The sequence below is a fragment of the Mustelus asterias genome, chromosome 4 (genome assembly GCF_964213995.1).
Source record: "Mustelus asterias chromosome 4, sMusAst1.hap1.1, whole genome shotgun sequence".
Lineage (NCBI taxonomy): Eukaryota > Metazoa > Chordata > Chondrichthyes > Carcharhiniformes > Triakidae > Mustelus > Mustelus asterias.
The window spans coordinates 25,978,757-26,555,472 of NC_135804.1; the positions used below are offsets into that span (position 1 = coordinate 25,978,757).

General features: G+C 43.5%; 6 protein-coding genes across 16 annotated transcripts; 5 read left to right on the plus strand and 1 right to left on the minus strand.

Annotated features, from left to right (window-relative positions):
* The first annotated feature begins 1,284 nt into the window (after window positions 1-1,284).
* Window positions 1,285-349,229, plus strand: piezo1 (piezo type mechanosensitive ion channel component 1 (Er blood group)). 4 transcript variants are annotated; one of them, XM_078210703.1, is made up of 52 exons: window positions 1,285-1,607; window positions 89,390-89,485; window positions 123,410-123,529; window positions 146,983-147,025; window positions 156,048-156,204; window positions 169,518-169,695; window positions 172,963-173,176; window positions 208,124-208,292; window positions 215,982-216,074; window positions 218,719-218,815; window positions 222,633-222,739; window positions 226,638-226,898; window positions 230,493-230,598; window positions 234,235-234,410; window positions 235,442-235,590; window positions 236,940-237,113; window positions 243,963-243,995; window positions 246,719-246,819; window positions 250,308-250,468; window positions 251,397-251,573; window positions 252,459-252,584; window positions 255,638-255,838; window positions 256,976-257,180; window positions 258,532-258,636; window positions 267,641-267,797; window positions 268,748-268,991; window positions 271,337-271,433; window positions 273,176-273,341; window positions 281,480-281,569; window positions 282,152-282,237; window positions 292,008-292,079; window positions 294,617-294,717; window positions 296,415-296,535; window positions 300,764-300,847; window positions 302,560-302,732; window positions 302,957-303,087; window positions 304,942-305,136; window positions 306,095-306,353; window positions 307,758-307,946; window positions 309,256-309,442; window positions 316,071-316,179; window positions 317,601-317,748; window positions 319,123-319,337; window positions 320,863-321,021; window positions 324,054-324,201; window positions 326,007-326,195; window positions 329,615-329,707; window positions 332,451-332,623; window positions 333,841-333,963; window positions 336,511-336,590; window positions 339,965-340,169; window positions 347,713-349,229. In XM_078210703.1, exons 1-52 carry the CDS (start codon window positions 1,544-1,546, stop codon window positions 347,960-347,962), a joined length of 7,557 nt encoding a protein of 2,518 aa, XP_078066829.1. In that variant the 5' UTR covers window positions 1,285-1,543; the 3' UTR covers window positions 347,963-349,229. The 4 variants fall into 4 exon arrangements, with proteins under 4 accessions (XP_078066829.1, XP_078066831.1, XP_078066832.1 ...); XM_078210705.1 differs by lacking the exon at window positions 292,008-292,079; XM_078210706.1 differs by lacking the exon at window positions 268,748-268,991 and having other exon boundaries at window positions 267,641-267,681.
* Window positions 349,230-354,200: 4,971 nt separating this feature from the next.
* Window positions 354,201-382,921, minus strand: ctu2 (cytosolic thiouridylase subunit 2 homolog (S. pombe)). 8 transcript variants are annotated; one of them, XR_013497604.1, is made up of 16 exons: window positions 382,489-382,921; window positions 380,710-380,784; window positions 377,882-377,960; window positions 377,016-377,075; window positions 371,522-371,582; window positions 370,064-370,173; window positions 369,562-369,926; window positions 368,118-368,253; window positions 367,221-367,352; window positions 365,461-365,552; window positions 362,809-362,909; window positions 362,323-362,500; window positions 360,556-360,622; window positions 359,764-359,822; window positions 356,400-357,598; window positions 354,203-355,933 (listed from the first exon to the last, which is right to left on the minus strand). XR_013497604.1 is itself a non-coding variant. In XM_078210692.1 (15 exons), the coding sequence occupies exons 1-15, from the start codon at window positions 382,548-382,550 to the stop codon at window positions 357,526-357,528; spliced, it is 1,644 nt and encodes a 547-aa protein (XP_078066818.1). In that variant the 5' UTR covers window positions 382,551-382,830; the 3' UTR covers window positions 354,201-357,525. The 8 variants fall into 8 exon arrangements, 5 of the variants coding, with proteins under 5 accessions (XP_078066818.1, XP_078066819.1, XP_078066816.1 ...); XM_078210692.1 differs by having other exon boundaries at window positions 354,201-357,598; window positions 362,323-362,498; window positions 362,813-362,909; window positions 382,489-382,830; XM_078210690.1 differs by having other exon boundaries at window positions 354,202-357,598; window positions 382,489-382,870.
* A 73-nt stretch (window positions 382,922-382,994) lies between these two features.
* Window positions 382,995-434,635, plus strand: rnf166 (ring finger protein 166). Its single transcript, XM_078210697.1, has 6 exons — window positions 382,995-383,184; window positions 419,550-419,706; window positions 423,173-423,285; window positions 425,482-425,596; window positions 426,342-426,449; window positions 430,866-434,635. The coding sequence occupies exons 1-6, from the start codon at window positions 383,039-383,041 to the stop codon at window positions 430,929-430,931; spliced, it is 705 nt and encodes a 234-aa protein (XP_078066823.1). The 5' UTR covers window positions 382,995-383,038; the 3' UTR covers window positions 430,932-434,635.
* On the plus strand, window positions 434,512-462,366 carry snai3 (snail family zinc finger 3). Its single transcript, XM_078210696.1, has 4 exons — window positions 434,512-434,635; window positions 453,332-453,485; window positions 456,098-456,721; window positions 459,373-462,366. Exons 2-4 carry the CDS (start codon window positions 453,410-453,412, stop codon window positions 459,552-459,554), a joined length of 882 nt encoding a protein of 293 aa, XP_078066822.1. The 5' UTR covers window positions 434,512-434,635; window positions 453,332-453,409; the 3' UTR covers window positions 459,555-462,366.
* Window positions 462,367-508,035: 45,669 nt separating this feature from the next.
* mvda (mevalonate (diphospho) decarboxylase a) lies at window positions 508,036-533,014 on the plus strand. Its single transcript, XM_078210698.1, has 10 exons — window positions 508,036-508,297; window positions 511,177-511,247; window positions 513,062-513,176; window positions 516,414-516,560; window positions 517,278-517,477; window positions 519,786-519,860; window positions 520,933-521,148; window positions 523,746-523,861; window positions 528,391-528,499; window positions 530,210-533,014. Exons 1-10 carry the CDS (start codon window positions 508,246-508,248, stop codon window positions 530,282-530,284), a joined length of 1,176 nt encoding a protein of 391 aa, XP_078066824.1. The 5' UTR covers window positions 508,036-508,245; the 3' UTR covers window positions 530,285-533,014.
* A 6,582-nt stretch (window positions 533,015-539,596) lies between these two features.
* cyba (cytochrome b-245, alpha polypeptide) lies at window positions 539,597-557,745 on the plus strand. Its single transcript, XM_078210710.1, has 6 exons — window positions 539,597-539,933; window positions 540,381-540,450; window positions 545,267-545,341; window positions 546,384-546,467; window positions 549,248-549,329; window positions 557,424-557,745. Exons 1-6 carry the CDS (start codon window positions 539,876-539,878, stop codon window positions 557,619-557,621), a joined length of 567 nt encoding a protein of 188 aa, XP_078066836.1. The 5' UTR covers window positions 539,597-539,875; the 3' UTR covers window positions 557,622-557,745.
* Window positions 557,746-576,716: the final 18,971 nt, after the last annotated feature.

Here is a 576,716-nt window from a genome sequence, read left to right on the forward strand (position 1 = left end):
GAGGGAAGGGGCAGCACCCCAGGGTGGGAGGGAAGGGGCAGCACCCCAGGGTGGGAGGGAAGGGGCAGCATCAAAGGTGGGAGGGAAGGAGCAGCACCCCAGGGTGGGGGAAGGAGAAGCACCCCAGGGTGGGGGAAGGAGAAGCACCCCAGGATGGGGGAAGGAGAAGCACCCCAGGGTGGGGGAAGGATCAGCACCCTGCGTGGGGGGAGGAGCAGCACCCCAGGGTAGGGTGGGGTGGGGGGGAAGGAGCAGCACCCCAGGGTAGGGTGGGGTGGGGGGAAGGAGAAGCACCCCGGCGGGGGGCGGGGGCGGAGAAGGAGCAGCACCCCAGGGTGGGGGGAGGAGCAGCACCCCAGGGTGGGGGAAGGAGAAGCACCCCAGGGTGGGGGAAGGAGAAGCACCCCAGGGTGGGGGAAGGAGAAGCACCCTGCGTGGGGGAAGGAGCAGCACCCTGGGTGGGGGAAGGAGCAGCACCCTGGGTGGGGGAAGGAGCAGCACCCCAGGGTGGGGTGGGGTGGGGGGGAAGGAGCAGCACCCCAGGGTGGGGTGGGGGGAAGGAGCAGCACCCCAGGGTGGGGTGGGGGGAAGGAGCAGCACCCCAGGGTGGGGTGGGGGGAAGGAGCAGCACCCCAGGGTGGGGTGGGGTGGGGGGAAGGAGAAGCACCCCGGCGGGGGGGGGGGGGGCGGAGAAGGAGCAGCACCCCAGGGTGGGGGAAGGAGCAGCACCCCAGGGTGGGGGAAGGAGAAGCACCCCAGGGTGGGGGAAGGAGAAGCACCCCAGGGTGGGGGAAGGAGAAGCACCCTGCGTGGGGGAAGGAGCAGCACCCTGCGTGGGGGAAGGAGCAGCACCCTGCGTGGGGGAAGGAGCAGCACCCTGGGTGGGGGAAGGAGCAGCACCCCAGGGTGGGGTGGGGGGGAAGGAGCAGCACCCCAGGGTGGGGTGGGGGGGAAGGAGCAGCACCCCGGGGTGGGGGGAAGGAGCAGCACCCCAGGGTGGGGTGAGGTGAGGAAGGAGCAGCACCCAGGGTGGGGTGGGGTGGGGGAGGAGCAGCACCCAGGGTGGGGTGGGGGAGGAGCAGCACCCCAGGGTGGGGGTGGGAGGAGGAGAAGCACCCTGTGTCTCTGCGGGCCACTCACAGCCGGTAGAGGGAAGTCAGCCTCCAGTAACATTAAGAGTTGTTTTACTGTGAATCCCTCCCCTCTTCCAGAATGGAAGAAGAGCTGAAAAAAGTGGGAGTGTCTATTGGCTGCTAACTGTTGTGAATGAGAGAGAGAGAGTTTGGTGGTGGAATTTGAGCAGTGGCAGAAGTCAGTGTGAGCTGCCGGCTCTGTGTGTGTGTGTCTGGGTCCACAGCAGACATGTGTCGGGCTGCTCAGAGGAATGAGTCAGTGTAGAAAGTTGCTTTACGGGAGGATGGCTTTCGCTGCGGCTTCCTGACTCCTCCAGTATTGAATTGAATTGGGGGAAGATCGGCTCTCCCCGGGCTGCCGCTTGGAGACTTGTCGCCAGTTGGGGCTGGAGTGGAGATTACCCCTTGGGATGGAAGTACAGATGTTGTCCGGCTTCTTCTACTGGCTCCTGTTACCCCTCTCGCTGCTGGCTGGTGAGTGTTGCCCCGAGGACATGGGGCGGGGATTAGTATGCTGAATATCATCTACTTTTTTCTTTCAAGTTGTACAGGGCAGTGTCTGTGTGTGCGTGCAGTAACTCACCCTCCCCAGTGATGCGACGAAGTGCCTGCTCTCGGGAATGTAAATTATTTTTTATTACAAATGTTGGGGTTTCCCCCTCTCTTTCCCATACACCCGCCACAACAATTCTGAACAATTTTCTCAACTCATCACCAAGAAATGTTACTGGGAACGCGCTTGTCATTTTTTGTGTTAAGATGATGAAACCAGATTTTAGAGTGTGTTTTACCTTTTAATTCAGTAAAGGCGACAAAAATACCCACCGAATTCCAAACTTCCCTGGGATATTGGTTTAAGCCGCAGAATGCAACTGTCAGGAGAAAGTTTCTCTCGATTACATTTCACCAAAATAACTGGGACATTAACTTTACAGTTGAAATGATTCAACATATTAATGTGGGGGGTAATACAATCATTTCATTGGCATTTGTGGTTTCATTTTTCACTGAGGTCACGCAGACCTACTGGTCTGATATCAGATATGACACTGATAGTCAGTGAAGTTACCTAAGGCCCTAAGCTCTGCAATTCCCTCCCTCTGCCCCTCTCTACCTCACAGTCAGAAGTCTCTCAACACCAGGTTAAATTTAATTTAAAATTTAGCCTGGTGTTGTGAAACTTTTTACTGTGCCCACCCCAGTCCAACGCCGGCATCCCCACATCATCTCTACCTACCTCATGTTTTCTCATTTCAACACACTGCACCTTTTTGATCAAGCTTCAAGTGATCTGATCTGACGTCTCTTTTTGTCCCATTTTGCTGTATCACACTCCAATGAAGTGTCTTTGAAATGTTTTATTACATTAAAGGCGCTATATAAATGATCATTCTTGTTGTAAGGTAAAGGGAGGATTATGCAGAGTGTAAACATAGAGTTGTGTTGCATCGCAGAGTCTGGCATGTATTAGCGACCCCATTAATCACTTTATTCTGATGTTTTTAAGTTTCCTTTCTACTTTGGTTTTTGTTTCGGGCGGTTCCCTTCTCTTTGGGAGCTGCTCCTTTTAATTTGTCCCTCAAGTATTTTGATTTAGCTTATTTGGTTAGTCACAAAGATTGACTTGTGCTGAATGACTTGTTGCTATGTTTGCAAAGAAATGCAAAGATATGGATATGAAACAGTATAGTGACAAAAATAATTGGTTGGAGGGGCATTGCTACACTGCATGTGACATTGAGCTGAATCTAAGTTTCAGTGCTCCTAAAACTATAAATCTGAAATGAGTGACAAAGCAGTCCGCTTGATCAGCACCCCATGCGCTACTCTAAATAATCACTTCCACTACTGGAGCACAGTGGCTGCTACAAGATGCACTACAGTCGAAGCTTCTTCAACAGCACCTTCCAAACCCACCTAGAAGAAAAGGGCAGCAGACTCGAGTTCCCCTGCAAGCCACACACCATCTGGACTTGAGGCTATTTTGCCTTCCTTCATTGTGTACCTACACCAGATGGGCTGCAGTGGTCAAGAAGGTGGTTCACCAGAACCTTCTTAAAGGCAGTTAGGGATGGTTAGTAAATGCTGACCTTGACAACAATGTTCATATTCCATGAACAAATTCTTAAAAATGAAATCTCTATGCTGTACATGATAGCAACTCATCTGATGCTGTTCCATGCTCCTTCACTATACTGCCAACTTTGGTACTGGTACCATTTGGCAATTGTGAATGAATAAAGACGTGTGCGGGTTAAATTGCTCAGGCTAAATTGCCCCTTAGTGTCAGGGGGATTAGTAGGGTAAATATGTGAGTGTTCAGGGATAGGGCCTGGGTGGGATTGTTGTCGATGCAGGCTCAACGGGCCGAATGGTCTCCTTCTGCACTGTGGGAATTCTATGATTCTCCTATGTTTCTGATAGGAAAGATGATTCTAATAGGAAAGTCTCCTACATGCTCTTGGCCTGCCCAGATTCACCGTTGTTTCTCTTTGGATATTCCAGTGTCGCATTGTAATGTCATATATGATCAGAGTGTGAACTCCTTGTTGATCAGTTATTATTGACTGGCGAATAGCTCATCGGCATAAATAACACAGAAGGGCTATGATGTTCTAAATCAGGGGAGTAGCAAATCATAAATGATTTAATTGGGACGAGGGGATTTACCATTAAAATCTTATTTAAAATGGTTATATTTCATCCTTTTTCTTTTATTTACTTTTCCACCTTTTTCAATACTTGAATGTGTTTGTGTGAACTGGAATAGGTTACTGAACCTATTGGCCATGTGTGGAAGCTGAAGTAACATGTACATTTGTTGCTGAATCATCCTTGGGTTTATGGTGGTTCAGCTCCCTAATATTTGGCCTCATGACTTGCTTAAAGTCTTTAATTCCAAGAAGGCCATCACCATTCCCTGTTTAAAAGGGAATACAGAGATGAACAGAGCACTTAAGAAAATGCTAATTCTGGGTTTTGTAACTGTATGTTTTGAAGGGGCCTTATGGTGAATGCTCCAGGTAATAAGCTGATTACATAAAATTACATAAACAAACAGAAGTGACAGTTAACTTTATGCAACATATATAAAATGCATTTTACTATTGAGCAGCACCGGAAGTGCACATGCAACTGTTCTACTTTTATAGCACATCCTCAGGAAATGAATGCTAACTTTACACCCGACTAATAAGTTTAGATCACCATTACCTAAATTGTTTCAGTTGAGTAATATGTAAACAGACGTAACACGCCTTTTAAGCACTGGAGCTAGTATAACTCCTTTTTAATATGTGAAATCAAGACAAAATCATTCTTGTTATCTGTCATTCTTAACACATTTACTCTTTTTACACTTATTTGCTTGTGAAATTCTGTAATAAAGCTAACCACACACTATATGTTCTGGAACAAATGTTTAGCATTTGTTAATACTTTGTTTTTTTTTAAAAGTAAGGATGTTAGTATGGGGCAGTGAAATTCTGATCCATTTTTGGCATTTGACGTCAGCTTCCAGGACTTTTAGGTTAGGTGTAATACTTCCCAGTTGTGAAAAGCACACACTTCTAAACTAGAGCAATGCCTTTTAACCATCAACACATTCCTCACCTCCAGTGCAGTAAGATAACTCATATCTAATGTCAACCACATTTTATGGGTTCTGCGCAGGCTTTCATGTTTACTGGTTGTTCTATGGAGCTTTAGAAAGGAAGCTGACCTTGGCTAACTTGTTTTGCTCAGCAGTCTTTGGTGCCTTGCCCAATTAGCCGTTCACCATATGAATGTTGGGAAGTTAGCTGAAAAAGAAAGCACAATTGTGTCTCATGCCATCCTTGTGTAACATTTGCACATAAACTTCCCAGCTCGATTTGTTGACTTTTGACAAGGAGTTGGCAACCTAGTTGCCTTTTCTAATTTAGGAACATTGGGCCAGAATTTATTGCCCATCCCTTAATTGCCCTTGAATTAAGTGGCTTGCAATTTCAAAGGGCATTTAACAGTCAACCACATTGCAGTGGGTCTAGAGCTGGCAGATCTTCTGTAGAAGAATCATTTTGATCCGAAACGTTAACTCTGTTTCTCTCTCCACAGACACTGCCAGACCTGCTGAGATTATCCAGCATTTTCAGTTTTAATTTCAGATTTGCAGCTTCCGCACGCAGATTTTGCTTTTATTTGAGTAATTTTGCTGGTGGACCTTGTGTTAGACAAGTTCAACCTGTGCTAATGGGGAGCTTCACAGATGGGGTACATAGCCAAACTTTATTGTGGCTTACTACGCTTTGGGCAATGATTGATTAATTTCCCCTTTGAAACAATGTGGAGTCTCTGAGTTATGAGTTGTTTCTCTCAAATACTTTTCTCCACTACAAAAATTTCAATCGCCTTAAATTAATTTGTTAGCAATCATTTAACCAGAATCTTTCTTTAAACAAGGTGGTTTAAAAACTCAACAACTTGGTATTTGCCACAATATAACATAATCACACTAAGTGCTAATGCAGAAAATTGTATTACTGTGAAGAATGCTTTGGGGCCAAAATAGTTAAGTGGAAATATTTGCATGATATCCTTGATTTGATTTGATTTGTTATTGTCACATGTATTAGTATACAGGGAAAAGTATTGTTTCTTGCGCACTATACAGACAAAGCATACCATACATAGAGAAGGAAAGGAGAGAATGTAGTGTTACAGTCATAGCTAGGGTGTAGAAAAAGATCAACTTAATGCAAGGTAGGTCCATTCAAAAGTCTGACAGCAGCAGAGAAGTAGCTGTTCTTGAATCAGTTGGTACGTGTCCTCAGACTTTTGTATCTTTTTCCCGATGGGAGAAGGTGGAAGAGAGAATGTCCGGGGTGCGTGGGATCCTCAATTATGCTGGCTGCTTTTCCAAGGCAGCGGGAAGTGTAGAGAGTGTCAATGGGTGGGAGGCTGGTTTGAGTGATGGGCTGGACTTCGTTCACAACCCTTTGTAATTTCTTACGGTCTTGGACAGAGCAGGAGCCATACCAAGCTGTAACTATACCATGGGTAAATTGCAATGAGTAGATTTCTTTTCACTTCATAGGTAAAGTAGGAAGATGCAATTAGCATATAGCTTGCTTTTATCAAGACTGAGTTTTCTAAAAGATTGCTCAGAAATCTTGCTGTAGTAATACTTTGCCAAACCCAACCCTTTCTGCTTGTAAACTCCACAATGGCACTTGTGGTTGCTTTACATTGTGTGCTGTGATTGAATTCTGTATCATGAGTCATTCTTTGATCAAAGAGTAAGTACAATGAATAAAAAGAATGCTTTGTTATATACATGTTAGCTTTAAAATGTTGATTCTATTATCTGATGATTGTAGCAATATGACATTCACCAGGATAACTAAGACGGTGGCTGGCCATGTAGTTGAAAAAAATTTCAAACAGAGAAAATCATATTCAGTTATGTTGGATTTGTTATTTTGAATATATGTGATTGCTTCTGTCACCCAATTCTACACTTTCTATTTTCTGACTGTTTGAACGCTAACAGACATTGCTTTTATCAATTAAAGTTCTATTTGTTCAGAGAATGGTGTAATTTTGTATGTATACATACATTTTTCATTAAATGTTCACAAAGTTTACCTGACATGCTGTGCAAATGGCTCTGGTTCAGAGACTGTTTAGTTAAGTCGTGTACTCTGGAAGATTCTAGGAACAGCCCATGCTTTTTATTAATTGGTTCACAGGATGTGGACATCATTGGCAAGGCCAACATTTATTGCCCAACCCTAATTGCCTTAGAGAAGCTGGTGGTGAGCCGCCACCTTGAACCACTGTTGTCCATGCGGTGTAAGTACATCCACACTGCCATTAGGTAGGGACTTTGACCCAGAATGATGAAGGAATGGTGACATATTTCTAAATCAAAATGTTGTGAGATGGGAACTTGCGGGGCACCATATTGGAGCCTTCATAGAATCCCTATAGTGCAGAAGGAAGCCATTCGGCCCATCGAGTCTGCACCGACAACAATCCCACCCAGGCCTCGTAACCCCACATATTTACCCTGCTAATCCCCTGACACTAGGGTCAATTTAGCACGGCCAATCAACCTAACCTGCACAAATTTGGACTGTGGGAGGAAACCGGAGCACCCGGAGGAAACCCACGCAGACACTGGGAGAATGTGCAAGCTCCACACAGACAGTGACCCGAGGTCGGAATTGAACCCAGGTCCCTGGCGCTGTGAGGCAGCAGTGCTAACCACTGTGCCACCCCAGAGGAGCCTTATCCTGTCCCGATGTGTGCTTTTTGGTAGAATTCAGCAGGCAGTAATCAGGAGCAGGAACTTTGGTAGAGTTTCTTGCTGCATAGTTCAAATGCACTGAGGCAGCTGCACTTTCCAGTTGTATTCAACTGAGTTCAACTAACTTTGTACAGATCAGCATTCAAGCCTGAGACCTCCTTGTTCCGATTTAATGGTGGTGGAGTTTTTTTCACATTGTACTTCCTGGCAAAGTCTCAAGCAATTTGGTATCTGTATCTATTCTTGTGTCAGATAATAGCTGGCAAACAAAAAGGCTCATCGACATCCCTTAAGTGAAGCTGAGCATTTTGATGAAGAGAAAAAAGGAGTTATGGTTTTATCTTGTTTATTTGAAACTGTGGGAAATTCAACATGAAAATATTTTCCTTATCCTAATTGTGCTTATCACATTAACCATTTAACAGCCAAACTGTCCATGGCTTATTGTACATTTCTTGTTGTATTGTACCTATTTGGTGATGCACGCTAGTGTTTTTCTTAATTTATCCCACTGTTTGCAAACCAAGGCTAAAAAATATTTCCTCCTTTGCCTCTTACATTCAGTCAACTTTATCCAGTTGCCAGTGTTTCTCCTGGCTTTTTTTGGATGTGATTCTATCTCACGATGGCAGCAGCTGGCTGAATGTTGGAAGTGCAATGATGATATTGCCTTTTGTCTACTTGTTTGGCACATTGCAATGCCTCAGGAATGTGAAAATAACAAAAACATTCTGGATAACGTGTGTATTAATGCCAACCTAAGTGGATACACATTTTTTCAAATGCTTCTCTTGAAATTTAGAAATTTTATGCAATTATTTAATTGCCATTTTTAAAGAAAAATTGTGTGGTTTACAGGACATGATATCTTACAATTGTTATGATCCCAGTTAATGTTATAACTGGATGTGAAGATTCCAGAATTGAACAATGGCTCAAAAGACTGTAACTTTTAGTTTATTTTATAAAACGTGGAGAAACAGAGTCACAGGAGCACTAATTAGTTTTAACAAAAAGAAAAAAAACATTTATTCAACATGAAAAATATGATAAAATACTCCTTTACATTACCCTTAACAAATACACACACATGTTAAGATTAACGCATTACAACGTCACATCCAATTTTGTAACTCTAGCTCATAATTATCATATAATACAGTTTAGATGATCAAGTCTGGGAAACTGTCTCTTCTTGGTTCAGCAAAAGTATGAACAGGAAGAACCTCTGTAACATGTCTTGGCTCTGAATCTCAGTTGAAAAACTGGACTCTCTCTAACCTCTCTGGCTGTTGTTTGGGTCTAGCCTCTTGTGCTGGAGATGGAAACCTAGCCTCTTGGGCTGTTAGATGTACCGGCCTGGTTCCCCCTGAGGGCGCTGGCAATTATATCCTTTAGCCTCTTTGATATTTCATTCTGTGAATTTTGCTGTCTGCATCTCTCAAATTCCTTGACTTCAGAAATTAGCATCTATATACCTCTACTGATCTCTCAGTCATATAGGTAAGCTGTTACTACTGACAGGGCAATTTACACTTGATCTTATCTAGATGCCTGCTAATCTTGTTACTGGGCCACATGCACCTCATCATGCCTTTAGAATGCTGGCTACTGCTGTTGCTGGCAGATTTCTACCTGTTGCTGAACAAATTGCATTCTATTAGGCCTTTTAACGTTCTTGTTACTGCTTTTGCTAGGCAGATTCCTAACCGGAATACAGTTGGAACCGAACCAACCTCCACACATACAAACACCTTTGTCCAGCATGAATCTAATGATAGGTTTTACCCTTCCAGGCACAGAAACGTTAATTTAAGCATACTTAAAACTGTAGCTAATGTTTACCAATACAAATATAAATCCTTTAAAACTACCTTTTGTTTTCCTAACACAATGAAACCATCCATCTTCACCCTGAGGGTAGGGTCCTTCTATATTTGCAATTGTAGCGTACAGCTTTAAGGAAGGTATTGAGTGTATTTGGGACTGATATCTGTTGATCTAGCAGTGTGCTAAAGCAGATCTTTGTATTTCAATGTGTGGGCAGGAAATTCCATGCAATAAAAATATTTTTACATTGATGTATTCTTGTGTTTAGAGACTTGCAGTCCATAAATAATACATTTTCCAGCTGAATTGTATGCTTGATTTTTTAAGGATGAATTAGTTCCATTATCACACGCTGTAACTGACAAGTCAGCAATGCACTGATTGTTTCATGAGCAACTAGTAATCAATTAGATAATCTGGTCTAACACTAATGAATAGAGGCTCCATTACTTAATGTAAAAAAGAAAATAGTATTTTGCTAAGCAATATTGACTTACCAATCATATGTCAGTAATAATTTGAATATGAAAGGAAGAATGACAGACTGATTCTAAGATATATATCTGAATATATCCAAGAATTATGGAATTTAATTTGGGAGTGTTGCACTGTAACTAACCAGAAGATTTGCACTGGAAATGTGGCCAGTTGCATATTCTATTTGCTTATTATTTTAAGATTTCCAATAAAATATTCTTAGGGTGAAATCCTATCAAAAAATGGCAGTGCGTTGTTTCCAGCGAGTTTCTCTCCAGAAAACCAGTCGGTTTTCTCTACAGATCTCACGACATTCTGCCAAAAAAAAATTGAGGGGCATGAATCACGCTGTCAATACAGGGGGACAGGGACTCAACATGTCAACAAAACCCCGCTGGTCAGAGATCTGGGCACCGTTTTTACAGGGCACCCTGATCAGAACCTGAGTAAATCCAACCCCCCACCCCCCCCTCCCCCCCAATCAAACCCACCATGGAGGTCTCGGTGCCCCCCACCCTCAATTGGAGTCAGCACTTCTCTACACCCTCCTCACCGGATCATCGGCCTCTTCACTAACCCCCTCCCAGATATTGGTACCTTCTCCTTTTTGGCCCCCCCCACCCCTCCTCCCTGATAATCAGTCCCTTCTCTTCCCAACCCTGATCATCAACCCCTTCTACTCCCCTCCGCGATCATCGGCACCTTATTTCCCCCTCACCTACCCAAACATCCATCGCCGACATCCCCATCACTGACAGCCTCGGCTCCTCTGTCCGCTCTTGGCCACCACCACATCTAAATGAATTCCCCCTGCCCCAATACGGCCCACTCCTTGGCACAGATTAGCACTCCAAGGGTGGCACCTGTGCCAAGGGGCAGTGCCAGGCTGCTGCCTGGCCAGGTTTCTTTACCCTGGGATCTTTACGCCCCCCCCCCCGGGGAAACCCCCATGACAGGTTCATGTCTAGGTGAACCTGTTGTAAATGGCACGGTGTGACGTCACGCAGGCAGCCGCTGAATATCTGGTGAGGGGAAATGTCCTGGAGAGAGTGCTCACTAATTAAATGCTAACATATTAAAATGAGCTTTCTGTGGTCCCGCAGCGTGTTTCACGCCACTCCACCGGCCAGGGGTCGGTAAGATCGGAACTCAGGAAACTTGCCGGCACGAATTGTGCTCTGGGTTTTGAACACCTGCCACCATTTGTGAAGGTGGAGAGCGTGGGCTCCAAATCACCCCTAGTGCGTTTCCTGTCGCTGTGTCCAAAAGCTTGTCTTCGGCTTTCCATATAAGTTTCTTTAATAGATCCACAGTGAACAATTTATTTTTAAAAATGTTTTGGTCGTTTGCATTTCACCTTGGTTGGCTTAAGCCAGGATTTTAACATGTAGCGATAATACAGTGCTGGGGGAGGTGGGGTAAGTAACAAGCTTGTGCTGCCAGCCCGGCCTTGAGGCCCAGGCTATTTTAACCTTGGGGCCACTGCATTATGTCCCAGGACAGATTCTTGCTCATTACCAGTGGGGATGATGAGAAGGCTGGGAAATGAGAACAGGGTGGCAGGAGATCACCTGCGAGGATCTGAGGCAATGTCACCGGTATTAGGAGGATAAATCCGCTTTAATAACAAACTGGAAACAGTAATACCTCTGACAATCAACTATATTTACTATTGTTTCAAAAAATTACTGTGAAGATGACATTTAGAACAGTAAAACAGAAGATTACATTTAGAACAGGTGCTTTTCTGGTTGGCGGATGGTAACTAGTGGCGTGCCGCAGGGATCGGTACTGGGGCCTCAACTATTTACCATTTATATAGACGATCTGGAGGAAGGGACTGAGTGTAGGGTGACAAAGTTTGCAGACGACACAAAGATAAGTGGAAAAGTGAATCGTGTGGAGGGCGTAGAAGGTCTGCAGAGAGATTTGGACAGGCTGAGTGAGTGGGCGAGGATCTGGCAGATGGAGTATAACGTTAACAGATGCGAGGTTATTCACTTTGGAGGAAATAATAGCAAATTGGATTATTATCTAAATGGAAAGAAATTACAACATGCTACTGTGCAGAGGGACCTGGGGGTCCTTGTGCATGAGACGCAAAAGCCCAGTCTGCAGGTGCAACAGGTGATCAAGAAGGCAAATGGGATGTTGGCCTATGTCGCAAGGGGGATAGAATATAAAAGCAGAGATGTCTTGCTGCACCTGTACAGGGCATTGGTGAGGCCACAGCTGGAATACTGTGTGCAGTATTGGTCCCCTTATTTGCGGAAGGATATATTGGCCTTGGAGGGAGTGCAGAGAAGGTTCACCAGGTTGATACAAGAGATGAGGGGTGTTGATTATGAGGAGAGACTGAGCAGATTGGGTTTGTACTCGTTGGAATTTAGAAGGCTGAGGGGGGATCTCATAGAGACCTATAAGATAATGAAGGGGCTGGATAGGGTAGAGGTGGAGAGATTCTTTCCACTTAGAAAGGAAACTGGAACTAGAGGGCACAGCCTCAAAATAAAGGGGGGTCAGTTTAGGACAGAGTTGAGGAGGAACTTATTCTCTCAGAGGGTGGTGAATCTCTGGAATTCTCTGTCCACTGAAGTGGTGGAGGCTACCTCGTTGAATATGTTTAAATCACGGATAGATGGATTCCTGATCGGTAAGGGAACTAGGGGTTATAGGGATCAGGCGGGTAAGTGGAACTGATCCACTTCAGATCAGCCATGATCTTATTGAATGGCGGGGCAGGCTCGAGGGGCTAGATGGCCTACTCCTGCTCCTATTTCTTATGTTCTTATGTTCTTAAATGCAGTCCTGCATCTTGGAACTTGTGTCTAAAGACCTTAATTGTTGCTTATCCAAAGCCGTTCACAATACCTCATCTCGAGAGTAGCTAATGTCTCCAAAATGTGAAGCTGTGTATTTCTGTTATACTATTTCAAAAATTAGCTTCTATTGTCTAATTCCTGTTGAAGCTGAACTTTGGTTGATTATTGTATAACTTGCGTCAATGATAAAGGCGTCATGTCCTGGTTAATTTTCTGCTGTGTTGTCTAAGGCTTCAAACTTCAACGACCCTGGCTTCCAATGTTTACTGAGCTGTAGCTTTATGTCCTGGGCTGTCATTGTGATCAGCGAATGACATCTGCCGGCATACGGTTTCATTCCGATTCAATCTAATGTTTTAACCATCATTGTGCTTGAAGCTGAGGTGGGGCAGTAGTGGCGACAAAATTTCCTTCTGGATTTTGGGACAGAATCCCTGGTCACCCTGGTTCACAAATAAACCATTAAATGATTAAAGAAGAATTCTACCTGGCTGAGATCGCATTTTCTGGAGAATTTAGTGTTGAAATAGCTGAATAGCATCTGGCGGGGATAGAAAGAAGAAATCATAGAAATCCTACAGTGCAGAAGGAGGCCATTCGGCCCATCGAGTCTGCACCGACCACAATCCCACCCAGGCCCTACCCCCATATCCCTACATATTTACCCGCTAATCCCTCTAACCTACGCATCTCAGGACACTAAGGGGCAATTTTTAGCATGGCCAATCAACCTAACCCGCACATCTTTGGACTGTGGGAGGAAACCGGAGCACCCGGAGGAAACCCACGCAGACACGAGGAGAATGTGCAAATGGGGAGGTAAATATCCCCCCGTGCCTGTTTTAAACCACTGCCCCACATAACCCATTCTCTTCAGGCACTCCAGGCTTAAAGTTGGATTTTGCAAATTCCTGACCTGGAGAACCAAACTATTGTATTCTAATTTAGAACGGGATTTTCCGGCCGCCTCACCCCAAAACTGGAAAATCCCACCCGAGGACAACGGACCTTTGCAATGTCCGTCCCCCCGCCCCCGCTACAATTCCCGTGGCGGGCGGGACAGTAAAATTCCCCCCTAATTAGAGTCTCACACTCCACTCGAATGGTTGTCTCCTTTCACTCCACAAGGCCATGCAAGTACTTTTGGGAGATACACGGTTCTATAGTGAGCAGAGCAAAAGAAGGGAGTCATCTCAATCTAACCTGTCCCGTGGGAACAGGCTCCAGTTTGGGGCAAATCAGATGAGCGTCAGAATGTAAGAAATAGGTTCGATTCCCGGCTTGGGTTACTGTCTGTGTGGAGTTTGCACGTTCTCCTCGTGTCTGCGTGGGTTTCCTCTGGTTTCCTCCCACAGTCTGAAAGATGTGCGGGTTAGGTTGATTGGCCATGCTAAAATTGTCCCTTAGTGTCAGGGGGACTAGCTAGGGTAAATGCATGGGGTTATGGGGATAGGGCCTGGGTGGGATTGTGGTCGGTGCAGACTCGATGGGCCGAATGGCCTCCTTCTGCACTGTAGGATTCTATGACAGCGATGGGACTAGATGATTACGCTGCTGGCCAATCGTGGTGCTGCCACAAATCACTTGGTGGGAGGAGGGAAGGTGATGGAAAATTCTGCCCAACCTCTTGATGCCGACCTGTACGGTCCCTTTGGAGTCTTGTATGTTTCCTATTTTTAAGTATCTGGCCTGATGGTCCCTCAAAATTCTTCTCTTTTTCCGCTAATGTATTCTTAATTCATAACATTTATAAATTATAATTCATACTTTAATTGAAGTCAACTTTGAACAGTTAATGCAAATCAATTTCTTCTAATACTGTATGTCACTCACTACATTCACACTATATTTGCAATGTTCATTCCATATCAAACCTGCAGACCAAGGTGGTTTTCACAGGTTACAGCCCCCCCCCCCGGCTGAAGGGCTTTGGACAGTGACCTTTCCCCATTGCACCTTTGTGGCAAGTGGACAAAGGGCGGCACGGTAGCACAGTGGTTAGCACTGCTGCTTCACAGCTCCAGGGTCCCAGGTTCGATTCCCGACTCGGGTCACTGTCTGTGTGGAGTTTGCACATTCTCCTCGTGTCTGCGTGGGTTTTCTCCGGGTGCTCCGGTTTCCTCCCACAGTCCAAAGATGTGCGGGTTAGGTTGATTGGCTAGGTTTAAAAAAAAAAATTGCCCCTTAGAGTCCTGAGATGCGTAGGTTAGAGGGATTAGCGGGTAAATATGTGGGGGTAGGGCCTGGGTGGGATTGTGGTCGGTGCAGACTTGATGAGCCGAATGGCCTCCTTCTGCACTGTGGGGTTTCTATGATTTCTATGAAGCTTTATCGTGTCTCTCAGCACTAGTCTTGGACCTTAGATTGTGCCCGTCCTCAACACTTTGTCATGGACAGCTCTCTGCAGAATTCCTCCCATTCTTCCAAACTCCAGAGAGTGTAGGCTCAATTTACTCAGCCTCTCATCATAGGCCAACCTCTCTTCCCAGGTATAATAAAAACAGATAATGTTTGGCAGCAACTGTGGTGAGAAAAACAGATTTAACGTTTTGAGTCCATATGGCTCCTCTTCAGAGCAATGTCCCTCCCTTCCCAGGATTCATTTTAGTCCTGTACTGCTTTCAGGGCAAGTCTGTCCTTCCTTAGATTTGGAGACCAAAATTGTCCATGGTAGTCCAGGTGTGACCTTACTGTAGCAAGACTTCCTTACTTCACTCCCCAGTCTCTGAAGGCCCACGTCATTTACTTTCTTAATTGCTCGCTGTACCTGCACGTTAACGTTTTGTGTTTCTTATATGGTGTTTCTGAAAAATCCTACCCCTGCCTGATTTTACCCTTTATCGACTTCAGTGGAGAGTAAAGTAAGATGGTAAAATGGAGGTCTGGACTAAATCCACCCTGCTCCTGCTGGGCAAAATAGGTTAAAATGACACTCTCCGATACTCCTTTGTTCTGTCCAGTAATGAAGCCTTATACTTTGTTGCAGGGACTGATTCGATATAGTTAACAGTTGGTCAGCTTTGCACAATTAAGTTGGTGATGAGAAAGCAAGAGTGAAGTGCCTTATTTCTACAATACTTGGTGTTACTATTCCCTACCCTCTCCCCCCCCCCCCACCCCCCAACTCCCCCTCCCCTCGTCCCCCAACTCCCCTCCCCTCGTCCCCCAACTCCCCCTCCCCTCGCCCCCCCAACTCTTTCCCCCCCCCCCCCCCCCCCCAACTCCCCCTCCCCTCGCCCCCTTCCCACCTCACCTTCCTGAGGCTGAAAAATCAGGCTGTAAGTTTGGCAAATCATTGCAGTGAATACATATTCTTTGCTGGAGGACATTCGCATCTCATGCTGTTAGTGTTACTTGGCACCCAATGGTAGAATTTTGTCTGTGTTTCGCTTCAGTGATCAAAGCAAATCCTACGCAGTATTAAGTCGGGCTTTCAGGATCATTGTTAAATCACAATAAGTGTACTGCTGTTTTCTCGCTGTGTAATATTTATTGAGAAATAGTTTTCTGCTTTTAGCAACTGTGGCCTTGACTCCCTCAGACTGCAGAACTATAAAGTTACCGGCTTGTAAGAGTTGAAACTGGACAAAAAGAAATAAATAACTCTGCTGTAACCCCAGCAAACCTCAAAATTCATCCTAACTCTGTGATTTAAACTAATGTAACAATCATGGTCTGAACTGACATCAGTAAATATTCCGACTGTCAAAGTTCTGTTTAATCATGTTTTATGAGAGGAAAAACATGCTTTTGTTTTTTTAAAAGCATGTAATTGCAGCCAAGAGCATTAGGGCACGGTTCTGGAATTTTCAGTGTCAGAAATGCTATCAGTAGGATGTTTGAGTTATGTCGAAGGTAAACCATATCACGACGGCGCAATGGTTAGCACTGCTGCCTCACAGCGCCAGGGCCCCGGGTTCGATTCCGGCCTTGGGTCGCTGTCTGTATGGAGTTTGCACATTCTCCCCATGACTGAGCAGGTTTCCTCCGGGTGCTCCGGTTTCCTCCCACACTCCAAAGATGTGCAGGTTGAGTTGATTGGCCATGCTAAATTAGCCCGTGGTGTCAGGGGTTTTAGCAGGGTAAATACGTAGGGTTGCAGAGATAGGGCCTGGGAAGGATTGTTGTTGGTGCAGTCTCGATGGGCTGAATGGCCTCCTTCTGCACTGTATGGATTCTATGAAGGTATAGTTGACTCCTCCTGGTAATGAGCCTCTTAAAAGAGGAGTTACTTTTCTAGTTATAAAGTTTAAAGTTTATTTATTGGTCACAAAGTAGGCTTACATTCACACTGCAATGAAGTTACTGTAAAAATCCCCAAGTTGCCATGCTCCAGTGCCTGTTCGGGTAACTGAGGGAGAATTGAAGGCCAATGCACCCAACCAGCATGTCTTTTGGACTGTGGGAGGAAACCAGAGCACCCGGAGGAAACCCACATAGACACGGGGATAATGTGCAGACTCCGCACAGACAGTGACCCAAGCCGGGAATTGAACCTGGGTCCCTGGCGCTGTGAGGCAGTAGTGCTGACCACTGTGCCGCCCCTCCTTTTAATTTTATCCTTTTAATTGGAGAATTGATGCAGAGTGGATAACACTTGTGGGAACACTCAAATAGTGTTGGCCTAAAGGATCTTGATGCTTGCCAAATTGGTAGTGATCAGGTCACCACATGCTACAAGATATATGCAATTTTGATAAAACAAACTCACTTCCTTGAAAATAGGTTTGAAGTTTTAAACTGTCTGCAATCAAAGCTGACACACTCAATGTCTATTGCCAGAGGCAGAAGAACAGCTTCAAGAGGCCTATGTAATCCAACTGTTCCAGAAAGCAAGTCTGTGTATCCACTCTCAAATGGTGGTGACACTCTGTTAACTGAAATGTTCTGCTTCTGACAATGTGCTCCAGTTTATTTCAAAAACTACTTTGTTCCCTTAGGAACATTAACATACAAAGGGGTCTGGACATGCAGGTCCACAGTTCCCTAAAATTGGCAACACAGGTGGCCAAGGTGATTAAGAAGGCATGTGGCATGCTTGCCTTCATCAGCTGGGGAATTGAGTACAAGAGTTGGGAAATCATGTTGCAGCTATATAAAACCTTGGTTACGCCGCATTTGGAGTATTGTGTGCAGTTCTGGTCGCCACACTATCAGGAGGACATGGGAGCTTTGAAGAGAGTGCAAAGAATGTTCACTAGGATGTTGTCTGGTCTCGAGGGTGTTGGCTATGAGGAGAGGTTGAATAAACTTGGATTGTTTTCACTGGAAAGACAGAAGCTGAGGGGAGACCTGATAGAGATCTACAAAATTATGAGAGGCATAAACAGGATGGATAGTCAGAGGCTTTTTCCCAGGGTGGAAGTGTCAATTACAAGGGGGCATAGGTTCAAAGTGAGGGGGGAAAGTTTAAGGGAGATGTGGGGGGGAAGGTTTTCATGCAGAGAGTGGTGGGTGCCTGGAATGCGCTGTCAGAGGAGGTGGTGGAAGCAGGCACATTAGCAACATTTAAGAGGCATCTGGATGGGTGCATGAATAGGGAGGAAACAGAAGGATACGGACCAAGTAAAGGCAGAAGGTTTTTTCATGATCGGCACAGGCTTGGAGGGCTGAAGGGCCTGTTCTTGTGCTGTACTTTTCTTTGTTCTTTGAATTAATCCATTTTAATGAGCTTTTTCTTTCTCCTAAAAAGTATAATTCAACGTTTTCTACACCAAACTGCCTAAATTATTTAAGTGTCACAAGTAGGCTTACATTAACACTGCAATGAAGTGAAAATCTCCTAGCCACCACACTCCAGCGCCTGTTCGGGTACACTGAGGAAGACTGTTGCATGGCCAATGCACTTGGCCAACACGTCTTTTGGTCTGTGGGAGGAAACCGGAGCACCCAGAGGAAAATCACGCAGACACTGGGAGAACGTGCAGACTCTGCACAGACAGTGACCCAAGCCGGGAATAGAACCCGGATCCCTGGCGCTGTGAGGCAGCAGTGCTAACCACTGTGCTCTGCTTGCAAATATTCCAAACTGTACTTTTTTGTACTTACGAAAGGTAAGCATTGCCCAAACAAGTCAGTTAAGGAATGGAAATGTTTGAACTTTTGAGGAGACTATTAGACATAACCCTATAATTATCATAACTGTAAGCCACAAGATTGTAATGGGATGTTAAATGAACCTGCTCTATGTAGAATCAATAATAGCAATATGGGAATAGCAGACAATAAAATATTTGCACAGATATAAATGTCCATGTATGTCTATTGGACACTAACATTGTATCAAGTTTATTTATTGACGGAATTATGCAAAAAGCACGAAAGCTCTTGGAAATCTATTGTATATTTCAAAATAAATGTTGCATTATAGTGCAAGTGTAACCTTTTAAAAAAAAAAGTAAACTTTATGGACTAAGCCATGTAATAGAAACATAACTCGATCCAAAATGAAACAATTGACTTCTTTGTAATGCATATATTCTACTCTCAGCCTGAGTGCAAATATCTATATTCTGTCCATTACCTGTAGTACTAATATCACTTTCCTTTGTCAGTTTTTTTTTACTCTAGCGTTTAAGTGTATGGAGAAAGACATTTAGCTGGAACTGAAGAGATCTGCTCTGTTGCAGTATATACATTTTTTAAAAAATTTCCCTGAAGGTTTAAGCAGAATTAAGAAGGTCAACTTCGCTTAGCATTAAATTGCCAATTATCGGTTGAAATCTTCAGCTGCCTCTCAATGTGAACTGCCTGGTTAATGAGGTAGTCCAGACAGTACATTCGATTATATTTCATACTATTGTAACAATTTGATCGCTTATTTTTCCCAAGTCTGATTGCATCACTTTAATTCTATACAAGCTGATGGTTAGTCGCCTTTACTTCAATAAATGTGCCTTAATTGATGTTAAAAGCAGAGTTTAATAGAGAAACTTCAATGTAGCCAAATATAACCCTTGTTGTATTGAGAGAATATTTAATGCTATTTAAAAAATCTGGTCTGCTGTAATGGAGAACTCTGCTAAAAGGGTCTCTTTGGAAAGAATGCTGATTGGCGCTATTCAATTCAGCTTCTGGCTGGATAAAATAATGATTTTACTTGCAGCCAACATGTTCCCATTAAAGGATTTCTATATGTTAGAAATGGATTATTGCATAGGAGAGAGTGTTCATTCTTTTTAAATGTGTGCACCATATTGCACAATGGTCTGGAAGAGAATGGTAAGACATGGATTTGAATGCATAATTCCTCACGCAGTGAATTCCTGGTCTTTGCTCCATCATGAATTGAAACTGTGGACTTCTCTTTAGCACCATAAGAAGCCTGACAGAACCAGGTTAAAGTCCAACAGGTTTATTTGGAATCGCAAGCTTTCGGAGCGCTGCTCCTTCATCAAGTGAGTGATGAAGGAGCAGTGCTCCGAAAGCTCACGATTCCAAATAAACCTGTTGGACTTTAACCTGGTGGTGTGAGATTTCTTACTGGGCCCACCCCAGTCCAACGCTGGCATCTCCACATCATTCTCTTTAACAAGGGAAGGTTGGTGGGTGAGTCACCAAGTTTCCTTACTTGTCCTTTACTAGTAGGCTACAGAAACTTATTGACATCCTTGATCAGTGATATAGTGGAAGACGAGATTTAGGGGATGGGTGTTGAGGAGAATTGCACTGCAACGAAAATCCCAATTTGCATTTTATAATACTGGAGGTTTTTGGGAATCCTACCCAAATCCATCAAGATAAAGCAAAAGTTTGCATTCCTTTTCAGGTACATTTTGGGTGTAATGGTGATCTTTCTCCTCAAGGACCATATTTCTCCTCCGCCTTCTCCAAATCTTCAATTCGAACACAATCTGTGCAGCCCGGTTTGTCTGGTGCATTGTGTATGTTGTGCCCAATGAGACGCACACTCTGAAACATTTCTGCTTTTTACCAGTTTTTCGGGTTTTCCTATTTAAGCAGAAGTCAGTTCTTTTTATAGAGTTTCCAAAAGAGCTTGGGTTGCAGAAAGAACTTGCTCCATTACTGAAAGGGTAATGTAGTTATCAAATTATTTTAAATTGATCATTTTATTTTGCAATAAGAAAATCATAAACTGAAACCATACACTGAAATGCTCCGCTTGAAAAGCATGTAGAGCACAGTGATTAAAAAACAATAAATTACTGCAGATGCTGGAATCTGAAACCAAAAGAGAAAATGCTGGAAAGTCTCGGATCGTGTTTTCGAGATCCTTAAGGGGGAAGGGGACCAGCCCCAAGTTGTGGTCCACATAGGCACCAATGACATAGGTAGGAAAATATATGGGGATGTAAGGCAGAAATTCAGGGAGTTAGGGTGGAAGCTTAGAGCTAGAACAAATAGAGTTGTTATCTCTGGTTTGTTACCCGTGCCACGTGCTAGCGAGGAGAGGAATAGGGAGAGAGAGCAGTTGAACATGTGGCTACAGGAATGGTGCAGGAGGGAAGGATTCAGATACCTGGATAATTGGAGCTCATTCTGGGGTAGATGGGACCTCTACAAACGGGATGGTCTTCACCTGGACCAGAGGGGTACCAATATCCTGGGGAGGAAATTTGCTAATGTTCTTCGGGAGGGTTTAAACGAATTCAGCAAGGGGATGGGAACCTGGATTGTTGCTCCAGTGTACAAGAGGATGTGAGTAGTGAGGTCATGAATAAGGTTTCAAGGTCGTAGGAGTGTACCGGCAGGCAGGAAGGTGGTTTGAAGTGTGTCTACTTCAATGCCAGGAGCATCCAGAATAAGGTGGGTGAACTTGCAGCATGGGTTGGTACCTGGGGCTTGGATGTTGTGGCCATTTTGGAGACATGGATAGAGCAGGGACAGGAATGGTTGTTGCAGGTTCCGGGGTTTAGATGTTTCAGTAAGATCAGGGAAGGTGGTAAAAGAAGGGGAGATGTGGCATTGTTAGTCAAGGCCAGTATTACGGTGGCAGAAAGGACGTTTGATGAGGACTCGTCTACTGAGGTAGTATGGGCTGAGGTTAGAAACAGGAAAGGAGAGGTCACCCTCTTGGGAGTTTTCTATAGGTCTCTGAAAAGTTCCAGAGATGTAGAGGAAAGGATTGCAAAGATGATTCTGGATAGGAGCGAAAGTAACAGGGTAGTTGTTATGGGGTACTTTAACTTTACAAATATTGACTGGAAAAGCTATAGTTCAAGTACTTTAGATGGGTCAGTTTTTGTCCAATGTGTGCAGGAGGGTTTCCTGACACAGTATCTAGATAGGCCAACAAGAGGCGAGGCCACATTGGATTTGGTACTGGGTAATGAACCAGGTCAGCTGTTAGATTTGGAGGTAAGTGAGCATTTTGGTGATAGTGACCACAATTCTGTTACGTTTACTTTAGCGATCAAAAGGGATAGGTATATACCACAGGGCAAGAGTTATAGCTGGGGGAAAGGAAATTATGATGCGATTAGGCGAGATTTAGGATACATAGGATGGGGAAGAAATCTGCAGGGGATGGGCACAATTGAAATGTGGAGCTTGTTCAAGGAACAACTACTGCGTGTCCTTGATAAGTATGTACCTGTCAGACAGGGAGGAAGTGGTCGAGCGAGGGAACCGTGGTTTACTAAAGAAGTTGAATCTCTTGTGAAGAGGAAGTAGGAGACTTATGTAAAGATGAGATGTGAAAGCTCAGTTAGGGCGCTTGAGAGTTACAAGTTAGCCAGGAAGGACCTAAAGAGGGAGCTAAGAAGAGCCAGGAGGGGACATGAGAAGTCTTTGGCAGGTACGATCAAGGAAAACCCTAAAGCTTTCTATAGATATGTCAGGAATAAAAGAATGACTAGGGTAAGATTAGGGCCAGTCAAGGACAGTAGTGGGAAGTTGTGCGTGGAGTCCAAAGAGATATGAGAGGTGCTAAATGAATATTTTTCGTCCATATTCACACAGGAACAAGACAATGTTGTCGAAGAGAATACTGAGATACAGGCTATAGGACTAGGCGGGATTGAGGTTAATAAGGAGGGGGTGTTAGCAATTCTGGAAAGTGTGAAAATAGATAAGTCCCCTGGGCCGGATGGGATTTATCCTAGGATTCTCTGGGAAGCTAGAAAGGAGATTGCAGAGCCTTTGGCTTTGATCTTTATATCGTCATTGTCTACAGGAATAGTGCCAGAAGACTGGAGGATAGCAAATGTTGTGCCGTTGTTCAAGAAGGGGAGTAGAGACAACCCTGGTAATTATAGACCGGTGAGCCTTACTTCTGTTGTGGGCAAGGTTTTGGAAAGGATTGTAAGAGATAGGATTTATAATCATCTAGAAAGGAACAATTTGATTAGGGATAGTCAACACGGTTTTGTGAAGGGTAGGTCGTGCCTCACAAACCTTATTAAGTTCTTTGAGAAGGTGACCAAAGAGGTGGATGAGGGTAAAGCAGTTGATGTGGTGTATATGGATTTCAGTAAAGCGTTTGATAAGGTTCCCCACGGTAAGCTATTGCAGAAAATACAGAGGCATGGGATTGAGGGTGATTTGGATCAGGAATTGGCTAGCTGTAAGAAGACAGAGGGTGGTGGTTGATGGGAAATGTTCATCCTGGAGTTCAGTTACTAGTGGTGTACCACAAGGATCTGTTTTGGGGCCACTGCTGTTTGTCATTTTTATAAATGACCTGGATGAGGGCGTAGAAGGCTGGGTTAGTAAATTTGCGGATGACACCAAAGTCGGTGGAGTTGTGGACAGTGCGGAAGGATGTTGCAGGTTATAGAGGGACATAGATAAGCTGCAGAGCTGGGCTGAAAGGTGGCAAATGGAATTTTAATGCGGAAAAGTGTGAGGTGATTCACTTTGGAAGGAGTAACAGGAATACAGTGTACTGGGCTAATGGTAAGATACTTGGTAGTGTGGATGAGCAGAGAGATCTTGGTGTCCATGTGCATAGATCCCTGAAAGTTGGCACCCAGATTGATAGGGTTGTTAAGAAGGCGTACAGTGTGTTAGCTTTTATTGGTAGAGGGATTGAGTTTCGGAGCCACGATGTCATGTTGCAGCTGTACAAAACTCTAGTGCGGCCGCACTTGGAGTATTGCGTACAGTTCTGGTCGCCGCATTATAGGAAGGATGTGGAAGCATTGGAAAGGGTGCAGAGGAGATTTACCAGGATGTTGCCTGGTATGGTGGGAAGGTCTTATGAGGAAAGGCTGAGTGACTTGAGGCTGTTTTCGTTAGAGAGAAGAAGGTTAAGAGGTGACTTAATAGAGGCATACAAGATGATCAGAGGATTAGATAGGGTGGACAATGTGAGCCTTTTTCCTCGGATGGTGATGGCTAACACGAGGGGACATAGCTTTAAATTGAGGGGTGATAGATATAGGACAGATGTCAGAGGTAGGCTCTTTACTCAGAGAGAGTAAGGGCGTGGAATGCCCTGCCTGCAGCAGTAGTGGACTCGTCAACATTAAAGGCATTTAAAGGGTCATTGGATAAACAAATGGATGATATTGGAATAGTGTAGGTTTGATGGGCTTTAGATTGGTTTCACAGGTCGGCGCAACATCGGGGGCCGAAGGGCCTGTACTGTGCTGTTATGTTCTATGTTCTATCTCAGCAGGTCTGGCAGCATCTGTAAGGAGAGAAAAGAGCTGATGTTTCGAGTCCAGATGACCCTTTATCAAAGCTTTGTCAAAGGGTCGTCTGGACTCGAAATGTCAGCTCTTTTCTCTCCTTACAGATGCTGCCAGACCTGCTGAGATTTTCCAGTATTTTCTCTTTAGAACACAGTGATACTTACCTATAGTAGAATCAAATACACAAAATATCATGTATAATACGAAGGCAAAGTTTTAGCTCATGAGGCAGCAAAGGTCTGAATGGACCTGCTGGACAATTTTCTCAGATTCAAGAGAACAACCTTATCATTGTTAGTATGGTGAAGGGGAGAATTTTTTTTTATTTATTAGTGTCACAAGTAGGCTTACAATAACACTGCAATGAAGTTACTGTGAAAATCCCCGCGTCGCCACACTCCAGCACCTGTTTGCGTACACTGAGGGAGAATTTAGCATGGCCAATGCACCTAATCAGCACGTCTTTTGGACTGTGGGAGGAAATCGGTACACCCGGAGGAAACCCATGCAGACACGGGGGAGAACGTGCAAACTCCACACAGACAGTGACCTGAGCCGGGAATTGAACCCGGGTCACTGGCACTGTGAGACAGCAGTGCTAACCACTCTGCTATCCATCAATATCCAGACCAGGCAGAGATGGTGCTCTCCCAAACTGAACATTGCAGCGGTGCAGCATATGAGTTGCTCAACATGAAGGTTGATCCCCTTGCATTTGCTATTTGTTGGAATTCTGTTAGTGGAAGAACCATTCACAAACGCAAAGAGAAAATGCGGGAAATCTCAGCTGGTTTGGCACCATCTGTAAGGAGAGAAAAGAGCTGACGTTTCAAGTCCAGATGACCCTTTGTCAAAGGGTCAGCTCGTGAACACAAACAGGTCCCAGCTGACAAAATGTCAGCTCTTTTCTCTCCTTACTGATGCTGCCAGACCTGCTGAGATTTTCCAACATTTTCTCTTTTGGTTACAGATTCCAGCATCTGCAGTGATTTGCTTTTATCCTTTATTAACCCATACTGGATAAACCTTCTGCTTTTGACAGTCTATTTGACTCCTTAAGGAATTAAACCTGAAGGTCCATTGATGGGTTGTACTCTCTGTACAGAATCACTTGTTTAAGAACTGATGCCCGATAGTCAAGTTTTTTCCATGGAACCAATAGTCTGCGACAGAGCTAAATTGCAGCAATTTGAGCTGGTCTGCTTTTCCTGGTTGATCAAGTTCAATGTAAATTTGGCAGAAACTCTTTGAAATAGTTTATGTGATTTTTCTTTAAAATGAGTGTTTTATCACAACGGTATAAATATGTAAATGTATTGAGTGAACCATCAGCAAAGCTATACTTTGAATTATAATTTTGCCGATGGATTTGGAATGTTGTTTCCTTTTCTCATCAATCTGGACGTCACTTGGTGATTTTGTTAAATTCTCTAGTCCCGAGGAGTATTTTCAAGAACTCGCTCCACAGACAGGCATCAGGGAACACAGATCTTATAGAGTCACAGAGTCATAGAGGTTTATAGCATGGAAACAGGCCCTTCAGCCCAACTTGTCCATGCAGCCCTTTTTTTAAACCCCTAAATTAATCCCAATTGCCCGCATTTGGGCCATATCCCTCTATACCCATCTTATCCGTGTAACTCTCTAAATGCTTTTTAAAAGCCAAAATTGGACCCGCATCTACTACTACCTCTGGCAGCTTGTTCCAGACACTCACCCACCTTCTGTGTGAAAAAATTGCCCCTCTGGACACTTTTGAATCTCTCCCCTCTCACCTTTAACCTATGCCCTCTAGTTTTAGACTCCCCTACCTTTGGGAAAAGATATTGACTATCTACCTTATCTATGTCTCTCATTATTTTATAGACCTCTATACCTTTACTGCAGTCTTACTTGCTCCACACTCCCAAAGGCAACTGCCCTCTTGGGACAGTCCCCAGACAGATCACCCCATACCCTGGGTCACCTGACCCTTAAAGGGGCTACGCCCCAACATACGTAACAGGTTTCAAAAAGACTTCCTTGTTATTAGTTAAACTCTGCGTCTTTGTCCCCTAGCCTACAAAACCTCATCTGATCAAAATCCTGCAAGTGACAGCAGCAACTTGTATTAATGTTGTACTCCTCACTTGGAGTACATTTATAGGATATGATAAGTTTGCACCTTCATCCATCACAATTTTAGAGATTTAATCCCTACACTGCAGCTACTGTTAGACATGATGCAGGCGGGCGATCTGTGACGTGTTTGATGTTACTAGTAGATTAAGTGTCTCTTTATGAAGCCAAGGCTGCCTGGATGGACAGCTCTTGCCCACAAGCTTCCCAATAGTTTGTTACCCTTTGACAAAGCATCGTTTGATAACCCCCAGCACTTGCATGGGGAATCATTGATTGACCTCCCTGTAAGACATGTTGAGTACGAGCTCCTGAGAGATTGGTATTTAACTTACCAGGTGGAGCTCGTACACCGAGCCCTGTATAAAGCAGACCCCTGAGTGGTTCCATTAATGTATTGTCCCAGTTGGGAACTGTTTGTGTTCACCACAGGCTTGTGGTTTTTGCTTTGCTTTATTTTATGAAATAAAGCACTGTTCCTTTATAGCTGACTCCTGGAGTTATTATTATACATTGTAATATACATTCAATGGGCATGACACAACTTTGTTTCTCAACAAGTCAAAGGATTATAATGAATTTGAATTTTCCATGTAAGGTGGCAGAACAATGTTGTAGAAAGGGTTCTTGCCATGTTTAATAAGTCAAAACAAATCTATTTCTTTTTTACAGTAATCATTTGGGAAACCTTTAAAATTCCTGAAATAGCCTTATTGGTAAAGTTTCTGCTTATGGTTTACCAGTTAACCGTATTGAGCTGTACGCTCCTGAAAGTAATTTTGTTGAGTTAACTGTATCTGGTTGCCTTCTGTTTTGCTGCAACAGATGTACCAGCTGGATTTCCAGCTTCCTGTTAAAGGGTTTTGCTGTCTGTCATGCCATTTGTTACCCTCTTCACAGGAAGTTGCAAAGGGGGCGCCTTATCTGAGCGAATGCTACTTGGTGTGGAAGTGCATGGGTGGGAGGCTCAAATTATTTCTCAATGTGCTGTTGGTTAGAAAAAAATTCCTGAGGAAACCAACAGATTTGGAAAGTGAACCTCTCGCAGTGCTAAAATTAAAGCTGCATATTTTTATTTTGTGTAATGTGCTAATATACATTGCTGTTAAGTGTATAAGGAGAACTTGACCTTTGCGTTACTTCAATGACAAAATAAGCTTAAATACGTTCTGTTTAAATTTCATTTCTATCTCTGAAGAATCATTTCTTTGGTGACTCTCAATTGAGTAAAATCCTGTGGAAATGAGTCACACAGAATGACGGATGTCAACTCATGTGTGCTGTGCCAAGTTATCTGATTTTGACTAAGGTGTAAAGGCAGCACAAATGTTTTCAGCAGTTATAGGCTAAGAATTGAAAACTGCCTAGACTTCCTCTTTCTCATTGTTGCCAAGTGAGCCCTGTGCAAAGCATGTCAGTACCTCGCGAGGACAGGATCTGGTGTGACTGCAATCCCCCTCATAGTTGAGCAATGTGTAGTCAGTGTGAGATCCCTTATTCTCTAATGCTCATTCAGCCTGAGGAACTAGCCCTGCCTCTTCATTACGCTTTGTGGGTTAGCAGAAAGCAGGAACTCATCATGCCAGAGTTCTGCAAATTGACCCATGTTGGGCATTAACATGACTTTTGTTTTAGAAACAGTTGCATATTTGTAGAAAAGAGATGGTTCCTATAGCTGTTTTGCCAATCCCCTAGCTTTACCAGGAGGACCAGAATATTGTAGGGACATAGGAACAGGAGTAGGCCATTCAGCCCGTCCATCCCGCTCCATCGTTCAATACGGTCATGACTGATCGGAAAGTTCTACCCACACTATCCCCATAACCCTTTACAGGTTAATCGGAAATCTACCAATTTCTGCTTTAAACGTACATATTAACTGAGCTTCCACGGACCTCTGGGGCAGAGGATTCCAAAGATTCACAACCCTCTGTGTAAATAAATCTCTCCTCATCTTGGTCCTGAGTGGCTTTCCCTTTGTTTTAAAATTGTGCCCCCTGGTTCTAGACTCCCCCACCAAGGGAAATACCTTGCCTGCATCTACCTTGTCTATTCCTTTAGGTATTTTGTCGGTTTCCATGAGATCACCTCTCATTCTTCGAGAGTACAGGCCTGGTTTGCCCCCAATCTCTCTTCACAAGATAGTCCCCGGAACAAGTCTTGTATTGTAAGGATACTTATCACTGGCTTTTAGCTTTCCTTCTCTGTATGAGTTGGGAACAAGGGCAGGCTGTCGGCCAGTTTGGTTTGGGTAGTGAGATGTTTGGAATAGCAGAATGAATGCTGGCAGGCCAAGTATGCTTCAAGGTGATGTCATATATGGATAGACAGGCAGAAAAATATGTAAAGCGTAAATTCTGTAGTTTTCCATAAAATTCCCTTGGATGTCATTTATGTGGAGATTTCCACCACGGAAAGTAATAAACTTGTAACTTCTTTCAATATAGATTTATATATGAATCATTACGTCAACCGTTCAGCAATCCTGGGAAGATTATTTTCATTTAATCCCATCTGGTGAAAGTAAAGAATTTGTTGTGTACTCTCTGTAACCATAACCGTCCCACCTCAGTAACCTAATTGCATCTTTCTCCAGACTTCCATGCATGACTTCAAATCAGAATGGGTTTATTTTAAAAGCTGTTGTGGACCGTGTTAATTAATTCCCCGTTACAATGACATTCGAATGTTGTACTTAATTTCTTACGATGGTTAAAGAACTGTTTTCCAGAACCTTCACTCAGCTTCCTTTTGGAGAGGGACTCTTGTGAATAACTCTTTAGAAGAGCAGGGGAAAATACTAGTAAAGACAGTGACTCATGTTCTGGTACTTTGCCCAGGTGACCAGTATTTATGCGCAAGTCTATACTGTGAGTTTTGGCAGGTAGTTTGCCATAACAGTACAGGGGCTTCCGACCCAGTCAAGTCCAATCCTTCCCTTACCTCACATTCACATGTGGACTTTACAGTAGGGGGTCACTGATTAGTCATCAGGAGCAGACACTCTTGGTTCACACTCTCAAAAGTAGCCAAGGCGCACCGAGACCATTGCAATCATAGAAATCATAGAAACCCTACAGTGCAGAAGGAGGCCATTCGGCCCATCGAGTCTGCACCGACCACAATCCCACCTAGGCCCTACCCCCACATATTTTACCCACTAATCCCTCTAACCTACACATCCCAGGACACTAAGGGGCAATTTTTTAACCTGGCCAATCAACCTAACCCGCACATCTTTGGACTGTGGGAGGAAACCGGAGCACCCGGAGGAAACCCACGCAGACACGAGGAGAATGTGCAAACTCCACACAGACAGTGACCCGAGCGGGGAATCGAACCTGGGACCTTGGAGCTGTGAAGCAGCAGTGCTAACCACTGTGCTACTGTGCCGCCCTGTCACTTGATACCGCAATGTCACTTGATACCAACTAATTCAACACTAATCAGCTAGTGACCCCAGGATTTTCCTGTTCTGTAAGGCTCACTGCTGCATTACTTGATGCATCCGCTCATTAAATCATCATTGACTCTGAGGAAAGAGATGTAAAATGGTTATCCTCTGTTTTATGTCATTGCACAAAAGTCAAAATTACCCCCACTGTCCATATTCGCACACACTAATGCTGTTTGGGTCAAATGCTAGATGATTACCAATGCCTAAGGGACAATATTCCAGAAGAAGTCTGGAACCAGGTGGCACGGTGGCACAGTGGTTAGCATTGCTGCCTCACAGTGCCGGGGACCTGGGTTCAATTCCTGGCTTGGGTCACTGTCTTTGTGGAGTTTGCACGTTCTCTCCGTGTCTGCGTTGGTTTCCACAGGGTGCTCCGGTTTTCTCCCACTGTCTAAAGATGTGCAGGTTAGGTGGATTGACCATGCTAAAATTGTTCCTTAGTGTCGGGGGTTTAGTAGAGTAGAGACGTGGGGTTACAGGGATAGGGTCTGGGTGTGATTGTTGTCAGTGCAGGCTCGATGGGCCAAATGGCCTCCTTCTGCACTGTAGGGATTCTAAGTCAGCACTTTCAAGAGTGAAGATGGAGGTGAGGGGGGAGATGGGGGGAGATGGGGGGGGGGGAGATGGGGGGGGGGGAGATGGGGGGTGGGGGGGAATGAAATTGCTGCTTGGTTGCAGTGTGGTAACAACTGAGCATTGAAAATGATGGTCAGTGTCAGAGGATGCAGGCTTGGTTCCATTTACTTGTGCCAGGTAGTGGCTACTGTGTAGAAAGTGGGACATCCCGTAAAGGAAGGACGGGAGTGAACATTGGATAGAGTGGTAGGTGGAGCATCCAAGCAACAGGCCAAAATGGGCTTGGGCAGAGGTCTGAAAACAGACAACAAGTCTGTCTTTCCATGGGTAGGGATGTGAATTTAGACAGACTGAAGATCGGGGGAAAATGAAACTGCTGCTTAGGTAAATATTGAAAATGGCAACACTAAAAATGACAAAATTTCAGTGAATTTTCTTTTGAGCACAGCGTCTAGAGAGGGTGGATACAATTCCTGTCATCGTAATAGGAAGTATTGATTGTGATTAATAATGTGTTTTATACGTGCACCAGAGAGCATTAGAACAGGCCACATTGCGAATCATTGTTATTGCAGTCATTTTCCAGAAAAACAGGAAGCAAAGGTGATACACTAGGTGAAATAGTAATTCAGTTTTTTTTCCAATAATTTGGGTAAAATACTTTGGAGACAAGATAGCTCCAAGAAAAATAGGGTGGTAATGGTAAGGCACTTTAACTTTCCCAACATTGACTGAGGCAGCCATAATGTTAGGGACTTTGATTGAGAGAAATTTGATGAGTGTATTCAGGAGGAATTTCTCATTCAGTACGTGGATGGCCTGACTAGAGAGGGGGCAAAACTTGACCTCCTCTTGGGAAATAAGGAAGGGCAGGTGACAGAAGTGTTAGTGAGGGATCACTTTGGAACCAGTCACCATAATTCATTAGTTTTAAGATAGTTATGGAGAACGATAGGTCAGGCCCAAAAGTTAGAATTCTAAATTGGGACAAAGCCAATTTTGATGGTATTAGACAGGAACTTTCAAAAGTTAATTGGGGGAGTCTGTTGGCAGGCAAAGGGATGGCTGGTAAGTGGGAGGCTTTCAAAAGTGTGTTAACCAGTGTTCAGGTTAAGCACATTCCTTTTAGAGTGAAGGGCAAGGCTGGTAGAAGTAGGGAACCCTGGATGACTCGGGATATTGAGGCCCTGGTCAAGAAGAGGAAGGAGGTATATGACGTGCATAGGTAGCTGGGATCAAATGGATCCCTTGAAGAGTATAGAGGGTGTCGGAGTAGAGTTAAGAGAGAAATCAGGAGGGCAAAAAGGGGACACGAGATTGCTTTGGCAGATAAGGCAAAGCAGAATCCAAATACATAAAGGGCAAAAGAGTAACTAGGGAGAGAATAGGGCCACTTAAGGATCAACAAGGTCATCGATGTGTGGATCTACAAGAAATGGGTGAGATCCTAAATGAATATTTCTCATCAGTATTTACTGTTGAGAAAGGCATGGATGTTAGGGAACTTAAGAAAATAAATAGTGATGTCTTAAGGAGTGTACATATTACAAAGAAGGAGGTGCTGGAAGTCTTAAAGCGCATCAAGGTAGATAAATTCACAGAATGTTGTGGGAGGCTAGAGAGGAAATTGTGGGTCCCCTAGCAGAGATATTTGAATCATCGATAGCCACAGGTAAGGTGCCTGAAGATTGGACAGTGGCAAATGTTGTGTCTTTTTTCAAATGGGCTGCAGGGAAAAACCTGGGAACTACAGGCCGGTGAGGCTAACATCTGTAGTGGGTAAGTAGTTAGAAGGTATTCTGAGAGACAGAATCTACAGGCGTTAGAGAAGAAGGATTGATTACAGACAGTCAGCATGGCTTTGTAAGTGGAAGATTATGTCTCACGAATTTGATTGAGTTTTTTGAAGGGGTAACCAAAAAGGTAGATGAGGGCAGTGCAGCTGACGTTGTCTACATGGACTTTATCAAGACCTTTGACAGGGTACCGCATGGTGGGTTGTTGCATAAGGTTAAATCTCACATGATCCTGGGTGAGGTAGCCAATTGAATACAAAATTGGCTTGATGACAGAAGACAGAGGAGGTGGTAGAGGGTTGTTTTTCAAACTGGAGGCCTGTGGCCAGCGGTGTGCCTCAGGGATCTGTGCTGGGTCCACAGTTATTTGTTCTTTATATTAATGATTTTGATGAGAATTTAGCAGCATGGTTAGTAAGCTTGCAGATGACACCAAGATTGGTGGCATAGTGGACAGTGAAGAAGGTTATCTAGGATTGCAATGGGATCTTGATCAATTGGGCCAGTGGGCTGATGAATGGCAGATGGAGTTTAATTTAGATAAATTTGAAGTGATGCATTTTGGTAGATCGAACTAGAACAGGACTTACTCAGTTAATGGTAGGGTGTTGGGGAGAGTTACAGAACAAAGAGATCTAGGCATACAGGTTCAAAGCTCCTTGAAAGTGGAGTCACAGGTGGACAGAGTGGTGAAGAAGGCATTCAGCATGCTTGGTTTCATTGGTTAGAACATTGAATACAGGAGTTGGGACGTCTTGTTGAAGTTGTACAAGACATTGGTAAGGCCACACTTGGAATACTGCATACAGTTCTCATCATCCTTTTGTAGAAAGCGTATCATTAAACTAGAAAGAGTGCAGAAAAGGTTTACTAGGATGTTACTGGACTTCATGGTTTGAGTTATAAGGAGAAGCTGGATAGCCTGGGACCTTTTTCCCTGGAGCATAGGAGCCTTAGGGATGATCTTGTAGAGGTCTATAAAATAATGAGGAGCATAGGTAAGGTACGTTAGAGGGGCTAACAGGGTAAATATGTGGGGTTACAGGGATAGGGCCTGGGTGGGATTGTTGTCGGTGCAGGCTTGATGGGCCGAATGGCCTCCTTCTGCACTGTAGGGATTCTGCGATTCTATGATGCAGTGAACTGGAAGAAAAGCTCGATGCAGACATTTCTTAGTCTGTTTTCCAATAGCAAGTTGTCCTTATTGAGTGAGTCTTTTAATATTTATTTATACATATTATATACAAAAAAATGATAATTTCTTTTCCATATATTTTTAAATCCAGACACCAGCTTGGAAAAACTAAACAGTTTTAGAAAAGTGTAACTGTTCGGAAATTCTTACATTCTGCTAAGGAAGTTTAAGCTGATTTGAGCAAAGAGGTATTTGTTGAGACACGTTGGAAAAAGTGTTGATTTGGAAAGTACTACACCACTTTTCAAATCTGTACTTTCCTTCAAGTGAATTTGATTGCCTCCTGCTTACAGTGACAATTTATAATCCAGCAAACGGAATGCATTGGTGTTGGAACAAATGTATCTGCTGGCCATCGAATATCAACGCTGCTTCCCTAAATAAAGGGAGACATTACTTGGCAGTTGCATTGGTCCTCTGGGAGACTCAACTTCATTTTCAATTTACATCTGGAATACTGTGAACAATTTTAGCCGCCTTATCGAAGGAAAGATCTACTGGCATTGGAGGCAGTCCAGGGAAGGTTCACTAGGTATGAAGGGATTTTCTTATGAGGAGAGGTTAAGTAGGTTGGGCCTGTACTCATTGGAGTTCAGAAGAATGAGAGGTGAACTTATTGAGTCAGAAAGGATTCTCAGGGCGCTTGGCAGGGTCATAACGATGAGAATACTGGAGCGATCCATGCTGGTCCCTCAGGCACGCTGCGGACCACAATCATCCCCACGCTCAGTCACTTTTTTGGAGGGAGGTGAGTTGTGTGCCGGTATTGGGGGGTGGGGGACAGGTGAGGCCTAAACACTCTGGTGAGCCTGGCTTCGGAACTCTCGGGTGCCATTTCACAAGGGTGCCCCTATCTCACAGTGCACTGGGTGACCCCCTCCCTCCTCCCACAGACATCAGGACTGCCCCCCCTCCCATCGGCGGCAAGCTCCCCCACCACCTCCCAGACATGGATCACCGACATCGGGCCTCCCTGATGGGTCTCCCTGCTTGAACCCTGACATGCCCCCCCCATCATGACCTCTTTCTCCACAGCCCCCTGTCATAATCCCCACTCTGTCTCCACCCTCTTGGCACCACCCCTGGCGGTGCCTGGTGGCCACTGCCGGGATGCCTGGTGGCCACTGCCGGGGTGCCTGGTGGCCACTGCCGGGGTGCTTGGTGGACACTGCCCGGCCAAGCGCCTGACTACCCGTGGACTTCACTGGCCTCCGAGCCAGCAATGTGGTCCTTGCGTCAGGGTGGAGACCAGTACTGATTCTCGCCGTTATCGCACCGCACCTGAGGGCTGGAAGATTCCATGCGTTGGGAGCCGAACGGGCTCTGCCTATTTAAATGCTACTTTAAATATGCTAATTGCCCTCATGTCCTTCCTGGGCGTGACCTGGTGTGCGCCATTAGAAAGGGACTGGGATGATCACAAACTGTTTGGCGCCAGGCTCAAAGCAGATTTTGAGATGGGCGAGCTAGTTTCTGGGATCGGTATGGTCTGTACCGGGCGTGCTGAGGTCGGAAAATCACCCCCATTGTTTCCCCTTGTGGGAGAGTCTCAGAGTAAGGAGTCTCAGAGTAAGGAGTCACCCATTTAAGACAGAGATGAGGAGGAATTTCTTCTCTCAGGAGTAGTGAATCTGTGGAATTCTTTACCGCAGAGGGTTGTAGAGGCTAGGTCACCAAGTATGTTCAAAGCGGAGATACATTTTTAATCAGCAAGGGAAATGGAGGGTTATGGGGTTAAGGCGGGAAAGTGGAGTTGAGGATTATCATAGCAGATCAGTCATGATCTCATTGAATGGCGGAGCAGACTCGATGGGCCGAATGGCCTACTTCTGTTCCTACGTGTTATGGTCTTCAGTTCGGAACAGCAGTGGATGTGGACTAGGGAAAGAGGGAAGAGTCCTATGGAATATGTTGCCTTACTTACATTCTTGGCTACAGTTAATGCCCTGGGAAAAATGGGGGAAAGGAATGAAGGACGGGGAACAGTGACTCCTTAAATTCCAAACCTTTATATTTCAGAGGCCATATCTGTTTTTTTAAAGATCACCTTGTAATCTAAATGCTTGCTGCTGGGAGGCTAACATTAAGGATGCAAATTCCTGCTAAACAGTAACCAGCTGCATCTTCATCTTGCTGCCTGTTTGTCCTTGCATTACATCTCATCATCTTCCGTTTTAAAGTATGGTCTTAACATGGCAGCTGCTTTTTCTGCATGTTCAATTCAGCCAGATGTGAAAGTTTTGAATTCATGTTCTTGAGGAAAGTGAGCAAGAAATTTGGCAAATATGAGGGCGGCACAGTGGTTAGGGCGGCACAGTGGTTAGGGCGGCACAGTGGTTAGGGCGGCACAGTGGTTAGCACTGCTGCCTCAGCACGAGGGAACCGGGTTCGATTCTCGGGCGACTGTCTGTGTGGAGTTTGCACGTTCTCTCAGTGTCGGCTTTGGTTTCTTCTAGGCTCTCTGGTTTCCTCCTACACTCCAGAGGTGTGTGGGTTAGGTTGATTGGCCATGCTAAATTGCCCCTTAGTGTCAGGAAGACTAGCAAGGGTTAATAGAGATTACGGGAATAGGGCCTGGGTGGGTTGTTGTCGGTGCAGACTTGAGATGGGCCGAATGACCTCCTTCTGCACTGTAGCGATTCTAGGATTCTATAGATGTTATGATTTACCTGTGGTCTCGGTTTCCTTAACATCTGACAGGACAATGCATTTCTGAGTATGTTGTTGAGCCAACTCTGGAAATGGGTGGAGAGATGAATTGTGGATGCAATGTTCAATGGTGTTACATAGAAAAGCAAATATGCATTACTAATTTGGTTCTTTCAAACAGAATGCTCCTTGAGAGTAACTCCTAGTTCTCCACTGGTGGTCTGAAAAATCACAAGTTATTTGGGCCAAACATGTTGTACCTGTTCTGTTTTATTTGTATTTATGACGTTGACTGCTCCCTCCTTGCACACTATTCTCCGACTGGGAATAATGGTGGACACTACTTTTGTAACTTAAAAAAAGTTGTACTCTTGCTTACATTATTTTAATTTATGTTTGAATTTCTTTGAGGGGCTGATCAGCATCTGTGCAGAAACTAGTATAACTGGCAGGTCAAGAAAACTGTTTGAAAAACGAGACTTTAATTAGCGTTTTGCTATATGGGTGAGCGACCCACCCTTGTTGGAAAAGGTACCTCTGGTGTTGTATTTCAGAATAATGGAGATTTAACACCAATTGCAAAACATATGGGAACTCAGTAAAGGCGCACCAGGTACCAGGCAAAAGTTCAAAATTATGATCTGGTTGTAAACCCTCCACCTGTTGGTCAAGGCATCCTCAAACATTTAGTCATAGTCTAGACATGGTTTTAGTATTTAATGAGACTGCAGGTATTTTTTCCATAGGTGATAGGAGTTGTAGCTAGAGAATAGGTCTCTGAATATTGGAAATATAAATGACTAGTTTGTGGCTTGCGATAGGTTTTGGATAACTGCTACTACTCAGCCACTTTGACTCCGAGTATTTAAGGCATGAAGTGATGACCTGTTGACCTAACACATGTCACAGTTAGTGGTTCCGGGCATGGGCGTTTCTTCATCCGGAAGAAAAGGAATTGCATCCCCATACAGCATGTAAAAACTGGATTTGATAGAGACCTGGAGACATGCTGACTGCCTAATTAGTCAACTGTAATTGTAAAATAAAATGTTGAGCGTAGGTTTTATATTTCATGTCACATATTCTCTGGAGTGGCACGGGGGCACAGAGGTTAGCACTGCTGCCTCACAGTACCAGAGACCTGGGTTCAATTCCAGCCTTGGGTGACTGTGCAGTGTCTGCGTGGGTTTCCTCTGGTTGCTCTGGTTTCCTTCCACAGTCCGAAAGATGCGCTGGCTAGGTGCGATGACCGTGCTAAATTCTCCTTCCGTGTACCCGAACAGGCGCCAGAGTGTGGCAACTAGGGGATTTTCACAGTAACTTCATTGCAGTGTTAATGTAAGCCTACTAATGACACTAATGAATAAACTTTAAAAACTCAAGTTGTTTGACATTGTTTCCAGCCCCTTGATATACTATTGCAGGAGGGCCTTAAACTGTGGCCTTACTCCATTGATTTTTAGCAGCAGCTGCCTGAAGCATTAGTGCGTCCCTCATCATCCTTATTTTGTTGCGCACTGCTGGGATCTGCCCTTCGCAGCATGACTGAGACAGGGAAAGATAGAACATGCCATAAAGCTTTCTCGCATCAATTTGGGATGTCACCACCTCCAAAAGCGTGGCGTTGTTCCATGCCAATGAAAATAGTAGTTAAAATCCTTGTTGTGATCTCCTCATCCAATCCCTCGCTGGCCTCACTTCTTGCCAGAAAGACCCTCGTACTTCTGGCTCATTAAAATTCAAGAGTTGAGGCCTGACCCTGACTCTGCTTTCATCATGGACAGCTGCCTGCTTCAGGCCTTACCAGGAACTGTGGGCATGAGGAACTGATAGGACCAGAAGACAACCAAAAAAGTAAATCGTTTTCTTGTGGACCAAGAGGAGAAGAAATAGTGATTCTGGTTGCACTAGGATGTTCAGGATTCTGCGCTTTCGTATCCCCAATAGCACCCAATCCCAATCCCACTCCTCCCCAATCCCAATCCCACTCCTCCCCAATCCCAATCCCAGGTTGATACCGGAGATGAGGGGTGTAGTTTATGAGGAGAGATTAAACAGATTGGGTCTGTACTCGTTGGAGTTTAGAAGGCTGAGGGGGGATCTTATAGAGACATATAAGATAATGAAGGGGCTGGATAGGGTAGAGGTGGAGAGATTCTTTCCACTTAGAGGGGAAACCAGAACTAGAGGGCACAGCCTCAAAATAAGGGGGGGCCGGTTCAGAACAGAGTTGAGGGGGAACTTCTTCTCTCAGAGGGTAGTGAATCTCTGGAATTCTCTGCCCATTGAAGTGGTGGAGGCTTCCTCGTTGAATATGTTTAAATCACGGGTAGATAGTTTTCTGATCGATAAGGGAATTAGGGGATATGGGGAGCAGGCGGGTAAGTGGAACTGATTCGCTTCAGATCAGCCATGATCTTGTTGAATGGCGGGGCAGGCTCGAGGGGCCAGATGGCCTACTCCTGCTCCTATTTCTTATGTTCTTATGTTCAATCCCACCCAACTGCTGGGCACTGTTTTAGCAGGTACCTGGCTGACACCATCTGTCTCGGATGCCTGATTCCCACTGCTGGGCATGATGTTATTGATCCCAGATTCAGGAAAGTGTTTATCCTAGTATGCTGAAGGTGGCTTAAAATGACTCTGGCCTTACGACAGCAAGCTGGGATGAATTTTACTCTTCCTTGCCGTCCCTCAGTTAAAATTGGGGCTATAGATTGTGGAGTTATTGGTATCTTGAGAGTTTAACTCCAGGGCCCGGAGTAAAACTTCAGAGTTTCCTCATCTTCGGAGTATTGCTGTCATAAGAACATAAGAAATAGGAGCAGGAGTAGGCCATCTAGCCCCTCGAGCCTGCCCCGCCATTCAATAAGATCATGGCTGATCTGACGTGGATCAGTACCACTTACCCGCCTGATCCCCATAACCCTTAATTCCCTTACCGATCAGGAATCCATCCATCCGCGCTTTAAACGTATTCAGCGAGGTAGCCTCCACCACCTCAGTGGGCAGAGAATTCCAGAGATTCACCACCCTCTGGGAGAAGAAGTTCCTCCTCAACTCTGTCTTAAACCGACCCCCCTTTATTTTGAGGCTGTGTCCTCTAGTTTTAACTTCCTTACTAAGTGGAAAGAATCTCTCCGCCTCCACCCTATCCAGCCCCCGCATTATCTTATAAGTCTCCATAAGATCCCCCCTCATCCTTCTAAACTCCAACGAGTACAAACCCAATCTCCTCAGCCTCTCCTCATAATCCAAACCCCTCAGATGAACTGGGTGAAATTGGTAATGATGTCTATTATTCAGAATCTCAGGAAGGAGTGGGTCAGATGAGTGCAATGAATTTTGTCTCATTTCGTGTAAAATCCTTTTGCTTCAGTGTTGTTTCTTATTTTACTATAAAATGTTGTGTTCCATTTAAGGTGATCAGACAAGTTACGCAGTATTTGAATTTGATATTGTTTTTAAAATTAAGGATGCAGCTTTAAGAGCACCATCACAGTTCATAAATTACACTGAAATTTAACATCCTCTGTTCTAAGAATCATATCGGGTGGAATTTTCCGGCCATTCGTGCCAGCAGGATTTTCCCGCTGCAGTGAATGGAGATTTGGCTGAGCGCCAAATTCTGCGTCCTTGCTTGCAGCGGCAGTTGGAGGTGAATGGCCAGAGAATGTCGGCCAGAATGTTTACAGCACTGAAGGAGGCCATTCGGCCCATTGTATCCATGCCCACCCTCTCTGTCAGAGCAACTACAGAATCATAGAATCCCTACAGTGCAGAAGGAGGCCATCTGGCCCATTGAGTCTGCACCGACAACAATCCCACCAGGCCCTATCCCCTTAACCCCACGTATTTACCCTAGCTAGTCCCCCCGACACAAAGGGGCAGTTTAACATAGCCAATGCACCTAACCGGCACATCTTTGGAGGAAACCGGAGCACCCGGAGGAAACCCATGCAGATACAGGAAGAATGTGCAAACTCCACACGGACCCGAGGCTGGAATTGAACCCGGGTTCCTAGCACTGGGAGGCAGCAGTGCTAACCACTGTGGCACCGTGCTGTCCCGATTGATTTCAAATTTCACCATCTTCTGTGGTGGGATTTGAACAGTAAGAAGTTTAACAACACCAGGTTAAAGTCCAACAGGTTTATTTGGTAGCAAAAGCCACACAAGCTTTCGGAGCTCTAAGCCCCTTCTTCAGGTGAGTGGGAATTCTGTTCACAAACAGAGCTTATAAAGACACAGACTCAATTTACATGAATAATGGTTGGAATGCGAATACTTACAATTAATCAAGTCTTTAAGAAACGAAACAATGTGAGTGGAGAGAGCATCAAGACAGGCTAAAAAGATGTGTATTGTCTCCAGACAAGACAGCCAGTGAAACTCTGCAGGTCCACGCAACTGTGGGAGTTACAAATAGTGTGACATGAACCCAATATCCCGGTTGAGGCCGTCCTCGTGTGTGCGGAACTTGGCTATCAGTTTCTGCTCAGCGACTCTGCGCTGTCGTGTGTCGCGAAGGCCGCCTTGGAGAACGCTTACCCGAATATCAGAGGCCGAATGCCCGTGACCGCTGAAGTGCTCCCCAACAGGAAGAGAACAGTCTTGCCTGGTGATTGTCGAGCGGTGTTCACTCATCCGTTGTCGCAGCGTCTGCATAGTTTCCCCAATGTACATTGCCGCCACCACAGTCACGGGCATTCGGCCTCTGATATTCGGGTAAGCGTTCTCCAAGGCGGCCTTCGTGACACACGACAGCGCAGAGTCGCTGAGCAGAAACTGATAGTCAAGTTCCGCACACACGAGGACGGCCTCAACCGGGATATTGGGTTCATGTCACACTATTTGTAACTCCCTCAGTTGCGTGGACCTGCAGAGTTTCACTGGCTGTCTTGTCTGGAGACAATACACATCTTTTTAGCCTGTCTTGATGCTCTCTCCACTCACATTGTTTCGTTTCTTAAAGACTTGATTAGTTGTAAGTATTCGCGTTCCAACCATTATTCATGTAAATTGAGTCTGTGTCTTTATAAGCTCTGTTTGTGAACAGAATTCCCACTCACCTGAAGAAGGGGCTTAGAGCTCCGAAAGCTTGTGTGGCTTTTGCTACCAAATAAACCTGTTGGACTTTAACCTGGTGTTGTTAAACTTCTTACTGTGTTTACCCCAGTCCAACGCCGGCATCTCCACATCGTGGGATTTGAACCCAGGTCCTCAGAGCATTCCCCTTAGTCCCTGTATTAGCAGGCCAGAAACAATACCACTACATCACCACCTCCTCAGCAACTCATCCACTCGCCCTTCCCGTCCTGTTCCCGCAGATAGTTTCTCTGCAGCTGCTTAACCAATTTCCTGTTCAAAGTCCTGATTTGAATTTGCCGCCACCACAGTCTCGGGTAGATGCAATCATTTTCATCTAAGTACAAGCAAAGTACTTTTTTTTTTGAATGCCCATTGTAATTGTGGTTTCTTTCATTGTTTTATGCACTACTCAGTAAGCCAAAACCTAAGAGTTTACTGAAATCATGGTTTGCATTAGTCTACAGACTGATATTACTGGAAGTCAAGAAAACTTACACAGCTAGGATTTAATAAGCATTTTGTAAATGTGAGTCACATCATTGTGGAATGTATTCAGATTGAGACATGTATAAAGGGTAAACGTCACTGACTGTTGTGATCTCTCTGTAAATGAGTTGCTCCCTAAAAAGCCCTTAACTCAGTTACATCTTTCAACTTGTATATTTCATTAAAACTGATGAGGTCGAAAGCAGAGAAAAGGGTTTGCAAGTTGGGCAAAAAATAGTCAAGTCAAAGTGTAATTTATATTAATGAGTTCTTCATAAAGGCCCTGATCTTGAGTTCGTACATCCTATTATTCTCTCTGGCCTTTTTACTTTGTTGGAAGCTAATTTTTTTTTTGGAGATGCAAACAGTCAGGACTTTAGATTCTGCTATTGTTGCAGCTGCTGAAAGATCTTGGCTTCATCCTGCCGTCTGCAGCATCACAAATATCAGTCTTCAGCCAACTCGATTCACCCTGCGTGATATCAAGAAATGGCTGAAGGTACTGGATACTGCAAAGACCCTGACAATATTCTGGCAATAGCACCGAAGACTTGTGTTCCAGAACATGCCATGCTCCTAGCCAAGCTGTTCCAGTACAGTTGTAATACTGGCATCTACCTGGCAATGTGGAAAATTGCCCAGATACGTCCTGTACACAAAAAGCAGGACAAATCCAACCCGGCCAATTACTGCCCTGTCAATCATCAGCAAAGTGATGGAAGGGTGACAGTCCTATCAAGCGGTACTGACTCAGCAGTAACTTGCGTACTGACACAGTCTGAGTTTCACCAGGCCATTTATCTCCTGATATTAATACAGCCTCAGTCTAAACATGGACAAAAGAGCTGAACTCAAGAAGTCCGTGCCCTTGACATCAAAGCGTTTGACCGAGTGTAGCAGCTAGGAATCCGAGCAAAACTGGTCTCAATGGGAATCAGGAAAAACTCTCCACTCATCAGAGTCATACCTGGCACAAAGTAAGATGGTTGTGGTTGATGGAGGTCAATCATTACAGCTCCAGGACATCACTGTTGGAAGTCCTCAGGGTAGTGTTCTAGGCCCAACCATCTTCAACTGCTTCATCAATGACCTTCCCTCCGTCATAGTGTCAGAAGTGGGAGTGTTCACTGATAATTGGACAATGTTTAGCACCATTCACAACTCGTAATACGCTGAAGCAGTCCACGTCCATATTCAGAAAGACTTGGACAACATTTAGGCTTTGGTTGATCAGTGCCCCACACATGCCAGATTCCAACAAGAGAGAATCTAACCACATTCAGTGGTATTACCATCCCTGAATTCCCCCACTATCAACTTACTGGGAGCTACCATTGGCCAGAAACTGAACTGGACCAACTGTACAAATACTTTGGTGACAAGAGCAGGTCAGAGGCTGGGAATTCTTCAGGGAGTAACTCACCACCTGACTCCCCACATCCTGTCCACCATCTACAAGGCACAAGTCAGGAGTGTGATGGAATACTCTTCACCTTCCTGAGTGAGTGTACCTCCAACAATAATTAAGAAGCTCAACACCAGCCAGGCCAAACAGCCCATTTGACTGGAAGCCCATTCACTACCTTAAACATTCACTTCCTCCACACTGATACACAGTGGCAGCAGTGTGCACCATCTACAAGATCCAGAGCAGCAACTAACTAATGCTCCTTCGACAGCACCTGCCAAACACACGATCTCTACCACCTGGAAGGACAAGGGCAGCAGATACGTGGGAACACCAACACCTGCAAGTTCCCCTCCAAGCCACAGGCCATTCTGGCTTGGAACCATATCACTGTTCCTTCGATGTCGTTGGACCCTGGAATTCCTTTCCTAACAGCACAGTGGGGGTACCTACACTACACAGACCACTGCCGTTTAAGAAGGCGGCTCACCATCACTTTCTCATGGGCAATGAGGAAAGGACAATAAATGCTGGCCTGGCCAGCGATGCCCACATCCCATGAATGAATAAATAAAAAGAAACACAAGTGGTAAGATTAGTAAGGCTTCATTAGTTATTCTTCTCTTTCTGAGATGTCATACAACATGGCTTTGTACCTGTCCATTTAGCATTCTGTCTGAGAACTGCTCTGACCCCCATTCTTCCTGCACTCCAGTTTCCAGAAATTTGAAGGACTCTTTTGAGACACCGACATTACCACTATATTTAGAAATATGAAATGATGCGAAGCCGCAACATATGGTTTGAGGATTTGAGTATAGGAGTAAGGATGTCTTGCTGCAGTTATACAGGGCCTTGGTGAGGCCACACCTTGAGTATTGTGTGCAGTTTTGGTCTCCTAGTCTGAGGAAGGACATTCTTGCTATGAGGGAGTCCAGCGAAGGTTCACCAGACTGATTCCTGGAATGGCAGGACTGACATTTGAAGAGAGATTGGATCGACTGAGCTTCTACTCACTGGAATTTAGAAGAATGAGAGGGGATCTCATAGAAACATATAACATCCTGGTGGGACTGGACAGGCTAGGGAAGAATGTTCCTGATGTTGGGGAAGTGCAGAATGAGGGGTCACCGTCTGAGAATAAGGGCTAAGCCATTCAGGACTGAGATGAGAAAGAACTTCTTCATTCAAAGAGTTGTGAACCTGTGGAATTCTCTACCACAGAAAGCTGTTGGGGCCAGTTTGTTAGATATGTTCAAGAGGGAGCTGGACGTGGCCCTTGTGGCTAATGGGATCAAGGGGTATGGAGAGAACACAGTAAGAAGTTTAACAACACCAGGTTAAAGTCCAACAGGTTTATTTGGTAGCAAAAGCCACGCAAGCTTTCGGAGCTGCAAGCCCCTTCTTCAGGTGAGTGGGAATTCTGTTCACAAACAGAGCATATAAAGACACAGACTCAATTTACATGAATAATGGTTGGAATGCGAATACTTATTGCAAGCTCCGAAAGCTTGTGTGGCTTTTGCTACCAAATAAACCTGTTGGACTTTAACCTGGTGTTGTTAAACTTCTTACTGTGTTTACCCCAGTCCAAAGCCGGCATCTCCACATTACGGAGAGAAAGCAGGAGTGGGATACTGAAAGTTCATGATCAACCTTGATCATATTGAATGGTGGTGTAGGCTCGAAGGGCTGAATGGCCTACTCCTGCACCTGTTTTCTATGTTTCTATGGACAGAGACGCATTGAAATGTGTCATATGTGGCGCACTAGCCTCACAATGCTGCTGCTATCACTGTTTTAAGTATAATGAGGCAGTAATGCTGCTTCCGTACCAACAACAACTCAATCAATTGGTTTTCTGTGTTGCTTCCAGCACAGAAGGGTGCACTGTAAGTGTGTTTACCCGAGATGGCACCAAGTATCATTTTCCTTCTCGGCTGTGACTATTGAGACTCAAGTGTAGCATATAAATGCAAGTGGAGTTATTAAAGGAACATTTTACCTCATCACTTTTATCCAAAAACAACTAATGATATTTGGGTAATTAGCCAGGAACTGGGTACTGAAACTGTAAATGGGAACCAAATTAATTACATATATAATTGAAATGATGCAGTTATTGAGCCACTTTGCTGCTGGTCTCATTAATTTAACTCCCTTACGCTGCCAGGCTTAATATCTCAATCCTGTTTACACATCATACATAATTTAAATAATAAAACTCTCAAGGTCAAAATATAAGATATATCATAGAGTCATAGAGGTTTACAGCTTGGAAACAGGCCCTTCGGCCCAACTTGTCCATGCCGCCCTTTTTTTTTTCAAAACTTGTAAGCTAATCCCAATTGCCCGCATTTGGCCCATATCCCTCTATACCCATCGAACCCATGTAACTATCTAAATGCTTTTTAAAAGACAAAATTGTACCCGCCTCTACCACTACCTGTGGCAGCTTGTTCCAGACACTCACCACCCTTTGTGTGAAAAAATTGCCCTTCTGGACACTTTTATATCTCTCCCCTCTCACCTTAAACCCTAGTTTTAGACTCCCCTACCTTTGGGAAAATATATTGACTATCTAGCTGATCAATGCCCCTCATTATTTTAAAGACCTCTATAAGATCACCCCTCAGCCTCCTACGCTCCAGAGAAAAAAGTCCCAGTCTATCCAGCCTCTCCTTATAACTCAAACCATCAAGTCCCAGTAGCATCCTAGTAAATCTTTTCTGCACTCTTTCTAGTTTAATAATATCCTTTCTATAATAGGGTGACCAGAATTGCACACAGTATTCCAAGTGTGGTCTTAACAATGTCTTGTACAACTTCAACAAGATGTCCCAACTCCTGTATTCAATGTTCTGACCGATGAAACCAAGCATGCCGAATGCCTTCTTCACCACTCTGTCCACCTGTGACTCCACTTTCAAGGAGCTATGAACATGTACCCCTAGATCTCCTTGTTCTGTAACTCTCCCCAACGCCCTACCATTAACTGAGTAAGTCCTTCCCTGGTTCAATCTACCAAAATGCATCACCTCGCATTTGTCTAAATTAAACTCCATCTGCCATTCATCAGCCCACTGGCCCAATTGATCAAGATCCTGTTGCAATTGAAGATAATTTTCTTCACTGTCCACTATGCCACCAATCTTAGTGTCATCTGCAAACTTACTAACCATGCCTCCTATATTCTCATCCAAATCATTAATATAAATGACAAAGAACAGTGGACCCAGCACTGATCCCTGAGGCATACCGCTGGTCACAGGCCTCCAGTTCTCCTCCGGGGAGAATGAGCAGACTCCACACAAGCAGTGACCAAGGCCGGAATTGAACCTGGGTCCCTGGCGCTGTGAGGCAGCAGTGCTAACCACTGTGCCACGGTGCTGCCCGTAATTACAACAATAAGATCAGGGTTTTCTTCGATGGTTAATATTCGGGGCGGTACGGTGGCACAGTGGTTAGCACTGCTGCTTCACCGCTCCAGGGACCTGGGTTCGATTCCCGGCTTGGGTCACTGTCTGTGTGGAGTTTGCACATTCTTCTCGTGTCTGCGTGGGTTTCCTCCGGATGCTCCGGTTTCCTCCCACAGTCCAAAGATGTGCGGGTTAGGTTGATTGGCCATGCTAAAATTGCCCCTTAGTGTCCTGGGATGCGTAGGTTAGAGGGATTAGTGGGTAAATATGTAGGGATATGGGGGTGGGTGGGATTGTGGTCGGTGCAGACTCGATGGGCCAAATGGCCTCTTTCTGTGCTGTAGGGTTTCTATGATTTCTATGATTTCAATGTCTCTCCCTGTGTCAGTGTAACTCTTTAGTGCTGGTATTTATTGCACCAATGAGGGTTTTGTATATAAACACAGTTAGCTTCAATAAAAAAGAAAGACATTTTTAGGACTCTACTTCCACCATCTTATCTGGTAAATCTACCAAATTTTATTTGACTATATTAATTTTAATAGAGAAATTACAGCTAAATCTAACTGTTTGATTATCTAATGCAAGCACAGAGTCAAAAACAATCATTTTGATTAGTTTGTTCAAGTTTTATATCACATTATGACAAGTTTTTCACATTATCATTATTGAATAACTTTCCACAACATGCTATAATTGTGACAAACCACTCTCCAATCCCTCTCAGATGCTTAGGGGACTGTGGATCACCAGCTGGGAACTCCTGTTCTAAACCCAGTTACCTTTACCTTCTCTGTCTGAGAGTAGTGAGACTAAGTGCGTTACTCCATCACTACCTCAGCTATGATCAACTATCAGTGTGGTTCTATGGTCTCTGATTGTATTCTAATGACCAGTTTTGACGTGAATCTACACAGGGTAGTTGAGGCGAACAGCATAATGCATTTTAGGAAAATCTAGATAAACATGCGAGAAATGAGGAACGGAAGATTCTGCTGATAGGTTTGGAGGAGAAAGACCAGTTTGGCCAAATGGCTTGTTTCTGTGCTGTACGTTCAATATACGGAAATTTGTCCTCTTTGGACCTGCCCCATGCAAGACATTGAACAATATTTGGAGTGAATGAAGGCTCGGCCTCAGCCAGGTCCTATTACGTTATGTGGGCTGAGTTCCCCTCAGACTTCCAGAGGTTACTCTACTTCCAGCCAAATGCCTGCTGTGAGCTATCTAACTCCACTCCTCCCTTTGCTCAACTCCTACTGAAAGGCTCACCCATGTCTTTGTTAACTCTAATCTTGACTATCCCGCTGCACTCTTGCTTGATCCCCCACATTCTACCCTCTGATCCAAGACTCTGCTGTCCACATCCTCATTTGTATGGAAACTCCTGGCCACCCACTGTACTTGTGCTCGCTAACTTACATTGGTTCCTCTGCCTCCCTAATTCTCTTACCTCCTTTAAAATGTCCCCTAAAACCTACCCCTTTGAACAAGCTTTTAGTTGTCTGTCGCAATATCTCCTCATGTGGTCTGACTTCAAATTTCTTTAATGCTTCTGTGACGTGGCTTGGGGCAATTTAATGCGTTAGAAATGCTGTATAAATACTAACTATTGTTCTTTGAACCGATCTTATCCAGTTATGGGATGTATAGGCTGCAGGAAACAGGTGCAGATATATCATCACCAACTTGAGTGAGTACAGGTGTTTGAAGGTATCGAGACAAGGCATTTCCCTTTCAGAGTCTGGCAGCCGTTACTTGCACGCTGGATCTTTGCGTTTACAGGGTTAAATCCCACTCCTTTATCCTGGTGGCAAACCTGCCGCACTGCAAATCATCCAAATTGACAAAGCACCTGTGTAAAAGCAGTTTTAAAATAATGTCAGAGGATGCTGGAAAAACTCAGCAGGTCTGGCAGCATCTGGAAGGAGGGATCACAGAGATAATGTTTTGAGGCCTTTTTGCCAGTCAAATGGACTCAATGTTAATCCTGCTTTCTCTCTCCTTACAGAGGCTGCCAGACCTGCTGAGTCTTTTCCAGCATTCCCTGTCCTTGTTTCAGATCCAAGCACCCACAGTATTTTGCTTATTTTAAAACAATGTTGATGGCTGTGCCAGTTTTTATGGATGACAGGGGGGAGGTACATGCTTCTGCTGGGCACCCCTGCCAAAAACTGTGCTGATGAGAAAGTCTGCGTCCTGCTATCAACCTTATTTTTTTAAATTTTCAGGCTTCTTGCCCACTTTACCAGATTAATGTGTTTCTCTATCTATCCCACCCCTTAGGCTAACTACTCTTGTAAATGTATTTTCTTTTTTTGATTTCTCATAATGCCTCCCATTGTTTCAATGTCAACTTCACTTCTGCTTTTTCTTCAAGCATTTCACAAGCCTTTATAATTTTTCTGTTTACTTTTCTTCCCTCTTACCTTCGTTCTGTTCTTCTCGAGCAGTATTTTTGTGCTGCCTTGTGCTTCCAGGGTAGGAGCATGTACGTGTGTGGGTACACACATATAGGAACAATCCTGTTCAAGTTTTTAGGTGTCCAGATCACTAACAACCTGTCCTGGTCCCCCCCATGCCGACACTATAGTTAAGAAAGCCCACCAACGCCTCTACTTTCTCAGAAGACTGAGGAAAGTTTAACAACACCAGGTTAAAGCCCAACAGGTTTATTTGGTAGCAAAAGCCACACAAGCTTTCGGAGCCTTAAGCCCCTTCTTCAGGTGAGTGGGAATTCTGTTCACAAACAGGGCATATAAAGACACAAACTCAATTTACAGAATAATGGTTGGAATGCGAATACTTACAGCTAATCAAGTCTTTAAGATACAAAGACTTGATTAGCTGTAAGTATTTGCATTCCAACCATTATTCTGTAAATTGAGTTTGTGTCTTTATATGCCCTGTTTGTGAACAGAATTCCCACTCACCTGAAGAAGGGGCTTAAGGCTCCGAAAGCTTGTGGCTTTTGCTACCAAATAAACCTGTTGGACTTTAACCTGGTGTTGTTAAACTTCTTACTGCGTTTACCCCAGTCCAACGCCGGCATCTCCACATCATGACTACCATCCACACCGAAATTTGGCATGTCAGCTACGACTCTCACCAACTTTCACAGGTGCACCACAGAAAGCATTCTTTCTGGTTGTATCACAGCTTGGTATGGCTCCTGCTCTGCCCAAGACTGCAAGAAACTACAAAGGGTCGTGAATGAAGCCCAGTCCATCATGCAAACCAGCCTTCCATCCGTTGACTCTGCCTACACTTCCCACTGCCCTGGAAAAGCAACCAGCATAATTAAGGACCTCACGCATCCCAGACATTCTCTCTTCCACTTTCTTCCATTGGGGAAAAAGATACAAAAGTCTGAGGTCACGTGCCAACTGACTCAAGAACAGCTTCTTCCCTGCTGCCATCAGACTTTTGAATGGACCTACCTCGTATTAAGTTGATCTTTCTCTACACCCTAGCTATGACTGTAACACTACATTCTGCACTCTCTCCTTCCCTTCTCTATGTACGGTATGCTTTGCCTGTATAGCACACAAGAAACAATACTTTTCACTTATACATGTGACAATAATAAATCAAATCAAAGTTGTGGATCCTTTGCTTCTATTGTTTGCAACACTTGCTTTTTATTTATTTTGCTATCCTGATATCCTGCTGAGCCGCAGAAAATGAGTTTGGACTGTGGGGATGAGCAGAGAGTTGCCAACATCTCTCTGACTCTCACTAGTTATTTAGCAAAAGAGCAAGGTGTGCCTGTCCGTAAGCAGAACCTCCACCTTTATGAGGAAACTTCTATTCCCACCCAGGCTTCCAATTCTTGCATTTTTTGAACATTTAAGAGTCAATAATTTAATAGCTTCATTGGATTTTAAACAATGGCTGCCTCCAAACAGCTGTGTAATGATGTAAAGAGTGAGTGTGGTGGAAACTGTCCTCTTGTGTGAGATGATACATCTCTGCTTTGCCAAAACTACACAGTGCCAGGATAAAATATGTGTTTAAAAATACAATACTCAATGCAGGTATAGCCAAGAATAAAAACAACTTCCATCTGTTTTTGGTGCAATTTTCTCCATTTCTTTTTTTCCTGAAGACAGTTCATTCTTGCCGGGCTCCACAGTTGTTGGATTGCATTGGAACTATGGCAACCTCTCAACAGTAACACTAGGCCAGTTGTTAGTATCCTTATGGCTGGGATCAGGAGAGTAAGGATTGAACGCACCATCTGTTCCTTTCAGTAGCATTCAGCTACCCGGGTACAGTTTTACATTTTGTCTACTTTCATTTTTAAAAAGTAGCACTGATAGATTAAACAAACCTTAATGTGTTCCATAGAGGTCCCCTATAAATGTAGAACTAGCTGCAAAGGACTTTAAGGGCAAACTCATTCATAATCGTGTCAGAGCTCGCTTAAATCAATAAATCCCATTTCTCTCACACACATTGTGCAGACTGCTGAATTTAAGCAAAGGTTGCATAATAAGTATGTGTCTCACGGTGTTAAGTCTTGGGTGAGAACGACTGTAACTTGTTCTTACTTGAGACCTTTTAACTGTTGCTATGTAAGAAATTAAACAACACTGTCTAGCTTCATGAAGGAACAAGCATACACTTTAAGTCACTAGACTTTTGATTCGCAATTGAAAGGTTTGTGTTTTGTACTTTAACATATAATTTGGGTTCAGGCACCTTGAATCAGATACAACTACACACATCCATATATCTATGATCTTCAACTTTTTATTCATTCATGGGCTGTGGGCATTGCTGGTAAAAACACAATTTATTACCCATCCCTAATGCCCTATGAGAAAGTGGCATGAGCCACTTTGACAACAGTTCAGAGGGTAGTGTAGGCCAGACCAGGTAAGGGTGTCAGATTCCCTTCCCACAAGGACAATAGTAAACTAGATGTGTTTTTTTATGACAATCCAATAGTTTCATGGTTGCTATCACTGAGACTAGCTATTTGTTCCAGATTTGGTTTAATTGATTCCATTGAAACTCCTCCGGCTGCCATGGCAGGATTTGAACCCCTCTCCAGATTAATAGTCCAACCACTCTATTAGTAATCCAGTAACATGATCACTAAACTATTGTGTCCTGACAGCAGCAAAGGGCAGACTGGTCTATTGGGATAGTAGATATGGGAGCATGGCAAACTTGTGGATGATTCATGGGAGCACTATGTCTGGCTGCAGACACTCTTTCTTACCACTATTCAGTGACAACTCGGGACCTCTCCTTTCTTTCTCAGACTCTGTTTGAACCTTATTACATTTACCTCAGCAGATGGCACCCTTTTGCTGAATTAACATCCTGGTATCCTTGCATTTGGCACCGGTAAAAGCCAAATACATTATCACCCAGTACATTCTTCTATCTCTGGTTGCTATTCAACATTGGAATCTGTTATTTCTCAGGTCTGCCTTGAATTCTGTGTTTTGCTATATTTTCAGTGTCTGCACATTTCTCCAGTGCAGTCCTTTTGTATTCCAGTTTCATCTTTTGGCCTACGTTACAATGCATTCTCCCAATACTATATTAATCGTTTACCCCATTATGCTGAGTTTAAAAAGACAAACCTGTTTATCTCTGGCTCTCAGTACCCTCACGAGAGGACATTTGTACTTTGTTTTGTCTGTTCTCTGAGATTTCACCTCATCACTTATTTTGCATGCTTCAACATACACAGCGGTAACTCTGTATTAATGAGGATTGATTAGTGAATTCAAAATATTGTGACTTAAAGCTAAATTATGTTTCTCAGCTAAGAAGTTATAATTTCACACAGCTGAAATATGGTCTTAACAAATTATATATTTGAACAACCCTCAAATAAATATTGTGGCCAACCGCAAAATCACCAGTGCTGATTAATCCCTACCCTAATTAATTCCTCTTCATTTGTGACATTACCCAAAAGATTTGTTTTGAATCATAGAACCCCTACTGTGCAGAAGGAGGCCATTTGGCCCATTGATCCTGCACCGACAACAATCCCATCCAGACCCTATCCCCGTAATCCCACATGTTTACCCTGTTAGTCCCCCTGAGATTAAGGACAATTTAGCATGGCCAATCAACCTAACTCGCCCATTTTTGGACTGTGGGAGGAAACTGGAGCACCCGGAGGAAATCCACGTAGACATGGGTGCAAACTCCACACAGACCCACCCGAGGCTGGAATTGAACCCAGGTCCCTAGTGCTATGAGGCAGCGGTGCTAACCACTGTGCCACTATTTCCAGCAGGAAATATTGTCTTGAATTTCTCGACATAACTTTGGGCTGTCATCCAGATCCTTTTTGAAGCTTGAAGTCTCCTGTATTTAATGGTGAATTTATAATGAAGATCATTTAAGTGTATTGCACATCAGTGCATTGTTTGCAATCTGAAAGGAATTAAGTTGTCATCCTTGCTGAAGTGGACGCCATCTGTTGTCTCTTGCTGCCACATCCAGCTGCTTGATCTTGCATCCCAGATCGTACATTTATGGCACGGTTTTCCTGGCCCGCTGCTCGAGTAGCAGCAACTTTCCCAGACCCACTTTTACAACGAAATCAGCCTTGTGCCGGAAATCAGTGTGAGGCTGATTACAGTATGGAAATCTCAATTTCCATCTCATTAGTGAGCCTGGGACGGTATTGTCTTATGATTGATGTAATAGGGGGTAATTAAACCAGGCCGGGGCATAAGTTGCTGTTGTGGTTTGGTTTTTGGGAGAACCTCCATCTCTCCCAGAAAAATGGCGAATGACATTGGATAGGAAAAGGCTTGGGGAGAGGGAATTCCCATGTGTAAGAATTCCTTTGGCTCTTTCCTCTCTAATGCCCAGCAGCATCCGGAATAAGTCTGGAATCTGCGTCCTTGAGAGGTAAACGTGAGGTCCACCTGGGGTCTTGAAGGCCATTTGAAAAATTACTAGTAAATGATATAAAATCAACAGATATGGTGTCAGTAATACTGAAAGATAGTGATTTGCAGGGCATTTCAGATTTTCATTGGAATTTTGTTAAATCCAATGCAGAAGGAATGCATCAGAGTAATTATTGATGATATCTGATTGTCATAGCTTTTAGAACTTTTCATACTCTCCACCCCTTCAAAAAATTAAAATGACTGATTACAATGTTAATTCTCATGTACCTGTACCTGCCTCAAAGACAAAATCAGTCACTGCCTTACTGAATTTACATGATCGTAATCGAAGGCACAAAAGCCTTATCTTCTCAATTAAAATAGCAAGATTAGAAATATTGCCTCAATGCTGAGTGCTAAAAAGAAATCTTGTTTTGCCCTTCTCTTGACAGTTTTACCAAAAGGTATTTTCAGTTTTATTCCCGCAGTTATAAACTCTGCACCTTGGCAAAGTCAGTTGGATATTTGTTGGATTAGGTCATTAACCCAATGCTATAGCCAGCCACACTGGCTCTTGTTAGTCAGACTGTAGTGGGTCTTCTGGAGAAGAATTGGAAAAATGTTAATGGAAAGTGTCTCTGGGTTTCAAGAAATTAATTGCATTCCACTTGAAATTTTTGTCGTGTTTCACTTGCGCCAGCTACACATCTTCGGATTGGTTTTGTTATCTGTGGTTTTGTTTCTTTCTTGGATGATGCAGTATTATGTCTGGATTCACCTGAGAAGCAAGAATGAACATATCTGAAGTGTGCTGTTACTCTGTTGTCAGCTGAAAATTAAATGACCGCCTAGAGGTGTATAAGATTTTGATGGGTATAGATAGAGTGAATGCAAGCAGGCTTTTTCCGCTGAGGCTAGGGGAGAAAAAGACCAGAGGACATGGGTTAAGGGTGAAAGGAGAAAAGTTTAAAGGGAATATTAGGGGGGGCTTCTTCACGCAGAGAGTGGTGGGAGTGTGGAATGAGCTGCCGGATAAAGTGGTAAATGCGGGGTCATTTTTAACATTTAAGAAAAACTTGGACGGGTTCATGGATGAGAGGGGTGTGGAGGGATATGGTCCAAGTGCAGGTCAGTGGGACTAGGCAAAAAATGGTTCGGCACATACAAGAAGGGCCAAAAGGCCTGTTTCTGAGCTGTAATTTTCTATGGTTCTATCAGCTGCTGGTTGAATGCTAAAAAAATTCACTTTTTCCAAAAATGCCAATCTTATGTCTAACCTTTGTAAACTGATTGTCTACAAAATTCTACAAGAGAATTAAAAAACTGCAGTGTAAAAGCCCAAAGAAATTTGTTCATTCATTTTGTGTTGGAGAATCTTGACGAAGAGCTTCAAAATGATTAAACTGTGTTGATAAAAGTAACATTTGAGCGGGAGTTGCGCTCATTAATTCTTGAGTACTTCAGATTTAAGAGCACATTGCTCTTTGCCTTCAAGAGGCGAGTTAATCATAGAATCCCTACAGTGCAGAAAGAGGCCATTTGGCCCATCAAGCCTGCACCAATGACAATCCCACCCAGGCCCTATCCCCATAACCTCATGTATTTACCCTGCTAATCCCCCCCCCCCGACACTAAGAGGCAATTTTAGCATGGCCAATCAACCTAACCCGCACACCTTTGGACTGTGGGAGGAAACCAGAGCACCCGAAGGAAACCCACGCAGCCACGGGGAGAATGTGCAAACTTCACACAAACAGTCACCCGAGGCTGGAATTGAACCAGGGTCCCTGGCGCTGTGAGGCAACAGTGCTAACCACTGTGCCACCGTGCCGTCCCAATAGAGTAGCAAAAGAAAATCCAAACCCAAGATTATGGTTCAGGTTTTTTGTTTCCCCTAAGATGCCTACAAACTCATATCTTTACTTCAGTTAATTTCGATTGAAAAAATCTGTATTGGTACTGTCTGTAATCGAATTGCATCACTGTACCTTGTGTCACAATGTACCGCCATGAAGTGCAAACAACAGCAAGACTGAATTCCTTTTCTCTTCCTCAGAAATATGTATTTCATTTATTTTGTTTAATCTCAATACAGTAGTGCGGTTGTGAAGGATTGCAAGTACAAGGCTGTAAATCATAGCCATTAAGATACTCTGTGCATTCAAACTCCACAGAGAAAGCTTCAGTGTAACATCTGCATTTTATCCTGTGGTCGTAAAATGAACATACGTGAAGTTCGCAGTTCTTACTCAGTGGTGTAAATTACTTCCTGTTACATCAATCATAAGGTGATGCCAAAACTATTTATTATTAGCAAAACAAAAGCCACAAACTGTTAATAAGCTTTATAAATAGTGCATATCAACTAGTTGTCTCCCAAGTTCATGCTAGACAAGCGTAATATGCTCTCCATCACAAAACTGGAGTATTTAATGCACGCTATGCTGGCAACTACCATGGTTTCAAGTTGGTTTTGAGGAATTTGATAGATAAATTAGTCAGAAGTTGAGGCTTTCACTGCAAAGAACAGGGCCCTGTATATTAATATACATAGCTTCCAGTACATGCAAATTCCCCACATTGCGTGCCTGATTGACAATCTTAAATTGGTTGTCAGCATAATCTTTAGCACACTCAGGATTATTTAGCAAATGTTGCCCCATCACAGATCGACATCTAATATTGGACATGGTGTTTATGAGTTTTCAAAGCATGTGTTGGTTGGGTATGAACTGTACTTTGCTCATTGTGAACAGCAAAAGGGCCATGCTATTTGAAACGAGACTTTGGGACGTACACCTCATACAATGAGCATCACACTGACACCGAAATTCACATATTACACTATTTATTTGTCTAATAGGCAGGGTGTTTTTTTGGCTTGACAGCAGCATCCTGTGAGTGATGAACACCACTCACATTGCTAATGCATAGTAGCAGCATGAAATATCTAACTTTACCTGTTGCTCAAATTTCCAGTGTAATCTGCAGACAGAACATGTACACACATTGCACCTGTTTCAGCTAAACAAAATAAGTGATAGCCATTCACTGGTTCATTTCATAGAGCAATGCCTTGATCAATCAGAGTCAAGTTGTTCGCTTTAAATTTCAAACAGTGCTTGGCAGTTAACTGTCAGTCACCATCAGCTGGGGAATTCTCCATGGCAACACTTCTACCAATCAGAATCCACTTGTCAACCAATCAGTACCCTCTTCACATACAGTATAAAATTGTTATTTCCCCTGACATTAGTAATCTTGCAATTGTCCTGATGAGTGCAAGATGAAAAGATTCGACAAAATGTCTTTTTCGGCAATATTCAAGTTCTGCACGAACAAATGACAATTTAAATGCTCTTTATTAATTTTCTGTTATAAAACGTTTTCTTCCCTTTTCTTGATTAACCTTCTTCTCTCAATAATTCCAGTCTATTTGTCCGTCTTGAATAAAGGTTTTCCTGCTGTCACATTAATGCATCAAGAAACAAAACAGTTCACTGACTACTTATTGCTGGACAAGGTAGTTCAATTGTTGATTCCTCTCTACCCAGTTCCAGACATAGCCACTAGAATGATGACTAGCATTTCTGTGTTAGTCCCACACCCCATCATGGGAAGGTGGACTCCTCCTTTGACAGTGCAAATGAGGTCAGAAAGTAGCTGTGTGGAGTATGAGACTAACCAATTATGGCACTTGCATGAATAAACTAGCCCACGAACAAAAGACCCTTCATGGGCAGAGTATTCCATTTGTCATTGCACTTCTGTCACTGTTAGAGGTTGTTAGGAAAATCACTGTTGTGCTGTCCAGTTCTTGCTTCTAAAAACAGACGTTTTCCTTCTATGATTTAAAAAGAATTAATTTGGACACAATTTTGCATCATTTACCTATTTGTATTATAAATCTTTTTTGCTGCTTTCTTTCACTTCTGTGTTTAGTTCTGTTTACGTTATTTTAGGTTGATTACAAGTGAACATACACAATAGGAGCAGGAATAGGACATTTGACCCCTCAAGCCATTTGATAAGATCAAAGTTGATCTTTTTGTGTTTCGAATTCCACATTCCCATCTACCCCCAGTAACCTTAGATTCCCTCAAGAATCTCTCTACTCTACCTTAAAAATATCCAATGACCCCACCTCCACTGCCTCCTGAGGCAGCGAGTTCCACAGTCACACAACCCTCTAAGAGAAAATATTTCTCCTCATCTCTGTTCTTTTTTTATTATTCATTTATAGAACATAATCTTGCTGGTTGGCCAGCATTTATTACCCATCACTAGTTGCCCTTGAAGGGCAGTTGAGAGTCAACCACATTGCCATGGCTCTGAAGTCACATGTCAGCCAGATTGGGTAAGGACGGCAGATTTTCTTCCCTGAAGGACATTCATGAACCAGATGGGTTTTTCCGACAATGGTTTCATGGTCATCAGTAGATTCTTAATTCCACATATTTTTTATTGAATTCAAATTCCACCATCTGCTGTGGTGGGATTCGAATCTTGGTCCCCAGAACATTAGCTGAGATTCTGGATTAGGAGTCTAGTCTTAATACCACCAGGCCATCGCCTCCTCCCTAAAAGGATGATTCCTAATTTTAAAACGGCGCCCCTCAGTTCTTGACTCATCTTTCGTTGTCCACCTTTTCTAGACCATTCAGAATCATATATTTCAATCAAGTCAACCACCACCTCCACCGCCCCCCCCCCTCCAACTCACCCCCCTCCCCTTCACCCCCATTCTTCTAAACTGCAGTGGAAACAAGCCCAGCCTGTTCAATCTTATCTCAGGTTATCTCAGCTCATTCCAGGTATCAATCTAATTAACCGCCTCTGAACTGCCTGCAATGCATTTACATCCTTCCTTAAATTAAGAGACCGAACCTGGACACAGTATTCAAGATGTGATCTCACCAATGCCCTGTAAGACAGCAGCATAACACCTTACTTTTATGTTCAATTCCTCTTGTGATAAAGGATAATATTCCATCAGCCTTCTTAACCTGTGGAATTCTCTACCACAGAAAGCTGTTGGGGCCAATTCGTTAGATATGTTCAAGAGGGAGCTGGACGTGGCCCTTGTGGTTAAAAGGATCAAGGGGGATGGAGTGGGAGTGGGATACTCCCACCTATTTTCTATGTTTCTTAATTATTTCCTGTGCAAGCACACTATCTTTTTGTAACTCATACCTAGATCCCTCTGTACCTCGAAATTCTGCAGCTGTTCCCCGTTTAAGTAATACTCTGCTTTTTTTATTCTTCCTGACAGAGTGAACAATTTCACATTTTCCCACATTATACTCCATCTGCCAAAGTTTTGCTCACTCAACCCATCTTTATCCATCTGTAACGTCCTTATGTCTGCTTCACAATATACTTTCCTACCTATTTTTGTCCTCTGCAAATTTAGCTACCATGCCTTTGCTCCCCTCATCTAAGTCATTGATGTAAGTTGAGGTGTCGGCACAGACCCTTGTGGGATTCCACTCGTCACAACCTGCCAATCAGAAAAAGACCCATTTTTGCATACTCTCTGTTTTCTGACAGCCAGCCAGTCTCCTGTCCAGGCTAATATGTTACCCCTACACCATGCACTTTTACTTTCCACAATAACCTTTGATGTGACACTTTATCAAGTGTCACCTAGAAATCCAATGACAGAATGTCTACAGGCTCCCCTTTTTCCACAGCGCATGTTGTTCCATCAAAGAACTCCAATTAATTGGTTCAACATTTTTTCACAAAACCATGCTGACTTTTCCCAATTACTTCGAATTTTTCTAAGTGCCCAGCTACAACCCTCTAAATGATCAATTCTAACATGTTACCCAAGACAGATATCAAGCCAACTGGCCTATAGTTTCCTGTTTTCTTCCCCCATTCCTTCTTGAATAGAGGGGTCATATTTGCTACTTTCCAGTCTGATCACAACCTTCCCTGGCCACATCTGACCAATTGATGATCCATGATCAAATGTTTCTTTATTTTGCTTTAATTCTTTGGTCGCAGTGTATGGATAAAATGGCATGAAATATGCATGCATGATCTCCCATCTGGTGAGTTACTTCTAGTTTGTCAAGACAAATCTCGTCTGAAGAGAAGACGCAGCTCTTATTTGCTGCTATGAACGTAATGATTTTGCAGAATTCGGAATAAACAAAACCACCAACTTGATGCTGTTTACTTAGAAGAAATGATGTACTGAGATTTCAGCAATATAACATTAGGAGATGGTGAATGCCATGTTCAGAGTCAGATAATGGCTTGGCCTTGCTTATCTGTCTACTTCTTTGCCCACTCTTTGCCAGAAAGAACGATTCATCTGGCTAAGTAAAACCCAACTGAGCCAAAATTAATTACAGCTTATTAAAAATGACATGATCCAGTCAGATATCTATCTTCCATTATACCTTAGTTATACAATGTAACTGAAATGATTCGCCATATAGGACTAATTCCCTCTTTCTGTGGATGAGATAAAATGCTGATTAATTGACAGTCTAATTTTGCTGACTGTGGATTTGTAGCCACTGGCCTATTTAGATTACTTAATTATGATCTGACTCAGAGTTAACAGTGTGGCTACCTGATCCAAACTTTCACTTAAAAATTAATCAGATATTTTTCCTTTTTTTTCAAAGTTTTTAAAGTTTATTTATCACAAGTAGGCTTACATTAACACTGCAATGAGGTTACTATGAAATTCCCCTAGTCGCCACATTCCAGTGCCTGTTCAGGTACCCTGAGGGAGAATTTAGCAAGGCCAATGCACCTAACCAGCACGTCTTTCAGACTGTGGGAGGAAACCAGAGCACCCGGGGGAAATCCATGCAGACACGGGGAGAACGTGCAGACTCCACACAGACAGTGACCCGAGCCGGGAATCCAACCCGAGTCCCTGGTGCTGTGAGGCAGCAGTGCTAACCACTGCGCCACTGTGCATGGAGCAAGTGCAGTTTACAGCAGATCCAAAATGTGATGGGTTAGACCCAACTTGGAAGAATCACCTTCCAGATCCAGCGAGGTAACGAATTGAAGAACTCAATTGCAATGTACTTGTTTATTCAAAACTAAGCCCACACCTTTACTGATCCCCAAATTCCAAGAAAATAATGACAACTCATGCCTGCAGACAGTATAAGCATTCCCTGAAATCCCTAAAAAGGAGTGCTTCGTAAACGTAGCTAATTGAAAGGACAAAAGGAATTCATAACACGCCCATACTAGTCGTGCTTTATTTTCAACTGTGCACCCACTGCAAGTTTAAAAAATTCAAAGGGGAAGAGTTGTTTATAGAATAAATGATATTAGTGGGAAAAATCAGGAATGAGCAAAACAGGTTGCTGATTTGCTATGACCCAAGATAATTTCTTGCCCCTTTTGTGTTTGCATTATTCCATTGACTTTGCCAATTGCAGAGATCACCACTCAGGAAAGGATTTTTGTTATTAATACCCAATGCCAAATCATTGTTTGATGATTGTAACACACACCATGTTAAAATGAACTGCACTCCATAGTCACTGGAAATGAATGTCCCTGAATTTTAACTAATAAAATCACTGGTAAAATATTGAAATGATAAAACATTGATTTAACTTCATAGAAATACATAGAATTGCAACTTAGAAACAAGCCATTTGACCCAACCTGTCTGTACATGTTCCTTCAACCACAGTGGTTAGCATTGCTACCCCACAGCGTCAGGGACCCGGGTTCATAGAATCATAGAATCCCACAGTGCAGAAGGAGGCCATTCAGCCCATCATGTCTGCACTGACAACAATTCCACTCAGGGCCTATCCCCATAACCCCACTCATTTACCCTGCTGATCCCCCTGACATTAAGAGGCAAATTAGCATGGCCAATCAACCTAACCCACACATCTTTGCAGTGTGGGAGGAAACCGGAGCACCCGGAGGAAACCCACACAGACACGGGTCCCTGGCACTATGAGGCAGCAGTGCTAAGCACTATGCCAGCAGACTGCCCAATTCAACTCCGGCACATTATCCCCGTGTCTGTGTGAGTTTCCTCCAGGTGCTCTGGTTTCCTCCCACAGTCCAAAGGTGTGCGGGTTAGGTTGATTGGCCATGCTAAATTGTCCCTTAATGTCAGGGTGATTAGCGGGGTAAATACAAGGGTTTGAGGGAATGGGGCTTGGCTGGGATTGTTGTCAGTCCAGGCTCGATGGGCCAAATGGCTTCTTTATGCACTGTAGGGATTCTATGATACATCCACATATGAATCTAATCTTAAATGTTAATATAGTGGTAACTTGTCCAGACCCGCCCACTGTGGGAATCATCGCGGCTGGAATGGAAAATTTGACGGACCATTTGAAAGTCCATTTCACCTCTGGTGGGAATTTCCGATCTCGGGGCAGGCGCGACTGGAAGATCCTGCCAATGGTTTCTGACTGAATCGTAAACTATGGAAGCAACTTCAACAGACTCACATTGCTCTGTAATTGAGCTTCTACTTTCTAAATCTCTTCCGTTTAAGCCTGTATCTCTTATTTATTGTTCTAGGCAAGTAGTACTAGGGTGTTCAGAACTGGAAGGGTTAATGCGGGATGCCTCTTGACTCCTCCAGAGGCAGCATGCAACTATACAAAATGGTGGCAACCAGGCAAATTACTCCAAAATCCCTAAGAATGAAGAAGTTAAGAAACTGCAGCCTGATCGGAAGGAAGTGCACGTAACTTGAAGATCCAGGATGCACAGCTTGAGATCGCCTCAGAAACTCCATTGAGGGCCCGGAAGTTGAAGGGCAGAAGGAAGATCCCGGAAGTTGAAGGGCAGAAGGAAGATCCTCTGGTGCAACCAAAAAGAACTCATCAGGGGACCAGCTGCGATTTTCCCAGCATTTTCTGTTTTGTTGAGAAAGGCATTGGAAACTGACTGTATGCTCCTGGATAAAGTTGTCAAAGTAACAGTTGGCAATGAGGGATTAGTATGATTGGCGAAACATAGATTCAGCTTTCTTCCATTCTTCAGAGTGCTGGATCTTTGCCCTGCTCCTAATGGGACCTCCACCAAGTCACTTTCGGAATATCTGTCAGTAGGTTAAGAGCTGGCTTGGCATTGACAGCTTGAATTTCTCCCCCTCTTTGTTTGAGAAGGCGCATGTGCTTTGGGGAGAGCAGGAAAGGGAGGAGTGGATGCCAAAAATAAATTCATTGAAAAGCACTTCTTGTTAATAAATGCTCTTTGGTATGTCCTATATGCAGAGTTGTTCTGTATGCTGCTAAATTAACATGCTGTAACCAATCCTCCAGGCACTGTGAGTACCACTTTCTTAAAACCAAGCGCCTTCTCTCTGAAGATAATATACACTGAAATAATAAAATAAACAATGGAAGATTTTGTTTGTATGTGGTGTCTTACATGATCATAGGCAGCCCAAAGTGACTCTCAGCTAGTTTATTTATTAGTCACAAGTAAGGCTTACATTAACACTGCAATGAAATTACTGTGAAATTCTCCTAGTCGCCACACTCTTTTCGGATCAACGCACCTAACCAGCACGTCTTTCAGACTTTGAGAGGAAACCGGAGCACCCGGAGGAAACCCGTGCAGACACGGGGAGAATGTGCAAACTCCGCACAGGCAGTGACCCAAATCGGGAATCAAACCCGGGTCTCTGGTGCTGTGAGGCAGCAGTGCTAACCACTGTGCCACCCACTGTGCCGCCCTAATAAAATAATAAAGCTAATAAAGTAATTTGAAGTGTAATTTCTGTTGGGACTTTGCAGAAAGTTAGTCAGCGCAATTAAATGAATGATCAGACAATCCATTATTTTTCAATATTGATTGAGAGATAAATGTTAGCCAGATGAAGTAATTCTGTTTTCTTTGGAATAATAATTGTATTATTCTTTTAATTCTATGGAATCTTTTAGATTCACCTGGAAGTGCAGATATAGGTGCCGGAATTCTACCGTCCCGCCTGCCACAGAATCGGAGTGGGCGAGGGGCGGGCGATGGAAATGTCCATTGACCTCGGGTGGGATCTTCTGGTCTCGGCTTAAGCGAGGCCATGAAATCCCGCCCTCGTTCTTTGTTTGTTTCTCAAAGGCAAAGATTGTTTTGTAGAAACGTTAAGTTTAAAGTTGTAGTGTTACTTTTTAATAGAGTTAGATGGATAATATGAATAATGTAATAAGGTGGGCAGCACGGTGGCACAGTGGTTAGCACTGCTGCCTCACCGTGCCGGGGATCCGGGTTCGATTCCCAGTTTGGGAATGTGCAGAGTCTGCACATTCTCCCCGTGTCTGCGTGGGTTTCCTCCGGGTACTCCGGTTTCCTCAGACAGTCTGAAAGACGTGCTGGTTGGGTCCATTGGCCATGCTAAATTCTCCCTCAGTGTACCCGAACAGGCACTGGAGTGTGGCGACTAGGGGATTTTCACAGTAACTTCATTGCAGTGTTAATGTAAGCCTACTTGTGACACTAATAAATAAACTTTTTAAAAAAAGTTCTTGTTCTCATTAGAACCTCACAATTTTAAATTTAGTTTTCCATCTGGATGTGGAAATAATTTCAAGTTCAAAAGTTTATTGATGTATATCAAACCCACCATCCATCATAATTGTGCCTGGAAGTAACTGCATAAACCAACGGCTGAATACCTCTCTGTTTCACTCACAATCTTCTTGGACATCACTTCAGTTTATTAGCCCTTATAGTTGGCTGCAAGTGACATTTGTATTTCTTTTCTAAGCTGAAGAAGTTTTTGATTGAAATAAATTGCAAGTGTGTGTGCGTGAGAATGAAAAATAAATTTTACAAAAACCTCTAATATTTGTACTTAACATAATGAGCTTAAAGTACATAATCTACACAAAAGGCAGCAACATTTTCTATCTTTTTATAAAGGCTGCAATCCATTTCAGCATGACCCTCAAAAGAGGACAGGTCAGAGGTCACTGCCAATCCCACTTTCGGCCTGCTGCTAAAAAACCATAAGCAGCTTTACAGAGTGTGGTAAACCACTGTTAGCTTATTGCCTGTATATGTGACATGCCTGGACACATCCCTGCCGGCCCTACCCGAGACTCCTCCCCCCCCCCCCCCCCCCCGGTCCAGGTATAAAGGCAACTGCTCCCCACCCCCCTGCCTCAGTCTGGACCAGTTCATCGGCATGGGTGTGCTCCAAGTCTTTTGCTAATAAAAGCCTATTTGTTCTCGCATACAAACTACTCTTTGCTCGATTGATGGTGCATCACAGAGCTCTGAAGTTTACAAAAGCATTGGAAACCATGATGGCTACGCCACAACTTAGATTTTTAAAAATCTAGGAAAGAAATTGTAAATCTAAGAATGCTGAAGGATTCCTTCTGGACATTCGGTGGAAGATGGATTGCCTAGTGCAATGGGGTGTCACACAGATGAAGAGTGCTTCACGTTCTCTGTCTGGTCTGCAATGAGTTAGATTGTCTCAACTGCACCGATAGCAGAGCACCATACTTTATCTTCCTCAAGCATGGAATGCTGAGGGGACTGGTCACAAATGAAAAATGGACTTGGATGCATTTAGACTGATACTTCTGTGCAAAACAGAGGAATGCAGAGTGGTTGGAGGTGCCTTTTTCGTTCAGGTACACTTAAAATGTCCAACAGCACTACTGAATTGCAAAAAGAAAAGTGGAGTGATTTCCCAATATTCCAACCAACATTCATCAACCAACACCTCATAATTTACTGTGTGCAAATTGGCTTCCACCTTTGTATAGGAATACTTGTCACTACATTTAAAAAAGACATCCATTTTATTGTGCCTTTCACATCTCGAATTCAGAATGGATGATCTTTCAGAGAATGCTTCTAATTAGTTTTCATTTGAACTGAAATATTCATTTGACAAAGGAATATACGATTGAGTGCTGTGCTGAGTGGAGGGATGTGGATTTAAGGTCCCATTCTCCTGAGTTTCCAACCTTGGATGGAGTAACTTCAGTGGAGGCTTCTTGGTTGCAGAGGTACATGTACCTGGATAGGTGAAGAGAGATAAGGTAGTGCTATTTGTTGGAAATGTAGAATTTAATTAATCAAAAATTATTAGCTAATTACAGGAGTACAGCTGAAAAGTAATTTCATGGATTTGAAGCAAACTCATTGACATTTATACAGTTCATAATTTTGTTCCTTTAGCACTATCTTACATTGTAGCATATTTAAATTATGTTTCAACTGGAGGATAGAATATTGTAATGGATAGTTGCCAAGTGTTTTTCAATGAGTGCTTGCAGATTGTTACTTTGTAGCATAGAAAACATTCTTTCTGGTTGTATCACAGCTTGGTATGGCTCCTGCTCTATCTAAGACCGCAAGAAATTACAAAAGGTTGTGAATGTAGCCCAATCCATCACGCAAACCAGCCTCCCATCCATTGACTCTGTCTACACTTCCTGCTGCCTCGGCAAAGCAGCCAGCATAATTAAGGACCCCACGCACCCCGGACATTCTCTCTTCCACCTTCTTCCTTCGGGAAAAAGATACAACAGTCTGAGGTCACGTACCAACCGACTCAAGAACAGTTTCTTTCCTGTCAGACTTTTGAATGGACTTACCTTGCATTAAGTTGATCTTTCTCTACACCTTAGCTATGACTGTAACACTACATTCTGCACTCTCTCGTTTCCTTCTCTATGAACGGTATGCTTTGTCTGTATAGCTAGCAAGAAACAAAACTTTTCACTGTATGTTAATACATGTGGCAATAATAAATCAAATCAAAAGTCTGTTTTTTGCTTATCTATCCATCTATCCCTGCTGATGTTGTGCAGAGCTACCTTTTAAAAATTGTTCATGAGGATGTGGGTGTCGCTGGCTGGGCCAGCATTTATTGCCCATTCCTACTGGCATTTGAGAGTCAACCACAGTGCTGTGGACCTGGACTCATGTGTAGGCCAAACTAGGTAAGGGAGACAGATTTCATCCCTAAAGGATGTCATAACTGTTTTAATTATAATAGAGATAGGACAAAATATGCAAGGATTTAAAAAAAAATCTTTTTCATTTTAAATTTTAAACACAAAAAATAGAGCTATTTAATTTACCCCTTGCTGCTTGTAGAACACTGCTTGTATTTGGAATCAGTTATTTAATAGACGGTGCAGATTAAAGGGGACACGCAGGAAATTTGGCCAGTGTACTTTGTGTTATTAATCTAACGTGTCTATTTCTCTTTTGGTAAGTAGAGTTGAGTTTAAGTAGGAGTTTAGGTTGCATGCTCTCAGAATGTGCCAAGGTATTTCACAACTATTGAATTCCTTTTGATTACTGTTGTTATGGAACATAGACTCCCTACAGTACAGAAGGAGGCCATTTGGCCCACCAAGTCTGCACCAACAACAATCCCATCCAGGCCCTATCCCCATAACCCCACATATTTCCCTGCAGATCCCCCTGACACTAGGGGCAATTTAGCATGGCCAATCAACCTAACCTGCACATCTTTGGAGTGTGGGAGGAAACCAGAGGAAACCCACGCAGACACTGGGAGAATGTGACCTGAGGCTGGAATTGAACCTGGGTCCCTGGCACTGTGAGGCAGCAGTGCTAACCACTGTGCTATCCACCGCTGTGCTATCTTATGTAGGTAAACACTGCAGCCAATTTGCTCCCGCCACATTGGGTCAATGCTCAGTTAACCCGGTATTAATACAGTGTTGGTTAAGTAATTCTTGCTGCGAGAACTCCTCACTCCTCCTTCTGGAATCCTTGAGTGGTGCTTTAAACCTCAGTTCAATGAACATGCAATACCCACTCAGCACTCCACTTATCCTGGGTTATGTACCCTCCTCTCCCCCCCCCCCCCCCCAAACTGTGCTGATCGAGGCAAAATGTATTGCACCTTGGAAACAGGATGGCTTGGATTTTATTTCCATTCTGGTTATGTTTATGTGTGTTTCAATCAATAGTGGTGTGTTCTTCTAACCACCAGGAACTTGTGTAGAGAATGAAAATAAAAGTGAAATCCCTCCAGTGAAGGAGGTTGCCCCATTTTCTTGCTCATAGTAGTTGGATATATTTATTTAAAATCAAAGTGCATCTCAATTTTATCTGACATATGATTGGTTTTACGATAAGAATGAATATTGCATGTAATGGATAGCAGCATCTTTATATTTTAATTAAATTTCATGCACTGGGTGTTTCTTTTCCAAAGGAAGTGATTCATTTAAACAGTATAGCATTCTTGGCATAAATGTTATTTATTTTGGTGCCAGCAATGAGTGTTAGTGTCCAGCAGAAGTTACAGTAATTGTCAGTTTGGGTTTTATTCTGCGTGTGAGGAAAAATTAATTTTATAATGGGCAATTCAGCTGTTCAAACTACTTTTCTTCACAATGTTGCTTTCCACTTGCATACTTGATCCATGACTGCCAAAGGTTTCACCCTTTTTTATTGTCTGTGGCCAGTACTACAATAATATTGATGGTCTTTACGTTTTCCTCTTTGGCTGCCTGGTTTGGAACCCTGATGTTGTAGGACTGAGTTTGGATCTATTTGCTTGGTGATCTTGGACTGAGGTCATGGCCAAAGTGGGGGACAGATGTGGAGAGAGAGATAAACCCCTGTTATTTTTGGTAACCTGTGATGATTTGGGATGTTGAGATAATTCCCGCTAGAGCAGACTAGCGAGGGCTGTGGGCAACTATACCTTTATCCAACTTTTCAGGAAAGGGGAAAACTAGAGGGAAAAATGATCAAAGCTGCACCAGAGAGTGTTGTTCCCCAATGACCCAGAGTACAAGTTAAAGAGCAAAACATGAAAGTACAAAAGGTAAAGAACAGCTAAATATTCATAAACTCTATGAAAATGTAAGAAGTTCTTCTTTTGACTCAGGCAATGTATTATTTCATTATGATTTTCCTTGCACTTGCCTTCATACCGTAGCAGACGGCAACACTTCAGTATTATTATTCTTGCCTCAGCCTTAGTTTAAGAAAGATTAGATTAACTATAGTGCCATGACTACCAATCTGCCTGAAATTGGCTACCTTGGCATGGCCCTGGCATTAAGATTGGATGTGGCAAGTCAGTACTACACCATCTGATGCATCTACTCAGTAACCATCAATGCGGTGTAGTACTGTGGGATTGCTGCGGACTAAGAGGTGTCATTATTCAGAAGATACGTTAAGCTACGTGTCCTGGTGACTAAGTAAACACCAAAGATCCCACTGCAGCATTTGAGCAAAGAACAAAGAAAATTACAGCACAGGAACAGGCCCTTCGGCCCTCCAAGCCTGCACCGACCATGCTGCCCGTCTGAACTAAAAACCCTTACCCTTCCAGGGACCATATCCCTCTATTCCCATCCTATTCATCTGATTCTATGATTGAAGATCAGGCGATTTCTCCAAGCTTCTTGTCCCTCAACTGATACCAGCAAAACAAATTAACAGGCCATTGTTGCTCTTTGTGAGACCTCGGGTGGAATTTTCAAGCCATTCCCATCAGTGGGATCTTCCTATCCTATTGAAGGTGAACCTTCCTGTAGCAAGTTTCCTAGTGACGGGACAGGCGAGCCATGCAAAACACTCTGGGAGTTGGTAGGACTGGGAGATCCCACCAATGGCCAATGGTGAGCCACCTCTTCCACTGGAAAACACACAGCAAGGGAGAACTGGGGGTGGAAGGGGGGGATTGTGGGGATTGAAAATCCTGGCCCTTGGGTGCATTTTGGTTGCCATGGTAACCTACATGATAGCAACTAAACATCGGAAGTAACTATTAGCTGAGGCACAGAATACAAAAGCAACGAGGTTATGATGGAGCTGTATAAAATACTCTTACACCACAGCTAGAGTACCGCGTACAGCTCCGGTCGCCACACCATAGGAAGGATGTGATTGCACCAGAGAGAGTGCAGAGGAGATTCACCAGGATGTTGCCTGGAGCATTTCAGCTTTGGAGAGAGGCTGGTTAGGCTGGGGTTGTTTTCCTTAGAGCAGAGAAAGCTGAGGGGGAACCTGATTGAGGTTAACAAATTATGAGGGACATAGATTGGGAAGCTAGAAAGAAACTTTACCCTTTAGACGAAGGTTCAGTAACCAGGGGCCATAGATTTAAGGTAAGGAGCAGGAGAGTTAAAAGGGATTTCTTAGAAGAGTATCTTAGGAACCCTACAGCACAGAAAGAGGCCATTCGGCCCATCGAGTCTGCACCGACCACAATCCCACCCAGGCCCTATCCCCATATCCTTACATATTTACCCACTAATCCCTCTAACCTACGCATCTCAGGCCACTAAGGGCAATTTTTTAGCATGGCCAATCAACCTAACCCGCACATCTTTGGACTGTGGGAGGAAACCGGAGCACCCGGAGGAAACCCACGCAGACACGAGGAGAATGTGCAAACTCCACACAGACAGTGACCCAAGCCGGGAATCGAACCCAGGTCCCTGGAGCTGTGAAGCAGCAGTGCTAACCACTGTGCTACCGTGCCACCCCAGGAACGGGGCGGAAAAACCTTTTCACCCAGAGGGTAGTGGGAATCTGGAACTCTCTGCCTGAAAGGGCTGTAGAAGCCATAACCCTCACAACATTTAAGAAGCATTTTAGATGAACACTTGAAATACCATGGCATACGATGCTACAGACCAAGTGCTGGAAAATTACATATAGGTGCTTGATGGTTGGTGTAGGCACGATGGGCCGAAGGGCCTCTTCTTGTACTGTAAAACTCTGGGGGTGGAATTTTCCCATCCCGCCCACCACGGGAATCATAACTGGCGGGCATGGACCATACAAAGATCCGTTGACCTTGGGTGGGATTTTCCGGTCTTGGGGTGAGTGCAGCTGGAAAATCCCGCCCTCTGACTCTAACTTATTGGTTGTAAACTGCTTTGGGATATTTTGAGGTCATGAAAGGCACGACATAAATGCAAATATTTTCTTTTGTTCCAACACTTTAGCAATGAAACCTGTTTTGGAACAATTGTAACATTCTAATGCATTCACTGCCCCTTCAATCGAGGTGGGAAGACGGAGAGGTGGAATTCAGCCAGAGGCCTTCACAGAAAATATGGTCCTGTGTCTTCCATTTGGTGTATTTATCCCCAAGTCAATGGAATATGTCCAAACCTATTGAAATTTTGCTTCATAGGAAATGCCTTGTGATGAATCAAACGCAGGGAAATCTGGTAAATATATTGAAACCATTAAATATTTTTCTGGCCACCTCCATGCATTATTTTCTATTGACCTTCAATAATCCATTACTTTTAACCATACTGATTTGATGCACATTTCAGGATGCCTGTACAGCTCATGTACACATCAATGTGTGTGGGAAGCTTCATGATTTGACCCAGTCCATGGATGTCTGTAAATCCCAGGGTGGTGGTTTGTCATCCGACTTTTATTCTGCAACCTCTGAACGGCATGTTCAACATTCGAAAATCACTACGGAGGAAATTGTGGGCATGGATCCAGATCCGTCATTTCCACAAACAACAGTTTGGAAAACCAAATCAGTGCAAATGTTGAACGTTTTAAGGGAAGAGAGAAAAATGCTGAAATTGCAGCACAAGTATGTCGATCGCTGGAAAGACGGGCTCATGTTTCTGGGACGGGCCTTTAGTCAGAACTGAGAAAAAGTCAGTGCGCTGAGGTGAACCAAGTTTAGGAAGGGAAGGTCAAAAATGTGCGCGAATTAAGAGGCGCTGCGAACTTGTTACAGTAAGAGTCACAACCATTTGTTGTGCAGCTCAGCAGATTCGAACACTTTCCTCCGTCTTTAGCTGTCTGAGGCTAAGATTAAGAGTGCATGGATTAACTATAGTGGCACAATCAACATTCTGTCTGGAATTGACTACTCTGGCGTGAACCAAGGAGTAAGATTGTCTTTATCTGTGAATTCGGTGTTGCTTTCCACATATCCTATCTCTGCTGTGATAGTTTCAATTGTTTGTCCAGAAATCTTTAGAGACGGAGACGGAGCCGCCATAATAACTGGGAATGGGTTATTTATAGCAAATGATCGATGTCATGTGAAGTATCTCATAACAAATATCTGGTGGCAGTTCTCCAACTGCAAAGCATCAAACATTGTGATGTGGTTTATGCAGCAATGGAATCGGCCTCTTCATGACTGATGGTCAGTAACTGCAGACTTTTGGGAATTCTTAATTTTCTTTATTAATTCCCAGATGTAGGCATGGTTGACAAGGCCAGTATTTATTATCCGTCCCTAATTGCCCCTGAGAAGGTGGTGGTGAGCTGCCTCTGACAACTGGGTGACTTGTTAGGTCACTAAAGAGTCAACCATATTGAGCCTTACATCAGTGGTAGGGAAATTATTGGAGAGGACTCTTCGAGACAGGCTTTACTCCCACTTGGAAATAAGTGGACATATTAGCACGAGGCAACATGGTTTTGTGAAGGGGAGGTCGTGTCTCACTAACTTGATAGTTTTTCGAGGAAGTGATAAAGATGATTGATGAGGGTAGGGCAGTGGATGTTGTCTACATGGACTTCAGTAAGGCCTTTGACAAGGTCCCTCATGCCAGACTGGTGCAGAAGGTGAAGTCGCACAGGATCAGAGGTGAGCTGGCAAGGTGGATACTAAACTGGCTCGGTCAGAGAAGACAGAGGATAGCAGTGGAAGGGTGTGTTTCTGAATGGAGGGCATTCCTCAGGGATCAGTGCTGGAATCTTTACTGTTTGTAATATATATAAATGATTTGGAGGAAAATGTAACTATATATGGTTTGATTAGTTAGTTTGTGGACGATGCAAAGGTTGGTGGAATTGCGGATAGCGATGAGAACCATCAGAGGATACAGCAGGATATAGATTGGTTGGAGGCTTGGGCGGAGAGATGGCAGATGGAGTTTAATCCGGACAAATGTGAGGTAATGCATTTTGGAAGGTCTAATACAGATAGGAAACATACAGCAAATGGCAGAACCCTTAAGAGTATTGATAGGCAGAGGGATGCAGGTATACAGGTACACAGGTCACTGAAAGTGGCAACGCAGGAGGAGAAGGAGTCAAGGCGGCATACATCGGCCAGGGCATTGAGTTTAAAAATTGGCAAGTCATGTTGCAGCTTTATAGAACCTTAGTTAAGCCGCACTTGGAATATAGTGTTCAATTCTGGTCGCCACACTACCAGAAGGATGTGGAGGCTTTGGAGAGGGTACAGAAAAGATTTACCAGGATGTTGCCTGGTATGGAGGGCATTAGCTATAAGGAGAGGTTGGAGAAACTTGGTTTGTTTTCACTGGAATGACGGAGGTTGAGGTGCGACCTGATAGAAGTCTACAAGCTTATGAGGGGCATGGACAGAGTGGATAGTCAGAAGCTTTTTCCCAGGGTGGAAGAGTCAATTACTAGGGGGCACAGGTTTAAGGTGCGAGGGGCAAGGTTTAAAGATGTATGAGGCAAGTTTTATTTTTACACAGAGGGTGGTGGGTGCCTGGAACTCGCTGCTAAGGGAGGTAATGGAAGCAGATACGATAGTGACTTTTAAGGGACATTTGGACAAATGCATGAATGAGATAGGAATGGAGGGATGTGGTCCCTGGAAGGGTAGGGGGTTTTAGTTCAGTCGGGCAGCATGGTCGGTGCAGGCCTGCAGGGCCGAAAGGCCTGTTCCTGTGCTGTAATTTTCTTTGTTCTTTATTGGACCTGGCGTCACTCATAGGCCAGACTGAGTAAAGGTTTCCTTTCCTAAAGGATGTTAGAGAACCAATTGCAGTCATAAACAAACCAGTAGTTTAATGGTAACCATTATTGGTGCTGGTTTTTTATTCCACATTTATTTCATTAACTGAATTTAAATTATTCAACTGCCACAGTGGGATTTGCACTCATCTCCTGATCACTAGCTAAGCCCTCTGAATTACCAGTCCATTGATACATTTGGTGCAAAGTGGTGATCCAATGAGGTGACAATGGACAGCTGTATCCTTTGAATCTTGTAACTCTTGTGAATAGTTAGAACCATAGAATCCCTACAGTGACGAAGAGGCCATTCAGCCCATTGAGTCAGCACTGACTCTCCAGAAGAACATCTTACCCAGGCCCACTACCCCACGCTGTTTTCCCTGTAACCCCAGGCATTTACCATAGCCAATCCACCATTGGACACTAAGGGGCAATTTACCATGACTAATTCACCTAACCTGCACATCTTTGGATTGTGGAAGGAAGTCGGAACACCCAGAGGAAACCCACACTGACATGGGGAGAATGTGCAAACTCCACCCAGACAGTTACCCAAGACCAGAATCGAACCCAGGGCCCTGGCATTGTGGGGCAGCAGTGCTAACCACTATGCCACCTCTGTTAGGGAGAAATTAAATCTATTTACTTGTTTATTGGAGTTTGCACAACATTAGTTTAATTGTGGCCACAGAATTTAAGTATCAGTGGGTTTTGCACATTTAGAAAATGTCCAAAAGAAAGAATCAGAAACTCAACCTTTTGTAATTCATAAACATACTAATTCTTCCTCAAACATGTGTGTTCGACAAGTGCCATGATTCCTGTTGATTGAGTTCAGTAGCATATTCATAAATTTATAATTGAAACAAAAGACAAGAAAAATTATTTATTAATCACAAGTAGGCTTACATTCACACTGCAATGAAGTTATTGTGAAAATCCCTGAATAATTATTATATTATAATTATATTAACATTGTGTTTCTAATTCACCCAGTAAGTTTAGAGTGTAACTTATGCAAGCCTTTACAAGTTGGTGTCTCAGGTGAATTCACTTTACAGTTACTCCTGCCCAAGTAGCCACATTTCTAAGCAGTTCTCAAACAGATAGTTTTCCCATGTGTTGAACTGGTTGTGAAATCGGGTTCCAATATTCCTGACTGTTATCGGGAATAACTTGGATCCTTCTGTGCAAATATGGACCTTTTCAGATTGAACAGGTTTGTTTTTCTCTGCGACAAACACTGTTCAGAATATCCCTTTTGCAATACTTTTCACTGTGTACTAATGCATGTGACAATAATAAATCAAATCAAATATCCCTTTGGGGGGAACAGAGTTCTGGAACATTGCTTTTTTAGTCCTGATCTGTCAACGATTCCAGTATTCAGCTTTCACTGGAATTTGGACCAAACAATAGGAAAATATGTGCAGCTTTTTTTAAAAAAAAAAACAAATTTTGAAAAGAAGTATCCTACTGAATCTGTGGGGGTTTTTTTGCACAGATGTTCACTCCGAACAAAGGCGTCCAATTCCTAATAGGGTTTTCTGTCTTTTTATAACTTACAATATCTTTCCTCATTTTTAACCTATAAAATGTTTATATCATCAAGTAATTTTTGTTAGCTGTGGGAGATATATTTGTGCTGTGCTGTATTTTGTCATCTTGGCATTCTCGTTAATGTACTGATTTATACTGTCTGGTTGTAAACCTGACTCTGACCATCGGTTTTGTGCATGCGCACTCAGCTGGCTGATTTTAGATATATTGGGAATGTTGTAGAGTACCACTCTGCCAAAACATCACAAATTTGGCAAAGTTTGTACAATGTCCAAAAGGCCTTGAGAATGCCCCTTAACATTTTTAAACGAGGCTGGATATAATCTCTAAACTAAAGCTAGGTTTGAAAAGTGGCAGTTAGTTTTTGCATATGTTAGAGATGTACTAACACGATGTCAAGATTCCTGGCTGATATCTGAAATGATTTGCATCCTTCTATGCAAAATGCACTATTCTGAATTACAAACTGAATTACAGCATAAAGGATAACATGCCCCTGTCTACACTAACGGGGATGAAGTAGAAAGGGTCGAGAGCTTAAAGTTTCCAGGTGTCCAGATCACCAACAACCTGTCCTGGTCCCCCCGATGCCGACACTATAGTTAAGAAAGCCCACCAACACCTCTACTTTCTCAGAAGACTAAAGAAATTTGGCATGTCAGCTACAACTCTCACCAATTTTTACAGATGCATCATAGAAAGCATTCTTTCTGGTTTATCAAAGCTTGGCGTGTCTCCTACTCTGCCCAAGACCGCAAGGAACTACAAAAGGGCATAAATGTAGCCCAATCCCTCACTCAAACCAGCCTCCCATCCATTGACTCTGTCTACACTTCCCACAACCTCGGCAAAGCAGCCAGCATAATTAAGGAACCCACGCACCCCGGACATTCTCTCTTCCACGTTCTTCCGTTGGGAAACAGATACAAAAGTCTGAGGTCACGTACCAATGATTTAAGAACAACTTCTTCCCTGCTGCTGTCAGACTTTTGAATGGACTTACCTTGCATTAAGTTGATCTTTCACTACACCCTAGCTATGACTGTAACACTACATTCTGCACTTTCTCGTTTCCTTCTCTATGAACAGTATATTTTGTGTGTATAGCGCGCAAGAAACAATACTTTTCACTGTATGTTAATACATGTGACAATAATAAATCAAATCAAAATACTCTTAAATGCATTCAAAGAACAAATAACAAAGAAAATTACAGCACAGGAACAGGCCCTTCGACCCTCCAAGCCTGCACCGACCATGCTGCCCGACTTAACTAAACCCCCTATGCTTCCGGGGACCATACCCCTCTATTCCCATCTCATTCATGTACTTGTCAAGACGCCCCTTAAAAGTCACTACCACATCCGCTTCCACTACCTCCCCTGGCAACGAGTTCCAGGCACCCACCACTCTCTGTGTAAAAAATCTGCCTCGTACATCTCTTTTAAACCTTGCCCCTCGCACCTTAAACATATGCCCCCTAGTAATTGACTCTTCCACCCTGGGAAAAAGCTTCTGACTATCCACTCTGTCCATGCCTCTCATAATCTTGTAGACTTCTATCAGGTCTCCCCTCAACCTCCGTCGCTCCAGTGAGAACAAACCAAGTTTCTCCAACCTCTCCTCATAGCTAATGCCCTCCATACCAGGCAACATCCTGGTAAATCATTTCTGTACCCTCTCCAAAGCCTCCACATCTTTCTGGTAGTGTGGCGACCAGAATTGAACACTATATTTCAAGTGCAGCCTCACTCAGGTTCTATGAAGCGTCACACTGACTTGCCAATTTTTAAACTCAGTACCCCGGCCGATGAAGGAAAGCATGCCGTATGCCTTCTTGACTACCTTCTCCACCTGCATTGCCACTTTCAGTGACCTGTGTACCTGTACACCCAGATCCCTCTGCCTATCAATACTCCTAAGGGTTCTGCCATTTACTGTATATTTCCTATCTGTATTAGACCTTCCAAAATGCATTACCTCACATTTGTCCAGATTAAACTCCATCTGCCATCTCTCCGCCCAAGTGTCCAACTGATCTATATCGTGCTGTATCCTCTGATGGTCCTCATCGCTATCCGCAAATCCACCAACCTTTGTGTCGTCCGTGAAAAATTATTCATGTAAATTGAGTTTGTGTCTTTGTACCCTGTTTGAGATCAGAATTCCCACCCACCTGACGAAGGGACAGCCTGTTCCGAAAGCTAGTGGCTTTTGCTACCAAATAAACCTGTTGGACTTTAACCTGGTGTTGTTAGACTTCTTACTGTACCTCCCCTGTAGCCAGTGAGGATACAAAGATTTCTCAAGGCCCAAGCAATTTCCTCCCTTGCCTCTCTCAGTATTCTGGGTATATCCCATCAGACCCTGGAGACTTGTCCACCTTGATGTTTCTCAAGAACCCCAATACCACCTCCTTTTTGATCTCAACATGACTCAAACTATCTACACATCCTTTCCCAGACTCATCATCCACCAAGTCCTTCTCTTTGCTGAATACTGACGCAAAGTACTCGTTTAATACCTCGCTCATTTCCTCTGGCTCCACACATAGATTCCCTCCCCTGTCCTTGGGTGGGCCAACCCTCTCCCTGGCTACCCTCTTGCTCTTCATATATGTGTAAAAAGCCTTGGGATTTTCCTTAATCCTGCTAGCCAATGCTTTTTCATGACCCCTTTTGCCTCTTCTTACTCCTTGCTTAAGTTTCTTTCTACTTTCCTTGTATTCCACACTTGCTTCGTGTGTTCCCAGCCTTCTAGCTTTGACAAATTCTTCCTTTTTGTCTTTGACTAGGCTCACAATATCTCTCGTTATCCAAGGTTCCCAAAGCTCGCCATACTTATCCTTCTTCCGTACAGGAATGTGCCGGTCCTGAATCCCTATCAACTTACACTTGAAAGCCTCCCACATGCCAGATGTTGATTTGTGCTCAAACATCTGCCGCCAATCGACATTCTTCAGTTCCTGCCTAATATTGTTGTATTTAGCCTTCCCCCAATTTAGCACCATTCATGTGATGGCACGGTGGCATAGTGGTTAGCACTGTTACCTCACAGCGCTCGGGACCCAAGGTTCAATTCCGACCTTGGGTCACTGTCTGTGTGGAGTTTGCGCATTCTCCCCGTGTCTGCGTGGGCTTCCTCCGGGTGCCCCGGTTTCCTCCCACAGTCCAAAGATGTGCGAGTTAGGTTGAATGGCCATGCTAAATTCACCCTTGGTGTCAGGGAGATTAGCAGAGTAAATATGTGGGGTTAAAGGAATAGGACCTGGGTGGGATTGTGGTTGGTGCAGACTTGATGGACCGAATGGCCTCCTGCTATGAATCTATGATTTTAAACCACAAATGAATGCAGTTAATGGTCCCATGAATGACTGTACATAAAATACAATGATTGTTTGGTATTAGCTTGAGTTTAAAAAATATATAATTAAAGACTTTGCCATTTCATCTGTTTGTTTTTAGATTACAGCAAAAAGAAGTAACCTGAAAGAATAAGCAATTTAAAATTCAGGCACAACTACTGTAGATTCCAGCATCAGATAAAGATATTTTGGAAATAATTTTGCTTTTGCAGGGGTTAACTTGAGAAAAGTGTCAAAAATAAAATTTGATCTAAATTCTCTTTTATTCAGAGAGTGAAACCCAGCAGTGATTAGTACGTCACAAAATCGTGAAGGTTGTTGAAAAATGTAGTCAGGCATTATGTAAATACAAGTCTTTATAAATTAAAGCATCACTGTTGCACCAAAATTAGTTGGAAACATTTTCCAATAACATTTGATCTTAGAGGAGACGTACAGATATATCAAGTTAGGTTAACATTCCTCCTTGCACAATATGAAATAATATAACGTGATTTTAAATCATTTATGGGAAAAAGGAGCAGCGCTCCGAAAGCTTGTGATTTCAAATAAACCTGTTGGACTATAACCTGGTGTTGTGTGACCTCTTGTTTGATGGGATAAGGGCATTGCTGGAAGAGCCAACATTTTTGCCCACCCATAGTTGCCGATGAAGGAGGTGGTGAGTCGCCATCTTGAACCGCGAAATCCCTCGCTATTCACCATGCTACAGTGGTGCTGAAATAAAACTGAGTTCACTTGTTGGGAGATATGAACTCCATCTGATTGGAGGGCAGCACGATGGCACAGTGGTTAGCACTGCTGCCTCACAGCACCAGGGACCCGGGTTCAATTCTGGCCTCGGATCACTGCCTGCGTGGAGTCTCCACATTCCCCCCGTGTCTGCATGGGTTTCCTCTCGCACTCCAAAGATGTGCAGGTTAGGTGGATTGGCCATGATAAATTGGCCCTTAGTGTCAGGGGACTAGCGAGGGTAAATGCATGGGGTTATGGGGGATAGGGCCTGGGTAGGATTGTGGTCGGTGAAGACTCGATGGGCCTAATGGCCTCCTTCTGCACTGTAGGATTCTATGTACGGCAGTGTGATAATAGGTATGTGTCTCAAGATACTTCCCAGTACCTGTGCAGTTTATTTGAATAATCAGTGGGATTTTGATTGCTGGTTGGAGTACACACTTAGCATTCCCAATGATTGGGCAGCCGAGGGAGACACCCATATCTCTGGGCAGTGGTTAGCAACACAGAATTTCAACCATTAAGCAGCATTAACATTATTACACTTGGCAATTAGATCATTTTTTGATAATTTGTGAGATCCAGTGTTTTAACAATTTGGACCAAATATATGGGTCCAGAATTTCATCAATATTTGCATGATTCTAATGGGGCATCGACCTTATTAGCTTTCTTTTCAAGCACAGAGGTTTATACCATAAGTGATTTGCACAGTTATCCACGCTGCACCAAATCTCATAGAAACTTATAAAATTCTAACAAGATTAGACAGGGTAGATTCAGAAAGAATGTTCCCAATGGTGGGGGAATCCAGAACTATGGGTCAGTTTGAGGATAAGGGATAAACCTTTCAGAACTGAGGTGAGGAGAAAGTTCTTCACCCAGAGGGTGGTGAATGTGTGGAATTCACTACCAAAGAATGTAGTTGAGACCAAAATGTTGTCTGATTCCAAGAAGAAATTAGATATAGCTCTTGGGACTAAAGGGATCAAGGGATGTGGGGAAAGGGGGGATCAGTTCCTATAATATTCTGGAACTTCTGCACTGCTCCACCAAGCTTCTTGTCAAGAGGAGCTCTGTCCACCAAGTTGATGCTGATTGCAAATTTCCTGGATTTATTGTAGTTTTCTCACTAGCCATTTAGACTCAAAGTTAATGATGTGAGTAAATGGATTTTAATTCATAAATTAAACATAATTGATTAAATAAAACCTTTGCTCTCCTTGGACCATTTTTTTCTAGCATGTCATAACTGAGAAACCTACCAGAATATTGCATCTAGTTTATTTTTAAAAATTATATTAAAATTAATTCTATATACTCTAAAGGTGCCGGAGCCAAGTGTTTAAGGATGTGGAGTATTTTTTGAATACTGTAAGTAGCAAAAGTGACTTTCTTGATTTGATTTATTATTGTCACATGTATTAACATACAGTGAAAAGTATTGGTTCTTGCGCGCTATACAGACAAAACATACCGTTCATAGAGAAGGAAACGAGAGAGTGCAGAATGTAGCGTTACAGTCATAGCTAGGATGTAGAGAAAGATCAACTTAATGCTCGGCAGGTCCGTTCAAAAGTCTGACAGCAGCAGGGAAGAAGCTGTTCTTGAGTCAGTTGGTACGTGACCTCAGACTTTTGTATCTTGTTCCCAATGGAAGAAGGTGGAAGGGTGTGTGGGGTCCTTAGTTATGCTGGCTGCTTTGCCAAGGCAGCGGGAAGTATAGACAGAGTCAATGGATGGGAGGCTGGTCTGCATGATGGATTGGGCTACATTCACGACCTTTTGTAGTTCCTTGCGGTCTTGAGCAAAGCAGGAGCCATACCAAGCTGTGATAGAACCAGAAAGAATGCTTTCTATGGTGCATCTGTAAAAGTTGGTGAAAGTCGTAGCTGACATGCCAAATTTCCTTAGTCTTCTGAGAAAGTAGAGGCGTTGATGGGCTTTCTTAACTATAGTGTCGGCATGGGGGGACCAGGACAGGTTGTTGGTGATCTGGACACCTAAAAACGTGAAGCTCTGATCAGACTAGAAGACTGGGTCCAACAGGAGCGTGATGTAACTTGATCAAGACTGCACCCAACTTGTATTCTACTGCTCTGGCCATAATGGCTTTACTGCCTGACATTATTAAACACAAGCCGGGAGTTTATTTGAACTCCCAAGTCTGTTTTGGTATTGCTATTTCAATGTGAGTTATGGAGTATGTGATATTTATTCTTTCCTTCAATTGGTAGTTAAGTTTTATCTATCAATTTTATTCACATTCCATTGCAACTCATTGTCCTTAATGACCTACTCTTCCAAATCCATTTCCCCATCTAGTTTGGCATCATTTGCTAATTTTATTACTCGGGAATCCAGGCCATTTCTGTAAATCATTTCTGTGCCGATAAAGGTCTTGGGGTACCCCGTTCAATACCCATCTCCTCCCACTCACAACACTAAAACTGTCAGGTAACCATTCCAATTTTTACCCAGAACCCCTAATGCTGTATTAATATACAGGGAAACCCCGATTTTACGCGCCCCGATTTAGCGCGAATTCCGATATAACGCGATGAATCATTGGACCCCTTTTTTTTTTGCTCTTTCCGGGGAACTGAAAAGTTTTTGGTGCGTTAATTTCGTGTTTTCTTCGATCAAAATGGAACAAACTGCTACAAAAAGAAAATCTTTTTCTGTGAAAGATAAGCTTCACGCACTTGACGTGATCACTGAACACCTCGGGATCATTGAACACCTCGAGGCTCGCCTCCGTTGGCTGGAGACCCAGAAGGTGGACCACATAAAAATCCTCCAACTCAGAAGCATTCTAGATTTCGCTCGCAGCCAGCGAAATGCTATGTTCAAGCAAGGAACACTCGATCACTTCTTAAAGAAATGAACTGTTGTTGTTTTGTTTTGTTTATTAAAAAGCTTTACTAAAAATTAATTTGTGTTTTAATTTCTACTGAAACAACAATGATTTATTCGCGGAATTCTTTAAAAGGTAATTTACTTGCTAGCTGGTAAACGTGCAAAAAACGGGTCAAATAGGGCGATAATAGGGGTGTTTTAGGATGTTAGGTCAACATTGGGTCAGTTTGAACGCTGATTTTCTTGAACCCCGATTTAGCGCGACCCCGCTTTTTTTGCGATAACATTTTATGGACCCCCAACCATCGCGTTATAACAGGGCCGCACTGTACATGGAATTTTATCAAATGCCATTACAAAAATCATCACAAGGTTTTCCCAAACACAACAAGGCCATTGATGCTTTGGAGGATAATATCACTGCTGGTTATGGCACTAAGCTGGAGAGATCGGAAAGGTCTCCAAGTTAAATGTTGAGCTAAGTGTGGCTACTACAATTGGTCTCAGCAACGCAGCTTGAGAGCAAAAATAAAACCAGATGGAGGTTAAAGCGCACGCCTTTATATCGAGTATAGTGACTGTGTACTCGCATTCTTATTCCAAAAACTCTCTTAAGCAGTCCCACAGTACCTTGCCTACGTCTGAAAGACCAAACCCCATTTGATATCAGGACAGCCCCGTGGGATATCACCCGATTCCTCAAACCAACATTGCACGACTTTCGTTGATGGATTCTCTCGCTTCAGTTTTTGTTTGTATTCAGATTTTGCTTTCGATTCCTCGCTCAAATTTAACAAAGTTCTGAATATGTGTGGGAACTAAATCACAGCAAGTTGGTTGTTTTCTATTTCAAAATAAGCAGCTGACAGTTAATATAAGTCGCTTAAAAGGCGAGATTGTAGAAATATGTATGCCTGACGTGTGTGCAAATGACTGAGTGAACCTCAATACCCCGATGTTTACTGAAACTGCCAGCAGGAACAGGGATTCGGGTCGTTTGCCTCTTTATAGCCTCTGCCTGATTGTATGATCCTATTGATTCATTGCAGAGTAGAACTGGACAGAATATAAAATAGTGTCTGATCCAAACCTACTCCGTTCCCATCAGGAAAGTGAGGGCAAAATTCAGAGTTTTTGTAACGAGACTGGGGTTTCGGGAATTGAACGTCTGTTGTAATTGACAAGTTGTATCGTTTTCTGACTGGCACTGGACATGGGATTTTAACTTCTTTATTTAATGAGTTTTTAAAAAAACACTGCGGTTTGCAACACTTCATTACTTCTCTGCAACTGGTAGGCCCTTGGTAGCGATTGGCTTGACGAAAGTCTGATGCACTTGGGCAGCCTTCGAAAACTCAATTTTCCCTTTCGCCTGCTCATTTTGTAACTTGTAATGAATTGGAAACCATTTCCCAATTTTCAACTGGACTAAATGAGCTTTACCCGTAAACCCTGTGCCTTGTGAAGTGTGGTTGTGTCTACCAACATTTTCAACGTTGAAGTTGCAACTTTTCTTTCAAAAAAAAAGCTACTTATTTCCTATTTTTTTTGGCTGAATCAGCAACTGATGCCCTGGATAATTAAAAGATTTCCAGGGAACAGTGTGACTTCCTGAACTTCTGCCTTAATTGGAAGTGGGCGAAACCTGTGGGTGGAATTAATTTTGGTTGGAGAGTGGGAGAGAGGAAAGGGTGAACCAAACAAAGAAATGCCTTACTATTCACTCACATTTTCCATGAAAAAGCCGGCACTCTGGAAGCTTTGCTTCCTGATTCATTTTGTCATTCATGGCAGGCTGTCGGCTGCAGCCAGAAGGGCAGAGGGGAATTTTCCATCTCTCAGGTCTATATGAAAGACCCTTTAATTCTTGGGTTTGTGTTTTATTTTCCTCTGCCAGTTTTCTTTTTAAAACACGTTGATGTGCCTGAATTATGTAGAAATGTTGAAAGCCATGAAAGAGCTAATAACCATTAAAACTCTGGATAGGATCTAATTGGAACAGGCACCTGAATTCAGAATAATCAAGGCAGAAACCTGCTCAAAATTTTGAAGATGCTTAGGCATCTTCACCAGGCTGCAATGCCTCACAGCGCCAGGGACCCGGGGTCGATTCCCGGCTTGGGTCACTCTCTGTGTGGAGTCTGCACGTTCTCCCCGTGTCTGCGTGGGTTTCCTCCGGGTGCTCCGGTTTCCTCCCACAGTCTGAAAACGTGCTGGTTAGGTTCATTGGCCTGAACAGGTGCCAGAGTGTGGCAACTAGGGGTATTCCACAGTAACTTAATTGCAGTGTTAATGTAAGCCTTACTTATGAATAAACTTTAAAGGATGCATTTGAAAAGCGTCTTCAAAACTTTGAGCAGGCTTCTGCTTTGATTATTTTGAATTCAGGTGCCTGTTCCAATTAGATCCTTTTGTTAACTTGCCAGAAATTGTTTTCCATATGTGAAAAATCTGAAGATTTTTTGGGGTGTGTCTGGATGCACTAAAACATACCGTGCACGTAATCGGCCATCTTACTCAACCCTGCTGTGGTTCCTACATCAGCTGCAAGATGAGAAGTGCTCAGTTTTGGGACATGGAATGACAAAACTTAATAATTTCAGCATGTATGTTACACAGGTTGTGCATGCTTTGATGATTCTGGCCTGGCAAGTATTATGTTGGGACAAAAACAGAAAATGCTGGAAAATCTCAGCAGGCCAGGCAGCTTCTGTGGAGAGAGAACAGAGTTGATAGGCTAAATCTTACATTAGAAAACGGCAGTGTTGTTTCCGGTGGGAAAACCGGCGTGTTTCTCTGCACAGAAACCGATTGGTTTTCCCTCCAGATCTTACAACACTTTGCCAAAAAAAAATTAAGGGGATCATCATACAGGGGAGTGGGGGCTAAACACACCGGAGTGTTTCTCTCCAGAGAAATCGGTCAGTTTTCACCGGTGAAGACTGCAACTTCTGGATCTCGAGTCCCTGCCAGTATTTGCATGGATGGTGAATGGGGGCTTAAGATCACCCCAAATGTTTCGAGTCAGGAAAGCTCTTCGTCAGAGCTGGTATTAGGTTGATGCTGCTTTTGCATGTTTGGACAGGACTGAAGAACGCCTGCCATCCTCGAATGTCAATGCCACTGGGCAGTGCAGGTTCTATGAGAAGTGCTCTGTGGTTATCTATTGATACTCATGCCTGTAGAGTACATAGTTTTTTGTCATCAGGTAAATTACAAGTGCTTTTTAAAAAAATGATTCAGTTATGTTGTATACTTCAGGGGCCTGAACAACATAACTGTGGCCCTGCATTTCCAAGAGGGTCAGCCATTCTCACTTGAGCTGACAGTGGTAGACTGAGAGCAATTCGGGAGTCTTCTGCTGAATTATTCTACAACTTATGTTAAGAGCTCCAGTTAGATACAGGAGTATCCCAAAACCCAGAAGGGTAACTTGGAACACTGGATCTTAGTTGTTCATTTTGCAATTTGGTATAATGTGAGGAAAGATATGCAAACCAGTGAGGAAATGTTCAGTCTTGTTGTAATCATTTAAATAAAAGAATGTTTATTGAACTATAAAACACAAAAGAAAGACAACAATAAAGAACAAAATTTACACTTAACTACAATAATTGCTACCCATACAATATATTTGAATTAACCCCATTCCAAATCTATCTACTTTCCTAAACTCTGAGAATGTCCTTTTCCCAAAACATCCCATAAGTTTTAACACTATTTGTGGAGTTTTACCGTCCCGCCTGCCATGGACGGGACACAGACCATGCAAAGGTTCGTTGACCTCGGGCAGGATTTTCTGGCCTTGGGGCGAGCGCGGCCGGAAAATCCCGCCCAATGAGCCACATCCAGCAAATAATTACCACACAGGACCTGTATCTATATTTTGGGAAACTCTTCTAGTTCAGCATAGAATCTCTGAGGTTTTAAACAGCAGCTTTCAGCACAAAAGCCTGCTTTTGAGAGAACTCGTCAGCTGCTCTCCTGGGTACAAGTCTAACCCTGCCACTGATGTACCGTTTATCCCTTTTGATCTTATCCTATCTAAACAACTAATCTTGGAAGTCATGCTTGGAAGTGCAACATGCGTTCTTACCTCTCTGTTTGAACTCCTATCCTCTGGATCTTCAACTCCCACAATTCTACGCTCTATTTGTCCTCCACTTCACTTAAGTAAACACCTGTTCACCCTGCTGCTCGGCAAATTAGCATCACCAAAACCCTCCGTGTAACTGAACCCTGATCGGTTCCCTTTTATCCAATTCTTTAATCCTTATTTTATCCAGGCTTCTTGACACTCATCAGTGATAAAATTATTTGTAGAGATATCTGTAGAATTACTGTTGACTCTGAGCTTCCCTGTTTGTCAGGACTATTGATCAGAGACATTCTTGGGAGGAAGACTCTTTAGGTGTTGACCATCCCTTGTTGTACCATGAAGTTTGATTCAAACTATGTACCCTTCCTTGACAGACATGAGTATCAATAGATAACCACAGAGCACTTCTCATAGAACCTGCACTGTCCAGTAAACATCTTTGGGTCCTCCTCCTCCCCTTCTAAAGGTTTCAGTTAGGAGATTCCATCTGAATTTTTATATGATTTCCAGCTCTGAGGAAGAGTCATCCAGACTCCAAACATTAAGTCAGTTTCTCGCTCCACCTGCTGAATTTTTCCAGCATTTTTTGTTTATATTCCAGTTGCCCCATGTTATCTATAGGAACCTTCATGAACTGTGTCACCTGTCCTGGTCCCCCCATGCCAACACTATAGTTAAGAAAACTCACCAATGCCTATGCTTTTTCGAAGACGAAGGAAATTTGGCAAATCATCTGCGGCTCTCACCAACTTTTACAGATGCACCATAGAAAGCATCCTTTCTGGTTGTACCACAGCTTGGTATAGCTCTTTCTCTGCCCAAGACTGCAAGAAACTACAAAAGGTCGTGAACGTAGCCCAATCCATCATGCAAACCAGTCTCCCATCCATTGACTCTGTCTACACTTCCCGCTGCCTCGGAAAAGCAGCCAGCACAATTAAGGACCTCACACACCCCGGACATTCTCTCTTCCACCTTCTTCCATCGGGAAAAAAGATACAAAAGCCTGAGGTCACGTACCAACCGACTCAAGAACAGCTTCTTCCCTGCTGCCATCAGACTTTTGAACGGACTTCCTGGCATTAAGTTGATCTTTCTCTGCACCCTAGCTATGACTGTAACACTACATTCTGCACTCTCTTGTTTCCTTCTCTATGAACAGTGTGCTTTGTCTGTATAGCGTGCAAGAAACAATACTTTTCACTGTATGTTAATACATGTGATAATAATAAATCAAATCAAATCAAAATCAAAACCTCATTAAAGTGGTTAGTCTTCACTGTGAATCTAGACTGACTATTCAGCTGCTGAGGCTTCATCCAAAGTCATATCTTTCCTTTGCCTGATATCCACACGCTAGCGAGGGCCACTGAATGGCAACACGCCTAAATCAGTTCTATTCCCCTTTCATCGGCTGGAATTTTGCAGTTAATTGCATCATCTGTGTAATGTTTTGTCTGAATTACTGAAAATCAGGACTTGAACCTGGACTACCTTGTCTCCGTACCACATCAGCATGGTGACGTTTCAAAACCAAAGTAAGGAATTGTCAAACATAATGAGTGACATTTGATGGAACTTTATACCCCAGTTGCAAATCCTACTCAAGAAACATTTTGTTTTATTGTAAAGAGCTTGGTGCTATAGTGCTTTGGTCTAGCCACAAATATTCCCATAAAAATGCAAGTCTGGGCTTGTCATTTTCTCCCAACATTCCAGATGTCATCAGGACTGCCCAAGAAAAGTTGTGTGAGGTAATTGGTCCATGCTGTAACCGCTGGAGTACGTTTTGTATACACCTTGATCTCACTTTCCTGGGCCTGTGCTCATTGGAGTTTAGAAGAACGAGAGGTGACCCTATTGAGACATACTGGATTCTCAGGGGGCTTGACAGGGTAGATGCTGAGAGATTCTGGGACCAGAGGGCATAGTCTCGCAGCAAGGGGTAACTGATTTAAGATGGAGATGAGGAGGGATTTCTTCCCTTGGGGACGGTGGGGGTTGGGGGAGGGGGGGGGGGGTGTGTGGCGGTGGATAGTTAATCTGTGGAATTCTTTAGCACAGAGAGTTGTAGAGGCTGGGTCATTAGATATGTTCAAGGCTGAGACAGATAGACTTTTAATCAGTAGGGGAATTGAGAGTTATGTGGATAAGGTTGGAAAGTGGAATTGATTATCATATCGGATCAGTCACTATCTTACTGAATGGTGGAGCAGACTCGATGGGCCAAATGGCCAACTTCTGCCCCTGCGTCTTATGGTCCTTCTTTAAGATATTCTTTAAAAATGATCTCTTTGACCAAGCTTTTTGGTCATCTACCTAACATGTACTTATTCGACTCGGTATTACATTGAGATTTATAATGTTCCTATGAAGTGTCTTGGGACATTACATTGCATTAAATGCACTTTGTGAATAGTGCTTGTTCTTCTCCAATTTTGTTAAAGTTTCTGTGAAGTTCCTTGGAACATTTTGCAATGTTGATGGTGCTATATAAATACAAATTATTATTAGTTTGTAAACTAATTCTGTTTTCTAAGTTTTGGGCTTTGATTTTCCTCTGCATCCTATCTTGGGTCCTGTGTAGAATATTTCTGGTGGCTTCAACAAACAATTAAAAAGGTTAAGTTTAATGTACAAGGTTTTAAAGGAAGATTTGTATTTTTGTTACATTGGTACAGCGCCACGGTGATTGTGTTATGGGACTAATAACGCAAATGCCTGAACAAATAATCCAGAGAGCATGAATTCAAATCCCAGTCCGGCTATTTGCGAATTTTAATTTGATTTTGGAAAAACAAACTCCCATAAAATCTGGATGTAAAAATCTGATATCAGCAAGCAACATTTTACCCGATTGTTCCAGCTTCTTAGATTAGGTTCTGAGCAGTTACTTCTTTCCCTTTTCCTCCTTTCATAAATAGAACCAGAAAAACAATCTAGTACAACCAAGAGTATCTACTTTTCCATGTCCCATGAACAGGCTGCTGCTTTTGAACTCTGCACCGGAGGCCCAGAATACAAAATTCAAACAAGCTCATTTACTGTTCTTGTAAAATGCATGTGACAGTTCAACTTTAACAACATGGTGACGGCCAGCAACATTGCATAATTAACCTTGTTGCTTCATGACTGTTTTGTGCTAGGCAGGATTTGTTTCCAGTCTGATTGTTACTGAGGTTGGTTAATTTGTGTGTGGGATTACTAAATGACATCAAAGCCTTGATGCGAGCTGACTAATGAAGGAAGTGAAGCAAGAAAGCCATATGTCTTGAGTGCGTTATATTAATTGTTTTCTAGAGGAACCAAAATAGTTGCTCTCAGTAAATGCTTATTTGTGCTAACTGTGTGGGCCAGAGAAGGAGGGAGCAGCACTGGTCAGTAATACAGTGAAATGAAACTGCTGCCTTCAGTGTCTGTAATCATTCAACATTATGACTACTGTATTCAGGGCCAATAACTTAACATAGTAATGAAACATATTGTATTTGCAAAAGCCATATTGAGAGACATGCAGAAGGCACAGTGGCTCGCGTTGCTGCCTCACAGGGTCAGGGACATGGGCCACTGTCTGTGCAGAGTCTGCACATTCTCCCCGTGTCTGGGTGGGTTTCCTCCCAGGTGCTACGGTTTCCTCCCACAGTCCGAAAGACGTGCTGGTTAGGTGCATTGGCCATGTTAAATTATCCCTCAGTGTACCCGAACAGGCGCCGGAGTGTGGCGACAAGGGGATTTTCACAGTAACTTCATTGCAGTGTTATTGTAAGCCTACTTGTGACACTAATAAATAAACTTTAAACTTAAGCATGTTAAAATATTTGTCTAAGATCTGACATCTGTATTAATTTTCCTTTCACAGCCTGCCTCTTTCGATACAATGCCTTATCTCTGATCTACCTGTTGTATTTGTTGCTGCTTCCACTCTTCTTTGGACCCAATGAACGCACTGTACGAGGTAAGCTGTAATAATTCTTTTGTTAATCGTACATTAACATTAATAAAAACTCCAATATCAGGTAAGTGATTTATTAAATTGAGGTTCAATTGCTTATATGCTCATGTCTGGACTATCCCTGAGAAGGGCAAAGTTGAGTTCTCATTTACCACAAGCAAAGAATGGGAGGGGGTGGGGGGGTGATGGGGGCGAGGTGGGGAGCTTAGCCTCGGCAAATGGGTGTGGGAATGGTAATGCGCGATGAACCAACCCTTTGCTTTTGATTCAGGCAGCATGCTAATTAAAATGATTGCAATGTACGGTCAGCTCCTAGCCCATTGCTGAGTGGCTGCCAACCTCAGCAGGGGGCCCAAAATTATGAGATGCCAGCAGCAGTTAAAGTTAGCTAATGTAGCCAGGGTTATTCTTGAAATTCATGTATATTTGTGAAGATAAGGGGGGAGTGAAGGAGTATTGTATCATAGTCATACTTTTCATGTTTAATAAATGTTTTTTTTTGTTGTTAAGAGCCAATTGGTGATTCTGTTCCTCCATGTTTTCTAAAAAAAAGTGTAAAAGTTATGGTCTTCTGAGTCAAGTTCCCTTCAGGGATCTTCCTGTCCAATAGTAACATTGACAATCTGTTTATGTTTTGGACCATAGAGTTCAGGTTTGGACAGTATTTTGATTCAAGCTAGTTTGAACTGATTCACAGTTGGATTAAAGTGCCCAGTCATAACAAGTGACAGGGTTGTGGAATTAGTGACATCTCAAATGGACCCTGTATGCCAAAGTTTTCTTGTAATTTATGAGTTTAATTAATTGGCGTGCACATTGAAGCAAACTAAAATCTTAGTTGGACATAACATTGCAATGGTTGTAAAGGATGTAGACCGAAGTTACTATGTAAATATTAAAGCCATCATTTTCTCTTCCAAAATAACTATTATTTGAATCACACTTAACCCATTAAATATATTGTGAGTACTTGAATGAGTTGAGATTAATGTGTGTAGTTACAGTGTTTCCTTTGAGGTCCAATAATTTATTTTGGCAGTTGCTGGGCTATTGTATCATTTGGTTTATTAAGAGTCTTTAAAGTATATCATCATTTCAGTTGTAATTATTATACCCATTAACTGTCAGTGACTTTATTTATGCAGCGGTGAATCTTGCTGAATAATTACTGTTGCTTAATGGCATGTCAAAGTTTCTGGGTCAGAGCCAACTTGAATAAGATTGTTGTGGATGAAACCCTTTCATCTGGGTTGCGCAATGACAGTTTTGACAAGGCGCCAACGAGTTGCAGAAGGCTGTGTTGCTTTACAATTTTTTAATTATAAAATTGTGGCAGTGCTGAAGTGCCAAATGCGATACCTGTCTGCGAGCTGCTTTGTCAAATTCCAGTACAGCCACAGAAACAGGAGCTGACTTTCTCATCTCAGTGCTGTCAAATCACACGCTTTCTCAGCTTTGACCCTCACTCTCAGCATTCAGCACTCTCGGATCTGATGCAGGACATCAATGTGTTTAGGCCGTCCGGAAAAGGATCTTCACCACGTTCTCTGTCGCGTTGTGCTCCCATTTTCTTCCTCCCCAGATGTTAATTTTCATATTTCTGAACTCCATCCTCTTTTAGTGTGATTATGATCTTCACAGAAATTTGTGTCGAGCTATAAATCTATTTGTTCTGTGAAATCCTGCCCATCAGAAAGAAAGTTAGGGTTTCCTAAAGTAATTGGCTCAAACATCACTGTCAAAATGACAGGGAGGCAGGCAAAAGGCTAGCTAATGGGAGCAGCCTGCCAGCCCCAGCCTGGATGGATAGGAGGATTGAATTTTTGTGCAGCTTGAACCCTTCATGGTTATTGTGAAGGTTGTGATGAGCTAATGTTTTGAATGGTCGTAGTCAACGTATTCTAGGAACACCCACAGTGCCGATAGGGAGTTCCAGGATTTTATCACCGTGACATAGAAGGAACGGTGATACATTTCCAAGCCAGGATGACATGCGACTGAATATTATCATTTGGACTAATTTTCACACTTGTAGCAAAACTGACAGTAGCAGGTTGGCTGCCGTTTCACACCTGATTGTCCTCTCCATTGAAGTCAATTCAAAGTTAGGTAGTGTCAAAGAAGCAGTTAACCATTAGCATCCATTGTCTCTCTGTCAAGATTGATAATGTGTTGAACACAATAATTTGAATGTGATGTTAATGTGAGAAACATTACTTTGAATACTACATTACAACACATAAAGAGGCCATTCAGCCCATCAAGTCCATGACAGCTCTTTGCAATAGCAGTCCAGCTAGACTCTCTCTGCCCTTTCCCTGTAGCTATCCATTTGTTTTAAGTTCTTATCGAATTTACTTTTGAAAGCTTCAACTGAACCTGCATCCACTACCCTTCCTGGCAATGCTTTTGGATCATAACCACTCGCTGCGAAAAAAACTTTCCTTATATCACCTTCTGCCAATTATCTTAAACCTAGATCCTCTAGTTCTCGACCTTTCCACTAATGAGAACAGTTTCTCTCTTCCTGCATCCTTTATGATTTTGGACACGTCTATTAAATCTTCTCTCAACCTTCTCTGCTCACAGGAGAACAACAGCAACATCTCCAATCTATCCACATAATTGATGTTCCTGCAACAATTCCAGCAGCATTCTTCTGCACCCTCCTTCCTAAAGTGCAGTGCCCAGACTTGGACAAAATACTCCAGTTTTGACTGAAAAGGTGTTTTATATAGGTTCCTCAGTAACGTCCTTGCTTGGCACTCTCTGCCTCTATTTATGAAGTAAGAAGTTTAACAACACCAGGTTAAAGTCCAACAGGTTTATTTGGTAGCAAAAGCCACACACGCTTTCGGAGCTCTAAGCCCCTTCTTCAGGTGAGTGGGAATTCTGTTCACAAACAGAGCTTATAAAGACACAGACTCAATTTACATGAATAATGGTTGGAATGCGAATACTTACAACTAATCAAGTCTTTAAGAAACAAAACAATGTGAATGAAGAGAGCATCAAGACAGGCTAAAAAGATGTGTATTGTCTCCAGACAAGACAGCCAGTGAAACTCTGCAGGTCCACGCAACTGTGGGAGTTACAAATAGTGTGACATGAACCCAATATCCCGGTTGAGGCCGTCCTCGTGTGTGCGGAACTTGGCTATCAGTTTCTGCTCAGCGACTCTGCGCTGTCGTGTGTCGCGAAGGCCGCCTTGGAGAACGCTTACCCGAAAATCAGAGGCCGAATGCCCGTGACCGCTGAAGTGCTCCCCAACAGGAAGAGAACAGTCTTGCCTGGTGATTGTCGAGCGGTGTTCACTCATCCGTTGTCGCAGCGTCTGCATAGTTTCCCCAATGTACCATGCCTCGGGACATCCTTTCTTGCAGCATATCAGGTAGACAACGTTGGCCGAATTGCAAGGGTATGTACCGTGTATCTGGTGGATGGTGTTTCGCACCTCAATATGCCAACATCTTCATGCACAGGTTCGAACAAGACTTCTTCGCCGCACGGGACCTTCAACCGATGCTATACACTAGATACATCGATGACATTTTCTTCCTTTGGACTCATGGTGAACAATCACTGAAACAACTCTATGATGACATCAACAAGTTCCATCCCACCATCAGGCTCACCATAGACTACTCTCCGGAATCGGTTGCATTCTTGGACACACGCATCTCCATTAAGGACGGTCACCTCAGCACCTCACTGTACCACAAGCCCACGGATAACCTCACGATGCTCCACTTCTCCAGCTTCCACCCTAAACACAGTTAAAGAAGCCATCCCCTACGGACAAGCCCTCCGTATACACAGGATCTGCTCGGATGAGGAGGATCGCAACAGACACCTCCAGACGCTGAAAGATGCCCTCATAAGAACAGGATATGGCGCTCGACTCATTGATCAACAGTTCCAACGCGCCACAGCGAAAAACCGCACCGACCTCCTCAGAAGACAAACACGGGACACAGTGGACAGAGTACCCTTCGTTGTCCAGTACTTCCCCGGAGCGGAGAAGCTACGGCATCTCCTCCGGAGCCTTCAACATGTCATTGATGAAGACGAACATCTCGCCAAGGCCATCCCCACACCCCCACTTCTTGCCTTCAAACAACCGCACAACCTCAAACAGACCATTGTCCGCAGCAAACTACCCAGCCTTCAGGAGAACAGTGACCATGACACCACACAACCCTGCCACAGCAACCTCTGCAAGACGTGCCGGATCATCAACACAGATGCCATCATCTCACGTGAGAACACCATCCACCAGGTACACGGTACATACTCTTGCAATTCGGCCAACGTTGTCTACCTGATACGCTGCAAGAAAGGATGTCCCGAGGCATGGTACATTGGGGAAACTATGCAGACGCTGCGACAACGGATGAGTGAACACCGCTCGACAATCACCAGGCAAGACTGTTCTCTTCCTGTTGGGGAGCACTTCAGCGGTCACGGGCATTCGGCCTCTGATTTTCGGGTAAGCGTTCTCCAAGGCGGCCTTCGCGACACACGACAGCGCAGAGTCGCTGAGCAGAAACTGATAGCCAAGTTCCGCACACACGAGGACGGCCTCAACCAGGATATTGGGTTCATGTCACACTATTTGTAACTCCCACAGTTGCGTGGACCTGCAGAGTTTCACTGGCTGTCTTGTCTGGAGACAATACACATCTTTTTAGCCTGTCTTGATGCTCTCTCCATTCACATTGTTTTGTTTCTTAAAGACTTGATTAGTTGTAAGTATTCGCATTCCAACCATTATTCATGTAAATTGAGTCTGTGTCTTTATAAGCTCTGTTTGTGAACAGAATTCCCACTCACCTGAAGAAGGGGCTTAGAGCTCCGAAAGCGTGTGTGGCTTTTGCTACCAAATAAACCTGTTGGACTTTAACCTGGTGTTGTTAAACTTCTTACTGTGTTTACCCCAGTCCAACACCGGCATCTCCACATCATGTCTATTTATGAAGCCCAAATCCTCTATTCTCTGTTGACCATTTTCTAAACTTGTTCTGCCACCTTTAACAATTCGTGCACACAAACCCTGAGGTGTCTCTGTTCCTGAACCACTTTAGAATTTTGCCTTTTATTTATATTGCCTCTCCCCTCCCTCCCAGAATGTATTGCTTTGCAATTCTCTGCATCAAGTTTAATCTGCTATGTTTCTGCCCATAGTACCAGCCTGTCGAGGTCCTCTGTCACCATGCTCCTCACTGTTCACCATTCTTCCAAGCTTTGTACCATCTGTAAATTTGGAAATTTAACCTTGTACACTAAAGCAAAATCATTAATGCATATCAGCAGTGGTCCTAGTAATGACCCCTGGGAAACCCATTGTATATCTTCCTCCAGTCTGAGAGAACCACTGCACTTTGTCTCATGTGCTGTCACTGGCCCTTTTATCTCCCTGGCTTCATATCTGCTGACTAACCTCATGAATGGGACTTTATCAAACGCCTTTTGGAACTTCATATAAACCACATCAACACCCTCTGTTCCTACATCAAAAATTTCAATCGACATAGTTAAACATGATTTGGCTTTAACAATTCCATGTGAGCTTCCCTTAATTAATCCACATTTGTTTAAAGGATGGTTAATTTTGTCCTGAACTATAATTTCTAATGGGTTTCCTGCCATCAAGGTTAAGCTGACAGGCACATCGTTGTGGGTTTATCTTTACACTCACTTTTTGAACAAAGGTAAGACATTTGCCATTCTTCAGTCGTAGAACCACAGAATTGTGACTGTGCAAAAAGAGGTCATTCAGCCCATCATATCTGCACCTGCTCTCCAAATGAGCATTATGGCTTTGCGCCATTCTCCTGCTTTTTCCCATACCCTTGCAAATTGCTTATATTCAGCTAATCACCGAATCCCCTCTTGAATGCCTCAGTTGAACCTCCCTCCACCACACTTCCAAATGGTGCATTCCAGACCCAAACCACTAACAGCGTGAAAAGAACATTCTCACATCACATATGCTTCTTTTCCAAATAACTTTAAATCTGTGCTCTCTCATTCATGGTCCTTTTACAAGTGGGAACAGTTTTTCCCTATCCACTTTCCCTGCCCCTTCATTGATTTTGAACATCGCTATCAAATCTCCTCTTAACTTTCTTCTCTCCAAGGAGATCAGTCCCAATCTCTCCAATCTATCTTCATAAATGAAGTTTCTCATCCCCGGAACCGCTCTTATGAACCTCTTCTCTCCAATACTCAAAGGTAGGGTTCTGAAGACTGTGGAGGAACAAAGAGATCTTGGGGTCCATATCCACAGATCTCTAAAGGTTGCCACTCAAGTGGATAGAGCTGTGAAGAAGGCCTATAGTGTGTTAGCTTTTATTAACAGGGGGTTGGAGTTTAAGAGCCGTGGGGTTATGCTGCAACTGTACAGGACCTTGGTGAGACCACATTTGGAATATTGTGTGCAGTTCTGGTCACCTCACTATAAGAAGGATGTGGAAGCTCTGGAAAGAGTGCAGAGGAGATTTACCAGGATGCTGCCTGGTTTGGAGGGTAGGTCTTATGAGGAAAGGTTGAGGGAGCTGGGGCTGTTCTCTCTGGAGCGGAGGAGGCTGAGGGGAGACTTAATAGAGGTTTATAAAATGATGAAGGGGATAGATAGAGTGAACGTTCAAAGACTATTTCCTCGGGTGGATGGAGCTATTACAAGGGGGCATAACTATAGGGTTCATGGTGGGAGATACAGGAAGGATATCAGAGGTAGGTTCTTTACGCAGAGAGTGGTTGGGGTGTGGACTGGACTGCCTGCAGTGATGGTGGAGTCAGACACTTTAGGAACATTTAAGCGGTTATTGGGTAGGCACATGGAGCACATCAGGATGATAGGGAGTGGGATAGCTTGATCTTGGTTTCAGATAAAGCTCGGCACAACATTGTGGGCCGAAGGGCCTGTTCTGTGCTGTACTGTTCTATGTTCTATAATACGTTCACTTCCTTCCAATAGTGTGGCATCCTCTGGCATCACCCCTATCTCAGGAGGAATGAGAGGTTATGACCAACATCTGTGTAATTTCCACCTCTACCTTTCGCAGTATCCCATCTGGACCTGGGGATTTATCTACTCTAAGTACAGTCAGCTTTTCCAGAACACTTTTTGCCCAATTTTTGCCCATCCACTATCTATAATTCCTCCATCTATACTGTAACTTTGGCACTATCGTCTTCCTGGGTAAAGCAAATGCTTTTGTACCTCAGTCATTCCCTGCGCCCCAACACATACATTTCTGTTTTGGCCTTTCATTGACCCTCCCTGTGTCCATATACTTGGAGAAAATATTTGCATTTCTTTTTATGTTAGCTGCCTGTTAATTCTCATTCTCTTATTGCCCATCATATTTCCCTTATCACTTCCCATCTAGTACAGAAATACAGAAAAACTAGAAGAGATCTTGTTAATGTAATACAAATATTTATACAGTTTACTCCCTGAAGGTATGATCTTCCCAGGGATGTTTAGGTGTTATCAGATGCACAGGGAATTCAGAAAGAAATTCATTAAATGAAGAGTGTTACTATCACTGGATTTTACAAAATGGTTGTATTTTAAACTGTCTCCTTTAATTCAAGGTTAAATGGCAGAGCTTGGAGAGAGGGATGTAACATGATGAAGTCTACCAGAGACAAGCCCATGTAACCTGGTTGCCACGGAAAACTATAAAAACATTATTAACACAGTTTCATCGGGGATTCTGCTGAACTTATAGTGGGTGAGAGGGAGAGGCCCCTCAGGATTGGTGAGGTGGCACCAGGAATGTTGGGAAGTGTCTGGGTTTGGCAGGGGTTATCCCGCTGTGAAAATGGAGGAGAGAAAACAGAAAGACTGACTGACCGTGGGCACGCAACAAAGGCTGTCAAGTTGATCAGGTTCTAAAACAGGCAGCTGCCATGACAGACATTTGCTGCAGGAGGATAGGTTTAATGTTAAAGTCAAACCAGATGGCCGCCTCATTTGGGGAAGTGTCAATTATTCTGTATTCTTGCATGAAGACAAGTTGCACTATTTTGAATTAAATCATTCCAGTCAGACCTCTGCATGGCTCACTTCCTGCAAAATAAAATAATGTAGCGATTTGTAGCTGGCCCTACCTTACCAGATGTTTTTCCAGTGCATCTTCAAATGGCTTGGAAGTGATTGCTACCGGATTAAGCCATCTCATATTGAGATACTGGTAGCGTGAATCTTTTCTGGCGTATAAAGCATGGAAGTTCAATGATGGAATTGACTGCCCTTGCTGAACCCAAGAAACTATGTAAGGAAAGATTTGAATTTGTGACATGAAGCAAGAATCTAAACTCCCCAGATGTGGGAGTTATTAGAACAGCCTGGGCAAATCCCCGTTCGTGTTCAAGCTTTTTCTGCTGTGGCAGGTTTCTGGTTCGAAGGATCTATATCTCAAAAGCATTACGATTTGGGGCCCGATTTTACCATTGCGTCACGCCCATTTTCGGGCGCGAAAACCCGGTAAAGTCAGGTGTGAGGCGATTAGCAGGATCCGAGCCCATGTCCGCGTAGATGCCCACTTTACCAAGGCCCGAAAATGGGCGCGATCCGAACCACGCCCGAAATGGGCGCAACGGTGATTTAAATGCGTTTGCATGCATTTAAATTGAATTAATGAGCTTCCCGCCCAACTTTACCTGCACTTCCCCCTTTACCATTATGTTCGCCCGCGCAGATTAGGCGCAAAACAGACATGCTCGGCAAAGGTCTGTTTCGGGCGCTCCAGCTTCTGAAGAGGTAAGTTCAGAGCTTCCAAAGGCTCTCTAACTCAGATCGGTGGTGCGGGGGGAGGGAGGTGGGTCAGATCATTCACTCGTGGAGGGGAGGGAGGAGGGAGGGCCAGATCACTCTCTGGTGGGGGGCGGGGAGGAGGGGGGCGGGTCACATGTATCTCTGATGGGGGGGGGGAGGGGGAGGAAGGCCCGATCATTCTCTGGCCGGCGGGGGGGGGGGGGGCGGTCAGGGGGGACTGCTGCCACTCTACGGGCGACCGGTGGGGGGGGGGGGAAGTGTTGCAGAGGGTCGCGATCGGTCTGGGTAGTGGGGTGGGTGGGTGGATAAGGGGGACAGTTATGTTGTGGGGGTGGGGCAATACCTGTAGGGACCATCGCTCCCACTTTTCGCTCCTGGTCCGCTTTTTGGGGCCCGGGAGTGATGTGACGGGGTGTGTTTTGTCAAATCTTTTCTCAGTGCGCATGCGCAGTTCAAAGCTCCAATCGGAGCTGCAGCGTTTCGGGTGCAATAAGCCCCGCCCACAGCGCGATTCAGATTCGTGATCTCTTTTCAGGCTAAGTGCATATCGGGGCGCCTGAAAGCAGATTTCCAAGTTGGATCTGAATTGCACCCAGATTCAGAACTCAGAATGAAAATGGTAAAATTGGGCCCTTGAAGTGCATTTTTTAAAATGATTTTTAATTTTGGATGGAACTTTTTTGGGTGGCACAGTGGTTAGCACGCTGCCTCACAGCTTCAGAGACCCGGGCTCGATTCCCTTATGTGTGGAGTTTGCACGTTCTCCCACGCTGAACGCGTGGCTAAAGGACTGGTGCAGGAGGGAGGGTTTCGAATTCGTGGATCACTGGGAAGTCTTCAAGAGAAGATGGCACCTGTACAAGAAGGACACCTAAACTAGAGGGGTACGAATATCCTAGCTGGGAGTTTTGCTAGTGCGGTTCGGGTGGGTTTAAACTAATGTGGCAGGGGGGTGGGGATCAGAACAATAGGTCAATAAGCATCGAGGCTGGGGACGAGGTTGGGGCCAAGACAAGGCTATCTAAGAGGAAGAGCATTCTGGGGGAGGATGACCTCAGTGGGCCTGGAGGTCTGGAATGCATCTGCTTCAATGCAAGGAGCGTCACGGGCAAGACAGATGAGCTTAGAGCCTTAATGCTTGCGCGGAACTTGGATGTGGTTGCAGTGATGGAGACTTGGTTAAAAGAAGGACAGGACTGGCAGCTGAATATTCCGGGATATAAGTGTTTTAGGCGAGACAGAGGAGGGGCTAGGAGAGGTGGGGGAGTAGCAATGCTGGTTCGGGAGCATATTACAGCGGTACAGAGGGTGGACAATATGGAAGGGTCAGATAATGAGTCACTGTGGGTGGAGCTCAGAAACAGGAAGGGCGCAGTCACTGTGCTGGGGGCATACTACAGGCCTCCCAACAGCCCACGGGAAGTTGAGGAACGGATATGTAAGGAGATTCTGGACAGGTGCAGAAAAAATAGGGTTGTTGTAGTGGGAGACTTCAATTTCCCTCACACAGACAGGAAATCGCTTAGGGCTGGGGGCCTGGACGGGGAAGAATTTATAAAATGCGTACAGGAAGGTTCTTTGGAACAATATGTTGACAGTCCAACTAGAGAGGGGGCTATACTGGACCTAGTACTGGGGAGTGAGCCCGGTCAGGTCATCAAAGTTGCAGTAGGGGAACATGTGGCAAATAGTGACCACAATTCTGTAAACTTTAGGATAGTAATGGAAAAAGATGAGTGTTGTCCTATGGGTAAGGTGCTGAATTGGGGGAAGGCTAACTACAGCCGGATTAGGCAGGATTTGGTGGGTGTTAATTGGGAGAGGCTGTTCGAGGGTAAATCCACATCTGGCATGTGGGAGTCTTTTAAGGAGCAGTTGATAGGACTGCAGGATAGGCATGTGCCTGTAAAGAGGAAGGATAGGAAAGGTAGGATTCGAGAGCCGTGGATAACCAGTGAAATTGTGGGTCTAATCAAAAAGAAAAAAGAGGCATACAAGAGGTCCAGGCAGCTAAAAACAGATGGAGCACTGGAGGAATACAGAGAAAGTAGAAAAGAACTCAAACAGGGACTTAGAAGGGCAAAAAGGGGTCACAAAATGTCCTTGGCAGACAGGATTAAGGAGAATCCTAAGGCATTTTATACATATGTTAGGAACAAGAGGGTTGTTAGGGAAAGAATCGGACCTCTCAGGGAGAAAGGAGGAGAATTATGCTTAGAACCAAAGGAAGTAGGTGAGATCCTAAACGAATACTTTGCATCAGTATTCACAAAGGAGAGGGACATGTTGACTGGTATTGTCTCGGAGAGATGTGTTGACCCGTTAGAAAAAATCTCAATTACAAGGGAGGAAGTGTTAGGTTTTTTAGGAAACATTAAGACAGACAACTCCCCAGGGCCAGATGGCATCTATCCTAGACTCCTCAGGGAGGCGAGAGATGCAATTGCTGGGCCTCTAACAGAAATCTTTGTCTCTTCACTGGACACAGGTAAGGTCCCAGAGGATTGGAGGATAGCAAATGTGGTCCCGTTATTTGAGAAGGGTAGCAAGGATAACCTGGGTAATTATAGGCCGGTGAGCTTGACGTCCGTGGTAGGGAAGTTGTTGGAGAAGATTCTTAGAGATAGGATATATGCGCATTTAGAACTGAATAATCTCATTAGCAATAGACAGCATGGTTTTGTACGAGGGAGGTCATGCCTCACAAATTTGGTTGAGTCTTTTGAGGAGGTGACAAAAACGATTGACGAGGGAAGGGCCGTGGATGTCGTCTATATGGATTTGAGTAAAGCGTTTGACAAGGTCCCTCATGGCAGGCTGGTGCAAAAGGTTAAATCTCACGGGATAAAAGGTGAGCTAGCTAGATGGGTGGAGAACTGGCTTAGCCATAGAAGACAGAGGGTAGCAGTGGAGGGGTCTTTTTCCGGTTGGAGGTCTGTGACTAGTGGTGTTCCGCAGGGCTCTGTACTGGGACCTCTGCTGTTTGTGATATATATAAATGATTTGGAGGAAGATGTAGCTGGTGTGATCAGTATGTTTGCGGACGACACGAAGATTGCTGGAGTTGCGGATAGTGATGAACATTGTCAGAAAATACAGCAGGCTATAGATAGGCTGGAACATTGGCCGGAGAAATGGCAGATGGAATTTAATCCAGATAAATCCAGATTTATTCGGTAGATCTAATGTAAGGGGGAGCTATACAATAAATGGCAGAACCATCAGGAGTATAGACACACAGAGGGACCTGGGTGTACAAGTCCACAGATCCTTAAAGGTGGCAGCACAGGTGGAGAGGGTGGTGAAGAAGGCATATGGCATCCTTGCCTTTATTGGATGGAGCATAGAATATAAAAGTTGGCATATGATGTTGCAGCTGTATAAAACGATGGTTAGGCCACATTTGGAATACTGTGTCCAGTTCTGGTCGCCACACTACCAGAAGGACGTGGAGGCTTTGGAGAGAGTACAGAGAAGGTTTACCAGGATGTTGCCTGGTATGGAGGGGCTTAGCTATGAGGAGAGATTGGGTAGACTGGGGTTGTTCTCACTGGAAAGACGGAGGATGAGGGGTGACCTAATAGAGGTGTATAAAATTATGAAGGGCATAGATAGGGTGAACAGTGGGAAGCTTTTTCCCAGGTCGGAGGTGATGAACACAAGGGGTCATGGGTTCTAGGTGAGGGGGGCAAGGTTCAACACGGATATCAGAAGGACGTATTTTACACAGAGGGTGGTGGGGGCCTGGAATGTGCTGCCGGGCAAGGTGGTGGAGGCGGACATACTGGGAACGTTTAAGACTTATCTAGATAGCCACATGAACAGACTGGGAATAGAGGGATACAAAAGAATGGTCTAGTGGGCTCATGAGTGGCGCAGGCTTGGAGGGCTGAAGGGCCTGTTCCTGTGCTGTATTGTTCTTTGTCTGCATTGGTTTCCTCCAGGTGCTCCGGTTTCCTCCCACAGTCTGAAAGACATGCTGGTTAGGTGTATTGGCCGTGCTAAATTCTCCCTCAGTGTACCCGAACAGGCACACTGTGGCGACTAGGAGAATTTCACAGTAACTTCATTGCAAGTAAGCCTACTTGTGACACTAACAAATAAACTTTGTCCCATTGTGCTGTGAACCTTCTCAGTGGTTCAATCTAATAACACAAAACGATTATGAATAACAATGTAAATCGAATAAATGTAGAACAGCTAATCTGTCTTAAGTAGCATTATCTTATATGATGCCACTGTCAACAAGCATCTAGACAGTCAACTGTCCAGGATCAACAGTTCCTTTGGCCACCTCTCAAAGTGCCTCTTGTATGTGTTACAGTCATATGTTCTGTACAGGAAGCGAACACAACTGCTGGAGCGCTTCCATCAACGTTGTCTTCGATCCATCTGATGGCACGCCTACATGATGAACTATGAAATTCTCCAAAGCCAATCTGTCCAGCATTGAATCCATGCTCTTATGTCATATTCAGTGGGCAGGATATGCCTCACGTATGTAGGATTCTAGAATGACCAATGCAGTGCTTTCTGGTGAACTGCACTCCAGTACGCGAGATTCTTCAAAGAGCAGCTGAAAAGACAGTTCTCTCTGGGTGACATTGACCAATAGGTATGGGAACAGGAAGCTGCCAAAAAAATAGCTGGCGCACAACCATCAGGAAAGCAACCTGCAAGTTTGAGAAATAATCAATTTGAGGCTGTTAACCAGATAATGGATGGAGTTTGTTTTTACCAGAGCGCTGTAAGACCAGATTTCCTGCTCACGAGTCCACCGATCAAGAATCATCACTGTGAGCCTCTACAGAGACCAGTCTGGCCATCATATTCAAAGAACAAAAAACATTTACAACACAGAAAAAGGCCCTCCGGCCCTCCAAGCCTGCACCGACCATGCTGCCCGTCTGAACTAAAACCCCCTACCCTTCCGGGGACCATATCCCTCCATTCCAATCCTATTCATGTGTTTGTCCAGATGTCCCTTAAAAGTCACTATTGTACCTGCTTCCACCACCACCACCCTTTTGTCTAAAAAATAACTTGCCTCGTACATCTCTTTTAAACCTTGCCCCTCGCACATTAAATCTATGCCCCCGAGTAATTGACTCTTCCACCCTGGGAAAAAGCTTCTGACTATCCACTCTGTCCATGCCTCTCATAATCTAACCATCACCACTTTACTTTCAAATGGCATTCCCATTGCTGAATCTTCCACTATCAACATCCTGGAGGTTAAGAGCAGGTCAAAGTTAGGAATGGTGCGGCGAGTAGCTCACCTCCTGACTCTGGAAGGTGCAGGCCAGGAGTGTGATGGAATACTCTCCACCTGCCTGGATGAGTGCAGCTCCAACAACACTCGAGAAGCTCTCCATCATCCAGGAGCCCACTTGATTGCTACCCCTTCCACAAACACTCACTCCCTCCACCACCAACAAACAGGAGCAGCCGTGTGTACCATCTACAAGATGCACTGCAGAAACTCACCAAGGTTCCTTAGGCAATGCCTTCCGAATCCACGACCACTACCATCTAGAAGGACAAGAGCAGCTGATACCTGGAAACACCACCATCTGGGAAGAGGGCAGGCACTGCCGAGGAGGATGAGAAGAGGGCAGGCACTGAGAAAAGGGAGGCTGACATGTCTGTTGGACTTGCTCAAGGGGCACAGTTGCTGTCTCAGGGACCTGCAGGCCTTGACAAATTACTAGAGATGAACCAAATGCAGCAAACACTGTCTATGCGACACAGTCAAACACCTGACTGCAGCGTCCAGTCCCCAGACATTGTTTATTCAATTGCATCCCAGATATTTCACCGCATCTGGATCGAGGTTGAAGTGAAAGTGTAACGGTTGCCATGCCGATTGACCCGCCCGCCAACAATCAAAGTGGGCGGGCCACCTCAAATCGATTTAATTTGACTCTTTGTTGGGTTTAATTGTTGGTGGGCAGACTGCTGACTCCCGACCGTCCGCCGAGCGGATTATTGCAGCTTCGTGTCGGGTTGTGCACTGAGTGCTGGCCGCTCGATTGCACAATCCTCAAACCAGTTAAAATCCGGCCCAAATCTCTCAGAATTCTAACCCCAGCATAAGCCAGACCATTCATTAAGAGAGTGGAAAAGAATTGCGATGGGATACAGAGTGTTTGGTGGATTAAATACTGTATTCTCTTCACTGGCACTGATAATAAAGTTATGTTTTATTTCTACAATCACATTTTCGGGTTTCTTTTGAATTTATTTCCTTCGCTCCTCCCATCTTTTCCTGCCAGTGCTCTCTCCTCCTGAAAGCATTTACTTTCTGCCAGAGTATGAAACCATGGAGACCAGCTGCCCTCTGGGTCCTTGTCTAAGTGATATAAGAGTTCATTCAATGTGAGTCTAGACAGTGAGTGTTAACAGGTTATATTTCTGAATGGAAGCAGGAAGCACCATCAGATGTACCTGATCCAGTCTACAAGCCTGGAATGGTTGATGAGTAACGGTCAGAGATGGAAGCCTTACCCGTTTTATTTTCCCCTTCTTCCGAACTTGTGTGGCCATGATATGGAGATGCCGGTATTGGACTGGGGGGACAGGATGAGAGGTCACCAGACACCACGTTATAGTGCAATTTGAAGGTTTATTTGAAATCACAAACTTTCAACTCCACACAATAACCTGGTGCCATGCGACCTCTTAACTTGTGTGGGGAATCGCTAGGTCCCCATTGTTACCTCCGCTAGTTCAGTCCAGGTGACAACCAAACCATTGAAATCTTCCCTTCTTTGCTTGTCTGTAGGCAGCTTCCAATCCCAGCTCCATACAACAGAGCTACACCCCAAGCAGAAGCCTGAACAGCTCATTCCTGTTCCTTTAGCTGCAGCTACTCCGTATCAGGCATAGCTGGGCTGAAAAATGGCAAATGGAGTTTAACCCTGATAAATGTGAGGTGATTCATTTTGGTAGGACTAATTTAAATGTGGATTACAGGGTCAAAGGTAGGGTTCTGAAGACTGTGGAGGAACAGAGAGATCTTGGGGTCCATATCCACAGATCTCTGAAGGTTGCCACTCAAGTGGACAGAGCTGTGAAGAAGGCCTATAGTGTGTTAGCTTTTATTAGATGTCCAAAGATGTGCGGGTTAGGTTGATTGGCGATGCTAAAATTGCCCCTTAGTGTCCTGAGATGTGTAGGTTAGAGGGATTAGTGGGTAAAAATATATGGGGGTAGGGCCTGGGTGGGATTGTGGTCGGTGCAGACTCGATGGGCCGAATGGCCTCCTTCTGTACTGTAGGGTTACTATTAACAGGGGGTTGGAGTTTAAGAGCCGTGGGGTTATGCTGCAACTGTACAGAACCTTCGTGAGACCACATTTGGAATATTGTGTGCAGTTCTGGTCACCTCACTATAAGAAGGATGTGGAAGCGCTGGAAAGAGTGCAGAGGAGATTTACCAGGATGCTGCCTGGTTTGGAGGGTAGGTCTTATGAGGAAAGGTTGAGGGAGCTAGGGCTGTTCTCTCTGGAGCGGAGGAGGCTGAGGGGAGACTTAATAGAGGTTTATAAAATGATAAAGGGGATAGATAGAGTGAACGTTCAAAGACTATTTCCTCGGGTGGATGGAGCTATTACAAGGGGGCATAACTATAGGGTTCGTGGTGGGAGATATAGGGAGGATATCAGAGGTAGGTTCTTTACGCAGAGAGTGGTTGGGGTGTGGAATGGACTGCCTGCAGTGATAGTGGAGTCAGACACTTTAGGAACATTTAAGCGGTTATTGGATAGGCACATGGAGCACACCAGGATGATAGGGAGTGGGATAGCTCGGCACAACATCGTGGGCCGAAGGGCCTGTTCTGTGCTGTACTGTTCTGTGTTCTAGTGTGTGATGTGACTTACTGTGAGATGCGCAGTCCTGGATCAGTTAACCACTCACTTAGAAAACCTCTGTTGGTGCCTTTGTGGGTGACTGTAAGCGGTGTATGTTTTGGTTGCTTTGACAATGCACACCATTCTGCCTTTAGGTGTGAGGGATCCTGTATATGTGTAGCCTTGTTTGCTTCAGTCTATGCAAATACTTCATTTTGAGATATTTTCACCAATGCACAATGACATTTAAATGCTAGACTGTAGGGGTTAACTAACTCTGCTAAGCTGAACAATTGTAGCTAACTTGACTACATATAGAATCAGAAGGCATGATGGGTTAGCTAAAAATTGACTTCATTCCTGAAGGGTACACAATGCAGGCAAACAACAGTTTCCCATAACAGCAACTGCGAGGATTGTTTTTCCAGACAGAGACAGCCTGCGAAAAACGCTTCCAATAGTGAAATAAGGGTTGAAATATATTTTGAATTTAGAGTGTGTATTCAGTTCAGTTCTTAGATTCCGTTCATTTCAGTACATGTTTTATTTGTAGCGCGCCTGGCCGAGAAGCCAGTCTCCAAGTTCACTTTTTTTGCTTCTGTCATGTTAATTCTTTAAGTTCTTTTCAATAAAAGAAAACCATTTTAAATCTGTCCTCTCGCCTCTTCAAACGAATGAGTGGACCCAACAGGTGTGACGATGCCAGCATTTATTCCGAACCACTAAAAGCGTATCTTTTCAGCAATAAGAAAGTATGCTTTAAGAAAGGAAAGGGTTGCTCCAAGAACAGTGCAGTTCACTCATGTGCCATCCCCAGTAAACCTGTGCAGGAAGATGGGTACGCTTAATTGGCTTCTGCGCGGTGCCTGAAAAGCTCCCTTTGCACTCAGACCCTAAAACTTCTAAATGAATATGTTTACTCAGTAAGCTGCTTTAGTCCACTCGTGTTGCACCTCAGTTTTACGAGTCTACGAGTGTTGCACCTCAGTTTTAATAGCGCGGTGGCCTTTCTCTGAAGAAGGCTCTTGCGGCACAACCTCCAAGTCATTATCATGTAAAAAAAAAAGACCGTTTTCACTGCATTTTCCTTTTGGTGAAAATATTTTTATTTGCGCCAAAGATTAGCCAGGGGAAAGCAACCTCCTTTTAAGAGCCGCTGCCTGAATGGATCCTTGTCCAACTGTGGTCCTGCCGAGGTTCTCTGCACATGCCTTTCCTACGCAGGAAGTCTACTCAAGAAAGAGGAAGGGTGGCTGGCCTTGCCCAACTTGAACAATCCAGATACCACGTAGTCCCAATTAACTAGGTGCTCAAATTTTGGACTAAAGAATTTTTCTATTTTAAATTTTAAAAAGGTCTCATGTTTGGCACAGATATTTTACTGTTTGCTGTTTTTGCTGTTATCAAATGTTATACAACCCCTGGCTGCCTGAAAAGAGCATGTGACTATTATTACGATCAAAGAAACTGCCTGAGTAAGTCTCATGTCAGAACTCCACAGGTTACAAACATTGAGCAGCTCCAAGGGTTTTGTGGCTCGGGGTATGAGCTGTGCAGAATGTCTGGAAGCCTGTTTGGAAAGATTTTGTGCGTGTTAAATTGTGGAAATTATAAACACAAATGGCATGCTTCACAGATGGTGGTTGTAGTTGCGCGGAGTGCTGCATTCTAGCTAATTAGCTGGTGAAGAATATCTTATTTCCGTAAGAAAGGAAGAGTGAAGCAAAAACAATATTTATAATTCTTCATAAAGCTACTTGTTCAAGTTGAAAATTTGAACACCTTTAAGTCAAAAGACAATGAGGATTAGTTATTGGGGCATCGGTACATTCTGGAAGCTTTCACGAACTAAAAGCTCTCCATTCCAGAGTAGCTGCTGCAAAGGGCAAAAATGTGTTCTGAAAATCTCAATTTTGTTGCATTTTCCACTTGGAGTTACTCGGTGGCACAGTGCTTAGCACTGCTGTCTCACAGCACCAGAATCATTGGGTTACTGTCTGTGTAGAGTCTGCAGATTCTCCCCGTGTCTGTGTGGGTTTCCTCTGGGTGCTCCGGTTTCCAACCACAGTCCGAAAGACATGCTGGTTAGGTGCATTGGCCATGCTAAATTCTCCCTCAGTGCATCCGAACAGGGGCTGGAGTGTGGCAACTAGGGGATTTTCACAGTAACTTCATTGCAATGTTAATGTAAGCCTACTCGTGACACTAATAAATCAACTTCAAACTGCAAGCACTAATGTTGGCACCTTTACTAGAGGTTCCAATTTTTTAGACAACAACTGATGATCATGGAATAGAATCATAACATCCCTACAATGTGGAATGAGGCCATTCAGCCCATCGAGTCTGCACCGACAACAATCCCACCCAGGCCCTATCCCTGTAACCCCACATATTTACCCTGCTAATCCCCCTGACACTAAGAGGTGATTTAGCATGACCAATCGACCTAACCAACACCTCTTTGGACAGTGGGCAGAAACTGGAGCACCCGGAGAAAACCCACGCAGACACGAGGAGAATTTGCAAACTCCACACAGACAGTCACCCGAGTCCGGGATTGAACCCGGGACCCTGGCGCTGTGAGGCAGCAGTGCTAACCGCTGTGTCACTGTGATTATTTCCCATGGATTATTCTCTTGGCTGTAATATGGAAAACTGTAGCTTGGTGCAGGGAGAATATGACATTTTCTTCACTGGAGCGAATGTTTCAATTTCTGTGTTTCTAGGAGTCTTTGTAGCACATTTTTACTCCTGCTGCTCCAAGCAGAGGTCACTTTAAAAAGCAGAACAAGGTTTGCAAACAGAGAAACCCATTGTAAATGTTAAACATGGGTGGCCTGAACTGTCAGACAAATATGGATCATCCAAGGTGAAATGTGCGAAAAGTGGAGATAGTACGAAGCGAATGCAAGCAGTTTCTACGCCAATCATTCAATAACAGCCAGTAAAGATCACAGGGGTTTATTGAGTCTTTTCAGCTACTCTCCATAACCAGAAAAGCATTGAAATCTGTAATGAAGGAAGCAATTGAGTAAATGCGATAATTTAAACTAACCAGCCTTTCTTGACTGCTGTAAGACACCCACTTGTTTAACCTCAGTTTCAACATTGCCGCGCCATTCTCAGCATTTCCACCCACTCCTGTCGCTGCTTATTATTTTTGTGCTGTCGAGCTTCATTTGCAGGAACTGGGTAAACACGATCCCAAATCTATTTTGGTACCATTAGAGATAACTTAACGAGGAGGCTCCAATCTCAGCAAATCTGCACTGAATTCCAATACATGATACGAACAAAAGAATTATGTTTCCATTCACTTTGTACTGACTTTGTCAATTTGAAATCTGCCCACTTTCAGTCCCCATTGACTTCTGAAATGTGCCCAAGGCAGAACAGGTTTAATTGTGCCCCCTTTTATACTCTGGGTAATTATTTATTAATGACCATTATATTACACACATAGGTATGTGCTCTACAGCAAAAGTTCCTGAAGGACTTACTTACTTGATTAATCCAGTAGTGTTTTTTTTAGCCTATTGACTTGTCCTATCTGCAAAATGATGTGGAAAATGCCCCTGGAATCATCCACACTTCGCTCTCAATAGTTTTCCAAACTTCCAATAACTTGGATGTTCAGTGATAACATTTTATCACGGCGGCATGGTAGCACACTGCTGCTTCACAGCTCCAGGGACCTGGGTTCGATTCCCGGCTTGGGTCACTGTCTGTGTGGAGTTTGCACATTCTCCTCGTGTCTGCGTGGGTTTCCTCCGTGTGCTCCGGTTTCCTCCCACAGTCAAAAGATGTGCGGGTTAGGTTGATTGGTCATGCTAAAAATTGCCCTTTAGTGTCCTGAGATGTGTAGTTAGAGGGATTAGTGGGTAAATATGTAGGGATATGGGGGTAGGGCCTGGGTGGGATTGTGGTCGGTGCAGACTCGATGGGCCGAATGGCCTCTTTCTGTACTGTAGGGGTTTCTATGATTCTATGATTTTATTGGATGCTGTTACTGCTGATTTGAGGTGAACAAAAATGCAAAGAATAATCGACATAGATTGAGAAGCAGCAAATTAGACTGTTCAAATTTATTGAAGCACATTGTAGAGATACCATGTAAGGAAGTAGTTTATTTGGAATCACGAGCTTTCGGAGCACTGCTCCTTCATCAGGGGTGAGTGGAGATAGGTTCACAAATGGCATATATAGGCAAAGATACAGTTGCAAGATAATTACAGATTAGAATGTGAAGAATGGTTGGAATGTGAGTCTTTACAGGTATTCAAGTCTTTACAGGAATGTACCTGTAAAGACACGCACTAACCTCCACTCACCTGATGAAGGAGCAGCGCTCTGAAAGCTCGTGATTCCTAATAAACCCGTTGTTCTTACTTCTGACTGTGCCCACCCCAATCCAACGCCGTGTGAGGAAGTGATGATGGATTGATAAGCGAGTTAGATGAAGATCGGAGAGGCTGCTGTCAGATGGAAGGTGTTCTGGCTGAGAGAGAGTTGAGGTTTGACTTTGGATTATCTCATAAACAGGATCGATTCAGCTGCCTCATAATTTTGTACTTACCTCACGATTTGCATTTCCAGACTCTGCGGCATTGCCTGTCATCTCCCTGTGCCGGGCTACCCAGTGCACCAAGCATTTCCCAGTGTATGTCCATGAATCGGGTGACACAATGACACAGTGGTTAGCACTGCTTCCTCACAGCGCCAGGGACCCAGATTCGATTCCCGGCTTGGGTCACTGTCTGTGTGGAGTTTGCACATTCTCCCCGTGTCTGCATGGGTTTCCTCTGGGTGCTCCGGTTTCCTCCCACAGTCCTGAGAAGTGCAGGTTAGGTTGATTGGCCTTACTAAATTGCCCCTTTGTGTCAGGGGGACTAGCTAGGGTAAGTGCATGGGGTTATGGGGATAGGGCCTGGGTGGAATTGTGGTCGATGTTGACCCGATGGGCCGAATGGTCTCCTTCTGGACTGTAAGATTCTATGGTTAAATGATAATTGTTTTTGGCAACCTGGCTCCTCAGAATCAACCTCTGTGTCCTGTATGCAGATCTATTATGATATCTGCCTTCCCAGGGATGGAACATGTAGCATTCTAGCTCCTGCACACTTGTGCCAGATAAATCACGACATGCTGACCACCCAGCCTCCAAATCCAATTTTTCTCCATAACTGACGTGGTGCTTACCACAGTCACATCCAGAGAGGATGCACCTTCAGGAACACTCTGCCCCTCTTTCTCCACTCGGGAGCAGTTATCAACATTCTCAGTAGCTGAAATTGAAGGAAGGGACAAGGATGCGTTTGCAATGTGAGGGAAAGTGGAGAGAAAAATGTTAAAGCATCTGCAGTTTGTTAAACAGGGTGTGTTAGGAGGGGAGAAGTCCAAGTATCAGAAAGGATTGAAGAGATCCTGCATGTATCTCTTTCCAGTGTCACCTGTAGCTGCACTCTGCCTCTTCCCATTCTAACCAAGGCCCTTTCTTCCAGCTGAGAGAGGGCGTATAGTGGCTCTTCCTCCTCTGGTGACAGCTTGTTATGCCTGGTATGAGTGACAAGCAAGATAAAGGGAAATGTACTAGTGAGAACCTTATGAGGACTTTGGAGAGTGTGACTGTCACGATCGAATATTGTGTGTGTGCGTGTGTATGTGTGTGTGCGCACGCAAGATGTGAGTGAGGGCTGTGCAGTGGTGAGTGTGTGACCCTGATGTGAAGGATGTTTAATTAGTGTGGTGCAATGATTGCAGAGTAGGTGTGGAGTGCAGTATTGTAGTTAATGAGCTGTGATTTCTGAAGCTTTGACCAGAAAGTATTAGAGCAGTCGTTTTACCTTGACAACTCTCGTTAAATCATTTCCTTCAGCCACGTCTTCCTAAATATATCACATTATCAGTGCAGCCAGAGTATATTTCCTCTTTAAGAGGTATTGGCTGCCTATGTACAGCCTTGGACACCCAATCCAGGCAACCCTGATAGGTACAGGTCTCCAGTTGTAAGTACAATTCATGTATGGATGTTGCATGATGCCTGCATTAGCAGTAACTCTGTGTATAGCATGTGCCCTGGCCTCTGTGTGTCTATGTTTGGGAAAAATCTATGTTTTAGATTGTCTTTTATGGTGAGAAATTATGAAATATCAATTGTGCAATAACTTTTTGAAGTTCAAAATGTTTTTTTATTTTCTAAATTATTAACAGTTTAGAGGGAAGAAGGACAATTGATCAGAGAAACCTTTTTGAATGGGAGATGAATGTTTGGTTATTTAGAGTCCCTGGTTTGCCTTTAATATTAATGTGTTTGATGTTTTCTATGTGGTTTATACACGGGTATACAGCACGCAATGGCTATATTCAATGGAAGTTGGATCTTTAGTGCTTGTGTTCCAATGAAGCTCCTATAATGAGTGAAACTACACAAAACAAGTGCAGTTTTTCAAATAACTAAAGGAAAGGATTGGAACTTTGATCTACTTCAACAACTTATCTACTTATCCAAGATACAATAACTTCTTTCACGCAGCTTGTTGAATTAGTTGCCTCTGGAACAAAGATGAGATTTTCTGTGTAGACTCCTATCAGACATGAGGCCTGGTTTCTATGGAGGTTGATTTCAAAAGCGGAAAAAAATCCTCAGGTGGTTAAGAGACCATTGTACAGTGACACCAATATGCAGGGATCCTCAGAATGTTTGTCCTCTTGAGTTAACTTTTAAGTTTAAAGTTTATTTATTAGTGTCACAAGTAGGCTAACTCTGCAATGAAGTTACTGTAAAAATCCCCTAGTTGCCACACTCTGGCGCCTGTTCGGGTACACCGAGGGAAAATTTAACATGACCAATGCACCTAACGAGCCCTACTTTCGGACTGTGGGAGGAAACTGGAGCACCTGGAGGAAACCCACACAGACATGGGGAGAATGTGCAGACTCCACACAGACAGTCACCCAAGCTGGGAATTGAACCTGGGTCCCCGGCACTGTGAGGCAGCAGTGATAACCACTATGCCACCAAATTCATTGGTTGGGTCATGTGCACCAAGTGGATGATGGCTGCATCCCCAAAGACATGTCCTGTGGTGAGCTTGCTATTGGCACAAAACCAATAAGTCCCATCTGCAATACATGGATGTTTGTAAATGAGATATCAAGTTGATGGACATTGGGGTTGATGGATAGGAAGTCCTTGCTGCTGATTGGAATGGCTGGAAACCAACATTTCGGAAGGGTGTGGAAAAATCAGAGGACGGAAAGAAATGACCAGATGATGGAAGAGAGAGCACTCTAGAAGGAAACATCAGTCAGCCTCGGGCCAATGCCATTTAGATATGCCAGCGGTGGAAGAGACTGCCACTCACAAATCAGCCTCCAAGGCTATAACAGATGATTGCAATCCAGAAGTCGCAGCCCGGCACCTTCTGAGCTGAACGGATATACTTACAGTTTAGAAGAAGTTGGTATCTTAATTTGTCTGATCATTGAAAAGAGTGTATTTGATCATGATCTTGCCTGGTGAAACCTCTCTTCAAAAACCCAGAAAATTGTATAAGACACACTGTTCCCGCGCAGTTTTTAGTTCACTATTTTACACTACTTCCTTCATGTGATGAAACCAAGAAAAGATCTGTGGAATTGTTCCTGTGAGATTTCATCAGACACTCATAGCTGCTGAATTGATCTGTGAAGATTTTCACCTTGCCATCAATTTTGAGCTATTTCTGAATGTATCAGTTTAACTGATTGTAAAATCAGACAAGGTGGAAAACAAGTGTCTCAGTTGAACCCACCCCCATGTGGGTGAGGTTACAGTTGGGATTTAAAAGTCCGCACCATCTTATTTATTATCTTAGTTAAAAGCCTAGGAGAGTCGGTGCAGACTCGATGAGCCTTCTTCTGTACTGTAGGGATTCTATGGTTCCATTAAAATTCCAGAATCTTTACCAAAATCTTGAATCAGACCCTAGCTGTGTGCTAAGTTTTATTGAAATCAATCCATTCGCTTTTGAGCTGTATCATTTACAAGCCAAAAAAATAAACCAGGATGAAAACATAACCTTCTCCCACCTTCTGTGGTGGAGGTAACAAGAAAACAATTAAATGGACTCGGCCATTAAGTAACTCCTCCTTAGATGCTTTTCCCTACCTGCTTGATACTCTGCAACTACAAAACTGAAAAAAAAATTAAGAGCTTCTATCTCACTTCAGGAAGCATAGTGGAGGATATGCCCCTGCCTACATCAATGGGGACAAAGTAGAAATGGTCAAGAGCTTCAAGTTTTTAGGTGTCCAGATCACCACCAACCTGTCCTGGTCTCCCCCACCATGCCGACACTATAGTTAAGAAAGCCCACCAACTTTCTCAGAAAACTAAGGAAATTTGATATGTCCACTACGACTCTCACCAATTTTTACAGATGCCCCATAGAAAGCATTCTTTCTGGCTGTATCACAGCATGGTATGGCTCTTGCTCTGCCCAAGGCTGCAAGGAACTACAAAGGGTCGTGAATGAAGCCCAGTCCATCACTCAAACCAGTCTCCTACTCATTGACACTGTCTAAACTTCCCGCTGCCTCGGAAAAGCAGCCAGCATAATTAAGGACCCCACGCACCCCGGACATACTCTTTTCCACCTCCTTCTGTCGGGAGGAAGATGCAAAAGTCTGAGGACACGTGCCAATCGGCTCAAAAACAGCTTCTTCCGTGCTGCCATCAGGCTTTTGAATGGACCTACGTTGCATTAAGTTGATCTTTCTCTACACCCTAGCTATGACTGTAACACTACATTCTGCACTCTCCTTTCCTTCTCTCTGAACGGTATGCTTTGTCTGTATAGCGCGCAAGAAGCAATACTTTTCACTATATGTTAATACATGCGACAATAATAAATCAAATCAAACTCCAACTTGCTAATTTACATCATGCATCAGGCAGTCACTCTTAGTGTTGCTCCTATTTGAATAAGTGTTTTTTAAAAATCAGCCCAAAAATCCTTGCGCGGTAAAACCCCGCTTAAGGCCAATCATGATGAAATCAGGCAGGATTGCAGAGGGGAGATGAGACGTGAAAATTGAGTGATGAATTTGTATCGCCGTCATTTGTATCATTAGACTCTTGCTTCTGATTACGAGGATTGTGGGCTTAAGCCTCACTTAAGCACAAGGATTGTTATTTATCTGATGTAATATTCAGCAATAAATACTCAGGTTTTTTTTCTGAATTTAGCATAGCACATAGGATCTGGCAGTGAGCTCCTGCCAATGCGCTTTGTAAGGAATTTTTAATGGAAAATTATACAAATAAAATAACTTAGCTGATGGGCATTAACTTAGCTGAAAATTCAGTGCAGTACTGAGGGAGTGCGGTACTGTTGAAGGTGATATTATGGGTGTGAAACAAGATTTCACCTGGTGGTTCTAAAAGGGCACAACGCACTACCTGACAAATGAAGTTCTCAAATGGTCTGGCCAATGTCTATCCCTCAATCAATCTCGTTGTATTTGGGACTGCTCCTGATGTTTACACCACTCAATATGTTTGGAGATGGATTTGCAAACTCGGTTTTTCAAGTGTTTGTGAATTAAGCGAGCTGGAAATGAGATGATTGTAGTGACAAGGCATGGCAAGTCAACAGCTTTATTCTGGGTTGTGGCCAGCTGCATGGTTCTGTTCAATGGCACGGACATCTTCCAAAGCTGTTATAAAATTAGCCTCAGTTGTGTAAATGCTGCGAGCTGGCTGCTCTCCTGGAACACAAATTAAAACAAGGTGTGAAAGCAGCTCTGTTTTACATTTAATTGTGCCTTTAATAATGTGAAAATATCAATGCTGACACATGCGTGCATGTCGTAAAAAGCATTGCACCCAAAATTAATCCCCTGTAAATAACCCTTGCAGTGAACAGAGGAGAATCTTATCTCATTAGTGTGGGTCGAGTTGAAACGTCAGTCCCAGAAGTGATAACCAATGTCTAATCTATTATGTCACAAGTGCTGCTGTCATTCAAGTAGGCGGCCTGTCAGCACACTTGTGAGGCATCCGGGCATAATCAATAAATGTGGCCTTGCCAGCATTGCCCATATCCCAGGATTTAAAATAAAAAGCCCCTTATCAACAGCTTAAAGAGCATAATCATAGAATCATAGATGAGGATCGTTACTTATCTGATGTAATATTCAGCAATAAACACTCAGCTTGTTTTCTGAATTTAGCATAACACGTAGGATCCTGGCGGAGAGTTCCTGGAAATGCATTTTGTAAGGTACTTTCTTATGGAAAATTACAGAAATGAAATAAATTAGCTGCTGCTTTTGTTCCTTTAGTTGTATCCGTTTTCAGATAAGTGCTTCCAGGTTTTGAAGGCAATGAGATTTTGAGCTGTTTACAATATTTGAGGGTATTTTGCTCAAATGTTTGAGTTATTTTTATGGATATGTAAACCATCACAAGAGGTTTTGTTCTCAGTTTAGGTTTTCACCTTTGCCTGAGTTAGTGCTGGGAATCTGGAAATGCATTTTTAAAAATTTACAGTTTCTTTTTTTTTGATCTCTAGTTTTCTGCACAAGCTACATTTCCTAAAACAGAAATCAGTTTTACTCTTTTAAAAGCTACTGATGGTTGTTATGTTAGATTCACAGTTTGGTGTGAATTTTGACTATGCAAAGTTAGCAAATGACTGACCCTTGGGAATATAGAGCTTGAGTATTGCTGAAAAGGGTAATGTTGCCAAAGTTTATCGTATTGCACTCATCAGGACAAAGCGAAAATTCCAAATTTCAAATTATCGCAATTCTACAGGAGAAATGGGTGCTGATTGGATGGCAAATTGACACTGATTGGCCTAAGCCTTGCCATGGCGAATGCAATGAGAAATGATAGGTTCCCCAGGCTCTTGCGTAACTTAAACAAAGTGAAACTCTTGAAGATGGTCCTTTTGTTTGCAATGAATATGTCCTTGTATATGAATATATTACATTTCTATCAAGCAAAGATATTTTTTAAAATGTGTTTCTGGGATATGGGTATTGTTGGCAAGGCAAGTCTTTATTGCCCATCACCAATTGCCTTTGAGAAGGTGGTGGTGAGCTGCTGCAGCCCATGTGATGTAGATGCACCCACAGTTCTATTAGGGAGGGAGTTCCAGGGTTTTGACCCAGTGACAGTGAAGAAACAGTGATATATTTCCAAGTCAGAATGGTGAGTGACTTGGAGGGGAACTTCCAGGTGATGGCGTTCCGATGTTTCTGCTCCCCTTGTCCTTCTAGGTGGCAATGGTCATTGGTTTAGAAGATGCTGCCTAAGGAGACTTGGTGAGTTCCTGTAGTGCATCTTATAGATAGTATACACTGCTGCTACTGTTCATCGGTGATGAACATTCCATTTGCCTTCCTGTTCATTGCAATCGAGAATGCACCAGGGAACAATTAACTTCCAAGCTTTTGTTCAAATTCAAATGAGGCAAGTTGACTCTGATTGATCAAGGCATCGCCATGGGGAATGAAGGGAAAGGTTTTTTTTAGTTGAAAGAGGCACAATGTGTGGACATGCTCTTTCTGTTTGCAAAAGACAGAGCCCTGTGTGTGGTTGTATGTAGAAGCTACATATAATTACTACACATAATAACATATGTAGCTTCTACATATAACCACACACGGCTTCTAGCATGTGAAAGTGAGCCACACTGCAAGCCTGACAATTTTGAGCAGGTTGCCAGTATAATTCTCAGCACAATCAGGATTGTTTAGCAAGTATTGTGCAATCGCAGAATCATATCTAATGTTGGACATTATGTTTTGAGTTTTGCAAGCACAAGCTGGTGGGTATGGTCAGGAGCTTCCTGTTGTGACCAGCTGAAGGGACGTATTCTTTGATACGATCCACCAGTCGTTCGAGCATATGGTCTACATATCTGGCATCACTCTGGAACTGAAATTTATATCCTACTTTCTTCATTTATGTGATAGGCAGAATGTCATTTTGGCTTGACAGCAGCATCCTGTTAGTGATGAATACCACTCGTGTTGCTGCTGCATAGCAACAGGGTCTTAAAAGAAGATGCTGCTGAGATAATAGACGCTTTGGTTTTAATTTTCCACTTGCGTTGCTACTGCATAGTAACCGTGTGGGACAGCTGGCTTCACCTTTGAATTTCTGAAACAGGGGAATCTGAGGTAGACTGGGTACTTTTCAAGACTGAAAGTGTTGGCCTTAGGCCTATTCACCAGTTTGCATGATGTACAGCGAGCAATGATCTGATCAGGGTAGCCATTATCCTGCTGGATGGCTTTGATGTGCCCGATTTCGGTATTAAGCTTTCATGGTGAGCAAATGGCTTGGTCCTGATTTACCGGGACTGTATTTTGTGGGACTGTAGGAATCTTTACACATACATAGACCGGTGAAAGTGGGCTTGTAGTAGACCATGTTGGAGAACCCATTGGCAGATCTCTCAACCAGTACGTCAAGGAAAGGAGCTCATTTGACTGCTCCATTTTACAGGTGAATTTGAGCGCAGGATGGAGCCCATTAAGGTGTGTAAGGAAATTCTTACATACAGCTGCAGATTTAAATTCAGCAAACGTATCATCTACACATTGGAAATATGCGAGGGGTAGGAGGTTAGGTATCATTCCATAGAAGATGCGTTTCTTGTGGAAACTGACAAAGATGATAGTGGGAGCTGGACCTATAGGAGATCCCATGGTAACACCATCTATATGAGCAGATATGGTGTCATTAAAATTGAACTCAATTGCGTGAGTTACTGAGTTCCTAAGTTCAATGGATTCAGATTCAGACCCCATGGTGGTAGCTCTAGATCCCCATGATATAGTGACACAGTGAAATGTCTATGACTTTCTTGACTGGTAAATTAGTGAGGAGGGTAGCAATGTCGAATGAGCACATGGACGTGACATTGCTATCCAAATGCAAGTCCTGTATGGTCTTTGCAGAGCTGATGGAATCCTTCACCAAGCATCTGGAAAACTTGCTCAGAACTGGTTGTGGCAACTTACACAACCAATTGACCAATTCATATTGTGCAGAACCGGTCAAATAAGAAAGGGGACATTAACTTTGTGTCTTGGCCTGTCTGTGCATACACGGATAGAGTGAGCCGAGAGGATGAATTCTATCATATCTCCCCCTCCTGAAAGAAGTTCACCAAGCGTTTTTGTAACTTGTTTTGGATGAGGACTGTCTGGTCATGCTTAGCATGACCAGAATAGCCATTGTTAAGGATGGTTATTCCAGTCCCTTTGTTGGGTTATCAGACATGTATGTTTGGGGTGGGTCTTGAGGCCTCACATTGGAGGTGAATTTTGTGATACGTGAGCAACATGTAAAGCCAGCCCTTTCACACTGTTACTGTGCAGTAGCAACGTAAGTATTTTCCACTAACAGGATGCTGCCATCAAGCCAAAAGGATGTTCTGCCATTCACACAAATGAATTTATAATCGATTTATTAGTGTCACAAGTAGACTTACATTAACACTGCAATGAAGTTACTGTGAAAATCCCCTAGTGGCCACACTCCGGCACCTGTTCAGGTGCCCTGGGGGAGAATTTAGCATGGCCAATCCACCTAACCAGCATGGACTATGGGAGGAAACCGGAGCATCTGGAGGAAACCCACGTAGACATGGGGAGAACGTGCAAACTCCGCACAGTCACCCAAGCCGGGAATCGAACTCGGTCCCTGGCACTGTGAGGCAGCAGTGTTAACCACTAAGTCACCATGCCACTCCTAATGTGGTATGTGGATTTTAGTGCTGGTGTGATTCTAGATACATAGGCTGCACGTCGCAATGACTACAGATCATATCAAACATTGCCTCCCTTTGGCTGTTTGCAACAGGCAAAGTATAGGCTATACCCAACCAACCTGCGCTTGAAAAAGGCAAAGCATAGGTCCAACATTAGATGTGACTCCACAATTGGACAGAACTTGCTAAACAATCCTGATTGTGCTAAGAATGACACTGACAGCAAGTTTAAGATGATCAGCCGGGCTCGCAGTGTGGCTCACTTACGTGTGCTAGAGGCTACAGCTATTCACACATAAGGCCCTGTCCTTTGCAGACAGAAAGAGCATGGCCACACATTGTGCCTTTATCAGTTAAACAAAAGTCTGGGAGACAGTCATTCTCTGGTTCATTTCCCATGGCAATGGCTTGACCAGTCAGAGTCGATCTGACTCATTTGAATTTGAACAAAAGCTTGGCAGTTAATCAGCCCTGGTGCATCCTCATTAACAACACCTCTACCAATCAGAGTGCCAACCAATCAGCACTCTCTTCTAAAGTTAAAGTTTATTTATTAGTCACAAGTAAGGCTGACATTAACACTGCAATGAAATTACTGTGAAATTCTCCTAGTCGCCACACTCCGGCACCTGTTCAGGTCAATGTATCTAACCTAACTCTTCTCATGCAGTATCAGTTGTTGTTCTCTTTACTATTGGTATTCTTGTGAACTATCCTGATGAGTGCAAGTTAAAAAGCTTCGACAGCATGCCTCTTTCTTCAAATTTACTCCGGTTCTGTGCCACCAAATGACTATCTCTCAATTTAATTATGCTTTTCCTTTTGAAATACATGTAGAAACTCTTATTATCTGTTTTTCTATATCTGGCTAACTTCCTCTCATACTCTAATTTTTCCCTCCTTATTAATCTTTTTGTCATGTGGGCCAGTAAGGGAAGTTGGGAGGTCAGGAGTTGAGGGGCAAAGAGATGGATTTTATGGATGAGATCAGCTTGGAGACAGTGGGCGGGATTTTCAGACTTGCCCGCTACTGGGATTTTCCAGACTTGCCCGCCAATGGGATCTTTCGGCTGGTCTGCGGCAGGTCCCGTCATGACAGGATCGGAAAATCTCAACCAATAAGGGGGGGGTTGGGGGAAATAACCTAGAGAAAGATGTGGATATGGAGTGAGGGAAAGGGGAAGTCAGCAGTGGGATAGGGCACAGAGAAGCTTTTGATTTCGGTGAAGTGAAGAGAGGAAACAAGAGAACCAGCGGATATTTTCCTTGTCTTAGTAATGAAGAAATCCATGAACTACTCATAGTTGTTCACTGTGGAGGTGAAGTGATCAGGGAATGGAAGTTTAAGGAGGTGGTAATCGAGAAAAGAAGCCGAATACTATTCTCCTCTCCAAGATGAACCTCGAGTAGAGGATGCTTTGGAAAGAGGAAACTGGAGGCCAGTAGAGCCTGATGTGGTGAAACAGAAAACTAAGCCATCTATGTTCCATATATATTTGTGTTTGCACCCTTTGAAATTGAGGGAGCCAAGATGGGAGCTATAGCAAGGGGAGTGGCTAGGATCAGAGACATTTAAGATAGTTGTCAGTTCAAAGGTTCACAGCTGCTGAGGTATCAGTGTGAATTGAAGGCCAGAAACTTAGGGAGCTTTGGAGTTTGAAAGTGGAATTATAAGTAACCTGGAGGAGGGTTTATCTCGGGGGCAGACGCTGAAAGAAGTTGGCGTTCGATGGGGGAAGCGGGATATGGGTGGTGAAAATTTCAAGCACATGATTGGAGATGTCGTTGCTTGCTCGTGATTGGGACTACAGACACCATGCTGAGGTAAAGCAGGTGGCAGTGAATATGGATAGCAGAATTTATATAGAGAGGAACAGTTCGGCGAGAATAGGAGAGTGCAGACTGGGATGGAGAATCTAATTACCTGGGATGAGCTGCTGATACTTGGGCTGAGGGAAGACCAAAGATGAGATCATTCAGCAGTGCAAGAGTAGATCAGAGCTCATCCAGTGTGGTCCCAGCAGAGGAATAGAAAGCTAATCCACAGAAGTAGGCCAGATAATGCAATTGAGACAATCCAAGAGATGGTACAGGCTCAGTTAAAAGTTGAGTACACAGCAAGGCCTAGAAAAAGGCTGATTTTCTGTCAGGGTCGAGCATGAGCAAAAGCTGAGATGACAGGACATGTACTGTTTTACATTTTGAATCTCCCTGCCTTCACTATTCACTCATTTATACTTTGAAATTGCAGCTGTACTGTTACCTATGGTCACAGCGCTATGCGAATGTATCGTGTGACTAGTTTATTGGTGACAGAGCAGAGATAGGTTGCATCCTCCAGACAACAAAGAGTTAACTGACATAAGCACGGGGCTACAGACCTTAGGAAGTGGGATGTCTGAGAGGCCTATATGGGCTTTGTGTATAAAAGCTCGTAAGTAAGCAGTTGTTTTTAATGTCAGTCTAGTTGCTATAGAAACAACACCACAGTATAAATGTTGAGGTTGATTTTAATCTTACTCATCTGGTAGGTAGGTAGAAACAAGATATCTGCTCAAACCACGACCATTTTGGATTGTCGTATGTTAAACCTGCAATCTTTCAGGCTAAAAGCAGGTCCAAGCCTCATACATTCTTGTGACATGGGGATCTAGTATATCAATAAGGCCGCAATTTTAATCAGGGCCGCGTGAAGAAGCTGCTGTGTCTTTCCTGCTGCACATCGGCAGCTGGTCTGAAGACGGAAAGGACACTTAAGGGGCCTGGAGTGCGCCTCCTGTGGGCCCCACCATGAGAGTTAGGGATTTCCTGCCCCCTATTCCCTCCAGCAAGACTCTGCCCAAAACCCGCTCCCGACCACTTGCCCAGTACTTTCCACCTGGAATCCATTGTGCGCCCTCCAGGCCAGGAGGGACCGAGGGACCGCCCCCAGTTATAAATTTCCATCTGCTGCCTCTCCTGGATAGAAAACCAACTCGACAAAGCAAGTTCCCGTTGGAAAGATAACATTTCGCTCCCATTATGGTGTGTTTTCCAACACTCAGAGCTGCAGCTGGTAATGTACTCCAGAAAGTGATTCTGCATTAGCCCCCAAGAACATAGATTCCTCTGGTGGCTCAGTGTGGTTTTCCAGTCAGTGGGCGCATCATAGGCACTGGACTAACCCAAGCTTCCAACAGGAAATTGGATATGGCACTTGGAACCTTAAAGAGGATGCAGCAATACAAAGGAATGGGGGAAATATTCATTCAAGATGTGAAGTTGCTAAATCAGATTTAGTGATTGAGAGTATGATCTAAAACATCTGCCGCTTTTTTAGAGATTGCTTCAAGCCATCACCTAACTGTGTTGATTATTGAGGGGGATTAGCAGGGTAAATGTTTGGGGTTATGGGGATAGGGCCTGGGTGGGATTGTGGTCGGTGCAGGCTCGATGGGCCGAACGGCCTCCTTCTGCACTGCAGTGTTTCTAGGATTCTATGATTCTATTATAATTACGTTTTCTTCCATCAGGCCACACGGGTCGTTTAATCAAAGCGCTGCTGGGAACCAGTATTCTCTTTCTCTGCGCACATGGAGGCTTTCAGATTGCTCTATATGTTTTGGCAGATGAAGATTTATTGGGCAATAACTGTAAGTACAAATGAATATTCATTTTCTTTCACCCATCAGTAATGGTGTGTACTTTAGGTACTGACAGACTGATGCTTTCGTGTGACTCTTTTTAAAAAAGAATTCTTGTTGTGGAGAGCCGGGCGTATTTTTTAAAAATGTTCGGAGAATTTCCAGCTCTCCTTTTCTCCTGGTGATTTTCTAAAATGAAAAAGCAGCGGCCTTTTGGCCCACAATAGGCTTTTAAAACAACTTGATTTGATCCTGACTCTATCTGGAGTAGAGTTTGCTATCCAGTATTGTGTCCAAGTAACTATTCATGATTGGGAGCCAAAACGGCATTGTGGGTAGGCCTTTCACCATGGAGATCTTCACCGCTGAGCCACAGTGACTGGGAAGCGCAAACCCAGGTAATTGCTCCCTCATTTCTCCAGCTAAAGAGCCCTGTCGCCCTGATTAATGTGCAGGCTGAGGATCAGGTAACAATAGGGCGGCACGGTAGCACAGTGGTTAGCACTGCTGCTTCACAGCTCCAGGGACCTTTTTTTTAAACAGGGGGTGAATGTGGTAAACCACTGTTATGTCCTGATAACCACTGTTATGTTCTGATGACTGGACACACCCCTACTGGTGCTGCCTGAGGCTCCTCCCCTGTTCACTGGGGTATAAAGGTGGCTGCTCCTCCCCTTCGCCTCATTCTGGTCCGGTCCCTCGGTTAGAGTTTACTGTAGAGTTAGTTCCCTTTTATAGTTAATAAAAGCCTATTATTCCAGATTCCATCTCTGGGTGTTGATAGTGCATCACTGGGTTCGATTCCCGGCTCGGGTCACTGTCTGTGTGGAGTTTGCACATTCTCCTCGTGTCTGCATGGGTTTCCTCCAGGTGCTCCGGTTTCCTCCCACAGTCCAAAGATGTTGATTGGCCATGCTAAAATTGCCCCTTAGAGTCCTGAGATGCGTAGGTTAGAGGGATTAGTGGGTAAATATGTAGGGATATGGGGGTAGGGCCTGGGTGGGATTGTGGTCGGTGCAGACTCGATGGGTCGAATGGCCTCTTTCTGTGCTGTAGGGTTTCTATGATTCTATAAACAGAGAATCATAGAAACCCTACAGTGCAGAAGGAGGCCATTCGGCCCATCGAGCCTGCTCTGGCAGCAATCCCATACAGGCCCCATCCCTGTAACCCCACGTATTTACCCTTCTAATCCCCCTGACACTAAGGGGCAATTTAGCATGGCCAATCAACCTAACCAGCACATCTTTGGAGTGTGGAAGGAAACTGGAGAACCCGGAGGAAACCCACGCAGACATGGGGAGAATGTGCAAACTCCGCACAGACAGTGAGTGACCCGAGACCGGAATTGAACCCGGGTCCCTGGCACTGAGGCAGCAGTGCTAATCACTGTGCCACCTGGCCGCCCTAACTTCACCCATTCAAATCTGGCATCCTCTCCTCTTGCACTGTAATATGATACCTGGTGGTTTTGATACCTATCAAAAGTATTTTTCTTTAGTTTTATTTACTAGACTTCCCTGTGGCACTTGGTGTTGCCCATTTTAATTAAGTTGACGCACAGACTGAGAATAACGTTGTGAAGTACATACACTTGCTTGTAAACAATAGAAACAGTCTGCCAGAGAAGGTCATGTGCTATTTCTTCCTTCCCACTTCTTGCAGCTGCTGCTGACAATTTGCTATTAATAAATTGGGATTATTTTGAAATAATGAATTATGGAAATAATGTGGCCAATTGTTGGCTAAAGTTCCTTTTGGACTAAGTTTTGCAATGAAATTAGGGACGCCCGCTAATTAAATTAAATCTTGCGAATTAATTTGCAAATCTTTGCAGCGGTTAGTTTAATGCATGTTGACTGTGGAAGCCATGGAGAAAAGAGGAAGAAAGGCATGGGAAGGAATGGGGATGTGTGAGGCCAAGTCTGAGAGAGGAGGCAGCAGGAGGAGGGAGAAAATGGGAAAGCTTGGACCATTTTGAAGCAGATTTCGGGGTCAAACGGGACACCTTCCATTCAATTACATCCACAGGAGCTCATTCCCTTTCCCAAGGGAATACCTGGGAATGATTTGAATATTACATTTATTTTTTCTTTAATTTCCAGGTAAGATTTTGTTCAGACATTTGAGTGCCTCTTGACTGTCTCGGTATAATGCTGTTTATTCTAACACTGTACAACCACCAGTGCTCCTCAATGCATCCATTTTATGAGTAACTATTTTCCTTGTGACTATCAATGCTTAGCAATGCTGGCAGCAACGCGGTTCAAATTAACCGTGCAATTAAAACCAAGAATTAACTCAAATTCCTTTTCAACCCAGAGATTAATCATGATTAATTATTATAACACAAAACTTTTAAATTTGTCAAACTTGTATTGCGTTATAATAAAAGTTTCAGTAAGTTTATCCAGTGATTAGGTTGAACCATTTGCTCCCGGAGGCTTGTCTCTAAAATTCTGGTCTTTACTGAGACAGTGAGTGGTGGGGGTGGGAATGATATTCTGACTGGGCGAGGGAGAGGAAAAAAAGTCTTGATCGCTGTTGGTGACTCCTACTGCTTACAAAGCTGTAGATAGATGGCAGTGGCTTCTGTGGTTAAATATCTTGCTGAAATCGTAGAATCCTACAGTGCAGAAGGAGGCCATCTGGCCCATCGAGTCTGCATCGACCATGATCCCACCCAGGTCCTCTCCCCATTACCCCATGCATTTACCCTTGCTAGTCCCCCTGGTACTAAGGGGCAATTTAGCATGGCCAATTCACCTAACCTGCACATCTTTGGACTGTGGGAGGAAACCAGAGCACCCGGAGGAAACTCACGCAGACATGGGGAGAATGTGCAACCACCACACAGACAGTGACCCAAGCCGGGAATCGAACCCAGGTGTTGTGAGGCAGCAGTGCTAACCACCGTGCTGCCCTGTGCTATTATCCTTCAGACGTGAAAAACAAACTGGAGTTGCCTGTCACCCAGGAATGCTTTCCAACAATAATTTAATGCCCTCGGAATGGGAGAAATTAAAAGCTAACAAATGAATCCTATCTAATCATAAATCATACGTAACTACTTTGGTAAAGACCTTCATGGAAATTATGATCTGCAAAAGACACTTCTTGTTTTTCCTCTGCATCTGGCATATTCACGTGCTGTCCCACATAATAAGCCTATTTACACAAGAACGTTGTATAGCAATAAACTATGCTGACTTGGTCAATAATTCCTTTCTAACATTATGCTTCAGTTACATCATTTGAATTCTGTAATGTTGAAACAACCTTATTTATCCTGAGCAATAGATTCACTGTGCAGTAGATTCACTGTGCAGTAGATTCACTGTGCAGTAGATTCACTGTGCAGTAGATTCACTGTGCAGTAGATTCACTGTGCGCACATTTGGACAACTGTACATTTAGCATGATTTGTGCATGCGGAGATGCTCTGCCATCAATTAAGAATCTGTACATCAGCGTGACTCAGTGGCAGCTCTCTTTCCTCTGAATCAACTGATCGTGAGATCATGCCACCCCATTCTACAGACTTGGGCACACAATTTAGGCTGACAGTGCAATGCTTATTGAAAGAGTGTGACATTGCCTGAGATGCTGTCTTTCAGATGAGACATGCATGATCTGCTCTCGCTAGGGGGTGTAAAAGTTTCGATGGCAGTTTTGTAAAAAAGCGTTGGCTTTTTATTTTCTGTACATTTTCCCCTATTGTCCACATAGTGATGCCCCCCCCCCCCAGATAACAAGTTGGGTTGCTTGGAGAGTTCTTTTTTTGGACACACAAAATCTCCATTAATAATGCTGAAAGGTCATAAATCTGGTGCTTTGTGTGCACTTCCTGTAAGTGCCATAAATATTTCCTTTAACACTTTCCTGTCCATACTTTTCTGATTCGCCAGGAGTGAACCCAGGGGAGATCACTGTGAGGGAACCCGTAGTGTAACACTTGCAGGAAGTGTGCGCAATGTGCGAGTTTTGATCTGTTAGCAGCATCAGCTGAGGTTTTCAGACAAGCTCAACTCTCGAAAGGATGTCAGGCAACCTGCTCTCTTTGGAAGTATGGTTTTGTTGAGCACTCGGAAAACTTTGTATTATTCGAGCTTTTTGTAATGTGCTGGTTTAGTTTTGTTAAGTTTCATTCATAAATCACAATATCATGTGACTTGAAAGAGAATTCTTTGAGATGTGGGCATTGCTGGCAAGGCCAGCATTTATTGATAAAGGCAAAATACCGCGGATGCTGGAATCTGAAACAAAAGCAGAAGATGCTGGAAAATCACAGCAGGCCTGACAGCATCTGTGGAGAGAGAATAGAGCCAACGTTTCGAGTCTGGATGCCCCTCCAATGGCATTTATTGCCCATCCACAGCCTCCTTGATAGGGCAGCCTTTTAAATTACTGCAGCCTATGTGGTGAAGTGCTGGCAAGGTTCGGGGGAGTAAATAGTTAGGAGATTTTAACCCAGCAATGATGGCTGTATATGTCTAAGATGGGATGGGATGTAGAGGCAACCTGGAGGTGATGGTGTTCCCGTACATACAGCCATTGGATGTTTCGGCTGGTTTAGCAATAATTGCCTTTACACCAATCCATGTCTGTGTCACAAAACAATGCTGCTGCTTTTACGTCATGTGTACTTTATTTACACAACTTATCTGTATCTTATTACTTTGGAAAATCAAACTGTGCCACCTATCCAGATGTGTGGAACTGTTTTGGCCCATTTTAACTAAAATCGCCATGTCTGGCTTTGCCCAAGTGCTTTTTGCTGTTTCGGGAGTTGGTTCTATAATTTGTATTTTACTCTATCTTCGGTAATTTGCTGCATAACTTTGCCGTAGCTTCTGATGGAATGGCGATTGAGTTGGATTGCCTTGTTGCTCCAAACCACATACCTGGAAATCCAGGTGATCCTATCTGGCCCAACCTTTCGATGCAGGCCGGGTGAGATCTATGAACCCCCGGAGCCTGTGGTCAAGGGGAGCTCAGGAAAGTAAGCCTTGCCCCCTTTATTTTTTACCCCACTAGCTGCTGCAAACCAGATAGGTTTAAAGACCTGGCTAAGTATATAGGTCGTTGACATGCCAGGGAGAAGGTAAGTTTTTAAGACAAGGCAGTAAGATTTAACATGGGTGAGAGAGGGTGGTGGTGGGTGAGAGAGGATGATGGTGGGGGGAGAGGGAGGGGGGGAGCCAGTTGTCAGGTCAGGCTGTGCTGGGGCGGGATTTGGAAGTCAGACCTGGGGGTGGAGTAGTCGGACCGGAATGGAGGTGAGTGTCGAGAGTCAATTGGGACAGGGTGAGGGGTAGGAAGTCTCGTGGGGAATGGTGAGGCGGTGCTGGTCATGGGGAGTGGGGGTAATTATTGTGGGAGGTCAGAACAATAGATACCAGGAGGCCTTGTGACTTTAATCCTTTTCACTTTTTCTGGGTAACTATTGCTTTAACACATTTGGAACCATCACATTTTTGGATGGTTCCCAATGCAGGGCAGTTATCCAAAGGAAGTTTCAATTTCCTGGGCAGTTACTGTGCAATCCTTACCTGGGGCCGCCCAGGATGGGATGGTGTCCCCTAGTACATTTTTGGGATGCCCCCCAATCTACTGCCCCGAAGCTCAGAGTAAGGGCCCAGTTGCAGAAATCATCACCAATGATGATGATCAGATAGAATGTTTTTAACATTGTAAAGGTTTCATTCATAAAAGATTTTTTGAAAACTTGAGGGGGGAAGATTTTAACAATCATTTGAAGGAGAGTAAATTAGACAAGTTAGTACAAACCCCACGAACAGGAAGAGTAAAGAGGTCACCAAAAGAGAAAGTGCTGGAAAATCTCTGCAGGTCTGGCAGCATCTGTAAGGAGAGAAAAGAGCTGACATTTCGAGTCCAGATGGCCCTTTGTCAAAGGCAGAGAAAGTGGGAGATATTTATACTGTAGGTTGAGGGAATGAAAGATGAGTCATAGCCACAGAAATAAGGGGAAAGGCTGCTAATGGCAGTCCATAGAGAGAATAGAAGGTGTGAATGGCCAAATGGCAGAGAAGCTGAAATCAGAGGGTAAACTGGGACTGATGAAGATGTCATCTGTCACAGATTTGTTTTACCGAGTAAAGATGTCATTTTGCTTAGTTAGATTGGAAATTATGACATTTGGGTAAAATGTGAAAAAATTGGCTTAGGAATTGGAAATCTGGACTCCAAATGTGTTTGACCTGCGGTTATTTATCATCTAAAAACAGTCATGCTCCAGAGTCTTGAAAGCTATTTGATCTGATTGTTGTCACCTTTGCCTTAATTTCAGAATTCCTTTCATTATCCATAATTTATTCTCCAATCAGCTGTTTAGCTTATGAAACAATATTTTCTTTGTCACTCATAGAATCCAGTAAAAACATGTTTGAGTAATCAGATCCTGAATGGATGACATGATGTTGACTGGGGCCAAATCCCAATTTGGAACTCACTATTTTCCCCATTTTGAGAATTCAGAAATTTCAGAAAACATCGCTAATTTGTCATCCAATGAAAGCCTCAATTTCCATTGAAGTTGGATATGAACTTTACCACAATTCCAACCTTGTCCGAGTTTCGTGATTAACACTAAAATGTAGTTACATTTGTTTATTTGTGATCCTGAGGTGCGAGTGATAGAACGATGGGTGATAACTTTGCATTGTATGCCTGTAAGCTGGTAAGCAAAGATTTATCAAACGACCCCTGTGAAGGTGGTGTCCTTTCAAGCTGATTCGTAACTGAAACTTAAGAAAACGATTTTGCTTTTGGTATTCACCCTTTACTGAGTGGAAGATTCAGGTTAATATAGAAAGAGGATCTTTTTATTTGCGTTGTGGTGATGGAATTTGTGGCACCTTTACTTATTTTTTCCTTGATGGTGGTGTGAAAAAAAGGACAAAGTCTTAAAAGGTAAGTTGGAGATTGGGCCCTCGGAGTTCAGGGACTACAGTTCCCAAGAGGCTCTGGTGGGGGTCTCTGCGCACGCACCTGTCTTAGAATGGCCATGTTAACAAGAACACAAGAAATAGAAGCATGGATTAGCCACTGGGCCCTTCAAGCCTGCCCCACCATTGAATATGATCATGGCCGATCTTTACATAGAATCCCTACAGTACAGGAGGAGGCCATTTGACCCATCGAGCCTACACCAACAACAGTTCCACCCAGGCCCTATCCCTGTAACCCCACGTATTTACCCTGCTAATCTCAGGGATGCTCAGGGACAATTTAGCATGGCCAATCAACCTAACCCGCACATCTTCAGACTGTTTGAGGAAACCGGAGCAACCGAAGGAAACCCATGCAGACATGGGGAGAACATGCAAACTCCGCACAAACAGAGACCCAAGCCGGGAATCAAACCCAGGTCCTGGCGCTGTAAGGCAGCAGTGCTAACCGCTGTGCCACCATGCTGCCAACAGTCTATGCTGGCCTCCGCTTTTTCCCCATAGCCCTTTATTCTTTGATCTATCAAATAATTATCCACTTCCACAGTTGGTTCCTTTTCCCCTCGGTTCCCCGGCTCTGCATGTGTGCCGGCTGGAGAATGGCCACATGCGCACGGTTCGGGCATGTTCTGGTCTTCAGCCTGGGAAATGGGTCTGCGCACATGCATGGTTTGTTTTCTGATCTTTTCTCAGGTTGGGAGCCACTTCTGTACCTGCGCAGAAAGAGCAGCAAAAGTAAAACAAGGAAGAAAGAAAAACAACCCGGATAGAAAATCCGGTGATCTTCTACATCTCCACAGCAGAACACCATTCTGCAGAAAGTGCCAGAAGCAGCGGGATGGGAGCCGCAGGGAGCAGATCCCAAAGAAAGCTAGGAAGTCCCAAAACCAAGGAGTGGGACGGAAAGCGGTCCCAGGACATCAGAAGGCCCCAGGAAGACAGTCTGGTCAAGGATCAAGGACAGGAATCTGTTACAGCTCCTGTTAAATGAAGCTAAAAGTAAGGAGCAGAAGACAGGACTCTGAACCAAAGAGACAGGAAGCAGACTTAAAACAAAATGGGCTAGAGAGAAGCCAGAAGATTCAAGGGGACAGTTGAAGTTTGGTGACTGCTTACTGTGGGCTTTCGGAGCAGTGGTGTGCTGCTTAGCCTGGCTGAAATCTGAGAGAGTGCATGTGAAAGGTGAAGCTTGAATGTATCGCGTGCATTTCTGATGTCCTTATCTGAGAAAGGATGTTCTTGCTATAGAGGGAAGGTTTACCAGGCTGATTCCTGGAAAGGCAGGTCTGTCAGATGAGGATTATATTCACTGGAGTTTAGAAGAGTGAGAGGAGATCTCATAGAAACTTATAAAATTCTAACAGGGTTAGATAGAGTAGATTCAGAAAGAATGTCCCCGGTGGTGGGGGGAGTCCAGAACTAGGGGTCATGGTTTGAGGATAAGGGGTAAACCTTTGAAAACCGAGGTGAGGAGGAATTTCTTCACCCAGAGGGTGGTGAATGTGTGGAATTCACTACCACAGAAAGTAGTTGAGGCCAAAACGTTTTGTGATTTCAAGAAGATGTTAGATATGGTTCTAGAGGTTAAAGGGATCAAGGGATATGGGGGGGGAAGGCAGGATCAGGATATTGAATTTGATGATCAACCATGATCAAAATGAATGGCAGAGCAGGCTCAAAGGGCTGAAGGGCCTACTCCTGCTTCTGTTTTCTATGTTTCTATGAGTAGAATCCCAACCTGTTTAACCTTTCCTCATAAGACAATCTCTCCATATCGGGGATCACCCTAGTGAACCTTCTCTCAACTGCTTCCAATTAAATAATATCTTTCCTTAAAAAGGGAGACCCAAACTGCTCACAGTACTCCAGATGTGATCTCATTAATACCTGGTACAGTTGCAGCAAGACTTCCTTATTCTTATACTCCAACCCCCTTGAAATAAAGGCCAACATTCCATTAGCCTTCTTGATTACCTGCTGCATCTGTGTGCTAGCTTTCTGTGTTTCGTGCACACGTACCCCTAAGTCCCTTTGTGTTACAACTTTCTGCAGTTTTTCTCCTTTTAATTATTCTGTTCTTTTGTTCTCCCTTCCAAAAGGAACAACTTCACATCTGCCCACTTTATACTCCATTTGTCAACGTTTTGCCCATTTACTTGACCTATCCATATCGCTTTGTAAACTGTATGAGGTACCCTTATCAAATGCTTCCTGGAAGTCCAAATACAGCACATCTACTAGTTCCCCTCTATCCACTCTGGTTGAGACTTCCTCGAAAAACTCTAATAAATTAGTCAGACACAATTCCCCTTTCATGAAACCAGGCTGATTCTGATTAGATTCTGATTTTCCAAATGTGTTGCTATTACTTCCTTAACAATTGATTCCAACATTTTTCCAACAATAGATGTTATCCATCTAATTGGCTTATAATTATCCGCTTTTTGCCAAACCCCCCTCTCTTTTTAAATAGGGGTGTCACGTTGGCAGTTTTCCAATCCTCCAGTATTTCTCGAGAATCCAAGGATTTTGGGGAAAATTACAACCAATGCATCCACTATCTCTGTAGCTACTTCTTTTATGATCCTAGAATGCAAGCCATCAGGGCTAGGGGACTTATCTGCCTTTAGCCCCATTAGTTTGTCTAATACTACTTCTCTAATGATGGTACTTAGTTCCTCCTCCGTATTCCCCATGAACCTAAGAGATGGTGAAAGAGGAAATTAAGATGAATTTGTGTTTATATCAGCATCTTTCCTGATCTCAGAATGTCAAAGAGTGTTTAGCAAGCAATGGAGTACTTTTGAAGGTAGTCTTATTGCAATGAGGGGGAAGCAGCAAACTTGTACACAGCATAGAGTTCACCAAAGATGCCATCTGGTTAGAGTGCCATGTTAGTAAACACCCAGGAATGTCTCCAAGCAGCATTGGCAATTCTGTTCCTTTTGGAAAGAATGATCAAACACTCCTGTGCTAACAGGACTCTCCATCAATATAGCCTTGAAGTTCTCACGAAGTATCACATTCTCCTCTCTGGTTCTCACAAAGGGTAACAATCCAAAACCTTAGCATTTCTTTCTGTTTTACAATGAATGTGCTGGGCCATCCCTTCGTGTTAGCTTTCTACTCTTTAGGTATGTTTCTTTTCGGAAACAATATATAACACAAACGCCCTGACAACACGCAAATCCTCGGTTCAAAACATTGCGTCACGACCATAAATGTGATGAATATACAAAGGTCGGTACATTTCAAAAGTAATTCAATGTGTGAAGCGGTTTCAGATGTTCCAAACAAGGATGTACGTGTTGTCAGGGCGTTTGTGTTATATATTTTCTCCAAAAAGAAACACATCTAAAGAGTAGAAAGATAACACGAGGGGACGACCCGGCGCATTCTTTGTAAAACAGAAAGCAAGGCTAAGCTTTTGAATAAGAGGCCATACAAGGGTGAGTATTATATTATTAGAATTAAAAACCGCCATTATTGTTCAATTCGGTTCTCACCCTTTCATGAATAATTTCTCAATAGTTACAGGAGAGGCTACGGTGAGAATTTCTGAAACTTTGACCTTAAACTCAAATGTAACTCCCACTGTCCAAACATAACATCATCAAACGTTATGGGATATCATTGACATTAATAGTAGGGAAGACAACAGCTTAGGCTGCCACTCCCTCCTAACTGCTGAAGACAAAAGATGGTCAAAAGCAGTGATCATTGCATTCTTAGTCTATCTATTTTTCTTGAAATTGTGCTGGTGTTGCTAAATATTTGCATAAACATTTGACATGAGCACGTTTTTCACATGGAATAGAATCATAGAATCCCGATGCAGATGGAGGCCATTCGGCCCATCGAGCCTGCACCGTCAACATTCCCACCCAGGCCCTATCTCCCCTAACCCCACGCATTTACCCTGCTAATTCCCCTGACACTAAGGGGCAATTTAGCATGGCCAATCAACCTAACCTGCAGTGTGGGTGGAAACCGGAGCATCCGGAGGAAACCCATGCAGACACGGGGAGAACGTGCAAACTCCACACAGACAGTTACCCCAGGCCGGAATTGAACCCGGGTCGCTGGCAGCAGTGCTAACCACTGTACTCTAACCACCGTGCTGCCCTTGCAGTGTTCATAGAGCCTCTGTAATGTACTCAATTGCATAGGCCTGCTCGGTGCATAGGTACAAAAAGCCAGATATGGTCAAAGGTCCTGTCAATTGATGCTTGATACTTAAGGCCTCTTGCCTTCAAGTATATTCATTTCAGTTAAGTGATGCTTTCACTTCTGAGGCAGAAGATCAGGGATTCAAGCCTCACCTCAGAGACTTGAGCATGTAAGCCAAGTATCAGAGGCACAGTTATTCTGATGAAGCATTAAACTGAACCCCCACCCACCCCCGGCCCACTCGGGTGAATGTAAAATATCCCATGGCACTATTTGAAGCAAAGCAGGGGAGGCTTTCCAAATGTCTTAGCCAACACTTATCCAAATTAGCACCATCTGAAACAGAATGGCATGACATTTATCTTGTTACTTCTCTGCGGTGGCTCCATGAGGTGAGCGGGGATGCTGCTACAGCTGGGAATTTTAGTGTCTGAAAACCTCGCAGACCACGAGAACCCGAGAGAATTCTGGGAATTGCAGGAGTGACAAACAGAAACATTGCTAGAAAGAATGTAACCATTCTGAATAAACGTCCATTACTTATCTGATCTGGGCTGGTGGTCAACATATACAACTGCCCTCAATGAGGGGGAAATTCCTTTAAGCATGTTTTGGGAACTGAAATGGGTATGCAGGGAGTTTACCCCCCCCCCCCCCACCCCTCCTCCCTCGTCCGGGGTGCCTGTGGACAGTCCAAAGCTGGATCTTTGCTTTCAGTAGCATTTGGCTGTTGCCTACCAAGCTTCTGCTGCATTACAAAGTTTATTTTTTATTGTCACAAGTAGGCTTACATTCACACTGCAATTCACACTGCACACTCCGGTGCCTGTTCGGGTACACTGAGGGAGAAGTTAGCTTGGCCAATGCACCTAACCAGCACGTCTTTCAGACTGTGGGAGGAAACCGGAGCACCTGGAGGAAACCCACGCAGACACGGGGAGAACGTGCAAACTCCACACAGACAGTGACCCAAGCCGGGAATCGAACCCGGGTCCCTGGCGCTGTGAGGCAGCAATGCTAACCACTCTGCCCAGATGGATGTGCGACTGTTTGCCTTTTCAGAAGCAATGGTAAGGCTCAATGTTTGAGAATTTGAGAACTGAAAAAAGACCGATCCTGGTATGGGAATGGCCTTTGGGGGCGCTGTGGAGCTGGCTGCACGTCAAGCTTTTACATTAAACTTACCCATATGTAGCTGCAATGTGCCCCCACTGAGAAAAGCTGAGTACAACACACCCAATGCCTACTCGAAGATGGGGTAGTCACCCGTGGAGGTTCTAAAACAGGTGTCAGTCCACTCATTTACTCATGAAGGGAGCCTGAAAACTGCTTCCTTGTGTGGGTTATTGGTCCTTGGAATTAGTCCTTAATGAGCCAGTTTTATGTCTATGGAACGCATCCAAACAGGTCCAACTTTAGTCTCGGTATCAACCATTCTTTCCAATGCAATCAATATGCGGTGACCCAAGATTGAACTTTGGGGTAATTGGGTAAGATCCAAAGGGCTTCAGAATCTTTTCCACCGTATCCAGGAAGCGTCACCACTTTCAGGAGAGGAGAACAAAGAATCGGAAAATATCACCAAATTGGAAGCGGAAGTGAAGGTGATTGAGTTAAAAGTAATGTTTTGAAATTTGCTGATTTTCTATCATACTCCCAAGTAAATAAAGACTAAAATAAGTCACGTGCACAAATATAAGATTTGCTAAAATTAGATTTTGACTTTAAGATAAATTTTCAATAATGTATATTCTCATGCAATCTTTTTCTTCACAGAATCCATGTTACACAAGTTTCCTTTATCATATAAATTGGGTGAAGAAATAACAGTATTAATTTAGGCCCATGTCTTACTCAGAAATAGTGAAGATGGGAATGTACTTCTGAGGCTGTATAAGACCACATTTGGAGTATTGTGAGCAGTTTTGGGCCCCATATCTAAGGAAGGATGTGCTGGCCTTGGAAAGGGTCCAGAGGAGGTTCACAAGAATGATCCCTGGAATGTAGAGCTTGTCGTATGAGGAACGGTTGAGGATTCTGGGTCTGTACTCATTGGAGTTTAGAAAGATGAGGGGGGATCTTATTGAAACTTACAGGATATTGCGAGGCCTGGATAGAGTGGACATGGAGAGGATGTTTCCACTAGTAGAAAAAACTCAAACCAGAGGGCACAACCTCAGGCTAAAGGGATGATCCTTTAAAACAGAGATGAGGAAGAATTTCTATAGCCAGAGAGTGGTGAATCTGTGGAACTTTTTCCCACAGAAGGCTGTGGAGGCCAGGTCATTGAGTGTCTTGAAGACAGAGATAGGTTCTTGGTTAATAAGGGGTTCAGGGGTTATGGGGAGACGGCAGGAGAATGGGAATGAGAAAAATATCAGCCATGATTGAATGGCGGAGCAGACTCGATGTGCTGAATGGCTTAATTCTACTCCTATGTCTTATAGTCTTATGGAGACACAGATATTGCATGGCACTAATGGGGAGGCGATGGCCTAGTGGTGTTATCCATGGACTATTAATCCAAAAGCTCAGCTAATGTTCTGGGGACCCAGGTTCGAATCCTGCCTTGGCAGATGGTGGAATTTAAATGCAATTAAAAAAGATATCTGGAATTGGAAATCTACTGATGACCATGAAACCACTGTCAGATAAACCCACCTGGTTCACTAATGTCCTTTAGGAAAGGAAATCTGCTGTCCTTGCCTGGTCTGGGCAACTAGGGATGACCAATAAATGCTGGCCAGCCAGCAACCCCCATGTCCCATGAATGAATAAAAAATCTAATTTCAGAAGTAATCAGTCTTGTTTTCTTACTCATGTCATCTTCATTTCAGGATGTTTCCATTCTTGTCTCTAAGCACACAGTTTGATAGTGACAGCATATTCCTAGGTGTGTACTTCACTTGATCTAAAGCCAATTCAATATTTTTCTTGGTCCAGAAATTAGACTGTTGGTTTAGAGAAGGAAAATGTCTTGTTTGTTGCAAATGTTGGAAAAAGTGATCGGACTCTGAGTCAGATGTGGAAGAAAATGTTAAGCCTGAGGTGGTGAGCTCTAGTGTGGGATAACAGCAGTGACCAATTCCCCTGAATATACTCTTGCAATGTTTTCTCATGAATAAAACACGTTTTGGTGCACCAGATGACAGTTCAGTTCTCAGCACATTTGGTCGAATGTCATTGAGACTGCTGAACGATAAGTTATTTTGTGCTGTAGTTTCCATTTCGCTGAATAGAAATGATATTCATGAAATCAGGATAGTCATTGAGTGATCACAAGGGATTTGATTCTACAAAGTCAGCGTCAGGACTTAATCCACCTGCAATACATCACCGTCAACAGACAATACCTGCCAGTAACTTGCGATGGTTAGGATGTCCTTCTTTGTCTTTAATATTGAGCCATTTTGTATAGCTTCCTCATTAAGTTGCTCATTTGAGCAGGGCACCAACAGGAAGGAAGCTGGATCCCAATTTTAAAAATGCTGATTGGCCCTGATGGTGTCAGGATCTGCAATATCAGCCAGAAGGGTCATGTGGGTGAGGGCCTAGATGTGGGTGAGAGTGAGGATGGGATGTGGGTGAGGGTGGGGGACTGGTTGGGCATTGGGCTGGGGGGGGTCATATTTGGCTTCCCAGGAGCTGGATCCTGGACCAGAAAGAGGCCCAGCAGATAAACTCCAAACAATATTTCTCAGGTTTTCTTGTGGGGCAGGAATAGCCTCCAGGACTCCAAAGGAAGCTTTAGGCCTCCCACGGATCTGACTAACCCCTTCCTGCAATTGTGAAAATATCCCTCCCCAGCTCCAATCGCCCCTGCATCTCCTCTTCTTCTCCCCCACACACAATTCACCTCCCCCCCTTCCCCTAAACCCACCACCCTCCAATCACTCATCTATCCCCAGCTCTGTCCTCCAATCGCCCCTGCCTCTTCCCCCCCCCCTTCTCCACACCCAATTCACCTCCACCCCTTCCCCCAAACCCACCACCCTCCAATCACTCATCTATCCCCAGCTCTGTCCTCCAATCGCCCCTGCCTCTCCCCCGCTCCCCCTCCACACCCAATTCAACTCTCCCCCCCCCTCCCCTAAACCCACCACTCTCCAATCACTCATCAACCCCCAGCTCTGTCCTCCAATCGCCCCTGCCTCTTCCCTCCCCCCTTCTCCACACCCAATTCACCTCCCCCCCCCCCCTTCCCCTAAACCCACCACCCTCCAATCACTCATCTACCTCCAGCATTGACCTCCAGCCCTCCCTTCCTGGTTGTAAGGCTGGAGCTGATGCTCCCTTTCTAAAGCTGGGGACAATCCACTTGAGTTCCTCGATGCAGTTTCTGCCACCGGTAGTTTATCTTTTCCTCCCCCCCGCTGCTGTCTATTTGCCACCCATTTGACAGGCTGCCCGTTTGACAGGCCACCAGACAGGAGCGATCCCACCATCATTGTAACGAGGTTTTATCATTAACATTGTAGGGGGTTTATGTACACAGCACTGCAGCTGCTTTTGAAAATTATGCAGTTTTACCACCTCCACCCCCCGCCCCCCCCCCACCGCCTCCCCTGCCACCCTCCCCCGCCTCCCCCACCACCCTCCCCCGCCTCCCCCACCGCCTCCCCCACCGCCTCCCCCACCACCCTCCCCCGCCTCCCCCACCGCCCCAGCTCCCTGTTTATGAATTCTAACACCAAGATGGATGAAAAGGAAATCAAGTTTAACATGTGGCAAGAAACAAAATGTGTTGGGATCAGAATAATACTAAATCTTCATTGCAAGTCGCAGCTTAAAGTCAGCAAGTTTCCATGGCTTTGCATTGCCCTGTAGCTCACCTCAGTTACCTCATCTCTAACCTATTTCTTTTTGGGAATCTCTCTGCGGATCAGTGGTGTTTTGCACGTGTCTTTTTATTTTGAGCCGGTCCACATCTTTCCAGCCTGATTTTTAAGCAGCTATTTAGAACTGCCACAAAAGTGATTTCTCACTTTTGAATGTTTTTTTCGGCGCTGTTCTTCAAGTTGTGTCACCACCTGTATTCGTCATCTTGGTGTGTGTGCTGAGTTAGTCAAACTGAGCGGGGGGGGAGGGCAATCACGTTACTACAACTGAACCTGATGATGCGCTATCAATAAGGCGAAAGACTACCGATATGCCAATATAAGTGTAGGCTTTTATTCACAACAGAATCAGGAGCAGATCCCAACAAATAACCGACCTAGACTGAACAAGGGGGAGGAGACAGCCACCTTTATACTAGGTGCTGAGGGGAGGAACCAAACTGGAAGAGGATGTGTCCAGGTATGACAAACACACACAACGGTGGTCCATATAGGACAAAGGCACAACTAAGGTCCACCACATTCACCCCTTCCTTTTAAAAAAAACAACACGGGGGTGAAGCGGAAACAATATCACAAGTCCAGACGAACCGGTGGCTTGATCCGTCGTCGCGATCGTCGTAGTGCAGGTCGCAGAGTCGTCCGAGCAGGGAGCGATGTCGGCCCAGGCTCCGTACAGTGAGCGTCGAGAGAAGGCGCTCGGTGGTGTGAAGTGGACCGATCCGTCGTCCCGTCCAGTCGTCGGGTACTGCGTGGCGACGGCTCCGGCGACTCAAGCGAGCTGTACATAGGGGCGAGAGGAATGAGCTGTGGCCCTGGTGGCGTATGGGGAACAGTGGGAACCGGAGCTGGGGGGTGGGGGGCTGCAACAGGCTCTGGGCACACTACATTGGGGACAGGGACTGAGGGAGGAAGAGGCGTAGCAGTCTCCGAATGGACGACACCAGGGAACGTGGGGCGGAAGGACGTGGTGACCTCCGGGGCACCCGCGGGTGCCAAGTCACGGACAGAAACCGTGTCCTCCCGCCCATCAGGGTACGCTACATAAGCATATTGGGGATTAGCATGGAGCAGTTGGACCTCCTCGACCAAGGGATCTGCCTTATGGGTCCGGACATGCTTCCGAAGCAGGACGGGTCCCGGGGACATCAGCCAATCCGGGAGCGAAGTACCCGAGGAGGACTTCCTGGGAAATGAAAACATCCGCTCGTGAGGGGTCGTATTGGTCGCTGTGCACAAGAGTGACCTAATGGAATGTAATGCGTCCGGAAGGACGTCTTGCCAACGGCTGACTGGAAGGCCCCTAGACCGTAACGCTAATAGAACGGCCTTCCAGACGGTTGCGTTCTCCCGCTCTACTTGACCATTGCCCCTGGGGTTATAGCTAGTGGTGCGGCTGGAGGCAACGCCTTTGGCGAGCAGGTACTGCCTCAGCTCGTCACTCATGAAAGAGGACCCACGGTCGCTATGAATATAGGCTGGGAAGCCAAACAGGGTGAAGAGCTTGTTCAGGGTCCGAATCACTGTAGCCGTGGTCATGTCCGAGCAGGGGAAGGCAAAAGGGAAACGTGAGTATTCGTCAATGATATTCAGGAAATAAACATTGCGGTTAGAGGAGGGGAGGGGGCCTTTAAAATCAACGCTAAGGCGCTCGAATGCGCGAGTGGTCTTTACAAGGTGCGCCCTACCTGGCCGGTAGAACTGCGGTTTGCACTCAGCGCAGACCCTGCATTGCCTGGTAATCGTCCGGACTTCCTCAAGGGAGAAGGGCAGGTTACGGGACTTGACAAAATGGAAAAATCTGGTGACACCCGGGTGACAGAGGTCGTTATGGAGGGACTGTAGCTGGTCTAGTTGGGCACTGGCACATGATCCACGGGACAGGGCGTCTGGAGGCTCATTGAGCTTCCCAGGCCGGTACATGATGTCATATCTGTAGGTGGAGAGCTCAATCCTCCACCGCAAGATCTTGTCATTCTTAATCTTGCCCTTTTGCCTGGTGTTAAACAGGAAGGCAACTGACCGCTGGTCCGTAATTAAGGTGAATCGTTGGCCCGCGAGATAATGGCGCCAGTGCCGGACGGCTTCCACGATGGCCTGGGCCTCCTTCTCAACCGAGGAGTGTCGAATCTCAGGGCCTTGTAAGGTCCGGGAAAAGAAGGCCACCGGACGGCCCCTCTGGTTAAGGGTGGCAGCTAGGGCAAAGTCAGACGCATCACTTTCCACTTGGAATGGGATGGATTCGTCCACAGCGTGCATCGCGGCCTTCGCGATGTCCGCTTTGATGTCATCGAAGGCCCGACAGGCCTCCTCCGCCAGGGGAAAAGAGGTCGATTTTAGGAGCGGACGGGCTTTATCTGCGTAACGGGGAACCCACTGGGCATAATAGGAGAAGAAGCCCAGGCATCTCCTCAGTGCTTTGAGGGTAGTAGGGAGGGGAAGCTGCATAAGGGGACGCATACGGGCTGGGTCGGGGCCAAGGACACCATTTTCTATCACGTACCCAAGGATGGCGAGGCGGCGTGTCCGGAAAACACACTTCGCCTCATTGTATGTGAGGTTCAGGAGAGTGGCCGTACGAAGGAATTTTTGTAGGTTGGCATCATGGTCCTGCAGGTCATGGCCGCAGATGGTGACGTTATCCAGATACGGGAAAGTGGCCCGTAGTCCATGCTGGTCCACCATTTGATCCATGGCCCGTTGGAAGACTGAGACCCCATTGGTGACACCAAAGGGGACTCGGAGGAACTGGTAGAGGCGGCCATCCGCCTCAAAGGCAGTGTATGGGCGATCCTCCGAGCGGATAGGGAGCTGGTGGTAAGCCGATTTCAAATCGATCGTTGAAAAAACCCTATAGTGCGCGATGCGGTTGACTATGTCCGCGATACGGGGAAGAGGATATGCATCTAGTTGGGTATACCTGTTTATGGTCTGGCTGTAGTCAATCACCATGCGGTGTTTCTCCCCCGATTTAACTACGACCACTTGCGCCCTCCAGGGGCTGGTGCTGGCCTGGATAATCCCTTCCTGGAGCAAACGTTGTACCTCGGACCGAATGAAGGCCCGGTCATCCGCACTATAGCGCCTACTCTTGGTGGCTATAGGCCTACAATCCGGGGTGAGGTTATCAAATAACGGGGGGGGGGGGGGGTGATCTTGAGGGTCAAGAGACTGCAGGTGGTGTGCGAGGGGCGCTGCCGTGACAGCGCCTTGCAGACGGAGAGTGGGGGATAAGGGCCATCATACTGCAGGATGACGCTTCTATGATGGGTGAGGAAATCTAACCCCAGCAGTACAGCTGCGCAGAGTCGCGGCAGCACGAGGAGCCGAAAACGCTCGTAGACTGTGCCCTGTACCGTCAGCGTCACCAAGCAGCACCCGAGGACCTCCACTGAGTGAGAATTCGAGGCCATGGAGATGGTCTGGCTCCAGGGTCGCATGGGAAGGGCATATTGACGCACTGTGCGAGGGTGTATAAAACTTTCCGTGCTCCCACAGTCAAACAGGCAGTTTTCTGCATAACCATTTACCTTGATCTCCATTATGGACTTGGAGAGTTGATGTGGCTGCGACTGGTCCAGGCAAATCGATGCCACTGTTGAATTAAAGGAGAATCCATCTTCGTCGCCGTCTGATGACGTCACGGATGAAGCTTCCTGCTCAGCTTGCCTTGATGCCAGTCTCAAAGATGGCGACTCCCGCACTTCCGGTGACCGCATCAAAGATGGCGACTCCTGCACTTCCGGTGACCGCATCAAAGATGGCGATTCGCGCGCAGCCGCCGCCTGCATCAAAGATGGCCGTGCCCTCGGAGCACACATGGCTCCACGAGTCTTCAGAAGCGGCTTTGCTCGGCAGACTTTAACAAAGTGGCCTAGCTTACCGCATCCGGAGCAAATCGCGTCCTTTGCCGGGCAGTGACGCCGAGGGTGCTTAGGGAGGCCACAAAAGTAACATTTGGGCCCTGCTGGAGCAGCCGTCGCAGTGGAGCCGTCGGTGGAACGGGATCCAAGGTAAGACCCGAGATTATGGGAGGCTGCTTCTAACGTTTCAGCCATCGTGGCCGTTTTCCGGAGGTCTAGGTCATCTTGTTCCAGCAGACGCTGCTGGATGTATGTAGACTCAATGCCCGCAACGTAGGCGTCGCGGATCAGATCCTCCGTGTTCTGAGCTGCTGAAACAGCCTTACAGTCGCATGCTCGGGCGAGGACTCGCAGGGCGCGCAGAAATTGGGCGCACGATTCTCCTGGCTGCTGTTTGCGGGTAGTTAGGAGGTGTCTGGCGTAAACCACGTTAGGGCTCTTTCGGAACTGCCCTTTTAGGAGTTCGATAGCGTCCGCGTAAGTAGCAGCGTCCCGGAAGATTCCATAGACAGTTTCGCTTACCCGGGCGCGGAGCACGTGGAGTTTAGCAGCGTCGGTGTCGATGGCCGTAGCGGTGTCGACGAATGCTTCGAAGCAGTCCAACCAATGATCAAATTTATCAGAGGCTCCAACCTCTTGAGGGTCTAATGCTAACTTGTCGGGTTTTAGAAACTGCTCCATACTAGTAACTGTTGTGAATAAAATTGATGCGCTATCAATAAGGCGAAAGACTACCGATATGCCAATATAAGTGTAGGCTTTTATTCACAACAGAATCAGGAGCAGATCCCAACAATTAACCGACCTGGACTGAACAAGGGGGAGGAGACAGCCACCTTTATACTAGGTGCTGAGGGGAGGAACCAAACTGGAAGGGGATGTGTCCAGGTATGACAAACACACACAACGGTGGTCCATATAGGACAAAGGCACAACTAAGGTCCACCACACCTGACAACTCTGAATTTGAAATAGGGTTAAATGTTCATGGTTCCTGCACTTAATTACTATTCGATGACTTGCATTGCACATATGGGTATCCGATGAACACGTTGTGAAATCGTTCAGTTCATATATAAATAGGGGCCACCAGGGCACATATAGCTGTCAATGAGCAAAATATTGATGCCTTCAAGAGAAAGAGAGCAGAATTTATCTTGGGAGAAGCAGTACCAGGTAAATGAAGCAGCTTTGAGTAATGTTGCCTCATTTGTACACGGTGTGTGTACACATTTGTGCACCAAACTTCCAAAATATGAAGTGTAATTTTGTGTAAACACGAGTTCCCAAGATGCACTGCTGTAATTACATTGTAGAATTTATCTGGAATTGAGACATTCAATCTGTGCTCGCTTTATCCAACTGACTCCCATCTCATTATTGCAGTAATCCTGTTTGCTCCTTTACCTTATTTTCTCTCTTCTCCTTTTCTTCTATCCTTAAGTTCCTGTGGTAACTTTTCTGATGCCTGTTTAAAGGTCAGAAGGATGGTGGTGTTCCGCTTTCACACACTATCATTTGCTGAAAATCAGGACCAAGCGAGCTTTTGCCCTTCGGCTCCACGGGAGGTTTCTGTCCTCCCTGAGCTCATCTTCGGATGAAGCGGTGGTGTAGTGGTGTTGTCACAGGACTGGTAATCCAGAGACCCAGGGTGATCCGCTGGGGATCCAGGTTCAAATCCCACCACGGCAGATGGTGAAATATGAATTCAATAAGAATAAAATCTGGAATTAACGGTTAGTTGTTGTAAAAACCAACCTGGTTCACTAATGTCCTGCTGTCCTCACCTGGCTCCAGGCCCACAGCAACGACTCTCAAATGCTCTTTGAAACGGCCTTGCAAGGCTTTCAGTTCAAGGCCAGTTAGAGATGGACAATAAATGTGGCCCAGCCTGTGACTTCCCTGAAAGAATGAAAGTTCCTAGACATGGCTGGGATGAGACAAGATGGACAATGTCACCAATCTGACACTTGGTCCAAGTGACTGTTCTTCACGAATAAGGCTAGACAGTGAGAGGGAAATGGCCAGCATTTTGTCACGGGGCTATAGAAAATCGAATTAACTTCCTAAACACTGGCTTCTGGAATCTAAATCTAAAGTACGATATAACAGCAGCTAAAAATGAGTCAAGCCTGAAAGCATCATTTGACTTAGTGAAGAATGGAATAGAAACTGTACATCTGTTTCTGAGTTCAAATGAGTGAGGGATGAATTGCTTTGTTCGGATATTCGAATCTTTGGTTATCTGAAAAGAGCTGATATTCTTCTGTGAATTGTTAATTAGATTATTAGAGCAATTATTCAAAAATATTTAGGTAGGCAGAGGAAATGTAAAATGTGCATTGCCATTTATGCTCTCAATTTATATAATGACAATGTTTAGAAGACTCTCACTAACTTGGAAGATGTTTACCAGGATTTCACAGTCCACTCTTGGCTGTGTTTAATAAATAGTGCGAGTATCTGTAACAGCTTCCCAGACATGTATTTATAAATTAACAGAAAGCTGAACTAATTTATAGATAACTTAGTGCTGGAGTTTTCTACCTAATGCCCGAAAGCATCAAGTACAGAGAGTAAAATGCAGCCTATTAAATAACCAGAGCTCCTGTCCTTACTGAACATTGAAAGTGAGCTAATGCCAACAAGAATGCAAATTTAATGAAGAAACTAGGGCGGGATTTCCCAGCACTTCCCACCACTGGGATTTACCGGTCCCATTGAAGGCGACCCCCTCATGGTGGGTTCCCCAGCGGCAGGACAGGCAAGCCATGCAAAATGCTGTAGATATCGGGGGGTCAGGAAGATCCCACTGGCGGCCATTGGTGGGTCACTTCCACTGTCAGAGATCCTAGGTACCAGCAACCTGAGGCACTCTTAGTCCTCGTGAGTACATGCATGGCACCATGCATAATCCAATGTGAGGCCCTTAATGACTTGCGCACAAGGAGAACCACCTTGCAGCTGTCCTGCAAGGGTCTCTGAAGTTATAGAAAAAACAACTTAGCAATTATAGTCAATTACAGCAAATCAGAAACAAGCAATTTTTCTAATCCTTTATTTGCATACATATTCACCAATTAAATCCTGGCTTTTCGTCCTTTTCTTATTTTAAGAAAAACTGACTTCTGCTAATCTTTCGTTTGCATAGCATATCCCCATATCTTGCCTTTGGTATTTATTATGGAAAAATCTGACCTTGCTCACCCTCTGGTGAAGGCCGAAAAACAGAATGTTATGGGGCCTACACAGATGAAGATTTGCCTGTTCATGCTGAATAGCAGACACTGACTCTTTTGAATGTCTGCAAGCTGGTAAGCATTTTAAAAACTGCACAGAGAAGGCATAAAATTTTAATTTGAACACTTTAGCTTCCAAACTATGAAACTTCAATCTGAGCATTTTAACTTCCACACCACCACCAGAAAACACATCACGGGGGGGTTCGAAATCTTGCCCTATATTTGTCATTGAACAAATGACCATCTGTCTCTGAGAAGTCTCCAAAAGTGGCACAGAGGTCAATGATGATATCATTGTGAATGCATCCTGTAGGTATTGTCTAAAATTATGGATGTGCTGGGCTACTGATTGTAACAACCTTACCTTTTCTGTTGCAGGCAGCACATGGGAAACCCTATCCAGGCACATTGGAGTTACCAGGTACAACAATTTCCATAAGAAATAACAAGATAATTTAAAATATATTTCATTATAATTTTACACTTTTCAATGTAGAGATTGTTACAAATGAATCTCAAAGTAAACAGCAACTTCTTTATCTGGTACTCTATGACCATATAGATCTGTACATCATAGGATCCCTACAGTATAGAAGGAGACCATTCAGCCCATCGAGTCTGACCGACAACAATCCCATCCAGGCCCCACCCCACATAATCTCCCCTGACACTAAGGGGCAATCCTACCCAGACCTGTTCCTCGTAACCCCAAGTATTTACCTCACTATTTCCTCTAGCCTACACATCTTGGGATAGTAAGGGGCAATTTAGCATGGCCAATCCACCTAACCTATATATTAAATGTAATGTAATATATTCAATCATTCACAAAAAATGCGTAGGTTTTTTGAATCAATTAATTAAAAAAGAGATTGACTACATTTGGTCTATAACTGTGATATTTTGATGTTATACATTTCCTTACAGGGTACAAATACTTTTTTTAAATTCTGAATAACTGTAGCAGGCAGGTTGCTATTGTTTTAATATATTTTTATAGCAGGTACCTGAAGGCTTAAAGCCACAGCTGTAATGTTTGTGTCTGTATGCTTAAGCTCACCCAGAACTCAATTGGGTGTATCCTACCTTGCACCAAGTCCCATTCACATTTCACCCACGCCCACTGAGTGGCTCCCAGTCTGGCAATGGTTTAATCTCAACACTTTCATCTGCTGTTTACAAATCGCACCTTAGCCTTGTCATTGCCCCCACACCCCTTGGAGGGGGGGAATTTTCCTCTCCTGCCTGCCACGAGAATGGTAGGGGGCGGGGGGGGGGGGGGGGGGGGGGGGGCGGCTGGTGGGGGGGTTGGTGGTGGTGGGGGGGGGGCTGGTGGGGTGGGGGGGGGGCTGGTGGTGGGGGGGGGGGTGCGCACCATGCAAAGGTACATTGACCTCGGGTGGGATTTTCCGGTTAAGGGTTAAGGGAGCGAGCACAGCCGGAAAACCCCGCCCCTTATCTTGGTTTCCTCTTCCAGACTTGCAACCCTGTAAGGTCACTGCACACCTTCTGCATATTCTTGATTTTCATTGCTCTACAATTGGCAACTGTGCCTTCAGCCACTTGAGGTCTTAAGCTCTGGAATTCCTTTTGTAAACTCATCGACTCTTTGGTCATATGGTCATAGGGCGGCACGGTAACACGGTAGTTAGCACTGCTGCTTCACAGCTCCAGGGACCTGGGTTCGATTCCCGGCTTGGGTCACTGTCTGTGTGGAGTTTGCACATTCTCCCCGTGTCTGCGTGGGTTTCCTCCGGGTGCTCCGGTTTCCTCCCACAGTCCAAAGATGTGCGGGTTAGGTTGATTGGCCATGCTAAAATTGCCCTTAGTGTCCTGAGATGCGTAGGTTAGAGGGATTAGTGGGTAAATCTGTAGGGATATGGGGGTAGGGCCTGGGTGGGATTGTGGTCGGTGCAGACTCGATGGGCCGAATGGCCTCTTTCTGTACTGTAGGGGTTCTATGATTCTATAACTCTTTACCTCCTGCTCCTCCTTTAAGATGCTCATAAAAAACCTTTCACTTCTACCAGTTGCATTCAACTTAGATGTGATAACATTCCTGTAAAATATCTCAGAATAGTTTACTATTTTAATGATGCCATTTAAATTCAAGTTGTTGTTTATAGCACATTAAGGCTCAGTACCTCGCTGCATGAAGAAATGTAGTGAGGATCCAATCTAGTTTCTGCAAAGCGCTGTTGATTGAACAGAATGTGGAAAAACAGAAGAATGGTCCGTTTGTCATGCTTAGACTGGGCCAGAAGTGAGATCTAGCTTTGCAGTTTGTCCATAATTCTAATGGTTTATTGGAAAATCTGGGTTAAGGAGAAGATAAATCCCCAAGCATTATATTTTATTGGCGTTAAATCCAGAACTGGGCAGTGTACAAAACTGGCCTAAAGTTTTATTGGGATTAAGTTCACTTTGTACAGGGGGATTGTGCTTTGTTTAATTGTCTGCAGGCACAGTCATATTTCCACAGTGTGTGGGCAGCAGCGTATGGTGTTCAATCATCTTTTCCTCCTGCATGATTGTGCCAAAGTGCAGCTTTAGTGACAAGATACAGCTGCTGGCTACTGCCCAGTAAATCGGATGCTTCAGCCGCAGTTTCTCAGCAGTCATCCAACTTGTTAGAATGATGGGATTTGTGGTTGACTGCTTCATCAGTGCTGTTCGGCTAAACATGTCCGTTTATTTGGAAGGATTCACTCACTGAAATGGTGGAGCTTTACGCTTCAGTATGGGAACAATGGCATTGATGTTTTCAGGGTTTAAGGGGGAGATGGCGGCACGCGGTAATATCATTGGAGCGGTAATCTAGCAGCCCAGACGAAGACTCTGGGGACATGGGTTCAAATCCCCGCATAGCAGCTGGAATTTAAAAGGACGGCACGGTGGTTAGCACTGCAGCCTCAGAGCGCCAGGGACTCGGGCTCAATTCCGGCCTCGGCTCACTGTCTGTGTGGACTTTTGGCCATATCTGGCATTCTGCACCTGTGCACCAAGCAGGCCTATGCAATTGAGCACATTACAGTGGCTCTGTGAACACTATTAGGGTGGCATGATGGTTAGAGTATAGTGGTTAACAGAGCTGTCAGGGACCTGGGTTCAATTCCGGCCTCAGGTGACTGTCTGAGGGGAGTTTGCACATTCTCCCCATGTCTGCATGGGTTTCCTCCGGGTGCTCCGGTTTCCTCCCACAGTCCAAAGATGTGCGGGTTAGGTTGATTGGCCATGCTAAATTGACGTTAGTGTCAGGAGGATTAGCAGAGTAAATGTGTGTGGTTACGGGTATATGGTCTGGGTGGGATTGTGGTTAGTACAGACTCGATGGGCCAAAGAGGGGGGTGGGGGAGGGGTGTGGGGTGTTGGGTGGGGGTGGTGTGGGGGATGGGGAGGGGTGCTGAGCCCACTGAAGGGAACACTGGCTGCCCTGTAGCTATTGGCTGGAGGTGGGATTTCCACCCTGCGGAACAGCCAATCCTGCCTCAGAGAGGTGTCAGCCAATGGGAGGCAGGCAGTTCTGTGGAACTCTGGGACAGGCGTGCAGCATAGAATTGGGATTTGGATGAGTAAATGGCGGCGGTCTTTCCGGATGCCCAGCCAGCAGGCTACAATGAAGGGGGCAAGAATGGGGTTTGAGAGATGAATGGCGGCAGAGGGGGTCAAATCTCTGGAGGTCCTCCAATAGGGTCAAAGGGCACAGTAAAGAGGGAGCCTCTTGTCTGCCACCAGCCTGTGCAGGGAAAGCTGCCAGGCTGGTCACTTGGCATGGAATTGACACTTGCTGGTTAATTCCCACGCAACAACAGGATGAGGCCCTTAAATGGGAATTAATTGCTGACTGTGGGTTCACGGCACCTTCCATGGTGTTCACTGATGTCTCGGACCTGCTTCAGGACCTCAGGGTGTGCGCCAAAGGCTGGTAAGGATACAGCAAAGGGGGTGATGGAAGAAGATTTAGGTGTTACTGAGAGAGGACGGTTTAGGTGTGAGTGGGAGATGAAGGTTTAAGTGGGGATGAAGCTATTGGGGGTGAAGCTGGCACCTCTCTGACCCAAGCCTGTGGTCATCTAACCTAAGGGCCGGAATTCTCTGGCCATTCATGACCCACCGCTGCCGCCAGCAGAGAATTTAGCACTCAGCCAAATCTCCATTCACTGCAGCGGGATCAGGCAAATGCCTGCATCAAGTGAACGGAAAGCCATAGGAACATATAAAGGTTTATTTACTAATGTTATCTGTAGATTTGTATTTATCAAATTGTTCTCCATCTGGTAAGAAAAATATCAATATCTTACCATTTATTTGATCTGTTGGACCAGAAGTAGAGTTTTTTTTTAAATTTATTCATGGGACATGGGCGTCACTGGCTGGCCAGCATTTATTGCCCATCCCTGAGGGCAGTTGAGAGTCAACCACATTGCTGTGGCTCTGGATTCACATGTAGGCCAGACCGGATAAGGGCGGCAGATTTCCTTCCCTAAAGGACATTAGTGAACCAGAAGGGTCTTTCCAACAATCAACAATGGTTTCATGGCCATCAGTAGATCAGATATTTCCTTATTGAATTCAAATTCCACCAGCTGCCGTGGTGGGATTCAAACCCGAGTCCCCAGAACATTAGCTGAGTTTCTGGATTAATAGCTTAGTGATAATACACTAAGCCATCGCCTCCCTTTGATAATAGTAGGGGTTGACATTGCACACAGGTCTGAGGAGAGGAAACTGGCATTCGGCCTCTGATATTCGGGTAAGCATTCTCCAAGGCGGCCTTCACAACATACGACAGCGCAGAGTCGCTGAGCAGAGACTGATAGCCAAGTTCTGCACACATGAGGACGGCCTCAACCGGGATCTTGGGTTCATGTCACACTATCTGTAACTCCCACAACTTGCCTGGACTTGCAAAGTCTCACTGGCTGTCCTGTCTGGAGACAATACACATCTCTTCATAGGAGACAGAGGGTAGTGGTCGAAGGGTCTTTTTCCGGCTGGAGGTCTGTGACCAGTGGTGTTCCGCAGGGCTCTGTACTGGGACCTCTGCTATTTGTGATATATATAAATGATTTGGAAGAAGGTGTAACTGGTGTAATCAGCAAGTTTGCGGATGACACGAAGATGGCTGGACTTGCGGATAGCGAAGAGCATTGTCGGGCAATACAGCAGGATATAGATAGGCTGGAAAATTGGGCGGAGAGGTGGCAGATGGAGTTTAATCCGGATAAATGCGAAGTGATGCATTTTGGAAGAAATAATGTAGGGAGGAGTTATACAATAAATGGCAGAGTCATCAGGAGTATAGAAACACAGAGGGACCTAGGTGTGCAAGTCCACAAATCCTTGAAGGTGGCAACACAGGTGGAGAAGGTGGTGAAGAAGGCATATGGTATGCTTGCCTTTATAGGACGGGGTATAGAGTATAAAAGCTGGAGTCTGATGATGCAGCTGTATAGAACGCTGGTTAGGCCACATTTGGAGTACTGCGTCCAGTTCTGGTCGCCGCTCTACCAGAAGGACGTGGAGGCGTTAGAGAGAGTGCAGAGAAGGTTTACCAGGATGTTGCCTGGTATGGAGGGTCTTAGCTATGAGGAGAGATTGGGTAAACTGGGGTTGTTCTCCCTGGAAAGATGGAGAATGAGGGGAGATCTAATAGAGGTGTACAAGATTATGAAGGGGATAGATAGGGTGAACGGTGGGAAGCTTTTTCCCAGATCAGAAGTGACGTTCACGAGGGGTCACAGGCTCAAGGTGAGAGGGGCGAAGTATAACTCAGATATCAGAGGGATGTTTTTTACGCAGAGGGTGGTGGGGGCCTGGAATGCGCTGCCAAGTAGGGTGGTGGAGGCAGGCACGCTGACATCGTTTAAGACTTACCTGGATAGTCACATGAGCAGCCTGGGAATGGAGGGATACAAACGATTGGTCTAGTTGGACCAAGGAGCGGCACAGGCTTGGAGGGCCGAAGGGCCTGTTTCCTGTGCTGTACTGTTCTTTGTTCTTTGTTCTTTAACCTGTGCTAACGCTCTCTCCACTCACATTGTCTGTACCTTTAAGACTTGATTAGCTGTAAAGACTCGCATTCCAATCATTATTCATTATTCTGTAAATTGAGTTTGTGTCTTTATATGCCCTGTTTGTGAACACTCACCTGATGAAGGAGCAGCGCTCCGAAAGCTAGTGGCGTTTGCTACCAAATAAACCTGTTGGACTTTAACCTGGTGTTGTTAGACTCCTTACTGAGAGGAAACTGACCAGGGTAGATAGACATTTTGCAATCAGTCAGTGCTACACATTGTATTGTCATTACTCATAACTAGCTTATGGCTCATTTCCAGCTGACTAGTATACATTTTCCATCTCTGCAACATCACATCATCAGAAACACCACTATTAAATTGCAATTACTATACCCAAAACTGAGAGTACAGTTGGATGCATGGATCTGTAGCAGAAAAGTGTGTTCAAATATTTTGAGGGTTTCGTTTCAACTGCAATATTATTGCGATGAATGACGTTTTACCATTTTTGGTTTTAAATATTGAACTCCCGCACACCAATGGGGAAAGTATTATTTGTTGAAACAGGCAAGGTTACAAACCAGCTCCCCCATAGGATTTTTTGCTGGACAACTGAAAGATAAAATGCAATGGTAGGATGTTACGAGGATGTGCTTTGAGATTAGAATTTCTAATTTTTCTTTTCCTGGCTGGATTTTAAAAAAAAAACTGGGATCCCTCTACACACAGTGGGAAAACTTCCCAGACTGCGGCAGTACACACAATTTTGCATTCCACCATGTGGGACATTAAGGACCAGATCCAAAACTTCAAGGTACATTATGAAGTTAGCTGAGACCCCAGCTATTTTGATTTTGGCATTAATGTGTGTTCCACTCCAGGTGTGATTCAATTGACCCACTAGGAAGCTTTTATTAAAACAAACTTTATTGCACAATACAGTTAAAATATAACAAAAAGAATGAGCGCAACTTTTATCAATTTAAATACTTAAACATGATTAGATATAATTCTTAACGGCTAACTATCTCTATAGTTCCAATTTAGGCAATATCCCCACAGACATACATCCTTCTTCAGAATCAGTTAGCACAAAAAACAGGCCCATATAGGTGCTAGGCTTCCTGCTTTTTAACCCCTCTGGACAGCGATACAGAAAGACACCTGTCTTCTGACTCCCAAACAGCAGCCTCCAGTGAAAGATCTATCTCTCATCACCAGTAAATAGAACTGACTCCTAAAAATGTCCTGCACAAGAAACGTGTGTCTTTAAGAAATACATTTCTTGAAGACACAGTATCATCAAAGGATGAAGATTCAACCCCCTGAGAAGCATGAAACACCCACTCCCCTATTGATTCACATCATCCTGAGACTTTACAAATGTTTCTGAGTTGAGACAGTAAAATGCAATTACTTGCTCTGAAACAATAACTGCAGCAGACACGAACTAATAGAATTTATCTGGAATATGCACCCAGCTTCAAGGACTAAACAGGAGCGAGAACAGAAGACAGTACTATACTGAACACAGGCTGTCAAAGCTGTGTACCTCTTTCTCTCTGTCTCACTCTGTCTCTGTCTCCGTCTCTCTCTCTCCTTCTCTCTCAAAAGTGCTGTGCTCAATTTACAAAATAACAATCCTGAGAAGAGAAACCAACCGTGAACCAAGATCTTTTCTGAAAAAGTAAATGGAGGTCTGCTCGACACAACTATACCCAGGAAGAGAACTGAACAAAATGGCCGCAACGTGGCACCACTGCAAGGAGACCATCCAAGGAACATCTAACCTCTTTTTAAAATTTTCCCTGAACTGTAAATAATCCTATAAGCCTATCCTCTTACTCTGCCCATCTATACCAGTGCGTGAGTGTAGGTCCAGACAAATGCATGTGGCCATAGGGAATGCTGGTTGCGATTTACTTTGTTTTTTTTTAGTTCAGGAAATAGTTTCAATAAATGTGCTCTTTATTTAACCTAAAAAAAACTTGTCTGCATAATTTTTTACAATCTCAAAGCATTAATAGTGGGACTCTTACAGAATCGGCGAAGCATATTCTCTCTAAATTCAATAAAAATCCTCTTGCGGTTTGGAGTGGTATAACAGTGAAGCCACTTTACTCCTCCTCACCTGGTCATAGCATACTGTCAAACGAATTGGCTAACCTTCATGTAAAATTGGATACTTTATGGCCATTGATGTACGCCAGAATTCTACCGCCCCGTCCGCCACGGAATCCGGGCAGGCACAGAACAGACAACGGAAATGTACATTGATCTCGGGTGGGATTTTCCAGTCTCGCTCACGCGAGGCCATAAAATCCCACCTTTAAGAAAGAAGAATCATGGACTCACGCATTAGTACATTAACAGATCTACTGAGTGTTGATATTTGGAATACCTTAGCCATTTGCTAAAAGTTGCTAACACTGTTCACACTGCCAGTGACTGGTTTTTAGCCATTCCCTGCAGATTTGCTGAACTAGCTGTACACATTTCTTATTATTTATATTTTTATGTTACTGCAGTCTGAGCAGCTTGACATTCCCCACAACTCACTTTTTTATAACACCATTGCAGATGAATGTTACTGCGTGTGGAACATAAATTTCTTGCTGCTGCAAGGACTGTCAGGTCCACCACACAATATTTTACTGTTTGGAACTTTCCTGCTGAATACATCAAGTACCTCAGCGATAATTGAATCAGATGAGTTCACCCCAAAAATCTGTCAATGTTTCAAAAGCCCCCCTCATTTCTGAAATCCTTGACCAATCATGGTGCTAATCAAATCTCAAGAAATGTTAGAGATGCTGTTCAAACAGTGTGGGACATCAGTGATAACATTTCCATTTTGTACATCCACTCTGTATCCCGGAGGTGAGACTTGCGGCTGGTTTAATGCTGACTATCAGTGACTCCCCAAACCCCTTTCACGAAGGAGTCTTTTGATGAAGAAATTTGATTCCACAATCGTGGATTGGGATTCAAGTTACTTGTTTAAAGTTTATTTATTATTGCCACAAGTAGGCTTACATTAACACTGCAGTGAAGTTATTGTGAAAATCCCCTACTCGCCACGTTCTGGCATCTGTTTGGGTACACTGAGGAAGAATTTAGCATGGCTAACGCACCTAACTCGCACGTCTTTCAGACTGTGGGAGGAAACTGGAGCACCCGGAGGAAACCCACACAGACACGGGGAGAACGTGCAGACTCCGCACAGACAGTTGCCCAAGCCAGGAATCAAACTTGGGTTCCTGATGCTGTGAGGCAGCAGTGCTAACCAGTGTGCCACCCCCCACACACTGGTCAAATCCAACTTGCCACCCAGTTTTCGCTGCCAACTTACAATTTGAATGATTGCTAAAACAATCTACATGATTGGTCATCATGCATTTTTCATTTCTCTTTCTGTTCTAGGCTTGATCTGAATGATATTCCAAATTGCATTCGACTAGTTGCTCCAGATTTGGGAATATTTCTCATTAGCTGCTTTACATTAGCCTTTTGTAATCGTTTGACAAAGAAGAAGACAACCCCAAACAAAGAAGCAGAGAGCGCTGACGCCAATGAGGAGGTGAGAGCCAATGTTTTAGAATTGGCAAAGTATGTTTTTGTAGAACATTGTTCCTGGTCTCGTATCTCGTATTACTGTTTAATAATGTCAGTATTTAATATTAAAAGGCAATCTTATCAGAACTCCTTTCAGTTTATACATTTTGTACCTTATGTGCATTTTTATCCCCTCGTCTTCCATTAACAAAGTATTTTTCTCTTCACTCCGAGCAAAGAGGAGGCAAACATATAACCGGTTCTTAAATGCTCTATCATACTCTGAACCGACTACTAGAAGACAGAGGTAAGGTTACCAGGAGACCCAACTTTCTCTCTGATTTTGTGACTCTCATTGGTGAGAAGTGTCTGGAACAAACTGCCAGAGGTAGTAGTAGAGGCGGGTACAATTTTGTCTTTTAAAAAGCATTTAGACAGTTACATGGGTAAAATGGGTATAGAGGGATATGGGCCAAATGCAGACAATTAGGATTAGCTTAGGAGTTGAAAAAAAAAAGGGCAGCATGGACAAGTTGGGCCGAAGGGCCTGTTTCCATGCTGTAAACCTCTATGACTCTAAGTATCTCACTTTCATTTAGTACCGGGTTAGATGGACCCAACTGCAATCGGGAAATGATTGTTTTAAATGTGGAATATTCAAATCCCTGATTCAGCATATCTGAATATGGCTATATTATGTGACCAGGTTTTGCTGTAACTTTTATCTTGAATATGTACACAGCTAAACATTTAAGAGCTAGCAATTTCTCTATTTAATTATACCAAAGGCAAACTCATGGACCAAATCATAAGGAATACCCAACTTTGCCTGTGGGAAGTATCTATTGCTTGTCTGATAGCTACCCATAAATTGGCTCTAAGTACTGGAGTGATTAAATGCTTCATTCCTGACCGGAATGTTGCGTGTTTGAAACATAGGCTGAAACTCTACCACCTTGCCCTCCCCGGAATCGGGGCGGGCGACGTTCCCAGAACGGAAATCTCCGTTGGCCTCGGGCGGGATTTTACGATCTCGCCCGAGCGAAGCTGTAAACTCCCGCCCACAGAAACTATATTAACAAAGCAGTAAAAATGTTGACACGGTAACTTAGCAACCTGGAATATGCCATCTTCTGTCTTAACACGTTTTTCTGAGCTTGTGGCAAAAGCACCCATCTGAAGCTGAAGGGGTGGTTCTTGAAGTATGAATATTGAACTGAATTATATTAGTCCTAACTGCAGTTTTAAACCTGCCATCTGCTGGAAAGCTATTGCAGGGTGAAGCCCAGTAAGATGGGAGTCAAGGACCTGAAGAGGAATTTAAAGTTTTTATTTTCCTCATGGGTTCAGGAGAAGCAGGAACCCTCCCCTCCCCACAATTTACTTGTTTAAACCGGTGAATCTTTCTTTTGTACTGGCTGGTGTCCTTTTGCCCTTTGAACTTCCAGTTATGCCAGCTGGTGCTGCTGGCTGTGGGCAGCTGACCTGTGACACACAGACGAGGCCTTGCATTAATATCACCCCTGCACCCATACCTGTTCAAATCATGCTGCCAGTTTAAATCACCAATATTATTCTTCGCAAACTATTCTGTGATGTTTAGCCAGTGATTGTGTTGCATAGCTCCAATTGTGATTAACTTGGTGACACAGTTTCTCCTTCTGCAAACCGGATAAAGCTGTCTAAAAAAGTATTGCATGTTATGTAGGGCACAGAAAAAGGCCATTCGGCCCGTTAGAGCCCTGCTGAGTTCGTGCTTCGTGTGAGCCTCTTCTGCGCTCCTCCTCTTCAAACCTCGTCAATTTATTCAACTCTTTCTTTTGCCTTCATGTTTGTCTTGTTCCCCCTCAGGTGCATTCAAACTATTCGTTACTTGAAGCAAGTACATCTATTCTATTTGTTACTTGAAGCAAGTACATTTATGCTATCAGTTTCTTGAGATGCATTTCCACATCTAATCACTCTGTGGGAAAGGATTTTATTTCTTGAATTCCATGTTGGATTTATTAGTGGCTCTCTTACATTTATGGCCCTAATTCTGGTCTCACTGAAATTGGAAACATCCTGTCTACATCTATCTTCTCAAACCTTCCATAACCTCACGGGGGAGTCCTCATGGGAGAGGTCGGTGTGTCCAGTCACAGTTAGATATGTACCGTGAATCGGACAGTGTAGTGGGAAGTCACTTACCTTCTGTTCCTGCGGTCTTTTATCTCAGTTTTTCTGGCAAGTTTCCTGAGACCTGAGAAACTGGATTATCAGAGTTAATTTTCCAATGGTGAAAATAAAGGCGGCTCACAGCTTCATTATAATGTTTAAAGTGCCACCCTACCTCCTTGAAGTGGGCTGATCAGCCATCCTCTCTCATCCCACCTCCATTAAAACCGGAAGGTGGTGGATTGAGATCGGGATTCAGACTGGAACACTTTAATCTCACATCCCCTCCAAATACCCCAACAAAACCTACTCCGTCTTTTCAGGGATTGAAATTCCCTCCTTTGTTAGAACTCGGGTATCCAGGCAGTGAAAGATGGAAGGTGTCTATACATTTACAGGATTTTATTACTGGAAACACACACTGAGTATGACAGACATACAACCATCAATGCTTCTTTCAGACTGTTCATACATATGTTACAGAGAGCAGAGAGTTTAATTTAAAAGAGCCCTGAATTCTCCTCTCACCGCCTGTCTGTAAACAGAGAGGTGTTTTTTATTTCTTAATTTTGATTTCCCCCTTTATAAGTGATAGCGTATTTTCTCCAACCCTTCAGTTTTAGAGTGACTCAAGCCTCCAATAATAACCCCACAGCAAACCCGAGACGGACTAAACTCAGAGGTTTAGTTTATTTTACACACAAACAGGAAAAGGGTTCACAACTCCCCCTTTGAGGGACTCTAGTTTTGCTGATGGAAGATGTCAGACTGACTCTGTAAGCTTCACATGGTAATGTTACTGCTTCTAGCAGCTTGTGGGAGGGGGTCCATGTGACATAACTCTTGCCTCTTCCTCTTGGTTTGGACAAAGGACGTACATTCTTGGTCCAGATTTTTGAGATGGTTAATGTTTCATCCATTAATAAGTTTACCAGATGTTTCAGGGTCTTTTTGTTCTTGCAGACGGATTGTCTTTGTTGGCCAGGGCTGAGCTCAGAAATGTGAAAGAGCCTCTGTGCATTTCCTTGGAAGTTGATTTCTGCAGTAACTGGGGGCATTGGTGCATCTTTGGAGATAATGAGGATGCGATGGTTTTCTGAAAGCTAGAAATTCCTTTTGTGTGAGCCATAGCCAGTCATGGTTTCATCTGTGTAAAGCATTTGTCCATATATAAACATACATATATAATTAATATATATTAAAAATAAATAATTTTATAAAGTAGCCAGGATATCACCTTCTTGGCATGTCATATGTACATATGAATCTCCAATTAATACCCATGACCTGAATGCAATTACCATCCAACTGATGTACAGTTAACACCCTTTTGTGTCAACTTTTCTCATTATAAATTGTATACCCACATTTATAGTGAAAACAGTCTTTCACAGTATAATTTAACCACCAGTTGGAGTTTGTGTTACAATGCTTTGTGGCTTCCAGTTCTTTTGTCCATTCTACAGAGAAACTACATACTGTTATGCTCAAATTAATTTTCCTGTACTTTGTTTCTCAACTTATTTTCTGTTTTTATTCTTTCGTAAGATGAGTGGGTCACTATCTAGGCCAGCATTTATTGCCCATGCCTAATTGTCCTTGAGAAGGTGATAGTGATAAGTTTAGCTATTTAGTTAACTATATGAAACATTATGAAATCAAAGCGTTATGAACGCTTTGGTGAGGCCAAATTTGGAGTATTGTGTAAAGTTTTGGTCACCTAGTTACAGGAAGGATGTAAATAAGATTGAAAGAGTGCAGAGAAGGTTCACAAGGATGTTGCCGGGACTTGAGAAGCTGAGTTACAGAGAGAGATTGAATAGGTTGGGACTTTATTCCCTGGAGCGTAGAAGATTGAGGGGAGATTTGATAGAGGTGTATAAGATTTTGATGGGTATAGATAGAGTGAATGCAAGCAGGCTTTTTCCGCTGAGGCTAGGGGAGAAAAAAACCAGAGGGCATGGGTTAAGGGTGAAAGGAGAAAAGTTTAGAGGGAATATTAGGGGGGGCTTCTTCACGCAGAGAGTGGTGGGAGTGTGGAATGAGCTGCCAGATAAAGTGGTAAATGCGGGGTCACTTTTAACATTTAAGAAAAACTTGGACGGGTTCATGGATGAGAGGGGTGTGGAGGGATATGGTCCAAGTGCAGGTCAGTGGGACTAGGCATAAAATGGTTCGGCACAGACAAGAAGGGCCAAAAGGCCTGTTTCTGAGCTGTAATTTTCTATGGTTCTAATAGAAAGTGGGACTTTAACAAATGGACTAAATTATATCTGTGTGGTGTAGTCCATTTAGAAACATAGAGACATAGAATCCCTACAGTGCAGGAGGAGGCCATTCGGCCCATCGAGTCTGCACCAACCACAATGCCACCCAGGCCTTATTCCCATAACCCCACATATTTACCCTGCTAATCACCCTGACACCAGGGTCAATTTAGCATAGCTGAATCAACCTAACCCGCACATCTTTGGACTGTGGGAGGAAACCGGAGCACCCGGAAAAAACCCACGCAGACATGGGGAGAACATGCAAATTCCACACAGACAGTGACCCGAAGCTGGAATTGGGTCCCTGGCGCTGTGAGGCAACAGTGCTAACCACTGTGCCGCCGTACCGCCCTGCACCCTATCCTTGTTCCCTGCACCTTATCCTTGTTTCACTTGAAAGTAGCTCTTGGCATTGAGATCAACTGGTGGTTAAATGAAAAAAACTGTCTTCACGGTTCACTCCGATCCTATTTATACACCTTGTAATTCCACAAGCTACTTCATTTTCAAAATACCACTTGACATTTGATCACGAAACATTTAGCACTTTCTCATTTAGCAATCACACGTTGAATTAAAAGATCTTAGGCAGCAACCCCAGGAACCTTTTTCCCAAAAAACAAGAAGAGATGTCCCTCCTGTAACTCAGATATTTTTAGTTGAGAACTGTTGCACAAGCCAAAATCTAACTGCACAGCTGTGACTACACTTAATGTGCGTATAGAATGAGATTTGCCTAATATAAACAATTTGACCCTCTCAAATTAACAGTGCAACACCTCAATAAATAGAATATTTTTTGGATTATTTATGTGAATCCAGCTGGTGCCTTCAACGTGTTAGGCATGCAACTTTCAAGCAGTATTCCCAGCTCATGTTATGAAATTATATAACCTTTGGCAAGTGTAATACAACCCTCATTCTCTCATTCCCTCAAGGTGCTTTCGTCTATGCTTTCCTTACAGTGTCTGACCACTTTAGAATCACAGAATCCCTACAGTGCAGAAGGAGGCCATTCGATCCGTTGAGTCTGCCCTGACCACAATCCCACCCAGGCCCTATTCCTGTAGTCCCACATATTTATCCTGCTAATCCCCCTGACACTAGGGTCAATTTACCTAACCTGCACATTTTTGGACTGTGGGAGGAAACCAGAGCACCCGGAGGAAACCCACGCAGACACGGGGAGAATGTGCAAACCCCACACAGGCAGTGACCCGGGGCCGGAATTGAACCCGGGTCCCTGGCGCTGTGAAGCAGCAGTGCTAACCACTGTGCCACCCTGCTGCCCCGGTTTTCACTTTAATCTCTAGATGAAGAAACCGCAGTTTCCAGTTGATATGTAATGATGCCTTGATTTGATATTTTTGTTATTTGTAGATATACATGGTCAGCCTCATATATATTGACTGAATAATTCACTGGTTGAATAACTCATATCAAATTTTGCTGATTACACTGGAGCAGAAGTGGCCCAGTAAGCTGAAACTAGAGTCTAAGGAAACTTTTGACTCAACTCAGTCTTTGAAATATATCTATAGATACGAGTAAACAACCAGAGACTTGTTTTAATGAATACTACAACTAAAATCCCATCCCTCTGTAACCAGTATCTTAATGTCTAAGTTTTGATTGGGGTGTTTACTAATAAGAGAAGAATAGGTTTCTGTTACAGCACTCAACAAATCTCAGATTGTTCAATAGGCAACATAGATATAATTCAATTCCTATTTTAAAGACAATTTGCATTTGAAATTCTTTATAAACCAAATAATCAACTCTTAATTTATTCAAGTCATTTTTATAAGTACAATAAGAAATCAAGCTTGCATGTAAATTTGATTCAAATAAGAAAACAGGGTCAAGGCAGTGTATACATTCGGAATGCAAATATGATTAGTGCTTTACTAAGCTGATGGTATTAAAGTCATATTTTCTATGTTGGTATAAATAACCTGAGATCCCACTTTCTCCGCAATTACTTGAATGGGTCGCTACTCAAATGATGAAAAGGAGTTTATCGTAAATATTGCTGATAAAGGAGACGTGCTGTCTCCTCAAGAATGGTTGTGGGGCAGCCATTTCCTGATTCATTCCCCATGCCAATGCCTTGACCAATCAGAGTTAACCTGCTTGGTTTGAATTTAAACAAAAAGGTTGGCCTTGGTGCATTCTCCATTGCAATCTTTACCAATTAGAGCCCACTTGCCAACCAATCAGCACTCTCTTCTCATGCAGGATAAATTGTTGTTCCCTTTGAGATTTGGTGTGCTTACAAATCTGTCCTGATGAGTGCAAAACAAAAATCTTTGACAGCATGTCTCTTTTTTTACAGCAATACTGTACTATCAACCAACTCTTATTGTAAATAATAAACCTGATGAACCTAAGAGTTGTATAACTGAGGTGTATGGTTGCAGATGCAATTTTACTACAAGAGTCAGCAACATATGCACAGCTGATGTATTTCAGTTAGCCAAAGTTTAACTGCCCATCATTATAAATATATATTATTCTGATTTTGGAATCTTAAACTTGCAGAATGAACTTGAATAGAGATCAATGTGAGGAGATACATTTTGGTAGGAAAAATGGGATCATATACTCCTTGGAAAATAAGTATCTAAATGGGGTAGACAAATTTCTGAATACAGATACATAAGTCACTGAAAGAAGCAAAGCAGGTTAATAATATGCCATTAAACCAGCAAACAAAGAATTAGAGTTCACTTTTAGTTGGATAGAGTTGAAGTTACAATAAACTTGTGTAGAATCTTGTTTAGGCCACACTTGGAGTACTGTGAACAGTTCTGCTCTCCATATTATCAAAAGGGATACAGAAGGACAGGAAATGTGGAGAAAGATTGACTAGAATCAGAGCAAATCTGAGCTGTTACTCCTCTTAGGAAAGCTTGATCAGGCTGGGCCTCTGTTCGCTAGGAAAGAGAAGACTAATCAATGTTTTAAGATTATGAAAGGATTTGTTAAGGTAGCTCTAGAGATGTTTCACTTGAAGAACCACAAAGATAAGATGGTCACCAGTTAATCCAATGGGAAATTCTAGAGAAATTCCTTTACTGAGAGACTGGTCAAAATATGAAACTTGCAATTACAAGTTGGCAATTTGAGGTAAATTGTACAGATGGAGTTAAGGGGAAACTAGATAAATTCACAGAGAGGAAAGGAATAGAAGAATATGTAGATGAAGAGGAGTGGGAGGATGCTCCTGTAATGGGCATGCTCCTGGTCCACATAAAAGCGAAATACTGCAGATGCTGCAAATCTGAAATAAATACAGACGATGCTGAATTAACACAGCAGGTCTGACAGCATCTGTGGAGAGAGAAATAGACCTTGACTTCGTATATAGTAGGTCATTGGCCCTTCAAGATTGCTCTGCCATTTGATAAGATCATGGATGACCTTGACCTCAGTTGTGATCTCAACTCTACTTTCCTGTCTGCCCCCATAACCCAAGGGAGAGAGCCTTGGGGGCCGGAGCCTTGGGAGCCCTTGGCGAGCTTTGAGGAGTTGATTGGGCGGCACGGTAACACAGTGGTTAGCACTGCTGCTTCACAGCTCCAGGGTCCCGGGTTCGATTCCCGGCTCAGGTCACTGTCTGTGTGGAGTTTGCACATTCTCCTCGTATCTGCGTGGGTTTCCTCCGGGTGCTCCGGTTTCCTCCCACACTCCAAAGATGTGCGGGTTAGGTTGATTGGCCAGGTTAAAAATTGCCCCTTAGAGTCCTGGGATGCGTAGGTTAGAGGGATTAGTGGGTAAATATGTGGGGGTAAGGCCTGGGTGGGATTGTGGTCGGTGCAGACTCGATGGGCCGAATGGCCTCCTTCTGCACTGTAGGGTTTCTATGATTTCTATGATTTCTATGATTTATGTGGGCCAGTACATGTAACATTTAACTCAGTGTAACTATTGCACTAGTATGCGCTTAAGTTAAAAACTAAACTAATTATTAACAAAACTTTAGATTTACAAACAATCTCTGAGAAATGAATGATTGCCTTTGGGCAAGTTGGATGAAAAAATGCGAATGGAAAAGTTTTGACGCTAAAAATAAATTGTGTTTGTTCAAAGAAAGTCAAAGGTCCCTTGTCTAGTTTAGAAAAGAATTTTCCTTGGGGCAAAGGCACCAAGGAAAACTTAAACAACTATTAGCATGTTCACTAAATAGTCATGTTTACAGGAAAGAAGTTTGACTTCCAAAAGGGTGACTTTTAGATCTCCCTTTCTCGCTCGCTGTAGATTCTGCTCCATGTGGTCCAGTTGTTCCATTACACACTCCACAATCTCATTGGATTTACTCGAGCTGGTGAACCTCAAAGTGAGATGTTTCTGAAAAATTGCCTGGTGCACCTGAATGGCCGCCAATGTAAACTTGCCAACATTTAACCAGAAAAAGTTAACCACCCAGGAATTCAATTGTACTTTCTGTCCTTTTCTCACTATCCATGCATTTATTCACCAGTTTAATCCCCTTTCATTACCGTTACCCTCTCTGCTATGCTGCAGCTCTTGGTGGAATATATTGGCCATCTCCATTGCTGCCATCACTGTTCCCCATCAAACAATGCAACGTGTGCTCTGATGGAGAGATGAGTCTTAACTGATACTTCCTCCCTGGGAAGTTGAGATGGTGCAGGTCTTAAGGCCATTGTTCTTCCAAAACAAATTTCACACAAAGTTGAGGTAATCCATGGGTGTCGGAACTTCCTAAAATGGCTCAGTTGGGAAGAAAGAGAGCCAATCTTTATATGGTAGCCAGAATTTGAGACACATTATGGCGTTGAATTGAAGTTTTGATTTGATTTGATTTATTATTGTCACATGTACTGGGATAGAGTGAAAAGTATTGGGTGCGATTTTCCCAGCCTGCTGAGCTGTAGGTTGGGAGTGAGTCCTTATTCCAGGGATACTGGGCGGCACGGTAGCACAGTGGTTAGCACTGCTGCTTCACAGCTCCAGGGTCCCGGGTTCGATTCCCGGCTCAGGTCACTGTCTGTGTGGAGTTTGTGCATTCTCCTCGTGTCTGCGTGGGTTTTCTCCGGGTGCTCAGGTTTCCTCCCACAGTCCAAAGATGTGCGGGTTAGGTTGATTGGCCAGGTTAAAAAAAAAATTGCCCCTTAGAGTCCTGAGATGCATAGGTTAGAGGGATTAGCGGGTAAATATGTGGGGGTAGGGCCTGGGTGGGATTGTGCAGACTCGATGGGCCGAATGGCCTCCTTCTGCACTGTAGGGTTTCTATGATTTACTGAGGCCAGCTACTGAGGCTAGCTACTGAGGCTAGCTACTGTGCCAGTTAAGATCAAACAGGTCAACACAAACTACGGATTGACTGAGGACTTCCAGTTTGTATAGATCAGTTGTACACTGAGCTGATATTAGTGCACAATTCCTGTGACTTAGACTTTTTTATTCATTCACAGGATGTGAATGTAAATCTGCCAGACTAACGTTTATTGTCCACCCTTACTTGCAGTTGAAAAGGTGATGGTGAGCTGCCATCTTGAATTGCTGCAGTGTGTGTGCTGATGGTGGACCCCCAGTGTTTGGGAAGGATTTCAGGATTTTGACCCAGCCACAGAGAAAGATTTACTGAAGTGTGTCAAAACAAAAACAAACTTAAGGGCGGCACGGTAGCACAGTGGTTAGCACTGCTGCTTCACAGCTTCAGGGACCTGGGTTCGATTCCCGGCTTGGGTCACTGTCTGTGTGGAGTTTGCACATTCTCCTCGTGTCTGCGTGGGTTTCCTCCGGGTGCTCCGGTTTCCTCCCACAGTCCAACGATGTGCGGGTTAGGTTGATTGGCCATGCTAAATTGCCCCTTAGTGCCATGGGATGTGTAGGTTAGAGGGATTAGCGGGTAAATATGTGGGGATATGGGGATAGGGCCTGGATGGGATTGTGGTCGGTGCAGACTCAATGGGCCGAATGGCCTCTTTCTGTACTGTAGGGTTTCTATGATTCTATGAGAGGGGAGAGATACAAAAGTGTCCAGAGGGGCAATTTTTTTCACACAGAGGGTGGTGAGTGTCTGGAACAAGCTGCCAGAGGTAGTAGTAGAGGCGGGTACAATCTTATCTTTTCAAAAGCATTTAGATAGTTACATGGGTACGATGGGTATAGAGGAATATGGGCCAAATGCGGGCAATTGGGATTAGTTTAGGGGTTTAAAAAAAAGGACGGCATGGACAAGTTGGACCGAAGGGCCTGTTTCCATGCTGTAAACCTCTATGACTCTATGGAATATGCAACCACTGCTCAACAAGTTGCATTCCCAAAGCTGTTGCCTAAGCTTGGTATCTGATTGCATTGCAGTTTTGTGAGCATTAAATGTATTTCTAATTGCTCATAAAAGTGCCGCCATGCAATTGGCCTACAGCAAGTCAGTGATGAATCAGGAGCCTCTGGGTAAAATCCACCTGCATGGATTTCCGCATTGACAAGAAAATAGGAAACACGGATTTGATATAAATAAGGTAACAAACGAGAGAGAGGATTGTTGATTCATGGCCAATACATCTGTGGCTTACACAAAGTAGCAGACCATATGATAGATTAATAGGAAAAAATTCAGTGCTAGAAAGCTGAGGAGATTGTTTTTCAAAAATCATGTTGTGATCTAGCTGAGCGAATTTTACAATATTGGTAGCTGCGTAAAATTCACATCAGGCTGCAGTTATTAGCAATTACATATGTGATTGTTCATATAAATCGCATATTCTGGAAAGACAGTCGCATCATTGAAGTTTGAAGGAAGATTCTGAATGAAATTCCTGAATTTCAGTGTTTCTCTAAGCCACGTCTTTTGGTAACAATAAGTGCTGTTGAAGAGATATTAACACATTAAAGATATAAATTACTTAATTCTTAAGTATTTCTTGATGTCTCTATAAAGCAAATTTGATAAACAGATGAACAGTAAAGATGGAAGTGCTCTTCCCCGTGTTATTTGCAGAGATTTATTGATATAAATGTGATAATCAAATGGAAGTTTTCATTTGCTAGCTGTTGTTAATAGGGAATATAAAATTAATTTACTCTTTGGAACTAGTACAAAAGTATTCGCTGCTTTTTTAACTTTTTCAACATCTTTCATCAGTAGGGTGTGGAAATAAAATATATGCCAATAGCATTGCATCTGACTGGAAGATTATAAAAATATAAGGGGTGGTTAGCACTGTTACTTCGCCAGGGACTCAGGTTCGATTCTGGCCTTGGGTGACTGTGTGGGTTTTGCAGATTTTCCCTGTGTCTGCGTGGGTTTCCTCCGGGTGCTCCGGTTTCCTCCCACAGTCCGAAGATGTGTAGGTTAGGTGGATTAGCCATGTTAAATGCTTGGGGTTACGGGGATAGGGCGAGGGAGTAGGCCTGGGTAAGGTGCTCTTTCGGAGAGTCGGTGCAGACTCAATGGGCCAAATGATCTCCTGCTTCACTGAAGGGACTCTGTCATTCAAGAGACAGCATATGCGTGTGTGGAGGATATCATCTTGAACTTTTAGTGTCATAACAAACCAAGGATAAGGTACATAATGTAGGAAAGATGAAAAAAAAACATGTACAACAAGATGGTTGTACCTTTCTAACCAGTTGGATTTTTGGTGTTTAAGATTGTTAGCAGGCTTTTCAGAATCACTGTTATCTTCTGAAGAGGGCCAAACACGTAGTTGGCTGTAACTTTCAGTGTGTGTTGGTGCCTACAACTCCCAGAAATGTGTTTTTTTATGATCGACAACAGATTGGCTTACTCAGAAATTGCCACCCTATGATCAAGTGTAGTATGGTCGGCAGCCCATGGTCGGCCGCACTTGGTTGAGGTCGTTGGGTTGCACTGAGGTTTCGTGTGAAGCAATATTTTGGAGCGGCATCTTGGCCTTTTGGCTAGGATGCGGGTGGGCTCGAGTCTTAGAGGAGGAGCCTCCCCCTTCTCCAATCAGCTTGGCTCGTGTGGATCGGGCCCGGGACAGGGTGGTTTGGTCGCTCGCCCTGTCTTGTCAGCCTGGATCTGAAATGTCTCAACTTGTTGGGACTCTGAATTGGATTTGATTTGATTGAATTGGAAAAGTATTTAAAAAAAAACACATGGGACATTCTACCAATCGTATATTGTAGCTTAAGATTTCTTTTTGAAAGCCTTTTGAAAACAATTAAAAACTTGTATAATTCTATAATTTGTATATTATCCTTATATCTGTGAAGGAAGCAAAAGGAATTCGTAGGAATAATATTAAACAAGCTATAAACTGGTTTAAAACTGTAAACTCTAACAGCAATTAGACTTTCTGGAATCAAATTTACAAAGTTCCATTTTAACCACAAAATAATTTGTTGCGTGTGGTAAACCACTGTCGTGCCTTCGGCACGGTTGAGCTGTATATATTGTTGCCACTACTGTTCGTATATGAGACACTCCCTGACACCTTTAATTCGGCTGCACCTTTAACTGAAGGCTCCGCCCTCAGGGTATAAAGGCTGCAGCCCTCCCCCTCCGGCCTCAGTCGGGAGATCCTCATGCCCAGTATTGTTCTGTTTATTGTCTGTTCCACATCGTTCCTTTTTAGCGAATAAAAGCCTTCTGTTCCTGGCAACATCAGCCTTGTCTATTTATCAGACGCGCCTCATTGCACATTATACAATGAATATCTCCTGACTTCGTCAAACAATCTTATCTAATTTATTGTGGGCATCCAGTGAGAAATCTCTCTAGTATATATGAACATTATTGTTATACCAACTTCACAATAGCGCCAAAGTTAATAATGACAGCGATAATTATTTTGTGCATGCATTTTGTCTTGTGATACGTGACAGACTTTGCTGAGCTGGCCATTAGCTCGTCAGAAATTGCATTGGATTCTTCTATCCCAGTTGAGCCTGTGTGCTTGCATGTTAACAGGATGAAGATGAGGAAGGTATGGAGGTGGAAGATGCAACAGAGGATGAAGAAGACACAGCTGAACAAGAAAGACGGAGACAAGCCCGTACAGCTGCGCTTCTTCGGCTGCGAGCGACAGCACAGAGACTTCTTGAAGCTACGGGGAAAGCTGTGGCCATTCTGTTTTTGGCTTTAGCTGGTAAGTTTTTACGAATTACTGTATTGGTCGTGACAACAGTTTTCGCATCATGCAAGTGTGAGCCAATGACCATCACCCTAAGAGCGAGGATGTGCATTTCCCCTTGACATTTAACAGGATTGACATCATTGAATTCTCCCACTGTTAATATTTGAGTGGGGGCGGCGGGGGGGGATTGTCACCATTATCCATAAATGTAACTGGATCAGCCATTTAAATGCTGTGGCTACACAGTATTTATATTTATCACTCACCTTCAGACTCCACAAAGCATTTTCACAGGTGCAAGGCACATCGTGTTGTGATGTTTTCTGCATGCCATTGTAATTTGAAGAGGCTCAGCAGAACAAGGGTTAATGTGGGACTGGCAAATAGCACCTTCCACAGCATGATGTATAGAATCACATGGTAAGCGACTCAGAGAGAACAGCCTAGAGCAATTCTCTGTAAGTAAGCAGCCTGGAGACAGCACTATGCTTGACAATATCTGAGATCTGTGAATAATTAACGACTATCAATAAACAGTTCATATTTAAATGTACAGATTTCAAGATCTTCTCATTGAGACATATAAAAAACCCATTATACAACAAACGGTGTCAGTAAACAGCAAGATATTACAACACCTGGCGCAAGTTAACAATGTAATGGAATGCACACCACTTGCCTGAACGAGTGGAGCTCTGACAACACATAAGAAGCTTACATCATCCAGAACAAAGCAGCCCATTTGGTTGCCATCCACCACTTTAAACATTAATTCCCTCCACCACCAAAGCACAACGGCAGCAGTATGTACCATTTATAAGATGCACCACAACAATACATCAGGACTCCGTCAACAGCACCTTCCAAACATACAACCTCTACTACTTAGAAAAGCAGCAGATGTTTGGCAACACGACCAGTCGCAAGTTTCCCTCCAAGTCACACACAATATCTTGACTTGGAGCTATAGTCACTGTCGCTGGGTCAATATCATGGAATGCCCTATCTTACCAGCACTGTGGTGTTCCTACAACATACAGGCTCCAGCGGTTCAAGAAGGCTGCTCACTGCCATCTTCTCACATTCCAAATGTGACGCCACTGTTTAAAAAAGGAGGTAGACAAAAGGCGGGTAACTATAGGCCGGTTAGCTTAACTTCTGTAGGAGGGAAAATGCTTTAATCTATCATCAAGGAAGAAATAACGAGACATCTGGATATAAATTGTCCCATTGGTAAGACGCAGCATGGGTTCATGAAGGGAAGGTCATGTTTGACTAATTTGGTGGAATTCTTTGAGAACATTACATGTGCAGTGGACAATGGGGAACCTGTGGATGTGGTGTATCTGAATTTCCAGAAGGCATTTGACAAGATGCCGCACCAAAGACTGCTACATAAGATAAAGGGGCATGGTGTTACGGGTAATGGATAGAGGATTGGTTAACTAACAGAAAGCAAAAAGTAGGGGTAAATGGGTGTTTTTCTGGTTGGCGATCAGTGACTAGTAGTGTGCCTCAGGGATCAGTGTTGGGTCCGCAATTATTTACGATTTACATAGATGATTTGGAGTTGGGGACCAAGTGTAGTGTGTCAAAATTCGCAGATGACACTAAGATGGGTGGCAGAGCAAAGTGTGCAGAGGACACTGAAAGTCTGCAAAGGGACATAAATAGTCTAAGTGAGTGGGCGAAGTCTGGCAGATGGAGTACAATGTTGGTAAATGTGAGGTCATCCATTTTGGTAGGAACAACAGCAAAATGGACTATTATTTAAATGGTAAAAAATTGCAACATGCTGCTGTGCTGAGAGACCTGGGTGTCCTTGTGCAGGAATCTCAATGAATTGGTTTGCAGGTGCAGCAGGTAATTAAGAAGGCAAATGGAATTTTGTCCTTCATTGTTAGAGGGATGGAGTTTAAAAACAGTGAGATTATATTGCAGCTGTATAAGGTGCTGGTGAGGCCACACCTGGAGTACTGTGCACAGTTTTGGTCTCCTTACTTGAGAAAGGATATACTGATACTGGAGGGGGTGCAGAGGAGATTCACTAGGTTGATTCTGGAGTTGAGAGGGTTGGCTTATGAGGAGAGACTGAGTAGACTGGGGCTATACTCATTGGAATTCAGAAGAATGAGGGGAGACCTTATAGAAACATATACGATTATGAAGGGAATAGATAAGATAGAAGCAGGGAAGTTGTTTCCACTGGCAGGTGAAACTAGAACTCGGGGGTATAGCCTCAAAATAAGGGGAAGCAGATTTAGGACTGTGTTGAGGGGGAACTTCTTCACACAAAGGGTTGTGAATGTGTGGAATTCCCTGCCCAATGAAGCAGTTGAGGCTACCTCATTGAATGTTTTTAAGGCAAGGATAGATACATTTTTGAACAGTAAAGGAATTAAGGGTTATGGTGAGCTGGCGAGTAAGTGGAGTTGAGTCCACAAAAAGATCAGCCATGATCTTATTGAATGGCGGAGCAGGCACGAGGGACCAGATGGCCTACTCCTGCTCCGAGTTCTTATGCTCTTATGTTCTCAAGGGTAGTTAGGGGTCAGCAGTAAATTACAACAACAACTACATCTCATGAGCAAATATTCATTTTGAAAGTGTTCTGTGAGGAACATTTGCACAGAATCAATTACAACATTTCAATCTACTTTCCAATTTGCATAATTAGTTTCAGAAATCTTGGTCCCGTTCAAATGTCGAGCATGTCATGACAGAAGCTAATTAATAGAACCATAAAATCCCTACAGTGCAGAAACAGGCCATTTGGCCCATCAAGTCTACACCAACTCTCTGAAGAGCATCTTATCTAGTCCCAACACCACCCCCCCACCCCCATCTCCCCGCACATTTAGCATGGTCAATCCACCTAACCTGCACGTCTTTCAGACTGTGGGAGGAAATCAGAGCACCCGGAGGAAACCCACGCAGACATGGGAAGAATGTGCAAACTCCACACAGGCAGTGACCTGAGGCCTGAATTGAACCCACGTCCCTGGCGCTGTGAGGCAGCAGTGCTAACCTCTGTGCCACCGTGCCGCCCTGCGTTTTTGTCCTGCAAACTCCACTGATCTTTAAGTGTAGGTGTTTTAAACTGTTAAGATGTTTGAAATATACATGCTTGTTCCATCAGCTAAAGGAAAATGGTGTACTGATTATTAGCTACTCAATGGGAACAAGGCAATAAAATTTAAACATGTTAAAGGTATAAATGTGTTGCTGCATATTTATATTGGTTAATGTATTACTGACAATATTGTTTTCCTCTTGCAGGAATTACAGTTCCATCTGCTTTTTCAGGAGTTTATTATCTGCTTTTCATTGGAATTAGCACATGGTGGGCCTGTCACTTCCCAATGAGCCATGTTGGATTTAATACAATCTGTGTTATGGTGGCGTTTTATACTGCAGGCCATGTTATCTGCCTATATATCTACCAGACAGCATTTATCCAGGAGCTATTTCCTCCCAGTGGGCTTTGGTCCAGGTAGGGAAATGTATTTATTGAATTATATATGTATAAGTTCACTACGTGTACCATGTGGGCAAAAAGATCAGTGCAAATCTCTTTTAAGACCTATTTATGTGGATGGGCCATTTACAAAAAAAAACACCTTAACACCACAGTCTTCTATTCTAAGGCAATGATTTTGTTTTTAAAGCCATGCATTTGGTATAGTTCTGGGATGTTCCTCTTGGCAGGGTTTCTTGTGCTGGAAAAATGCAACAAACCTACGGAGGTAGTATTTTGCAACAGGAATTTATTTTGCCACTTGAAAGGAATAAGAAATACATTTAAGCTTTTTCTTCAAACTCATGAGCAGTTTCTAACACTGCCAACATTTCACAGTGGGGCTTTAACTTATGTCGAGATTGTGAACAGTTCAGTTCAGCTTAGACAATTGCTGGAGTGGGGGATGGAGTTGGTGGAAGTCTGTGAGGGGCGGGGGGGGGGGGGGGGGGGTGGGGGTGGTGGGGTGGGGGGGAAGAGAGAGGGGAGAGAGAGGCGGGGGTGTCAAGTGGACAGGAGATGGTGAGGTAGAGCAGAGTGCCACCAGTGTACATGTAGAAGCTGATGTTATATCTATGATTGATGTCACCAAGGGATGAGGAAGTGGAGGAGTAGCCAAGATAACAATGTATGACAAGGAAGGAAAGCCAAGGTAGAAAAGAGAAACCAAGCTCACTGAAGCCTTGGAGAATGTTGAAGAGGGGTAGTGCATTTAGGAACATAAAGCTCAGAAAATAGGACCAGGAGGAGGCTATTTGGCCCTTCGAGCCTGCTCTGCCATTCATTATGATCATGACTGATCATACAAATCAATATTCTGATCCCATCTTCTCCCCATATCCTTTGCTCCCCTTTGCCTCAAGTGCCAAATCTAACTGCTTCTTGAAAACACTTCATGATTTAACCTCAACTACTTTCTGTGGTCGTGAATTCCACTGGCTCACCACATTCTGGGTGAAGAAATTTCTCCTTATCTCAGTCATAAACAGTCTACCCTGTATCTTCAGACTGTCACCTCTGGTTCTGGACACCCCCACCATCAGAACATCCTTCTTGCATCTCTCCTGTCTGGTCCTGTTAGAATTTTCAATCAATGTCACTGAGGATGTCAGCGCAACTTTGGTTCAGGCCATGATTTGGAAAGGTAGCAAGCTGAATGGACAGATTCAGACTGGGAATTCAGAATGGATGAGGCATGGATCTGGGAGATCGAAGAACTTTAAGGGCACAAAGAAGTTGATAATCAGGTGGGGGTTTGCTCTGACAAAGTGATTGAGGGTGGGTTTTTCAAGGAGGCAAGGGATGATAAAACGGAGGGATATGGTGCCTGAGGAGAGGGAGCGATTTACAATCTCAGCTAGCATGAAGAAAATAAGTTAGGTGGTGAGCAGGCTAATGGGGCGAAGGGAGTGAGAAGTGACTTGTGAATGAGATGAGATTAGAGAGGGTATGGGCTGAGATAGGTTCAAGACGAGTTTATTGGAGGGTTGGGTGAGTTAATCTTGGTGAAGCTGCTGACTAGTTGATCTTGGAGGCACCAAAATAAATAAGTGTTTGACGTTGGTTTCTGGTTGTAGCTGTGGAAGTGGCTGGGGTGAGGGGTTTTATGGGGTTTTTTTTGGTCCAACCAGTCCATGTCCTCCATGTGGACAAATAGCCCTTATCATATTAATTTGCCTCGTTCACATGTCCCTCATTTTAATTGGTGCCATAATTTCTGCATCAACCCCAGACCTTGAAAGTGAATTCCACAGCTACACTCACATGAACCCAGCATAGGAATGAGCCGCAGAAAGGTCTGATCTCTTCATGTAACATGGAGGCTTGGTCTCCATTATCATCCAATTGTATTCTCGGGAATATAATTCAATACCCATCGCTATTGAGGGTGATTTTTAATGACCTGTTTACATTGCGTCTGCCAATTGAACATCATGACGAAGCATCTACTTGGTGCCCAGAGCCTGCCTGATGATTTGCTGGTGTCAGTGAGAATCTGGCGGTTATATATGCAAATCAGGATTTGCATATATAATATATATCTTAATAAAGGCACTTTTGGAAATGAAGTTAAATTACATCGACAGCATTAGTTTTGTTTATTCTCTCAGTTACCACTTCAAAGAATTCATTGCGGTTGGCCAAGCAAGACTTTCCCTTTTGAAATCTATGGCAATTTTTAAGTCAAAACGTGTGGAGCATGCTCTATTTTTAATAGCGCACTATGATGGTGCAGCTTTCATTAAAGAACAAAGAACAATACAGCACAGGAACAGGCCCTTCGGCCCTCCAAGCCCGCGCCGCTCCCCGGTCCAGGATTGAATCCTGAATCCAGGATCCCCGCCCAATTTTCCAGCCTATCTACATCCTAATATCCTATCCACCGAGCTGTCCCTCACAGCTACGATGCTTTGTTCATCACAACCTATTAACTCACCCCCACCCCCCCATTCCAGACCATGTGATCTCCAGGGAGAGGCGAAAACCCAGAGTGAAAACTCCAGGGCCAATATGGGGAAAAAAAAAATCTGGGAAATTCCTCTCCGACCCCCCTGAGGCGATCGAAACGAGTCCAGGAGATCACACTGGCCCCGATCAGAAAATGCTTCCCAACCCTATTCATTTCCACTTCTGCTTTACGAACACCATCTGAATTCCCTGCCCCCGAGACAGGTTCCCAACTATCCGCAGTCTCGCTCTGTACTGGCACCAGCAAGATGATCATAGAATGAAGCCTTGAAACGAGAAACAAAGAACAATTAGCCCGCACCGCTCCCTGGTCCAAACTAGACCACTCTTTTGTATCCCTCCATTCCCACTCCGTTCATATAGCTGTCGAGATAAGTCTTAAACGTTCCCAGTGTGTCCGCCTCCACCACCTTGCCCGGCAACACATTCCAGGCCCCCACGACCCTCTGTGTAAAATATGTCCTTCTGATATCTGTGTTAAACCTCCCCCCCTTCACCTTGAACCTATGACCCCTCGTGAACGTCACCACCGACCCGGGGAAAAGCTTCCCACCGTTCACCCTATCTATGCCTTTCATAATTTTATACACCTCTATTAAGTCTCCCCTCATCCTCCGTCTTTCCAAGGAGAACAACCCCAGTTTCCCCAATCTCTCCTCATAACCAAGCCCCTCCATACCAGGCAACATCCTGGTAAACCTCCTCTGTACTCTCTCCAAAGCCTCCACGTCCTTCTGGTAGTGTGGCGACCAGAACTGGACGCAGTATTCCAAATGCGGCCGAACCAACGTTCTATACATCTGCAACATCAGACCCCAACTTTTATACTCTATGCCCCGTCCTATAAAGGCAAGCATGCCATATGCCTTCTTCACCACCTTCTCCACCTGTGACGCCACCTTCAAAGATCTGTGGACTTGCACACCCAGGTCCCTCTGCGTCTCTACACCCTTTATGGTTCTTCCATTTATCGTGTAGCTCCTCCCTACATTATTCCCACCAAAATGCATCACTTCGCATTTATCAGGATTGAACTCCATCTGCCATTTCTTTGCCCAAATTTCCAGCCTATCTATATCCTTCTGTAGCCTCTGACAATGTTCCTCACTATCTGCAAGTCTTGCCAGTTTTGTGTCGTCCACAAACTTACTGATCACCCCAGTTACTCCTTCTTCCAGATCATTTATATAAATCACAAACAGCAGAGGTCCCAATACAGAGCCCTGCGGAACACCACTAGTCACAGGCCTCCAGCCGGAAAAAGACCCTTCCACTACCACCCTCTGTCTTCTATGACCAAGCCAGTTCTCCACCCATCTAGCCACCTCCCCCTTTATCCCATGGGATCCAGCCTTTTTCACTAGCCTACCATGAGGGACTTTGTCAAACGCTTTACTAAAGTCCATATAGACAACGTCCACGGCCCTTCCTTCGTCAACCATTCTGGTCACTTCTTCAAAAAACACCACCAGTTTAGTGAGGCATGACCTCCCTCTCACAAAAAAGGTAACAAGGCAGAACAAGGCAGCTAGAGTGGAATTTGAAAAGAAAGGGAGAAAATTCAATTATCAGAGTCCACGTCAGAACAAACAATTTTGGTAGGAACAGGGAGGATGTCTGGCTGAGACTGTATCAGGAGATAGGAACCGAATTTAACAAAAGGCAGGGCCTCCAGGGAAATAACCCCAGTACTACTGCCAAAGCAAGTGCAGATTGTAATGGAAACTATAGGTCAAGTAAATTAACATGTGGCGAAAGGATTGGTGTGAGAAAGAGGAGTTTCTTTTCATGGGATAATGACATTAGGAAGAAACTGTACTAGTGTGTTGGCCTTCACCCGGAACAGAATGAGATCAATGTCCGAGCAGGAAGGATAAATAGGGAGGTGGCAAAAGCTTTAAACTGGCACAATGTCCAGGTAAAAAGAGACTTGTCAGCTTCACATCAGTGGTGGGAAAAATAGCAGATTAAAGGAGAATTTTTTAAAAAAATCTAGAAACCAAAAATATAGAAACATAGAAAACTACAGCACAAAAAAGGCCCTTCGGCCCCACAAGTTGTGCCGAACATATCCCCACCTTTTAGGCCTACCTATAACCCTCCATCCTATTAAGTCCCATGTACTCATCCAGGAGTCTCTTAAAAGACCCTATTGAGTTTGCCTCCACCACCACTGACGGCAGCCGATTCCACTCGCCCACCACCCTCTGTGTGAAAAACTTCCCCCGAACATTTCCCCTGTACCTACCCCCCAGCACCCTAAACCTGTGTCCTCTCGTAGCAGCCATTTCCACCCTGGGAAAAAGTCTCTGTGAGTCCACCCGATCTATGCACCTCAGCATCTTATATACCTCTATTAGGTCTCCTTTCATCCTTCGTCTCTCCAAGGAGAAAAGACCGAGCTCCCTCAGCCTATCCTCATAAGGCATGCCACTCAATCCAGGCAACATCCTTGTAAATCTCCTCTGCACCCTTTCAATATAATGAATGGTTAGCATGGATTTCAAAAGGGAAGGTCTTGCTTGACCAACCGCAATGAATTCTTTGAAGTGGTAACAGAGAGAATAAACAAAAGTAATGCAGTCGATGAAATTTAATCTTATTTCCAAAAGTGCCTTTTTTAAGATGCCTCTTGAATAATGCTGAGCATGCAGAATCAGGGGATACGCAGCAGAGTGGATGCTGCCGGATAGAAAACAGAGCATAAGGGGAAAGGGTTATTATTCAAAATGGTGGAAAGTGAGGTCCCACAAGGACTGCTGGGAATATAATTGTTCACAGTTTATATCAATGATTTGCACTTTAGAATCAGAAATAAAAGGTGGAATGTTCCCAAAAAAATTCTAAGTGTCAAATTTGCGTGAAAACTGGAGTAATTCATGTTGTTTTTTCCAGTGGGAGTTCAGAGAAGAATCTCCCGCTCTCTGCACTGCGGAGGCCACCAGCGTGAATATCATTAAATTTCAGGAGCAGGGCCTATTCCCACTGGAGAGGCTGAATCAACATGCTGAGCGGGCCACTGTGCATACTCTGTCAGTGCCGAGATTGGCCCATTCGCAGTGGCCCTGCATTGCCAGCCTCCCGATCGCTGCCCAGCCCTGCAGCCCACAACGCCAGCTCTCCACCCTCCATGGCCCAATCGCTGGCCTCCCCAACCATTCCCGGGCCCAGCCCCGACCCTCTCCCCCCCCCCCCCCCCCACTCCCGGCTCACCGCAGTCTCCACGGCCCCTACGGATTTCCCCCGCAGTCCTGATCCCCCCCCACAGCAGGCTGACCCCCCCTCTCCCAGCCCGCCCCAATCACTGGCCTCCCTCCTTCCCCCACCGATCCCAATTGCAGAATGGCAGCGAGACCCCCCTCACACCAGCCGATTGCTCCTTAGGCTCTGCCCCCTTAGCCACGCCCCCATATGCCACACCCCTTGGCACTGCCTCATGCCCGATGGGCAGTGTCAGGGAGCTCCTGGACATTGGCACTTTGCCCCTTGGGCAATGCCAGAGGGCACAGGCTGGCACTGCCAGGGTGCCAATGCCCAGGGAACACCTCCCCTGCCACCTGACCCTCCAGCGGAGTCGGGCCGCTAGTTCCCCATTAATGGGGAGCTACTCTAAACCGCGCTGGAGTGAACCACTCTGGCAGGGGTGAGGGGGATGCTAGTGGACCCGGAGACTTCAGTCCCGGGCCTGCTAATCTTATCTAAATTATATTCAAATGACCATTTAAATGGTGCGCCTCCCCATCGATTTCCAGCGTGGAGCAGATGCCACCGGAATTCAGGTGCTGGGAGAAGCTAAAGGGTGCGAACGCGTGCATGAACCTCGCGAATCGCCTGCCGCAGGATTCTCCCAGCCCGCTGTGCTAAACAATTAGGGATGGGAGAATTGCCCCAAAATGTCCAGATTTGTGAATGACACCAAATTGGGGTGTTGTCAATACTGGAGAGGAGTGCAAAAAAAGACGCAGCTTGTAGAATTTCAACACCAATAAATTCAAGGTATGAAAAATAAGGAGACCACTTAATCAATAAACTAATCAATAAACTAAACTTAACACTTATTTGGAAAACAAGGATCCAAATGGAGTACAAATAGACCAAATGGAGGTCTTTAAAATTCTGAAAGGTTTTGATAGCCAAAGTTTTTCAGTTGTAGAGAAGAGCAAAAGCAGAAGCCATTAACATTTGATAATTGAAGAATCCTATTACTGCGACTGTAAAGGATCGTGCTCCAGACACAATGAAGCCATACTCATAGTCTTGTATTAATTAATTATGTAACTATGTGCATATTTACAGTAGAGGGTGCAGGAATGGAACGGACTCCACACTCAGTCGAGAATAATGATATAATGGTGAATCAGCAGATGAATTTGAGAGAGCAAGTGTTAACATTTTTGGCAGGGCCCATGGGAGCCCTTCTGGGCTCTGCTTGAGTAATGTGTGTTCCTGCAGCTTTGGGCTGCTTCTCCTTCCTGAACATACCTTCCTGCTGGCAAAGTCTGTCTGGGCCATTTGATATCGCACCAGCCCAGAGCCTTGGCACCAACACCTTGCTTGTGGCATGGTAACAAGGCCATGCCTTTGTAATGGAGCGGGCAGGATCGGGCAGCTGGTTGGCATGTATCGTCAGAAGGCTGATTGGGGGTTGTAAAAATCAACTTGCTCAGGGGATAAGAATTCTACAGTTGATCTTGGTGCTCAGACAAGGAAAGAAAAAGCGGGTTGTTATCATTATCTTTGTTTACTGTTCAGGCTTGGATGTATGTGTTGAGGTGAGGATAATGTTGGACTTGGCTATGGCAAGTCCCAGTAACCAAATAACCTGCTAACACTCACAGTATAGGCTCACACCTGCAGAACTATCAACTGAGTACAGGAGGAATTGTACCCAACCATACGTCAACACTTTCAGGAAATGTGAATCCCATTTGCGACTGTTTTAATTGGTATTGTTCACATTACTCTCCCTGAATGTTTGAATTATTTCTAAACCAATAGAATGAGCAAGATTTGATTTAATTTATCATTCCCACGTGTTAGAAGACAGTAAAAAGTATTGTTCCTTGCGCGCTATACAAACAAAGCATACCGTATATAGAGAAGGAAAGGAGAGGACAGAATGTAGTGTTACAGTCATAGCTCGGGTGTAGAGAAAGAGTTCCAGACCACAACCTAACTGCTTCTGCTGATTTTTAAAAATAATGTAAAAGCATATTAATGAAGAAAAAATATCAAATTTTAATACTTAAATTTTATTGAGGAATCACTGAGATTTTCTACCAGTCATTTATGATTGAGTATATGTTATTAACATTGTGTTCATTACAAATTAGTCAAAGTTGCTCAGTAATTAATTCCTTAAAATTGATGTTTTAGTGATTCAATATTGAAATGAATAACTTAATTCATCACGACAGGAGTTAGCAAAGTTTCTATATTCTGAGGCCTGGGTTCTTTGTACCTCTGTAAATACTGCTTTAGGAAGTCTCTGATGGCATCCCTGTGAATTTCTCCACCCGTTTCCTTCTTTCGTGAGCAGGATCTGGCCAAAGTGCAGTATTTCCTCATGTTGGAGTGGTTAATATTTTCAACTCAGCATTGTATGGGGCTATGAGAAGTCAATTACTCTTTAACACTCACAGGGCTGTAACCTGCGAGCTCTGAGGCATTGTCTCTGTGGGGGGTACCCTGAAAATCCACTGGGGAATCTCCCTCCCCAGAGGTTCCCAGATAAGGATTGCCCAGGTAGTTTAAACTTCCCCTGAGCATTAATTACCCTGCACTGGGAACCCATTTAAAATTTTGATTTCAGTCACAAACTTCCATCGGTGCCAACTGTCTTACAGCAATAGTCACCCAGACAAAGTTAGAATTTAAATCACTTCTTGCTTCTGTGTAACTATTGTGCTGACCCACACCAACCAACCCCCCCCCCCCCCCCCCAACCCGCAAGTGGGATATTCTACATTCCCAAACCCGCATGGCATTCCCCACCCCCCCCCACCATGGGAAACCCTGTGCACTACCCCCTCTGCAATGGGTCTTCCCCCAAACTCAGCCTTCTCCCCCAAGCTTAATCTGACCCAATCACCCCCTTCCCCAAGGCCCGGCACCCAGTCCAACACTTTCCTAGACCCCTAAGGCTCAATCCTACCAGACCCTACCCCACTTCAGGGCCTGACCAACAAGGCCCAGCGTAACATGACCCTACAAACCCCACCCCCCCCCCCACCCCGCCACCCCTCCTCGGCTGGATTTTCAGTAAGAATTTCCGATCGGTGTTATGGCGCATGGTATCTCATTGCTGTGTCATTGCTCCAGTTTGCTGTTGGTGGGATATGTTTTGTGGGGAGAACAGTGTTCTTATTACCATGCCACCCTGAGTAATTTGTTTTGGTCTCAAATCAATCAACATGTTCACTAGCATCAGTAAAATGATAATATTCATTATCTGAGTAAGAACAACATTATTGCTCTGGTGTGAGGGTTAAGTGAATACTGTGCTTTTTAAATAATTCATTTACATACCAGTGATAATTGACAGAGGATTTTTTGCGTGTTGTTAATTGTTTGAAATACAATGGCCTTTTGGCCATTGGCTACAGAAGTCCATCATTTCTTATACAAAATTTTAGTTGTAAAATGCACCTCAACAAAAAAGCAACAGAATGAAAATGGGAAGGGTGAATGACTCAACTTAAGTTGCTGGTGCCCCTCATGACCCTGAGGAAGTCCCAGTGATTGCAAATCCGCAGTATTCACACAGGAAATTTAAACTGGTTTCACTTTGCCTGCATTGCTGTGCGATTCCTAATGGCAGTACGATCCGTTGAGCAGAAGCACACAGACTTGGATTGTATTCAACAGGCGGCTAAATATAGCACTTGGGGCGAATGGGATCAAAGGTTATGGGGAGAAAGCAGGATTAGAAACATAGAAGCATAAAAGATAGGCCCTTCGAGCTTGCTCCGCCATTCATTACGCTCATGGCTGGTTCTCCAACTCAGTAGCCTAATCCTGCTTTTTCTCCATAACCTTTGATCTCATTCACCCCAAGTGCTATATCCGGCCGTCTCTTGAATGCATTCAATGTTTTGGCATCAACTACTTCCTGTGGTAATGAATTCCACAGGCTCACCACTCTTTGGGTGAAGAACTGTCTCCTCACCTCCGTCCTAAATGGTATTTAAGAGGCGGCTGGATATTGCACTTGAGGTGAATCCTCAGACCCCTGGTTCTGGACTCCTAACCTGGTCAATCTCTCCTCGTACATCAGTCCCACATCCCCGGAATCAGCCTGGTAAACCTTTGCTGAACTGCCTCGAGAAAAGGAGACCAAAGCTGCACACAATACTCTAGGTGTGGCCTCACCAAGGCCCTATATAATTACAACACATCCCGGCTCCTGTACTCGAAACCTCTCGCAATGAAGGCCAACATGCCATTTGCCTTCTTTACCGCCTGCTGCACCTGCATGCTTACCTTCAGTGACTGGTGCACAAGGACACCCAGGTCTCGCTGCACTCTCCCCTTGACCAATTTACAGCCATTCAGGTAGTAATCTGCCTTCTTTTCTTCCAAAGTGAATAACCTCACACTTATCCAAATTATACTGCATCTGCCATTGATTAGCCCACTCACCCAACCTGACCAGATCATTCTGAAGGATCTCTGCATCCTCGTCACTGTTCACCCTCCCACCCAACTTGGTATCATCTGCAAACTTTGAGATATTACATTTTATTCCAAATCATTAATGTATATTGTGAATAGCTGGGGTCCCAGCACCGATCCCTGTGGGACCCCACTAGTTACTGCCTGCCAATTTGAAAAGCACCCATTAATTCCTACTCTTTGTTTCCTCTCTGCCAAGCAGTTTTCTATCCATCTCAATACACTTTCCCCAATCCCATGCGCTTTAGTCTTGCACGATAATCTATCGTGCGGGACTTTGTCAAACACATTAGGCTATTGAGTTGGATGATCAGCCATGATCGTAATGAATGGCGGAGCAGGCTCGAAGGGCCAAATGGCCTCCTCCTGCTCCTATCTTCTATGTTTCTATGTTTACATTTACAGAGATTTAATTAAAGCTTTTCACAAGGTGTAAAGTCTATGGAGTGGCACTAATTACAATGTTCACCCGCATCCCAACACTCCTCAACATGACCTGGCAGTATTTACCCCTGTCCCGGCAATTTTAGCCCCACCATGGCTCATCCTTTTTCTCTCCACCCCCAGCAATGTTCACCCCGCCCCTCCCATCCCAGCAACCTTAACTCCTTCCCTCCATCATGGCAATGTGAATACAGCCACACCCCCGCCTCCAATCCCAGCAATAATCAATCAATGCCACCTCCGCCCCCCTCCCCAACCCCCAACCCCCCATCCTGGTAATGATCACCCCCCCACCCCCCCCCCCCCCCCCCCCCCCCAACCCAGCAACATGTCCTGATGATGTTCACTCTCCTCCGACATCCTGGCTCCTTGCACGTTCACCTCTGCCCCCCACTTCCTGGCTCACTCTCACCCCCCGACCTTCTTGATAGTGAACCCACCCCCCCACTTCCTGAATAACCTTGCAGAAGTTCGAAAGAGTCAGCATTGTCTGGGAGTGCAGGGTGAGCAATGGAGAGAGAGAGTGAGGGAAGATGAGCACTAAACAGGGTGAGGGAAGGCGAGCACTTCCAAGGATGAGCACTGTGGAGGGTGACGGGGGGGGGGGGGGGGGGTTCGGGGTGAGCACTGTGGGGGGGGTGAAGGGGTGGCGGGGTGAGCACTGTGGAGGGTGTGAGGGGTCGGGGTGAGCACTGTGGAGGGTGAGGGGGGGGAGGTGAGCACTGCACTGTGGAGGCTGAATGGGGGGGGCTGTGAGCTCTGTGGAGGGTGGGGGGGGGGGAGGTGAGCACTGCACTGTGGAGGGTGAGTGGGGGGGGCTGTGAGCTCTGTGGAGGGTGAGGGGGGGGAGGTGAGCACTGCACTGTGGAGGGTGAGTGGTGGTAAGAACCAACACTTGAAGGTGCCAAAGCTCCAGTGTAAAAAGGTAAATGGGTAGGCCAATCACAGTTAGTGGCAGACCCGCTCTCCCCATCACCGGACAGAAGACATGGTTGCGTAAGCATGCAGGTGCAGCAGGCGGTAAAGAAGGCAAATGGCATGTTGGCCTTCATTGCGAGAGGTTTTGAATACAGGAGCAGGGATGCGTTGTTGCAATTATACAGGGCCTTGGTGAGGCCACACCTAGAGTATTGTGTGCAAAAGCTGGCAATCTGAAAGGAAAACTGGGCAACACGGTGCTTAGAACTACTGCCTCACAGTGCCTGCAATCCGGGTTTGATTGCGGCCTCGGGTCACTGTCTGTGCAGAGTCTGCACGTTCTCCCCGTGTCTGCGTGGGTTTCCTCTGCATGCTCCTGTCTCCTCCCACACTCCAATGATGTGCCGGTTAGGTGGATTGGCCATTCTAAATGCACGGGGTTATAAGGGATAGGGCCAAGGGCTGGGTGGTGGACCTGGGTAAGATGATCTTCAGAGAGTTGGTACAGACTCGCTGGGCCAAATGGCCTCCTTCTGCACTGTCGGGATTCTATGGCTCTATGATAAAACCAAAGTTCTGCAACGATACACCAGAGTAGTCTTCATCTACGCCCATGTTTTTGGTGTATGATCCTTCAGAATTAAAAGCTGAAAAATAATTAAGCCCCTCTGTCTGTCACTCTGAAGGAAAGTGATAGCGACATGGACCAACAGATAGTCCAATCATTTATAAATCACATTTGAATTGTTTAAAAAGAAAGCAGGAATCATTGAATGTGTGAAAGATTATTGTGCGGAGGGTGAAGTGTACTGATGCCCGCTCACACACTGTCAGGAACACACATGGTATTTATTTACAAGGAAAACCGTACAGAGACTGGCAGACCCCGGTTCACTGGCTGCTCCAGGCTCTACATGTCTTCAGCCTGCCCAAGAGAGGACTCCACCCCCTGGGGTGATTACCCACTCTCAATCCCAATTGGTCCCTCCAGCCAGATGGCCCTCTTCTGCTGCGTTGCCCTGAAAAGGGACAATCACCACACAATGAAAAGACACAAAGAGAGCGTGTGAGTCATTCGGATGGTGAAAGAGTGGAGAAAAGGCAGCAGACCCGCCCTCACCAGCCAGCTCTGCATTTTGTGCTTTGGGACAATTTTACAGGAAAAAAGGCAACAGAAAATGCCTGCGCCACTCAGCAGGCCAGGCAGCATTTGTGAAGAGAGGAAGGTCAGGTTTCTGCTCCATGACTTTGACCTGTCATCTATGAAAGGTCACTGAGCTGTATTGTTAACCTGCCAAGTGTTATCAGAATGTGAAAATGACACTCCGAGATAGGGAAGAATAGAGAGGGTATTCAAGTACTCCTGTATTTTATACAAGGCAAGTTATGAAGCTGCAGGAAATAATTCAACCTAAATTTAATGCGGATGACATTTGCAATGTGATGGATTGGGATAATGAATAACAAGTGAAGCTAATTATGAATATCTGTTCGAGATTACCAAATCGGAATGACACTAGAGCTTCTGAACTGTGCAGAATACGTGTTTGTGTAATAAGCCTTCGGAGGCAGAAGTCCTTCACTAAAATTATTTACATTTCCAATAGCAGTACACAGAGTGCTATCAGTCAGCAGTCTACCTTCGGGAGTGCCAGAGGAACTGACATGCCCGGTTCAATGCAAGGAAAACACTCCCTGATTGGCCCATCAATTGACTCCTTAAATCGGGGAGTTCATATTCCAATAGGCCAACCTCAGTGGCCTGATTGAAGTCATTCCAGTTTGAATGTGAGATTTTAACTTGCTGAGAATTATTTGGGAGGACTGTACTTGGAGCACAAGCAGAGACTGGAGGAAACATTTCGACAGTCCCATTGGGGAACTACTACCTGACATTCGGCCTCCTCATAACTGTTTCCCAGTCCCTTGGACAGCCCAGTGCTACAATGGGGATGGGGAATCGCAGTGGATGGGGAAACAAAAGAGGTACTTACCTGGCAGGCTACACGGAATCCTGGTCGCACTAGAGGGTGATCAACAAGCCAGTCAGACTGAAGATGCATGAGGCACATTAATTTTTCAAAGCTTTGCTGCCATTATAATGTGCCACATAATCCAACAGCAGCTGATTCCTGTGAGGCCCAGTGGTTAGCACTACTGCCTCACGGTGCCAGGGACCCGGGTTCAATCCCCGGCTTGGATCACCATCTGAGTGGAGTCTGTATGTTCTCCCCTGGTCTGTGTAGGTTTCCTCCGGATGCTCCGGTTTCCTCCCACAGTCTGAAAGATGTGAGGTTAAGGTGCATTGGCCCATGTTAAATTCTCCCTCAGTGTACCCGAACAGGCGCCGGAGTGTGGCAACTAGGGGATTTTCACAGTAACTTCATTGCAGTGTTAATATAAGCCTACTTGTTGCTGTGGAGAAAGGCAGAGCTGTGACTGGTGACAGGATTTTTGGGGTAAGAATTAGTTTTAAGTACTTTTCCGCGGGTGTTATTTATTTATTTAATTTAGTTTTAAATTTTGGCGCGCAACCGGCAGTGGCCGCGGGGTTTACTGGGAAGGGTCAAAAGTTCTATATAAGTCAGTTAGTTGGGAGGTTAGTCCTCTTGTTGCTGTGGAGAAAGGCAGAGCTGTGACTGGTGACAGGATTTTTGGGGTAAGAATTAGTTTTAAGTACTTTTCCGCGGGTGTTATTTATTTATTTAATTTAGTTTTAAATTTTGGCGCGCAACCGGCAGTGGCCGCGGGGTTTACTGGGAAGGGTCTCTTGAGTTTTTTTTTTAGTGCACAGGAGGTTTAAAAGGCAGGTCCCACTATCTAGCGGGCAGCGTTGGGAGCGGGCAGCGGAGTGAGACGGAGCTGAGTGAGAACTGAGGGGATTTGGCTCATCGGGCTTAGGCAGAAAGGGCGAGCAGGGGTGAGTTTCTTATTTTTAAAAAATTTTATTTATAAGTTACTTTTCTCCGGGTACCTTGGTAGAAATAATTTGGAACAGAGAGGAATAATCTTCATTCACTTTTTTCCCTGTGTTTAAAAGGGCAAGTATGACTGTCAGGCCAGTATGTTGTTCCCAATGTAGGATGTGGGAGGTCCTGGAGGCTCCTAGCCTCCCGGACGACCATATCTGTGCTGGGTGTGTTGAGCTGCGGTTCCTAAGGGACCATGTTAGGGAACTGGAATTGCAGCTCGAGGACCTTCGCCGGGTTAGGGATAGTGAGGAGGTCATTGACAGGAGCTATCGGCAGGTGGTCACACCGGGACCACGGGAGGAGGGTAACTGGGTAACAGTGAGGAAGGAGAAAGCTCGGGTGATGGTGAGCACCCCGGTGGATGTGCCCCTTAATAATAAGTACTCCTGTCTGAGTACTACTGGGGTGGACAGCCCACCTGGGGGAAGCAGCGGTGGCAGTGTCTCTGGAGCTGAGCCTGGCCCAGTAGTGCAAAGGGGTAAGGAAAGGAGGGTAGTGCTAATTGGGGACTCTACGGTGAGAGGGTCAGATAGGCGTTTTTGCGGACACAGACGGGACTCTCGGATGGTGGTTTGCCTCCCTGGTGCAGGGGTCCGGGATGTCTCTGGTCGAGTCCCAGAAATCCTGAAGGGGGAGGGAGAGGAGCCCAAGGTCGTGATGCATATAGGTACTGCTGACATCGGTAGGAAGAGGGAAGGGGTCATGAAAAGAGAATATAGGGAGTTGGGTAGACAGCTGAGAAAGAGGAATGCAAAGGTAGTAATCTCGGGATTGCTGCCTGTGCCGCGGGAGAGTGAGAACAGGAATCGGTGGAGAATTAATGCGTGGCTGAGGGACTGGAGCAAGGGACAAGGATTTGGGTACTTGGATCATTGGGACCTCTTTAGGGGCAGGTGTGACCTGTTTAAAAAAGACGGGTGGCACTTGAATCCCAGGGGGACCAATATCCTGGCGGGAAGGTTGGCTAAGGCTACTGGTGAGACTTTAAACTAGAAAGGTTGGAGGGAGGGAATCGAAATGAGGGGACTGAGAGCGAGGAGGTTAGCTCGCAAATAGATAAGGAATGTAGACAGGGTAAGAGGGAGGTTAGACGAGTGAGGGAGAAGGGAAGTGCTCAGGCTGAAGGTCTGAGATGTGTCTATTTTAATGCCAGGAGTGTAGTGATTAAAGTGGATGAGCTTGGAGCGTGGATTGCTGCTTCGAATTGTGATGTGGTGGCCATTACGGAGACTTGGATGTCTCAGGGACAGGACTGGGTGCTTCAGGTGCCGGGTTTTAGATGTTTCAGGAAGGACAGGGAGGGAGGCAAGAGAGGGGGGGGAGTGGCACTGTTGATCAGAGATAGTGTCACGGCTGTAGAGAAGGTGGACGCCGTGGAGGGACTGACTACGGAATCTCTGTGGGTGGAGGTTAGGAACAGGAAGGGGTCGGTAACTTTGCTGGGTGTTTTCTATAGGCCGCCCAATAGTAACAGAGATGTTGAGGAGCAGATGGGGAAACAGATCCTGGAGAGATGTAGGAATAACAGAGTTGTCGTGATGGGAGATTTTAATTTCCCAAACATAGATTGGAATATCCCTAGGGCTAGGGGTTTGGATGGAGAGGAGTTTGTTAGGTGTGTCCAGGAGAGTTTCCTGACACAGTATGTGGATAAGCCTACTAGAGGAGAGGCTGTTCTTGATCTGGTGCTGGCTAATGAACCTGGACAGGTGGAGGATCTCTCGGTGGGTGAGCATCTTGGGGATAGCGATCATAATTCTATCTCCTTCACGATAGCATTGGAAAGAGATAGGGTCAGGCAGGCTAGGAAAGTGTTTCTCTGGAGTAAAGGGAAATACAGTGTCATCAGGGAGGAAATTAGACGGGTAAATTGGAAGGAGGCATTCTTGGGGAAAAGTACCGAAGGAAAGTGGAGGATTTTCAAGGAATGTTTGTCTGGAGCTCTGCATGACAACGTTCCGATGAGACAGGGGGGTGTTGGTAGGGTACGGGAACCGTGGTGCACGAAGGTTGTGATGAACCTGGTGAATAAGAAAAGAGAGGCGTACAGAAGGTTCAGAGAGCTAGGAGGTGTTAAGGATTTAGAGGAGTATACGCGATGTAGGAAGGAGCTTAAGAAGGAAATTAGGAGAGCGAGAAGGGGTCATGAGAAGACCTTGGCGGGTAAGATTAAGGAGAATCCCAAGGCTTTCTACAAATATGTCAAGAGTAAAAGGATGAGATGTGAAGGCATAGGACCCTTAAAAGGTGAAGGGGGAAAAGTTTGTGCGGAACCGTTAGAAATGGCGGAGCTGCTTAATGAATACTTTACCTCGGTATTCACGGTGGAAAGGGATCTGGGTGGTTGTACTGCTGGATTGCGGAGGACAGAAAGGATCGAGCATGTGGACATAAAGAAAGAGGATGTGTTGGAACTATTGAATGGCATCAAGGTTGGTAAGTCGCCGGGACCGGATGGGATGTACCCCAGGTTACTGTGGGAGGCGAGGGAGGAGATTGCGGAGCCTTTGGCGATGATCTTTGCATCGTCGATGGAGACGGGAGAGGTTCCGGAGGATTGGAGGATTGCGGATGTGGTCCCTATATTCAAGAAAGGGAACAGGGACAGCCCGGGAAATTACCGACCGGTGAGTCTAACCTCAGTGGTTGGTAAGTTGATGGAGAGGATCCTGAGAGACAGGATTTATGATCATCTAGAGAAGTTTAGTATGATCAAAAGTAGTCAGCACGGCTTTGTCAGGGGCAGGTCGTGCCTTACGAGCCTGGTTGAGTTCTTTGAAAATGTGACCAAGCACATTGACGAAGGAAGAGCGGTGGATGTGGTCTATATGGACTTCAGCAAAGCGTTCGATAAGGTCCCCCATGCAAGACTTCTTGAGAAAGTGAGAGGGCATGGGATCCAAGGGGCTGTTGCCTTGTGGATCCAGAACTGGCTTGCCTGCAGAAGGCAGAGAGTGGCTGTGGAGGGGTCTTTCTCTGCATGGAGGTCAGTGACCAGTGGAGTGCCCCAGGGATCTGTTCTGGGACCCTTGCTGTTTGTCATTTTCATAAATGACCTGGATGAGGAAGTGGAGGGATGGGTTGGTAAGTTTGCTGACGACACCAAGGTAGGTGGTGTTGTGGATAGTTTGGAGGGATGTCAGAAGTTGCAGCGAGACATAGATAGAATGCAAGACTGGGCGGAGAAGTGGCAGATGGACTTCAACCCGGATAAGTGTGCAGTGATCCATTTTGGCAGATCCAATGGGATGGAGCAGCAGTATAAAATGAAGGGTACCATTCTTAGCAGTGTAGAGGATCAGAAGGACCTTGGGGTCCGGGTCCATAGGACTCTTAAATCGGCCTCGCAGGTGGAGGATGCGGTCAAGAAGGCGTATGGCGTACTAGCCTTCATTAATCGAGGGATTGAGTTTAGGAGTCGGGAGATAATGCTGCAGCTTTATAGGACCCTGGTTAGACCCCACTTGGAGTACTGCGCGCAGTTCTGGTCACCTCATTACAGGAAAGATGTTGAAGCCATTGAAAGGGTGCAGAGGAGATTTACAAGGATGTTGCCTGGATTGGGGGGCATGCCTTATGAGGATAGGTTGAGGGAGCTTGGTCTCTTCTCCCTGGAGAGACGAAGGATGAGAGGTGACCTGATAGAGGTTTACAAGATGTTGAGGGGTCTGGATAGGGTGGACTCTCAGAGGCTATTTCCAAGGGCTGAAATGGTTGCTACGAGAGGACACAGGTTTAAGGTGCTGGGGGGTAGGTACAGGGGGGATGTCAGGGGTAAGTTTTTCACTCGGAGGGTGGTGGGTGAGTGGAATCGGCTGACGTCGGTGGTGGTGGAGGCAAACTCGTTGGGGTCTTTTAAGAGACTTCTGGATGAGTACATGGGATTTAATGGGATTGAGGGCTATAGATAGGCCTAGAGGTGGGGATGTGATCGGCGCAACTTGTGGGCCGAAGGGCCTGTTTGTGCTGTGGCTTTCTATGTTCTATGTCCTACTTGTGACACTAATAAATAAACTTTAAAATTGAGATCAATTGCTGTTTGTATTTGTCACAGATACAGCCTAGAACAGCAGCTGTTTTTACGGTTTACAGGCATTGACCAGAATGGTCCCAAATATGTATTATATCAGCCATGATTGAATGGCGGAGCAGACCCGATGGGCCGAGTGGCTGAGTGAGGGAGAATTTAACATGGGCCAATGCACCTTACCCTCACATCTTTCAGACTGTGTCCTATGTCTTATGGTCTTATGTCCAGTGACACCTGAGGAGGGTGGAAGAAATGCCCATACCTACTCACTTGGAAATTGGCTTGACCAGCGACAAGTCAAAGCAATAAAGGAGCTAGCTTCTGCCCCAACTCCTGATCCTTTTGCCGCAAACGCAATTTCATTGCTTGACTCCACGGATATGATCGTGGGTTGTTTATTTTCTTTTGGCAAAGATAGTGAGGAAGCGCAGGACGGTAAAGTCGACTTCAGATCTGATTTGTTGTACCAAAGCAGAGATGACTGAACTAGTTAAGCTTAGGTAACTTCTTGAAACATGCTAAATGTTCAATCGCAGTTTTTAGAGCACAAGGACAGTTTTACCAGTAGCAAGCTGTACCGCAGTGACCGTCTCTCAGCGTAACTGGGTGAATGCAGAATGATACAGTTCTCATGAACAGCCACAGCTACTAAAAACACAGGCGCTGAATCTATAAATAGGGAATAGTGACGACTGTCACAGAGACCAACGTACTTGAATAACTGAAGGAGAAAATAGGATGATCAGTAAAACCTTGGGGCACCACAAAAGGCAAAATAGATCGATGAAATAACAGGGAACTGCATACATTAGGGAACAGCTGCCTGGCACATTCTGTCAAAAAGTCATGCATTCATAATGAACAAAGTCAAGCGACAATGCAACTTTGATTTGTTAATATTTCACCCGCTTTAAATTCGAATGTAAAACATTTTCAAAGCAAAATACTGCAGATGTTGGAAATCTGAAATAAGGACAAAGGCCGAGCTTCTCTGATTCCCTTCTCGTCCCGCTGCCAGGGAGAACGGAGAATTTGGCGCTCAGGCAAAACTCCATTCACTGCAGCGGGACCGGAGAATCCCAGCCACCGGCGAGCTCGGAGAATTCCGGCAAGAAAATGCTGGAAAAAGCTAAACGGGTCAGGCAGCATCTGTGAAGAGAGAAGCAAAGTTAACCGTTTCAAATCTCATATGACTCTTCTTTGGAACTGGAGAGAGGTGGAAGTGTGATGGGTTTTATACAAAGAGGGAGGGGCAGCTGGAGCAAAATAGAAGGTCAGGGATGGGTTAGAAGACAGGCGAGATTAAATGATAAAGATATCATGGAACACAAGACAATGGGAATGATAGGGTTAAAGACTAGAGTTTTGATCTAGAGTAAGTGTGAATCACAGAATAAAGGTCAACACTGTCTGAATTTTTTGATATGATTTATTATTGTCAGTTTCAGTTGTATTAATATACAGTGAAAAGTATTGTTTCTTGTGCGCTATACTGACAAAGCATACCGTACATAGAGAAGGAAAGGAGAGAGTGCAGAATGTAGTGTTACAGTCATAGCTAGGGTGTAGAGAAAGATCAACTTAATGCGAAGTAGGTCCATTCAAAAGCATTTTCTTGCTGAAATTCTCCGAGTGGTGGCTGAGATTCTTCGCTGGTGGCTGAGATTCTCCAGTCCCGCTGCAGTGAACGGAATTTTGCCTGATGGCAGCAGGGAAGAAGCTGTTCTTGAGTTGGTTGGTACGTGACCTTAGAACTTTGTATCTTTTTCCTGATGGAAGTAAATGGAAGAGAGAATGTCCAAAATAGCAGAAAGTGTTAATATAAGAAAAAGGGTCAGCACTGTTTGAAAGCAAAAATATGAGAGTAAAATACAGACAGGCACTTGGGGGCAGCGATGGAGTGTGAATAAATCAAAATGGAGAACAGAGTTCATCGTCTGAAGTTGTTAAACTCAATGGTGAGTCCTGAAGGCTGTAAAGTGCTGAATCAGGAAGATAAGTTCCTGTTCCTCCAGATTGTGTTGAGCTTCACTAGAATATTGCAGCAAGGCAGAGACAGGAAGGTGAGCAAGATGGTGAATTGAAATGGGAAGCAACCAGACGGTTGGGGGTCTTTCCTGCAGACAGAGCAATGATTTTCCACAAAGTGGTCACCCAGTCAGCGTTTGGTCTCCCCATTGATGAGGAGACTGCATTGAGAGCAGTGAATACAGTGGGGACTAAATTAGAAAAAGTGTAAGGAGGAGTGTTTGGAGCTTTGGACAGTGAGGAGGTAGAGGGACAGGTGTCACACCTCCTGTGACTGCATGGGAAGGTGCCATGGGGATGTGATGAAGTGTTGGGGCGAAGGAGTGGGGGGGTGGGGAGAGGTCACATCGTGCTGGAGCTGGCAGAAATGGCACCTTTTGAATGGAGAGGCTGGTGGAGAGGCGGGGTGGGGTGGGGAACATGAGGAACCATGTTATGGTTCAGGGAAGAAGAGATGGCGATGAGGGCGGAATTGTGGGTAATGAGTCGGCCATGGTTGAGGGTTCTGTCAACAACCGTAGGGGGGGGTTGGGTGGGATATTCTGGGATAAGGAAAAGGGAAGCCATGGTAACACAAGGAAAGACAAGATAAGGAAAAGAGGTGGCACGATGGTACGGTGCTTAGCACTACTGCCTTACAGCGCCAGGGACCCAGGTTCAATTCCAGCCTCTGGTCACTGTCTGTGTGGAATTTGCACATTCTCCCCGTGTCGGTGTGGGTTTCCACCGGGTGCTCCAGTTTCCTCTCAGTCCAAAGATGTGCGGGTTAGGTTGATTGGCCATGCTAAAATTGCCCCTTAGTGTCAGGGGATTAGCAGGGTAAATGTGTGGAGTTATGGGAATAGGGCCTGGGGTGGGATTGTGGTCGGTGCAGACTCGATAGGCCTCCTTCTGCACTGTAGGGATTCGATGATTCTATGTCTGAAGCACAGTTGTGGAAAGTAGCAACAGCAGAAAATGTGTAAAACATTTTTCCTGAGTTTAATTGTAATTGAGGTATAAGTTAATTAGAAAGCATTTTCTGGAAAAACAACACATTTTGAATAGATTCAAAATTTCAACAACTGAACTTTTTTTTTTGTACACCTACATGATGGAAATATTATTGTCCATCCTTGAACAATTCTATCCTTGACATTTACACCAGTTTTGTTATCATGCAATCATATAAATGAGAGGCTTATTGTTGTGGTAGATTTTCCAACCTTTCTTGGTTGAGTGGGAATGCTGTTGATGTACAGAACCAACTGGCTGAAACCCCATTCATCGAATTACACCCTGAGTAAATGACGTTTATAAGCTGCCACTGGAATGTGAACTATCTGCAAAAGAAACTCTCACTCCAGCAGAAACTTGACGCCTTAAGCATCTTACTACTGAAGCGTACGGCATTTCAGTAAGTTCAGAATGTTACACAGTGAGCCATTTGAACTTTGGTCTTTGAATAAATACTTGCTGGCGTTTGCCAGATTTTTTTTTCCTGACCGTTTTCTCTCCAGTAAGCACTGGCCTGGGTTTTGAAATGGTAGCAAGAGTGAGCCTGTTAGCTTTTACCTTCATTATTCTACTGAAGCTGCCACAATTCTGGAGTCTACGTGTACAGAGTAGCAGGGAAAGCCAGAAGTTGCTGAATTTTCTCCCCTTCCCCCGAGAGTGCATTGGTGACACCAGCCAATGAAAAAGCTAGGAGTTGACAGCTTCCATTCTTACAGGAAGATAGGAGATAGGAGCAGGAATAGGCCATTCAGCCCCACGATTCTCCTCTGCCATTCAACGAGATCATGGCTGATCTTCCACCTCAGGGAAGGCACTATTTACCTTGACATCTTTAATATCTAGAAATCTATCGATCTCTGCCATGAATATACTCAATGAGTCCCCCCCCCTCACAACCCTCTGGGGTAGACTTTCCAAAGATGCACCACGCTCTGAGTGAAGAAATTGCTCCTCATTTCGGCTGTGATGATACTGTGCTATTAATATATTTTATGTTCATGGGGGGACTATAAGATTCAGTTTTTAGTTATAAGCAGTCAATTTGTCTGGGGGGAATACAGCAGATGCTGGAAAGCAGAATAATCACTCATTTTAGCCATGTAAGTGTTTATTTAGCAGAAAGCTTAATGAGCTTTTGTTTGCCAAAGAAAAAGTCTCTTGGGGTGTTTTCTTGATTAAAATAATGGAAGATGAATTAGATATACAGGCTCATATAATCGTGTGTTGAAGACCAGATCAGAAACTCCAAGGTAGTTTATGAAGTTAGCCTAAACTCTTAACTTTTACATTTGATTTTGACATTAGGGTAAACATTATCTGTTTCACTCCAGGTATGATTCAAGTGACCCACTAGGAAGCTTTTATCAAAACAAGCTTTATGTACACAGTTAGAATATAACAAAAAGAACTGGCATAACTTTTACCAATTAAAATACTTAAACATGATAAAGTATCATTCTTAACAGCTAGCTATCTTTATTGTTCCAATTTAGCAGTATCCCCACATTGATATACATCCTTTCTTTAGAACAAGTTAGCTTAGGAAACCAAATACGCTTACATAGTGCCAGATTTCCAGCCTTTTGACACTTCTGGAGAGCGATCCAGACAGACATTTGTCTTCTAATTCTCATACAGCAGCTGCCAGTGAAAGCTCCACCCGCAAACAGTAGAATCTCAGAGAAAGAGATTTATTTCCCAGCAGATTTCAGTCTCCAGACCTCAGAGAGAGCAGGAGATACAGAGAAAGTGATCTCTTTCTAAAGATCCCTAAAAGCACACTGCCTTGAGTTCTCTGTGAAAGCCTAGCCCCAGCCGGGCACCTAATTATACCTGTCAATCAACCTAATCAAGCCCTACTCTGCAATATCCCAGGGGAAAACACAAAATGACAGAACCCTGCATGAGTTCAGATTAAAACCAACATTGCAGCAATTAAGATCAATTATGTTGTTGCACTGACAATAGAGGATGCCGGTTATACACACAGGATGGCTCCAAGTGCAGGGAACAGATCCTGCAGAAGAAACATGACTAAAATATATTTCTTGAAGGCACAGTATTGTCACACATCTAATACTAGAAATGGGAGGAGCTAGCTTTGTAGCTGAGGAAAACAGCTTTCTGAGTTCAGTTGCTGGAGTGCCGGTCAGTGTATTTGAGATGATTTAATTAGAGGCCAACAAGGAGGTAGTCCAGGGTTAGTACAGTGAATCAGGCTGGATGTCTGGTGACATTGTGGGAAGTTTTATTTAAATGATGCCCTACCACCGCCTCAGTACTGTAAAAATCCAAGCTCCTGTCTTTGATTCTCAACATTTCCTAACACAGAAGCACTGAGTCCGATAGTAGCATCTCAACAGCTGTCGGGCTAAGATGGGTTAACAGCCTACAACAGAAGTTAAGTCTGGATTGTTTGAATTGTGTAATTTGGTGTGTTTCTGTGAAGGATTAGTACCTGCTTTTTGCATCCACAGTTCCTCAGATGGAAATCTTTAATTTCAGCTGGGCAGTTGGCACCTAGTTGAGGTGAAGTGTTTCCATGCAGAGAGAGACATAATTAAAGAGTGAGTCACTCTTGGCTGCTCTTAAGCACCTCCCGGGCCTGGTTATGGAGTGGTATGAACAGATCATGGGAACAAAGCACCTGTTTTGTCTTTCTGGCTGCCAATTGCTGCATAGGACGTGCTTAGAGAGTGTTTTACCAATTCCATATGGAAAGAGAACTCGTTAGCCATCATTCCATAAATGCTGATTCATTAGCTCCTGTCAGTCGCTGCATTGGATTTCTGAATGTCACCTCATTTGCTTTTGATTTTTCTATTGCCACATTGGAATACGTTTATTGAGGAGCGCACAATATCTGTTAGCACCTTGAGGCACCCTTTATATCTTACATCTTCAACATCTGTAAATGTTAGTTTGTCGCTGCCATCATTTTGTTGAAGGAACAACTTCGTTCAGTGAGTTAGACACCGTCATTTGAGCAGTTACTTTCACAGTGTGTGGGCGTCACTGGCTAGACCAGCATTTATTGCCCACCCCTAATTGCCCTTGAGCCAGGTGGTGGTGAGTTGCCTTCCCGAAGCGCAGTGTTCCGCGTGGTGTAGGTACACCCACAGTGCTGTTAGGGAGGAAGTTCCAGGATTTTGACCCAGCGACAGTGAAGGAACGGCGATATATTCCCAAATCAGGATAATGTGTGGCTTGGAAGGGGAGACAAATCTGAGCTTGAGACTGCCTTGTTTGCAAGAACTAAACAGCATTTTATAATTTTCGCAACTGAGCTCCTGCAGAATCTTCTAGAAGCTTTGTTTGCTCACAAATTCTGATAATGATCTCCTGTCATTCTCTTAAAATGATGTGGAAATGCTGAGGTGGGCAGAGTAAGAAGTCTCACAACACCGGGTTAAACTCCAACAGGTTTATTTGGAATCACGAGCTTTCGGAGCACTGCGCTGTGAAAGCTCATGATTCCAAATAAACCTGTTGGACTTTAACCTGGTGTTGTGAGACTCCTTACTATCCCTTAAAATGGACAAGTATTTTCTTCTCTGGTGAGACAGTTACTTTTCCCTCAGATTTCTCAATTTAAAGACTTTTTGATCAATGGAGAGGAAGTTGTTTTTGGTTCATTTTCATGTTTGATGCAAAATGTCAGCTTCCTGCTGTCCGCAGCATGCTTTATTCAAAGTTAAAACTTGGACAGGGTGAACCCACAATGCCATAAGTTGTATGATTCTGTGAACATGAGATTGCCTGTGAGTTAGTGATGTCCATGAGGATGTGTGGACTTATCTGGCTGGCATCTAGGACTAGGATGCATTGACTTTATATGCTAAATTGTGCATATTTCTATGTATCTATGATTGAAATGGATGTGAGCGGACAAGACATAGTTGTCTAGCTTTCAAATGGGAATGTTTGCTTTTCGATAGTGCCATCTAGTGCCTCATTCTCAAAATAATCGCTGATATCTTCTTTTCCTTTATTCTTTTGTAGAATATGGGTGTCACTGACAAAGCCTGCGCTTGTTGCCCACCCTTAATTGCCCTTGAACTGAGTTTATAGTGAACCACATTGCTATGGGTCTGGGGCGGCACGGTGGCACAGTGGTTAGCACTGCTGCTTCACAGCGCCAGGTTCGATTCCCGGCTTGGGTCACCGTCTGTGTAGAGTTTGCATGTTCTCCCCATGTCTGCGTGGGTTTCTTCCGGGCGCTCTGCTTTCCTCCCACATTCTGAAATGGTGGTTGGTTAGGTGCATTGACCCGAACAGGTGCCGGACTGTGGCGACTCGGGGAATTTCACAGTAACTTCATTGCAGTGTTAATGTAAGCCTTACTTGTGACGAATAAATAAACTTTAACCTTTTACATGTAGGTCAGACCAGGGAAGGACAGCAGATATCTTCCCCAAAAGGACATTTGTGAAGCAGATGGGTCTTTACAACAATTGCTGATAGTTACATGGTCACCATTACTAAGACTAGCTTTATCTTCCAGATTTATTAATCGAATTTAAATTCTCCAGCTGCCATGGTGGGATTTGAGCCTATGCTCCCAGAACATTAGTTTGGGCCTCTGGATTACCAATCCAAAGACATTACCACTACATCATTTACTCCCTGTGAAAATATTTGGATTCCAGATCCACTTTGCTTGCCCTTTTCTTCTGAACAAGTTCGTACAGAAAAATTGCTAAATGGTGTAAGTTATAATACAGTAAAGTATTAGAAGCATTTAGATCACGAGTGAATTTTAAACAATTTATAATTGTGATGTATTTTATGAAAGATATTTTAATCTTGATTTAATGTCCTTGTGTCCTTTATTGCCTTGTAGTCTTATGGAATATTGTGTGCAGTTCTGGTCACCTCACTATTAGAAGGATGTGGAAGCATTGGAGAGAGTGCAGAGGAGATTTACCAGGATGCTGCCTGGTTTGGAGGGTAGGTCTTATGATGAAAGGTTGAGGGAGCTAGGGCTTTTCTCTTTAGAGCGGAGGAGGATGAGAGGCGACTTAACAGAGGTTTAGAAGATGTTGAGGGGGATAGATAGAGTGGACGTTCAGAGACTATTTCCTGGGGTGAATGTAGCTGTTACTAGGGAGCATAACTATAAGGTTCATGGTGGGAGTTATAGGAGGGATGTCCAAGATAAGTTCTTTACTCAGAGAGTGGTTGGGGTCTGGAATGGACTGCCTGCTGTGATAGTGGAGTCGGACACTTTAGGAACTTTCAAGCGGTTATTAGATAGGCACATGGAGCACACCACAGTGATAGGGAGTGGGATAGCTTGATCTTGGTTTCGGACAAAGCTCGGCACAACATCGAGGGCCGAAGGGCCTGTACTGTGCTGTACTGTTCTATGTTCTATGTTCTTGTTCTAGAGGAGTTTACAGGGGAGGCTTATCCCATTTTAGTTTTGTTTTTGTGTATGTTGGGTGTTCAGGTTACACAAATATCCATGGCTAGTACATTCTCCATAACTGATGCACGTCCCACACTATGTAATTAAATATTGTGGGAAGTTGGTGAGTGGTGGTCAATAGTTACTAATTAGGAAATAATATATATTATGAGGTCTGTAAAACGACTATTCCTTTCTTAGAAAATGCCAATGATTTTTCTGTACGTTTATACGTTTTTACCTCTTACTAGTACCTGAACAAGTTGGAATTGTAACACAGGTTTGCTTTGAAAGAATTTCGCTTGCATACAAAGCCTCATAGGTCCACACCCAATTCATAAACTGTTTTATTAAAGAGAGCCCTCACTTCCTGTGATAGGACTGTTCCCAGTGGCGGATTAACTACCACCCGGACCCCTAGGCTGAGCTTTAGTAAGGCCCCCTGACCTTGCCCCCTGCCCCACCCTTCGTTGAATAGAATAAAGTGACGTTAAGTGACGTTAGATAACTTATATCGTTGTACTATGTATAATGTACTACATGTATAATATCATAAAGTTATATGAATCAATTATTCATTTATTTTTCATTTTCTTTACATTTGTACTTTAAAAAGCTTCCGTGTTTTTTTGGTTTACAAAAGTGTCGATAACAGCGTGTAAATCAACAGATCGAAGCGTGTCTGATTCAATGTGCATGAGTGTCAGATGACTAAGTTTCTCATCGCTCATTGTTGAGCGCAAATAGATTTTGATCCTCTTCAGTGCCGAAAATGAATGCTCACCTGAACAGTTAGTGATTTATTTTGCTCTCGGGGGCCCCCCTCCCTTCCGGCTCCCTAGGCTTAAGCCTACTCAGCCTCATGGTTAATCCGTCACTGACTGTTCCTGAACAATGTTTAGGTCATTTGTCATGAGCCTGGATATAAATGAGAAACCGATTTTAGTTCATTTTATATACTGCTTAAATTGTGAAACCTCTTCATCAACTCGTTTGACATTAGGGAGCCGCAGAATATGCTTTCATTGGAATACGATAAAATCAGTTGTTAAACAGGAAATGGATAAGTAAACCATTAGAAGTGACATATTTACAACAGATGCAGACTATTAATTTCAAATAGGGAGTGTAGCCTGGTTGGGGAGAGGCACGTAACGTTGGATCTATAGCTCTCAAAGCTTTCCATTACAGAGAGTTTCCTCATCTTGTGCCTGGGGCTGTTGTGGGTGAATTGATGCAGAATGATAGGAATAGGCAGGAAATAGTGGGATACGGACTGGGCACAGGCAAAAGGTCTTTAGTTTAGGAAGGTGTCATGTGCCGGCGCAGGCTTGAAGGGCCTATTCCTGTGCTATACTGTTCTTTGTTCTTTGATTGCCGTTATTCAAAACATCTCCATTATCATTATATCATCCAACCACTGATGCTAAAGACAAACTGGTTTGACCTGATTGTTACTTTCATCTAGCAATCTTGCACTTCTAATTATCTCTCCTTGATTGTAAACTGGACTGGGAACAGGGTTCTGATGTGTGAACCTTTACGTGCTGCCTTTCTTTTTGTTTTTTGTGCATTGAGTGTTCCTTGATTATTTCAAACAGATCCATTTTATCAGACAAACTAAAAAGTAAATAATTTTTAAAAAATGATCAGGGAATAGGAAGTCTAAATACGGGTCTCTTAAACTCAAAACGAGCTACCACATGCCCTGATTTTTTATTCATTCATGGGATTGGGGCGTTGCTGGCTGGCCAGCATTTATTGCCCACCTCTGGTTGCAAGAGGACAGTTGGGAGTCAACCACATTGCTGTGGCTTTGGAGTCACATGTAGGCCAGACCAGGTAAGGATGGCAGATTTCCTTCCCTAAAGGACATTAGTGAACCAGATGTTTTGTTCCGACAATCGACAATGGTTTCATGACCATCAATAGATTCTTACTTCCAAATATTTTTTATTGAATTCAAATTCCACCATCTGCCGTGGCGGGATTCGAACACGGGTCCCCAGAAAATTAGCTGAGTTTCTGGATTAATAGTCTGACGATAAAACCACTAGGCCATCGCTTCCCCCTCGATTTACCAGAATGAAAACATGCGGATTTCATAACATCATTTTAATCTTTGATATTATCATTCTTATTAACTTATTAACAGGGGCGGCATGGTGGCACAGTGGTTAACACTGTTGCCTTACAGCGCCAGAGATCTGAGTTCGATTCCCGGCTTGGGTCACTGTCTGTGAGGAGTCAGTATATACTCCCCGTGTCTGCGTGGGTTTCCTCCGGGTGCTTTGGTTTCCCCCCACAGTCCGAAAGACATGCTGGTTGGGTGCATTGGCCATGCTAAATTCTCCCTCAGTTTCCCCAAACAGGTGGCGGGCGGAATGTGGCAATTAAGGCATTTTCACAGTAACTTCATTGCTGTGTTAATGTAAGCCTATTTGTGACAGTAATAAATAAATTTTTCAGCCTTTCCCTTCACACCAGAATCTTTACCAAAATGCCAGTTCCTATAGCTTCCTTCTAGATTCGGAATTGGGGATTTAGTCTGGAATTTTACCACCCTGCCCACCACGGGAATCGGAGCGGACAAGGTCAGTTGACCTCGGGTGGGATTTTACAGTATTGAGATGAATGAGGCCGTAAAATCCCACCCTTAATGTTCTCTAGCTGTCCATGTGAGATGTCAAAGCCATCAGCTAAAACTGCAGCTTCCCTTATTTTAGAAACTTTCTGGTCGTCCAAATGAGAGCTACTGGAACGCTGTTGTTGAATTCTTCTAAGATCATGACCTCCCTCACATTTTCGAAAGTTTCGGCCAATGTCAATGAACAATACTGGCCTCGCACCATCTCTCATTTTCCCCAGCATTTTCCACAAATGTCTGGCTTGTTATATTTTGATGGTCTGAGATCAGAGTTGATGCACCTCAGGAGCCAGCTTGTATTGCATTTTTAATTCTTTCATAAGATTGCCCTTCCGAAAGACTTGGATAAACATCCATTGCCTTACCCACCAAAACTTTGCAAAATAACAGCCCATGTTACATGACCACTCTAGCTTTTTCATCAAAGAACAAAGAAAATTACAGCACAGGAACAGGCCCTTCAGCCCTCCAAGCCTGCACCGACCGTGCTGCCCGACTGAACTAAAACCCCCTACCCTTCCTGGGACCATATCCCTCTATTCCCATCCTATTCATGCATTTGTCAAGATGCTCCTTAAAAGTCACTATCATATCTGCTTCCACTACCTCCCCTAGCAGCAAGTTCCAGGCACCCACCACCCTCTGTAAAAAAACTTGCCTCGTACATCTCCTTTAAACCTTGCCCCTCGCATCTTAAACCTGTGCCCCCTAGTAATTGACTCTTCCACCCTGGGAAAAGGCTTCTGACAATCCACTCTGTTCATGCCCCTCATAATCTTGTAGACTTCTATCAGGTCGCCCCTCAACCTCCGTCATTCCAGTGAGAACAAACCAAGTTTCTCCAACCTCTCCTCATTGCTGATGCCCTCCAAACCAGGCAACATCCTGGTAAATCTTTTCTGTACCCTCTCTAAAGCCTCCACATCTTTCTGGTAATGTGGCGACCAGAACTAAACACTATATTCCAAATGCGGCCTAACTAAGGTTCTATAAAGCTGCAACATGACTTGCCAATTTTTAAACTCAATGCCCCGGCCGATGAAGGCAAGCATGCCGTCTGCCTTCTTAACTATCTTCTCCACCTGCGTTGCCACTTTCAGTAACCTGTGTACCTGTACACCCAGATCCCTCTGCCTATCAATACTCTTAAGGTTTCTGCCATTTACGGTATATTTCCTATCTGTATTAGACCTTCCAAAATGCATTACCTCACATTTGTCCGGATTAAACTCCATCTGCCATCTCTCTGCTGAAGTCTCCAACCAATCTATATCTGCTGTATCCTCTGATGGTCCTCATTGCTATCCACCAACCTCTGTGCCGTCCGCAAACTTACTAATCAAACCAGTTACATTTTCCTCCAAATCATTTATATATATTACAAACAGCAAAGGTCCCAGCACTGATCCCTGAGGAATGCCACTTGTCACAGCCCTTCCATTCAGAAATGCACCCTTCCACTGCTACCCTCTGTCTTCTTTGACCGAGCCAGTTCTGTATCCACCTTGCCAGCTCACCTCTGATCCCATGCGACTTCACCTTCTGCACCAGTCTGCCATGAGGGACCTTGTCAAAGGCCTTACTGAAGTCCATGTAGACAACATCCACTGTCCTACCCTCATCAATAATCTTTGTCACTTCCTTGAAAAACTCGATCAAGTTACTGAGGCACGACCTCCCCTTCACAAAACCATGTTGCCTCTTGCTAATATGTCCACTTATTTCCAAGTGGGAGTAAATGCTGTCTCGAAGAATCTTCTCCAATAATTTCCCTACCACTGACGTCAAGCTCACTAGCCCGTAATCTTCTTAAATAACGGAACAACATTAGCTATTCTCCAATCCTCTGGGACCTCCCCTGTAGCCAGTGAGGATACAAAGATTTCTCTCAAGGCCCCAGCAATTTCCTCCCTTGCCTCTCTCAGTATTCTGGGGTATATCCCATCAGGCCCTGGGGACTTGTCTACCTTAATGTTTCTCAAGAACCCCTATGCCTCCTCCATTTTGATCTCAACATGACTCAAACTATCTACACGTCCTTTCCCAGACTCATCATCCACCAAGTCCCTTCTCAATCACTTTCTCAAAAGGACAAAATATCTCTCAGTTCCATCCCCAGTGAATTTCGGCACTTGGCAAAGATTTATTTGTTAAACCAAAACTGGGAGAGGGATTTGACTCACTGTCTGAATTATTAGCTTCTCTTCCAATAGTAAAGCATTTGGAATTGTAAGAAGAACCTCAGGCTAACCCCGGTCCAATGCAAATTGAGTTGGCTAGGATTCAGTTGCAGTCGATGCAGCTTGAAATAGAAAAAGAGAAAACTGAGCAAACTCAAACAACAAAGAGCAGAAAATGAAAGAGGAATTGAAACAAAACTCAAATGTGATAGAGCACAGCAAATGGAACTTTAAAAATTTAAATTAGAACCATAGGAAACAGGAGCAGACGTAGTCCATTCGGGCCCTCGAGCCTGTTCTGCCATTTGATAAGTTAATTTAAGCTTTTCTTTTGCCAGCTCACACTGTCTGACTTCTTCCTTTCTTTGAAACTCTCCATCCCTGTCTCTTTCCTCCATTCCTGCCTCCTCACTCAGAGGATTGTGCAAGTTTGGAAGGCGGTGGAGGCGGGATCATTGGATATTTTTAAAGGGTAGTTGGATAGATTCTTGTTAGGCAAGGGAAGGTTATCGGGAGTAGATGGAAATGTGGAAGTTGAAACACGTACAGATCAGCCGTGATCTTATCAAATGGCAGGGCAGGCTCGAATGGATTAGTGGCGTCAGTCTGCAGTTATTTGCCCTTGTGTGTGTATGTATTAAATACCAGAATCCGAGAGAATGGGTAACAAACTTAGACACGATAAATAGTTATAGAAGTAAAAATGTTGTACTCTGCCACTCCAAACACCAGTGTGCTTCAACTGAGCAAAAGAGTGTGATGACCCATGCATTCTTGGGCTTGGGTCACTGTCTGTGTGGAGTGTGCACGTTCTCCCCGTGTCTGCGTAGGTTTCCTCCGGGTGCTCCGGTTTCCTCTCACAGTCCAAAGATGTGCGGGTTAGGTGGATTGGCCATGTTAAATTGCCACTTAGTGTCGGGGGGGCTAGCTAGGGTAAATACATGGGGTTATGGGGATAGGGTCTGGGTGGGATTGTGGTCGGCGCAGACTCGATGGGCCGAATGGCCTCCTTCTACACTGTAGGAATTCTATGATAACGAAATTAACCTATATTTTATATAGGGAATAGTCTGCTCCTGTTTCCTATGTCTCCAATTTAAATGTTTTAAGTTCCATTTGCTGTGCTCTTTCACATATTAATTTTTATTTCATTTCTCTTTCATTTTCTGCTCTTTGTTGTGTGAATTTGCCTGGTTGTCTTTTCCCATTTCAAGCTACATCAACTGCAACTGAATCCTAGCCAACTCAATCTGCATTGGGCGTTCTTACAATTCCAAATGCTTTACTGTTGGATTCAATGTCTCTGCTTTTTTGGCCCCTATTTTTATCTCTAACTGCAACTCTCTTGCTAATTCTACTAACCTAACCTTGCCTAATTGTTGCAAATGAGTCAGGGATGAATATTTCCTCTTGAGAAAAGTCTTTGCAACTTGCACAGGAGTCCTGCAATTCACTTTGTCCGGTGAAATTCACTGTGGACTCCTTTTGGCCTAAACCTCAGCCAATATTCCAGAGCATCTGCCACTGTCTATGAATTTGCAATCCTGGACGAGCCCCCAGTTGTAATGGCCTCAGGAGAGCGAAGCAATGCTTTTAATTTAGTCTAGAATCTGAAAACCCAGGTATTTACTAAAACTATGAATCGAACGAAAAGAATTGTACTGTGTCAAAACCAAAGAAAATGAATATCCGTAACCACACCCTGTCTGAAATAGCCAGTTACATTCAAGGTATTAAAAGTACAATTAACTCATTTATTTATAAGCTAAACCAAATTCCTTAATCACATTTCCTTCTACACCAATTAGACTTGTACTCCAATAGACTCAAATCAGAAACTTATTAAAAATTGTGAGTTTAACCACTTATTCTGAATATTGTTTCAAAGATTCATTTACGGGCTGAGATTTCTTAAGCCTTCCGTTTATTTCTGGCAAGGTAACCCTTACAGATATGCTGTGGTTACTGACTCCCCATTCAACACCGATATCTCTAGTGCCTTAAGCATAGACACCTTGGGTCAGAATGCACTCTCTCTTCCTCTCCCACTATCTCTCAACTTTGTTTCCTGTATTGTTTGGGTGGGATTTTTTGGCCGCGCTCGCCCCAAAACAGGAAAATCCCCCCCGAGGTCAACGGACCTTTGCATGGTCCGCACCCCCCCTCGCCCGCCCGCCCGCCCGCCCATTATGATTCCCGTAGCGGGCGAGACGGGAAAATTCCCCCCTTTATCTCCCAGGCAACCTGGTCACATGATCAGCTAGTGGAAGCCAGCTACTTTTATCAGAAATCAGATTCAAGAGGAACCCAGTTCTCAAAGAGACCATTACCCCAGGATAAAATATAGGTTTATTTCTCCAAGAATACATGGGTCATCGCAATCTTGTGAGGTATTTTGCTCAGTTGAAGCACACTGTTGTTTGGAGTGGCAGGGTACAACATTTTTACTTCTGCAATTATTTAACATGTCTAACGTTGTTACCCATTCCCTGATTCTGGTATTTAATACATACAAACACAAGGGCAAATTACTGCAGACTGAAGCCACTAATTCGGTCCTTTTCATAAAATCTTTTCCCAAACCGTTGACTTCACACCTCTCCCTGACAAGGTTTAGGGTGAACCAGCCTGTTGCGACCTTAGTGTTATATTTGACTTTGAGATGAGCTTCCAACTGCATATGCACCCCCCCTCCCCCCCCATCCCCATGACCACCTACATCCACTTCTGTAACATCACCTATCTTCACCTTTGTCTCAGCACATCTGCTGCCGCAAACCTCACCCATGCCTTTGTTACCTTTAGACGTGACTAATGCACTGCTGGCCCATGCCTTCAGCTGTCGAGGCCTTCAACTCCCTAAACCTCACCACCTCCTTTTCCTCCTTCAGGATGCTGCACAATGGTAACTGTCCTAACATCATCTTGTAGGGCACAAAGTATAATTTTACATTATAATGCTCCTGTTAAACGCTTGGGACATTTTATCATATTAAGGGTACTATATAAATATAAATTATTATGAGGTTGAGATGTCTTTTAAGCTTTTACAAATACGATCCTTGCAGTGTACTGTATCTCCAGGTTGTCTGCTGTTTAATTTCTGGAACCTGAACAGTTATGTTACATTATCATTCATATCCTTTTGCTTTCAGATTATTTGGCCTGAAGGATATTATTCATTCAAACTGCAGCAATCCCCATGAGCTTGTTCTCAATGTGAACCATACCTGGCCTGCCTATGCAAACCCTGCAATCCTGTTACTGCTTTATTACATGATAGCGTCACTCCTGAAGCTGAAGAAGAAAACACCTGGACAGACGGTGAGTGTAAATTGATTGGTGGTGCACTAGTATCATGCGTTGGCAGTCAAACAACAATAGCTGAATCTGAATGTTCTCCACCCTTTGCTAGTTTGAAGCTGCTCTTGTTGGATTTTCAGCAATTCAGCATGGTGGCACAGTGATTAGCATTGCTGCCTCACAGCGCCAGGGACCCGGGTTCGGTTCCGGCCTCGGGCAACTGTCTGTATGGAGTTTGCATGTTCTCCCCGTGTCTGCGTGGGTTTCCTCCGGGTGCTCCGGTTTACCTCCCACACTCCAAAGATGTGCAGGTTAGGTGGATTGGCCATGCTAAATTGACCCTTAGTGTCTTGGGATGCGTAAATTAGGGGGATTAGCCATGGTAAATGGGGGAGGCGCGGTGGGTGGGCCTGGGTCAGATGCTCTGTCTGAGAGTTAGTGCAAACTCAATGGATCAAATGGCCTCTTTCTGCACTGTAGGGATTTATGGTTTATAACAGCCCTGGTACGGGGAGCAGTTCACTCTGATAAACACAGGAGAATTGCTGCTTCTTGAGGTTTCATAGAACATATAGAACATAGAAAGCCACAGCACAAACAGGCCCTTCGGCCCACAAGTTGCGCCGATCATATCCCTACCTCTAGGCCTATCTATAGCCCTCAATCCCATTAAATCCCATGTACTCATCCAGAAGTCTCTTAAAAGACCCCAACGAGTTTGCCTCCACCACCACCGACGTCAGCCGATTCCACTCACCCAACCACCCTCTGAGTGAAAAACTTACCCCTGACATCTCCTCTGTACCTACCCCCCAGCACCTTAAACCTGTGTCCTCTCGTAGCAACCATTTCAGCCCTTGGAAATAGCCTCTGAGAGTCTACCCTATCCAGACCTCTCAACATCTTGTAAACCTCTATCAGGTCACCTCTCATCCTTCGTCTCTCCAGGGAGAAGAGACCAAGCTCCCTCAACCTATCCTCATAAGTCTTGCCCCCCAATCCAGGCAACATCCTTGTAAATCTCCTCTGCACCCTTTCAATGGCTTCAACATCTTTCCTGTAATGAGGTGACCAGAACTGCGCGCAGTACTCCAAGTGGGGTCTAACCAGGGTCCTATAAAGCTGCAGCATTATCTCCCGACTCCTAAACTCAATCCCTCTATTAATGAAGGCTAGTACGCCGTACGCCTTCTTGACCGCATCCTCCACCTGCGAGGCCGATTTAAGAGTCCTATGGACCCGGACCCCAAGGTCCTTCTGATCCTCTACACTGCTAAGAATGGTACCCTTCATATTATACTGCTGCTTCATCCCATCGGATCTGCCAAAATGGATCACTACACACTTATCCGGGTTGAAGTCCATCTGCCACTTCTCCGCCCAGTCTTGCATTCTATCTATGCCTAACTTCTCACTTTTTATTTGTGGGACGACTGAGTGTGATTGGTGTCTTGAAAGGCAACAGTTTCTTGAGGAGCAGACAGGAAGATTCCACGTGTTTACCTGTCTGTGCTGAGTTAGCAGGGTACTGTGGGATAGTAGGGGGTGGTTGTGTTGTGGGGTGGGGTAGTGATTGTGGGATAGTGGCGGGAGGTGGGGAGGTTGTGTTGCAGGGGTGGGGGAATGACTGTGGGATAGTGGTGTGGGGGGTGGGGTGGTTGTGTTGTGGGGATGGGTAGTGACTGTGGGTTAGTGTGGGGGGGGATTGTGTTGGCGGGGGTGGGTAGTGACTGTGTGGGGGGGCGTTCAGTGTGGGGGGGCGGTGGTTGTGTTGCAGGGGTGGATAGTGTCTTGGGATAGTGGAAGGGGTGCCGGGGGGGTTGTGTTGCAGGGGTGGGGTAGTGACTGTGGGATAGCGGGGGGGTGGCGGGGGGGTTGTGTTGCAGGGTGGGGTAGAGACTGGGATAGTGGAGGGTGGCGGGGGGGTTGTGTTGCAGGGTGGGGTAGAGACTGTGGGATAGCGAGGGGGTTGCGGGGGGTTGTGTTGCGGGGGTGGGTTGGTGATTGTGGGATAGTGGGGTTGGTGGTTGTGTTGCAGGGTGGTGTAGTGACTGTGGGATAGCGGGGGGGTGGCGGGGGGTTGTGTTGCAGGGGTGGGGTAGTGATAGTTAACTGCAGCTCTCTGGGGGATATGAGGTTACGCTGAGTAGGCAGCAGGGTTGGATGAAATTTAATGGGGTTGACATTCCTGAAGAGAGATTTTGACGCAGTAATTTTACACCCTGTATACGCTAGTCAGAAACGGCCATACTCCTGCCATGCTGTTATTGGGAGGAGCACGTTATGTTCAGCGAAGCGATGGAAAGTGTATTAGACAGTCGCTATCAAGCAGCACTTACACCACAATATCCTGCTCATTGATGCTCAGTTTGGGTTCCATCAGGCCATTCAGCTCCTAACCTCAATGTAACCATGGCCACAATATGGAGAAGAAACCTCAACTCAAGAGGGGAAGTGAGAGTGATTGCTTTTAACATCACGGCAGCATTTGAGCGTGGCATCAAGGAGCTGTGATAAAATTCAACTCGATGAGAATCGGGTGGCAAACTCTCCATTGGTTATTATCACACCTAGCACAAAAGAAGCTCAGTCCCAGTGATGCACTATCAATTACGACGCGGAGACTTCTGAGAGTGAGGGAAAACTAATCGGCTTTTATTCACTGAGAACAGGAGCACACCCTTGTAGCTGACCTGGTCTGAACTGAGGCAAGGAGGAGGGACCATCACCTTTATACCCCACTCTGGGTGGAAAGGGAGGAGTCTCGGGCCAGGTGCAGCATGGGTGTGTCCAGGTACATACTTGTAGTAACAGTGGTTCACCACACCCAGGACAGCACTGCAGGAGTTCCTCGGGGGAATGTCCAAGTCCCACCCATCCTCAACTGCTTCATCAATGACCTTCCTTCCAGCATAAGGTCAGAAGTGGAGATGTTCACTGCTGGTTGCAGAATTTCAGTATCATTCACGACTCGGATACAGACCATGATCACATGCAGCAAGACCTGACAATCCGGTTTGGGCTGATAAGTGGAAAGTAAAATTCATTCCACACAAGTGCCAGGCAATTACCATCTCCAACAAGAGAGAATCCAATCATCTCCCCTTGACACTCAGTGGTATTACCATTGCTGAATCCCCGATTATCAACATCCTGGGGTTACCATTCACCACAATTAGCCATATAAATTATGAACAGGTCAGAGGCTGGGAATCCTGCGGCAATGAACACGCTGCCTGACACCCCAAAGCCTGTCCACCACAAGACACAGGTCAGGAGCGTGATGGGATGCTGTTCATTTTCCTGAATGAGTGCAGCTCCAGCAACACTCAGGAAGCTCAACGATGTCCAAGACAAAGCTGTCAGCTTGATCAGCATCCCATCCATCATCTTAAATATTCACTCCCTCCAGCACCAGCACACGCTAGCAACAGTGTGTTATGTACAAGATGCACAGCAGCAACTCTCAAATATTCCTTCAACAGTTCCTTCCAAACCCACGGCTTCTACCTCCGAGAAGGACAAGAGCAGCAGATACATGGGAACAACACTGGCTGCAAATCCCCCTCCAAGCTACTCACCATCCTGACTTGGAAACATAATGCCATTCCCTCACTGTCAGCTGGGTGAAAATCCTAAAACTCTCTCTTTTTAAAAGCACTGTGCCTATGCCATATGGACTTCGTAGATTATAGAATCCTACAGGGCAGAAGGAGGCGGCACTGACCACAATCCCACCTGGAGCCCTATCCCAATAACCCCATGTATTTACCCTAATTTGTCCCCCTGACACTAAGGGGCAATTTAGCATGGCCAGTCCACCTTACCTGCATATCTTTGGACTGTGGGAGGAAATCGGAGCATCCGAAGGAAACCCACACAGACACGGAGGGAATGTGCAAACTCCACACAGACAGTGACCCGAGCCGGGAATCGAATGCGGGTCCCTGGTGCTGTGGGGCAGCAGTGCTAATCACTGTGCCACCATGCTACCCTTCAGTATTGAAGGAGGTGGTTGACCTCTATCATCTTGAGGGCAATTAGGGGTGGGCAATACATGTCAGCCTTGCCAGTGAATTCAATCACTGAAAAGGAATGCTTCATTGCTGGCAGTGGCTGTAGACAGGCCCTGGACTTGAGCCTCTGTTTACAGTGTTGCTTTTATTAGTGAGGAAGGGTTGCAGGTCAGTGATGAGGGAACAAAGTCATTGGCAGACTTGCAGGCAAACTTTTATTTTTTTTCCTCACTAACTGTGCTCCAAGAACCCTGAGTAACCCACCTTTTGATTTGATTTATTATTGTCACACGTATTAACATAATGAAAAGTATTGTTTCTTGCGCGCTATACAGACAAAGCATACCGTTCATAGAGAAGGAAATGAGAGAGTGCAGAATGTAGTGTTGCAGTCTTGGCTAGGGTGTAGAGAAAAATCAGCTTAATGCAAGGTAGGTCCATTCAAAAGTCTGACAGCAGCAGGGAAGCAGATGTTCTTGAGTCAGTTGGTACGTGATCTCAGACTTTTGTGTCTTTTCCCTGACAGAAGAAGGTGGAAGAGATAATGTCCAGGGTGCGTGGGGTCCTTAATTATGCTGGCTGCTTTGCCGAAGCAACGGGAAGTGTAGACAGAGTCAATGGATGGGAGGCTGGTTTGCGTGATGGACTGGTCTTGAGGTTCTTCTCTGTTCCTCTGGAAGCAACACTCATTGACATCAATATTTCTGCCTGTTGTGCTGCAATGTATTGGGGCCATGAACATTTTGTTTCTAGTGACTAATGACACTGGAATTCCTCAAACCTTCCTCCTTCATTTTCCTCTCACGTGGATGGGATCTATGGTCTTGAGGCAACATGTTTTTTTTTAATGGTCTCTTCATATTGCTGAACCACGCCCTGAAGATGCAGACTTTGTTTGTTTGTGGGTGTTGTCCAATCAGTTATATTCTTGTGACAATTTGTGCTTGCAGAAGCGGCTGTGGATCTTTTTTTTTGAACGCACGGCAGTGAGAGGATTGGGAGAGGCACAAAATAGCCAAAGAAAATTCTCCTTTGAACTGCTGCCCCCTCCCCCCCGCCCCACCCAGCTCTCCGTAACCTGTAAAAAGGATTATTCCCACAAGTTTCATGCGAAGATATTCCAGGAACAAGAAAAGGTCGTTCGAATCAACAACCTTATTGTTCTTAAAGATAAAAAGAGCATTTTTTTTCACTTATCATCCTGCAATGCTGGGCAATGCATTCCTATTCGAAGAGGAAAGGGTGAAGGAATGTTGGATAAGGATCGCAAAGTGTTCTTCATGTCATTGCTGGACACCCACAGACAATGGGAGTGTGGCTGCTGTTTCTTCGTTCCTCCCACTGTGTTCTTTAGATTCCATTATTTCTGGCTTCCATTCAGTCGAGTCCTGGGTCAAATAGAGTTCAACTTGGTATTTTTAAGTCTGGTGTCAAAGATCAGTTCGAAGGTTACAGATGCACGCTTACTAATTTAAACAGAAGCAAAATAGTCTGAATGCTGGAAATCTGAAATAAAAGCAGAAAATGCTGGAAATGTTCCACAGCTGTGCAGAGGGAAACAGTTAACGTTTCAGGACTGTGACCTTTTGTCAGTGTACGTTAGGCAGCACGGGGCACAGTGGTTAGCACTGCTGCCTCACAGCACCGGGGACCTGGGTTTGATTCCCAGCTAGGGTCACTGTCTGTGCGGAGGCTGCACGTTCTCCCCGTATCTGTGTGGGTTCCCTCTGAGTGCTGCGGTTTCCTCCCACAGTCCAAAGGACGTGCTGGTTAGGTGCATTGGCCATGCTAAATTCTCCCTCAGTGTACCTGAAGAGGCGGCGGAGTGTGGCGACAAAGGGATTTCCACATTAACTTCATTGCAGTGTTAATGTAAGTCTACTTGTGACCATAATTAAGGTTAGGTGGATTATGCGCAGGTTTACGGGGATAGGACTGGTGGGGAGAGGGGTGATTGGGCTTGGGTAAGATGCTCTTTTGGAGAGTCAGTGCAAACTTGATGAGTCAAATGGCCTCCTTCTGCACTGTAGGGATTCTAAGCCAAATCAGAACTGGGAAAGGTTATAAATGTAATAAGTTTTGAGCAAGTGAGTGAAGGGAGGATGGGAAGAGTAACTAAAGGACAGGTCAGTAATGCTGACTTAAAGAACTGGCTGTCTTCCTGCAGTCATCTACCATGGGTATTGATAACTGCTCACAATTTCATCTGGGGGACGGGAGAACTTGCCCGGGGGACGGGGGAACTTACCCGGGGGCCGGGAGTTCCTGCCCGGGGGCCGGGAGTTCCTGCCCGGGGGCCGGGAGTTCCTGCCCGGGGGCCGGGAGTTCCTGCCCGGGGGCCGGGAGTTCCTGCCCGGGGGCCGGGAGTTCCTGCCCGGGGGCCGGGAGTTCCTGCCCGGGGGCCGGGAGTTCCTGCCCGGGGGCCGGGAGTTCCTGCCCGGGGGCCGGGAGTTCCTGCCCGGGGGCCGGGAGTTCCTGCCCGGGGGCCGGGAGTTCCTGCCCGGGGGCCGGTAGGTCCTGCCCGGGGGCCGGTAGGTCCTGCCCGGGGGCCGGGAGTTCCTGCCCGGGGGCCGGGAGGTCCTGTGTAGGGGATGGCTGATCTTTTTTGGGGATGGATGATCTTGTCTGGGAGATCTTGTCTGGGGGATCGGAGATCCTGTGTAAATCATAAAATCATGGAATCCCTACAGTGCAGAAGGAGGCCATTCGGCCCATCGAGCCTGCACCAACAGCAGTCCCGAGCAGGCCCTATCTCTATAACTCCGTGTATTTACCCTGCTATAGCATGGCCAATCCACCTACCTCGCAATCTTTGGACTGTGGGAGGAAACCGGAGCACCCGGAGGAAACCCACGCAAACTCCACACAGGCAGTGACCCAAGGCTGGAATTGAACCCGGCTCCCTGGCGCTGTGAGGCGGCAGTGCTAACCACTGTGCTGCTGTGCACCCCTGGGGGATGGGAGATCTTGTCTTGGGGATGGGGAGATCTTGTCTGGGGGGGGGTGTTGAGGAGATCTTGTCTGGCGGGGGGCGGGGAGATCTTGTCTGGGGGGAGCGGGGGGATCTTGTCTGGGGGGGCGGGGAGATCTTGTCTGGGGGGGCTGGCAGGGAGATCTTGTCTGGGGGGGGTGGGGAGATCTTGTTTGGGGGATGGGTGATCTCGTCTGAGCGATGAGAGATTTTGTCTGGGGGATGGTTGGGGCGAGGAAAAGAGACTCATTTAGGCTCATAAAGAGAAAAATTTCTTGCAGCTCAAAGGCCACCTTGAATCTCTAATCTGAACAGGAAGGACAGGAAATGTTGCAAGGACCCAGATGTCTGTGGTTGGAAGTGGAAACAGCCAACTCCACTGCCCCGTCACAACATTATCAATTAAATTAGGCCCCGCTCCTTGGTGTTGGTCATCCTTTCTGTGCCTGAATTCAGGCAAGCGAAAATGAGGGAGGAGAGGCTCGTTATTGCTTCCTCTCCAGGTAAGGTACCTGGTAACCCCAGGTACCTTAACCATCTGCCTACACTGTACCAGCCAATTAAAATCAGCCACGTAAACTCCATTGAATGAAAATGGAGGCATTTTCTACATATTAACTCTGCCTTCCACATTCAGCAAGTTGTCTACATTCAGCATTGAGTCTGATCAATAATATGGCGATTATCCGTCTATATCAGCGTCTATACTTTTCACCTTTTCAGAAGGATGGAGCACTGACAAATGGGGAAGAAGTTGAACTGACCAATCTGGAATCTTGGTCACCGAAGCAGGATGAATGTGAAGATGAAGCTAAAGTGAGTAATACGAAGCAAATATTTGATTAAAATATCATCAAATGACAATCACAAATAGATTAGATTGCTTAGAGTGCCAGCCAGTGGCTACCTTCAGATGTTGATGGCCACTCCTCGAAGGTGAAAGGTCGTTCATTCGAATTTTCTGACATTTTATTTTGCTGACCTGTTCTGGGACTGTAGCCAGTGGAGTGACTCAGTTGTTGTAATCTGAGGGAGCTCAATACATCCACTTTTACAAAATGATTTGGGACTTTTGAAGCTTTAACTGAATACAAGATCCTGCAGTTGCTGTATTGCACAGTGAGAAGTCTCACAACGCCAGGTTAAAGTCCAACTTGCGTTCACAAGTCCTCACTCACCTGAAGAAGGAGCTTGAGGCTCCGAAAGCTAGTACTGCCAAATAAACCTGTTGGACTTTAACCTGGTGTTGTGAGACTTCTTACTGTGCTTACCCCAGTCCAACGCCGGCATCTCCACATCGTTGCTGTATTGACTGTGGCCTGTTCAGTGAAAGTCTGATGCTTGCATTTTAACCAAAAGTAGAAATATTTCTTGTGACCAAATGAATTACAATCATCAATAATATTTTTTAAGAGTTGGATTTTTTATTTAATGTTATTTTTATTCAAGATTTTTCATTTTAACAAGTAACCCAACAAACAACACATATACATACAGAAAAAGACAGGAAAACATCAAAACAATTGGTTCAAATTATTCATAGTACTTTGTAATCAGCACCTCCCACTACACAGATAATGATTGGATATTTCAGAGAGAAGGGGATACCGGGATAACAGGGATAAAGCCATATAGAAAGCATCCTTTCCAGATGTATCACAGCTTGGTATGGCTCCTGCTCTAACCAAGACCGCAAGAAACTACAAAGGGTTGTGAACGTAGCCCAGTCCATCACCAACCTCCCATCCATTGGTTCTGTTTACTCTTCCTGCTGCCTCGGAAAAGCAGCCAACATATCAAGGACCCCATGCAACCTGGATGTACTCTCTTCTACCTTCTTCCGTTGGGAAAAAGATAGAAAAGTCTGAAGTCATGTACCAACTGACTCAAGAACAGCTTCTTCCCTGCTGCCATCAGACTTTTGAATGGACCTACCTTATGTTATGTTGATCTTTCGCTACACCCTAGCCATGACTGTAACACTATATTCTGCACCCTCTCCTTTCCTTCTCCCCTATGTGCTCTATGAATGGTATGTTTTGTCTGTATAGCACACAAGAAACAATATTTTTTTCTGTATCCCAATATATATGACAAATCAAATCAAACTATATGGCACAGTGGTGCACACCCTCACTTGTAGGATAACAGAGACTGAGCTTCGGAACTTATGGAGAACTTTGAAGGAGTGAGTCCAACAATGCGGAGCCTGAATTGGAATGTAATAGGATATAGCGGGGCATACTGCATTCCACTGGCTTTCAAACTTCACCAAAACCTCTATACCTTCGCTGTGCCCCAGTGGAAGGAGACCTCAGCTCCACCCCGGCTCCACCCCGGCTACCTCCTAATGCTACTTTTACCCAAGCATTTTCTTGACTTTACTCGACTTTCCATCAGAGAAGTTTAACCAGAAATCTTCCAGGATTGGAGTACAGAGTTTTCACTCCAGGGTTGGGTACCTGTAGACAGCAGGATAAATGAAGGGATTAAAAATGAGTCACGCCAGAGCTCACGGAAACACAACTAATCCTGCGTTCACACCGCGTGATCCCCCGCCCACGAGAGCTGGATTTTGAAATCACCTCTGCTTTAACTCTTGGTGATAGACACAGTTGAGATGTGGGGAAAACGCCTTATTTCCAGATGCTACTGATGCCCCATTTTGGTCACTTGAAGGTAGCTGAGAGCACTGTCTGATTTTTTTTTTGTCAAATCAAAACACTGCAGATGCTCAGTGACACAGTGGTCAGCACTGCTGCCTCTCAGTGCCAGGGACCCGGCTTGGGTCACTGTCTGTGTGGAGTCTGCACGTTCTCCCTGTGTCTGTGTCATTTTCCTCCGAGTGCCCCGGTTCCCTCCCACAGTCCGAAACATGCTGGTGAGGTACATTGGCCAATGTAAATTCTCCCTCAGTGTACCCGAACAGGCACCAGAGTGTGGCGACTAGGGGATTTTCAGAGTAACTTCATTGCAGTGTTAATGTAAGCCTACTCGTGACACTAATAAATAAACTTTAAAACTGATGAAAAGCCATGGACCTGAAACAATAACTATGGGTGCGATTTATGGGTTTGCTCGTCCTGAAACTGTAAAATCCCACCTGAGGTCAACGGATTTTTCCATTGTCCGCCCCTCGCCCGCTCCGATTCCCGTGGTGGGCGGGGCGGTAAAATCCTGGCCAATGTTTCTCTCTCCACATGTCCAACATTTTCTGTTTATTATCTCTGATTTATTTCATTTTATTTTTCCTGCACTGTGAGGAAATGTGGCACATCTGTATTTGACACCTCCTCTGACTCCATGGCTGAGGCCCAGAGCTTCATATGTGAGAAACATGGTCACTGGTGTACATTTTGTTAGTTCTTGCTATATTATGTGCATACTCTGGCTTGCCACAGTACAATGCTACCGGACTCCATTGATTCTGAACCTGCACAATGTGTGGTGTTTTTTCTAGCCAATGCTGCAACCTGCCAATGGTGAACATGACGAAGGAGACGATTACACATTACACGTAATTAGTGGATCAGCCCAACCAGACGCAGTTGAATCACGTAAGTTGGAATTTGTCATGAAACAACAACATAAAATGGTGGCATGACTGTTGTGGCCGGTTAGCATTTTCATAACAAAACATTTAGCAACAGTCATGGGTGCTTTGTTTTAAGCCATACAATATACTTTGGTTGTACTTTTTAATTTTAGATCTAAGTATACACTACTACACGTAAAAAGGAAATTAGGTGATGCGCACACTCCTTGAATGTGGTGTAAATAACTAAGGGTGCAGTTGATATGGTCTTAGGGTCAAGGTGATCAGCAAAAGGACAAATGGCGACATGAGGAAAAAATGTCCATCTAGTGAGTGATTAGAATCTGGAATGCACTGCCTGCCAGTGTGGTGGAGACACATACAATTGTGGCTTTCCAAAGGGAAGTCGATAGAAGCACCTGAAGGGAAAAGATTTGCAGAAAGGCTGCTGGAGTGGCACTAGCTGAGTTGCTCTCACTGAGAATCAGAACAGACTTCATTAGCCCAAAAGTCTATGATTCCATGATTCCCTGCTCCTTGATGGTGACAACAGGTCTCCGGTAGGCCTGCCAATGTATCAAGCCCATGTGCATGTCAATCAGCAGACCCTGTATGCCAACTCACCGAATTCCTCATCAAATTCTGCTGCAGCAGAACTCCAGTGTGACCTAAACCTCCAGTGAGCTGCCACACTTGCCCATCCTTTTCCCCTGGTCTAGCTGCAGCTCATTCATGCCCAGTGACTCACCATGTACAGATCCCAGCTCTATACCATCCTCTAAGGTATGTGTATCATCTGAGTTGGTAGCTGCAGGATTATTTGATAGCTACCTTTAGTGATTTGTGCACATATACCACAGTTTGGCACAGTGGCACAGTGGTTAGCACTGCTGCCTCAGAGTGCCAAGGACCCGGGTTCGATTCTCGGCTTGGGTCACTGTCTGTGTGGAGCCCAATTCTCCCTGTGTCTGAGTGGGTTGTGTTCAGTCATGGTGTTATAGGCATTTAGAATACCAAAGGTTCATGTTTGAATTTTAACTAAATGGGGGAGCTTTTCAACCTTATTGCCCAAAACTAAACTGACTCTTCTGCACATCCATGACTTATATTATCCTAAAGACGGTGCAGTAGTGACTTAGCCTGTTGTGGCCCACATTAAGCAACATTTGGACCACCATTATAAAGGTTTGGTATATATCGGGTTAATGTGGGACTGAGTACTGTACTGCCCATACACTGGTGCAAGAAGACACCTGACCCAGACCTTGGTTCAGTGTGGTGTTGAGCAGAGACCTCTTAAGACTTAGACATGGAGCTAGCTCCTTCTTGCCTGTACCCTTTACTGTACATATGTATAAAATTACAAGGAGTTAATCAAGACTTACTCTTCACATACTGAAGACTCTGAAGACTTCTTACACACTCTGTAATCAACACTATCCCAACATGGTGTCAGCTCGGGAACAAAACTGCCCGGATGTAAATCACCAAACTGGTGGTCACTTCGCATATGTAGATCTCTGCCTTCCAGTAAAATTATAGGCCTTTGGGCTATGGTGGAAGCCCCAATGTAGCACAGACACCATGGAGTTACAGAACAAAGAACAAAGAACAGTACAGCACAGGAAACAGGCCCTTCGGCCCTCCAAGCCTGTGCCGCTCCTTGGTCCAACTAGACCAATCGTTTGTATCCCTCCATTCCCAGGCTGCTCATGTGACTATCCAGGTAAGTCTTAAACAATGTCAGCATGCCTGCCTCCACCACCCTACTTGGCAGCGCATTCCAGGCCCCCACCACCCTCTGTGTAAAAAAACGTCCCTCTGATATCTGAGTTATACTTCGCCCCTCTCACCTTGAGCCCATGACCTCTCGTGATCGTCACCTCCGACCTGGGAAAAAGCTTCCCACTGTTCACCCTATCTATACCCTTCATAATCTTGTACATCTCTATTAGATCTCCCCTCATTCTCCGTTTTTCCAAGGAAAACAACCCCAGTCTACCCAATCTCTCCTCATAGCTAAGACCCTCCATACCAGGCAACATCCTGGTAAACCTTCTCTGCACTCTCTCTAACGCCTCCACGTCCTTCTGGTAGTGCAGCGACCAGAACTGGACGCAGTACTCCAAATGTGGCCTAACCAGCGTTCTATACAGCTGCATCATCAGACTCCAGCTTTTATACTCTATACCCCGTCCTATAAAGGCAAGCATACCATATGCCTTCTTCACCACCTTCTCCACCTGTGTTGCCACCTTCAAGGATTTGTGGACTTGCACACCTAGGTCCCTCTGTGTTTCTATACTCCTGATGACTCTGCCATTTATTGTATAACTCCTCCCTACATTATTTCTTCCAAAATGCATCACTTCGCATTTATCCGGATTAAACTCCATCTGCCACCTCTCCGCCCAATTTTCCAGCCTATCTATATCCTGCTGTATTGCCCGACAATGCTCTTCGCTATCCGCAAGTCCAGCCATCTTCGTGTCATCCGCAAACTTGCTGATTACACCAGTTACACCTTCTTCCAAATCATTTATATATATCACAAATAGCAGAGGTCCCAGTACAGAGCCCTGCGGAACACCACTGGTCACAGACCTCCAGCCAGAAAAAGACCCTTCGACCACTACCCTCTGTCTCCTATGGCCAAGCCAGTTCTCCACCCATCTAGCCACTTCTCCTTGTATCCCATGAGCCTTAACCTTCTTAACCAACCTGCCATATGGGACTTTGTCAAATGCCTTACTGAAATCCATATAGACGACATCCACGGCCCATCCTTCATCAACCGTTTTTGTCACTGCCTCAAAAAACTCCACCAAATTTGTAAGGCACGACCTCCCTCTTACAAAACCATGCTGGAGCCCCAGTGTAGCACAGACACCATTGAGTTATAATGGGAGCCCCCAATGTAGCACAGACACAATTGGAGTTATGATGTGAGCCCCCAATGTAGCCCCATTGTGCTTGTTGGAACGAACAGTGGAGTCTTATAAAATGAATCTTCATGACTCACTCACTCCAAAAAATTGGAAGACATTCCAAAAGTAGTATTATCCAGCCAGTGATGATGTTTCCAATGATATTTGTCCTCCTTAGAAATGTCGTCACTGAAATGCATTCACATTGGAGATTAGCCGCTGTGGTGTACAGAGACTTTCGCTAAACTCTTTCTATGACATACAAGCACACAGGTTGTTGTGAATATTAACTGAATCTTTAAACGTTCTATCTTTGTGTTTTTAGTGTTTAATTCAGTATTGTTAAGCTTGAATTTGTGTGCAGGAGTTGATATGATGAATTTTGGTACACTTGTTTTTTGCGCAATCGATTGATTGGAATGCTGAATAGCAGCTGGAAAATTATAGGCATTTTTGGGTTGGATTGAAGCCTGTTCACCTGATGGTGGTGAATTATACTCACCCAAAGCTAGCGAGGTGCAGTTGCATAAATGAGACCTCTTTGGTAACAAATAAAAGACTTAAAGGATTGAGATACCAATCTTGTGGCATTATTACTGATTGACAACAATGAACCACAAACATCATCGCCGCCATTTTACCGCCCCGTCCGCCACGGGAATCGGAGCGGGCGAGGGGTGGACGGTGGAAAGGTCCATTGACCTCAGGTGGGATTTTACGGTTTCGGGACGAGTGAGGCCATAACATTGCGTCCCATATGTTTGGAAATGGGGACTGACTGTGGGTTTGAAATTCATTTCCACCACTTTTGACTATAATTTGTCTGAATTTGTCTGTGGCGAAATGGTTTAATTCAATTCTAATTTTAAAAAACTGGAAGCTCACTTAATTGTTTCTTTTGTTCCCCTGCAGTAAATCACAGCTCCGCATCTAAACCGAAAAAATCTCAATCACCGCTACATGACCTGGGACATTTGGTTATGCAACAAAGCTATATCTGTGCACTCATTGTCATGATGGTAAGCGCAGCATGGTCCTTTCTGCTATCTTGAGTGTAATATTGTCAAATTCCTCTTCCCCCCCACACTGGCATGCTGTTTCTCATGTCTCCCCTCTTGGGCACTTTTAGATTACCTTTTTACCACCCACCCCCTCCCCCCCACTCTCAATTCCCTCTCGCCTGCACGTATGGGTCACTACTAAGACATTAAGGGCGGCATGGTGGCACAGTGGTTAGCACTGCTGCCTCACAGGGACCCAGGTTCAATTCCGGTCTTGGGTGATTGTGTGGAGTTTGCACGTTCTTCCCATATCTATGTGGGTTTCCTCTGGGTGCTCTGGTTTCCTCCCACAGTCCAAAGATGTGCAGGTTAAGTGGATTGATCATGCTAAATTGTCCCAAGATGTGTAGATTAAGGTGATTAGTGGGTAAATGTGTGGGATTACGGGGAAAGAGCGTGGTGTAAAATGCTCTGTTGGAGAGTCGGTGCAGACTTGATGGGCCGAATGGCCTCCTTCTGCACAGTAGGGATTCAATGGATTATGGAACCAAGCTTCAGCCGCTAACACACCCCTCTGGAAATCCCTGACAACATTGGCCTCCAGGGTTGAGGTAATCTGAGTTCCCATGGCAGCAGTATGAGCTGCAGTGAAAGCTGCCAGAGTCTCCAATATGGCGGATGTCATGTAGAAGGAACTTATTCACGAGGTCCATATTGGAAGAAATGGTAACCATACTCCTCTTGACACAAGTTGGAGCTGGACAGTTCCACGCAGAATTCTGTACAATCTTGCTCTCAGGCTCCCAAAGCACCGAGAATTTCCTGGTGTCTGCCTATCCACTGGTAGGTGGAGCCCTCAAAGTCAGCATCTGAGAACTCTGGAACTCACCTCGTGCCTTCTGATCTAGCAGCTGTAGTATCATAACCCTTACCCTAGCTCCAGCATGCTTATGCTTGGTGAGTGATCCACGACATGAAGGTTCCTTCTCTAGCCTGTGATCGAGGCTGTATGTGACACTTGTATCTAAGCTGTCGCTGGTGAGAGTTCGTGGTAACACTGAGCCATCAGGAAAGCTGACTTCCTTTTTTTCAAATGATGGAGATATGTCCGTACACTCAGCACCTGAAATGAAAGGTAGGGACACAGGTTAGTTTTCCGTGTAAAGACAAAGCCTAAAGCCTGATTATAGAGTCTGTAGTTTAAAGTGTAGTGTTGTGTGAGGTAGACATAATGAGGGAAAATGAGGAAAGGTTTGAAGAAACCCTGCACCGTGTCTCCTCCATCATTGTGAGTCACCATGGCAATGATGATGCCTCTGCCATCAAGGTGGGGTGTAGGAAAGCTCACCTTCTTCCTGAGCTTTGATATCAGTTGTGAAGACCTTCTCCAGCAACAAAGAGGGGAGTGTGTTAGTGACAGCCTTAAGATCATCAGAAATAGGAGCAGGAGTAGACCATTCAGCCCAATGAGCCTGCTTTCCCATTCCATAAGATCATGGTTGAACGTGGCTTGTGAGGTGTTCAGGGAATGTGCCTGTAATGGTGGAATGGTTTGTCAGATGTGAGGTGTGGTGAAGGGAGGGTGTCAGGTTGGGGATTTTTTGATTCAATTTGATTTGATTTATTATTGTCACATGTATTAATATACAGTGAAAAATATTGTTCCTTGCACAGACAAAGCATATATTATACAGACAAAGCATATCGTACATAGAGAAGGAGACGAGAGAGTGCAGAATGTACTGTTACAGTCATAGCTAGGGTGTAGAGAAAGATCAACTTAATGCGAGGTAAGTCCATTCAAAAGTCCGACAGCAGCAGGGAAGAAGCTGTTCTTGAGTCGGGTTGGTACGTGACCTCAGACTTTTGTATCTTTTTCCCGACGGAAGAAGGTGGAAGAGAGAATGTCCGGGGTGCGTGAGGTCCTTAATTATGCTGGCTGCTTTTCCGAGGCAGCAGGAAGTATAGACAGAGTCAACGGATGGGAGGCTGGTTTGCGTGATGGACTGGGCTACATTCACGAACATTTGTAGTTCCTTGCGGTCTTGGGCAGAGCAGGAGCCATACCCAGCTGTGATACAACCAGAAAGAATGCTTTGTATGGTTACAGTGAAGTGTGATGCAGAGATTCTAAGAGAATGAACAGATTTAGGGGAGAGGAGGATTGAGACTCACGAAGCTGGATGGCGAAGTGAACTGAGAGTAGATCAGGTGGAGCCTCACCTGATGGAATCAGGTGAAATCATTGATCTTTGTTCAGCATTGCAGCCATGTCCTGGCAGCTCAGCTTGGTATTGACCTCTTCTGTATTGTTTCCCCATTGACAGCAGAGGGTGTTATCTGAAGGGCGTTTTACCCCCTAGGGTGGGCAGAGCGTCATCCTCCTCCAACCCTCTGCCAGCACCAGAAAGTCTTAGTGACGTCTCTGAAGTTGCTGCAGCCATTTCTTTGTACATTTCTGTCTCCTTTTCAGAGACGCTGGTTGCCTGTAAGAGGCACCAACTGTGCTCAATGTCTTAAAACAGGCGTGTAGGTAATGAATGAGATGGGTAACCCTATCGACACAGCTCGAGCAGCCAGCATGAATGTTATCTGCTGCCTGTGAAAACACTAACACTAACTAACTGGGTGGCACGGTAGCATAGTGGTTAGCACTGCTGCTTCACAGCTCCAGGGACCTGGGTTCGATTCCCGGCTTGGGTCACTGTCTGTGTGGAGTTTGCACATTCTCCTCGTGTCTGCGTGGGTTTCCTCCGGGTGCTCCAGTTTCCTCCCACAGTCCAAAGATGTGCAGGTTAGGTTGATTGGCCATGCCAATATTGCCCTTAGTGTCCTGGGATGCGTAGGTTAGAGGGATTAGTGGGTAAATATGTAGGGATATGGGGGTAGGGCGTGGGTGGGATTGTGGTCGGTGCAGACTCGATGGGCCGAATGGCCTCTTTCTGTGCTGTAGGGTTTCTAAGTTTCTAACCCCTAATGCCTATTGAATTTCTAAGCTGATGAATCTTAGTTGTGTCTTTTAAGAGGAGGCAGTGTGGGCTGAAGCAGAATCCTCACTGCCCCACCGGCTATAATTGCAATCTGACCCTGGGAGCAGTGTTAATTACTTTAAGGTGAGATTTCACTCCGATCTTGGAGGGGAAGCCCCACCTACAGAGCTGCCAGCCAATCAGGTGGTCAGCAGCTCTGTAGTCCCGGCAGTGCCAGATGTGGTTGGTGGTCACGGCTGGGATTACAAGCAGTCTCAGCACACTGAGGGAGCCCAGGTACATCCAGAGTCGGGGGGGTGGGTGGTCTCAGTGAGCAGGGTGGGGGGTCAGATTCAAGAGACGGGCTGGGGAGTATCTATTCGATGGGTCAGGGAGTCTTCAAAAGATGCTGACACCCACCACCTCCCCCCCCCGCTCTCTCTTGCCCATCAGCAGCCCATGCAGTTAAACCCACCAATACCAGTAGGGGCAGAATGAGGCCCTTCAGTGTCCATTAATTGGCCACTTGAGATCCTCAATAGGCCCAGGGCAGGCGGGTCACCCAACGCCTCCCCTTCCCTTCAGAAAATTTCAGACAGGTTGGCAGGAATTTTATCACCTCGCCCACCTCAGAGTCAGAGCGGGCGAGGCTCACGGAACGGCATTCTCTGTTGGCCTCGGGCGGGATCTTATGAGCCTCAGGCAGGCGAGGCAGTAAAATTCCGGCAGTTGGGTTTGATCAGGCGGACAGTGGGCAGCCCACTGGACTTCACAAGCCCCCCCCCTCTGCTTCAAACTCAGCCGGGGAGAGCATAAAATCCAGCCCAAGGTATAAATGAGGCAAATTATTTTTTGAGACTATTCTGAAAGTAGTTTTGAATTAGGATTCCTAATTTTATTGTGGTATTTGAGTTGTTCTTTTAACTTTGAAAATGTTCCCTTTGCAGGTTTGGAGTATTACATTCCACAGCTGGTTAACCTTTGTCCTCCTGATCTGGGCCTGCCTTATCTGGATCGTACGGAGCCGCCGGCACCTGGCCATGTTATGCTCTCCATTCATTCTGCTGTATGGGATCTTGCTGTGCAGCTTGCAGTATGTGTGGGGAATGGACCTGACAGAGGAACTGCCAACCAAGATTGGGTTTATGGCTCTGAAGCAGCTTGGTTTAGCCCGCATGGAGAATCACTGTCTTCGGCTGGGTGTCGCGGTCAGTTTCAAATGAACCTTTAAGTTGCAATTCATTTTATTTTAATGAATGTGGCGATGATATACATGCAGAAGGAACGCTTACCAATCTAGATTTGAATCCCCTTGAATCTCCGTCTGTCTCCCTTGGCATCAAGGTACCCATTGCTGCATCTTTATAGATGCAACTGCTCTAATCCTCCTGTTTTGTCCATTGTTCCATTCAGAACATCTGCTGGGACCTAATCTTCCCTTCACTGCCTAACACCACCCCCTGGACTCTGCCAGTACACCAATCAACGACTCTTCATGTTTCCCTCCCAGTTCATTCATCAATCTTTCCAGTCGATGATATTGATACCCTGACTGACTGGAATTTAGCTGATCAGTAACTCTCTCTTACCGATTCGGCCAAATCTCGCCCTGAGTTTCTCCCAGGTGTCTTCCTCCTTTAGCCGCATCATTGAGTGCCCACTCATCCTCGGTGATGTGTTTCTATTTCAGCTCCCCCTGTCCCCTCTGCACTGAAACCATTGTCCTCCTGTTCTCCTTAAACCTCTTCTCTATGAACGGTATGCTTTGTCCGTACAGCGTGCAAGAAACAATACGTTTCACTGTATACGAATAATGTGACAATAAGAAATCAAATCAAAGTAAATTCTTCTTCCATTGAACTCTCCTCTGCTAATAAGATGTTACCCATCGTTCAGTCACCCTCTATCTTAACAACAACTACAGTTAAAGTAGCCTCTGAGTCATGGCCTCTGGTGTTCCCTCATCTTTCCCCTTCTCCTCCTCATCCTCCTTCACAATGTGCTGTTCCTTGATGACGTACTACTCAGAGTTGGGACCAGTTTCCACCAGTATGTTGACAATACCCAACTGGAACTTGCCACTCGCTCTCTTTGTTCCATTGCTTCAGTCTTCTCAGTAATTGAACAACACCCAGTATGTGATAAGCTGTAATTTCCTTTAGCTGAGCATTGCTTAGACCAAGGCTGTCACGTTTGGTCACCACCACAACCTCCATGACTTTGCCACTGATTCTAACCTCCTCATTATCCAGTGTGTTAGGCTGAACCAGCTCATTCACAACCTCAGCCTCCAGTTCACCCATGAGCTGAGCTTTCGGCTCCATATCATCTCCAATGACTGCCTAGAATTTCCTGCCTTTAAACCTTCTCCATTCATCTCCTATTGAATCCTTCATCGCCAGTTTTGTCTTCTCCAGACTTTGCCATTCTTTCCTGGCCAGTGTTTCAAACTCAACCCTTCATAAAGTTCAACTTGTTCAAAACTCGTCTCTGTCCCACTTTGCACCAAATCATACTCACCCACCCCTGCCATCCTTACCCACTCTGCCATCTTTACCCACTCTGCCATCCTTACCCTCCCCTGCCATCCTTACCCTCCCCTGCCATCCTTACCCTCCCCTGCCATCCTTACCCTCCCCTGCCATCCTTACCCTCCCCTGCCATCCTTACCCTCCCCTGCCATCCTTACCCTCCCCTGCCATCCTTACCCTCCCCTGCCATCCTTACCCTCCCCTGCCATCCTTACCATCCCCTGCCATCCTTACCATCCCCTGCCATCCTTACCCTCCCCTGCCATCCTTACCCTCCCCTGCCATCCTTACCCTCCCCTGCCATCCTTACCCTCCCCTGCCATCCTTACCCTCCCCGCCGTCCTTACCCTCCCCGCCGTCCTTGCCCTCCCCGCAGTCCTTGCCCTCCCCTGCCGTCCTTGCCCTCCCCTGCCGTCCTTGCCCTCCCCTGCCGTCCTTGCCCTCCCCTGCCGTCCTTGCCCTCCCCTGCCGTCCTTGCCCTCCCCTGCCGTCCTTGCCCTCCCCTGCCGTCCTTGCCCTCCCCTGCCGTCCTTGCCCTCCCCTGCCGTCCTTGCCCTCCCCTGCCGTCCTTGCCCTCCCCTGCCGTCCTTGCCCTCCCCTGCCGTCCTTGCCCTCCCCTGCCGTCCTTGCCCTCCCCTGCCGTCCTTGCCCTCCCCTGCCGTCCTTGCCCTCCCCTGCCGTCCTTGCCCTCCCCTGCCGTCCTTGCCCTCCCCTGCCGTCCTTGCCCTCCCCTGCCGTCCTTGCCCTCCCCTGCCGTCCTTGCCCTCCCCTGCCGTCCTTGCCCTCCCCTGCCGTCCTTGCCCTCCCCTGCCGTCCTTGCCCTCCCCTGCCGTCCTTGCCCTCCCCTGCCGTCCTTGCCCTCCCCTGCCGTCCTTGCCCTCCCCTGCCGTCCTTGCCCTCCCCTGCCGTCCTTGCCCTCCCCTGCCGTCCTTGCCCTCCCCTGCCGTCCTTGCCCTCCCCTGCCGTCCTTGCCCTCCCCTGCCGTCCTTGCCCTCCCCTGCCGTCCTTGCCCTCCCCTGCCGTCCCTGCCCTCCCCTGCCGTCCCTGCCCTCCCCTGCCGTCCCTGCCCTCCCCTGCCGTCCCTGCCCTCCCCTGCCGTCCCTGCCCTCCCCTGCCGTCCCTGCCCTCCCCTGCCGTCCCTGCCCTCCCCTGCCGTCCCTGCCCTCCCCTGCCGTCCCTGCCCTCCCCTGCCGTCCCTGCCCTCCCCTGCCGTCCCTGCCCTCCCCTGCCGTCCCTGCCCTCCCCTGCCGTCCCTGCCCTCCCCTGCCGTCCCTGCCCTCCCCTGCCGTCCCTGCCCTCCCCTGCCGTCCCTGCCCTCCCCTGCCGTCCCTGCCCTCCCCTGCCGTCCCTGCCCTCCCCTGCCGTCCCTGCCCTCCCCTGCCGTCCCTGCCCTCCCCTGCCGTCCCTGCCCTCCCCTGCCGTCCCTGCCCTCCCCTGCCGTCCCTGCCCTCCCCTGCCGTCCCTGCCCTCCCCTGCCGTCCCTGCCCTCCCCTGCCGTCCCTGCCCTCCCCTGCCGTCCCTGCCCTCCCCTGCCGTCCCTGCCCTCCCCTGCCGTCCCTGCCCTCCCCTGCCGTCCCTGCCCTCCCCTGCCGTCCCTGCCCTCCCCTGCCGTCCCTGCCCTCCCCTGCCGTCCCTGCCCTCCCCTGCCGTCCCTGCCCTCCCCTGCCGTCCCTGCCCTCCCCTGCCGTCCTTTCCAGCCTTCAATGCCTCATATCTAAAATCCCATATCTCTGTTTAAATTTCTTCATGATCTCACCCTCCCTATCTCTATAACATCCTTCACGCTGACAGCCCCTTTCTCCCAGAATTTTATTCTTGAGTCCGGGTGCTTGTACGTCCTTCAGCCCATTCTGCCCACCTCACAGCCACTGATGTGTTTTTATCCACCTGCTCCTCATTCTCTCTCCTCTCCCCTCCCTAAACCTCGTTGCTCCTTCCTGGGAAAACAAGTTGCATTTGCTGCCTTGGGCTTTCTGGTGTGTTTTTGTGGGATGTAGAATATTTAAAACTTGAAAATTCTACTTGGTGATTATCCTTAAAAACATTTCAATTTGAATTGTGCAAAATGCAATATCTTCTTCAGGATAATCTGAGCAGCAAATGGGCAGAATTTGGACATAATCAGTCAACAAAACTCTACCAATTTCTAAAACTGTGAGCTTTGATGAGCTTGTGCAAAAATAGTTCAATTTGTTCCACATTTGTTCAAAGAATGATCATCTCCTGTAGCTGTGAAAACACTCCATCATTTTCCATCTTTTTTTTCACCAGTTGCTGTACACACTCACCTTTTGGCTTTTATTGCGCCAATTTGTAAAAGAGAAACGCATGAAACAGAAAGATGTCCCACTGAAAGAAGTGACTGTGGCCGAGGCAGGTTAGTGATGGACATTTCAGCAACCAAAAGCTACATATTTAGCCATGTGATCACAATTCTTATCAGAATCATTTTGATCAATCTTTTCAGATGAGCAAAACTACTAACTCAAGTATTGCGATCAACTGATAAGTGGGACAGGGTTAGAAAAGGAAATATAAATTTACACTTTTTTGGATTTGATTTATAATTTTCACGCATTGAGATACAGTGAAAAGTATTGTTTCTTGGGTGCTATATAGTCAGAGCATACCGTTCATAGAGTACATAGCGTAGAAGGAAAGGATAGAGTGCAGTGTTGCAGTTACAGGTAGGGTGTAGAGAAAGATCAGCTTCATATATAGGGCAGCACGGTGGCCCAGTTGTTAGCACTGCTGCCTCATAGCGTCAGGGACCCAGGTTCAATTCCGGCCTCGGGTGACTGTGCGGAGTTTGCACGTTCTCCCTGTGTCTGCGTGGGTTTCCTCCGGGTGCTCCGGTTTCCTCCCACACTCCAAAGATGTGCGGGTTAGGTTGATTGTCCATGTTAAATTGCCCCTTAGGGGGATGAGCAGGGTAAATACGTGGGATTACATGGCTAGGGCCTGGGTGGGATTGTTGTCGGTGCAGGCTTCGTGGGCCAAATGGCCTCTTTCTGAACTGTAGGGATTCTATGATATGATAGATCCATTCAAAAGCCTGATGATAGCAGGGAAGAAGCTGTTTTTTAGTCTCTTGGTATGTGTTTTCTGACTTTGTATCTTTTTCCCAATGGAAGAAGGTGGAAGAGAGTATGTCTGGGGTGCATGGGGTCTTTAGTTATGCTGGCTGCTTTCCCGAGGCAGTGGGAAGTGTAAGACAGAATCACTGGATTGGAGGCTGGTTTGTGTGATGGATTGGGCTACATTTACGATCCTTTGTAGTTTCCTGTGGTCTTGGGCAGAGCAGGAGCCATACCAAGCTGTGATACATCCGGAAAGGATGTTTTCTATGGTGTATCTGTAAAAACTGGTGAGAGTCATAGCGGACATGCCAAATTTCCTTAGTCTTCTGAGAAATTAGAGGCTTTGGTGGGTTTTCTTAACCATAGTGCCAGCATGGAGGGATCAGGACAGATTGTTGGTGATCTGGACACCTAGAAACTTGAAGCTTTCGACCATCTCCACTTCATCACCGTAGATGTAGATATGCATTTATTCAGACTCTGATTGTCAAAAGTTTCAGATTTGGGTGCAGTACTCTGTTACAAATATTCAGATAATTATTTGGTTTCCATCGGCAGTAGCTATGTGATTGTGACTGATTCATTTCTACGAATTTATTTCAACGATTCAGCCAGATTTGTTCCAGCTCTACAGCCGAATTGAGAAAATGACTATTTATGACCAATAAATAGGGGCTGTTTGGCACTTGTTTTATCTGCTCTTTATTGTTGAAATTGGGAACTGCCTCCTCTTCCTCAGTTTGCTCGAGCTGCTCTGCGCAGCCACAGAAATGAGAACACTGTTCAACTGGCAAAAGGCAAAGACTTCAGGGAAAAAAACCTGGCAGCGGAAGAGGTGTTGTAATTAGAAACAACCACATGGTGTAAATCTGGCTCCCGAGAAGCTACTGTATACCGGATAAAATTTGGAGCAAGGTTTTGAAGCTCTGAGGCGCGTTGCTGTGAGGCAGTCGTGATCGTTTGCAATCTGGCTCCAATTTGTGGGTTCAATGGGTTTCTTTGATTAAGTAATAAAATGTTAACATTGAGGGTGGCACAGTGGTTAGCACTGCTGCCTCACAGCGCCAGTGGAGTTTGCACATTCTGCCTGTGTCTGCACGTTTCCTCTGGGTGCTCCAACTTACTCCCACACTCCAAAGATGTGCAGGTTAGGTTGATTGGCCATGCTTAATTGCCCCTTAGTGTCAGGGAAACTAGCAGGGTAAATGTATGGGGTTACAGGGATAGGGCCTGGGTGGGATTGTTGTCAGTACAGGCACAATGGGCCGAATGGCCTCCTTCTGTATCATCAGGATTCTTTGATTCTAATATGTTTCAACCTGTTGTCAAAAGTTCAAGGGTCCAATTCCCATTTGCAACAACCCCAGACTTTACCTGACTGTGTTGGAGGGCAGTGCACTACCACAATAACACGCAACACAATTTTCGGCTTCTGATCCTAACTGAGACAAAACAAACAGCCGAATGATTTTTAAATGTTTGTGTGTGTAGTTACTTTCTACCGATGAACAAATCATTAATATGGGCGATCAGGTTTTTTTCCCGCTGCAGAGGCCAGCAGCAATAGTGCCGAGTGGGCCACTGCGCATGCGCTGATCTGTCAGCGCGGAGATCGGCGCAATAGCCCCGCACTCCTGGCCTCCCGATCGCTGGCAACTCCTCCGACCCCCTCCATGGCCCGAACGCTGGCCCCTGAACATATCTGGGCCAGTCTCAACCTCCTCCCCCAGCCTACCTCGATCACCGCCCCCCCCCCCCCAAAGCTCCCCGGCAGCCACGATCTCCCGATTCCACCCCCCGCCCCCCCCCCTCCCCACCGGCAGGCTGACCCTCCGCCCCAACCCCGATCACTGGCCTCCCTCCCTCTGCTCACGATCCCAAGTGCAGAGTGGCAGCGGGATCCCCCTGCCCTCTGGGCACTGCCCAATGGGCAATGCCAAGGTGCCCCCTGGCCATTGGCACTTTGCCCCTTGGGCAGTGCCGGGGGGGGCCAGGCTGCTAAGGTGGCAATGCCCCCTGGCCCCCGACCCTCTGAGGAGCTTTGATGGGGCCAACCTTCACTACAGCATGGTTGGGCCACTAGCTCCCCATAAGTGGGGAGCTATACTAAACCCCGCTGGAGTGAAACACATGAAATCACCAAGCCAATAATGGTCCTACCATCCCACTATCGCCTATGTGGGAAGCGATTCACAAAGTTCCAGAAAGTACTTCCCTGCTTTAAAGAGTGGCAAATCAGCAGAAAATTCAGCTGTAAGGATTAACATTGACAATATTACACCCCAACCCAAAGGAATCTTTAAATTAGGTTTGTAAACCTTTGGAATGATCTACCTCAGCTGTAGTTGCACAATTGGTGAGTATATTCAAGCCTGAGCTTAAAAGATGTTTGGATACTTCGGGAATCGGGGGATATGTACAGGAAGATCAGCCATGATTTCATTGTTTGATGGGGCCGGCGCAAGTGTTGATTGATCTAGTCTTACATCTACATTTTGTCTTTTGAACTGCATTCAGTTTCACAGAATCCCTACAGTGCAGAAGGAGACCATTTGGCCCATCGAGCCTGCACTGACAACAATCCCACCCAGGCCCTATCCCTGTAATCCCATGTATTTATCCTGCTAGCCCCCCCTGACACTAAGGAGCAATTTAGCATGGCCAATGCCCCTAACCAGCATGTCGTTCGGACTGTGAGAGGAAACTAGAGCACCTGGAGGAAACCCACGCAGACATGGGGAGAATGTGCAGACTCCTCACAGACAGTCACCCAAGGCCGGAATTGAACCCAGGTCCCTGGCGCTGTGAGGCAGTAGTGCTAACCACTGTGCCACCGTGCTGCCCTTTGAAACCTGACTTGCAGAATGTCTGATATTTAATCATTGAGTTCTGCAATTTTCACTTTTTATTGTTCACTTTTGTTAATGTTATAGGTCGAGAGAAGAATGAAGTATTGAAAGCATTTGGAGAGCTCGTGATGAGTTTTTATGCCAAATACTGGATCTACGTTTGCGGAGGGATGTTCTTCATTGTCAGTTTTACTGGAAGAATTGTTGTATATAAAATAGTTTATATGTTCCTGTTCCTCCTTTGCCTCTCATTCTACCAGGTGAGAAGACAGCGGTCAAATGCTGGTCAGTAGTAAAGGAAAAAATTAATTCAGTAATAGTTACCACCTTCATTAGAGAAGGGGAGACAATGAAGGAAGTACATAGCTGTGCAATACTATTTGGGGGAGGCAATGGGCTATTGGTTTTATTGCCAGACTATTAATCCAGAAACTCAGCTAATGTCCTGGGGACCCAGGTCCGAATCCCGCCACGGCAGATGGTGGAATTTGAATTCAGTAAAAAATATCTGGAATTAAGAATCTACTGATGATCATGAAACCATTGTCGATTGTTGGAAAAACCCATCTGGTTCACTAACGTCCTTTAAGGAAGGAAATCTGCCATCCTTACTGGTCTGGCCTACATGTGACTCCAAAGCCACAGCAATGTGGTTGACTCTCAGCTGCTTTCGGGCAACAAGGGATGGGCAATAAATGCTGGCCAGACAGCGACGCCCATGTCTGGCAAATGAATTAAAAAAACATATATTGCCTGATATATTCGTGTGTCAAAATAGAAACAAAGAGTGTGAAGCAACTGGATATGCTTGACTTTGACTGGAATTAGGATGTGTAAAGGGACATGGGGCAGCACGGTGGCACAGTGGTTGGCACTGCTGCCTCACAGCACCAGGGACCCGGGTTCAATTCCGGCCTCGGGTCACTGTCTGTGTGGAGTTTGCGCATTCTCCTCGTGTCTGCGTGGGTTTCCTTCGGGTGCTCCGGCTTCCTCCCACAGTCCAAAGATGTGTGGGTTAGGTTGATTGGCCATGCTAAAGTGCCCCTAGCGTCAGGGGGACTAGCAGGCTAAATATGAGGGGTTACGGGAATAGGGCCTGGATGGGATTGTGGTCGGTGCAGACTCGATGGGCGAATGACCTCCTCCTTCACTGCAGGGATTCTATATAAATGGGATCTCTCTATGGTCTGATCATTTGTAACAACACCCTGTTCCAAATACGTTGTGTAAAGGGAGTGTTGAATTCCTTCTGCCTTTGCTAATGTCTTACTCTTGCGGCTTCTTTTATCAGGTCTGTTACTTTCTATGGCGCAAGCTGCTGAAAGTATTCTGGTGGTTGGTCATTGCTTACACTATGCTGGTCCTCATTTCGGTTTACACGTTTCAATTTGCTGAATTCCCACAGTACTGGAAAAACGTTACAGGATTAACAGATGAACAGTATGTGTACTTTTTACCTTCTGATAAATGTGTTCGTTTTCCGTGTCTTGGCTTCATCGTGCAGTAGTCAGATAATTGTCAAAATAACAAGTGTCAGTCACGCTGAATTATTTGCAAACCTGGTTTTGTATCTGGTGTAGTAATTATATGCATGAATGTTGATCCAGAAAGAACTCTTCCAGCGCAGACAATAAAAATATAACAAAACTTACTCCAACTTATCAATTAAAGAAAAGGTTTAATAAAGAAATTTCATTTCTCCAAACTTGAGGCCTTATCCTGGGCCATTCCAGGTTCCCCACAATTTCCAACCTGTTCTAATTTATACTGAGTCAGCTGATCATCACATCATTCTGTCATTGGTTACATGGTTTACTGGGTCAGCTGACCCTTACAGCTTGTTGCCATTGGTCACCTTACAACAAATCCAGTGTTACCACCGGTTACATTTTAACAATGAACACCAAGGAAATGTAACTCTTAAGTTAAATCATCTTCAAATCTGTGTGCTCTGTCAAGCGAACTTCATGAATAAAGTTAAATAAAATGATTCTTCATAGGGCATGGCCAATGGAGGGACGATGGCAGAGTGGTTTTACCACTGGACCAATAATCCCATGGGGGTAATGCTCTGGGGACCTGGGTTTGAATCCCACAACAGCAGGTGGTAGAATTTGAATTCAATAAAAATCTGGAATTAAAAGTCTAATGATGACCATGAAACCATTGTCGATTGTCATAAAAACCCATCTGGTTCACTAATGTCCCTTAGGGAAGGAAATCTTCCGTCCTTACCTAGTCTGGCCTACACGTGACTCCAGAGCTACAGTAATATGGTTGATTCTTAACTTCCCTCTGAAATGGCCTAGTAAGCCACTGGGTAATTAGAAATGGGCAGTAAATGCTGACCCAGAAAGTGATGCCCACATCCCATCAGTGAGTAAAACAAAACTATTTTCCTTGGTGGGTAAGTTAGGGTTCTGGGCAAGATGATTACAATGCCCGTGGAACTGAACGGCGGACTCAGTGAATTTATAAGATAAGCACTTCCAATGCGGTTTTGATGATTGATCAGTCAACCTAATTTTACTTTTTGTTGAAGATAGTGGGTTAGTCTTGTCAGCACCTGAAAACCCTCAAGTCAACTCTCGAACAAGTTGATGATCTTTGAGGAGGACTGTAGTGGTTGGGGCTTGGGTATGTGGGCTATGTTCCTGCCAGGGGAGTGGAAAGGGCAAAGGGCTCCCATACATATTAAATACCAAGCTGACCAAAACAAAAAGGATGTCCCCGTTATTGAGGTTCTTGTCAATATCCTTCACAGTTCAATGTTCTTTTTGGTAATGCAGGTTAGCTGACATGGGATTGGAGCAGTTCAGTGTCGGTGAACTCTTCTCCAGTATTCTGATCCCTGCCTTTTTCCTGCTGGCCTGTATCCTACAACTACACTACTTCCACCGCCGCTTCATGCAGATCACTGACCTGGAGCACGTTCCGACAAAGGGACAAGGACCATTGCAGCGGTAAGACATTTCTGGCCTCTAATATGGATGCAAGTTTAATAGAATCATAGAATGGTTCCAGCCAGGCCACTCTGCCCATTCTGTTTATACTGGCTGCAAGAACCACTGACTTAGTCCCACATCACTGCCTTTCTCCTTTAGATTTGCAATTTCTTTCTCTTCAGTTAATTATCAAATTCTCTTATGAAGAAGTTGATTGAATCTGCCTCCACCACACTCTGCAGTCCAGATCCAACCACCCGCTGCGTAAAAATCTTTTCCCCCATGTCGCCGTTACTTTGCTTCCCAATCACCTTGAATCGGTGAGCTCTGGTTCTGGACCTTTTCTCCATGGGAACATTTTCTCCCTATCCACTCTGTCCAGAACCCTCATGATTTTGAGGCCCTCTACCAAATCTCCTCTTAACCTTCTCTCCAAGGAGAAGAGCCCCAGCTTCTCCAATCTATCCACGTGACTGAAATGCTTTGTCCCTGGAACCGTTGATGATAACCATCCTGACTTGGAAATATATCGCCGTTCCTTCGCAGTCGCTGAGTCAAAATCCTGGAATTTCCTCCCCAGTGGCATTGTGGGTCAACCCACAGCACGTGGACTGCAGCGATTCAAGAAGGCAGCTCACCACCACCTTCTCAAGGGCAACCAGGGATGGGCAATAAATGCTGGCCAGCCAGCGATGCCCGTGTCCCACGAATGAATAAAAAAACACAAACTATTCCAATAAAGCTTGTACAGAAGATAACAAAAGAAATCAACAGACACTAAATTTCTAGGGTTGAATTTTGCCCTGTTAGCCCCAGCTGGAAGGAAAGTCAAAACCCAGGATTATTTTTCTCCCAGTGTACACTGTTATAGATGGGCTAACCTTGATTGTGACCACAATAGAGAGAGTTCTCTGGCAATTGATTGCAGTTGGGGAATACGGAGAATCCCCAAACTTAATCAGTCAGTGAGGTAGATTTTCAACTTGCAACCTGGGTCTAAACCTAGGTTTGAAGTTTTGCCGCCCACTGTAGAAACTGTTGATGTTTTTTTTATTTCCACTGAACTCCGACTTGTGCCCAGTTATTAAGTTTCCAGCAGTTGTGGCTAACCTCAGTTTTAATGTGGAAAAACCTGAGGAAATTTTTCTAAACCAATACTGGCAGCCGGAGGAAGCCCGGAGAAATAGTGCATGTTTACACTTGGAAAAGATATTTGTGGTCATGGAAAAGCAGGAGTGAGAGGAACCTTTGGGCTTCCTATACCCCAGCTCTTGCCCCAACCTACTGTAACATCCCGCCCCACTGCCAGACTTAACCTGCTGAGAATAGTTTCCTCCAGTCTTCACAACCTCCATGTCTTTGGGGGGGGGGGGCGATCTGGAGCCCATAGTGAGTGTGAATTTGCTTTGCATTGATTTGAATGTGTTTAAATATCATTAACCCTCCCCCTCGCCAGACATTGATCCCGCTGCAGTATATTGACACTGCGCCGACATGTTTACAATAGGTTCACACAGACATGAACCTGCCGTGGGCTCCTCCCTAGGGGCACAAAGGTAAATATAGCCCCCGAGGGAGAGGGAAATGGCCAGATAGTGGCCTGGCAATGCCCCCTAGCACTGCTCCTTGGCTCAAGTTGGCACTGCCAGGTTGGCAGTGCCAACCTGTGCCAAGGGGCAGGCCTCAGTGGAAGTCTTATGGGGAGCAGGGGGATTCATTTGGTAGTGGCCGGGTACAGACGGAGGATCTGGGGAAGCTGGTGATGGCTGCTCTGGTGTGGAGAGTTGGGCCGGCTCAGACTGTGGGGGTGGGGACGATGATTGGAAGTGGGAAGGGAGAGAAAGGGCCAAAGATTGGAGGAGGGAGGGGGGAGCCAGTAGAAGGGGCTGATGACCAGGAGAAAGGGAGGAGAGATGGATATGGTTGGCTCGTAAATGCCTTCTGAGACCCTCTACCAAATCTCCTCTTAACCTTCTTCTCTCCAAGGAGAAGAGCCCCAGCTTCTCCAATCTATCCACGTGACTGAAATGCTTTGTCCCTGGAACCATTGATGATAACCATCCTGACTTGGAAATACATCGCCGTTCCTTCGCAGTCGCTGGGTCAAAATCCTGGAATTTCCTCCCCAATGGCATTGTGGGTCAACCCACAGCACGTGGACTGCAGCGATTCAAGAAGGCACTAGGATGGGATGGACAACAAATGGGACGGGACTGTAGCACAGTGGTTAGCACTGCTGCTTCACAGCGCCAGGGACCCGGGTTCAATTCCCAGCTTGGATCACTGGCTGTGTGGAGTTTGCACATTCTCCCCGTGTCTGTGTGGGTTTCCTCCGAGTGCTCTGGTTTCCTCCCACATTCTGAAAGACATGCTGGTTAGGTGCATTGACCCGAACAGGCACCGGACTGTGGCGACTAGGGGAATTTCACAGTAACTTCATTGCAGTGTTAATGTAAGCCTTATTTGTGACTAATAAATAAACTTTAAACTTTAAATGCCAGTGATGCCCACATCCCATGAATGAGTAGAGAAAAAAAAGTGAAGTTGAATGATAAATTTAGATGTTTTATTTGGATATTGATTTCAATGTAACCTTTCTATAATCACTGCAATTTTTTTTTTATTAATCCTGTTTTTAAGAGCAATTTTTACAAGACTCTTGAAGGTTATTGTGTAGTTAGATTTACACCGTTTACTCTAGAGAGGCATGTAGCTGAACCTTGTAGTTGACGGTGGAATTTCTATCCTCTCCCACTCCGCATGTATGTTGTAAATGAAGGATATGCATTAATCCAGGAGAGCATTAATGCAATGTTACATTGATCTTGATTCCCAAGTTTCCCATATTCGGAACAGATGTAATAATGATTACACCAGGGATGGTGGGTCGTTACTGCAGGCTCCTTTGCATCATGTAACATATCCACATTTCACTTTACGGAGCAATCTGGGACCAACAAACATCAGGACTTGGAAAAGTCAAATTAAGCTTCATCCATAGCTGCTTGATTAAGTACACTGAAAATCTGAGAGCTGCACCTTAGCAATAGAAGCACGCTGTAAATGTAGGAGACTAATGTTGGAATGAATTTGATTTGGATCAGTCATGTTGGTCTTGGACTGCTACCCCTTTTTCCCATCATTGATTCCAAATTAAACTTCTAAAGTAAAGAGTGTACATTTTCAAAGGCATATTCATCACATTTCTACATGGTAGCCCGTGCAAGGTCAGAGGAGTCCATCAGCAGCAATTCAGCTGCATTCAAGTGAAGTGTAGATCTTGATCTTTAGTGTATAATTATTATGGGTTTGGCTGAATGCGCTGGGTACACATTTTACAGTAACTGATTCTGACAATGGGCATGGAACTTGCATGTGATTTGATTTGATTTATTGTCACATATTGTCACATACAGTGAAAAGTATTGTTTCTTGCGCACCATACAGATAAAACATACCGTTCATAGAGAAGGAAACGAGAGAGTGCAGAATGTAGTGTTCCAGTCATAACTAGGGTGTAGAGAAAGATCAACTTAATTTAAGGTAGGTCCATTCAAAAGTCTGACAGCAGCAGGGAAGACGCTGTTCTTGAGTCGGTTGGTACGTGACCTCAGACTTTTGCAAATTTTTCCCGACGGAAGAAAGTGGAAGAGAGAATGTCCGGGGTGCGTGGGGTCCTTGATTGTGCTGGCTGCTTTGCCGAGGCAGCTGGAAGTGTAGACAGAGTCAATGGATGGGAGGCTGGTTTGCGTGATGGATTGGGCTACATTCATGACCTTTTGTAGTTCCTTACAGTCTTGTGGTGCTGTTGAAGTCTTGATTTGGAAACTTAAAGATAGAAAAACTGCCAGCAGCAAAGACAAATGATTTCCAAGCATTTCATATCAGACAAATAATCAATTGTGACTATTAAAAACATAAGATAGAATCATCGAATCCTACAGTTAGCCAGGAAGGACCTAAAGAAAGAGTTAAGAAGAGCCAGGAGGGGACATGAGAAGTCTTTGGCAGGTAGGATCAAGGAAAACCCTAAAGCTTTCTATAGGTATGTCAGGAGTAAAAGAATGACCAGAGTAAGATTAGGGCCAGTCAAGGACAGTAGTGGGAAGTTGTGCGTGGAGTCTGAAGAGATAGGAGAGGCACTAAATGAATATTTTTCGTCGGTATTCACACTGGAGAGGGACAGTGTTGTCGAGGGGAGTACTGAGATGCAGGCTGTTGGACTGGATGGGATTGATGTTCACAAGGAGGAGGTGTTAGCAATTCTGGAAAGGGTAAAAATAGATAAGTCCCCTGGTCCGGATGGGATTTATCCTAGGATTCTCTGGGAGGCTAGAGAGCAGATTGCAGAGCCTTTGGCTTTGATCTTTGTGTCGTCATTGTCTACAGGAACAGTTCCAGAAGACTGGAGGGTAGCAAATGTTGTCCCCTTGTTCAAGAAGGGGAGTAGGGACAACCCTGGTAATTATAGACCGGTGAGCCTTACTTCTGTTGTGGGCAAAGCATTGGAAAGGATTATAAGAGATAGGATTTATAATCACCTAGAAAGGAATAATTTGATTAGGGATAGTCAGCATGGTTTTGTGAAGGGTAGGTCGTGTCTCACAAACCTTATTGAGTTCTTTGAGAAGGTGACCAAAGAGGTGGATGAGGGTAAAGCGGTTGATGTAGTGTATATGGATTTCAGCAAAGCATTTTATAAGGTTCCCCATGGTAAGCTTTTGCAGAAAATACGGACACATGGGATTGAGGGTGATTTAGTGGTTTGGATCAGGAATTGGCTAGCTATAAGAAAACAGAGGGTCGTAGTTGATGGGAAATATTCATCCTGGAGTTCAGTTACTAGTGGTGTACCGCAGGGATCTGTTTTGGGGCCGCTGCTGTTTGTCATTTTTATAAATGACCTGGATGAGGGCGTGGAAGGATGGATTAGTAAATTTGCGGATGATACTAAAGTCGGTGGAGTTGTAGACAGTGCGGAGAGAAGTGGCAGGTTACAGAGGGACATAGATAAGCTGCAGGTGGCAAATGGAGTTTAATGTGGAAAAGTGTGAGGTGATTCACTTTGGAACGAGTAACAGGAATACAGAGTACTGGGCTAATGGTAAGATACTTGGTAGTGTGGATGAACAGAGGGATCTGGGTGTCCATGTGCATAGATCCCTGAAAGTTGGCACCCAGGTTGATAGGGTTGTTAAGAAGGCGTACGGTGTGTTAGCTTTTATTGGTAGAGGGATTGAGTTTCGGAGCCAGGAGGTCATGCTGCAACTGTACAAAACTCTGGTGCGGCCGCATTTGGAGTATTGCGTACAGTTCTGGTCGCCGTATTATAGGAAAGATGTGGAAGTGTTGGAAAGGGTGCAGAGAAGATTTACCAGGATGTTGCCTGGTATGGTGGGAAAATCGTATGAGGAAAGGCTGAGGGGCTTGAGGTTGTTTTGTTAGAGAGAAGAAGGTTAAGAGGTGACTTAATAGAGGCATACAAGATGATCAGAGGATTAGATAGGGTGGATAGTGAGAGCCTTTTTCCTCGGATGGTGATAACTAGCACGAGGGGACATAGCTTTAAACTGAGGGGTGAGAGATATAGGACAGATGTTAGAGGTAGGTTCTTTACTCAGAGAGTAGTAAGGGCATGGCATGCCCTGCCTGCAGCAGTAGTGGACTCGTCAACATTAAGAGCATTCAAATGGTAATTGGATAAACATATGGATGATATTGGAATAGTGTAGATTAGAGGGGCTTTAGATTGGTTCCACTGGTCGGCGCAACATCGAGGGCCGAAGGGTCTGTACTGCACTGTTATGTTCTATGTTCTACAGTGCAGAAGGAGGCCATTCGACCCATTGAGTCTGCACTGATCACAATCCCACCCAGGCCCTATCCCCGTAACCCCAGGCATTTACCCTAGTTAGCCTCCCCGACACTAAGAGGCAATTTAGCATGGCCAATCCACCTAACCCGTACATCTTTGGACTGTGGGAGGAAACCGGAGAACCTGGAGGAAACCCACGCAGACACAGGGAGAATGTGAAAACTCCACACAGATAGTGACCCGAGCCCGGGAATCGAACCCGGGCACTGAGAGGCAGCAGTGTTAACCATTGTGCTACCCCTAATTATTATTATGTATGATATTATTTTTAGGGTGAAGCATCTTTAGTCCTGTTGTTATATAGTCGCTGGTGTTGTGGACTTTACAATTGTGCTAGTGTTGGAGCTATGTAGATTAGAGGGGCTTTAGATTGGTACCACTGGCCGGCGCAACATCGAGGGTCAAAGGGCCTGTACTGCGCTGTAATGTTCTATGAAACATAGCATGGAACTACATATGCTTGACTGACCTTCGGAACCACACAGCACAGCCTGTCAGCCATTACCTACTGTCAAAGGCGGCCTCAGGGGCTGCGTGATATCCTGTCACTTCCAGTTGGCCTGGATGGAAAATCAGATTTTAAATGTTGCATGGTGATATCAGAAACTTAAATGTGGGTAAATGGTGATTTTTAACCCTCCTGCATGGTTTCAACAGGAAAGGTGGGTTTAAGGTTCTCTCGCTTGACTGTACCTTCACTTGCTTGACTGTACCTTCAGGGAACTGGTTGTTGTATTGATAAGTAGATCAGCCATGCGAATGGCTGGGTTACACAGAGTGCAAAGGTTGCCTGCATGCTCGTAATGGTATTGCAATTTCAGAAAAGGCGGTAATTTGAACATGTATTACTTTGCTAATTCCTGATCGTCAGGGCATTTAGGATTAAATTATGTCCCTTTTGTATATATATTCAAATGTATTTGGTTTCTTTTTAATTGCCTTCAAGTTTCATTGTTTAAGTAATGTTATTTTCGTTTTCTTTCCATTAACAGGCTGAAAGAAAGTTTAGCAGAGCGCTCTGAGGAGTAGGTGTTATTATTTACACATCAGATTTGGCATGCTCTTTTTTCATTAGTGTTATGTTTTAACTTGACAATTAACACCCCACAGTGTGTGTGCCCCATCCTCCGCTTTTTCATGCTGTTCTCTTCCTATCATCTTTTTTTCAACTTTCATGGGATTGCACAAATTCTGTGAGTTGATGATCGAAGCCCATCATTCTTCCTCGCTGCTCCCAAACCTCAATGTGGCAACATTTCATTGCAATACAGCTGAGTGACTCAGAGGGGCCTCACCGCAAAATACCTGCACCACTGCCATCCTCTGACAATATTTTTAAAGTGGTCCACTCAAATGTCCGTGTACTGAATTTCAGAGTTGGCTATCTGGCTAAAGTAAATTTGGATAAAAGGCAACCATGACATGAAAATGTATTTGTTGCATTGCAAATTCTTCCAGAGAATCCTAGTTTTGAGTAGCCAGAAGCTATTAGGAGCAGAATATTTGGTGTCTTGTGAACTAACCTTCTATTGTGTCTGTTGACTTGTAAATGGCAACCCTTACAAAATAGATACAGGAATGCACTATAACCTCTGTATGTCTCTCACTAGAAAATCAATTATATAAAACCTCTTCATTGTAACGCTTTTTGTATGTTTCACAAAATCGTCTCTGTAGTGGAGACGCACCATGTAATGTTAGTGGCTCAGGTGCAAAGGTGTTCTTTGTTGTTGGTAGTGACCAGGTCGAATAACGGCAACAACCTACAGAGAGTATCGCTTCACTATTATTCTTATCGGTCCGTATTCTTGTAGAATTAGAGGTTAGATTTTATCTATTCTAATTTGTGTTTCCACTGAGACACGGTACAATTTTGTACTTCGTAACACAAAGGATTAGTTTGCGTTCAGAGTGTTGAGCATTTTCAATGACACTAACAATAACATAGATTATCATAGAATCCCTAGAGTGTCGAAGGAGGCCATTCAGCCCTCATGTCTGCACCAACTCTCCTATAGAACACTTTGACTGCCACAGCATATGATCGAGAATGATCAGCTATGACGAAGCTTACCCATGTTGCCCAATGACATTCATTATCCAGATGTACATCTGAAGAATAGCTTCTAGCTTTGAGACACAGAGAGGCCTCTGGCCCTCGTGAACAACACCATCATGTGAGCCATTGGAGGAGTCGGAGCAAGTAGAAAGTTGGAAATAACATATGAGGAGGAATAAACCGTTTCTGGTGCTCTAGAATTCTTTCTTTCTCTCTCGGTACAAGTTTTCCCATCTTTCCTGACGATCTGGCTGCGGTGCAGTTCCAGGGGCACTGGTCTTCCTCAAACATTTGTGCTTGATCCTTGATAATGTTTGGCTATTGCAGAGTGCTGAGCACTGCGGTCGAGCCCTGTTCTGTCCTCAGCCAATCTCTACAGTTGAGTATTTCCAGCAGAGTTTCAGGAAAGCATTTTTAAACAAGTGTCCTGTTTGATTTTCCATTTTCATAACCCAGAGCGCTGAGGCCAAATGCCACAGCCCAGCTTGAGAGGAGTGAATTTGGTGCAGATGAGGGAATAAATCCAGGGCTTTTCCGATCTGTATGGAGCTGCTGCTCATTGTGTGAAGCTATTGAACCTTTACAGGATCTTCTCACTCTGAGCACTGGGAAGATAAATTATCTCCTGCTTCTTCCTCAGTAATAGAATGAAAGGATATGGCTGAGTGAAGCAATCATGTAGAATAGAATAATAATTGTTATCAAATTAAATGTAGTGCAATTAAATGATGATAATATCTTTGAAGAGATACAAAGAACAAAGAAAATTACAACACAGGAACAGGTAGCTTCAGCCCTCCAAGCCCTCACCGACCATGCTGCCCATCTGAACTAAACCCCCTAGCCTTGTGGGGACCATAGCCCTCTATTCCCATCCTATTCATGTATTTGTCAAGATGCCTCTCAAAAGTCACTCTCGTATCTGCTTCCACTACCTCCCCCGACAATGAGTTCCAGGCACCCACCACCCTCTGTGTGTAAAAAACTTGCCTCGAACATCTCCTTTAAACCTTGCCCCTCGCACCTTAAACGTATGCCCCCTAGTAATTGGCTCTTCCACCCTGGAAAAAAGCTTCTGACTATCCAATAATCAGCTATTAACTGTGGAGCTTGATTTAATAATGAAGAAAGAGAGGAGATTTTCACCGTAACTTCATTGCAGTGTTAATGTAAGCAGACTTGTGACACTAATAAATAAAGTTTAGTGGCTCAGATGCATAGGTGTTCTCTGTTATTGGTAGTAACCAGGTAGTAACCAGGTCAAATAACGGCAACAACCTACAGAGAGTATCGCTGTTGGATTTGATCTATTTTAATTTGCGTTTCCACTGAGACTAAGTCTAAGTTAGATCATGTTAGATGTCTACTGCTCCTTCTCACTTGATATGAGCTGTATATAGCTGATATACACTGTATTAAAGTGGATGGGCACAGCAAAGTAAAGCAAATGAATTGTATGTTAGTAAACAGCACAGATGTTGTACCCCGTGTTGCTCTTCCAGGGCTGTGTTAAGGTCACATATCCACACGTGCAGGATGCCTGAAACAAAAGGACAGGTTCAGAGGTTGATTTGGCTGCTTAATAAGTTTTCTGATGGAGATAAAGAACTGTTTAACTGAGCTGACTGAACAATGAGTTTTATTATATAAAACCTGACTTCCCTTCTCACTCTGTTTCCACAATAACAGACGACCGATCACGGCGTCCCTCCAGAATGGGGCTGCTGAGGATCTGGTGTGCGAGGAAACTGACCAGCCTGCACCAGAGGACAGCAGATCAGAAGGGGAAAGTATGTTTTTCTCTTTGCACAGACTGTTCTTCTCCTTTTGAATCTCTGATAGTATTTGATAATCTCTGTGATGGGATGAGCAAATCAGTAGTTGAAGATTAAATATTTTTAGTGTTATTTGAAGAGGAACGTTTGAATTCTAAGAGAAAACAAACACAGGAAATAGGAGCAGGCGCAGACCATACAACCCGTCGAGCCTGTTCTGCTATTCAATATGATCTTGGTAGATCTCAGGCTCCAACTCCATTTTCCTGCCTTCTCCCTATATCCCTAAATTCCCTCAGAGACCAAAGATTTCTGTATCCCTCCTTAAGTGTATTCAATGATGGAGAATCCACAACCTTCTGATTTGATGTGATTTGATTTATTATTGTCACATATATTAACATACAATGAAAAGTATTGTTTCTTGCACATTATACAAACAAAACATCCCGTTCATAGAGAAGAAAACGAGAGAGTGCAGAATGTAGTGTTACAGTCATAGCTCGGGTGTGGAGAAAGATCAACTTAATGCAAGGTAAGTCCATTCAAAAGTCTGACAGCAGCAGGGAAGAAGCTGTTCTTGAGTCGGTTGGTACCTGACCTTTTGTATCTTTTTTCCTGACGTAAGAAGGTGGAAGAGAGAATGTCCGGGGTGCGGGGGGTCCTTAATTATGCTGGCTGCTTTGCCGAGGGGGCGGGAAGTGTAGACAGAGTCAATGGATGGGAGGCTGGCTTGTGTGATGGATTGGGCTACATTCACAACCTTTTGTAGTTTCTTGTGGTCTTGGGCAGAGCAGGAGCCATACCAAGAGAGAATTCCAAAGTTTAACAACCCTTTGAGTGAAGAACTTTCTCAGTCCTAAATGATTGATCCCTTATCCTGAGACGGTGTTTTAGATTCCCCAGCCAGTGCAAACGATCTCTCAGCATTTACCCTATCCAGCCCCTTCAGAGTTTTGTAAGTTTCAATGAGGTCACCTCCTATTCTTCTAAACTCCAGAGAATGTGAGTGAAATTTACTCAGCTTCTCATCACTGGAAAATCTGCTCAATCTAATGACCAACTTAGTGAAGCTTCACTGTGCTTCCTCCAATGCGATTACATTTTTTTCTTAAAGGTGGACACCAAAACTGCACACAGTGTTCCAGATGTAGTCTCGCCAAAACCCTGGACAACTGCAGCAAAGCATCTTTAATCCTGTACTCCAAACCCCTTTGTAATAAAGACCAACAATCAATTTGCCTTCTTGATTGCTTGTTGCAGCTGCATGCTGACTTTGTTTAAAGTTTAAAATTTTATTATTGTCGCAAGTAGGCTCACATTAACACTGCAATGAAGCTACTGTGAAAATCTCCTAGTCGCCACACTCTGGCACCTGTTTGCGTACACTGAGGGAGAATTTAGCATGGCCAATGCTCCTAACCAGCACGTCTTTTGGAATGTGGGAGGAAACCGGAGCACCCGGAGGAAACCCACGCAGATACAGGGAGAATGTGAAAACTCCACATCGACAGTCACCCAAGGCCAGAATGGAACCCGGATCCCTGGCACTGTGAGGCAGCAGTGCTAACCACTGTGCTCAATGTGTGTCTCTTCCATGGGCACACCCAGATCTCTCTGAACATCAACACTTAGAGGTTTCACACATTTTGAAAAATATTCTGCTTTTCTCTTCTTACGATTAAAATGAGTAACTTCACACTTCCTTCCATCTGCTATCTTGTTGCCCACTCACTTAACCTGTCTATATCTCTGCAGCCTCTGTATGTCCACCCCACAGCTTTCCTTTCCACCCAGCGTCATATCATCAGCAAACTGAAGACTTAAATAAAGACTTAAGTCTTGATTGTGTCTAGTCACGTCTCTGAGAAATTGTTCTTCATGTGTAATGAATTAAATAGTGAATGAAGTCACATAGGCTGGCAGAGTAAAGAATCCACATTGTTAAATAACACAATGGTATACCACTTGTCCTATCCCCTCCACCCCCTCAGTCCTCCTTGCTGATGGCAGCTCTGCGCAGCACTGAGAGAATGCAGCACTGTTGGAGATGCTGCCTTCCTGACTGGTATTCAGACCTTGTTCAAAGAAGACTTGGTATTCTGTTTGAACTTGGTGCTTCTTCTTTATTTTCTCTTTCTCCCCCTTCATTTCCTTTCTGCCTTTCTCTCTCTTCCTCCTCGTTGCTACATTCTAACCACACCAAACCCCTTTCCCTCAACCACACTCTGTGCCTTTCTGATTGCCAGAGACTGTCAGCAATGATAATGGCTGTGATTTTTCACCATGTGCTTTCCTGTCCACGAGGCTCCCTGCGTCTCAAACTGGCCACTGGCCAGCAAGTAAGGAAATGCACCTTCCAAATCAGTTAGGATTATATTCACTGGAGTTTAGAAAGTGAGAGGGCATCTCATGAAAACTCATAAAATTCTAACAGGGTTAGACAGGATACGTTCAGAAAGAATGTTCCCGATGTTGGGGGAGTCCAGAACTAGGGGCCATAGGCTGAGGATAAAGGGTAAATCTTTTAGAACAAAGTTGAGGAGAAATTTCTACACTCAGAGGGTGGTGAATGTGTGGAATTCACTATCTCAGAATGTAGTTGAGGCCCAAACGCTGTGTGATTTCGAAAAGAAATGAGATATAGCTCTTGGGGCTAAAGGGATCAAGGGTTATGGGAGAAAGGGCGTATCAGGATATTGAATTTGATGATCAGCCATGATGATAACGAATGGTGGAACAGGCTCAAAGGGTTGAATGGCCTACTCCTCCTTCTTGTTTCTATGTTTCTATTAAATAATGCGAATCATTTGCATCCCTAGTATTTCCAAGTGCTCCCTACCGATTACCTCTGTATTAAATATCAGGCCCCAATTCCTGCAATATGGCACTATTGCTTTTAAGTAACAATTAGTGTGGATATAAATCTTTTAAATGTTATGGGCTGCAAGATTTAGTGTCCTGACTTCTGTTCCTTTTTAAATGTACAATATTAATTGAGAATAATTGTTTATTCAGGTGTTACATGATGAATCTGTTAAGATTATTTCTGCTTCAATGTTTAATCATGATTTTATGGGATGTTGATGTGGCTGGCAAGGCCAGAATTTGTTGTCCGCCCCTAATTACCCTTGCAACTGAGTGGCTTGCTGGGCCATTTTCAGAGGCGCATCAACCCCACATTGCTGTGGCTCTGGACTCGCATTCGGCCAGACCAGGTAAAGGCGGCAGATTTACCTCCCTGAAGAACATTTGTGGATCCGATGGGTTTTTTAATGACAAGTCGCCTGTAGTTTCATGGTCTCCATTTACTGAGCCTGGCTTTAAATGCCAGATTAATTCAATTTAAATTCCTCCAGCCGCAGTGGGATTTGAACCCACGTCTCCAAATGTGTTGGCCTGAGCCTCGGGATTACCAGTCCAGTGGGATTACCACCTTATTTACACAATTCAGAAGGAGAAAGCCCACCAGTCAGACTCTAATGTCCTTTTTCTGGTTTCAGTTGCTTGCAGTAAGTGGGGTTTAGTGGTCGACCGCCTTCTTGTGCTTTGCTTGAAATTCTCCAAGATCCTCAATTGCATTCAAGTGATTATCTGGAGGCTCCTTGAACTGCATGTGATGAAGCTGGTGGCTCTGTTCAGTGTGTGGGTGGCAGTGAAGGAGGTATGAGCCCCTAAGCAATGTTAACCACTCTAAAGATTTTGTACGCTGGTGATTTAAGTTACTAAGCAGGAAACCTTCTCTTGTGTCTTGTTCTTGCAGGTAAATCCAAAATTGCTGACTTAATATATGTAAACTGAAAGAAAAAAATATTGTGTTCCAAAATACTTTGAGCACCTGATCAGTATGGCAGCAAAGGGGAAATGATGATAAATCTGATCATCCTGTGTTAAATTTGACCACACAAAACTGTATTCTAAACAAAGTGTTTTGACATATCTTCCCTGCTGTGACGTTGATAAATAATGATGAGTCATAGAATCGTAGAGTGCGGAAGAGGCCATTCGGCCCATCGAGTTTGCACTGGTATGCGGGAAACACCTGGGCCGGAATTTTGGCCAGGATGGGCGCGGCTCGCAGAACGGAATTCTCAGTTGGCCTCGGGCGGGATTTTATGAGTCTCGCCCGAGCGAGGTCGTAAAATACCAGCCCTGAACTCCCACCTAATCCCATTTACTAGCACTTGGCCCATAGCCATGAATGTTAGGATGTGCCAGATGCCCATCCAGATACTTTTTAAAGGATGTGAGGCAACCCGCCTCGACCTCCCTCCCAGGCAGCACTTTCCAAACCGCCACCACCCTCTGGGTAGAGAAGTTTTTCCTCACAGCCCCCCCTAAACCTCTTGCCCCTCACCTTGAACTTGTGTCCCTTCTAGTGACTGACCCTTAAACTGATGGGAACAGTTGCTCCTTATCCACTCTGTGGGTTTGCATCATCATTGTCTGTCCATGCCCCTCATAATCTTGTACACTAGTTCAACAGTAAGTTCGGCAGTTTATTAAAGTTGTTTTTCCTCAGCAAATATATTGTTCTGAAACCTCAGAAAAGAATCTGTACATTCCTTATTTTTTCCAAATTTGTTTTCCAGCCATCTGTCATGAATTTTCTCCTTATTGTCCTCTGGGCGTTTGCTATGCCGTACACCAAGTTCCGTCCAATGGCTTCCTGCATTTCCACTCTGTGGGTTTGCATCATCATTGTCTGTAAAATGCTGTATCAGCTGAAGATTGTAAATCCGGTAGAATACTCCAGCAACTGCACAGCGGTACGAAATATCTCCTGCGATAACGTTTGGTCTGTATTGATGGCAACACTTAATCTGAGTCACAGAGGAAGAGTAGCAATGCTGAGGCTGTAGTTTGACTCTTTGTGTGTAGGCACAAGGAACGGAAACGGCCGTGTTAGTCTATAATTGCATTGTTAAAAGAAAGAACTTAGGCTCACGGTGGATTGCAGGCAGGCTGACCAATTGCTTTGAATGAGGCTGGTTGAAAATGTACTTGTGGCACATTGTAGATCGAGCAGGGTGATGGAATAATGGCTTCCAATTGCAGGCATATCGATAATGGCTGCATGGCTTGGTCTGACACTAGCCCTCTGCCTTGCTGTATTTCATAGTGGCACAGTGGTTAACACTGCTGCTTCACAGCGATAAGGATCCAGGTTCGATTCAGGCCTTGGGTCACTGTCTGTGTGGAGTTCGCACATTCTCCCCATGTCTGCCTGGGTTTCCTCCAGGTGTTCTGGTTTCCTCCCACAGTCCAAAGATGTGTGGGATAGGTTGTTTGGCCATGGTAAATTGCCCCTTAGTGTCCCAATATGTGTAGGGGGATTAGTGGGATAAAAACGTGGGGTTATGGAGATACAACCTGGGTAAGATGCTCTGTCAGAGAGTCGGTGCAGACCCAATTGGCCAAATGGCCTCCTGCACTATAGGGATTCTATAATTTCTGCACATCTTCAAAGGCCTCCTCAAAATCCACCTCTTTGCCTTAGCAGCATCATTAATTCCCTCTTGACTTGCTTGCCTTTCCTAAAGGTTGTTGAGATGTTTTGTTGCTCTAAAAGTACAAGGCATTGCTATTCAAGACCTGTTTTTTTATTGTACACGGTGCTTATAGATTGATTGATTGAAATATTTTCTCTGCAGCACTCTCCAAATGAGACTAACCTCAAACCAGATGAGATCCTACAATCCACACTATACAGGGAACCCGTGGACCCAGCCAACTGGTTTGGATTCAGAAAAGAATCTCTCATTCTTGCTTACATCCAAGTGAGTGATCAAAGATTTGAACCTGAATCGTAGCACAGTTTATTTTGTACTGATCCTGTCCATATTACACCAAGTAACATGCTCAGGGGAACAGTAACTTTCAATGGTAGTACCTGGGCTGTCCGCTCTAAAGCCTGTTGAATGTTCCTTTCCACTTTCTTGACTTGATTCTCAGCACGTGGGCCTTGCTGACATGACCTGCATTTATTGCCCTTCCCTGAGAAGGTGATGGCGGGTCCCCTTTAGCTTGGACGGGTGAAGGTGATCCCACATTGTGGATGCTCCAGGATTTTGATCCTGCAATGACGGAAGGAGCAGCAAAATATATACAAATATATACAAATGGGTGGCACGGTGGCACAGTGGTTAGCACTGCTGCTTCACAGCGCCAGGGACCTGGGTTCGATTCCCGGCTTGGGTCACTGACTGTGTGGAGTTTGCACCTTCTCCCCATGTCTGCGTGGGTTTCCTCCGGGTGCTCTTGTTTCCTCCCACAGTCCAAAGATGTGCGGGTTAGGTTGATTGGCCATGCTAAATTACTCCTTCATCCCTGGATGCGTAGGTTAGAGGGATTAGTGGGGTAAATATGTGGGGTTAAGGGAATAGGGTCTGGGTGGGATTGTTGTTGGTGCAGATTCGATGGGCCCAATGGCCTCCTTCTGCACTGTAGGGATTCTATGATTCCATAAAATTAAAGGTAGTCTCTGACTTGGTGGTGCGTGGAGCTGGGGCTGCAAATCTTGAGATAATGGTTTTCTCAAGCACCTGCAATTCTTCTTCATCACGATGGGGAGAGATCTTGAGTTTGCTGCTGATAGGGCGGCACAGTGGTTAGCACTGCTGCCTCACAACGCCAGGGACCCGGGTTCAATTCCAGCCTCTGGTGACTGTGTGGAGTTTGCACATTCTTCCCGTGTCTGCGTGGGTTTACTTTGGGTTTCCTCCCACAGCTGTGCAGGTTAGGTGGATTGGCCATGCTACATTGCCCCTTAGTGTCCCCAAGATGTAGACTCAATGGGCTGAATGGTCTCCTTCTGCACTGTAGGGATTCCATGATTCTGTGAGTTGGTGTATTGCATCCTGTAAGTAATGCACACTTCAGGCACAGCGCAATGGTGGAAAAGGTTAATGAAAAGTTATTAAATTAGTTGCTCTTCAAGCAGACTGCTTTAACCTGAGTGGTGTCATTGTTCCTGAGTGTTGCTGTAGTGACACCCATTCAGGTAAGTCGAGAATAGTGAGCAGGTGATCAAGAAGACAAATGGAACGTTGGCCTTTATCACGAAGGGGATGGAGTATAAAAGCAGGGGATGTCTTGCTGCAATTGTACAAGGTACTGGTGAGGCCGCAACTAGAGCACTGTGTGCAATTTTGGTCCCCTTGTTTGCAAAAGGATATATTGGCCTTGGAGGGAGTATAGAGAAGGTTCACCAGATTGATACCGGAGATGAGGGGGTTAGCTTATGAGGAGAGATTGAGTAGATTGGGTCTGTACTCGTTGGAGTTTAGAAGGCTGAGGGGAGATCTTATAGAGACATATAAGATAATGAAGGGGCTAGACAGGGTAGAGGCAGAGAGATTCTTTCCACTTAGAAAGGAAACAAGAACCAGAGGACACAGCCTCACAATAAGAGGGAATCAGTTTAGAACAGAGTTGAGGAGGAACTTCTTCTCTCAGAGGGTAGTGAATCTCTGGAATTCTCTGCCCATTGAAGCAGTGGAGGCTACCTCGTTAAATATGTTTAAGACACAGGTAGATAGATTACTGATCAATAAGGGAATTAAGGGTTATGGGGAGCGGGCGGGTAAGTGGAACTAAACCACTATCAGATCAGCCACGATTTTATTGAATGGCAGGACAGGCTCGAGGGGCTAGATGGCCTACTCCTGCTCCTATTTCTTATGTACTTATGAATACTCCTTCACATTCTGATTTGCGCCTTGCAAATGAGGAAGGCTTCGTCATTCTGAAGATGAGCCACTTGCTGCTGTATGGCCAGCCTCTGAATGTTCCAGTAGCCCTAAAATTTATGTGGCTGGTTCAGTTAAAATTCTGGTCAATGGTGATGTCTAGTTCATAAGATATAGGAGCAGAATTCGGCCATTCGGCCTACTCTGCCATTCGATCATGGCTGATATACTCATCTCCATTTTCCTGCCTTCTCCCCATAACCCTTCAACCCATTAACAATTCATCTAACATGTTAATGGTAGGAAATTCAGCAATGGTAATATGATTGAATACCAAAGAGAGATGGTTAGGCTCCCTTTTGTTGTAGATGTTCATTGCCTGGTACTTGTGTGACACAAATGTTATTTGCTACCTATCCGCCCAAGTCTGATGATGTCTCAGTGTTACTGTGTGTGGGCAGGGACTGCTGCATTAACAGAGGGTTTCTGAATTTTTTTAAATTAATCATTCGTGGGACATGGGCATCACTGGCTGGCAAGTGTTTATTGCTCATCCCTAGTTGCCCTTGGACGGCAGTTGAGAGTAGGCCAGTCCAGGTAAGGACAGCAGATTTCCTTCCCTAAAGGACATTAGTGAACCAGATGGGTTTTTTCCCACAATCAACAATGGTTTCATGGCCATCAGTAGATTCTTAATTCCCGATATTTTTTATTGATTTCAAATGCCACCATCTGCCGTGGCGGGATTCGAACCCGGGACCCCAGAACATTAGCGAAGTTCCTGGATCAATAGTCTTGTGATAATACCACTAGGCCATCACCTCCCCTGTGCCAAATGGGGCTGAACATGGCCCAATCATCAATGAACAGCCACATTTTTGCCTTGAGGAGGTAATTGATGAAACAATTGAAAATCCTTGGGGCTAGTATGTCCCAGTGTCAACAGCAAGCTCCACGGATGTTCTGTAATGATATGACTAGTAATTTTGTAATGTCAGATAAATGCCGACAGTGTAAAATGAGAAGACAAAGCAGCCTGCTGAGCTTTCAAGGTTTTTATCATTTTATTTTCCTCATCACCCAGAGACAGACCGAGTTTATTAAACTAATTCATATACACTTTATTTCTGCACCCAATCCAGCATCATCTTCTTCTGCTAATGTTACTGGTGTTTGAGGTAACCGTGTACCGGCACCAAGAGCATTTCCGCAAGTACAACCAACTGTCTCCACCGAGCACCGGTACAATCTTTCAGGAAATCACTCGGCAACACCTGGACCAAAACGTCATCAGTTGTGCAAAGTATTTCGCCAATTACTTCTTCTACAAGTTTGGATTGGAGGTAGGTGAAATGCTACAGACCAAGACCGCAAGTAAATAGTGTGCTCGTCACCTACTGTATGCAAATAAATATACTGCCAGAATCTTACCGCCTCGCCTGCCCAAGGCTCGCAAGATCCCGCTTGAGGCCAATGGAGAATGCCGTTCTGTGAGCCTCGTCCACCCCGATTCTGGGGTGGGCGAGGCGGTAAAACACCAGACTACAGGTCTCTTTGGTCCAAAGTTACATAAACAACTGCACGCATGTGGTAATTTGGTGAGATAAAGAATAAATTGCCCAGATACCGCAGTTACATAAATACAGTGCTATTTTTGTTTAAGGCAAGACGTTGTAACATTATTCTTTTTAATTTTCTCTTTAAAAAAATTCCCTGCTGTATTTAGCAACTCTGTATTTTACTTAACTGCCACTTTTGATGAGTACTGACCCAGCGGTGTATTACACCACAATATAGCAAAGTGTAAGCCTCAAAGTCAAAGTGAGGGTTCAATCTTACCAGAGGCAATGTTATTGTTAACTGGTCTAAATAGCATAGGGACAAGAGAAGACCTGAGCACATCAGAATCTGCTCATATATGTAAATTGAGCTCAACGTAAAGTTAATGGAAATATGGATTTAAAGATTATCTGGGATCTTTAAGTAGTCATTATATGTACCTATATCCCTTGCTCACAAAGACAAAAAGGCTTGCCTACACTTGCTCTGGATATTTTTTCATTGCGGGGGCGGTACAGTGGCACAGTGGTTAGCACTGCTGCCTCTCAGCACCAGGGACCTGGGTTTGATTCTGGCCTCAGGGTCACTGTCTGTGCGGAGTTTGCACGTTCTCCCCGTGCCTGTGTGGGTTTCCTCTGGGTGCTCCAGTTTCTTCCCACAGTCCAAAGATGTGCGGGTTAGGTGCATTGGCCATGCTAAATTGCCCCTTAGTGTCCTGGGATTTGATTGATGAGAGGGATTAGCAGAATAACTAAGCGGGGATAGGGCCTGGGTGGGATTGCTGTCGGTGCAGACTTGATGGGCCGAATGGCCTCCTTCTGCACTGTAGGGTGTCTGTGATTCTATGAATACCAGCTCGCTGTATTCTTGCAGCTCCCGCTCTCAATTGTTCTGTTTTCCGTGTCCCCTTCATTTTTTAGGTTTGCCTCCTGATGACAGTCAACGTGATTGGGCAGCGGATGAACTTTCTTGTGATAATTCACAGCTGCTGGTTGGTCATTATCGTGACCAGACGTAAAAGACAGGCCATTGCTAAACTTTGGCCTAAGTACTGCCTCTTCCAGTCTCTCTTCCTGTTGTACCAGTACCTGCTGTGTGTGGGAATTCCACCAGCTCTGTGTCTAGGTATTCCAAATTTCATCTTCATCAGGCACTCTAAATGGATGTGGTCTTTCAGTTGCTTTTGAGTTTGTGTGTGTTTTGTATATAGAGGAAAATGCTCTTCCATTTTCTTGTTGATTTTGCTCCATGAGCAAGAGATTGATGCACATTATTAGCCTCTTGCCTGATTGCCCCTGGTTTGATTAAGGTTCCAAGCACTGGTAGGAAGAGACAACAAAGGATTGAAAGACCCAAGAACTCTTTGAGGGGTCTTGGGGGAGCAGTCTTTCTCCTTCTGGCCTGCACGGTGGCATGGTGGTTTGCATTGCTGCCTCACAATGCCAGGGACTCGGGGTTAAATTCCAGCCTCAGGTGACTGTCTGTTTGCACGTCCTCCCCGTGTCTGCATGGGTTTCCTCTGGGTGCTCCGGTTTCTTCCCGCAGTCCGAAAGATGTGCAGATTAGGTTGATTGGCCATGCTAAATTGACTCTTAGTGTCAGGGGGATTAGCAAGGTAAATACATGGGGTTATGGGGATGCGGTCTGGATGGAGATTGTTGTTGGCGTAGGCTCGATGGGCCAAATGACCTCCTTCTGCACTGTAGGAATTCTATGATTCTGCAGAGATTACATGTGAAAGTTTTCTTTTGAAAGCTTGTTCCGGCCTCTTTAGACCGACAGTAGCACAGTGCTTAGCAGTGCTACCTCACAGGGCAGGGACCTAGTTCAATTCCGGCCTTGGGTGACATTCTCCCTGTGTCTGTGTGGGTTTCCTCTGGGTGTTCTTTCTGGTTTCCTCCCACAGTCCAAAGATGTGCAGGCTAGGTGGATTGGCCATGCTAAATTGCTCCTTAGTGTTCGAAGATGTACAGGGTAGGGGGATTAGCCATGGTAAATGCATGGGGTTACAGGGATAGGGTGGGGCGGTGTGGGACTGGGTAAGATGTTTGTTCAGAGAGTCAGTGCAGATTCGATGGGCTGAATGGCCTCCTTCAGCACTGTAGGGATTCTATGATTGAACATGCATGGTAGAGCTGTCTGGAGTAGTCCCGAGTAATCCTCCTGTGACAGAGTGAAAATATCATCTTACCAGCAACAATCTGCTTGACTGACTTTTCTGTATGGAGTAAGGCCCCTTGCCCCTGGCTGCCTGTTCTGAGACAGGTTATGATGCTCAGGCCTGGGATCACATGGGGACCATGGAGTGAGCGTTCCCCTGCTTTCCCCATCCCCCAAATCAATCTGAACCACCTGTCTGGCAGCAGGGATGCTGACATTTCTGCTCCTGGTTTCTGTAGTTGTGTATTTGGCAGATTCTGTGCATTAAATTACTTTTATTGAAATAAACAGATTTTTTTACTTTATCACTTCACAGATTACCCGTGGAGGTGGGCATCACCCATCACCCTTCACTCGAATCTCATTAAGTGGTTTTACCTGCCTGATTTTGTGACTCTACCCAGTGCCATCCACCTTATCTGTGAGTAACTGCCGATATATAATTCTAAAAGTTTCAATGGTAGGAATAATGTTGATTGCCCAATGCTTTTAAAGAAAAGTTTTAGCTCTATCTTTATTTACCAATTAACATAAGGTCAGGCTACATACAGGCTAGAACTGACCATTTAAAGAAAATTGACAACTGGAAAAACTAACTTCCCTGCACAATCTATCGATGCCAACTGACACACTGGGGGTGGGGTTTCCCATCCCTCCCATCACAGGAATCGTAACGGGTGGGGGGGTAGGGAGAGGGGGTGTGGGGGGCGGACTATGCAAAGGTCCGTTGACCTCGGGCAGGATTTTCTGGTTTTTGGGTGAGCGCGGCCAGAAAATCCTGCCCACTGTGTATTCCCAGCATTGATCCCGTGTAGGCCGATTCTGTCTTTGTATTGCTTTCAGCTAATGTGCCACCCGTACGTATCCTGCTGCATTTTACATTTCCTGTCTACTATTAAATTTGTAAATAAATCTGACTTTCCCTGAAGTCAATTCACACAACACTACAGCATAGAGGAGGCCATTCAGCCCAGTGTGCATATGCCAACTCTTTGAGCGAGATAGCCAATTGGTTCCACTCCCCTGTTCTTTCCACATGGGGCCTGATTTTGCCATTTTCATTCTAAGTGCTGAATCTGGGCACAATTCAGATCCGACTTGGAAATCTGCTTTCAGGCGCCCCGATACTCACTTAGCCTGAAAAAAAATCGCGAGTCTGAATCGCGCAGTGGGCGGAACTTATCGCGCCCGAAACGAGCTCCGAACTGCGCAGACGCAGTTAGAAAAAAAATTGAAAATTGCGCCCCTGTCACATCGCTCCCGAGCTGCAGAAAGCGGATAAAGCGGCCTGGAAGCGATGGTCCCCACAGACATCACCCCCACCCCTACAACATAACTTTCCCCCTTATCCACCCACCCCCCGCTACCCAGACCGATCATGACCCTCTGAACCTTTTCTCCTCCACTGATCGCCCGCAGAGTGGCAGTGGTCCCCCCTGCCCCTGCACCCGCACCCCTCCCCACCAGAGATCCATCTGGCCTCCCTCCCAACCCCCCCACCCAGAGAAAGTTCGGGCCTCTCCCCCCCCCCCCCCCCCCAACAAACGATCGGGCCTCCCTCCCCCCTCCCCCCTCCCCCCTCACCCAATCCACCAGGGATACATCTGGCCCACCTCCCACCCCCCCCACCAGATGACAATCTGACCTCCCTCTGCCCCCCTCCCCCCACCACAGAGTGATCTGGCCTCCCTCCTCCTTCCCCCCCCCCCCCATCCACCAAAAATACATCTAACTCCCACCCCCCCTTACCAGAAAACGATGGGGCCTCCCTTCCCCCCTCCCCCCCCACCAGAGAATGATCTGACACCCCCCCCCCACCACCACCACCACCGATCTGAGTCAGAGAGCCGATGGAAGCTCTGAACTTACTTCTTCAGGAGCTGGAGCGCCCGAAACAGACCTTTGTCGAGCAGGTCTGTTCCGCACTGAATCTGGACACGGGAACGCGATGGTAAAGGGGGAAATGCTGATAAAGTTGGGCAGGCAGCCAATTAATTCAATTTAAATGCATGCAAATGCACCCGTTTCAGGCGCGAATTGGATCGTGGCCATTCCTGGGCCTCAGTAAAGTGGGCGTCTGCGCGGACGCAGGCGCGGATCGCGTTAATGGCCTCAGGCCCGACTTTACCATGTTTTCGCGCCTGAAAACAGGCGTGACGCAATGGTAAAATCGGGCCCATGGTTTTGCAATTCTTCGCAAAAGCCCACGACAAGTGTCCCTTTCCACCACCTGCATTCCAGATCATCATAAATTGCGGTGTAAAATAATGCCCCTTTATCTCCACTCTGGTTACTTTGTCAGTGTTCCCAAAGTTGTTTTTTTTAAATTTGATTTATTATTGTCACATGTATTAGTATACAGTGAATAGTATTATTTCTTGCGCGCTATAGAGACAAAGCATACCGTTCATAGAGAAGGAAAGAAGAGGGTACAGAATGTAGAGTTACAGTCATAGCTAGGGTATAGCGAAAGATCAACTTAATATAAGGTAAGTCCAGTCAAAAGTTATGGGAATAGGGATTGCGGTCGGTGCAGGATGGGGATTGTTGTTGGTGTAGGCTCGATGGGAAGAAGGGAAGAAGCTGTTCTTGAGTTGGTTGGTACATGTCCCCAGACTTGTGTATTATTTTCCCGATGGAAGAAGGTGGAAGAGAATATGTCTGGGGTGCGTGGGGTCCTTGATTACGCTGCTTTTCCGAGGCAGCAGGAAGTATAGACAGTGTCAATGGATCGGAGGCTGGTTTGAGTGATGGATTGGGCTTCGTTCATGACCGTTTGTAGGTTCTTGCGGTCTTGGGCAGAGCAGGAGCCATACCAAGCTGTGATACAACCAGAAAGAATGCTTTCTATAGTGCATCTGTAAAAGGTGAGAGTCATAGCAGACATCCTGAATTTCCTTAACCTCTTGAGAAAGTAGAGGCGTTGGTGGGCTTTCTTAATTATAGCGTTGTTGTATCTCTGGTTACTGATCCTTCTTCCAGTGGAAGCGGTTTCTCTGTATTAACTCCAGCAAAGCCCCTGGTAATTTTTCAAACTGTTATCTCTAAACATTTCTGTTCTATCTAATTTACAGAGTCAATGCTGGGCAGGCAGCATGCACCTTAGTTCATGGCTGGTTTAGTCTGCTTACGATTGTGTCTTAATGCTAAGAATTGGCTGCAGATAGAGGCAGACTGCGATATTTTCTCCGTGTCAATTCACCATACCTTTTGGATCTTCCTTTGATAGTAAACATTATCATTCAGCCGCTCAGTACTCCCTCAGGCCTTGTTTAATATTTTGTAGATCTGATGGAAGCCAGATCGCCCTCATTAAAAGCAGCTGAAGGAGCTGTTTGAGAGTGCATAACCAATTTATCTCATAAATTTGCGTTTAAGATGTTTAGGGAGATCAGTGAGTAATATTAGATTGGCCAACAAGTCATCTTTTAGTAACTTGGATGCAGGGAAAGTCAATTAAAAAAGTATTTTCCTCAGTTTTTCCAGTTGCCCCTCTTCTCCGCTCTCCATTCTACATAGCTTTGCCCGGGTGAGGGGGCAGGAGATTGATTTCCAGTCTCTGCCAGCCCTGGCACCGAGCCGGTGCGCTGGAATTTGTGAGAGTGACTCAGGGTAGGTTTAGTTTGCCAACATTTTATATTTTTCTCTTCCCTTCTCTCTAAAGTCTGACTGTTTCATTGTTTCTAATCCCGCAGTGTTCAGCTCCCGAAATCATATTGTTGCTTCTAATGAGGGAAGTCTGGGATCTGTCACATGCGAGAATGTTAAACCGCTGAGACGCATGTGAAACTGATGTCCCCTTGTGGCTGTGTGCTCACTTTCGCAGCATTCCCCAGAAACTAAATCAAACCTTCAGTTCTTAAACACGTAAACGAGGAAACTTTCCTTCACATTTTGCAAGGATTTCTTATCCCGGTTTTGAAATTAAATGTCAGAGAATCATAGAAACCCGACAGTGAAGAAGGAGGCCATTCGGCCCATCGAGTCTGCACCGACAACAATCCCACCCAGGCCCTATTCCCATCACCCCACATATTTACCCCGCTAATCCCTCTAACCTATGCATCCCGGGACACTGAGGGACAACTTAGCATGGCCAATCAACCACCACATCTTTGGACTGTGGGAGGAAACCGGAGCACCCGGAGGAAACCCATGCAGACACGGGGAGAACGTGCAAACCCCACACAGACAGTGACCCAAGCCGGGAATTGAACCCAGGTCCGATGTCAATCCAAAGATATATATTGATAATAGGTTGTAAGCTCTGTGCTCTACGATAGTCTGTCTGTGGTGAGGGGTGTATCCCAAAGGCATGTTGGGGAACCACCTCTGGACGTTCCCAGGTAAGGTTTGCACGGCAATTGCTGGGAAGTTTGAACCATCCGATGGGCAATTGCCCTGTACTAGGAACCACCTGGAAATGTGATTTCAATCGCAAGCTTCAGATGGTTCTGACTGTTACAGCAGAAGTCGCCCAGATAAAGTTAGAAGAATTAAAACCACTTCTACATCTGGGTAACTGCAGCACTGACAACCCCCCCGCAACCCCCCCCCCCCCCACCCGACCACTGACATCCCTTGACCACCAACACTCCCCTCCATGCACAAATTGACTGGGACTCTGATGGAAGTTCTTCACTATTAATGGTCTTTGTTATTCCGTTCACCACCTCTTACGTTCTGCACAAAAAGCACAGTCCAACCGTTCCGCCAACCAACCAGTGAAATCCTTACAATGCTGATCAACGAGTTAGGATGGAAAGAGGCCTTATACCAAACTTTCAAATATAAAAATGTGAGAGTTTATTTACAAAGGGAAGATTGAAATAAAATTTATGATAACCAAGTGCTCAACTCATCATGCATTATTTCACAGTTCCGCATTCTACTCCCCTTCTGAGGTACTCGGCCACTCATTTCAGCAGAGCTGTTGTTCTTGTGGGAATCTTTAAGTTTACTGTGGCCAGCTGCTGCTCGAGTCTGACAGGGTCTGGCTACAGATTGCTGAACTTTAGCCGCTAATTTTCTGGAAACCATGCTTGGTGCTACTTAAGATATTGGCAAGGAGCAAGTGTGACAACTTATGCCACTCCTGCTATGCCCAGGATCATTGTGACACTCCCAGTCCTATCAGGCTCATCATTGCTACGATGTGCAGGAGGACCACGTGCCTCCTTGACAGGCCTCGTAAGCCTCGAGGGAGAGTTCGTTGAATGTATTAGAGATTGTCTCTTGGAGTAATATGTTGTTGAACCAACCAGAGAGCAGGCTATTCTGGATTTGGTATTGTGTAATGAGCAGGGATTAATTAATGACCTCATAGTTAAGGATCCTCCTAGGGAAGAATGATCATAGTATGATAGAATTCAAAAGTGAGAAAGTGGAGTCCCACACTCGCATTCTGGAGTTAAACAAAGGTAATTACATAGACATGAGGACAGACTTGGTCCAAGTGGACTGGGCAGGAAGGCTAAAAAGGTAAGATAGTTGTTGAGCAGTGGCAGTGTTTTCGGAGATATTCAATTTCTCCCAGCTAAAATATATTCCAGAGAGGAAGAAAGATTGTAAGAGGGGAAACAACATCCATGGCTAAGCAAGGAAGTTCAAGATAACATAAAGACCAAAACTAAGGCATATTATATTGCAAACGTCAGGGGCAGGCTGGAAGATTGGGAAACTTTTGAAGATCAACAAAGAGTTACGAAAAAAGTAATAAAAAGAGCAAAGGTCAATTATGAAAGGAAACTAGCACAAAATATTAAAAGAATAGCAAAACTTCTACAAGTATGTAAAAGGGAAGAAAGTAGTTAAAGTGACTGCTGGACCCTTGGAGAATAAGACTGGGGTATTAATAATGGAGAACGCAGAAATGGCAGAGACGCTAAATCAATAATTTGCCTCAGTTTTCACAGTGGAGGACACCAGTACCATCCCAATAGTGACAGGTAATGCACAGGAAATAGAAAGGGAGGAACTTAGAACAACCATCGTTAATAGGGAAATAGTACTCAACAAACTATTGGGATTGGAGGCAGAGAAGTCCCCAGGGACTGATGGCCTAAATCCTAGGATATCAAAGGAAGCGGCAGCAGAGGTAGTGGATCCACTGGTTATAATATTCCATAATTCCTGGATGTGGGAAAGGTTCCAGTGGATTGGAAAAATGCGAATGACATGCCTTATACAAAAAGGGAGGCAGAAAGTAGGAAACTGTAGGCCGGTTGGTTTAACATCTGTTTGTGGGAAATTGTTAGAATCCATTATTAAAGAAGTAATCCTCAATTAAACACCCAATTAATATACAATTAATATCTGTTACCTCACCAAGGAACTGAATCAGATTAGTCAAAGATGATTTGCCCTTCACTGCCATCTTTTCCTGCCTCCATTTTTATTTGAACAATAATGTAACATTTGCAATCCTCCAGTTGCATCGCTCCTGTATCTGAGGACGATTGTTAAGATGGTGACCAGCACCTCAGCGATTCCTATTTTTACTTCCTTCAGCAACCTAGGATGCACCTCACCCTTACCAGGTCACATCCACTGCCAGTCTTTCCAATACCTCCTCTTTCGATTGATAGTTCATCCTATATCCTGGCAGCAACCTCATTGTTTAGTATGAATGTTACTATAGAAGACCTATGGATTCCCTTTTATGCAATTTGGATGATATGCTCTTGTATAGTGGCAGGAATATTGTACTATGGATTATTTTGCAGCTGTGTGTAACTTCACCTGTATATCACCAAGCTCCAATAATAAACAGATACGTCCTCAGATCAGTTACAGTTTAGCCATTGGCGAGGGAAGTTTATAGATTGTCAAAGTGCCTCATGAATTGCTTTGAAGCACAGTCGCTCTTCATAGAATCATAGAAACTCTACAGTGCAGAAGGAGGCTATTCGGCCCACCGAGTCTGCACCGATAAGAATCCCCCCTAGGTCCTATCCCTGTCACTAATCTCACTAATCTCTCTAACCTACACATCCCAGGACACTAAGGGACAATTTAGCATGGCCAATGCACATAACCTGCACATCTTTGGACTGTGGGATGAAACCAGAGCATAGAACATAGAACATAGAACATTACAGCGCAGAACAGGCCCTTCGGCCCACGATGTTGCACCGACCAGTTAAAAAAAAAACTGTGACCCTCCAACCTAAACCAATTTCTTTTCGTCCATGAACCTATCTACGGATCTCTTAAACGCCCCCAAACTAGGCGCATTTACTACTGATGCTGGCAGGGCATTCCAATCCCTCACCACCCTCTGGGTAAAGAACCTACCCCTGACATCGGTTCTATAACTACCCCCCCTCAATTTAAAGCCATGCCCCCTCGTGCTGGATTTCTCCATCAGAGGAAAAAGGCTATCACTCTCCACCCTATCTAAACCTCTAATCATCTTATATGTTTCAATAAGATCCCCTCTTAGCCGCCGCCTTTCCAGCGAAAACAATCCCAAATCCCTCAGCCTCTCCTCATAGGATCTCCCCTCCATACCAGGCAACATCCTGGTAAACCTCCTCTGCACCCTCTCCAAAGCCTCCACATCCTTCCTGTAATGTGGGGACCAGAACTGCACACAGTACTCCAAGTGCGGCCGCACCAGAGTTGTGTACAGTTGCAACATAACGCTACGACTCCTAAATTCAATCCCCCTACCAATAAACGCCAAGACACCATATGCCTTCTTAACAACCTTATCTACTTGATTCCCAACTTTCAGGGATCTATGCACACATACACCTAGATCCCTCTGCTCCTCCACACTATTCAAAGTCCTCCCGTTAGCCCTATACTCAACACATCTGTTATTCCTACCAAAGTGAATTACCTCACACTTCTCCGCATTAAACTCCATCCGCCACCTCTCGGCCCAACTTTGCAACCTGTCTAAGTCTTCCTGCAAACTACAACACCCTTCCTCACTGTCTACCACACCACCGACTTTGGTGTCATCAGCAAATTTGCTAATCCACCCAACTATACCCTCATCCAGATCATTAATAAATATTACAAACAGCAGTGGCCCCAAAACAGATCCCTGAGGTACACCACTTGTAACCGCACTCCATGATGAATATTTACTATCAACCACCACCCTCTGTTTCCTATCCGCTAGCCAATTCCTGATCCAATTTCCTAGATCACCCCCAATCCCATACATCTGCATTTTCTGCAGAAGCCTACCATGGTGAACCTTATCAAACGCCTTACTAAAATCCATATATACCACGTCCACTGCCTTGCCCCCATCCACCTCCTTGGTCACTTTCTCAAAAAACTCAATAAGGTTAGTAAGGCACGACCTACCTGCCACAAAACCATGCTGACTATCACCTATCAATTCATTACTCTCCAAATAACTATAAATCCTATCCCTTATAATTTTTTCCAACATCTTGCCGACAACAGAAGTGAGACTCACCGGTCTATAATTCCCGGGGAAGTCTCTGTTCCCCTTCTTAAACAATGGGACAACATTCGCTAACCTCCAATCTTCTGGTACTATACCAGAGGCCAACGACGACCTGAAGATCAGAGCCAGAGGCTCTGCAATCACTTCTCTTGCCTCCCAGAGAATCTGGAGGAAACCCATGCAGACACGGGGAGAATGTGCAAACTCCACGCAGAGAGTGACCCAAGCCGGGAATCAAACCCAGGTCCACTGTGAGGCAGCAGTGCTAACCACTGTGCCACCGTGCCACCCACTTCTGTGACATCTTCAGGTGTTCCGAACAGAAGACCTTTCCTACCTTAGCCCTGCTGACATCACAGGACAGCCCTGTTCTGTACAAAACTCTGTTATTGTTCCATATAACATGTTGATTTGGTTGAAGAAGTCAACAGTATTAACGACAATACATTATTGTGGATGAAAACATAGTAGCCGTTTTGTGCATAGCAAGATTCCACAAACAGCAATGAAATGAACAAGCTGTTATTCTCACTTGATTCTGTTGGTTAAAGAAGGAATACTGGCTGGGACCCAGAAGGATTTCTGAAACTTTGAAATAGTGCTGAAGGATTTTTAATGAGGCATTGAGCTTAATGTTTAATTTAACCAACTGAACGTTCACTAGTGGAATATTACCTCGGCACTGTGACTTGTGCATCGGCCTAGATGTGTTCAAGTTCCAAAGTGGATCCTGAACCTGTAATCTCAGACTTGGGTGACGATGTTTGATTGGGAGGTGCCTAAAAATTTCTGTGGCAAGACAGAAGAAAACAGCACCAGGTGGTTGCCTATTTAAAGTAACTCGATGTGTGGCAGAATATGCTAAAAGCAAGGCTTTTGTATTGGCAACATCTTATCATCTGTTGTTTAAATGATGTACCTAGTAAAGAGTCATTGTTTCTTTCTGCCCGTTAGGCAAGATTGAGACTGTTCCAATGGTATTTTCTTATTACAGATGACTTCCTATTACTGATGTGTGTATCCCACCAGTGGCAGGTATTTACTGATGAGAAAAAGGAGGAGGTTAGTTCCAGAGGTGGAGCAAATACAGATGACCCTGATCCCATGGTTGGCAAGGACTTCAATCCTGTGCCAAACTATGTATACTGTAGGTAAGTCTGAAAGAGGTTGCTTGGCATTTGAAAGGGATGTCACGGTGTGATCACGGGTTTTATAGATATAAGAAATTGGTGCCGCCATTGAATTTTTTACAATGGTGAAATAATGCTGATGGAAACTTTCACACGGAGATATTTCCAATGTGTGTTTTATTTCTAGTAATTTACTCTGATTAGCACATAGGAAATAGCACATGGAAAAATGTTGACCTTTAAGAAGGAAGATATAAACTAAACACAGCACAACCCTTATGATTTTAGAAGAATTTTTGTTCTTTTGAGGGGCTACGGAATGTTATCATAGAATACATAGAATCCCGACAGTGCAGAAGGAGGCCATTCGGCCCAACGAGTCTGCACCGACCACAATCCCACCCAGGCATCACTCCCGTAACCCTCCATATTTACCCCACTAATCCCCTGACACGAGGGTCAAATTAGCATGGCCATTCAACCTAACCCGCACATCTTTGGACTGTGGGAGGAAACCAGAGCACCCGGAGGAAACAGAGACAGACATTAGGAGAACGTGCCAACTCTACACACAGTGACCCGAGGTCAGAATTGAACCCGGGTCCCTGGCACTGTGAGACAGCAGTGCTAACCACCGTGCTACCGTTATCAGGAATAGCCTTATAAAACAAAATGATCATTGCTGGCCAATTTGCAACAATACCTTTTTAAATCACAAATAGGCTTACATTAACACTGCAATGAAGTTACTGTGAAAATCCCCTAGTTGTCACACTCTGGCGCCTGTTTGGGTACACTGAGGGAGAATTTACTCTGGCCAATGCACCAATAATATCAAAATACTTCTCTACCAGATTGATTGGAAACAATATTAAAAATGTTATTAGTATTGTTAGTGCTGCAGGATAGTGTCATCAATAATTGTCTGACATGCGGAGACCAGCTAACATAGAATTCTTTCTGTTCTGCAGATGTTACCTGGACATGATAAAAGTCGCAGTCTTTCGGTACCTCTTCTGGCTGGTGGCGGCTGTTATTTTTGCCACCGGCTCCACTCGGATAAGTGTGTTTGGTCTTGGTTACCTGCTTGCCTCATTCTACTTACTCCTGTTTGGCAGAAGACTCTTACTGAAGCCTGCAACGAGTCGGCTGAACTTTTGGGATTGCCTAATTATGTACAATGTCACGGTCATTATTGCAAAGAATATGCTCTCAGTGAGTCTCTCCGGTATCACAACATTAAAAATATGTAGGGAGCAAAAGTTCCAGTAAATAAAGAGCAGTGTAGGATTAGCAGCTTTAAAAAATTTTATTAGTGAGTTTTTTGATTTAGATTGCTCGCTGCTGACACTTTTGTCCGGAAACCTAGATTTTAAAAAAAGATTTGGAACTGAATAGTGGTATTTAAAAATATTTCTTCCTCCAACCAACCCATCCAGTCTGCACTGACTCTCCGACAGAGCATCTTACCCAGGCCCACCACTTGTCCTATCCCCATAACCCTACGCATTTACTCTGCCAATTCCCCTAACCTACAGATCTCGGACACTAAGGGACAATTTAGCATGGCCAACCGCCTAACCTGCACATCTTTGGACTGTGGGAGGAAACCCTTGCAGACATGGGGAGAACGCGCAAACTCCATACAGTCACCCAAGGCCAGAATTGAAGCTGGGCACTCTGAGGCAGCAATGTTAACCACTGTGCCTGTGAGTAATTACCAGATCTCTCAACATGACTTACCTCAAGGTCAGCAGCCAGCCTTCTTAATTCACCACTGACCACAAACTCTAGGCCATTAACTTGCTGCCTGACACACTGTTTCCAGCTGATTATGTTTTACATTTTCAATAACAGCAGGCTTTTTTTTAAACGTCATTGGTTTAATTCTAAAAGAGGTGGCTGATCTGGTCTCTCAGATTGGGTGGTGAAGGTGAACATTTGCCCAAGATTGTCGTTACGAACAGAAGGAAATTGCTCAACTTTTAATCACTATTCAGCCATCCATTCCTATCAGATTGAGAGAGCCTCCTGCACGTCATGGATAATTTCCTTGCCAGATAAACTGGCAACCTTTTGAGCTCCATTTGTCCCAGTTTAAGCTGAAACCAGTGCTGTTTTAGTGCAACAATTTGACTTCATCTATCAAAAGATTCTTTAAAATTGAAAGGCTTAACATGTACATAACAAAGCAACATTTAAGAGGCATCCGGATGGGTACATGAATAGGGAGGGAATAGAGGGATATGGACAGAATAAGGGGAGAAGGTTTTTTTTGTAGTTTAGTTAGGGCATCATGATGAGCACGGGCTTGGAGGGCCGAAGGGCCTGTTCCTATGCTGTACTTTTCTTTGTTCTTTCTACTTCAGCATGGAATGGAGGACAGTTCAAATCAATTGAAAAACACAATCCTTTACCTCATCCTTCATTCTTTGCCCTTTCGTCAAAGCCCAAAAACAGACCCAGTACCTTCTGCAAGTTTTTACTTTTATGAATGATACTGCCACAATCTTTTTGCCAATGTATAGAAATGTGTGTTGAGCTAGATATTTTCACATGTTTTCTGGACAAGTATATCAATGTTTTGAAACCCGAAATGTAATTTGTTTACTCAGTTAACTTGCTCTATAAAGCATTTAGAGAGTTACATGGGTAAGATGGGTATAGAGGAATATGGGCCAAATGCAGGCAACTGGGACTAGCTTAGTGGTTAAAAACTGGGTGGCATGGACAAGTTGGGCCGAAAGGCCTGTTTCCACGCTGTAAATCTCTGACTCTTGTGACCGATTCTATTCGAATGTCCAATTCTATTAAAATGTCTTGGCTTTCTTACAAGTAAGGACCTATGGGTAGCTCTAAAATTGTAGTCTGGGTGTAGTTTTTTTGATGTAGAGATGCCGGCGTTGGACTGGGGTAAGCACAGTAAGAAGTCTCACAACACCAGGTTAAAGTCCAACAGGTTTATTTGGTAGCAAATACCATAAGCTTTCGGAGCGCTGCCCCTTCGTCAGATGGAGTGGATATCTGTTCTCCAACAGTGCACAGAGACACCGAAATCAAGTTACAGAATACTAGTTAGAATGCAAATCTCTACAGCCAGCCAGGTCTTAAAGGTACAGATAATGTGGGTGGAGGGAACATTAAACACAGGTTAAAGAGATGTGTATTGTCTCCAGACAGAACAGCTAGTAAGATTCTGCAAGATCAGGGGGAAAGCTGTGGGGGTGCACTGTTGGAGAACAGATATCCACTCCATCTGACGAAGGGGCAGCGCTCCGAAAGCTTATGGTATTTGCTACCAAATAAACCTGTTGGACTTTAACCTGGTGTTGTGAGACTTCTTACTGTAGTTTTTTTAACATGAGTAAGTAGATTATTTAACATGAGTAAGTGGATTCTTTTTGTAAATTATTACATTATAACCACATGTTATATATGGATTGTTATAATTATTATATGGGTTGCAATTCCTGAGGAAATTATAAATGCGGGTTCTACCAAAGAAGGTATTCTATATTGAGAAATGAATTTAACCATGCTTGCGTTGCTTTTCTCTCCAGCTCCTGGCTTGTGTTTTCTTGAAGCAACTCCAAAGTAATTTCTGCTGGATGATTCAACTATTCAGCTTGCACTGTACAATCAGAGGTTACTATGATGGTAAGAGCTTGTTTCTCTTGTACATTGTTGTCAATTTGTCTGTGGATTAAACAGTGGCAGTGGGATATAAATTTGCCTTAGTACAAAACTAGCGATTGACTGGACGTTTTGCACTTTGCTCGACTTTCTTCTCCAATCAGATGGGATGTATAACAAGATGCCGATTCGCCAGCGCTCATTTAGCTGACTTGGGAATATAATTGTATTTCTTTTGGATTTCACCAGGTACATGTAGTGAAAATAAATGTTAGATTGCACATTAATAAAAGCAAAATACTGTGGATGCTGGAAATCTGAAATATAAACAGAAAATGCTGGATAAACTCAGCAGGTCTGGCAGCATCTGTGGAGAGAGAGACAGAGTTAACGTTTTATGTCCATATGACTTCTTCAGAACTGAAGAAGGAAGAAAAGTAATAAGTTATATGGGTTGGAGAGGCGGATAGGTCAGAGCTGAGGAGAGACTGATATAGATGTCATGGGCTTCAGACAAAGGGAGTGTTAATGGTGGCAGTAAGGACTGGAGAAGTGTGAATAGTGGCATGAGGTAAGATATCAGAATGTGTTAAAGGGAGAACAAAGGTCAGTGCTCAGTGAAAGCACAACTGAAGAACAAGTGACAGATGGCCCTGTGGGGGAGGGGTGGGAGTGTATTGGGGCAAACCAAAGGGGCTGGAAAACAAACAGAGGGGGGTCAAGATGGAGGGCCTGCTGAGTATATGCAGCATTTTCTGTTTAAATAGGAACATAGGAATTAGGAGTGAGAGTAGGCAATTCAAACCTTTGAGCCCACTCCGCCATTCTATATGATCATGGCTGATCTCCATCTTATCCTAACTCCACTTCCCTGCCTTTTCCCCATAGCCCTTTATCCCACTTTTGATCAAATATTTATCTATCTCTTTCTTGAATCCATTGATTGATTCTACATCCACTGTACTCTGGGGCAGTGAGGTCCATAGATTCACAACCCTCTGTGAGAAGTAGCTTCTCCTTATCTCCGTCTTGAATATTTTAGATTGCACGCTGTTTGGGACCAGTTGTTGTCGGTAGGTGAGCTTTACTTGGCCTGAGCAAATCCAAAGGGGAAGTTGAAGCTAATAGCAACAGTCCGGTCAGGTGGTTGTAGGCCGGGAATGACTGCAGTTGGAGAATTTCATATTCCAGATTGTTGCCCTCCTTAAATAACAAGAAATATTGAGGCAGATGGGATGGGGAAATAAGATTAATAATCAAGCTAAGTAAGTTGTATCAGCTAGTTTGGGGGAGGCGATGGCCTAGTGATATTATCGCCAGACTATTAATCCAGAAACTCAGCTAATGTTCTGGGGATCTGGGTTTGAATCCCGTCTCAGCAAGTAGTGGAATTTGAATTCAATAAAAAAAATCTGGAATTAAGAATCTACTGATGACCATGAAACCATTGTTGATTGTCGGAAAAATCCTTCTGGTTCACTAATGTCCTTTAGGACAGGAAATCTGCTGCCCTTTACCTTGTCTGGCCTACACGTGACTCCAGAGCCACAGCAATGTGGTTGACTCTCAACTGCCCTCTAAGGGCATCTAGGGATGGGCAATAAATTCTGGCCAGCCAGCGATGCCCATGTCCCATAAATGAATAAAAAAAGTTAGTTGTGATATTGCATTGAAGATAATGTTCATATTTTCAGTGATATAGCAGATTCTTATTATTTCAGATAATTGTTGATAACTTTATTGTATCTTCACAAATTTTTTTCCAGAAAATGAGCTGAAGGATCCAGAATGTATTTTGCCGATTGGAGAAGCTGGCATAATCTGGGATAGCATTTGCTTCTTTTTCCTTTTGCTGCAGCGCAGAGTCTTCCTCAGTTATTATTTCATCCATATCACAGCTGATATGAGAGCCTCCAAACTGCAAGCTTCCAGGTATTGTAACATCACTTAGAGGGGGCTTCCTCAATCTGGTCTGAATGGTGACTAAAGATCCCTCTGTACTGTACTCACAAATCAAGTAATTTACAGAGTGAAGCATCTGTTAAAAGTTTTGACGTCATGGCCAGTTGCTGAATAAGAGCGAGTATTTCCTGGTCTGGTTCGTATTGTGAACTTTGATGAGGTTACAGGATCTGGGGAAGAAATTGCTTTCAGTGCTTCAGAGCCGGAGAGGAAAGAAATTTGGTCAGGCTTCCTAATCCTGCGGGAACGTGTGTGTAAACAATGGGGAAGAACAGAGGGAGGCCCAGATATAATCCACCCTCTTCCCCTGACACTGTGCTGGAATATCCTGATGGCAGAGCCAGATCTTTTCTTTGCAATCCCACCTTAAACCCGAGCTGCAGAATGATGGAAACAAGACCTACCGGAGTTTCACCACTCCAACCAGAATTTCCCTTTCTCTGTACCTACCACAACCCCTGCTTGGCTGTATGTTCTCCTTATGGAAAAGATAGTGGGCCTTATCTCCCTTCCGAACTTATTTCCCATCTCCCCTAACGACTGCTGCTTCCTTGGGCACATAGTGAGATAACTGGCACGGTGGTTAGCACTGCTGCATCACAGCGCCAGGGATCCGGGTACAATTCCGGCCTGAGGTGATTGTTTGTGTGGAGTTGCACGTGCTCTCCGTGTCTGCGTGGGTTTCCTCCGGGTGCTCCGGCTTCCTCTCGCACTCCAAAGATGTGCAGTCTGGGTGGATTAACCATGCTAAATGTGTTGGGTTACAGGGATGGGGCAAGGGCTAAGCCTGGATAAGATGCTCTTTCAGAGAGTTGGTGCAGATTCGATAGGCCAATCAGCCTCCTGCACAGCAAGGATTCTAGGAGTTCTCTTACCACCGCGAAGCAGTCGTAATGACGCTGGGTTCTGTAACGGAAAGAAGGCTGCTTTGTAACAACCTTTCCTCTCGGCCTTCTTTCTAGTTCCAATTTACAGCGTCTTCTTGAGAGACAGGTAGCAGTCTGAAACTGCCATAAAACTGCTGTAGTGGAATGATCCTGCCCTCATCCTCAAATATCATACATTAGAAAAACATATTTGAATAAGGTACTGGGGCCAAAGCTCATCAAGAGCCAGATCCACAGAGAGAAATTTAGGAGAGTAGATTGACAAATGTGCATTTTAATCCCTCAATTTAAGGCAGGAAATCAGATCCACTCAAAGAACACATTTGTAATCACAATTCAAATAGTCACAAACAATTTGAATCATAGACACATAGAAACTAGAAGCTGGAGTAGGCCATTCGGCCCTTTGAGCCTGCTGCACCATTCATTATGATCAAGGCTGATCGTCAAAATCAACATCCTGATCCCCATTCCCCCCCATATCCCTTGATCCCTTTAGCCCCAAGAGCTATATCTAATTTCATCTTGAAATCAGACAACATTTTGGCGTCAACTACTTTCTGTGGTAGTGAATTCCATGCATTCACCACCCTCTGGATGAAGAAATTTCTCCTCATCTCAGTTCTAAAAGGTTTACCCCTCATCCTCAAACTATGACCCCTACTCCTGGACTCCCCCACCATCAGGTACATTCTTTCTGAATCTACCCTGTCTAATCCCGTTAGAATTTTGTAAGTTTCTGTGAGATCCCCTCTCACTCTTCTAAACTCCAGTGAATATAATCCTTAGTCTTTCCTCATATGACAGACCTGCCATCCCAGGAATCAGCCTGGTAAAGCTTCCCTATACACCTTCTATAGCAAGGACATCCTTCCTTAGATAAGGACATGAAAACAGCACACAATACTCTGGGTGTGGCCTCACCAACGCCCTATACAATTGCAGTAAAACATCCCTATCCCTATACTCTAATCATACCAGAATACCTGTGGACCAAGTGACAACATCTTTCTTGTACGTAAGGGCAACAAATCCTGAACTTACCAGTGACACCCATGTCCTATGAATGAATATTTTTTTTAAAGAATCACCTAGACAGTTTAAGATTTAAAAGTGTTATTCTGCTATGTCATAGGCTGTTACCCTGTTGTTAAAAGCTGGAAGCATGGTCTGTTATTCCCAGTGTCGAAATCTCAACTTCCAAGTTTGACTTTAACACAAACACAAGATACTTAACCGACAGATTGTCTTTATTTTACTTGCTAGCAAGGGGGGGGGGGAGTCCCTTGACACAATGGATCAGAGATACCACTCCAACGGACAAAGAAAATCATCCTGGATTATATAATTCTGCAGCTCACAGTCAGTTGGACACAATCCAATCAAAAGTGTTACAAATGACATACTTTACGTATTGATCCAATACAAAAAATACTGAACCACCCTGATCTATGAGATCACGATACCTGGTGGGATACCCCAATATATCATCCCTAACCCTGTCCTCTAGTCTCTTCGACATCATGTCTCTATTTTTGATAGCAGCCTCACAAAGCACCTTCACTGAAACAGTCTCACATGGGCATCCTTTAATTGATAAAGGGGGCCTACAAAAGCAATGAGTATTTTATGACCTTGTTAGTGAAGTTAACTGAATCTCTAAGGGATGTGGTTAACTCATCTTGCCTTCAGGATATTTCCCAATTATAGCCCTGATAAGTTTTGTTTATTGCCACATAATGAAACACATGTATACATTGCTTATCAATTCAATGGTTGAGCTTTTTATCACTACCTACAAATTCAAGGGGTATTATTATGTTACCATTAATCCTTGTCAGTTCCCACTAAGTCCCCTACCATAACTCTTTCGTTAGCTAAGACATTAATATCTTTCTGACTCTGTTTTGATTAGAAACTGTGAAGGCAGCGTCATTAAAACTCACTCTTGTATCAGTTGTTTCTGATAAGGTGTCTGGTGAGGCAATGAAGCCTCCTTTATGGCCTTGTGATTCCAACAGTTGGGTGCTTTAAAGGAATGTATCTAACATATGTTTGGTATCAAAGGGGCACTCTGTAACTGTGCATCAAAGTTTCTTTGTTTAATTTCTAAAATGCATAGAAGATATATTTATATGTATGAACTAATTAAAGGTATTACATGTACTTTTAAAACTGCAAAGTATTTAAAACACCTCATTACAATTACTAGCAAACTTGCTGCCCATTGGTAAAGTGAATTCTGCATCTCAGTTGATTAAACAAAAACCTTAGCAGAGTCTGCCAATCTTATAGCAGCCTTTTTCTTTTCTATCTTTCTACACCAGTGACCTACCTTAAATTCGAATGCAAGTAACCACACAGCTGTGATTGCAGAGTTAATGCATTCTTAATTTTTCAGCATGAAAAGCTTTTGCTTCATTGAATGTTTGCAAAGAGAATGAATATGCCACCCTGTCAGTAACATGATCACTTCCTTATATGGGGTGCACGGTGATACAGTGGTTAGCACTGCTGCCTCACAGCGCCAGGGACCCAGGTTCGATTCCCGCCTTGGGTCACTGTGCAGTGTCTGCACATTCTCCCCGTGTCTGCGTGGGTTTCCTCCGGGTGCTCCGGTTTCCTCCCACATTCTGAAAGACAAGCTGGTTAGGTGCATTGGCCCGAACAGGAGTGTGGCAAACTCGGGGAATTTCATAGTAACTTCATTGCAGTAATGTAAGCCTAATGTGACTAACAAATAAACTTTACTTTTATAATTTCAAAGATCATAGAATCAGTATTGTTCAGTTGGGGATATGTCTAGCACTCCTCATTGACATATTATAGCAATATCAACATTAATTTTAACAGGATTTCTAGCACAGCTAATGGCATTACTGAGCAGCAGGGGGATGTTGCTCTTTTCAGGAACCCTGCAGTAAAATTTTCCAGACATTAGGCCAAAATGTGTGCATGTCAGCTGTGGAGTTTAGTAATGCCCCATGTAAGATTTAGGTCCTATCTGAACTTAAATTCCTATATCTATTTGTCCATTTGAGATTTTGGCCGGAATTTTCCCATCTCGCTTGCAACTGGGATTCTCCGGTACCGCTGCAGTGAATGGAGATTTGGCTGAGTGCCAAATTCTCCGGTCCCGCTGCAGTGAATGGCGATTTGGCTGAGTGCCAAATTCTCCAGTCCCGCTGCAGTGAATGGAGATTTGGCTGAGCAGCAAATTCTCCAGTCCCGCTGCAGTGAATGGAGATTTGGCTGAGCAGCAAATTCTCCAGTACCGCTGCAGTGAATGGAGATTTGGCTGAATGCCAAATTCTCCGTTCTCGCTGGCAGTGGCGGCAGGGAGAACAAGATCAGAGAATCCCGGTCTTTAACCGTACAGGCAACAGGAAGTAACTCAGGAAACTTAAGTTATAAAGTAATACTTAACAAAGCAGGGCGGCGATTTCTCTGGCATACTATAGTTCCTGGTTCAGCTCAGGGTGCGAGGCAACATTCAGTCTGTGTTATGTCCCCATCACACCGGCGAGGCCAAGGCGACTGCTCCCCGTTCATGGAGAGTATGTCTATTCCTCACCGGCGAGAACCTTTCCCGGCGAGGTCATAAAGGGGGGGCGGGCCCGGACGATTGAGCGCTTGGCTCGCTAAGCAGATGTAAACCAGCATTATAATAAATTTACATACATTATCCTGCGTCCCGCCCATTTCCAGCAAGAGGCTGACCACGCTGGAAATCCGGTGCTCGTAAACTGGCGCCAGTCGCGCTAAGTGTTTTACGCCCAACTTTACCACTGCAACATGATGGTAAAATCACTCCCATAGTCTTGAGTGAGAAAAGCTTGAAAGAATTATATGGTACAAAACTAATCACGCACTGTTACAAAGTTAACTAATACAAATAATGCATTAAGCCAAATGTGATTGCTTTTCTTCTGAAACACTAAAATTAAAATGAACTTAATATTGAACACAGCTGTTATCCTTTCCTCCTTCCCACACAATACATTCTTTCTAACTTTCCTTTGCTGATAGCACCAGGCTTTAATAAGGATTTAACGATGTGACAGGATGTAAGCTTACCCGATCAACCTTGAAGGCTGCTTGTAATGTGGCTCCGCGGAATAGAAATAAATACAACAGGGGCCTCTTCTTTAGTTGTTGTCTGACTAACTCATTAATGTGTCACCGTTATTCTGTCCAAAATCCCATGGTGCACTTTGCTGTCAAGTGAAGCAAAGTAGAGTCACATGATACTAAAATACCAAAGTCCACCAATGGTTACAGTTTAAACAGAACAATATTCTATTAGGTTAACCAATTAATATACTTTGATTGTGTGTAATCTAAAGCAACACTAATCATTAAACATCAATTTCCCCACACCTAGACCACCAGGCAGCACGGTGGCACAGTGGTTAGCACTGCTGCCTCACAGCGCCAGGGACTCGGGTTCGATTCCAGGCTTGGGTCTCTGTCTATGTGGAGTTTGCACGTTCTCCCAGTGTCTGTGTGGGTTTCCTCCGGGTGCTCCGGTTTCCCCCTACACTCTGAAAGACAAGCTGGTTAGGTGCATTGACCTGAACAGGTGCCGGAATGTGGCGACTAGAGGATTTTCACAGTAACTTCATTGCAGTGTTAATGTAAGCCATAGAGGTTTACACCATGGAAACAGACCCTTCGGCCCAACTTGTCCACGCCGCCCTTTTTTTTAAAAACCCCAAAACTAATCTCAATTGCCCGCATTTGGCCCATATCCCTCTATACCCATCGTACCCATGTAACTATCTAAATGCTTTTTAAAAGATAAAGTTGTACCCGCCTCTACTACTACCTCTGGCAGCTTGTTCCAGACACTCACCACCCTCTGTGTGAAAAAATTGCTCCTCTGGACACTTTTGTATCTCTCCCCTCTCATCTTAAACCTATGCCCTCTAGTTTTAGACTCCCCTACCTTTGGGAAAAGATATTGACTATCTACCTTGTCTATGCCCCTCATTATTTTATCGACCTCTATAAGGTCACCCCTCAGCCTCCTACGCTCCAGACAAAAAAGTCCCAGTCTATTCAGCCTCTCCTTATAACTCAATCCATCAAGTCCTGGTAGCATCCTAGTAAATCTTTTCTGCTCTCTTTCTAGTTTAATAATATCCTTTCTACAATAGGGTGACCAGAATTGCACACAGTATTCCAAGTGTGGCCTTACCAATGTCTTGTACAACTTCAACAAAACGTCCCAACTCCTGTATTCAATGTTCTGACCAATGAAACCAAGCATGCCGAATGCCTTCTTCACCACTCTGTCCACGTGTGGCTCCACTTTCAAGGAGCTATGAACATGCACCCCTAGATCTCTTTGTTCTGTAACTCTCCCCAACGCCCTACCATTAACTGAGTAAGTCCTGCCCTGGTTCACCTCGCATTTGTCTAAATTAAACTCCATCTGCCATTCGTCAGCCCACTGGCCTAATCGATCAAGATCCCGCTGCAATTGGAGATAACCTTCCTCACTGTCCACCATGCCACCAGTCTTGGTGTCATCTGCAAACTTACTAACCATGCCCCTATATTCTCATCCAAATCATTAATATAAATGACAAATAACAGTGGGCCCAGCACTGATCCCTGAGGCACACCGCTGGTCACAGGCCTCCAGTTTGAAAAACAACTCTCTACAACCACCCTCTGGCTTCTGTCAAGAAGCCAATTTTGTATCCATTTAGATACCTCGCCCTGGATCCCGTGAGATTTAACTTTATGCAACAACCTACCATGTGGTCCCTTGTCAAAGGCCTTGCTAAAGTCCGTGTAGACAACGTCAACTGCACTGCCCTCATCTACCTTCTTGGTTACCCCTTCAAAAAACTCAATTAAATTTGTGAGACATGATTTTCCACTCACAAAGCCATGCTGACTGTCCCTAATCAGTCTTTGCATCTCTAAATGCCTGTAGATCCTGTCTCTCAAAATACCTTCCAACAATTTACCCACCACAGATGTGAGGCTCACTGGCCTGTAGTTCCCAAGCTTTTCCCTGCAGCCCTTTTTAAACAAAGGCACAACATTTGCCACTCTCCAATCTTCAGGCACCTCACCCGTGACTATCGATGATTCAAATATCTCGGCTAGGGGACCCACAATTTCCTCCCTAGCCTCCCACAACGTCCTGGGATATACCTCATCAGGTCCCGCTTTAAGACTTCCAGCACCTCCTTCTCTGTAATATGTACACTCCTCAGGACATCAAGCCTTACTTGTGACTAATAAATAAACTTTAATTTTAGACAACATTCGCTGTACAATAAATCCAGACAATCCTGTACTTGCATGTTCAACCAATTACTAGGTATAATTAGTAAAAATGTGACTCTTGGACAGCTGATGGTGAGATGGGTATTAATTAGCAGTCAAGCTTAAGGACATTCTGGCTGGAATTTTCTGGCCGTTCTCGCATGTGGGATCTTATAGTCCCGTCGAAGACGAACCCCCGCCACGGATTTCCCAGTGTCAGGATTTGCATTGAACAGGAAACCCCATTGCCAGTGGCGGGGTCAGAAGATCCCACTGCCAGCCAATGGCAGGCCATCTCAGCCACCACAAAACATGCCATGGAGTGGATAATCCCGCCCATTAACTTAATTTAAGATGTGTTCCTTTCTGCTTTGATTGAAATATTGTCCCGCTTCAGAACTTGAGCACAAAGTCTAGACTGACACACCAATGCTGTCCTGAGAGAGTGCTGCGTTGTTGGAGATGCCATATTGTGGATAAGGTGATAAACCAAGGCTCGGTCTGCTTTCTAAGGTGGATGCAAAAAAAAATCCCTTAGCGCTATTTTGTCGAAGAGCAAGAGAATTATCTCAGGAGTCCTGACCAATACCTCGCCCTCAATCAACATCGTAAAAAAAACAGACTATCTGGTGGTTATAACATGCAGTTTTTGGCTACTTCCTGTGTGCAAATTGGCTACTGCAATTCCCAAAGTGACTATGAGTTGGATGTAAAACACTTTACGATCATGAAAGATGCTATATAAATGCAAGTCTTTTATCTTTAAGCTGTGTGTGTGATGAAATGTTGTTATTTAGGGGATGATTGCAATGTTGAGAACATTTTCTACAGACCTTGGCTCTACCTTCCACTGCATTACTGTCAGAGTTTCCTTTGCCTAACAAGAATATTAAAATGCTAAGAATCTTTAGGATGAATGGTTTTGTTTACTCACAGAGGCTTCCAGCTGTTCAACGCGAGCATCATCAAGAACATGAATTTCCACCGTGAGGCTGAAAAGAAGTCGATAGCACAGTTAAAAAGACAGTAAGTTAGTTTAATGAATGAAGGTATTTCATCGATTGTATACGGTAGCACAGTGGTTAGCGCTGCTGCCTCACAGCTCCAGGGACCCGGGTTCGATTCCCGGCTTGGGTCACTGCCTGTGTGGAGTTTGCATGTTCTCTCCACGTCTGCGTGGGTTTCCTCCGGGTGCTCCGGTTTCCTCCCACAGTCTGAAAGATGTGCTGGTTAGGGTGCATTGGCCATGCTAAATTCTCCCTCAGTGTACCCGAACAGGCGCCGGAGTGTGGTGACTAGGGGGATTTTCACAGTAACTTAATTGCAGTGTTAATGTAACCCTACTTGTGACACTAATAAATAAACTTAAAAACTGAGCTGTTAAAAGCACAAGCATTTTTTGTCCAGCACAAAGTCTTTGAGACCAACACTTGCAGTGTGGGCACCGGCTTAAGCAGAATGGAAATCTCCACATCTTCATATTCACATACAATAGATTTTGGACAATTCATGTGTTCTGAAGTCTCTTGTGATTTTGCACATTTTAACAAGGGACTTTACATTTCTTCTGACTGTTTCAAAGTTGCTGCAAACATTTCTGTCTGGCAGGATGGAGAGAATTCGGGCAAAACAGGAGAAGCATAGGGGTGGAAGGAATCCCAAAGACCCCAGTGAAAAGGAGGCAGAAGACACAGGTATGATATAAGATGTAGAATGCTGAACCAAATAAATGTGCACAAAAAGGTTAAATAAATGATGAGAGGCCTGGATGCAGTAGATCGGGAGAAACTGTTCCCATTAGTGGGAGGATCGTAAACCAATTTAATGAGAATGGCTAAAGAACCAAGAACCAAAGAACCATGAGGAAAAGCGTCATCACTCATTTTGTTGTTAGGATCTGGAATGTACCGCCTAAGAGCGCAGTGGAGGCAGATTCAATTGTGGTTTTGAAAAGGGAATTGGATAATTATCTGAAGAGAAAACATTTGCAGGGCTAAGGGGATAGGGAGGGGATAGGGATATAGAGAGCCGGCGCAGACATGATGGGCCGAATGGCAACCTCCTATCCTGTAACCATTCAATGAAAGTTTACTCATTAAAATAAGGCAAGGGGAAATTTCCTGTATCAGCAATATCTATAGATATAGGTCCAACTATCTTTTATGCTATTCTGACATAACTGGATGGTGGGTATAATTGTGCTCCATGTTGCATAATCCACTACTTGTATCTGTCCTTGCATTGTACTTTGAGTGCATTGAAGACTTCTCAGTACATTTATTCAGTGGTGAGGGTGAAGGTTCTCTTCGCTAAATATGGTGATTGTGGTAAAAGGGTTGCAGTTTGTGCTTGAAGACTTGGAGTGCAAACTGAGAGAAGTTTGTAAAATGGTGTGATGACAAGTCTCTTAAACCGAATGAAACAAGACAAAATAGCGAGTTATGTTGATTTTAGGGAAAAATGATAATGTTGTTACTATGGAGATTCATGATGTGGATGTTGAAATAGTTCCTAACTACAAATATCTGGGTGTCAAAGAAGAGAAGTTGAATTGGAGGGAGCAGTGCGTAGATGTGGTAGTCAGGGGACATAGATAATTATAAGATACTGCAATCATGAAACTCCTGTAATGTGACTGAAGTTGAGAATATTATCTTTTTTTCAACATCCCGCATAGTATTGTTGTCTCAGGAAAGCAGACTCTTTAAGGGTACAGAGATCATTGAAAAAAAGCAGGAAGGATGAGCAGATTTTTCTAGATGAAATGTGTGCTCGAAGAATCTTGATGAAAGTACAGCATCATGAACAATCGCCCCTTCTTTCAGAATTATGGTCAGATACGTTCAGGTAAAAGTCTGCAATCTCTCAGATGCAGGGCAAATATGTTACTGAACTCATTCGTGCTCCTCTTTAATAAGAACCTTGTAACAGGAGTTTGATAAATGGATGGGGCTATGCACTTAGGACTGAGTGACTACTTTAATGTATTGGAATAGTTATTAGAACATAATTAAAATGAGATCTCTGTGATGGGTAGTTATCTTTCGTTTATCGTTATCATTCAGTTATAGGTACGTTTTTAATGAACGAACAATAAACTCAATGCATTGTTGTATGGGCAATAAAGTGCAATTGAATTGAATTAAATTTACTAATCAGGATCACCTCATGTCTGTAATGTAATATTGAAGCAAGAAACCCCAGGGAATGTGCCCATGTTTGTTGAATATTTGCATCATGCTGAATGAAAAAATACCTTTCTAACTGAACGTGTCTGTGGTGAGATCAGTTGTTAACCTCTTGTGCTTTACCCATGCTATTGACATGCACAGATATTGTTCAACTTTGATGAATATTAGCAGATAATCGATTTACTCATGTTGTGCTTGATATTGTAAAGAATTTTTTTTTTGCTTCCATAGTCATTCCAAAGTCTCCTAAATTGACCAAGACAATTAAGAGACACTTCTCAGTAGTAATTTGTGATAAGACAATGTTGTCCATGTGCTGTATGTAGGTCCCAATCTAAATGTTGGTATTAATATCCTCCTCTGCATAAAAATGTGTCACCTGATACTGAATAGTGCAGAAACTATATAAATCGCACATCACCCTGACTTGGAATTATATCACCATTCCTTCATTATTGCTGCATCAAAATCCTGGAAAGTCCCTACCCAATAATATTCTGGAAACTATATCACCACAAGACCTGCAGTGATTCAAATAGAAGCCCCCCACCCACCACCACCCATCCCCACAGCCTTCTCAAGACTTGCAATGAAAATATGGCTATGCCAATATTGCCCACACCCACGAACAAATTTTTTTAAAAACGAATTAAGACTTATTGTATTCTTATGCAGATACTGACCCGGTCAGTAATAGAAGTTCCACTGCAGCATTGACATTCCTATCATTTTGCAAATTTTACCCTAGTTGTTGCTGACAGCAATCTCCATCGTCATACTTTACACAATTGCTTTATGCGTAATTGAGATGCGAGACAGTGGAAGAATGACTTGCCAAATTTCCAGGCTATGATTTGGATATTTGTCACATTGTGAAGCTGATGCCTGCTTAATCTGTCAGGCCAAAAGCCTGTTTTTGTCCTCTCCAAAATTCAACCCACGGCAGTCTAATTGGACACCGCCTGACTGTGTGAGCTACAATAGGAACTTTGTGGACTCTTGTTTTTTAAAGTAGAAATGGAGGCGTGTCAAGAACCTTAAAATGATTGGGCAACAGAAACATTTTGAACCAACTGCCAATTTAATGGATGTCTTGTAATTATGAAGAGAGTATTTAGATTAAAATAAAAATGATTCAGATTTAGCTGCTTTTTTTTAACTTATAACTTCGGTTTTTAACATCAGGGCCATTTAAAATATTTTAAATTCTATTTCCATCAGTTTTAATTAAATAGGAGAAATACTTGTTCTATTCTCAAACTGCACAATGGCATGAACTACCTGAGGTGTAGGGGACTAGGTGAGTGCCCTTTTGCCCGTACTGCTGTACCCATCTGAATCTGCTGATAAAAGGTGCATAAAAGACACTTGGACATGTTCGGAACTTGGAATGTGAAGGATCACCGATACATGGCCCAGTAGAATGGTGCCCCTAACTGTTGAGGCATCTGGTGCCTAGTCTCATCAACCTCTTTATATAAAAACAGAGCAATGATGTTACTGATTTAGATTTACATGATTGCGAGCAGCCTTCCCAGCGAGAGGATTTGAGTATAGGAGCAGGGGTGTCTTGCTGCAATTATACAGGGCTTTGGTGAGGCCACACTGGAATATTGTGCGCAGTTTTGGTCTCCTTATCTGAGGAAGGATGTTCTTTCTCTGGAAGGAGTGCAGAGAAGGTTTACCATTCTGATTTATGGAATGGCAGGATTGCTATATAAAGAGAGATTGAGTCGGTTAGGATTGTACTCGCTGGAGTTCAGAAGATTGAGGGAGATCTGATAGAAACATATAAAATTCTAACAGGATTAAACAGGATAAATGCCAGAAGGATGTTCCCAATGGTGGGGGTGTTCAGAACCAGGGGTCAGAGTCTGAGGATACAGGGTAGACCGTTTAGGACAGAGATGAGGAGAAATTTCTTTACCCAGAGAGTGGTCCGCCTATGGAATTCACTACCACAGAAAGTAGTTGAGATCAAAACATTATTTCAAGAAGCAGTTAGATAGAGCATTGGAGATGAAAGGGATCAAAGGATATTGGGGGAAAGCAGAATCAGAAAATTGAGTTGTATGATCAACCATGATTATAATGAATGGCCATGTAGACTCAAAGGGCCAAATGGCCACCTCCTGCTCCTATTTCCTATGTTTCTATGCATCTTTAACAGTACCCTTCCAGCTAAGTGGCAAAGAAGGAGTTAGGAGGTAACTACTCAGGACAGGAAGGTAATCTAGCAGTTCAACTTGCCCCCATGGCCATATCTTTCTAACAATTATCTAAGAATGGTTTCAAAATTAACATTCAATGTTTTTTCACATGCAAGGTGGAGGATTTGTATACTGTACTTTGAACTGTATTGTAAATTTACACTGTCAGATGATTTAATCTTTCTCAATGTTTTTAGTTGATATTGGCTGTCTGTAACATTGAGTAAAGAGTAATAAATTATTTCAAGGTTGAGACAAAGTAGCTGATTCGAGCAAGATGTTATCTGAACGATCTATGAAAGATGGTTTTTGTATTGTCTCTTTCTATCTCTCCATTTCTGGTTTGGCACCATCTTCTATTTGTCCACTTATAAAGCACTCTGTTTTAAAATTAAAATACTGTGTAAATACCGGTTGGTATTGAGTGTGGTTCCTAAGCAAACCAATAATCAGGTCATGGGTAGCAAAACAAGAACAGCCCCTGAAGTCACAGTTTACCAAAGGGCTGTGAATGCATTTTGGATCTAAATAAGCTATTTTGTCAGGTTATTCTGCAGTTTAATTGTCTAAATTATTCTCCTTGCAAAATAATCTAAAAAACATACCATTGCTTTGGTGTTTCATTATTTTCTGGACATGTTAACAGGTAAAAATCGGCTGTTAGTTTGTTGAACTTGATTTGTTCACCTATTCATTTCTCTTTTTTTTACAGTGGTGTTACTGTATTATAGTTTCCGTAATCCCAATATTTTTACATGTTTCCAGTCAAATCTATTGGCTTTTGTGCTGCTTGTTTGTACCTTTGTGTGACCTGATAATGCTTGAACTGTGCCTTTTAATTTGAGCTAACACGATGATGACATTAATATTTATTAATATAGTTATTAATGCAGGTGGTACAGGGGGTCTTTAACTCATGGTGACCATTGGAAAGATGAAGGGGGAGGTTATTAGAACACAGAATGTTTTACAAGGGCCATCCATGCAGAGACAGCTACATTATTTCATCGCATTTTGAATAAGTACAGTACCTGATGCACTTTTCACCTGAATTCTGTATTCTTTATTATGAGCATGGATAAACAAAACCTTTTTTCCTGAGTGTGACCCATTTTAATTTTAGGTTTCTCATTGTTTGTGATCTCAGGCCTTCTGTTAGTAACTTGCTAAACTACAGGAAACGTAGATTGTATATTCTTTCCTATTAATACTTGAATTCTTTAGCTGTGGCAGAGAGGGTGGGTAACATGTTCCCAGTCCTTTGAACAAAGAACAAAGAACAGTACAGCACAGGAAACAGGCCCTTCCGCCCTCCAAGCCTGTGCCGCTCCTTGGTCCAACTAGACCAATCGTTTGTATCCCTCCATTCCCAGGCTGCTCATGTGACTATCCAGGTAAGTCTTAAACGATGTCAGCGTGCCTGCCTCCACCACCCTACTTGGCAGCGCATTCCAGGCCCCCACCACCCTCTGTGTAAAAAACGTCCCTCTGATATCTGAGTTATACTTCGCCCCTCTCACCTTGAGCCCGTGACCCCTCGTGATCGTCACCTCCGACCTGGGAAAAAGCTTCCCACTGTTCACCCTATCTATACCCTTCATAATCTTGTACACCTCTATTAGATCTCCCCTCATTCTCCGTCTTTCCAAGGAGAACAACCCCAGTCTACCCAATCTCTCCTCATTGCTAAGACCCTCCATACCAGGCAACATCCTGGTAAACCTTCTCTGCACTCTCTCTAACGCCTCCACGTCCTTCTGGTAGTGCGGCGACCAGAACTGGATGCAGTACTCCAAATGTGGCCTAACCAGCGTTCTATACAGCTGCATCATCAGACTCCAGCTTTTATACTCTATACCCCGTCCTATAAAGGCAAGCATACCATATGCCTTCTTCACCACCTTCTCCACCTGTGTTGCCACCTTCAAGGATTTGTGGACTTGCACACCTAGGTCCCTCTGTGTTTCTATACTCCTGATGACTCTGCCATTTATTGTATAACTACACCCTACATTATTTCTTCCAAAATGCATCACTTCGCATTTATCTGGATTAAACTCCATCTGCCACCTCTCCGCCCAATTTCCCAGCCTATCTATATCCTGCTGTATTGCCCGACAATGCTCTTCGCTATCCGCAAGTCCAGCCATCTTCGTGTCATCCGCAAACTTGCTGATTACACCAGTTACACCTTCTTCCAAATCATTTATATATATCACAAATAGCAGAGGTCCCAGTACAGAGCCCTGCGGAACACCACTGGTCACAGACCTCCAGCCGGAAAAAGACCCTTCGGCCACTACCCTCTGTCTCCTATGGCCAAGCCAGTTCTCCACCCATCTAGCCACTTCTCCTTGTATCCCATGAGCCTTAACCTTCTTAACCAACCTGCCATGTGGGACTTTGTCAAGTGCCTTACTGTAATCCATATAGACGACATCCACGGCCCTTCCTTCATCAACCGTTTTTGTCACTTCCTCAAAAAACTCCACCAAATTTGTAAGGCACGACCTCCCTCTTACAAAACCGTGCTGTCTGTCACTAATGAGATTGTTCCGTTCTAAATGCACATACATCCTGTCTCTAAGAATCCTCTCCAACAACTTCCCTACCACGGACGTCAAGCTCACCGGCCTATAATTTCCTGGGTTATCCCTGCTACCCTTCTTAAACAACGGGACCACATTCGCTATCCTCCAATCCTCAGGGACCTCACCCGTGTCCAAAGAAGCGACAAAGATTTCCGTCAGAGGCCCGGCAATTTCACCTCTCGTCTCCCTGAGCAGTCGAGGATAGATGCCATCAGGCCCTGGGGCTTTGTCAGTTTTAATGTTCCCTAAAAAACCTAACACTTCCTCTCTTTGCATAGTATTGGCTGCACAGGGACCTATGAGAGAGCAACCATCACTGATTGTTAACTTTATTGAGACTAAGAAGTGGAATCGAATCTGTCATCAGTCCACGATGCTATCACACAATTGTTGTGTTAAGGAGGCCATTCGGCCCATTGTGTCTGCATCAGCTCTCCAATTGAGCATGATGACTTTGTGCCATTCCCCTGCCTTTTCCCCACACCCCTGCACATTGTTTCTAATCAAGTAAACATCTAATGCCCTCTTGAATGCCTCGGTTGAACCTGCCTCCGCCACAGTTCCAGGCAGAGCATTCCAGACCCGAACCACTGTGTGAAAAAGTTTTCTCACATCACATAACTTTAAATAACTTTAAATCTGTGCTTCCTTGTTCTTGATCCTTTTATGAGCGGGAAGAATTTCTCCATTTCTGTCCAACCCCCTTGTGATTTTGAACATCTCTATCAAATCTCCTCTTAGCCTTCTTCTCTCCAAGGAGAAACATTCCAACCTCTTCAATCTATCCTCATGTGCAACCTCAGCTTCTACTCTCTTGTACCTTTTCTGTTCTTTAATAGTTTTGCTTCTGTTCCCTTACATTTTTATACACGGCTTCTATTTTCCTTTTAACTCTGCCGTTGTTAGTACAGAAATGTCAGAGCGATAGGCATATAAAAGAGACAGACAATGAACAGATTTTCCTGCCCCCAATTTTCTCTTGTTTTAATCCTCTCCTCTCTTGAGGGTGATGGTTATATAGATGCCAATGGCTCTCTGGCACCTGATTCAAGTTGCTATGCTTAATACGTGAATCTGAGCAGTGAGAATAGGGATTCTTCTTAATATATATCAGCTTCGTAAACTACACCAAACTGAACTGAAAGTCACTGGTGGAAAGTCCGGGGTGGCACGGTGGCACAGTGGTTAGCACTACTGCCTCACAGTGCCAGGGACCTGGGTTCGATTCCCGGCTTGGGTCACTGTCTGTGCAGAGTTTGCACGTTCTCCCCGTGTCTGCGTGGGTTTCCTCCGGGTGCTCCGATTTCCTCTCTCAGTCTGAAAGACAGTGCTGGTTAGGTGCATTGACCATGCTAGATTCTCCCTCGGTGTATCCGAACCAATGCCGGAGTGTGGCGACTAGGAGATTTTCACAGTAGTTTCATTGCAGAGTTAATATAAGTCTATTTGTGACACTAATAAATAAACTTAAATCACTTTAACTTAAACATATTTATGCAAACTACGAAATGAATGGAACTCCTAGTTATTGACATGCTGGAGAACTGCAAAATAATTTGTTCTCTGCAGAGATACACTTGTACTGTGCCGGCATCTCCACGAGATGCACTTGCACAGAGTTACTTATGAAGAACCTATAGTAAAAAGTCAGGCCATTCAGTCCAACTGGTCTATGCCAGTGTTTTGTTTCTGCATGAACTTCCTCCTCACTCTACTCACCTCTTTCCACCCAGGTCCCAGATCTCAATAGTTCTTTACCCCTGTGCATGCAACAGACCTCTTCCTTAATGCTATCTGCTTCAACCATTCCGTGTGGCAGAAAGTTCTACTTTTCTGTAAAGAAATTCTTCCCAAATTCATTAGTTGACCCTTTGGTTGCCACCTTGATTATATGCTTCTTTGTTCTGGACTAGCCCACAAGCCAGAACAATTCCACCCTCCACTGCCCCCCACCCTGCAAAATCCGTCATTTTAGACCAAGAACAAGTTTCTTTGTAGTTGCAGCTCATTCTCAAAGAAAAGAGCCCCAGCCAAACTTTCCTGATCACTGCATGCTCTCAATTCCAGTAAAATCCTTGTTTTCTTTCCCCAGAAATATATAATTTATCCAATGCTTCATTAGCCCTGTTGTAACATGGAGACCAGAACCACACAACGTTCCTTGCGTAAGCTCTCACACTCTGTCACTTCGAGACAATGCCTTATCTCCACTCAGATATCACAGAACGGGGAGCACAAAATCCCACCCAATACCTTGAAGCTTAAAATTCCTTCCCACCAGCTGAACTTTGAATATTAGTTGAGCTGTCCAGTGGATGATGAAAATGAAGTGACTTCCCTGAAGAAAATGAGGAAAACAACCCATTCAGAGCAGTATAGATAAAAGGCCTGTTGCAGATTAATGCCCTGCTTTCATGGTTACGAGGTAACAATACACGATTTATATTCTACCGGGGTGGCACAGTGGTTAGCACTGCTGCCTCACAGCGCCAGGGACCCGGGTTCAATTCCGGCCTCGGGTCACTGTCAGTTTGGAATTTGCACTTTCTTCCCATGTCTGTGTGGATTTCCTCCAGATGCTCCGGTTTCCTCCCACAGTCCAAAGATGTGTGGGTCAGGTTGATTGGCCAAGCTGTATTGACCCCAGTGTCAGGAGGATTAGCAGGGTAAATGGGGGTTACAGGAATAGGACCTGGGTGGGATTGTGGGCGGTGCAGACTCGATGGGCTGAATGGCCTCATTCTGCACTGTAGGGATTCTATGATAAACATGGAGAGAGGTAAGAGGTGTGGAGAATTTGCCAGGTAACAGTCATTAAGAGTAACAGTTCTGACATTTATGTTACTCACAACAATGAACATAATAATGTCCTAAATGTCAGTGCTAACATCCAGCCGGTGACGATAGTTCCAGATTCATCCCTCCTTGCGCAAGGAGGAGAATCTGTTGCTTTGTGTCATGCTTGGTATTTCTGCTGTGTGAAAAGAGTGACAGTTTTGATCATAAATTATCGTGTGTTTGTTGCCAATTGCTAACCTTCTGTTGTGAGCTGTGTTGTTTGGCATTGTATAGCTGCTGAATATATTAAAACCAAAGGCTGATGATGTAGTATGGATTAGATCTGTTTGTACGATTTTTATTGGCGTTGCATGCTTGGATGTCGACGTGCTGAGATCCTTGATAACTGCAACTAAAATTGACAAAGTGCATTGACGGCATTAAATACTTTATGCAATGCTTCCGTCAACTACTTGAAACTACATGAATCACCTTCAGTTGGGATTTATGCTGCCGCAACAGCATTTTTCCGTGTCTGCGCTACTAGTAAATTTGCTTATCTTGTCGCTCCTTTTTGCAATGTTGCTGTGGTGGAATTGGCACAGCAAATCCACCCGAGTAACTAATATTGAAAGCTGTAATTTTATGGAGATCCTGATGTGGAAACAACATGCTTGTCTCCTGCATGTGACAGAGCAAAGTGCAACGAAAGAGAAGTCCCAAGACAGAAAGAAATGGTGGAATCCCTGGGTAAACCATGCCACAGGTATTTAATGAGTGTCCACTGTTTTGTGTCTTTTTTTTTAGGTCTAGAACATTTTGCTTTGTCCTTTGCCTCAAATCCTCAACAGCTGTGTTTCTTTTAAACCAGGAATATATTGTGGCACATTTGATGAGCACATGGCAGCATAATTGCTTTAAATTTAGTCATTGGATCTCTTGAGCTTGTGTAAAGTTTGGAAGTGTATTTTACATTCGTACCTTGCATATGGTTTTTACTCAATGGATTATTCATCTTGGGTCATTTAAAATATTTAGCAATTCTGCTGTATTTGATCTAACCACATGGGCCAGTTGATTGAGAGATATTTCCTTTTCGTTTTGTCTGCTGCTTCATATTCCTTCCGCGTTTTCTTTCTGATGATCTCCATCTCTTTCCTATTCTGTCTATCTTTCTGTGGTGCACTTTCTCTCTATTCGAGCTCACTGATGTGAACAGATGGATCTATAAACATGAACAATGATGTAGCAAATCTGACCTCATTGAAGCCACCGTGTCACTGGTATCAGTCAGACAACCAGCCCAACCTTCTGTGACGTGGAAAAAGGACCACGAGAACCACCGAATAAAACATCTTATTATTTTTAAACTGAGATCAGATTGTATACTTCAAACAAATTTTGTGAATGTAGGCCATTATGGACCATTTAGTTACTCTTATCAGTGCACCACTGCTTCTCTTGCATATGTGTGTGTGTCTATTATATATATATATATACACTACATATATATCTGTGTGTGTTATACTTATATATAGACATGTGTGTATCTACTATATACAGACACAAATATATATGTGTGTGTGTTATATATAGACGTGTATCTACTATATACATATACTGTATATAATATAAATGTATTTGCGTACATATATCTATATATATATATGTCTGTCTGTGTGCATTATCTCTTCTTTTAACCAAACATAACTGCCTTACTGCAAGTTGAATTCTTCTCATTTAGCTACTGTTTTAAGCCCTTGTTGTATTTAGACTATTTGGAACCACGATCTATCTTGTATAGACCGATATACTCTTTCCACAAATAGCAGTAGTTCAGTTTTCCTTTGGAGCTCACTGTGCCTGTATCTCAACACATGACGTGTTGACATGAGCAGTGATAATCTATTTTTCAGAGTATTTTGACAGAATCATGCACACATCCATCCTATTATTGATCGACACCAATCTCCAGGCAAAGATTGCCCAATTCATGCCCTCCAGCATAAAGTGCAGCTTCAGTGCATGTCTCGGCATTGTCATCCATCAATACAAAATGGCGCAAATTTGAAATAAGATTTCAGAAAGATGGCAGTGCTCAACAGGAAGGCAGAATCTGAGGAGAGATAAAGAGAGCTAATGAGGAACTCGGAGCTAGGACCCTAGAAGGATTTTTGAGCCATCGGCCAATTGAGAGGCTGCCCCTGGGAGTCCTGTTCAATCAAAGGAAGGGAGCTGGGGGCTTCTGAGACCATAGGGCTGATAGGATGTCCTCCAGCAGTCCCACCATCAGAGGCAGACGTAGCTAGAGCAGATAGCAACATCTCCATTCCCAGTTGACAGCAACAAATAGGGAAAATAAGGACCAAAAAGAGGGTTAGGATCATTGGCCAGGATGGAGAAAGCCTACACAGTATCTGACACTGGCAATAATGACTTTCCCTGTTGAATAGGAGCCTGTGCCTCCAATGGCAATGTGGCCTGCCACTGAGAGGCCACCAGTGTTTTATAGGAGGCCTCTTGATCCAATGGGTGTCCCTTATTTGACTGGAAGATCCAAATGGGATTGGGAGACTGCCCTTACTTTAACTCTCAAGAGGCTTAATAGGCTGCCCATTGCAACCAGTTGGGTAACCAATCCCACTGTTACTCCGTGTCCTGCAGAATTGTTTACAGGTACAAGTGTGGTCATGAGCTGATCCAATGAGAATTCCCAACCATCTCCCGGCCACCAGCAGCCCCCGCCCCACCACCACCACCACCTACAGAGCCGCTTTCCTAGGCCTTTCAAAATCCTGCCCAACGTTTCAAGATGATGGCCTTTCGCCAATACAATCAGAATAAAGACGCCTATGATCTTACAGTGCCCATGTGTAACTTACTCTTCAAAGGTATGAAATGCCTGGCTAAATTAACCAGTTAATAAGGAGTGCATCAAGTAGCCTTTGCGATATTGATCGCTAAGATACCCTGAGTTTTATACATGGATATCAGTTTGCAATTGTGCATAAAATGTGCCCCCAGCATTTAAAAGGGGCAAGATGAAAGAGAAGACATTCTATAATTGATAGATCAATGTTAAAGCAAACTCAAAGGGCTGAATGGCCTACTCTTGCTGCTAAGTCCTTTGTTCTCATGTTAAGCCCAATGTTGTAATGATTGTTATTTTGAGTGATAACTGATTTATTGTCATTGACATTTTCAATTCTGGTTTCTTCAATAACTTAATTCTGTATTTGCTGCATTTTTAGCACTTGGCGTGGAAGCTAATGATGTGACTTTCTCCCTCATGTATTTGAGCAGTGCTTCAGTCAGGAGATTATTACTTGTTTGAGTCAGACAGTGAAGAAGAAGAAGAAAGTGTGCAGGAAGAAGAACAACCCCATAAACAGAGTGCATTCCAGGTACTAGTGAACTAATAGAGAATACAAATTCATCCAAAAAGACAATTGCACAGGGTTTTGGTTGTACTAATGCATTGTGCCGTTGAATGGGAGGAGCCAGGGTAACAGCCACATTGGCAATTTTTGGATCATGGATTGTCTGTGTTGGGGAGTTGCTAAATGAATAGTAAGGTGCTGCTTCACAGAGAGAGAAGGAAAACCTTGGATGGTGAACTTGAGTCACTCTCCACATCCCCTTATAGTCTGAATCAAAAACATTGGTGACCATCTATGAGTAAAGACATCACTAACCTGAGGGATTCTAAGTGCCGAATGAGGGTGAAAACAGGAGAGAATCGCGCTGATTTATTCGGCGAGTTAAATATCCAACCTTATCTCACTCTGAGCAAAAAATGATCTGTTTCCTGCCAGCAGGGGGAAGGGTCGGGGCCTAAGATCACCTGAAAGCCAGCAGCTTACACCAGAGGGCACCATTGCACATGCGCAGATCTCTCTGTTCTGTGCAACAGCACAGAGAAAGATCTGTCAGGCATAATAGGCCGCCTGGATATCACTGGCCTTCCCCCACCCCCCTGTTATAGCTGGCCTCCCTGCCCCCACCATGCAAAAGCTGCCTCCACCATCCCCCCCCCCCCCCCCACCCCCAGCCCGACCAATCACTCCCCCCGCCCCCAGCACAGGCTAGCCAATTGCTCCACCCCCCATTCCATCTTGGTTGTTTCTCTCCCCCTCACCACCACCACCCCCGGCCCAGTCCGGCCCAGTCGATTGGTGCAAACCCAATTTTTCGCCATCTTACCGGCTCACCCCGCCCATCGACTGTAAGATCGCCCCCTTTATGTCTGAACCCAGACAGAGAGTCGAGGCAAGCAGAGTAGGGCAGTGAGTTCAACAAAGATAGTGCACCAGCGAATAAGGTGCATGCAAATAATACCTGGGAGAGTGTGTGCCCAACTCTCTGCAGATAGCAGACAAGTTGACAAGGCAGTTTTTTTTTTCTTTTAAAAGCAGCTTAAATCACCTACCTGACTTCACATCTTCCATGGTCCATAAACATCAAACTGTTCAAAACTCACTCACATGGGCTGGGACTTTTCGATCCTGCTATGGTGGGATCTGCCACAGTGGTTGCTGTAGGCCAGGCAACAGCCCATTGAGCTTCTGGGGGACTGGAAGATCCCAGAGGCTGGAAAATCCCAGCCCTGGACCTCTGTTGTTACCACCATTCTCTTTGTGAATCTACTGTGTACCTCAATTTAAAATCTTCATTCTCATCTTCAAATGCTTCATGGCCTCAACCACCCCATTCCTGCAGTCTCCTTGACTGTTGTGTCATCTTCAGTGCTTCTGGTGGTTCCCCCTTCTCTTCCCCTCACTATTGAACCAGAGCCATGAGTTACAATGATTGCATTCCTGATAACTCCCTCTGAAATTCCCACTTCGCCCTGATTAAAACCCTTTGTAAAAGCCCTTCAGTTTATTCATGATTTAGGTCTCCTCGGATAAGTCTCCCACCTCAGCTTGTTTACTTCCTTAGTTTCTTTCTCTTTTTTTCCTTCTGCTCTGTGAACCACTGTGGGGGGGGCTATCTATGTGAATGGTGCTACATAAATGCAGGCTTTCAGTCTGCACTCTGCAATATCGAGTGAGCAACAACAGTAATGACTGTGTTCGTTATGTCTTTGTGATTTGTTTAGTTAGCATACCAAGCCTGGGTAACAAACGCAAAATTGGCCGTAAAGAAAAGACATGAACATAAAAGGCAACTTCAGAAGTTTCAGCAAAGTCATGAGATACGTAAGGGACAGCAGGAAGCAGGTAATGTTGTAACACATTCTGAGTCCTGTTTGCACCAGCAGTTACATTTAACAATGTTAGTTATATAGAAGTAATTTTAGTATTTACCCTTGGTGTAACAGACCATAGCTCAGAAATTCAGACATGCTCACCTTTTGGTTGGTGGGGACATTTCCAACGTTCAGAAAAGTGAGTTTGCCCCTTGGGTCTTGATGGAGTTTCCATGGTGAATCAGATCACACTGGTGAACTGTAATGCCAAATCAGGCCATTGCTCGTATTACAGCAACTTTTCAGTGAGTAAGAGTTTGTGAGATGCGTCCGGGATCAAGTGGGAGAGAGGGATATTGGAATTGGTAATTGGAGGCCAGGAGATTGGGAATCAAGTCTGGAAGTGAGGAACCATGAGGGTCAGTGAGCAGCCACAATGTGCCCCAGGAGAGGAGCATGCTTACTCAGTGAAGTTACCTGTCTTCCTAATTGGGCTTCTCAGGTGACTTATTGCTTTGGTTTCCCTGAGAGCTGTGGGCACTGCCTCAGAGCAGATTAGTTTTGAATTGGGGACCTCAAACAGGCATTAGGAACATTTACGAAAGGGCATAACACCTGCTACAGGCATCATTAAGGGGACACTTTTTGTCTTTATCCCATACAGCAAATGGCACACGTTTAGCTGGAAATATGCACGTGCTTTGTGTCCACCATATTACAATCTTAGTTGTCCAAGTAGATTTTTAAAAAGAGGCTGCGTACAGAGCAGTTTCTGAGCTCAGATACTATATCCGGCCAAAAACAGAAATGTATTTGTAAAATATATGGATATGAACAATCCTATAACACCAGACCAAAAACTTGCTGTCTAAAAATTAGTTTGTGGCATTCTTTCTCCTGCTATCAAAAATGAAGAGCTTAATTTCAATTTAGATGTGTGAAGATCATGGCTGGAACTCTACCACCTCGCCTGCCACAGAATCGGAGCGGGCGAGGGTGCGACAACGGAAATCTCGGTTGACCTTGGGTGGGAATTTCCGGTCTTGCCCGAACGAGCCAGTAAAATCCTGCCCTATATGTTGATTGTCCAATTTGTGGATCTCGGGTTTCCATACGTTTTCCCATACCTTCCCACCCATGGGAGGATGAAATAATGTCCTGGAAATAGACTAAGTGCAGGATTTTCCAGTCGTACTCGCCGCAAGACCAGAAAATCCCGCCCGAGGTCAACGGACCTTTGCATAGTCCACTCCCGCCTGCTACGATTCCTGTGGCAGGATAGGAAAATTCCGCCCTAAGAGCTGAATGTACTGGCTCCTGAACGCACAGGATTCCTGGCCTCATTGCCAGTTTCCTCAAGGCCATGTTTCAGACAAAACTTTATTCTATCCAAAAAAGCTTGTACGTGGGACATAGTCAGGGCAGGTGTCCCGTAGGCTTGGAGCTGTCTGGATCCTTGCCTAGGATCCACTGGGTGACTGATCCAGTGGGTAAATAAAAGTATACCTTCCTCCCAGCTGATGCCTTTAGCTAGATTATTAAAAATTGACTTTAAACAGTGGGTTATCATCTGCGCATCTGGTGAGTGGGGCAGATGAGCTCATTGGAAATGTGCTTTGAAGATGGTGACCCGGGAATGGGAACGGCTAGCTGGTCAGTGCCACTTCTCCAGGTTCCCTTAATGTAGGAGGCAGCTGAGAATCGCACAACATAGCATGGGTGCCAGCCAATGCCATTCAGATGAAGCAACCTACCTCATGCTCCAACACTGTTTTAAAGTTTTTTTCAAAAGTTTATTTATTAGTGTCACAAGTAGGCTTACATTAACACTGCAATGAAGATACAGTGATAATCCCTTAGTCGCCACACTCCGGCGCCCGTTTGGATACACTAAGGGAGATTTTAGCATGGCCAATGCACCCAAGCAGCACATCTTTCGGACTGTGGGAGGAAACCAGAGCACCCGGAGGAAACCCACGCAGACATGGGGAGAACGTGCAGACTCCGCACAGCGACCCAAGCCAGGAATCGAACCTGGCGCTGTGAGGTAGCACTGTGGTAACCACTGTGCCACCCAGTTGTAAAGGTTCCAGGTTGGCAGATTGCATTATTTACACCAAGACCAATACTCTGTCAATGATTAGCTCTGGATTTGTTCACCTGAGAATCTTTGCCATCTGTTCGTAATAATATATTCATTAAAGCTACCACGATTTCTGATTTATAATGAATTGTGGCTATCGTGTCCTTCGGTTTATTGAGGAGATCTGTTTATTCAGTCAGTAGTTATGTATAAAACTTCAGAAAAGCTGTCTCAATTAAGCTGTGAGTATTGAACTGTTTGTGTACCTAAATTTATATTTTCCAATGGATAGACGTGCGCCAGGGTTTTATTTATTTTATTGGTTTATGTAAGCATTGTTATATTTGAGTAAATATTCACAATACAACTTATCGCAATCAGGATAATCAGTATGCAAACATTCCTAATGATAAAAGGGTGAAATACCCCCAAAACATTGGATATTTTTAGATATACATTTTTGCTTTTCCCTTGCTGCCAAATCTGACCGCCAAATCTTCCCCCTTTGTGGGTGCTCCGGTTTCCACCCACAGTTTGAAAGACGTGCTGGTTAGGTGAATTGGCCATGCTAAATTCTCCCTCCCTCGAACAGGCGCTGGAAAGTGGCGACTAGGGGATTTTCACAGTAACTTCATTGCAGTGTTAATGTAAGCCTCACTTGTGACACTAATAAATAAATAGTTAGAAATAAGCTGGAAATACACAGCGGGTCTATGAACCCGTGGAAACACATCTCTTCAGAACTGTGCTATCCCAGGATTCTCCATTCTCACAAAATAATGTTTAGCTTGGTATTCCGAAAGTTCCCAATCATAGAACATAGAACATTACAGCGCAGTACAGGTCCTTCAGCCCTCGATGTTGCGCCGACCAGTGAAACCAATCTAAAGCCCATCTAACCTACACTATTCCAATATCATCCATATGTTTATCCAATAACCATTTGAATGCTCTTAATGTTGACGAGTCCACTACCGCTGCAGGCAGGGCATTCCATGCCCTTATCACTCTCTGAGTAAAGAACCTACCTCTAACATCTGTCCTATATCTCTCACCCCTCAATTTAAAGCTATGTTCCCTCGTGCTTGCCATCACCATCCGAGGAAAAAGGCTCTCACTATCCACCCTATCTAATCCTCTGATCATCTTGTAAGCCTCTATTAAGTCACCTCTTAACCTTCTTCTCTCTAATGAAAACAACCTCAAGCCCCTCAGCCTTTTCTCATACGATTTTCCCACCATACCAGGCAACATCCTGGTAAATCTCCTCTGCACCCTTTCCAACACTTCCACATCCTTCCTATAATGCGGCGACCAGAACTGTACGCAATACTCCAAGTGCAGCCGCACCAGAGTTTTGTACAGTTGCAACATGACCTCCTGGCTCCGAAACTCAATCCCTCTATCAATAAAAGCTAACACACCGTACACCTTCTTAACAACCCTATCAACCTGGGTGCTAACTTTCAGGGATCTATGCACATGGACACCCAGATCACTCTGTTCATCCACACTACCAAGTATCTTACCATTAGCCCAGTACTCTGTATTCCTGTTACTCCTTCCAAAGTGAATCACTTCACACTTTTCCACATTAAACTCCATTTGCCACCTCTCAGCCCAGCTCTGCAGCTTATCTATGTCCCTCTGTAACCTGCCACTTCCCTCTGCACTGTCTACAACTCCACCGACTTTAGTGTCATCCGCAAATTTACTGACCCATCCTTCTATGCCCTCATCCAGGTCATTAATAAAAATGACAAACAGCAGTGGCCCTAAAACAGATCCTTGCGGTACACCACTAGTAACTGAACTCCAGGATGAGCTTGGTTACCCCATTCAATGTATAAAACCCTCCCCAGATACAAAGAGAAGGGTGATTGTCGATCGGTGTTAGTGAGGCGAGGGCGCAGGAAGCTTGATTGTAATGAGAATGTTGCCAAATGCAAATTGTATTATTATAAGTTTTGCTACTTTTGATGCTGGGACATAATCCTGACAAAATATCTCTAAGTTGAGATAAGAAGGTCAATAGTTTCTGTTATTACACTCGATAACTTCATCGACATTGCATAACCTTTGATGGGTGTTATTAGCAGTAACTAGTCAATGCTGTGTGTGTCTCAGTTGGAAAAAATCCATTAATTATGTGTCAATGTTCACTCGCACCTTTCAGGAGTAACGGAAGGACCAGAAGCATCATTACAAGAAGCATCTTTTTCAGATGATGCCAAGGAGGAGGAAGAAGAAGAAATACCCTGTAAGCAGAAACTTCGCAAGGGTTTATACAGTATCGAAGAATTTGGATCAGAATTCAATATTGAGTGTCTCGCTTGGCCATTTTATGGCAACTTTTTCTCCCTAAAGGACATTACTCTGGGTAAAATGTGTCCAGAGGCTCCATATGGCAAAATTCCCTATATTATCAAATATGCAAGCTATTAAAATAAAGCATATGGGATCCTTGGCTTTATTAATAGAGGAGTAAGGTACTGAAGCAAGAAAGTTATGCTAACCCTATATAAAACTCTAATTAGACCTCTTTGTGAGCTTTATGGGCAGCACGGTGGCACAGTGGTTAGCACTGCTGCCTCACAGTGCCAGGGACCCGTGTTCAATTCCTGCCTTGGGTGACTGTGTGTGGAGTTTGCACATTCTCCCCGTGTCTCTGTTGGTTTCCTCCAGGTGTTCTGATTTCCTCCCACAGTCCAAAGATGCGTGGGTTGGGTGGATTGGCCGTGGCATGGAGTTACAGGGATGGGGGTGGAGGGACGAGGGGGCCTAGTTGGGATGCTGTTGTGGAGAGTCGGTGCAGGCTTGGTGGGCCTTATTACACTATTGGGATTCTATGATTCCACGTATTCAATTCTAGACACTACCCTTTCCGAGGGATGTTAAGGTGATGGAGGGTACAGAAGAGATTAATTAGAATGGTGCCGGGGTGAGGGGTTTCAGTTGGATGGAGAAGCTGGAGTGATTCTCTTTGGAGGAAAGAAGATTGAGGAAATGTGATGGAGGGGCTTAAAATCAAGAACAGTTTTAATCAAGTAAATAAGGAGAAACTGTTTCCAGTTGCAGAAAGATTGGTGACCAGAGGGCACAGATTTATGGTAATCAAATGGGACGTGAGGAAACATTATGCAGCATATTGTTGTGATCTGAAATGCACTGACTGGTAGAATGGTGTAAGATTCAGCAGCAACCTTTTCAAGTTAGATAAGCACTTGAAGGGGAAAAAAATTGCTGGGCCCTGGGGAAGGAACAGTGCAGTGGGAGTAATCGGAGAGGTCAATCGAATGGGCCAAATGGCGGAATCCTGTGCTCTATCATTCTATCATAGAAATCATAGAAACCCTACAGTACAGAAAGAGGCCATTCGGCCCATCAAGTCTGCACCGACCACAATCCCACCCAGGCCCCACCCCCACATCCCTACATATTTTACCCACTAATCCCTCTAATCTACGCATCCCAGGACACTAAGGGCAATTTTAGCATGGCCAATCAACCTAACCCACACATCTTTGGACTGTGGGAGGAAACCGGAGCACCCGGAGGAAACCCACGCAGACACGAGGAGAATGTGCAAACTCCACACAGACAGTGACCCAAGACGGGATCGAACCCAGGTCCCTGGAGCTGTGAAGCAGCAGTGCTAACCACTGTGCTACCGTGCCTATGATTCCCATTCCATGGGGGACCAGTTAGCTCAGTTGGTTGGATGGCCGGTTCGTGATGCAGAGTGAGGCCAATAGTTTGGGTTCAGTTCCCTTACCGGCTGAGGTCATTCATGAAGGCCCCACCTTCTCAACCTTGCCCCTCAGGTTAAATCAGTACCAGTCAAAGGGGAGAGCAACCTATGGTCACCTGGGACTGTGGCGACTTTACCTTTGATCATTTTATGATGTACTCTGGAAGGCATGCAGAGGTGGCTCATCGACTCTAATGACAATTTGCGCCGTTGTCTTTCAGCTAAGAGCAATGTTGTCCAGCGTATAATGGATATCCTGAGATTTCTCTGGGTCCTATTCTTAGCCATGGTGGATGGGCTGACACAATGGTTGAACACTCTTGCTCGACAGTATTTTGATACATCTACTGTTCTGTGGGTGGAACGCTACCTGTTGACTCAGAAACTTTCACGTGTAAGTAACTGAAATGATCATCTTCAAATCCCGTTAATCTCTCCTATTCTTAAAGTGATGAACATTTACTTAACTGAATAACCAAATAACTATTTGATAGTTTGGTAAATGTTGATTTCTTTTTGCGCTTGTCCAAGACTTTCTTCCTTCCTGTTTGCAAAGTTTCAAACTTTCTTAATACACAATGCTTCTTATTTGACTGTCAGTTTCTATCATCTTCCCAGGGTGAGGAAGTACAAGGACCTCTGGATAATCTTTACTCGAGCCCAGACAACAGTAATCAAACACTGATGCAGAACAGTGAGCCTGAAGAATCAGCAAATGGGGAAGGTTCCCAGCTCATCAGCACTTCAAGGCAGGTGCATAAATACATATTCATAGGCATGGACTTTGGCTTCTTGTTTCTACTCAGGTGATGAATGGGATAACTTTAACAACAAGTGGGATTGGTCTGGCCGGGGTCTCAGACAAATGGAAACATCTCCAGCCCCTGGGAGTGTGTAGCCTGGGAGATTTGAACTCCCTGGTTTCATCTACTTCAGTTGGGGCAAGCCTCCTGCCCAAAATCCAGAGGAGAGGGCTGTATGAACTGCAGATAGGAATGGATGGTAGGGGGTTATCACTGAGGATCCGATTGACTTACTGAGGTAAGTCTTTGAGAAATTCCTGCTTCTCTTGATTCACAAGGAGCAAAAAAAAAGCCCACCATTTTGAATCTCTTCATTGAATCCCAACAGTGCAGAAAGAGGCCATTTGGCCCATCAAATCTGTACCGACGGCGGCACGGTGGCACAGTGGTTAGCACTGCTGCTTCACAGCTCCAGGGACCTGGGTTCGATTCCCAGCTTGGGTCACTGTCTGTGTGGAGTTTGCACATTCTCCTCGTGTCTGCGTGGGTTTCCTCCGGGTGCTCCGGTTTCCTCCCACAGTCCAAAGATGTGCGGGTTAGGTCGATTGGCCATGCTAAAATTGCCCCTTAGTGTTCTGGGATGTGTAGATTAGAGGGATTAATGGGTAAAATATGTAGGGATATGGGGGTAGGGCCTGGGTGGGATTGTGGTCGGTGCAGACTCGATGGGCCGAATGGCCTCTTTCTGTACTGTAGGGTTTCTATGATTCTATGACTCTTCAAAGTGTCAGGCACACTTTGAACCCCGACCGGTTGATCTTCAATTTTGCACGATGGAGCAGCAAAGCATGGTGGCTGCCCACCTGCTTCTACAGTGAAGAGGTCAGAGCCCTTTTAAAAACCTGTGCCTCTTTTAAATATAACTGGCACCAAACCACAGCCTGATGTCGCTTGGGGGCTTTGGGCGTGAGAATTTCAGGCTATTTCTGATGCCAGTCAACCCACAGGTAAAGAAGGGGTGGGGAGTGGGGCGCATTGCCATGAAGGATGGGGAGAGAGCCAGTAGCGACCACTAGCTAATTTTGTGGTGCAAAGGGAAGCAATTCCACTCCTTTGAATGTTACAAAATTCTTCGGGCCATTTTTGGCCTGGCCACCAGTTGTCCTTTTAAAGATATTGCTTAATGCCAGGATATATGGATGGGATTTTCTCCGTTTCTCCCTCCACACATGCTGCCAGACCTGCTGACCACTTCCACATTTAATGTTTCTACTTCAGCCTTCCAGCATCTGGGACAAAGAACGGCGCACATCTCCCACAGAAAAGGCCAGCATAGGCAGGGCCCATAGCAACACCATTTGTTTGATGGAAGTGAGTGGAATCAGGGTAGACATTGTTCAACATTAGAACAAATGTTCGGGCAGAGGAGGAGGATGGTGGATGGGGATAGGTTTGACCTTTATTCAAGAAGCAGCCACCCCACCCCCGCCCCAGTGGGTTGAGGGGGGTGGTGGGGGGGGGAGGTGAAGGTGTTGAGGGCCTGGATACCTGCTGAAAAGGAGAGGGTTCAAACTGGTGCTGTGGATCAAGAACAGCTTCTTCCCTGCTGCCATCAGACTTTTGAATGGACTTACCTTGCATTAAGTTGATCTTTCTCTACATCCTAGGTATGACTGTAACATTACATTGTCCACTGTCTCCTTTCCTTCTCTATGAACGGTATGCTTTGTCTGTATAGCGCGCAAGAAACAATACTTTTCACTGTATACCAATACATGTGACAATAAATCAAATCCAATCAGGTGTAGAGAAGGATTTCGCAGTGCCATTTCATGACGTCATTTTTGTTTTGAATTTCAGTAGTTCTGAAGAGCAGGAAGTATTCTTGACGATTCATGAGGATGGGGATCTTCCAGAGCCAGCTACTGTTTGCAGTACAACTTCCAACATCGAGGAAGAAAACTTGGTTGTGGATTCACCGGAACTAGCCTCAGAGGAGATAGCAGTTCAGCCCATTACCCGCACCAGAACAGCCAGTGAGCTGCTTGCAAGCAGGTATGGAATTGAATAGGAGCCAGTTATAAAAATTGCACCATGTGTACATGTGGCCAAAACTGAGCCAAGTTCAATAAGTTGTCGGATGCCTTACTTCAGCTTGGACCGCTACCCTGACTCAGGGATTGACAAATTTCCCTCTCAATAATGCAACTTCACTAAAGTCCAAATGGCTTGCATATTTTGCTCTATCTTAACCAACACTTGCAATGAAAGTTGGTCTTAAATAAGATGTGGAGACGCCGGCGTTGGACTGGGGTGGGCACAGTAAGAAGTCTCACGACACCAGGTTAAAATCCAACAGCTTTACTTGGAATCACGAGCTTTCGGAGCACTCCACTCACCTGGTGAAGGAGCAACGCTCTGAAAGCTCATGATTCCAAATAAACCTGTTGGATTTTAACCTGGTGTTGTGAGACTTCTTACTGTGCTCTTAAATAAATTACAGATTGGAAGCTAAACGATTCTCGTCTCTTTAGGTGCAAGATGTGGTTGCCAATGTTGATGTCATTTTTGTTCTGGTCATAGGAATTCAGTGAAAATGAGTTTTGGGTTCTTTTCCCAGCCACGTGTTATTATCAAGAATTGTCTTAAATGTTCAGCACAATGCAATAGAAAAGAAATGCTCACATGAAGAATATTTAGCTCAAAATGGGATAGTTCTATTTCTATATGCGTAACAATTGATATAGTGCTCCAGAGTATGGCATTCGAAGATTACTGTATAATACTAACAGAACATTGTACTGGGACTAGAAACAGGTTGTGGCAGCTTGCCCAATCAATTCGATGAATGTATATGATGCATGGATTCTCCCTCAATTCTTTCACGGAACGTAGGTGTCGCATGCTAGACTAGTATTCATTGCCCATCCCTAATTTCCCTTCAGAAGGCTAAAAAACATTACTCATCGAGTGTCACATTTTAACACTAATATTTTTTTTTAACCTTTATCAGCCAGTTTTCCATCGAAGAGTTGGAAGAATCGAAGAGGTTTTACCAATCCCAGAACCGGTTTTTGAAACTGGTGTTTGCTGTGTATAACGTCATTGCTGCTTACTCCGAGTTGACTTGCTACTTCATCATTGTCTTGAACAATATGATCTCTGCCTCTGTAATCACCCTCTTCCTCCCCATTCTTATGTTCCTCTGGGCGATGCTTTCAATTCCAAGGCCCAGCAAACGATTTTGGATGACAGCAATCATCTACACTGAGGTGAGCTGGAGGAGCATTGTATATTGTTCATGTTACAAATGTAGCTGTTATGAAGCTTTATACAGACTACTGGGTAGTGGAAAAATTACTGTACATCAAAATGATTTGAGTATTTCCTTGTGTGTTAAGATAAGTAGTACTTGCATGTGTGATGTATGGAGTTATGCAAAATGGGACCGTATTTTGATAAAAACCTTCATTCTAATACTGTAATTCACATACTATTTTGATTTGATTTATTATTGTCACATGTTTTAGTATACAGTGAAAAGTGTTGTTTCTTGTGCGCTATACAGACAAAGCATACGTTCATAGAGAAGGAAACGAGAGGGTACAGAATATAGTGTTACAGTCATAGCTAGGGTGTAGAGAAAGGTCAACTTAATATAAAGTTGACAGCAGCAGGGAAGAAGCTGTTCTTGAGTCGGTTGGTACGTGACCACAGACTTTTGTAACTTTTTCCCAACGGAAGGAGGTTGTGCATGGGGTCCTTGATTATGCTGGCTGCTTTTCCAAGGCAGTGGGAAGTGTAGACAGTGTCAATGGATGGATGGACGGATACTAGGGGCTAGCCTTGTCTCCGTGGCAGCACGCACCTGAGTTAGGAAGTTGTAAATTCAAGTTCCACTCCCTTGAGTAGATAGCCTATATTGACATTGCAGAACAGTACAGAGGGAGTGCTGATCTGCCGGAGATGCCATCTTTAAGATGATGCTTCCAACCACGGCTCCAACTGTCCTCTCTGGTGGGTATTAAAGATCCAATGACACCATCTGAAGAAGAGCAGGGTGTTCGCCTGGTATTCTGGCCAACATTTCTCCCTCAGCCGGCTATGAAAAATAGATAATGGCCGGAATTTTTCGGCTGTTTAGAGTGGCGGGATCTTCTGGTGCTGCCGACGGCGCACTCCCAATGCAGATTTCCCGGTGGCGTGGGGTGCAGTCGATGGAAAACCTCATTGACCAGAAGATCCTGCCACTTGCGAACAACACGCTACCTCCTGCCGCGTGAAACACACCGGGGGAAGGCCAGAGAATCCCCCCCCTCCAAAATGTTGTTTGTTTATATCATTGTTGTTTGTGGGGTTTTGCTGTGTGCGAATTGACTGCTACAATTTCCTACAATTGGAGCAGGAACTCTGCAGTTGTAGGAATTCCGAGGTAATTAATCGGCTGTAAAGGGCGCTTGCGTTTTATTTCAAATTCCTGAGCTGCTTGTGCGCTGGTTTTGCGTTTCCCTGTTTGTCATTGTGTAAAACACTTACCATGAAGATCACTGGGGCTTTTAGTCATCATAACCCCTGTGATATTTCACTCCTTTCCTACATCATCTCCAGTATTCACCCACTCGTGCAACTGTGAATATTTTTGTTCAGTTGTGACCTGCATTCATTTGACTTTACAGGTGATGGTGGTCGTTAAATACTTATTCCAATTTGGATTCTTCCCTTGGAACAGCTCCTATCTCACTTCACTTCACAAAGATAAGCCATTCTTCCCACCACGAATTCTCGGATTGGAGAAGGCAGATGGTTACGTTAAATATGATCTGATTCAACTCCTGGCACTTTTGTTCCACCAGTCATTGCTAAAGGTTGGACAGTGACAATCAATAGTGTTGTACATAGATATGCTTTGAAAATATGTTATTCTGGCTTACCGGTCCTTGTTTGTAGGGGAAAGTGAGAGCTAAGAAGTTGCGTTTGCCAACAGCAAACTAGTGATTTGAGACTGCTTACAATAAGCTGAACTTGTCTTCTTTGGTGGGTCCAAATTTTGGAGTTCTCATTGGAATAGAAACTGCAGGAGCCCTAGTTGTCACCTGGGGAGCCTGTGGGGTGTGTGGAGTGAACAGGGGTTCCCCAGAAGCCTCTCTGTGAGACCTACATTGCTCAGAACTGACCAAAAGTAAAATTGGGGCTTGGGACTCCTTTCCTGAATTCGCTCTTTCAATCACACCACCCCCCCCACCCCCTATTCCCCCAACACCACCTCCTCACCCCACTCCCAACTTAATCATCTACTCCCTCCAGATCGCCGCTCCCAGTCGCCCCCTCCAACCTGCCCCAGCTCTCCTAGGACTTGTACAAGTGTCACTGCTGGTGATACAGCCGCTCAAAGTTGAAAATCCCCAACTAAAATCACGGTGGGTGTCCCTTGCCACACAGACTCCAACCATTCACGAAAACCAAGCACCTTCTCAAGGGCAGTTAGAGATAGGAAACAAATGTTGACCTTGTCAGCCTTGTCCGCAGCCCACGCGGCACAGTGGTTAGCACTGCTGCCTCACAGCGCCAAGGACCCGGGTTCGATTCCTGGCTTAGACCACTGTCTGTGTGGAGTCTGCACATTCTCCCCGTGTCTGCATGGGTTTCCTCCAGATGCTCCGGTTTCGTCCCACAGCCCAAAAATGTGCGGGTTAGGTGGATTGGCCGTGCCAAATTGCTCCTTAGTGTCAGGGGGACTAGTTAGGGTAAATGTATGGGGCTGTGGGGATAGGGCCTGGGTGGGATTGTGGTCGGTGCAGACACGATGGGCCGAATGGCCCCTACATCTGCACTGTAGGATTCTATGATCACCATGGATGGATATGAAAGAAGTATTCTGCACCTTGGGGGTGCCCGGCAGGCGTTTGCACCTTGGGGGTGCCCTTGGGCGTTTGCACCTCACCAACTTCATGTATATGAAGCCTCAGGCTTGGTATCCAGTGTGCCTTTGGCCCAATGCCCACAAACTGATTTTTATTGCAATTCATTGGGATGCAGTCAAAGTTCACTCAGAAGTGGTTGTGGATTGCTTTGCATTACTGCTGCCTAAATAAATAGGAACACGATGACAGCATTGAGTTCTTTCCCCCAACCACTTGTCAAGGTTGTAATTCTCCTCCGTTCTCCAATTTCCAGCGGTATGGACTCTGGGAGGATCAGGAAGATCAAAAGAAAAAGGATCTTATGAAAGAAAAGGAGGATGTGCAAAAATCGCAGGATGCGATGGCGGACACAGCCGCAGATGAACACATCTCGGTCTTAGAACCGGCGCAGGAAGTAAAAAAGAGCAGATTCCACTTCAGGAGGAGAAAGCAAACCAAAGGTTAGAGTCTGTTACGAATGCCGTGAGACATGTTAACGATACCGCAAATTTAATCCAGCGTCTAGTGAGGTATTGCAACCACTCAAATCTGGTAAACACATTGGGTGGGATTTTACGGCTTCATTCATTTCAAAACCGTAAAATCCCGCTCGAGGTCGATGGATCTTCCCATTGTCCACCCCTCGCCCGCTCCGATTCCCGTGCCGGGCGGGACAGCAAAATTCCAGCCATTAAACCAGTTGTTCAGGTTGGAACAGTTTAACCCCCAGGTCAAAAGAGTGAATTTCGCTACAGTAGTTTATGACATATTTGTTCTCTGAACTTTCATTAAACTTTCATGACTTTTCCTTTGCTTCTTAAACTTTTGGATGAATTTGGTCCAATCTTTTCCCTTCTATCCTTTTTCAAACAATGACCAGATCTCATGTTGTTAGTTTCAAAACCTCTGCAACAATTGATACTTCAAAGATACAATACTTCTTCTTGACAAGAAATCTTTCTATCTCTGGCTGCAACACTGTTCTGGAGGGGTGTGGGACTGGAGCACTGCAATTTGAGAGCGTGGCCGAGATTTTCCTGGGGTGAGGGGGTAGGTGTCAGGATGTGGGGTGGGGGGTGGGTGTCAGGGAGTGTGGGGTGGGGGTTGGGATAGGTGCCAGGGTGTGGTGGGGTGGGGAGATAGCTGTTGGTGTGTGGAATGGGGGGGTGGGGGGTTTTCCATCTGAGTATCGTGTGCAATTCTTTAAAGTCCACACTTTAGGGAAGCTGTGAAGGCATTGAATAGAGTGCAGTATCGATTTACTACAGTATTTCAGGAGATGCGGCTTAATTTATGAGGATAGATTGGTGAAATTGGGACTATTTTCCTCAATGAAGAGAAGGTTAAGAGGAGATTTGATGGAGAGTTGTGGATGGAGTAGATTGTTATAGAGTCGTACAGCATAGAAAAGGCCCTTCGGCCCATTGGGAGAAAGTTTTCCCATTGGCCGAAGAGTCAAGAACCAGAAGACACCAATTTTACGTGCTTGGCAAAAGAAGCAACAGTGACATGAGTAAAAGTTTCTTTACACAGCGAGGGATTAGGATCTGGAATATCCTGCCTGAGATAAAAGTGAAAAGCTGATACCGGAAGCAAGGAGAATAGTTAGATCGGGCCAGAGTCAAAGTCAAAATGGGAAGCTTTCAAAAATAAGCTTTACTGAAAATTGGGAACGATAAAGTGAAGGAAGTTTTATCATTGATAGCAGCAGAGGGAAAGAAAGACAGTGTATGGGAATTGGTTTTATCATTGATAGCAGCAGAGGGAAAGAAAGACAGTGTATGGGAATTGGAGAGAACCGTGCGCTGTTGCTTTCGGTAAAGCACAGGAGGAAAAAGAATATTTCTGTTAAATTGGGCTGGTCTGCAATGCAACACCGTAAAACCAGGCTGGAAGGATGCAGCTGGAAATACAGCAGCACTGACTCAAACAGAAAACCTTGCTGCTGGATGGAAACAGGCTGAAAGGTTGCAGATGGTTGAAGGCTTGAGATTGCAAGAAAAGGGAAGTGGGGGAAAAAAGTGAAAGAGGATGCCCAAGCACGGTGTAAAAATCAATTAGCAGGCAGAGCTGGAGTGGTCAAACACTGGCAAAGAGCAGGGAAAACATCTTTACCCAAAGAGTGGTTAGAATGCGGAACTTGCTATCATGAGGAGCATCTGTGGTGAATAGTTTTAAATTTTATTTATTAGTCACTGGAATGAAGCTACTGTGAAACTCCCCTAGTCGCCACACTCTGGCGCCTGTTCGGGTCAATGCACCTAACTAGCACGCCTTTCAGACTGTGGGAAAACACCGGAGCACCCGGAGGAAACCCACGCAGACACGGGGGGAATGTGCAGACTCCACACAGACAGTAACCCAAGCCAGGAATCGAACCCGGGTCCCTGGCGCTGTGAGGCAGCAGTGCTAACCACTGAGCCACCGTGTGAATAGTGTCGATGCATTTAAGATGAAGTTAGACGAGGACATGTGGTAAAGAAGAGAATGTGTTGATGGGGTTACAGGAGGCTTGTGTGGAACAGCTTGGGTCAAATGGCCTGTTTTTGTGCTGTCGACTCTGTGTGACGGACCGCATTGAAGAACCCAACCATTCTCCTTGCTTCCAGCATCTTCCTTCTCATTTTTAATTTGTTATTTTCCCACCAATTTAATTTAGAAAACTCTTCATCATCATTCAGAATCACGGAACGATGGAATGGGTACAGTACAGGAGGTGGCCATTTGGCTTATAGTGCCTGTGCCTGTTCTCTGTAAGAGCGACTGGGTTCGTCTCACTCCCCCGCCTTTTCCCCAAAGCTCCACAAATTTCTCTCTGGAGATAATGATCCGATTCTCTTTTGCAAAGCTCGATTGAATTTGCCTCGACCACACACTCAGGCAGGATATTCTAGATCTGAATCCCTCGCTGTATGAAGAAACTTTTACTCACGTCACTGTTACTTATTGAGAGCATGAGAGAGCAGGGTCTAGAACGATCCTCTATTCGAGGCTCTGAGGCACAGTGGCGGCAAGGAAGAGACATAAAAAATAGTTTAAAATATTACATTTCAAAATACTAGAATAGAAATAGAGACTGGAAAACACATGCAGATAACTTATAAGTTCATAAGATATAGGAGCAGAATTAGGCCATTTGGCCCATCGAGTCTGCTCTGCCATTCATTCATGGCTGAAGTGCTCCATTTTCCTGCCTTCTCCCCATAACCCTTCAACCCATTACCAATTAAAAGTCCGTCTAACTCCTCCTTAAATTTACTCACTGTCCCAGCATCCACTGCACTTTGGGGTAGCGAATTCCACAGATTCACAACCCTTTGGGAGAAGTAGTTTCTCCTGAACTCTGTTTTAAATTTGCTGCCCCTTATCCTAAGACAATAACCTCTCATCCTAGAATGTCCCACAAGAGGAAGCATCTGCTCTGTGTCTACTTTATCCATATCTTTTATCATCTCGTATACCTCCATTTGATCTCTCATTCTTCGAGATTCTAGAGAGTATCGGCCTAAACTGTTCAATCTCTCTTAATACGATAAACCCCTCATCTCTGAAATCAATCTAGTGAACCTCCTCTGAACTGCCTCCAATCCACTACATCTTTCCTCAGATAAGGGGACCAGACTGTGTACAATACTCCAGGTGCGGCCTCACCAATGCCTTGTCTAGTTGCAACAATACTTCCTTTCCTTTATCTTCTATTCCTTTAGCTATAAATGCCAACATTCCATTCGCTGTCTGTCTTATGTGCTGCACCTGCAGGATAGTTTATACAGGTGGAAATACAGAGCCTTGCAAGTCTTTATGATATTCCAAAGTCAAAGGCCGGAATCTTATCACTGTTCACGCTGGTGGGATTTTCCCTTCCCGCTGCAGTGAACGGCGACTTGGCTGGCCGCCAAATTCTCCAATCCCGCTGTAGCGGGAGTGTGGTGTGGACGGCAGGTAAGATCACGCCCACAGAAATACTTTTGCAGTGTAGTTGGAGTAGCCAACATACACCCAGCAAGTCTCCACAGAACTGTTTTAAGGAAAAAAAGTGGATAACTACTTGAAGCAGAGGATGGTGCAAAGCTATGGAGGAAGAATAAATAATCTTGCTTGTGTTTTGAAGCATGTGCAGTGATTGTGATTGTATTTGTAGCCATGATGTGGAGATGCCGGCGTTGGACTGGGGTAAGCACAGTAAGAAGTCTCACAACACCAGGTTAAAGTGTTGTGAGACTTCTTATTGTATTTGTAACCAGCAGAGAGATTGTCCACACATTCCAGCTGCTAACCAGCAGATGGCACTGCTGCTCCCTTAAAGGGCTACTGCCTTCACTCTAATATATTGTAAACAGGGAAGCACTTACTCACCCGCTGCCCCTAACATGGGGTGCGGGTTGTACCAACACAATTGGATCCCAAGTAACTAGGAGCAGCCACTTAGAAAATGCCAAAAAAAAAAGTACAGCAGTTACTAGAATTCTGAAATGAATACAGAAAATGACAGCAACCTCTGTGACGGGAGGAAGGTAGGGTTAACGGACTGCATTTTACCGCCAGATTTGGGAACCTGGCATCAGAATCAAAGGGGACCTCAGAGCCCTAACTTACCGGCAACATACACTGCAGCACAATCTTCCCAGAGGTGGGCTCCTAATTGAGGGCAGAGGTGTGAGCTCTCGATTCTGCTGACAGGGTGAGGCTCTATATATACCCACAGGGTGAAGTGGGCACTGCTGAGGTAGGTCAGGGGCTGCGACGGTGCTTCAACTTGGAGGCACATATTTGAAGCAAAGTGATGAGGAGCAAAACCTTTGGACTCCTCAAAGTGAGGGGAAACTCCTCTGGACGCATCAATTGAGGGCATGTGTGACCTTTCTGTAATAAGTCTTCAGAGGCAGAAGTCCCTTCACCGAAATCCCTTTATTTATAAACTCGAACAGCAGTACAAAGTGTTAGTAGTTAGCCGTCTGTCTCCAAGGGTGTCAGAGGAACTGACACTCCCAATTAAGTAAAGGCAAAGACTCCCTGATTGGCCCTTTAATTGGATCCTTAATCACGGAGTTCATACTCCAATAGACCAACCTCAATGTCCTGATTGAAGACATTACACTTTCCTACCAGGGAGCCCTTCTCTGGGGCATGGATTCTTCAATTCCAATGGCTCCCAGATCTGCCACAGGAAGGCTGACAAAAGACCAAAGATGCTGCAAAACTGGACCGAATTGGGACCTTAATCATCTCAGTTGCTTGTCTGCTTCTGTGGAGTGGTGAGCCAATCAGGAAACGATTGCAGCGGCAGCAATGCATTGGGCAGCCATTCTGATGCATCATCAGTCGCTCCCCCCCCACCCCCACCGCCTTCAAAAAATTCAGCATTGAAGCTTCACCAAAGATCGTTGATGCTCAAATGTTGTGATTTGTTCCCCGACCTTTGTTTTAGACTTTGGCCTGGGATTTTCCAGCCCTGCCTGAGCTGGGATTTTCCAGATGCCCCCGAAAGTCAATGGACTTTTGGCTGGCTCTCCCAATTTTCCACCCCCATCCACAGTGGGACCTGCTCTGGGCGGGACTGGAAAACCCAAGCCTCTCTTTCTCAGCTGGAGGAAAATGTGAACCTTCTAATTACAGGGCAAATCAAGGTGCTGGTGAGAAGTTTGGCATTTTAGTAAAGTGAAGGCATTAACAAATTCTCAGCCAATTTAAGAACATAAGAGGCAGGAGCTGGACAGGATATTTGGTCCCATGAGCCTGCTCCACAATTCAACAAAATTACAGGAGTTAATACCCCTCCCAACAATTGCTCCATCTCTCCTAATTCCCTGAGTACCCACACATCTGACTTCGGTCTCGAATATACTGAGCAACTGAGTATCCACAATTCTCTGGGATAGAGAACTGCAAGATTCGCAATCCTCCAAGTGAAGAAATGTATTTGTCTCAGTCCTAAATGGCCAACCCTTTATCCTGAGCTGTGACCCTGTGTTGTAGATTCCCCAGCCAGGAGAATCATATTCTCAGCATCAAACCTGTCAAGCTTCTTAAGAATTTCTACATATTTCAATTGGGTTTCCGCTTCTTCTAAACTCCAAAGAATGTAAGACTAGTCCACTAAATCTCATCTCGTTGGACAAGCCCCTCATCCCAGAACAATCTAACGAACTTCACTGCATCATTGCAATCCCCCCGCCTCTACCCAGATCAAGTACATCCTTCCTTGGGTATGAAGTGCAAACCTGCACACAGTATTCCTGGTGTGGCCCTGTAGCCTTCTTTACATTTATACTTCAAATTCTTTGTAACAAAAGCTACCAGACCATTTGCCTAGCTAATGCTGTACCTGCATGTTAACTTTCTGATTCATGCACAAGGCCCACTCAGTGAGTAAGTGTCATGTGGAACCTGACGAAGGGTCATCTAGACTCGAAACGTTGGCTCTATTCTCTCCCCACAGATGCTGTCAGACCCGCTGAGATTTTCCAGCTTCTTCTGTTTTTGTGTCTGTAATTTTTAAAGTTTTATTAAACGCTTATTTTGGATTTTGGAAAATGACTGAGAGGGGGAAAAATGGGGGATGAAAACATTATCAGTTTAATTGACAGATTTTGCAAGAAATGAGTGGAAGATTGCACAATCATAAGGTCACATCCACTATTGTAGTCACGGATAAAGTGTTTCAGTGACTGCAAAGTGCATTGGGATGTCCTTATAGGAAGATTCTCCACAGATATAAGTCTTTCTTCCTTTATAATGTTATTTTTTAACATTAAAAATATGTATCACACCCCTGCTCACTGCAGTAACGGACATAGCAAGCTCTTTTAAGCAGTTTATAATGATTTCTCAGGAAACTGGGGGAGGGCATTATTTTCGTTTTGCTATAAGCCACACAACACATCAGGTCAGCGCTGGTTTATTCAGATTTAGCACCTGCGGGCTACATAAAGAAACAGGGAAACTTGTCACAGAAATGAAACTAAACCCTCTGTAATGAAAAATAACACTTTCCAGCCTGCCTCACTAATTCCCAGTTAAGGAAACTGAAGATCTTTGTAAATTGGAGGATAAGATAAAAAGGTTTGTTGGAAAATATTATCCTTGCAGGGAAGGAAAATTCTTCTCCAAAGCCCAAAAAGAAACGTAACAAGAAGGAAAAAGCAAGCAAGAAACTGAAAGAATTTGGGATGAAAGTAAAGAGTTTTCTCTTGAAGAAGTAAGTACACACAATACATTGTTTCTGATACCAGGGATATTCAAAAAGGTGATTTTTAAATTAGGGTGCCAAACATGAAATTAATTTTAAATGAATCAAGCTGTAATTATTCCATCAATGTGTTTTCTCATTTAAATTTGAGTAATGGAATCTGCACTATTTAAGATTGGTTTAAGTTAGAGTTTAAGTTTGAGCGTCAAACAAGGACGGATGGATAGTTGCAATAGGAGCTGTTGCAGGATGGATGGTTAATGGCTAGTTTCGCTATTACTTTTTAACAAATTTATTCAACTTGAGCAAGATCCTGTACTTGTGTGTGTGTATACAGGGATGGGCTAATGCTGCAGCTTAATGGACCCATGTGCCAGGGACTCTGGGCAAGGATGGGGCTTTCTGTAAAAGTTCTAATACGTACAACCACTATTGTCAATGCAGTCTGTAAACTTTCTTTACGCATTATAATACACACTTGTGCTTTAATGAAGCCACGGAAGGGGCGGTGGGGGTTTCAGTGGGTGTGGCTAAGCACCAAATGTTTCTAGTGCCCAGGGACATTCTTCATGCAGATATGTGCATACAGCTACAGACATTGTGGAGCTAGGTTGCAGTGTAAGGGTGGAATTTTCCCAGGCAAGAGGAGGCAGCTTTGGGTGTGCACCAGAAAATTAAATCTCCTAAAAGTTTCACTGGGGCAGGACTGGAAGCAAGCGGCGAACCCCCAAGCATGCAACTGCCAGGTAAGTGATTAAAGTAGTCAAATAGCTCATCAAGCTCTGTTTTAACCCACAATTCTGGATTGAACAACCATCACACTTGCTTCTTGACCTGTCAGCAAATTGCCAGGGTCACCGAGATGAGTTCACAAAGGGGGGAAAGCATCTTCAGTGCAATTGACAGGCTGTGAAGCCTTTGATCAATGAAAGTGAAGAGCTCCAGCCATGGCCAGGTCAGAGACTGCTCCTTCACAGAGAGTGTGTCACCCTCTCCATACTCAGCCCCATGTCTCTGCCTCTCACCAAGAGAGAAAACAGAGTGACGTGAGTGTTTGGGGTGGCTTGTATGGAGAGGAGGGAAGGGAAACATTTGTCAAATAGTCACTTGGTAACGCAGACCCATTTTAGCTTTTTTTTTGTATTGCCCAGGAGCTTGTAGTCCCCCATTTCTTAATCTGAATAATTATCAGAAGGGAAAACACTTACAGATCCACAGGGAAAAGGCTGGGGGCTGTGGGACTAGCTGAGTTACTCCTGCAAAGGGCCAGCAGACGTGATGGGCTGAATGGCTGCCTTCTGTGTTGTAACCATTCTACGATCCTATATGATTTCTGTAATGGAATGCCTTCTACTTGTCTAAATAGAATCCTTTCAAATGTTGTTACCTTCTTACTGTTGTGACTTAATGCTTCATCTTAATGTTATCAGGGTTCAGAGCATCTACCGGCCCGTGCACAAGTATTTTGATGACATCGTCAATACCAAATACCATGCAGCAACTGATGTCTACGCTCTCATGTTTCTAGCAGACGTAATAGATTTTGTGATTATCATCTTTGGATTCTGGGCATTTGGAGTAAGTATCTGACCTTTTAGTTAATATGCTAATTGATAGTTTTTTCTTCCCATTGACTTCTATCTGTAACTCATCCTAGTGGTCATTGTTTGTGTGTGGACCATTATAAAATCAGAGTGTCATTGGTATATCTGAGTAATGGAGGTATTGTAGCTAGCTCTAATCTAACAATATCCAGACCTGTATTTGCAGTGTGTTTTTTTTTTAGATTGGAATCAGGAAACCTGACTTTTTAAAAAATTTCCTTCTTATTTTGTCCTGTCCAATCCATGGCGCTCTCCTGAATCCCCACAAATTGTCAGCAAACTGAGCATTGAACTTGGGTTCAGCAAGTTGCTCATTAAATTCACTGAGATGTTAAAATAGTGTCAATAACATAAGATCAAGTTTCATCTTGATCGTGATCTTTGTTACCAAGAAAATAACTTTTGAGATACAAGTTTATAAATTTTTGCAATTTCATGCGAGTCATTTTCCTAAGATGAACTAGTTTTCATTCAAGACATATTTACATAAAGATATTGTGTTGCTTTCATTTCTTACTGGCAGGTTCCAGCCGAAAGGTTGTGGGAATGAGGGTTAGCTATATCAAAGAGTTTTAAAATTGAGGCTTTGGTTTTGTCCCCCTAGACATTATAACACTAAGCAGCATGTGCTCTTCAAATAGAAGGGCTAGATATTGGATCAATTTCTAGGATTCTGTGTTGTTTGAACTGTCCATTTTAGCTTTTAGTTTGGTAACATAACAAGACCATAAGATATAGGAGCCCATTGGGTTTGCTCCGCCATTCAATCATGACTGATAATTTTCTCAACACCATTCTCCTGCCTTTTCCCGTAACCTTTGATCCCCTTACCAATCAAGAACCTATCTATCTTTGCCTTAAATCCACAATGACCTGGACTCCACAGCCTTCTGTGTTGAATTCCACAGATTCACCACCCTTTAGCTGAAGAAATTCCTCCTCATCTCAGTTCTAAAGGGTCATCTCTTTACTCTGAGGCCGTGCCCTTGGATCCCAGTCCCTCCCACTAATGGAAACATCTTCCCCACGTCCACTCTATCCAGGCCTTTCATTATTCTGTCAGTTTCAATGAGATCCCCCTCATCCTTCTGAACTCCATTCAGTACAGAGCCACAATCCTCAAACGCTTCTCATAATGATTAGACATTGGCCAAAATTCTCCCGTCTCGCCTGCTGCGGGAATCGTTGCGGGCAAGATAGAAAATTCGGCAGACCGTTCAAAGGTCCGTTGAGCTTGGGTGGGAATTTCCAGGCTTGGGGCACGTGGAGCTGGAAAATCCTGCTGATTATCTTTAACAGTCATGTTCTGATTTTTATATACACTGATGTTTCTTTCTTTCTCTAATAGAAACATTCAGCAGCTGCTGACATTGCGTCGACTCTGTCTGATGATCAGGTTCCTGAGGCGTTCCTGGTGATGGTGCTGATTCAGTTCTCCACTATGGTGATAGACCGGGCACTGTATCTGCGCAAAACTGTCCTGGGAAAGCTCATTTTCCAGATAATCCTTGTCTTTGGAATACATTTCTGGATGTTCTTCATATTACCTGCAGTCACAGAACGGTAACTAAAATATTTAGTAGCGATTGAGAGGGCTGAAAGGGAATTAAAATGAGCAAAATTAAGACCAAAGCTGTGGATTCTTTATTTTTATTTTGACACATTTATGTGCGGGAACAACATTAATCCAAATTACCACCATCATTATACGGCAACAAATATTCATTATTGTTTAGAATAATCTCACAACCCAAATAGTGCATGGAAAACTCTAATACTTTAACACAAGTTCATTATTTTTAAAATTAATTTACGGGATGTGGGCATCACTGACTGGGCCCACATTTATTGCCCTAAGGCCATTGCAAAGTCAACCACTTTGCTATGGGTCTGAAGTCGCATGTAGGCCAGACCAGGTAAGGAAGGGTTTTTACGACACACACCAATGGTGTCCATTTTCCCTTCAATTCCAGATTTTATTTTTATTGAATTCAAACTTCACCATTTCCCCAGGTGGGTTTTGAGCCTGGGGGCCTCAGAGCCTAACCCTGGTCTCAGAATTACTAGTTCTGCGACGATACCACCTCTCTCGTCCTGTTGGTCAGAATTATATGTAACTGTGCTATCTACACAATGTAGCATTAAGAAGGTTCTTTGTTGTGAGTGCTCGAGACATCACGCAGTATGGATATTGGACACAATCTATCATAAGGCAGATGGTGCATGAGTTTTGATGCATCAGGCTTGTTAGTGAATGGTACTTTCTAACCAAATGATCAAATATTTAGGTCTACACCTAGTAAGCTGCATGAAAAAAAATCGATCATTTTCCTTCACAAGCTCGAAACACATTTGCTTGCTGTTTTTGTACAATATATACAATATATTGTACAAAATACAATATACAATAACAGTAAAATTACTGTATTTCGCAACAGCATTGGCAAAACAACCAATGGTGACATGAGGGAAAGTATTTTCACACAGCAAGTGATTAGGACCCGGAATATACTGCCTGAGAGTGTGGTGGAGACAGGTGAATGGGGGCATTCAAAAGATAATGGGGTTATTATCCAAAAGGAAGAATGTGCAGGGAGAAGGCAGAGAGAGTGGCTCTAGGTGAATTGCTCCTTCAGAGAGCCAGCACAGACACAATGGCCGGAATGTTACTGCCCCGCCCACAACGGGAGTTGGAATGGGCGAGGGGTGACCTCGGGCGGGATTTTGTGGTTCCATGACGAACGAGGCTGTAAAGTCCCACTCAATGGGTCAAATGGTCATCTTCTGTGCTGTAAGCAATCTGTGATTTGTAAATAAGAGGCAATTATTTGAAAACATTGAAGAATGAGAGGAATAGATGGGTGGGCATGACGGTTATGTTGGTAAGTATTTTATGATACCAAATAATTGCTAAAGTATTTTGTCAAAATGGTTAAATTCCACACGATCTGTGTTGCTGACGCACTGTGAGAAAAAGCTGTAGTGTCACAATCTGTAGCTGCATTAGTTGTTCAGTTAGTTATAAAGTGCAGTGGCCGTGCACCAACTTTCATGTTCATTGCGTGTATCTGTGTTTTTTTTTAAACAGAATGTTTAACCAGAACACAGTGGCGCAGCTCTGGTATTTTGTGAAATGCATCTACTTTGCTCTATCTGCGTACCAGATCCGCTGTGGCTACCCAACTCGCATCCTTGGCAATTTCCTCACAAAGAAGTACAATCATCTGAACCTTTTTCTCTTCCAGGGGTAAGTAGGAATAGCTAGTTTTCCAGCCAGTGTTTTCCAAACCTTTTCCCAATGTAACTTTATTTTAATGCTTCAGACTTTGTGTGACCTCAGATTGACAATTGATGCTGGGGGTCTGGTTGTTAAGAGTTGTTGAGTGGGGGTCGTGGAGTGGAAGAGTTTCAAGCCACTGGGCTTGCCCTGAAAATGCACCTTTTTACAGATTGTGCCTGTAACGACAATTTTTTAAAAAATTCATTTTTTAATGGGATCTGGGCATTGCTGGCTCGGCCAACATTCTTTGCCCATCCAGGTTGCTCTTAAGAAGGTGGTGGTGAGCTGCTTTCTTGTACCGCTGCAGTCCCTGAGCTGTGGGTAATCCACAGTTCTGTTAGGGAGGGAGTTCCAGCAACAATGAGGGAACAGCGATATGTTTCCAAGTGAGTGACTTGGAGGGGAACCTCCAGGTAGTGGTGTTCCCATGTATTTGCTGCTCTTGTTCTTCTAGATAGTAATGGTTGTGGGTTTGGAAGGTGCTGCCTAAGGAACCTTAGTGAGTTCCAGCAGTGCCTCTTTAGGTATGGATAGCACAATGGCACAGTGGTTAGCACTGATGCCTCACAGTGCCAGGGATTTGGGTTCAATTCCAGACTCGGGTGACTGTGCAGAGTCTGTACGTTCTCCCCATGTCTGCGTGGGTTTCTTCCCACAGTCCAAAAGACGTGCTGGTTAGGTGCATTGGCAATGCAAAATTCTCCCTCAGTGTACCCGAATACATACCAGAGTGTGGCGACTAGAGGATTTTCACAGTGACTTCATTGCAGTGTTAATGTAAGCCTACTTGTGAGACTAATAAATAAACTTTAAACTTAGGTAGTACATACCACTGCCACTGTTCATCGGTGGTGGAGGGATTGAATGTTTGTGGAAGGGGTAGCAATTAAGTAGGTTTCTTTGTCCTGGATGTAGTCAAGTTTCTTGGGTTTGTTGGAGTTGCAGTTATCTAGGCTGAACAATAGACTCTTGGCTTGTGCAGGTGGCAGGCTTTGGGGAGTCAGGAGGTGAGTTGCATTTGGACATGGACTGCTTCAGTATCTGAGGTATTGCGAATGGTGCTGAATGTTGTGCAATCATCAGCAAACATGCCCACTTCTGACCTTATGATGGAAGGAAGGTCATTGATGAAGCAGTTGAAGATGGTTGGGCCTAGGACACTACCCTGAGGAACTCCTGCAGTGATGTCCTGGAGCTGAGATGATTGACCTTCCAATCGCCACAACCATCTTCCTTTCTGCCAGGCATGGCTCCAACCAGCGGAGAGTTTTCCCCTGATTCCCATTGACTCCTGTTTTGCTAGGGCTCCTTCATGCCATACTCGGTCAAATGCTGCCTTGATGTCAAGGGCAGTCACTCACACCTCTGGAGTTCAGCTCTTTTGTCCTTGTTTGAACCAAGGCTGCAATGAGGTCAGGACTGAGTGACCCTGGCAGGACCCAAACTGAGAGTCTATGAGCAGACTATTGATGAGTAAGTGCCGCATAATAGCATTCCCCTTCCATCACTTTACTGATGATCGAGAGTAGACAGATGAGGCAGTAATTGGTCGAGTTGGATTTGTCCTGCTTTTTTTGTACAGGACATACCTGGGCAATTTTCCACATTGCTGGGTAGATGCCAGTGTTGGAGCTGTATTGGAACAGCTTGGTTAGAGACATAGCAAGTTCTGGAGCACAAGTCTTCAGTACTATTGCTAGCCTATTGTCAGAGATAGCCTCGACAGTATCCAGTGCCTTCAGCCATTTCTTGATATTACATGGAGTGAATTGAATTGGCTGAAGATTGACTTTTGTGGGGACCTTCAGAGGAGGCCGAGATGGATCATCCACTCGGTACTTCTGGCTGAAGATTGTTGCAAATGCTTCAGCCTTATCTTTTGCATTGATGTGCTGGGCTCCTCCATCATTGAGGATGGGGATTTTTGAGGTGCCGCTTCCTCTAGCGAGTTGATTAATTGTCCACCACCATTCATGACTGGATGTGGGAGGACTGCAGAACTTAGGTTTGTTTTGTTGATTGGATCACTTAGCTCTGTCTATTACTTGCTGCTTATGATGTTTGGCACACAAATAATCCTGTGTTGTACCTTCACCAGGTTGACACCTCATTTTTAGGGATGCCTGGTGTTGCTCCTGGCATGCACCCCTGCACTATTCAGGGTTGATCCCCTGACTTAGTGGTAATGGTAGAATGAGGTATATGCCGGGCCAAGAGGTTACAGATTGTGGCTGAGTTTAATTCTGTTGCCCACAGTGCATCATAGATGCCCAGTTTTAAGCTGTTGGATCTGTTTGAAGTCTATCTCATTGAACACAGTGGTAGTGCCACACAACACAATCCAATCGGGCCTCAGAGAACAGATAATTAAGCTATGCCCGCTGGAGTAACAGGTGTCGCTTCACCAGATTCCCTATATTTACAAACTCAATTCCATTCCTAAGAGTGCTTCAGGTACAAAGTTAGTATCCGGAATGCCAATAGCCCTGATATTCATCAATACATATATACACTGGTAAGAGTCTCTGATAGGGCAGGCATCATTATCTCAATCAGGGAGCTCATACTCCAAGAGGCCAACCACATGTTGAGGTCATTACACCCACCAACAATGAAAAAAATTAGCATTTTAAAAAAAACCACAAGGGCAATATTTTCCAGAAGATTCCCCCCCCAAGTGTCAAATCTCAATCTGAGCTACACGGCCACCATTGCTGCCTCGGAGGTCAGGACCCCAAAATCTCATGGGATTGTGCTACACAGTTTGAGAACCCCTGCTGCAAATTATTGTACATTTTTTTTGTGTTACTTTTGATATATTCCAACCTCTCCGACCTTTCCAGGTCCATTGGGGTGTGTCAGGGGAACCATTGTCGGTTAAGGCAATGAGTGAGTCCTCAGGATAATGTTGATATTTTAACTGTAACGTTATTTCATGAGCCATGTGTTTGTTCAGCCTATGTTATCTCTCAGGACAGCCCCTCATTTTTATATTTTAGTTTCCGCCTTGTACCGTTTTTGGTGGAGCTTCGTGCTGTGATGGACTGGGTTTGCACAGACACCACCCTTTCGCTCTCGAGCTGGATGTGTGTTGAAGATATTTATGCCAACATATTTATCATCAAGTGCAGCCGTGAGACAGAAAAGGTATTTGCTCTGATGATATTTGCTCAGTATCAGTAAAGTCAGTCGTATGGAAGCAAAAATATTGTTTAATTTCAGCCCGAGATCTTGTTCTGCCTAGCCATGCAATGTCTTGAAATGAGCAGAAGGTATTTTTAAATACTGAGGGAGAGCTACACTGTCAGAGGTGCTGTCTTTCCAAAGAGATATTGAAACAATGCCCTGAGTCCTTAGAATAATGTTGATATTTTAACAAGTGACTGTAATGTTATTTCATGAGCCATCTCAGGATGGGGCGGCACGGTGGCACAGTGGTTAGCACTGCTGCCTCACAGCGCCAGAGACCCAGGTTCGATTCCCGGCTTGGGTCACTGTCTGTGCGGAGTCTGCACGTTCTCCCCGTGTCTGCGTGGGTTTCCTCCGGATGCTCCGTTTTCCTCCCACGGTCTGAAAGACCGTGCTGGTTAGGTGTATTGGCCATGCTAAATTCTCCCTCAGTGTACCCGAACAGGCGCCGGAGTGTGGCCACTAGGGGATTTTCACAGTAACTTCATTGCAGTGTTAATGTAAGCCTACTTGTGACACTAATAAATAAACTTTCAGATTGCTTGATGCTACTTTGATGCCAACAGGGAGGTTACCTCTGGTATCTTGACCAGTATTCATCCATCAATCAACTTTGCAGAAGCGGGTTAACTTGCTGTTTGTGGGAGCTTGTCCAAATCAGCTACAAATATGACCACACTGCTAAAACAGAAAGTACTTCATTGGCTGTAAAGTACTTTTGACATCCAGTAGTCATGAAAGACATTAAATAAACTCAAGTCTTTCTTTCACTCTGCTGCTGGTGGCCAAGTGTTTTATTCTGACGGTAGAGTTCGGTAACCTTCCCTTAAGATACAGATATGAACAGCCCAGGGGTAGTACAACTGTTGACATTCCCACCTACTCCTGAAATGCAGGTCTCACCCTTCTCTGCAGTGATGGTCCAGTCCAGATCGAGTGCGTTGAAGTCTTTGAGCGGGATTTTCCGGCCGCCTCTTCCCAAGGCAGGAAAATCCCGCCCGAATCAGACCTGTGCATGATCCGTGTCCCGCCCGCTACGATTCCTGTGATGGGCGGGATGGGAAAATTCCACCTTTGGTGTCAGACTGCTCCAATGTGCAACATGCTGACACCCAAGTTTAATCCTCTCAGTAAAATCATTTCCCATGGATTCCAATCTACCAAATCTATTCCTGTAGAATAACTTGTACCTACAACTTTGAATAATTTGTAAAGACTGGCAGTAGCTCACACTGTATTGTGACAAGGCTATTTGAGCTTGAACATTTTGTTTGCTGATGCTCCATTGAAGCATGTTGGAATTTTTCACCAGAGTAAAGGTGCTATATAAAACAAGTTGTTGCTTTTGAGATGATGTGACTCAACTTTCTGCGGCAAGTGTACTTTGTATCTGCGGTGACAGAACAGGGACATCACACAGCTCAATACTGGTCACAAGTCCCCCTCAAGTCTGGGGAGCCACAGGAGAAGCTGTTTTCCTAAAGCTAATGGTGGAGTGGTGGTGATTCCCCTGCAGCAATATTTAACTTCCCCGTTTGGTCACACATCTCGTGTCATTTGAAGTTGGTGCACCGTTTGTGTCTAAACAACGTTGAGTGCTAATAAACTCAATGCTATTTTGACAGCACGTTTTGGGCATTATTTTTGCTTCATGAAAGGCCTAAAATATCAGTTTGAAGTGGGAATGGATTCTGCTGCCGTGTTTTACCACTCCAAACCCTGCGGAGTATTCCTAACGGGCAGTTGCGATTGTGTCTTTGTAGAGATATCCACAGCCTAAGGGTCAGAAGAAAAAGAAGATAGTGAAGTATGGAATGGGAGGCCTCATCATTCTCTTCCTCATCTGCATCATCTGGTTCCCCCTTCTTTTCATGTCATTGGTCAGATCAGTAGTCGGCGTGGTGAATCATCCAATTGATGTGACGGTCACGGTCAAACTTGGTGGCTATCAGGTAATTGTTTACCGCTGGAAGCTGTGAGAACGCTTCATATCTGGATTCAGCGTGTAAGAAAAGTCAATTCTAAGTTTTCAACAGTCTATTCAATACTTCAGCAAAAGATACGCAAATGGGTTACATTTTCCATGTTGGCAACACATCCACTGATACTTTTATTATGATATTTTATTATTTCCCCTGATGATGATAGTGGAGACGAATCCTGAGGTTTAAACCAAGAAGGCCCCTCAATCAGGGCTGTTCAGTCACAGTGCAGATAACACTCTGAACCTCATCATAGAAACAGAAAATAGGAGCAGGAGTAGGCCATTCGGCCCTTCGAGCCTGCTCAGCCATTCATTTTGATCATGGCTGATCATCAAATCCAATCTTGATCCCTCCTTTCCTCCCATATCCTTTGATCCCTTGAGCCACAAGAGCTATATCTAATTTCTTCTTGAAACCTCACATTTTGGCCCCAATTACTTTCTGTGGGAGTGAATTCCACACATTCACCACTCTCTGGGTGAAGAAATTTCTCCTCACCTCAGTCCTGAAGATTTACCTCACCCTCAAACTATGACCCCTGGTTCTGGACTCCTCCACCATTGGGAACAATCTTTCTAATCTATCCCTGCCTAGTTCTGTTAACATTTTATAAGTTTCTGAGATACTCTCTCATTCTTCTAAACTCCAGTGAATATAATCTTGACTGACTTAGTCTCTCCTCATATGACAAACCTGCCATCTCAGGAATCAGTCTGGTAAACCTTCATATCTGCATTAAGCAGAGATGATAGTGAAGTGAATCAGCATTATGAGCCAATGCTGTCAGAGGTAATATGTTCTACATAAGCCAATTTTTAAAAACTCAGCACTGACAGTGATGTTGACACTGTTAGTAGGCTGGAAATAGAAAAAGACCTCAAAACATAAATAAGCATGACTCCCAATAAAGTTATGTTTGCAAATATTCTTATATCTCCCCAGCTGATAGTACACATTGTAAATCTATTCCTAATTCTTTATTGGTGCCATTATGGCCAGGCACTATCTGATGTGAGACAGCTCTCTCATACTACCTAGCCCCCTCATACCACCATGCCATGTCATAGCCCCAGCCCATCCCCATGCCACCTTCATAGCTACTCACCCAGTATCCACTATGGGCAGACATCAGGAGCCATGTGAAGATGGAAAAAAAACTTCTAACAATCAAAAAGAGCTTTTATTGAGACATGCTTGATCATGAAAATAACCTCATTCATGAAAGTCATTCAAATATTTTAAATCCCCTCAAGTGGTCAATCTGTTGTAAAATAAACAAGCTGTTATTTAATAACCACATCAAAGATAGTTAATCGTTTAATACCTCTTAAAACTGTCAATAAAAATATGAACTCAGCCCCACTGCTGAGATTTCATTTTAACTTTTGAAACTCAGACAAACATTCATAATGGACTCAGCTGTGATAACAGCCCTCGGGAAATGTCAACAATGAAGTCTACTGAAACTGCAGGAACAAATGGCTCACGTTTTTTTCTCTAAACTACACCAGATGCCCTGTCAATACACTCCAGCAGTGGCTATATGCTTTTCTTTCACTCTATCAGTTATAATCTTTTATTTTTCATTTTTAAAAGGCCAGAGATTTAAATAATTTCAGATCATGACATTTAATCAGATCTTATCCACTGTTCACAGGTATTTGGACATTTGGAACAGCGGAAATGGGATCTGTTTGAACTCAGCATTAATTCCAATTGGCCCTGCTGAGTTTGGTTTCCTGCTTGTGTGATTCACAATCTGCCCCTTTTCCCTACAGGAAAAACGGGATGGGAATTCCACATCCAGGCCCATCCCTTCATTTTTAAGAGCCTTCTAGGGTCAGCCCGATTCTGAAAATCCAGCCCCAAGTCGCCCAATTGGAAAACATTTTGCTACTGTTTATCATGGATAATCCTTCACCTTGTCCCAAATCATTCCATGTGAAAGAAGTTGTCTGCTTTCCTACTGCATTTATTGACAACATTTACTTCCGGCTTGTTCAGGGCTCCCTTTAAAGAGCTGAGAGGGTAGCTCATTTATACTGCTAATTGGCCACCTTTCTCCTTTTAAGGGGAGGCAGTGGCAGAATGGTATTGTCACTGGATTAGAGACCCAGGCTAATGTTCTGGGGACTCGGGTTCAAATCCCACCATGGCAGATGATGAAATTCAAATGCAATAAAAATCTGGAATTAAAAGCCAAATGATGACCACAAAACCATTGTCAATTTTGGTAAAAACCCATCAGGGGCAGCAATGTCCTTTAGGGAATCAAATCTGCCATCCTTACCTGGTCTGGTCTACATGTGACTCCAGACCCACTGCAATGTGGTTGACTCTTAAGTGCCCTCTGAAAATGGCCTACCAAGTCATTCGATTCAAGGGCAATGAGGGATGGACAACAAATGCTGGCCCAGCCAGCAACACCCACATCCTGAGTGAATAAAAAAAATAAAATGTAAGATTACCCTTTTCTTGCAATCATATGAAATACAACCAAAATCTAAATAATCATTCCCTTATCACTCTGATAGCAGGTATAGGAATCAAGCAATTAGATATCTTTTTTTTCACTGCTTCCTTACATGCTGTGAGGAAAGTAACACTTGCTCAGGAAGAAAAGGAGGGTGAACCTAATGGTTGCTTTGGATGTTTTAGGCCAGTAGTATATGGTGCCCTGAACAACCACGAGATTTACATTTTGTAGAGATTCTTTTGGACACAAAATGGCTGCCATGACCTTTCGCACTGCTGCAGCCATACAAAAGCTCCATCCACAACAGATTTCTCTTCCCTTTCTGCACTCACCTTCCCCTCAAAAAGTGAAATGCAAAGAGCAACTGCAAGGTATTTTATGAGTCTGTTGGTGATAATAAAAGATCATTCTAAGTTGGTTGAGCCACGGAAATTTATCAGCGCATTCCAAAAGGTATAAGTCCAGGGCATAAAAACAAATTACTGCAGATGCTGGAATCTGAAACCAAAAGAGAAAATGCTGGAAAATCTCAGCAGGTCTGGCAGCATCAGTAAGGTGAGAAAAGAGCTGACGTTTCAAGTCCAGATGATCCTTTGACTCTTTTCTCTCCTTACAGATGCTGTCAGACCTGCTGGATTTTCCAGCATTTTCTCTTTTGGTTTAAGTCCAGAGCACGATGTGTTTCCTTTAGTAATCCACAATGGAGGAAAGATGCTCACCATTACTGTTGCCTAAGGGCTAATCATTATTCCAAGCATTACCCTGTTACTGTGAGATTCAATCCCTATTGTTTTGAATAAATTATTGCTTCAGATTGTGTAGATTATAATCGTTAATACATGATCTTAAAACTGTGTCTTCAGTGAAATGTAATTAATTATAATAAATGTTTCATTAATTTTCTTTGCAGCCCCTGTTTACAATGAGTGCACAGCAACATTCTCTGAAACCATTCAATCAAAAGGAATATGATGACCTTTGTTCAACATTTGAACGCCGCCCAGTAAGTTAATTAAAGAAAAATCCGTGGCGTTTTATTTCCTCTGTGCTATTGTATTTGTAAGTTCTCTGACACAGTGCACTTAGTGTTAATAATATGAAAATAGCTTTCAGTAAGCTCCATAAGCCACCAGCAAATCAAATGCAAAAACAAATGAGAAAAATAAATTGGAACATAAAATGTGATTGCTTACTTGACTGTGGCCCTCTTGGCTGACCTGGTCTCTCCCAAAGTAGGAAATTTTAACATTGTTTCCCTTATTAGGAGAGATGCTCGACAGAATCTAGTCCTACTTTTTCGAACGTTAAGATTGTTTGTTTGAATGAGGTCAAACAGTGTCTCCAAAAGGGTGGCACGGTGGCACAGTGGTTAGCGCTGCTGCCTCACAGTACTATGGACCTGGGTTTGGTTCCCGGCTTGGGTCACTGTCTGTGTGGAGTTTGCACATTCTCCCCGTGTCTGCGTGGGTTTCCTCCGGGTGCTCCGGTTTCCTCCCACAGTCTGAAAGACGTGCTGGTTAGGTGCATTGGCCATGTTAAATTCTCCCTCTGTGTATCCGAATAGACATCGGATTTTGGCGACTAGGGGATTTTCACAATAACTTCATTGCAGTGTTAATGTAGGCCAACTTGTGACACTAATAAATAAACTTTAAACTGGATATGACAGTAGGTTTTAGCATCCTGTTTAGAATCATAGAATCCCTACAGTGCAGAAGGAGGCCATTCAACCCATTGAGTCTGCACCGACAACAATCCCACCCAGGCCCTATCCCTGTAACCCCTCATATTTACCCTGCTAATCCCCCTGACACTAAAGGGCAATTTACCTTGGCCAATTCATCTAGCCTGTTCATCTTTGGACTGTGGGAGGAAACTAGAGCACCCAGAGGAAACCCACACAGACACGAGGAGAATGTGCAAACTCCACACAGTCACCCAAGGCTGGAATTGAACCCGGGTCCCTGGCAGTGTGAGGCAGCAGTGCTAAGCACTGTGCCACCATTGTTTAGAGGCAATTACCAATTATTTACCATCAGAGAGATTTGAAAAAATTGTATCCGTCGACTTTCATGAGCAGTCACATCTACAAAGCCACATCCCAGAGAGGAACCCAACAACTTGTGGGTGGGAGAGGAAAACAAATGGGTGGAAACAAAACTTGTAATTTGGCCTGAGTATACGTTTTAATATGAAATCATTAGATAAATTAGACTGAATTCCGTGGAATCTAAAAGGATAATGGGTGGTTTGATCAAGGAATTGATAGGGTAGCTGGAGAGAAACGTTTTCCCTTGATAGGGAAGTCTAGAACAAAAGGACATAACCTTAAAATCAAAGCCAGGATATTCAGGAGAGAAGCTAGGAAACATTCCTTCACATAAAGGATGGTAAAAGTGTGAAGCTCAATGCTGCAAAAAAGCTCAATTAATAATTTTTCTGCAATCCTGATGTGAATATCAGGAAAATAACATTCAGTAAACTCCATTAACCACCAGCCAATCAAATACAAAAGCAAATGAGAAAAAGAAATTGGAATATAAATGTGATTTCTTAATTGACTGTGGCCCTCTTGGCTGGCCTGGTCTCTCCCCAAGTAGGACATTTTTACACTGTTTCCCTTATTAGGAGAGATGCTTGACTGAATCTGGTCCTACTCATTAGCACGTTAAGATTATTTGTTTGAATGAGGTCAAAGTCATTGGATATATGAGGAGGTTTTAGCGTCTTGTTTAGAATCATAGAATCCCTACAGTGCAGAAGGAGGCCATTCGGCCCACCGAAGCTGCACCAACAACAATCCCACCCAGGCCCTATCCCTGTAAACCTGAGATCCATATGTTTTTGCATGAGAAGGACATAAAGAGCCAAAGCAATTGGATGGAATTAAGCTACAGATCAGCCATGATCTTATTGAATGTCAGAATTGGCCTCGAGGGATTGAATGGGCTTCTTCTTTTCTTCAGTTTGTAAAGATCTGCCTTTTTGTGAGATGCTGAATAATTAATGGTTTGAGATTAATTATCTATTCCTGTAGCCTGTTTTTACTTGGATAGTTAAAACTTCAGACTTATGGAGACAAATTAATGCTGCAGAAATCTTTCTCTTGGACAAGCGATGGAATGTTGAGTATGCATGCAGTTTATATTATGACAAATCCATGCCCTATTGCCTCTTCAAGTGTAACTACATAGCAGAGGGAAATATTAAGGATTTTTTTGACGTGTCTGTTATTTTATACGGAAATTATGTAATGGAAACAGGCTGTTTACCCAACCAGTTTGTGTTAGCTTTGTTGAAGGTGCTAATTAGCAATTGCTAGTTTTCTAATTTCGTGCATCCTTTCAAAGTCCTTTGACTGGTATATTTTTAGTGAGATCACTGCTTTGCTGTATTCAGCAGCTGCATGTTGGCACAGTGGTTAGCACTGCTGCCTCATAGCGCCAGGGACCCGGGTTCAATTCCCGGCTGGAGTCACTGTCTGTGTGGAGTTTGCATGTTCTTCCTGTGTCTGCGTGGGTTTCCTCCGGGTGCTCCAGTTTCCTCCCACAGTCCAAAAGACATGTTGGTTAGGTGCATCGGCCATGCTAAATTCTCCCTCAGTGTACCCGAACCAGGTGCCAGAGTGTGGCAACTAGGGGATTTTCACAGTAACTTCATTGCAGTGTTAATGTGAGCCTACTTGTGACACTAATAAGTAAACTTTAAACTTTAACCTCTGAAATGGTTCCTGTCCTCTCTTGAAGGCTGCTATGCAGTTTATCTCACTCTATGGTTACGAGGATGTCATGACTGCGCATATAGAGGGAAGCTCAGGATCACTATGGAGTGTCAGTCCACCCAGCCGCCAGGCAATGATTACTGAATTAAATAGTCATAACTCCGTGATGACACTTCGCCTTATATGGACTTTTCAAAGGTAAGAAACATCACTCAATATCACTGGTATCAAAGAGTTGGAACAAAATTCTACACTTTTAAGATGAACGATGGAGATTTTCTGTGTGCGACAAGCTGTGAAATCATAAAAGTTGAGAAGAATGTATTTATGATTTTACTATGTGTAGTGCAAAGAGGAAATGTTAAGCCTGAAAATATATTTTTTATAGTAAACATGCATTACATCCAGTTAGTTTCTTTTTTTTTGCATTTTCATTGAAAATTCAACTTGATACAGAAAACGAAGTGACAGAAAAATTGCGAAATTAAAAATATCAATAAACCCATTTAATTCTAAATGCTGACAAGACATGTCTACACTGTGCTCGTAGAGTTTTGCCTTTGAATGCCTCCTTCTAATAGTTGTATCCAGTCCACTCTTGCCAGCTCATCTCTCAGCTTCGTGACATTTGTCTCCTCCCAGTTTAAAGCTTCTGCTCTGGGTCTGACTTTGCCCTTTTCCATATTGATGTTAAATCTAACTATATTATGGTCACCATCTCCAGAATGGTCTTCCCACTGCTATTTCATCCACTTGCCCAGTTTAATTTCCTCAAACTAAATCTAGAATTGCATCCTGTCGCGATGGGGCTCATTACGTGCTGGCTTAAAAAGCGCTCTTGAATATAGTTCAAGAATTTTGTGCCATTCACACTGTTCATATCCCAATTGATATTAGGGCAGTTGAACTCCCCAACAATTACTGTCCTATCGGGTGGCACAGTGGTTAGCACTGCTGCCTCACAGCTCCAGGGACCCGGGTTCGATTCCCGGCTTGGGGCGCTGTCTGTGTGGAGTTTGCACATTCTCCCCGTGTCTGCGTGGGTTGCCTCCGGGTGCTCCAATTTCCTCCCACGGTCCAAAGATGTGCGGGTTAGGTTGATTGACCATGCTAAATTGACCCTTAGTGTCAGGGGGACTAGCTAGGGTAAATACATGGGGTTGTGGGGATAGGGCCTGGATGGAATTGTGGCTGGTGCAGAGTTGATGGGCCAAATGGCCTCCTTTTGTGCTGTAGGATTCTATGATTCTATATAAAACAAGTTAAAATGTTTGTGTTTTTGAGTTGTTTTGGAGGTTGTTCAATTCAGATTGGAGATTAATATTAGTAATAAATGAATGGACGGATTCCTGTGATTCGTCCTGTATATTTTCATGATTCAATTCGGATAATGTTTAATAACTTTACGTCTGCAGGGATCTAAGTCTCGGTGGAGTGCATGAACATGCATCAGAGAAGCACACCATCGATTTGGAACCAAATAACCCTGTGCGGAAACAATTAGCTGATCTTCTTCTGGGGACTCGAAAGGAGCCAGTGTATGTTTTAATTTATTTTAATGATGAGTACTGGTAATGCCACTGTTACCTCAGAATTAAACTGGTCTTAATGCTCATCGATGTGGAAGTAACATTGGCTTCTCACACGCTTACAGAAAGGTCCTTTGAAGAAGGTTTCTAAATCCATGAAGGAATAGTCTCATACATTTACTAAGATTTTTACATGTGTGGCCTAACGTGCCTCATTGAAATGATCCAAAAGATCTCGCCTGCTTTGCAAGTGAAGCTGATCAAGTGTAAGTTGTATATAAATAATCTGAAAAAACATTGAATGAATCCCAAATATGATCATCCAAACTCTTTCAAATGAAATACTTCAAGCATTCACCAACCGACTGGACAGCCATCTTCTAGTTCAAAGTGAAAGCTACGATATAGTTGAAAATATTGTTAAAAGGAACCAATGTTGCACAAGTGTGAAATCCAGCTCACTGATAGTTGGAGTGATAATATCACTAATACAAACCTTTGCACTAATACCTGTCCTTTGCAGACATGTCCACGCATTGTGCCCTTTTCAACTTAAGAAATGCTTTGGGAGCAGTCATTCCCTACCTAGTTCATTCCCCAGACAATTCCTTGACCAACCTACCTGGTTTGAATTTAAACAAAGGCAAGACCTGCTCCCTGATGCATTCTTTATGGCAATGCCTCTACCAATCAGAATCCACTTGCCAGCCAATCAGCACTCTCTTCTCATATGGGAGAGATTGTTGCCCTTTACAATTGGTATCCTTACAAATTCTGTCCTGATGAGTGCAAGATGAAAAGCTTTGACAGCATGTCTCTTTTTCAGCGGTAGTCAACTTCAGTACTACCAAACTATTATTTTAGTACAAAGCATTGCAGTAGTATAGAATAAGGTTATATAGATCAATGCACCATCACTGTTTTGTAGTATCTTTGGACTCAGATACATATGTTATGATTCAGGTTAGAAACTTCAAAGTGTTTTATGAAGCCTGCCTGAACCACAAGTTTTGCATCCTGAATTTGACTAGGATAAGTATGAGATGTTTCACTTCAGGTGTAATTGAAGTGACCCACCAGGGAGCTTTTATCCAATAAAATTTAGTTAAGAATATCGTCAACATGCATAGTAAGAAAATTAGCAAGAACTTTTATTAATTATAAGTGAGAACAAGACAACCACAATAATGTATAACCCTTAACCAATATATATATATCAGATGTTCCAATTAAAAACCAACATCCAATAAACAAAACCCTTTAAACAGATTTATCACTGCACAGGCTAAAGCTCACATAATACTGGAATCCAGTTCCCTGGATTGAATGCTGATTTCAAATGATCTTGAAAACTCAGAGCAGCTTGTAGTCATCAGCTCCCCACAACACAGATTCTTCACTGCAGGATGTCAATCAAGATGTGCTTTCAGCTAATTAGTAAAACTTTCAAAACAAAAACAGAGAGAAAGGCTTCTTTCAGCTATGCTTCTAACACTGCAGCCAAAACAAAACTAAAAATAAACCTTGTAACGTGAACGACACACAGTTTTTTTTCTCCTCCCACCTGAGCTGTGAGCTGAGAAACACTGACTGTGAGAGCTGCAGAGATCATGATTTTTAAAAAATCTCTTAAAGGGACATTAAGGTCACGTAAAATGAAGTTATTTTTATTTCATTCCACAATTTGTGTCCAAGTCTTCAAAGTAATACATCACTCAAGAGACTGGCATATTGCAAATAAAAATAAATTCAGTGCTCTATGTTGCGATCCTTTCAATAATAATATCACTGAACTTGAGTCCTGCAATTGGCAAAATAGAGGATGTTGGATTGGATGTGGAGCTTGGAAACCACACTAAAAGAATTGAAGGGGCATGACTAAACATCCTTTGCTGCTGAGATATTAAACCTTAACATATAATAGTGATTTTGGCAATAGAAAATGCTGAAAATATGGTTATGCATTCTGGCATTGCTATTTGCTTGATATACTCACAGGGAGTGCATTGTGGATGTACATCATGTGACTTTCCATTCATGCGTTTTAGTGGGTGGGAAATCATAGTGTGCAAACCCAGGATTTCCCAAGAGATGCTCGCTATTTGTACTACTCCTCACTAAAAATATGGGATTGCAGAATTGTCCCTGTATGTCGAACACGGTAGCACGGAGCAGCACGGTAGCACAGTGGTTAGCACTGCTGCTTCACAGCTCCAGGGACCTGGGTTCGATTCCCGGCTTGGGTCACTGTCTGTGTGGAGTTTGCACATTCTCCTCGTGTCTGCGTGGGTTTCCTCCGGGTGCTCCGGTTTCCTCCCACAGTCCAAAGATGTGCGGGTTAGGTTGATTGGCCAGGTTAAAAAAAAAATTGCCCCTTAGAGTCCTGGGATGCGTAGGTTAGAGGGATTAGCGGGTAAATATGTGGGGGTACGGCCTGGGTGGGATTGTGTTCGGTGCAGACTCGATGGGCCGAATGGCCTCCTTCTGCACTGTAGGGATTCTATGATTTCTATGAGAATGTGTTGATTTTATGTTTTTTGTGACTTTTATTTACAGATTGATTTCACACATGTTGCCAAAGTACATTCGAGCTCCAAATGGGCTGGATGCTAAACCAGTCGAACAGATGTATCCAGGTTAAATTGCTTATTTATCTTTATTTAAAGTGATAAACCACAGTATTTACTGACAATAAGGATTTTATGAGGAAAGTTGTCTTGCAGAATTTAGATTTTTTTCTTTGGAAAACCTCAGTTTCTCTTTATTATAACGTAGCCTTGATAATCTTGTCTCGTCCTCCGCAGTTGCTGTGTTAATTTTCCATAGTTTTGATCCCTTGAAAGATTAAACAAAATCCTACGAGAAGTTGTTGCCACTACAGAACAAAAGGTTGAGCACATTTCTTCAATCCATAACTCCTTAATTTATTTTTAACCCTGCTACTGGGCAACTTCAAAACTTTGTCCGAGATCTGAATGTCAATTCAGCAAGTGAATTGAACCTGTGGAACATTGAATAATGGCAAAATACAGGAGTGAGTGGGCTCCAAGATTTTGTAATGGTAAACTGGAAGCCTTGCTGGAAAAGGTGGGAAGGAGGAGAGGCATCTTGCATGTACAGGGGACCTTGAGGTCTCCCAGCTCCACGCTTAGAAGGCAATGGGAACAGATAGCCATGGAAGCCAATAGTTGGAATCAAGCCCTGAGGACCTAGATGCAGTGTCGCAGGAAGTTGAATGACCTCATTTATTTGTTTATTATTTATTAGTCACAAGTAAGCCTTATTTAACACTGCAATGAAGTTACAGTGAAATTCCCCTAGTCGCCGCACTCCGGCGCCTGTTCGGGTCAATGCACCTAACCAGCACGTCTTTCAGACTGTGTGAGGAAACCGGAGCACCCGGAGGAAACCCACGCAGACACCAGGAGAACGTGTAAACTCCACATAAACAGTGACCCAAGCCGGGAATTGAATCCAGGTCCCTGGCGCTGTGAGGCAGCCGTGCTAACCACTGTGCCACCGTGCCGTGCCGCCCCTTGCTTGATTATATGCTTGATCAAGGTCATCTTCAAATGACATAGACTACCAACTGCACCATAGCTTCAGACAGTGGTCCATCCACCACAGTCACTCGCTCATCCAGCAACAATCTCTATCAATTAGGGTTCATACCTGACATTCATATACTCGCACATTTAGCACTGCTTCAGTTACACTGTTTGCACACACTACCATCTATTCAACGATGGCAACTACTTCAGCCAAACCAATTATATAACACTCACTAACGGCACTTAGCAGCACGGTGACACAGTGGTGAGCACTGCTGCCTCACACTCTCTGTTGCAGCGCTAGGTGGCCTCCAACAGGCTAACCAAAAGGGGACAGGCACACTTGCAACCCATGATCCTGATCCCCGTGGAGAACGCATTATTGGGGAGTTTTTGCTGAAACCAGAGCTAGCAGTGGGGTTGAAGACATTGAAGATGACAGTACCCACATCACTAATCCTCCTCCTCTATCCCCACTTCCTCCACATCCAACAATCTAAATCATAGAGTTATAGAATCCCTACAGTACAGAAGGAGGCCATTCAGCCCATTGAGTCTGTACCGACCACAATCCCACCCAAACCCTATTCCCGTAACCCCATATATTTACCCTGCTAATCCCTCTGACACCAGGGTCAATCTCTTTTGATTTACAACTACAAATGGTGAAAGCATGCGTCTGTTACTTTCCCTTGCTCCCTTCAATTCAACTCCCCCCATGTGCCTTTCTTATTTGAGATACCCAATCTGAGCAGGCAGTGGAGGAGCAGTAGAAAGACAGTGAAGGTCCACCGTCACTCAATTTCACTCTCTCAGCTACCAGCCTAGATACTGACAACCGGCACAACCTAGAGGATAGTGTAGAGGTGGGATCTGCACATGGAGGGACATTGTGAATCAGTGGTCTGCAGCCAAGGCAAGAGAAAGGAGAGCATTAGTGCCAGCTCGCTGGGGGGTTGGTAAGGCACTACATGAGGTATACTGTAGATGGAGAACCTTACTGGGGCAGCCCACAGAGGAAGGTTTATTAGGAAGCAGGAGAAAATGCTCAGTGCATTGGCAAGCCTGTCAAAAAGCCTGCGGTCAGTGTTAAGGAACAAGGGTTTGTACAGAGCTTGGAGCCCATCCTTTCCAGCATGAGAATGGTAGCTAACTTTGTTCACACAATTGTGGAACCAACCATGACGTGGCGCATGACAGCTGATCTCTCAGCTTTTCTTGTAGCACAGGCAGCAACCAGCCAAATGTCTGCATGCTGCAATGAAAACTCGTACTGCTGCCTTCATGGCTGTGGATTAGTGTGCAAAGGAGCTTGCAGGTTGTCACAGCAACCCAGCACTCTGTCACCTGGGGAAGCAGTTGAGGTTTCATGGAGAATGAACCTGCTGTTCTCCTTCAGGATGACAGCATTCAGCAGTCCACCCCTGCCACTCTGCCAGTGCCCTTCCTGTTTCCTATCTGAGACTATTGCGGCTATGCTGAGGTGGTACAGTCCAAAACTGGGCCTTCGATGCCCAGAGTTGATCAGTATTGTCCTCCAAGACCATCTGTAACCTCCTTCACTCAAAGTTTGCAGCCTTTCATCATCCATGCTGCAGCCACTGTGGTAGCAAACAAGGGCACTAAGACAGAAAAAGGCACATGGAAGGCAGGCACTAAGGGAATGTACAAGGGTAATTATTCATTTATATTCAAGGTGGCATGATTTTATCTATCAATTTGTTAGGGGATGTTTTATTCTATGTTGCCTTTTAGTTATGTATTTTGGCCAAACAGGCACCACAATTGTCAATGACAGGAAAGGTTACAAGGTGGGCCCCACAGTGTGAAGGAGGCCATTCAGCCCATTGAGTCTGCACCGACTCTCTGACAGAGCACCTTACCCACACCCTATCCTGCAGTGCAGGACTTCTGGTGAATGGAGAACTGGGGTTGTGATTACTGGAATCATACTCTAATGAGTTCCTCATGGAAAGCCAGTCAAAAGAAGATTACCCCTTCCCTTCCTTATCCTTCTCCTCATGCTCCGGCTGCTCCTAAACTACTCTTCTGTAACTGGTGGTCATGACTGTCCACTGATCATGTTGTGATTGTACAATATGTAGTAGACCACCATGAATCCTGAGGCTGTTGGGCTCTGTGAGATTGTCCAGACAATAGAATCATTGTGTTCGGCCAGTGGTCTGCGTATCATATTCCCTGTGGCAGCATGACTTTTGTTGTAAGTAGGTTGGATGCGTGGGTCACACACTGGAGGCATCACTGGAGATGATTGCTACACAATAACCCACAAAATTATGACAACAGCGATGAAGTCTGTTGTGAATGGCCTTGTAACAAGTGTATTAATTGGGATGTTGCTCATTAAGCTACACATTGATACAAATCAACATTGCCCAGTAATCAGATTTACCTCTCCGAGACTACTGCATTAAAACCTTTTCACCATTGATTGACAGAGCATGAAAATAGCTACCTGAATGTGACAATGGAACTACAAAGGCACACTGGAAAGGATGTAAATGATTCCGACAGTATTTTGGAATGGTGGGTGATACAGGCCAGGACTGAAGAATGTAAACACAATGAATGTAATGAACTGCAGATGATCATCTTCAGTGACAAGGTCAGCCCGCCAAGCCTGGGCTTCCTTGCTGGACATGGGTATGTTTCTTTCAAAAATGTAACGGTGGCCATTGTTTTCCTTGCGTAACAAAGCTTTGATAAAATATTCTGCATCTTATTGAATTCAGCAGTTGGAACTGGAAATAATTAAATATTAAGATGTCTGTAAGTTGATTTTAATATATTTCACAATGTCTTTAATCAAATCAGCAGAAACAAATCCAAGCAATGGACTTGCTGTTGCTTACTCATTCCATGGCCATTTAATGCCACTTTTTTGTAGAGTTAAGGCATCTGCCTGACTCAGTGGGAGCCTCATAAGTCTGTGTAAATCAGGTTCCCATAGTGTCACCAGGATCCTGATGCAATTGTAGCTGCCTCTGAGTCCCTCCATTACAATCCCGGTGGAGACCAATAACTTCTTTAGAGTCTCCAATGATGCCAATGGAAAGAAAATCGGTAGACAATATTTTACTTTTTTAAACTTTCACTGTAACAAACCAACATAATACAAACATTAATTAACAGAATATTATTTCAAATACAAAGGTAATTTTCACTTTTGGTTGTTGATGCGACAAAGGTATGCTTTATGTAGTTATAAGCATGATTGAACCACGTGCAATCTCTCAATCTTTCCAACTTGCCCTTCAGCATATAGGATCTCTCACTTTTCCTACTAACTAAATTTGGTCCTCGAGTCACTTTCATGGCAGCTGTATTCTATCCGAGGTTCCCGGATACCAGGTGCATGTCGATAAACCCTCTCTCACTTGTGTCACAACAGTCCTGATGGTGTATAGCTTTCCAGAGTTCCTTTTCAACCAAGCAACCAACACATCTGCTTCATGGTTTGGTCCTGATTTCAAACCCCTTTAGGGTTCAGTCTCTTTCAACATGCTCGCATGTAGCTTCGACAAGAGTATCTGGAGTTGCATTTTCTTCTTACTGCTAAACATAAAACTGATCAATTCATAGAGAGCTTTGCTTCATTCCCTTTGCACAAATTCTGGGCAGCACGGTGGCATAGTTATTAGCACTGCTGCCTCACAGCGCCAAGGACCCAGGTTCGGTTCCCAGCTTTGGGTCACTGTCTGTGTGGAGTTTGCACATTCTCCCTGTGTCTGCATAGGTTTCCTCTGGGTAATCTGGTTTCCGCCCACAGTCCGAAAGATGTGCTAGCTAGTTGCATTGGCCATGCTAAATTCTCCCTCAGTGTACCCGAGCAGGCACCGGAGTGTGGTGACTAGGGGATTTTCACCGTAACTTCATTGCAGTTTAAATGTAAGCCTACTTGTGACACTAATAAATAAACTCTTAAACTTTAAAACTGTGTTCTGAACTATGCCTGCTCAGACCAGCTAGCACGAAACAGCCTGGAATCTGACACCACCCCAATTAGCTTTCATCTCCACAGTAACCTCAGTTTAGTCTTAACTTTTCTGAAATGATGTCATGCCCCAGAAGTCCAATGAACCCCCCCTCCCCCCCGCCCCACCCCCACCCTTTGCCCCTTCACAGAATTATTGTAATTTAACTTTGGACTGAAAGGAACACTTCACAAAAAGATAATATAGGCTTTTTCCAAAGTATAATGACCATCACAAATGAAAGGCCTCAACATCTCTCAAAAACTTGGTCTTGCAATTCATAAGTTCCCCACAATTATCTTGCTGTGTGATTCAACAATTTTCTGGATGCTACAATTTTGGAATGAAACCCCCTCCACATACCCAAGTTTTGAAGTTTTAAATTGCCCCTTGCTGTGCCAGGGTTTCTGAGTCTTTCAAAAAATAACCAAAGAATAGGGTTGCCAACCCTCCAGGTTTTGTCCCGATATCTCCAAAGATGAACAAAGCATCGTAGCTGTGAGGGACAGCTCGGTGGATAGGATATTAGGATGTAGATAGGCTGGAAAATTGGGCGGGGATCCTGGATTCAGGATTCAATCCTGGACCGGGGAGTGGCGCGGGCTTGGAGGGCCGAAGGGCCTGTTCCTGTGCTGTATTGTTCTTTGTTCTTTGTAACGAAAGATTAATCACCTGGACACCACGGCAAGCAACCTCTGGGAGAAAATGATAGGAGCCCTAAAAACAAAATATTGCTCTTCTTTCTGAATCTTTGAACATTTTTTGTTTCCTAGTTATATAAGAATTGGAGCTGGAGGGAAATGGCTGTTCACTGGGCGGGGCAGTTGGACACAGGAGGTCAGGTGGTGAAATCTCCAGGAATACATCCAGCCAGAGTTGGCAACCCTACTGAGTGAATGGATTTCAGTTACTTTAGTCAAGTAATGTTTCATGTTCAATAGAATTATCGAATCCTTCCTTCGGAGAAAGAGAAAACCACTTACATTTATATTGTTCCCGCAGATGTGAAAATGTATTTATTAGTGTCACAAGTGGGCTTACATTAAAACTGCAATGAAGTTACTGTGAAAATCCCCTAGTCGCCACTCTCTGGCGCCTGTTCGGGTTACGCTGAGGGAGCGGTGGTAGTGATTAAAGCAAAACTGTTAGAGGCCAGTGTCACTGTTTTTCTGAAGCAGGCAGCAATTTCTGGAGTCTGCAATCGGAAATCCAGAAGTTGGTGCCAGTGATTCTATGGTTTCCCACAGGCAGTATTCGCTTGACTGCACAGAAAAGCAGCAGTGCTCGTGCAGGCTGCACAGAAGTCCCCCTCCCTTAATTACCACGTGTGTGCACCCCACACAAAATAATTAAACGGACCACGGACCTAAATAAATCACCCACATACTCAATACTTTTTGGGGGAATATTGTCCTTTGGGTGCAATGTTGCAGTCCTCCCAGACGAATCATTTAGAAATCATTGAACTGGCAAGAATTTCCATTGTCCCACTTTTATTCAAAACGGTTTTATTCGAGGTTGTTTAAAATGCAATTGAGGTGTGATTTGGCGATTAACGGTATACTTAATTAATAACATTCAAAAAATCTCACTGCTCCTGAGAAAGTTGAATGTCAAATGTCTCTTATAAGAAATTTTACTTTTTTAAAGTTTGTTTTTATTTTGTTCATGGAGGGCCAATGGTAAGGTCAGCATTTATCACCGATCCCTAATTGTCCTCGAAAAGGTGGTGGTGGGCCACCTTCTTAAACCACTGCAATCTCTGGGTTGTAGGGACATCCACAGTGCTGTTAAGTAGGGAGTTTGAAGAGTTTGAGTCAGCAATTATGAAGGAATGATAAAATAGTTCCAGGTCAGAATGACGTGTGACTTGGAGGGGAATTTGTGGTCGTGTTTCCACCTTGTTCTTCTAGGTGGTAGAGGCCATGGGTTTAGAAGGTGCTACTGAAGGAGCCTTGTGGATCTTGTGGATGGTACACACTGCTGCCAGTCTGCTAGTGGTGGGTGGGATACCAATCAGTTGGCCTGCATTGTCCCAGATTGTGCCACACTATGCCCCTATCAATGAAGTCTAGGATACTATATGATTTGTTAACTGCTCTCTCTACCTGTCCAGCTACTTTTAATGATTTATGCACATTTACAACTAGATTCCTCTGCTCCCGCACCCCCTTAAGAATTATACCCCTTACTTTATATTGTCTGTCTATATTCTAAACCTGCCGTCCTCACTATTTACCTCCCCACCAAATTTTATATCATCCGCGAACAAAGTGATCAACCCTCCTAGTCTAAATCATTGAGAAAAACCACAAACAGCAAGGAGCCCAACACCAATCCCTGTGGGACCCCACTGGACACAGGCTTCCAGTCAGAGAAACACCCCTCAACCATCACTCTCTGCTACCTGTCACTCAACCAATTCTGGATCCAATTTGCCAAATTTCCTTGGATCCCATGGGCTTTTACCTTTGGGATCTTGTCAAAAGTCCTGCTGAAGTCCAAGTAGCCTACATCAAATGCATTCCCTCATCTACAAACTTTGTCACCTTCTCAAAAAATTCAATCAAGTTGGTCAGACATGACATCCTTAACAAAACTATACCGACTGTTCTTGATTAATTCCTGCCTCTCCAAATGCAGGTTAATTCTGTTTTTCAGAATTGTTTCCAATAGTTTCCCCACCACTAAGGTTAGACTGACTGGCCTGTAGATTCCTGGTTTATCCTTTCCTCCATCCTTGAATAATGCTACCCCATTGGCTGTCCTCCAGTCCTCCAGCACCTCCCTGTGGCCAGAGAAGAATTGAACATTATTGTCAGTGCCCCTGCTATTTCCTCCCTTGATGTGGAGATGCAGGCTTTGGACTGGGGTAAGCACAGTAAGAAGTCTCACAACACCAGGTTAAAGTCCAACAGGTTTATTTGGTAGCTTGTTCCGAAAGCTTGTGCTACCAAATAAACCTGTTGGACTTTAACCTGGTGTTGTGAGACTTCTTACTGTGATTTCCTCCCTTGCCACACTCAACAGCCCAGGATACATTTCATCCAGCCCTGGAGATACATCTACTTTTAAGTCTGCCACACCACTCAGATCCTCCTCTCTGTCTATGTTAATTTATTTAATTGTTTCACAGCCCTTCCCCCTGATTTCAATACCCACATTGCCTCTCTCACTAGTGAACACTGACACAATATTCATTTAGAACCCTATCTACGTCCTCCGGCTCCATACACATATTACCACTGCGGTCCTTAATGGGCCTTACTCTTTCCCTAGTTATCCCTTTACTCTTGATGTACTTGTAAAACAACTTAGGATTTTCCTTTACTTTACATACCAGTATCTTTTCATGGTCCCTTTTTCACTCTCCTAATTTCCTTTTTAAGTTCCCTCTTGCACATTCTATACTCCCCCAGGGCTGCTACTGTTCTGAGCCCTCGATGTCTGCCATAAACCTCTCTTTTTTCTTTCAGCAATGCTATATATCCCTCGATATCTCCCACCCTTTTTTTCTTTATTGGAACACGTTGACTCTGTAATCTCCCTATTTCCTTCTCGAATGCGTCCCACTGTTCTGTCACAGATTTACCTAAAAGTTTCTGCTCCCAGTCCCCTCTGGCCAAATCATACCTGATCTTATTAAAATCGGTCTGCCTGCAGTTTATAACTTTGATTTCAGGACCATCCTTGTCCTTTTCCATCACAATCTTGAGTACTGACAGTCCATCCAACACCCCCTCTTTATCAGTTTTGAATCCTTCTGATGACAGAGTTTCTTCCTCTGACACCATGTTCTGGATAGCAGCCACCTCTTTGTAAAATATTCATTTAATACCTCAGCCATGTCCCCTACCTCCATGTGTCAATTCCCTTTTGGGTCCCTAATCATCCCTACTGTTTTTTCCAACCCTTTCCTATGTTATATGCCTGTTGAAGACTTTGGGATTCCCCTTTATGTTGGCTGCCAGTCTTTCCTCATAATCCCTCTTCATTTCTCTAACATGCTATTTTATCTCTCCTCTGAACCTCTTGGTATTCCTCTTGGTTCTCACTTGTATTTTCTACCTGACACCTGTCATAAGCCCAGGTATCAGATGGTCGTATCCTTGGGCTGAAATGATTGGTCTTCAACCACAACTTCCTTTGAACTAGGTATGGCTCAAACCATTGCAGAGTTTTCCCATAATTCCCACTGACTTCCTATGGCTATTTGATGCCCCCATATTTGATCATATACCGTCTTGATGTTGTTGTGGTGTACTTATACTCAATAACCGCAAGAGACTTGGGTACAGGTACATTTATTCATGATCTAGCATGGAGAACGCTACCCCAGAGAAACCTCTGAAGCAGCACTCTCCTCTAATGCAGCCCTCTCCGAATACAGCACTCACACCAAGTCACAGATACACCGTTAATCAGTACACAGAACATCCAATCTTGTCTACATAGGTATATTATTAAACCTTCACCCAGAGCTTGGCTGTCTGCTCCTGTCTCAATGTCTGTCCTTCTAACCATAAAGTCCATGCGAGCTATAAGCATTTGGCTAACAAGTGATTTTACTCTGTTAGGTTTTACTATATCTATTCATTTCCCCTAACAATGTCAAGGTCTATCATCCTCATTTCATCTCTGAAATTCAGGACTTCTTTCCATGTGTGGATCATGGTTGTAATGAGGTCTTGAGTTGAGTGATCCTGTAGAACCCAAACTAAATATTGGTGTCCAGGTTATTGCGAATTAGCGCTGCTTGACAGCATTGTTGGTGACTTCTTCCTTCACTTGAAGCTGATCATTGGCAGTACACTGATGATGGTAATGGGTAGATGGTAGCGTATTGGTAATGTCACTAGACTACTAATCCAGAAACCCAGGTTGATACTCTGGGGACATAGGTACGAATCCCACTAAGGTAGTTGGTGAAACTTAAATTCAGTAATCGTGACTATGAAACTATAATTGATTTTTGTAAAAACCCATCTGAGTTACGATTATACTTTAGGGAAATAAATCTGTCATCCATATCTGGTCTGGCCTACATGGGACTCCAGATCCATAACAATGAGGTTGACTCGAGTGTCCTTTGAAAAGCCCAGCAAGCCTCTCAGTTCAAGGTCAGTTAGGGATGGGCAACAGATGCCATCCTTGCCAGCGATGCCCACATCCCATCTAAGAATAATAAAAAATTGGCTGGATTGGATTCGTCCTGTATTTTGTGAACTATTTTCACTTTGTCGAGTTGATGCTGATGTTGCGGCTATACTGGAACAGTTTGACTCAAGAGTGGGAAAAGAACGGGAGCATATCATTAACACTTCAGTCAGGATATTGTCTGGACCTTTTGTCTTTGCTGTAACCAGTGCTATCAGTTTAAGTTTATTTATTAGTGTCACAAGTAGGCTTACATTAACACGGCAATGAAGTTACTGTGAAAGTCCCCTAGTCGCCACACTCTGGTGCCTGTTCAGGTACGCTGAGGAAGAACTTAGCATGGCCCAATGCACCTAACCAGCACGTCTTTCAGACTGTGGGAGGAAACTGCAGACACAGGGAGAACGTGCAGACTCTACACAGACAGTGACCCAAGCTGGGACTCAAACCAGGGTCCTTGGCATTGTTAGTGCTAACCACTGTGCCACCCACCGTCCTGCCCAATTTTTAACCAATCAACCAATTTTTAAAAACATTGCTCCTGGAGATCCCCATGTCTTGCCGACAGATTTAAACTGATATTAGGAAAGTGAAAATGTGCTACAGAGAGCTTTGTAGACAGTTTTCGTCAAGGCCAACAGCAAATGCCTTTGCTTCTCCACTAACCACAAAATCCAACCCAGAATCTTTTTGTCACTGTACATTCCAAAGCACTTCACAGCCTATTTGAAGCTTAGTCATTGTTGTGATGTAGGAAGATGTCTTGCAGCACTCTGGGAATGACACTGGAATATCACCCTGGATTGTGGACTCATCTCTTAAGTGGGGCTGGAACCCACAACCTTCTGACTTAAACAGATATTTGCTCTAAAGTGCGATGGAAATAACAACAATGTTGCTTTGGCGTTCTCAGGGGAGATTGGGGGAAAGAATCCGTTTTCTTTTGAAGTAAGGGTGGATGGAGGAGAGTCTATCATAGGATTAATGATGCACAGTCCATGGATGGTGCAGGATTGACGAGCTAATTTCTTAACCTGGATTTTCTTATTTTTCAGAATAATGGGCCTTTACGTCTCAATTGTGTTGGTGGTTGGGAAGTTTGTGCGAGGCTTCTTCAGTGAAATCTCATACTCTATCATGTTTGAGGAGCTGCCATGTGTGGACCGTATCTTGAAGCTGTGCCATGATATCTTTCTCGTGAGAGAGAATGGAGAGTTGGAGGTGGAGGAAGAGCTATATGCCAAACTAATATTCCTATATCGGTCGCCTGAAACAATGATTAAATGGACTAGAGAGAAGGACTAACACTTGCCTGCTTCTTCTTTGCTCTCTATCTCTTTATTTCTTTCTTCCTGTCCATTTTTTTGTTGTCTTTCTCTCTCTCTCTCCATCTCACTGTTTCTCTTGGCTGAGCCAAGTTGAATATGCACATTCTGATTGATAGAAGAATTACCTCAGCTTGTCAAAAGTCTACTTACCTGCTTTACCTCCTCTTGTTCATGTGGGAGCTACTTGCCTACATGGGTCTCAATGAAATGGACTTAATGTCTTAAAACACAAACACTACTTGATGAGTTTGACTTAAAGAACCTGAAACAAATTTACGGCAATGTCACGTTGCTGAAGACTGCACGTCAAACAGGTGAGAAGCCAAGCTTGTCTTTTGTTTCCACTATCTGCTTCTGCCAAGGTTCATATTTTTTTCCTGAAAACTCACTTTGACTAGTCATGAATTGGAGCTACAGTACAGAGACTATTCACCCACCACAACTGAGAAAGCTAAACCTATAGTCTACAGTTATCAAACATGGAGAAACTCGAGGAAGATTGACAATACTCTCCTGCTTCCTGTCCAATGAAATGCCAAGCTGTTCATAGTTCTGCAACGGAAGTACAATGAATTTGAGACCTGAAAACGCTATTAAACACATTTTTATATTTTTTAAAAAGATGTTGACTATTTCTATTTTGGGAAAAGAATGTTTGCCAGGAGGCCATTTATTCGGAAACATTGTTTAGATACGGAATCCTGTGGGAACTCTTACAAAAACCTTTTCCAATGCGATGAAGGTCGTCCCATCGAGAGCAGGATTGATTCAATAATGTTACATTAGCAATATGGACACTGCAACATCAGAGGATTATATATTTGCTACTTTCTTTTATATGTTTAGTTTACAGTTTCAGAACTTTGGTGAATTTGCAGCCTAATATCATTTTCTAAGTGCCTCTGATTCCTTCAGCAATTTGACTCTAGTAAATGGAAAATTACTATTTTGTAATGACTATCTTTCACTGCACTTGACAATGGGGCTTTTGTGCAACAAGTCAGTCAACTACTTTCTGCTAAATACCACATTGCAGTTGATTGTAATTATAGAATTATGCACTAATCTGATTTTTTTTTGAATGTGTACAAAAAATATTGGTAAGGGTGAATGGAAATGGTAAAGTCTGACGCTTGTTTTTTTTTCTAAGTTAAGAATGTCCTTCGATTGGCAATAATTGTATATGTTTTCCTCATTGTGATAATAAAATCTGCTTCCTAGACTGGGAAGCAATTTAAAAGCAAGCTTTTGGTGCTCGAGTTGACGACTGTTAGGAAATGTTAAACATTTCTTGTACTTTACTACATTTGAGCAAAGTATTTTGTTTGTGACTGGGCGGAGTAGCAACTTTAAAAACAAGTTGCTTCCACAAAGAACAACAAAGAACAATACAGCACAGGAACAGGCCCTTCGGCCCTCCAAGCCCGCGCCGCTCCCTGGTCCAAACTAGACCATTCTTTTGTATCCCTCCATTCCCACTCCGTCCATATGGCTGTCTAGATAAGTCTTAAACGTTCCCAGTGTGTCCGCCTCCACCACCTTGCCTGGCAGCGCATTCCAGGCCCCCACCACCCTCTGTGTAAAATATGTCCTTCTGATATCTGTGTTAAACCTCCCCCCCTCTTCACCTTGAACCTATGACCCCTCGTGAACGTCACCACCGACCTGGGGAAAAGCTTCCCACCGTTCACCCTATCTATGCCTTTCATAATTTTATACACCTCTATTAAGTCTCCCCTCATCCTCCGTCTTTCCAGGGAGAACAACCCCAGTTTACCCAATCTCTCCTCATAACTAAGCCCCTCCATACCAGGCAACATCCTGGTAAAACATCCAGTCTGTTTTAAGAAGTTCTGCCCTTTCTAGTTGATTTCAAACAGTACAGAAATGGGATGTGTCGTACTAAATTAGCACTCTGAGAAATAGTCACAAATTCTGTTTTTAAAAAAATTAAATAATTGGGAAACAGAAATTATACACCCTTTTCAAAGGCTTTAATCAAATCTTGACCTCTTGTTCATAATTATGTGAGCAGTGATTTTCAGTTCAGTTATTGAGTTTTAACTATTTTCTGTGCTGTGCACTGCCTCCAAGTGGTTTGAAATTGAAAAGACATTTAAGACCTTCATTTATAAACCCAAATGTGTCAAAGGGAATATGGTCAAGTTGAAAATGGTCAAGTTCACGAGTCTGCTTACAATGTTTGCAGTACTATAATTTATCCCTACTTGTACGATACATGGCCTAATTGTTAGTAGTTCATTGCTCCCTTTGATGACCTGGTTACTAAAGAGTCTGAATAAAACCCAGAGTTATTTTTTAATACCCAGATATCTATTCTCCTGTTCTTATACCTCTGGGCTACTTGGATATAATGTGGAGATGCCGGCGTTGGACTAGGGTGAACACAGTAAGAGTTTTAACAACACCAGGTTAAAGTCCAACAGGTTTATTTGGTAGCAAACACCATTAGCTTTCGGAGCGCTGCTCCTTCGTCAGATGGAGTAGTCAGCTAGATCCGATTCCATTTTGCACCTAACTGCATACAGTACAAATGTCCCATTATACCAAGTGATAGAAACATTTCCTTATTTTAACATACAGGCATTTAACCATGATTGCATAAAGATCATGAAAGGGTTTTGCACTATGAGTCAATTACTGATTTGATGGCTCAGATATGAATCATAAAAGGTTGGTCTACAGGTGCAGCAGGTAATTAAGAAGGCAAATGGAATTTTGTCCTTCATTGCTAGAGGGATGGAGTTTAAAAACAGCGAGGTTATGTTGCAGCTGAAGAGTGCTGTGAGGCCACAACTGGAGTACTGTGTATGGTTTTGGTCTCCTTACTTGAGAAAGGATATACTGGCACTGGAGGGGCTACAGAGGAGATTCACTAGGATGATTCCGGAGTTGAAAGAGTTGGCTTATGAGGAGAGACTGAGTAGACTGGGGCTATACTCATTGGACTTCAGAAGAATGAGGGGGAGATCTTATAGAAACATAAGATTATGAAGAGAATAGATAAGATAGAAGCAGGGAGATTGTTTCCACTGGCAGATGAAATTAGAACTAGGCGGCATAGCCTCAAATTAAGCAGGTGCAGATTTAGGACTGAGTTGAGGAGGAACTTCTTCACCCAGACGGTTGTGAAAATGTGGAATTCCCTGCCCAGTGAATTAGTTGAGGCTACCTCATTGAATGTTTTTAAGGCAAGGATAGATAAATTTTTGAACAGTAAAGGAATTAAGGGTTGTGAGCGGGCGGGTAAGTGGAGCTGAGTCCACAAAAAGATCAGCCATGATCTTATTGAATGGCAGAGCAGGCTCGACGGGCCAGATGGCCGACTCCAGCTCCTAGTTCTTGTGTTCTTATATTGAATGATGTGTTAATGGAAGTAAAACAGAACCCGTCCTCCACAAGGGCAGAATGTACGTACAAAAGTTTGAGACCTGCACTTAAACCCAAAGATCCATTCAATGCTTTATTTTCTGAATCAATAAATTACTATTCAGATTTTTATAAAGATTCTCACTGATTTTTGTGGAATTGGAAATTGGATGGTATGCAGGTAACAGGTAACAAATCCACAATACCAGTTTTAATATCTAAAACGTGGTGTCCTTGTACAGTTGCTTATGTTTTAAAATAAGCAAATAGGCAGGTTGGCAATGAGGCTGCATTAATTTGCCAAGTCCAGATTAAAGAAAAATGCATCAAAATGGAATAGAGTGCAAATGAACAAGCCTTTTAAAAAAAATAGAATTGAAACTGAACTGCAGTGAAAAGTCACCTGACCATGTTGATGGCTGTTGTTTTTCCTGATAGTCAATGCTACAAAATGCAAGATCTAATTTGATTCTGATTCAACCTATAATTATTTAGTTAAAGAATACATCTGGTGCTCCCATTTTAGACTTTTCCTGCATTGTATGTTTTCCAGTGTTTTTTTTTCAATGATGAAAGGAATAAAGAAAAGTACAGCATAGGAACAGGCCCTTCAGCCCTCGCTGATCATGATGCCCTAACTAAACTAAGAAACCTTCCACCCTTACTCAGTTCATAGCCCTCTATTCCCTTCCCACTCATGTACCCATCCAGATGCCTGTTAAATGTTGCCATTGTGCCTGCTTCCACTACTTCCTCTGGCAGCGTGATCCAGGCACCCATCATTCGCTGCGTGAAAACCTCCCCCACACATCTCCCTTAAACTTTCCTCTTTTCGTCTTGAATCTGTGCCCCCTTGTGATTGACATCTCCACCCTGGGGAAAAAGCCTTTGACTATCCACCCTGTCTGCCTCTCAATTTTGTAGACCTCTTATCAGGTCTCCCCTCCGCCTCTGTCTTTCCAGTGAAAACAATCCTAGTTTATTTAACCTCTCCTCATAGCCAACACCCTTGAGACCAGGCAACATCCTGGTGAACCTTCTTTGCACTCTCTCCAAAGCTTCCACATCCTTTTGGGTAGTATAGCAACCAGAATTGCCTACAATACTCCAAATGTGGCCTCACCAATGTTTTATATAGCTTATCATAAAGTATGGAATTAATTTCTCAAATCTTTGATAAAATACATATCTGATGGAAGACCCACACCCAAAATGGCAACCTGTATTTCCTCTCCACAGGTACTAAATGGGGTTTTGCAGCATTCTTCCATTTTTGTTTGAAAGCATGTTTAATTGCTCCAAATTTCCATAAAAGGAGACTCCTGCCATGTAAACCCGAAATGTTTATTTTGACTTTGCAAGAAATTACCACATGTAGCAATAGGAATTTAAGAATGCAAAATTAGAAACACAAAACCAAAACAATATAATTTCAATGTGTTTCATTAGTTGGTGACAGATGAACACAATTATTTTACTCTTGTACTAACTGCATCTGTATAAAATCCTGCCAAATGCATGCAAGTCTATAAATATTTCACATTAATTTTGCTGGATGTTTTCAAATTGGGACAAATGTTTTAGTAAGAGGGTGAACAAAAATCAAGAAAACTACTGCATACATTCTGTTCTGCCTGAATTTTCTAGAGCTTTTGAATAGGGACTACAAAAAATGTTCTTTATGCTGCTTTCTGCAGCACCTGAAGGCCTGATTTTCCATCATTAGCCAGTATTTCATGTGAATCAAATGTTGATTTAGATAAGCATGAAGGACTGATTAGTAATACAGCATTTTTCTATACACAAACACACTTCGATCACAAGATCAATGTATTGATACTCCTGCTTTTTAAAATATGAATCCGATGCTTTAAATTGATGTGTGCTTCTTGAAGGTCTTCACTATGAATCCTACTTCGACTCAAATTTGCAGATAGCATGTGGACACCGTAGTTGATGACTTCCATGGGATGAAATGGACATGTATATATGTCTTAATTTTATGCAAATAGCTTTGCCCCTTGAAAACAGTCTTGCAAGATATCTAACTGGTTTTATAAATTCGGTGCACAATTATGTAGTCAAGAAATGCACTTGTTAATTATGTGCATATTTGCAGCTATATATTTGGCAATTTCAAAACCAAATACAAAAATTAAAAAAGGAACTTCACATTCATTGCTGCAGTTAGTGTCTTAATGCAGGTTCGTTTCATTAATATAGTGATGTTTTCCAAGATGGCTATGTTCCAGGACCTTTGCCAGCCTGAAAACTTCATGCAAAGAGAATATCTCTTGTACATGTTGTAGTTGGCCACTATCTTTACTGATTTCAACAGTATCTTATGCCTATAGGATATTGAGAGCCCAACCGTTGCACTCCTGACTGTACAGAGTTAAATATTGAGTATTACAAAACAGAATAATCATGGAATTCTAACTATCCCTCTGACATTAGATAAATTATATTCAGTAGGAAAGAATCTACTGCTTGCATTGGGAATTATAGAAAAACGTTTGGAGTTCTATGGAATTCTGTTGAAAAGTTTTATTTAAGATATTTAGCACATTTTCCCCAAAACACAACGCATTGCAAAATAGGTCATGTAACTCTATAAAATCAGTAACTCAAAAATGTTACAATTTAATGGATGTTAAGGAGGAACACTTATAAAGTCAAATAGCTGCAATAAAAGCGATACACTGAGGAATGGTTGAAATGTAATCTATAGTTAATGAGATGGATTGCTAAATTCTTCAATTTGTGAATTTATAACCTGTTACTCTTGGTCATATCTCCTTTGCAAGATCTTGTTAAAAGCAACTCTTAGCATTCAGTCACAAGTATGTGATCCTTGTCAGTATTAAAAGTTTTTTTAAAAATAGAGATGGCAACACTCAAATAAAAACATTTAATTTATTTATATGAAAAGCATTTGTATAACCAACCAATATTTTCACATTTGATTTATTCAGCAGAAATAGCTATATTCACATGAGGATCTATAGAAGGTGTTTGCAGTAAAACAACCGCTGTATTTAAATTTTGCATGTTTTCCCTAAACCAGAACACATGCCAAGGGAGTCAAGTTACTCCTGTCTCCCAAGATATAACAGGTAAAAATGTCCAGCACAGGTACACAAAATGGGTGAGTGAATCATCAGGTGGGTTCACATTATTTTTTTCATTGCAAACAAAATCATATGGAGTGTAAAATGCGCTGCCCATTGGTTATTGCTCACTTTGCACTTCCATCCAAGGTGAATTGATGTACAAATTTAAACTATATAATCTGTGCAATCCACTGGAAAAATAAGGCATGCCTATCGTAGGTCAGCACCATGCAAGTAGGCACACACAATTTTAAAAAGCTCTTGCCCGTTTCAAGAAGTTCTATAGGAAACGTTGCAAGCCAATATTATGAACTGATGAAAATAAACATATCCACGTCTTGTTAAATGGCATTACTGCTAGTGGTCAAATTTTATTGCAGAATTGATATGTTTCACAACTCAATGCTGCCCCCAAGAGGCTGCTACAACTACTGTAACATCGACATTCAATTTTTCAGCAACTTCACTCATTTCAAGGAATTATACTATTCAGTAGCTTTTTGCAAGCATTTTCTTCAAAATATTTATGATTGGTCAATTGAACTAGGCATGCAATTTAAATGATCCAGATGTTGGCTGAAGTGCATATTGTAATCTATTTAATGCTGGTAGACAGCTCATATCCAGCCGCTTGGAATACAAGAACAGCGTAGTGACTTGTATTTTGCTATGAAGAAGCAGATAAATCATTCACCGTTCTCTCAAATAACATCAAGAATTTGCTGTGGGTACAAGCCTGCATTCCGATTCCTAATCATTCACTCCAGCTTTAGACCATCATGCTTGCGGTAATATAGATAACTATTACAGACCCAACTTAGATTTACTTCACCTACTGAATTAAAGTTTAAACACTGAATTTCAGAAGATTTTTTTTTAATTACCCTGTTGTCATAGTACACATATTAGGACTGTGAAATTATTTATTTAATTGATACAATAAACAATCTTCAGTTATACAAAATTGCCAGTATGTATTTCCCAATATTGAGTCACAATCTATCTGGAAGTTAAAATTGCCAATCTCTCGTGTGCTCAAGCATTTCATTTGTATTCATGAAATCAGACTCCTGCACACCTAATTATGTTAACAGTTAATTCAGTAATCATTTCTCAAATTAATAAACAGAACAGTGACTAATGTTTAAAAGTGAATTTTAACAACAAAGGTCAAGATTATTGGTTTATGCTCATCTTGCCTCAAGTTATTTGCAATCTGACATTCATTTCAATCTATGCTACACTTTGCAATCTTAAAAATAAAGCTATTCTCAATTGTGGTTGTATTTTATTCACAAGCTCAGGGGCAGTTTTAAGTTTCTTGCTGAAAACAAGGTTTACTGTCATTTTCACAGATTTACTTGTTCACCAATTTTAACTTTTCCAAGATAAAGTCAAAATACTACGAATACTGGAAGCTGAAATAACAGAAAATGCTGGAAAATCTCAGCAAGTCTAACAGCACCTGTGGAGAAAGAATGGTAAGAGTTTTAACAACACCAGGTTAAAGTCCAACAGGTTTATTTGGTAGCAAATACCATTAGCTTTCGGAGCGCTGCTCCTTCGTCAGATGGAGTGGATATCTGCAGATATCAGCAGCGCTCCGAAAGCTAATGGCATTTGCTACCAAATAAACCTGTTGGACTTTAACCTGGTGTTGCTAAAACCCTTACTGTGTTTACCCCAGTCCAATGCTGGCATCTCCACAGAAAGAACAGAGCCAACGTTTCAAGTCAGGATGACTCTTTGTCAGAGTTGAAAGCAAAGAAAATCAGACAAGATTTCCCCCCCACTCTCATATTATAAATAGTCTGATTTTCTTTGCTTTCAGCTCTGACGAAGGGTCATCCAGACTCAAAACATTGGCTCTATTCTCTCTCCACAGATGCTGTCAGACCCGCTGAGATTTACCAGCATTTTCTGTTTTTGTTAACTTTCCCAACATTGTTTGAATGACCTAATGAACACCTGAAATGAAGGTGGAGAAAGAGGAGGGCAGCTGTTTTCCTGGCTGCAGAACAATGAGCAGGGTAGAGGGGACACCATAATCAGCCTTTCCAGCACATTTTCCCTCCCTTTTATCACTACCCCACCCAATTTAGAGCAGGATAAGCAGAAGTAAGTTCAGCCCCTCTGGGTCAGATTTTCAGCAATGTTTAAAGGATGCTGCAAGTTCAGCTCTTCTCTAAGACTCTTGCACAAACAGTAGCCACACACTCCCCCTCCCCCCGTCCCCATTATACAAATAGAAATACTTACAAGTGGTAGTTTGGTTATAGAGCGATAGATTGTGTTTGTAGATTTGAGTTTATTCAAGCTTCACAAAAATGACATGTTAATTTAGGTCATACAGGAGCACTATAAATACAACTTCTGAAATTGTCAGAGTCTGCTTTCCCTGTGACTTTGAATAGCAAATGTAACAGCAATATTTGTAAGATCATTTATCCAGATTTGACAATTGAGAGAATTTAGTTGGGCAAAATGTGGAACACTGAAAGGAGTGCCCCTCTGAGATTAGGGTTAAAGCATACTGGTGGGGTAAACTAAAAGGATCTGTTCTCCCAATCTGCTTCACATTTCTCATCTGGGATGCCTCTATGCATTATCCGTCCTCAGAAAGCCTCATGTCAAAACAAATTTGTGAACAATTTTGAATTCAATATTTCAATTGATATTTACAGACATTACATTTAAAGTTAAGTCGAACTTTTAAGAGCAGCACCAAGTAAATAATACAAAACAACAATTATAAAAATCGGCCTAAACTGTCACCATAACAAGTTAGAATATACACGGGCAAATCGGCATTGGAATGGCTGCTGGGAACTGCTACCACGAGCAATTAAACAACAAGGAAGCCATAGGTTTATGATGATCTGAACTTCACCTTGTGCCAGAATGACAACTGGGTGAGTTACAATTTGTGATATGTTCATAGCTTATTCATTTCCAAGCTAAATGCATAATTGTGTATATAATCGGAAAGACTGCAGGATGTCTTCTTGACCTTTGTTGTTGAATTCAGGCAGACTGGTCAGGAGCTAGTATGATTTGTTCCTTCCTCAGGGGCCAACAGGAACTCCTGGATTTGTTCCCTCACTTGGGCTCTAAAATAAATCACATTTCACGGAAACAGTAATTGATATATCTCTCATACGGTGCATAAGATTGAGAACTCCAAATCATGTAATCTGTCAGATTAAATTCTGAATTCTTATTCAAGGCAGCAGGCAGGTTACAACCTCCAACTGTAAAGATGTTGAATTGACCAGACATTCATCCCCATGTAACAACCTTGTCATACTTGGCATCAACTAAAGTAATCCAGATCTCACAGCAAGGAATCTCCACAGGTAAGGGTTGATTTACTACCTTATGCCTAGGCAGAGAAATATATGCAGCAGCCTTTTTTCATTTCTTCTTCCACCGAAATGAACATGCAGATGATCCAAGGCAGCCCAACACCTCAGGTTGAAATTCTGCTGTCATTGTGCTAATCTGGTTTTCGTGTCATTGGAAGTGAGCTCATATTATTTTGAGTTAACAAGTGAAACCTGCTCTGCTAATCCTTCTTTATTTATACTTTTAATTAATCCGATTTGTAGATTATTGCTAGTCATTGTTTGAAAGTAATATTCTTATGTTATCTGACGAACTAGAAGGGTGAGAGAGCTCGTCTCTTTTACAGTGAGCAATTTCAAGTAACATGGTTTGTCCCAATCTGCTCCTGGGCAATGCTACATTATACATTGGTCTGGAGGGAGCAAAGGCTTACTTATGAAGCGCTCACCTAAACGCTGAGGCTGCACTTCTTGGGAAAAAGTTCATTTCCTTTCAAAGATGTAGCTGTGCTGGGACAGAGGTCTTGCAGCTTCCAGTGGAACAAATTCAATGTTATTGAAAAGTTTCGATGTAATTGAAGTTATGTAAGGGTGCAAGCTCACATCTTCCAGCAAGTGTTTGTGAGACCTTATCCTGGTTATTCCATGAGTGGCCGAAGATAAAAAGGTCTGAAATTTTTTTTGACAAGGAATCATGTAATTATAATTTCTCGGCCATTTCAAAATCGATGGAATTATTAGGCTTCAAGTGGATAGAAGTTTACCTTCTTTTACTGTCAACATTGGGGATCAATATATTTGCATAGAAATCACCCCCAACCCCTCACACACATTGTAATCAGCTCCTTTCCCACTGCACATACCCCTCTTCCACTCACTCAGCATCCCTTTTTCCTCCTCCTGCACCAACTCGGGCTCTGCTGCTCCTCCACTCCATCCTGCCAAACCTTCCTGAAACTCTCGCTCCATATCTCCCTCCTCCTCTCCTGCAACCCATGGAGACTCAGGTGCTACTGCTCCCCCTCCCCTCCTAGCCAACCAAAAGCCTTATGGACACTCAGATCTTGCTGCTCCCCACAACATGCCTTGCCAAAACCTGTAGAGACTTGGGTTCTGCTGCTCCCCCTCACTTGGCCTGCCAAACCCCACTGCTCCGCCCAGCTGCCAGTAGCAGCGTATGCCTTTCCAGCTGGATGAGTGACAGCTCCACCAAGCCTGTTCCAAGCATCAATTACAGCATAGGTTTTCTAAGCTTTCTGGTTTTCTCTCCTCCTGTCTTTGGCTGCATTGGAGGAGGCAGAGGGCGGAAAACAACGTTAAGGATGGAATTCCATTTTCCAAGTTAGAATTTTCCCAGATGGCAGAACTTTCTCACCCACCAGAAATTATGACCACGTTCAGATTCTTGCAGAATAGACACACAGCATGTGCATAAAGCAAGCATATTGAATGTTAACTAGAATAAGATTAAAACTTTATTCATTAGTATCTCAAGTAGACTTACATTAACACTGCAATGAAGTTACTGTGAAAATCCCCTAGTCGCCATGCTCCAGCGCCTATTTGGGTATACCGAGGGAGAATTTAGCGTGGCCAATGCACCAAACTAGCATGTCTTTCGAACCGTAGGAAGAAACCAGAGCATCCGGAGGAAACCCACACAGACATGGGGAGAATGTGCAAACTCCGCACAGACAATGACCCAAGCCGGGAATTGAACCCAGGGGGTCCCTGGCACTGAGAGGCCCAAGATTCCAAGACTACTTCTGAGGGGGCAGATATATATTGATACCAACAAAGATACTTTGTAATAAGACTATCTAAATTCTAATTCACATACAAAAGTTTGACATAATTGTTTTCCAGATTGGTTTATCAATAATCATTTAAGTGTATCCTTCAGCATCTGAATTTAGTCTGTGTAAATTCACCTGCGCTTTCTGCGTTCAGCTTCAGACAGGACATATTGTGGTAGCAGGTCCAGCGACACCTTCAAAATTAAACAAAATTGAAGTTTTATTTAGCACATGCACAGTTCAGTGTAAGACTGACATTTATTGAAGGTTTTGAGTATTTCCAGGAGACAAAAAGGATAGATGAGATCTAGTCCTTGGCATTTCTAAGATACAATAACTGACATCACAGTGAGGTATGGTGACACTTCACCCCTCCAAGATTAATTTGTTTGCTTCTATAACGGTGCATTTTGTAGAGTTACTGTTCCAGTTTGTAGCTGAAAATAAATGCAATCTCAAGCTATTCAAGTGGCTAGTTTTCAGGTTCATACCAGTTAGTAAATTTAACTGGTTCTGCAGTTACTACTGCTTGCTGTTTGGAGGTTTCACATCTCTGCTGGTCTCACCTAATTAGGTAATATTGTAGGCAGTGAGAGAGAATGTAACGGTGCGGCAGATACTTTGCATGCATAATGCACAATTGATGTGTGCTACATGTGTTGATGGATATAATAAATTAATTAGGACAATGCCATATGTAGCTTTCAAAAAACAAATTTTGCATTGCAACCATTTAACCCAGTAAAGGAAAACCACTTTTTGGATGCAATAAACTGTTTATTGGAAATTTTTGATTGGATATGCAGCACTAAAAAAATTTAAATGCAATTTGTCTTAAGTTTTCCAATCTTAAGGAACATTATGAAAGGGGTCCTTATAACCAATGCAGAAATGAGAATAAAATTTGGATTTTACAATTTGACTCACCATATCTTTGACAGTCAGTCTACAGCTGTAGCATAGCAGAGAGAGAAAATCTGTGGTTCTATTACTACTGAAACAGCAAACAAAATTTAATTGTAAGTAACGTTGGGAGAGCATACACTTCACTTCATGAAATTCACTTTTGACACAAGTAACATATCAAAAATTTACTTCACAAGAAATATAGTGTCCTGCAATTCAAGATACTTTAATCCTCTCTCGGCAGCTTATTCAAGTACCAAGTAGTGTTCTAATTTTTGTCATCGCTCATCTGTATCTATAAACTGCATGTGCATGAGATTGCGGTGTAACAGATACGATGCAGATTGGGTTTATGGCTCCCTCAATGAATTCCAAATTTTGGGTCATGTCAATGTTTTGAAAATCAGAATGCAGGCCAGTAACAAAGGTGATTTTAGGGCCACTGCCCAAATCTGAGCAGTATTGGCAGAATCCTTTTAGAAAATGCTTGCCCTCCATTTTGATCAAGGCGTAGTAACCTCATCTAAGGAAGGAGTGAAATATTACCAACAAAAAAGATTCTTGTAATAATTGAGATGAAGATTACACATCAGGAAAGTGCAGAAAAAGCTGGAGAATTCGATCAGATCAGTTTCTATGTAAAATACTTTCAGTAATTTGGTTCAATATGAATTTTATGAGTATTTGTACCTGGTTAAACTCTGCTACAATGTTAATGGTTTACATTGTTTTAGAAAATTCTATGCACCAACTTACAATAGACTTGTGGATCTCCTGTATTGCTGCAGGATAAACTGGTTTGCAAGAATATCTTGATTCATATGGTGTTTTTATGGCGTAAAATGTCTGTGTTTTTTGGGAAATAAATCAGAAAATGTTGACATCAAACCAAAGGAGAAGATAATAGGATAGGTGTGCAAAGGTTTGATGAAATTTGGAGATTCGACCCCAGACGGTGAAAGATAGAGCAACCATCAGCAGGGCAAAGATGTCTGAGACATGCAAGAGAGCTGAATTGGAGGAACACAAAGTTCTCAAAGGGTTGAACACGGTGGATATTAGAGATAATGATAGTTGAGGCCATGGATGGAACTGAACACAAGAATGAATTTTAATTGAGGCGTTGATGGACCAGCAGCTAATATAGATAAGTACAGTGCCCATGGTTGACCAGGACTTAAGCAGCATAGCTTTGAATGAGATCAAGTTTGTGGTGCGTTAGGAAGGACACCAGTCAGGAGAGTACTGGGATGGTTGAGTCTGGAGGTAGCAAAAACATGGATTAGAGTTTCAGCAGCAGATGGGTTTAGGAATGCGATATTATGGAGGTGGTCTCAGTGATGAAGAGGCTATAGGGCTGAAGCTCAGATCAAATAGGACATTGAGGTTGCAAGCAGTCTAGTTTAGCCCAAGACTGAGGCCAGGGAGCAGTTGGAATCAGTGGAAAGGGAACTCAGTTTGTGACAAGGACCAAAGACAATGAATTGGAGGAAACTTCTGCTCACTGTTGTTTTATTTGCCATTCCTTTTTTCAGGATTTGCAGGTATTTTGACACATCAGAGAAATCTTAAATCTCTTAAATAACCATAGCTGAGCTGTATCACATTCACATTAGCCATTATCCTTAGATGGAAACAGCACTTAAATAAATAAAACAAGAGGCTTTAGGCTTTCACACTGATCTCACTTTTCCACTTTGTTAATAGGAGGATGAGAATCAGACAAGAATGACAGAACCCTCTGCAACCTTTTCTTCTAAAGGCACTTTGTGGTTTGCAAGGACCTACCTGTCTGATGAATGGCATGTTTCTGAGTGTGCACCGCAGCATTTCCCTTTCTCTTTTTCACCACCATCACCACCACAACAGGATTGCTCAATAACCTCTTTGACTGGCACCTGGTCAGGAGGCTGCTTGAGTGATAGTTTTTCTGATATTAGGGTAGCATGGAATGCCGAGGCTTCCTCTTGAGAAAATAAATTCAATTATTTTTAAAGATCCAATTTTAAAATTTATAGTGTCTCACATGACATTTCACAACCCACACAGGTAATTTCAACAATTAATCCGGCTCCTGCATTCCTTAATTATGAACTAATTTCTACCTGCTGGTAAGTCATTAGTCTATGTCTGTCCATAAGAGGGACTAACCCTCTTTCTAGGTCAGTACCGGTTTACATTTTAAGGAACTAAATAATGAAAGAGAAATGAATTGAATATAGAAACATTAGGAAGTATTAGAATAATAGATAGTCTTTAATATTTATGACATACCTACTTTAGTGTCCATAGCACAGAGACACAGCAGACATTTCTCCATCTGTTCTGCACCACAATTCAAGTCAGAGCAAGCTGTATTCAGCTTCTCACTGGTCCTACAAGAAAAAAAACTTACAACTGAGATTACAGTAAACTATGTCATATATTCACAGAATCTTTACAGTGCAGAAGGAAACCATTCGGCCCATCAAGCCTACACTGGCTCTCTGAAAGAGCATTCTACCTAGTCCCTCTTCCCTACCTTTTCACAGTAAGCTTGCACATATCAATCCAATTACATTTGCATACATCATACTTATTTTTCTTTAGCATATTCATATTTCTTTGTGGTCTATAATCTGATACTAACTTGGTAAAGAAATATAAACGAGGTACACATGCTTTAACAGTGTGATGGATTACATTTGAGCTCCCACTTATTACATCATATTCCTGATCTCAACCATGGTACTAAATCTTGGATGAAAATGAAGGCTAAAGTCACCCGAGGAGAAGAATTGGTTGGGGTGTCTCCAGTGGACTGCTCTTGTGCATTGGCTGGCATTAGAACTGGCAGCTCTAAAACTAGAACACACCTAGCCCAAACTGCTCCAGTACTATTATAACATTGGCACTTAACCGACATTATGGAAAATTAACCAAGAGTATATCAATCTTTTTGGTCAACCAAATAAACTAAAACAAATTAGTGAAGGGACAAATTAAAAGGGGCAGCTCCCAAAAGGAGGGGAACCGCCTGAAACAAAAGACAAAGTGGAAAGGAAACTTAAAACGTCAAATTAAAATGTGATTTAACGGGTCAATAATACACCCCAGTCCCTGCAGTGCCCGCAGTGCAGGCACGGAATGAATTAACCAGGAGTATATCCTGTCCACAAAAAGCAGGACAAATCTACTCCAGCCAATTACCATCCCATTAGCCTAATTTCAATCATTAGCAAAGTGATTAAAAAGTGTAATTGACTGTGCTTCCAAGTGGCAATTACTCATCAATAGCCTGCTCAATGTTCAGTTTGTTCTGAAATGGGAATCAGAGGGAAAACTCTACACTGGCTGGGACCATACATAGCACAAAGGAAGATTGCTGTGGTTGCTGGAGGCCAATCATTTCAACACCAGGACAGCAGTGCAGGAATTCCTCAGGGTAGTGTCCAACCATCTTCAGCTGTTTCAATGACTGTTCCTCAGGTCAGAATTGGGGATGTTCCCCAATGACTGTACAATGTTCAGTTCCATTTGTAACTTCTCAGCATTACAGGCCTGCATGCAGCAAGACCTGAACAAAATTCATGTTTGGGCTGATAAGTGACATTCATGCCACTCAAGCAGCAGGCAATAATCATCTCCAACAATAGAGAATTGAACCAGCTCCTCGACGTTCAACAGCATTACTGTCCATGAATTCCCAATCATCATCCTCCTGGGAATTCCCACTGATCAGAAACTTAACTGCACCAGCCATATGAATACCATGGTATAGGTCCAGGTCAAAGGCTGGGTTTTCTGCAGCGAGTACTCACCTCCTGACCCTCACCAAAACAAGTCCACCATCTACAAGGCACAAGTCAGTGGCGTGATGCAACATTCTCCAACTGCCTGGATCAGTACAGCTCCACCACCATTCAAGAAGCTTGACATTATCCAGGATAAAGCAGCCCACTTGACTGGCATTCAATCCACCACCTGAAGCACAGTGGCTGTGGTATTCATCATCTACAGAATGCACTGCAGCAACTTCAACACCTTCCAAACCTGTGATCTCTACCATCTAGACAAACAAGGGCAGCAAGTGCAAAGCAATCCCACCACCTGCAAGATTCCCTCCCAAGCCACACACCATCATGACTTGAAAATATATCACCATTCCTTCATTATCATTTGGTGGAAACTCTAACAGTACTGTGGGTGGATCCAAAGCAAATGAACTGCATCACAAAGGGTAATTAAAGATGGGCACTAAATGTTAGCTTTGCCAATGACACCCACATCCCATGAAAAAATAATAGTGATGTGGGAGCTGGCTACCTCTCTCGTTCTGATGCAGGGGGGGTGCACAACTTTTGAAAAGTAACAAGGAGAGAAGATTTTGGGGTGAGGAAAATGACAGCATATTACAAAAAATTTTAGATTGTTCAGAAACGGCACGGTAGCAACTTAGATTGTTCAGGGCGGCACGGTAGCACAGTGGTTAGCACTGCTGCTTCACAGCTCCAGGGACCTGGGTTCGATTCCCAGCTCGGGTCACTGTCTGTGTGGAGTTTGCACATTCTCCTCGTGTCTGGGTGGGTTTCCTCCGGGTGCTCCGGTTTCCCTCCTCAGTCCAAAGATGTGCAGGTTAGGTCGATTGGCCATGCTAAAGTTGCCCCTTAGTGTCCTGAGATGCGTAGGTTAGAGGGATTATTGGGTAAATGTGTAGGGATATGGGGGTAGGGCCTGGGTGGGATTGTGGTCGGTGCAGACTCGATGGGCCCAATGGCCTCTTTCTGCACTGTAGGGTTTCTATGATTTCTATGAAACATGTCAAAAAGTACACTACTGCCTTTTGTTCCACATTCCCACAATTTACTGCACACACAAAATGTTTCCGAAGACATTATTACTTATTATGGATACATTTATCCAAATCAGAAAGCAGATGATTCTTACCTGTAAACGGTGCTTACAGTAGATGGGAAATCGGTCTGCAATTTGTTCACAAAGCTCTCGGTCAGTCGATGGATGCTAGCTTTATCAGTGGCCTGGGCAAGAGAATTACAGATTTTGTAATGTGGATTAGAGAAGTAATCTTTTGTTCAAATTCTTACTTCCTTACTAGCAGGGGTGCAATTCTATATAATAATTCAGACTTAATGGCAGAATTATGAAAACTGTGCAGGGACAGAGGGACCTTGGGGTTCACGTGCACTGATCTTTGATAAGAGAGGAGACATATTGAGAGCGCAATTTAGCAAAGCATTTGGGATTTTGGGTTTCAGAAACAGTTGAGTACAAAAGCAGGGATGTTATGTTGAACATTAATAGCTTTGGTTAGGCCACAACTAGAATATTGCACCCTGTTCTGGTCAACTCACTCGAGGAAGAATATGAAAGTCTTTGAGTGGGCGCAGAGGAGATTTATCAGAATGGTTCCAGAGATGAGGGATTTTAACTACAAGGTTAGGTTTGGGAATCTGGGATTATTCACCTCAGAGCAAAGTACACAGTAGAGAGAGATTTATAGAGATGTATAAAACGATGACAGAGAACCACAATTCCCAACAGCTACAAGGACTAGGATTTGGGAAAGAGATGGATGGTGTTGTGAGGAAGAACTTTTTTTTTAAAAAAGCAACAGATGGTAATGACCCTAAACCGCTGTCCAAGAGGGTAGTGCAAGCAGACTGCCAATAATTTCAAAAGGAAATTGGACTGCACTGGAGGGAAATTGGACTGCACTGCACTGCGGTCACGGGCATTCGGCCTCTGATATTCGGGTAAGCGTTCTCCAAGGCGGCCTTCGCGACACACGACAGCGCAGAGTCGCTGAGCAGAAACTGATAGCCAAGTTCCGCACACACAAGGACGGCCTCAACCGGGATATTGGGTTTATGTCACACTATTTGTAACTCCCACAGTTGCGTGGACCTGCAGAGTTTCACTGGCTGTCTTGTCTGGAGACAATACACATCTTTTTAGCCTGTCTTGATGCTCTCTCCACTCCCATTGTTTTGTTTCTTAAAGACTGGATTAGTTGTAAGTATTCGCATTCCAACCATTATTCATGTAAATTGAGTCTGTGTCTTTATAAGTTCTGTTTGTGAACAGAATTCCCACTCACCTGAAGAAGGGGCTCAGAGCCTCGAAAGCTTGTGTGGCTTTTGCTACCAAATAAACCTGTTGGACTTTAACCTGGTGTTGTTAAACTTCTTACTGGGAAATAAACTTGCAGGGCTGCAGGCAGAGTGGGCAAATGTGACAGAGTTGCTTGTTCTACAGAGGGCCAGCATGGACTTAATGGCCTCGTTCTGTGCCTTGCAGACACTATATCAATTTTGTGCAAAGTCACATTTAAAGATGTTGGCAACCATGCGGCATTATTCAAATACTAACTTCAATATTTTTTCATTAATCCATTCAGAGGTGTTGCCTTCTTTTACCAGTAAATATCCTATAAAATCCAGGCAACAAGTAATTTTCTGGCAACAATTACTGTTTGAGATCGGGGTATTACAGTATAAACACTAACCACATTGCTCTGCTGCTTTACCAAAGGTGGCAATCAATTTGAAATAATAGATTACCATCAAGAATATGGAGGGGGGTGGGTGGGCGCAGCTCTTATTTCCTACATGTGCTTTGCTAGACTAAACTTTAAACAAATCTAACAGGCTGAGCATTGTAGCAGTAAGTGTAATCAGTTTCCTTACCTTTGTATCTAACGCTGGAGTGAAAATATTAGGAACATCGAAAAGTGTATTGTAGAAAGCAATTTCTTTAGATGAATATTCCCTCATCGGGCGAACAATCATGATATCTCCATAACGATTATCTGAGAATCCCTGTGTTCAGAGAGAAATAATATCTGGAAACAATCTCCAACATCATGGTTAAAATTTGATGTCCATGTGCTAAATGAAGTACATAATATTCTACAGATATACAACCGCAGCAAAACGTACAACATCCAGTTGCTGGAGCTACTTTTAATTACAGAAATGCGATCTCTAAATTCTATTGGGATACATGGGTGACACTCACATTTATACTATTAGGTGATACTTTGTCATCCAGAGATAAATGTTAGGATTTTTCATGACCTCCTCAGGTCAATAAACGCTTTTGAATGATTACCTATATTCATTCATCAGCTTTTTCTTCTAGCTACCTCTTTAACAGTTGCTACAATTGAACAAGATAGTGGCAGCAGTGCGCCCAGAAATTCTCTAATGGACATGCCAGGAAATAAAAGTAACCCAAACACTGTTTTTCTTCAAGATACGCATTAGATTATTTTGGGGCATCAAACATGGTTTGTTCCAAACAAGTTTACAGCTCAAATAAGAGTGTCTGTCACATCGCTCGGGAATGTCCCACACAAATAAAAATGTAACCAAGGTCATAGTTATGACCGCACCTTCACAATACACAACAAATTTTTCAATGTCTTTTTTTTAGAAAACAGGAAATGGTGGTATTGATTAAATAGCTGAACAAGCTATCTTCGAATGTAATTTTAAGACAAATTTTGCAATGATCACAGCCCAGATTTGTCACTGTCAAATTATTTTTTTAGCTTTACCCAGATAGTTTACTTCACTCCTTACTGTATCAATAGCAAGTGAGGCTCCACGTCCCAATGAAATATTAGTCAGAAGTTTTACTGCCAGTCGGGTACAGCTGTCTCCCATCATTATTTTTGTGTAACCTTTCATCCTCGCAGTATACAATAGCAGATGATGTCTGTTGAGAAATTTTAAGAGCTTGGTCAAAATGAACTGGATAAAAATAAAATATTTGAACAAAGTTCGCAATGCTTTAGTCACATTAGACTTTGGCTTCAACTGCAGTCAGGGTATATAATATCACATGTTGTTTTCTTAGCTATGTAAAACCAGAATGAAACAGATGATTCCTATCTACATTACAAAGGCTTGACATTACTATTTTCCAACACTACAGAAATGGCTACCACTTATAAAAGCACTTCATAGATTGGGAATTGTTTTAGGTATGTCCTAATGATGTGAAAGGCACCAAGATCTTTTTCTATTTTGGGTTGTCTTCTAGGAATAGTTCAACAAGATGCTTGAACAAGCAATTTGGCCTTTAAAATTGGATTATTACGGTCTAACAATCCTGTCTGAAAGCACATGGGAACTAACGCCGAGTTAGGAATAGATTTGGCTCAGCTGTAAAGCCCCCATAGATGATCAGCTTCCCAATACTCAACTGTCCAGACATAAAAACATTGGCCTCTTTAGCAGTGCAACAGAAGGGAATCTACACCCATGCAACAACCCCTATCCAAATGTCAGCAGCTTTAGGAGAGATGATAAGAGGGAAGAGAAAGCCTTAGAATGGGTGCACAGGAAATTTACCAGCATGTTTCCTTGGATGAGTTATAAGTATAGGTTGGAAAAGTTCTGCTTGGGTTAAGAGGTGACCTGGCAGAGGCAGAGAAACAAGCCCATCTGGCAAGTAAGTCAATAACCAGAGATCACAAATTTAAAATCACGGGCAAAGATCTAGCGGGAAAATGAGATTTGTTTTCACTTGGTTGTCAGGATCTGGAAGGCTGATTACATAAATAATTTTAAAAAGGAGTTGGACAGGTTCCTGAGGTTGTGCAATTTCCAAAATGATAGTCAAAAATCAGGAACTAAGCATGACTGCTCTTTTAAAGAGCCAGTGCAGGCGCGACAGGCTAAATGTCCACTTTCTACGCTGTCAATTTCTACAATGCTATGAAAATCAGACACAGAGAAAATAAAAGATTGCCAGTAAATAGAGACTACTACTTGTTGTAACTGAATTAATGAGGTACATTTTACTGTTCCTAACAGTTAAGGCACTGAACATTATTGCTAAGATTTTGAATACAGAAAAAACATTATTCATTTTGGGTAAGGTGAATAAAATGGGATAGCAGAATCTGAAAGTTCAATGCAAATACAAATCTCAATTTGGGGATTATTCAGGTAAATTATGATCTCATTTTAAAGGCACAATATTAAGATCTACGATGAAGGAACAGAGATTACTTTTTACCGTAATGTTTGCAGCAATTCCTCTTTAGCAGTCAGTGTCTTTATTGAACTAAACAGTTCCTTTACTGCCTCTGTTTGTGTCAAGTTAAACGGCCATTTTCCACAGGTGGAAATTTCTGAGGTGTTCCCAGTATTCTCTTTACTAAAAAGATCACAGACATTGAGTTGAGCAAGTTTTGTTTGAACCTGTTCTTCTGAATGTGTGACATTCAACTGTTCCACAGCTACAGGTCTTTGTTCAGCATGAATAAGTGTCTCTCGCTGCTTCTGTAGGAAATCATCCACTGCCTCTTTGTAATTCTCACTGTGATGACTTGCTGGACTGGAGGAAACGCTCTGCAGCATGGAATTAGGCAATTTGAACACCTACAAAACAAAAGCACTCAAGGTTGAATGAAAACTTTTAAATAAATGACATCAATTTCACTGATTAAAAATAAGATATAAACCTCACAGGCTCCATTCTTAAAACTTGCACAGGAAGATATATTTTTTAAAATTACCTCCTCTAAATAGACTATATGGTAGGGGAATCCTGAAGCTTGGAACATGCCTTCCAGCTGTAATAAAGTTGCCTGTCTTTCTTCCAGACTCCGTCCGCATACAGCTCCCTCTATAGAAGCAATAAAGAGCCATTAACAATTTCCCTTTAATGGAAAGGAGGTTCTGATGTATACACATTCACAAACATAGTTTTCCCTCGTCTATTTTCAGCTCTGCAATAATGCTCGCCTCAATTCACTAGATTCAGTTATTCTCAAAGCACAATGCAGACAAGAGAAAGGACAAAAGGAAATATAAAAAGGCTAAGAAATAAATTTTAAATACAACAAAGAGAAATTTCAATCAAGGAGTTTAAAATAAAGTATTCTACAAACACATAAATAAGGAATGAAAAGGGTTGCCAGACAATACACTAAATAAACTCAATGACAAAATGATGAAAATAACAAAGTTACTTTATCTCAGTATTTACCAGAGAGACCAACAATTTGAAAACATCCAAAAAGATACAAGGACATAGAAGATGAAAAGAGATAATTGATAAACTAATGAAACTTAGAAAAGATAAAACTAGATGGATTACATCAGCACACTGAAATTAAGGAAGAGACAACAGAGATCCTGGGTCTGAGGATGGTTGCAATTCTAGCAATGGCCACTGGCCCTTGTGACGCTACTGAGGTTGAAGAACTGTCAGCTGTCTGACTGGGAGGCAGGTCTTGGGGGTGGGACATCCTACCTTGATGGGGTCAATGCAGCAGAAGTCATGCCCGCGTGCAACTCGTTGCCTGCACCAAGCAAAATATTGTCAGGTCTAAAAGGTAGGGATATGTTCGGCACAACTTGTGGGGCCGAAGGGCCTGTTTTGTGCTGTAGTTTTTCTATGTCTCCCAGAGCTGGCCAAGGTGAACCCCAAACCCAACATTCCAGCTACTGAATTGGCCACCACTGGAGTTAAATCCAGGCCTATGGGTCAGCCCTGCTGGTCTTGATTTTATATTCATCTTCTGTCTCTCCACTTTCATCAGTGCAGCCTTCATCCAGCTGAACTCTACATTCTGGAGTGTTCCCTCCAACTCTCTACTGCATTGCCACCTCCCCCTAGTCCTTCAAACCCCCTTAAAAGTTCACCTCTTTGTTCATGTCTTTTAATAAAATTTGAATGTTTTTCTCAGAGATTCTGCTGTGGTCCTTCAATGTTTTAATTCCATTAACTGTTCTAATACACATAACACAATCCAAGAGACCAACAACCAATCTGTCATTGTCCCTTCCTTATCCCTGCAAAATCAGATGCTTCACACAGAAGCATTCAAAGATTTTATCAATAATCAGCAATTTTTCTTAAAATACAGTATACATTACATCAATTTCAATTGAAAACATGGAAATGAAAGAAACTAAAACTACCCACATGTCCAATTACTTCAAAAATTAGAAAATATTTAGTACTATACCATCTATATGGACTATCCCAGGAGAAAAACGCAACTTCTTTGGAGCCTCTCTACACAAACCCTAAAAGAGAAACAATTTATTATACTTTGCTAACACAAAACGATTTGCTTAACAATAAAAAATATATTTCTTCAAAGCAATTTCTGCTTCAGTTTAAAAATAATTGTATCAATTAATGGTAATTTCAGCTTTATTCAATCAAGATTTCAAAGTAATTAAAGAATTTTTTATTCTTTTTTTATTTGTGGGACATGGGTGTTGCTGGCTGGCCAGCATTAATTGCCCATCCCTATTGCCCTTGGAGGGCAGTTGAGAATCAACCACATTGCTGTGGCTTAGAGTCACATGTAGGTCAGACCAGGTAAGGACGGCAGATTTCTTCCCTAAAGGACATTAGTGAACCGGATGGGTGTTTCCCACAAGAATCGAATCATAAAGCGGCTACAGCACAGAACAAGGCACTTAGCCCATTGTGTCTGCACTGCCGAAAAACAAGCCACGCAGCCTAAATCCACTTTCCAGCATTTGGTCTGTAGCCCTGCAGATTCTGGCACTTCAGGAGCATATCCAGTTACCTTTTAAATGAATTGAAGGTTTCTGCCTCTACTATTCTTTCAGAGTTCAAGGCCTCCTACAACCAACCCTCATCTCCCTTCTACCAATCAGTTTAAATATATGGCCCCTAGTAACTGACCTCGCTGCTGGAGTACAGGCCCTCCCCAACCACTCCATCCAAACCCCTCACAACTGACGAAGAGTCATCCCTACTCAAAACATTAGCTCTGTTCTCTCCACGGATGTTGTCAGACCTGTTGAGATTTTCCAGCTTTTTCTGTTTTTGTTTGTTTCCAGCATCCACAGTAATTTGCTTTTATCTTCGTGTCAAATTCACTGCCACTTCTCTTCCAGGAATGCCTACCCTGAAGAAGTACTGCTCTTCGCTCTGACAGGATTCCTGTTTGTCTCGTTCACCCTATCCACCTTCATCACTTTCCATTTCCCACCTGGTGTTCAATAAGGTAAAGTGTATTTATTAGTCACAAGTAAGGCTTACATTAACACTGCAATGAAGTTACTGTGAAACTCCCCACAGTCCGGCACCCGTAGGGGTCAATGCATCTAACCAGCACGTCTTTCAGAATGTGGGAGGAAACCGGAGCGCCCGGAGGAAACCCACGCAGACACGGGGAGAACGTGCAAACTCCACACAGACAGTGACCCAAGCCAGGAATCGAACCCAGGTCCCTGGCGCTGTGAAGCAGCAGTGCTAACCACTGTGCCACCGTGCATGTTTACCACAATTTGCTTTCACAGCCATATTTCCTTCCTCTGCGACTGCCTCCATCTTCAACTTATCCCATGTGGATTCCAACTGAAGTTCCATTCCTCAAATTTCAAACCTACTCAGGATTACAGGTATCTCCAGGACATACAATGCTCCTCAGATTGCTGTTCTCACCACATCCTAAGATCCACACTCAGTGCCACGTGTCGCCATATGCACACAATATCTCTCCAGCAACACCAACTCACCCTATCTCAAAGTTGTCTTTATCTCCAGTTTCATTTCATTCTTCGTCTCACCCGATGCCTCAGCAATAAATTTCTCATCCTTTCAGGTATTAAGGAACAGATGCTCAAACAACTCAATACCAACATCCATCCAGAACCCTCCTCCCCTTCCCATCTTTCAAACTTTATCCCTCCTAACTGCAGCCCTTACCATACCCTCTGACCTTCCCCTGAGGCTGAACGTGCTGCACTCGGCAAAGAACGCTGCTTCATACCTTTATGCCTCCACCTCAATGCTGAACTCTTCTCTGCCTTCTTCATTTCCATGCTCAGTTCTTTGGGCAGGAATCCTCCTCTTATGCAATGGATCCTTTCACCCACCTCCACCATTCTCCCTCCACCTGGACCTCTCTCTTCAACCTCCTCCTAATCTTTTCATTGAGAACTGTCAACAAGACATCAGCTGTCTCAATTTCTCTGCTCCTCTCACCCATTCTAGCCTGTATCCTTCCGAACTGCTGCACTCTGCTTTCTCTGGTTCAACCCCGACTGTCATCAAACCTGCTGTTATCAGTCTGGCATACTGACCGTGACCTCAGAGGCGGAGCTCTCAGATGCTTCCTCCTACCTCCCCTTGGACCATGACCCCACCACCAAGCCATTGTTTTCAGGACTGTCACTGACCTCATCGCCTTTGGTGATCTTCCCTCCAAAGCTTCCAACCTCAGTCTCCCAACTCCGGACGGCCCGCTTCTACCTCCTTCCCAAAATCCACAAACAGGACTGTCCCAGTAGACCAATCGTGTCAGTCTGTTCCTGTCCCACTGAACTCATTTCTCCCTATCTTGACTCCACCCTCTCTCCTCTTGTCCAGTTCTTTCCCACCTACATCTGCGATTCCTCTGATGCCCAATGTTCTCTCTTTTGTATTTTAAAAGGAGCTCTGACAAAGGGTCATCCAAATTTGAAACGTTAGCTGTTTTCTCTCCACAGATACTGTCAAACCTGCTAAGATTTTCCAGCATCTTCTGTTTTGTTTCAGATTCCAGCATCCTGCATTCTAAGGAGAACAAGTGCACCTATCCAATCTTTCCTCAAAGCTTCAATTTTCCAGCCCTGGCACCACCCTCATAAATCTCCTCTGTGCCCACTCTAATGCAATTAGATCCTTTCTGTAATGAGGTGATCATAACTGCACACAGTACTCAATTTGTGGACTAACTAATGTTTTATATAATTCCAGCACAATGTCCCTGCTCTTATGTTCTATGTCTTGGCTAATAAATGAAAAAATTCCGTATGCCTTCTTAACCAACTGATCACCCTGTCCTGCTACCTTCAGGGATCTGTGGACACTCACTCGGTCCCTCACTTCCTCTACACCACTCAGTAACCTCCCATTTATTATCTATTCCCTTACCATGTTTGACCTCTCCAAATGCATCATCTGACATTTCTCTAGGTTGAATTCCATGTGCCACTTTTCTGCCCAGTCCACTGACATCTTCCTGCAGACTACAGAAATCCTCCTCACTATCAATCACATGGTCAACTTTTGTGTTGTCGGCAATCTTCTTGATGTACATTTACATTCAAATCGTTAATACATACCACCAGGGGTAAAAGTAACTTCAATTTCTTACAGGTACAGTTGTGTGGGCCCCTTCTCATCTACACTCCTAAACACTTAATTTCATGGATACCATGAAAATAAAACTTAATATTGGAATAAAAACCTGAACTAATCTTATAGAAACTCCCATGCAGCTAATTTCGCTGCACTCCCTATTCTCATCACACCATGCCTCAAGCCGAATTTGCTAATCGAGTCTCAGTTTGATTAACCAGCAATGCAGTTTCACTTGTCTCCTCTCTTTGTGGTGGTGACTCACGTGTAGGTGTAAAAGTGTCAGTGTTTTCTCCCTGTGGGTGACTCTCAGGTTCATTTATTGCTGTTCTAATTGACTGAGAATCCCCCATTTCCTCACTTATTAATTTAAATGTACCCACCAGGGTCTGTTGAACATATAATCTTAGGCAGCATTTTCCCCTGAAAATCAGAATCCCTACAGTGCAGAAGGAGGCCATTCGGCCCATTGAGTCTGCACTGACCACAATCCCACCCAGGTCCTATCCCCGTGCATTTACCAAACTAGACCCCTGACACTAAGGGGCAATTTAACATGGCCAATCCACCTAACCCACACATCTTTATAGTGTGGGGGGAAACTGGAGCACCCGGAGGAAACCCACGCACGCACAGGGAGAATATTCAAACTGCACAAAGTGACCCAAGCCGCGAATCAAACCCAGGTCCCTGGCACTGTGCCGCAGCAGTGCTAACCACTGTGCCACTGTTAAAAATTAAAATACAATCTTTTTTTTAAAATCCTCACAATAAAAAATATTCCACATTATGAATTTTTACTTTGAAATATTTCAGCAAAATGTTCCTTTAACAATGTAATTAAATAAAGTAATTTTATTTCCTGCTCAAAAATACTCTGACACTTTAAAGTGTTTCTCTGAATTATTTTAATTCTAGCGTAGCTCTGCTCACTTATTTATTTAGCTCCAATACCTCAGTAAGACCTCAAAGGTCTAAACAAATTCAGAAATATTTTCTCCGTCATGCACTCTTAAATGTCTCAGTCCTCCTCTCTCTTCCTCCTGTAGCCTCTTACTTGCTGTCAATTATCAGACGATGCCACCAGCTCTAATTTCTAAATTAACCAACTATAATCAAAATGCTGTCTTTCAATACACAAACCAATCATAAAAAGCACTAACAGGAAACAGAGTGGTGGCAAATGATTGTTTTTCAAACTGGAGGAACGTATAGAGTGGTGATCCCAAGGATCAGTAATAACACTGTTGTCTTTCTCAATAAAGCTGATGGTTTAAGATTACAGTGTGCAGGGCACAATTTCAAAATTTGAAGATGGCAGAAAATGTGGGTATTATGGACTGTAGGGAGGGTAGTGATAGGCTTCAAGAGGATTGATAGGCTGATGGAAAAGGGGTGAAATGCAGCAGATGAAATTTAATGCAGACAAATATGAATGACAGTCATACAACATAAATCAATTCTAAAGGGAGTGCAAGATCAAAGCGATGGAGGGGCTACGTGTGTACAAATTTTTCCAAGGCAGTTGGGTAGGTTGAGAAAGTGGTTAAAAAAGCATACAGGATCCTGAATCCTAAAGCAAGGATGTTCTGGTGAACCGGTATAAAACACTGGCTAGGCGTCAACTGGATAACTGTGTCCCATTCTTAGCACCACACTAGGAAAGACGTGAAGGCTTCAGAGAAGCTGCAAAAAAGATTCATGAGAATGGTTGCAAGAATGAGGGACTTAGAAATGAGAGGTTTGACAGGAGATTTGATAGAGGTGTTCAAAAATCATGTCTATAAATAGTGAATGGAGGAAATGGTTTCCATTGGAAGTTCAGTTGAGAACCAAAGCACATAATTTTAAGGTGATTGGCAAATAACACCAAACAGTAACATGAGAAAAACTATTTTTACATAGTGAGTGGTTGTAATCTGAAGTGCACTGTCTGAGGGGGTGTTGGAGGTAGATTCAATCGTGGCTTTCAAAAGATAACTGGATAAGCAGCTGAAAGGAATAAAATTACAGGGTTATAGGGAAAAGGCAGGGGAGTGGGACTTGCTAAATTGCTCTTGCAGAGAGCAGGCATGGATTCAACAAACCAAATAGCCATATTCTAGCTGTGACCAATGATATTGTAAGAGTAACAAGTACTACTAAACTGGCAGAAAAATGTAAAATGTTTATTTTTGTTGGGATTACAAATCAACTAATAACACTTACAAAATATTGCAATTCATATTCATGCATCTGACCAAAGGAATGCAGTACCCTAGACATTAAGAAATGATTGTTAATAGTTTATTTTACCACATTTGGAGCACTGTTGAGAAAGGAAGCTAAGCTTGATATTAATTGTAATACAGTACCTCTTGAACCTGGCAAAGCATTGCACTAGATGTGGGACCACCTGATAATGCCAGCAAAACCTGTACAGAAAATAGCAAAAATATGAAGGGAAGAAACACAGACATTTCTAGTTATACTGACAAGTTCTGCCAATTAGCAGTTCAGCAAATGCAGAATAGCTAGAGGCAAATTAGCCTTAGCTTAACAATTTCAGGATCGGTCGATACTTATTCCTCAGAAATCCAGTTTTATCAATCTAAAAACAATTTCAGGTAAAACCACGGGCATTCATGACACAGAAAGGTACCCTTCAGCCCATTTCTTGTGTCCTTTTTTGCCAAAATAGATAAAAATGCATTGGTGATATCAAAGTTCACTAATGGAGCTCCCCTGGTGGCTTAGTTTGGAAATTCACTGCCTATTCAGCCTTTTGCAGACCAAGTGAGTCTCAGGTTCGATCCCCAGTTTAATCCAAGCTACTTGACTTTAGCAAAGGGTCACAGCAGGGATATTACAATTTTCCCTAGTACTCCTTTGGCTGGAGAAAAGAAAAAGAAAATCAGTTCTCAATTCCAATCCAGTAAGCTATTACTTTTCTAACTTGTCTCAGTTCTGATAAAAAAGGTCACAAACCTGAAATGTTAACTCTGTTTCTCTCTCCACAGATGCTGCCAAACCTGCTGAGTATTTCCAGCATTTTTTAAATTACAATCCAGCAACTTCAGCTGAAGAGCATCAGGTTCAACTGTAATAACTGTTCAATATGTAACAACTTATCAAGTCCTCAACCTAGACTGTATAATAAAGTCAATTTTAAATCCAGAACTAGGATATCTTCTGATACAAAAACACAATTTTCAAGCAAATATCTCTCTGCATTACTTGCCTGTTCGCCAGGAAAAATTAAGCGGGTCTTCCCCAGCATGGCACGGAATTTGTGTACAAAGTATTCTTTGAAGCAGGATCTGAAGAAGAAAATACATAAACATTACTGGTGGAAAGTTGAAGCATTTTGAATTTTCAGATACATTTGCGATGCCATTAATCAACAATTACAATTAGTCTAATTGAACCAAGTAGTATAAAGATGTAAAATCCATATTTGTATCCATTCATACAATGGGGGTGTCATTGGTAAGGCCAGCATTTATTACCCCATCCCTAATTGTTATTGAGGAGAGGTGGTGAGCTGCCTTCTTGAATACAATGGAGTACTGGTAACTGCTAAGGCAGCTAAAGCCATTTCAGAGGGCAGTTAAGAGTCAACCATATCACAGGAGTCATATATAGGCCAAATAAGGGTCCCAAATTTCCTACTCTAAAAGGACTTAGTGAACCAGATAGGTTTTTGTAATAATCTATTAGTTACATAGTGACCATTCCTGACAAGCATTTGATTCTAATTTTAAGTTCACCAGCTGCTATGGTGCGATTTATACTCAAGTCCCCAAATAATTAGTCCAGGCTCTGAATTGCTAGGTCATTAACATAACCAGTATGCTAACCTACTTAGTCACACCCACATTTTGTTAATCCCATTGTTTTTGATTAGCAATGAAAACTTACACTAGGTATCCTCTTAAAACTATAAATCTGATAGTCCTAACTTTCAGTTTCAGGAAAAGTCACAAGTTTTCAAACCTTTCTTCAGAAATCTTGGTTTAATTCTTGTGAATTTTCACTACATCCTTTTTTTGGTTCCAGTGTCCTTCTTCTAATTCAGTATTATATCTAGAACAGTGCAATGAACTCAAACTGTGATCTAACCATAATCCTATACAAACTCAACGTAATTTCCGAATTATTTTTTAATTCAATGCTTCCATGTCTAAAACCCATATTCATAAGAATACGAGAAACAGGAATAAAAGCAATCGAGGGTTACGGGAAAAGGCAGGAAAGTGGACGCAAGGATTGTCAGATCGGCCATGATCCTACTGAATGAGGGAACAGATTCAAAGGGCTGAATGGCCTACTTCTGTTCCTATTTCTTATGGTCTAAGAGTAGCTTCTATGATGTCCCCTCAACCCTGCTTTGCCAATTTTTTATTCTTTCATGGGATCACTAGCATTTGTGCTCATCGCTAATCACCTATGAAAAGGTGAGGTGAACCATCTTCTTGAACTGCTGCAGCCCAATGATTGTAGGTACACTTGCAATTCTGTTCTGAAATTGGTAGATTTTTGGTGTTAAGGGAATGAAGGGACAGGACAGGAAAGTGGAGTGATGTGAAAGTTTAGCTACAATCATATTAAACATTCACTCCCTCTACCACTGACCCCCAGTGGCAGCAATGACAAACATTATTCAAAATGCACTGCAGCAACTCACCAATGCGTCTTTGATAGCACCTTCCAAACCTGCCACCTCTACTACCCCGAGAAGGATATGGGCAGCAGAACCATGGGAACACCACCACCTACACGTTCCCCTTCAAGTCACACACCAATCTGACTTGGAACTATATCACTGTTCCTTACCAGTCACTGGGTCAAAATCCTTGAACTCCCTTTTGCCAGGGCTCTGATGTGTGGATTCCCTTAATCTCCTGAAAGTTTCATTCAAATCGCCACTTAACCACCAAACTTTCAGCTCATACGATTGTTTATCTCTCCTCATAAATTAATCCTTGGAATCCAAGGATTGTCCTAATAAGTCTACACTGTATTCTTTCCAAGGCCAAAATAACCATCCTACAGTGTGGTGCCCAGAACTGCTCACCATACTCCAGGCGTGCTCATTGCTGAAACAACTCCTGTAATCTTGCACACTATTTTGCTAGACATCAAGGCCCGCGTTTTCTGCACCATTTTAATAATCTATGTACCTGGATGACCAAGTTTCTTTAAACCTCCTGTGTTTCTAGCTTTTCACCATTTGCAAAGTATCTAGTTCTATGCTTCTTGGGTCTGAAGTAGATGACCTCTCATTTGCCACAGTTTTGCCCACTCACTTAATCTATCAATATCACTTTGTAACTTTATGCTTCCATCCACACTGTATGCAATGCTGCCTATCTTTGGGTCATTGGAGAAATTTGGAAATGCAGCTGTCTATCCCAATATTGTTAATGAAAACTGTAACTAGTTGAGGCCCCAACATGGATTTTTGTTGAAGCACCACCAGTCACATCACACCTATTATTCTCATGTCTCCTTCCACCCAGTCAAAAATTTGCCTTCAATTCCATGAACTTTAAATTTTAGCTAACAGTTTCTTCTAAAGAACCTTATCAAATGCTTTCTGAAAGCCTTTATCAGTAACATACATGGGCATTCCCCCGTCTACTTCTTCCATCACCTCTTCACAAAATTCAATCAGCTTTCCCAAACATGACTACCCTTTCAAAATCCACACTGACTCTCTCTGATCAGCAGAAAATTTAAGGTCTTCAATCATCCTAAATTATAGACTCTAATAATTTCCCAACAATGGATGCAAGATTAACTAGCTACAATTCCCTGATTTACCTCCCTCGTCTTCCTTAACTTAAGCTATTTTCATTCCAACCTCTATTTATACTTTTGACAACACCCCTTTACCCTCAGTTGTAATGTATTTAATCTGGATTTAAGGCATATATTAGCCATGATATAATTAAATGTTGCAAAAGGCTAGATGGGATGAATGGCTTATTCACCAATGTATAGGAAATTCCTTGTTTTGAAATTTTATATTTATAGAAATTTGTAATTGAATACTTTGGTACTTACTTACAAAACGCATCTCCAACTCGAATGACCAACACGGCAGAATTGTCCTTGCATTTCATACATTTCTGCGCAATACTATAAAAAAGAATTCATATTGTAATTTTTAAAATATAAACTTAAGCATTTAGAGAGGTTCCTTGAGTTTTTTTTGAACCCATTCAAATCTGGGTGAATGGTCAATATTAACACTGCAAACAGCGCGACACAGGCAGAATGGTTGGTAACTGAAGAAATGGACTTCATACACTGAACACTTTACAACTGAAAAAAGTAACCACATATTTGATTTAAAAAGCCTTAATTAAAATTACATCTCCATGAACAAAATCAAATAAAATGTGTCTCTGGAATAATTACTAAACAGTGGGTTTTCCACAAAGGCTAGCAAAAATTTGGAACTTTAAAAAAAAAGTTTGTGGATGCTGGATCAATTGAAATCTTCAAGACCGGGATGGATTTTTTTTGTTAAAGTAAAAGTGGATAAATGGAATAGATACTGATCAGCCATGATTTTGTTGAATGCAGATCAGACCCCTCCTGTTCCTGTGTGCCTAGAAGGTTAAGAGTTTTGGCCCCTATGGATTAAGGTGCATTATCCAGGCTAACAATCTAAGGAAATGCGGCAATGTCAGAATCTATATCCTTCAGGTAAAGCTGAAGTCCTGGCTGCATATTCATCAAAAAGATCAAAGTAATTTCTTCATCCAAACCTATTATGTAAACTATTGGAGATACATTTCTGTCAGGTTGGAAATAAAGTGTCCAGTTAGTGTCCTATTTTCCCATAAAGCTCTCATCCTTTCCTTTCCCATTTTAAGGTGTTTGACAATAACACGCAACCCCACCCTTTGTCCTACATCACAAAGCTGCTTTTTCACCAAACAAAAACGAATAACGTGAAGAAATATCATGAACTAAAAGCGGTCACATTAGCAAGACAGTTCTGGTTACTACCCAAATATCGGTAGTAAATTTGAGTCTTTTGAGCTGGATAAATGGCATACTATACACTCACACAGGAATAGTAAGGGCTACAAATCGAGCAGCAAGTTAGCTTTTGTTTACAATGACAAGAAAGCGACCCCTTCTTTCATGTGCGTTCCTCCTGTCGATCTATTCTCATTGCAGTCCCTTCTCTATTGCCTTGACAAAAAAAAAATCATTGCGCGTGCTTTAAGTCAATTCTTGCCGTGGGGAAAAAAAAACAACAAAAAGTTCAATCTTTCAATCCTATTTACATGAGGCACTCCCTTCAGAAAAGTGGGGGAGGGGGACTGCTGATTCGTTGTGTTTCCAAGACGCATTTGAGCAGTTGTCCGCAGCTAGGAATGTCATGCTGCAGCAGTGGCCAGGTTCCCAACACCACACACATTCCTTCTCCCCGATGTACTCTATAAACGACAAGTTTTTGTTTGTATATAGCGCGCGAGAAACAATACTTTCCACTGTACCCCAATACATGTAACAATAATAAATCAAATATTATACACACACACACGTCCGTGTGTATAAATGACGTATGCATGTATAAAACACAACATATAGCGTGTAACACATAAGCACAGAATATAGCGTGTATAACACACAGCTACAGCATATTACATATATACGGTGTGTATATGTACACAGTAAGAGTTTTAACACCACCAGGTTAAAATCCAACAGGTGTATTTGGTAGCAAACACCATTACCATATATACCATCGTATATGTGTGTATACCAGGCACCTCTCCCGACAACAAAGCGTTTCTATAAAAATGAATGGGTTTGCTGTCTAACCTTGCGGCGGCCGCCGCCCTGTGCAGCGGCTGCTGGCTGTAATCCTCCTCGGCCTCGCACATTGCCGCTCTCCGGGCTCCGCTCTCGATTCAATGGGGAGGGGGTGGGCGGACTGTGTGCGGACAGGCGGCGGCCAGCGTGTTGCCGGTGAGCCCGGCTCACACGCGCCACCTGCTCCCTGACTCGACCGACATCGGCCCGGAGAATCCGACCGAGTACAATTCCCTCTCTTGGTTTTTTTATCGACGATGCCGGTGCTGTTTCAGTCAGGTTTCCCTCCGCCTCCTCCTCCGCTGTGTGTTTTTATGTTTCGCTCCTCAGCACCATCCCCCCTCCAGGAAAGCGCGGCCTTTGTTCACTGGCGGCAGCCGCTCCGCAAGACAGAGGGGCAAATGGCGGCGTTTCCCTGGGAACCAGCTGCCCGTTGACGTCAGCCGGCTGTCGCGGGATGATGACGCCAGCCGAACATCTCCTCGTCTCCCCCGACCCGCTGGCGGTCGCGGGGTGATGACGGCTGTTTAGGTTTTAGGGGGGGGGGGGGTTTAAGATCATGGCGATGTTTCGGAGTTTGGTCTCCGGCGCTCAGGCGAAACAAGCGCCCTCGGCGCCGGGGGAGAACCTGGCGGATTCGTACAGCTGCCCCATCTGCCTGGAGGTCTACCACAAGCCGGTGTCCATAACCAACTGCGGACACGCGTGAGTTGGGGTTGAGGGTTGATGAGGGGGGGAAGCTGAGTGATTTGATGGATGGATGGATGGATGGAGTGTCTGCTGGCTCCGGGGATTATAGACAGTCCCACACAATGGCTGTGCGGCAGCCCCAGGAGCAAGTTGAGGGGAAGAAGCTGCGTTGGGGGGGGGGAGCTGATCAGGGGGACAGTGAGGGGGGAGGATCGGCCAGCCCTGGAGCAGGAACTTGAGGCTGTTTTGGATGGAGGAGGTTGGGGGGTTAAAGCGCGCTCTGCAGACACAGGCTGTTGTGAAGTTCTTCCAAAGCTCCTTCCATGGCGCCTTCTTCACGGCTGACTTTGTTGGGTCAACACCGAGATGCCACCAGTAGCTGTTAGGCCGGTCGTGTTTATGTTTTTATTTGGGGGGAAATAATGTTGACACGGAAGATTTGGAAGTTCCTTCCGTTTGGGTTCAAATGTCTCCCCGCTCCAAAACAAACAAACAATTGTAACTGTGACTGATCACCCCCCAAAAACCGACCAATGTGACCGAAAGATTTCCAAGTGCATGGTGTTTTTCATATGCACCTTTAAACGAGTATGCTTTTATTTTTAAACAACCCCTTTCCTCCGCCCTCGAATACATTCTGCCCAATCGACAAACTTTGACACAATTAAATACACCGAGGTAAACAATATCTCGCAATTCTAAAGCTGCAGTGTAAACTTAACCGACCCCGTAGTGGACAGAACGGTGATATAAATAGAATACACACGATGTCAAGTTACTGCAAAATCTATGCGGTTGATTCGGAACAGACAAATGATCGACACAATCGGATTTGTGAACTCCACATATTAATACAGCTCATTCTTGTCTTGTGTGCCGGCTTGTTTTCTGTTTTTATCTATGCTGCAAACTCAGCAGATTTAATTTGTATTAAAGTTTCTCAGTTTAACCAGACTTTTTTGTGCGTTCTCGGGTCTGTACCATCAGAAGGAACAACATATACATTTATGATATACTCCAGCTAACTGTCATCGGTTTCCCCGCTTCCATGGGCAATCGTATACAGATTGACCCGTTGGTGAACTCTAGGAGTCAGAGGGTTAAGTTCGCAAAATAAGTTACCATCAGTCCTTTAGGAATGTTGTGTACCAGTGAGATAAAGCAAATACTCGACCAGCACTGTGGCACTAGGGAGTATAATATTCTTAATTCCAAAATCATTATTAGTTGGTATTGTTTGATCAAACCAGAACAGAATCACTTTTTTTTTGTTGAATCAAGTTTTGGTCATTTCTGCACTCCATTGGCTAGTTCATCATCAGGTGTTATGTCTCCTAACTCAATGAACGTTCTGTTGATTTTTGTTTTCAGTAACATGCTTAGTTCCTGTATATTTGGCCAAGCCTTTTGTCAAATCATCCTCTATTCTGTCAGTTCATAGTTTGAGGATAAGGGGGTAAACCTTTTAGAACTGAGGTGAGGAGCAATTTCTTTATTCAGAGGGTGATGAATGTGTGGAATTCACTACTGGAGAAAGTAGTTGAGGCCAAAACGTTTTGTGATTTCAAGAAGGTGTTAAATATTGCTGTAGGGACTAAAGAGATCAAGGGATATGGGGGGGTGGGGGAAGGCGGGATCAGGATATTGAATTTGATGATCAACCATGATCAAAATGAATGGCAGAGCAGGCTCGAAGGGCCTAGTCCTGCTTCTGTTTTCTATGTTTCTATGAGTAGTGTCCCAATCTGTTTAATCTTTCCTCATAAGACAATCCCTCCATATCGGGGGTCATCCTAGTGAACCTTCTCTGAACTGCTTCCAATTAAATAATAATATCTTTCCTGAAAAAGGGGGACCCAAACTGCCCACAGTACACCAGATGTTGAGGCCAAAACGTCTGATTTCAAGAAGAAATTAGATGTACCTCTTGGGGCCAAAGGGATCAAGAGATATGGTGAGCAGGGGGAAATCAGGATATTGAATGCAATGATCAAAATGAATGGTGGAGCAGGGCCGAATGCCCTACTCTTTCTTGTTTCTATTTCTGTGAATGGGGAAAGGGGAGGAACTTTTATTTTTACTTTTATGTATCATAGTGAAGGAAAATGTTCATTGAAACCCACTTGAAATAATATATTGTATCCCCTTTGGCGCAAGACCATTGTAAAAAACAATCCCCAAAGCTGAGAGCTTTCATACTGACATTGCCTTAAAGTTGTGTTTGTTTTTGTATCCTGGTGGTAAACTGAATTCACTAATCATTTCTGAAACAATTTGGTTGTGTTGTCAAGGATTGATTTTTTTTTTCAATGCACATGGGAAGAGAATGTGTACCCCACTGGGGAAGAATTTCTAGGTGTTTTGATTGTCAAGTTTGGTTATAGAGAAGATTCTGTAGATGTATTGAGTCCCAAAGCATGTATTTCCAAACAGAACTGTACCCCAAAACGCTGGCACAATGAATATTTTGGTATACTAACTTACCCATAAGTTTACCCAATGTATTTAATCTCCCTAGCGGAGGTTCTGCAATGTTTAAAAAAAATTGCATGAAGTATTTCTTCATGGCCCCATCATTGTTCTATGCAAGAGAATAACTTCAAATCAGATTATCAGGTGGCTCGGTGGCTCAGTGGTTAGCACTACTGCCACTCAGTGCCAGGGATCCAGGTTTATTTCCAGCCTCAGGTGAATGTCTGTGTGGAGTTTGCACATTCTCCCCGTGTCTGCGTGGGTTTCCTCCAGGTACTCCGGTTTCCTCCCACAGTGACAAGATATGCATGTTAAGTGGATTGGCCATACTAAATTAGTATTTAGTATAAATACTAATTTATACTAAAATTATTAGTATAATAATTTATACTAATTATAAATTAGTATAATTTACTAATTATACTAATTATAATTAGTATAATTATAATTATACTATAATATAATAGTATAATTATATAATTAGTGTCCCTTGGTGTCCAAAGATGTGTAGGCCAGGGGGATTAGTGGGGTAAATACATGGGGTGGGTGGGGGGGGGGGGGGGAGGGGGGGGGCCTGGGTGCTCAACCGGAGATTCGTTGCAGACTCGATGGGCCGAATGGCCTCCTTCTGCATTGTAGGGATTCATACCTAAGTTTCCTTTGTTCTGTTTTTGCCAAGCTAATAAACATCCTTAAAATGCTGGTTTACTTCAGTGATTTTATACATGTAGTTACTAAATCGCTTCTCTTAAACATGTACACTTGTTAAGTTCCTCCAACTGAATCATTTATCACCTTTATTCAGTTCACAAAAATGCACTTGTTCTCGAATGGACACTAGAATACAATGAAGTAAAGGGGATGTTTCAAGTTTATTTTCTTTCATAAATCAGGGAATACAATGACTGGGGGTATACCGAGAGGAGGATCTTAATCAGATAACAGGAGCAAAGTGAGTAATATTTAGGCAAGGGAAGATCACAGGGCAGGTCAAAGTGGAATACTGCGGATGCAGGAAATCTGAAGTAAAAGCAGAAAATGTTGGAAATACCCAGCAAGTTATGGCAGCACCTGTGGAAAGAAACAAAGTTAATGTTTCAGGTCTGCAACCTTTCATCAGAACTGGGAACAGTTAGAGATGTAATAGGTTTTGAATGAGGATGGGTGGGATAAGAACTAAAGAAAGTTCCATGATAGAGTGAAAATCAGGAAAGTCTTCCAGGGTCAAAGAGAATGATGATAGGGCAAACAAAGAGACTAAGAAACAGAGGATGTGCCTAGGGTATGTGTGCAGCTGCCTAAAGGGGGAAAAAAACAAAACAAGCTAAGAAAAGGAAACAGCACGGAACATCAACTATGTTATGAAGTTGTTGAACTCAGTGCTGTGTTTGGAAAGCTGTAAAGTGCCTATTTGAAAGATGGGGTGCTATCCTCAAGCTTACGTTGAGCTTCACTAGAACAGTTCAGTAGGTTGAGGAAAGTGTGAGAGCAAGGTAGGGAATTAAAATGACAGGCCACCAGAAGCTAGGGGTCATCCTTGCAGACTGAACATAGGCGTTCTGCAAAACATCTGCATTTGGTCTCCCCAGTTCAGACCTGGTATGTTAAGCCTGTTTCCCTCCATAATGCTGTAGTTTTGCTTTGCTCAAATGTTACCTGCTTTGTTCCCTGTTACATAATTAAGATCCCTCCACTCTAGAGATACTGTTTGTCATCTTATGCCCACATTTATGAAACAAGTAATAAAATTAAAACATCCCCCTTTGCTTCATTGCATTCTGATGCTCATTTGTGAACAAGTACATTTTTGTAAACTGAGTAAAAAAAGGTGAGAAATGATGGAAGTAGGAGGAAATTAACAAGTGCCGCAAATACATACACTAGATTGAAAGAAGTCCTTGTAAGTCACTACTTCACCTGGAAGAAGTGTTTGGAACCTTGCACACTAAGGAGAGAGGAGATAATATTGCATCTCCTGTTACATATTACATCATGATGTGGAGATGCCGGCGTTGGACTGGGGTGAACACAGTAACAGTTTTAACAACACCAGGTTAAAGTCCAACAGGTTTATTTGGTAGCAAATACCATTAGCTTTCAGAGCGCTGCTCCTTCGTCAGATGGAGTGGAAATCTGAGATTTCTGGAAATGAGATTTCCACTCCATCTGACGAAGGGGCAGCGCTCCAAAAGTTAATGGTATTTGCTACCAAATAAACCTGTTGGACTTTAACCTGGCGCTGTTAAAACTCTTAACATATTACATCTCCAGTGTTTGAATGGAAAGGTGATGTGGGAGGGGACTGGTTGTTGTAGGTGATTGAGGAGTGGACCAGGGTATCAAGAAGTGAGCATTCCCTTTGGAATATTAAAAGGGGAAGGGAGGGGAAGATGTGTTTGCTAGTGGCATCATGCTGGAGATGGCACAAATAGCAGACAATGATCCATTGAGTATGGAGGTTGAGTATTCGAGGGTTGGATGGAGAGACATTTGTTGAGTGTATTCAGGAGGAATTTGGATGGCCTGACTAGAGAGGGGACAAAACTTGACCTCCTCTTGGGAAATAAGGAAAAGCAGGTGACAGAAGTGTTCGTGAGGGATCACTTTGGGACCAGTGACCATAATTCCATTAGTTTTAAGATAGCTATGGAGAATGATAGGTCTGGCCCAAAAGTTAAAATTCTAAATTAGGGCAAGGCCAATTTTGATGGTATCAGGCAGGAACTCTCAAAAGTTAATTGGGGGAGTCTGTGGGAAGGCAAAGGGACCCCGGGGTAAGTGGCACGCTTTCAAAAGTGTGTTAACCAGGGTTCAGGGTAAACCCATTCCTCTTAGAGTGAAGGGCTTGGCTGGCAGAACTAGGGAACCCTGAATGACTCGGATGACCCTGGTCAAGAAGGAGAAAGAGGCACATGACCTGCATAAGCAGCTGGGATCAAGTGAATACCTTGAAGAGTAGAGGGGGTGTAGGATAGAGTTAAGAGAGAAATCAGGAGGGCAAAAAGGGGACACGAGATTGTTTTGGCAGATAAGGCAAAGGAGAATCCAAAGAGCTTCTACATATACGTAAAGGGAAAAAGAGTAACAAGGGAGAGAGTAAGGCCTCTTAAGGATCAACAAGGTCATCTATGTGCAGATCCACAAGAGATGGGTAAGATCCTAAATGAATATTTCTCATCAGTATTTACTGTTGAGAAAAGCATGGATGTTAGGGAACCTGGGGAAATAAATAGTGATGTCTTGAGGAGTGTACATATTACAGAGAAGGAGGTGCTGGAAGTCTTAAAGCGCACCAAGGTAGATAAATCCCCGGGACCTGATGAAGTGTATCCCAGGACATTGTGGGAGGCTAGGGAGGAAATTGTGGGTCCCCTAGCCGAGATATTTGAATCATTGATAGTCATGGGTGAGGTGCCTGAAGATTGGAGAGTGGCAAATGTTGTGCCTTTGTTCAAAAAGGGCTGCAGGGAAAAGCCTGGGAACTACAGGCCCGTGAGCCTCACATCTGTGGTGGGTAAGTTGTTGGAAGGTATTTTGAGAGACAGGACCTACAGGCATTTAGAGACTCAAGGACTGATTAGGGACAGTCAGCATGGCTTTGAGAGTGGAAAATTTGATTGAGTTTTTTGAAGGGGTAACCAAGAAGGTAGATGAGGGCAGTGTTGTTGATGTTGTCTACATGGACTTTAGGAAGGCCTTTGACAAGGTACCGCATGTTAGGTTGTTGCATAAGGTTAAATCTCACGGGATCCAGGGTGAGGTATCTAAATGGATAAAAAGTGGGCTTCTTGACAGAAGTCAGAGGATGGTTGTAGAGAGTTGTTTTCAAACTGGAGGCCAGTGACCAGCGGTGTGCCTCAGGGATCAGTGCTGGGTCCACTGTTATTTGTCATTTATATTAATGATTTGGATGAGAATATAGGAGGCATGGTTAGTAAGTTTGCAGATGACACTAAGATTGGTGGCATAGTGGACAGTAAAGAAAGTTATCTCCAATTGTAACGGGATCTTGATTAATTGAGCCAGTGGGCTGACGAATGGCAGATGGAGTTTAATTTAGACAAATGCGACGTGATGCATTTTGGTAGATTGAACCAGGGCAGGACTTACTCAGTTAATGGTAGGGTGTTGGGGAGAGTTACAGAACAAAGAGATCTAGGGGTACATGTTCATAGCTCCTTGAAAGTAGAGTCACAGGTGGACAGAATGGTGAAGAAGGCATTCGGCATGCTTGGTTTCATTGGTTAGAACATTGAATACAGGAGTTGGGACGTCTTGTTGAAGTTGTACAATACATTGGTAAGGCCACACTTGGAATACTGTGTGCAGTTCTGGTCACCCTATTATAGAAAGGATATTATTAAACTAGAAAGAGTGCAGAAAAGATTTACTAGGATGCTACCGGGACTTGGTGGTTTGAGTTATAAGGAGAGACTGGATAGACTGGGACTTTTTTCCCTGGAGCGTAGGAGGCTGAGGGGTGACCTTATAGAGGTCTATAAAATAATGAGGGGCACAGATCAGCTAGATAGTCAATATCTTTTCCCAAAAGTAGGGGTGTCTAAAACTAGAGGGCATAGGTTTAAGGTGAGAGGGGAGAGATGCAAAAGTGTCCAGAGGGGCAATTCTTTCACACACAGGGTGGTGAGTGTCTGGAACAAACTGCCAGAGTTAGTAGTAGAGGCAGGTACAATTTTGTCTTTTAAAAAGCATTTAGATAGTTACATGGGTACATGGGTATAGAAGGATATGGGCCAAATGCGGGCAATTGGGATTAGTTTAGGGTTTTTTTTTAAAAAGTGCGGCATGGACAAGTTGGGCCTTCGGCATTTGGCATTCGGCATTCGGCATTTGGCCCATATCCTTCTGTAAACCTCTCTCTCTATGGTAGGGCAAGGACAAGGAGAACCCTATCGTGATTCTGAGAAGAAGGGGAGGGGATTAGGATAGAAGTATGGGAAATGTGGTGGACATGTTCAACCACAGTCAAGATGGGAGAATCCTCAGTTGAGGGAAAAAAAAGACACCTCAGAAGCACTGTTGTGGATGGTTGAATTGCCAGAAGAGATGTGACGGAGTCAAAGGAACTGGGAGAATGGAATAGAATCCTTACAGGGTGTACGATGCAAGGAATGGTAGCAGTAGGGGTCGGTGGGCTTATAATGAATATTAGTTGATAGCTTATCACCAGAGGGAGGGAATGGAAGAGTCAGAGATGGACAAGTCCAAAGATGTGCGGGTTAGGTGGATTGGCCACGCTAAATTGGCCCTTAATGTCAGGGGGACTAGCTAGGGTAAATGCATGTGGTTATGGGGATTGGGCCTGGGTGGGATTGTGGTTGGTACAGACTTGATGGGCCAAATGGCCTCCTTCTGCACTGTAGGATTCTATGATGTGAAGGTGAGAGAAGAGTGGAAATTGGAAGCAAAGTTGAAGTTTTCCAATTCAGGACATGGCATGAGGGAGCCTGAGTTGGACTGGGAAATGAAATGTTTGTCATATCCTGTACAAAGGGCAGACAGGTCAAACTAGATTGTTCTTGCATATCACTAGTGGCATTTTGAATGCTAACTGAAAGTGGGCAGAAAAATTGGCCATAAAAGTATCAGCAATTCTTCATTACTTTGTGATGTTTTAGAACCTGAAGACCTAATGAACATTAATGACATGTTCTCAATTGAATTTTTTAACATTGTTTCACCCGCAAAGATGTAGTCAAAATCTTCAAAACAGTCATTTATCTTTCCTAGTCCAGACTTCACTTGGCTATTTTGTTTTCTAAGATGATGAAAAGCAGAAGAACATGAGGCTGAATAGGGAAATGTACATTTCTGCATATGTGGAGCAAAGAGATAATTTGCACATTCCCTGTGCCTGTGACATATAAGCTGAGAGTACTGTAAATTAGAAAGTATGCAGTGTTTTCAAATTCACTTCATTAAAGATAGGAAGTGTAAAAACATAATTTCAATTCTTTCACACTCAAATTATAATTTAATATATTAAAAATTTAATATATTAAAAATGTACCTTGAGGATATGGAGAAAAGTTTTTATATTAAAAAAATGAATTAAACTTGAAAACCATTGTGTGAAGCCATAATTGTGTACTTTTGTACCTGAATGGAGACAAACAAGAAAATAATATGGAAATCTGTAGGTTGTAATTTTGCCCATTATTTTTTAAATATTTTAGAGAATCTTACCAGAAGAGACTTGATTAATTCTAGTTGTGGTTTAACTATGCTTTGCATTATTAAGCTAAAACTGATCAAGATTGAATTTCTGTTCCCAATTACATGAACTCCAGTTGTTTAGTGTTTTATGCAGAAATAGTCATTGGTTGCTACTTCGCCATGTATTGTGAGGCCATATTTTAATATACTCATATTTCACATGTCAATAAAATAATATCAGGAAAAGGATCTTTTCCGTTATCTGATGATTTGGCTACCACCGGATTCTTCATGCAGAGAAGCCAAGCATGACATAAGATGTTGAGAATGGGAGCAAACATATCTCCATACTTGGAATAATTAAAAATAGGGTTGTTTCTCCATTGTCCTAGCTGCAGCTGGGATTGACCTTATACTTTCCAGTGATGTTGTGTGCATTTCTGGATGGGAATGTGTATACATGTTCTGTGTTTTCTATATTTATTCTGTAAAATTATACATCTGACTGCAAAAAAAGCATTATATTTATGCATTTGTTTTATATTATGATGGCTTTGTGGATATCCATGGTGAAGTGATGACAGTATGGATTAGGACATTCCCAGCCTCTGCTGAGTTATTTGATTTCAGGCTGGGAAATGAAGTATTATAGTTGGCATCAATTATTGGGATTAGGTAAAATCTGATTTTATAATCTATGTTGGAAATTTGTTTCTGTATATTATCATAGGAGGATAGTATCAGGGTGTCAGTAGCTTCCATGGTCAAACCATATCCACCTTTTCCTAACATTTTCTTCTTTGATCTGGACTCCATTTTGTCCAATTAGACTACTATGATCTTTTTCTACATTAAAGGTACAATATAGATTAATATTGTATCATGCTATCTATGTTTACATATGGCTATTTCAGAGAGCTGTCTCAGTTGTTTTTACAAATACTTGCAGTATTATTTTATGTCCAACAATGCTATTTATTAAATAATGGGAGCTTGTCAGGAAGGCACAGTGATAGACTGAAAAAAATCAGCTGGGTAAAGTTGGTCCAGATGAGGAATTTTCTTAGAATAGCATGTATTGGAGTCAATCAGAAAGCAGGCTATACTTGACCTGATATTGTGCAACAAGTTAGGTTTAATTAATGACCTCATTACGAAGTCCCCCACAAAGGTAGCAGCGATTATAATGTGATTGAGTTTTACATTCAGTTTGAGGGAGAGAAGAGTAGATCTAAAACTAGTATTTTAAACTTAAGGGCAACAATGAGGGCATGAAAGCAGAGCTAACTAAAATGAGCTGGCAAATTACATCAGGGATACATCTGTAGAGATGCAGTGGCAGACATTTAAGGGGATGTTTCGGAATAGATACATTCCAATGAGAATGAGAAATTCCAAGGGGTGGACCCACCATCCGTGGTTAATAACTAAAAAAGTTAAAGATAGTATCAAACTTAAAGAAAAAGCATAGAATTACACAAAGATGAATGGCAAGTCAGAGGATTGGACAGAATATTTTTTAAAAAGCAAAGAATGACTAAAAATTAGTTAGGAAGGAAATTGAATATGAGAGAAAGCTAGCTAGAGATATAAAGAAAAATATAAAATGAGTATTTCTGTAGATAATTGAAAAAGAAAAGAGTTAACAAAGTGGGTGTTTGACCTACACAAAGTGAGTCTGGGGAATTAATAATAGAAAATAAGGAGATGGCAGATGAATTGAACGAGCATTTTGCGGCAGTCTTCACTATAGAGGACACAAGTAACATTTCAGAAAGCTTTAAATCAGGAAATAGAAGGGAAGCAGGAAGGAACTCAAGAAAGTTACAATCCCCTGGATTTCATTCTGGGGTCTTAAAAGAAGTGGTTTTAATTTGACAAAATTCTCTAGATTCAGATTGGAAGATAGCAAATGTAACTCCTTTATTCAAAAAGGGAGGGAGACAGAAAGCAGCAAACTAAAGGTCAGGAAATAGGGAAAATTTCAGAAGTTATTGTTAAAGACATTATGGCAGGGCACTTGGAAAGTCAGGCTTTGTTTTGTGAAAAGGAAATCATATTTAATCAAATTATTGGAGTTATTTGAAGAACAGATGGTGTGGATAACGGGGAACCGGTAGATGTACCATACTTAGATTTCCAAAAGGTATTTGATAAGGTGCCACATCAAAGATTTTTGTGCAATATATCATAGGTATCATAGAACCCTACAGTGCAGAAAGAGGCCATTCGGCCCATCGAGTCTGCACCGACCACAATTCCACCCAGCCCTACCCCCATATCCCTACATATTTTACCCGCTAATCCCTCTAACCTACGCATCTCAGAACACTAAGGGGCAATTTTAGCATGGCCAATCAACCTAACCCGCACATCTTTGGACTGTGGGAGGAAACCGGAGGAAACCCACGCAGACACGAGGAGAATGTGCAAACTCCACACAGACAGTGACCCGAGCCGGGAATCAAACCCAGGTCCCTGGAGCTGTGAAGCAGCAGTGCCAACCACTGTGCTACCGTACCGCCCATAATGTAGAGGGTGATATATTGACATGGATAGAAGATTGGCTAGCTAACAGGAAACAGAGGAAAGCCATAAATGGATCTTTTTCTGGTTGGCAAGATGTAACGAATGGCATGCCACAGGGATCAGTGCTGGGACCTCAACCTTTTGTTATTTGTATAAAAGACTTGAATGAAGGGACTGAAGGTATGGTTGCTAAATTTGCTGATAACACAAAAGATAGATAGGGATGCAAGATGTGAGGTGGATGTAAAGAGGCTACAAAGAGATTTGGATATGTTAAGTGAGTGGGCAAAGATCTTGCTAATGGGGTGTAATGTGGGAAAATGTGAAATTATCCATTTTGGCAGGAATCATTTAAAAAATAAGCATATTATCCACATGGTGATAGCTTGCTGAGGTCTAAGATGCAGATGGATCTTGTGTATGAATCGCAAAAGGTTAGTATGCAGGTACAGCAAGTAATTAGGAAAGCTAAAAGAATGTTATCATTTATCGCGAGAGGAATGGAATACAAAAGTAGGGACGTTATGCTTCAGTTACGCAGAACATTGGCGAGACCACATCTGGAGTTCTGTGTATCGTATCTCCTTATTTAAGAAAGGATGTAAATGCATTGGAACCAGTTCAGATATGGTTTACCAGACTAATATCTGGAATGGGCAGGTTATCTTACAGGAAAGGTTAGGCTTGTATCCACTGGAGTTTAGAAGAGGAAGAGGTGACTTGATTGAAACATACAAGATCCTGAGGGGCCTTTGCAGGGTCGATGTGAAGAGCATGTTTCCTGTTGTGTGAGAATCAAGAACTAGAGGTTACTGTTTAAAAAAGGCTGCACAGTTATATAGGTTGGTGGGAACATGGAGTTAAGGTTACAATCCGATCAACCATGATCTTATTAAGTGGCAGAGCAGGCTCCAAGAGCCATGTTGCCTACTTCTGCTCCTAATTCGCATGTTTGTAAATATTATAGAAACTATAACATTTTCACTGTCAACTGTAACATGGGAGCAAAGTTTATCTATTAATAAGCTTTAGAAATCTCAGAATTGATTATATCATCATGTCTCGATCAATGCAGTGCAAAATATAACCTCACTGATACGACTCAAGAATATCAATTACTTATCGATCTTGTTTGCACTGATTAATTTGTTACCACTAAATTATTATTGATGTTGAATAAAAGAGTGCATAGATTGAACATAAAAATATTAGAAATAGGAGCAGGAGTAGGCTATTCGGCCTCTTGGCCTGCTCTGGCACTCAATAAGATCATGGCTGATCTGACAGTAGCCGTAACTCAATTTTCCTGCCAGCCTCCCTAACCTCTGATTCCCTTGTCAATCAAAAATATGCATAGCTCAGAGCTGAATATATTTAATGACCCTGCCTTCATTGCTTTCTGGATAAGAGAATGTCAAAGGCTAATGTGCCTTTGAGAGAAGAAATACCTCCTCATCTCCATCTTAGATGGAAGACCTTTTTTAAAAAAATTGTGCCTCTTGCTTCAAGAATCCCTCATGGGAGGAAGCATTCTCTCTGCATCCATCTTGTCAAGCTCCCTCAGAGTCTTGTCTATTTCAGTGAGACCACCTCTTATTCATCTAAACTCCAATGAATATAGGCCTAACCTGCTCAACCTTTCCTCATAAGACAAACCCCTCACCCCAGGAATCAGCCTAGTGAACCTTCACTAACTGCTGCCAGTGCAAGTGTTGTATTCCTTAAGTCAGGCGACCAAAACTGTACACAATACTCTAGCTGTAGTCTTACCAATGCCCTGTGCAGTTGTAAAAAGACTTCCCTACTTTTATACTGCACCCCCTGAAATAAAGGCCTGTAATCCATTTGCCTTCCTAATTACTTACTGGACTGTATGCTGACTTCTTTGTGATTTGTATTTGCCCACCCAGACTCCTCCATACTTCCGCGTTATGTCGTCCATCTCCATTTAGATTATCTGCTTTTCAATTAATCCTACCAAAGTGGACAACCTCACATTTTCCCACATCTGCCAAATTTTTGCCCACTCATTTTATCCATAATGCCTGTTATATTTTCAAAGAACTCTAATAAATTTGTCAAACACTACTTACCTTTCACAAAATTGTGTTTACTGACATTATTGTATTTTCTAAATGTCTTGTTATCTCTTTAATAATGGATTCTAGCATTTTCCCCAAAGACAGACATTAGGCTAACTGGCCTATAGTTTACTGCTTTCTTTCTCCCTCCTTTCTTGAACAGAGGTTTTACATTTATAGTTTTAAAATCCGCTGGGACCCTTCTAGCATTTAGAATTTTTGAAGTTTACAACCAATGCATCCATTATCTCTGCAGTCATTTTTTAAGACCATTGGATGCAGACCACCAGATTCGGGTGACTTGTCAATCTTAAGTTGTAGTAGTTTTCCCATTACTTTTTTTAATGCTTGTGCAGTCGCAAGTCAAGTAGGTCCTTTTTTTCAAATAATTTTCCTTAACAAGTTTTTCAGTTGTCAAGCTAACCAGGAAAGCAGAAATGCAAGTATATTTTATTCATTCGTGGGACATGGGCATCGCTGGCTGGCCAGCATTTATTGCCCATCCCTAGTTGCCCTTGGAAGGCAGGTGAGAGTCAACCACATTGCTGTGGCTCTGGAGTCACATATAGGCTAGACCAGATAAAGACCTGGATCTTGTTTGCACTGATTAATTTATTACCACTAAATTATTATTGATATTGAATAATAAGAGTGCATAGATTGAACATAAAAACATTACAAATAGGAGCAGGAGTTGGCTATTCAGCCTCTTAGCCTGCTCTGGCATTCAATAAGATCCTGGCTGATCTGACAGTGGCTGTGACTCCGTTTTCCTGCCAGCCTCTCTAACCTCTGATTCCTTTGTCAATCAAAAATATGTCTAGCTCAGAGCTGATATATTTAATGACCGTGCCTTCACTACTTTCTGGAGAAGCGAATGTCAAAGACTAATGTGCCTTTGAGAGAAGAAATATCTCCTCATCTCTATCTTAGGCAGATTTCCTTCCCTAAAGGGACGTTAGTGAACCAAATGGGTTTTTCTGACAGTCGACAATGGTTTCATCAGTAGATTCTTAATTCCAAATTGAATTCAAATTCCAGCATCCTCAGTGGCAGGATTCGAACCTGGGTCCCCAGAACATTAGTTGAGTTTCTGGATTAATAGTCTAGCGATAACACCACTCAGCCATTCCCTCCCCTTATACATCAGGAAGCATGCTATTAGGGACATGTTATTGAAAAATGTAGGTAGAATCTGTTATTAGTCCATTTGAAATATTGTCATTTCAAAGTTGTAGATCCAGAATCCTGTCAAATTTACAGATCTATTAATTGATGTGACTCATTTTTTAGCAACAGGAACTTGTGTAAACAGGATTTGGAACAAAATGGTATCTTGCTGCAAACTATTGTAATCGAATTTGAATATCGTGTACATGATTGTCATTACCTAAACAACAGAGCATGTTCTTGAAGTAAATAGAGACTATGTTAACAGACTCCACTAAATATTTGTGCTCAAGGGCCAGAGTTTCTGAGGATTGGAATATGTTCCTAACTCAAGCTACAGGCCTGCTACAGTAAAGGCTTTCTTTGCTGTGTTCGAACAACATACGTTGGGGCCCATCTTGAAAAGCGTTCTGACATTGCAGAGTTTTACCTTATATTAGCAAATTTAGTGCATATGAAAAGAGTTGGTATTTAAACAGTGCTTTCCATGACACAGGACACCTAAACTTGTTAAGTAGTTGCAATGCAGGGAGATATTGAGCACAGTGTCCCTCAGAGCAGTGAGATGAATGGCCAATTAAACTTTCCTTGTAGGTTAGTTGAGGGATAAATATTGACCAGGACACTGGGAGAACTCCCTAGCTCTTCTTTGAATTGTGCCTTGGAATTTATGATGGCAGATTGGACAGTGGTTTAATGTCTCATTCAAAAAATGACACATCCAACAGTACAGCACTCTTTAAGTACCGCATTGAATTGTCAGCCCAGATTATGTGTAAAATGTTTGAAGTGAAATATGAACCCATGATCCTCTGATTCAAAACCGAGGTTGACACTCTCTAATACATTTCAGAATCATGTTCAATAATTGCTTCAATGAAGTTGAGAAATCTGAGTGGCCTCATAGAATGGCCATCATAAATTAATGGTAAACGTTGACAATTTGGTGAGAGTTGAAATAGTGCTACATGTTAAATATTTAATTTAACTTAATAATATATATATATATATCTTAAACTAGACCAAGTAATTAGTTTTTAATTAGCTAAACTTTAATTAATTAGATGATTTTTATTTCATTTATTGTTGTCATATGTATTAGCATACAGTGAAAAGTATTGTTTCTTGCGCGCTATACAGACAAAGCATACTGTTCATAGAGAAGGAAATGAGAGTGCAGAATGTAGTGTTGCAGTCATAGCTAGGATGCAGAGAAAGATCAACATAATGCGAGGTAGGTCCATTCAAAAGCCTTATGGCAGCGGCTAAGAAGCTGTCTTGAGTCGGTTGGTACGTGACCTCAGACTTTTGTATCTTTTTCCCGACGGAAGAAGGTGGAAGAGAGAATGCCCGGGGTGCGTGGGGTCCTTAATTATGCTGGCTGCTTCACCGAGGCAGTGGGAGGTGTAGACAAGGATGTAAAGGGATTGCAGGGCAAGTGGTGCGCTGCAACTGCAATAAGTGAGTGTTTGTGGCGATTATAGCAATCCCAGACAACAAAACCTGCAGTCAGCATCTGCATTGTGAGAAATGTCAGCTTAGAGTTATTGAGCTAGTGTCCGAGATGCAGACATTGTGAAATGTGGAGGTGGAGGAGTGTAGTTGATATGGAGGAAGTTTGATCCAGGAGGCAGTCAGACCCATTGGATTAGGGAAGTAGTATAGCTATGGTTAGCAGTCACGGACTGGAGGGTGTAACCACAAGTCAAGCAAGTAGAGTATGTGCATTTTAAGAGCAGCCTTGGCCTCTGCTTTTTCCAACACATACAAGATTCTTGTTGCTGTAGTACAGGAGGCCATTCAAGTAGGGGGAGTGGAAAGGAGTATGGAGTGGTAGGCGACAGTACTGACAGAGGACTGCTTTTTTCAGCCATGACCAGGACCTCTGAAGACTCTGTTGCCCGTGCAGTACCAGGATTAAGGACATCTTGCGCTGGGAAAGAACTTGGGATGGGAAGGATTGGCTCCTATTGGTGTAGTCCAGTGGTTCCCAAACTTTTTTCACTGGGCCGCACTTTCGGAATAAAGATTTGCCCGTGCCACACCAAATTTTTCATTGATAAGAAATACATTCAAAAACAAAACAAAACAACTCCTGGCAGTGCTTGATTCATAACATAGATGGCAAGTGTGGCAGGAAGATTCAAGGACAATCAAAGAAACATTTAAACATGGATAGCTATTTTTCCAAAGTGAGAGCAAGAGCATCAAATGATGTTGAGGACGATGTCTCATGATCATATTATACAACTACTTTATAATATGATCATGGGACATCGTCCTCAACATCATTTGATGCTCTTGCTCTCACTTTGGAAAAATATCTATCCCTGTTTAGATGTTTCTTTGATTGTCCTTGAATCTTCCCGCCACACTTGCCATCCTCTCTCACCGCACCAGTGTGGCGCGCCGCACCCTTTGGGAACCACTGGTGTAGTCCATTTAGGAACAAACTACATGGGTTGAATGAGGATTGTGCTTCTGCTGTAGAAGTTTTGAGGGGCTAGGCTCCAGATTAATAAACGGAACCTTACAGGTCTTAATCTCTGGATTTCTACTTGAGCCACATGCGAATTGGTATACGGTCAAACAGATCAGCAAGTTGAATATGTGGTTCAAAGAGTGGCATGGGAGACAGGGGTGTTTGATCCTTGGTTATTGATACCGCTTTGAGGGAGAGATGGAGCAGTTCTGTGGCTCCGCTTAAACTGGGCTGGGACCAGTGTCCTTGAATAGGACTGTTAATGGGGCTTTAAACCAAAAAAAGGGCAAGAAGGTAGGCTAAGTTGAGAGAAAAAGTATAAATCTAAAGAGAAAAGCCAAGGCTGTAGAGCAGTGTAATAATTTGGGTAAAGATAAACACTGTGACATGAAGGGACAAAGAATTTAACAATAATAATATATCAGTGAATGAGGTCAAATCAGCAGGAAATAGTAAAAGTTTTTTACTGTGAAAATCAAAGTTAAAGACACTTTATCTGACTGCGTAAAACATTTACAAGACAGGTGAATTAATGACACAATTAGAGATAGTTGTGTTTGATCTAATCGCCTGTAGAGTCGCAGTTTCATGGTGACCAAGTTTAGGAAACAAATATTCCAGGTTTCTTGACATTTTGAAAAGACAGATAAAATGGAAAAGGAGATGGGAGTGGTTTGGGGGAATCCTGAGAATAAAGGATGATACAAGGACAAAAGTGAGGAAAGATCTTGGCTCTGAAGAACAGGAAGTAGAATCAAAAACAGAGTTAACGTCTGCATGACTCTTGTTCAGAAGATTTCCTCTCTCTAAGATGCTGCCTGGCCTGCTGAGTTTTCCCAGCTTTCTCTGCTTTTGTTTCACATTCCAGCATCCGCAGTATTTTGCTATTTTACAAAGTAGAATCAGTTTGGGTGGTGATAAGAAATAGCAAGGGTCAGAAAATACTGGTGAAAATGGTTTATAGGCCTCTTATTAGTAGTTACACTATTAGAATATTAATCAAGGACTAAGAGGAACTTGTAGCAAAAACAATGCAATAATCATGAGGACTTTAATCTTCATGTAGACTGGTCAAGTCAAATCAGCAAAAATAGTTTGGAGGATGAGTTTATAGAATGCATTTGAGACAGTGTCCTGGAACAAACTAAGGAAGATCTTCACTGTGTAATGACACAAGGTTAATTCGTAATCTCATAATAAGGGATCCTCTGAGGAAATGTGATCATAATATGATAGAATTTCACGCTGAGTTTGAGAATAGCGTACATCAGTCTGAAACTAGAACATTAAATTTACATAAAGCCAATTACATAAGAGGCAAGTTGACAAAGGTCGATTGGGGAAAATTGATTAAAAGGTATGATTGTAGATAAGCATTGGTGAATATTTAAAGAACTATTCATAATTGTCAATAAACATATATTCTCTTGAGAAATTAAAAACTCCGTGGGAAAAACGATCCTTCCCTAATTAACTAAAATGGTTAAGGATAATATTAGATTAAAATAAGTGGCTTATTGCCAAGAAGAGTAGTAAGCCTGAGGATTAGCAGTATTAGAAACCAGAAAAGAATGACACAAAATTTAATACAGAGAATAAATAAGCAAGAAATATAAAAACAGATTTTAAGAACTTGAACTAGTAAGTGTAACAAAAGAGTAATCAAAGTAAATATTGATCCCTTAAAGGCCCAAACAGAAGATATTATAGTTGGAAATAAGGAATTGACAGTGATGTTAAACAAATATTTTGTTTCTGTCTTCACAATAGAATACATACAAAAAGCATGCCAGAAAAAATGAGGAACCAAGGATTTCATGAGTGAGGAACGTGAACTTTAAATAATATTAATAAAGGAAAAGGTATTGGAGAAATTAGTAGGACTAAAAACTGACAAATCCCCTGGACCAGGTGGCCTACATTGTAGAGTTTTGAAAGAGGGAATTGCACATATAGCTGATAGAATCTGCAGTGGTACTGATTTCCAAAATTCCCTAGATTCTGGAAGGTAGCAAATTTAACATTGCTATTCAAGAATGGAGGGAGAGAGAAAGCAGAACCACAGGCCAGTTAGCCTGTCATTGGTCATTGGAAAAGCGCTGGAGTCCATTATTAAAGGAGTGGTCAGGGGCATTTAGACAGTAGCAATACATTTGGGCAGAATCAACATGGTTTTTTTTTGAAAGAGAAATCACATATGACAAATTGTTGAAAGTATCAGGTTTGATAAAGGGGAACTAATGGATGTTGAATATTTGGATTTTCAAAAGGTAAGATGCAGCACAGAAAATGGTTGCACAAGATAAGGGCTCATGAGGTAATATAACAGCATGGATAGAGGATCGGTGAAAGGACAAATCGGAGTTGATTGCTCTTTACTAGTGGGATGCGGCAAGGATCAGTGCTGGAGCCTCAGCATTTACAATCTGTCTTAAAATAGATGATGGAGTGTAATATATCTAAGTTTGCTGATGTTACGAGGCTAGGTGGGCTACTAAGCTGTGAGGAGGGCACAAAGAGACTACAAAGGATTAGGAATAAGAAATGGAATATAGCATAGGAAAAATATGAGGTTATTCACTTTGTTAGGAAAAATATGACTGAATATGTTCTGATGAAGTCATATTCGACTCATAACATTAACTTGGTTTCTATTCTCCGCAGATGGTTGCAGACCTGCTGAGTATTTTGTGCACTTTATTTTTTATAACTTTATGAAGTTTTAGCATTCAGAAGGATTGGATATTGTAGTGTTTGAATCACAGAAAATTAACATTTTCGGAAGGCAAATGTATTTTGACCTTTATTGCAAGGAAGGTGGAGTACAAGAGCACGAAAGCCTTGCTGCAATTGTGCAGGGCTTTGACGAGGCTGCAAGTCGAGTGCTGTGTACAGTTTTGATTTCTATACCTAATGAAGGATATACTAGCCTTAGAGGCAGTGCAACAAAAGTTCATTCAATTGAATCCTGAAATGAAAGGACTTTCCTATGAGGAGAGATTGAGTATAGAATGGGTGTGTACCCTCTGGAGTTTAGAAGAACAAATGTTGATCTAATTGAAATATTTCTGAGAAGGCTTGACAGGGTAGACACGTGGAGGCAGTTTCCTCTACCCAGAGAATCCTGAGATCGAAAGCATTGGGCCTGATTTTACCATCGCGTTGCGCCCGTTTTCGGGCGTGAAAACTTGGTAAAGTCGGGCGTGAGGCGAATAGCGTGATCCGCGTCCGTCTCCGCGCCGGTTCCCCTTTGCCAAGGCCCGAAAATGGCCGCGATCTTGACCACGACCAAAACCGGCGCAACGGCCATTTAAATGCATTTGCATACATTTAAATTGACATAATGGACTGCAAGGCCAACTTTACTGGCACTTAACCTCTTTACCACCGTGTTCGCCCATCCAGAATCAGCGCCAAGCGGACATGCTCCATAGAAATCCAATTAGTAGGGCCTAGCGTCCGATGGCTCTCTGCTTGAGATCGTTGGGGGGGGTTGGGGGGAGGTGGGTCCGCTGCGACTCTGCCTGAGATCAGTGGAGGGAAAGGGGGGTCCGCTGCCACTCTGCCTGAAATCAGTGGGGGGGGGGGAAAGGCCCCGCAATCGGTCTGGGTGGGATAAGGGGTCAATAATGTTGTGGGGGTGGGGCAATGTCTATGGGGGCCAGGGGGAGGCATTATCCGGCCCGGGAGGGATGTGGCAGGGGAGCAACAACATTCTATCATTTTTTTTCTGCACATGCGCAATTGGAGGCATCGATCGGAGGTGCAGGGTTTCGGGTGTGTTAAGTGCGCCCCCCCCCCGGGCTTCTGCAGCGCGATTCGGAATCGCTGATATTTTTGCAGGCAGGGTGTGTATAGGGGTGCCTCAGAATGGGTCTAAAAGTCGGATCTGAAACACTCCCACTTTCAAGTCCGTCCAACATTTAGATTCAAAATGGTAAAATAGGGCCCAATAGTCTCGGAAATGGATAACAGCCATTTTGGACAGAGATGAGACGTTTCTTCACTCAGAGTTGTGACTTTTTGAAAATTCTCAAGCCCAGGGGTACTATGGGCACTCAATCATTGAGTATTTGAGTCTTTTCTCATCATAGGAGAAATTTTAGTGGTTAAGTTTAAAATCAGTCTGATATGAATGTTAGCATCGAGGACTTTAGAATTGTTTTACAATTTAATCGGAAATATATGATAGATATAACTGAGGTAACGTCGTCCACATTGAAGTAATATTTTCTTTGTGATGATTCCGTTACGCTCTAGTTTTTAGCAAAGATGGACATCAATATGTGACATTTAAAAGTGAACTTTACTGTAATTAAGGTAATTCATTCAAAGGCCTTTATGGAGATATTTTTTCTTTCATGGGATTTAGGAATCATTAGGCCAGCATTTGTTTCCCATCCCTAATTATCCTGGAACTGCATGGCTTGCTGGACTACTTCAGAGAGCATTTTAAGAGTCAGCCACCTTACTTTGGGTTCGGAGTCACATGTTGATCAAACAAGAATGGCAAATTTGCTTCCATAAAGTAAACAAAATGAGTTTTTACAACCAGCAATAATAGTTTCAAGCCATGAGACTAGCTTTCATTTCCAGATTTTTATTTTATTATTAATTGAATCCAAACTCTACCAGCTGCTGTGGTGGGATTTGAACCCATGTCCCCAGGGTATCGGCCTGGGCCAATGACACACCACTATCCACCATCTGCTTGGTGATGGGAATGATAGGAAAACAATGTGGTCAGAGTGCAGTCAATAACTGCAAAAAGGTACGCATGTGTCGTAAGCTACAAGACGAGCAATATGATAATGGCTCTTATGGTTGGTGTTCTTGCTGTTATCGGGATCAGTGAGAAGTGAAAGTAGATTCCTTTTTGAAGTAGCGTGTCTGGTCATCCAGTGCTTCCATTCAGATGATTACAATGGAATATGATTAAAGTTTAGTTCATTTCATCATTTTGCCTGGTTTCCTGAATGTCACAAACCTTTCTGTGATGCATATTACACAACATAGGATGTGTGTTACAATACAGATTTTGTAAATTTGTCATTGAACATTTTTTTTGCTATTTCCTGTTATTGTAAAGTTAATAAGAACAAAATAAAGCTCTTCCTGTTTGTTTTCATGAATTAAAATGTTGTTATTCCTTGTCACATTATTGTATACTTATATTGTGCGGGTTAGGTGGATTGGCCATGCTAAAATTGCCCCTTACTGTCAGGGGGATTGGCAAGGCAAATATGTGAGGTGATAGGGAGAGGGCCTGGGTGTATCGTCGGTGCAGGCACGATGGGCCAAATAGCCTCCTTCACGGAGGTCCTTGGGGTGGCATGGTGGCACAGTGTTTAGCACTGCTGCTTCACAGTGCCAGGGACCTGGGTTTAATTCCCGGCTTGGGTTACTGTCTACGCGGAGTCTGAACGTTCTCCCCCGTGTCTGCGTGAGTTTCCTCTGGGTGCTCCGGTTTCCGCCCACATTCCAAAAGATGTGCAGGTTAGGTGCGTTGGCCATGCTAAATTCTCCCTCAAGGCGCCAGAGTGTGGCAAGTAGGGGATTTTCACAGTAATTTCATTGCAGTGTTAATGTAAGCTGACATGTGACACTAATAAATAAGCTTTAAACTTTCCTGCACTGTAGGGATTCTATGTATTGTGAAAGTTATGGGGAGGCAGTGGCACAGTGATACTATCACTGGACAAATAATCAGAGACCCAGAGTAATGCTGTGGGGAGCTGGGTTTGAATCTCACCATGGCAGATGATGAAATTTGAATATGGAAAAATCTGGAATTAAAAGTCTAATGATAACCAAGAAACCATTATCGATTGTTGTAAAAAATCGGATCTGGTTCAATAATCCCCTCTAGGAAGGAAATCTCCTGTCCCTGCCCGCTCTGGCCTCCAGACCCAGAGCAATGTGGTTGACTCTGAAAATGCCATCTGGAATGGCCGAACAACCGACTCAGTTCAAGGGGAATTAGGTAAGAAATGCAGGCCCAGCCCACATTCCATGAATGAATTTAAAAAACTACTATTCAAGACTGAAATAGGTAAGGGAAATAAGGAAAATTAGAATGGGCAGGAAAGAGTGGTTATGGTCAAAAAGCAGTCATGATCTTATTGAATGGCAAAGAAGGTTTGAGAGATCTTGGATTGAATTTTCCCATCCCGCATGCCACGGGAATCGTAGCAGGCGGGAGCAAACCGTGTAAAGGTCCGTTGACCTCAGGCGAGATTTTCCAGTCTTGGGACGAGTGTGGCCGGAAAATCCCGCTCCATATAAGTATGTGGCGTTATTTTACTTCTGTTGTAATGCTATTCAAAACTTAAGTCCTAATCTTTGAAGTTGCTATCCACATGATTTTATAGTATTTGAGTCGCCTTCAGACACTTATTATGATAAGTGAAGTTTCAAAGTTAACTATGACATAAACCATGGAAACTTTTTAAGCAGAAAATTTTAACTGAGATCACTATCACTCCGTAACTTCCTCAGAGTGGCAATCAGTGGTGGATTGCCACTCCATAGAGACTGCGTTTGAAATGGAAAGCGCCTGTCTCACTCAACTTTCCTGACTGAAGCCGAGTGAGACTCGAGGAGCGAAGCAGTCTCCAACTCCAGTGATGGAGTGTGAAAGGAGCAGAGTGAGGGAGGACATGCTCCCTTTTTATAGTATTGCTGTCAGAAAGCACATGAGCTTAAAGGTCTCATTGAAAGGGAGAAGGTAGGTTTCAATGGTAAGTGAATGGGATGTGGGGTCAGGGAGCAGTCATCGGTGGGGGGAATCGACATTGCAAGGGAGAGACGTCAAGGCATCGATGGGTGGAGATGTCTGGACATTGGCAAGATGGGGATTTGGATATTGGGGGTCAGGGAAGTGCCGGGGATGGGTCGTGGGATGATGTTGTTCAGGTCGGGGGGGGTCAAGCCAGTAGGCTGTCAGATGTGTCGGTAGTGGTCAGATCTTTGGGAGAGGGGGGACGTGAAATCCTGTGCAGGGAATACCATGGGGGAGGTCCCCTGGGGTATGGGGGTATCATGTGCAGGGCTCAGTCTGGCTGTTTTTTTCCTTATAACTCTTTCAGAGTAGCTATGGGTGTAAAACTGACAGAACCTTCTGAAGTTGGTAATTTAACTCACTTTGATGTATGGTTCCCAGCCCAGCACAGTTGTCCAGGTAAATTAGCCAAGAGGAATTTCCCAGTGCATCTTTGGGTACCCCCCAAATGCGACATTGGGGAGCCAAGAAGTTATGGCCCATCACTTTAAAGAGTCCCGATACTTTGATATGAACATGTTCAACAGATTGACATAGAAAGCTTGGCTGTCCTGCCACTGCCAGCGAGAATGGAGAAATTGTCACTCAGCCAAATCTCCATTCACTGCAGCGGGATCAGAGAATCTGGCCTCTTGTGTTTTAGTTTCAGTGCATAACATTAATTTATTTCATTTTCAGTGAAGCCTAATGATTAACTATGACAAACTGCAATCCATCTGTTGTCATGTGTACTCAACAGTCATTATACCTGTAATTGAGTTAAATGATAACTGTGCTGCAACCTCCATGGTTGAGTTTTGTTGAATGATTAAGAACATTGGTAATATATTAACGGTGAACTGGAGAGAACTACAGGTGGGATTTTACGGCCTTGCTTGCCCCGAAACTCCCACCCAAGGTCACCGGACCTTCCCATTGTTCGCCCCTCACACGCTCCGATTCCCGTGCCGAGCAGGGCGGTAAAATTCCAGTCGTGAGTTTGGAAACTGTAAAAATGAAGTTATTATCTGTGCCTTCATTATTTGCAAATTCATAAATCTCAAGTATTGAGCCATTGACCCCTCCATAAGCCCACAGTACTTTGTAGCCATTAATCTGCTTTATCACTCCTTCAAGTCCACCTTTAATGTTCTTATATCTGACAAATCTTTACTCACCCTTTCTGATTGATTCCCCACAGCACAGTTCCCATCTTCACTCCCTCAAGCCAAAAAGTGCAGACGTGAGCATACCTGGTGTACATCTGTTTTCTCCATTCATCGGCAGATCTCAGTGGATTACATCAACCGCTATTGAACTACTCTGTTCTCTGCCAAAACTACCAACTACTTCAGGGTCATCCTGGAGAACAAAGATGATCCTGCCTTTTTTCTCCACTATCTCCACTTAAACCCTTCTCCCACCTCTCAACTCACCTCCAAAATATTTTGAATAAGATATTGAATATTTTCAATAAGATTGAGACCATCTGTTTACCTGCCTCTGCTGCTTCCTCCATCCACCAAACCGAACCTACCTACCTCCAGCTTATCTCTTCCCTATTCCTGTGTCCATGTTGATCTTCAGTTTCTCCCTTTCTCCGCTCCACTCCCACCTCTTTCCCTCCCCCCAATCCCATCTTGTGTATGAGATCCATTTACTGATCGCTTCACCCCATTCCCATTAACCACTGACCATGCAGTTTCCATTCCTGACTCCTAAACTGGCTAATATTCTAAATAATTCCAAGTATGTTCAAGTATTATCTATCACTTGCATCACCTTTCATCACCTCCCTCCCCAGTGTTTGCGTCTCTCCAGGAGATTTCCATCCCTGCCACGCTATTAAAATGTCCCTAAACAAATCACATCCTCCCTGCCTGTAACCATGATACATTATCCTTCTTCAGCTTCTCTGCGGCCTTTTACATGTTCAACTGCACTCTTCTCTTGATGCGCCTTTGTCCCATTGACCAGCAAGGGAATTATTCCAGTTCAACATTAGTTTTTCATCCCGCCCTGGCACTGCCATCCCGCCCTCACACCATTATTTTCAGAGTTCCCCAAGGATTTGTTCTTGGTCCCTTCCTCTTCCCGTTTCCTCTTAGTGACATGACCAGCAGTCATAGGGTGGGCTTACACAATAACTTAGCTCTACCGCTCAATCTGTCCGTTGCCCCTGTTGTCAGCCTGTCCGTTGCCCCTGTTGTCAGCTTGTCTTGTATCCAATTTTTGATGAACTGTAAGTTCCTATAATTAAATAATTGGAATACTGAAACTGTCCACTTTAGCCTTTGTGACTGATTTCACTATCCTACCCAATTGTTGTTTCATGCTGAACCGGATGGTTCGCAGTCAGAATGTTTGACACTGAAATGAGCTACAGACCCCATCTCTACCCGAAAGACCATCTGTTACATCGCTTGCTTCAACCCGTGTCAGTTAATCTGCCACTGAATTCCCCACCCATGTCTCTGTAGTCTTAACGCTCAACTATTTTGATGCTCATCTGGCTAGCTTCCCATTCTTCACCCACTGTAAAATGCAACTCGCACAGTAGTCTTCTGCTGTACCTTATCCTACATCACATGCCACTTACCAATTGTCCTGTTTTGGCTATACTACATTAGCACCCAGTACACAATGTCTCCAAGTCAAAATTCTTATCCTCATTTCCAAATGCCTCTGTGGCCTTGTCCTCCTTATCCCTGTAACCCCTTCCACGAGTACAGCCCTCCTTCCTTCTAAATGGGGCAGTTTCCCAGTCTTGCATAATGATCTGGAGAGCATGACCATACTTGAATCCACGGCATCTGTATTTGGGTGAAAATGGAATCAATTTTTAATTGCTTACTGTCATTTTATTGTCTAAATTTGTGGTGGATGTGGCCAGAATGGTCATTTTGTGTTGATGTATTCACTTCAGTTTACCAGCGAATGTGATTAGCTGTTCAGACACCCTGCTCACATTGGCTATGTTGCTTTAATGTTGGCGGTGCTTTAACATTGCCCAAGCCAGAGATGACTGCCACAAACCCTAGCATAATGTTGAAACTCTTGCTGGCACTGGAGTACATTGGGCTTCTCAGGACACCAGTTATTTGCATTAATAGTAATGGCCACTTGCTGTACATTTTCAATTAAATTTCCTACTGGTTCATTCATAGATTCATGTCTGTTGTCAATCTTTCAGGAATTAATAAATTTAGAAAGCTTTGGGCTTTTTTTTGGAAGAACCTATTCGTATAAAAATAAATCCAAATGTAAATAAAAGCCACATTTGCATAATTAGTTGGTCATTTTTTTCATTTGAGGTATAGTTCTGAGGCCCCAGGCATGGGGTGCTGAATAGCAATCATGAATCCTGAACAATTTTTAGTTCCTAATCCAGGGACACAGAGTTCAGTTGCAGCTTGACTGTTGTTTTGTGTGTACTTTTGCCCTGCCTGTCACCAAATATCTCTATATGATTCAGCTACCTAATACGTACTGGATAAATTCTTTAAGCAATTGGAGCAGATTAAATTATGGTAGAAATTAGTGAAAGTTGTTATTTTGAAATCTTTTTCATTTGAGGAAAATTATAATTTAATTAGAATACACAACTTTTCTCACTTTTGTTTCTAATTTTATAAGATATTCCACAAGGGTTAAATTTTAATATCTATCACAAACTGTCATCCACCCACTTCCATGCAAATGGAATTTGCTTCAATACATATCCAGTTGTATTCCACAACAGCCTGACCTGTTCAGAAGCCAGGCATGGATAGAAGCCCAACAGTGGAGTTCTTGAGTCAAAGGGACTACATACCAAGAAGATTTATGTGTGGGTTGCTCATGTTGTACACCAGCCCAAACGTTTTTACATTTTGGTAACATTTCATGTGGGAAAACAATTTCTTAGTTCATTGCTCTTACTTGAACCTTTGGGAAGACCAAAGCTATGAAATGCGGTGGTGCTGGTAGTTGATATTAGGCTGTTGTGAGCCCCATCAACTGAACTCTCTGTAATCAGCTATTATCACTCAAAATGTGATTGTGATATGTCTGTGTTCAATGCACCTGAGTTCTGATTTTGCTTTCTTCTATTTCTAATAAAATTTCATTTGTCAATACATGTGTCGTGACTGTAGAACAATTGGTTAATTTCCTTTTTCCTCTAAATGTGCTTGTCTCTGGTTTGCATTTTCTTTCAGATCGCCAAACAAAAAATAGCCAATCAGACAATCTCTTAACAATCTCATTGCTTCAGAGATAATTTAAAAATCTCTTTACTTACATTAAAACAGTTATAAAAAATCTCCATGATAAAGCCACCATGATCCTCCTCACCTAGGCACACATTCTGGATTATCATTTGTTCCTAGGGGGAAAGAAAATGGCATTTGGACTGATGCACACATTAACAGTCCATTTATGGCATCCTGGTTTGGTTATGCCTAGGCTTCGCAGCCTTGCACTTGACTGGAAGGTATCTAAACCTCCTGAGCTTAGTTTGCAATCATGGCTGTTGCTGCTGCCTCCTTTGTACACCTGTTCTCCTCAATTTTTAGAAACATTCTCTCACAGGATGTGGGTGTCAGTGATAAGTCAGCAATTATTGTCCATCCCTAATTGCATTCAAGAAGGTGGTCAGTCATGAGCCATCTCCTTGAACCCCTCCAGTCCATGTGGTGTAGGTACACCCACTGTGCTGTTAGGAAGGCAGTTCTAGGATTTTGATCCAGCGACAGTGAAGGAATGGTGATATATTTCCTACTCAGGATGGTGTATGGCTTGGAAGGGAACTTGTTGTCCGATGCATCTGCTGCCCCTGGCCTTCTAGATCTTGCAGATTTGGAAGGTGCTGCCAAAGGAGCCTTGATGAGTTGCTGCAGTGCCCCTACTCTCTCTCTCTCTCTTGCCAAATCCAGCTGTAAAGGCCCCAGGCAACATATCCTACTTCAAAGATGCCTTAACCCTGGTATTATTGAAGCTTTAGGTTTTTAAGCTGGAAGATTCAGCTAGGCTTGAAAGGTTTTCAATCCTTTTTAATAAATTCTTGCGAAGATTAAAATGTCACCTTTCATTTAAAGTTCAATTTTGGTTTGTGTCTGTAAGAACCAAATAACAGCTATCAGGTAGCCTATCGGGGGTTTAGTTTTATCAGTGCTTAGAGAATGCAATCAGGTTTTGTCCTTGGAAGAATATATTAAAATGTTGACATGCCTTGCATGCCCAAGTCAGTGATGAGCAACTTACGGTAGATGGGTTTCATTTTTTCCATGTACTCAGTTAGCCAAGACCCAGATCGAAGCACTGCTGTTCAGTTTCCTCCACACTGAGTTTCTGATCCTATTTTCTCTCTCATCCAGATGTCTTGTAGTAGCTCAGGGACACTACATCAGTGCTGTTCAAGACTGCAATTCTTATTCTACCTATGCTATCCTCTTTTTACAACAAGAATGTATCTGTTCTAAGAAAAGCAATTTACTGTGGATGCTGGAATCTGAAACAAAACCAGAAGATGCTGGAAAAGCTCAGCAGGGCTGACAGCATCTGTGGAGAGAGAACAGAGTCAACTTTCCAATCTGTTCTCCCTCCACAGTTGTTGTCAGACCTGTTGAGATTTTCCAGCATCTTCTGTTTTTGTATCTATTCTAATCTTTACCAAGTCTATGTAACCTGAATTTCCTCCGTCTCAATTTGCATGTGTATTTTAGTTGCTGTTCCAGACCCAACCCATTAATCCCATTTCCCTTTCTCTTGCCGTTCTCTTTAATTTTTTCGGGCTATCATATCCTGTCTCTTCCCCTTCCTGCTACACATTTATATATCTTTTCATTCCTTCCTTCTCCAGTATTTGGCCACTTTATTCTGTGCCTGACTTCCTCTTAAGTAAGCCAATAGTTTGCCTCTATCTCTTTTGTAATTCTCTGAAGAGGAACGGCCTCTTGACAGACAGCAGCCCACCTGTCCATCATCTCGCACCGACTTTTCTATCCAGCTTACTCACTGCAGGCTACTCTTGTCAACCTCCTTCTTGTCTTCCTCACCTCTCCCACCACAGACATGGAATTCTGCTAGAGGATCTACAATCTCCACCCTTCAATGCATCTCCTTCCAGAATTTCAATTCCGTTGCAAGCAAGACCCTAGTCATCCATATTGTGGACAGGCATTACGGCGTTCATGGAAACTTTTGATCACAGCAGTGACAGCTTGTTTCTTACTGAAACTTTCACTTCTGTCTATCAATTCATCATTAAACTGAATCATACTGCCATGGGGTGGCACAGTGGTTCCCTGTTGCCTCACAGCGCCAAGGACCCGGGTTCGATTCCCGGTTTGCATCACTGCCTGTGCTGAGTCTGCACATTCTCCCCGTGTCTGCGTGGGTTTCCTCCGGGTGCTCCGGTTTCCTCCCACAGTCCGAAAGACCTGCTGGTTAGGTGCATCGACTATGCTAAGTTCTCCCTCAATGTACCCGAACAGGCGCTGGAGTGTGGCAACTAGGGTATTTTCACAGTAACTTCATTGCAGTTTTAATGTAAGCCGCCTTGCGACACTAATAATTAAAAGCATTTTTAAAAAATGATAGCGGTGAGGCTTATATCAGCAAATCTTACCTTGGCCTCACCCCAAGTCCTCCGGCACCTCTTTTAAACGCCTTGGGCCCGATTTTACCATCGCTTGGGACCATTTTAGGGTGCGAAAACTTGGTAAAGTCGGGCGTGAGGCGAGTAGCACGATCCGCGCCCGCCTCTGCGCCGGTTCCCCCTTTACCAAGGCCTAAAAATAGCCACGTTCGGAACCGTGCCCGAAATGGGCACGACGTAATGGGCTGCACGCCCAACTTTACTGGCACTTCCCCCTTTACCACCACATTCGCCCATTCAGAATCGGCGCGAAACAGACATGCTCCGTAGAAGTCCGATTCGGGGCTCCAGTTAGTGAGGAGGTAGGTGCCTAGCATCCGACGGCTCTCTGCTTGAGATTGGTGGGGGGGGGGGGGAACGTGGGTCTGCTGCCACACTGCTTGAGATCGGTTGGCGGGGGGGGGGGGGTGTCCGCTGCCGCTCTTCCTGAAATCAGTGGAGGGGAAGGGGGGTCTGCTGCCACTGCCTGAGGTCGGTTGGGGGGGGGAGTTAGGGAAGGGCTTGCGTTTGGTCTGGGTGGGGGGATAAGAGGGTCACTAATGTTGTGGGGATGGGGCAATGTCTATGGGGGTCAGGGGGAGTCATTATCCGGCCCGGGAGGGATGTGGCAGGGGAGCATTCTATCATTTTGTTTTCTCTGAGTATGTGTAGTTGGAGGCGCTGATCGGAGCTGTAGGGTTTCAGGCACGTTAAGCCCCGCCCACAGACTTGTGCAGCATGATTCGGAATCGCTGATATTTTTTCAGGCAGAGTGCGCCTCAGAACGGGTCTGAAAGTCGGATCTGAAACACTCCCTGTTTCAAGTCCACCCAGCACTTAGAATCAAAATGATAAAATAGGGCCCCTTGTCTTGTTCCACTACTAGCAGCAATCCTTGAAGGCACTTACAGTGGCTCTTTCAAACTCCCAGCTGTCTAACCTTTGGCCTCCTGTTCAGCTATGAATCTGTTCAATCACTTCTACACCTCTACCTTTGATGCTCTTGACCCCCATAAAGCTCTTGCTCTCTTCCACCTGGTTACACCCCCTAGTGCAGCTCCTTGTCTAAGAGGCACAGCCTAAAGGTTTGTGTTGCACAGCTAGATTAATCATTTGTTGCCTGATCTCGCTGGACCACATCAATCACCATCAGACCCTGTTCCCATCTTCCAAAAGACTTCCTATTCCAGGATCATTCTGCAATGCAAAATAATCCATGCTTTATTCCACTACCAACCATGTCCTTAAGCCGCTCCTTCAACCCCTTGCCCATTCCACCCTTGTCTCCAATAAGTGCAAGGAGCTCACAGACAGCTTTGTCACGGAGACCATTCACTTATCAGTGTCAAGCTTGTCTGATTCTGCTCCTGTGAAGCTCTATGGATAATTTTCTTATGTTAAATGCACTATATGACTGTGGGTGCCAGATGAGAATAGGATTGCATTTTTTGTGATATTCCCTGTCGTTGAATAACCTACAGTCAAGACTGAAACATGAAGAATGGTTGTTTTAGCAAAGTACTGCAGGGCACCTGTCTACTCTGATAAGGAATCAGTGTCTCGAAGAGAGAACGGGAGCTGGTGGGGGGAAAGATAATAAGTGCAACAATATCTAACTTGGTGAAGTACTTACGGTTGATGCACATCTTCTAGAGGATCACAATAGAAGATGCTACCTGTACCAGTTTGATAATGTGCTGTAAGCAAAACATTTATGTCAAATGTGACTCAGTTGATAGCACTCTTGCTTCTAAGTTAAAAAGCTGTGCTTTCAAGAGTTAAACACAAAATCCAGGCTAATACTCTAGTGCAGTACTGTCCAACGGTGCCATCATTCAGTTAAGGCATTAAACCAAAACCATGTTTGTCCTCAGACATAAAAGATCCATGGCACTGTTTAATGAAAAACAGAGGAATTCACATGGTGCCTTGGTCAATATTTATCGTTTAACCAGCATCATTAAAACAGGTTACCTACACATTAATGCATTGTTGATTATGGGACCATGTTGTGTGCAAATTGTCTGCCATATTCCCTACATTACCGCGTGACTACACTTAAAAAGTACCCTGGCTGTATAATGCTTTGGGCATCATGCTGTGTGGGACACTAAGAATGTGTCTTTCAGCTTTACTAATATTTCTCTTTAACGTGAGCGTTCAAAGAATATTTGATTGTGGTTAACCTCCAAACTAAGCTGTGTTCTATCCCGATCGGATGTCCATAAATGCTTTTTCAGCAGGGGTCACTGAATAGCTGTGAGGAACAGGAGGGTTGGCTGATTCATTAAAGATCTGGAATCAAACTTACCATCTTTGCCTTTTAGAAGTCTTTCCAAAACCCATATGTATCTGACTAAACTTTTGACCACCTCTTCCACAAAGGCTTGGTGTCTGCTCTTTTCCTCCTTTGTGTCATGTACCTTGAGATTTTTTTTCCTACATTAAAGCTATTGTATAAATGCAAATTATTGTTGACGTTCTGTTGAATTTATTATTGTTTTGTATTTTTAAGTAACAGTTTTCTGAAAGGGAACTGTGACTTTGCCCTGTTGTTTCAGAAGCATTGTTCTGGAAACTACTACACTGCAGTTATTGACTTCAATGACTAATCGTTTTTGCTTTTGTACAGCTGAGTCCTGTAAGTTTGGGATGCAATAAGCTTCTGTTGTATAAAGCCCAGAGAAAACTCACATCAGCAATATGTTTCTATCCTCATGCCAGTGAACACTAACCACAGGCTCAACTGGATGAATGGGATCAGACTTTGAGTTTATGTTTTTTTAAAGGCATGCCTTCGTATCAATATGAAAACAGAAAATGCTGGAAATACTCAAAGTCTGGCAGCATCTGTGGAGAGAGAAACAGAGTTAATATTTCAGGTCGAGGGCCTTTCACCAGAAATTCCAATGAAAAGTCATTGACCTAAAACATTAACTCTGTTTCTCTCTCTGCAGATGCAGCATGACATGCTGAGTATTTCCAGCATTTGCCCTTTTCCTTCTCAGATTTCCAGCATTTGCAGTGTTTTGCTTTTGTATTCATGTCAATAGCTTTCGTGAATCTCTAGATGCAGAAATGGTTGCAAGGAGAGTAACCTTCTCTGCTATTATATAGGACCTTACTCATAGCTGGAAATTGGCATATGACAAACAGATGAATTCAAGTTTCAGGCTTCAGTTGATCTTTGATGTCTTGTGCCAACTTTATATTGGTTAGTAATTGAAGATGTCCATGCAATGGATAGTACAGTTCATTTGACTCTTGATCGCCCCTGTGAACTCAGTCGTTGCCTGGTAGTTTAACAATACTTTGCGGTCTCTTAACAGCTAATGTTGATGAGGATACACTTGCTGTTGATTGTTCTGCAGTGTCTTCTGTCATGTAGTTCTGCTGGAAGCATTATATGCTATGACAGGCTTGTTCCTGAGGTCACATCCAACATTACATTTAACCAGGCATCCAGGCATCCAGCTTATCTTGGTGGTGGTATTTGCTGTGATGGTCTCCCTCAGGAATTGGAACTTCTGCATGCATTAATTATTTGGAAACTCATGGTCTTGGCCACCTGTCTGCAGATATGGATGTGAGAATCCTAGTGACGGAGGTACAGACCACCTGCTGTGCAGCCTGTTTCCCTTGCCCCACTCCCTATCCCCTTAAAAACAAAATAACCTAAAATTACAGCACAAGAGAACTAAAGGAAATGAAGTAACTACGCCGAAATACATTTACCTTAACATCAGAATCTTCTCCTGACTGAACCATGACCATATTCAATGTACAGAAATGACCTTAGCTCTGTTGCCTTTGACTCAAAAAATTTTGGGTTTAAGATCGCTCAGATACTTGAGCACAAAAGTCTATGATGACACATCAGTGCGGTCCTGCAGGAACACTGCACTGTCAGCGGTGCCATCTTTCAGGTGAACTGTCTGACCCTGTCTGCTCTCAAGTGGGCATAAAAGATCCCATGACACTATTTCAAAGAAAAGCTGGGGAGTTTTCCCCGGTTCGATGTTTATCCCTGAACCGAGATCACTAAGCAGATGACCTGTCATTACCTCATTGCTGTTTGTGGGTGTTCTCTGTATGAAAATTGGTTGCTGCATTCCTACATTACGATGCACTCACCTGAAGAAGGGGCTCAGAGCCTCGAAAGCTTGTGTGGCTTTTGCTACCAAATAAACCTGTTGGACTTTAACCTGGTGTTGTTAAACTTCTTACTGTTCCTACATTACAACAGGGGCTACAATTCAAAAATACTTCATTAACTGTAAAGCACATTGGAAAGTTTTGTGATCATGGGAAGTGCTATATAGATGCAAGTTCTTTTAGTTATACAATTTTACATAATTAAGTAGATTATGTATATAACTATCTTATTTTAAGTTGCTGGTATTTACTTGTAAACAAGGATGACCCATTGAGTTATATGACATATTGGATGCAGCTGTATAGAACGCTGGTTAGGCCACATTTGGAGTACTGCGTCCAGTTCTGGTCGCCGCACTACCAGAAGGACGTGGAGGCGTTAGAGAGAGTGCAGAGAAGGTTTACCAGGATGTTGCCTGGTATGGAGGGTCTTAGCTATGAGGAGAGATTGGGTAAACTGGGGTTGTTCTCCCTGGAAAGACGGAGAATGAGGGGAGATCTAATAGAGGTGTACAAGATTATGAAGGGGATAGATAGGGTGAACGGTGGGAAGCTTTTTCCCAGGTCAGAAGTGACATTCACGAGGGGTCACGGGCTCAAGGTGAGAGGGGCGAAGTATAACTCAGATATTAGAGGGATGTTTTTTACACAGAGGGTGGTGGGGGCCTGGAATGCGCTGCCAAGTAGGGTGGTGGAGGCAGGCACGCTGACATCGTTTAAGACTTACCTGGAGAGTCACATGAGCAGCCTGGGAATGGAGGGATACAAACGATTGGTCTAGTTGGACCAAGGAGCGGCACAGGCTTGGAGGGCCGAAGGGCCTGTTTCCTGTGCTGTACTGTTCTTTGTTCTTTGTTTTGGACACAAAAATCCAATAGGTCATACCACAGGAGATGACTTCACAATGTATGAAAATTTGTGTTTTATATTGAACTCTGTTTGGTTCTGATTTAAGAATGAATTGTTTTGGAATCTGAAAGTGTGCACATGTGTCAGTGCAGCACTTCCTCAGGACTGCACTGCTGTGTTAGCCTCGATTTTTATGTCTGTTCTGTATGTGGGGTGTTCAATACTGTGCTAATGATCTGGAAGCATTTGTTGAAATCCCACTATAGAAGATGGGAAATTTAAATTCAATGAATTAAATACATCTGAAATTTAAAAATAGTCTCCGTGATAGTGACCATGAAAATACCGAATTGTTGTAAAACCCGATCTGGTTCACTAATGTCCTTTAGGGAAGCAGATCTGCCCTGTTTACCCAAGCTGACCTATATATGATTCCAGACCCAGAGAAATGTGGTTGATTCTTAACTGTGCTCTGCCTAGCATGCCCCTCGGTCATACTCGGTCCTTCTCGAGGGCAAATAGAGATGGGCAATCGATGCTGACTTTGCCAATGAAGCAAACGTGGTGAATGAGTAAGGATGGCATGCTTTGAAGGGCTTATTGAGAAGCTGGAAACTAGAGGGCATAGGTTTAATAAAACTAGAGGGCATAGGTTTATGGTGAGAGGGGAGAGATACAAGAGGGTCCAGAGGGGCAATTTTTTCACACACACGGTGGTGAGTGTCTGGAACAAGCTGCCTGAGATAGTAGTAGAGGTGGGTACAATTTTGTCTTTTAAACAGCATTTAAACAGTGACATGGGTAAGGTGGCTATAGAGAGATATGGGCCAAACACGGGCAATTGGGACTAGTTTAGTGGTTAAAAACAAAGGGGCGGCAAGGACAAGTTAGGCCGAAGGAGCTGTTTTCATGCTGTAAACCTCTATGACTCTTAAGTTACAAGTTCATTCATTAATGATAATTTATTAGCTTGATAATTAAGTTCTTCATAGATTTTGGTAACATAATTCTTCATGAGTCAGGAATGTTTTTTTGAGAAAGATTACCCTGCAAACTGGTTGCTAACAATGATCCACTGTCTCTCAGGTTTTGCCAGGAATGTTTGCAACCCTGCCTCCAAGTTGTGTCACCTCTGTGTCCACTTTGTCGTATGCCATTTGACCCAAAAAAGGTGGAAAAGGCCTCTAATGTGGAGAAACAACTTTCTTCTTATAAGGCTCCCTGCCGAGGATGCAATAAAAAGGTAAGCAAAAGCAAACCAATTAATTTAGTATATTTTGGAATTACATTTTTTTAAAAATTGATTTCTAAAATGATATCCATATTTATTCAATGAAGGTTGAAATTCTAAAACAGTTTGTTGTCCTGTGCTGCAGTAGATGATCTACTTATGGGTTTGGAATCATCCACTATTTCCCATGTCTTTAGCAACATGTTGAAATGACAACAAAATTACTTATTTTGATATTTTCAGACGAATGAGGGGGGAATCTCATAGAGACTTTTAAAATTCTAACAGGACTAAACAGGGTAGATGCATGGAGGATATTCCCGATGGTGGGAGAGTCCAGAACCAGGGGTCACACTCTGAGGATACAGGGTAGACCATTTAGGATGGAGGTGAGGAGACATTTCTTCACCCAAAGAGCGGTGAGCCTGTGGACTTCACTACCACAGGAAGTAGTTGATGCCAAAACGTTGAATGTATTCAAGAGCTGGCTGGATATAGCATTTGGGGCGAATGGGATCAAAGGTTATGGGGAAAAAGCAAAATTAGGCGATTAAGTTGGAGAATCAGCCGTGATCATAATGAATGGCAGAGCAGGCTCGAAGGGCCAAATGGCCTCCTCCTGTTCCTATCTTCTATGTTTCTATAGAAGAAATGATGGAGACAGGCAGAGAATGTGATTTTGTTGCTCTGTTTTGTACAATTAGTGGAATAAATGGTGTCTGCCCTAGTCTAATGTTGCATATTATTGCATGACTTTGTGATACTATAAACCTTTCGCTACTCAAAGATTTTAATGTTGGGCATTTACCCTTCATTAAATTCTCCATTCAGTTTTTAATTGTGATTTCTAGCTACTTACAAACTCTTTGCTGCAGCTCCTGTAAATCCTGCAGTTCAGAAACATTAGGTTCAATCTTATTTTGCAGGCAGGGGCTGGGAAATTGAAGCCCTCACATTGCCAGGACAACAGTTTAATGACTTGGGTGTTGAGGAGTCATACTAACAGCTGTAAGGACATGGCTGATGGTAAATGCCAAGCTCTTCAATTCCCAGAAGAGGAACTTGGAACAACTGCCCTCAACTGTGTTCTTGCAATTTGGGGCGAAATTTTACACAGCCCTGTCGGGTGTGCACCTGACCCGGAAGCTCGTGATGACATCAGGTGCACGTCCCAACGCCATCATGTGCTCTTGATAATTTGGTTGGTGAGCACAGACACGGATCAGTAGCGCACCCGTCAACAATTAGGGAGCCACTTGAGAGGATTAATTCTGCAGTTAACAGGAATATTATGTTGCCTGCGTGATTTTTATGTCGGCACACGAGCAGGCAACCAATCCGCTTTTGCAGTTTTCACATCCAAGGACGGGGTAAAGGGAGGATTTTCACAGTGACCTCATTGCAATGTTAATGTAGGCCTACTTGTGACACTAATAAATAAATTTTTAACTGAAAGTTAGGAGTTTTGGAGGGTTCAGTGAGTGTTTCGTTTGGAGCATTTTCTCTGCATTCTTTGGAGGTTCAGCATATGTGGGGGAGGGAGGGGCAATTCTACCATCCCGCTGCGCTGCTTTTGTAGCACAAGGGGTCAGGAGACTCGAGCGGAGGCCGTTTCGCGGGCTCCCCGCTGGGCACCACGGCCTCCGCAATTCTCTAGCGGCCGTCAGCTCTACATCAGAAATAAGCGCGGGGCTGCATAAATTATGATAATAGTAATTTACATCTCTTTTAAATGTCATTAGCTGGCCCGAGACTGAAGTCTCCCCCTCCCGCCCCCTGCCAGGAGTGTTTCACTCCAGCGGGGTTTAGTATGGCTCCCCTCGTGCGGGAAGCTGGCATAGGGCAGTGCCATGGGGGGGGGGGGGGGCCTCTGGGAGATGATCGGTGGGGATGGGGAGTTCCGCCTCCGATCTGCACTCGAGCTGAGTGACACAGTGAGGGCGGCCAGTGATCGGGACTGGCCATTGGGGTTGCGGGGGGCGAGCGGGCGGGGGTCAGGGCTGCTGGTTTGGGGGCGATGGATCAGGGTGGCTGGGGTTGGGGGGGGGGGGGGTGTCGAGGCTGGCCCAGACATGTTCGGCGGGCCAGTGATCGGAATGTGGGGGGAGTCCCCGCCTGCCAGCGATGCAGGGGTCATGGGGCTGGCCAGCGATCAGGATGCCGGCAGTGCAGGGCCACTGCGCATCCTCCAATCTCGGCGCTGACAGATTGGCGCAAGAGCAGTGGCCCGCTCAGCACTGTGCTTCCGGCCTCTCCAGCGGGAATAGGCTCCACCTGCTGATTTTCAGCGTGATTCACGCTGAGGCTCTCTGCAGTGCACAGTGTGTGGGAGATTCATTTTGAAACTTCTGCTGAAAAAAAAGCTTGATTTACTCCAGTTTTTATGCGAATTCGACACTCAGAATTTTTTTGGGAGAATCACCACCATAGTCTGGAGCTTTCAGGACATTGCTGTTCTCTCACATTGGAGATTTGCATCCCTCTGGCACCCTTCGTGCACAGGTCAGCCCCATTTGCATTGCTGCAGATGAGTATAGCGTACTCAGCAGGGAGATCCTCATCTGAGGAGGAGAACGGGACAGAGAGAAAGAGAGAGAGAGAGGAGCCCAGGTAGTTGCAGGCATCACCTTAAAGCAGAGGCGCAGGCACAGGGTGTTCAAGGCCAACAGGTATTGTTGCTTGATTAGTAATCCAGAGACCCAGGTTAATGCTCTGGGGACCCAGGTTCAAATCCCACCATGGTAGAATTTTTTTAAAAATCAATAAAATATCTGGAATTAGCAGTCTAGCAATGACCATAAAACCATTGTCGATTGTCGTAAAACCGATCTGCCTGGACACCACCGCATATGTTTGCTGTATCTTACTTCAAACTTCAAAACCCCATGCCATTAACCTTATGCGCAATGGAAGTGGATGTACAAATGGATAATGGTTAACTATAACACTTAGAAGAAACTATCTCAGGTAACAATTAATATTCATAACTTGCTTTATGAAGCCCACAATAATGCATTGGGATTCACTCATAAATTCATTTTTTAGATAACCGAAAGGCGAGACAATTATTTGCGAAGCTTCTAAGTTCTTTTGTCTGCTGTTTCATGGTTTTTGTTAAATTTCCAAGGAGTTTGCAGGAATCTTGTACTTCTGCTCGCTCATGTTCTGAAACTGCTTTTGCTGCTTGCGCTCAGGTGGAGATGGACGCCACACCAAGGTTCCTGGCGTTCATCAGAAGGTTCAATTTCTACGAAGCAGCAGATGTCATTAACTGGGACCCATTTTACCCATTGATAATACAGATTCTCCAGTGATTTGAATTAACCAATAGGTTTTATAATGGGGGGACATACTCTGCCTGATTTTGATTTCAGTTAAGAGCCACTGTACATTTCATGTCACTTATGAATTTCTGAAGAGATACCGGATTATTCAAAATGTCTATCAGATATATAAAACCCAATGTTTGTTGCACTAGGTGACCCTGGTGAAGATGCGGACACATATTTCCTCCTGCAATAAAGTTCAGGAGCAGATGGACAACTGTCCAAAGTTTGTACCTGTTGTTCCTACCACGCAGCCCATTCCCAGGTAAGGAACCGGCAATGTAAATTCTGCAAGAAAATCTTTGAAAATAAGCCACTCTTCAAGTTTGCAAACTGTCATGACACCCCAGATCAATTTAAAAGCACTGAATTGAACCATCAGTGATGACTGAAACTCATTTACACAGTACGTGCATTAATTTTCAATCACAACATTACTTTAGTGTTTTGCAGAAGAAGTCTACTAAACTATTCTCGTGTGCACAATTCACTTTTTGGAAAACATTTTTAAAAGCTATTGGATCTTCAGAGATGATGTAAAAATAACCTATGAGATGCTTGCATGCAGCACAATGTAAATATGAGTATTCTTAAGAAAATCCTCCGTCAGTAAAATAACTGTCTTATTTCATTATGAATCTTTGATAAAGCATATATTCCTGGACTTGCAAAAGCAATTTCAGATTATCTCTTGACAAGGCAAGAGTAATGGGGAAAAAAAGATGTGATTTCAGATCAGTCGCTGTGAGATGGTTGCATGAATTCCTTCTTTCCAAAGAGCAAACCTGAGGTTTGATTTTAGCAGCTGTGATGGTTTCTGAGTGGAGTATTCGGAGATTTGCCTTTTCAGGCGGACTCAGCAGGTTTTTGGGAGAGAGAGCGTGTTAAATATTCCTCATTAATTCTGCAGTTGCAGCATTTGCAGATTGTCTGGACTCTTTCGGCAGAACAGCAGTTGATTTCTTCTTTGTCCTCCCTTGGCCAAGAACCCTCTCTGATGTTGTCTCTGAGTTTTTCTCGGGGTTCTGCATCCTGTTTCTCAAAATGGCTTCTTAGCCTCTTCTATACATGGCTGCTGTGCTAATTTTCAAAGAGTCATTGTCCAAAGAAGTTAATTATGTTGTTGTCCTCTGAAGTCGCTTCCAGTCTCCTGTTCCCTTAGTGGCAAAAGGACTTTTTACACCTTTTAGAAGATTCAATGGACATCCCTGGTGGGATCATTGCATTTTAACGATTCTTCATAACTAGCTGTAGGGATACAAAGCTGACCAAGTTTTAACAACGCAGAAAGGTGCCACGTTGCCCGTCCATACTTCCATTCTGTACAAGACTTTTAAGCTCAATGTAAAGGTTTATAAACAGAAATGTACCTTGAAAACCGTTGTTCTTAAAAAAATCTGTAATATCAATTACACATTTGTGACACATACACTATGACTTTTGATCGCTGATGTCAAACTTTTAACAGAAACAAAACAATCTTAAAATGCTATGTTGTTCTAACTGCAACATAAAACTGACCACTGGATTCCAGATGCTTCCCAATCAAAAATGAAGTTCTGAATGACCTTTGAGTTCGTGCTTTAGGTCCACCTTCAAATAATATGTTGTGTGTTATGTGATATAATGTTCCTGTTCTTCCAAAGTAGCATGTCGCTTTGAGAGATGTATTTAAGATTATGAAGGGGGTGGAGAATGCGGATTCAAGCCAGATTTTCTGTTGTGTATTCAAAAACAAGGTAAATAGTTCAAAATTAAGAAATTTGGGCATTTTTCAGTAAATGGATGATAAACGTATGTATCAGATAACTAGCAAGTGTGGTGGAAGAGAAAACTAAACTATACTTGATAAGTTAATCTCAACAAGTAGAATTCAAGATAATTGGGTTTAGAAACCTATCAAGGTAATAATGTTGTGAGAAATTGAATGGGTAGAGTAGGTGGACTGATGGTTTAATCTTACCTGAAAATTGTTACTATCTATAAAAAGTGCATTTTTATAGCATCTTTAACATAGTAAAATGTCCCAAAGTACCTAGCAGACATGACAATCTATCTTTAAACAATGATGAGAAAACTTCTAGGAAAAATAATTGAAAATAAAGGTGGTGGTAAATTTTGAGAAACCTTTAATGGGTTGGGTGCGCAATATCAAATGAAAGAAATATAGGGGGAGCATGCCAGAGATCTGCTAGGAAACATAACAGTATTTTTAATACAGCAATTCATTTGCAATGGGATAGATGTTGCCATGTGTTTCTATTGTGCTTGTTTTGGGATCAGTGAAATCAGATGTGCTTGAAACAGATAACGCAGCTAGCTATTCTCCACTAGAGATCTTTTACTTTCCTCCTTTCCTGTCAAGTACAAGACAGAGCCAATCACTATTCTTGACCTAGCCAACTTGCTGGGTCACTTTGGTGAAGGTACGTTTACTAAAGCAAATTTTGTTCTCCTCCAGTAATATTCCAAACCGTTCCACGTTCGTCTGCCCATACTGTGGGGCACGAAACCTTGACCAACAGGAATTAGTCAAACATTGCATGGAAAATCATCGCAGTGATCCCAACAAAGTGGTAAGTCCTTAGTTTCTCATTTCATACCCAAACCAGGATAATTAAGAGTTGAAGTTTTATGATGCATCTACAATTAAAAATCTTGGGCAGGGCAGGGCATGTACTTTTCAAGCCTTACATCTTGTGTTGCAATTTTAGTTATGCCAACTTACTGTTACTAGCTACTAAGTCAATATTTCCATTTAATTTTGCTATCAATGATTTGGTTACAAGTACTGAACTCTAGATGGCTCTGTGGAATAGATTTTTATAGTTTCTTAACTCGGTTGCTGTCTTGTATATTAAAAAGATATATATTCATCAACTGACTTTAGATGATGCCACAGTATCTGGAAACTAATTCTACAAAGTTAGCTCCCACTGTAATGAATTTATATCAGAAAAATTGCCACACATTTTATAAAACATTATAAATGAAAAGTGAACCAAAAGCTAAACCATCTCATACACACCTTAGTTTATTTGGATAATATTTGCAGAAACTTCCCCTATTTGAAAAGGGAAGTTATGGAGAGGAGAGTGAGAGGGGATGATGTATCTGTTCATGGCCTGTTACTGAAAGCAGGGTAAGTTGGTTGAGGAGAATGCATCTTGCACTGCTAGTGCTTTGGGCGTGCCTCTGTCTAGTCAGCAAACCCAGCGTAAAAGAGTAACAAACTACTAGAAACAGCAAGAAGAATAGAATGGTACTTATTCTTTTATCATCCAACTCCTTGATTTTGTTTTTGATCACTTATGTGAGTAGGTATGTCCAATTTGTGTGGCAATGCCATGGGGAGATCCGAGCTACAAGAGTGCCAACTTTCTTCAACACTTGCTTCACAGGCACAAGTTCTCCTATGATACATTTGTGGTGAGTATGAGTTCTTTAACATGGAAAAATATCTTTTGGAACGCTGCAATGGCTCCGTTTGTAATGGCACCTTATATGTAAATTCATTGAACCAGAGAGATCAGAATGCAACATGTTTGATTTGCAGTCTCTGCCCAGTTAGTTGATTGATGCCAAGATTGAATTTATGATGTGGAGTTGCCGGCGTTGCACTGGAGTAGGCAATAGGAAAGAAAATAGAAGTTGCAATGGGAAAATTTAGCTACCCCACTCCTGATTAATTTCTGGAAAGTGCACAGGTGTGTAAATATCAGGTGAGGAAGACCGGATCGGATTCAGCTGTGACTTCCCATCTCGCACCTTCAGAATGCTCAGTGTTTCGGGTCATGTAGGTTATACATTTTCCGTCAGCTATTTTTAAAATGTAACATTTCATAGTGTGCCACTAATATGGGTTTGGCCGACTGGTTTTAAACTGCTTCCTTCGAATTGAATCAAGTAGCTGCTAAAGAAATGGCAAACTGGACCAAAACCAGGACAGCAGAATGGAAAATGTAGGATCGAGGCCATCTAGGGGATGGAGAAACGTCCAGAGACCTGGTTCAGTTGGCGGCTTAGCTATTAAACATAGCTGCAAAGTGGGATGCAAAAGAACATTTATTTGTTTGTTTACTTAATTAAATGATGACTAGCTTATTGCATTAGTTCCATGAGTAGCCTGTGAAATAAAGACCAAGCTGTGAACTTCTGTCTTATACATCCGTCATGCCATGTTAGATTATACATGAATAAGGCAAATTGTCTCAGCATTTCTTTGGTCGTGTAGTCATTTATTACGGATCAAAATGTTTCAACTGTGGTTATGTTTTGGTTATTTTTCGGCTGGTTTTAACCTTTAAAGATATTGTACAGTTTGAACCTATACGTGGCTGTTCTTTGTAAATTTCTGTGATTTCTGCTTTCAATCTTCTGTTCACTTCTTTTGAGAGATTTTGTGAATTATGCTCCTAATTTGAGAGGGGAGGCACAATTCCTCTGAATGCATTGCAACAAAAATAGTAAATGTGTTCTTTATGAAAAGATTTGTAACTTTGCTACACATGCTGCTCTGATGGTACCTTCCTCGATATAACAGGGTGATTTTCTACTGCTCCCCCTCTCCTCACATGCACATTCACTTAAAATTTATATGTCTGATTAGTATAATAGGGTGATTCCTTTGCTTCTGTTGTGGGAGAGCAAATCATACTTGTATAATATTCATTTTCTACCTGTATGAACTAAAATACTTCAAATGCTAGAAGTCTGAAGTAAAAACTGAGTATGCTGGAAGTAGATCATCCAGCATTTTGTGGAGAGAGAAACAGAGTTAACATTTCAGGTTAGTGCCCTCAAACTTAAAACTTGATAAAAGGTCATTGACTTGAAATGTTTATTTGCTTCTCTCTGCATCAATGAATATAAGAAATGGCGGCTGCCCCTTCAAGCCTATTCTGCTGTTCAACAAGATCATGGCTGATCTACCTTAACTCCACCTTCCCACATTATAACCCTTAATTCCCTAAATATCCAAAAATCTGACCATTCCCGTTTTGCATCTACTCAACAATGGAATAGCCATAAATCTCTGAGGCAGACAATTGCAAAGATTCACAACGGATTGAGTGAAGAAACTTCTCTGTCCTAAATATCCAGACAGACTGTCTTGTCTGGAGACAATACACATCTTTTTAGCCTGCCTTGATGCTCTCTCCACTCACGTTGTTTGTATCTTAAAGACTTGATTAGCTGTAAGTATTCACATTCCAACCATTATTCATGTAAATTGAGTCTGTGTCTTTATATGCCCTGTTTGTGAACAGAATTCCCACTCACCTGAAGAAGGGGCTTGGAGCTCCGAAAGCTTGTGTGGCTTTTGCTACCAAATAAACCTGTTGGACTTTAACTTGGTGTTGTTAAACTTCTTACTAGATTCTCCAGCCAGGGAAACATTTTCTCAACAGTCGCCTGTCAAGCCCCTAAAATTTTAGTTAGATCACCTCTCGTTCTTTTGAACTTCAGTAAATATGCTGCCAGAGCTGCTGAGTATTTCCAGCATGTTTGGTTTCTGTTACTCATTTTCTACCACGAGGTTTCAGCAAGGGGAAAAGTATAGAGGTGGTCAGGGTCCACAGAATAAATGTCAGTTTGTACTGGTGGCATTGTTCTGACTGAGTTTACTTTGTTCTGAAGAAAAGTCTCACTTGTACTCTGCTTGGGTAATACAGTTAAACAAAAGAATAAGCTCAATAATATGCAACTACCAATGCAATACACAGAATAAAACAGTGCAACATCTTGAATTATAATATAGTGCAAATGACCTATTATAAAACATGCTTTGGAAACATTGGTCATGATTTATGGTTTAATATATTTGCATTTGTAAAATGGTCAAACACTGGCATCAGCTGTATTTAATAAAAATAGAGGAAAATTTCTGCTGTTTAGGGTCTACAATGTAGAAAAATTGTAAATGTGCAAACAACAATTCTTTTTTCATTGCAATAAAAACAGCTGAAATCTTCAGGGTAAGTATTTGCAATTAATCTGAATTTGACTGCTCAATATTATTTGCAGTGAAATAAATCAGACTTTACAGAGTGGCACATGATGGAGATGATTTAAAGTTTTTTTTTTAGTTTATTTATTGGTGTCACATGTAGGCTTACATTTACACTGCAATGAAGTTACTGTGAAAATCCCCTAGTCGCCACACTCCGGCACCTGTTCGGGTACACTGAGGGAGAATTTAGCATGGCTAATGCACCTAACCAGCCCGACTTTCGGACTGTGGGAGGAAACCGAAGCACCCGGAAGAAACCCATGCAGACACGGGGAGAATGTGCAAACTCCACACTCCACCCAAGCCGGGAATTAAACCCAGATCCCTGGTGTTGTGAGGCAGCAGTGCTAACCACTGTGTGCTGCCCAAGTAATAGTAATGTCAGGAGGCGTAAACGGGGATGGACAGATTTTTGGGTACTCGGGGAATTATGAGTTATAATGTGGGAAGGTGGAGTTAAGGTAGATCAGCCATGATCTTGTTGAACAGCAGGATAGGCTTGAAGGGGCAGCTGTGATTTCGTATATTCATTGATGCAGAGAGAAGCAAATAAACATTTCAAGTCAATGACCTTAAATCAAGTTTTAAATTCAAAGGCATTAACCTGAATTAACCAGTGGTTAGCACTGCTGCGTCTCAGCGCCAGGGACCAGGTTCGATTCCCAGCTTGGTCACTATCTGTGTGGAGTCTGCGTGGGTTTCTTCCGGGTGCTCCGGTTCCTTCCACATCCAAAGATGTGCGGGTTAGGTGGATCGCCCATGCTAAATTCTCCCTCAGTGTACCTGAACAGGTGCCAGAGTATGGCGGCTCGGGGATTTTCACAGTAACTTCATTGCCGTGTTAATGTAAGCCTACTTGTGACTAATAAATAAACTTTACTTTAACTGAAATGTTAACTTCGTTTCTCTCTCCATAAAACGCTGAACGATCCCCTTAGTAGAGGGGTCAGTAGCCAGGGGCCATAGCTTCAAGGTAATAGGCAGGAGATTTAGAGGGGATTTGAGGAAACTTTTTTTCACCCAGAGGGTGGTGGAAATCTGGACCATCTGCCTAAAAGGGTGGTAGAGGCAGGAACCCTAATAACATTTATGAAGCTATAGCATACATGGCTACGGACCAAGTGCTGGAAAATGGCGTTAGAATAGAAAGTGCTTGATGTTTGGTGCAGACACAATGAGCCTCTTTCTGTGCTCTGACTCGACAACCCTTTACCACCCAACTACCCATTCTAACATGACTATCTCCCCCACCAAACAACTAAACACCCCCTCTCCACACACTTCACCCGGCCAATGTTTCCAAAGCCTGTTTTATATTGCAGCATTTGCACTGTATTATCATTTAAAATGTACTGCTTTATACAGTATGCAGCACTGGTGGCTGCACATTACTGAGTTTATTTTTGGCTTAACTAAATTACTAGCGCAAGCAGAGCACAAGTGTGACTTTTCTTCAGAACAAAGTAAACCCAAACATAACAATGCCACCAGTACAAAATGATTCTGTGGACTTCCATGTTTTGAAAATGAAGCAATGGTCATTTACTGATCTTATTCTTGCGATATTTTATTTTGGTATAATTCAATTTTTCACTTAACGTGGATGAGATCAAACACTGGGAGTTGTGAACATGACACAGAGTTCTGATGTCTAAAGTCAATCTATGGGTACCTAGCTTTAACATGCAACAATTTCCAACATATAAAGGCAGCTAAGAGTTAATCTAAGCACGGAGGCATATGATTTGGAAATATTTTATTATTCAGCAAAGCTTGCACCTTACAGGGCTGGAATAATCTGCATTTTTAAAATTTTCTATTTTTGATTTCAGGATTACAATATTGATGAAGATGCGGCGTTACATGCAGCAATAGCACTTTCACTCACAGAGAAATGAAGCAACTGCCTGCACAGAGATCGAAGCAGATATCCTTTGCACAGGTCACCTTCTCTCACCTGGGCAAAGAGAGTGCCAATTTCCCAGCATTCTGTAGGGTACTATCATTCTCTGCACAAGTCACCTTCTCTCATCTGGGCAAAATCAGTGTCTTTGTCCCAGCATTCAGTAAGGTGCTGTCATCTCTTGAACAGATCATTTTTCTCACCTGTGCAAAGAGAGTGCCAATTTCTTAGCATTCTGATAGATACTGTCATTTTTTGCACCGACCACCTTCTCCCACCTGGGGATAGATAGTGCTCACTTCTTAGTATTCAATAGGGTGCTATCAACCTCTATATAAGTTAACTTCTCAAACTTGGGCACAGATCATACACACTTCCCAGCATTCTGTAGGGTTCTGGTAGCTCAGCCAGTCAAGTAACCGCTTTTGTAACAAGTTTGTTTTTAAATCACTAGTGCGTGCCTGTACCTGTTGTTTGGTTTTAAATTTGTTCCTGCATTTTTCTACATTACAAATTGTTGTACTTTTCGTGGTGAAGCTTGTGTGAGAGGGATGTTTGGTTTAAAGTTTGTGTTTTGATGTTTAGGGTTTTTTGCCTTCTAAGAAATGAAAGCACACTTTTAAAAATGGTACAGGAAAGAATAGAAAACTTGAATTGAGTGAAGAAACCTTTCATCAGTGCTATGTATCATTTATCATGTTGCTAATCAGAGCTCGAATTTAACCGTTGGCAGATGGGAAATTTAGTGAAATACATTGTCAACAAAGAGGTGATGTGGTGGTTTGGATTTTGTGGTTGCAATGACAGCAAAGCTGTCAATATCCGCTGTCATAACTGTGAAACTGACAGCAAGTATTGGTACTACCACGTGTACAATAAAACACGAAAATCGAGGAGTTACTCTTAATGATTCCCAGGTCCGCCACAAGGTACGTTTTAAAGTCACCACAGAGAGGAATCTTTAGGACTCACCCGAATTGATGTGATGCTATTGGTCTTGCTGTGAAAAGCCTTGGTAATGTTATACCTTGTTGAATGAGGTGTAGCTAGGTGTTTAATAGCATACTTAGTTATTGCTGAACAACCTCTCTGGCCTAAAAAAAATACTAAACTTGTATTTATGGATTGTCAAATTATTCCATTTTGAAAAATTTCAGATATTTAAAATAATAGTTACTTTTTAAAGTGTGTTTATATTTCAGCTTCCATCTTAATCCCATGTGTAAATCCCAGTCTTTATTTAATTGTTGGTAAAATGATTGAAAAGCAAAGATCAATCAGTGGTTGCTACTTTCCGGTTTGCTGTCTATGAGAATTCTTCAGTGTGATAGCTTGCTTGGTGGGATCACCGTTTCTGAAGGTCAGAGATATCTTTGAGCTGACAACAGAAGGTAAGTAATATCGGGAAAGGTGAGGTACACACCGTGTAGATTGATAGATCTTTGTGGGCAGCTTCCTTTGAAATCCACGGCAAGTGCTGTCATTTCCTTGCCAGCTGGGCCAGTGTGTGTATGCATGCATGTGCATCTGGCTATATTAGCTATCTGCAGCAGCTAACACATTTTCAGTTTTGCATTTAGCCTGCCAAATGTAATCCCATTGAAAATCCAGGTGAATAATTGGGGGGGGCAGACAGAAATTGATCGCTTAACTCTCATCTATATTGTCTTGCGTGTGATGTGCAAGGAACTAGACCTTGAGCTTTTCTGCTCGAACAAATTGTTCATTTCTTAAAAGGTTCATCTGATTCTTTGAGGTAACACATCATTACCATTAATTATCTTGCCCTGAAGAAATCTGCACATTCCAATACTTTAATTGCTCATTCCGACAGATAGAATGCAGGTCATGTATTCTAATAAAATTCCCTGTAAAATGGGACTGCCCAGGTACTGGCAGTCATTTTAAGTACTGGATACATTAGGGTTGGGTAATAACTGCTGGCCTTGCCAGCGACACCCACATCCCTTGAACAAATAAATTAAAAATGCACTTGATAAATAATATATCTTTTCATTCGGTCGCCTTGGGATAGTGCAGGTCTACTGACTATCTGGAGTCCATTGTAGCCTTGCGGTGATATTTAAGGATAATTGCTACTGTTCAAAGACATATTACCAATTCTGAGAAAATTGTTGGTGTAAAACCCTTGGGCTCTTTGACATCACACACCAAAGATGCATATATGATTACATGAGCCGTTCTACTGGACACCACAGCGTGGCTGATTAGCAAATTTTAGAGCATGTCAACTGTGTTGTACACTTCAAAAAAAATGCTGCATGCACTGTACACATTGTTAAGACTTTCAACACGTCTGGAACCTCTCAATACCAAAGGATCTTAATTATGTAGACTGGCAATATCAATGAGAAGACATCAGGGCAATATTGGGCAGTGTCTAAAAATGGACACGGGGATTCCAATGTCAGGTTACCTTGTGCCTGTTACTTCTGATGTAGGCCGCACTCAACTCCATGCTGCCTGCTAAGTTAAATAATTGCAGAGTGCAGCCAACGCTAGGCGCACTGTTGCGTAGCTACATGTCTAAGCAGAGGATGCAAGATCATGCACGAGTTAAAACTAACCTACTCTACTTAAAGGCAGCCTACACTTCTTCAAGGTGAGGTGCATTGTGGCTGGACCGGGTACTGGAAGTCATTTGAAAAGTGCCTTTTTACATGGGGAACACTCAATAATGGCACAATATTTGCAGAATGCAGATTCCAAGACACTCAGTTGCTGCACGGGTGACCATGATTGAGAAGAGGAGATGTGATCTTTCCTGGGGGGGGCGGGGGGGCTAGAAAACCCTACAGACAAACTTTGCAAAGGCAGTGGGACCAGATAGCTGTGGAGGTAAATGCCAGGGACCAAGGATCTGGCTGCAGTTGTGCGAAAAAAATGCAATTACTTTGCACTTTGGACATCTTCAAAAACTATCAGACTGAAGAATCCCACCAACTGCAGTACTTGCTTCACATACTGCTCAATCCATGGCACTACCATCACACCTACCAATAATCTCTATCAATCAGGACTCTCGTAGCTTCCCCTCATCCCCCCACACTTAGCATTGTTGCAAGCTTCACATCCACATCTCTCAGCTTTCACACCTTCCAGCTATTCGACCATAACAACCACAATCCCTAAACCCATTGCACAACACTCACTGATGCGCTTCCTTCTCCCTTGCAGGACTAGGTGGCACATAATCAAAACCGTATCTAACCAACGGGCGAAAGGCAGATCAGGACCGTGCCCACTGACCCAAATATGATGGCGAGCACAGAGGTGTGGCCATTTAGGAGGCTACTCCAAGAAGAATGTGCTGTCGGTCCTTTTCCAGTATGTGCAGGCTTTAGCCCCCATTTGGTCTTAACATTAGGGTCCCAAAGCCCGTGGGAAAATCCCAATTCATTGTTTCAGCACAACAATGGTATGCTGTATGATATTTCATCCAGCAATGTGGCTTTAATTATATGCATGGGGCTCCTACGTGCTTGGGTTGTGCACTGAAGTCCTGAGCCATGTCGACAATGGATAACTCTTGTCTTTCCACCCTTTGGTTGTGATAGCTCACATACAAATGGGCAGAGTGGACTGCTGCAGAATGAAGACACCATGACTGCAACAGGATACCAGGGATTGACCCGGATGATTTGTTGCATATGGATGCAAACCAGCTGAGCATTGAAGGTGTGTACTTTCAGTTACAGTCCATCTCAGAATTGACATGTAAGTTTCTCAGCCGCCACATGTGTGCAGTGAATGGCACCCTACACCCTGGCAAAGCCTGCAATCCTCACAAAGCTTACTCTGCCTGCTACTCTCTGGCAATAGAAGAATGAATGTAATCACCTGTCTTAATTCTGCTCACTTCTCCTATGCAACAACGAATGGCAAACTGGGAGATGCTGCAAATATCCCCTCATTGGTATTCAATCGTTCCCTCTGAATTTTTACCATCCGTATGCAAAATGAAAACAATACCAAGTAATGTGCAGAAATGTCTCACTGGTAGAAACAAAAAAAAACATATTTAATCTATATTTTTAAAGAGTTACCATAGCTATGGAAGAAAGAATATTAAAAGAAGGAATAATGAACAAGGTGCAGTGTTTAAGTTGTTTATTTAAAATCAACGAAAAATAAAATGTCACACAACAAAATTGTTCCTCTGAGACTTTCAACTAAAGTATTTTCTTGACATGGGAAACAATATGTTATGATTAGTATTGATGCATGAAATAAAATAAGTTCTACTTTATGATTCAAATTAAAGATTATATCTCTTGACAAGGGAAAAATATTTTTTATCTCGTGTCTTAAGTATGCAAAATATATATATACATTCCCTTTTGTTGTGACACATAAAATTAAATAGTCATTCTTTTGTTTTGACACATGAAAGTAAGGATTTATTTTCTTGATTTAGGGGACCATTAATCACTGTCACTGGAGTGAGAGTCCAAGCCAGTGTTTCCAGGCTCGCTGGGACAGATGCTTGTCTCTAGCCTCAAATCTTTTCTCTTCTGTCTTTACTCTTCCAGTGTTTATAAGCCATGTCAAGGTTTACTTCTCCACCATGAAAAGTATAAAATTTAATCTTCATTAGCATGCCGAGGCAATTTTCTTTCAATCCGTTTCATGACTTAGTTTTGTTATTAGTCATAAGGCTAGTGCCTCACCCACAATCGGTACTGGAAGCTTGAAGGGCTGCACATATACCCACCAGTTGTGAAACTAAAGTCTTGTTCTGCATTTTTGTAGACTGAAAGTCACCATTTCCTGGAAATTTGTCATCAACTTTGCTTCATCATTCTCTGCAATTTTGTATGTGCAATCATTATGAAACAATACAGTGAACTCTCTCTCTCTCCGTGCTGTTTTGGACAGATTACTTCACTCGACTAACTTTTCCTGTATTTGTCAGCTAGCTTGCTAAAGTTTTTCGTACCAATTCCTAACTGATTTGCCGTGATCAAAGTGAAGCAAAATCAAAAGCTGTCTGTTCATTTAGTTCCTTTTCCGGAAAGCTTTAATCAGACGACCACGCAATAGGGATATGAAACTTAGAATAGATTCACTGGTAAGTAGTTCATCTCTTTGCTTGATGCAATTAGATTTTTCACACTGTTGCTCCAGGGAACTGTTCCACTGAGATACTGTCCTCTCACCTTGAGGGTCATGGTCCTTGCTAACTTGTTAAAGAGCTCTTCTGAAAGTAATTGGTCATTTCTGCTATAAGACATTATTTAATGCAGTTAGTGCTATGATAGTCAGTGTCGGAGAGCTTCTTTGGGCAGTAATTTGCTATTGAATCCTTACTTTGAGATTTCGTGCCCAAAATATCTAAGAAGCATCTCAGAATTGTGCATCAAAACACCGAAAGCACAATGTCTAGATAGTGACCATACTTCATGTAGAGGTGTAAATGATACAGTCTCAATTCCTGTGACGTTTGCTATTCAAATTGTCCTCTTCAGATGGAGCACTGCAAAAGACTATACCTGATCTTCAAAGGTTTCTCTAGTTCCCACATCACTGTACTTGGTTCCAATTAACCTCAGATGAGGCACGCAATGTTGTTCTACTAAATATGGAATGTATGCTTGAGTTGTGTGGCGACACTATTGTTTTTCCCTAACACGACAGAGGCACTATCTGAAATGAGTATCGCCATTTTCATCATGTCCAGCTTATCTAGTGTAAAAATCTTTGATAGCATTTGTAATAGCTTGCTCATTACAGGCAGATCAGTTAATAATTCGACCAGACACTATATTATGCACTGCTGATGTTGCATTTCTGAGCTTAATCATAAACATCTTGTTAACAGCAATATCTGTGCTTCCATCATCTTCGACATGATTTCTGCATGGACAGCATTTGATTGGCTTCCGAAGCATAGCTTTCACCACATCAACTCACCGGAATGTGCACAATCTTTACCATGTGATCATTTATGTTATGGAATTACTTGTTCATACTGCAAGCTGAACATTGTGAGAACTTTTATTCTGGCTTTGAAAGTTGCCTTTCTATCTGTTCTAGTCTCTCCTGTCTGTCATTAGTGGTTTCTAATAGAATACTTTTCAAGTCAAATCCCAGTGGCTGAGAATTTATGCTTCCAGCAATATATATAGCAGATTCATAACATTTCTTTGATCGATCCCTCTTCATGTAGGTTTAGGCACCCACCTAAGGCTGCAGTGGTGACATGGGGCACAGCCTAATGGAATCCTGGGTGGCAAATTGTCTTAGTTCTTAAGCACGTTTGGGTGCAAAAAAATGGCTTTTCTTCTAAGATAAAACTGTTATTTTTTTAAATTTATCGGCTATCTCATGCTTGCGGTTACTGCCATGGCATTTAGGACCCAGCAGTAAAGGTTCTTTAAGAAATCATACGTGGCATCATGCCCACCTGAGGATTTAAAAAAATCTCTTCATGGGATCTGTCGCCCATCTGAAATAGTCCTTGAGAAGTTGGTGGTGAGCTGCCTTCTTGTGTCCATGTGGTGTAAGTACAGCGACAATGCTGTTAGAAAGAGAGTTCCAGGATTTTGACCCAGCGACAGTGAAAGAACAATGATACATTTCCAAGTCAGGATGGTGTGTTTGCAGTGGAACTTGCCGGTGCGGTGTTTCTTGCGCCTGCTGCCCTTGTCCTAGGTGCGAGAGATTACAGGTTTGGAAGTTGCCTGTCAAAGGAGGCTTAGTAAGTTACTGCAATGCATCTTGTAGATGATAAATGCTGCTGCCACTAGGCACCAGTGCTGGAGGCAGTGAATGCTTAAGGCGATGGATGAGGCCCCACTCAAGCGGGCTGCCTCTTCCTGGAGAGTATTGAGCTTCTTGAGCATTGTCGGAGGTGCACTCACTCAGGAAGGTGGAGAGTATTCTATCACACTCCTGACTTGTGCCATGTAGATGGTGGGCAGAGTTTGGGGAATCGAGGTGAGTTACTTGCTGCAGAATTCCTACCCTCTGACCTGCTTTTGTAGCTGCAGTATTTATATGGCTGGTCCAGTTCAGTTTCTGGTCAATGGTAACCCCTCCTTGGATGTTGATGGTTGGGGATTCAGCAATGGCAATCCTATTGAATATTTAGGGGAGCTGGTTAGTTTCTCTATTGTTGGATATGGTCAATGCCTCATTTTTATGGCCTGAATGTTACTTGCCACTTGTCAGCCTAAGGCAGAACATTGTCTAACTAAGATTAATGGGTTCTCCAGCTGCATCAACTTGCTCATATTCATAAACTGTAGTAACATTGCTTGATAGATCACGAGGTTCCCATCAGTCATTGCATCTTGGACTGTTGGACAAGGAATTTGTATTGCCATCATTGTCACTGAGGAATTAGCTTTTGAGATTATCTGCAATATTATGGTTACTGCAGTTTCCAGAGTGAGTCAGCAATGTACACACATTTGACGCATCTGCAGATAGGTTTGTCACAAATGTTCTTATTCTTCCAAAACCCCTGCTTACTCTTCTGTAGAAGGATCATTTAGATTCGAAAGGTTAACTCAGTTTCTCTCCACAAATGTTGCCAGATCTGCTGAGTTTATCCAACATTTTTAGTTTTATCCCTGTTTACTCTTGGTTGAATTGTTCAACTAGTATTATATACAAACACAAAAAGCTTCAACATCAAAATCCATTGCACCAGAACATATATCACCAACTTCATTGCAATATGAACAGCCAAAGGAAAACAGCTGGTTATTTTGTTAGTCTCGTCATGATAGAGTTTTGCTATTAAAATTTACAGAGATATCCCAGCCTGTGCTGTCCTGATGAAGGATTTTAACCATTTTCCTGACTGAGGGACCAGCTGGTAATGCAGCAGAATTGCATGTGTACAAAAGCTGAGTTGATCACATTGACTCTCCATCAGAAGTGAAAATTCACAGTTAATAAGTTCTCCTCATTAATCCTCTAGTTTTGAGCCCATCAATTGCAAGTGAACAAGGTTCCATTTTCATTTCAAATGTTTTGTCAGTGCACATTGATGCTTGTAGTTTTACACTGCACGTTAATGCTTGTAGCTTTACAGTGGTCATTAACACCTGTAGTTTTACAGACGCACATTGATGCTTGTAATGTTACAGTTTACATTAATGCTTGTAATTTTACAGTGCACATAACTGCTTGTAGCTTTTCAGTTCATATTAATATATGTAGTTTTCTAGTGCACATTGATGCTTGTAGTTTTACACTGCACATTAATGCTTGTAGTTTTGCAGTGCATCATTAATGCTTGTAGTTTTGCAGTGCATCATTAATGTTTGTAGTTTTACAGTGCACATTGATGCTTGTAGTTTTACAGTGCACATTAATGCTTGTAGTTTTGCAGTGCATCATTAATGCTTGTAGTTTTACAGTGCACATTGATGCTTGTAGTTTTACAGTGCACATTAATGCTTGTAGTTTTGCAGTGCATCATTAATGCGTGTAGTTTTACAGTGCACATTGATGCTTGTAGTTTTACAGTGCACATTGATGCTTGTAGTTTTACAGTGCATCATTAATGCTTGTAGTTTTACAGTGCACATTGATGCTTGTAGTTTTACAGTGCACATTAATGCTTGTAGTTTTGCAGTGCATCATTAATGCTTGTAGTTTTACGGTGCACATTGAAGCTTGTAGTTTTACAGTGCACATTGATGCTTGTAGTTTTACAGTGCACATTGAAGCTTGTGGTTTTAGTGCACATTGATGCTTGTAGTTTTACAGTGCACATTGATGCTTGTAGTTTTACAGTGCACATTAATGCTTGTAGTTTTGCAGTGCATCATTAATGCTTGTAGTTTTACAGTGCACATTGTTGCTTGTAGTTTAATAGTGCACATTGATGCTTGTTTTACAGTGCACATTGATGCTTGTAGTTTTACAGTGCACATTGATGCTTGTAGTTTTACAGTGCACATTGCTTGTAGTTTTACAGTGCACATTGATGCTTGTAGTTTTACAGTGCACATTGCTTGTAGTTTTACAATGCACATTGATGCTTGTAGTTTTACAGTGCACATTGATGCTTGTAGCTTTATAGTGCACATTGATGCTTGTAGTTTTACAGCGTACATTGATGCTTGTAGTTTTACAGCGTACGTTGATGCTTGTAATTTTACACTGAACGTTGATGATTGTAGTTTTACACTGCACATTAATGGTTGCACTTTTCCAGTTGTCATTAATGCTTGTAGTTTTACAGTGCACAGTGATGCTTGTAGTTTTACAATGCACATTAATGCTTGTAGTTTTATACTGTACATTGATGCTTGTAGTTTTACACTGCACATTAATGCTTGTAAATTTAAACTGCACATTGATGCTTGTAGTTTTACACTGAACGTTGATGCTTGTAGTTTTACACTGCACATTAATGCTTGTAGTTTTAAAGTGCACATTTATGGATGCACCTTTCCAGTTGTCATTAATGCTTGTAGTTTTACAGTGCACATTAATGCTTGCAGTTTTTCAGTGCACATTAATGCTTGTAGTTTTCTACTGTACATTGATGCTTGTAGTTTTTCAGTGCACATTAATGCTTGTAGTTTTCTACTGTACATTAATGCTTGTAGTTTCACAGTACACACTGATGCTTGTAGTTTTAAAGTGCACATTAATGGTTGCAGTTTTCTAGTTGTCATTAATGCTCGTAGTTTTATAGCGCACGTTGATGCCTGTAGTTTTATAGTTCACATTGATGCTTGTAATTTTACACTGCACATTGAATTTTGTATTTTTGCAGTGCACGTTAATACTTGTAGTTTTACACTGCACGTTAATGGTTGCACTTTTCCAGTTGTCATTAATGCTTGTAGTTTTACACTGCACATTGATGCTTGTAGTTTTACACTGCACATTGATGCTTGTAGTTTTACACTGCACATTGATGCTTGTAGTTTTACAGTGCACATTGATGCTTGTAGTTTTACAGTGCACGTTAATGCTTATAGTTTTGCAGTGTACATTAATGGTTGCACTTTTCCAGTTGTCATTAATGCTTGTAGTTTTACACTGCACATTGATGCTTGTAGTTTTACAGTGCACATTAATGCTTGTAGTTTTGCAGTGCATCATTAATGTTTGTAGTTTTACAGTGCACATTGATGCTTGTAGTTTTACAGTGCACATTGATGCCTGTAGTTTTACAGTGCACGTTGATGCTTGTAGTTTTACAGTGCACATTAATGCTTGTAGTTTTACACTGCACATTAATGGTTGCACTTTTCCAGTTGTCATTAACGCTTGTAGTTTTATAGTGCACGTTGATGCTTGTAGTTTTACAGTGCACATTAATGGTTGCACTTTTCCAGTTGTCATTATTGCTTGTAGTTTTACACTGCACATTGATGCTTGTAGTTTTACAGCGCACATTAATGGTTGCAGTTTTCTAGTTGTCATTAATGCTTGTAGTTTTATAGCGCACGTTGATGCCTGTTGTTTTATAGTGCACATTGATGCTTGTAATTTTACATAGAACATAGAACAGTACAGCACAGAACAGGCCTTTCGGCCCACGATGTTGTGCCGAGCACAGTTTTACAGTACACATTGATGCTTATACTTTTAAAATGCATATTAATGTTTGTAGTTTACTGAGTATCATTAATGCTTGTAGTTTTACAGTGCACAGCAATGCTTGTAGTTTTACACTGCACATTAATGCTTGTGGTTTACAGTGCACATTGCTTGTAATTTTACAGACGCACATTGATGCTTGTAGTTTTACAGTGCATCATTAATGCTTGTAGTTTTACTGTGCATCATTAATGCCTGTAGTTTTACACTGCACATCGATGGTTGTAGTTTTACACTGCACATTAATATTTATAGTTTTACAGTGCACATTGATGCTTGTAGTTTTACAGTGGTCATTGGTGCTTGTAGTTTTACAGTGGTCATTAATGCTTGTAGTTTTACAGTAGGCATTACTGCTTGTAGTTTTAAAGTGCACATTGATTCTTGTAGTTTTACAGTGCACATTGATGCTTGTAGTTTTACACTGCACATTGATGCTTGTAGTTTTACAGTGCACATTGATGCTTGTAGCTTTACAGTGCATATTGATGCTTGTAGTTTTACAGTGGTCATTAACGTTTGTAGTTTTACAGTGGGCATTACTGCTTGTAGTTTTACAGTGCATATCGATGCTTGTAGTTTCACAGCGCAGATTAACATTTGTAGTTTCATAGTGCACATTGACACTTGTAGTTTTACAGCACACATTAACATTTGTAGTTTCACAGTGCACATTAATGCTTGTAGTTTTACAGTGCACATTGATTGCTTGTAATTTTACAGTGCACATTAATGCTTGTAGTTTTACAGTGCACATTGATGCTTGTAATTTTACAGTGCACATTGATGCTTGTAGTTTTACACTGCACATTAATGCTTGTAGCTTTATAGTGTAGATTAATGCTTGTAGTTTCACAGCGCACATTGATGCATGTTTTACAGTGCACATTGATGCTTGTAATTTTACAGTGCACATTGATGCTTGTAGTTTTACAGTGCACATTGATGCTTGTAGTTTTACAGTGCACATTGATGCTTGTAGTTTTACAGTGCACATTGATGCTTGTAGTTTTACACTGCACATTGATGCTTGTAGTTTTACACTGCACATTGATGCTTGTAGTTTTACACTGCACATTGATGCTTGTAGTTTTACAGTGCACATTGATGCTTGTAATTTTACAGTGCACATTGATGCTTGTAGTTTTACACTGCACATTAATGCTTGTAGCTTTATAGTGTAGATTAATGCTTGTAGTTTCACAGCGCACATTGATGCATGTTTTACAGTGCACATTGATGCTTGTAATTTTACAGTGCACATTGATGCTTGTAGTTTTACAGTGCACATTGATGCTTGTAGTTTTACAGTGCACATTGATGCTTGTAGTTTTACAGTGCACATTGATGCTTGTAGTTTTACAGTGCACATTGATGCTTGTAGTTTTACAGTGCACATTGATGCTTGTAGTTTTACAGTGCACATTGATGCTTGTAGTTTTACAGTGCACATTGATGCTTGTAGTTTCAGTTCTCTACATGTCCTGTTGCTATTTGTGAAGAGGAAATGTTTCTTTGATGAGTGAGCAATTGATGAGTTAGGGCAAAAGGAACATTGGCAACTTCCAGTTCTCTTAAATTTTCTATTTACTGATTGTAAATTTATAAGTTAGGTTCTTTTCACATGGATTCAGAAGGAGGAGGTAATAAAGCAATTTTTGTAACAGTTTCAGATAGTTTGAGTATATTACAGATTTGTATTATCAACAGAGGAACATCTGGTTCGATAACAGCTGCTTCAGCTTGCAATTGAATATGAATTAGCAGCTTCCTGACGAACAATTTTTAATGCCTGTGCACAAACATTGAACCAAACACCATGGGATTTCAGGGACACCAGAAATGAATGGTCATGTCCATTCTTTGTTAAATTTGGTCTTGTACTTGTAAACCCCTGCATTCTTCGAAGACTTCTTGATGACGTTCTGCCTCTTTGGGGAATGAATGAGTCACTGTTAACTTTATGTTCTGGTGCCATTGTTGATGAAAATAAATACCACAAAGGGCTGTTTTGTATAATTGCCCAATATGTACCTTCAATTTCACAAGCCAATATCTCCTTCAATTGTGATCCACTGTTTTTTGTGTCTCAGTGCCTGTGTCCTATCTGGTAGGACCTATCGGGTCTAGCATATCTGGATAAGGCTTTGCTTTATGTTTGCTATGATATTATGCTCCTGTTCTTTTTAAGCATGTCAGTTTCTTCCCACTTCACAGCCTCGCTGATGAGCTGTATTTCATCACTTTCCTCAGCATTATAAGTATAAATGCAGCATACATTCTTGGGAGTCCTGCTAACACATGTGCAGTAAGGCACTCTGGAAACTACCTTTAACCTGCCCCAAGTGCAGTAACTGTTTATAACCACCAGAGTGCAGAAAAACGTTTCTGTGAAGTTAGTGTGAAGTTGAGATTCACCTTAAGTCCTTGTAATTCATAGAAATTCCAGGAGAGTTAACATATCTCGAGCTCTATTCTAAATGTAGCACAAAGTAATTATGGTGTGGGCAGTTGCTTTATTGAGACTTGGTACTTTCATTGCACAGGTTGATTTCATACTCTTTAAATTACTAAGTGGGTAAATGGGGTTACGATGCATGATCTAATTGGCTGAACAGGCTCAAAGGGATGAATGGCTTACTCCTGTCCTGTGTTTTATATTTTGCATGCTCAATCACAATGCTGGAAATTTCATATTCTGCATTTACATAGTTTGGATCCCAACTCTTCACCACTAATCAGACAAAAACAGGCTGGCAAGAGTACCTCACGAAATTAAACTCGAGCTCTGAAAACATGACTCTATTTTATTATATTTCCTTGTACATTTTGTTTTACATTTTGTAAATGTGTGATATCATCCTGAGCCATTCCTTGTAACCCATGCTGTGTGGTGGATCTGTGGGTACCTCCAAACTGTCTTGAAATAATACGATTCTCATATGTTCAAGAGGGAGCACAAATGGTTATTTAGATAAACATGAGTCAGATAAATCATAAAGGTAGGATCCTCCACATTAGCAACTGGCTGAACCAAAAAAAACTGAAGCTTGTGTGCTGAATTAATACCTTTTTAAAGCAACACACTTGTCGAGCTATTTGTACAGGGTAGTAACTGGAAGTGCAGCTAAAACACATGACAAAAACCATTGAGTGTGATTTGCTTTAGTTTCAGACATTTTCACTCCATTTTATCTCAGAGGTACAGATAGAAATGACTGAAAGGAAGCGAAGGTCCATCCTCTTGTGACGGTTATAGTTAGTCGCAGATTAGCTGAGGTCAGTCACTTTCAGCACATCAACATGAAGAGGGGCTAACAAAAAACAAAAGAGCTCGACTTTGGATAGGCCTGGAACGAACGGAATGGAAACTCCAGTTGCTACAAATCTCGGAAAGGTTTTTCTACAGTGTTTTAGGGCAGTACATTTTAGGAAGAGATTAAATAGTACTTGGCCGTATCCATCAATCTCCATAAACACGAAGTATGCACTTGGATAGTAGGAGCCAAAATTTAATTTACGTCCTTAAGCATTTAATATCCAAATTCTAATTGAAAAGTTAGATTTTGGTTTGCAATAGAGTGACAGAAGGAAAAATGTAACATCAGTTGTACTGCCATTGGGTTAGAAAGAAAGCCATTAAATTCTCCTTCGATATTACATCCTCCACCTTACTGAGCACAGAGAGAAAACTTCCACTTCATTATTTTATAAGTGATTTTGATGTAGCAAACATGATATAACTGTGTGAACGAGATTTAATTAATAAATGTGTGAGATCAGTGTTTGAAATTGTTTGGACAACTAGTAGAATTTTCTGGTGACTTGCAATTTATATTTGCAAATATAAAGGCATACAAGATAAGTTATTTTTCTTCTAAATCTCTTAATTTATTATTTCACCTAAATGTAAATTCTTATTTAATTTTCTCGCAAAATTACTTTTTATGCTTGTAGCTCATTAGCAAAATAAAATATAGAATATTAGTTACCAGTAACTTTGCTAGCTGCTAGTCTTTATTTTGAACACTGTATGATATTGTATCTGCATAGGAATCGTAATGTAGGTAAAACAACTTTTCCCATTGTTACAGTCATGCAATTAGACATACAATTCTGAATTTTAAATTGGCTTCTATTGACACATTATTTTAAATTTATAATGCCTTTGCATCTAACAGTTATGATACATGAACATTAAAAATGTCAAGTGGGACTAGCCAATGATGAAATCAAATTTGCCTGATTTCATTGCGGCAAGGCCACTGAGCTAGTTTTGGTGTGATTTCTTCACTTGTCATTCCAGTTCAGTTACAACCCTGCGGCCACAGAGGCATGAGATACAGATTCCACATTCTTCCATCAAGCTGCAAAAAAAAATGACTATAGAAAACTTATGCTATAATACAAACCTTGTCTAATTTTCTAATATTTTTAATGTACTACAGTGCACATTTTCAAACTAGTTTTTTAGAAATTGTTTGTTGCTGTGTGAAGTTAGTGTGTACATTTGGATATTTTGTAAATAAAATCTTGCTTGTTCAGCAACCAGAAGCTATTTGTTTCATATTTCTTAATTCCAAGATCATTTGACCACAATGTGTGTCACAGTTAAGTAAGCATTTCACTAATGGAGAATCTCAGATATTTTGAGTCCATTGTCACTTATTAATTAGCATTGTATCCTCCAATGACGGGACTAATTAAGCCAAAAATATTCTGAGTACATCTGTAGCAACAACATGCATTTATTTAGCACATCACAAGGTGCTTCATAGGAGTGGTATCAAACAACATTTGATACTGAGACACACAAGGAAGTATTGGAGAAGATTGCCAAAGGTTTGATCAAAGAGATATGTTTTAGAGAGTATTTAGACAGTTACATGGGTAAAATGGGTTTAGAGGGATATGGGCCAAATGCGGTCAATTGGGATTAGTTTAGGTGTTTAAAAAAAAGGGCAGCATGGACAAGTTGGGCCGAAGGGCCTTTTTCCATGCTGTAAACCTCTATGACTGAGAGAGGTTTAGGAATGGAGTTCCAGAGCCTAGGGACTCTGCAGCTGAAGGCACAAGCTTCCACAGCAGGCCAGATATCTCAGAGGGATCTAGAACCCGCAGAGTTGCAGAGGTAAGAAGGAGTGAGACCACAGAGGGATTTGAAAAGCTGGATGACATTTTAAAATCAACAGGGAGCCAATGTAGGTCATTGAGCACAGGAATTCATGGATGAACAGGATTTAGTGCAAGTTAAACGATACAGGCTTTGGATGAGTGGAACCTTCTTCTGAATGAAATCGCCAATGAAAAATAGATGGGCCAAGGAAAGGGACTCCAGAGGTAACTGTATGGGAGGGGGAGGAAAAGACATTGCTGTTCAAGGTGGTATGTATAATCCTAAAGATGATATTCTGGTCATCAGCTTTGGATAACCAATTCGAGAAAGAAATCCTGACATTTGAATTTGCCTTTTAAAGCCAAACATACTGAAATATATGTGTGATATATATAAGTTCCAAATCCTAAGTAAAAGATGTGGCTCTAAAGACTGCCGCCCCCTTTATTTGAATGAGGATGAGTGCAGGTTTCCACAGCTGCAATTGCATCTTTTAATTCCGTTACCATTCGAGATCAGTCAGGAGTGGTAAGATTTTAAGTCTATTTTGTGTCGTTCAATGACAGAAAATAATGAGTAATTCCACACACAATGTACTTAGTTTACTCTTTTTATTTGATCTGCTGATTCTGGTTTCTTTCAAATTATTTGCTAATGTTTTTATTCTAATTGCAATTAACATTGACTTTATTCGACATTGCAATCCCGGAGTACATACCTTGCCCTTGTTAGCTTCAGTCCATCTTCCAAGCAGTATTCAACAAGGAGGAGCACTAATTCAACAGCAGCTTATAGACAGGAAGGTGGGTTGAAGTGTGTCTACTTCAATGCAAGGAGCATCCGGAACAAGGTAGATGAACTTGGGGCGTGGATTGGTACTTGGGACTACGATGCTGTGGCCATTACGGAGACGTGGGTAGAACAAGGACAGGAATGGTTGTTTCACTAAGTGTAGGGAAGCTGGTAAAAGAGGTGGAGGAGTGGCATTGTTAATCAAGGATAGTTTAACGGCTGCGGAAAGGCACTTCGAGGGGGATCTGCACACTGAGGTAATATGGGCTGAGGTTAGAAATAGGAAAGGAGCGGTCACGTTGTTAGGAGTTTACTATAGGCCCCCAAATAGTAATAGAGATGTGGAGGAAGAAATTGCTAAGCAGATTATGGATATGTGTGGGGGTCACAGGGTAGTTGTCATGGGGGACTTTAACTTTCCAAATATTGATTGGAACCTTTGTAGGTCAAATAGTTCGGATGGGGCAGTTTTTGTGCAGTGTGTGCAGGAGGGTTTCTTGACACAATATGTGGATAGGCCGACAAGAGGTGAGGCCACATTGGATTTGGTACTGGGAAATGAACCGGGCCAAGTGTTAGATTTGGTTGTGGGAGAGCACTTTGGAGATAGTGACCACAATTCGGTGTCTTTTATTGCAATGGAGAGGGATAGGGCCGTACGGCAGGGCAAGGTTTACAATTGGGGAAGAGGTAATTATGATGCGATTAGGCAAGAATTAGGGGGCATAAGTTGGGAACAGAAACTGTCAGAGAAAGGAACTAATGAAAAGTGGAACTTTTTCAAGGAACAAATACTGGATGTCCTTGATAGGTATGTCCCTGTCAGGCAGGGAGGAAATGGCCGAGTGAGGGAACCATGGTTCACGAAAGAGGTGGAATATCTTGTGAATAGGAAGAGGGAAGCTTATGTAGGGATGAGGAAACAAGGTTCAGATGGCTCGATTGAGGGTTACAAGTTAGCAAGGAATGAGCTGAAAAAGGGGCTTAGGAGAGCTAGGAGGGGACACGAGAAGTCCTTGGCGGGTCGGATCAAGGAAAACCCCAAGGCTTTTTACTCTTATGTGAGGAATAAAAGAATGACCAGGGTGAGGTTAGGGCCGGTCAAGGACAGTAGTGGGAACTTGTGTATGGAGTCAGTAGAGATAGGCGAGGTGATGAATGAATACTTTTCTTCAGTGTTCACCAAGGAGAGGGGCCATGTTTTTGAGGAAGAGAAGGTGTTACAGGCTAATAGGTTGGAGGAAATAGATGTTCGGAGGGAGGATGTCCTGGCAGTTTTGAATAAACTGAAGGTCGATAAGTGCCCTGGGTCTGATGAAATGTATCCTAGGATTCTTTGGGAGGCAAGGGATGAGATTGCAGAGCCTTTGGCTTTGATCTTTGGGTCCTCGCTGTCCACAGGGATGGTGCCAGAGGACTGGAGAATGGCGAATGTTGTTCCTCTGTTTAAGAAAGAGAATAGAAATGACCCTGGTAATTATAGACCGGTTAGTCTTACTTCGGTGGTTGGTAAATTGATGGAAAAGGTCCTTAGGGATGGGATTTACGACCATTTAGAAAGATGCGGATTAATCCGGGATAGTCAGCACGGATTCGTGAAGGGCAAGTCGTGCCTCACAAATTTGATTGAATTTTTTGAGGAGGTAACTAAGTGTGTTGATGAAGGTAGGGCAGTTGATGTCATATACATGGATTTTACTAAGGCGTTTGATAAGGTCCCCCATGGTCGGCTTATGATGAAAGTGAGGAGGTGTGGGATAGAGGGAAAGTTGGCCGATTGGATAGGTAACTGGCTGTCTGATCGAAGACAGAGGGTGGTGGTCGATGGAAAATTTTCGGATTGGAGGCAGGTTGCTAGCGGAGTGCCGCAGGGATCAGTGCTTGGTCCTCTGCTCTTTGTGATTTTTATTAATGACTTGGAGGAGGGGGCTGAAGGGTGGATCAGTAAATTTGCTGATGACACCAAGATTGGTGGAGTAGTGGATGAGGTGGAGGGCTGTTGTAGGCTGCAAAGAGACATAGATAGGATGCAAAGCTGGGCTGAAAAATGGCAAATGGAGTTTAACCCTGATAAATGTGAGGTGATTCATTTTGGTAGGACTAATTTAAATGTGGATTACAGGGTCAAAGGTAGGGTTCTGAAGACTGTGGAGGAACAGAGAGATCTTGGGGTCCATATCCACAGATCTCTAAAGGTTGCCACTCAAGTGGATAGAGCTGTGAAGAAGGCCTATAGTGTGTTAGCTTTTATTAACAGGGGGTTGGAGGTTAAGAGCCGTGGGGTTATGCTGCAACTGTACAGGACCTTGGTGAGACCACATTTGGAATATTGTGTGCAGTTCTGGTCACCTCACTATAAGAAGGATGTGGAAACGCTGGAAAGAGTGCAGAGGAGATTTACCAGGATGCTGCCTGGTTTGGAGGGTAGGTCTTATGAGGAAAGGTTGAGGGAGCTAGGGCTGTTCTCTCTGCAGCGGAGGAGGCTGAGGGGAGACTTAATAGAGGTTTATAAAATGATGAAGGGGATAGATAGAGTGAATGTTCAAAGACTATTTCCTCGGGTGGATGGAGTTATTACGAGGGGGCATAACTATAGGGTTCGTGGTGGGAGATATAGGAAGGATATCAGAGGTAGGTTCTTTACGCAGAGAGTGGTTGGGGTGTGGAATGGACTGCCTGCAGTGATAGTGGAGTCAGACACTTTAGGAACATTTAAGCGGTTATTGGATAGGCACATGGAGCACACCAGGATAATAGGGAGTGGGATAGCTTGATCTTGGTTTCAGATAAAGCTCGGCACAACATCATGGGCCGAAGGGCCTGTTCTGTGCTGTACTGTTCTATGTTCTATGTTCTAAGGAAGAGCTCTGACGAAGGGTTATCCAGACTGGAAATGTTGGCTCTATTCTCTCTGCACAGGTGCTGTCAGATCTGCTGAGATTTTCCAGCATTTTCTGTTTTTGTTTCAGATTCCAGCATCTGCAGTGTTTTGCCTTTTATTTAAGGAAGTTTCTTTCCCCATGTTTGACCTGGTGCCATGAGACTTCTTGGTGACCAAAGTCAATGTTGAGGATCCCAGAATCAGTTCCTCTTAACTGTGTATCACTGCTGGCTAGCATCTTCTATAGTGATGGAGAAGTCTGGGACATTGGATTTTATTGTATGATTCACTGAGTATGACTATGTCAGGCTGATGTTTTACTAGTCAATGGACAGCTCTTCCCCAGATGTTGGTGAGGAGGACTTTGCAAGGTTAGCTGGGCAAGGGGTACTTACATTTGGAGCCGAGAGCAATGCTGGTCAGTCCATCTAGTTCTAATCTTATCTGACATTTGCATGGCCAAGGCCATGGAGGGATTTGAAAACAAATATGATCATATAAAAACCCAAAACGCTGGAAATACTCAGCAAATCAGGTAGCATCTGTGGAGAGAAAAGCAAAATTAATAGGTGGTACTTAATAGCGGCAACAGGGGTTCTTGCCCACTGGCTGAAGAGAAATTCAGAGCCTTATGTCGCCTCTTTTAAGGAAGGTCTACCATATTAAGTGTCATTCAAGGACCCTGGGGGCAGACGACCCACCTGCTGAGAGCTACTGACACCAAGAGGTGGTGGCTGCTGCCAGTACAACATTAGCCACATTGGGGGCGGTCCAGTGGTTAGCATAACCGCCTTGCAGCACCAGGAACCCGAGTTCGATTCCGGCTTTGGGTGACTGTGGAGTTTACATGTTCTCCCCATGCCTGTGTGGTATGCGGAGGAAACCCACACAGACACAGAATGTGCAGACTCTGCAGAGACAGTGACCCAAGCCAAGAATCGAACCTGGGTCCCTGGTGCCGTGAGGCAGCAGTGCTAACCACTGTGCCACCGTGTCATGGAAAATGGGGACAGAATTCCATGGAGCTATACTTCCCTGTCACAACAATTTCAATTATCCAGTCAATTTCAGAACGTAGGTGCACTTCCATTATTCTGAGTCTGGAAAATCATTTAAAGCAGCGGTGGGTTAAATATTACATGTTGCTCCTTATTTGATTGAATTTGGTTCTGTGTAAATTTCCATCATGCAAATTAATTCGACATAGTTTCTATATGGTCAATCATTATTGTGCTTTTCTGCCTTTCAACACAACTTGTTAATCCTGCAGCATATTAACACATTCTCTGTGTGAGGTGTTCAAATTCATTTAGATCTGACTCTGGAAACTGCCTTGTTGGCAGTGAGCACAAAATGACTATTAGAACAAGCCCACATTGTAATTGTGAGTGACGATGTTCCACTTCAACACTCTTGACGCACTCTGAAAGTACCATGAGGAAATTTTGCACACATCTTGCGATTTTTTTTCTAACAATAATACTTGCAACAAACACACAAGTGGAAAATTCAGTTGAAAATATCTCCACAACGTATTGTTGCAACTGTAAAATTGTCATTTCCAATGGGATCCTATGAATCATAGAACCTCTACAGTGCAAAAGGAGGCCATTTGGTCCATCGAGTCTGCACGAACCACAAACCCACCCAGGTCCTATCCCCACAACGTGCCGGGGCGGCACGGTAGCACAGTGGTTAGCACTGCTGCTTCACAGCTCCAGGGACCTGGGTTCGATTCCCGGCTTGGGTCACTGTCTGTGTGGAGTTTGCACATTCTCCTTGTGTCTGCGTGGGTTTCCTCCGGGTGCTCCAGTTTCCTCCCACAGTCCAAAGATGTGTGGGTTAAGTTGATTGGCCATGCTAAAATTGCCCCTTAGTGTCCTGGGATGCGTAGATTAGAGGGATTAGCGGGTAAAATATGTAGGGATATGGGGGTAGGGCCTGGGTGGGATTGTGGTTGGTGCAGACTCGATGGGCCGAATGGCCTCTTTCTGTACTGTAGGGTTTCTATGATTTCTATGATAACCCCACTTATTTACCCTGCTATCCACTTGACACTAAGGGGCAATTTAGCATAGCCAATCAACCTAACCTGCACATCTTTGGACTGTGGGAGGAAACCGGAGCACCCAGAGGAAACCCATGCAGATATTGGAAGAACATGCAAACTCCACGCGGACAGTGACCCAAACCAGGAATCAAACCCGGATCCCTAGCGCTGTGAGGCAGCAGTGCTAACCACTGTGCCACCCTATGGTACTTTATGTGACTGCAGTTGTGTTTGATTTCATTCTTTTCATTGAAAAATGATCTACAAGATGACACTGCACCAAAAAGAAAATAAAGATTTGTGGGAATTTTAAAATACATTTTCAATAGCATTGAAAGTACACTTGACAACATTCACTGACCTGCATTTTCGTTGGAGAGGAACTTAATCACAGATTTAAAGCCATTCTGTGTTATCATTTCACCTGTGTTGTAATGATAATCTTGTGTGAGTGCATTGTGAAGTCCTGTGCTAGCCTTTTAGGCAAAGCAATTAAAACTAAATGAAACACACTGAGGGACAAAGTAAAATGGGCAGCCCCTTAAGAGGGGGTGGGGAGGGGGTACCACCCGAAACAGGAAAAAAAAATCACAAAGGAAACTTAAAACATCAAACCAAAATGTGATTGAAGGGGTCAATAACACGCTCTGATCCCTGCGGTGTGAAAGCCTGTGCCTGGTCTATGGAGCTCAGCCTCCAGTTCTAGGATGCACCTGTTCTGGAGGGCAGGCGAATAGACAGCGCCAGGCTCCTCCTCTCTACACAGCCTCTGTAGGATTGGCTCGGATGGAGGTCTATGCTAATGAAATCTCACTCTCCCCACCCCGCCCCCGCACCTGACGCTCAGATATTTTCCACAAGTGAGGAATAGGCTGGGGTTGGATTCCCCCATTGCACTTGTTCTTCCCTTGGTCATCATTCCAAGTCACTCTTCTCCTGTTCCCTCCCGCCCCTCCGGAGATCTCAGCTAACGGGTTGCAGATTTGAAGAGACTGGAGACTGAATGCTCAGAGTGCGGGGGTAAGAGAAGCAGCAGTCATGCCCCGTTCTTTCCTCATTAAGAAACACTGCAGCACCAAGAAACCCAACTACAGCCAACTGGAAATACAGAATGGTAATAAAACTTTTGAAACTTTTTTTAGTTATTCAAATACACTTTTTTTTTAACGTGTAATTTACTTGTAATTCATTGATTGCGGTTAACTTGTTTTGAAAACTGTTTTAATTTGTTTCGTAACTATTATTTTTAAAACAAAAGTTAACATTTGCACTGTCTGGTATTTGTATAAACCGGCACGGTGTGACCATGAGAATGACAAGTTTGTACTCTCTTTTCCCCAGTTAAAACCGAGGAAAGTGTTTGTGTTGAGTGAAACTGTTCAACAAGTAAGAGTTTGTAGAAGCGCGACTTGTGAAGTAAAAAGAATCCCAGCAGGTGCATAGCCTCACACGAGGGTTCTCATTCTTATTCACATGCTCGCTCTCCCAGCTCAGGACTTGTATTGTCTTGAAATAGGCAACGAGTTTGTTTGGGCTGTGCCCAGTGTTCGGTTGTCCTTCTCACTGTTGCGCTGGGATGATTTTTTTAAAAATCAAGCTGCAGTTTCTTCAGAAATCCCCTCTGTAGTTTATTTTTAAAATGCTTGTTTCATGCTGTATACCAGACTTCCCTTTTTAACTTGTGGGGAAACCACCAGCAGCGGCATTGATCACTGAGCGCAAGTTATTGTAAGCGAATAACTTGCTGTAAAATGTTGCTAACTGGGTCACTTCTCGTTGCCAGGGAGGTGTTTCTTTTAAAAAAATATTTAGGTAACTTTTAATTGCAATGGGGGGGGGGGGGCGGAATGTGAATGGCATAAAAATAAATTGGTTGTGCGATATGTATTAATATACTCATGTATATTTTGTAGGAAAGTGACCTGGGCTTTAGATCCGTTCCTTTACATTAATTTCAGGATTAGTGCAGCATTTAATTCGGTCGTCTTATGATAATGCACTTCCTTACCAATTTATAAACTAACTTTTTACTTGAGGAATAAAGTAAATTATTTGCTTCTGCATTCTCTAACTTTGATTTTTAAGAACGACATTTATCATTTAAACCTATCATTTAGTTTTGAATTGTTTTATAAAAAATTGCGCTTAAAAGAACAAATATCTTTTGATTTTTGAAGGATGGAATAATTTGCTATCAATAGGTTTTGTGGTTTGGTTATATTCACTATTCCCCAATTGTGGCACAGTGGGTTAGCACTGCTGCCTCTCTGGGTTCGATTCCTGGCTTGGGTCACTGAGCGGAGTCGGCATGTTCTCTCTGTGTCTACGTTGGTTTCCTCCAGGTTCTCCGGTTACCCCCTCAGTCCAAAAGATGTGCTGGTTAGGTGCATTAGCCATGCTAAATTCTCTCCTTCAGTGTACTCGAACAGGTGCTGGAGTGTGGCGACTAGGGGATTTTCACAGTAACTTCATTGCAGTGTTAATGTAAGCCTACTTGTGACACAAATAAACTAATTATGCCAAATTTTCTTTTGCACATTGTGATCATTTATTTTTAAAAGGACTCTTTTACAAAGAGCATACTCTCAAGTATTTCATTTCCTCTCCATTTTTAGTACTAATTTTTCCTTAGAAAATATAGACTGTTGGCTGGTGAATTTGGACATCACCATAATAACTTCACCTCTTAGATTTCCAGAATGCAGACCTGTGTACAATGTCCACTATGCACGGTAGCACAGTGGTTAGCACTGCTGCTTCACAGCTCCAGGGACCTGGGTTCGATTCCCGGCTTGGGTCACTGTCTGTGTGGAGTTTGCACGTTCTCTTCGTGTCTGCGTGGATTTCCTCCGGGTGCTCTGGTTTCCTCCCACAGTCCAAAGATGTGCGGGTTAGGTTGATTGGCCATGCTAAAAATTGCCCCTTAGTGTCCTGGGATGCATAGGTTAGAGGGATTAGTGGGTAAATATGTAGGGATATGGGGGTAGGGCCTGGGTGGGATTGTGTTCGGTGCAGACACGATGGGCCAAATGGCCTCTTTCTGCACTGTAGGGATTCTATGATTGCCCTGTATCAGTTTGTTACGAGGCCTGTGTGGCCTTACATAATTCAAAAAAGATTCCCTCTGAATTTTCTACTGGCGTTGTGCTGTGACTTGTGAATCACTGTAATCTGAGATGCACCTTTAGCAGGTGTCAGTTCCTATTAATGACATAACCTCTTTTTCCCCGAAGTTGTTTTTTTATTTCAAAAATCATCTTGCCTAGCTACAAAAGCAACAACAGATCATCTCCAATGTAAAGTACCTTGTGCCGTGTTTGCGTTTAACAATGTGCCTTGCTGAATTGTTGAAATAAGAGATGCCACACAACAGGTGGCTGTATGCAATCTGAACTATTGACATGTAATCTCAGCAAAAAACACACTTGCATTAACCTGAGTGAGTTAAAATAAAAACATGTTTCTATCAAAAATAATAAATTTAATTTTAACACAATTAACATAAAGATTTACTTGTGGGACTGGATGTGAAGTCTCATTTTTCTGAAATTTGAACAATTTATTTGCTTTTATATAGCTTGAATTTGATTGTGTGCTACAAAGTTGGAATATTGTCTTTGTTGTTATTGTTAGTCGTGTAAATGAAACAAGATGGTGTGGATGTGAATCTTCACTAAATAGATTTAAGAAATAACTCGCATGATTTTTTTTTTGCTTTCTTTTCAGCAACAGCCATTTCACCCTATTTATATAAGGGTTTGACATTTCCACAGCCTGAAGTGCTCACTCCAATCATTTGTGACCCGCCAAGACTGTGGGATAGGGCTCCTATCAGTCTCCGAGTGTGTCTGCCCCCTCCACCGGATGCTGACATTGGAACAGAAACACCATTCAGCAGCCAACCAACCCTGGAGATCAGTGTTAAGGAATGTGCGGCTGTCAGAGGCAGCAGCACCCCACTAAGAGATACAGTGAATGACCTTAACCTGTCCCTTTCCAAAAAATCCAAAAGAAGAGACACAAACAATGGCACGTCTAAAGGAGACAGCAACGCAGAGGAAACAATCCTCGAGGTCGAAAGCATTGCTGAAGCAACCCAGGAGAAGTTTGAGTGCTTTCAGTGTCATAAGGCGTACAACACTCTGTCTGGGCTCTCTAAACACAGACAGCTTCACTGTGAATCACAGACTAGAAAATATTTTAACTGCAAGTATTGTGACAAGGAATACGTGAGCTTGGGTGCATTGAAAATGCACATAAGGACACACACACTGCCCTGTGTCTGCAAAATCTGTGGCAAAGCCTTCTCCAGACCATGGCTCTTACAGGGGCACATCAGAACACATACAGGTAAGTACAAATAAAACACTCCAGTTACGGGAAGGGGCAGAGAAAATCCGCTTCCAATTGCAGACCACTATTCAGCATCCTCTTATGGAGAGTTCATGCATGTTAATGAGAATGGAATTGGACTCTGCGATGATATTGCTCTTTTTTTTCTCCTCTTCCTATCACACTGAGTGTTGACAGGCAGTTCTATGTAAAATAAAAGCAAATTACTGCGGATGCTGGAATTCTTTTCATAACACAGAAGTGCCAATTTGGCAGGGATTGAAGGTGGATGATACACAATAGGGAGAAATTATGCTGATCCTAAAACATTTGTATATTTTTCCTAACATGACAAAGTGAAAGTTCTGCCATGATTGTTACCTACTACCTTTAAACTTTTGGTACTTGAAGAATTTTACAGGAATGTAAACAAATTTCCTCATTTCTGATGTGTTATCAGATGAGTATTATGCGGAGTGTAGACTTAGCACCTCAAAAGGAAGGTGTTTGATCTGTTCGTTGCATTTCCCAGTTTAAGATGAAGCTGAATGCAGCCTCTGGCTGACACACAATGGTTGATTCCCTGAGAAACCCAAGAAGTCATTTCATTATTGTTGCAAAATATTCCAATGATGAAGCAACAGGCAGCACAGTTATGTTTGTCTTTATCATTTTTTTAGAATTATAACCTGTGGATTTTGCTGATATTGCATATGGGAGAGCGTGTGGATCTTTCTTTAATAATTTGGTATTGTCGTGTAGCAACGCATCCAGTAGCAATTCTGATGAAAATTGGTCTTGCCATGAATTTCACCCAGGTGGTGTTCTAGCCTTCACCCAGATCCCTATACTGTTTACTATATTTAGATGCTCCCAGGAAAAGCTCAAACATCCTAGTTTAGGGTCTTGTCTGAGAACCTGGCAGTTCCTTAAGTAACCAGGGTAAATGATTTTATTGCTTAATCCACAAGCAGTATCTCCGTTAGCATCACAAAAGTGATAGTAAAAGAACTATCTACTAGCAGGTCAACACAAATTGCACGGTGCCACAGTGGTTAGCACTGCTGCCTCACAGCGCCAAGGACTCTGGTTCGATTCCCGGCTTGGGTCACTATCTGTGCGGAGTTTGCACATTCTCCCCGTGTCTGCGTGGGTTTCCTCCGGGTGCTCCGGTTTCCTCCCACAGTCCAAAGATGTGCAGGTAAGGTTGATTGGCCATACTAAGTTGCCCCTTAGTGTCAGGGGTTTATGTGGGGTTATGGGAATAGGGCCTGGGTGGAATTATGGTTGGTGCAGACTTGATGGGCCAAATGGCCTCCCTCTGCACTGTAGAGATTCTATGATATTAAAAAACGGCCCAGTTCCTGTGCTCATTGAAATAATTTATTTGCACTCAGCAATTGGCTACACCCTAAAGACGGAGGAGTCCATTAGTGACCTTTTAAACATAAATTCTCAAGGTTACAATTAAGCACCAAGTGAAAGTTTCTTCTGTGTATGTGAACCCCAAAATGCACTCCATGAAATGAACAAAATGGCACGCTAATATATCTATAAATAACGGAAGAGCAAATAGTTTAAAAGGTGAACTATATAAACACAGTTAAACTGTCTGGCAGTGAATTACTTTCTCAGTTTTATTCCAGTTCATGTGCTTTAAATGATTCATTACGCCAGGTTTATGATGTGTTTGTGATGTACATGAGCGTACTAACAGTGTGTCACAGGAAGAGTTGAATACAGGAGTTGGGATGTCTTGTTGAAGTTGTACAAGACATTGGTAAGGCCACACTTGGAATACTGTGTGCAGTTCTGGTCACCCTGTTATAGAAAGGATATTATTAAACTAGAAAGAGTGCAGAAAAGATTTACTAGGATGCTACCGGGACTTGATGGATTGAGTTATAAGGAGAGGCTGAATAGACTGGGACTTTTTTCTCTGGAGCGTAGGAGGCTGAGGGGTGACCTTAGAGGTCTATAAAATACTGAGGCATGGACAAGGTAGATAGTCAATATCTTTTCCCAAAGGTAGGGGAGTCTAAAACTAGAGGGCATAGGTTTAAGGTGAGAGGGGAGAGATACAAAAGTGTCCAGAGGAGCAATTTTTTCACACAGGGTGGTGAGTGTCTGGAACAAGCTGCCAGAGGTAGTAGTAGAGGCGGGTACAATTTTATCTTTTAAAAAGCATTTAGATAGTTACATGGGTACGATGGGTATGGAGGGATATGGGCCAAATGTGGGCAATTGGGATTAGTTTAGGGGTTTTAAAAAAAAAAAGGGTGGCATGGACAAGTTGGGCCGAAGGGCCTGTTTCCATGCTGTAAACCTCTATGACTCTATAAGAGGGTACAAATGTTTCCCTACTTTAAATTTGAAGCTAGGAGGTAAGCAGTGGGGTAGCAAAGAGGAAGGAAATTTAAGAAGGCCACACTTCTTCCTGAAGGCTGTTTGTGAACCGGAATTGGCAGAGATCTGGGTGGAAGTTGCTTTTCTTTCATTTCTCTTTGGGGATAAGGGAAAATCAGTATCATATATAATACAGATTAAATAGAAAGTTAGTTTCTCATTTATCCTGTCTGGCCTTATTTAAAATAAAAAATCGTGCATCCTGCTTGCTGTGGATGATTGCGGTGCCTTCATAGCTGATTTTGTATTGTTACTCTTTGCAGGGGAGAAACCTTTTGCCTGTCCTCACTGTAGCAGGGCTTTTGCAGACCGCTCAAACCTTCGGGCACACCTGCAGACACACTCGGACGTGAAGCGATACCAATGCAAGAGCTGCTCAAAGACCTTCTCCAGAATGTCCCTTCTTTCCAAACATGAGGAGGCCAGCTGCTGCCCTATGTCTTGACACACATTTTGAAACATTTGATCAAAAAGACTACCATTTTGTAACCAGCTGAAGGTGTGACCACGATGTGGTGGCCTTTTTAGTATTGCAGGCATGAAAATGGGTATGCATTTCTTACTTGCATCCAGTCTCAAGTATTTTCATGAAAACAAAGACTTGCAGTTGGCATCTTGCACTAGTAAGGTGGTATCAATTTGGACTAACTTAGCTGTGACAAAACATCTATTGTCAACCAGTTAGAATATAAACTCTGAAATGTTCGCAGGAAAGCAATATTAAAATACATGTGCAAATTAGGATCTGATTTTCCCCACTTTCAATGAAGGGTTCTTGTGCTGCTTTGCAAAACTGAGAAGGCAGATTTGATCTCTGATATACCTGAAATTAAAGTGAGTACGATCAGTTAGAACTGGAATGCTATGCAAAGCAACATGTGGCCCAGACCGGAGGGTGAAGGGTATTACACACTCAAACTTCGAGGCTTCCCTAAGCAAACTTCCTCTCGTGGCTGCCCGCAAAAAAGAGATTCTTTACTCCCGCCCAAATTCAGATAGCTGTGCCACTGATTTAAGGATTTCTCCATGAAAGATGAAATGGAGCTGTTTATTCAGGGTGAAAATTTGGTGGAAACTAGCAGGCAGATTCAATGTTTGATTACTAGATTTTTGTTCAACTTGCATGGAGCGGTTATCAAACTTGCTTTCAATACTTGTGCTGGTAGTAACTTTTTTTTTGTCTTTGCATTCAACTGATTGTAACTTAATATACAATGATTTTGTGTTAGCATAAATTGTTCATGCTGCACTGCAGTTGAGATTGCGATCTATGGTTTAATTCACCCTTTAATCACTTGAAGATCCACATACAAAGATTTATTTTAAACAATAGCCTCAGCACAACCAGGGAGAGGGGTTTCCATTGTCCAGACCCAATGCCAGAAGTCCATAAATCTTTCCTGAGAGGAAGTGATTTCTGGTCTTCAGTTTTATATGACAGCATCACTCCGCAGGCTTTGGAGAGAAGGAGCGGAAACTATGATTGGTATCAAAAGACCAATGATGGACTTGGTTACTTATAGCTCATGAAACGGTAACGGTTCCAGCTTTGCAGTCTGTTTGTACTGGAAACCAGTTGAGGATCCTTTTTTTCATTTTTAACCACAAATCTAAATTAATTCTACAACCATCGCAATTTCTAAGCGAACAGAAAGGGGGAAAAAAATGAAGCCTGTTGTGATTCAGAAACCATAACTTTAGGTTTACGAAAATTGTAAATGTTTTGAGCTTCATTAGTGGGTTTAAAAAGACGTGCAAATATTGTACAATGTAATGTGATTGGTGCTGTGATTCTTTTCTTGCATACTGTAGTTGTCAGATTTGAATTATTACATTTTCCTGGTTAACCTATAATGTATTTTTAATATATGCTAATAACCTGGAAACATCAGCATGATAGTGAGTTAGTAAGATGCCTGCTTAAACTGGAGGAGTCTTGAATACCTCTTTTTTAACGTGACCATAACTGGCTGACCTTGTGAACCTGCACGAAAGGGGACTGAATTAATATGGCTGTCCTGTTGGTAGAGTCAGTATGCAAGCAGCCAGATACACTGCATCCCGTCTCACATTGCGCATTTTCACTTGCCTTTGTATGACACACATGAGATTTTCTCATTGCCTAACCTCAATGGCAGCTGATGTAAGGTTGGAGGCTGGTAAGCCTGCTGAATTTAGATATGCTGAGTTCATAGGCATTATTCCTCTTTTTATCCTGCATCTTGTGATGGCAGCTAGACATCAGATACCTGCTTGTCCATGCAGAGGAGTTGCCTTCCTACTAAATATTTGTATTCTGTTGGGTTCAGCGCTGGAGGTCCTGAAAATTCTTGGCTGTGATCATAGCAATAATGCTGGAATTATGCCTCCTGTGTGCTCCTGCTTCTGACCATGTTGGCATTAGTGAGGGCAGTGAGAGGGAATATTATTTCCATGGGCCAGCAGGTTGGCAGCCAAATGTCAATGATCCAAGCCCTTCCCCTTACTCTGGAGGAATGACTTTTGTATCTATGGTTCCCTCACACCATTAAATTAAGATAGGTCTACTATTTGATTTGCAGGCTTACTGCCTTGGCTGTGATGCCCTCTCTTCTGCTGGAGCCCCTTCCGGAGGCTGATGTATCTTATCTCACTGGGTGTGCTAGGTTCCAAATTAGGCCAGCTTTCATTAAGCTGAGGGAAGCAGGATTCCCAGTACTGGGAGTCCCTGGCTCTGCTCCCTTTCATTACTTAGTTTGTTAGAGGTGAACACAAGGCCAAGGGGGATCTCTCTGTAAAGGAAGAGAACTGGCATATCCAGGTCCTGGCTTAGATCCAGGCTCTTCCTACAGACCACTGCTGGAGTTACAGCAGGAAGTCACCGGTTTAGTAATACAGCCCCAAAATGTTTGTGTGTGGGATGGGTGGGTGGGGGGGGAAGTAATTTTATACGTATAACATCTCATGTAGAAGAGAGAGAAGAGCAAAATCCAGAATAAGAGGAAAACATAGATTTTTCTCACTACAATTCTGTTCTCCTAAAGTAATTTATTTCTTTTGTCATGTAGAATGCAACAGGAACCAGGTACCCAGCTATTTTACCCAATTGGCACCTTGAGTATTAAGCAGTATAGAACCAAAAACATTAATTCTGGCTAAGTGAGGTCAGGAGGACAGAAACTTAAAATGGAAAAAAAAAAGTTAAACCTGTTCTTTTTAAAAGGCTAAGAATGTGTGAAATCTGTAGCATCATTTAATTAAATACAACTTGTTTACTGAATGCTGTTGCTGAAGTTGATTAACACCAGTATTTGTGTCTCTGCTGACTGCAGGAAAATTCACCAGCACTGATATTGTGAAAGCATTGTGGATAAGATAGTGTCAATCTTTGTCCATTGAAAGGGCTGTGGTATGGTATGCTTCATTGGTATTGCAAATTAAGAAATGCACCAGATATATTCAAGACATTTTAATCTAATAAATCAGATAAGTAAATCCAGCAACAATAAGCTATGACATACAATTTCTGGTTTCACTATGGAGCTTATTCAAATGCATTATCCACTGCTCAAGCAATGTTACGCTCTGATTACAATCTGCATCTTGCACAATTACTTTGTCCAGATGTTCATTTTACTAATGAATGGACATCAATCACCAAATAACATATTACCTGGTAATAAAATAAATACAATCCATTTGAGACATAAAGATGTTTGTGTAGTTCAGATAAAATATTGTGGCCAAAGGCTGGGACTCCTGTAACATATCAACAAATTAATAGAAATTTGATGTAAAAGACTTCAAGGTTAAGCAGGAGTTTGGTTGTTAATATAATACATCTACTTCGTAAAGATTCTTATTGCACTAACTTCCAAACTTAGGCCCTGTTCTTCTGAATCAAGTAAAATTTTGAATATTCAATGAATAAGTTGACTGTCAAATTCAGGGGCATAACAGAAGAGCCCAAAAAATAACAAATCTTAGGACTTGACCAGTTTTGCCTTCATCAGCTGGGGTATTGAGAACAAGAGTTGGGGAAGAGTTACAGCTATATAAAACCTTGGTTAGGCCACATTTGGACTATTGCGTGCAATTCTGGTCGTCACCCTACCAGAAGGATGTGGAAGCTTTGGAGAGAGTGCAAAGAATGTTCACCAGGATGTTGCCTGGTCTTGAGGGTGTTGACTATGAGGAGAGGTTGAATAAACTAGGATTGTTTCACAGGAAAGATGGAGGCTGAAGGGAGACCCGATAGAGATCTACAAGGTTTTGAGAGGCATAGACAGGGTAGATAGTCAGAGGCTTTTTCCCAGGGTGGAAGTGCCAATTATAAGGGGTCACAGGTTCAAGGTGAGAGGGAAAGTTTGAGATGAGGAAGTTTTTCAGAGTGGTGGGTGCCTGGAATGCACTGCCAGAGGAGATGGTGAAAGCAGGCACTTTAGCAACATTTAAGAGGCTCATGAACAGGGAGGGAATAGAGGGACACGGACCAATTAAAGGCAGAAGGTTTTCTTTGTAGTTTAATTAGGGCATCAAGATTGGCACAGGCTTGGAGGGCCAAAGGGCCTGTTCCTGTGCTGTACTTTTCTTTGTTCTTTGATAGACAAGTACATTTTATTTAATATTCATTCATGGATGTGGGCATCGCTGGCAAGGCCAACATTTATTGCCCAACTCTAATTACCCTTTAGAAGGTAGTAGTGAGCTGCTGCCTTGAACTGCTGCAATCTGTGTAACAAATATCCAAATAACAAGCCAGAACTGTGTTTTTATAATAACCATTACTTCTACTTTTTAACTCATGATTATATTTAAAGAGTAATAAATCTCAGGTGTAGCCTTCTGATCAATGCACATTTATTGAAATCTTGTAAATCCTGCTCATTTGTAAACAAATATTCAAATATAACAGTTTCAAACATCTCAAGGTTAAAAACTTGGTCAGTTTTATGAATAAGGCAACCACACAGCCAGGCAGCTGATTCAATGGCTCCTCAGATGGTATCTATCATTGTCTTTCTGATCAGAACAGCTTCTGTTTTTTTAAAAAGAACAGGTAACAAACATAACAGGCTCACCATGTAACCTGTGACCAGTCCAAAGTCTTTCTTGCAAAGAAATACTGCATTGGGTTGATACATTGCAAAAGGTTAGGGACAGCCTGTTTTTTTTTGTAATTGAATGACACGTTCCATTGAACCTACTCTTTTGAATTACTTTCAGAAAAAAGAGTTTCGATGTCTCTACAGCCCAGAGTGAAGTAGAAAGACAGACTCAACTGGTATATCATTGTCCTGTTTGTTGACAGTTCATTCTTAGCAAAAGGGATGTCTGTATTTCGCAAGTGGCTCTAATTGTCCATATGTAATTAGGTATCTGACCAAGTTTCAGGTCTATCTGGAGTCAATATTATCAGTCGCACGATATATTGCCAGCCATCTTAAAACTGCTGTGTCTGTTTTAAATAAAAATTGCAATATTTTCATGCCTACACTGGGCGTGCCAGTGTATAAAAGCCTTAAACAAAACAAACACCTAGTCATTTGGTAGTACAGAACTGAATATTGCTGTAAAAATACATTTGAAGCTTTTCATCTTGCACTCAGCAGGCCAACTGCAAGAATACCAATGTCAGGAACCAATAACTTTATACTGTATGAGAAGAGAATGCCGATTGGTTGGCAAGTGGACTCTGGTAGAGGTGTTGCCATGGAGAATGCACCAGTTAATTGTGACTGCGAAGCATTGTTTGAAAATTTAAACCTGCCAGCTTGACTGGTCAAGGCATTGCCCTCAGGAATGAACCAGTGAATGGCTATTATTCATTTTGTTTAGCTGAAACAGGCGCAATGTGCTTATATGTTCTTTCTGTCTGCAAAGAACAGGATCCTTAGTATTAATATATGTAGCTTCCAGTACATGTAAATATCCTCATTGCAAGGCCAGCTGACAATCTTAAATAGGTTATCAGCATAGTTTTTAGCACAATGAGGTTTTTTTTAGCAAATGCTGTCCAATTGCAAAATCACATCTAATGTTACAGCTAAATTAGTTCAATAGCTGTTTGAGTTTTGCAAGCAAGTACCTTGTTCTCTGCGAGCAGTGGAAGGATATGTTGTTTGATATGATGAGTATAAGATGAAAAGCTTGAACAAAATGTCTTTGTTCAACAATGCTCAAACGGGCACGATTAAAATGCTTTATAATTATGTATGCTAGGAAACCAGGTTTACTTACTATCCCCAAGAATTCTCTTATAAGACACTGCAATCTTAAAGTTACTTCTGTCAGAAGCAAAAACATAAATGTACCACAGTCCTCTGGAGATTATCTTTAATTCTCCTCCGTTCCAGCTATTCTTGTGGATAAAACTTTCTTTTACCTCTATGTCTGGTTGCAATTTCACCCAACTACAGTTTAATATCCAAAATATTTTCCCTTTTAGTTCTAATGAAGACTCAAATGGACCCAAAATATTAATTCTGCTTTCTCTTCCTACAGCTGCTGCCAGACTTGCTGAGTATTTTTCCAGCATCCTCTGTTCTTGTTCTATGACACAGTCAGTTTGGGGATGTTCTTGGGTGAATTATCCCTTATTTCCAATATTTTCTTGGGTCGGATGAAGTAAATGGGGTTTGCAAACTTTTGGGGTTTACAGAATGCTTTTGAACTAATTTAGCTGTAACTCGCAAAACAAAAGCATTTTACTGGACTGCACTTCCTGCAAGCATTGCTGACATCACATCTCCATCTCTTTAGCTAAGTAAATCCACTCGCAGTTTCATATCTCTTCTATTCTGACTTTATGAAATAAGCATCTGTCACCTTTTGAACTGTCATTTCTTGAGGTGTTCTGGTAATCTCTAAAGCCCACCATTTTTGTTACCATAAGACATAGGAGCAGAATTAGGCCACTCGGCCCATCGTGTCTGCTCCGCCATACAATCATGGCTGATTTTTTTTTTTCTCATCCCCATTCTCCTGCCTTTTCCCCATAACCCCTGATCCCCTTATCAATCAAGAACCTATCTATTTCTGTCTTAAAGACACTCAATGACCTGGCCCCCACTGCCTTCTGCAGCAAAGAGTTCCACAGATTCACCACTCTCTGGCTGAAGAAATTCCTCCTCATCTCTGTTTTAAAGGATCGTCCCTTTAGCCTGAGGTTGTGCCCTCTGGCTCTAGTTTTTCCTACTAGTGGAAATGTCCTCTCCACATCCACTCTATTCAGGCCTCGCAGTATTCTGTAAGTTTCAATAAGATTCCCCCCCCCCCCGCTCATCCTTCTAAACTCCAGTGAGCACAGACCCAGAGTCCTCAACTGTTCCTCATACAACAAGCTCTTCATTCCAGGGATCATTCTTGTGAACCTCCTCTGGACCCTTTCCAAGGCCAGCACATCCTTCCTTAGATATGGGGTCCAAAACTGCTCACAATACTCCAAATGGGGTCTGACCAGAGCCTTATACAGCCTCAAAAGTACATCCCTGCTCTTGTATTCTAGCCCTCTTGACATGAATGCTAACATTGCATTTGCCTTCCTAACTGCCGACTGAACCTGCACGTTAACCTTCAGAGAATCTTGAACAATGAGTCCCAAGTCCCTTTGTGTTTTTGATTTCCTAAGCATTTTCCCATTTAGAAAATAGTCTATGTCTCCATTCTTCCTTCCAAAATGTATAACCTCTCACTTTTCCACATTGTATTCCATCTGCCACTTCTTTGCCCACTCTCCAAACCTGTCCAAGTCCTTCTGCAGCTTCTCTGCTTCCTCAATACTACCTGTCCCTCTACATATCTTTGTATCATCTGCAAACTTAGCAACAGTGCCTTCAGTTCCTTTCTCCAAATCGTTAATGTATATTGTGAAAATTTGTGGTCCCAGCACTGAGCCCTGAGGCACACCACTAGATACTGGCTGTCATCCTGAAAAAGACCCCTTTATCCCCTCTCTCTGCCTTCTGCTAGTCAACCTTACCATTACAACTTTCATCTTCCCAGAACTATCTAAACTATTAACCTGAACCATAAACTATATATTCTCAACAGTAATAATGTCTAGATCATTAGAATTAATGATCAAACGCTGATTATAAATAAATTATTGAATGCAATGAGTTTTAATTATTAAATGTAGTCATTAACCAAATTAAGGATTAGTCAGTGTCGTAACTGTGAAAATCAGTGAAGTTAATTAAGCAGTGAGTAATATAATGGGGAATTAAATTCATTGAGTATATCTCTCTGCCTTGCTTTTCTTTTAACTCCTTGAAAAACTCTCCAACCAAACTTTTGATCATCTGACATTTCATTATGTTAAAGGAACTAAATAAATATAAATTGTTGTTGAGCAATTTACTCTGAAATTTAGTCTGTAATTAACATTACAGCTCCATTGTGAAAATGTTATCTACAGTTCAGGTTCCAGCCAGGAGGGACCTTATTTACATGGCTTGGCTCCTGTCTAGAACTCTTAATTGTCCTGTTTAGGAGATGTATCCACACATGCACATGCCTGGACACACACATGGGCATATCTCTCTTTGAATATATATATAAATGGAAATGTTGAGAGAGGGTGATTGGAGAATATCTCCACACTCTAAATGTTTAAATTTTCACATAGATGCACAAAATATCCTAGGGTGGTGAATGGATTTATCCTCCATGAGGTGAAAACCATAGTGTGGACTATCTCATTCCCCAAGAAGTCTGCTTCTGTTGCATTGGAAGCTCTGACTCCAGATTTATACTATCACTTTAACACAGATGCAAAGTTGACATTGCTTCAATCCATGTTAAACAGCATCTGCAATTATGATATGGTGAGAGTAATTACAGAATAAAAACAGAGTAGGTGATTTACCTTAATAATGTTATGAAGATCCTGGTTGCTGCTGCATTCTGATGTCAGAGTTCAGCGCCTGGTACCACACTGGATTTTGTTTGCAAGATTAACATTAAGTTTACTGCTGCAATAAAAACAGAAAATACTCAGCAGGTTGGGTAGCCGGAGAAACTGTGCGATGCTTACCTGCTGAGTATCTTCAGAATTTTCTGTTGCACATTTGGAGGAAAATTGACAAGTTAGTAACGGGCAGCATAATTTTGTACGGGGAAGGTCAGGTCTCACCAACTTGATTGAGTTTTTTTGAAGACGTGACCAAGAAAATTGATGAGGGAAGGCCTGTGGATGTAGTTTATATGGACTTTAGTAAGGCGTTTGACAAGGTCCCACATGGCAGACTGGTACAAAAATTAAATTCACATGGGATTTCGGTTGGGCTGGCTAGGTGGATACAGAACTGGCTTGGTTATAGAACTTGGTGTTGTTAGACTTCTTACTTGGTTATAGAAGACAGAGTAGCGGTGGAAGGTGTTTTTCAGAATGGAGATCTGTAGCTAGTGGTGTTCCACAGGGATCAATACTGGGACCTCTGTTGTTTGTAGTGTGTATATGATCTGGGGGAAAATGTGGATGGTCTGATTAGTAAGTTTGTGGATGATACGAAGATTGACGGAGTTGCTGATAATGCTGAGGATTGTCAGGATATAGGTAGATTGGAGACTTGGGCACAGAAATGGCAGATGGAGTTTAATCCGGACAAATGCGAGATGATGCATTTTGGAGGATCAAATTTAAGTAGTGAATTATACTGTAAATGGCAGAACCCTTAGGAACATTAACATACTGAGGGGTCTGGATGTGCAGGTCCACAGTTCCCTAAAGTGGCAACACAGGTGGCCAAGGTGAATTAAGAAAGCATATGGCATGCTAGTCTTCATCAGCCAGGCAGTAAGTACAGGAGTTGGGAAATCATGTTGCAGCTATATAAAACCTGGGGTAGGCTGCATTTGGAGTACTGCATGCAGTTCAGAAGGGCATGGAAGCTTTGGAGAGAGTGCAAAGAAGGTTCACCAGGATGTTGCCCGGTCTCAAGAGTGTTCACTATGAGGAGAGGTCGAATAAACTAGGATTGCTTTCACTGAAAAGATAGAGGCTGAGGGGAGACCTGATAGAGGTCTACAAAATTGAGGTATAGACAGGGTGGATAGTTAGAGGCTTTTTCCCAGGGTGGAAGTGTCAATTACAAGGGGCACAGGTTCAAAGTGAGAGGGGGAAAGTTTAAGGGAGATGTGTGGGGGAAGGTTTTCACGCAGAGAGTGGTGGGTGCCTGGAATGCACTACCAGAGGTGGAAGCAGGCACATTAGCAACATTGAAGAGGCATCTGGATAGATATATGAATAGTTATGGAAATAGAGGGATATGGACCATGGAAGGGCAGAAGAGTTTTTTTCAGTTAGGGCATCATGATTGGCACAGGCTTGGAGGCTGAAGGGCCTGTTCCTGTGCTGTACTTCTCGTTGTTCTTGTTATCTTTGTATTTCCAGCATCCTCAGTATTTTGCTTGTGTATTAAAGCTGAATGCTGCCTTGTGCTGACAATGTTGAGCGAGATGGAGTTGATTCCAATGGGATGAACATTATAGGCTATATTTCACACAATGTCCTTACAAAATGCACCTTCAAATATCTAAACCAGGACCAAGTCCATGAAACAGAATCTCCCCTTCTATAATTTCTGACAACTGGATAGAGCCAGTCCAGTCTCGGCTCCCTTTCAGATATTAGATTGATATTTTTCCTGTTTTTCTTTTGATTAGCATTTGTTCATGAGTAGTCAGGGTATAAATATAACACAAACCTCACAAAGGTGATTGTTAATAATCTACTGGGGAAGCTAATGAAGTTAAAGACTGATGGCAAACTATGTTTGGATGCTAAGATGAGTGAATAAGAATACAAAGGTCAGGAAATGGACTGAAAGGCCTTTTCCTATCTCTCTGTCAGCTGCAGTTCAGTTGGTAGCTCTCTTGTCTCGGCGTCACGTTGATCTGGGTTCAAGTCTTACTCCAGGGCTTGAACACACAAATTAAGGCTGACGCTTGCTTGCAGTACAGAGGGAGCGCTGAGCTGTCAGTGGTGTTGTCTTTTTAATTAAATGTTACACTGAGGCCCTGTCAGCCTCCCTGGGTGGATGTAAATGATCCCTCGGCACTATTTCAAAGAAGAGCTGGGGGGGTGGTTATCCCTAGAGTCCTGGCCCATATTTATCCCTCAATGGTTAGATGCATTGACCCGAACAGGTGCCGGAATGTGGCGACTAGGGGAATTTCACCGTAACTTCATTGCAGCGTTAATGTAAGCCTTACTTGTGACAAATAAATAAAAACTTTAACTTTAAAAACTGATTACCATATTGCTGTTTGTGCTGCATTGCAACAGTCACAACACTTCAAAAGTATCTAATTGGTTGCAAGACATTTTGTTACATTCGGTCATCACATCAGCACTATATAAGTCAAAGTCTTTCATTTTCTTTGACTTTCCCTCATTTTCTTAAGCCATGGGATAATGATTGTGTTTGGAACAATATCTTCAAAGTTTTTTTCAATAATTTGTGTCGATTATAACTTTAACAATCTAATATTCACAGTTAATTTAAAACAAATTACAATTTAAATCTAAACTTTGGGTTAGTGAAATGTCTTGTGCATTCTTGCCACAATAACACATTTTCATGACATTTAAACAAAAATAGATAGCAATCTCTGTGCAACAAACAGTTCACATATAATTTACTATGGAAAAATGCTATTAATAATGTCTCTTGACCCTGATGTTTGCAGGTTGGCAATGGGTAGTAACCAGCTGTGTGGCAAATACTGGGGCACAGCCAGTATTTAGTCAACGCTAAGGCCTGTGTTTAATGAATAGCCTTTACTAGCTGCTAAAAATAACCTGCTTTTGGAACTAGAGAAATGTAACCCTGCAGTTATTAGAGTCGAAGGTTTGAAAATAGTTGCACAGTTGCTAATTATACCATAACCAATGCAGGCTTCTTTATCTATGAATAAAATGCTGGGAGCCTTGAGTGGAACCACACATGTTTCCAATACTCCAAAAGCAGATTGTCCGGATGAACTGAATTCTAGGGACAGCACCTGTGTTGAAGAGCAGCAGATTTCAACACTCTCCAGTCCAAGGGAATAAATCCACCTAAAGAGCTTGCTCCAATCAAAATGTTGCCTTCATAAATAAGGCAGCATAGAAACATCAGGAGATTGACCCTTTCTTAATATCACTGGGGTTGATGATACATTTGATGCCTCTGATTTGGCACAGACCAGTGGAAAGATATTTGTCTTCTTTACTTGTTCAGCTCTTTGAGAACTGATTGAATTACACCAGGAACCAGTTGGTGCCTGAAAAGCTGACACTCCTCTCTCAGTAAAATTGGTGGTGCAGACTTCTATCTACCTTTATTCAAAGTTAAAAATGACCTCCTCTCTGACTGTGACCATGGTGCATTAAACCTCTCCATCTTTCGTGACCTTTTTGCACCCTTTAGCATGTTGACCACACCATTCTCCTCCAACAACTCTCGTCCACATAGAAACATAGAAAATAGGAGCAGGAAGAGGCCATTTGGCCCATCGAGCCTGCTCCGCCATTCATTACAATCATGGCTGATCATCCAACTCAATAGCCTAATACTGCTTTTTCCCTATAACCTTTGATCCCATTTGCCACAAGTGCTATATCCAGCTGCCATGTTAGGTAAGAGCGCAATACGTAACCTGAGAACATGTTAATTTCTGCATTTTCAGCATGTAATAAACAAGCATTAATTAGGATGGGCATAAATAAAGAACAAAGAAGAATACAGCACAGGAAAAGGCCCTTCGGCCCTCCAAGCCTGTGCCGATCATGATGCCCTAACTAAACTAAAAATAAACCTTCTGCCCTTACTCGGTCCGTATCCCTCTATTCCCCCACTCTTCATGTACCCATTCAGATGCCTCTTAAATGTTGCTAATGTGCCTGCTTCCACCACCACCACCTCTGGCAGCACAAATGCCAGTCCAGTCTTGCCCACATTAAAGCAATCAAAATATACTTTGTTAAAAACCCAACCCTCATCTGAATGGAGAGTAAAGCATGATATTCCAATCTCAGATGGGTAATCATATCATTAGATACCCACATGGGTGAGCAATGCATAAAAAGTAACCCTTTTCTGCAGATGTGAACTGAGGTACTGTTTTCCAGTATGTGTAGCCAAATAGCAGTCATTTACTTTGTACCTCCTTATAAAGGGGAAATTTTTGATGAGTTAAATTCTAAACCTCTACCACATTAATTTTTAATTCAAGGGAGGCGATTCGCAGAGGGCACGGCCTGACCTCCCAGGTTATTGAAGCGGTTGCCTTCAGATAGCCAAGGTTAGAATTTTCTGCTCCCACTCATGGTGGGACCCTTTGCAGGAAATTTGGAGAGGCAGCCAAATGTCCATTGACTTTGGGCAGGAATTTTGACCGGAAATTCCTGGCCTTGTGACCCCAACACTGCTGGGGACTAGACGGGGGTCAACGTGAGGCAGAAGTAGGATCCACAAGGTGTTTGATTGGAGAGGAGTGAGGAGAAAGGTCAGAGTGTAACTCATCCAGTTAACTTTCAACATCACAATGCTCTTCAACCCCTACTCCAGAGTGAAACTTGGACTTAACTAGAAGTCAAGCCTTATTGAGTCCAGGTGAGTTGTCAGGATGGTCTCCATGCCTTCAGATGGGTTCTTCAGTGATAGGGTATCACCATATTTCACTGAGAAATCTCTGACAGAACTGCAATACACATTATCCTCTTCTCCTTGGCTCGGTTTTCCGGGCAGCCTCCCCATTGGGTCCAGCCCAATCATGTGGCCTTCAAAGGATCGCCTCCTTAAAGGAGCCATGTTACCAACTCCTTCCCCCAAACTCCTGAGTCCACCTACAAGTGGAACAAAAGGAACGTCAGTAAACGTAAGGCATGCCTGACACATGAGGGAAAAACTCAATAGAAAGTCAGTCGGTCTGGAACTTCCAAATCTGGAGGAACGTCTCAACTCAGTACTGGCTGCTTCAGTGAGTAAAGAATCAGGGCAGGCAGATGAAAAAGGCAAACCCATCAATCCAGGATCAACATCCTCCTTGGTAGCTATTGCCTCCTCGGCTTCGGAAACTACAGGTTACCTCGGCTCCACATTAACAACAGGAATCCCTGGATCAGCAACTGACGAACACCAAGTCCACCACTGGACATATCTGTTGGCCCCCTGTATCAAGCCCAACTTTCTTCCTCAAATGATACACATGCTTTTTTAAGTGACAACCTTGTACTTCTACAACATAGGAGACAGGTCCCATTCCTTCCACAATTTTACCAGCCACCCAAGTCAATCCAGCTGCAAAGTTTCCAGCCAGAATTAAATCATCAACTTGGAAAACTTTTGAGTCATGGTTTTCTTTCTGGGATGCTAGCATCCACCCTCTACTCAAATCTGGCAATACCAAATCCAAATGGGTTCAGATACAATCCAATAGTGATTCAGCTGGCGTAACCCTTGTGGTCAAATTCAGCATGGTATTTTATGACAAGAAACTTGCCAAATCTGAAGGCAGTGTTCTGTGAACTTGCATTTTCATGGTGATTGGAACCTTTGTACAGCCTGTTCTGCTAAACCACTGGAAGCTGGGTGGTACGGGGCTGACCGAACGTGGCGAATACAGTTTCACTTTTTAAAAAATTCAAAATTCCTCTACTGTTAATGCTGTGCCATTGTTTGACACTAAGATTGCTGGGGTGCCATGGATGGCAAATATCTGCTGCAACTTGTCAATGGTCCCTGTGGCCATTGTAGACTTCATCAATCGAACATCCAGTCATTTAGAATGCACATCAACCAGGATGAGGAACATATGTCCCATAAACGGTCCTGCAAAGTCTGTCTGCAGTCTTGACCACGGCCGACCTGGCCACTCCCATAGATACAGATCTGCCGGTGGCAGCAATGGCTGCTGGACTTAACAAGACAGACACTGGCTGACCATTCTTTTGATTCCTTTGTCGATGCCCAGTCACCAAACATAAATTTGGGCCAGTGCTTTCATCCTACTTTGCCCGTGATGGGCATCATGCAATTCCTTCAATAAAAGTCACCATCCCTGGGGTGGTACTATAACATGAACCCCCCTCACAATACCATGCCGCCCTTGGCATGTTATCTCCATCCCACGCTGCTGTAAGGTTTAATTTGTTCTGACTTATCGTATTTCCATCCTTGCATCCTCTTAACGTTTGACAACATTGGGTCCCTTTTGGTCCAAGTTTTTATGAGTAGCTGAGACTGGCAAAGTCTCTATCTAGTGCAGCATCAACACTATTCCTTGTTGTACAGGTAGTGATGGTATTGTCAGGCAGAGGGAGGTGGCTGAGTGCATCAGCATTCAATATTTGTGTCCCTGGCCTATGCTGAAAGAGTAGCTGTGCTCAGCTAGTAATAGTGCCCATCTCTGCACCCTTGCAAAGGCAATTGGTGGCATGGTTTATCCTCCTGGAATAAACTAACAATGGCTTGTGATCTGACACTATGGTGAAATGTCGACCATATATAGTTGAAATTTCTTTACTACATAAATTACCACCTGGCTGCCTTTGTCTATCTGAGAATATTTTTACTCAGTATCTGATAAGGTTCTCGACACAAATGCAATTGACCTTTCCACGCCATCGGACATCTTGTGGGACATTACTGATCCCAATCCATATGGTGACTACCAGTGGTTTGGTTGGATTAAAGTGAACACGTAGTACTGACAACTGTAAAGCTTGCTTTACTTTTGCAAACACCTCATTTGTGCTTCTCCCTTTGTGCTATTTCTACAGGAGGCACCTTATTGAGTTGGACCTGTTTTAAAGTATACAATTCAGATCCCTGTCGGGCTCCTCATCCAGTTTTTTTAAAACGGAGTTATTATTTTTTGCACATTCCATCCTGCCTGCTTCATCCTGCACCATGTTTGTGAATGATCCTTCCTTTCACAATGGAAGCATACGCAATTTCTGCACTGGCAAGTTTCTTGGGAGTGCTCTCTCCCACATCACAAACAAGCTTCCGTACCCGGTGCTGTACTGCCCTTCTCAGGTTCTGCTGTGCCCTAACTCGAGCTTGTCTTCGCAGCACATGTTTCACACCACAAATGGTTCATCTTGTTGGGCAGGCCTTGTAGTTCATTTACAGCTGCTCAGTGAATTCAGTCACTTGGGCCATCTCCACAGCTTTTTCTAAATACTTCATGATCTCAGTCAGCAGTTTTTTTCTTTGTTGTGAGGCTGTTGATCCCACAGACCAGATGGTCTCGTCACATCTTCCTTAAAGCTGGGTCGAATTCACTAACTCTCTCAATCGGGCCACAAAACTGGATACGTTCTCTGAAAAGGTCTGGAGAGAGAGTACAGCCAACGTTTTGTTTCGACTCGAAACGTTGGCTCTATTCTCTCTCCATAGATGCTGTCAGACCTGCTGAGATTTTCCAGCATTTTTCTGTTTTTGTTTCAGATTCAAGCATCTACAGTATTTTGCATTTATCTGGATCCATTCTCCCTTGGCTCCCGGACTGCAGAATAAAATTTATACCTCAGCATAACGATTGAGGGTCGGGGTTAAAATGATCTTTGACCATTCCAACCGTCTGCTCAAAAGGCTTTGGCCAGAATTTTACCTGCCCAAGGCTCGCAGAACGGCGTCGTCCATTCGGCCTCGGGTGGGATCATACGAGCCTCGGGCGGGCATGCCGGTAAAATTCCACCTTTTGTGTCTGGCGCATCAGGCGATGTTAGACTCTTCACTAGGCTGTAAGTTTGCAGGCCACAATCTGAGAGTAGTATCACCTTTTGTTTTCTTAGATGTTCTGTGACAGAATCGTACCAAATTATACAAGACATCATCTTACACATTGACACTGAAGGCAAACAATTTTTACAATGTTTGAAGCACACAAAACGAATATAAATCCCAACAATGCCCAGAAATGTTACCAAAAAAACTTGTAACCAAACAGATAATAAAAGTGTCCAATTGCAACGCATAAAACATAAGGCATAGGACCCTTAAAAGGTGAAGGGGGAAAAGTTTGTGCGGAACCGTTAGAAATGGCGGAGCTGCTTAATGAATACTTTACCTCGGTATTCACGGTGGAAAGGGATCTGGGTGGTTGTACTGCTGGTTTGCGGTGGACAGAAAGGATCGAGCATGTGGACATAAAGAAAGAGGATGTGTTGGAACTATTGAATGGCATCAAGGTTGGTAAGTCGCCGGGACCGGATGGGATGTACCCCAGGTTACTGTGGGAGGCGAGGGAGGAGATTGCGGAGCCTTTGGCAATGATCTTTGCATCGTCGATGGAGACGGGAGAGGTTCCGGAGGATTGGAGGATTGCAGATGTGGTCCCTATATTCAAGAAAGGGAACAGGGACAGCCCGGGAAATTACCGACCGGTGAGTCTAACCTCAGTGGTTGGTAAGTTGATGGAGAGGATCCTGAGAGACAGGATTTATGATCATCTAGAGAAGTTTAGTATGATCAAAAGTAGTCAGCACGGCTTTGTCAAGGGCAGGTCGTGCCTTACGAGCCTGGTTGAGTTCTTTGAAAATGTGACCAAACACATTGACGAAGGAAGAGCGGTGGATGTGGTCTATATGGACTTCAGCAAGGCGTTCGATAAGGTCCCCCATGCAAGACTTCTTGAGAAAGTGAGAGGGCATGGGATCCAAGGGGCTGTTGCCTTGTGGATCCAGAACTGGCTTGCCTGCAGAAGGCAGAGAGTGGCTGTGGAGGGGTCTTTCTCTGCATGGAGGTCAGTGACCAGTGGAGTGCCCCAGGGATCTGTTCTGGGACCCTTGCTGTTTGTCATTTTCATAAATGACCTGGATGAGGAAGTGGAGGGATGGGTTGGTAAGTTTGCTGACGACACCAAGGTAGGTGGTGTTGTGGATAGTTTGGAGGGATGTCAGAAGTTGCAGCGAGACATAGATAGAATGCAAGACTGGGCGGAGAAGTAGCAGATGGACTTCAACCCAGATAAGTGTGTAGTGATCCATTTTGGCAGATCCAATGGGATGAAGCAGCAGTATAATATGAAGGGTACCATTCTTAGCAGTGTAGAGGATCAGAAGGACCTTGGGGTCCGGGTCCATAGGACTCTTAAATCGGCCTCGCAGGTGGAGGATGCGGTCAAGAAGGCGTACGGCGTACTAGCCTTCATTAATCGAGGGATTGAGTTTAGGAGTCGGGAGATAATGCTGCAGCTTTATAGGACCCTGGTTAGACCCCACTTGGAGTACTGCGCGCAGTTCTGGTCACCTCATTACAGGAAAGATGTTGAAGCCATTGAAAGGGTGCAGAGGAGATTTACAAGGATGTTGCCTGGATTGGGGGGCATGCCTTATGAGGATAGGTTGAGGGAGCTTGGTCTCTTCTCCCTGGAGAGACGAAGGATGAGAGGTGACCTGATAGAGGTTTACAAGATGTTGAGAGGTCTGGATAGGGTAGACTCTCAGAGGCTATTTCCAAGGGCTGAAATGGTTGCTACGAGAGGACACAGGTTTAAGGTGCTGGGGGGTAGGTACAGAGGAGATGTCAGGGATAAGTTTTTCACTCAGAGGGTGGTGGGTGAGTGGAATCGGCTGACGTCGGTGGTGGTGGAGGCAAACTCGTTGGGGTCTTTTAAGAGACTTCTGGATGAGTACATGGGATTTAATGGGATTGAGGGCTATAGATAGGCCTAGAGGTAGGGATATGATCAGCGCAACTTGTGGGCCGAAGGGCCTGTTTGTGCTGTGGCTTTCTATGTTCTATGTTCTATATATGTACACACAAATAAGAGTCTGACAGAACTGCAATGGTCTATTCTCTTCTCCTCCATGGCTCCAACTGGGGTTCCTCCTGTCCCAGGACATGCACCGTTGCTCCTCCTTGGCTTGGCTTCCAACATGGCCTCTCCATTGGGTATGGTCTGCTCATATAGCCCTCAAAGGATCTCCTCCTTAAAGGGTCCACATCACCATAATAAAGAAAAGTATTACTTTTGCTGACATGTAGACTGTCTCCTTGAAGTATTCTTGTGGTCCTGTAGAGAGGCTGTGTACCCATCGGTTTATAGATTTTTTTCATCCACAGGTTAGGCCAGCAATCATTACCCATTCCTAATTGCCCTTAAGAAGGTGATGAGCTGCCTTCTTGAACCACTGCAGTCCATGTGGTGTGTGTACACCCACAGTGCTGTGAGGAAGAGAGTTCCAGGATTTTGGACCCAGTGACAGTGAAGGAACGGCAATATAGTTTCAACTCAGGATGGTGTGTAGCTTGATCAGGAACTTGCAGCTGGTAGTGTTCCCATGTGTCTGCTACTCTTATCCTTCTAAGTGGTAGAGATCATGTGTTTGCAAAGTGCTTTTGAAGGAGCTTTGATGAAATACTGCAGTGCATCTTGTAGATGATACACACTACTGTTATTGTGTATTGGTGGTGGAGGTAATGAATGTTTAAATATATATATTTCACATATCAGTCAAAGGCAAAACCAGGTTCAAAAAATTTGAAGATCCTTTGAGAAAACTATAACAACCATCTAGGTGTGTACAAGAATTGGGAGAAATAAGGTTAAACCAGACCAGAAAAGGTGCAAAATGAACTGCTACAAATTAATTGTTACAAGATATCACTAGGCAACTTTATCCACACTAAATACTTGGCCCTTACTCTCACAACCTGTTATTGATGGTCTCTGGCTTATATCCATGTTACATGCTGAAACGAAAGGACCCACAGATGTTCTGTGACAGAACCATACTAAATTAAATGAGACGTCATCTTACACATTGAAGGTAAACAATTTTTACAATGTTCGAAGCACATGAAACCAATATAAATCCCAACAATGTCTCAAGGTATTACCAAAAAAACTTGTAACCAAACAGATAATGAAAAAGTGTCCAAATTGCAATGCACAAAACCCAGGACTGTATTTTATGGGGTTCCATGTTCCTCCATCCCCACCCTTGCAACTAAGAAGTCTGTCGGAGGCCAGACTTCCACACAATATGGGGTGCAAGTTTCACCTTAAAGAGGTTTGAGCTAGGTCCGTACAGTGGCCACTGCTGGAACTACAGCCAGAACCCAAAGAAGTGATTGTGGAAACCAGACCAGGTAAGTCCAGGGTATCAGCTATCAATATCTGGCAGGCTCCTGCAAGAGGGGATAGGGGCCAGGGTTGAGGCCATAGGGTTAATGAGGTTTGTGACCTGAGGAGGATTTCGGGCGGGGGGGCGGGGGGAGGAATGCCTCTGATTGGCAGAGGGGACCCCCAAAGTAGATTCCTTTCTTGCTCAACACAAGTTCGTCCAATAAAATCTGCCAGGCTACCTGCTTTGGGCCTCCTCCTGCTGTGGGTAAAATTGCAGTGGGGGCCGAGTGAGACACACTTAAGTGTCCATTTATTGTCCACTTAAGGGCCTCAATAGGCCCCAAGTGTACCAGGCTACCTGATATCTCAACCACCCAACCCCATAAAATGGGAGACAGGTTGGAGGTGGGCAGAAAGCAGCGAACAGGCCATGTGCTGAATTTTACAGGACCCCAATTTCAAACACACTGCAGGATGTTGCGAAATCCAGTCCATACAGAAAATCCAGTCCATACATAAACCATATTCCGAAGTGAGCAAAGACTTTTATCTACTGAGTAATCTTGGTGGTGGGCTGCACGGTGGCACAGTGGTTAGCACTGCTGCCTCACAGCGCCAGGGACCCGGGTTCGATTCTCGGCTTGGATCACTGTGTGGAGTTTGCACGTTTTTCCCCCGTGTCTGTGTGGGTTTCCTCTGGGTGCTCCGGTTTCCTCCCACAGTCTGAAAAATGTGCTGGTTAGGTGCATTGATTCGAACAGGCGCCGGAGTGTGGCAACCAGGGGGATTTTCACAGTAACTTCATTGCAGTGTTAATGTAAGCCTTACTTGTGACTAATAAATAAACTTTTTTAAAAATGCCTATACTGCTGGTACTTGATTGTAAATAGAAATATCCCAATAAAAGGAAAACAAATCATAAATAACTTTCCATAAATGCAGAGCATCCCTTAAAAATGATTTCAAATGAAATGATTACATTACAAAAGTAACTAACAAACCCTCTCTGTGGAAACTCATTTCACAATTTCTACTGACGTATTCTAACCATCTCGGGATGGGACTAAGCACAAATACCAGTGCACGCACCTTAGGGCAACCAGCAGAAACAAGCAAGGTGTTTTAATCACTACATTATAAATGCCAAATATCAAACGTATGAACTAAAATGCTAATTACTGACATTAAAATTTTTAGAATCCTTTTCGCTGCCAGTCTCTTCTTAGTCTCTCTCTTTGCCTCTTCCATTTCCTTTTTCACTTCCCCCCAAACTTTCTATATTCAATTTGGCTCTCACTTTATCATTAGTTTGGCATATGCCATACACATCCTATTTCTGTTTCTCCTTGCTCTCTATCTCTTTCTTTATCCAAGGAGCTCTGGCTTTGTTTGTCATTTCTTTCCCCTTCATGAGAATATACACATTCTCTTCTTTAAAAGCAACCCAATGCTATGTTAGTTTAGCCTGCCCATTTCACATTCCAGTTTATCAGGGCCAGATCCGTTCTCGCCCCACTGAAGTTGTCCTTCTCCCAATTAATTATTTTTACTCCGGATTGCCGGATTGCTCCTTGTTGGTTAATTTACCAAAACAGAGAAAAATATAACTATCCACGTTAGAAATAAAAACAGAAGATGCTGGAAACCCCCAACAGATGAGACAGCTCATGGAGCGAAAGACAGAGTTAACTAAACAGGTTTGTCATGTCTGTTCATGTTAGAATTTAGCTTGCATTTTCTGAAGAAAATATTTGGCATCAAAAAGCAGTATTCTTGACACTCATGAAATATAAAAAGCAGATGACATTGCCAGTCGTATGTGATGTGAGACTTTGTGACATCCTCAGAATAGAGTAACTGATATTTTGTTTTTTTGAAAGTGGTAAATGTAACCTATAACATCAGATTGGAAAGTCTGATTGTAATGTTGAGATGGGTAAACCTGATCCCAATCTCGACAGGAGGAATATGGTGTTATAAATACCCAGGACTTGGTGAAACCTGCTGGGATATATTTATTTACGAGCTTGGTTGCGCCTTCCACTCACACTTGCTGAATAGTTTCCATTGTGTGTGTTTGTGTATAAAAATACTGCAGCTTGGTCTGACAGGCATGGAATGAATGAAGAGTATGTATACACTTGTTAGAAAGGAATCAGATACTGTCTGTATGTGTGTTTAAGTGTGTGCGCAAGGGTAGGGCAAAGCCCTCATCGTTCATAGTCTCATTAGGCAACATCAGCCCTAAATGTAAGTGCTAAACCATTAAAGTTGCTTGCTGGTGTCATCAAGTTGCTGATATCCACTTGCTATTTTGGTATCTGGATCCTATTTTAAAACTTGCTGGGTATGATCTGGATCCATGGATACACAGATTAAAAGTCAACAAGGAGAAAATCTGATAATTGGAAAAGAGACAAATTGAACTAAAATAGAAAGATTCAAAGATTTTGCTGGTGAATTATGCTGGAGATCGTTTCTGTCCCGCCCCCTTGTCTGTAAAATGTCATACAACATGGGTGCTAATTTTTTAATTCAGCGGGCTGGGAGAATCACACGGGGGGGCGATTCGTGGGGTTCCTGCGAGTGTTCGCGCCCCACTAGCGTCTCCCAGTGCCGGATTTCCAGCACGCTCTTCAAGCTGGAAATCGGTGGAGAGGCGGGGCTAGCATTTAAATTATATTTCAAATATCATTTAAGTGCTATTAGCGGGCCCGGGACTGAAGTCTCTGGGCCCTCGAACCTCTCCCACCCCGCCAGAGTGGTTCATTTCAGCAGGGTTTAGAGTAGTTCCCCACTTTTGAGGAGCTAGTGGCCTAACCCCGAGTGAAGGGGGGGGCAATCAGGTCCTCCCAGGGGATTGGGTGGCAGGGGTGGTGCCCCCTGAGCATAGGCACCCTGGCAGTGCCAGCATAGGCCCCCTGGCGCTGCCATAGGGGCAAACTGCCCATGCCCAGGGCAGTGCTAAGGGGGCAATCAGTAAGGGTGGTGGGTACTACTGCCACTCTGCCATTGGGATTGATGGGGGCAGGAGGGAGGCCAGCGATCTGGGCAGGCTGGGGGGGGGGGATTGGCACTGCGGGGGTGGGGGGGAGGAGCTGGAGATCAGGGCAGTCCAGGACAGAGGGGGGCACGATCGGGCCATGGGGGTGTTGGGGAGGCAGCAGTGTGGGGTTCCTGGGCTGGTAATTGAGCTGGCCAGCAAACATGAGGCTGACAGTTTGGGGCCACTGCACATTTGCAGAGGCACGCTGGTTTTAGCATCCTGGGCGGGAATAGGCCCTGCCCTGCAATCTAATGAGATTCATGCTGGTGGCCTCTGCATTGCACAGAACGTGGGAGATTCTAGTGTGAACTCCCACTGAAAATCCAGCATGAATTAATCCAGTTTTTCCACAAATTCAACAATTAGTCCGCAGTGCAGACACCCCTGTAGACCCCCATCCACCCCGGGCTGACCACACTCCCCCTCTGGTCTCCGATCGCTGACCTCCCTCCCGTCCCATTTGTCAGTGTTTTAATTTTCCACAAAATACAGCACTCCGGGTTTAGTAGTTCAATCTAATATCGGATTTTCACAGCAGCGTCCAACGAGGGAATATAACCTATGCTTTGAATGACCAGCCAGAATAATAAAATAGGGTTCAGCCAATTGCAATGAACGTCATTACGCTGGATGGGGGACTACAACATCAAATCACCGGGAATGTCTCAGTGGCACCATTATTGACCGTGCTGTCTGTGTCCTGACGGACATATCTGCCAGACTAGGCCTGTCGCCCAGAAGCAAAAAGAGGGAAAACAGCAAAGACTATGGGACCTGACAGCATCCCAGCTGTTGTACTGAAGACTTGTGTTGTGTTCTAGTACTAGTTGCAACCTTAGCTAAGCTAAGTCCCAATACAGCTACAAAACTGGCATCTACCTGACAATGTGGAAAATTGCCCAGGTATGTACCGTTCACAAAAAAACTGGACAAGACTAATCTGTCCATTTACTGCCCCATGGGTCTACTTTTGATCTTCAGTCAAGTGATGGAGATGTTGCTGATAAAAGTGTCAAGTGACATTTAGCAGTAACCTGCTCATTGATGCTCAATTTCGGTTCCACCAGGGCCACTCAGTTCCTGACCTCATTACAGCATTGGTTCAAATATGGACAAAAGAGCTGAGTCAGGTGAGAGTGACTGCCCTTGATATTAACACAACATTTGATCAAGCGTGGCATCAAGGAATCCAAGCAAAATTGAAGTCAATAGGAGTCACGGGAAAACTCTTCACTGATTGGACATATATCCAGCACCAAGGGAGGTTGCTGTGGTTATTGAAGGCCACCCATCACAGTCACAGAGCAAGAGTGTCCCAGGGTAGTGTCCTAGGCCCAATCATCTTCAGCTGCTTCATCAGAGGATGACCTTCAGTCAAATATAATATTAGAAGTGGGGATGGTTGTTGATGATTACAGCGTTCAGTATCGTTCGGAACTCCTCAAATATACTGAAGCAGTCCATGCCTGCATGCAGCAAGATCTGGACAATATTCAGATGGGCTAAGAAGTGGCAAATAACAAGTGCCAGCCAACAGCCACCTCTAGCCACGGAGATTTTAGCCATTCCCCCCTTGCTATTCACTAGTATTATTATCTCTGAATTCCCACCATCAACATCCCGGGGTGTTACCATTGACTAGAAACTGAATTGGACCAGTCATGTAAATACTGTGGCTACGAGAATAGGTCAAAGGCTGGACATTCTGCAGCAAGTAACTCACTGACCACAATCCCACCCAGGCCCTACCCCACATATTTTACCCGCTAATCCCTCTAACCTACGCATCCCAGGACTCTAAGGGGCAATTTTTTTAACCTAGCCAATCAACCTAACCCACACATCTTTGGACTATGGGAGGAAACCGGAGCACCCGGAGGAAACCCACGCAGACACGAGGAGAATGTGCAAACTCCACACAGACAGTGACCCGAGTCGGGAATCGAACCCAGGTCCCTGGAGCTGTGAAGCAGCAGTGCTAACCACTGTGCTACCGTGCCGCCCTAAAGCTTGACAGCATCCAAGACAAAGCAGCACGCTTGATTGGCACCCCATCCACCACCATCAACATTCACTTTGTCCATCACAGACACACGGTGGCAGCAGGGTGTGCCATCTACAAGATGCACTGTGGTCACTTGTCAAGGATCACTCAATAGCACCTTCCAAGCCCACACAACCTTCATCACCTACAAGAACACTTACAATAGATGTACGGGAACTACAGCTCCTGAGATTTCCCCTCCAAGTCCCACACCATCCCGATTTGGAAATTTATTGCTGTTCCTTTATTATCACTGTGTTCAAATCCTGGAGATCCCTTCCTAATAGTGCTGTTTGTGCACCTACACATCATGGACTGCAGTGGTTCAAGAAGTTCGCTTGTCATCATCTTCTTAATGGCAATTAGGGATGAGCAGTAAATGCTGGCTTTGCCAAGTGTAATTTTTTTTAAATGTCTCTTCTTTAGATTTTTAGGCACTCTAAAATGGAATAATTTTAAAAATGGGATCTTCAAATTAATTTGCTTTAGATCAAAGCTTTATTTTATCTACCTAAGTCTATACTCTTTTCAAATCAGATTTAATTTGTCTTTGACATTATTCCTTCTCACCTTAGTCACTCCAAGGACAGTACAACTTTAAAATGTCCCTGTTTGCAGGTGCTCTGTAGCTGTGACTGTGGATGCTTTCACATCCCCCTCTATCTCTATGGCATTATGTGTTTTCAGTGTGTATAGACACAGCTACCAAAAAAGAGTTTTAAAGAGAACCATTTCCATGGCAACAGCTATTTGTTTATGTTCTTTGGCCAAGGTTGCACTGCTGTGGCTCCCTCTGAGTAGAATGGGAAAGAATGGAGGTTCCTGCAGTCTCTCAGAGCTATTCACTGCAGATAATTAAGCTGTACAACGCAAATGATTGGCTGTCCCCAACTCCCCATCACTTACACAATAGTCCTGTAATGCTTAATGAAGTAAAAGTTGTTGATATGCTAAAGTCTTTAAGGGAAACTCAAGGGCACTATTAAATAAAGCCCAATTTTGAAAGAATGTAGCTTTGTACTCACCCCTTTCATCAAAGTGCTGGTTCCCATGTACAGAATTTCTTACAGCGTTCCTCAGCTTGTCATCTTATTTATTATAAAACTCTATGTAAACATTCTCCCTTCATAATTTGTCTCACTTTTTTGAAACCTCATTGAACCTCTTCTTTTATCTATAATGTTATTTCTTTCTTCCTACGCTACTTCTTTCCCACCTTTCTTTCACTCATTCATTCTCTTACAAACACAGAATTACATGGAAATTACAACACAGAAACAGGTCATTTGGCCCAATAGTCTACGCTGCTGTTTACCTTCCACTTCAGCAGCAGTCCTGATTCCACATGCATCTGCCCTGCTCCTAGATCCCTTCAACAACTCATGTTTACATGATCTCCATTTTATTCACCAGCTCTTAACCGCAATAAACATCGACATAAAATACATTCTTCCTGCTTTCTGTTCTAAATCTCTGATGCTTTGTATTGGTACCTCCTTGTTTTAGACTTATGTTTTAACACCTTCACTTTCTCATTATATCCTGTACCAAGACATATACAGCATTCCCTATTATACTTAAAATTGTTACAACTACAATTTTCCATTCATTAGTTATGTAAGTAAATAAAGATACAGTGACCAATTCTTAAAAGATTTGTGGTCATGAATTTTCTTTCAATTTTCTTTTCCAATGTTATTGAATGCCATTGAGATTTGAATTCAAAAAATGTATTGATTTCTGCAAAGTATGATATAATGTTGTAAAAATTTTACCTTTTAATGATTATATTGAAGAAAAAGCAATGTCAAGTTCCATACCATTGTGCATATATTTGTATATGTAACAGTTCACTTACATAATAATGCAAGTCCTAAATACAAAACATTCCCAAGTAAAAATGCCAACAAATCGCTGGTGAAATCCATCAATTGGGCAGCAGCCCAAAAAGATGACAGTGAATTGGCCACTCATTTTTGCACATTACCCAACATTCTTCAACATCCAGTGAAACTAATTTCACCCTCATTGATTGGTATGAAAGACACCACAGTGTGATCTCAAATGAAGACAGAATTTTGAAATTAAAAAGTTTGGTCAATAGTTCACATATTCAGTTGTATTACTTTTGTGTTATTGATATATGAACTTACGAACATGCAAATTAGGAGCAGGATTAGGCTATTTGGCCCCTCAAGCCTGCTCCAACGTTTGATAAGACCATGACTGATCTGATTGTAGTCTCAACTCCATTTTCCTGTCTTCCACTACACCCTTTAATTCCCTTGTTAATCAAGGGCTAAATATTATGAGGGGGGCAAATGCTCACAGTCCCCTCTCCACCTGCCCTGGAAGCAAAGCTGGTGTGGAGCTGACCTGCTCCTTGCCTGCCCGCCAGCAGCCATATCACACTGTGGACCAGCTAAACGAGGGACAAATGGGACTTCAATCCCTCAATGGGGAGGAAGTCATGCCCTTGGAATGGATGCTGGGTTAATGGCTACTGCTGGGACTGCAAGAGGAGGAGGAAGAAGGCCCATGGATCCCCAGGGTCTAGGGCATTGAGGATTTGGGCAAGTCAGGGAGAGGGGCAGAGGAGTTGTGGGTTTAAGACTTTGGGCGGGTAGGATGAAAGGGGGCATAGAATGTTAAGGGGGCTGCTGCACCCAGATTGGCAAAGGGCAGCCCCCAAAGATAGAACCCACCTTCCTTTACCTTCCTGCCCTTCAAATTGATTATTTTAAAAATCAGACTGCCCAGTACCACCAGACTGCTTATACTAAACGTCTTATGACATAAGCAGCATATTATTAGGGTAACAAGCCTAAATTACCTGGATTATCTATTTAAATATGATTGGCATGCTGCTGACTTTGGTGCTCGCCCGCCCCCGTATTAAGGGGGTGAACTCAGGAGTAGGTGGGAAGGTGTTGGGTTGGGCATCCACCCTATTTTATGTGCACTCATCCTATTTCGTGCTCCTACCCTATTTTATGTCCATCCCAGCAAAAACGTGCCTGGCTGTGGCACATAAAACGCAGCCCCAGGAATCTACCTAACCCAGGCTGGAAAATATCCCATGTCCGAGCCTCCACTGTTCTCTGGGGAAGAGAATGCCACATACTAACGAGGGAAAACATTTCTATCTTAAACAGGAGGTCCCTTATTTTTAAACTGTGCCTCTCGGTCTCTCTCACAAGGGGAAACATCCTCTCAACATCCATACTGGGGTCCCCTGGGATCAATGAGATTACCTCTCATTCTTCTAAACACCAATGGATATGGGCTCAACCTGTCTATTGATGTCTGTGTCATCGTATTAAATTTTTGTCAAGTATTGTGCTGGGAATGAATGTTAAAATTTGATAGTGAAAAACAACAATATTACAGAGCTCCTTCTACACTGCACTAAAAACCTGCCCTTGGAAGAGTCCCGTACTACATCATGGCCTCAGTTCAGTTTCTCTTAGCACCAATGCTTCTAACCTTTGATTAAGGGCACTTCCTTACTATCAAGTTATCCACACAACCTCATCCTCATTATACTTTCACCACTTTGGAATTTGTGTCCATTGACATATTTTAATTGTTCTGTACAGTTCTGTTGTTAGATAAAAAGCCGTAAACAATGCATCAATAATCAATTATGACCCCAAGTGCAATGGTGAGAAGCCAGCATGCTTCAGTATCATATAAAGTGTATCTAAGATAAAATAGAAAAATAATACATGAGGTTATGTGAAACCTAAAGTGCCGGTAAAACGGAGTAAAGATAATCTTGCAATGACATGTGTCTGTTTATAATTGCTCTTCCTCATTCCAAAAAAATAGCTGCAAGCAAACTCAGGGCCTGATTTTACCAAAACTTCGCGCCCAAAATTGCGGTAAAGTTGGGCGTCGGGCCTTTAACGCGATCTGCACCCGATTCCAAGCAGATCGCGGCTTTACTGACACCCGATTCGGGCGCGGGTCCGGCGAGTGCCCGACTTGGGCGGCCCGACGATTTAAATGCATTTGCATGCATTTAAATCGACTTAATGAACCGCGTGCCCAACTCTCCCGCCAAATCCCACTTTACCGTCTTCTGGCCCGATCCGCGTCCGCACTGTAATCGACCTGCAAAATAAAAGTCTGAAGTCGCCGCTGCAGCCTCCGAAGAGCGGGGTCAGAGCCTGCAACGGCTCTCTGACCCAGGTCATCCTCTGGTCGGGGCGGGAGGGGGGTGGGAGGAGGAGAGGAGGTGTGACGTCTCATCCCCTGGGGGGGGCGGGCGGGAGGGGAGGGGGTGTGATGTCTCATCCTCTGGGGGGGGTGGGAGGGGAGGGGGTGTGACGTCACATCCTCGGGGGGGGGGGAGCGGGAGGGAAGGAGGGGTGGGAGGGGAGGGGGTGTGACTGATCATCCCCTGGCCGGGGGGGGGGGGGGGGGGGGGGTGGGGGTGGAGAGGGGTGTGACGTATCATTCCCTGGGGGAGGGGAGGGGAGGAGAGGGGATGTGACCAATCATCCGTGGGGGGGGGGGTGGGGGGGGTGTGACGTATCATCCTCTGGTCGGGGGGGTTCCGCTGCCTGTCTGCGGCCGATCCCTCCTGGCACCATCACTGGTTCACTACCAGCCACAGATTACTCTTCCCTGCAGGTGCGAGAGAGGGGGAGAGATGGCTGTGGCTGATAGTGTACCAGTGATGGTGCCAAGAGGGATCGGCCGCAGACAGGCAGCGGGAACCCCCTGACCAGAGGATGAGACATTACACCCTCTCCCCTCCCCCCCCAGGGGATGAGATGTCACACCCCCTCTCCTCCCCCCCCGCCCCCAGGGGATGATATGTCACACCCTCTCTCCCCCCGCCCCCCCAGGGGATGATCGGTCACACACCCCCTCCCCCCCCCCCAACCGACCAGAGGATGATCGTCAGAGAGCCGCTCTCTCCCCTTCCTGCTTTTTTCTTTTGCGCCCGGGCGCGCTGTCAGATTTTTTTTTTAACACGTATGGGCGCGCTGCAAAGAGGATTCCAGGCGCGGATCTATTTGACGCCCAGATCCGGCACTTAGACTCAAAATGGTAAAATTCTCCCCTTAGACTTTATAAAAAATATAAGCTAACCATTTAATTGTCTCTTTTTGGATATAGGGGTCACAATTTGTGATCTACTTGCACTTGCTGAGATAACAATGGACAGTACACAAATTTGATGCACCCACCTCATCTGACTGGTTGCAGCATCTGAACAATGGAGTGTGGCGCTACTGCCTGCTTAGTGCTGCCAGTTGGGGAGCCCAGTGGAGTTGCACCACAACCAGCTCTTCTCAAAGACAAGCTGTCCCTCCTTAAAGGAAAGCTATGCTGAAAAATATTGCTGCAATTTAAATTATGGTAAAGTGAATGCCAGGGCAGAGAGGGTTACAAGGTGATGGGTATGGCGCTGGTGGATGTTAGTGGTGAAGGTGGACAGGAGGAGAGACAACATGGCTCCACCAGGAGGCCCTCAGTAAGGGAATAAGAGCAGGTCACCTGAGAGATCAATGCCTGGAATCTGGAAGTGAGGAACAGGAAGCAATGCCACAAGAGGTCTAATGATCTCATGTGGGTCCTTAAGGTTAGGGAATGGATCGTCACATGACACCTCCTACCCACCACTCCATCAACCTCTCACATTGCTCAATGCACTATACCATTCGCTTAGCAGCACTCCATGCACTCAGGACTCAGGCCTAATATCCGGATACTCCACCTCACCTGCAAATGCTGTCAGGCTCACATCTACCTCCTGCTGCTTCCACTTACCCCCCAGCTATTCTGCTATGGTACACATATCACCCAAACATAGGGTGGAATCATGGGGTGGGGGAGGGGTGCATGGAGGATGTGCCTTGGCTGCCGCTGGGGAGCTGAGCCCCATGTGTCTCTTTTAGGGAAGGACAGGTCACCTACTGCCTTACCATATCTATAGGGATACAGCAACACTCTCTGGCAAATCCAAGAGATCAACACAATGTTCTGAAAAAAGAGACTTGCTGTCAAAGCTTTTTGTCTTGCACCCATCAGGACAGATTCATAAGAATGCCATAGGCTGAAGCAGTATTGTTTGAACTAGTAACTCATGGAGTTGAGTTCAGTTTTAATGACACCACATATGCCCAAATAGATGGTGTTACCATGGGATCCCTATAGGTCCAGGTCCCACTAACATCTCTGTCGGTTTCCATGAGAAACGCATCTTCAATGGAGTGATGCCTAACCTCCTATCCCTTGCATGGTTCCAATATGTAGATGATAAATTTGCTAAATTTAAATCTGCAGCTGTATGTAATGATTTCCTTACACACCTTAATGATCTCCAACCTGCACTCAAATTCACCTTCAAAATGGAGCAGTCAAGTGAGCTCCCTTTCCTTGATGTGCTGGTTGAGAAATTTGCCAGGGGGATCTCCACTACTGTCTACCACGAACCCACTTTCACTGACCAATATACACATTGGGATTCCTACACTTCCATGCCTTTATCGTTCACCTTGTAAACAAGGCCTGAACCATTTGCTCACTGTGCAAGCTCGATGCTGAAAGGCACTTATCAAAGCAAATCCACATTATCATTCCTTGGATTGTTTCCCCATAGCAATGCCATGACCAATCAGTGTCGACCCGCCTTGTGTGAATTTAAACAAGAGTTTGGCAGTTAACTGTTCCCTGGAGCATTCTCCATGGCAATATTCCTACCAGAGTCTACTTGCCAAACAATCCGTACCTTCTTCCCATGCAATATAAATTGTTGTTCCCTTTAGATTTGGTATTCTTGTGAATCTGTTCTGATGAGTGCAAAACACAAAGCTTTGATAGTATGTATCTTTTCTAGGCAATACTCAAGTTCGGTATAACCAAATAACTACCTAATTCTCTGAAAACAATCCAGAGTACTTCCAGATAGTTTACAATGAACATTTCTTATAAATTACCTTACCTGCTTTCAGGGTGTCTGGCCCTTTAAATAGTGCAGGGTCATCCTCCAGCAGAACACATGTGTTGCAGAGTGATCTAGAAAGATGCGTGGTCCAAATTTGCTATCCTGGCATCATGCCCCCACATGGGCTCTTCTCATAGACTGCTGTATGGAATGCTTGGCAAGCAGCCGGCACAGGGCACCCCACAAAAGTGGTGTTCCACAACAGAATTACATGCCCCATGTCTTTGAAAAGGAAAGGCCTATCAGAACAGGCATTCCCAGGCACATTGCATGAAAATAGCATTGTACCAGCTCATGCACCTCAAATATAGGAAGATTTGTAAATGGCAGCAAAGTAATTCAGCAGAATGGAAAACAGAATACAATGTCAAGGACATCTGAAATTACAAAAGTAACATGTTTTCTATGTGTGAATCTTCCATTGCCTTATTGAATAGGTATCACAGCACAATGAAAATTAAAGACGTTGTTAAAATAGCTTGTAATGTTCAATCGATTATATATTTCAATTCTTATGAATGCCGAGATCATTATCCAGTTTCACATTTCATGGTATGATATTGGTTCCATTACCAGTAATCTACAGATTAAGTGATTATCATGCAGTGTTTCTCCAGAAGTTCCAATTTGGGTGATGGTGTTATCTAACCATTTCATGATGTGGTAAGTAATCTGATGCACTGGAAATCTTCATTTAAACAGAATCCTTTTGCATTGCAGTTCAGTGTAAATGGTTTTCACTCTGCATGGCTCGTGTTCATTTACATACATCAGAATCAATAACATTATCACTTTACTCTCAACTACAGACAATTTTCTTATCCGAGCTCCAGCTTTTTCTCTACATCAGATTGGTTTATTCTGAAGATACCTGACTATCATTCAGAATTCTTTTTTGTTTTCCATTTGTGCCATATTTTAGTCTATTATATTAATCCCTATAGTACCTGTACTAACATTCTAAATTAAGTTAGGGAGAGGAGGTCACGGTTACAACTTTGCTTTTTTGTCACTCACCTAATTTTTCCTTTTGCCCCACCCCATCATCCCTGCAATAATCACTTTGCAGTGAACGTTTTCTGTCCAGTATTCGGATGGCCTCAGATTGACATATTTTATCTTCTAGGGGATGGCCAATTGCAAATGCCAATCGAGGCATTGACTGAACTTTGGTATCTTAGTTGGGATGCTCATGGTCTTAATGTTTCAAGGCATTTAACAGGAAATAACACATGCAAAAAAATTATACAGAAGAAAACAGCATCAGAATAAAATGAAAATAAAGCTCCAGATTTTTTGCCATTGTGGTTTTGAAGGCTAAAATATAACCTTCGCCCCATTTCCACTTTAAAGAAGGGAAGACGCCCATCAATGTTTTTCAATTCACTTTCTATTGAGATTCTTTTGTACAACCTGTTTTATTTCATCCAGAAATCCAGCCATTTTGTGCCCATTATGCACCATCAATGCATTGCTGCTGGGAGCTTTTCAGGCCTAAACACTGAAAGGTTCTGAGGTTATGCTAATTTTGACAAAGGCAGGGATGTGGAGACAGAGCAGGGCAGGGAAAAGGACCCTTATAATTACAGCCACAAAGGATCATTCTATATTCCACAGGACTATCCCAGGGTGTTTAACTCTAACTAAATTACAAATGAGAAGAGGAAATCTAACTGTAAACAAACAGGTTTTTATTGCATTTTACACCAAGTATGTGTTACCATTTTTTGACAGAGATCGCCTAAGTTGGAGTTCAAACTTCATTCGAAAAATGTTTTTTATTCATTGATTCATTGAGAACTTTCTGTAGATTGATTATTTAAAAAAAATGCAAAGTAACAGGAAATAAAACATGATTAAGAATAAAACCCATTCATTTTTGAGATGTTTAGCACAGTTACACTTCCTTTGACAAGTTGCGGTAAGTAATGTCTTACTCTGATCTATATCCAAAGAAGTTACCCTGTGACCTGATCCTCTGGTGACCCCAGGCTGCTTTTGGTATAGACATTGTGGACATGAAAGTTTGCCTCAGTGCTCACAGTACACCCAGATTTACTATTTTAAAAATCTTGTTATTTTCTTTACAATCATACATAAAAGAGGAAAAGAGAGAAATTTGCAAATAAATTTTTAAAAATCAAATGCAGAGTAACTATAAACCTAAAGAGTAACTGTAAATTAAACATCAGTCTAAATAACTGATTTTCATATCTTTCCTTAAGAAACCTTGCTTGGCAAAGGGTGATTATATATTAGAGTCAGAATAAGGGGGCAGTTGATTAAGCATTACTGATTGATTTGTAGAACAGAGGGAGCAGCATGTTGCAATTCTTAAATTGATTGTTTTCTGATAATTTGTAACTTTGGATTGTTAGGCGAGTTTGAGATTGTGATTTCAGCACGGGTGAAAAGAAACTACATTCTTTACAAAAAGCATTGTGATTTTCAGTTCTCCTGTTTCTTGTAACTAAACTGGAACGGATGCTTTATAAAATGCATAACATATAAGCAACGATTAAATCTTCCTGTTCAACCGTTGGGAGTTCCAGTCAGGGGACCTCAGGGCGACGTGCGTGCAGTCAATTGCCCCCTGCACATTAGGCATTCCTGCAATGGCGACAAATCCTGAAGCCCGGACTTCCTGCTGGGCCTGGGTCTGGCCCAGGTCGAAATTGATGTACTGACTAGCCCAGACATACAGGGTCCTCTCGGACACATTTGTGGATGGAAGATCCCTCAGAGGTTCCTGCTGGCGGCCTGGAAGGACCCGGTGGCATAAAAGTTGAGGGACACCATGACCTTCACCACCACCGGGAGTGCATGTCCCCCTGTGCCCCGAGGTGCCAAGTCCTGCAGGTGTTGCACTGTCTCCTTGCAGAACTTGAGCCTGCGGCGGCACATGCTGCCTGAAAGCTGTTCAAAGGACATGTCCTGAACTGTCGGGATCTCCGTATCCTCATGCGCCTAGCCCCACCTCTGGCAGGCACCTCCCTCTCCTCCTGCTGCAGCCTGTGGTCTGGGCTGCCCTTGAAGTCCTTGCAATTCCTCCTCCTCCGCAGCCACAAGAATGACTGCTACATCAACTGGCTACATGGCAAAGTCCATCTCTACTCTGGAGGAGGTCGGGGGAGGGGGGGGGGGAGGAATGGAGGGGGAGGGTTGGTCGGAGGAAGGGAAGGAGGGATAGAGAGATCACTCAGGGTCTCCAACCACCCACCCCTCAACCCCCTCACAGAACCTCAGCAGTACTGGCCCTACTCAGTCATCGCTGCCTCAAGGTCCTGAGGGCAGCAGCGCTGCCGCCATGGTGTTGCTTCCTCACATTCCCACCCCCACCATTGCTGGCTGGTGGCAGCGCTTGGGTCTCAGGTCAGCGCTAAGACCCAATGTCGGATCCCAAGAGTGGCACCTTGCCACCCCCTCACCCCCCCCCCCCCCCCCGCACACAAGCAGGCCCCCTCAATCTGAAACGGAACATGGCCACTTCCGTGCCCCCTGCCCCCCTGGCAGCACAAAGCCCTGTGGTCAGAACTATCTACCTCCTCGCTCACCCTTGGTACTGCTGCACCTGCAGCAGACTTTTATAAAGCAGGTGTTCTACCCGCCGGTTTGAAAGAGGTTGTTGAGGTAAGTGTGGCGACACCATTGGGAGTGAACTGCGTTAATTAATTTGAGATACAGGTAAAAGATGCAAATTGACATTTCGCTCATTTTGGGCAAGCTCCACATCGCACCCAGCTTTTTTTTTGGTAAGATGGGAATGAGCACCATTCCTGTTCGTCAACTCACTCCTGATTTTATGATCTCACCTCGCTGAAAAACAAGCGCTGTGAGGCTGTGATTGCCGCCTATCAGTGTTTGCTATCATTACTTCAATGAAACTGACAGCAATGTTAATGAGGTGTGACAGAGTTTCAAACCACAAGCTAAATTAGTGCTAAACACCCACACCAGCACCGAAAAGATTCTTCTTTATTATGAAGTGTCAATTTTTTTTTACAATGATAAAAAATGCCATACATTTTTCAATAGGTCCATTTATCTTTACTTTAGCTTATATGGTCAAATTAATTTCATGATTTGAAAATTTAAACTAAAAAATAAAGGGATTCCACACTTTTAGGATCGTGGTGCTCTTTTTATTCACGGGATGTTGGTGTTGAAATAGGGAGCATCAAAGGTATGCTGCATGATAATTGCTACCCTGATCAGATCATTTCATGCTGTATATTGTGCAAACTCAGAAACAGGCCTAAGGCCATCAACTTTCTGCCCTGAAAAGTCCCCAGTCTACCTCAGATTACCCTGGGAGGGCAGGGTAACTCAGAAATCTGAGCAACAGGTGTTGCTACTATGCAGTATTTGTCACTAATAGGATGCTGCCATCAAGCCATTCTGCCTATCACACAAATGAGTAATGAGTGCAAGTAATCATTGCATTTGTGATGCTGGACGATCCAAAGACATGCGGATCGTATCAAACAGCACATCCCTCCCACTGTTTGCAAAGGGCAGATGTACTGACTGCACCCAACCAGTCCATTCTTGCAATCCTCAAAACACAGTGTCTAACATTAGATGCATTTCTGCAATTGGGCAACATTTACTAGCTATTCCTCAGTGTTCTAATTATTGCATTGACAACCAAGTTAGGATTGCCAGTAGGGGTCACAGTGTGGCATATTTGCATATACTGGAAACGACAGAAATTAATATACAGGGCCCTGTTACTTGCAGAGAGAAAGAACGTGTACACACATTATACACATCAGAGTCAAGCTATCTGGTTTAAATTTCAAACAATGCTTGGGAGTTAACGGTCAGTCGCTATCAACTCGTACATTCCAAACTTGCAACCTCCACCGCCTAAAGGACAAGTGCAGCAGATGCATGGGAACACCAGCACCTGCAAGTTCCCTTCGAAGCCACACACCTTCCTGACTTGGAACTATATTGCCATTCCTTTAGTGTCGCTGGGTCAAGGTCCTGGCAATCACTTCCTCACAGCACTGCTGGTGTACTTACACCACATGGACTGCAGTGGTTCAAGATGCCAGCTCACCACCACCTTCAAAGGCAATAGGTGCAGGCCTACCCAGAGATGCTCACATCCTTGAAAGAATAAATAAAATAAATTTCAATTCTTCTCAACTGTGTGAAAGTTGGTAATATTTTTCATAATAAAGTAAAATTGGTACATTAAGTCATTGGTGCATAGGTTCTTGGGAAGATTTCACAGGTTGATGGGGTGTGGGGAACTGAAATGGCAGAGACCCACACTTTTTGGTCGGGCCCAGGTGAGAACTCTTCTTTTTCTGGGCCCTAGAAAGATAAGCTTTAAACTTAACTAGCAAGGCCTTTCTTTACTGGAGGTGTGCCAGATTCTACTAAGTGTTGTATGTGATGCAATGAGTGGAACTACTTCAGATTTCTAGTATCTGAAGTATTGTGTTTACATATTTTCCAACACTGTTCGTGTTCAAAACTTAATTTGAAATTATAGCTTTCCAGTGCAAGGTAAAATGCTGGTAACCATCCTGGCAACCATTGTTTGAAAACCTTACAGCTGAGCATGGAGGTGACTTGAGGAGTGGAGTCTTCACAATACCTTTCGTGCACAGAGACCATCGAGCCACTGAGAGGAAAACAGCTTCAAGTATGCAAATCGAGCTGAACTGGCTTCATTTGACGTTACTGGAGATTACTCATCTTTTATTTATGACATTGTTTGAAGACAGCTTGTGTTCCTTCAGTGCTTATCATCCAGTGAAACTGCTACCAGAGTGTTATTTCCTGCTAAAATTTGTGCATTCCCTGAAATTCAAATATGTTGCAAGTAGTTTGTTAGCATGCCGGGTGCTTCAGCAAATTATAACCAGAATGGTTGTTGGTTTCAGACTTTGAGCCTTTTCTGACAAATTCGTTAGACCTTTGCCCTTTGCAATTTAGTATGTTAACATGATCATCTATGTAATTTATACAAAAATGTTCCGACATTAAAATACCTACAGACCAGATCTATAATTTTCTTCTTACATCCAATGCCTAATAAGTGAAAAAAAATTCATTGTTCCTGGTATAATTTCCTATTTCCTATCTTTCTAGACAAGAATATTATTCTCATACATGCTTAAGCAGCATGAGCTAAAAGTACTTCCCTTAAGTTTACAGCCAAATCTAAACACTGAGAGAGAAGCATTATTCTTTTAGTTAGTAGTATGTTTTGAGTTTATGAGTTTTTATTATTAAAAACCTCCAAAACAAGAGACACTTTCAATTGAATTAAGCTATTTAAATTAAATTTCCAAGGAAGTAAATTGCATCTATGATGGGACGGCATGGTGGCACAGTGATTAGCACTGCTGCCTCACAGTGCCAGGGACCCAGGTTCGATTCCTGGCTTCGGTCATTGTCTGTGTGGAGTTTGCACATTCTCCCCGTGTCTGTGTAGTTTCCTCCCACAATGCGAAGATGTGCAGGTTAGGTGGATTGGCCATGCTAAATTGCTCCTTAGTGTCAGAGGGATTAGCTAGGGTAAATGCATGGGGTTATGGAGATGGGGCCTGGGTGGGATTGTGGTCGGTGCAGTCTCGATAAATGGCCTCTTTCTGCACTGTAGACTCTATGATTCTATGACACCATCCAGGACAAAGCAACCTGCTTGATTGCTACCTCTTCCACAAAACATTCAATCCTTCCACCACCGACAAAAAGTGGCAGCCTTGTGTACCATCTACAAGATACACTGCAAACCCATGACCACTACCACTGTCGACGGGTAAAAATCCTGGAACATCCTCCCTAATAGACTGTGGGTATACCAATTTAAGGAAGCAGCTCACCACCACCTTCTCACGGGCAACCATGGATGGGCAATAAATGCTGGCCTAGCCAGTGGTGCCCACATCCCATAAATTAATTTTAAAAACATTGAGTTAGCTCCTTGCTAAATTTGATATAGATTTATTTGCTCAAGTCTTAGATCAGGGCAACTTTATTTACTGATAACCACTTGCTTATGGTCATTTAGTGCAAAGCAAAACACTAACACCAACAGCATAGCATTTACTATTTATGTACCTGAACTGCTTGGCACAGAGATCTTAACAGCTCACTTTGCTTGATAGAAGGTGCTTTTTATAAATTTTCTATTAATCAGGATTCGGGAAAATTTTGGGTTACATATTGTAATTAGCAGGAAGCAGCATGAGCCATTCTTTAGGCTTGCACTCGCTCACATACTTTCAATGGGCTTTTACACAGCAATTTTGCTTCTACAGGACATCTAGGAACTGTGTGAACAGGGCAAGGAACTGTGGATCTATCAGAGTATAAGATATAGGAGCAGAATTAGGCCATTCAGCCCATCGAGTCTACTCTGCCATTCAATTATGGTTGATAAGTTTCTCAACCCTATTCTCCCACCTTGTCGCTGTAACCTTTGATCCCCAAAGTGGATTGCCCACATTTATATTCCATTTGCCAGATCTTTGCTCACTCACTTAATCTATGTCACTTTGTACCCCTCCCCCCATATGTCCTCTTCACGACTTACTTTTCTACCCATCTTTGTGTCATCAGCAAATTTAGCAATCATACAATTTGTCCCTTCATCCAAATTTAGATTTATTTACATAGTAAGCAACACTCAGACAGGTACTTCCTTGTACAGAGTATAAGCCCTGAGTCCCAGTAACCCTGACACTCCACATTGTGTACAGATGCAGGGCTCCCCGATTGGACAAGCCATTACTGGTTTAATCTGGGAGTTTGTATTCTAAGAGGGTCACACTAAGGGCCTCATTAAAGTCATTACAACGAGTCTTCCAGGAAAACTTTCTGCAACATGTTAATAGTGTGATCTTCACAGCATCATTTGGAATATGCAGCTGAAAACACTTTGCACTGAGGCAGAAGTGGCACAATAATTGTATAGTGATAAAACTCCATACATATGTTGTTGTGATTTTTGAGAATGCCATAGGGAATCTTTAGGTTTTCTACCATGTCAAGTCCCATTCCAAATTTCTCCCATTTTCTCTTGTTTTTATCCCTCCACGTTGCACAACTGTGATCCTTCAGTGATTACAATCTTCAACTCATTCACCCTACCCTCCCTGAATCTTTCCTGCCATATTCTCCTACCCAGACACAGGGATCCACTTCTACAAGATAGCCACGACTCTTACCCCCCCACAATCTCACTCAGCACCTCCATTGCCTCTGTGTTGTCAGATTGCTTCCTGATTTCTGGGGTGAGATTTTAGCTCACTCAAAACCTATTTGTTTACGGAGTTAAAATTGTCTTGGATAAGCCACAATTTCCTATAGTTAATCATCAAGAAGTTTGAAGCCACCATATTTGCTGATCCTTTGGCATCGTCAAGCTGATTTCTTCACTGACTTGCAGATACGTTAGAAGCTTTTTTCTGTTCTTCGCTGCTAGCAGCTAATTATAATTGCTTTGACTGTGTCAATGAGAGAGAATTTGGTGTTTCCCATTAATTCAAGCATGAACTGGATACCACACAGTTGCATAATCCGATTTTCCAGTGAAAATAAGGGTTATGACAATGATCCTGCCGTCTGGAGAAACAGTGGGGAACATATCCCACCCACTCAGAGCCCCTCTGGCCTATGGGTTTCTCTGTGATGGGCTGAATGGCCTCTCTGTGCCATACATTTCTGTGAATCTATACAGTATAATTTAAATGGCAGAATTTATACTGCATTTTGTTTTTATGGAGTGTGAAGAAGATTATAATTTACCAGCTAGGTTCAGCTGTGATGACGTGTCTCTTTAAAAGCATGATGGATCTTGGGAGAAATGTTTGCAACAAACACTTTTCATGCCTAAACTAAAATACATAATCTTTCTAATCAATGAGTGCCCAAAGAGAGATAATGCGCACAGCAATCAGTTTGGGTTTTATTTACTCAGAATGACCTTATTGGTATAGGAGCCTCAATGTCATGTGAAAATACAAAGGATTCTGGATTGCACAGGTTGCATACAAAGGATGGTAAAGTTCCAAAATAATACTGACTGAAAAGGAGTGGGGGGAAAGCAAAGGACTGCCTCAAGTGTAATGGACACAAATTAGGGGCAATATGATTTAGCTGTTAAATGTATCCATGTGTAGGTTATGCTAACCAAAAAGGCCCCAGGTTTTATCCCTGATAATTCACTCATTCATTCTGTAAGGCGAAATGTTTTAAAATGGCAGTATTGGTTCTGCCAAGAAAAACGGAGTGTTGGCTGCTGACGGCATTGGTGTGTTTTTGGTCCGAATCGTAAGACTCAGTCGTATTAATTTTTATTCCCACACCGCTCCAATGGTGCTTTCCCTCTGATACACTCGCCATGTAATGACTTACTGCTGCAAGCACTGGGGAGCTCCATAAAAACGGCTCCCAAGAACTTGTTCCACAACGATTGGAGGGGATGGCGACCAAGAAGCCAGCACCGCGCTTCACGGAGGGAGCCCTCACCAGCCTGCTCGATGGAGTGGCGCAGAGGCGGAAACCCTATACCCACCCTCCAGGTGACAGCCATTCAAGCAGGGTGGCCATCCCTTCCTGGGATGCAGTGGCAGCCCTGGCTGTGCCAGTGTGCTGCAGAAGAGGACGGGGCAGCAGTATCGAAAGAAGCTGAATGATCTTCTTCGCTCAGCCAGGGTAAGTGAACCAGCCTCCAGGGTACCTCCCACTGGAACCCCTTGCACACCCAACCCTTTCTCTCACTCAGCCTTTGCCAACACCAGGCACCAGGTTCCCTCTCCCTCCCATCCCCATGTTAGGTTAAAAGTTATATTTTATTTATTAGGCTCACCTTAACACTGCAAAGAAGTTACTGTGATGCTCCCCCTCCCCAATAGCTGCTATGCTCCTCTCTCCAGCTCCCACCCAAGCCCCACGACAGCCACACCTCATCACCATCTTAAATGTCAACACTCCCACCTACACTCTCCCTATCTGTGTCATTGCACGATAAACTTGGGCAAAACAGACATCAGCAGGTGCAGCCAGCTGGAGTAATGTGCGAGCTGCGGGCCCTTACTTGCTTCGAGGAGCAAGCCCTCAAGCTGGCTGGGGAGGAGGAGGACTGTGCCTTCGCTGCTGGTGAAGTGGGGGCAGCAGAGAAACATGAGAATTCTCAACATATATGATGTCATTCCTCAAGTGAGTGAACAATGTTCCCTCCACATCCGTGTAACGCACTGATGCCATGTGACTTCTCTTGCAGGTCGATCACTGGAACATCCTCTCACCCCCTGGAAACAGGGGATTCCAGCAGTTCAGAAGGGGACTTCTCCGACCCCACTGTGGAAGATGCATCACAGCTGTCACCTGCACAGATACTCACACCTCGGTGGGTCCAATAAGTAGGCAGGCTTCTGAGTCACTCACTATTGAGCACCTCACAGCTGACGATCTGTGGCAGGTGGAGGCAAGGACATCCTAATGTACCAGCATTCAGATGAATACCAGAGCCCAGAACTGTGCTGAGCCCCTGGCCAATGATGTGCCCCTGAGCCTGGTTATCTCTCAGCTGCTGGAGCTGCAAAGGCGGAGCCATGAGTATCAGGAAGTGATGACAGCATCCCTCCTCAGAGTGCAAGGCCGACTGGAGGAGTCCCATCACCTTCTATCCGAGGAGATGGTGCCGTCACTGCAGCACACAGAGGCCAACACTGCGAGGTTGGCGCCCGCAGTAGAGTCCTTGGTTGGCTGGGGATGTCTGCACCATGGTTCACCTCATGACCTTGGGTATGAACTCCACGGTGCAGGGCTATAACTGCATGTGGAGGCACTGGTGGAAATCCATGTCATCTCCACATCAGGAAATCCATGTGTCAGTGCCAGAGGACAGCGGAGCTTCTGGATCTCACTCCCGCTGCCCTTCCATCCCAAGGGAGTAGCACAGGGCCCCTGGGAGCCTGAAGGGAAGAGATTTGGCAGGTGTACAGCCTGGGGCCCTCCAGCCAGGAGACCCTGAACATTGCCTGCCCATCTGACATCCTCCCTGTGAGCGACACACCTCCAGCTCCTGACCCCCCTAATATTCCCTTTAAACTTTTCTCCTTTCACCCTTAACCCATGCCCTCTGGTTTTTTTCTCCCCTCGCCTCAGTGCAAAAAGCCTGCTTGCATTCACTCTATCTATACCCATCAAAATCTTATACACCTCTATCAAATCTCCCCTCATTCTTCTATGCTCCACAGGGACCTGGGGGTCCTTGTGCATGAGACGCAAAAGCCCAGTCTGCAGGTACAACAGGTGATCAAGAAGGCAAATGGGATGTTGGCCTATATTGTGAAGGGGATAGAATATAAAAGCAGGGATGTCTTGATGCACCTGTACAGGGCATTGGTGAGGCCGCAGCTGGAATACTGTGTGCAGTATTGGTCCCCTTATATGAGGAAGGATATATTGGCATTGGAGGGAGTGCAGAGAAGGTTCACCAGGTTGATACCGGAGATGAGGGGTTTGGATTATGAGGAGAGGCTGAGGAGATTGGGTTTGTACTCGTTGGAGTTTAGAAGGATGAGGGGGGATCTTATGGAGACTTATAAGATAATGCGGGGGCTGGATAGGGTGGAGGCGGAGAGATTCTTTCCACTTAGTAAGGAAGTTAAAACTAGAGGACACAGCCTCAAAATAAAGGGGGGTCGGTTTAAGACAGAGTTGAGGAGGAACTTCTTCTCCCAGAGGGTGGTGAATCTCTGGAATTCTCTGCCCACTGAGGTGGTGGAGGCTACCTCGCTGAATACGTTTAAAGCGCAGATGGATGGATTCCTGATCGGTAAGGGAATTAAGGGTTATGGGGATCAGGCGGGTAAGTGGTACTGATCCACGTCAGATCAGCCATGATCTTATTGAATGGCGGGGCAGGCTCGAGGGGCTAGATGGCCTACTCCTGCTCCTATTTCTTATGTTCTTATGAATAAAGTCCCAACCTATTCAATCTCTCTCTGTAACTCAGCTTCTCAAGTCCCGACAAGATCCTTTGTGAACCTTCTCTGCACTCTTTCAACCTTATTTACATCCTTCCTGTAACTAGGTGCCCAAAACTGCACACAATACTCTAAATTCGGCCTCACCAATGCCTTATATAACCTTACCATAACACTCCAATTAAATAAAAAAGAAAAGTTTTTAATGTCTAAACTTTTATACTCGATAGTCCGATTTATAAAGGCCAATGTACCAAAGGCACTCTTTACGACCCGATCCACCTGTGACGTCACTTTTAGGGAATTCTGTACCTGTATTCCCAGATCCCTCTGTTCAACTGCACTCTTCAGACTCCTACCATTTACCCTGTACGTTCTACTTTGGTTTGTCCTTTCAAAGTGCAATATCTCACACTTGTCTGCGTTAAATTCCATTTGCCATTTTTCAGCCCATTTTCCTAGTTGGTCCAAATCCCTCTGCAAGCTTTGAAAACCTTCCTCACTGTCCACTACACCTCCAATCTTTGTATCATCAGCAAACCTGCTGATCCAATTTACCACATTATCATCCAGATCATTGATATAGATGACAAACAACAATGGACCCAACACCGATCCCTGCGGCACACCACTAGTCACAGGCCTCCACTCAGAGAAGCAATCCTCCACAATCCATCAGGTGGCAGATGCTTTATGTCCAGCGAGATGTGTGAAGAGATCTGGTGGAAATCCATGAGGGTCTATATGCCATGGCTTCCATCATGGGGGAGTCCATTCTAAACCCGAGCATTGCATTGACCCTGAGCACTGCACGCACATCCTCTTCCGTTTAGAGAATGGAGACTTTTGTGGAGAAGCTGCTTCAGGAACACCCTCAGATGTTCCAGGGGTCACGCTGTAATCACTGAAGGTTACCACCAATGTGAGAGATGGATGAGGCACCTCATCTCTCCGCTAGCTGCCTGTCTATCAGCAGTGAGCAGGGAGGTATGGACACACTTCACGCTGGCAGACAAGCTATCTGTCATCTCCATGGGCTTCCCTCAGGGCAATCCAAGCGAGAGCAACAGCTTCTCTATCCCTCTGCCAGTGGCCACTGCATCCAACAAAGCTGCAACATCTCATGAGTGCCCAGCTATGGGGCCAGATGCTCCTTCCCACCTGGAGCCAACTCAGGCACTGGTTGCAAGAAGATCCCCGCCTAGATCATCACGGACATCACGACAGCAAAGTCAGCAGGCTACCTGCAATGCCACAGCCAGTGATTTGGGCAGGGTGGTGGAAACCAATACACAGCACCCGCAGACATAAGTTTAAAGCACCTTAAGCACAACAGGTGTGTGTCACGGGTGACATTATTTGCATTCATTGCTTTGAGTTTTCTGTTAGGTTTAGCACATTTTTATACTGTTATATAAGTTACATAAACATTTTCCTCAATTCAATGGACGGAGTTGGCTACATGCTACATGGCCAGATGTTGCACATGCTTGCAAGCTGAGGGCTTAGTGTGGTGGGTTCTGAGGAAAATGTTATTGCGAGTGAAACATTGTCATTGTATTGATTATGCCTTTGATGCCTAGCTGAAAGTTCACTGGATCAGTGTCCCTGTTCACCTGAATGTTAAGTCATCCACTTCATTTCACAAGAGATGTGGCATCATAGGGTCAGTGGCATTGGGCTTTACTTCATTCACCGTGGGCGGCACGGTAGCACAGTGGTTAGCACTGCTGCTTCACAGCTCCAGGGACCTGGGTTCGATTCCCGGCTTGGGTCACTGTCTGTGTGGAGTTTGCACATTCTCCTCGTGTCTGCGTGGGTTTCCTCCAGGTGCTCCGGTTTCCTCCCACAGTCCAAAGATGTGCGGGTCAGGTTGATTGGCCGTGCTAAAATTGCCCTTAGTGTCCTGGGATGCGTAGGTTAGACGGATTAGTGGGTAAATATGTAGGGATATGGGGGTAGGGCCTGGGTGGGATTGTGGTCAGTGCAGACTCGATGGGCCGAATGGCCTCTTTCTGTGCTGTAGGGTTTCTAAGATTTCTTCTAAGATTGCCCCAAGTCCTTGGTATCTTTGTTTGCACCCATAGGACCAATGTACCCAAAGAATGCCCACTCAGATTTATCAACAAGAAGGGCTTCCAATCCATTGTTCTATAATCACAAGAGCTTCCTCTATCTGTGAGCTCACTTTCCTAGTCGCTATCATGACTCTTCCTAATTCTGGCAGTGCAGAATGTTCAAGATCTTCACTCCAAACTCCAAAGTAAGTGGATGGATCCCTAGGGTACAAAGAACATTCCTTGAAGACATGGCTTCTCAGCCCTCTATAAGAGGCTGAGAGGGGTACAGAGGCGATACAACCAATGCCATATTCTCAATAGGATAAGCATTGAGCAGGTCATTTGGCTTTAAAAGATGTGACCCTGGTACCTGGACCAGTCAAGTGGTGCCCTCCAATAAATATCCTCTGATTTGACTTATTATTGTCACATGTATTAGTAAACAGTAAAAAGTATTGTTCCTTGTATGCTGGTCATACAGAAGGAAATGAGAGGGTGCAGAATGTAGTCAATCATGGCTAGGGTGTAGAGAAAGATCAACTTAATGCAAGGTAGGTCCGCTCAAAAGTCTGATGGCAGCAGGGAAGAAGCTGTACGTGAGTCGGTTGGTACGTGACCTAAGACTTTTGTATCTTTTTCCCAATGGAAAAAGGTGTCAGAAAGCATGTCCGGGGTGCATGGGGTCCTTCATTATGCTGACTGCTTTTCTAAGGCAGCAGGAAGTGTAGACAGAGTCAATGGATGAGAGACTGGGTTTGCGTGATGGATTGGGCTACATTCACGACCTTCGTAGTTTCTTGCAGTCTTGGGCAGAGCAGGAGCCATACCAAGCTGTCATACAACCAGAAAGAATGCTTTCTATGGTGCATCTGTAAAAGTTGGAGAGAGTCGTCGCTGACATGCCAAATTTCCTTAGTCTTCTGAGAAAGTAGAGGTACTGGTGGGCTTTCTTAACTATAGTGTCAGCATGGGGGGGACCAGGACAGGTGATCTGGACATCTAAAAACCTGAAGCTCTCAACCATTTCTACTTTGTCCCATTGATGTAGACAGGGGCATGTTCTCCACTACGCTTCCTGAAGTCGATGACTATCTCCTTCGTTTTGTTGACATTGAGGGAGAGATTATTGTCGTCGCGCCAGTTCACCAGATTCTCTCTCATTCCTGTACTCCGTCTCCGCCATACACCACTACGGTGGTGTCATCAGCAAACTTGAAAATCGAGTTCATGGGGAATTTGGCCATACAGTCATTGGTGCATAAGTAATATAGTAGGGGGCTGAGGACACATGCTGGTGGGGCACCGGTATTGAGGATGATCATGGAGGAGGTGCTGTTGCCTATCCTTACTGATTGGTTTGTGGGTTAGGAAGTTCAGGATCCAGTTGTAGAGGGAGGAGCCAAGGCCCAGGCCACAGAGTTTGGAGATGAGTTTCATAGGAATAATGGTGTTGAAGGCTGAGCCGTAGTCAATAAATAGCAGTCTGACATTGGTGTCTTTGTTATCTAGGTGTTCCAGGGTCGAGTGCAGGGCCAGGGAGATGGCATCTGCTGTGGACCTGTTACAGCAGTAGGCGAACTGTAGTGGATCCACGCATTCCAGGAGGCTGGAATTGATTCGTGCCATGACTAACCTATCGAAGCACTTCATAATGATGGATGTCAGAGCCACAGTACGATAGTCATTAATGCACGCTGCCTTCATGCATCTCGGTCATTATGGTGAACTGCTATGCTCTCTGTGACATGGGCCTCACCTGAAACATTGCTCATCGGGGAAGAACCAACAGTTGAGAGGGGAACAAAAACAGAAAATGCTGGAAAATCACAGCTGGTCTGACGGCATCTGAGAATAGAACCAACATTTCAAGTCAGGGTGACCCTTCATTAGAGCTCAACAAAGGGTCATCCAGACTCGAAACATTAGCTCTATTCTCTCTCCACAGATTTTGGTGAGAGAGGAAAAGAAAGAGGAGGCAGAGTGAGATGATGCTGAACATGGGTTCCCTCTGCACAGGGAGTCTGCTCCTCCCACCTCTAGGGAAGATGACCTTTCCCTCATGGCATCCAACATCATCTAAAAAAAATCTTAGCCCCCTCCAGTGTCTCACTCCTGGATGGAATTCTCTCCACTAACCCTGTCGTGATGTTGCTGACCATTTCCAGCATTTGTGTTTTTTTTATTTCAGGATCTGCAGAGTTTTGCTTTGGTTTTAAGATTAAAATTAAACCCGAAGTCACCCAAGCTGAACATCTGTAACTTTAAAACTAGGAAAATAAATCCTGAGCATCATCACACACGGGCTTCAGAATAGGTTCTTCCACACATCCATCCTCCAACAGAAACCATGAGGAGCCATCAAAAAGTCAGCCGAAATATAACATCGTGGAGACGGCACAGACAGTTTAATTATAGAGAGAGCTGCTTAATAATGCTTTACATTACAGTCAACAAACAACCTGTCCGACAGCGAACTCCAGCGGCAGCCCAGCATCGACCATCTTCTCCCGTACCAACATGGCGGCCGGCAGCCCAGCAGCGACCATCTTCTCCCGTACCAACATGGCGGCCGGCAGCCCAGCATCGACCATCTTCTCCCGTACCAACATGGCGGCCGGCGGCCGGCGGCACAGCAACGACCATCTTCTCCCGTACCAACATGGCGGCCGGCGGCTGTGTTGTTGTTGTATTGTGTTACATGGATTTGCTTCCCCCCCGCGCCCACTGGTCCCCCACATTAAAAGGATCCGGGCATGGTTCCATCACCGCCCCCCCCGGTGACGACACCGCCACGCGGTGATCGCACCACGGTTTTGATTGGTCCATCCCGGTTACCCTGGTGACTGCCGAGTGCGCGCGCCTTCAATGATTGGCGGAGCGTTCACCTGCCGCGAGCCCCCCACCCAATGAGCGCGGAGCGGTGGGCGGGGAGGCGCGTGGGGTGAGTGGAGGCCGGCGGGAGAGGCGCTGACTGACAGCGGCTGGTGCTGTGTTCCACACGGCTGAGGAGGACGGGAGAATGGTGCTGGTCAGCTGCGCGGCTCCTGTCAACATTGCTGTCATTAAATACTGTGAGTATTCCACACCGAACCCAGGCTCAGCCTCTGGGTCCTTAGCCTCTGGGTCCTTACCCTCCTCAGTGTGACATCCACCTGGACTGTGGGGCTAAACTGGAGGGCAATCTCTTCCAAAGAGCTGGCACAGGCACAGCGGGCCGAATAGCCATGCTTTAAGCTTCTATGATGCTTTATTTGCTGCTTGCGTGCACCTATGTCTTTTCTAGGCTGTAAAGTGTGCAGTGCACTCTAACCTAACCGCTGAATTGGGGTTTTCTACAGTGTGGGACCTATAGTAAGGAGTCTCACAACACCAGGTTAAAGTCCAACAGGTTTATTTGGTAGCAAATGCCACTAGCTTTCGGAGCGCGCTGCCCCTTCGTCAGGTGGAGTGGAGAAATGCTCACAAACAGGGCAAACTCAATTTACAGAACAATGATTGGAATGCAGTCTTTACAGATAATCAAGTCTTAAAGGTACAAACAATGTGAGTGGAGAGAGCGTTAAGCACAGGTTAAAGAGATGTGTATTGTCTTGTTAAATGTGTATTGTTAAAGAGATTGTATTGTGGGACCTGTCCAGTCGCTTTGCGTTAACAGTAGCTGTGAGGGGTTAACAGTGGCTGTAACCTAATTTTAACTGAGGTAAAGTGAACTTTATCATTTTGAAATATCAGCCCCCCCCCCCCCCCCCCCGCCCCCCAGGTAGCCTGGTGGACTCTGCTTAATTTGATTTGATTTAGTATTGTCATATGTATGGGGGTACAGTGAAAAGTATTGTTTCTTGAGTGCTATTCAGACAAAGCATACCAAGAGTACATAGAGGAGAAAGAAAGGAGAGAATGCAGACTATAGTGTTACGGTTACAGAAAGGATGAAGAGAAAGATCAGCGTAATATATGATGGGTCCATTCAAAGATCTGATGACAGCAGGGAAGGAGCTGTTCATGAGATGGTTGGTATGTGATCTCAGACTTTTGATCTTTTTCCCGACGGAAGAAGGTGGAAGAGAGTATGTCCGGAGTGCGTGGGGTCCTTGATTATGCTGGTTGCTTTTCGGAGGCAACGGGAAGTGTTGATGGAATCAATGGGTGGGAGGCTGGTCTGCGTGAGGGACTGGGCTATGTCCACAACCCTTTGTAGTGTCTTGCACTCTTGGTCACAGCAGGAGCCATACCAAGCTGTGATACATCTGGAAAGGATGCTTTCTATGGTGCATCTGTAGAAAATGGTGTGAATTGTAGGCGACATGCCAAATTTCCTTAGCCTTCTTAACTATAGGTCGGTGTGGAGGCACCAGGGCAGATTGTTGGTGGCAGTTGACTCACACATACTAATATTTAAAATTTCATCTACGTTCCAAGCACATTCCAAGAACATGGCTTTGCCAAATACCAAATTGTTACTTCAGCGTTGCAGATGGCTTTCTGGTGGGGATTGCAGAGTTTCTTTTATGCTCAAAGCAAGGTGGCTACATGATCTCGATGGGAGGTTTAGAGTCAAAAATGATTTGTTGGTCAACTGTTTTCTTTCATTGTTTGTCTTGGGTTGTCATCTTTCTCTGGAATGGGAGATTGAAGATGGAATGGTACTTTGCCAGGATAAAGGGATTGTGGGAAGTTTTAAGGAGACACCTGGTAGTGGAGAAAAGAAGCTGAAGGTTATTGTTGCTTTTCAAGATGATTTTGAATTAGTCTCATAAGGCTTGTTGGCATTTTCTGTGGACCAACCAGATCTGATGATGGATGGTTGAGCCAGTTGTCCACTAGATATGTTTAAGTCCACCCCTCATTGTACATGAGGGAGTGAAGAATGAGATACTTCGAGAATGGAAACATTTTGACATGACAGAGGTATCAAAGGTGCAGGTAAGGGTGGAGAAGCTGATGGATGGACACAGAGTATCATGGTGATTGGATTGCGAAAGAATAAATGGATGGGAGTTTGAAAGTGCAGTTGTACATGACATAAGGAAAATATTTTTTCCAGTAGACATGGGAGGAAACAGGTTTGAAAGAGAGGTAAGAGTTGTGTGTGGTGAAGGAAACAGTGAATTGGTTATAAATGGCCTTCTCTGTGATCAAGATCATGGGAATTGATAGATCCAGTGAGATGGCATGATCAAAGAGCTGGCTGTGAGTATGGTGAGAAAGTATACATGGAGGGAGAGAAGTGAATTAATTCAGAGGAGATGGGACAGAGGCACTAAGTGTAAAGGTTATGGCAGTATAACTCAGTGAAAACCTGAGGTGTAGAAAATGAGGACTTTAAAGGAACTATGAGGAAGTATGGAAGATGATGAGATTGTTAAAGCAGGAGGGTTAGCAGAGAAGTTGGGAGAAGGGGCTAATGTGTGACAGTGATTAGGGCTACAATTGAACATCTCAAGTTTAGGACTAAATAGTCAGAATGCATTGCAATCATCACTAATAAAGTTGCGGATGGAAAGGGTCTTAGTCACAAGTAAATGGACATTCTGGAGGGATGTTTACTGCCCTTCTGGCAGAGCCCTGGAGGGTCAGCTATAGGAGACGTGATTGGGACCTGAAGAAGGTTGATGAGGTGAGCCCCCAGAGGCCAATATTAATGGAGCATTTGGGGTTCTATCTCTAAGTAATGCCACACTGGGTTCAGAAAATTTCAAGAAAGGCACATAGGAGATGGAATTTTCCCATCCCGCCCACCATGGGAATTGTAGTGGCCGGACAGAATCGTGCAAAGGCCTGTTGACCTCAGGCGGGATTTTCCAGTCTTGGAGTTTATAATGATAATATACCGTCAAGGCAAGAGAGTCAGACTATTGGACATAAATAGAAATTGGTGCAAAACAAATTCATAGTAGATACCAGGAAAGATCTACTGAGAATCTAAAGCTATTTTGCTTCTTGCATGTAGGGGGAAAACGAGATGAAGAGCTGATTTTGCCAATTAACTCCTCACTAAGTGTAACACTACACCAAGATCAGGTAAGGTTTGAGACTATAGGATTTTAACAGATCAAGGGTAGAGTTGGTGGGTGCCAGAGCATTTGCATGCCTATTTGCATGGGGATCTCATAGAAACATTTAAAATCCTGTTGGAACTGGACAGGCTGGCTGCAGGAAGAATGTTGGGGAAGTGCAGAATTAGGGGTCAGTGTCTGAGAATAAGGGGTAAGCCATTCAGGATTGAGATGAGGAAGAACTTCTTCACTCAGAGTTGTGAACCTGTGGAATTCTCTACCACAGAAAGCTGTTGGGGCCAGTTTGTTAGATATGTTCAAGAGGGAGCTGGACGTGGCCCTTGTGGCTAAAGGGATCAAGGGGTATGGAGAGAAAGTGGGAGTTGGTTACTGAGTGCATGATCAACCATGATCATACTGAATGGTGCAGGCTTGAATCACTCTTGCACCTGTTTTCTATGTTTCAAACCTGAACCCGGTTCTTGTTTGACATCGGCGCTTTGCTTTAACTTCCAGCTAAAGAGATCCACTGAAATCCACAAATGGCCTAATGGCCAAAGATGCCTTCTATTGTGTTTCTAAATCGTACACAAAGCTCAAGGGCAATTAGGGCTGAGTAATAAATGCTGACCTAGCCAGCCACGCCCCCATCCCACGAAGGAACAATGATCCCTGGCCTCTGTTGAGTCAACTGACTACATCCAGGGCAACAAATGAATGTTATTGGCCTTGGCTCCTGAGCAAGACAAGAGACAACTCGAACAGGGTTTGCCTTTGGGTAATTATGTAGTGACACCTGTTGGGAACTATGTAGGTGTGTGTGAGGACCAGTCCGGACTCAGTCATGACAATAGCAGTCAGACCATTGCTCCTGGTTTTAACCTTGCACGTGCAGAATGGCCACATGATTGAAATATTGATAGTTTTACAGCAAGCCTCAGTGCCTTGATGGGCACAGGTTTTGAGGAGTCAGGAGGTGAGACAGGATTCCCAGCCTCTGACCTGCTCTGATCATTGTTAATTGTTAGGCAGTATAATGGTTCCATACTTGTCTCTGCTCAACCTTGACTGATTTCACACCACTTGCTTTATAGTTATCAAATTGGGTTAATTGACTAATGTACTATAATTACTCGATCTTTGCAAATAACTAGTTTGTAGATTAGTTAGTTATCAAACATGACTTTTCCTCCAGAGGCTAGTCGGATATATTCATATTAGGAATACCATCGGAAATTCAATGTACACCCTGTTTGACTGAAATATGTTTAAGCCTTGGCACTAGTACCAGAATACAATATTTTAATGAATATCCCTTGTAAAGCGTACAACTACAACAGGGCTACAGGTATTTCAAGAAAAGTTGAGCCAAAACTTATTTAAAATTTTTCCCAATGTTGACCTATGAAATTACATAAACTTACAGGATGCTCTTGTATGAACATTACTTGCTGTGCACAAAATTGGCTGCGAGATGTCTTTCTTATATTACAGCAGTGACAATTAAAAAGCACCTAATCAGGCGCAAAACATATTGGCATGAGGTGCTGAAAGGTGCTAAATAAATTCAAGCCCTTTCTAAATTAAGGATTGGTAGTGATAGGACATTTGAAGAGGTACTTTGATCGATAGATTGATCTATCGAACTAATGTCGAACTAAGAACTAATGTCTAGTTGTTATGTAATAATGTGGATGAATTTCTGTATTAACTGTATGGAACTCATTATTCCTATAGCTAATAGTATTAAGAAAGATGTCTTGTGTAAATGGTTATGCATCCTCATGATGAATTTTCCCAATTTCACTTCACCTATTCTTCCTTTTTTTGTGATTTTAGTTAAAAAGTACAACCACAGTTGCTGCAAGTCGAGATTTTAAGGAGGATAGAATATGGCTAAATGGAAAAGAGGAAAACATCAACCACCCAAGGCTGCAGTCTTGCTTAAGAGAAAGTGTGTATCCATTGTGCAATCAAAACAAGGTTTCTGAAAATCGCACTATAGCAGTAGAAAATCTCCTGTTCATGCCTGACCTGTATTATAAGGTGTTGATTTTTCTATGTTAATCATATGTTAATGCACACTTTCTGCTTTAGTATGAGCCAGCTATGTGTTGGTACAAATAGCTATCCAAAACAAGGAAGAGGTAGGCATATTTTTTGAGGAAGGAGGTTATGGATAACAGACAGAGATGCCGCACAGTTCCCCTGTTGATTCCTGTAAAGATGCAAAGGCAAACAAATTGAATGCTGCTGTCACCTTCAAGGCCACTAGCAGGGGGAAGCCTCCAATCTCACATGGCATCAGGTCTTCATGAAGAATGTGATATACGAGGTCTCTGGACAATCGCAGGATTGCCTGACGATAAACCCTCAGTGTGGTGAGTTGCCTTCACTTGCTGGGTCACTCTTCCTTGGCCTCCTGTTCATGCCCAGGCTCCCCTTGGCGATGTCTCCCAGGAGGTGCCTCCAGCTGGAGCTGAGTGCACTGGCACCTTTGTTGTCTTCCTTTAATGAGGACTCTGAAAAATGCAGCATTGAGCCCTGGATCCATTCGTGCTTTTGCCTTCTCGCTGAAAGTAAACGCTGAAGAGAACAATGGTTAAAAGGTGCAGAAAGTGACTGAGATCAATGGGAGATGTGGGGCTGCACAACCTTGGGAACCTTGACTGCGTTGTGTCTGACACAGCCTTACCCCTGAGATACTCGCGCACACACACACAGATGAGCAATATTCCATTCCAGAGATGTGATATCTGAAGCTCTCTAGGGAATGATAAGGTGTGAATGAAATGATTAAACCAAAGTAGCTCTGCACTCCTCCATTTCTTTGAAGTGGCATAGCAATGACCTTTCAGTTGCTTGTGGCCAATGAGTGGAATCCATTTGGTTAGTTAACCCATACTTGCCCTTTACTAATGGGGTGGCTGATATGATGCGCCTCTGCTCCGTTCACTATTGCCTTCACTCTCCAAGGCTGCATTCCAACCATATGATCTGTCAGTGTTGAGACTTTGATGTGAGGCTAGTGAGTTCTGTCTATCCCTTTAACAGTGCCAGTTGAAATAATTGGCTTTCAGTTGCTTCCTTTATAACTGACTTGGATCCTGTCCACTGTAGCGGTACCAAAATGTGAGTGTGCATCCCAAGATGGAGCTCCATATCTCGGTGTAGCGACCATTCCACGCTGCCTCATATCCTTCCCAGACAAACTGATCTTACTTTTGTTTTTGCACAGGGCCATTATTCTGGGACCTCACAATGGTGTTGCTACACCTGTACTTCAGGAACCAGTTTGACCTTTCCTTCCTCACTATCCATCTGCCTCTGATTTACCATTTACCCGGAGGCTTCACTATGTGCAGGTAGAACCCCCCCCACCCCCCCCCCCCCCCCCCCCACTAGCCATTTTCCAGCTTACCCCATAAATTCAGGACCCCATGGTCTCGTGGTGCTCATTTGAACTTTTTCCCCCATACCCCAAGCCTATCGCCTGCAAAGTGCCCATACCCCATGTGGACCCCTACCTACCCCATCTGGAGGCGGTGTGCAAAGTAAGGTACTGAGATGAAACCTCCATGAAAGGTTCACCTACACCACTCCACCACCCCCCTCCCCCATATATGCCTACCTCTTCCCTTTTACAGGCTGTAGATGCCTCCAGCGACCATCACAGTTCCCTCTGCAGCCCAGTACAGATCCTGCCAAGTCCAGGGTCATTGACTGTAGGATGGTCCTGCATACCCAGCTGTGTTTTTTCCTGTGGAGCGCATGTCCTTTGCCCCTTCCTGCAGCTGAGGTACACCATGCTTCCAATGATTGTTCCTGTTGCTCTTCTGCACTGCCTCCTCTCTCTGACTTCTGTCTGTGAGGCCTACATATCCCCTGGACCGCCTGTCATCTGTGACTCCTTTCCACTTCGCAGGAGGAATCTCTGCACCTTCTGACTCCTGCACAGCTTCTTTCCCCATTTTCCCTCCTTGTGCGTGCCAGCCCCACCTTCACCTTGCATCCCTCCCACGACCGAACTTCAGTTGGTCTAAGGGTAGGGTCCATGACCAGCCGCAGCACTGTGCTGTCCTTCAAGACCAGCTCGGCCGGAGCTGAATGCCACAAACCGGTCTGCTGCAGCAGAGAGGCATTCAGCACAACAGGAGCAACAAGGTGCTGTGCCGAGTAGGTTATGTATGTTGGATTCAGCTCGAAGTCTCAAGTGAACTGAGGTTCACCTTCTGCATGCCGCTCTTTTTCAAATGGGTTTGAGGCCGACATCATTTCTCGCTCCCGCTGGTGTGACACAGATTGGAAGGCATGGGGAGATTCTGGCCAGCAGCTGTTTTAAGGAGCATCATGAGATGAGAGTGAATGCAAATGGTGTTCATGCCACAGACAGTGGGAAAACCAACCCGCCATCAACCTGCCACTGGGACATTTGCAACCTGGCTGGAATGTTGGATATCCCACCACTGCTACCAGCGAGAGCGGGCACTTAGTCAAACCTATGTTCACTGCGATGGGACCAGAGAATCCCAGCCACAAGTGGGGTCAGAGAATTCCGGCCCACGTTTTAACACTGGCAATTTTCCAACTGTTCTGGATTCTCTGCTCCTGCCCCCGCGAAGCCCACTGTGGGTGAGTTGGGAGAATTCCACTCATTGGAGTCTCATGCAATATTTACAAGTTTATCACAATCAATAACTCAAAGAATGCGCTGAAACCGGTGTCTTATTGTACTTTATTAGACCTCTGCTGTTGCATAGATGACCCTATTGAGATCTTGTATCAGTTTAGAATTTCCCTGGAGTCAATTGGCAATCCTCGGGTTATAATCACACACCAGTCAAGAATCCATTTAAAAATACGTTTTCAGCAGTTCATATGTCCATTACATATTTTAAGGCCACTAATAATCATATTTTTCCTTGGATATGTAAGGGAATAATGCATAACCTCAGCCCAAAGATGGTAATTAAACAGAAGCGATTCAGTGGTAATATTGAATATGTGGTGCTCTTTGTTTGCATTGCAACTGTTTCTGGCAGTGTTTACAGAATATGTAACACTGCCAGAATGGGTTGGTTTTAGACATATTTCTAAAATGATTAAAGTGTGATTTGTAATTACAGAAGTACTGGGATCTGCAAATATTCATGAATTTGGAATTTTCTTTTTTCTTCCCCCCCCCCCCCAGTCCGTCGTCTGGCAAGAAAAAGAAGAAGCAGTGGTGATGGGAATTCTAACACATTAACACTCCACCATAAAATTCATATCTGCTCTGTAAATAACTTTCCTACAGCTGCAGGTCTGGCATCCTCTGCAGCAGGTTATGCTTGTTTGGGTAAGCAAGTTGGGAGACAAAATATAGACCTTTGTAACATGCATTCCAGGTAAAACAGGGGTGGGAATTAGTCTACACCAGAATAGAGAGGTCCCAGGCTGTCCAGAAATTAGATCCTGGACCTCGGTTACATCTTTACAGCCTCACAAGCAGTTGACAACAATTTAAGTTCAAACAGTTAATATGATTCAATTTTGTTTTCCTTTTTAATCCTTTGATACATACTTTTCCAAAATTGATGCTATGGCACTTCCAATAGTGTGGCACTCCCCTAGTACTGCGCTAAAGTATAGCACTCCAGAACTTGAACACAAAAACTAAGCCTGAGATACCAGTGCAGTATTGAGGGATGGCTGCACTATCAGAGGTGCTGTCTTTGCGATAAAATGTTAAACCAAATCTGCCTACTCAGGTGAATGTAAAAGATCCCATGGCAATATTTTGAAGAAGAGTAGGGGAATCACCATTATGTCTTGGCTAATATTTATCCCTCAATGAACATTATTTAACAAAGTGGATTATCTGGCATTCTCCTTTTGCTCTTTGTGGCAAATTGACCGCCCCATTTCCAACATTACAATGGTGATTACACTTCAGAAATACTTTGTTAGCTGTATAGCACTTTGGGAGATCAAATTGTCATGAAAGGCGCTATGTTAATGGAAGCCTTTCTTCCTATGTTTTGATATTTTACCAACTGATGTTCCTCCTTTGCAGTCTACACACTTGCCAAGCTGTATGGCTTGGAAGGAGAGCTGTCTGAGATTGCTCGCCAGGGGTCGGGCAGCGCCTGCAGAAGCATGTACGGAGGGTTTGTGCAATGGATAATGGGAGTGAAAGAAGATGGGAGCGATAGCATTGCCCAGCAGATTGAGCCAGAAACTCACTGGCCAGAGCTCCGAATTCTTATACTAGTGGTGAGTCTGTGGCAACCTGAACAAAGCCATTCTATAGAGTCGGTACGTGTCTTGGTTTTGCGTGTGTACAGGAGACTGCCTTTTTAACAATTACACTTGCCTACATTCACTTTAAACACGTGATTAGCTGGAGAATGTTTTAATAGCTTCGAGTAGGTTGTGGAAAATTGGGTGTTCTATGAAAATGTAAAACATTTTAGCCACCCTGTTTGAAATGAGCATAGAAGGCACTGAAAAAGAATCAGAAAGTGCTAGGGAGATTCAGCAGGTCAGGCGTCATGTGAGGAGAAAGGGTAGAGTTAACACTGCAGATGTATAAACTTTTGCCAGGCCTGAACGATGAACAATGTAGAAGGAAGAATAGAGCTGGGTTTGTTTGTTTATTATTTATTTATTTATTAGTCACAAGTAGGTTTACATTAACACCGCAATGAAGTTACTGTGAAAATCCCCCAGTCGCCACACTCTGGCACCTGTGCAGGTACACTGAGGGAGAGTTTAGCATGGCCAATGCACCTAACCAGCATGTCTTTTGGACTGTTGGAGGAAACCAGAGCACCCGGAGGAAACCCACGCAGACACGGGGGAAAATGTACAAACTCCACAGAGAGTGACCCAAGCCAGGAATTAAACCCGGGTCCCTAGCGCTGTGAGGCAACAGTGCTAACCAATGTGCCACCCACTGGGTAGAGGGGACTGGAATATAATAAATCATGGTCTGTGATTTAGGTGGCGAACAGATGATTAGATGACAGGAGTAGGGAATGATGATTTTTTAAAAAGCAGCAATATTCAGATAAATCAGAGAAATGAAAGATATAGCTGGAGGGGTGGATTTTCATATGGTTGCTGATCAGTGAGCAGTGATGACTGAGAGAAACAATTGCATTACAGACTGCACTAGTCACCATTTTCGTAGTATGCAGTAATTCATGTGTGAAAGTGAGTGAATGAACGGATTGCTTTGGTAATTTTGTAATTAATAGAAGAATATAGAATTGCTTCCACATTTTGTTGATGTAATATGCAGAATGCTTGTCTCAATGTTTGGTGTAAGAAAGCATCAGTACTTTTTTAATGTTATTTTGCTGTAAATCTTCATCACAGAATGGAAAAGATACAATAGGACTGGTCATATCTTGAGAAGGGAGGCGAAGGCTGCATCTGTATACTCGTTTGTTAGTGAAGGACCCTTAAACATGGCACATTACTAACAGAGAACTTTGTATTATGCCAAGACTCTCAGGGGTAACAAGTTGCTATTTCCTTGAATCATGAAAGAAATTGCTTCACCACCATCCCAACTCTTTAGAGAATTGACCAATATGCCCTATTACAATCATTTAATGTTATTGGATATTTCATCCTAGCAACCCCAACAATGTGAATCAGCTTACAAGTGATTCAATCAATAACTTCACAGAGTCTAGTTTTCAAACATCATGTATCTTCTGTTGCATACAACAATCAGTTATCAATCAGTCCTCTCTATGGACTGCCATTATCAGCCTTTCCGCTTGTTTTTGTGGCTATGACTCATCCTTCATTCCCTCACCCTGCAGTATCAATATCTCCCGCTTTCTATGCCTTTTAGCTTTGACAAAGGATCGTCTGGACGTCAGCTCTTTTCTCTCCTTACAGATGCTGCCAGACCTCCTGAGATTTTCCAGCATTTTCTCTTTTGGTGGCTTTTAAACAATCAATTATTATTCAATCTGAAGTAATTTTTTAAATATATGGTAGTTTATTTGTCGTCTTAAAGAAAGATGAAAAACAACAATTTCAAACATCAACTCAACAGATCTATATCTGAGGTGCTAATGCCGATCAGAATTTTTGCACTTTACAATTTGCCTCATTTTTCCCTCTCTCCCAACAGTCCTAATGTTGGCCCTAAGTAGCTACTACTCTCAGTAGGTATGTATTTCAGCTTTGTGACTGTTAGTGTCATTAGTACATTAGTTGTTTTGTTGCTGAAATATAAATGTTGTGATAGCCCTTCAGTGGACAAATACATGTTGCCATGTAAAGGTCACCCTAAACCTATACATTAGAAAATTATTTGTGTAGCTCTTTCTCTCCATGGACTTGCTTTCTTTGCCTTCATTACAATCTTATTTTAGAGACTACAATTATACTAAACTCAGTTTTAAGAAAATAATCATCTGCTGTCATGCTCTGGCCAACCTAGGTTCATTTAAAATCTTCTGATTCTAACCTGTTCTAAATGGCCTACTTTCGAGTGTTCCAAACTCCTGTGGTAATGAACGTGTCTAGAAGCTCAGCTCCTTTTTTGCTTCTTTTCTAGGTCAGTGCGGAAAAGAAGCCTGTCGGTAGTACTGTTGGGATGCAAACCAGTGTCAAGACCAGTCCATTGTTGAAGGTGAGAAATTCATTCATTTGAGCTGGAGTATTAGTAATCTTGTTCTGCTCAGACACTCCATATCGATACTAGTCCTCCACCTCAGCTGTAGTCTTAATCCCACATGCTCACCCTATTCCATTTGTTTTATTTCCCTTTTTTTTTCAACCACTTATCTAACTTAGTCTTTAAATGTGGACGTATTCCAAATGCTCACAGCCCTCTGTATTAAAAGAAAATTGAAAGGGGATTCAGTATAAATGGCCTAGTAAAAGAAGGGCCCCAAAAAGGGCCCCAAACGTAACATCAATTGAAGTGGTAACAAGTTGGATAGGAACCCAAAATGCCTAATGGTTATGGCAATAATGGTTAATTATGTCATTGTCACAACTATGCTACGGCACTGGCAACTGAGTTCAGATTTCGCCATGTCAATGTTGTGAAATTGAATTCAAGAAATCTCGTAGCCCTTGGGCCAGCACCACTTAGGACCTTACACTTACAGAGGGATATTTTCAAGCCTTTTTTCTGGTCTGGATTCAACAGGTGGTTCCTCATTGTGAAATTAATTCTTTTATTATGCTGTAAGAATACAAGTAAACTAGTTCCTTAAAAAAATGATATGACAACCACGACCATCTCGAAGGACAAGGGCAGCAGATATCTGGGAACTCCACCACCTGGAAGTTCCCCTCCAAGCCACTCGCCATCCTGACTTGGAAATATATCGTCATTGCTTCACTGTCTAAGAATCTGGAATTCCCTCCCTTACAGCACTGTGGATGTACCTACACTAACCACATGGACTGCAACGGTTCAAGAATGTAGCTCACCATCACCTTCTCGAGGCCAATTAGGGATGGGTAATAAATGCTGGCCCAGCCAGTGATGTCCACATTCCTTGAATGAATTAAAGAAAGTAATCTGTGACTTTTCAGAGATGATTGGTGGCGCGGGTTACGGAACAGGTCTGGAATTGTTTTGCTTCTCAATTGGAAGAAGATGATGGAAGGTTATGAGTGAGTGTCTGGAAGGGTAAGTAGAGGAAAGCAGTTCATTACTGAAAGGGATTTTTCATTTTTTTGTTTTTCAGTACCGTACTGAAATTGTTCCAAAACGAATGAAGGAAATGATTGAAGCGATCAAACGGCAAGATTTTGAAATCTTTGGACAGTTGACAATGAAGGACAGTAATCAGTTTCATGCAACATGCCTTGACACCTTCCCTCCAATCTTCTATCTCAATGATATTTCCAAACGCATCATTAACCTGGTACATAGATACAACTCCCACTTTGAAGAGACACGGGTAAGACATGGACAGTTTTCCATACCAGTAGCTGTGTGCGAGTTAAAACCTGTATATGCAGCTATTCTAAACTCCACTCATTTCCCAAACTCAGGGTAATACATGAACACTTGACGGAGAATTGAGAAAACTGCCTTTTTTTTGCTCATTACTGGTTCTGATCAGCTAGCTTCTAGGACATTTCACGTTATTCCAAAGTGTTGTAATGTCCTTTCAATTTTGGGCCTGAATTGAAATCTAATTGGGATAAAAGTCCTGTCTGACTCCAAGAAAAATGTGAGACCCCAATGGACATGAATGCATTCAGCAAAGGCTTTTTTAAAAAATCCCTCTCCCTAGCTAAAGGGACAATGTCTATGTTTCTTGACTCCAGCTCCTAAAACAATGACTATTTTGAGCATGTGCTAAACTCCACAGACTATCCCATTGGACAATTGGTTTGATCTTGAAAAATAATGTAAGAAACTTTCTTGTAAAAGATTGATTATTCAATTGGGCAAGGGAAAACAGCCTGGAGCACTTACAGAACTTAATTTCTTGTCTTTGTGACTAGTCTCTAGCTCAAATTAGCATATTCTTAAAGTCAAAACTGATAATCTGAATAGAAATAGCGAATAATAATAATTGGTGCCAAATTGTCTTGATTAATATAAATGTTCTGCATTTTTTATGTTCTGTAATTTCTATTCATTTTAAGCATCCAAATCCTATTTGTTAGCAAGAAGGGAGAGTTGATTCATATATATAAAATCACCAAACACATACAAGATGAACTCTTCTTGTGCTGTTTGTCCCCTTTTCCATTCAAATCCCATCTCTAAACTACAACTTTATAGAACCTTCACAGGAACAGTGTAGAACAAAACCCTGAATCTCGTAAGGAAATAATAGGTCAAGTGACCAAAATCTTGGTCAGTGAGATAGATTTTAAGGAGGTGGAGAGTCAAAACACATTGTTCTGAACCAAGGATGAGGGTCACAGATTGTGACAGTACGGAAGGCTTCAGCTCCCAATTCTTGTCTTCGCTTGCAATTATGTGGCTGGAGTTTTATTGTGCTTCACTCTAGGTGGCGTATTGCACTTGTCAGTTGGAACTTGTGATGTTCTGAAGGAACACCATACAGTATTTCACCAGAGGGCAAACGCACAGTATGTCCTAGCCACAGCAGGAAGCGACAAAATAAAGGGTGTGAACAGTTTATCGTTTACGCGAGTATAAATTATACATGAACTCTGTGCACTCGGCACAGCCATGGCCTGCGCTCAAAGGCTCTGATTATTGGAGCTAAGTGTTCCTAAAATACAAAGTAATTTACAAATTCGTGTTATCTCATGTAGATTCAGTTTAGAGCTCCTGTTTTCAGTTGTACATTATCTTATTTTACTGTGGAGAAATTGCACCAAATAATTCCTTCAAAAAGCTTATATTTTAAAATGTAAGTTTTATATAACACTCAAGAATTGCCTGTCCTGCCAGCTAAGAAATACACTGACACTAATTCAGCTGATAGTCCATGCATTTCAATATATTAGGAATTCAACTGGTTATGCAGCATTTAATTTATCTATTTGGAACCTAATGGAACAATTCTTCTCTTACATTAAAATACCATCGATCATAACATAGAAGTTGACCTTTGAAGGTTTGAAAAATCTTTCCAAAAACAAGGTGTCAACTTATACGCTGAGCAGAAAATGTAAACCGCCAGTGGTGCTGCAGAAGGACCCATTTCTGTTAATTGGTCACCATATGTAGTCTGCTCTGCCTGGACGTGTCTTGATCTCCCACACATCGGGCAGGATTTTCCGATCCGAGAATCCTACAGTGCAGAAGGAGGCCATTCGGCCCATTGAGTCTGCACCGACCACAATCCCACCCAGGCCTTATCCCCATAATCCCATGCATTCACCCTAGCTAGTCCCCCTGACACAAAGGGGCAATTTAGCATGGCCAATCCACCTAACCCGCACATCTTTGGACTGTGGGAGGAAACCCACACAGGCACTGGACCCAAGCCGGGAATTGAACCCAAGTCCCTGGCGCTGTGAGGCAGCAGTGCTGGCGCTGTGAGGCAGCAGTGCTAACTGCTGTGCCACCATGCTGCCCCGATCCTGCAGCAGGTGAGCCCCGAAGGTCCGGCCCACCCTCTTGGCAGCACAGCCCGTATTGCCTGATCCCGTGTACCAATTAAAAGGTGAGTATAACCCTGAACATGTATCTCAGCTAAAAAATTGAGATCAACTAAAGAGAGTATAGCCCTAAACGTGCATTATCAGAAAAATGGGGTGTTGACTATATGCTAACAATGGGCCCAAACATGCATTTTAGTGCCAAAATAATTGGGTCATCTTAAAAACGGTCAACTTACATGATGCAATCCACAGTAACTGCTCACCAATTATAAACACCATTATTTTGCCCTTTAGTTCATGAAGAACATTGAAACTGAGGAATCGAAATGCAACCTTGCGATAAAAGCTGTAATTCATAATATTCCAAAAATATACAGATATTCTGTAAATCAGACGGGCTTCTCATTGCTTTTTGATGAAATGTGGAGCATGTTTGTTTCTCATCTGCTTTTGTTTACATTAGGTAGCGTACACATTTGATGCAGGTCCCAATGCAGTCATTTATACACGAAAGCAGCATGTGGATGAGTTTGTGGAAGTTGTGAAACATTATTTTCCTCCTGAAGAAAATGGAGAACAGTGAGTTATGTGTTCTTAATGTAAAGCTCTGCACTGTTGCACATGGTGAAAATCTGTTCTTTGCTCTCCTGTATCTGTTGAGGGAAGCTTTGATTTTAGCAGCCGTTGTTAAAATCGTATAGAAGGAGAAAATGCTTCTCGAGCCTGCAGTTTCAACATTTCATTACAAATTTGCAGCTGTCTGGTTCCTGAAATTTCCCCAACCTCAAATACCAAATGTCATGACTGGTTTTGAACACGTGGCTGACGGTACTAGCTCAGGTTTGCGCAAGCTCCTTCCGTCTTTAAGAAAATTGTAGAGCTATTAAATACAAATGTTGCCATGGTGCAGGAGGAAGTTGAGGTGACACCTCATTTTATGGGTGGGATTTTCCAGCCCTTCCCGCCAGTAGGAAGTCGTCCTGTGGTGGCTTCCCCGGTGGCGAGCAACGCAAGTGGCCATTGACTTCGGCAGGACCCTCTGCCAATGGTGAGCTGCTCCGTTGCTGGAAAACCAGCGGCAGGGTATGGCTGGAAAATCCCAGTCTACATATAGTTAAGGCCCAGGCCAAAGACTCCAAGGTGTTTTGTGAAGTTAGCCTAGATCCTAAGTTTTACATTTGATTTTGGCATTGGTGAGCATAAGGTGCTTCACTCCAGGTATGATTCCAGTGACCCACTAGGAAGCTTTTATCAAACGGAGTTTATTTAAGAACGCAGTTAGAATATAACTAAAATAATTAACATAACTCTTACCAATTACAAGACTTAAACATGACACAGTATAATTCTTAACAGCCAGATACCTCTGTTGTTCCAATTTAAAAGCATTACCCTCATAGACATACACCCGTCTTCAGAATTAGCCAGCTCATGTGATTCTAGATTTCCAGTTTTTAAACACCTATGGACAGAAATCTAAACAGCAGTTTTCAGAGAAGGATATATCCTCAAGGCATCAAAACAGAGAAGTAAATCTAGTCTTTAGCAGCTTCCAGTCAGATAACCTGACATGTGAATCATTCCAATCAAGCTCTACTCTGCAATTCCAGGGAAACATTAATACAACAGAATACTGCATTAGTTCCAATTAAAACAAACATGGTACCAATTATACTGCTTCAGTAACAATAGAGGATACCAATTATGGACAGAACAGCTCCAATAAAATGCCAGGGACTGCTCGAAACATCCTGCAGAGAAACATGATTAAAATACATTTCTTAAAGGCACAGTATCATAATATATATTTGAAACTCCAAAACTCAGTTGTAAATCATTAGTCATATGACTATATAGGTTATAGACTGATGGCAGCACATTCAGCCCATCGACTCAATGTTGGCTCTCTGCAGAGAAATCCACTCCGTCCCATCCCTACTCTATCCCCCATAGACTTGCAAGTTCATTTCCTTCAAGCACCTATCCTATTTCCTTTTGAAATCATTGATCATTTGCTTTCACCATCCTTGTAGGCAGCAAGTTCCAGGTCATTATGACTCACTGCATAAAGAAGTTCTTCCTCATAGCCCCTTTGAATCCCCTACCTTTCGACCTTTCATCCGTATCCTGTAGTCCTTGTGCCATCAGTTAATGGGAACAGATTTTCTTTGCCTATTTTATGTAAACCTGTCATAATCTTTTACACCTCTATCAACTCTCTCCTCAGTCGTCTTTGCTGCAAAGAAAACAACCTCAGCTTCTCCACCCTAACCGCTAGCTAAAATGCCTTATCCCCAGAACTATGCTGTTTTCCCCCTCTGCACCATCTCAAGGTAAATTTTGATCAATGAAATACATCCATATTAAAATTCTGAAGCTTGAAAAATGTCTTCACCCAAATTGATGGTTTATGGAAAATATTAAGTGGGCGTATTGGCCTTTTAATTCTCCCCCTCACTTCAAGCTATGCTGATATAAATAAAGGGATTTGTTTGGATACTTGCCAGGAAACAGAACCCTTTCATTTATCCATCTGCCGATGACTGCTTGTCAGATTTTGAAAGTCCAGGTGGCTTTCTCTCTTTGCATACTAAATTCCTTTCTCAAATGAACAATTGGGAAGCTGTACTGCTCAACATGACTCAGTCCCCTTTATCTGCAAAGTATTTATTACATTACAGTATATAATAATCATAAGGTTCTTGGCATTCAGCAGTCAAATTCCAGTAAGGATGTCAGGGTTGCAAACATAGTGTAATAGATGATGAATGAATAAGGCATTCTGTTCTTTCAATTCAACAAGTGTGATGGGAAAAGTGGTGTAGGGGAGGCAGTGGCGCAGTGGTGCTGTTGCGGACTAGTAATCCAGAGAGCCAGGGTAATGCTGTGGGTCCTGGGTTCAAATCTCACCGTGGCAGAATTGAATTCAGTAAAAACCTGGAATTAAAAGTCTAATGATGACTATGAAATCATTGATTGTCGCAAAACCCCATCTGGTTCACAGCTTTATGCACAGCAGGCACAAGTCAGAAGAGTGATGGAATACCCTCCACTTGCCTGGATGAGCGCAGCTCCAACAACACTCAACACCAGCCAGGGCAAAGCAGCCCGTTTGAATTGCTACTCCTTCCACAGACATTCACTTCCTCCACCGCCGACGCACAGTAGCAGCCACATGTATCATCTACAAGATGCACTGCAGCAACTCACCAAAGCACCTTAGGCAGCACTTTCCAAACCTACAACCACTACCATCTGGAAGGACAAGAGCAGCAGACACATGAGAACTGCACAACCTGGAGGTTTCCCTCCAAGCCACTCACCATCCTGATCTTGGAAATATATCAGCGTTCCTTCTCTGTCACTGGATCAAAATCATGGAACTCCCTCCCTAACAGCACTTGGATGTATTTACCCGACAGGGACTGCAGTGGCTCAAGAAGGCAGCTCACCACTACTTTCTCAAGGGAAATCGGGGCTGGTCAATCAATGCTGGCTGAGCCAGTGACGCCCACGTCCCGTAAAGAAATTCTTAAAAGGCCGGCTGGGCTTGCTGGTTAAGGGGCATGAGCAAGGTCGCTGGCAGACTGGCAGCAGTGGGGGCAGGTTCGTGCACCATGGATCCACTGGCATTCCCTGGAGAAGTGTCTCAGCAGCTCTCATTATCTGATGGAAGACAAATTGTTGGCCAGCTGTGAGACGCTGTGTGCCCTTTGAGCTCTGAGACCCAGTCTTGATGGCAGTGATCTGAGCCTGCATGGCAGCAAGCATGGATCTCAGGACGAAAGGCTGAGTTCCTCTGGAGCACTCAGATGTTGCAATGGGAAAGAAAACATTGGCTTCCAGATGCTGCATCACAGGGGGGCTTGCAACTGCTGTCATGGAATTGTATATGGAGCAGGAGCAGGCCATTTAGCCCCTTGCACCAAAAGCTTGTTGTGCAGCCAGTCCCAATGGGACCTCAACAGGAATGGTGACCCCATGCCTGAAAATGAGTGTCCTGGAATTCCCCCAGCCCCGGGGTTTACAGAAGGCTATACTTGGAGTTTGGGTTTGTGGGTCCATAGGAGATGGTGCAATGATGTGGTGGTGGTGGAGGGAGGGGCCACGGAAAAAGGAATCCCAAGTTGAGCAAAAAAGAAAGTAAAATCCCTAAAAAAGAGGAAATAGCATTGCTACAAAACATGTTCTAAAATATAATGACCAAAGAAATGAGGATTGTTTTAAATGCAAATAGACTTTGTCATTGCACAATAGGACTTTTAAAAATAACCAAGAAAGAAAAACAAATGGAGCTGCTGGACGATACAAACTGCAAAACGGATTATTTTATTAAACGCAATCCAGCAATGCTAGAGCCAATAAAACAGCAGTGCCACTGGGGCTGTTAGAGAGCTCGATTGCTGCTATTTCAAAGGAAATGATGATGTGGAGATGCCGGGTAAACACCCCAGTCCAACGCCGGCATCTCCATAGAAACCCTACAGTGCAGAAGGAGGCCATTCGGCCCATCGAGTCTGCACTGACCACAATCCCACCCAGGCCCTACCCCCACATATTTTACCCGCTAATCTCTCTAACCTACGCATCCCAGGACTCTAAGGGGCAATCATCATTTGCTACCAAATAAATCTGTTGGACTTTAACCTGGCGTTGTTAAAACTCTTAGTGTATTTCAAAGGCAAAGCAGAGGTTTACAATAAAAACTGCAGCGGAAAGCTTTATTAAAAACTATGAGGAAATACAAAACATTGCACAACCCAGGCAATGTTATGGGATACCGACTGCAAAACAAAACCAGGCCCATGTTAAAGAGGTAGACTTTTCAATTGGTTTGTTTTCTCATAATTAATTAGGCAGTCAGCGTGAAATCGCGTTCCTGGACCAATTGCGAATCTCATTTCAATGTTCTGATTCAGCCTTTTACACCTCACTCCCAGCCTTTTGATTCCTTTTCTTAAATATTTCATTTTGGCTGAATGACTGATGTTGATGAAAATGTGCAGATGATGGGTGGAGTCTGAATCAATATGAAAGAGGGAACTGAGACATTTTGAGGAATTGTGCTTTATTTCTCCATGTTTTGTAAGAATCTGGTCTTTTTCTAGATTCCTGAAAGGCTTGCCGGTAAATTCAGTGTCTGTGCCAGAGCAACTGAAGTCCAGCATCCAGATGGAACCAGTTAAGGCTGGAATTCAATACGTCATCAACACTCGGGTAAATGTTTAATGCAATATCTTCATTGCTCTTTTGCTGGTTGGTTTAAGGATGCCCTTCCTTACGTGAAAGGTTTTGTCTAATCTCCCCCTTTTTATGTAGCAAATGTTTATCTAGATATCGTGGACTCTTGTCTTTCATCATAGAATCATAGAATCCCTACAGTGCAGAAGGAGGCCATTCGGCCCATCGAGTCTGCACCGACCACAATCCCACCCAGGCCCTACCCCCACATATTTTACCCGCTAATCCCTCTAACCTACGCATCTCAGGACTCTAAGGGGCAATTTTTAACCTGGCCAATCAACCTAACCCGCACATCTTTGGACTGTGGGAGGAAACTGGAGCACCCGGAGGAAACCCACGCAGACACGAGGAGAATGTGCAAACTCCACACAGACAGTGACCCGAGCCGGGAATCGAACCTGGGACCCTGGAGCTGTGAAGCAGCAGTGCTAACCACTGTGCTACCATGCCGATACTTCCCGATCAGAATGTTTGTCTTGTCTATTCCTTTTGTCATTTTGAACAATTTTCAATGGCCTACAACACAAGCCTGAATTATGTGAGGCTTGGATACCCCACTCTTCCCCCAGCTCAAAGGTCGCGGGTGGGAGGGGGCAGCCCACCAAACGGGCCACCAGCTGCCCTGCAGCCATTCAACAGCGACTCCACCAATAAAAGGCTGGTGGCAGGATTTCCACTCCTTAGAAACAGGAAATCTCCCCTCTCACTCAGAGAGCCTATTAAGGAGGGACAACTCCCGGCCCAACACCAACCAATACAGGGAAAGCTGCCAGGCTGGCCACTTGGCATAGGCTTCTCCCACTGCCAGTTAAATCTCCATGAGGCCCTTAATTGGGAATTACTTGGCCCACTGGTTGGCAGGTAGGTCAGTGCCACCCTCATGACTGATATAATTGCAGTGGTGGCAAGGGTGATAGGGACGCAGTGGGCAGACTAGCCACTGCACTTACCAAGCAGCCCCCCCCCCCCCCCCCCTTTAAACCCATTGGCAGAGGGCACAAAATCCAGTTGCTTTATTTTTTTCCTTATAACTCACACTCCTACTTTTGTTATAACCCTGATGTTGAGTGCACACTTTCCAGGGTTACCTCTGCGGCACCATCTTTCCCTAATTGGTCTATGTTTTCTAAGTTTCGTGAAAGGTTTTGTGGTCAGGCTGATGGATCAATACTGCTTCCTCCCCCAACCCCACTTTGAGTAGTGGTGTACCATCAGTTACCCTGCACAGGTCCTGTTACACATTGGAAAAATTGTGTTTAATGCCTTTACTGCTTCCTCACTAACCTGCTGCATTCAAAGCATTTCATCCCAGATATTAAACATGTTTTATCAATTCTATGAACTGTCTCTTTGTTAATATACATTCATCCCTGTTCTTGCTAAAAGAATCCTTTGAACAGAATGCAGTGAAGTTAGGTTGAATAATGTTAGTTAGTTCCAATTTGCTCTTGGATTGTAAGGAATTCAATGGTTTCTGTTCTTGAATAGGTGACATGAGGTTATTTACCCCCACCCCTGCCACCCCCAGTTAGATAAATTGGAATGAGTCCTTGAAAATGCAGATCAAAATTGCTTTGCTGGGTGGAGAAAGCCTGATGGCCAAATGTTTCTATGCACCATTTCATGCTTTGCTCTTTTCTGAATTTAGCATTTGTCTTGACATTCTGGGTTTTCTTTCCAAAGGTAGGACCAGGTCCACAGTTGATAGAAGACACCAACCTTCACCTACTTGGAGAGGATGGACTTCCCAAGCAATAGTGCCTGAAATATGCTCTTCTGCAATTGAATGGAGAGCTGTAAGATCTTTATACTGATTGCAATAAACTTGGCATTTGCTTCTGTGCATTATATTGCACATGCAGATCATCTCTGGTTTCAGTTTGTATCAACAAAGTACAAACATTTCTTCTGTACAATTTTTGGCGCATGAGATGCCTGATTTCTGAGTAAAGTACTAAAATCAGGTTTTGGCAGAAATTTGAGGTGTAGTTTGGACACTGCTGCCTATATACCAACATACCTGGCCTAGTAATACAACTTAAAATTCCCATCACCTGGATCTTGGTTCAATTAATAGTATATTTTTTGTCCATGACTCTGCAGTAAAAAAGGTACTGTGTTCATGAAGTGTTATCTTTTATCCAATATAGTTTAATGTAATTTGATTTCTGATGAAATCCATTTAAATCTTCATATCAAAAGCTCATCATTTAGTTTCCATTCAGATTTGAACGTCGAGCAGATAACATTGCTGACAAATGCTTCATTCAGATGTAAAGCACTGACTAACAAGATTGGTTAGCAGTATGTGTAGACGTTTTCTTGCCACTATTAATGAAATAGTGTATGTAGAATATTCCAATGAATCCCATAGCCTCATTGTATATTTGAATTCACGTCATTGTTATCAATGGTGGGTTCGAATCCAGCCATGGCAGAGGGTTGAATTTGAAAAATATCTGGAATTAAAAATCTACTGAGGACCATGAAACCATTGTCAATTGTCGGAAAAACCCATCTGGTTCACAAATGTCCTTTAGGGAAGGAAATCCACCGTCCTTACCTGGTCTGGCCTACATGTGACTCCAGAGCCACAGCAATGTGGTTGACTCTCAACTGCCCTCTGAAATGGCCTCGCAAGTCACTCAGTTCAAGGGTGACTAGGAACGGGCAATAAATGCTGGCCAGCCAGCAAAGCCCATGCCCCACAAATGAATTTTTAAAAATGCTGAAAGCTAAATCTGGGTGAGATTTGCATCTTAGAATTATAAATGCCATAGATTTAAATTGGCTGGAATTTTACTGCGCGCCACCTGCCCCCCCCCCCCCCCGGCCACCGGGCGGACAATAAGAAAGTCCGTTGACCTCGTTCAGGATTTTACAGTTTTGGGACAAGTAAGGCTGTAAAATCCCACCCATTATCTTTTGAACATTGTCCCTGAAACCTGCTGTAATTATTGAATTAATGCACTACATTTACCCAAATTTGGAATTCATTGCAAACCAAATCAACCTCAGAAACATATAGCTTGATACAACAGCTACAAAAAGCTTATATTTTTCACTTGGAATGGACCTTAAACTCTCTGTTGAGAACCACCAGAAACTCCAAGAACTCGAAACCCTTTTCAAAGCTAACTGAATATGATAAGATTGAGATGTGACTGGTCCGGAATGAAATCTAATAATGCCACTGGAAGAAAAGCTGTACCTTGGGTGTCAGCACATCACTGCGGTTGGGGAGTTTGGGGGGGGCAGGGTGGGTGGTGTTGGAGTGCATTTGCATGTTTTAGTGACTAAATTGGGACTTAGACATCTCTCTCTTCATTTTTCATCTGTTATTCTTTATAATGTGTAGTGATTTAAAGTTTATCTGCATTTTATATTACCTCTTTTCTAATTAGGGTATTTTACAAGTACCCTCATCTCACCGGCTGACCATCACTGTGTATCAGTCAACCTGATCTCAGAGCTTTGGCATTGTCACTTTTGGGAGAATATGCTTGTGGTTAGGGAATGGGGGCAGGGTTGGGCTTTGGGAATTTGGGTTCATTCGTCATCTGAATTCCCTGTGCCTTCAATACCATTTGTGGTAAATCCCTTGCCTCCACTTTTTCACTTAATATTTGGTTCATTTCAGATTTAGATTCATTATCATAAATCCCCAGTTCTATGTTCTACCTTCAGTTGGTGCACGTTAATTGCATACTGTGCCACTGAGGCACCTTGCATTGATTCCTCCAGTGTTTCTCTGATTTTCTCCTAATTCCAACATTGCTTTACTAACTTCAATTGTATAAACCAAACAGAATTTCTATTTATTTGATACAATACAGGAGCTGCAGACATTGTGTAGCAGAATTGATTGAATAATCTTTTCCAGATTACCACAGTGCTTGATCGATATATATTTATTATGATTATGCCTGGTTTTCTTCTATATTTAATCTTAGAAGTTGGTACAACTTACATTTTTCCTGATGTATTTATATACAGAAATCAAAGTAAAACATCAGGTGAGGGGAATGTTGTCAGTTACTAAGCAAAGAACATTCTATTTCCAAAACCCAGTTCTAACTTCAGGCACTTCCAGGCCAAATGTAGCACAACCTCGGTGCAGAGAAAAGCTTCTTTATTGTTGAAAATGTACCTTCATGCCAACCTCAGAAGAATATCATTTTTCACTTCTCCACACTTGGCATGTTTGGCCTATTTGATTTATTAAAATTGCTAAATTATGGGCAGTTTTATGCTCACAGTCAGTGATTCCATTTTACGTAGTATTCTTGGAGGCAGCAGAAAGAGGAGATTACTATTCCATCAGTCTGGGATGGATTCAAAGTTTAGCAGCCGCAATAAAGGCAATGTTCTAACCTCATGCAACTCATTAATTTTGTTGGAGAAGTGAGTTTTATAAGATGTCCAATATTCTCTAAGTGTTGAAACAATGCTTTCTGTGAGCTTGTTCAGAAAATAAATTGTTTACTTAAAATATATTTATGCTGGATTTATTATTAAAATTGCTTCATATTACTATCAGCCTAAGTATATGCCTGCACCCCACAGATTTTCAATTTTCTCACACACTGGCACAGTGGTTAGCACTGCTTCCCCACAGCGCTGGGGAGCCAGGTTCGATTCCCGGCTTGGCTCACTGTGCGGAGTTTGTATATTCTCCCAGCGTCTGCGTGGGTTTCTTTGTCTGCGTGGGTTTCTTCCAGGTGCTCTGGTCTCCTCTCTCAGTCTGAAAGACGTGCTGGTTAGGTGCAATGGCCATGCTAAATTCTCCCTCGGTGTACCCGAACAGGTGCCAATGTGGCGACTAGGAGATTTTCACAGTAACTTAATTACAGTGTTAATGTAAGCCTACTTGTGACACTATTGAATAAGCTTTAAATATTTTCAGAATCCTACAGTATGTCTACCACCGTCACTATATGATCAATAAAGTATTCAAATTCCTCAACAGATGTTGTATCAGAAAAGAATGTGGATGATGGGAGTGTTTTTCTAAAATGGAACCAGCACAGCCGGAGGGTTTCAGTAAAAGCAGGTGAAAGCCAAAGAATGTCAGCCAATGAGTGAATTAACACAGGCTTGACTATTGTTCATGTAGCAATAAACATGGCCACAGTGGTAGGACTCAGACCGTTCTGTATGCACGTACATGCAGTAGTATTTTATGGATTCTAATTTGTTGTCTTCTTGCTGGCAGTTGTCTGCCTTACACGCCACCCAATTTTTGTTTCCATTGAAGTCAATGGGAAGGATGTCAAATGGATTGTTGATTCGTTAATGCCCATTTTGCACCATTGTGTCAAAGGTGAATTACACCCCTCATAATTTTGAATTCCGTTTGTTTTTATACTTCAAAAGACTGAAGGGGCAGCTACCAAATTAAAGCTAGACAGTAATGTCGCACCTACTTCTAACTCCAAAAGCAGTTTTTTTCAAATGAATGTTCATGCTCCGTTGTGAAGTACAATGCTCATTGGTTAAGCTGGGCAGGTCTTCATGTCCAGTCAACTTTAAGTCAGCATTTATCTGTTGCATAATCTGAATACTTATTTTACTGTCGTCCTGGTTGTAGCCATACTATGGAGATTGTGGAGATATTATGTTGAACTTTGCGAAGGAGCATAAAATTCACTACCCTGCATTGCAGTGGATTGCAAAACATTGAGTAAATTTGAGGAGATAGCCAGATTTTTAATTCATAATGGGTTGAAGGCTTATGGAGAATGGGCAGGAAAGTGGAGTTGAGGCTCAGATGGGATCAGCCACGATCCTACTGACTGGTGGTGCAGGCTCGAGGGGCTGAATTACCTATTGCTGCTCCTAGTTCTTATGTTCTTATCTGTGTACATGGATCATAACATCTCTTTAGCCCACCATTGTTCCTAGATCTTTAATATTAAGGAAAGTATTCTGTTCTATACTTTAAGGTCCAAAGTGGATAACCTGAATTGGCTTACGTTGAAATCCATTTACCACAATGTTGTCCATTTACTTAATGTATTGTGTCTCTATCATTTTATGTTTTAATGTTGCCTATCTTTGTGTCATCATAAAACTTGGCCTTCACTCCCATCAATAATAAATACTGTGAACAGTTGAGGCCCCAACACAGATCCTTGCAGGACAGCACTCATCCTTCTAATGTGTGTCTGCCCATAAACCTTCCTCTCTGCTGCTGCTAGCCAATGTTCTAATTGGATCAAAAATTTGCCTTCAATTTCATGAGCTTCAACTTTAGCCATGTCTTTATCATGTCTTTAATGAGTTCCATACGCTATCATCTGGGCTCACTTAATCACCTCGCCGGTCGAGCTTCACACCGGTGAGAATCACAGCTGGTCTCTATCAGCGGAGAACAAACATGATGATCTCAACGGGGGGATCGGAGACCATGGAAGCCCCTGGGTGCTCCTAGTTCTTATGTTCTTATCTGTGTACATGGATCATAACATCTCTTTAGCCTACCTGGCACCCAGCCACTGAGCACCCTGGCAGTGCCCACAAGGCACCATAACTGCCGGGGCAGTGCCAAGGGGCTGGGGCCTGAGTGGGGGTGGAGCTATGATGGGGAGAGGGAAGGAGAGCTCCACAGGAGTGGGAGGGGGGATCTCTGCCAGAGTGGGAGGGAGTGGGGGAAATCTGCCGGGGGAGGGAGGGAAGGGAACTCTGCACAAGGGGTGGCGATCAGGGTGGGAAGGAGAGAGCTTTGCTAGGGGGGCAATTGGCAGGGGGAGTGTCAGTGCGGAGGGGGTCCCAATGTCTGTGAGCGTGGGGCACATTACTACGAATTTGCCATTCCCGATGAGATAACCGGAAGTGTGCGCCACGCTCCGCTCCTGCTTTCTCCCATTTCCCATGCAATTACACAGTGCACGTCGATCACACAGTGGAGGGGGTTTTCAGTGGTAAATCCAGCCATCAGCTGACAATCCTATGGTTAAAAAGGGAGGATCTGCACCATGGTCACAGCTTTCCTGCCCAATTCCATTGTTCTAAAGGTCATACTTGAAAGCACAAAAGGTGACACGTTGTTTTTAAAGTTAAATTTCACTTTTAAACATTTCACATTTGTTTGGTTTGGTGTGTTTGCATCATTGTGTTCAGACTAACTTGGTCAGAGGGCTAAGTACTGACATGCCTCATGGTTGACACACATTAATGTTTACAGGACAGTTAGGGACATGTTTTTGTGGGTGAAATAATGTTGTGCTTTAGCATTCACTCTTCATTGAATGTTCATGTTAGTGTCCAGTGTTGTACTCACCACTCTGTGGGACATGGTTGAACTTGGCAGTCTCAGCTGGGCCCTTTGTCCATGCATTGTAAAGGTGAGTGTCTGATCTCACTCTCAGCAGGACTAATTGAAATATTGTAAGTGAACTAAAAATCCTGGAAGCACTCTGCCAGCCCACACCCTGAGATGACAACAGCTATGGACAGTCCTGATACTGCCCTTTAGGCCCCTTCTTACCTTGACTGACTATTCCCACCAGGAGCCTTCCCATCCCAGCACATCAGGCCCTTTCCACTCCACTCCTCCATACCCTCCTCCCCACCCTCTGTCCTCCCCTTGATTCCCCCTTCCAGACCCCACTCCAAGCAACCATCCCCCGTCCCCTCACAACTGACTCATCCTCCCAGGTCCCAAGTTTCCATATGAGCTGCCAATCCCCTCTCTTGTGCCATAGAGGTCAACAGGGAAAACCGCACAACTATGCAAAGCTACCTTTAAACAAATGTGAACTGGGTGCTGCTGATTTTATCATGAAGGCAGAACATAATTTAAAAATGTTTTGTGCTAATGAATATTAATGAATGCAAATGTATTTAAAAAATGAAGTTTGCCACAGCTTGACGCCACAAACGTGTCGCTGATTCTATCTCTGCATCTCAGCCCACCATTAAGAAGTTGAGATTTCGCATCTGGCCTTATTAAGTCACCCATCTCCTACACTATGCTTCCCACTCATAAAATCTCCCCTTACATTTCTGAGATTTGTGACATCTATAAATTTTGAAATTATGCCAATTTCAGCTTATTAATAAAAATCAAATAGTGTTGTGATCCACGAGAACATCAGTTTATTTCTCTCTAGTCTGAAGAACAACTTCACCATTTACTTTTTGCTTTCTGTCCCTTAGCTAATTTTGAATCCACGCTGCTATTGCCTCACTCTGTAGAACGAGAGACCCCCCCTGCAAATGGATAACTCATTTCAGCGAGCTAAACTTTTTCTATTACACAGAATATAATTGAGCAGCAGGAATTTTATCATGGTGCCTCTCAGGACAGGAAAACGTTGGGTGATTTATTGCCCTGGAAACCAACTGAAAATCAGACCACACAATCTTCTTTTGCAATCTGGGAGATTCCCCCTTCTGTTTCCATAATGGTCAAAACAAGCGATGCACATTTTTTCTTATAAGCCGCAAGAGGATTTACGAGAGGCAGAACAAGGAAGCAAATATACATAATGTTCTTCCTGACGTGGCCGAATGTACGATACAAAAGCTCACTTAGTAAAATGTTGGGTTGTTTCTGGAATTGATGTGGGCTGTGTTCGGGTTCGAAACTGGAAAGTTTTGCTTATAGCTAAATTTATTCTCGTGTTGAACAACTTCCCCCTTTGACTTCATTCACTTCTTCCAAATAAAAATGCAAGTCCATTGGGTCCTAGCTATGTCTGACTTTTAGATGCAGCATTTGATCCCATTCTTCTCAGGTCCCCGCCCTCACCTCTTTTTTCAGTACATTGATAACCGTTTGGTACTATTTCCTGCTCTCTTCCTGAACTGGAAAATGTCATCAACTTTGCTTCCAATTTTCACCCTTCCTTCAAATAGTCCATCTCCGACTCTTCCCTTTACTTCCTCAAATTCTCTACCACCATTTATGGATTAATATCTACTATAGGCCCACTGAGTCCCACAGCTACCTTGACTACACTTCCTAGAAACTCAGGAATAGGAGTAGGCCATTTGGCCCCTCAAGCCTGTGTCACCCGAGCCCACTTCCTGTTTGCACTCTATTCCACTTTCCCAGTTTCTCAAGCCTCTGTTGCATTTGTTTCAATGATGCCACCTCCCAGACCAGTGCTTCCAATGTGTCTTCCTTTTTCCTCAACCGAGGATTTTCCCAAATGTGGAGTTAGTCAGGGGGTGGCAGGTGTAAGGTCCATTTGGAAGTCAGAGAGGTCAACACAACAGTTACCCAGCAGTTAGAAATGGTTCTAATCCTTCTAACTTTTCCTGAGTCACTATTCTGCTAAGAGAGCCAGAACCATCCAACGGGCAGAATTTTCCCCAAAAAATGACTAAGGCTGGAATTTTCCAGCTTTCCCGCCCCGCTGCTGCTGCAAACGAGGATGCAGAATTTGGCACTCAGCCAAATCTCCGTTCACTGCAACAGGAAAATCCCGCAGGTGTGAACGACCAGAAAAGTCCTTCCCTAAGTGTAATTTCAGGCAAGAAAACTGGTGTGATTTGCATCGGCACACTTCGTCATTTTTTTGGAAGAGTGGTGAGTTTTGCACCAATTCTGAGAGTGGCGAGGCCTAAGCACGTCAGTAAGCCTGCCTTCACAGAGATCGGGCACCATTTCTAAAGTGTGCCCTGATCTCAAATTGAAATTGAGAACCCCCTCCTTCCCCCCCCCCCCCATGGACATTGGGGACCCCCCCACCTCCCCTCGTTGAAGGGACGTTTACCCACACCCCCTCCCCAACAAAGATCAACAACATCAGGGCATTCCTTCTTCATGATCCAGCCTCCTCAGGCTCCACTCCCTCATGCCCCAGCACTTTTGGCACTACTCAACACCTTGGCAGTGCCCGTCTGGCAGTGCTGAGGTGCCACCTGGCAGTGCCAGGCTAGCCTTGCCAAATTGACAATACCCAGTCATGTCCCAACCATCAGCAGCTTCAATGGCCTCCAAGGCCTTCCCCCACCCCACCCCACCTCCAGGCCTGGTGTGGCCATCATGCCTGCCCTCCATTTGTGGAGACCAGTCGTAATTCTTGCTGGACTCCCGATGTGCCCATGGGTCCGAAAATGCCTGAAGCAGGGAAGATCCGGACTCGGACAGAATCAAGCATATTTAAATGCTCATTTAAATAGACTCATATGTTTTCCACCCAGTAAAGGAATTACATACGGGAGCGATGGCTGGGAAGATACCGACAAGATTTCGTGCTGGCACAGAATTTGCTAAACCACTCAGCCGCGATTCGCTGGTCCCATTCCACTCTAACACCTTCTGTGCCAGGCACAAGGCAGCCAGAAAACCACAGCCAACGTCTCTGACTTTGAATTGGTGTTTGGGAGTGTTCATGACTCAGGGTACTTGCCCAACAGAAGTTGAAACTTCCCAGGCAACTCCCATGCAGCCCTCAGACGGGGACTTCCAACTGCCAGGGTCCCTGAGCACATCTCCTGCTCTACGTCTGGGGTGCTACCCTCCAGAAAATGGAAGACTTGGGCGAACATAAGCTCAAGGAACAGTACCAAGATGGCACCGGAGCGAGACGACTTCTTGCAAGCAGTGCCCAGCATACCTTCTAATTCTATCCTTTACGCTCATTCTATGCTTCTCAAACTTTATTATAACTCTTTTAAACTCTCTAACAATGCTTTAATTCACTACATTCTGCACTCTCTCCTTTCCTTCCCTATGTATGGTATGCTTTGTCTGTATAGCACGCAAGAAACAATACTTTTCACTGTTTACTAATACATGTGACAATAATAAATCAAAAAATCTTTCAATTGGGCAATACAAAGCCTTCTGGACTTGATCAATTTGTGTTTAACAATCTCAGATCATAACCAATATTCCCATTAATTCCCAATGGCAGCTATTGGTTCTGATTCTGCTCCCCCCGCCCGCCCCCCCCTCCCCCCCAAATCTCCTCTAGACTGTTGTTTAATTCCTTTCCTTGGCTCTCCCCTCATCCTCCTTTGCTTCACACCATCATCCCTTTTGTCATTTAGTCTCTCAGCCACCTCACCACAGATCCTCAGTGTTACTCTTCCCCTACTCGCTTTAAACCTGCTGGACCATGTCAGACACTGCCTCACTCTCTGCCCCCACACACACACCGCCTGCCCGGCTGAGCGTTTGCAGCATTTTTTTGATTGAAACTTCCTCTTAGATCAAAGTGACGGTGTCAAAACCCAAAGGCTGTGTGTGCCATTGGTCACGTAATGAGAGAGAAAAGAGAGGAAGTGACGTGAGGTCACTTTGCTACAATCTGGAGAGAGAATAAAGACACAGAGTGCAGGAGCTGAGATTGAGAGCGAGTGGGGAGTGTGAAATTAACCAGTGTACGCACCATGGGGCAGATCGAGTGGGCTATGTGGGCAAATGAACAGGCACTAGCTTCCGGACTCAGTGAGTAGCTTCCCAAACTCTCCTAAACTTTCCCAAACTTCCTCGTGTCCCCACAAAAAAAGTGTGTTTCTCTCTACAGAGTGAAACTTCTTGTAGAAACCTCACTCTCGGGGGATTAACTTTCTGTCTCTGAATTGATGGGGGTAACTTTTCTTTCTGCCTGAAACTTTTAACAAACACCAGCTGGACTGTGGAGACACGCTCACTGCTTGTGTTATTTCAGAGCAACAAGGAATATTGGGGTTCGTCTTTTTCAGCTCCTAAAACTCAATTTGTTAGGTTTTTAAAATCAAAAACAAAGCTACAAAAGATTCCAGTACTTTAATGTTGTGTCTTTCTATATACTGGAAACCGGCTGGCAATTTGCGTGATTTTAGAGCCGGGGTCATTTGGAAATCTGGTTGTATTTTCGTCTCCGATTTCATCACTTTTATTTCCTTCTTTTAGTTTTGCTTATCGGGGGCGTGGTTGGAGTGGCTGGACAGTTCAAATCCTGGGAATTTGCTGCTTATGGCATGTATCCTTATTTAAAGAACCCAAGTAATATTGTATTATAAAAGTATAATGTACATTTAAAAGAAAAACTCTTATTACTAAATATTTGTGAGCCAGTTTTAGGGTGGGAGGAGGATTGTGTGAAGCATCTAAGACCACTCAGGCCAAAGGGTCTGAGTTTTTTTAATGCTGTAAACTGCACGATCAAACTTTTGGTCATCGCTTCCAATCTGCCATTTTAATGCCTCAACATTTGCATGCTTCACGCCTCTGTGCTTTCTCACATTAATAGCAAGTTGCTGTACTAAAAATTGTCGCTTGACTTAAAAAGTCGGATGTAGTGATGGATGTATTTAAAGGCATTCAAAATACTTGTTTGTTGAGATCAGGGATGCATTCAGAAAGTGATGCCAGCATTTTGATTCCTGATAGATTGGCCCAGTTAGCCAGATGCAGAGTTTCTTTTAATTTGCTTACTTGGTATATGTGTGGTTGATTAGGCCAGCTTTTATTGCCCATCCCTAATTGTCCGTGAGAAGGCAATGGTGAGCTGGCTTCTTGAACCGCTGCAGTCAATGAGGTGTAGGTACACCCACAGTGCTGTTAGGAAGTTCCAGGATTTTGGCCCAATGACAGTGAAGGAACGGTGATATATTTCCAAGTCAGGATTGTGTGTGACTCGGAAGGGAACCTTTTGGGTGGTTGTCTTCCCATGTATTTGTTGACCTTGGACTTACAGCTTTGGAAGATGCTGTTGAAGGACCCTTGGTGAGTTGCTGTAGTGTATCTTTTAGAATGTACACACGCCTGTCACTGTGCATTTTGGTGGTGGAGGGGAGTGAATGCTGAAGGTGATAGGTTTTTAAAAATTTGTTCATGGACACAGTGCAGAGCAGTCTGATGCAATTGAGTAGCTTGCTGGTCCATTTTCAGAGGGCGTTTGAGTCATCTATATTGCTGTGTGTCTGGAGTCATGTGTAGGCCAGATTTCCTTCCTTTTAAGGACATTAGTGACCAGATAAGTTTTTACAAGAATCGACAATGGTTTCATGGCTAACATCAGATTTTAAATTCCAGATATTTATTGAATTCAAATTAATTTTGCCATGATAGGATTCGAACCCAGTACATTACCTGGGGTCTCTGGATTACTAGTCCAGTGACTATACCACCAGCATCTCCCCCACCCTAGATGGGATGCCAATCAAGCAGATTGCTTTGTCCTGAATGGCGTTGAGTTTCTAGAGTATTGTTGGAGCTGCACTCATCCAGGCAAGTGGAGAGTATTCCATCACACTCCTGACTTGTACCCTGTAAGAAGTCTCACAACACCAGGTTAAAGTCCAACAGGTTTATTTGGAATCACGAGCTTTCGGAGCGCTGCCCCTTCATCAGGTGAGTGGGTTTAACCTGGTGTGAGACTTCTTACTGTGCCCACCACAGTCCAACACCGGCATCTCCATATCATGACTTGTACCCTGTAAACAGTGAACAGGCTTTGGGGAGTCAGGAGTTTACTTGCTGCAGAATTGCCAGCTTCTGACCAGCTCTTGTAGTTACCCGATGGGTACCCTATTAGAATACTCAATAGATTAATATCTGGCTGATTTTATTGCCTCCTGGCATGCTGAAGAGGGGGAAAAATGGCAACCTTCCTCAAAATGTACGATGGTGATGTTCAGAAAATGGAACACACCCTTTGAGGATGGGAAGGAGTGAACATTTGACTTCCTTCTGTTTGATGGAAACAGAATAGCAGGGCAGTGAAAATGGAAGTGATGGACATACCGCCCTTTCCCACACTGCTGGTACTTTCCTTGGCATCACCCACAGGGTGGTTGTTTACCTGGATTAGGTGGGGATGTCAGTAAATAGGGTAGCACGGTGGCACAGTGCTGCCTCACAGCGCCAGGGACCCGCGTTCAATTCCAGCCTTGGGTCACTGTGTGGAGTTTGTACATGCTTCCTGTGTCTGTATGGGAGAATGGCCAAATGGCCTCCTTCTGCACTGTAGGGATTCTATGATTCTAATCTGTGTAAAGGAGGCTCCTATAATGTGCATAAATTGCCATTTTGATTGTCTGCAACGGCAGCCTGTATTTCTATAGCCCTTTTAATATGGAGAAATATTTCAAGCTGCTTTATGCAAATATTACCAAACATGATACCAAGCCACATATAAATATTGCGACAGGTGAGCAAAAGTTTGCTGTAAATTTTAAGGGGCACCTTTTTAAAATTAAAAGATGTGAGAGAGGTGGAGAGGCTTAGGGAGGGAATTCCACAATTTAGAATCTAAGCAGCTGATACCATAGCCACCAGCAGTGGAAATTGGGAGTGCACAACGGGCTGGAATTGGACGCGTGCAGAGATCTCGGAGGGTTTGAGATATTGGTTGGGGCATGTGCCGAGTGCACATTGAGCTGCATTGGAACAGTCTGCAGCTCAGTATGTGTATGCTAGTGAAGACTGGCCCTCCGATTGGATTACCCCCCCCCCCCCCCAGCCTCCACTGAGAGGTGCCAATGGCGCATTCTGTTGGTCAGCTGCCTCACAATTAAAATCCATCAACTGTCAGACTCCAAAAAGCCTTTGATGAAAAAACTCTTATCAGCTTTATATTGCTACAGCTATGTTTGATATCAATATAATTCAGCTGGTTCATGAAGTGGAATTTTTGATTTCCAAATGAAGAATTCCCATTGAGGTTTTCTGATCACATTATTGTCACTTGATGTAACTGACTTGCCGCGCTACAGCCGCCCGTCTGGCCCTCGCCTGCCTCACCCTCGCCCTCCTTGCCCTTGCCTACCTCGCCCTCACCAGTTGTAGCCGCCCCCCCACCTGACCCTCGCCCTCCTCGTCCTCGCCCACCTCACCCTCGTCAGTTACAGCCACCCGCCTGGCCCTTGCCCACTTCAACCTTGCCCGCTACAGCTGGCTGCAGAACTATCTTTGACTGTTCCCACATTTACTTGAATCAATCTTCTGCTTCTCCACAGTTGTCAGCATTCAGAAAGCACTTCAGTTTGTGCTTTTTTTGGATCCAAAGTGGATGACCTCAAATTTCTCCGTTAGACTCTCTTTTCCAGTTTTGCCCTCTTGTTACATTTGTCTATGGTTGTAACTTCCCGCTCCTACCTTTACTACTTGCATCTTTTTCCAACTTGGTATTTTCTGCAAACGTGGATGTACAACTCTAATCCTTCATTCAACTCATTGATAAATAAGGTAATAAAGCTGAGGCTCCATTACAGATACCTGGGGAGCATCACTTATTAAATCCCAATTGAAGTGTGTACCCTTTTATCACTGCTCTCTTTTTCTTGCCTCTGCACCAGTTTCCAATCCATATAAACCCCTGCTCACTAACGTCAAGTTGACTTGAAGTGCTACCCAGCCAATGAGCTATATTTGGAGACATCATTGTGATGTACGAAGTGCAACATGCAAATTTGTGCACACAGTCCCGCAATTAGTAATAAGACAAATGACCTGATAATTGTTCATGGTGATATTAGTTGAGGAAGAAATTCTGAGCAGAATACTAATTCCCATGCTCTTTGAAAAGTTCATTTTGATTTGATTTATCATTGTCACATGTATTAGCATACAGTGAAAAGTATTGTTTCTTGCGCGCTGTACAGACAAAGCATACCATTCATAGAGAAGGAAACGAGAGTGCAGAATGTAGTGTTACAGTCATAGCTGGGGTGTAGAGAAAGATCAACTTAATGCAAGTTAAGTCCATTCAAAAGTCTGATGGCAGCAGGGAAGAAGCTGTTCTTCAGTCGGTTGGTATGTGACCTCAGACTTGTGTATCTTTTTGCTGATGGAAGAAGGTGGACGAGAGAACGTCCAGGGTGCGTGGAGTCCTTAATTATGTTGGCTGCTTAGCCGAGGTAGTGGGAAGTGTAGACAGAGTCAATGGATGGGTGGCTGGTTTGCGTGATGGATTGGGCTACATTCATGACCTTTTGTAATTTCTTGCGGTCTTGGGCAGAGCAGGAGCCACACCCAGCTGTGAGTCCTCAGGTTTAATGTTTAATTCAAGAGGTGATGCTGCACCAAACTGTCAGCACAGCCTCTGCGTAGGTTTTGGAATAATTCCTCCATTAAAGGTTTCCGACTTGGCTAAGCTCAGGAAGAGGAACATTTTCACAACCCATTTGGATGCAGGCTCATTTTGATGTGGGGTGAACGTATTCGCTATCGCTAATTCTTGACCATAGTCAGCATCTTCTTACTCAATGGGCACTATTATCTATGTTCTAGAACCTGTACCTAATAGCTGAATTGTACCTGTTTTATTACAATCAGCTAAATGAGAATGAAAATTTAAATGTTCAACTCTAAAACTGTAGACTATAGCGAGGCTTCGGAACCAGATATTTAGTTCTGCATTTGATCCACTTCCACTGCTTTGTGAAGGGAGTGGAGACTAAAGTTCAGCAATGAACACATTAGAAGGAAAAAATGTTAAGCAGCTTGTAACTTGCTTGTCACCAGCCTAGTTACAAGAATCAACTCACAAGTTTCTTTAGATCTGGGTTGGGATGGAAGCTTTTTCCTTCCTTCTTCCAGTGAATCACTGAATTATATGTGAAATTACAGTAGATTTGAGGAGGAATGTTGTGACTGGCCGTTGGTGCTGTACATCTGGCAGCTATTCAGACTGTAGTAGTGAGCAAGTAACCTTTCTAGTGTGATATGTTTTGAAGGTGATGAAACTAGGTTAGGACATTGGAGAAAGAAGGACAGACAGTCTTTGCAAGAAGATTACCAATGCTGAATCATAGTGGCTTTGAATTTTTTTTTCTTTAACTTGAGCTACACAGTGCTGCAGGAGTTTTTGTAATTTTATTGGAATATCCCAGAGGGAAGAGGACGAAGGGAAACACTATGGAGCGACCGTAAGTAAATTATATTGCATAAAAGGGGGACTTTTTTTATCAAAGCTAAATAATCCCCAGTGTGTTAAGAATCACACTGATAACTAATCATAGAAACCCTATAGTGCAGAAGGAGGCCATTCGGCCCATCGAGTCTGCACCAACAACAATCCCACCCAGGCCCTACACCCATGTATTTACCCTGCTAATCCCCCTGACACTAATCGTCAATTTAGCATGGCCAATCAACCTAACCTGAGCATCTTTTGGACTGTGGGAGGAAACTGGAGCACCCGGAGGAAACCCGCGCAGACACGGGAGAACATGCAAACTCCACACAGATGGTGACCCGAGGCTGGAATTGAACTCGGGTCTCTGGCGCTGTGAGGCAACAGTGCTAACCGCTGTGCCACCCAATTTAAGATTGTCAGTGAGGCTCACAGTGTAGCATGTTTGCATGTGCTGGAAGCTGCATATATTAATGTACAGCGCCCTGTAAAGAACATGTACACACATTGCGCCTGTTTCAGCAAAACAAAATAAGTGACAGCCATTTGCTGTTTCATTCCTCAGGGCAATGCCTTGATCAATTAGAGTCAAGCTGTCTGATTTAAATTTCAGACAATGCTTAAACATCCATCAACTGGTCATTCTCCATGGCAACGCCTCTACGTCAGTCAGAGTCCACTTGCCAACCAAAAACACTCTCTTCTCAGACAGTATAAATTGTTGTTCTTTGTACGTTCGTCATTCTTGCAAGTTATCCTGATGAGTGCAAGATGAAAAGCTTTGCCAAAAATGTATTTTTTCAGGAATATTCAAGTAAATTATAAAGTAGAGAATTGAGCATGATAAAGAAATTAACACGGACTTAAAAGTGATTTGCTCCATATGAGTGCATTATTTACTTTAATTGAAGGAGTACTGTTGGTGCAAAGAAGGAAGGGGAATGTAAACTATTGAAAGAAGAAAATATATTCAATAGAAAATGTTTATTTTTAATATAGGATATTTGTAATATTTAGTATTATTTGATAATTTCATGCATTTTTTTTGTATCTAGGGGTCAGCGTTTTCTAGCAGCTGTTGTGAAGTTGTTTGGACCTTTAACCCGGAATTACTATATCCGTGCTATTCTACATGCATGGTAGGATTAAATTATGTATTTTGTAAAAACTAGCACTTCTCAAAATTGTGCAAGATGCCACTTGAAATTCACGTGGAGCAATGATTATATGTGTCGTTCCCTGATTGGTGTAGGCACGCACGTCTGTCATTTTTCAGGTTTTTTTTCCAAGTAAGAATGACCTGTATTTGGATTTGAATTTCACTCTGCCTTTTAAATTCTTTGCCTCAACGAAATTTATAACTGACTTCCTCAAAATAATCTGTCGTTTAAGACAAATAAATGAATATTGTCAATGTGCAAACCCATCACTCTTAATTTTGCACATTCCCATTCACTTCATTATTTAAAAAATCAATAGGCATTAAGTAGGGGTTGAAGTTCATCGTTGAGAAGGGATAATCTAATTATTCTATGGTTGGAATTTTACAGCCAGGCAGGATTTTTCAGTCCCGCCAAAGTCAGTGGAGTTATGAACGGCTTGCCGCATTTTCCAGTCCCACCCCTGCTGTGGCAGGGCCCTAAAATTCCGTCCTCCATGAATGAAATTGTCAAGAAGTTGTAATGGTCAATTAATTTGACAGAGAAAATGTTGGTATTGTACAGCGGGTTTCCCAGCACCTGCTAACGTGGTTAACATTTCAGGATGTGGAGATGCCGGCATTGGACTGGGGTAAACACAGTAAGGAGTCTAACAACACCAGCTTAAAGTCCAACAGGTTTATTTGGTAGCAAACGCCGCCAGCTTTCGGAGCGCTGCTCCTTCGTCAGGTGAGTGGGAGATCTGCTCATACACAGCAAACAGGGCATATAAAGACACAAACTCAATTTACAGAATAATGAATAATTATTGGAATGTGAGTCTTTACAGCTAATCAAGTCTTTAAAGGTACAGACAATGTGAGTGGAGAGAGCATTAAGCACAAGGTCTCTTTAACCTGTGTTTAATGCTCTCTCCACTCACATTGTCTGTACCTTTAAGACTTGATTAGCTGTAAAGACTCGCATTCCAATCATTATTCTGTAAATTGAGTTTGTGTCTTTATATGCCCTGTTTGCTGTTTATGAGCAGATCTCCCACTCACCTGACGAAGGAGCAGCGCTCCGAAAGCTAGTGGCGTTTGCTACCAAATAAACCTGTTGGACTTTAACCTGGTGTTGTTAGACTCCTTACAACATTTCAGGTACAGGTTCTTTGTGAGAATTGAATAGACACAAGGAATAATTTAATGGTCTGACATTAATCTGTAGAGGAAACGAACAGTTTGAAGTTCTAATCTAGAGAGAAAATGAATGGACTAAATGACTTACAGATTGTTTAATCAACTGGAAGTTTAATCACTAACAGAGGATGCTGGAAAAACTCAGCAGGTCTATCAGGAAAGAAAAAGAGTTAACATCGCGAATCCACAGACTCTTCATCAGAAAGGAATATTATCCCCACCAACTCTTACATAGAATCATATAGATTGTGTAGAACAGCAGCCCAACATGTCTGTTTGTACTTTGTTCCACATGACATTCCTTCTACTTTCTTTCATCTCCTTCTATGAGCATATCCTTCTATTTATTTCTCCCTTTTGTACTTCACTTTAAAGAGATCTATAGTAATTGTCTCCAAAACTGGATATTTCACACTCCCACCAATCTGCGTAAAGAAATTTATCCTGAATTCCTTATTCGATGTACTAGTTACTCTCTTACATTTATGGCCTCTAGTCCCCACCCCCCCCCATCTTCTCTTTGTCTACCCTGTCAAACCTCTCAATAATGTCAGAGAACTCTTATCAGCTCATCTGTCAATATTCTCTCTTCTAGTCTGGTCTTTTGATGGTCGCACCCTCTCAATTCCTGTTTAATCCTTGTGCATTTTTTCTTTTTCTGGTGCTTCTATACACTTTTGTCATATGCTCCAAGTTTTTTAAGTTTAAAGTTTATTAGTGTCACAAGTAGATTCACATTAACACTGTAATGAAGTTGTTGTGAAAATCCCCTCGTCGTCACACTCTGGCGCCTGTTCGGGTACACTGAGGGAGAATTTAGCATGGTTGATGCACCTAACCAGCACATCTTTTGGACTGTGGGTGGAAACCAGAGCACCCGGAGGAAACCCACGCAGACACTGGGAGAACGTGCAGACTCCGCACGGACAGTGACCCAAGCCAGTAATCGAAGCCAGGCTGTGAGGCAGCAATGCTAACCACTGTGTCACCATGCTGCCCTGTGTGGTCTAACCAGGGTTATGTTCAAGTTTAATATCTCTGTTAAATAATATAATATATCATGTCAGTGAAACAGTGCAAATACACTCTGCATTCCCTGTCTTTGGCCCGCTGTAGCTTTCCAACTAAACTCAATGGGTGAGATTTTCTGGCTGCACTCGCCCCAAGACCGGAAAATCCCACCTGAGGTCAACGGGCCTTTGCATGGCCCATGTTCTTCCCGCCACAATTCCCGTGGCGAGCCGGACAATAAAATTCCGCCCAGTAGCATTTTTCAGTCCTTTGGCTTTAGCATTGACTTTAACTTCATTAACTTTAGATGTTAACTATTTCCTAGTTGTCTTTATGGAAGGGAATATTGGGTGAATTTGTTATTACACCTTTTGTTCTTTAGAGTTTATTCATTTGTTTGCTAATTGTTCAGTCTGTTCGTCTGCCTTGTGCCAAATATCAGATAACCTAGAGGGTATCCTTATTTTATACAACCTCCAGGGATATATTCATTCACAATGTCTGGGTGATGTTGCGGCAGCTCAGTGACAGGCTAACTGATTCCGCTGTTTATTTAATTCTCTCCAGCCTTGCAGTACCTGGAGGCTTCATATTACCCACAGTTCTTGGCACGGTCAACCTTGGCATCGCCAGTCTCATCTACCTACTTGTAAGTATATTTTCCTAATCTTATAGAATTACAATATGTGGAATATAATTTTTCTCAATCGCTACAACCATTTCAGTGGAGGTTGTTGTATGACTGTTGGGATAATTATTTAATGCATTTAGTGCACTAATTTTCAAAATAAACTATGTTTTTTCTCATAAAATTACAAATGTGAACTTGCTTATTTTGATCAACTTGCGACTTGCTTATGTGACTCTAAAAGGAATCAATTTTTGGATTTGAGATTGTCAAGTAATTAAAAATAATTCTCACCAAGCAACTGCAGCCAGACACAATCAGATATATACTTCTGAGTGCATTAAAGTTTATTTATTAGTGTCACAAGTAGGCTTACATTAACACTGCAATGAAGTTACTGTGAAAATCCCCTTGTCGCCACACTCCGGCACCTGTTCGGGTACACCTGAGGGAGAATTTAGCATGGCCAATGCACCTAACCAAAATAAAGGTGTTATTGCTACATTTTTAGTATGAAGTAATAACAAATGCTCCCTATCACTTAATATCTTTCTGAAGCTTCCAACTGGAGCTAATACTGCCTAAATCCAGAGAGTTGAGCACAAAAATCTAGGCTTGCACTTTAATGCGACACTGAGTGAGTGCTGCACTGTCAGATTGTGATCTTTTGGATGAGATGTTAAACAGAGGCCATGTCTGCTCTCTAAGCTGGATGTAAAAGATTCCATGACACTATTTTGAAAAAGAACAGGGGAGTTCCCCTTGGTGTCCTGAACCAGTATTTATCCCTCCAGCAACATCCCAAAAACAGATGAACAAACCATCATCACATTGCTCTTTGTGCAACTGTGTGCTTTATCAAGGAAGCCATTTGGCCCATAGAGACTGCACCAACTCTCCGACACAGCATCTTTCCCTTGCCCAACCCTGCCCTATCCCTGTAATCTCACACATTGACCTCGCTAATCCCCCGGTCTACACATCTTGGGACACTAAGGGGCAATTTAGCATGGCCAATCCACCTAATCCTTGGAAGTGTGGGAGGAACCCAGAGGAAACCCACACAGACACGGGGAGAAATGCAAACTCCACCCAGTCATCCGAGATTGCAAATTGGCTGCTGTATTTCCCATGTTACAACAGTGACTACACTTCAAAAGTATGTAAAATACTTTTGGGTGTCTACGATAAATGTGAGTCGTCTTGCTGAGTTCACCAGTTTATCGAGTTAACATGGGTATCAACCAGAAAAAGAATTGATTTGATCCTTGGTCTTTGCCGAGGTGACTGATTTCAGCTGGGATGGCAGTAGGTATGCTGCAGTTTTCTTTTGCAATGTTGAGTTAAAAGAGTGAACATCTGTCATGGTTGAAAGCCTTTGCTGAAAGGGTGTTCATATGGACATCAGTTGAAAACAGGATCAGATAGCCTGGTGATGCTTGCTATTAAGGGTCAAGTGTGAATATTAATACCTGAACAAGACATCACAGACCCTCGGGTACCTCTGGAGTGAACATATGAAAGAGAGAGATGAGGAGAAAACATTGGAAAGTAAAATATTATGCAAGATATTGGTTTGGTTTTAACTCACTAACAAAAATAACTGTGGTTGATAGATATAAAGTTATGCCCAGAGTACAATCCTTGGTACAATTATAAGTGATGTGGAGATGCTGGCATTGGACTGGGGTGGGCACAGAAAGAAGTCCCACAACACCAGGTTGAAGTCCAACAGGTTTATTTGGAATCATGAGCTTTCGGAGCACTGCTCCTTCCTCAGGTGAGTGACAATGTTGTTTCCAAACCCTTCCACTCACCTGGTGATGGAGCAACGCTCTGAAAGCTCATGATTCCAAATAAACCTGTTGGACTTTAACCTGGTGTTGTGAAACTACTTACAATTATAAGTGGCAATGACAGTTGTTCTAAACAGGACTATCAGTGGATGAGGATGGATCTTGGCTTTGCAACCTAAATTTCAGGGTGCGCTAAAATGAGTTGAGTAAACTGAGTATGGTAGAAGATCTTGAATCTACATTAACGCTAGCCTTTTTCTCCTGGGAAAGAAGCTGCCGAAGGTTTCTTTAACACTGCAACAAATAGTGATGAAATTAATGTAAGCCTTCTTGTGACACTAATAATTAAACTTTAAAAAACCTTCACCAATATATGCAGAGAAATCTCTTTCACTTAAATTGGGACAGAAACAAAACACTCGGGTCACAGCAATCCATCCACACTCAGTTGCTTTAGTTCTGCTTATTATTTAAACATCATGGGGCTAAAACATTTCTAATGAAAAGCGAACTGCCTCTCGCTGTTTGTACTTTATTATTGAGTTGAGTATTTTCACAATATAATTTAGGGTAAATTACTTTTTTTAAAATTGCATTATTTAGCTCCTTTTTAAAACAATCGCACGTTTCGATGCGTTTCTTGGACTCGCTGAGGACCAGCTGGCTAGATTCCCTTCAAGCTGCGGATGTAATCAGAATTGCATCTGCCTTCAAGCTTGATGCCAAGGCACTAAACTGTGGCAATTTACAGCATTTGGTCACCATGTTAGTGCCAGCTCTGTGCTCGAGCTATCTGAAACTACCCCCACTGCCCGACTGTCGCCATAGTTCTGTATTAGCTCCTGCTTTTAAATTTAACAGCTCTTACAAGATGTAATCATTGCCAATCGCAAAGTATTCAGTGTTCCATTCCTCTGTGAATAAACTTCTCCTCTCTTTTACTGACCGCTTTAAACTATTGACTCAACAATCTTTCCCTAATCACTCTATCAAAACCCTTCATAATTTAAAAAACAATCCAATTAAATGTTCTCTTCACCTTCTCTGCTCCAGTAGAAATAGCACAGAATCTTAATTCTCTCTCCTCATAGCCATAGTTTGCCATCCCTCGCGTCATCCTCTATATTGCAGACTCTTTTTATGACTGTAATATCTTCCAGGTTTCTCTCCATCCATATGGTGTACAAAATTATGAGGGACATAGATAGGTAGAAATAATTCCCTTGAGTAGAGGGGTCAATAATCAGGTTAAGGGCAGAAGATTTTGAGGGGATTTGGGGGAGAATCTTCATCACCCAGAGGGTGGTGGGAATCTGGAACTCACTGCCTGAAAGGGTGGTAGAGGTGGGAACCCTCACATTTAAGGAGCAGTTAAATGAGCATGTGAAACACCAGGGCACACAAGGCAATGGACCAAATGCTTCAAAATGGGATAAGAATTGATAGGTAATGGATGGCTGGTGTAGACATGATGGGTTCAAGGGCCTCTTCTTGTGCTATATATCTCTGTGATGCTATGATTTAAGTATTGTTCTATTTCCCTTACTTCTCGGATTCCTGTTTATAGTAACTCCAATGAATGTGCTCTTTGATATATTTTTGGAGTGTGTGGATGATTTAGTTTGCAGCCCTATTTTTCCCTTTTTTATTTGCTTGGCTGTTCACACTTTTAAGAGATTGACTTCTGCTTGGCCTTCAAGGAGACTTCCAGTTTGCTGCCCAAGCTCATAGTTCAGAGGTGATGTTGTTTCCAAACTCTTTCCCAATCTGGAAGCTTAACTGTTTCAAGAAATCTGAATGTTTCAATGTATGCATGAATTAAGTATGCATTTGACTCTTGTATATTGATGTATATGATTCATTTGGTAGTGCAAAAATTGAGTGTTGCTGAAAAAACACACATTGTTGAAGCTTTTCATCTTGCATTCATCAGGACAACTCGCAAGACTATCAATATATAAACAGAACAATTTGGTCGTCTTGTGAATTGCCTTTTTTCAGCAATATATTGTGATAGGAATTTGATAAACAAATCAAAACAAAATGTCACCTTGGTGTACCAGTGAACACTTTTGAGGTTGAATTTGAGTCAAATTGATGGTGGAAGAGTAGAGAGAACTTTACTTTGCAACTCATTGTGCTGTACACAAGTTCTGAAGCTATTGTGAGAAAATGAAAATATGTAATGATTACTACAAAGCAAACACAAAGTGTGTTATTTAATTGCTAGGTAGAGATGACTGGGAGAGAGCGTTACAGCGTATTAGGTTGGAGGTTTTCACAGAATCCTACAGTGCAGAAGGAGGCCATCCGGCCCATTGAGTCTGCACCAACCACAATCCCACCTGGGCTCTATCTCCATAACCCCATGCATTTACCCTCGCTAGTCCCCCTGACACTAAGGGGCAACTTAGCATGGCCAATCCATCTAACCCACACATCTTTGGACTGTGGGAGGAAATCGGAGCACCCGGAGGAAACCCGCACAGATGCAGGAAGAATGTGCAAACTCCACACAGGTGGTGACTCAAGCCGGGTCCCTGGCGCTCTGAGGCAATAGAGCTGACCACTGTGCCATTGTGCCACTTTGGGGTGGTAGGGAATGATGCTGTTTATCTTCAGTTCAAGTCAACATCTGGAGCTTAGTTTTTAAAAATAGGCACAAATTATATGGAAAAAAGTGTCAGAGGTTTACAGCATGGAAACAGGCCCTTCAGCCCAACTTGTCCATGCTGCCCTTTTTTTTTTAAACCCCTAAGCTAATTCCAATTGCCCGCATTTGGCCCATATCCCTCTATACCCATTGTACCTATGTAACTATCTAAATGCTTTTTAAAAGACAAAATTGTACCTGCTTCTACTACTACCTCTGGCAGTTTGTTCCAAACACTCACCACCTTCTGTGTGAAACAATTGCCCTTCTGGACACTTTTGTATCTCTCCCCTCTCACCTTAAACCTATGCCCTCCTAGTTTTAGACTCCCCTACCTTTGGGAAAAGATATTGACTATCTACCTTGTCTATGCCTCAGTATTTTATAGACCTCTATAAGGTCACCCCGTCAGCCTCCTACGCTCCAGAGAAAAAAGTCCCAGTCTATTCAGCCTCTCCTCATAGATGCTCTACACATGCACAAGTGGTATGATCGCATACCTTTAAAGAGAAATTCATTCATCCAGTTAATGATTAAAAGAATAGTACATCAAAACTTTTGTTTCAGAATATTTACTGTATCAAGTAACTTGTACTTAATAGAAGTAAGTTCTTTTCATTTACTACGCATTGCGTTCTCTGTGCATTTACAGTTCTTGTAGCAAACAGTTCACAGGTGCTCCCAGCAGATCTGTCAGATCCAAGTTCCTTTATAAGCCAGGCCGTGTGAAAATATTGCTTTTCTTGCTCCACAAATTGTACTGTACAGTGCTGCCTGTAAACTGGCAAGATGCATTCTGAGGTTTTGTGCATGTGTAGAGCAGCTATGATCAGTTAGCCACTGCACACATTCATTGTAATTGTATCATGGCATCAGGCCGACTTGTCATTGTGAGACAGCATGCTAATATCATGATGAATCATCCTGATAGCTGTAAAGCACATGTTTAACATCGACTTAAGATTCTGCTATCTGTGACATGGTTTTACTGGCTATAATTATACTAGCAGCCAAGCAGAAGCAGAGGATAATCTCTTCCCAGCCACCCTGGGTAGTACAATGCACCAATTTTCACTAGCTTCAGGAGATGTGGTTTATAGGAATCTTTGGCCAAAGATCAATGTGAAAACTTTCTGATTCTGGCAGAAAAGTTTACACAGTTAGAGGTAGTGACTGAGTCCAGACTGGAGTTATTATGCTTTAATGATGGTGCTGATGATAAAGCTGTACTTGATGAAGGCCTCCCTTTATATTGGCTTCTTTAGAAGTTGAATGTTACGTCATTGTAAGAACTGATTCTGCCTTTGTAACTAGAAATGTCATAGATGTCTGTTGACGTGCTTCTGTTTCCTTTATGGGGTCAGCATTGTTGCCCATGTTGCTTTGTTCCATGATTACTTATTAGATTCATGTTTGCTGGACATGGCACACACCAGCTTGAGGTTAGTAACTGAGAGCTGTTGCTGGAAGCCGCAGAAAATACATACTACTGTCTGACCAATTTCCAAGCCTCACCAGTCGGTATTCTGCATAGTTCAGGAAAAACAAAGAATTCAAATGCTCCAGTGTGTTTTAAGTGCAAGAGCAACTCCATGGCCACCTTAAGGGGAGCCTCTGAGTGTTGGGTCTTAAACAAGACACAGTTTCTCTTGTGGATTACTGTGCCTTGGAATCTAACTTTTTTGAGGTCTCTGTTACAATGGACAAGTTGGGAGATGGACTTAAGACTACTTTGTTAGATTCCACACTCTTCAGTGGCACGTCATTATCAGTTCCCACACAAATCCCTCCCCATCCTACAGGAGTTCACACCAGCCAAGGCCCATTGAGAGAGGGGACAGGTGAAGCAGCTTTGTGGGTAAGAAGTCACCTTTCCAAAAGTACCCAAGCTCACCCATGGAGTAAAGAGTTAGGCAGCCATAGTATTATGAGATATGGCGCCAGATGTTGCAGCACCATTCCATTAAGAGGTGCGTGTCTGTCTCCAACATGGGGCCCCTTTAAACAGAGCACCCTGCTGCCAAACCTTCCTTCCCACTGAGGCAATAGACACAGAACAAAAGATGCCACTTGGAACAAAAGAGCACTCCAGGTGAGTCAATTGAAAACCAATTCTCATTTACAGTAACAACCTGGCCTGGGGGCTAATCACAGTAAGAAGTCTAACAACACCAGGTTAAAGCCCAACAGGTTTATTTGGTAGAAAATGCCACTAGCTTTCAGAGCGCTGCCCCTTCGTCAGGTGGAGTGGGAGTTGTACTCCCACTCCACCTGACGAAGGGGCAGCGCTCCGAAAGCTAGTGGCATTTTCTACCAAATAAACCTGTTGGGCTTTAACCTGGTGTTGTGAGACTCCTTACTGTGTTTACCCCAGTCCAACGCCGGCATCTCCACATCATGACTACCCTGGAGGCTAATGCCATAGCAACAGAATTTACACAACAATACAATTAATTTCAACACTGAAAACAACAAAATACAAATTTGGCAATGAAGGAGAATTGGCAGTTTGGCAGGTACAAGTATCTGTCAACGGAGCCTTAACCCGTCAGCGAAAGGCATCCACAATAACAAAATTAGTTAGCTTCGGCTTTAGTTGTATCTTGTTCCAGTCATTGGCAGGGCAAACTGAAATGAGCAAATACTCCGCTCACTTTTAGTGACCAAGTTCTGAAATATCAACCATGGTTATATGCACTTATCTATAATCCTGATTGAACCCACATTTTCTGAATCAGAGGATAGCCACAGAGCTCCTAGTACTCTAAGGAACTTTCCACTCAGTGCAAGTTCAGTTCAGCTCTGATGAAGAGTCATCCTGATGCGAAACGTTGGCTCTATTCTCTCTCCACAGACGATATCAGACCTGCTGAGATTTGCCAGCATTTTCTGTTCTGGTTTCAGATTTCAGCATCTGCAGTATTTTGCTTTTAATTTCAGTTCAGCTCCTGCATCTTTTGATGTCTCTTGCAAACATGTCGGGGATGGTTCTCCCAGCCTGCTGCGCTGCTTTGGGCGTTTCGCGGTGCTCCTCCTGGGCGCCACGGCCTCCGCGCGCCTGTGGCAGCCGGACTTCCGGCAAAATGTTCATTTTGATGTGATTAGCGGGCCCACTCAGTGCTATGCTGCCGGCCTCTCCAGCGGGAATAGGCCACCTGAATTTCAGAGTGAATTACGCTAGTGCACGGAGTGTGGGAGATTCATTTTTGAAACACTCGCTTAAAAAAAAAGTGTGGTTCACTCCAGATTTTATGTGAATTCCACACTCGTCCCCGTGTCATTTGCCAAATGCGTCTGTGGGCAGTAAATTGGTTGATTGCATTGCTGAATGGTGTCATTCTATTTTTAATCCTTGTTTTAGACATTGTTTCCTTGTTATCTACGCGATCAAATCTTTTTCGTGCTCTTAAATACCTCAATTAGATCACCATCTAGTGTACTGTATTCAATATTGGGCACTGCTCCTCGAGAATATATTTGGCTTTGAGAAGAATACAGTACAGCAGAATTGTATTGGGGCATTAAAGGGGTTAAATTGTGAAGACCGTTTGCATAAACACAGTTTATACCGCCTTCCGTTTAGAGGTTGAGGGGTGATCTAATGCCTATGGTAGTGTCATTGTCTGAAAGATGAGAGAGCTTCTATTTCTCGATTTCTTTTTTCAGGCTGCTTTCCGAAAAGAGGAATGGAAACCCATCCAGATGCAGCTGTCTCAAAAAGGACATGTTGGGAAGAGTATTCATCAGCCACCCTCAAACCCCCCACCACGACCACCCGCTGAACATCGGAGGAAACCAGTGGATGATACAGTCGCTGGAGCTGGCCACGTCAATGCCACACCAGTCACGCTTACCTCAAACTGATATAACTCCTCGCATGATCACTGTAATTACTAACCTGTCCTTTTATGTTACTGAACACCTTACTGCAGGGCACTGGAGTATTTAGGACCAAGCTACGATCAAATTGTGAACAGTTTTTTAAAAATCTGGAATGGATTATTCTCCCTTTTGCAACAAAGAGATAATCAGCTGCTTGGTTATTTGTCAGCATAAATGTTTGTGTAATATTGTTACCTAACACTCTCCTGTTTCAGTTTCCAGAATTTGGTTTCTGTTGTTGATGAGACTTGTTCTTTGCAAAGTATTAATAACAGTGGGCTAACTACTGCCATTCTATATAATATCAATAATGGTTAACAGTTGGATTAACAAAAGAGGAAGTAATTGATCTGTTCCGCCTATCATGTACATAATATGATGTAAGCACTTGAGGCATTCTTGTCTATTGCTTCATTAAACTGGAGCCCGTACAAAACTGCGATTGATGGATCGTGATGCTTTGAACCCATTACGACAATGGGAGGTGATGCAATTCCCTTGAAGCTCACACACACGCTCATAACTAATTGTTACCTGTCTAATTATTTATTTGTCAAGACTTCCTGTACATCTTTATTAAGCCAAACCCATTTCCCTTCAGTCCAGCAACGTGAGGGGAAGCTGAAGAAACGGAACGTCCTCCTAGACACTTGCCATTGACAAAGTAAAATTTTATTTATTAGTCACAAGTAAGGCTTACATTGACACTGCAGTGAAGTTACCATGAAATTCCGCCAGTCGCGCCTGTTCGGGTCAACGCACCTAACCAGCATGTCTTTCAGAGTGTAGGAGAAAACCAAAGCACCCAGAGAAAACCCACGCAGACACAGGGAGAATGTGCAAACTCCACACTGATGGTGCCCCAAGCCGGGAATCGAACCCGGGTCCTTGGCACTGAGGCATCTTTGAAGTTGTTGCATGGCCATTTCAACAATTAAACTTGGCATCGATGATCTTTAACTCCTAACTTCAAAGCAGCTTCAATCAGTCTGCTGAAACGAATCTTCTATTTTCCACATTTCATTGCGGTTTCCAGTGCAGCCATTATGGTTGCAATGGATGCTGGTATTTGGACTTTCACAGCTATGTCCACTTCACCTGCCCAGGTATACAGAACGTTTCTGCCACTAACCTGCAGGGGGCATAATTTCTGTGTTTCATCAGTAATGTTAGTTTTGAGGATGTTGTGTGAGCTCCAGCTCGTCTGTATTTAATCACAGGGATTTGGCTTAGACAGCATTGCTTCATGATAGATTTATATGAATGTGGGCATAACGCAGCAAAGGGACAACGCAGTTCATTTATCCTCATATACACACCTACTCACCAGGAATCCATGCTGGAAGTGGCCAAATTCGACTTGCTTCTAATTTTTATGGCCAATGGACAGAGACCTTTATCCTGTAATTTACATTGAACTCAAATGTAGATGCCAGAGGTGAAAGCAGTGTGCTCAACAGTGTCAGTGTCGCAACATGTAACTATCTCAAATTATACATACTGTGCCTTAGCTCATTATGTACCATGCATCACTACTCTGTCCATGGGTAATCTATGATTTGGAGACATTGTATCCCATTAATATTGACTAATGATGAATGACTATGATATCATAAGAATACTGGGTTTCTGTCAAGCTATCCAAATATTCATTTATTTGCCAGCTTTGAGTCTGCATCTCTTTCAGTATATGTTGGAAAACTATTGTTACAAACTAAATCAATTTCTGCCTTGTCGTAACCATATTGTTGAATGTAGTTATTGTGTAAACTGTGTTGTTTCCCTACAGTAATATTTATAAGGGTTATAATGTTTGTCACTCTGAACAGATCAGACCCTGGCTGTGGCCTACAATATTACAATGGAAAATAAATGAACATGATGCTGCATTATCTGAAGTTTGTAACAATAGCACCTTGTGTACGGCACGGCTCAATGTCGAGGAAACACCCCAATGTACTTCAGGGGGGAAAATGAAGGCGATGGCAGGCCTGCTGACACAAATAGTGATGAAGTGCTTGATTAAAGGGACACGTTCTGAGAATGCATTTTAGAGGTGAAAATGTTTAGGAAAGTAGCTCCAGAGATTAGAATTGAAGTAACTAAAGGATCTAACAATAGCTGAGTGAAAGAATAGGGAATGCATTGAAGAGCTTCATCAGAGGAGCAGAGAATCTTTAGGAAGAATGTTGAAGGAGATTATAAAGTGCATGAAGAAATTGATGAGCCATGGTGAGGATTTTAAATTTAATGCTTTGACCACTGGGGAACAATACAGAACAGCGGGAATTGGGAGATGGGCAAGTGCAATGTGTTTTGAGATAGAATACCCTCAGACCATAGGACAATTTGGGGCCTCAAGAATCGTGAATATAAAGTATTACAACAGTTAATTGGAGCTTACAAAGCCATGTTCAATGATCTTGGAAGGTAAATGGTCAACATTCTGGTCGTCACATCAGAAGAATGTGATTGCACTGGAGGGAGTGCAGAGGAGATTCACCAGGGTGCTGCCTGAGATGCAACATTTAAGTTATGAAGAGAGGTTGCGTAGGCTTGGGTTGTTTTCATTGGAACAGAGAAGATTGAGCGGCGACCTGATCGCGGTGTACAAGATTATGAGAGACGTGGATAGAGTGCATAAGGAGCAGCTGTTCTCCTTAGTTGAAGGGTCAGTCACAAGGGGACATAGCTTCAAGGTGAGGGGCAGGAGGTTTAGGAGGGATGTGAGGAAAAACCTTTTTACTCAGAGGGTGGTGATGGTCTGGAATGCGCTGCCTGGGAGGATGGTGGAGGTGGGTTGCCTCACATCCTTTAAAAAGTATCTGGATGAGCACTTGGCACGCCATAACATTCAAGGCTATGGGCCAAGTGCTGGCAGATGGGATTAGGTGGGAATTCAGGTGCTTCTGATATGTTGGTGCAGACTCGATGGGCCAAAGGGTCTCTTCTGTGCTCTGATTCTAAATGAGAATAAAGTAGATGATGGGTGGCGAATTTTGTTGCCCCCCATTCAGGAGATCTGATCCAATCCAATCCTGGAGATAGATAAGTGAAGCAGGATGGGAGTCACAGCGAGGAGGTCAAATACAAGTGCAAGAGTCGGGTGTCTTTCACTGGCCCCCTCATCTTCTCAATGCAAGGCCCCTCAATCAGTCACTGTGCCTGCGAATTAGAGGCACCCCATCCATTGTTGGGGGAATGTCAGGAATCACGGGAGATCCGTGCAAGTCCTGTGCAAATTCTGGTTGGCCTGGGGATAATTAACCTTAAGTGACTCATTGGTGAACCTAATTGAAATTCTGCTGCCAGTGGATCCTTCCTGCCTCCTACTAAATTGGGGGCAATTTTCCCGATGCTGGGGATCAGAAGTGGGTACTGCCACCTGATTCCTCCAGCCTTCATGCCACTGTGCCCACTCCAGCAGTCTCCACTAAATCTCAATCTGTTGCAGAGAAAGATGGAATTCTCCCAAAAGTGGTTTAAAAAATGTACCAATAAGACAATGTTTTGAGTGATATATTCCAAAATGGAAACTTTCTTCTTCCCCCACCTCTCCTTATTGTATTGGCTGAATATAATTTCTATGGTATCTGGTATTACCATTTGTTAACCTTAACGTAGCCTCCTCTGAAATCCATACATACATTTCCAGATGGGGCCATTGGAAAGGGATCAGGAGCTGGAAGAACTGTCTGGTTTCCCCTTGATTTAACCAGAGGGTAATTGTAGCAATTGTATTGCCTGTTCAGCTGCTGAGATCCTCAAACTCAGAAAGATACTGGTGTTCAACCTTGGGACTTCCCTGATCCATTTGCGGCAAGACCTTTGATGAAACTTTATTTTTAATAAACTTTTCTAATTATTTTGACCACCAACTGACAAGACAGATGGTGAAGAGGCAATTCTGTTTTAAGCATCTGTAAATGTCACAAATAGGATGAGGACTTGAACAAATGGCAGCTAATCTGTAAATGGACCAAACCAGCTTAACAGCAAGTCAGAAATTCATTCATGCTCTGCAATTCTTCAATCAATAGTCTCTGTTAGAATCATAGAATCCTACAGTGCAGAAGGAGGCCATTCTGCCCATCGAGTCTGCACCAACCACAATCCCACCCAGGCCCTATCCCCATAACCCCATGCACTTACTTTAGCTAGTCCCCCTGACACTATGGGGCAATTTAGCATAGCCAATCCACCTAACCTGCACATCTTTGGACTGTGGGAGGAAACCGGAGCACCCGGAGGAAACCCGCACAGATAGTGACCTAAGCCGGGAATCGAATCCGGGTCCCTGGCACTGTGAGGCAGCAGTGCTAACCACTGTGCCATTGTGCTGCCATGTTGTGAAGAACTGGCTCAAAAGGACTCCTTTGCATGACATCCACTCACTTGTGTCAGTGTCTCAGTCTTGGCTGCCTAAACTTTACCCTAGAAATGTGTTGGTGTCCTAGAATAGTTATGGTACAGGAGGCCGCTCAGCCCATTATGTCTGTGCTGGCTCTTTGGGGAGAAACTCAACCAGTTCCACTCCTTTATCTTTTCCCATCATCTTGCAATTTGTTTCTCTTCAGGTGCTTGTCCAATCTCCTTTTAAAGGCCACAATGAAATCTGCCTTCACCACACTCCAAGGCAGCGCATTCCAGATCCTACACATTGCTGCATAAACAAAAGATTCTCATTTTGCCTTTGGTTCTTTCGCCGATCACTTTAATTCTGTGTCCTCTGGTTCTTGACCCGCCCACCAATAGGAGCAGTTTCTCCCTTTCTACTTTGTCCAGATCCTCATGAATTTGAACACCTTTATCAAAACTTCTCTCAACCTCCTCTTTCTGAAGGAAAACAGCCTCAGACTTGTCAATCTATCATCGTAACTGAATTCCCACACCCCTGCAACCATTCTCGTAAATCTCTATTGCACCCTCTCCAATAACCTCACACTCTTTCTAAAGTGTGGGACCCAGAATTTGGCACAATATTCCAGCTGAGGTTGAACCAATGTTTCATAAGGGTTCACCATGAGCTCCTTGCTTTTATACTTGCTTCTATTTAGGAAGCCCAGAATACTAAATGCCTTATTATGCTTTTGTAATCTGCCTTCTCATCTTCAATCATTTTGCACTTGTATCCTGAAGTCTTTCTGGTCCTGCACCTCTTTTAAAATTACATCCTTTATTTAAATCGCCTTTCATCATCCTTCCTACAAAAATTGAAATAATTATCATTAATTTCATCGGCCATTTGCCAACCTATTCCACCAGCCTGTCTGTGTACCCCTGAAGTCTATCCTCCTTGCAGTTCACAATACTCGCAAGTTTGTGTTTTCTGCAACTTGTTAAGTTGTGCCCTGCACACCCATTCCAGTTCATTAATATAGAGCAATATAAGTAGTGCCCAAAACTGATCCCGGAGATATTGGGAAAACCACCAAGTACCTTCCTTTTTTTCACTATGTCTTGGGTCCGGTCACTCAGCCAACATCCTATCAATGTTGCAACTGACTCTTTTATTCCAAGGCTACAACTTTGCTGATGTTATGTGGCACTTTATCGAACACCTTTTGGAAGTCCATGAATACCACATCAATCATATTACCCTCATCAACCCTTTCTATTACCTCATCAAAAACTGTAATCGGTTCAAAGGCATAAAATGAACATCTAAGTGTACCCCTCATGGGCTCTTGTGTGTTTCTTCCACCCTGTAACTGTGCAATTATCAGCTATCACTTGAGTGAATAGAGGAAAAGTCTCAAAGTACTGAATAGCTTCTATCCGTATGTGAATTTAGAGCATTATGAAATGGAGAGGACTATTTACATCTGTCCCACTCAGGCTCTGGTAGAGAGTATACACATGAAGTAGCTTAATCCACATATGCAGTAACATACCGAACAAGTCTCACACTTTATCAGTTGTTAACATCAGTTAAAGTTTAAAGTTTATTTATTAGGTACAAGTAGGCTTACATTCACATTGTAATGAAGTTACTGTGAGAATCCCCTAATCGCCACACTCCGGCACCTGTTCGGGTACAACTGAGGGAGAATTTAGCATGGCCAATGCACCTAACCAGCACGTCTTTGGACTGTGGGAGGAAACCAGAGCACCCAGACCACGCAGACACGGTAATGATCCTTTTCTTCATTCAAGTGCAATATTAATCCATATTGAAAATAATTTTAAAATTGCTGAATGGGCTAAATATGTAATTGAGTGATGTAAGACCACATAATTCAGATCCAAGTGGATGAATACCGTTATTTAAGAAGGGTAGCAGGGATAACCCGGGTAATTATAGGCCAGTGAGCTTGACGTCCGTGGTAGGGAAGTTGTTGGAGAGGATTCTCAGAGACAGGATGTATGCGCATTTAGAACGGAACAATCTCATTAGTGACAGACAGCATGGTTTTGTAAGAGGGAGGTCGTGTCTTACAAATTTGGTGGAGTCTTTTGAGGAAGTGACAAAAATGGTTGACGAAGGAAGGGCCATGGATGTCGTCTATATGGATTTCAGTAAGGCATTTGACAAAGTCCCTCATGGCAGGTTGGTTAAGAAGGTTAAGGCTCATGGGATACAAGGAGAGGTGGCTAGATGGGTAGAAAACTGGCTTGGCCACAGGAGATAGAGGGTAGCAGTCCAAGGGTCTTTTTCCAGCTGGAGTTCTGTGACCAGTGGTGTTCCGCAGGGCTCTGTACTGGGACCTCTGCTATTTGTGATATATATAAATGATTTGGAAGAAGGTGTAACTGGTGTTATCAGCAAGTTTGTGGATGACACAAAGATGGCTGGACTTGCGGATAGCGATGAACATTGTCGGACAATACAGCAGGATATAGATAGGCTGGAAAATTGGGCGGAGAAATGGCAGATGGAATTTAATCCAGATAAATGCGAAGTGATGCATTTTGGAAGAACTAATGTAGAGGGGAGTTATACAATAAATGGCAGAGCCATCAAGAGTATAGAAACACAGAGGGACCTAGGTGTGCAAGTTCACAAATCCTTGAAGGTGGCAGCACAGGTGGAGAAGGTGGTGAAGAAGGCATATGGTATGCTTGCCTTTATAGGACGGGGTATATAGTATAAAAGCTGGAGTCTGATGCTGCAGCTGTATAGAATGCTGGTTAGGCCACATTTGGAGTACTGCGTCCAGTTCTGGTCGCCGCACTACCAGAAGAACGTGGAGGCTTTAGAGAGAGTGCAGAGAAGGTTTACCAGGATGTTGCCTGGTATGGAGGGTCTTAGCTATGAGGAGAGATTGGGTAAACTGGGCTTGTTCTCCCTGGAAAGACAGAGAATGAGGGGAGACCTAATAGAGATGTACAAAATTATGAAGGGTATAGATCGGGTGAACAGTGGGAAGCTTTTTCCCAGGTCGGAGATGACGATCACGAGGGGTCACAGGCTCAAGGTGAGAGGGGCGAGGTATAACTCAGATATCAGAGAGATGTTTTTTACACAGAGGGTGGTGGGGGCCTGGAATGCGCTGCCAAGTAGGGTGGTGGAGGCAGACACGCTGACATTGTTTAAGACTTACCTGGATAGTCACATGAGCAGTCTGGGAATGGAGGGATACAAACGAATGGTCTAGTTGGACCAATGAGCGGCACAGGCTTGGAGGGCCGAAGGGCCTGTTTCCTGTGCTGTACTGTTCTTTGTCCTTTGAATGAATTTATGCAAAGCAGCAAAATAATATGGCATTTCTTCCTCGTAATAAATCATTCACATTACCTGTATTGTGTGTAACAGATGTATAAGAGAATTATATTTAAATTATTAATAAGGGTACGTATACTTATATGAAACCATTCCTTGTAATGCTTTGGTTGAGAGATATATGTTGCTTGTAATCTTCCTACTTTTTTTGCATTTCTGAATTACTTCCAAAGCAGTCAGGTTTTCAAGACATTTAGTACATCCCTCAGGTAGTGTCATAGCAGTATTGAATACATTTGAACATCTTTCTTATCAAGAAATTTACATTTATATTACCTCTCTTTTACATTTTAGTGTATCTTATGCTGAACAAAATGGATTACCTTCTTGGCAAGGTTTTTCAATTGATAATGGTTTCCTTGGTCATTTTTAATTCCAGATTTTTTTATTGAGTTCAAATTTCAACATCTGCTGTGGTGAGATTTGAACCTCGATCTCCAGAGCACCATGCTGGCTCAACTGGAGTACTAGTCCAGTGACAATCCCACTACACCATTGCCTCCACTGTTGTAGATGGATAATGTCAAGTAATCTCCTACTCACACATTCTATGAAGACCTGTGATCATTTGTACTGAACTGAAGGTGAGTTGGAATCAACAACTCCACCATTAAGCACTGTAGGAACTCACTAATGTTAGTGTATGGATCAGAAACACAAAGGTATATTATGAAGTCAGACTAGACCCCAACTATTTGCTAATTTGGCATTAATGTGAGGATCTGATGTGCAATTCTACTGACACACTAGAAAGCTTTTATCAAAACAAACTTCATTTAACAACACAGTTTAACTATAACAAATGGATTAGCTTAACTTTTAACAATTGAACAATACTTAAACAAAACAAGATACAATTCTTAACTTCTAACCTATCCCTATGAGTTCTAATTCAAGCAATATTCCTCTTACAGACTTAAAAACCATTTTCAAAATCAGTTAGAAAACACAGGCCTACATGCTTGTACTCAGGTTGCCAGTCCTGGAGTTCTCAGAGCACTTCTGGATAGAGAGAGACGGAGAGACATGTCTTGCTTCTTTCAGAACTAGCCAAAAATGGACTGTTTTCAACACTGTCTGTCCTGCGAGCTTAGTTCCACCCATTAACACATGACTTTGTCAATCAATCTAGTTAAAACCCTACTCTGACCCCAAGGGGAACCTAAGTAAACACAAATACATTAACTATGTTTAGACAAACACACCATTAGTTAAAATCAGTTGTTATCCTGCATTCTCAAGATTTGAGCTTCTTGTTGCCCAGACAGATTGGCACCTTGTAAAACAGAGCTGAATTTTAAACATACCTCTTACAAGAAACATATATAAATGCATTCCCAAAGGCACAGTATCATCATACTAAGGCTTCTTAGACAGCACCTTCCAAATCCTGACCACTACCATCTAAAAGGACAAAGGCAGCAGATACCTGGGAACATCTCCACCTGCAAATTTCTCTCCAAGCCACTCACCATCTCAACTTGGAACAATACCATTATTTCTTACTGTTGCTGGCTCATCCTGGAATTCTCTCCCTAACAGCACTGTGTGTGTACCTACACCACATGGACTGAGCGGCTCAAGAATGCAGCTCACCGCAGCCTTCTCAAGGGCAATTAGGGATGGACAATTAATGCTGGCCTAGCCACTGAAGCCCACATCCCTTGAATGCATACAGACAAAAACAAAATCCTCCCCTGCCCACCAAATGACCTACTGTATGAGGAAAGGCTGGAAAGGTTAGGATTGTATCCACAAGAGTTTAGAAGAGTAAGAGGCAACTTGATCAAAACCTTTAAAATTCTGAGGGGTATTGACAGGGTGGATGTGGACAGGAAGTTTCCTCTTGTCAAGCGAGGAAGTCACAGTTTAAAAAAAGGGATCGCTCATTTAAGAATGAGATGAGGGGAACTTTCTTCTCTCAGAGGGTCGTGAGCCTCTGGAACTCTCTTCCTCAAAAGACAGTGGAAGCAGAATCTTTGAATAGTTTTAAGGCAGGGTTTGATAGATTCTTGATTAATAAGGGGGTGAAAGGTTATTGGGGATAGGTGGGAATGTGGAGTTGAGATTACAATTAGATCGGCCATAATCTTATTGAAGGGTGGGGCAGGCTCGATGGACTGAGTGGTCTACTCCTGTTCCCAATTCATGTGTTTGTATTCACCTGGTAGATCTGCTGGAATGAATATCTGTATCCTAGTGTACTGAGGACATGCATCATTCAGGCAATAAGAAGGACTTTTCAGGATTCCCAAGAATCAGTGAAGACAATGGTAAATAATAGTTTAGCCTGTGCTTTGAATTCCTGCAAGACAGTGGTGAACTGTTTATTCGGCTTTTGAACTCTGGCTGGACTGGAATTGTATCTCTTAGACCTCACATTTCAATCTCTCAAAGAAACCATGCACTTAATTATCCATTCAGTTGTTTTGACTTCTTTGACTGCTTTGTCAATGATATTTCAGTGATTAATCAGATTTTCACTTAAAAGTTTAAATGTAATATATCAGTCTTTCATGTCAATTATCTGTTCATCTAGCTTTAGTTCTGTTCACCAAGACAGTCTCCAATGAGACTGCAAAACTATTTATAATGATAGTTTAGCAGAAGATTATAATGTCCAATATGATTTATTTCAATTGCATTCTAATAGTAATTGTTCTGCAATGAGATTACAGGGTGTGTTAACCTTTCAAAGCATGAAATCCATGAGGCCAGCGCCTGATCTGGGATGTGAGAGTAGCAAAAGGGGGTACTACAGCTGGCTTCAATCTCACTGGCTGAGAGAAGATACACATATTACTTAGAGTTTCTTACCATTAAATAGTGACTCCTGTTAAAAAATATATGCGTCTCGATGTCAAAATTGAACTTTAGTGTGATTCATAACCAGCTGATACGTGCACAATGACCACTGTGAAATAAGGAAGGGCAGCTGACAGCTGTATGTCTGATCATGAGTCAGCATCTCCAGGAAAGATGACAAGAAAAAAAGATTCAAGGTTAATTCAGAAACAGGGCAGTGGCAGTCAAATTTCCTAATGGACCAGTTTCACAACTCGGGGAATTCCAGTTCTTGCAGCATGGCATTATCTGGTGGTGTCCTGCCCCAGTGCAAAATATTTCATCTCAAACATTTGCATGCAGACTTACATAGAAACATAGAAAAACTACAGCACAAAACAGGCCCTTCGGCCCCACAAGTTGTGCCGAACATATCCCTACTTTTTAGGCCTACCTATAACCCTCCATCCTATTAAGTCCCATACCTTATGAGATTGTTACAAACTCTGGAACTAGGAACACAGGCGCCAGTTTACAAGAGTGGTGGGACACTGTAAATCTTGGATTTAATTACTTAACATTAAGCTGGGGGGGAGGGGTGGACATACAGAATAGGCTAGACAGGGTTGTAGATAGAGTGGGAAGTTTAAGAAAGATCTAGATGGAAAATTAAGGAGTGGGCCAGACAGATATCTGTAGAATCTCCTTGGGTCCCACATTTTCCTGCACTCCTATTAAATTTTAAATTTAACTCTATTTATTAGTGTCACAAGTAGGCTTACATTAACACTGCAATGAAGCTACTGTGAAAATCCCCTAGTCGCCACACTTCGGCACCTGTTTGGATACACTGAAGGAGAATTTAGCATGGCCAATCCACCTAACCAGCACGTCTTTTGGACTGTGGAAGAAAACCAGAGCACCCGGAGGAAACCCACGCAGATACAGGGAGAATGTGCAAACTCCGCACAGACAGTGACCTAAACCGGGAATCGAATCCAAGTCCCTGGCGCTGTGAGGCAGCAGTGCTAACCACTGTGCCACCATGCCACCCCATTCCATTATTTTCATCAACAGGGAAGATACAGCAATCAACATCTGTAGAAATGGCAGGCAGTCTGTAGTTTGAACATGTATGTTTCTTCGGAAGAAAATGAAGGTTGAGTTGGACAAGAGGCTCAGCACTCGAAACTGAAGATCATCCATCCCCTACGTAGATTTTTGTGTCTGCTTCTATTTCTATATTTTTACAGATTTCCGGATCCACAGTATTCTGCTTTTAATCATTCTTAATCCTGGTCTAACATTTAGAACAAAATATTTGTGTGTCAAGTAAGAAAATCAGCATTTAACCTAGTGACATTTCAGAAGGAGTTTCAATCGATTACAGACACCTTTCTATGCAAGTTTACATTTTGCAGGAACATCAATGTTTTTAATTTTGCACAATATAAACAGGTTAATGGAGTTTATATTTTAATCGTCACAGAATGGTACAATGATTCTTTAGCGACTTTATAGGACTTATTTTACAGTTTGTGATACAGTTTACCTGTTGCCAAATACATCATAAAATCAGAAATATGCATTTATACAGCATTTTATTGCAGATAACTATCCTCAGGCAATCCACAGAGATGAAAGCAAAATAAAAGTGGACAGAGTTTAGGAAGTTTAGCCAAATAATTTAATAAATGTCTTTTAAAGTGGAAGAAAGGAGGACTTGATGTGTAAGGACTACATTTTACAAAACCACATTTTGGAGCAGGGATAAAAGACTGGATAATACTACGGCATCTCAATAGAAATAAAACATACCGACAATTTGTAAAAGCAGGACACAGTTGCAGTCAGTGGCAGTGAATTTTGCGGCAATGTACACATGTGAATATCAGGTGTATACTTAATTACTGCCGACCACATTTTATCTTCTCGACAAACTTTATCCACTGGTCTCCTTAGGTAACTGACTCTGCACAGGAATGCGTTTACTTTTTTTTCATTCACTTGTGACTTTTGGACACCATTGACAAGGTAGGCATTTATTGCCCATCCTTATTTGCCCTTGAGAAGGTGGGGGATCTTATTGAAGCGCAGCAGTCCTTGTGATAAGGATACACCCACAATGATTATGGGGAGCAAAGAAATGGCAGAGGAATTAAATAGATATTTTGCTATAAATGATACTACAAGCATTCCAGAAATAGTACAAAATACAGGGGAGGAATTAGATGCAGTCATGATCGTCACGTAATTAGTTTTAGGCAAATTAATGCGGTTAAGGACTGACCAATTCCCCGAACCTGATGATTTGCACCCTGGATCTTAAAGGAGGTAGCTACAGAAATCGTGGATGCATTGGTGGTCATTTTCCAAAAAAATCCTTGGATCTTGAAACTGTGCCAAAAGATTGGAAAACTGCCAATGTGGTACCCTTGTTCAAAAAGGGGAGGAGGCAAAATACAGGAAACTACAGGCCAGTTAGTCTAACTCCAGTTATTGGAAAAATATTGAAACTGATTATTAAGGAGAGGATAGCAGTGCATTTGGAAAGTTATAATCTGGTCAAGCAGAATCAGTATGGTTTCACGAAGGGAAATCATGTCTGACAAATTTACTAGAGTTCTTTGAGGAGGTATTAGCCAGAGTAGATAGAGGAGAACCAGTATATGTTGTACATTTGGATTTTAAAAAGGCATTTGATAAGATGCTACCCAAAAGATCGGAACTCATGGTGTTGGAGGTAATATTCTGGCATGGGCAGAGGATTGCCTAACGAACAGGAAGCAGCGAGTAATGATAAGGGAGTCTTTCACAGGTTGGAGGACAGTAACCAGTGGAGTGCCACAGGAAGCAGTACTAGGACCGCAGCTCTTCACAATATACATTAATGATTTGAAGGAAGGAACAGAGTGTACGGTGGCCAAATTTGCAGATAATGCAAAGGTGGTAGGGAAGGCATGTTGTAAGGACGATATAAATAGTTTATAGAGAAATATTGTGAGTGGGCGGAGAATTGGCAAATGGAATTCAATCTGGGAAAATGTGAGATTGTTCATTTTGAAAGAAAGAATGAGAAGGCAGATTATTATTTAAATGGAGAGAGACTGCAGAAAGCTGTAGCACATGGGGACTTGGGGGGTCCTTGTTCATGAAACACAGAAAGCTGGCACACAGGTGTAGAAGGTAATAGGAGAGGCAAATGGAATGCTTTTATTTCAAGGGGGCTGGAGTATAAAAGTAAAGAGGTGTTGCTGCGACTGTACAAGGTACTGGTGAGGCCAGATTTAGAATACTGTGTAAGTTTTGGTCCCCTTATTTAAGGGAAGGTTTACCATCTTTGGAGGCAGTATAGGGGAGGTTTACTAGGATGATTCTGGATATGGAGGGACTGCTATATGGGGAAATATTGGACAGGTTGGGTCTGTACTCCTTGGAGTTCATAAGAATGAAAGGTGATGTGATTGGAACATATCAGATTCCTGGAGGTTAGACAGGGTAAATGTTAGGAAGATGTTTCCACTCATGGGAATGTGTAGGACCAGAGGGCATGGTCGGAGAATAAGGCGGTATTCATTTCAGACGGATTTAAGGAAGAATTTCTTTTCTTAAAGAGTAGTGAATCTTTGGAATTCTTTACCCCAGGAAGCTGTGGGAGGCTGAGTTCTTGAACATTTTTAAGGCTGAGATCGATAGATTGTTAATCAATAAGGGAATTAAGAATTATGGAGAGAAGGCAGAAAAGTGGAGTGTAAGCTCAGCCATGGTCGTATTAAGTGATTGAAGGACTGAATAGCCTTCTCCTGTTCCTATTTCTTCTGGTCTTAAGTAGAAGCATAGAATTTAAACCTAGTAGCGCCATTGAGTTAAGGCTTCTACTTCCAATTCCCTGCACTTGGAATTTCCCATTTTGAGGTGTGCCATTGTAGGGGGCACTGAATGGAGTTCAGTTGCATACCTTTATGGAAGGGGAAAATCGGAGAATCACCTGTGTTAAAAAGAGCAGTGAGCTCTGGGATCAATTTATGTAATTGCTAAAGCTTCTAATTCACACACTAGCATAGGGCATAGATCTGATTTAGCATGTGCTTTTTCATTCTAAGCCTACCACAAGAACACTCAAGAGAAAGATTAGAAGCATTAAAAAGTGTGTGTTCTTGTGAGGCAAATGAAGCCTAATTCTAGATCTGGATTGTAGTCAATTTCATTAGAAATCTATGCTTAAAACATTTTTTTTAAAACTTAATTGAGATAAGAGATTCTCAAAAGTGATCTGAGAATTATTTATGGACTTTTCCATTCTCTTGTCACCTTATTGGCAGCAGGAATCATTCATAGATCATCAATGAAAACAGTGTAATAATTCCCCGATCCTTCATCACCATTAAGCACATCAACCTCACCAGTAACCATCACGACCAGTACAAACATTTGAGGGGATTTTCATGGTAACCTCATTGCAGTGTTAATGTGAGCCTACTTGTGACAATAAATAAAAACTTAAACCTAACTTACTTATTTTCTCATCCAGCCCATGATATTGGTATTCAAACAGGATTCCTAAATCAATGCCAATTTTTGGAAAATTATAATAAGGTTGTATGTACATTTATAATTTAGGAGCTGGATTAGGATTGCTCTACCTCAGTTAATAAAATTCATTATCAGCCAGCTGAAAGAAAAGACCTCAAAACATTTTTTTTTTCTGCATTGGATTCAAGCCCAGGTTACCTTTTAACTAACTGTGCCACTCAAACCCTTTCCTTTTTCCCTACTGCTGGGAGTAGGCTGCAGAATAGACAATAGAAGGTTAAAGGGTTCAATGAAATATTGATGTGATGGATATATTTTTCCTTTGCAATGTTGACCTTGGTAATATTTAATAAAGAGTTTAATTGCCTTTTAAATGAATTTGTGCTAACTGTTAATGTCGTGAAATGAGCTCCTTTATTGAAACAAAATCCCTTGATAGTTCACGGATAGTACACTGATAGTACACTTGATAGTACACTGTGGGCAGTGTAAAACTGGATGAGTGCACAGAGTGGTCTCAATTTTGTTTCTCGGAGCTAAATAGTTGATCTCAGCCAGGATAGTAGTTGGGTTGCTCCAAATGCCCCCAGCCACCCGAGCCAGGGAGAGGAAAAAAAACAACCAGGGTTCCAGATTCTGATTGCAATGCCGTAGGATTCCTTGCTAGGAAGTGCTAATTGGGTTCAAGTATAACAGCCCCTTGCTTGAACTGTGTACGGACAGGGAGGGAGGGTTAATTTAAACAACCCTGACTTCTCCTCTCACCACCCATCCATAAACAGAAATGTGCTTTAGATTTCCCCCTTTATAAGTATTTCCAAACCCCTCAGTTTTGGTGTGATTAGTTTCTATTAACAATGTCACAGCAAATTAGAGATAGGGTAAACTCAGAGGGTTAGTTTATTTGCTCACGCTGAAAAGAGAGGAAGAAGGTGCCGCAATGTATTCATACAGTTGAGTAGGGATAGAGAAATAAAGATTCACAGGGCCAGGGCTACAGAGTAAAGAATCGTTTCACACAAGTCTGGAGTCCAGAATCAAAGTCCAAAGGTGCCAATGGTAATTCTTTCACAGAGGTTGGCAGATTGAAGACTGATACTGGATAATTCACTTTTCTAAGATAGATGACTTCCAAGATGTGATAGGCACAAAGAGATTAATTAGTTCAGAAATTCCGGCAGAAACAGTATAGGTGTGGGTAGGCATTCAAACCTGGACAGCTTTTATTTCCTGGGCTGCTGACGCCTAGATGGAAGATGGCAGACTGATTTCCAGTCCAACAAAACAGTATTAATTGGTTCTCCCAGCTGGAGGTTATGTCACTTGACTCCCACTTTGGCTTCGACAAAGGATGTATATTCCTTGATTTGGGTATCTAAGTGTGTTCATGTTCCAACCATTGAGAGTTCAAAAGGAAATGTGCAGGGTCCTTTGTCCTAGCAGACTGGCTGCTAGGCCTGGCATCTGAAACATGAATGGTCTTCCTATAATTCTCCTTGAATTTGGAATCTGAAGCACACAGGGCCATTGGTATCTCTTCAGAGATAACAAGCTGTCAGCTTGTTGTTCAGGGCCACAGCCAGATATGGCTTCAATCATTTTAAAAATCTTTTCTAGTTTAAAAAAAATACAATTAAAAAAATTAGCCAGGAGGAATTCTATATATTATATAAAAATATGGAGTGTGAATTCTTAGACCCTTGACAACTGGCTTAACACACGAGGTATGGCAGTTTGTGATATCAGAAAAGAACCTTTATAAATAAGGCTCTTGGTGTTCATTATATTTGAACAAATCCACAATGCACCTTAGCCATGGTTTTTATCTGCATCTAAAATAGAGTGTCAAAACTGCACAATATATTCCAACTATAACTTATTCAAAGTGTTTTCCTAGTTCAACAGAACCTTCTTATTGTTGATTCAATGTTCTTTAAGACAGGAGGGTAGAAAAATGAAATAGTATTCCCAAATAAAGAAAAAAAAAACTTTCTCTATCCACATCTAAAGTTGTGTGGGGTAGGGATGGAATTTCAGGTTAAGGGAATATTTATCTATCCCAGATTAAAGGTGAATTATTGTTATTAACGCAAAATTAAAATATACATTTGCGACACTTAAGTTCAGAAAATCTCCATGAAAATTTCTAAGAATACTACTATTCTTGTCAACATATTGTGCCTCATTTGCAGCAGCACGTGCAGTACATCCAAACATGTGTTATCCACTATGTACCAACAGTGCATAGTATTGGGCATCAACTATTCAATATCATCCTCTTGATTCAGTAAAGTCATTCTCATAGCTACATCAGGGACATGGGATCTACCAGAGTAGATTCACATTGCCCAAAATCCACATGTATTCAACAACAACAAAATAAAGTATACCTTGTGACCTGAATTAGCTATTTGTATCTTTTCTGAATGTGCCTCCATTTGCCTCTCCAATCTTTACAAAAAGTTAACTGCTCCACTGAACACCTGACATTGGCAGAAGCTTAACTCATGATGTGGAAATGCCAGCATTGGACTGGAGTAAACACAGTAAGAAGTCTCACAACACCAGGTTAAAGTCCAACAGGTTTATTTGGTAGCAAAAGCCACTAGCTTTCGGAGCGCTGCTCCTTAATCAGGTGAGTGGGAGTTCTATTCACAAACAGGGCATATAAAGACACAAACTCAATTTACAGAATAATGATTGGAATGCGAGTCTTTACAGGTAATCAAGTCTTAAAGGAACAGACAATGTGAGTGGAGAGAGGGTTAAGCACAGGTTAAAGAGATGTGTATTGTCTCCAGCCAGGACAGTTAGTGAGATTTTGCAAGCCCAGGCAAGTTGTGGGGATTACAGATAGTGTGACATGAACCCAAGATCCCAGTTGAGGCCGTCCTCATGTGTGCAGAACTTGGCTATCAGTCTCTGCTCAGCGACTCTGTCGTGTGTCATGAAGGCTGCCTTGGAGAACGCTTACCCGAAGATCAGAGTCCGAATGCCCGTGACCACTGAAGTGTTCCCCAACAGGAAGAGAACAGTCTTGCCTGGTGATTGTCGAGCGGTGTTCATTCATCCATTGTCGTAGCGTCTGCATGGTCTCCCCAATGTACCATGCCTCGGGACAGCGTTTCCGGTCGACAATGTTGGCCGAGTTGCAAGAGTATGTACCGTGCACCTGGTGGATGGTGTTCTCACGTGAGATGATGTCATCCGTGTCGATGATCCGGCACATCTTGCAGAGGTTGCTGTGGCAGGGTTGTGTGGTGTCGTGGTCACTGTCCTCCTGAAGGCTGGGTAGTTTGCTGCGGACAATGGTCTGTTTGAGGCTGGGGGGTTGTTTGAAGGCAAGAAGTGGGGGTGTGGGGATGGCCTTGGCGAGATGTTCGTCTTCATCAATTACATGTTGAAGGCTCCGGAGAAGATGTCGTAGCTTCTCCGCTCCGGGGAAGTACTGGACGATGAAGAGTGCTCTGTCCACCGTGTCCCGTGTTTGTCTTCTGAGGAGGTTGGTCCGGTTTTTCGCCGTGGCGCGTCGGAACTGTTGATCGATGATTCGAGCGCCATATCCTGTTCTTATGGAGGGCATCTTTCAGCGTCTGGAGGTGTCTGTTGCGATCCTTCTCATCCGAGCAGATCCTGTGTATACGGAGGGCTTGTCCGTAGGGGATGGCTTCTTTAACGTGTTTAGGGTGGAAGCTGGAGAAGTGGAGCATCGTGAGGTTATCCGTGGGCTTGCGGTACTGTGAAGTGCTGAGGTAACTGTCCTTAATGGAGCTTAACGCCACAGCTTTCTGTCTGAAAGCCTGACTGACTTCCTGTGCTTAATGCTAAGTGACAAGAACAGGTAGGATTGGATTAGTGTGCAGACTAAATTTGAAAAAAAGATAATTATGACCATAATCCAACATCTTGACTTTAAGACTTCACAGAGAAGTGTTGGCTGGACGTGAGTAAGCAGCTCTCAGAATGAACAGGACAGGGAGGTGGGCAACAAAGCCACCATTTAAGCTATTAATTGTATACAAAATGAGAATATCTTC

Coding starts and splice junctions, on each gene's coding strand:
- mvda (XM_078210698.1), top strand. CDS start 508,246: ATGGTGCTGGTCAGCTGCGCGGCTCCTGTCAACATTGCTGTCATTAAA. Junction 508,298..511,176: donor CATTGCTGTCATTAAATACT/GTGAGTATTCCA, acceptor TCTTGCATGTAG/GGGGAAAACGAGATGAAGAG. Junction 511,248..513,061: donor TAACACTACACCAAGATCAG/GTAAGGTTTGAG, acceptor TTGTGATTTTAG/TTAAAAAGTACAACCACAGT.
- snai3 (XM_078210696.1), top strand. CDS start 453,410: ATGCCCCGTTCTTTCCTCATTAAGAAACACTGCAGCACCAAGAAACCC. Junction 453,486..456,097: donor CCAACTGGAAATACAGAATG/GTAATAAAACTT, acceptor CTTTCTTTTCAG/CAACAGCCATTTCACCCTAT. Junction 456,722..459,372: donor GCACATCAGAACACATACAG/GTAAGTACAAAT, acceptor TACTCTTTGCAG/GGGAGAAACCTTTTGCCTGT.
- cyba (XM_078210710.1), top strand. CDS start 539,876: ATGGGGCAGATCGAGTGGGCTATGTGGGCAAATGAACAGGCACTAGCT. Junction 546,468..549,247: donor CGTGCTATTCTACATGCATG/GTAGGATTAAAT, acceptor AATTCTCTCCAG/CCTTGCAGTACCTGGAGGCT. Junction 549,330..557,423: donor CCAGTCTCATCTACCTACTT/GTAAGTATATTT, acceptor TTCTTTTTTCAG/GCTGCTTTCCGAAAAGAGGA.
- piezo1 (XM_078210703.1), top strand. CDS start 1,544: ATGGAAGTACAGATGTTGTCCGGCTTCTTCTACTGGCTCCTGTTACCC. Junction 123,530..146,982: donor AGATTTATTGGGCAATAACT/GTAAGTACAAAT, acceptor TTTCTGTTGCAG/GCAGCACATGGGAAACCCTA. Junction 329,708..332,450: donor CAACATTTGAACGCCGCCCA/GTAAGTTAATTA, acceptor CCTCTCTTGAAG/GCTGCTATGCAGTTTATCTC.
- ctu2 (XM_078210690.1), bottom strand. CDS start 382,550: ATGTGCGAGGCCGAGGAGGATTACAGCCAGCAGCCGCTGCACAGGGCG. Junction 369,927..370,063: donor ATATAGTCTATTTAGAGGAG/GTAATTTTAAAA, acceptor TTTGTTTTGTAG/GTGTTCAAATTGCCTAATTC. Junction 367,353..368,117: donor CCTCACTTGCTATTGATACA/GTAAGGAGTGAA, acceptor CTCTGAACACAG/GGATTCTCAGATAATCGTTA.
- rnf166 (XM_078210697.1), top strand. CDS start 383,039: ATGGCGATGTTTCGGAGTTTGGTCTCCGGCGCTCAGGCGAAACAAGCG. Junction 423,286..425,481: donor ACCACGCAGCCCATTCCCAG/GTAAGGAACCGG, acceptor GTTCTCCTCCAG/TAATATTCCAAACCGTTCCA. Junction 426,450..430,865: donor TCTCCTATGATACATTTGTG/GTGAGTATGAGT, acceptor TTTTGATTTCAG/GATTACAATATTGATGAAGA.